The sequence below is a fragment of the Macaca nemestrina genome, chromosome 13, assembly GCF_043159975.1.
Source record: "Macaca nemestrina isolate mMacNem1 chromosome 13, mMacNem.hap1, whole genome shotgun sequence".
NCBI lineage: Eukaryota > Metazoa > Chordata > Mammalia > Primates > Cercopithecidae > Macaca > Macaca nemestrina.
The window spans coordinates 10,616,677-11,193,392 of NC_092137.1; the positions used below are offsets into that span (position 1 = coordinate 10,616,677).

At 47.0% G+C, this 576,716-nt stretch overlaps 4 protein-coding genes, 3 long non-coding RNA genes and 2 other non-coding genes across 15 annotated transcripts; 4 read left to right on the plus strand and 5 right to left on the minus strand.

The window, feature by feature from the left end:
- Positions 1-93,208: 93,208 nt before the first annotated feature.
- LOC139358013 (uncharacterized) lies at positions 93,209-98,378 on the minus strand. Its single transcript, XR_011612210.1, has 3 exons — positions 98,259-98,378; positions 96,408-97,871; positions 93,209-94,135 (listed from the first exon to the last, which is right to left on the minus strand). It is a non-coding gene; the product is annotated as an uncharacterized lncRNA (long non-coding RNA).
- A 9,957-nt stretch (positions 98,379-108,335) lies between these two features.
- On the minus strand, positions 108,336-222,974 carry LOC105486492 (nucleolar protein 10). Of its 2 annotated transcripts, none has more exons than XM_011749384.3 (21): positions 222,784-222,974; positions 217,260-217,305; positions 214,666-214,764; positions 208,719-208,796; positions 206,139-206,176; positions 204,143-204,279; positions 201,345-201,410; positions 199,908-199,968; positions 198,373-198,458; positions 195,538-195,616; positions 193,755-193,904; positions 190,610-190,676; positions 180,326-180,378; positions 143,954-144,080; positions 139,801-139,880; positions 139,499-139,597; positions 137,593-137,682; positions 126,234-126,407; positions 125,702-125,949; positions 114,384-114,486; positions 108,336-108,874 (listed from the first exon to the last, which is right to left on the minus strand). In XM_011749384.3, exons 1-21 carry the CDS (start codon positions 222,847-222,849, stop codon positions 108,755-108,757), a joined length of 2,067 nt encoding a protein of 688 aa, XP_011747686.1. In that variant the 5' UTR covers positions 222,850-222,974; the 3' UTR covers positions 108,336-108,754. The 2 variants fall into 2 exon arrangements, with proteins under 2 accessions (XP_011747686.1, XP_011747685.1); XM_011749383.3 differs by lacking the exon at positions 222,784-222,974 and adding an exon at positions 222,254-222,526.
- Positions 125,826-127,651, plus strand: LOC105486491 (uncharacterized). Its single transcript, XR_011611452.1, has 4 exons — positions 125,826-125,964; positions 126,306-126,423; positions 126,554-126,752; positions 127,520-127,651. It is a non-coding gene; the product is annotated as an uncharacterized lncRNA (long non-coding RNA).
- A 635-nt stretch (positions 222,975-223,609) lies between the features above and the next one.
- LOC105486490 (uncharacterized) lies at positions 223,610-255,837 on the minus strand. The gene is made up of 4 exons (XR_011611453.1): positions 255,734-255,837; positions 244,297-244,369; positions 243,262-243,719; positions 223,610-224,348 (listed from the first exon to the last, which is right to left on the minus strand). It is a non-coding gene; the product is annotated as an uncharacterized lncRNA (long non-coding RNA).
- A 547-nt stretch (positions 255,838-256,384) lies between these two features.
- LOC105486488 (ATPase H+ transporting V1 subunit C2) lies at positions 256,385-319,826 on the plus strand. 6 transcript variants are annotated; one of them, XM_071076228.1, is made up of 15 exons: positions 256,385-256,480; positions 257,586-257,744; positions 261,451-261,518; positions 289,823-289,908; positions 292,508-292,537; positions 299,085-299,179; positions 303,512-303,603; positions 306,652-306,750; positions 307,384-307,452; positions 310,014-310,106; positions 310,204-310,297; positions 312,813-312,950; positions 313,798-313,895; positions 318,623-318,755; positions 319,570-319,826. In XM_071076228.1, exons 2-15 carry the CDS (start codon positions 257,616-257,618, stop codon positions 319,657-319,659), a joined length of 1,314 nt encoding a protein of 437 aa, XP_070932329.1. In that variant the 5' UTR covers positions 256,385-256,480; positions 257,586-257,615; the 3' UTR covers positions 319,660-319,826. The 6 variants fall into 6 exon arrangements, with proteins under 6 accessions (XP_070932329.1, XP_070932331.1, XP_070932330.1 ...); XM_071076230.1 differs by lacking the exon at positions 312,813-312,950; XM_071076229.1 differs by lacking the exon at positions 292,508-292,537.
- LOC112427519 (U7 small nuclear RNA) lies at positions 279,620-279,684 on the plus strand. The gene has a single exon (XR_003019129.1). It is a non-coding gene; the product is annotated as a U7 small nuclear RNA (small nuclear RNA).
- On the minus strand, positions 319,766-348,023 carry LOC105486489 (protein disulfide isomerase family A member 6). The gene is made up of 13 exons (XM_011749382.2): positions 347,915-348,023; positions 339,351-339,492; positions 334,604-334,661; positions 333,980-334,106; positions 329,809-329,915; positions 328,446-328,576; positions 327,042-327,156; positions 326,067-326,207; positions 325,237-325,321; positions 325,037-325,109; positions 323,680-323,838; positions 321,312-321,408; positions 319,766-320,708 (listed from the first exon to the last, which is right to left on the minus strand). The coding sequence occupies exons 1-13, from the start codon at positions 347,931-347,933 to the stop codon at positions 320,640-320,642; spliced, it is 1,323 nt and encodes a 440-aa protein (XP_011747684.1). The 5' UTR covers positions 347,934-348,023; the 3' UTR covers positions 319,766-320,639.
- Positions 348,024-350,850: 2,827 nt separating this feature from the next.
- On the minus strand, positions 350,851-350,911 carry LOC112427520 (U7 small nuclear RNA). Its single transcript, XR_003019130.2, has one exon. It is a non-coding gene; the product is annotated as a U7 small nuclear RNA (small nuclear RNA).
- A 94,332-nt stretch (positions 350,912-445,243) lies between these two features.
- Positions 445,244-448,283, plus strand: LOC105486486 (potassium voltage-gated channel modifier subfamily F member 1). The gene has a single exon (XM_011749376.3). It carries the CDS (start codon positions 446,484-446,486, stop codon positions 447,966-447,968), a length of 1,485 nt encoding a protein of 494 aa, XP_011747678.1. The 5' UTR covers positions 445,244-446,483; the 3' UTR covers positions 447,969-448,283.
- Positions 448,284-576,716: the final 128,433 nt, after the last annotated feature.

Here is a 576,716-nt window from a genome sequence, read left to right on the forward strand (position 1 = left end):
GACACTGTCACACCTCTGTGAAGTCACCTGTGGACAACTCCCAGTGACATTACTAAGCATGGCTCACAGAGAACGGACTTGTGGCCCACTGACTCGAAGGTGGAGACGGCCGCTCATGGCTTAATTGCACACAGCACACGGGCACTTGTACGTAGGCAATGAAAGCGATCATGCTCTGATCTGCAGTCCGGCCAAGGGCAGCAGCACATGTGTGCACTGTGGCTCTATGGGGACAGGCAGAGCAGCGTGCTGGGTGGCAGAGGACCTGGTGCCCAGCCCCAGCTCTAGACATAGGGGTTGTGTGACTTTAGCTGAGTTGTCTCCCTATCTGAACCGTACTTTTCCCACCTATAAAATGGGAAGTCAGGACAACTGATCAGATGAGCTATAAGTGTCCTTATGACACTGACTTTCTCCAGATGTAAAGGTGAGGCACTGGGAAGAGAAGAGATCCACCCAGGGAGGGGCATGGCCATGCTGCACAGGAGCTCTGGCCTCCAGATTGCAAGTGCAGCTGTACTTTTGGCACTTTGCAAGCGCCAGCTTCATGACCATCTTCATGAAGGAGTAAACTGGTAACAGACGAGCTAGGTGCCAGCAAGCTTGGCCAGTGAGAGTCTTTCTCCTCTGAAAAGAGTTTAGGTTTTGAGGCAGATAAACTCGGGTTCAAATCGCAGCTTCTCCATTGGACAGTTGCGTGACTTTGGACAAAGCAAACTTTTCTGTGCCTCAGTTTCTTCATGTATAAAATGAGGATAATTGTACCTGTTCTATTGGTTGCTACTTCTTTGCTTCTTTCACTTCTCCTTTTAACTAATATAAAATAATAACAACAATAATAATAGGCCAGGGCTGGGTGCAGTGGCTCACGCCTATTATCCCAGCACTTTGGGAGGCCGAGGTGGGCGGACTGCTTGAGCCCAGGAATTCAAGACCAGCCTTGGCAACGTGATGAAAACCTGTCTCTGCCAAAAATACGAAAATTAGCCAGTCTCATGACCTGGTATCAAAATAAGTAAATAAATAAATAAATATTTAAAAAAATAATAGGCTGGGCACGGTGGCTCATGCCTATAATCTCAGCACTTTGGGAGGCCAAGGCAGGAGGATTGCTTGAGCCCAGGAGTTCGAGACCAGACTGGGCAACATAGTGAGTCCCTGTCTCTACAAAATTTTTTTTTTAAAAATAGCTAGGCGTGGTGGCATGCACCTGTAGTCCTGCCTACTCGGGAGACTGAGGTGAGAGCAGTTTGAAGTTTGAAGCTGCAACGAGCAATGATTGTGCCACTGCACTCCAGCCTGGGTGACAGAATGAGACCTTGCCTCTTAATAAAAACATTATTCAGCAGAATTTATATTCAGGTGTCAGGGCCATGCCAGTTATTTAAATATCAAAATAATTCTGCAGCCCACCGCATCCCTTGAGACCCTCTCTGCTTCCCTCCCTCCCTCCCTATAATTCAATAACTACAGGACTGCTCCCTGCTTCTAAGGGGGCCTGTGGAACTCAGCATTGGTCAGTGTCTGTGTGGTACCAGTTATTAATTTTTCTTTAATTAATAGCCTTTTTTTTTTGGAGCATTTTTAGGTTTCAGAAAAATGGAGCAGAACATTGAGAGTATATACTCTCCTACCCCAGTGTCCTCACTGTTAACACCGTGATTAGTATGGTACATATGTTACAATGGATGAGCCAATATTGAAATACCAATACATTATTATTACTAAAGTCCATAGTTAACATTAGAGTTCACTTTCTGCCTCATACAATTGTTAACTAGTTTTTGTTTTACTTTTTTTTTTTTTTTTTTTTGGGAGATAGGGTCTTACTCTGTCGCTCAGACTGGAGTGCATTGGTGCCATCTTGGCTCACTGCAGCCTCAACCTCCCAGACTCAAGTGATCCTCCTACCTCAGCCTCCTGAGTAGCTGGGACCAGAGGTTCACACCACCAGGCCCAGCTACTTTTTTTTTTTTTTTTGAGACGGAGTCATGCTCTGTCGCCCAGGCTGGAGTGCAGTGGCCGGATCTCAGCTCACTGCAAGCTCCGCCTCCCGGGTTCCCGCCATTCTCCTGCCTCAGCCTCCCAAGTAGCTGGGACTACAGGCGCCCGCCACTTCGCCCGGCTAGTTTTTTGTATTTTTTAGTAGAGACGGGGTTTCACCGTGTTAGCCAGGATGGTCTCGATCTCCTGACCTCGTGATCCGCCCGTCTCGGCCTCCCAAAGTGCTGGGATTACAGGCTTGAGCCACCGCGCCCGGCCTTTTTTTTTGTTTTTTGAGTTTTAGTAGAGACCGAGTTTTGCCATGTTGCCCAGGCTGGTGTTGAACTTCTGGGCTCAAGCGATCCTTCCACCTTAGTGCCCTGTTGTCGATGATGGCCCACGCTGCCTGAGTGGCTGTGTGCCGACTTCCACGGTGGTAGGTGGTTTCCCACTCTCTCATTGAATCCCCATGTTTTATTTTATTTTATTTTGACGTGATCATTAAACAGCATCCTATGTTTTATGTTAATAGTAAGAGAATATGAACATTCTGTTCGGTTGACACATCTGCTGCCCTGGAATGGACAGTCTTAGATTAATGTAAGAATCACCTAGGGAGCTTTTTAAAATGTGCCAATGCCCAGGCTCACCCAGACGAAGAAAACAGAAACGCTTTGGGGACTGGAGCCCAGATGCTACTCCTACAGCCCTCGAGGTGACCCGAACCTGCTGCCTGGGATGAAGGCTATGAGACCCAGGCCTAGGCTCCAGCGGCATCCTGGGGTCTTGGTAGAAACACAGAATCTCAGGCCATATGCCAGAACTTCCGAGCTAGAACCTGAGTTTTGTTTTTTGTTTGTTTGTTTTTTGAGACTGGGTCTGGCTCTCTCACCCAGGCTGGAGTACAGTGGCGTGATCTCAGCTCACCGCAACCTCCACCTCTCAGGCTCAAGTGATTCTCTTACCTCAGCCTCCTGAGTAGCTGGGACTACAGGCATGAGCCACCACACCTGGCTCATTTTTGTATTTTTTGTAGAGATGGGATTTCGCTATGGTGCCCAGGCTGGTCTTGAACTGCTGACCTCAAGTGATCTGCCTGCGTTGGCCTCCCAAAGTGCTGGGATTACAGGCGTGAGCCACTGCACCTGGCAGAACCTGATTTTTGATAAAGGCCCCTATGATCTGTGTGCACAAGGGTGCTGGGGAAGCACCGCCCTGAAGCAGCATCCTCGGCTTAGAGGCTATAGGCTCCCATGGGAACATGATATGTGACACCCTGTGACCTCTTCCCAGGATTTCCAGGCCTTCCCAAGCCTCAGAGCCCACTGGCATGACAGGCAAAGGGCCCTCACTCTAGACCTGTATGTTTTGACCAGAATTGATAATTGACCAGGATTTACGTGAAAAAAAATATGTTTGTGCTGTAATATCATCCTCGTATCCCACTATGTGTACAGGTACACAGAATGTTTTACTTTGATTTTATTTGACTCCTTGTGAGTTCACCACCATGCTTGGATGGGGAAGGGTACTATTCTGAGGTGGTAGTGGGTTTAAGCATTTGCATACTCTATCATTAATTTTATCGTAAATAAAACAGTAATAAAGCCCTGGAAGAACATGTACCCCAAAGCCATCTGCCTACGTGTTCTGTGTTACTTAGTTATTTGGCATTTACCTAGTGCGTTCCAATTTACAGAATGCTGGCATATGTTTGTCTTCTTTAACCCTCGTAACAGCTTTGTGAATCAAGAGCTGTTTCAGGCTGGACGCCGTCGTACACGCCTGCAGTCCCAACAGTTTGGGAGGCTGAGGCAAGAGGATTGCTCGAGTCCAGCCTGGTCACGTGATGAGACTCTGTCTCTTCAAAAAGTAAAAAATTAGCCGGGCATGGTGGCATGTGCCTGTCTCAGCTATTCAGGAGGCTGAGATGAGAGGATTGCTTCACCCCAGGAGGTTGAGGCTGCAATGAGCCAAGATGACAGCGAGACCCTGTCAAAAAAGAAAGACAAGGAGACGAAAGCTCAAGGAGGCTTTATACGTCTATTGAAATAGCCAGGCAGGAATCCAGGCCTGCTAGTGCTAAGCGATGGCAAATATACCTCTCTAGATCCAAAACCGAAGGGCAAGCATGGGTGATGCTCACTGAATGGCTGCAGGTTGAACAAACTGAAGGGAGTGAAAAGTCGTGCTCTGGTTCCTTGCCTTCTAAGTTCTGGGAAGTTCTTGCAATGGCATTAGCAGAAATGACCAGCCACTAAGACATTTTCTGCCTCTGATGACACCCAACGGTGACTCCTTTCAAATATGTAGGCCAACTTGCAGACTGGACTCCGTGTGCTGGGCAGTGTGAAGGGGTTCGCTGCACCCCTCCCTACCCCATTCCTCTAGGCCAGGGGCAAGAGTGGGCCCCACAGGCTGAGGGTCATGACGTTCAAGACTCTGGTGCTGCAGGAGGCTGCTCAAGGGCCCCAAGGGTTCTTTACCCTCAGCACCAACCCTGGCCCCCAAGATGGCTTCGTCTCGTGCTGCAGTCAGAGAAGAGAGAACCCACAGCATGGGTCTCCTAGAGACATCTGGGCGAGCGTAGCTCTTAGGGCCAGGAGGACCCGTGTGAGAGGTGGGGTAAGAGCACGTAAGGTCTTTGGTGCCCTCGCTAGTCTAGACACATCTGTGCCCACAGGCTGCTGAGGTGACATGAAGCAAGGATCCTGTTTGGATTCTAAGACCATTGTTTTCAATTATTCTTCATGGCAAGTGTGGACTGTTTCAGACACATGATCGTGACAAGTGTGGACTGTTTCAGACACACGAGCTGACTTGGTTTTGTGGGCTATTTGGGGCCACCAGTTGCCTTTCATCACAGTGTTGCTGGGGTAAAATACACCTCACATTTCAAATGACCGGCTTGCAAGCAACATCTTAGAATACAGCCCACCTTTCTTAGTTCTAGAAGTGGGGTGCTGCGGGGTGCCCCAGGGGAGGGAAGGGAAAAACAGCAGAGGGGCTGCCACAGCTGCAGTAACTCTGCCTGTCTCCGGGAAGCAGTGGGACGGGCACCACTTACAAAACCAGTGGATGTTAGCACTGTGGCCGATAGCTGGTGGAGGAGCCCGCCCCTGTTCACTTCTGTTGCTGGCCGAGCCCCACTTCGCTGAGAATGTCTGTGTCGTTAACCAGAAGGAACACTGGGCGGGAGGGGTGGGTCTTTTCCAGTGCTGTGTCCCCACCTTGCCTGGTGCAGGGCACGCCTCACATGCCAGGATGGACAATGTGTGTGAGTGAAGTCAAATACACATAACATAACATTTACCGTTTTATTTTATTTTATTTATTTTATTTTATTTTATTTTTGAGACAGAGTCTCGCTGTGTTACCCAGGCTGGAGTGCAGTGGTGCGATCTCAGCTCTTTGCAGCCTCCACCTCCCAGGTTCAAGCAATTCTTCTTCCTCAGCCTCCTGAGCAGCTGGGGTTACAGGAGCATGCCACCATGCCCAGTTAATTTTTTTATTTTTAGTAGAGTAGCACAGTGGCTCACATCTGTAATCCCAGCACTTTGGGAGGCTGAGGGAGGTGGATCACCTGAGGTCAGGAGTTTGAGACCAGCCTGACCAACATGGAGAAACCTTGTCTCTACTAAAAATACAAAATTAGCTGGGCGTGGTGGCAGGCGCCTGTAACCCCAGCTACTCAGGAGGCTGAAGCAGGAGAATCGCTTGAACCCGGGAGGTGGAGGTTGCGGTGAGCAGAGATCGAGCCATTGCACTCCAGCCTGGTCAACAAGAGCGAAACTCTGTCTCAACATAAATAAATAAATAAAATGTACCATTCAGTGGCATTCAGTACATTCACGGTGTCCTGCAACCAGCACCACTGTTGACATCCAGAATGTTTTCATCACCCTGAAAGGAAACCTCATAACCATTAAGCAGCCTGGTGGTTGTAATAAGGAGCACTCACTTTTTAAAATTATTATTAATTTTTTGTTTAAGACAGGGTCTTGCCCTGTCACCCAGGCTGGAGTACAGTGGCTCGATCATAGCTCACAGCAGCCTCTAACTCCTGGGCTCAAGCAATCTTCCCACCTCAGCCTCCTGGAGTAGCTGGGACTACAGGCATGCACCACCACACCCAGCTAATTTTTTAAAGTTTTTTGTAAGACAGTCTCACGATGTTGCTCAGGCTGGTCTTGAACTCCTGAGTTCAAGCAGTCCTCCCACCTCAACCTCCCAAAGTGCTGGAATTTCAGGCGTAAGCCACCGTGTCAGGCCGTAAATGTTATTTTCTAAAATGAGAAGAAACAGCTTTGCCTTAAAGAATGAGCCCACCACTCTGTTCAATCCCATCACTGGAGAGGGGAGGCCCGGCCCTGTCAGATGTGCTTTGCTGTATTTGGGGCCATTTTTGTAATGTGGCTTGTATTCAGTCCTTCACATTGGATTCTACGGGCCTCATACACACAGGTGTGCGCACACACACACAAACACACCATCCTCATTCTTTTACAGTTGCCCTCTGTGATGGTCTTGAAACTTCTAGGAGGACCCATGGCAGTGAAGAAGTCCAATTTCCATTTGTGGAGGGATTCCATGCTCAATTGTGGGGCGTCCTTGAGGTTGTCTAGATGCATGGACTTGGCAAATATTTATGCAATTCTGCTGCTGTTTAAATAAGAAAGCCCCGTCTGGGAAGGCAGACAGCCCAAGAAAGGGGAGGACAGGCCCTCAGGGCCAGACTTGGGTGGGATTGGCTAAGGCCAGGCCCAGAAATTCCAGCTGGTCAGGGTCCGAGGGACTGGCTCAGACCAACCCAGATCAGGAGGCTGAGAGGACAGCAGACTGATGGGGTGAGGGGGCCCAAGACCAGGGGAGGCCTTGTGCACTCTGGAGCACCAGGCTGGTGGCCAGCCCCTGGCTCCTGGTGGCAGGGTCATCTGCCCGGCAGAAGTACCAGGGAGTCTGCAGCGGTAGTGGCACATACCTTTCCCCCTTGTCCAGGGCAAGGTCACCTGGAGAGGTGGCTGGACAGGCCACCTCTGGGCAAAGTTAGTACATGGGACATGCTTTCCCTGTCGTGCCCACAGTCCAGTGAGGGGAAAGAAAGGGCTGAGGGCTTGTGGGGCAGGCAGTGTCCCAGACAACCAGTCTAAGAGGCCTGGTGGCCGGGCTGGCGCCAACACCCCCAGCTAATGTCATTTCAGGGCTGAGCTGCAGGCAGTGTTTGGGGTCCTGTGCTCCAGGCCCCAGTGCTAGGGGCTCATTCTTAGGGCCCGAGAGGAGGAGCGGCTGGAGAAGCATGAAAGAACACAGGAGCCTGCAGGTGAGCTGGCGTCGCAGAACCTGTTCAAACCGAAATGTGCTTGTGCTGCCATTCCCATTTTTAAAGAGATAATCCAACAGGAAAATGTGTTGATTCTTTCAGATTCGCCATGCCCGAGAAATACCATTCATTCAGGCCATGGGGCTGCATGCAAGTTCTCGCCTCTCTCAGTGGCACTGGGAAGGGACACTTCATTCCCCAAGGCTGCGCTTGCAATTCTAACGCTGTCAGGGGCAGAAGAGAATCCTGGGAGGTCCAGGCTTGCAGGCTAGGAGGCAGAGAGCACCTTGAGTCCAACACTCCACTTTAGCAGGATCTGAAAGAGACAAGCATGACATCCCGCAGCAGGGCGACCCCAGCGAATCTTCTGTCTCTCCAAGCTGTCACATAGCAGGAGCAGCTGTAGCGACTGCTCTTGGGTGCTGTCATGACCTGGGTGAAGGAGAGCAGCAGTCCAAGCCAGGATTTTGGCAAAAGCAACAGAGGAAAGAATTGGATGACGCTGGTGCTCCTCCGTCAGCTCTGCTAGGACAGAATGCGGGCAGCTGACAGGACAGGAACGGCAGAGCAGACGCAGACCCTGATGGAGCCCTTGCCGCATGCGAGGCTCTGTGCTGTGGGCTTTTGTGTTCGTTAACTCATTTGATCCTTGCCACAGCGCCTTTTACTAATGAGGAAACTGAGGCAGGGAGAGGTTGGGACTTGCCCAAGATTAACCAAAGGAGCTTTGGTGAGGCCGTTGAGTAAGACAAAGAGAGTCATCAGCAAGGGGTCTCTCAGGGGCAACTGTGCCCCATCCTGGAATCGTGCACACTCTCCTAGGAGAGTCGCCTATTAATCCATGCACCCAACTACAGAAACTATTAGCTCAGCCTGGCTCACATTTAAAATGGAAGCCCTTCACTCACTCACCAATGTCCTCTGGAAATGCCATTGTAGCATTAATAAGCCTTCCTGCAACACAACTAGGCACCAGGTGTCAGCTGGCTGAGTGACAAGAGCATCAGCTTCGAGCCAGAACGTGGTTGGAATCCCGGTTCTCCTGTGTGACCCTGAAATATGCCACTTCACTTTCAGAGCCTCCATTTTCCTCATCTGTAAAATGGGGATAACGACAGTCACTCATAGGGTTGTCTTAAGAATGTATTTCGAGGAGACAGCACAGGCTAAAAAAAAGTCCCGAGCGCTGCGCTCAGCACACAGCAGATGCTTGGTTGAGTCCCAGTATGAGGGAAGCGAGAGTTTTCCGAGCGAGAGCATTGAGGAGCAGAAGCATTCTGACCTGAGAAATGGGTTTGCAGACTTTCCTCAGCTCATATGAAGATAGGCCAGTACCAGGGTGAAACCTATGAGTCAGCCTCAATAATTCCCCATAACGCCTGTAAGCCGTACAACATGTATTTAACACAGGCGCTGCAATCGATTGAGGTCTCCCTGTCAATCACATCCTGGGGTGGGTCGGGGAAACCAGCAGGGCGGCCCCCGTGGGGCCAAGCCAGGCCTGAGACAGTCGGCTTGCAGTCTTGTTCAGACTTAGCTACTAACTGCTTTGGGGCCTTCGGCAAATTACTTAACTTCTCAATGTCTCACTCCCCTTATCTGTAAAATGGGGATAATAATATTTACCTACCTCATGGGGCTTGTTGCAAGAATTAATTAAAGTTTATGAAGTGCTTTGAGATTCCCAGATAAAAGGCCCTGCAAAAGTACAAAGGATTATTATCATAAGCCAGTAGGCTATAAAACATAATTTCACAGGAAAAGGCAAAATTTTAATTTCTGTACAAGCAGAAACAAAGGCAGATATAGTCATAGAAAGTTTTTTTTAAGTCTAGAAGATAATTTATATAATTTTTAAAAATTGTAACATGTTTTCTCCTTGCCAATAATCAATGCAGCTTGATAATTACAGATTTCAGTGGTAGGCCAGCAAAGGATCATAACGTGTCTCCTTGTGCCCGGCCTGGGTTAGGGACTCTCCTTGAGTTTGCCCTTGGAGTCCCACAGCAGCCCCGGGAGGCGAGTATCAGCACCCCAGCGTCATGTGAGGGGAGAGGAAGGCCAGCCCTAGAACCTTGGAGGAGCTCTAGAGCTTTCCAGCTCTGAGGAAAGCTTGGTGACCTTCTAATTCCCCTTGGCAGAGCATCTTTAAGCAGATTTGAGTTGTAATCACAGGGGTAACCTAGAGAGAGGCTGGATCAGGCTGTTTGAAGGGAAAAATTAGCCGCTATCCGTATTCTAGTTCATGCTCGAACACCTGTCTCCCCAAGAAAGCCCCCTTCCCCATCTCTAGGCTTCTTTCTTCATAAGAAAAAGGGAAAGATCGTCTCCATCTCCCTGTGAACTATGTAGGGAGACTCAATTACCTTCTGTTAAAAATATTAACAGACAATAAATAGATAGATATAACTTTAAAGATGAGAAGCCCTTTATATGGGAAGTTTTGTATGGCTGGTCCCTTTCATCTCCCCTGGAAGCCTTTCCACAGGTTTAATAGGTGCCAGGGATGGGTAGTGCAAGCCCATACCTTTAGGATGGTTCTAAGGGGGACAGAGAGGCAGTGTGAATGACCACAGGCTTGGGATTGAAGGCCTGGGTTGATTTACTCTGGGATTTGGGGTGGACGCTAGAACTGAGCCCCTGGGCAATGCATGCAAAGCACCTGATACTGGGGGAAAAATGATTTTTATTTTTATATATTTTTTGGGAATGAGTCTTGCTTTGTCTCCCAGGCTGGAGTGCAGTAGCGCCATTGCAGCTCACTGCAACCTCCTCCTTCCAGGCTCAAGCCATCCTCCTACCCCAGCCTCTCGAGTAGCTGGGACCCCAGGTGCATGCCACCATGCCCAGCTAATTTTTTTGTATTTTTAGTAGAGACAGGGTTTCCACGTGTTGGCCAGGCCAGTTTCGAACTCCTGAGCTCAAGCGATCCTCCAGCCTTGGTCTCCCAAAGTGCTGGGATTACAGGCATGAGCCACTGTTCCTGGCCCAAAAAAATGATTTTTATTATTCTTTTGTATATTAGATGCACAGAGAAATGGAAGAATACAGGGTGGGCAGAATAGTCTATAATTTCCCAGCTTGTCTGACAAATTTTAAAAGTACATTTAAACTAGAAAATTGTAACATGAAATGAATGGGGCACCAATGGGTAAGAAAAAGGTGTCTTTGGCTCGTTCTGGGATCCGTGTATCTGGGGAGAGCCTCCTGCTCTACCGGGGACGTGCAGAGGCAAACCTGAAAGTGGGGTCCTCAGAAAGCAGATGCCTGAAGCAGGCGCGGGGGTCCCAGCCCACCTGAGTTGCTTCCTCTGAGCTACAGAAGCTAAATAGCCAGTAGCCCCAGTCACTTTTCTCCATGTGGAAGACCTTGGTTCAGATCTCAGTTTTGCCACTCGCTGTCTGTGACTGCAGGATTTTTAAAATTTCTCTTCTTATCTGGAAAACAAGAACCCTTCCCCTCAGGGTGTCCTGAGGACTCATGGGTCAGTGCTTAGCCAGCCTCCCAGGTGTAGAAATCCCCAGCCCCGGGAGGACCTGCCTCACCCCTGCTTGGGGCCAGCATTTTGCTGTGTGCTTTTTCCGTCTTATTTCATGAATTCCTCACTGTGATCTAGGAGATAAAATGTCAAGATCTTAATTTGACCTTTAACTTTGAAGAAATACTTTTCTACTAAATTCCCTTTTTATGAAAAAAGAGAGAAAGATAAAATCTGTAACAGGATGGAATACATCGATGCAATCTGTCCCTCCATATTCCAAGTACTCTGAGCAATCTCTGCCAGGATCTGTGCAGGAAACACGAGCTTTGCAAACACCTGGCAGTAAGAGCCCTGAGCGGCTCCGACGTCTCCCACCAGTGCCAGCATTCCTGCGCAGGTGACGAAGAGCCAGGGAGGGACAAACAGCCTGGAGACCAGGTCAGCGGGGTTGTGAGCCCACCCAAATACGGGCTCCCAGAGTTGGCGCCATGCTCCACACCCACAACCTCTGCAGGGACGGATTCCCTGGAGCTGCTGACACAGATGTACCAGAGAGAGGGAACCCGTGTTCCTCGACTCCAGGAATTGGAGGATTAAAATAACCAAATTTGAGCATTGGAAAGGGAATGATTTAACATTTTTCATTTTTTATTTTTGGACAATTGGGATCTCACCATGTTGCCCAGGCTGGTCTTGAACTCCTGAGCACAGGTGGTCTCCCTCCTGGACTTCCCAAAGCGATGGGATTACAGATGTGAGCCACCGCCCCCGGCCTGGAAGGCCTTTTGAGGTGGTATCATTTTACAGAAGAGAAAAACGGACTTGGAGAGGCCTAAGTGCTTTCTTAAGAGGGTACCGAAGCAGAGAACTGGCTTGCTCCCTGGGCCTGGCTGCTCAAGGTCCTTTCGTGCATTTCCCACTGGCTCTTCTTTTAACGGCCTCCCTGACCCTCAGTTTTTTCTTCTGCAAAACCAGTGTTGACCAGAAGCCAAAGTGATCATAAACATAGAAATCCTGGCTGAGGAGCCTCTCAGGAGCCCAGAGAGGAGGATCCCTCAACTGAGGGAGAGGGACAGGCAGCCACCTGGTGGGGTCCGTGTTGGGAGGAAGGGGTTTCCCAGGAGAGTCCATGATCTTTCTTCCACCTCCCTGCTGGAAGCTCTCAGTCTGTTCCCCGGGCTGAATTAGCTTGGCCCCAGCTCTGAGCCAAGGGAGGCCCTATTCAGGACAAGGAGGCACGTCGGGAGGCCGCACCTGCTTGCTTCCCATGTGCTGGCCTTCGGCTGACTGCTCTTCCACCTATTTAGGATGCAGCTGCGTCCTAAATACGCACGTCAGAAGGAACAGGGGCTGCCGTTTGGAGCTCCGTTGTGTGCAGGAAGCGCGCCTGTCCCACTGTCATGCAACCTTTCCCAGTCCTGCAATGACATCTGTAGAATGGGGTCCCTGTTCCACAGAGGGGCACCCAGAGGCTCACGACGGTTGGGCGGCTCACCCAAGGCCACGCAGCAAGGCCTTGGCAGTCTCCTGGCTCCACACTCGTGGTCTCCCCACACCCACTCTCGGCGGCCCCTCTGGGGAGTGCCTGGAGGTTCCGTCACCTCTGTGTGGGGGCTGGGGGTCCAGCTGGAACTGTGTGCTGGCCACTGGACACTTGTCTGTGAAGGGGGCTGATGGACCTAGGGGCTGCTCAGGGCATTTCTAGCTCTCATTTTCGGGGCTGGCCACGGGGGTCTGCGTGAGGTCCCCGGGGAACCCTGCCCCCTGCCCAGGGTGGGGAGGGCTGCACAGATGTGACCCAGCCAGCAGCCTTGGAAAGACTTGTCCTCCCCGTGGACCTGGAGACCAGGGTTCGTCCGAGCACAGTGGCAGGAGGCCTGAGCTGGCCCTGAGGCCTCTCAGACCCCAGGCGTGCTGTGCAGCAGACAGGATGAGCCTCAGTGGGCCTCAGGGTGCTCACTGCTGCAAGGAGAGGGCTGTGGGTGCTTGATTTCAGAAAAGACAAAAGTCTCCTCATTTGGGCATGAAAGAGACCTCTGAGATCTCCGGTGCTACTGCTGGTTTGCTTTGGAAGAACATTTTCTTGCTTAAAAGGCAACCCCATGTCTGAACACGCCTGTGCCTTCATGCTGGTATTCACGGTTCTGGAAGAAGCTGAGGGTCACAGATCTGGGGCTCCGTTAACAGAGCTACACCCAGCTTGTGCCGGTCTAACAAGCCACGCCAGAGGAGAAGCTGCCGGGGGCCTCCCAGGGTCCCTTCCTGAAGGAATCGTACTCACATTTAGCTTTCTGGGCTTTGGCCTCCTCGCCACACTGACTGAGCCACAGTTAATAATTCCACAGCATCTGTGAACCTAAGGACTCGTTTAATCCTCCTGAGACCTTGTGAGGTGAGGGTCGTTAACCCTGTTTCCTCAGGTGAGGGGGATACACTGGGCAACGGTAGGGCTGGAGGTTGGGTCTGGCTTGACTGGCCCCGAGGCCCATGCTCTTGCCTTGAGCCTGGGCACCTGTCAGAGCATTGTGGCCTCTGGCTCTTTCTAAGTGGGCGAGACAGGCTTTGAATGAACTGAATTACGCCAGCTGTTGAAGGACTTGGTAGCAGGTTAGACTCTCAAACCCTGGGAAGCCCCTCCTCCTGAAGGGAGAAGTGCAGACTCAGTACTGTTAGCTGCCATTTGCAAGCCCTACTGTGTGGGGGCACCACCCACGTGATTTCATGGACTGCTCACTGTGCAAGTGGGATCGGCACTCTTCATACCTTGTGGTGGTGATGCTGAGGCTCTGAGAGATGAAATGGCGTTCGTGAGTGACACAGCCTGGATTCAAAGCCCAGGAGACACAACCTCAAAATAGGCTGTGATACTGCGAATTAGTCACTAAGAATTGTAATTTAAGGCTCAGCGCGGTGGCTCACGCCTGTAATCCCAGCACTTTGGGAGGTCGAAGTGGGTGGATCATCTGAGGTCAGGAGTTCAAGACCAGCCTGGCAAACCCGTCGCTACTAAAAGTACTAAAAAGGCGGAGGCTGCAGTGAGCCGCTATCATGCCACTGCACTCCAGCCTGGGCAGCAGAGTGAAACTCCCACTCAAAAAAAAAAAAATTGTAGTTTTAAAATATCCCTCTTATCACTACAGGTTGGGAAAGAGACAGGCCCTGGCCAGAGGAGGGAAACCTTCTTTGACAAAGGACATTTCTGAATTGAAGCTATTGGTACCATGTTTTGTTCAGACCCAAAAAAGAGAAGTTGTTGGTCTAGCCTAGTAGTTCTCAACTCAGGGGATCTGGCAACGTCTGAGGATCTTTTTGGTTGTCACATGGTGGGGAGAAGGTGTGTGCTCCTGGCCTGGTGGGTGGAGGCCAGGGCGGCTGCCACACGTCTCATAAGGTGAGGACAGGCCTCACAGCAAGGAACAATCCAGCCCACAGAGTGCTGAACAGCACACCTCCATCTCCCTCAGATGTCTTTGCTGGTATTTCCTGTTCCCCTGATGCCGCCTACACAAATTTCATTCATTAATTCACTCATTCATTCCTTCATCCATTCATCTCTTCAATACGTATCAATAACTTCTGTGTGGTACACAATGGGCCCAGGTCTCACCTTAAGGAGCTCACATTTGGAGAGTGGGGAGGAGAGAAAGAAAAGCAAGCAAAGGATGGGTGCCTGAGCCCAGCAGCACAGGGGCAGACAGGACGCGTGGTTCAGCCTGGGGACAGGGAAGGCTTCCTGGGTGAGTTGACACTGCCCCTGGGACTAGAAGAATGTGGGACTAGAAGATCCCACAGAAAAGAGGTCGTAATGTGCAAACATTCAGAAGAGGGAAAGGGCCTCCCCTCGGAGCCTGCTCTCTTCCTGCCAGGTTGTGGCCTGGAACAGGCTCCCTCCCACACTCAGTTTTCAAGGGAAGGGCAGAGGCCACCTGTTCTTAAAGCTTTCCAGAGGTCTCCATTGGCAGTGGAGCCAGGACAGTTATAGGGGAGGTGTCTCTTTCATCTCCCCAGGAGGGTCGGCCCTGTTGGGAACACCCCGTGATGCTAATTATTCAAATGGGCTTCTCCTCTGAGAAGCCGCTCTCTCTGAACTTCAAACATCTTGACCAGTACTAATTGAGCAGCAAAGCATCCAGGAGATTAGATCTGCCCCAAACCAATTAGTTTAACTCTGGAGAAGTTTACCAAACATTCTTCTGTGATCAAAGACTCCTTTTTTTTTTTTTCTTGCAGAGGGTGTGACGTTCCACCGTCTGTCTTCTTTTGCCATGGATGGACAGACAGCAGAGGAGAAGCATGTCCTGCCTCTGCAGGTGGTCCTGGTGTCATGGGGTTAAAAGATTGCATTTTCAACATTCTCACAATGGCTGTGCAGGACCCCCTGTTGTTTCTGTGACTTGGTGCAGAGATAAGAAAGGTCTTGGGGCTTTGAGGGAGGTGGTGCCTGAGACCCGCCCCCCACCCAGGCACTGAGAGACAGAATCCCAAGGCCCGGGTTCCACGGGTTCCACGGAAGGAAGGACGGCAAGCCTCGTCACAGCCAGGTCAGTTGCATGATGGCCGTCATTTGAGTCACTCACCATTTTCCAAGTGGCCTTACCAGTGCCGGGTGCTGGGGATGTCACAGTTGAGGGAGAGGCCACCTGGGTCCTCCAGGAGCTGGTGTCCAGTGGTTGGGAGGCACAGTAGGACACGTAGTCATGGTGCAGTGTGGCCATGGCCCTGTGTGCCGCCGAGGGGCCCTGAGCCTGCACCCTCTCCCTCTTCTGAATGTTTGTACATCATATGACTTTTTTGTGGGATCTATTCGTCCTTCTAGTCTCAATGGCAGTGTCAACCCACCCAGGAAGCCTTCCCTGTCTCCAGGCTGAACCAGGTGTCCTGTCTACCTGACGCTGGGGCACCCGTCCTTCGTTTGCTTTTCTTTCTCCCCTCTCCCCTCCCCAGAGGTGAGCTTCTTAAAGTGGGACCTGGGCCTGTTGTCTGTGTATCTCCCCACAGAAGAGGTCCGATAAATATCAAACAGATGGAGGAATGAAGGAATGGAATTGTGCGGGCAGCATCGGGGAAACAGGAAGTAATGGCTGAGCTGCCTGAGGGAGATGAAGGTACGTCCCTCAGCTGAGGCTTTGTGGTGACTGTGTCTGCTGGCACTGCTCTAGAATATTCTCCCTCTAGAACAATGCTGACAGGCATACAATCAAATAGATGGATATTCCCTCCCCACCATGAAAGACTCATTTCATGGGAACAAGTCCGCACAGCAGCGTGTGGGTGTGTGCCCCACACACCAACCCCACCAAAACCCACAGCGTGCGTGCCCCTGTCTCCCTGCCAACCAGCGACCGGGCATGCTCGGCCCCGCTTCCTCATGAGAGCTGGTGACCCCGCCGCCCTTCCGGCTTTGTAATGGCAGAAACACGAGGACCAGAGAGGGGAGCAGAGAAGGTAAATGTTTGTCGACGTGAGTACAGGCGCTCCTACCGCAGGAGAGGAACATTGGCTGCTGTTATTTAAAGGGCGTAAACTTTGCACCTGTGGAATATTCTCCTGGAAGTTTCAATTCAGAAAATAACTAGAAATTTTTTATGAACAGAAAAATGGAGGTTGCCTTCCCCTTGAGGTAGTAGAAATGCATTTCTCTGGTTCTGGACAAGATGAATTTAGAGCCAACAGCAATAGTCACACAAATGGCTTCAGGCAAGGTCTTGGCCGCCTCTTAGTTAAAGTTGCTATTTGAAGTTTTCTGTAAGAACAATCATGATTTATCAGTTCTGGAGCCCCTGACCCCACTCAGTTCGGCCTCAACAGATATGCTCATTTGAAAACACACATCAGCTGCCATTTTGCTTCAGGATGGCCAAATGCCCCACAAATTAGCCCTGTCATGTATCATGATCCCCTTTAGCATAAAGGGATCCCACATCTGTCAACTCCTGTGCAGGTTATCGGGGAACAGAGAGAACGAGGTAAACATAAACGTGAAGCAGTGCTGTTGAAACCCACGCATCACCTTGCATGGTCAATGGATGAGCGTTGGCGCACTTTTCAATAATCATAATGTTTACAAGCACTTGCTAAGTACCAGACACTGTGCTGAGTACCTGAGGTACCTCACTCAGCATAGACTTAGGAGGTGTGTGTTACGGTCACCAGCTAACAAATGAGAAAATGAAATGAAGTGTTCATTGGCCGGGGCCCTGACAGAACTTATAAGCCCAGAACTGAGATGGGGCCCCAGTGGCCCACATACCCAAGTGGTGCCATGCATGGCACAGAGCAGACTATAGAGGCATCCGCATTATTATTTTATTTGTATTATTATTTTGAAATGGGGTGTCACTCTGTCACTCAAGCTGAAGTACAGTGGTGTGATCATAGCTCACTGAAACCTTCAACTCCTGGGCTCAAACAACACTCCCGCCTCAGCCTCCTGAACAGTTGAGACTATAGGTGCATGCTATCATGCCTGACTAGTTTTCTTTTTTTCTTTTCTTTTCTTTTTCTTTTCTTTTCTTTCTTTTCTTTTCTCTTCTCTCTTCTCTTCTTTTCTCTCCCTCCCTCCCTCCCTTCCTTCCTTCCTTTCTCTTTCTCTCTCTTTCCTTCCCTCCTTTCTTCCTTTTTTCTTCCCACCTTCCTTCCTTTCTCTTCTCTTCTCCTTTCTTTCTTTCTCTTTCCTTCTCTCTTTCTTTCCTCTTTCTCTCTTTGGTAGAGACAGGGTCTCACTGTGTTGCCCAGGCTAGTCTCCTGGCCTCTAGTAATCCTCCATGCCCGGCTAATTTATTTCCTTTCTGTCCCTTCCTTCCTTTCTTTCCTTCTTTCTTTGGTTTGTTCTTTCTTGAGACAAGGTCTCACTATGTTGCCCAGGCTGGTCTCCTGGCCTCTAGTGATCCTCCCACCTTGGCCTCCCGAAGTGCTGGGATTTTCAGCAGGAACCCCCACACCAGGCCTGCATCTACATTGGTACCGCTGTTATTCAGCACCAGAAAAGATCTGTGCCTCTTTGAGGAGGGACACATCAGAGGCACGTGGCCCTTCACTCTCCAGGGGTCACAGGGGAATCTTGACCACCCGGGCATGGGAGTCAGGTTGTCAATCATTAGCCCGAATAGGAAGAGGGCCAAGGGCTCCTGGGCACAACACACTCATCACATGCAGTCTTCCCTAGCTCACTGAAGACCTGTGGCCTGAGCTGTTGACTTGCCTGACCCTTATTGATCCAATGCTTTTGTGCACAGGTGAGCTCCTCCCTTTCCTTCCAGCCCCTGCCCTGTCCCCACAAAGCTCTTCTGAGTTCCCACAATGAAATGCTTGCTCCCGCCTGCTTCCCCTCCCCCACTGCCAACTCAGGCATCTCAGGCCTGGTTGTGCACCTGCTAGCCTGGGAGGGTTGTGGCAAGGCCTTTGTCTTCCTCCTCTTGAAGACTCCAGTTCCTTGGCCAGTCCCAGAGTGGAGCTGAGTGCTGGGGCTGACTTCCTGCATCCCTGGGCTTGGATCCCAGCTCCCTACCCTCACCCGCCACTTACACACTGCCTGACTTTGGAGAGTGGCTGAGCCTTTTAAGGTCTCTGCCTGGCCAGGTGTGGTGGCTCATGCCTATAACCCCAGAAATTGCAGAGGCAGAGGTGGAAGGATCGCTTGAGCTCGGGAGTTTGAGACCAGCCTAGACAACATAGGGAGACCCTGTCTTTACAAAATATTAAATGAAAATTAGCTGGTCACAGTGGTGCATGCCTGTAGTCCAAGCTACTCAGCAGGCTGAGGTGGGAGGATCTCTTGAGCCCGGAAGGTTGAGGCTGCAATAAGTTGTGACTGTGCCACTGCACTCTAGCCTGGGTGACAGAGCAAGACCCTGTCACATAAAACAAAACAAAACAAAACAAACAAAAAAAGTCTCTACCTCCCCATCTGCAGAAAGGGACCCAGACCCAGAAAAGCCCGTCCCTCATGGAGCTGTGTGCTCTAAATGAACTAGGTTCTGGCACACAGCAGGTGACCAACAAATGGGAACTGTTGTTTTTATTTAGTGTTCATGGAATGGAGAAAGGAAGGAAGGATTTGATGTCTCTGTGGCTAAGAATCTGTGTCTGCATCCACATTTTAGCTAAACCTCTCTGGCTTCATGGGATAGAAACTTATTCAAAGAACTGAATGAAAGTTGTGACTTAAATGAGGCAGGTTTGAAAAAGTAACCACCATTGTTCAAGGTCCCACCATGAAGAGGTGGAGCTTCTTCCATCCCTTGCACCCGGAGTGGCTGCCTCACTTGCTTTGACCATTAAATGCGGCAGAGGTGACACTGACTTCCATGCTTAGACCTTAAGAGGGTTTGCAGCTTCTGCCATTAGGCTGAGAACTCCTCTACCACCATGAACATGAGTCTGAGCTAGCCTGTTGGAGGATGAGAGACCACGTAGACGCAGGCCCCAGACAGGTGAATGACACCAAGCCTAGAGCAGCCAAGTTCAGCTCAGCCCGGAATGATGACGGTACTGAGCTCGGCTCACGTCGCTAACACACAGACTCATGAATGAACATGACAGCTGTCGGAAGCCACTAAGTTTTGGGAGTATTTGTAACCTACCAATAGATAACTGGGGCACAGGGCAAGCTCATAGGAACAAAGCCCAGTCGTGGAATTGAAGCTGGGGGCTGGGTAGCTGGCAGGGGTACGGCAGCCAGTCTCTCAGTCTCTGTCCGGGAATGCATGGTGGCTGTCACAGCACCACTGCCCCCTCTCTTAGGCCACTCTCAGCAATCTTGCTGCCTTAGCCCTAACTCCACGTGGCTGTTGAGCGTACGAGCTCACCGTTACCAAATGACTGGCCCTTGGGTCTCCTTGACTCACACGCACCCTGAACCCAGTTGGCCCAGCCCAGCTGCTGTGATGAGCTACCTGACCCCGGTGGGCACTTTGGGCAGGAGGCATTATGGGGAAGGAAGCTCTCCAGGAAAGGGCTTGTGCCAGGGCAGGCAGTGGAACATGGCATTCCATCACTCATATGAAGGAGGATGTAAGGATAGGAAAACCCAAAGTGCCTTTCTTACTCACACACTCAACACCACACTTCTGACACCAGATGTGTGAGGTTTTTTCCCACACACCAAGCAATTCTTCAGCAGACCCCAGCTGGGTGTTCTATAATGCCACTCAGCGCTGACACTGTCGCCTGGAGGTAGTGTCGGATCCCACAGGCGAAGGGCTCAGTCCCACAAGGCTGTCCTTGCTTCAGATGCCAATCATAATCCCTGGTCTATGACTTGTGTTCCTGACGGACTGGCTGTACATCGGGGGTTCCACAGTCCCCCTCCTCAGGTTTGATTAATTTGCTAGGACGGCTCACAGATCTCAGGGAAATGCTCACATTTACCGGTTTAGTATAAAGGATATCACAGGTGGTGCAGACACACACAGGTGAGCAGCCAGAGGGAAGGGATGTGTGAGGCACACCTGTGGGAAGAGGTGTGGAGCTTCCATGCCCTCTGTGGGCACGTCCTCTGCCCTTTAACGCCCCCGATGTGTTCAGCAATCCTGAGGCTCTCCAAGCCCCAGAGTTCTGGGGTTTTCGTGGCAGTTTCAACATAGGCATGATTGATTATTAACCCAGTTTCCAGCTCCTCTCTCTCTCTGGTGAATGTGGAGTGGAGCTGAAAGCTCCAAGCCTCTCATCAGGGCTTGGGATTTCCGGTGACCATCCACCTGGCCAGGAGTCCACCAAGAGTCACTTCATTAGGAAAAAAAAAAAAAGTTCCTATCACCCAGGAAATTCCAAGGGATTTAAGAGCTGTTTGTCAGGCACCAGGATCAAAGACTGAATATTTTAACCAAAGATTCTCTGAGCACCCCTATCTACAAAGGTTTCAGGAGCTCTGTCTCAAAAACCGGGGCAGAGACCAAATGTTAGAACAAAGGATTCTCCTAGCACACCTCTCTCAAGAAATAACAAGGTTTTTAGGAGCTCTGTGCCAGGGACTGGGGGCAGAGATCAACATATTTATTTTTTATTATCTCACAGAGGACACGGTGAGGTTTTCACATAAGATTTTCCTATCTCTGAAGACGTAAAACAGGAATAATTTCGCTTGCTAGTTCTGAGTCACATTAAGCACATGCTGATAAGCGTGTGTCTCCCAGTCCCCACTTGCGAGGTATGGGAGGAATATGCCTTCCTGCTGGATCTTTATTGACACACGTGGCAGATCTCACAGGATTGCCCTGGGTCTGGGCCAAACACACACAGACCCACTCTTCCCTTTGGTTCATTTCCCTTTTGGGAGTGGTATTTATTTTCTTTTCCTGTTTCTGCCTTCCTTTCATACACCTTCCCGCTTCCACATACAGCAGCTTCCCCAGGACATCCACACTAACAGTCCCATATATATGTTTCTTTGCTCATATAATAATACATATACAAAAATATATATGGTTTTCATCACATTGTTTACCAAAGTCAGATCACACCTTACACAGTTTTTTTGCATCTTAGTTTTCTCAATGAAGTCAATAATCATAGCTCAAATTCATTCTTTTAAATGGCTACATAATTAAGTCTCAGGTGAGAATTACAAATTATTCAACCCTCTCCTTGATAGGTATGCACTTTGTTCCCACAGTTTTCCAGGGCTGCAATCCTTGAATATCAAGCCTTACGTACAGATGCTTTTGTGTCTATGTGTTCGATTCCCAGGAAAGGGATTATTGCAGATCTGAAGGGTTATTGTTCTAACAGATATTGCCAGATTGACTCTCAATACTCTCAAGAAGCTGTAACAAGTAAATGGGTACTCATTTCCCCATACTCCAAGAGCAAAAGATGTTATTGCTGTTTTTAAATTTTGGTAGTTTTACAGTTGTAAAGAGTCATCTGGGCCAGGTGTGGTGGCTCATGCCTGCAATCCCAGCACTTTGGGAGGCTGAGGTGGGTGCATCACCTGAGGTCAGGAGTTCGAGACCAGCCTGATCAACATGGTGAAACCCTGTCTCTACTAAAAGTACAAAACTTAGCTGGGTGTGGCAGCCTGCACCTGTAGTCCCAGCTACGCAGGAGGCTGAGGCACAAGAATCTCTTGAATCCAGATGGCGGAGTTGCAGTGAGCCAAGGTTGGGCCACTGCACTCCAGCCTGGGTGACAGAGCGAGATTCGGTCTCAAAAAAAAAAAAAAAAGAAAGAAAAAAAAAATCTGACCACTGTTTTAAATTGCAGAGAATCTTTAGAAATTTTTGTTAGTCATTTGGGTTTGCCCTCTGGTAAATTGCTTCTCTAGATCCTTGGTCAATTTTTTAACTGGGTGATTGTCTCTTACTAATTTGTAAGAGCTCTTTGCGTATGAGACATGAAGCCACTGTCTGGCCCCTGAGTTGTGAGTGTTTGTAACTGGCACCTTGTTTGTTGTATCTTTTGCTATAAATAATTTTAAATGGCTTAATATCAACAAATATGTCTGTCTTTAAAAAAAAAAAAACTTCTGAATTAAGAGTTTTCCCTACCATGAAATTATTAAGTAACCACCTTTAAAAACAGAAAAAAGGAAAGAAATCTTTACTGTCTTGCTGTTGATGTCTTTGTCAAAATCCATCATTTTATAAACTGTAAGATTGAGGACCAAGTAATCTATCTTTTCCCTTTAGTAAAAAGACCATCTTTTTCATGTGTTAGAATCTGAAGCATACTAGGATCTATTTCTGCTTTCTGCTTGGTTCTAGATCTAGCTTTCTATTCCTATGCCAACCATCTATTTCTTTGAATAGAGTAGCTTTCGGGCATGTCCTGATCTGAAAATGCAAATTCCCCCGATGATTCTATGTCAAAAGGTTTTATTTCTTAGGAATTAATTTTCCCAAATAAGCTTTATGATAATTTTATCCAATTCTCTGCCTCTTAAAAAATACTCGGCTAGGTATTGTGGTTCACACAACCTCCCAGTACTTTGGGAGGCTGAGGTGGGAGGATCACTTGAGGCCAGGAGTTTGAAACCAACTTGAGCAACAGAGTGGGAACCCCATCTCTATAAAATGTATACATAAAAGAAAAAAACAAAAAAGTGTATAATATATAACATATAAAGTATATAATATATAAATAAAAAAGTACTCCATCAGAATTCTATTTGAAGTTGCATTAACTTTATACATTAATTCTAGGAGGAGTACTTTAAGTTAAACATATGCATTCCCATCCAAGCTTTCTCTTCATTCAGTCTGCTTTACACCATCCAATTAGAGTTTACATAGGACATTTTTCTTCCTTGTTACATTTTATTTCTGAACACTTCATAGCTTTGGTTGCTATCGTAAATACATTTTTTTCCATTTTAGTTGCTTATGACTAGAATAGAGAGAAGCTGTTAGTATTTGTATAATTTGTATAATTATCTAGTGTCTAGCAATGTCACCAATACTCATTGATAATTTCTAGTTACTTTTACGAATCTCTTGAGTTTTCTAAGTGCATAGTCACATCATCAACAAAAATAGACAGATTTATTTCTTGTTTTCCAGGGTCCCAGAATGGTTTCATAGGCTTTTGATGTTATTGCATTTGCTGGAACCACGACAATATTCAATGATAATAATGGTGATATTATCATCCTTGTACAGTTCCTGATTTAAATGACCTTGGTTCTAGAGATTCACTCTTTAGAAAAATATCCTCTGTTAGTTCTTGGTGAATGCTTTATATTTCCAATTTGTTTCCATAATCTATTATTTAGAGGTTTTTTTAAAAAAAGATGCTACATTTTGTCAAATGTCTTTTAGGCTCAATTGGAGTGTGTGTGTGTGTGTGTGTGTGCCCATGTGTGTGTGCCCACGTGCATGTGTGTGATTTTTCAAAAATTGTTTTCCCTTTGTTTTTCAAGAAGATACTTTTATGCTTGTAAATGTACACATGCATACAGTCTGTCACTCATTCTTTCTGATTTTAATTCATGTCTGTGGTTTTTCAAAGACAAAAACCAAGCAAAAGGCTTTTTGCAAATGATGGAATACTGTATTATTGAAAATATTATATTTTCAAAGACTAGCATCATGGTAAGAGAATCATGAAGTAAGTTAAAGTGAAAAAAACCCTCAGTATACAAAACCATGTATAGCATGACCCTAGTCTTTTAAACAAGAAATACTCATCTATACATGAAAAAACCACAGAAAGGAAATACTGTATATAATGTTGATAGAAATTTGGGTGATTTTTATATTATTACTCATAGTTTTTGTATTTTGAAAATTTTTCCAATGAACTTGCCATGCTATTATAATCGGGAGAAAAAGCATATTTACATTTTGGAACGCCAGTAACAAGAATCTTGAGTCTCCTTTTAGATGCAAAAAGTGCCCAGGGTTCTCCCAGCACAGCCTGCTTGGAGTTCAGTGGAGGGTTGAGCCTCATAGGCTTTGCGTGGCTTGAGGGCAGGACTCAGGATTCACCCGTGGGGCCCGTTACGGGGACCAGCATTACAGTATTTTATTTAATCTGAAGTTCCTGTGCTTTCCTACACCTGCTGCTCCTCCCACCCAGGACAATGCCGCCTAACAATGCTGCTGGAGCCTAGCCAGCACTGGCGGAGCAAAGTCTGAAGTGGAGGCTAGGAAACCAACCCAGCCCTGCCTCTGTTCTGTTCCTGCTTTGCGACCCTGGGCAAGTCACTTGGCCTCTCTGAGCCTCAAACCCCTTGGTCACAAAATGGGGGGAATCATGCCTGGCCTTCTTCACACATTTGGTTTTGTGGATCACAATCTAAAAGCAGCCAGATAGGTGGGGCTGCTTGAGAAACCACCGAATGTAGTGCAAACCAGGAGAATTTTCTCACCATGCAGAGAGAGCTCTCTGCCGTCCTCCGAACAACTCGATTGCAAAACAATTCTTATTTAATTGGATTCGTCTGCGTAGGTCAAATAATAATAATTACTGAGAGTGGTAATCATATCAAGGACAGCTCACCATGCTTCTATTACATAACTCAAGTTTCTCCCCAACGCCCCAGTTCAAAAGCCTCTCCCATTCGCCTGCTCGTGACTCAGGATCACCATCAATCCTGTGCTTGCAGAAAGGCCCTCAGCTCCTTCTCCCATGAGGCGAACAAACAGCCACGATGTTATCCTTGACCTGGTGTTTTCACACCCAACCACAAAGTAAATATGAACAAATTGCTCAACCTTGAAACGCATCGTCAGTGATCCACATGCAGGTATGCCATCAGATTAAGGGCTTTGAAAGGTCAAGGGGAGAATGATGCTATGGGATTACCTGTTCTTTCAGCTGAAATGCATTGAAAGCAACCACCTCCACCTGCGGCAGCCCTGGAGGTCTCTGTCTGCCACGCCCCCACCATGCCTGGCTTCCCTCTCTGCGCCTGTTCCTGGAGTCAGTTCTTTTCTCCAGCTCCCCGGGGAGAGTTAGCAGGGGGCCCAGGCCCCTCGTCTCATTCCAGTTTCCTGGCTGGCCTCACTCCCAGGGCCCCTTGCCCACTTTGGTAAGCAGATCACTGATTAGGCATGGAGCTGTGGGGGCACAAACAGTTCATACCCTGGCTGTGCAGCTGCACCAGACACAGGGCATCCTCAGGAGCTGCCTCCAGTTTCATCTGCTGAGGTTTCTCACCTCCAATTCCACTCGCAGAGGTTTCTCACCTCCAATTCCACCCGCAGAGGCTTCTCACTTCCAATTCCACCCGCCGAGGCTTCTCACCTCCCATTCCACCCGCCGAGGCTTCTCACCTCCCATTCCACCTGCCGAGGCTTCTCACCTCCCATTCCACCCACAGAGGCTTCTCACCTCCAATTCCACCCGCAGAGGCTTCTCACCTCCGATTCCACCCGCAGAGGCTTCTCACCTCCGATTCCACCCGCCGAGGCTTCTCACCTCCGATTCCACCCGCAGAGGCTTCTCACCTCCGATTCCACCCGCCGAGGCTTCTCACCTCCGATTCCACCCGCAGAGGCTTCTCACCTCCGATTCCACCCGCAGAGGCTTCTCACCTCCGATTCCACCCGCAGAGGCTTCTCACCTCCGATTCCACCTGCCGAGGCCTCTCACCTCCATTTCTTCCACCGAGGCCTCTCACCTCCAATTCCACCCATAGAGGCGTCTCACCTCCAATTCCACCCACTGACGCTTCTCACCTCCAGTTCCACTTGCCTAGGTTTCTCACCTCCAATTCCACCCGCAGAGGCTTCTCACCTCCAATTCCACTCGCAGAGGCTTCTCACCTCCAATTCCACCCACCGAGGCTTCTCACCTCCAATTCCACCCGCAGAGGCTTCTCACTTCCAATTCCACCTGCCGAGGCTTCTCACCTCCCATTCCACCTGCCGAGGCTTCTCACCTCCCATTCCACCTGCCGAGGCTTCTCACCTCCCATTCCACCCGCCGAGGCTTCTCACCTCCCATTCCACCCGCCGAGGCTTCTCACCTCCAATTCCACCCGCCGAGGCTTCTCACCTCCCATTCCACCCACAGAGGCTTCTCACCTCCGATTCCACCCGCAGAGGCTTCTCACCTCCGATTCCACCCGCAGAGGCTTCTCACCTCCGATTCCACCCGCAGAGGCTTCTCACCTCCGATTCCACCCGCAGAGGCTTCTCACCTCCGATTCCACCCGCAGAGGCTTCTCACCTCCGATTCCACCCGCAGAGGCTTCTCACCTCCGATTCCACCTGCCGAGGCCTCTCACCTCCATTTCTTCCACCGAGGCCTCTCACCTCCAATTCCACCCATAGAGGCGTCTCACCTCCGATTCCACCCACTGACGCTTCTCACCTCCAGTTCCACTTGCCTAGGTTTCTCACCTCCAATTCTATCCACCAAGGCTTCTCACCTCCGATTCCACCCGCAGAGGCTTCTCACCTCCAAATCCACCCACTGAGGCTTCTCACCTCCAATTCCACCCACCGAGGCTTCTCACCTCCAATTCCACCCATCGAGGCTTCTCACCTCCAATTCCACCCACCGAGGCTTCTCACCTCCAATTCCACCCACTGAGGCTTCTCACCTCCAATTCCACCCACCGAGGCTTCTCACCTCCACTTCCACCCACCGAGGCCTCTCACCTCCATTTCCACCTGCCGAGGCCTCTCACCTCCCATTCCACCCACCGAGGCTTCTCACCTCCGTTTCCACCTGCCGAGGCCTCTCACCTCCAATTCCACCCACCGAGGCCTCTCACCTCCAATTCCACCCACCGAGGCTTCTCACCTCCAATTCCACCCACCGAGGCTTCTCACCTCCGATTCCACCTGCCGAGGCCTCTCACCTCCAATTCCACCTGCCGAGGCCTCTCACCTCCGTTTCCACCTGCCGAGGCCTTTCACCGCCACTTCCATTCGTGGAGGCTTCTCATCTCCACTTCCACCTGCCAAGACTTCTCACCTGCTAGAACCAGCAACGACTCTCAGAGGGGCCTCTAGAGCTGCCTTCACATTTCAGGAGAAAAATGACTGCTTACAACTTTTAAGAGAAATTAACCAAGCCACCATCGCAGGAGAAAGGCTTGGTCACTCATCTATTTTGGTCTGCTGAGCTGGAACTCTGGGCCCTTTTCATTCTGGACATTCATGCCCTGTAGTTTGAGAAAATTTTCTTGAATAATTTCTTTGTTTATTTCCTCTCTTGTTTTCTCCTCTTTCTGGAATGCTCTTTAAAAAAAAAAAAAATTGGGCCGGGCGCAGTGGCTCAAGCCTGTAATCCCAGCACTTTGGGAGGCCGAGACGGGTGGATCACGAGGTCAGGAGATCGAGACTATCCTGGCTAACACGGTGAAACCCCGTCTCTACTAAAAAATACAAAAAACTAGCCGGGCGCAGTGGCGGGCGCCTGTAGTCCCAACTACTCGGGAGGCTGAGGCAGGAGAATGGCGTGAACCCGGGAGGCGGAGCTTGCAGTGAGCTGAGATCCGGCCACTGCACTCCAGCCTGGGCGACAGAGCGAGACTCCGTCTCAAAAAAAAAAAAAAAAAAAATTGGGCCTCCTCGTGGGACCTTCCATTTCTTGTCTTTTTCCTTCTATGCCTTCACTTACCTTTTTGCTTTACTTCCTAGAATTCTTCAACTCGATGTTCTAGTCCTTCTGCTGACTGTTTCATTTCTGCTCTCAAGTTTTTCATTCTCAAGAACTGTTTTCTATTTTCTGAATGTTCCTTTTCTATACCATCTGTTTCTTGTTTCATGGGTGAAATTAGTGTTCCTTTCAGAACCCAATAAGAATGATTCCCTGTGTCCCCTGCCCCCACATAGACTGTTTCCTCAGCTTACCTGTTTGTTTGAGTCTCTGTAGTTCAGGATCTGAGATTCTCAGTTGTCTGAACCTATGAAAGTGTGAGTGTGAAAATGGCATTTGGAAGTCCGGAACACGTCGCACAGGCAGGGCTGCCAGGGGGTCTTCCCGGGCCATTTGTATTGAATATGCCCAACCTTGTCTATATCTTTAGGCCTTTGTTTTGGAGCTGGTGGGATTGCAAAAAGCATCTTGGTGTGAAGATGTATTTTGTTTTTTTTTTAAATCCTGTTTTAAAACCTGGTCACAGGTTCTCAAATGCCTTCAATAAACATCTGAGAGCAGTTTCACACAGAACAGAATCAGTTTTTGAAAATCAGATTTCTATGGTGCCTGCTCTAAGAAAGTCAGATGCACCCAGAATGCAGGACCAGCACCAGTCTGTGCAACTGCACCTGCTCTGGAATTTCTGGAAGGTGAGGGAATTCACCCTGGCAACATCCAGGCAGGGGACCAGCCTCACTTTGCATCAGTCAGCAGTGACTGTGACATATCCAATGTGGCATCTGGGGAACCCATAGGGAGCTGGCTGTCTCAGCCAACAAAGATTTCCTGGATGGCCTCCGTGACGGCCTCTAGCAGGACGGCGTGGGCAGGATTTCAGAGGGTTCACAGCTCTCTTCCAGGGACCGTGCATGCAGGGTCTGGATCTATTTCACAACATGTCCGATTTCTTCTATTCTGACTGATCTTGTTTTTATCCACTGGGAAACTTCTGATTACTTCTGTCTTGTGCGACCCAGTGTCTCAGAAACAACACACTGATGTTCCCTTGAGTCTCTCGGGTGACTGAGTCATGGTTCTCACTGTTTGCAACTCCTATCGGAAAGTTCTACACGTTGCCTGCAGGCTTTGGAAGGCACCACCCCAAGGCACCACCCAAACAAAACGTTTAATTTAAAACTCAGTCCCCAGGAGACGAGAGTAGTGTTGTCATTACTTACCCCTTCGGAAGCGTTCCAGCTCTGAGCCTCTGGGGATTCATAAGGCCAGCAAAGCCCCCATTCAAACATTTAGGGCGTTGCATCCTGGGTCAGCACAGTTGGAAACTGGCCGTGGAGTAAAGAGAAGAGTGGGTGAAATCTCCAATAATGCACAGGATGCTGGATTTCCAAAGAAAGAGGGATATTTATTTATTTATTTATTATTCTTACTTTTGTTTTTTTGAGATAGCGTCTCGCTGTCTCTCAGGCTGGAGTACAGTGGCGCAATGTCGGCTCACTGCAACCTCTACCTCCTGGGTTCAAGCGATTCTCCTGCCTCAGTCTCCCGAGTAGCTGGGATTACAGGCGTCCACCACCACGTCTGGCAGATTTTTTGTATTTTTAGTAGAGATGGGGTTTTACCATGTTGGGCAGGCTGGTCTTGAATTCCTGACTTCAGGTGATCTGTCCACCTTGGCCTCCTGAAGTGCTGGGATTACAGGCATGAGCCACCGAGCCCAGCTGAGAGAGGAATTTTTATTCCCAGGATCTGTCATAAGATTTGCCGTGTCATAGAGCAGCCAGCCTCAAGTGTACTCACAGGTGGAATTCAGTGTTATCTAGATCCAGAACAAGGAAGTTGCCTTGTTCCACAAACATTAATAGAAGTCCTGGAATTATGCTCCAGAGGCGCAGAGCTGGCTGAGTCTGGGTCACTGCCTCAGATGAGTACACAGGGTCCTGAGGGAAACAAGGAAACGCCGCATTGGCTTGCTGGGGCCAGGAGCAGTGGGTTACCTGAGATTGGCATGGTGTCTGAAGGGACGGGGGAGCCCCAGGAGGCAGTTGTCTTCCCCCAACATCCAGGCCAGACTTGGAGCTCAGTGCTCAGGGGTTCTTGGCCCCACTCTGTAAGAGAGACATGGACAACAAGGAGCAAGTTAAGAGAAGCAGCTGGAGGCTAAAGGGCTTGTCCCCATATCCTGCGTGTTCCCTCAGGGAACTATAGTTGTTTTGCTGGAAGGAAAAGGCTGGGAGTGGCAAGAGTGAAAGGGAGAACATTGCTGAAAGAAATTAAAGAAGACCTAAATAAAGAGGAAGACACCCCATGTTTATGGATTGGAAGACTTAATTGTTAAGATGGCAATACTTCCTAAATTGATCTACAAATTCATTGTACTCTCTATCAGAATCAGGATGGCCCTTTTACAGAAATTGACCAAACTGATTCTGAAATTCATATGGAAATTCAAGAACCTCAAAATAACCAACACAATATTGGTAAAGAAGAGCAAAGTTGGAGGACTCACAGTTCCCTATTTTAAAACCTACTACAAAGTGACTATAATCAAGACAGTATGGTACTGTCTTAAATATAAGCATATAGATCAATGGCATAGAATTGAGAATTCAGAAATAAACTCATATGTGTATGAACAATTGATTTTCAACAAGGCTGCCAAGACAACTTAACGGGGGAAAGAACAGTCTTTAAGAAATGGTGCTGAGGCAAAAGAATGAAGTTGAACCCCTACCTCACACCATATTTTAAAAATTCAAAAAAAGATCAAAGATTTTTAAATGTTAGAGCTAAAACTATAAAACTCTTAGAAGAAAACTTAGGTATAAATCTATGTGATCTTAGATTAAGTGATAGTTTACATTTAAGATGTAATACTGGCCAGGCATGATGGTTCACATCTGTAATTGCAGCACTTTGGGATGCAAAGGTGGGTGGATTGCCTGAGGTTAGGTGTTTGAGACCAGCCTGGCCAACATGGTGAAACCTGTCTCTACTAAAAATACAAAAATTAGCCAGGCGTGGTGGTGAACCCTTGTAATCCCAGCTACTGAGGAGGCTGAGGCAGGAGACAGGTGTGAGTCACTGCACTTGGCCAAAAATGCCATTGTTAAAAACACAGGTTCACACAAAAATGTGTGCACAAACATCCGCAGCAGCATTATTCATAATAGCCGAGATGTGAAAGCAACTCAAATGTCCATCAACCGATTAATGGATTTAAAAATGTGGTCAATGAATCCAATGCAATATTATTTGGCAGTAAAAAGGAATGAAGTACTGATACTTGCTACAACATGGATGAACCTCGAAAATATTATGCTGAGCAAAAGAAGCCAGACACAAAAGGCCACATGTTGTGTGACTCCATTTGTATGAAATATCCAGAATAGGCAAATCTATAGGCCAGGAGGTAGGTCACTGGTTGCCAGGAGCCAGGGTGGAGGTAGGGGTGAGAAGTTTCTTTTGAGGGTGATGAAAATATCTGGAATTAGATTGTGGTGATGGTTGCACAGCTTTGTGATTATGTTCTGAAGCCATGGACCTGTACCCATTAAGAGTACTTTTATGGTATGTAAATTCTATCTCAATTGACAAGGAGAGTGAGAGGGAGAAGCAGCAGCACTGGCTTTGCGTTGAAACACCTGGAGGACTGGCAGGCAGATGAGGAACCTGTGGCTCTGTAGGCTCCATCAAAGCTCCTGGGTATGGAAAATCCTTCCTTAGAATAAGGAGATGCTGGCTCAGCACGGTGGCTCACGCCAGTAATCCCAGCACTTTGGGAGGCCAAGGCAGGTGGATAGCCTGAGGTCAGGAGTTCGAGACCAGCCTGGCCAACATAGTGAAGCCCTGTCTCTACTAAAAATACAGAAAATTAGCTGGGCGTGATGGTGGGCACATATAATCCCAGCTACTTGCGAGGCTGAGGCAGGAGAATTGCTTGAACCCAGGAGGCAGAGGTCGCAGTGAACTGAGATTGCGCCATTGCACTCCAGCCTGGGCTACAAGAGCGAAGCTCCGTCTCAAAAAAAAAAAAAAAAAAAAAAAAAGGCTGCTATGAGACAGCACTGGCTACTTCCAGTGGCGTGAGTTCCACGTTGCTGGGAGTATTTAACAAAGCAGAGGTTGTGCCACTGCCCAGGAGAGCTACTGGAGAGATTGTTCACTCACAGGGTTTGGAAGGCAGGATTGACTAGATGACTATGAGTCATTTCTGACCCTAAAACCCTGTAATTTTACAATGGGTTCAGAGACCCACTCATGAGCGTATAGTAGGTGCTCAGTCAAGGATTTGCTGACCCAGATGATCATGAATGATCCTCCTAGGCCTAAGTCTTGTGCCACCTCCCAGGTGCCAAGCCCTTTAACCACAAGGAAGCAGGTGTCTCATCCCTGGCAACAACTCTGTTGATTAGGAGGCAAGCCTGCCTCTCCCTGGGCTGACATTTCCATACCCAAACATCAACAACCAAATATGAGAACTGGCCCTTGGAGAGCCTGGCCCTGCGTGGGAACCACCAGTCACGGTTCCAGGAGCCTCAGCGCTTCTCGCCCTGGGCCCTGTACCACCTCTCCCCGGAAGCCTCTGCCTCAGCAGCCCCTACCCTTTGCATGCCTCACTGACTGGCTATTTACACAACTTGGGCAATGACGCTGGGGCCAGGCTCATTCCAGGGTGGCAGCTTTCTGCACGCCACATCCTGGAGCGAGGGGAACCCCCAGAGAGGATGGTTACTCAACAGCATCTGTAAACCATCCCCCTGATTCACCCATAAGCCATCCAGGGAGCCAGCGAGGCTGAGCCAGCTTTGCTTTTGCAGAATGAGGGACTGTACTGTGGACTCGAGCTGTCTCTAGAACACACACAAATCACATATGAGGCCCTTAGAGCTGGCTACAATCCAAAGTAAATGAGTCCAACTTCTAAAAGAGTGCAGCCTGCCACGGTGAGAGTCGTGGAGACTGACCCTTGGCACACTAAAAGTGTGGACTGAGGACAGTGCCTGTGGACTGAGGCCAGTGCCATCTAAGAGTCACCCTCCCTTCCATACATGTGTACCTTACCACCACGCGACATGCCCCCACTCAGCAATGACCTAGCAAGGAAACTGAGGCTCACAGAGGTGAAGTGTCTGCTCTAAGTTCGTGAATACCAACTTAGAATTGGTGGAGCTGGGAACAGAACCTAGGTCTTCGGACCTGACGTTGGCCGCATGGGTGGGCTCCACAGTCAGGACAAGAGGGGTGGGGGCTCTGCAGAAGGATGGGACTGCGGGTGGACAATCGGGGCCTTTTCTAGGTGTGGGCCATGGAAGTCCAGCTGCTGGATCGAAATCCCATGAGCTGAGCCTGCCCCTATGGATCACAGGTCAGAGACATGTCTTCAGAAGCCAGCTGGGGAGGCCAGGGCTGGGGCAGGCCAGGACCAATCCACACCAGAGGCACAACAGCAGTTCCCAGGGAAGAACTCTCAAGGGCAAGGGCCAGCCAGGCTAGGGTAAAATCCCGCCAGGGTTGCACCCACTTAGCTGCTGGGGACGGGGTCCAACTGGTCACAGAGCCTTTCAGGTGGGGCCGGCTGAGGGGTAGGCCACAGGAGGGAGCTGCCTCCCTACCGGGGAGCCCAGCACTGGCGCTCCCTGCTTGTCCCACATCTGTGTCATCAGTCGCCGTGATTAACAAGGCTCCCCGTGCCTGCCACGTGCCGGTCACTGAAAGGCAAGAGGGATGGGATTTGCCCATTGTCCTCCAGACGGGTTTCCTCTGGGTGCAGAGTTAGACAACGTCTGCCTCCCCTCCATGGGTGGGGATATTCCCTCCCTGCTCCTTTCCTTTCTTCCTTCCCTTCCTTCCTTCCTCCCTCCCTCCCTTCCTCCTTCCTTCCCTTCCTCCATCCCTCCTTCCCTCGCTTCCTCCCTCCTTCCTCCCTTCCTTCTTTCCTTCCTTCTGTCCTTTAGAGTATTATCTTTTTGCATGTCTTGACCACAATTTCTGTCTGTTGATGGACATTTGGGTTTTTTCTAGTTGGGGCTACTGCAAATGAAACTTCTGGGAACATCAGTGTACCAGTCTTTGCATGGACATAAGCTTTCATATCTTGGTAAACACTTGGGAGTGGAATGTGGCTGGGTTATAGGCCAGGTGTAGATTGGACCTGACTGTTCTCCAGAGTGGTTGTACCTTTCCACATCCGCCAGCAGCGGATGAGGGCTCCAGTTGCCCTCCATCCTCGCCTACATTTGATATACTTGGCCCTTTGCAGTTGAGTGTGCTTCTGTTTCAGAACAGAAACAGTTGAGTGTGCTTCTGTGCTGCACGTGAAGATGCTGAGTCTTCGTTTGCTCATCCTGCACGAGCTACCTGGGATCTCTGCACTCCCAGACCCTCCAGCTCCTGCTCACAGCCCACTCCTCAGTGCTTTGCCCTTTCTTATACCTTATTTTCTCATTGACTCTTTCCCCTCTGCCCGTAAACTCAGCCCATTCTAAATAAGCCCTCCCTGGGCCACACCTCTGCAGCAGTCTCCAGCGATGGCTCTGCTGCCGGATCTGATGAGCAGACGCCATGTGCCTCAGCCCCATCCTGCAGGCACGCCTGCCTCCCAACCCTCTCTTCCATGCTGCTTCCATGGTGTGGCTCTCCCCTTCCCATCCCGCCCCCCTTTTTGATGGGGTGCCATTGACTGCCCTCTGTTCCTCTCACTGTCAAGGTTCCTCCTGAGTGACCCACTCGCTCCCTGGCTGTCACCTCCACATTCACAACCCAAACCCCCATTTCCAGCCACGGCTGAACTTTGCACATCAGCCTCCTGGAAAGTCCTGACAGCAGGTCCCCGGGAGCTTTGCTTTCAGCCCTTCAGCCTAGGGGTCCATCCTACATGTTCCCTCCCCACATTCAGATGCTGCAAATCGAACCGGGGGGCTGGTCCAGAGTCCTGCTCCCACCTCCATCTGCTCCCACCCCAGTCCTGCCAATTTTACTTTCTGAATTTTACCCGACCTCCCGGCCCACCCAACCCTGGTCCACACGCTGTGAAATGAACTTTGTTTTTTCTTTTTTCTTTTTTTGAGATGAAGTCTTGCTCTTGTCGCCCAGGCTGGAGTGCAATGGCGTCAATGGAACCTCCGCCTCCCAGGCTCACTGGAACCTCCGCCTCCCAGGTTCAAGCAATTCTCCTGCCTCAGCCTCCCGAACAGCTGGGATTATAGGCACCTGCCACCACGCTGAGCTAATTTTTGTATTTTCTTTTTTTTTTTTTTAGTAGAGACGGAGTTTCATCATGTTGGCCAGGCTGGTCTTGAACTCCTGACCTCAGGCAATCCACCTGCCTTGGCCTCCCAAAGTGCTGGGATTACAGGCATGAGCCCGGCAAAATGAATTTTCTAAAGCATGAGTCTGACTGCAAACCTTTCTGTCACCTTTGAGTCTCCTGGGGCTCTTTCTCAGCCTCCAGGTAAATGCCAGCTACACAGGCTGGCCTTACTACCACTTGCCACCCACCCAGCTTTGTCACCTGCCACCTGTGGCGTCACACGGCACCCTGAGTCCAGAACTTCTCAGGCCATGTGCAAGTGCCAGGGACCTCCACTCTGAAATGCCCCTCCCACTTCTATGCCTGCCTACCCTGAACTTGGCTTCCGACCACGCAGACACCCTCCCTCTCGGAAGACCCCTCTTTTGAGCTCATCTCCAAAAGAGATGCTATGCGTCCCCCTCACATTGAACCAGAAGCACATGCAAGGCTGGGCCTCCCTTGCCCTCAGTTTTGATTTCCCAGCCTGGCAGAGAGTAAGTCCTCGTTAAGATTGCTGTGAAACCTACCCCACTTCGGCCAGCGAGTGTGGGAGTGTCCAGAGTCAATCAGTCTGCCTCGCACACACCATGATTTTATTTAACTGTTTTATTGTGGAAATGTCAAACATACACAAAGTAAACAGTAAACACAAACAAAGATCAAATAGTATAATGAACCCCCATGCTTCCCACCCAGCTTTAATAACCTTCACCCTTTGCCACTTTTGTTTCCTCCTTCCCACCAATAATCCGCCAGCCGGTGATCCTCAACTCATTTAGTATGTTTATAATTCAAAGATTATGCTGTTTCTTTCTCTTCTCCATGCTGCCATGTATCATTGAAAAGAGCATTGGCAGTAGCTTTGACCATTAGTAAATGAAAAGAACAGGGCTGGGTGTGGTAGCTCACACCTGTAATCCCAGTACTTTGAGAAGCTGAGGCAGGAGGATCGCTTGAACCCGGGAGTTCGAGATCAGCCGGGACAATGTAGTGAGACCCTGTCTCTACTAAATAATAAATAAATAAATAAATAAATAAATAAATAAATAAATAAATAGAATAGTCAAACATTATGAAAGCGATTGCACTATTTTATAATTAATTTCTTATTCTGCATCAAGCCTGTGGAACTGAGGCCTTCATAAGCATTATCTTAAGACACTGCGAGAAGTAGGTGTCATTATTATTCCCATTTTAGAGCAGCTAAAACCGAGGCTCAGATGCTAGGAAATGTGTCAGAGTCTCTGCCAGTAGGTGGCAGAGCTATTTAACTGCACAGCCTGCAGGTGTAATTTAACCAGTGACAGTGTGAGACTGACCCTGGACCCCTGGCGCTGGTCAGAGGAGCCGGTGGACACTGAGCACCCTGGGTCGCCTTACCTTGGGAGTCAGTGAGGCTGTACACACCACATTCCCTGCAATGATCCTGCTAAGAACAGGAGCCCAAGGTGCCAGCCGGCCACGGCGAGACAGGGCCCGCCATGTGTTTGGAAGAGGCGGCAGCAATGAGTCACCATGCACCACGGGCCGGGCCGGGGCCGGGCCGGGGCGTTGTCTGGGTGGGTGACAGGCAGCCCAGTGTGTGGGCTGTGATGTAACAGGCCTGCTGCAGCTGCTGGGTGGCAGGAGACTCACTCTCCTCTGTCATGGCTTTGAATCGCCTCTGCTGCGGGAGGGGCATGGGGACAGCACAGCTCCTCCTCCAGCCCACAGCCAAGACAGCCGGCCAGGCCCAGAGGCCCACCAGCCGCTCCTTGACCTCCACGCACAGCCACCCACCCTTCATCTTCACCTTGGACCTAGCGGGGATGGGGGGAACTGCAGAGGATGCTCCTGGCACAGAGCTTGGTGTAGAGAGAGAAGGAAATTCAAGGCAGACCCAGGACCCCAGTGCCTGAGGAAGGGCAAATGCAGCAGGAGCTGCTTCCTTTGACCTAAGAAAGAGAAGGAGGTAAAATGAGAAAGTGATCCTTCGTTGAGTACCTATGGGGTCGCGGGTGCAGTGTTAAGTCTCATGATAGCCTGGTAAGATGGGCCTCTTTCATTCATTCATCCATTCATTCAAATATTTCTAAGCACTTCTGGCCAGGCGCGGTGGCTCATGAGTGTAATCCCAGCATTTTGGGAGGCTGAGGCAGGAAGATCACTTGAGGTCAGGAGTTTGGGACCAGTCTGGCCAACATGGTGAAACCTTGTCTCTACTAAAAACACAAAACTTAACTGGGTGTGGTGGCGCACGCTTGTAATCCCAGCTATTCAAGAGGCTGAGGCAGGAGAATCGCTTGAATTCGGGAAGCGGAGGTTGCAGTGAGCCGAGATCGCGCCACTGCATTCCAACCTGGGCAACCAAGCGAGATGCCATCTCAAAAAAATAAAAAGAAAGAAACAAACAAAAAGCCCAAATATTTCTGGGCACTTCCTTGGTCCCTCCACTGTTATTACCCTTGTTTTACAGGTAAGGAAACTGAGGCTCAAACAGACCATTTGACTCCCCCAAGTAAGGCTGGATCTAGCTCTTACAGTTGATTTGTGTGAATCAGAAGGCACACCTCTGGGAAGATGCAGCCCTGACCAGGGCACACAGCTTAGCAAGTGGGGAGTCCTTGGCCAGACACCCCTAGCTGTGTGTTCCTGACCAACGACTGGCAGATGGTACCACCTGGGCCCTTGCGGTCCTAATCACGCACTCTCTCTCCCAGGCCATGCACACTCCCTCTACCAGCAAAGGTCTCACGGGGTGAGGTCACCTTCGGGGGATCTTTGGCAAACTCTGTGAACTAAAATGGAAGTTTCTTGTCTTAAACAGAGGCTGGAAGAGCTCTTAGGAAACGGTGAGTGAGCCAAGAGCCCAGGAGAACTGTGAACTGCAGCCAATGGCCTGATCAAACTCAGTGGATGGAACGGGTAGGAGGTTGGTCCTGCACTGTGTGGGGGAGCGCTGCGTGGGCAGCACTCAAGGTGGAAGCCGCTGCGCCAGTTGGCCGCGCGAGTGCTGATTTCTAGTACTTGAAATGTTTTGTGGAAAAGGGTAGCGGTTGTTCTAGGTACTGGCGTACACTGCTAAGGGCAGATTTTAAAGTTTCCAGCTAGAACAGTTGAGAATTGAAAGAGTCTGCCTTACATGTAGTGAGGTATTCAAGCAAGGGCTGGCTAGCCACCTGTTCAGGCCAAGTTAGTCTGGATTGCATAGTGGCTAGGGGACTTTCCAGGGATAATACTCAGGATTCTGATTTGTTTGACAAACTCATTTAGGTTACTGCATTAAGCCACTCTATTAGTATCCTGTAACATGCAAAGGAAATCACCGTATTCAGTTCTTCAGTGCGTCCAGGAGCCCAGAGAGCCAGCCAGGCCCCTGAAGAAGGAAGTGAAGGATGGAGTGAGGCAGGTCTGCAGGTTCAAGGAAGAAGCCAGTGCTCCTGGGAGCTGTCACCCCACTCCAGCTGGTTTGCATAGGAGCCACAGGCAGTTCCTTGGCCCTGGCCCAGCTTCCAGCCACTTCTGGCCACCCCATGGCTCTAGGCAGTGGGCACAGAGTCTGGGGCGGAAGTGGAAGGGCAGTCAGCCAGTCTGTGACTGGAGAGTACCAGCTCATCTGCACTGGTCATTACAATAGAGTCATGCTTCCGCACCAGTTGGCAGAGCTGCGGCTGCCCAGCCTCCAAGATTCTGCAAATAGAAGAGGCCTGGGACCAAGGGTCTCTCTGATACTGGCCCGACAATCAGCAGGCTCATCGCTGTAAGCAAAAGCCCCTCGAGGGGGCCGAACACCCGTGCAGAGGTACACCCGTGTATGCGGATGGATGGCCTTCTTTCTGGCCACCCAGTCTCCCTTGGCCTGGGCCGATGTGGAGGACACAGGTGAAGTGTAGGGAGAATGTGGCGGCCCAGTGTGCAGCCAGGCCTAGGTGGGGGCTCTGGCCGCCCTGTTTAGGACCTCTATGGGGACCTCGGGTGCATGGCGCCCACATCAGCACATGTGAGCAGTAGCATCACAAGTGCAGGGCTGGCATGAGGGTGCTCAGCTGCTGGCTTCCAATCCTGGTGGTGCAGCCTCGGCCATATCACTTAACTTCAGTGTGCCTCAGTTTCCACAGCTGTAATGTGGAGTGGCACTTTTCTCAGGGTTGCCGTGAACCTTAAATGAGATAGTTCCTGCGATGAGCTCTGGAGCGCCAAGCACAGCGCTCAATAAAAGTTAATTATTATTATTTGGCACGGGACCTGTTAGCTATTAGATGCTCAATTAACTTTCCTCTCCTTCCCAGCCCCGGGGACTCACGAGCCCGGGAGGGAGCCAGGCCTGTATGGTGAGCACCTCATTAGTCACAGCCCTGAGTGGAGACTCCAAACCTCTGGGCGGAGACTCTTCCCTCCCTCCAGGGCAGCAACGTATCCGTCTCCGAGTCCCCACAGACCTGGCAGAGCCGCAGCCCCAACAAGTCAACGCCTCCTTCCTTCCTCCCAGCTCTGCTGTTGTGTCTGTGACACACACACACAGACGCCAGGGAGCACCTCCCCACCTTGGCTCCCTTTCTCCTGTGGGTGCCTCCCGGTCCCTCCTCCCCTGCCTGAGGTCCGAAGGTGGGGATCTCTGAGGCTCCTCTTTATCAGGTGGAAGATCCCGCAGGGTGAGGGCTGAGTTGCACAGGACAGGCCCGGCCCCCGTTCACTTTCCTGCCCACCCTCCCACTTCTGTGTGGTCCCCTGGTCTTCCAGGACTGGAGGCTGCAGGTTGGGCATGGCCAGCACGGGCTGCATCCGGGCCAATGGGGAGGTGGGACCGGAGGCCCTTGGGACTTCAGGCTGTCTCTGACTCTCTCACTGGAGTCTGGGTGGGAAATTGGAAGTTAGGACAGGCACAGGCTCTATTTTTGCCCCACTTGAAGGGTTGCCTGGGAGGGTGGGCGGTGGGGCATGCCTCCCAACAAAACAGCTGAGACCCTGCCCTCGAAGGAACAGCTGCTGGCGGCTGGTACCTACCAGGCAGGGAGCCCCAGCTGTACCATTAGGGGCTTTGACACCCCCAGAAGGAGGTGGGAGGAACACTTGTACCCTCCATGGGCACAGCTGGCCTACAAGCTGTAGACAGGAGCCTCCACGAGACCCCGGGCCTGCCCTCCAGCCCTGATGGCCCCGGGGCTCCTCTCTGCTCTGCAGGAAGAGGACTGGGCAGACCTAGGGCAGGGGCAGGGCCTCTGATTCTGGCTTCTGTGTCTTGCCACAAGGAAGGATTTGGCTCCTCCAGCCACAGGTGAGTTCCTTCGGCTCCCCCAGTACACCTGCCCTGGTCCGCCTCCTCCCACCCCCACCACGTGGTGGAAGTGGACACCCGTGCTGGACTCCTCAGGCACCTGCCCTGGCAGCCAGCCTCCTTCCCTCCACTGGGCCTGTGGACACGATCATGCAGAAGCTTCTCCCCAGCTCTGACCCCTCCTCCACCGGCCTTTCTTCCCCCTGCTGCTGCCCAGCCTCCTCCTTCAGTGGCAGTGGCACCGAGCCATCCGGCGGACCTTGCTCAGATCTTGCCCCACTCTGCCCAACTCACTCAGTGGCCCATGTCAGCCCCTTGCCTCCACTGCCCCCTTAATTATTGATGTCCCCAGAGATAAGCCCAGGCACTCTCGGGGTATCAAATGCCACCTGGACACAGTGACACCAAGTATGGCTCTTTCCAGACCACTCCATACCCTGCCCAAGCTCTCGACCCATGAATCCACGTATCGTCATTTCAGTGAGCGTCCCATGCCTCACCTGCAGCTACACCGGGAAACAGCACCGCCTTTTCAAGCCCCCTCCAGGGACTTGCGCTTGCACTCCGGGACCCTTAGGCCCCCCACCGCCACGTACCCCTCCACCCCAACACCTGACGGGCCTCTGAGTCCTGTCGTCCACCAATCACTCCCGGATTCAGCCTCCTTTCTGTCTGCCCTCGTTCAGACTTCTCCATTTCATGCCTGTCCTGGGTTCAGCCCCTTGCAGCCTACAGAAGAATCTTGAATGTGCAGAACCACCTTTCAAGTCTGGCTTCTGTGTCTTCTTGCCACAGGGAAGGATTTGGCTCCTCCAGCCACAGTCCATGGCAAAGGTCCAGTTCCTCGGCAGGCCTCAGCCCCAGCAGCCTGGCCTGGCCTCCATGCCTTCTCTCCCCCTCCTCCTTTAAGCCCTGAATGCCCGCCTGCCAACACCCCCTCTGGGACAGGCCGCACTCTCTGCCTGGGATGCCCTTCCTGCCTGGGCAGCCTGCCTGGAGAGCACCTCTTCACGCCTCAAATCCCCTCCTCCTACAGCTCTGCAAGACCAGTGGGTCACTGTCTCCTGTGCACCCACTGTCCTCAGGATTCTCTCCACCGAGACACGTGTCTCAGCACTAGAGTCTCTTCCCACACTGTTCCAGGGCCGTTTGAGGTGGCAGCGTGTCTGCCCCTGCTCCGTGTCCCCCAGCCCTGGGCATGACCCAGCACACAGGTCAACTGTGATTGATAGCCTAGAGTCTCAGCTGCAGACAGAATGGGGGTCCAGAGAGGGAACCAGGGGTCAGGCAGCAGGAAGAATTCCACCCCTCACAATGAGGAGCCTGAGAACTTGGGCAAACCTGCCCAGGGCAGCTGTTAGTGTTCAGGTTAATTAGTGAACTCTGTCAAGCACTTTGAACATGAAACGTGCTACATAAATGCTAAGTATTATTATTAAAAAGTAAGAAGTTCTCTAATATACCAGACTGGAGAGCCCCAGACTAGTCTAAATAAAATGAAAGAATACAGAAAATGAAGCAATTAAAAGGAATTATTTTGGGAGTTGCAAAAAGATGAAAGTACCGAATGGCTGCATTTTGTGCTGGCTTTTGTGAGCGCCTCCCCTGCCTGTCCTCTGCCTCGGCTGCCTCTGTCTGAGATCTGGTTCCCATGGTGGCAGGGGAACCATGAGGTGGTCAGTGTTAGGGCCAGGGCTCTGGGGGTCTGGGAAGAGCCAGGGAACCAAGGGACAGAGAACATGCGATTGGAAGGGGCTGGTCTAGAGAAACTGCTGGGCTTGGAGGTTGATGGGCTGGTTGCAGCCTCTACACCAGTTGTGTGGCCGCCCCTCAGAGCCTCATTTTCCCCACATGTAAAACTGAAGGGCAGATGCAGGTCTACACTTTGCACAACTTGCCAGAGAATTCCAAACAGAGGCAGTGGAAGGCGGTGGAAAGACGTGGCGTCAGGCCTCCGTCCTTATGAGCTAGGTGACCCCACCTAGGACAGGTGCTCCCTCCAAGCCTCAGTTTCTTCATCTGCCAAATGGGGCTACTATCGTGCCCCTCACATAATTGCTGTGGCTAAGAGATAATAATGAGCTCCAGAAGCACAGGGAGACACAACGGCTGGAGATATCCTTCAAGCATGAATGCTACTACCATTTCGGATTTCTCTTTTCCCTTTCTAGAGCTCTCTCGGAGACAAAGACCAGGGTTCAAACCCCAGGCCTCCCTTACAGCCTCTCCCAACTGCTTGTAAAGAATGAGATAAAATCTCCCACCACAGGGCTGGGCACGGTGGCGCGTGCCTGTAATCCCAGCACTTGGGGAGACCAAGGCAGGTGGATGAGGCCAGGACTTTGAGACCAGCCTGGGCAACATGGTGAAACCCTGTCTCTACTAAAAATACAAAAATTAGCTGGGCATGGTGGTGCACACCTGTGATCCCAGCTACTCGGGAGGCTGAGGCAGGAGAATCGCTTGAACCCAGAAGGCAGAGGCTGCAGAGAGCCGAGATCGCGCCACTGCACTCCAGCATGGATGACAGAGTGAGACTCTGTCTCAAAAAAAACAAAACAACAACAACAACAACAACAAAACAACTCCCACCCCAGAGCTCTGCTGCCCAAGGGGTAGCAAGAAGCTTCAAGGTGAGTGATGTGGGGAAATCAATTTGCCTCCAGACTCTGGGCCTTGGTGGGCTTGTCCGTAAAATGGGCGCTTTGGACCAGACTCTGTTCGGGTCCACCCAGACCCTAACCTCATCTGTAGTCTGCCTCGATCTCTAGCTCAGACGGCCAGAGTCCTGGGGCGGCTGGGCCCGTATTGACCTCCCTTCTGGCCAGTGTAGGTTTTCACAAGTGTTTCCAGAACATGGATCCCAGGTTGGTCGCTGGAGCCTCTGTGGCTGCAGAAGGTGGCTTTCTCCCAGGAGTGCTCACGGGGCCCCCCGGAGCCTCCAACAGTCAGTTGAGGTGGGACTGGGGGTCACACAGGGAGGGGCTACCAGGACGGGAGCACCGAACTCCCCCAGCAGTTGGTCCCTGACCGGCTCCTGGAAACCTGCGCCTCAGCCTGGACTCTGCCTTGGGCTTTTTCACGAGGGCCCTGTGGGGCTGCGGCCTCCTGCCTGGATCCCACCTGAGAGGTGCCCGGGTTTCTCTTGCCTGTCCTCCCTGGAGGTGGACAGTGGACTGGGCCTGGGCTTTGCTCCTCCTTACGGAGGGGGCTCAGGTTGGAGTGCTCAAGGTCGTCACTGTCCCTCCCATTAGCCCCCGCTGGAAGGCAGGCCAGCAGGAGTCCTCTTACTGAACAAAAGGGGAAACTGAGGTTCAGTGAGGCGACTGATTGGTCCTTGGACTTCTGAGGTGGACCCTTCCCCTTGGAGAGCGCCTGCCCACAGCCCACTCCAGGTCTGAGGCTCCTGGCCGCCCACCCCTGCAGGGTGCCTGTGGCTGTGGGCCTCCCGGGAGGCCAGAGGGGGCCGCTTGTGAGCAAAACTTCCAGCTGGGCCCCTAGACTCACTAGGACACTGTAGAACAGCTGCCACACACAGCCACGAAGCCAGGCAAAAGTGAGAGGGCTGTGCATGGTCTCACTGGCCTGGCCGCTCCATCACAAGCTTTGTCTGTACCTGGGCAAGCCTGTCAAGGGACACACAGGTCACCTCCTCAGCCCCCATGGGTCCCCTTTTTAAAGGGAAGAAAAATGGGCAGAATTTCTAAGGAGTAGATTTCACTGGGGGAGTTTAAGGGATACTCTGTGAATGAGACTCTTCCACAGAACTTCTGGTTTGAATTATCACATTTAGATCCAAGAGCTCAAGGAAACTGAGGCTGTGTGGCCATTAGGGATCACCTACTCTAGTAATTCCAAAGCCAGGAATGGGGCAGTCATGAAAATACAGATTCTGAGCCCAGCCACGGGCCCCTGAGTAAGAATCTCTAGGGTTAGGACAAAGGAACCTGGCCTTGTAACAGAAGTCCCAGAAGGGCCAGGCACAGTGGCTCACACCTGTCATCCCAGCACTTTGGGAGGTTGGGGCGGGTGGATCACCTGAGCTCAAGAGTTTGAGACCAGCCTGGCCAACATGGTGAAACCCCGTCTCTACTTTAAAAAAAAAAAAAATCAGCCAGGTGTGGTGGCCGGTGTTTGTTATCCCAGCTACTCAGCAGGCTGAGGCAGGAGAATCGCTTGAAATTGGGAGGCGGAGGTTGCAGTGAGCCGAGATCAAGCCACTGCACTCCAGCCTGGGCGACAGAGCGAGACTCCGCCTCAAAAAGAAAAGAAAAGAAAAGAGAAAAGAAAAACAACAAAGTTCCCGAAGGGGGCCTGTCAGGTCACTGGTTCCTGAGGACTGCTCATTTAATCTGAGGCCTGCGCCTTATTGAGCGGCCCCGTAACCCCTGCAGAGCACAGAACTGAAGTCCCATAGCCCGTGCAAAGCACAGAGCTGATGTCCAGCGTGGCTTGTTACCAGCATGCTATGATTTCTGCACCTGCATCCCACCTGCCACACTCCCCTGCACTCAGGGGGTCCATGGCATTGCCAGGGCTGGCCCACAGGCCCAGCCTAACTCCAGAGGTGCAAAGCACCATGAAATTCCATAGTCCGTAGACATTTACTGGCGACCTGCTGTGTGCCGTGGGCCCTGCCCATGGCCAGGGAGTCAGCGGAGGCTTCTCTTAGAGAAGTAGCCCCAGAAGGGTCTTGCTGAGCGGGCAGAACTTTACTGCTGCTGTGATCTGGATGTTCTGGGAATAGTGAGGTAGAACTGTGGACAGGGAGAAATGCTTCTAAATGTCCTCTATTAGTGAGAGTCTGGTTTGGTTACTGCATGTAGCAATTACTCATATTTGTTGAATACAAGAAAGAATGAACAAAGCTGGAAGGGTAAGTTGGGGGCAGGTCATGGGAGGTTGTGAAACACCAAGCCAAAGAGCTTGAACTTCATTCCTTGCAGACAATGAAGAGCTCTGGGGGATGGGTTGAACCAACCTCGTCTATGCTTTCCGAAGATCACACTGGCGGTTGCAGTGTGGTGCACAATGGCGTGTGCTGAGTGAAATGAGTGATACAGGCCCCCCGACCCTGTGGGAACCCTGTGGCTTCCAGGGGCCCAGGAACCAACCTCAAAGTTCTCACCAGCAGGGGCTGAGGCCAGCACCATTGGCTTCAACTTGGTGGAGCACAGGGCTGACTCACAAGGGTCTCCAGGACCCAGAGACTGCCTGGGAAAGGGAGTCTTTCACCACTGCACCTGTTCCCAGCTGCACCTGTTCCCAGCTGAAGGCAGCTTGAGGAGCTTGTCCCCAGACTCAGCCTTGCTGGAGCCTCCGGGGGCCCCACTGTCACTGGGCCCCAGAAAACCTGGGCCAAGACTTCCATTTCAAACAGCCATCGAGCAAGTGCAGTCAAATAAACGCCCTCACGCCAGCCAGTGGGATCGCAGAGTGGTAAAGTCCTTCTAGAAAGGAATCAGTGTTTACGTGCTTTCACCCAGGAAACTTCTAGAAAGGAATTAGTGTTACATGCGTTCACCCAGGAAACCTGGTTTTTAAGACATCAATCTAATGAAATAATTAGATATAGATTTAGGGATAAAGATGTTCATGTAGGCATTGTTTATGATAATGAGGAACTAGGAAACCATCCAAATGTTTAACAATAGCACAATGGCTAAGTAAGTTGTATTCTTCAATACAGTGCAATGTTAAGCACTTACAAAACTGGGTTTTAAGCAGTATTTAACATTATGGGAAAAGCTTTAGGATAATTTTTTTTTTCTTTTTGAGATAGGGTCTCGTTCTATCCCCCAGGCTGGAGTGCAGTGGCATGATCTCTGCTCACTGCAACCTCCACCTCCCAGGCTCAAGCGATCCTCCCACCTCAGCCTCCTGAATAGCTGGGACTACAGGCATGCACCACCACACCCAGCTAATTTTTGTATTTTATTTGTAGACATAGGGTTTTGCCATGTTGTCCAGGCTGGTCTCAAACTCCTGAAAGAAAGAGATGGTCTAAATAGACTTGTAACATGTAAGAAAAAAAAAACTGTATTAATAATTTTATAACTCCCCACAAAGAAAAGTCTAGGCCCAGATAGCTTCACTGGTATATTCTGCCAAACATTAATGAAGAAATAAAACCAATACTTCACAAACTCTTTCAGAAAATAGTAGAGAAAGAATCACTTACCAACTCATTCTATGAAGTCAGTATTACCCTGATACCAAAACCAGGCAAGGGTATTACAAGAAAATAAAATTACAGAATATCTCTTATGACTATAGATGCAAAAGTCCTCCGCGAAATGCTAACAAACTCAATCCAACAACATGTAAAAGAATTATACATCATGACCAATTGGGATTTATCCCAGGAATGCAAGAAAATCAATTAATATAATACATCATATAGAATAAAGAACAAAAACCACATGGTCATTCCAATAGATGCAGGAAAATGCATTTGACAAAATTGAATGCCCACTCATTACAAAAACTCCTAAAAAACTAGTAATAGAAGGCCGGGCGCAGTGGCTCACGCCTGTAATCTCAGCACTTTGGGAGGCCGAGGCGGGCGGATCACAAGGTCAGGAGATCGAGACCACGGTGAAACCCCGTCTCTACTAAAAATACAAAAAACTAGCCGGGCGAGGTGGCGGGCGCCTATAGTACCAGGTACTCAGGAGGCTGAGGCAGGAGAATAGCCAGCACCCGGGAGGCGGAGCTTGCAGTGAGCAGAGATCGCGCCACTGCACTCCAGCCTGGGCAGCAGAGTGAGACTCTGTCTCAAAAAACAAAAACTAGTAATAGAAGGAAACTTCCTCAATTTAAAAAAAAAGGTTTACTGAAAACCTCTAACTAACACCATTTTTCACAGTAAAAGACTGAGTGCTTTCTCCCTAAGATTGGTAACAAGGCAAGGATATTCACTCTCACCACCTCTATTCATCATTCTACTGGAAGTTCTGGCCAGTACAAACAGGCAAGTAAAAGAAAATGAATAGGATTGGAAAGAAAGAAGTCAAACTGCCTTAATTAGCAGATAACATAATTTTGTATATAGAAAATCGTAAAGAATACCCACACATGTACACAAGCATGCATATGCACAAACTACTAGAAGTAGTAAACAGGTTTAACAAGGTCATGGATTATAGATCAATATACAAAAATCAGGCTGGGCAAGGTGGCTCACGCCTGTAATCCCAGCCTTTGGAGGCAGAGGCAAGTGAATTGCTTGAGCTCAGGAGTTTGAGACCAGGCTGGGCAACATAGTGAAACCCTGTCTCTACAAAAAATACAAAAATTAACCAGGCATGGTGGCATACGCCTGTGGTACCAGCTAGTCAGGAGGCTGAGGTGGGAGAATTGCTTGAGCCTGGGAAAGTGGAGGTTACAGTGAGCCAAGATCATGCCACTGCACTCCATTCTGGGCAACAGAATGAAGCCCTATCTCAAACAAACAAACAAACAAAACCAAAACCCAAAATTAATTAACAAGCCAACCATAAAATAAGAAAGCAATTTAACTCACAATGGCATCAAAAGAACAAAACACTTAGGAATAAATTAAACATAGAAGCACGATACTTGTCCACCAAACACTATAAAACATCCTTGAGAGAAACTAAAGATTTAAATAAGTGAGGAGATACTCCATGTTCATGGATTGGAAGACTCAATGTGGTTATAATGGCAGTTCTCCTCAAAGTGATCTGTAGATACATTGTGATCATTATCAAAATCTCAGCAGGCATTTTTGCAGAAATTGACAAGCTAATTCTATAATGTATATGAAAATGCAAAAGACCCAGAATAGCCGAAACAATTTTGAAAAAGAAGAAAAGAGTAGGATAATTCACACTTTCTAATTTCAAAATTTATTGTAAACCTGTTGTAACAAAGACAGTGAAGTACTGGCATAAAGATACATAGGCGTATGTGTATATGTATACACATACAAAAATATATACATAATATTATACATATACAGAACTGGATTAAGAATCCAGAAATAAAAGCTTACATTTATGGTTGCTTTTCAACAGAAGTACTGAGGCTATTCAATGGAGAAAAAGAATAGCTTTTAAACAAATGATGCTGGAATAATTGTATATCCACATGCCAAAGGAAGCATCCAGATCCTTACCTCACACCTTATAAAGAAATTAACTTACAATAGATCCTGGACCTAAGTGCAAGACCTTAAACTATAAAACTTTTAGGAAGAACATAGAATACAATCTTTATGACCTTGAGTTAGGCAGAGTTCTCAGATACCAAAAGTGCAAGTGGTAAAAGGAAAAAATTGATAAATTGGACTTCATCAAGATGAAAATCTTTTGTGCTTCAAAAGACACCATCAGGAAAATGGAAAGACAAGCCATAGACTGGTAGAAAATTTTTATAAAACATATACCCGATAAAGGACTTCTCCCCAGAATATGTGAAGCACTCTTACAACTCAATAAGAAGACACACAACCCAATTTTTAAAATAGACAAAATATTTGAATAGGCATTTTACCAAAAAATACAAATAAATGGCTAATACACGTATGATCAAAACCATTAGTCATCAGGGAAATGCATCTTAAAACAACAGTGAGATACCACCTCACACTGACTAGCATGTCCATAATCAAAATCGTACAGAAACCTCGAAAAAAATGGTATGTTAATTTCTTAAAAACTTAAGTGTAATTTTTCCATACAACCCAGGAATTCCCCGCCCCCCGCCCCCCTGGGAAGCTACCCAATGGAAATGAAAAGATCTGGCCATACAAAAAGTTGTACACAGATTGTTACAGCAGTATTATTCATAATAGCCAAAAAATTCAAATGTTCATCAACTGATGAGTATATAAACAAAATGTGGTATATAGAGATGTATCCCAGAATTGTATTCGAGAAGAAAAAGGAACAAACTGATACATGTGACAACATGGATGAACCTCGACAAACACCGTAGTGAGTGAAATATGCCAGACACAGAAGACTTCGAGTGATATGAAATGTCCGGAAAGGCCAAAGCTCTAGAGACAGTAAGCAGGTCAGTGGCTGCCTGGGGCTTACGGGAACAGGGATGGACTGCCAGTGGGCAGGAGGGATCTTTTTGGGGTGATGAAAATGTTCTAAAACTGGATTGTGGTGATGGTTGCATAACTGTAAATTTGCCAAAAATCATTAAATTATGCACTTAAAACAAGTGCCTTTTTCACTAGATGTAAATCATACTTCATTAACGCTACTAAAACTGTATTCATCCTGCTCTAGAATTGATGGTCTCAGATGGTGAACAAAGGTGAATAAATAGGGACACTTAAATTGGGAGCCTTTCTTACAACGTTGATGGTTGTTTGTTTCCCCAAGTTTTCTTCTCCACTGAAATGCCACACCAATGCTTGGATTTATAAGGTGGCCTAGACCAATGTGTAGGTTTTTTCTTTTCTTTTTTTAAAACTGTCCTTGAGAAAATAAATGGTAATGGAGAGAACTACTTAACAAGGTTCTGGTTTCTCTTGTAACACAGTAGCTAAACTTGTCTGCCTTTATGTGCATTTGTGTAGGAATCAGCTTGATAGACGGTATCTTTCCCCATCGTGGACAATATTAGCACCTGCAGAGAAATGACACCTTGATCTTGGTTTCAAGCCCATCTCCCATCAGTCCTGGTCCCTGTTCAGCCACACAGGGGTGTTGGTTTATGCATGCTGCAGCAGTGGGCGTAATGAATAATTTACCCAGTGGACAAAAGGTGTATACCAAGTGAATTTAAATAATTGGTGTGGATTGGCTAGCAGCTAAGAAGTGAGCTTTTAAAGAGAGATACTGAAGATTGAAAGTTTTGTTTGTTTTTTAAACCTATTGATTGTAGATAATGAAAAGCTTCATGTGTGCTCTCCTTTCAAATAGTTGTATCTAAAACTGTTTTTCCCACTCTCCTGCCTTATGCCCTGTTCAAATAGAAATGCAGATTGATTTACGTCTCACTCCTGAATACACATAAAATTTGTACAAAAATACCTTTTATAAAAATGATTTGTAATCTGTAGACTTAAAACCTGGGAGATGTCTTGAGATGTAAAATTCTACCTTTGGGTTGTGGGTGTTTTATTTTCTCCAGACAACTCTGATCTTTAAAGTTCAAAACAAAACACCCCCTATTTATCAAATATGTGTGTTTAAAAAGACTGGAAGAAAATGAGAGAAAATAATAGCTTCTACTGTCTTTGGGTAATACGATCATGAGTGGTTTCCCCTTTATTTTTATTTATTTTCTCCTTTTTTTCCTTACATTTTCTACGTGTTCTATAACAGGGCTGCAGTTCTTGGATAATCAGTAAAACAGCAGGGGAGAGAGAGAGAGAGAGAGAGTAGCAGCATGCAGATGAGGCGAAACTTGTTTGCTTGCTTTGGTGGGAGAAGTTGTCATTTTAAAGTTGCCAGGTGCTTCTCTAATGGGAAGAGCAAAGCACATTCCCTTTATCCAGGCAGAACCCCAGAGCTGGCCTCCACAGCTATGCACCTGGGAACAGGCATCTTGTCTTGACGAAGGCTGTCCCTGGAAATATCCCTTGGAATGCAGAATTCATGAGTCATAGCAAGAGCGTGGGTGAGCACACAGCGGGAGAAGCCTCTTGGAGGAAAAGGGATGGATACCTTGACCCCTTCCCTTTCACATTTTAAGAAAAAATTTGATTGACCATAATATACATCAGAAAAGTGCACAAATCATCAATTAACTCAGTGAAACTAGCACCAAGATCAATGCACAGAACATTCCAGAAGCCACCTTGTGTCCCCACTCAGTCACTGACTCTCCCAAGAGTAACCTCTCTTCTGACTTTTTATGTCCACCATTGATCCTTTTTTACTGTTTTTAAATTTCATATATATATGAACAAGTGTGTTCATCAAAAGCCTGCAGTATGTTGTTTGCGTCCATTTCTTTTGCTCAATATTATGTTTGTGGAATGTACACATGCTGTCACGAGAAACAGTGACTTGTCCACTCTCATTACTGTATATGATCCTTGGGTAATTAAACTTCAGTTTCTTTATTCACTGTTGGTAGACCTTTGCATCACCTTCAGTTTTGACTCCTGTGAACATTCTCCCACATTTGTGTGCACACACATGCACCCTTGTTGCGCATGCACCTAGGGACGAAATTGCTGGGCTCGGGGGACAGCATGGATTTAGCTTCAGTAGATACTGCTGAACGGTTTCCCAAAATGATTGTCCCACTCTCACCCCCCAGCTGCAGGTTATGACAGTTTCGCCTCTCCACACCTGGATGCAGAGGCGCTGGCTCTTTCGGACTGAGGCCCCAAGGCTTGTGGGCAATTGCACTTATGCATACTCAATGGATCATTTGAATATGTTAATATTAAAAAGGAGATGTGGCTGGGGAAGAGGGTCATACCAGTAGTGTATATACATAAGTGAATTACTTTTCAGACTATCATAAAGAATAGTGTGTTTTCAGCCAGGCACAGTGGCTCACACCTGTAATCCCAGCACTTTGGGAGGCCGAGGTGGGTGATCACTTGAGGTCAGGAGTTCGAGACCAGCCTGGCCAACATGGTGAAACCTGTCTCTACCACTAACAAAAAATTAGCCGGGTGTGGTGGTGCGTGCCTATAGTCCCAGCTACTCGGGAGACTAAGGCAGAAGAATCACTAGAACTTGGGAGGCAGATGTTAAGGTGAGCCAAGATCGCGCCACTGCACTCCAACCTGGGCAACAGAGCAAGACTCCATCTCAAAAAAAAAAAAAAAAGAATAGTGTGTTTTCATGCTGCTCAGTTGGAACTTCCTGAGGAAGAGATAACCCTTCCTACCCACCCACCAACTGAATAAGCTGCTTTGAAAAATATTATTCTGGGTGAGTTTCCACTCCACAATATAGGCCAGAACAGCAGATTGCTGAGAGACCACCCCCAGAGGTCTCCACATCAGTGTGGAATGAAAGATTGCTATCTGGAACTTCCCACTTGGTCTCAGATGGTCAATTTAAAGCGTAGTCTGCCAAACGAGTAGCAGGTAGATGTAAGCCTTGCTCTCCACTGAACAAACAGGTCTTCTCTCACTTCAACTCTTCTACTCTACTGCTAGGGGAAACCGATACCCACTGCTCAGCCACTTCAAGCACAGTGGAAGTGTCCACTCGACAGATGTGAGGGACCACCTCTACTTGCTCTTTCCTCTTCCATGTGACAGCCACCACCTGGTGCCCCACCTTTCTCCTGCACCACCAAGGCAGTCAAAAGGCTGGAGGACGCCTTCTCGCCTGGTGGAAAGAGGGTAGGCCTTCACATGGCTTTGCCTGGGATGAGTCCTACCTCTGTCACTTCCTACTAACTGTAAGACTCTCGGCAAGTTCTGAATTCCCCTAGCCTTTGTTCTGTCCTCAGGGAAACGAGGACAGTGCCTATCTCCTAGAGTTACAAGGATGAACTGGCGTAATGAATCTCCAGTACACATGTCTTTTGGGAACACAGTAGGTACTCAATAATACTTGCTATCTGTACATTTCAAGTCATCTTCTCCTTTGGGTACAGGAGCAGAACCCACCTATTCAAACAGTCTAGAGACAGAGTGTGGGGCTGCGGCCCAGCCCTTGTTGAAATTTTACGTCACTTGCAAAGCTCTGTTGTGAAATACCGAAACATCGATGTGGAAGAAAGGAAGACAAAGCCCAGACTCTGAATCAACTGGTAGGTGTCTGTGTTTCAGAGGCTCCACAGGAGGGTGGGCCCGGTGACTCACCATAGCGATCCTTTTACTTTTACTAGTGACCAATCTGAGTTTTTCCATTACATGGCAATGATTCACCATTTGCTGTCACGGTTATGTAATTGAGGCTGTTTTTATCTGTTGGGGTGTCTGTATCTGTATTTCTATGTCACCCCTGGGAAGCTTTGGAGAATTTTCTTTTTACACAACCTGGTACATGCCATAACAAACCATTGTTGAAATGCCATCCCTTGAGAATGAAATCACCTGCCTCCTCATTCTCTAGGAAGTGAGCGGCTGAATGGGACTGAGCCCTGGAATTGGAGCCAGGAGATCACGACGTAGGCCTGGCCTTGCCACAGACTCCCCCAGTGTCTCTTACTTTCTCTGGCCTCAGTTATTCCATCTTAACATGAGGTGAACTGTATCAAACCTAAGTTTTGATATTCAAAAAATGTATAATTTTGAATTTTTCTCAATGAGCCTTTCTGCTAGATAAGATTTTCAGAGTATTTCCTATCAAATCCCAAGCGCATGACAATTCTAAGGTAGATATGGAGACTAAGTTAAAAGGTAGCGTGGGGGTAAACAATGGATTTATGCCAGACTTCTTGAAAACAATCTCACCTTGGAGGAATGGATTTTCCATCATTTCCTCCATCCCTCCTGTGCTATATATAATAAACAGAAGGAGGATCAAAATGCACTGGTACCTCTGCCCTCATTCTGTTTATGGTACCAACAGACCTAGGTCAGGCCAGAAGGAGTGGGCCTCACAGAGCCTATTATTGCACTTGTACTTGCTTTGCTCATCCCCTGCAAGCGTTCAGAGCTCCATGTCCCAGGATTGGATGAGTAACATTAGCCCCTTGGACACACCTTTGGGTCACCCTGCCAGTAAGGGACAGATTTGTGATAACCATTCAGTTCAAACATTTTTTTCACTTTTATTTTTATTTTTTGTCCTTGGCATTTGTTGAGCTTCTTAAATGTATGGATTGGCATCTTTCTATCCACTCCAAAAAATTATCAGACATTATCTCTTTAAATAATACTCTTGCCCCCATCTCCCTTGCTTCTCCTTCTGGAATACCACTTAAATGTATTTAGACCTTCTCACTCTATCCTCCCTGTTTGTGAACCTCTTTTTCATGATTTTCATCTTTCTGTTGTTCTGTGCTATCATTTGGATACTTTTTTCTGACCCATCTTCCAGTTCACTGATTCTCTCTTTGCCTATATCTAATCTCCTATTAAATCCATCTCTTAAATTTAAAATTTCAGTTATTATATTTTTCATTTCTATAAGAAAGATCTATTTGATTTTTGAAAAACCTGCCAAATCAGTTTTTTCATAGTTCTCTGTTTCCTGCAAATATCTTTAATCTTGTATTGTTTTTTCAACATAGCAATTGTATAATTTGTTTCCTATTATTTCATTATATAAAATATTTGGGAGTAGTTTAACTGTTTGTTTTTTCTGCTTATTCATGCTCATGTTGCCTTATTTCCTTGTGTGCTTCCTTATTTTTTTTTTACTAAGTGCTGCTTTCTTTCTTTCTTTTCTTTTTACTTTTTCTTTTTTTTTTTTTTAGATGGAGTCTCACTCTATCACCAGGCTGGAGTGCAGTGGCGCAATCTTGACTCATTGCAACCTCCACCTCCTGGGTTCAAGTGATTCTTCTTCCTCAGCCTCCCGAGTAGCTGAGACTACAGGCATGTGCCACCACACCCAACTAATTTTAGTATTTTTAGTAGAGACAGGGTTTCACCATGTTGGCCTGGATGGTCTTGATCTCTTGACCTCGTGATCCACCCACCTCGGCCTCCCAAAAGGCTGGGATTACAGGCATAAGCCACCATGCCTGGCCTGCTTACTTTCTTGAGATATTATTTGATGATAATTCTTTGAGATCTAGGATGAATGTGACATCTGCCTGAAAGAATTTGCACTTGCATCTGCCATGCACCTAGGGACACTTCCACTCCAAGATCACCTTAATCTGAATTTGTTCCTGGAAATTTTCTGGGCCATTCAGGGGGTGTGAATTTGGGTACCAGTCTGCACAAGTGTCAGTGTGTGGTTACAGCTTCCCAGAGATGAGCTTTTCTCCCGCTCTCCTCAGTGCCAAGAAACCTTTCCTTGTTATTTCTAAAGGGCGGTTGTGGGGAGAGAATGCAAAAATTTACTTCCAGTTCACACTAATCCTGGGTGTGTAACCCTTTAGAGTTCTATTATAATGGGCAGAAGATCTTCTGGTTGGTTCTCAGCCTTACATGGATTCTGGCCTTGGGATTCTGATTCTCAGCTTGAAATTCTGATAGGTGAATTTTCTTCTAAGCATAGTGATGAATCTATTGGTAGTGCACTAAATCTTGGAAAATTATGGAAGGAGACAAGTCTTCTTGAAATGAAACATGACATTCTTCTTGCTACATCAGATATGGTTGGTACTTGCTCAGATTAAACAACCTGAAGCCATAAAAACTACAAAACCAACTTTTGAGAATTTTAGAGGTTTTAGATGTACAAGATGAATCAGTTAGGAATGCTTTCCACTACAAGTAGTAGCAATGTGACAAATAGAAGCTTATTTTTCTTACATAACAAGAAGTCTAAAGGTAGACAGTTGGTGGTATTGGTTTGCCTGCTCAGGAATGCCCTAGTGGGCAGGGGAGGGTCAAAGCTCTTTGTATGTTTCTTCTCTGGGATTCTGACGCTTCCTCATGCTTATTGCCTCATAGCTACATAATAGCCACCATAGTGCTAGGCATTATGTCCATGTTTAAGGCAGGAAAAAGAGGAAAGAGCACCAGTCACATCTGTCCCTTTTATCGGGAGGCCAGTGGTTCCCAGAGGCCTCCCAGCAGACCCCACCTGCCATGTGTCTCATTGTCCAAGACTCAGTCACATGCCTGTCGCCAGCGGTGGGAAGGCTTGAGGAACAGGTGGCAAAATGCAATCAGACTGTCACGGTCAGCTCAGACCATTTGGGGTGCTCCCCTCAGACACTGGACACAGTCAAGAGCATGCTGGAAAGGCACAGGGGAGACTGGCTGCGGAAGGCAACCCAGAACCGTTAGCTCAGAGCTTGCTGTGCCCACTGCCCACTTTCCAGCAAAGCAGCAAAAGTCAACACACAGAAAAAGCCTGCCTTGTTGGGAGACTCCTGAAAGTGGGCTTCAAAGGGATGGACAGGTCTCCTAATAGAACACACACCACACACACACAACACATACATACACCACACACACCACACACATACACCACACATACACATACACCACACACATGACACACACATACACACACACACATACACCACACACACACAACACACACATACACCACACATGTACTACACACACACCACACACACATACACCACACACATGACACACACATACACACACACACATACACCACACACACACAACACACACATACACCACACACATACTACACACACACCACACACATACCACACACACACACACCACACACACACACACCACACACATACTACACACACATGACACACACATACACCACACATACACATACACCACACACATGACACACACATACACCACACACACATACACCACACACACACAACACACACATACACCACACACATACTACACACACACCACACATACACCACACACACACCACACACACACATACACCACACACATACTACACACACGACACACACATACACCACACATACCACACACACACTACACACATACACCACACACATACTACACACACCACACACACATACACCACACACACCACACACACACATACCACACACACTACACACACCACACACACACACCACGTACACCATACACATGCTACACTCAAACCACACACACATCACACACACATACACCATACAGACACCACATACACACATCACACACATATACACACACCACACATACCATACACACACACATACACCACACGTACACCACAGACACACACCACACACACATACTAAACACACTCCACACACACACCACACACATACTACACACACACCACACACACACACCACACACACACTACACACACACCACACACACACGCCACACATACTAAAAGCACACACACCACACACATACTATACACACACACTACACACATACAACATATATACACACACAAACATCACACACACACATACACCATAAAGACACCACAAGCACCACACATGCACACATACACCACACAGACATCACATACACCACACACACAGAGATGCCACACACCACACCACACACATGCCACACACTACACACACACCACACACTACACACACCACATATCACACACATACAACACACAGACACCACACACACACCACACATACATACACCACACAGACCCACATACACATCACACATGCCATACACACACAGGCATCACATACACACCACACCACAAAACACACATGCGACATACTACATACACACCACATATCACACACACCACACATACATATACCACACAGAAACCAAATACACAGACCACATACCACATAACACACACACCACACACACATACACAACACATATCACACACACACAGACACCACACACACGTATACCACACAGATACCACATACACACCACGCACACACACACACCACACACCACACAGACACCACATACACATACGCCACACACACAATGACACACACAATGCCTGGGAGAGAAGGCTCCCTTCACAAAAGGTCCCTCTTGGATGTGGATCAGGCCAGGGGAGTCCAGCCAAGGTCAGGGTAGAGAAGGCGCGCAGGCCCAGGCCAGGCCTCTGGGTGAGGACGCCCATCAGCTTTTCCTGTTTCGGTGCCAGAACGAGGTGTGGGGAGTGGCACTGGGATCAGGGGACTTCCTCCCTAATGACGATCCCTTCAGACAATCATGTTCGCAGTATTTCACTCTCAGCGTGAGCATCAGAGGGCCAGGGTCCAAGAGGGTGCACCTGCCCCGCTCTGAAGGTGAGGCCTCGGAGGCCTCAGTGGCCATCCCACCCTCTGGGTCAGTACTGTAACTCGGTGGCTGTCCCACCCTCTGGGTCAGTACTGTAACTCGGTGGCTGTCCCACCCTCTGGGTCAGTACTGTAACTCGGTGGCTGTCCCACCCTCTGGGTCAGTACTGTAACTCGGCGGCTGTCCCACCCTCTGGGTCAGTACTGTAACTCGGTGGCTGTCCCACCCTCTGGGTCAGTACCGTAACTCAGCCTGTCTTTGGCTGGATCTCCAACTGGGCCTGCCTCTTAGACCTGAATGTAGAAGCCCAGCCTCAGGCACCAGCGCCCTGCTGCCTCCATGTTCCCACCACAGGCAAAACACTGCTGCTCTTCAATGCCAGGGGCTGGCGAGTGACAGACTGGGCTTCCCGAGGCGAGTGCCTGAGGGGGTGTGGACAGCAGAAATCTATCCCTGCACGGCCTTCTAGGGAGGAAGGAGTAGGCTTTTCCCATGCTGCCCAGAAGGGTTTTCTTTTCCTTTCTCTTACGTGCACTCTCCAGACCTAAGGCCCTCGCACCTGCTATTATTCCTCTGCCTAAGATGTTACCCCCAGAGACAACCTGCTGTCAATCTGTCTACAGAGTCTTCAAATCTCAGGTCCTTATGGCCTCCCTGCCGGGCTTTGCATTATCTGCACCCAGAGCAAGCCGCACTTCTCCTCCCCAGCACTGTGAATTCCCTTCCAAATGCTTATTCACTACCCGACTTTCCCATCAGACTGGAACCTGCATAAGGGCTGGAACTCTGACTGTTTCATTGACTGCTGTATTATCAGTGTCTGGCACATGCATAGTAGGCTCTGAACACACATTTGTTGAATGAATAAAGGAATGGAAAACCTAAATCCACAAACCAAAGACTGTGTCAGGACATGTGAAACTGCTCATGATACAATGTTAAGATACAGATAGATAGAAAAATAAATATATATTCTAAAGAAGTAAAGGAGAGGGCATACAATCATATATGTGACATGATAGAATTTCAGGAAACATGCCCACAGGAAAATACTGGGAGTAAGATGGAAAGAAATAAGATATTAACTCAAATCAATCCTGAATGTGGTGTAATCTGGTTTTTTTTTTTTTTTTTTTTTTGCCTTCAACATGAAAAAGATGCGTGAATCTTTCACTGGACGGAGGCCAGAAGGCAAGAAGACTCCGGATAAGCATGGGGAACATTGGCTTCTGGTCAGAGCTGCCCTGGGCAGAGGGCACGTCCAGTCGGTGAGGATACCGCAGTGGGGGCGGGAGCCCATGGGGCAGCAGCCGTGAGGGGACAGATACCTCGAAAGGTCACTGGCTGCAGTGACCTACCCGGTCCCCAGGGCACTGAGATTCTTCTGAACAGCAGGCCCCAGTCAGTTGCTGACCAGGGGCTCGAACCCTGGATATCTGCTCTGGGTACACCTCCTTGGCATATGTGGGGCATCTTATTTACCCAAAGCAGGTATGTTCATTTAGGGCCACCTGCATGTTCACAGGAGCACTCCCTGCAGGTGGCTTTTGGTATTTCACCTGGATATCCGTCTGCTTGAGCTGCTGTAACCAAATACCATAGGCTGGGTGGCTTCAGCAACCGAGATCTATTTCTCACCATTCTGGAGGCTGGAAGTCTGAGGTTGAGATGCCGGTGGCTTAGGGCCCATTTCCTGGCCGGCAGGTGGCCACCTTCTCGCTGTGTCCTCACATGACAGAGAGACTGGGTCTCTCTTCCTCTTCTTAGGACACTAGTCCCCTCGTGGGGGCCCCTCCCTCATGACCGCCCCTAAACCTAATCACCTCCTAAAGGCCCCATCTCCAAACACCGTCACACTGGGGACCAGGGCTTGCACACGAACTCTGGGAGGCGGAGGCGGGCTCTGTGTTTTAGCCGGCCCCTGGGGGGCAGAAGAGGAGACCCTGACAGTGTGGACTCCCTGGGGTGGGAAGGAGTGGGCTGAGGACAGCGAATGTAGACTGTCTTCTGGGAAGTCTCTAAGAGAAAAGAAAGTGAGAGGTTGATGGGGGTGGGCACTGTGGGATTAGGGGAAGGGTTTTGGGGTTTTGGTCTCATATTTGTTTTCAAGCAGGGATGTGCGAGCTAGGCCCGGGGAGCCAGTGAGCAGGAGAGATGGAACTCAGTCCAGGCTGGGGCAAGCGGAGGGTGGGGCTGAGGCCAGGAGGGGAGGCTGGAGGGAGGGAGCGAGATCTGACTGGGAGCCTCCATATCCTCCGAGAAGTGGAGGGTGTTGTGGACGGACTGTGGCTCCTGAAATGCCTGGGTTGCACCCCAACCCAGTGTGACCGTATAGGTAATTAAGGGTAACTAAGGTCGTAAGCGTGGGACCCTGATCTGATGGGACATCAGCCTTATCAGAGGGGCAAGGGGACTGTCCCTCCACCTCTGCCAGCAGAGAAGAGAGGCCTTGCAGAATGGACCCTGGGGGCACCCTGACCTCAGACTTCCAGATGAACCGTGAGAACAAGCAGGAGTGCCTGCTGCTGAGGCCGTCCAGCCTGTGACGTTTCGTCACCCTGAAAACCAGGTGGGAAGAGGAGCTGTGGAGGGGCTGGGTGCACCCTGAGGGGCAGGGGCAGGCTCCCAGGCTTCTCCGAGGATCCAGACCCAGGCGAGGGACATCACCTCCCAGAAGGGAGCTCAGGTCCCTGGTGCTGTGATGGGAGAGACATAGGGTGGGCCTAATGGGGGGTGGGTTTTGTGGACCCTGGGGGCAGAAAACGGGGTGCAGGGGGACAGAGGAGCCCGGAGGAACTGTGAGGTCAGGCTGGAGAGATAAAGAAGGCCCCACCGGAGGGGGCTGGGCCCCTTTGAGAGGGGATGTCAGAAATTGTGGGGCTTGAGGGGAGGTCAGAGAAACCTGAGGGGCAGTTGTCTGAGCATGACTGAGGGTTGGGGTCTGTCTCCTGGGGATGAGGGGATCACCAGTGGGCACTGAAGAGTCTCAAGGCTATGACTGGGTGTGGGGAGGGGTGGCTCTGAGCAAGCAGCCATGGGAGTGGAGTGGAGGGTAGGGAGCTGTCAGGGGGTGGCCAGGGGCGGGGGTAGAGGGGGTTTTAGTCAATGGGGGAGCACCCCCTTGAAGACACATCCAGCCTCCCACAGAGCCTGGGGCCCCTCCCGGTTCCAGCAGTTGCCTTCTAAGTCTCATGATCCCACACAGCTCTGGGCCTGCAGCCCCGGCCCTACACCCTGCTGAGTGTCCTTTCCCTCTGAGGAGGCCCTCAAGGCCCTATCTGGGGTGCCAGTTACCTCTGCCCACCTCTCCCTCTCTCCTCCAACTGACAGGCCCAGCCTCAGGGCATCCTTCTGTCCACCTGGAGCCCTCATCTCCAGACACCACATGGACACTCTCCCCTGCCACCAGCCTCTGCCCTGGCTCCTGGCTGGTCCCTTCCAGGCAGTGGGGCCCCTACCCTGCTCAGTGCCCCCACCCAACTCAGCCCTCCCAGCCTGCTCAGCTGCCCCAGCCTGCTCAGCCTCCTCAGCCCCCCAGCCTCCTCAGCCCCCCAGCCTCCTCAGCCCCCCAGCCTCCTCAGCCCCCCAGCCTCCTCAGCTCCCGAGCCTCCTCAGCCCCCAACCTCCTCAGCCCCCCAGCCTCCTCAGCTCCCCAGCCTCCTCAGCTCCCCAGCCTCCTCAGCCCCCCAGCCTCCTCAGCTCCCCCAGCCTCCTCAGCCCCCCAACCTCCTCAGCACTCCAGCCTCCTCAGCACTCCAGCCTCCTCAGCTCTCCCAGCCTCTTCAGCTCCCCAGCCTCCTCAGCACTCCAGCATCCTCAGCCCCATCTCACTCCTGGGGCCATCTGCTCACTTGGTGTTTCCACTGTGGGGCTGCCCTGCCACTCCCCACCACCGGGGCCTTTCTCTGTCTGCATCCCGGAGGTCTCATGGGCACCTGTGGGGCTCGCCACCACCTGCTGAGTGAAGCAGGTGTGGATGGAAGATGAGGGAGCCAGCATGGGCAGCAGGTGGTCTGCGGGGATTGGAGAATAAGAAGGTGGCAGTGGGCAGGCTCTGTCAGGGAGGAAGGACCACAGAGCCACAGAGGCTGGCAGGGGCAGCAGAGGGCAGTGGGCTGGGGTGGGGGATCCTCATGAGCCTGTGCCTCACACAATTATTTTCTGCATTTTATGCCAGTGAAAGCTGGGGCTCTGAGAAGCCAGAGCTGCATGGCGAGTACGTGGAGCTATGGGATTTGAACCTTGGACAGTGGCAGGACAGTGCCCTGGCCCTCTGCCCTGCAGGAGCCCCTCGGCTGCCGGTAGCCTGAGATGCCTGCTGCTGGGCACCATGGCCTGCCACGGACAGTTCCGGATGGAGAACTGACTTGAGTTTGTGTCTCTACAGGTCCAGAGACCCGACCTGGCCACGCTTTCCACTGGAGAGAGGAACGCTGAGGCTGGATCCATGAGGGGCTGGGTCCCTGCTGAGGCTCACAGTCAGACAGCACCACCTGCACCAGTGCTTTCCACACCTGATCTCTCTTGAACCTCATGACAACTATTATCCGTTTGAAGAGGGGGAAACTGAGGCTTAGAAAGCTCAAGCAACCTGCCAAAAGCCACGGGCGAGCGAGAACTCCCACACAGGCCTTCCGGCTCCCTGTCCCGCCTCCTCCCACCATGCCCCAGAACCAGCACCCCCTGAGTGCTTGCTTGAGCCAGGTGAGATCCAGAACCCGGCTAGAGCCAGGCTTCGGCCAGGCCGTGGCCACACTGCCATCTGACAAGCCCGGGGCCTGTCCCAGCAAGACTGAGGCCCGTGTGGAGACAACTGCACAGTCGTGACCGGTTGTCCTGACAGACCTGCTAGCACCGCCCGAGGCTGGGAGGGCGCTAAGGAGAGCTGGCCAGCCTGCCTGCCTGCTGGGGCCACACCTCCGGCGCCTAGGCTCCCAGTTTGGCTGTTAAAGCCAAATTTTAGCTCCAAGTAAAAATGTGTCTGAGTATAAAGCTTTGAAGATACGGTTTCTTAATGAAAATGCTGAGTGAAGCCAATTAGACTGGCATGGGCAGTAATCACTATAATAAGGGTAATTGAGTTGGATTTATTATAGCTGACGATGGCTCTTCTCCCCTTAAGTAGAGAAAGAAAATAATTTACTGATATTAAAACATGATTGAAGTTTTCCTTCAAACCCTTGGGAAATGGCTTGGTTTCTAGGACTTCATCTCAAATGTGAGGCTGGTGGGTAACAAGACAATGGCCATCTTTTTTTTTTCTTTTTTTTAAGAGTCTCATTGTCGCCCAGGCTGGAGTGCAGTGGCACAATCTCAGCTCACTGCAACCTCCGCCTCCCAGGTTCAAGCAGTTCTCCTGCTCAGCCTCCCGAGTGGCTGGGATTACAGGCGCACGCCACCATGCCCAGTTAATTTTGTATTTTCAGTAGAGATGGGGTTTCACCATATTGGTCAGGCTGGTCTCAAACTCCTGACCTCAGGTGATCCGCCTGCCTTGGCCTCCCAAAGTGCTGGGATTACAGGCGTGAGCCACCGCGCCTGGCCTATGGCCACCTTTGGTGACTTGATTTTCTCAAGTGGGAGCTCTTCCTTCCGAAGCAAAATTGAACGTGGGAGAACTGGGGAGGAGGCAGCAAGGCCCACGGGACCAGCAGGACCTGGGGAGTCCGGCACTGTCATTTACCTGTGGGACTTGGATACGGTCCTCAGCCTCTCTGAGCCTAGGTTTCCTCGTGTGTAGAACGGGGATCAGAATACTGATACTGTAGGGTTTCTGGGGAAATGAAATGAAGCTAAAATACATGAAATTTGATCAAAGAAAATATATGACATGCCTGGCAAGAGGTAGACACTCAATAAATGTGAATAACCTTTCCTAATAGCAGGAAGCTGTCTATGGAGAGAGCCCAGAGCTCTAAACGGCCTGCTGTAGCATATTTTTAAGCGAGATAAAAATGTATTTCTCATTTCAGTAAAAGTCTACCGGTAAACAATCCAGGGCTGGTGGTGTGGTAAATCCGCAGGGACCCAGGCCCCTTCTCTCTTGCTGCTCCACCATCCTCAGCAGGAAGCTTTCACTCATGGCCCAGTGTGGCTGCCGTGCTCCAGCCACTGTGTCCTATTTCAGCTAGCAGAAGGGAAGAAGGGTTCTCTTTAAAGGACACTTCCTGGGAGTTACATGTAACGCATTGGGTTACAGACCTTTGGATAGAATTTGTCGCATGGTCCCACCCAGCAACCAGGAATTCTGAGGAATGTGGTCTTTATTCCAGCAGCCATGTGTCCAGATAAAGTTGAGGTCCTATTGCTAAGGACGAAGGGGAGGACTACTGGGGGAAATCAGGCCACCTCTGCCCCATTATCTCATTTGACAGGTTGCCAGTGGGCTAAAGGGATAATGTACATAAAACTCTTTTTTTTCTTTTTTTGAGACAGGGTCTTGCTCTGTCGCCCAGGCTGGAGTGCAGTGGTGTTATCTTGGCTCACTGCAACCTCTGCCTCCGGGTTCAAGCAGTTCTCCTGCCTCAGCCTCCCAAGTAGCTGGGACTACAGGTGCCTGCCACCACGCCCAGCTAAATTTTTTATTTTTTAAGTAAAGACGGGATTTCACCATGTTGACCAGGCTGGTCTCGAACTCCTGACCTCAGGTGATCTGCCCGCCTCGGCCTCCCAAACGTGCTGGGATTACAGGCGTGAGCCACTGTGCCCTGGCATTTTACTTTATGTATTTTTTTTGAGACAGAGTCTTGCTCTGTCACCCAGGCTGGGGTGCAGTGGTGTGATCTTGGCTCACTGCAACCTCTGCTTCCTGGGCTCAAGTGATTCTCCTGCCTCCTGGGTAGCTGGGATTACAGGCACATGCCACCATGCCCAGCTATTTTTTATATTTTAAGTAGAGACGGGATTTCACCATGTTGGCCAGGCTGGTTTCGAACTCCTGACCTCAAGTGACCCGCCTGTCTCAGCCTCCCAAAGTGCTGGGATTACAGGCGGGAGCCACCACGCCCGGCCTCAGCTGCATTTTAAATGGGCTGTTTGGCACGCTGGACGTTGCTGTGAGCAGTCTGTGTTTCTGGAGACCGCCACAGTTGCAGCTCTCCTCCTGGAGGCCTTTGCTCTGCCCTCTCCCCTGGGAGGGGGTTTCTCACTTATTCTTCCCCCAGGGCCTCTCAGGCCTGGACTGTAGAGAAGGACACAGATGACTTTGCTGGGCGACCTGGAAACCTGGGGAGTAGACGATGCTCAGAGATGCCAGTCAGGCCAAGAACGAGGAACCAAGGAGGGCCAGGCTCTGGTCCCAGCTCCAGGCCTCAGTCTCCCGACCTGTACAATGGAAGGGTTGGGCTCTGCTTCCAGGGCTCTTCGCTGGGACTGCAGGGACTCGGGGTGCCTTGCTACTGAGAGGCACTGAGAGGCTGAGCGGAGGCTAAAGATTCAGAACAGGCTCACCGGCCCGGCGCGCTCAGGCCGCTCACTCAGCTTCCTTTAATCAGATCTGCTTGCTTGCTGTTCCCAATCTACTCTTATCTAAGCGTCTCCAAGCCGCAAGAGCATGCTCCTTCCCGCAGCTGATTCGTGGCCTCTCTGAGTCACTGCACGTTTCCTCCCAGATGTGTGGGTAGGCCTGACCCCCCCGGTGGCCTCAGCGGTGTGTCCCTCAGGGATGCAGACAATGGGGTCTCCCTGGGGAGTTCTGGGTCTTGGGCTGAAGAGGAAGCAAGATGGTGGGGACAGACCCCAGAGGATGTGGAATGCAGAACCGCCATAGCTCTGAGAATTATTCCTAGAAAAGGCGCCTCCCAGGCCAGGTGTGGTGGGGCGCACCTATAGTCCCAGCTCTGCTGGAGGCTAAGGTTGGGGCAGGAGGTGGGGATATTATTTGAGCCCAGAGCTCAAGAACAGCCTGGGAAACACAGCGAGACCAAATAAGAGGGTTTAGATGAAAAGGGTGGGGCCAGCACTCCCAGCAGCCCACAGATCACCATCCCTTCATTCCCTGTTTTTCACCCCCCCACTCCTCACTTGCATCACCCTGGGAAGATTCTTGCTTGCATGTTTACTATTTTTTCTAATTACAAAAAGAAGGCAGCTGGGTGCTGTGGCTCAAGCCTGTAATCCCAGCACTTTGGGAAGCCTAGGCAGGTGGATCACCTGAGGTCAGGAGTTCAAGACCAGCCTGGCCAATATGGTGAAACCCCATCTCTACTAAAAATACAAAAATTAGCTGGGCGTGGTGGTGCTTGCCTGTAATCCTAGCTACTTGGGAGGCTGAGGCAGGAGAATTGCTTGAACCCAGAGGTGGAGGTTGCAGTGAGCTGAGATGTCACCATTGCACTCCAGCGTGGGGGACAAGAGTAAAACTCCATTTCAAAACAAAGGGAAAAAAAAAAAGAGTGCTTCAATCACAGGGTTTTTGTTGAGAGAACATGATCCCTTCTTGGCAGTTTAAGAAGAAAGGTCTGTATCACAGGGTACTGGCTGACACGTCTGGCTTCTGGGCTGCCAGGGAACTGGTTTGGATGCCATCTATCCTCCTTGTCCCTTCCCCATCATCCTTCAGGACTGAGCCCAAGGGGTTCTGCAGCACGGCCGGGAGCCCATGCAGCAGGTGCTGGCATCAGATGGTCATACACAGCGTCCCGAAACCCAGCTCAGATTTCTCCTCCCTGGTCTTCTGGTGTTTTGGGCTGAATTATATCCCCCGAAAAAGACCATTTGAAGTCTTAACCCCTAGTGCCTCCGAATGCAATTCTTATTTGGATTAAGCTCATTACAGAAGTGATTTGTTGGGATGAGGTCATACTGGAGTAGGTTGGACCCCTAATTCCATATGACTGGTGTCCTTAGAAGAAGAGGAGACACAGACATGCAGGGAGACAGAAGCAGGGACTGCAGTGATGTGCCTGCGACCCAAGGAATGCTGAGGACTGCTGACCACCACTGGGCACTGAAAGAGGCAATGAGGGACTCTCCCCCACAGCTTCAGAAGGGGCGTGGCCCTGCTGACACCTTGATTTTGGACTTCGAGCCTCCAGAACTGAGACAATATACATTTCTGTTGCTTAAGACTCCTAGTCTGTGGCACTTTCTGATGACAGCCCTAGGGAAAGCCGTAGGGATCCTCTGGTAGGACATGAGGATGGGCTTTGCTGGGCAGCCTGGGAACCTAGGGGTGGGTGGATGGTGCTCAGAGGTGCCAGTTAGGCCAACACTGAGGGGCCAGGAGGGCGGTGCAGCAAGGGGAGGGGAGTGAGCGCCAGCTTACCTGTGCCTTCAGGACCTTCTCAAGCCCAGCCGTGCTCATGCCACCTCCCTGATGACTAACTGCTGCCGAGCACACCCAGCCTGTGGTTCCCTGGCTCACACCAGGCTCAGTTTGAGATGCATAGCTCATGATCGTGGTCACTTGGTGTCCCTGTGGTTGACGTTTAGCCTCAGAGATGTTTGTGAAGTGCATCGCTTCTTGCTGATGAGTGCGGCTTTGCTCTGTCGCCCAGCACCTGTGCTGTGATGCCTTCATAGGGGCTGGTCTCGGACCCCTCATTGCCTTCACGAACACTTGGAGCGTTCCTGGCTCTGTGGGACCATCAGCTCCCAGCTGGTTCTGCTCACCCCAGGGTCCTGCTGCCTGTTTCAGTCACACGCCCACCCTTCCCTTTGAAATCAGAGAGCCCATTTCAATGGCGTAGATCCTACAGCTGTCCTGGCTTAGAGAGGACAGTTATATGCACACTGACTCCAGAGTGTTGAAAAATTGTACCATAAAATGGCACTAATTTTGCTATAGTTACACCATAGTAATAAAATCTGTCCATTCTAAAATTATTCCTTTCTTCCTAAGCCTAATAGTCTCGAATCCCTTCTCACATATATTCCCCAAGTTTTTTATTAATTAATTAATTAATTAATTAATTTATTTATTTATTTTTATTTATTTATTTATTTTTTTTGAGACGGAGTCTCGCTCTGTCACCCAGCCCAGGCTGGAGTGCAGTGGCGCGATCTCGGCTCACTGCAAGCTCCGCCTCCCGGGTTCACGCCATTCTCCTGCCTCAGCCTCCCGAGTAGCTGGGACTACAGGCGCCCACAACCGCGCCCGGCTAATTTTTTGTAATTTTTAGTAGAGACGGGGTTTCACCGTGGTCTCGATCTCCTGACCTTGTGATCCGCCCGCCTCGGCCTCCCAAAGTGCTGGGATTACAGGCGTGAGCCACCGCGCCCGGCCTAATTTATTTATTTATTTTATTTTATTTTATTTTATTTTTTATTTTTTATTATTTTTTTTTGAGACGGAGTCTGGCTCTGTCGCCCAGGCTGGAGTGCAGTGGCGCGATCTCGGCTCACTGCAAGCTCCGCCTCCCGGGTTCCCGCCATTCTCCTGCCTCAGCCTCCCGAGTAGCTGGGACTACAGGCGCCCACAACCGCGCCCGGCTAATTTTTTGTATTTTTAGTAGAGACGGGGTTTCACCGTGGTCTCGATCTCCTGACCTTGTGATCCGCCCGCCTCGGCCTCCCAAAGTGCTGGGATTACAGGCGTGAGCCACCGCGCCCGGCCTATTTATTTTATTTTTAGATGGACTCTCATTCTGTCACCCAGGCTGGAGAGCAGTGGTGCAATCTCGGCTCACTGCTGCAACCTCTGCCTCCCAAGTTCAAGCGATTCTCCTGCCTCAGCCTCCCAAGTAGCTTGGACCACAGGTGTGCACTGCCACACCCTGCTAACTTTTGTATTTCTAGTAGAGACAGGGTTTCACCATGTTGGCCAGGGTGGTCTTGAACTCCTGGCCTCAAGTGATCCACCTCTCTTGGCCTCCCAAAGTGCTAGGATTACAAGCGTGAGCCACTGTGCCTGACATATTCCCAAAGTTTTTGAAAAAATGCACTGGCAAATATTGCTTTTTGGGAGGCATACCCCTCCTATCTCCAGAAGTGGGTACCGGCTCCTGCATTCTGCTGGGTAACAGGTCTAAAGGCAATGCGTGCACTGTGCACAGGGTCTCCAGCTCACCAGACAGGAGGGAGGGGCTGCTTTCGTTTGCAAAGGCAGCTCTGTGGGCTTTGGGGACTGGGAATCCGTGAGGTGAACATTCCCAAAGTCCTGGATACAATCCGAAGGCTCCTGCTGTTTGCCGACAATGCCATGGCATTCCGGTCAGAGACCTGGAGGGGCTGTGAGTTCGCTCTGTGTTGATCAGAGACCTGGAGGGGCCGTGAATTCGCCGTGTTGAAACCAGACTCAACTCTGGTTGTAAGTTCCATCAGTCCAGAGACTCTGACTACAAGCTCTCAGGCTGGTTCTGTTCCTATGCCTTGAGACTGTGGTTTTCCTTCTGCAAACCTCACTGTTAGTGAGAGCTGCTGCCCCACAACCCACGCATGCTTCACCCCATGGCAAGCAGCCAGCTGCATCCACGGCTTCCTGGGCCTTCACTCCCAGTGAGCACTGGCCACAGCTCTGTGACTTTCTCCACCACATGCCAAGGAAAGCTCCCATCTTCTAATGCCTACTGGGCTCTCGCTGCCTGTGAACCCAATAGTAAGGATGGCCCGTCTCAGGTCCTGTCCTCTTGAGGGTTCGACGCCAGTAGCCATTTCTGCTGCAAAAAGCCCGTCCTGGTCAGGGTGACCCTGCTGTAGCCAGGGCTACTAGGTTGTTTTCAGAGTTTCTGAAGAGCCAGGAGCCAAACTCGATGCCACTAACCAAGAGAAACACCCTTGGGAGACACTGAGGGGGTTCTAGAGGAAATCCCTCTTCACCCCACTTAGAATGCAGGGTTGAGACCCCTCACAGCTGCCCCATATGACCCAGCGTCTGGGTCCCAGGATCCAGGCCCCCAGCACGTGGCTGCCACCTCATGCTCCTCTCTTGTGCCCTCTAGGTTCCCATGAGGGCGGAAGTTCACCCCGACATAGGCTAAGGCGGCCTTAGGGTGTAGAGAGCAGAAGACCTGCCTGACTGGGGATGGGAGTTTTCTCTGTGGAGGAAGGAGAATGGGAGCTGGCCATTGGGAGCAGGCTGATGTTAGACAGGAGGGAGAGCCAGGACTTCTTGGCCGGGCCTCTCCCACCGCAGGGGGCACCTAGAGGCCCCCACCTGCCGCAGGGCTCAGGCTCTCCTCACCCCTCTGTCTGCTGCTGCGGGCTCCACAGTGCCTCCCTCGTGACTGGGCCAGGGCCTGATCATCCCCTCCTCCGTCACAGACGTCTGCAGCACAATGACGATTCGTGATTCAACACGTGTCAGAGCCTGGGTGGGACACACGACACTCAAAGAACGTGACTTCCTTTTGAGGCCCCAGGCCCTCGACCTCCACGACCCACTGCTCCGGGGGTCCGATTCCACATCTCCCTTTTTCCAGGTGGTCCCTGTACTCTGCTCTGGGGGTCTCGGACAGCCAGGCCCTGTCCTCCTCCCGGCTGCCTGGGAGGTTCTTCACTCGCATTTCTCAGACAGCCCCAAAAGCACTCATTCTGAGTTCAAGCAGGACACCGGACAGCAAGAGCTGTCTTTGGAGTTAGGCAGACGTGGGTTCAGGTTCTGGCTGTTTCCACTGGCTGGCATTGCCCCTTGGGCAATTAGGTGCGTAACCTCTCTGACCCCCCACGGTGTCACCTGTAAAAGGGAGGAGAATGATAGGAATAGGGATTGTTGTGAAAAAGAAACGCAACTGCACCTGCAAGGTACCAGTCATGATCCTAACAAAAGCACCTTGTGTGGATGATCTCATTTAATCCTCAAAGCATCGCCCGTTGTACAGGGGAAGACTTGAAACTTCAGTAGCTTCTTCTAGAAGAGGCTGGATTCTCACCTGGACGGTTCGGCCCCAGGACCTCCATTCACATGGCCACACTGTCATTCCCACATCCAGGCAACACTTCCAATGAGAGAAGAGCTTCCCTTTTCTGTCCCTTTGGGCTTGATGCCACTGACGTCGTAGATCCTTCCCGGGTCCCAGGCATGCCCCACCAGGCCCAGGCCATGCTCGGCGGCAGAAGCCTGGGCAGAGTGCGGAGGGCAGATTGGACCGGCTCCTGCCGCACTTCCAGCATCTTCTGGCCTCTGTGGCCTGGCTACAGGTGCTGCCTTGAAGGAGCAGGGCACTTTTGGTTGCTGGCCTGCAGTGGCCCCATCCTGGAATTCACTTGATGTTCTCAACAGTCCTGAGAGACACAGAAGGCAGGGACACTATCCCAGCACACATGGAGGGAACCCAAGGCTCAGAGAGCAGCAGGGCCCTGCCAAGGTCACACAGCTTGGAAGAACTGAGAGCCCCGCCCGGTCAGGCGTGGTCACTCAGCATCTGCTGGCGTGGGAACCTGAAACAGGGGTTCCCGTCCAGGCCTTCACATTGGGATCACCCGGGAAGTATGTTCTCCGACACTAAATCAGGATCTCAGGGGGTCCTGTGTATTGAGGTGTTTGGCGGGTCCTGTGTATTGGGGTGTTTGGGGGTCCTGTGTATTGAGGTGTTTGGGCGCATCCTGTGTATTGAGGTGTTTGGGGGGTCCTGTGAATTGAGGTGTTTCAGGGGGTCCTGTGTATTGAGGTGTTTGGGGGTCCTGTGTATTGAGGTGTTTGGGTGTGTCTTGTGCATTGAGGTGTTTGGGGGAGTCCTGTGTATTGAGGTGCTTGGGTGGGTCCTGTGTATTGGGGTGTTTGGGGGTCCTGTGTATTCGGGTGTTTGGGGGGTCCTGTGTATTGAGGTGTTTGGGGGGGTCCTGCGTATTGAGGTGTTTGGGGGTCCTGTGTATTGGGGTGTTTGGGGGGTCCTGTGTATTGGGGTGTTTGGGGGTCCTGTGTACTGGGGTGTTTGGGGGTCCTGTGTATTGAGGTGTTTGGGGGGTCCTGCGTATTGAGGTGTTTGGGGGGTCCTGTGTATTGGGGTGTTTGGGGGTCCTGTGAATTGGGGTGTTTGGGGAGTCCTGTGTATTGGGGTGTTTGCCAGCCCTGTGTATTAAGGTGTTGGGGAGTCCTGTGTACTGGGGTGTTTGGGGGGTCCTGTGTATTGAGGTGTTTGGGGGGTCCTGTGTATTGAGGTGTTTGGGGGGTCCTGTGTATTGGGGTGTTTCAGTGGGTCCTGTGTATTGAGGTGTTTGGGGGTCCTGTGTATTGAGGTGTTTGGGGGATCCTGTGTACTGGGGTGTTTGGGGAGTCCTGTGTATTGGGGTGTTTTGGTGGGTCCTGTGTATTGAGGTGTTTGGGGGGTCCTGTGTATTGAGGTGTTTGGGGGGTCCTGTGTATTGGGGTGTTTCAGTGGGTCCTGTGTATTGAGGTGTTTCGGGGGCTCCTGTGTATTGGGGTATTTAGGTGGGTCCTGTGTATTGAGGTGTTTGGGGGGTCCTGTGTACTGGGGTGTTTGGGGGGTCCTGTGTATTGGGGTGTTTGGGCGGGTCCTGTGTATTGGGGTGTTTGGGGGGGGTCCTGTGTACTGGGGTGTTTGCCAGCCCTGTGTATTAAGGTGTTGGGGGGTCCTGTGTACTGGGGTGTTTGGGGGGTCCTGTGTATTGAGGTGTTTGGGGGGTCCTGTGTATTGAGGTGTTTGGGGGGTCCTGTGTATTGGGGTGTTTCAGTGGGTCCTGTGTATTGAGGTGTTTGGGGGTCCTGTGTATTGAGGTGTTTGGGGGATCCTGTGTACTGGGGTGTTTGGGGAGTCCTGTGTATTGGGGTGTTTTGGTGGGTCCTGTGTATTGAGGTGTTTGGGGGGTCCTGTGTATTGAGGTGTTTGGGGGGTCCTGTGTATTGAGGTGTTTGGGGGGTCCTGTGTATTGAGGTGTTTGGGGGTCCTGTGTATTGAGGTGTTTGGGGGGTCCTGTGTACTGGGGGGTTTGGGGAGTCCTGTGTATTGGGGTGTTTGGGCGGGTCCTGTGTACTGGGGTGTTTGGGGGGTCCTGTGTATTGGGGTGTTTCAGTGGGTCCTGTGTATTGAGGTGTTTCGGGGGCTCCTGTGTATTGGGGTATTTAGGTGGGTCCTGTGTATTGAGGTGTTTGGGGGGTCCTGTGTACTGGGGTGTTTGGGGGGTCCTGTGTACTGGGGTGTTTGCCAGCCCTGTGTATTAAGGTGTTGGGGGGTCCTGTGTACTGGGGTGTTTGGGTGGGTCCTGTGTATTGAGGTGTTTGGGGGGTCCTGTGTACTGGGGGGTTTGGGGAGTCCTGTGTATTGGGGTGTTTGGGCGGGTCCTGTGTACTGGGGTGTTTGGGGGGTCCTGTGTATTGGGGTGTTTCAGTGGGTCCTGTGTATTGAGGTGTTTCGGGGGCTCCTGTGTATTGGGGTATTTAGGTGGGTCCTGTGTATTGAGGTGTTTGGGGGATCCTGTGTACTGGGGTGTTTGGGGAGTCCTGTGTATTGGGGTGTTTGGGGGGTCCTGTGTATTGAGGTGTTTGGGGGGGTCCTGTGTATTGGGGTGTTTGGGGAGTCCTGTGTATTGGGGTGTTTTGGTGGGTCCTGTGTATTGGGGTGTTTGGGGGGTCCTGTGTACTGGGGTGTTTGGGCGGGCCCTGTGTATTGGGGTGTTTTTTTAGGCTCCCCAGGTGAGTTGAATGTGCAGCCAGGGTGGGGATGCTGACATTCCCACGGGGAGGAGAAAGGGGGGCGCTAAGTGAGGTTTTCCCCAGAATCTCTATGATCGAGTTGATTTCAGAACAAACAGCGCTGGTGGAGGATACAGGGATGCATCCCCTGAAACCCGGCCTCGCCTGGGACATGAACTCAGAAACCGCTGAGTGAAACGAAGCTTACATACGTGTGGTCAAGGCTGTTGACAAAGACAAAAGAACAAAATATTTACACAAGAAACAACAACAAAAAGAAAAAGAAGAAGAAAGCAAATGTGGTGTCATGGAACTGCTGAGTGCATTTTTGCTCAAACACCCCCTGTGGAGATTTACTGATTTCCGGAACGCCCCTCCTTTGGGCATCCTGTGGCCGCCTTTCAGGAGGAATCTGGATGTTGGTTTCCTCTGGTCTGTGTGTCCTTCACACACGCTCAATGAATGTCGAGCCCAGTGGCAGGGAGGGGTCTCGGGGTCCCTGTTGTCTGCGGAGGCCCTCGCCGGGGCCACTGGGTTACACCTGTTTGTCCCACACAGTGGGAGGCACCCACGCTGCTGCCTTTTTTAATGGAGAAAACCTGTGGCCTCGTTGGGGGCTTGCCCAGCGTCCTGGAGCCGTTCCCAGCTGGTCAACCTCTGCTGTCACGGTCACTGATTCCCCGCCCTCCACCCCCAGCCTCCTCCCCGGTGGGATGAACGAGTCCCCCCACCCCAAGCCCTGATGGAATGATCTGTGCACGTTGCTCAGCTGAAACCTCCAGTCCCTTGAGAACGGCTGTGAGACACGGCCCCCCTCTGCGATGCCACTTCCGGGCACAGCCTGGGCTGGACACAGCCCGGGATGGGGACTTCCAAGGGCTTCCTCCGGCAGCTCAGGGTGCTCAGCTGCCAGACCTCCTGGCTCGGTCCCCAGGCGATTACCCTCTTGAACTTCTGTCCCCAAAGGTTTGGTCTGCAGCTGTTGAGACGTGGTACCTGGGGACCTTCCTCTCCCACACTGTTCCTAGAGATTTGGCCGTGTCCACCGACTGTTCCAGAAGCTCACCTGGTCTCTTTACAGCCTCCTGTGTGAAGCCTCTGTTCCTGCTCCCGCAAAATGGAAATGACCTCCCTAGATGGCGGGTGTCTGGTGAGACTGTGGGTGCGGAAGCGTTTCTATGACATGTCCAGAACAGACAAATCTGTGCAGACAGAAAGTAGGCGAGTAGTTGCTGAGGGCTGGGGTGGGGAGATGGGGGGTGACTGCTAAAGGACGTGGAGTTTCTTTTGGGGGTGATGGGAATATCTGGAATTGGACAGTGGTGATGGTTGCATAATTTTGTGAATGTACCAAAACCCACTGAATTATGCACTTTAAGTGGGTGAATGGCATGACACGCGAATTATATCTCAACAAAGCTGTTTAAAGAAAAAGCACGGGGTGTTGAGCCATTTTCCTACAATGGGATCGGTGAGCTGAGATAGCACCACTGCACTCCAGCCTGGGCGACAGAAAAGAAAAGGTGCATTCCTCACCAGCTGGTCCTTTTGGCTCCGAGACTCCTTCCTCTATTGAGGAAGCTGTTTCTCTTTCTCTTCTCTTCTGCCTATTAAACCTCTGCTCCTAAACTCCTTGTGTGTGTCCGTGTCCTAAATTTTCCCGGCAGGTGACAACAAACCCCAGGTTTATACCCCAGACAATGTAGCCACTTCATGACCAGCTGGGCAGTTCCCGACGGCCCCAGGAGCCACCCAGGAGACAGAGGTCATGTTCTGAGCTGGGAAACACAGGCCTGGGGATGAGGAAGGAAAACCAGGGTGGGAGGTTTGGGAAAGAGAAGGGCCTGGCAGAGAAGGCCAGATGACAACACGCCCAGAGGCCAAGGGGCCAGGTCCTCTGAGGACCACCCTGGCAGAGCTTTGTGGCTGCAGTTGCCAACAGTTGTGCCCTGCGCCCTGTCCTTTTCTTCAGGTTCATCCCAGGATATGTCCCAGACTCCACACTGTCTTCTCAGCTGTATGGGGCCCTGGTGCTATGCCTGGTCCCCTGGGCACGTGGCAGGAGCTCTGAACAGCCCCCGAGTTCTACTTCTCTCTAAGGAGACTGGGCAGCCTTGAAGCAGGCCACTTCTGCCTCTCTCCTGAGGGTAAGCTCAGAAGGTCAGAAAGAACTTGTTACTGGCCCAGCACAGTGGCTCATGCTTGTAATCCCAGCACTTTGGGACGCTGAGGCGGGCAGACTATCTGAGGTCAGGAGTTGGACACCAGCTTGGCCAATATGATGAAACCCTGTCTCTACTAAAAATACAAAATTAGCCAGATGTGGTGGCGTGCACCTATAATCCCAGCTACTTGGGAGGCCGAGACAGGGGAATCGCTTGAACCCAGGAGGCAGAGGTTGCAGTGAGTCGAGACTGCGCCACTACCCTCCAGCCTGGGGGAGAGAGTGAGACTCTGTCTCACAAAAAAAAAAAAAAAGGAGGGGGTAGGATCTTGCTTCTAGAATGAAACCCCAGAGTACAAACCCAACACCAGTGGCTTAGGGCTACTGAGATCAAGACTGGTGTGGACATCAGAGCAGCTCAGAGATGGAAGGGGTTTGCTCCCTGCCATGGTAAGGTGCACTTAGAGGCTGGTGACACCTGGCAGACAGATGCAGGGAGAAGTCACACCTAAAACCTGGGTTATGGGACTCGGTACCAGGAACATTCTCCCTGGATCTTAAACCTCAGCAGAAGGATGTGGGCCTTCTGGTGAGTGCTTTGAGAAACCACCATCTGAACACACACAGGGGGCTATGACATTCCAAGTTTCCAGAGCCACCTACCTGGTGCTGCATTTCACAGACGGAGGCCTGATTGCCCTTTCTGTTTCCCATGACTGTCATCTTCCGCACGCATTCTTCCCGTGTGAGACCTGGCCTGCTCCCAGAGCAGGTGTTTGCCTCACTGAGCGATGCAGAGACAGGCCTCGAGCCTGCCCGCCAGCCCCGTCACTGGCTGTTGGGGTGGCATTTTATATTTGGCATCGATATCCCTTGGGACTTGGATAGAGCGTTGCCTCCTGTCTGACTATTCTTTGGCTATTAAAAACAGAGCTGGGGACCAGGCGCAGTGGCTCACACCTGTAATCCCAACACTTTGGGAGGCCAAGGCGGGTGGATTGCCTGAGGTCAGGAGTTCGAGATCAGCCTGGCCAACATGGGGAAACACTGTCTCTGCTAAAAAATACAAAAAATTAGCCAGGCGGGCTAATTTTTTACATGGTGGGCGCCTGTAATCCCAGCTACTAGGAAGGCTGAGGCAGGAGAATCACCTGAACTTGGGAGGCGGAGTTGCAGTGAGCCAAGATCACAACTTTGCACCCCAGCCTGGGCAACAAGAGCAAAACTCTGTCTCAAAACAAAAACAGACAAACAAACAAACAAACAAGAGCTGAGCTGGGCAGAGTGGCTCACGCTGGTAAGCAGCATGTTTGGAGCATGCAGGAGAGCCGGAGTGTGGGGGAATGTGGTTTTCAGAATGGAGGGTGGCATCGTTTCTTCATTCCTCAGGATGGAGTTGGGGCTGCTGTCCTGGTGTGCCCAGGATTATCCTGGTTTGGGCAGCGGCCTAGCATTCAACCTGGTGGCTTCAGCGCCCAGCACACCTCCTAGAAGCCAGTAAGCTCTCGACACATGTCTGTGGGATGCATGATGAATGAGCCACCCTACCTCAAGAATTGTTGATGACTCGGTTTCCTAAGAGAGTAAGATTGACAAATATTTATCACTCAGATTGGTACTGGTCCCCGCTTGGCAGGTAAGTCAGAAGGTTACTTCTGCACCCAAAATACAGGGGAGACTGGGCACAGTGGCTCACACTTGTAGTCCCAACATTTTGGGAAGCCAAGGTGGGAGGATTGCTTGAGCCCAGGAGTTTCAGACCAGCCTGAGCAACATGGCAAGACTCCCATTTCTACAAAAATAATAATAATAATAATAATAATAATAATAATAATTACCCAGGTGTGGTAGCATGTGCTATGTATAGTCCCAGCTACTTGGGAGGCTGAAGCAGGAGGATCAATGAGCCCAGGAGGCAGAGGCTACAGTGAGCCATGATCATACCACTACACTCTAGCCTAGGTGACAGAGTGAGACCCTGTTAAAAAAAAAAATACAGAGGTGCTTTTGCCCACATTTGTCTCTTCTTAGGGTCATGAAACATTTGCCCAGTTAGGTGGATCCATTATGGATAGATAAATTATATTATCAGATTTTAATCAAAGTAACTGTTCTACATTGGAGAAGTAGCTTCAAAAGAACACAGCAAAAAAGAAAAAAAGTCCTAAAATGGAAAATAATCCTAACATACAAGCCCCAGTGAACAACAGGGATGGTTTACAAAAATTCTGATCTTTGTCTCCTGTTCCTGGCACAGAACTCCTCAAACTTTTGGACTTTCCTGAGTGACAGAAGTGTCTTCTTTATGCTAATGAATGATGGGTCCTGGGGGAATGGGGCACTGAGACGGTTTCCGGCTGGGGCTGGACACCAGCGAGACCAAACCTTGGTTGGAACTTCCAGCACCCCTAACTGATGGGATTCAAGGAGACTCCGAGTTAGCGAACGCATCCGCACACCAGCAGGCCAGCACGCCCCAGCTCCACTGGGACACAGGCTGCCATGACTTGGCCCCTTCCGGCACTCTCCGTGTGCCTCTTCACTGGGCTGCTTGTTTGTATCCTTTATAAACTGGAACAGCAAGGGGAACACTTCCCTTAGTTCAGAGAGGCGTTCTGGCAAATTAGCGACCCTGAAGGGTGGGGGTGGGGACTCCTGAATTGGAAGTCAGCTGGGCAGAAGTGTGGGTCGGCTGAGGACCCCATTTGTGGCTGGGATCTGAACGAGGCTGTCTTGTGGAACTGTGGGGTCTGATGCTAACTCCAGGTAGATAGTGTCAGAATCGAATGAACATGTTGAACACCAAGTTGGTGTTAGAGAACTGGAGAACCACACAACAGGTAACCCAGCTGATGAATATCAAGTAAAAGCATTAGAGACCTAATCCAGTGTGAAGAGAAGTCAGCAACCCTCCCTTTTCTAAACCACCAAAGCTATTGGAAATGTGGATTTATATATCTATCATCACTGCTAACAAGAAGCCTCCCTCTAAGTCTATGCTATGCATTGGCATTGGATCATAGCTCAAGATTGCATAAAACCATCTCAGTTAGCAACACATTTACAAAACTCAGCGTTCGGAACCCAAGACAGACCTCAACACTGTTTGTGATGTGTACAGTTCTACTCTTTATGGACTCTTGAGATTTAATGAAAAATATTTAGAAGCTTCTTTGAGGTGTTTTTGTTTCATTTTGTTTTTGTTTTTGCTTTTTGACGGAGTCTTGCTCTGTCGCCCAGGCTGGAGTGCAGTAGGGCAATCTCGGCTCACTGCAAGCTCTGCCTCCAGGGTTCACGCCATTCTCCTGCTTCAGCCTCCCGAGTAACTGGGACTACAGCTACACGCCCAGCTAATTTTTGTGTTTTGTTTTGTTTTGTTTTTTTAGTAGAGACAGGGTTTTGTTGTGTTCGCTAGGATGGTCTTGACCTCCTGACCTTGTGATCTGCCCGCCTCGGCCTCCCAAAGTGCTGGGATTACAGGTGTGAGCCACCGCGCCCGGCCTTGAGGTGTTTTTAAAAAAATGTTTATTTATTTTTTTAAGACAGGGTCTTGCTCTGTCACCCAGGCTGGAGTGCCGTGGCACGATCACAGCTCACTGTAGCCTCGACCTTCAGGGCTCAAGCAATCCTCCTGCCTCAGCCTCCCGAGTAGCTGAGACTATAGGTCCTCCTCTACCATGCCCAGCTAGCTAATTTTTAATTTTTCGTAGAGATGAAGTCTTGCTATGTTGCCCAGGCTGGTCTTGAACTCCTGGGCTCAAGCGATGATCCTACCTTGACCTCCCAGCGTGCTGGGATTACAGGTGTGAGCCACCGTGGCCAGCCGTCTGAGGTGGGTTTTTTTTTTTTGGTTTTTTTTTTGTTTTTTTAATAGAAAAAGTCCCAGAGGCAATACGATTGGGCAAATGCTTAAATGAATTACAGGCTGGAAAGCAAGATGGCAGCAAACCAAGATACATTTTTTTGGTCAACAAATAATGTTGGAAAATACCTGGAAAACACGGGTGAAAATGTGAAGACAACCATGAGAACAAATTATTCAGTGGGAAGTTTGCCACACGACTGGATGAAACTGCAGATACTGTTACTGGGTCTGGGGAAGGTTATGTTTCAAAGATGAAGTGCACAAAGAACTCCTTTTTCATGAGCCACCAAAGGAAGGACCTGCCAGAGAAGGCATTTTCTCAACTGTAAATGACTTCTGTAATGAAAACAATGTGTTATTGAAAAACTCTGTAAGCCAGAGGGTCTGCATTTCACTTGGAATTCAAAAGGAAAAAGGAAGGCAGGATGGGGTTACAAAGAGAGTGAACAGGGAATCCGTTGCCTTCGTCACCGAGGCAGGTAGGGGAGGAGACCAGAGAGCCGAGTGATTTAAAAGAGAAACATGGTTTCATGTGGGTGGACAAGGCCCTTCTTCCCTCCGGCTCTCTGTATCTTTGGCTGTGTATTTTCGGCTATGACGTCCATCAAAACCAAGTATTGAAATAACTTAGAACAAGATCTTCAGATCATTAAACCAATTATTAAACCAAGATTTTGTAAGAGAACAAAGCATACCCCATCACCTTGCTTTCACCAGCAAAATGTGATTGCTGAGATTGAGAGCAAAAGGTTATTTTTGAGCCATTAATGGAAACCAAAATCACAGTCATTTAAAAATATTGTTGATTTAACTTTATAGTAAGTCTTTCTGTTTCCATTTTTTGTGTAAGTTTTATAGGTACTTAATATACCAGTACTTACAATATAATATATGTGTGGCCAGGTGTGGTGGCTCTTGCCTGTGATCCCAGCACTTTGGGAGCCCAAGGTGGGTGGATCACGAGGTCAGGAGTTCGAGACCAGCCTGACCAGCATGGTGAAACCCTGTCTCTACTAAAAATACAAAAGATTAGCAGGGCATGGTGACAGGCACCTGTAATCCCAGATACTTGGGAGGCTGAGGCAGGAGAATCGCATGGACCTGGGAGGCGGAGGTTACAGTGAGCTGAGATCACGCCACGGCACTCCAGCCTGGGTGACAGAGACTCTGTCTCAAAAATAAATAAATAAATAAATAAATAAATAAATAAATAATATATGTATATAGTTTGCAAAGGAACATACATATCAAAGTTAGCTCCAAGACTTTTTACTGACGATAACAATAATCTCTATCTTTTCTGCGCCTTTGCAAAGCAACCTTGCCATGATTTCCTTAGGAAATAGTGCCAGCTTTTCCCCTCCCCTTTGAAGCTGGGCTTGTTTTGAGCAATAAAATGCGGTGGAACTAATGCTATGTAGGCTCCAAATTTTGGCCTTAAGAGAGAAACAGTTTCTGGCCGGGCGCGGTGGCTCAAGCCTGTAATCCCAGCACTTTGGGAGGCCGAGACGGGCGGATCACGAGGTCAGGAGATCGAGACCATCCTGGCTAATACGGTGAAACCCCGTCTCTATTAAGAAATACAAAAAAAATTAGCCGGGCGAGGTGGCGGGCGCCTGTAGTCCCAGCTACTCGGGAGGCTGAGGCCGGAGAATGGCGTGAACCCGGGAGGCGGAGCTTGCAGTGAGCTGAGATCCGGCCACTGCACTCCAGCCTGGGTGACAGAGCGAGACTCCGTCTCAAAAAAAAAAAAAAAAAAAAAAGAGAGAGAAACAGTTTCTACCTTGGTCACTTGGGAAGCCCATTCTGGGGGTCCATCCACCAAATTAGGAAAATAGGGAGAAAAGGAGAGAAGTCTTACTGTCCCAGCCATTCCTGCAAACACCAGACACAGTTGGAACCATCTTAGTTGTTCCAGCCCCAGCCATCCTGGGATAGCAGCTTCACAAGAGACCCACGCCAATACCACGTGGAACCGAATAACTTCCCAGACGCAATTCCTGACCCGCAGAACTGTGAGCAAATAAAGTGGTGGTTGTTTTAAACCTTTGAGCTTTGAGGTAGTTGGTTATGTAGCAAGAGAAAACGGAAGCAGACCAGTAGCCTACGAGGTGACATCCAAACTCCTCAGCGTGCAGCACGCAACCCAAAAAGATGTCTGTACCTTCCAAACTTTACAAAAACTTTGTTTTATTTTTTAAAATTGTGGTAAAATATACATAACATGGCTGGGTGCAGTGGCTCACGCCTGTAATCCCAGCACTTTGGGAGGCTGAGGTGGGCAAACCACCTGAAGTCAGGAGTTCGAGACCAGCCTGGCCATCATGGTGAAACTCTGTCTGTATTAAAAATACAAAAATTAGCCGGGCGTGGTGGCGCACGCCTGCAATCCCAGCTACTCGGGAGGCTGAGGCAGGAGAATCACTTGAACCTGGGAGGCAGAGGTTGCAGTGAGCCGAGATTATGTCACTGCACTCCAGCCTGGCGACAGAGCAAGGCTCTGTCTAAAATAAATAAATAAGTATACACACACACACACACACACACACAACACATAACAGTTATCATAAGCATTTTGAAGGGTACAGGTCAACGACATTGAGTATGCTGACACTGTTATGCGACCGTCACCACCGATCCATCTCCAGAACTTTTTCTTTTTGCAAAGCTGCAACTCCATGGCCGAGCGCAGTGGCTCACACCTGTAATCCAGCACTTTGGGAGGCCAAGGCAGGCAAATTACCTGAGGTCAGGAGTTTGAGACCAGCCTGACCAACATGGTGAAACCCCGTCTCTACTAAAAATACAAAAAATTAGCCAGGTGTGCTGGCGCACACCTGTAATCCCAGCTACTCCAGAGGCTGAGGCAGAATCGCTTGAACCCAGGAGGCAGAGGCTGCAGTGAGCCAAGTTCCTGCCATTGCACTTCAGCCTGGGCAACCAGAATGAAGCTCCATCTCAAAAAAAAAAAAAAAAAATGAAGAAAAAAAAAAACAAAAACCAGCAACTCCATACCCATTAAACAACAATTCCCAATCCCCCCTACATTCTAGTCCTGCACTCATGTTCTACTTTCTGTCTGTAGCAATGGCTGCCCTAGGAAGCTCACAGGAGTAGAATCACAGCGTTTTTGTCCTTTCGTGACTGGCATATTTCACTTAGTATCATGTCCTCAAGGTTCATTCATGGCGTAGAATGTGTCAGAGTTTTTCCTTTTTTTTTTTTTTTCCCTGAGACGGAGTCTTGCCCTGTCGCCCAGGCTTGAGTACAGTGGTGCAATCTTGGCACACTGCAACCTCCCTCTCCTGGGTTTAAGCGATTCTTCTGCCTCAGCCTCCTGAGTAGCTAGGATTACAGGCGCCTACCACGCTAATGTTCTTTTCCTTCCTTCCTTCCTTTCTTTTTCTTTCTTTCTTTCTTTCTTTCTTTTTCTTTCTTCTTTCTTTCTCTTTCTCTCTCCTTCCTTCCTTCCTTCCTTCCTTCCTTCCTTCCTTCCTTCCTTCCTTCCTTCCTTCCTCCCTCCCTCCCTTCCTCCCTCCGTCCCTCCCTTCCTTCCTTCCTTCCGTGTGTGTGTGTTTTTAGTAGAGGTGGGGTTTCACTGTGTTAGCTAGGCTAGTCTTGGACTCCTGACCTCAGGTGATCCGCCTGCCATGGCCTCCCAAAGTGCTGGGTTATAGGCGTGAGCCACCATGCCTGGCCCAGAAGTTTTCTTTTTAAAGGTTGAATAGGCCAGGAGTGGTGGCTCACGCCTGTAATCCCACCACTTTGGGAGGCCGAGGTGGGTGGATCACTTTAGTTTAGGAGTTCGAGACCACCTTGACCAACATGATGAAACCCCGTCTCTACTAAAAATACAAAAATTAACCGGGCATGGTGGTGGGAGCCTGTAATCCCAGCTACTTGGGAAGCTAAGGCACGGGAATTGCTTGAACTCGGGAGGCAGAGGTTGCAGTGGGCCGAGATTGTGCCATTGCACTCCAGCCTGGGCAACAGAGCAAGACTGCCGCTAAATAAATAAATAAATGTTGAATAATTATCTATTGGTATCCTCCAAAGTTTATTACTAGATGCCACCACAGCCTTTGCCGTTGCAGCTGGTTTGATCTATTGCCCCCCGAACATGCCTTACCCGTGCCTATCTCTGGTGCTTCGCTTATTCCATTTCCCCCTTTTAGAAAGATCTTCCTTTGTTCTTGGAACAAAGTTCCAAACACAGTCCTTGTAACAAACTCCCGAGTTCTTGGCATGAACTCGAGCCGTGTTCGTGCCATATTGTGCAGCTCAACCCCAGCTTCCTTTAGGAAATATTCTTGAATGATGCCTTTACCCCACACCCCAGGCGCAGGCTTTCTCTGTTCTGGGGCCCATAGATATTACCATCTGTGCTGAGTGAAGCCTCCTGTAACTGCTTCCCAGCCACGCGGCAAGCTCTTTGAAGGAAACCGTGGCGGTGTATTTCTCTCGTACCTCTGCTGCGCTCAGTATCAGAATGTGCACACAGCAGGTCCTTGATAAGTAGGTGCGAAAACGCATGAATAATATAATTTGTCCTAAGTCTCCTCCCTTCCAGTACCTTCGATTCAACTCAGTAGACACATCCTGCGCCTGCCAGCTCATTCAGCCGCTCAGGGCTGTGTCAGCCTGGAGTAGGCAAGGCTCAGATTTGAAGACTGATAGTCACGAACTCAAATTCCAGTTGGGCCACTCAGGGGCTGGGAGACCTTGGTCAGCCTTAATCAATTCACTCATGAGGAGGAAGATCCTATGGGCTGTCTAGGTTGGAGGAGCAGGTGTTAGATCCCAGCAATAAAGTGTCTCATCCGGTATTCAGCACTTCCCTGCGGTTAGTGTGGTGGTTAATTGTATAAGTCAACTTGACTAGGCTAAGGGATGCTTAGATAAGCGGCTAAACATTTTTCCTGGGTGTGTCGGGGGGCGGGGCGTAGTTTTTGAAAGCGATCGGCATTTCCATCAGGGGACCCAGTAAAGAAGATGGGTCTCTTCCCTGCGGGTGGGCCTCATCCAGCCCATCGGAGGACCTCACAGAACAAAGTGGCAGAGGAAAGGCCCATTGTCTCTCTTTTCTCCTGAGCTGGAACATGCATTTCTCCCGCCCTCTGACATCAGAGCTCCCGGTTCTAGGGCCCTTGGACTCAGCCTGGAACTTCCATCATCAGCTTTCCTGAATCCCCAGTGTGCAGACAGCAGATCTCAGGACATCGTGGCCTGTGTAAGCACACACCAGTCCCTCATAATAAATCGCTTTCTGTGGATCTCTACACATCCTGTTGGTTCTGTTTCTCTGGAGAACCCTAATACAGTCAGGCACCGAGACACTGTCCCACGGCGGAAGGCACGCTTCCCCTACCCACCCTACCCTGGAGTTCTCACCAGGACAGGAACTAACCCAAAGCTCTGTGGTCAGTAACCTTTTCATACTCAGCACAGCAGCCACAGGAGTAAGCTGAGTGTGGAAAGAAAGACAGACAATCCCGTAGATCCTTTCATTATTAGACGGTCCCATGGCCTTGTCCCTGCCCTATAATTGACCTTCGCGACTACCTGGCTTCACCCCCAACTGCGAAAGCACACCTCCGCCCTGCCACTGCCACCTGGGCCTTATTTCACAGGAAACAAAACCGAGGGCAGGACTTGGCTCCTGGTCACATGACAGCAAAGGGCTCGTGCTGGGACCTGGGACCACCACATGCTCAGAGGAAAGGGATGTCCCAGACCCGTTCCAGTCAAAATCTGCAGCTGCCTGTTTTCATTCTGACATTTCCCCGCAAAGCCACGTCTTGGAGCAAGTGGAATTTCCAAAGTTTTTTACTGGTGGCCCCTGGTCTGATGACCGGCTCAGGAATCTATTTAAAATGGTTTTCTTTTAAATGACAGGACTAGGTAAACAGGCTTTGAAAAAATATAAGCAATACATATGGGTACTATCAAGAAAAAATAGCGCCTGCCCCTCCCCACAGCAATGCCTGGAGAGCAAACCAGGCCAGGGAGAAATGGTGGCCCCGCGTTGAAAAAGAGCCGTCACTTTTTCACGTCTAGATTCTATCCAAGGAAAGCCCACCGTGTGGCTCCTGAAGCCACTGTTCTCTTTCATTCCTGTCGCTGTAAACTTTCCTGACAAGGGGTGGTTCCTTGCTGCTGCGGCTTTCCTTGCTCCAGGCGCCCTCAGTGCTTGCAGCCTGGCCGCGTGTGCGCCTCTGCTGGGATGACCCCATCCCGTGGCCCCAGGGCCCCATCGGAAGGCCGGCTCTCCCCACCTTGGGCTGCTCGGCATCTGCCGGCTGACCCCAGCCCTTCCCTCCTGGAAGCCCTTCCTCTCTCGGACTCTGACCTGCCACATGGCTTTGCTCGGATGCTCAGTCGGTGGGCAGCAGATGCCTTAAGCAGCCACTGCTGGGGAGGATGTCCCATCTGGAAAGATCAGATCTAAGAGGTGATGTCATCCAGACCCGTGATCAGCAGAAACTGGGGCGAAAGCAAGCTCTGCAGCCCTCCAAAGGGGCCCATCTGGAGCCTAAGAGGGAGTTTGCTGATGAGAAAACAAGGCATGTTGGAGACGGCAGGGAGGCGTGTTGGAGACGGCAGGGAGGCATGGTGTAGATTTTGTCACTCCCTGGGTAACGGAATTTGAAAAGAGTGGGTCACATCAGATCAAAATGCTTACTCTGTGCTAGATGCCAAAAAGAATACAAATAAATGTAAAAGACAGACTCCCCTCCCTCCCCTCCAAGGAAACATAACAGTCTCCCTTCCCGGACACTGCTGGGATTTGACTATATTAGGCAGGAGATTTAGCAGAAAAATCCAAAGCCCTGTCCTCTCATGTCCCAGAGGTTCATTGTAGTCTCCAGCACTGGCACCAAAATCACAGGGATCAGGCTCCTCCCGGCTTCAGTGTGTTCTCCCTGGGGCGCAGGACCTGTCCTCGCGGCTGCTGGATCTTGGGTCATTATGTTGAAATTCCAGCTGTGGGGACGGAAGGGATGCTCCGTCCTTGAGGACATGAACTCCTAGAAGGACACATCCGCTTCTGCTCACGTCTCCTTGTCCAGAGCCCAGTGAGTTCAGGGAGGCTGTGAAGGCGGCGCTTTCTCCAGGGGCACGTGCTGTCTTTCGGGGTACCAGCTGGAAGAAGGGGAGAAGAGGCACGCAGGCATCACAAGCATTTTGAAGCAGCAAACAGTGCACTGTGGTGGGGATAAAGGAGACACTGATGTCTGGAGGCAGCTGGCATCTGGGAGACACTGGGCTGTGCCCAGGTCCTGAGACACCACATCTCATGAAGGCCACCCGACCTGTGCGCTCCGCTCACAAAGGCGCTCAGGACTTCAGTGCTGGAGGCTGCCCAGAGCCATGAGTCCTTTTTAATTGAACACACCCATCCAGAGGCGCTGTCGCCCTCCCGGGCAATTTGGCATTCCTCTAATGTATGTAGTTCTTTTTTGGCTTGAACTTCAACCTGCTCAAGCCTTCTACCCAGGAATAGTTAAATGCAGCAACCCAGCCCTGAACTGAGTGCCCGCTCTGTGCCAGCGGGGGAGAATGTGAGGGGCGGCTGAGAAGGGGATCCTGTCCTAGGACCCTTCTAAATCAAGTCACAGAGCGATGCTGACAAACGGCAAACTAGATCTTTACAGCCCACAAAGTGTGCAGAGAGTGGTGCTGGGCCTCGAGTGACAGTGTGCAGTGGTGAGGGGCAGGCACTCTGAGAGATGGGGACAGTGAGGCTGCAAGGCAGGACTAGGGGGGCAGCTAAGGGACTGGGGCTTGATCTCCAGGGGCACTGGGCCAGACACCTACAGCAACAGAACCCTTTTCCCAGCCCCAAGAGGGCGACTGGATGGTGGGGCCCCATCCCTGCCTGCCCTCCCTGGGCACCACCGTCCACTGTCTGCCTCCACCCCCGAGGCTCTCTGGGCCCTGGGGCAGACCTTGGAAAAGATTGCTATGGACCGGGGGAACCCCCAGCACCCCCAGAAAATGCTGTCCTTTGTTCCATCAGACCCAGTAGCTCTCCACGCTCTCCTGACCCCAGTATCCCTGTGGAGAGGAGGCCCTAGGCACTGGGGAGCTGGGGCCTGTGTCCAGGCCAGTGGTGGGGGGCCACACTCCCAGGGTCTGGCCACACTCCCTGGGGCAGGCAGCCTGCCACATGCTGCTGACTTTTTCCATATTTACTCCTGAACTTTCCTTCAAACAATCAAGAGGAAGTACCCGCAGCCCAGCGGCCAGGATACACGTGTCCTCAGCCTTTTCCAGGGAGGGAGCTGCTGCCCCGGGGGTAGAGGGTAGGGGCAGTGCTGGGACAGGAAGGAAACCCAGCCCGCTCCATCCAGGAAGCAATAAGCCGGCATCACTGCTTCCACGGCCGCTTGTTCCTCAGATGGCGAAAGAGGGACATCCAGCACCACGTGGCAGTGGGTGCTGGGGGCTGCCCCTGCTCCATCCACGGCACTCAGGTTCCCCATGTTACAGTAGGTGGCTGGTCAGACATGAGCAGGGCAGGAGAGGCCCACCCCCACCTCACCAGGAGTGTCCGGTGACCATCAAGGGACAGTCAGGAGTTGGTGACCGTCTCTCTAAAATAATAATGGGGCCGGGTGCGGCGGCTCGTGCCTGTCATCCCAGCACTTTGGGAGCCTGCAGCAGGTCATCACTTGAGGCCAGGAGTTCGAGACCAGCCTGGCCAACATGGTGAAACCCCGTCTCTACTAAAAATACAAAAATTAGCTGGGTGTGGTGGTGGCAGGCGCCTGTAATCCCAGCTACTCAGGAGGCTGAGGCAGGAGAATCGCTTTAACCCGGGAGGTGGAGGTGGCAGTGAGCCGAAATCGCGCCACTGCACTCCAGCCTAGGCAACAGAGTGAGACTTTGTAAAAAAAAAAAAAAAAAAAAAAAAATTAATTAATTAATTAAATTAAAAAATAACAACAATAATGATAATCGGCTGCAGCCAGCTCCAGGGAAAGGCAGGCTCCTAATAGAAAACACCTGAAGCTGGCGAGCGGCGGCTTCCCCGTGAGATCTCAGGAGCTGGGCAAGTGGGCTCACACCTGTGCCCTGAGAGGTGAAACGGCGGAGTGTGAGTGGTATATGACGTTCTAGGGACATTCGACTGGCACGGGAAGAACACGCCTCAAAGGAGCCTGCGTAGAGCTCCGGTGAACACACTGCACGTGCTCCCCTCCCAAGTGCTGGTGGCCACTGTGCCTGCGACAGCCCACCCCGAGGGAGGAATCGGGGAGAAGGAGTGCAAGCCCCCGCGTGCCAACATTCACAACCCCAGGTCAAAGGTCAAGCCCCGCACTTGTCTTTCGAGTCACTGCTGAGCCCTCTTCCAAGTGTACTTTCCTTTCTTTTCATTCCAGCTCTAAAGCTTTCTAATACACTTTCACTCTTGCTCTAAACTTGCCCGTCTCTCCTGCCTCATGCCCTCAAATTCGTTCTGACGAGGCAAGAACTGAGGTTGCTGCAGCTCCGTATGGATTCGCTGCTGCTAACATCTTTCGCTGCCGTGTGACTCAGATAACTCCCACCACTAACATGGAGAGGTCTGTGCCTAAGAGGGGCCAAGTCTGTGGCGGGGGCTTCCCATGGGTGAGCTTCGGACGCGCTCTCTCTCTCTCTCTCTCTTTCTCTCTCTCCCCCGCCCCGCCCAGGACCTTGTTTTCCAGTCTCAATCAGCCATGCGAGGTGTTCTCTTCCACTACCCTTGAGGACACACAATGTTGCCAGAACCTAGAGAGCATCACTGTTGAAGCCCCCTGGACTCGGGGACCGTAGGCAGAGCAGAAGCCCCTCCTTTAGGCCCCCAAGCTCCACTTCAACAAACCACGCGGCTCTAACTAGGGCTCCCAGGTACGTGAGTTTGCCAGGGCCGCTGTCATGTAGCACCACACACCGGGGGACTTAAACAGCAGGTACGTCCTGTCTCACAGTTCTGGAGGCCAGAGACCAAGGTGGGCAGAGCTGGTTCCTTCTGAGGCTGTGAGGCCTCTGCCTTGTCCTTCTAGTAACTTGGGCTGAGCAGGGGGACACAGCTGGCTCTTAAAGCCACAGTGCCCTTATGGTGCCCTGCAGGCTGGGGCAGACACTACATCCAGTCCCAGAGTTGGGCGCCTTCAAATTCAACTTGCATCTGCCACCAGCATGAGGCTCATCACCTCCCCTTCCCAGCCAAGCAGTGACAACGAAGGCCAAAATCCCTGGAGGCTGATGCCAGGTGGAAAATGCCCTCTAGATGAGGAACTGGGATGGGTACAATTCGAGGAATCTGATGAATAACTTGGGTGTCACTGAAGTGGGTAAGGCCCCTGTATCCTTCAGCTGCGTCACGCGCTGTGGAAGAACGCCGGGTGGGTTTCTTTCTCCTTTTTGATATCCACGCTCACTGCCTTCCTCAAGAATAAAACTGCATCCATTGTAGGCTGAATTCCTGCTTCTGGAGAAGACAGGTACGGATGGGCGCAAGGGGCATTCAGGAAGGGGCTGATCCAGGTGGGCCGGAGACAGTAGGGGCACTCAAGGAGATGCCGACAGGGGTCCCAGGGGGACTGAGGATGGGAGCCTGGCACGTGAGCACCCAAGCCCAGGAAGGTCCACCTTCCTCCCCTGGCCTGGAGGCTGTGGACACCACCACACAGGCCCATGGACTCAGGGCTCTCGGGCTTGCAACAGGACATGGAGAAAAGACTGAGAAGCCCAGCCCACAGTGGGGGTTTCTGGAATGTTCCCTTGGGAATGGAAGGAACAGGGACCTCTGCAAAGGCTGGTCTGATTTTGTTGCCAAGTCTTTTATATAAGCCTTTCTCAGTCACCCCACAGCCCCCCAAACTTGAATTTCTGCTTCTGGATAGGTGTGCACAGATGGATAAAAACCAAACATAGAATGTGATGTCACTCTCCAGAACATGTAAGGAACTACAATTCAACAATGACAGCAACAAAAAAAAAAGCCCAGGCCGGGTGCCATGGCTCACGCTTGTAATCCCAGCACTTTGGGAGGCTGAGGTAGGTGGGTCACCTGAGGTCAGGAGTTCGAGACCAGCTTGGCCAACATGGCAAAACACCATCTCTACTAAACATACAAAAAATTAGCCAGGCGTGGTGGCAGACACCTGTAATCCTAGCTACTCGGGAGGCTGAGGCAGGAGAATCGCTTGAAACCGGGAGGCGGAGATCGCAGTGAGCCGAGATAGTGCCACTGCACTCCAGCCTGGACAACAAGAGCGAAACTCCATCGCAAAAGAAAAAAAAAAGTTAAACACAGAATTACTGTATGACCCAGCAGTTTCATGCCCGGGGTATATATCCAAAAGCAGGGACTCCGACAGAGAGTGCACACCCATGGTCACAGCAGTGTCACTCACAGTTGCCAGAAGGTAGAAGTGACCCACTTGTCCCTCAGCTGAGGGATGCATCAGTGCAATGTGACATAGTCACACCGTGGAGGCCAGTCATGGACAGGCATGAAACTCGAATACCTGTTACCACAACGGTGAACCTCGAAAATACTACGTTAAGTGAAATAAGCCAGACACAAAGGGACAAACATTGCATGATTCTACTGATAGGAGGCACCCGGAAGAGGGAAATTCATAGAGAGAGAAAGTCCAGTGGAGGTTACCAGGGGCTGGGAGGAAGAGGAAATAGAGGATGTTTTGTGGGTGCAGAGTTTCAGCTGGGGATAATGAACAAGTTCCGGGAATGGATGTTGGTGATGGCTGCATGACAATGAATGGACTTCCTGCCACTGAGCTGCATGTTTGAAAATGGTTAAAATAAGGCCGGGTACGGTGGCTCACACCTGTGATCCCAGCACTTTGGGAAGCCGAGGAGGGTAAATCACCTGAGGTCGGCAGTTCAAGACCACCCTGACCAACATGAAGAAACCCTGTCTCCACTAAAAATACAAAAATAGCTGGGCGTGGTGGTGCATGCCTGTAATCCCAGCTACTCAGGAGGCTGAGGCAGGAGAATTGCTTGAACCCGGGAGGCGGAGGTTATGGAGAGCCGAGGTCGTGCCACTGCACTCCAGCCTGGGCAACAAAAGCTAAACTCCATCTCAAAAAAAAAAAAAAAAAAAAGAAAAGAGAAAAGAAAAAAGAAAGAAAGAAAGAAAACGGTTAAAATAGCAGAGGAATTCTCCCCATGCAAGGGACAGGCCATTTCTCCTTATGTGATGAAAAGTTCTGCAGATGCCCCCAGGTGACAGTGTGAGGCTTGTTGAGCAGTGGGCCAGGCCCGGCCTGGGACAGGGTCCCGGTGTTGTGATGGAGGGGAGGCTGGTGTCCAGGCCGCCAGGGGCACCCAGTGCTCCTTCGGGTACTGGCTTCGTGCGTGGAAGTCGCGTAAGAGTCACGGAGGGAAATTCAAGTTGAGTCATTTGCAGGATGTGCAGAGCGGGGCGGGCCCTCCAAACTTGGCAACCTTGGAGGAAATGATTTTATATTTTTTGACTCTCATGTAACCTAGACACTCAGCTGGGACTCTATTTCCTATTTCAAGACTTTTCCAAACAGTTGTGTTTCCAAAGAACTTCCTAAACACACGACCAGGGGAAGGAACAGGGCCTGCTGCTCCAATTCCCTGGGCTCCCAACGCCCCTCAAGTGTTTACACAGGAAAATGGTAGCGCAGGGCACCAGGCAGGCAGGAAGCGGCAGGAATCTCAGAAGCTGCTTTCTGGGTTTGACCTCAGGCAATTAAAAAATAGCAAAATAGATGGTGAGTGGAGAGGGTTTACAGGCTGCAGACCCACAAGGCGCTCGCAGGTACCAAAAGACACAGCCGAGAGTCTGCCTGTGCGCACGCGGGCCTAGCAACCAGCATTTGCTCATCTTAGGCTCCTGCACTCGCGGGGAACTTAGGGAGCCTCCCGCGGGGCAGGCAGAGGTTGGGAACTAGAGCAGGAAGGCCCGCGGGTCCATCCCATGGTCTCACTCCCTTTCCTCTTGTCCCCTTCCCCTTGAGGCATTTCCAAGACTGCAGATGCCACTTACAGAGCGAGCGGGGTCCTGGTGGGGAGGGATGCGGGCCACAGCCAGATGGGACATCTGGTTGCTCTCTCCTGAGACACCCAGCTCATTTCCTTCACCCTGTGTGGCTGCGAGGACCAGCTGGCCTCCCTCCTGGGGTCCCTCAGTGTAAGCCCCTGGGGAGCTCCCAGGCTTGGTCTCCTCTGTCTCAGCAGACCATTCGCCTTGGTGCCTTATCCTGTGTTTTTTTTTTTGGTCATGGATTTTAATTTTTCCAACAGTTTTGGATTTACAGAAAAATTGAGAAGATAGTACAGGGAGTTCCCATAAACCCCACATCCAGATTCCTCCATTATTAACATGGGGCATGAGTCCGGCCCATTTGTTCCGATGAACGGACCGACATTCATTCATCAATCCACTGTTGGCTCAGATCTCAGTTTTCACCTCAAGTCCTTTTCTGTTCCAGGATCCCCTGCAGGACGCCACAGGCCATTTGCTCATGGTCTCCTTAGGCCCCTCTGGCTAGGACAGTTTCTTGGGGTCTTTTTTGTCTCCCTCTTTAGACTGGGAGCTCCTTAAAGGCAAAGATAAGGCTCGGCCCCGCGAGTCCCCCCATGGTGCCTGACGTCATGCTCTGCCCATCCCAGGCCTCCGTGGGTGATGAGAGGCCTGAGTTGAGGCACCAGCTCCAACTGTGTGCGATGACGCCATTGAGCAGGGAGAGATGGGGCTGGCGGGATTTCACTTGCTTTTGTTACATTTCTGTAACGTTTATGTCTTTAAAAATAATCAGCATACGTTTCTCTTCCAATTAGGAAAACCGCAGCAAATCAAGCCGGGAGCTGGGGCCCGGACAGTTCATTATCCGGCTGGGTTCCCTGCGCAGGCAGTTCACGCGGGCAGGCTGCCCTCTGGAAGAATTGCTGGAATGAGCAATTCTCCCAAGAAAGCGAAGACACAGACTCATAAGGGAGAGTTCTGGGCAGAAACGGAGGCGGAGATTGGAGTGAAGCATCCACAAGCCAAGGAGAGCCAAAGATTGCCAGCAACCCCCAGACACTGGAGGAGGCAGGGAAGGAGCCTCCCCAAGAGCCTTTGGAGGGAGCAGGGCCCTGCTGACACCTCAGTGTCAGACACCTGGCCTCCAGGACGGTGAGAGAGTGGGTTCTGCTGTTGTAAGCCACCCAGCTCTCGGCCGTTGGTTATGTGGGTCACAGGACACCAGTAGAGCTGTATCTACTCATTCATTTCAGAAACGTTTACCGCGTGCCAGTACATACCAGGCACTTTCAAAGACACCGGGGATAGGGAAATAAACAATAAACAGGATCCTTGCTCTCAGTGGAGTTGCCATTCTAGTAGAGGAAGATGAGCAAAAGTAAATAAATGATAACTTCCGTCTGGGCGCGATGGCTCACATCTGTAATCTCTGCACTTTGGGAGGCTGAGGCGTGCAGATCACCTGAGGTCAGGAGTTTAGGACCAGCTTGGCCGACATGGTGAAACTCTGTCTCTACAAAAAATACAAAAATTAGCTAGGTGTACTGGCACACGCCTGTAGTCACAACTACTCAGCAGGCTGAGGCAGGAGAATCGCTTGAACCCGGGAGGCAGAGGCTGCAGTGAGCCGAGATTATGTCACTGCACTCCAGCCTGGGTGACAGAGTGAGACTCAGTCACAAAAAAGTAATAAAAATAAATAAATGATCAGCTCTAACAGCAGGGAGAGCTGTGAGATCCACACAACAGAGGCGTCAGAGAGGGTGTCGGTTCCCTTGGGCTGCCCTTGCCAGGAACTACAGGTGGGTGGCTGAAAAGGAAGCGCCACCACCAGGCCGTGGATGGGTCTGGCCCATGGGCTACTGTTTGCCACCCTGCTCTGTGTAACAGATGCCTCTCCTGGGGGCACAGAATGGGTCATGCTGATCTCCCTGTTTTGTAGGGGGAAACTGAGGCAGCAGATTGCCTGACTGGTCCCTGAGCAGCCGCAGGCGTGGACACAGGCCCGTCTCCCCAGAGTTCTTTCCGGTTGGAGGTGGCTTGTCTTGATCCATGGACCTACAGGGCCTGACTTCTGATGGGAAGGAAACTCACAGCCACTCTGCTGGGGGTTGGGGGCTCTGGGCAGAGCGCCCCGTGTCTTCTCACCTGTCCTAGAGCCCTGGCCCAAAGCCTCCTCCCAGCCTCCCTGGCTCTGTCCTCGGCTGTACCCAGGCTGCATTTCCAGGAAATGCCTCTCGTTTCCCCATACAGGGAAGGAAGCAGAAGGCCCTAAGCCAGGATCAGCCTCCAGCTCAGCTCCTGGGAAAGTGGGTGCACCTCGTCTCACCCCCACTCTTGGGCCCACCCTGGCTGAGGCTCAGAGCACCACACGCCTGGCTCTCCTTGGTCCCATGCTGACTGGAGACCAGAATTCGGGCTGTTCTGAGCTCATACAGATGAATTTCTTCCCTTCTCTCATGCCCTTCTCCATTCATTCACTCATTCATTGAGCCCGTATTTAGTAAGCACCCGCCATGCACAGTGCTGTGCTGGGCAGCAGGTGCCTTGGTGACGAGGCCCTGCCATGGAGTGCCCACCTCATGGCCGCCAAGCCCTCCAGGGCACAAGTATCTTCACAAGACTTAGGCTTTGAAGGAAAATGAGTCCAGTTTAGCGGGACTGTGGGATGAAAGTGTGCTCCACTCCACATCCAAGCTGGACAGGAAGACCCCGCCCTCCCCGGGAAAACCAGGCAACGGGAGGCTCACCTGACTCCATCTTCACAGTGTGAGGAAACTGAGGCAGGGGCTGAGTGGCAGCCTCTGAGACCCTCCAGCCCCTGGTCCTCCCTTGGCTGTGACTGGGCCTGTGGCACAGCAGGGACACCACAGCCCAATTGTGAGCAGGAACATGGGGACATGTGACCCCCTCTTAGCAGAGGTGGGGCTCTCAGACCTGAGCAAGATTCTGCTCATGTGGCCCCACACAGAGAAGGGGTCCTGCTTCCTGCACTCCAGGAGCTGTCTGGGGTGCCTGTGGTGGGTCCAGCTCTGAGAAGAAGCAACGGGGGCGTGACAAGGTCTTTCCTGTCCAATCAGGACCACGGAGCTAGAGCAGCGCCCGAGGAGCTTCATGTCCCTGTCCAGGGCTACCGTCTTCGTTGCCCCATTCATTCCGCCGCTGCTGCCTGCCAGGCACTCACACAGAGCCTCTGAATGTGGCGTGCCCCGCGTCCCGTGACAGCGCTGTGTGTGCTCCAGTACGTGGAAACCGGGGCAAGGAGGGCGAATGACTCGTCCACTGTCACGCAGCTGCTGCGCGGTGGGGCTGAGATTGCACCCAGGGACTGACCCAAGCCCCTGCCCAGCCCCAGGACTCCAGTTTCTGGGCTGGCCCCTGTGCCCGAGTTTTAGGATCCCCACCACCGCCCCAGCATTGCCATGCTTTGTCTGCATTTCTGGGCTGAATTGTGTTCTCATGGAGGGAGGGACCATCCTGCTTCTTATGCACCCACACCCCCATCCTGCTGCCCGGGACAGTGCCAGGCTGCCGGGGGCATTTGATGAGATGTGACGTGTAAAGAATCTGATGGTGCCTGGCACAGGGTCGTTCCTGGAGGATGCTCGGCCTCACCCCTCCCCGCCCATCCCGCCAACATCTCCGGCCCAGTGCAGACCCAGCTCAGCCACAGATGTGGGTATGGCAGGAGCATTATTCTGGTGGGTTCTGTCCATAGGACAGTCCTCTAACCGCATGACAAGGTGCCACCACAGTGGCCTCTACAACATACAGTAAGCACTCACTGTATGTCCAGGAGGAGTAACTGTGCTCTTTGCCACGGCAGAAGGTGGCAGTCGCAGCAGTGCTGGCTGTCATGGCTGCTGGGGAGGCGCTGTGCCTCTCAGTTACAATGGGAACCAGCAAAATTAAATTTACTTATTGTTGCAAGATAATAGCCAAGCCTTTTAAACATATGCTTTTCAAACAAACCCATCGCCATGGCAACCCTCTTAAAACAAGATGTAACCTGGCTTAAAGAACCTGAGAGCTAATTCTAGTAGTGCTTTGTATTTAGTTACGCCTTTCTTCTGAATTTAATGGACTTCACTCACTAGGCTCCACTAACATCCTCTGAAGTCTTAGGGGACAGATACTATTAAACTCATTTTACAGATGTAGACAACAAGGCACAGACGGGTTAAGTGACTTGGCCACTAAGTGAAATCTTCGCCATGAGCAAGTCCAGGCCAGACCCAGGTCTTCTCTTGTTTCCTTCTGTTGTCTTCACTAATCAGACCATGCTGGATTTTGAAAACCCATCAGCATGAAAGGCTTAGAGTTTCCCACAGCTTGGCCTGGGGAGCCCAGATGCTGCTGCCATTCACTTGCAGAGAAGGCTGCTGGACCAGGAGGCGAGCAAAGGGCAAGGAGGAAGTTGTGGCTGAGGTTCAGGGGATGAAAAGATCCCCACAGAGAGCTCCATGGGCTGGGACAGCAATGCAAGGACCCAAGTGCCCCACAACTCACTCTGGCACAGCTGACACCAAGCCACACCCGCCGGTTACAGGGGAATTTTAAACTCCCTGCCAGCCCCAGGGGCCAATGGCATCTTCCTTGAGCATCCAGACAAAGCCCTGCCTCGGGCCTTTGCACCAGCCAGTAGTTCTCAGGCGGGGCCGCTGGCCAGCAGCAGCAGCAGCATCTGTTATGTTGGAAATGTAGGTTTTCTGCCCTCACCTCAGACCCACTGAATCAGAAACTCTGCCTTACATACCCTCCGGGGGCTTCTGATGCACCCTCGAGATCTCTGCCTAGAATGTTCCTCATGGATACCCTGGCCAACTCCCTCTCCTCCTTCTAGGCTTTGCTCACGTCTCACCTTCTCAGAGAGGCCTCTCCTGAGCCCGCCGACTTCTTGCATTCTCAACCCTGCCCTCCCAGCTCTCTTTCCTGACCAGTGGCTTGTGTGGCCTGCATCATGTCTACTGAATCTCGTCTGTCTCCCCCGTGAAACAAAAACTCAAAGAGAGTGCTCTTTGCTGAGTCACCTGCACAGAGTGCTCGATAAGCAGTGCTTGCGGGAACAGTGACTTCTGGCTCAGGCTGTTAGACGGGCGATGAGGAGCAGCAGCAAGTGTTCGGGTGGGTGGGATGGGGCAGATGAGTTTTGCTCTGAGCATGTGGAACTCAAGGTACCAGCAGCCACCCAGATGAAAGGCACAGAGGCTAGCTGGGAGGCAGCTCTGGGACACTGAAGAGAGGTGACACTGTGGAGGAAGAAGAGTGACAGGCTTAAAGAAGACACCCTGGAGCATGTTAACACCTGTGTGGGTGAGGCTGAGGAGTCGGCAGAGACCAAGGAGGCCGAGGACAAGAGGGAAATGGAGTCGAAACTCCCAGGGAGGCTAGCAAGGCTGGAGGAGATTGGGAGATGAGCTTCCTCTCCCACGAGCTTGAATGGTGAGTGGAGGGGACTGGAGGTGGGTCCCAGCAAGGAAAGGGGTGATGTGCAGGGGGAAATGGGGACAGGGAGGGGAGCGCGAGGAGAAATCAGAGCAATTCTGCAGAACCCTGGAAGGGAGACCTAGCCAGGGCAGGAGGGAGCGAGGGGAGGGTTGGGGAGGGAGGTTTTGATTCCCCAAATCTCAACTCACAATGAGATCATCTGAAATGGGAGAGAAAGCAACTAGGGAAATCCAATCAGGTAGGTGTCTCAGTCAGCTCAACGAGAAGATCCCTCAAATCCAGAGAGGCCAAGACTCGTGATTTTGTCCTGCGTTGGAAAGAAACCTAAGGCTACTAGAAAAATATAGTTGGCGTCCTTCCCACCCTACCGCTTTGAAGTCCCATCTGGGTTTACAGAATAGTCACACACAGGGTCTGCAACCGACAGCAGTGAGAGAATAGTAAGTTCCTCGTGCATTAAGCTGTGCGTCTGGGACTCTCACTGGGCAGGAAGCCTGGGGAGCGTGGAGGGTTCCACTCCCTGCAGGGAGCTGCACACTGGCAGCCCGCACCAGCATGGTGACCTGTGTCCCTCCTGATGCTCCCGCCTCAGGCCGTCCTATCTCCAAGGGTAAGGACTGACATTTTCTTAGAAGTTTCCATTCACCCAGTATGTGCTCACAGGGAACATTAGATGTTTTGAGGAGGAGGCAGCATGCTGGTCACCAAAACAGTTCTTTCAAATATTAACTGTCAGATTTGTTATTGCGTTAATTTTGGAAAATGTACATGTTAATAAAAAAAAAAATTTTAAGAATAAAAATTTTCAGGACTGAAAATTTCCCCACGTTCAAAGAGATGTGTAATGTCCTAAATCAAGCTACAATAACTATAAATGGTTAAATATAAGGAAACTCCAAATAAAGGTAATTACAGCATTTCCCAAGGGGAAGGAAAAAAAATTATGCCAACTTGTATATATAAACTTTTTAGGGATGTCAAAGAAATGAACAAATATTTACTCACAGTATTTATTTATACATACACTTTAAAAATCATGTATTCTAACGCTTTGCTGTTTCCTTCCAAAGTTTTGAATAGAATTCAGTTGCTCTAAGACACACATTCATTTACACGTGGGTTTTTTTTCTTTACTAAAATACATTTACTTTTAGTATTCTCAAGTACAAAAGAGAGATAAATCTTCTATTGCATATGAAATGGAGACCAGTCTTCCACAGAGTAAAATTAAGTTTTGTAATGGCCATCATCTGTAATTGTTTACAATGACAGCATAAACTCTAGGATTTTAACTTCATGGCTACATGGGTAAAGTTAGGTTTGAAAATCATTTCAAAAACAAAATTAATCAAATAAAAAACCTGGACAGGTTTTTATTTTTATTTTTTTGAGACAGAGTTTTGCTCTGTTGCCCAGGCTGGAGTGCAGTGGTGCAATCTTGGCTCACTGCAACCTCTGCCTCCCGGGTTCAGGTGATTATCCTGCCTCAGCCTCCTGAGTAGCTGAAACTATAGGCATCTGCCACCATATCTGGCTAATTTTTTTGTATTTTTAGTAGAGATGGGTTTCACCATGTTGACTAGGCTGGTCTTGAACTCCCGGCCTCAAGCGATCTGCCCTTCTCGGCCTCCCAAAGTGCTGGGATTATAGGCGTGAGCAGCTGCGCCAGGCCCTGGATAGGTTTTTAATGCATTGAAAGTTTTCCTTAGAAAGAACCACAAAATCTTTTAAATTTTCCTATAAAACCCTGTAACTATTCCATAATTTATGCTGAAAATAGAGCTTTGAAAAAAAAGAATTAAAAACTCATCTCATGTCTTCAGTCAAAAAAAACCTTCGCATAAAACTCCAGCAAAACGTTTCATTACATAATTTATCACATTACAATAGGAACAATTACATGTCTGAGGGACACGTTTCAGTATGGGCTTTGTCAACATACTCCTGCAAGAATGCCATCAGTTGATTAGGGTAGTAGGCAGTGATTCTCAACGCGGGTTTGCAGCCATCATTAGCGGGTGGTAGAACCACAGTAATGCGTATGAACTTTTTTGGGGGTGAGGTGTAAAGGAACTAGAGCAGGATTGGATAGAAAAATCACAGCGTCCTTTGTATGATGCAAGATAACAGTTTTCTAATACCTTTGATGTACATGTATTCTGCACCATGATGTCAAATGGATTTCTTACTGGGGGACAAAGTAGGAAAACATTGAGGGAGGCTGAAGCATGAGAATCACTTGAACCTGGGAGGTGGAGGTTGCAGTGAGCCAAGATCGCGTCACTGCACCCCATCCTGGGCGACACAGTGAGACACTGTCTCAAAAAAAAAAAAAAAAAATTGCCAGGCACGGTGGCCCACGCCTGTAATCCCAGCACTTTGGGAGGCCGAGGTGAGTGGATCACGAGGTCAGGAGATTGAAACCATCCTGACCAACATGGTGAAACTCCATCTCTACTAAAAATACAAATAAATTAGCTGGGCGTGGTGGTACGTGCCTGTAGTCCCAGCTACTACAGAGGCTGAGGCAGGAGAATTGCTTGAACCTGGGAGGCAGAGGTTGCAGTGAGCCAAGATTGTGCCACTGCACTCCAGCCTGGTGACAGAGTGAGACTCCATCTCAAAAAAAAAAAAAAAAAGGAAAAGGAAAAGAAAAACACTGAGGTAGAATTTTGGAAACCCAGAGAGGCCATAACAGGGAAAAGAAAAAGCAGGTTGGGCGCGGTAGCTCACACCTGTAATCCTAGCACTTTGGGAGGCCAAGGTGGGCGGATTGCCTGGTCTCAGGAGTTCGAGACCAGCCTGGGCAACATGGTGAAACCCCATCTCTACTAAAATACAAAAAATTAGCTGGTCATGGTGGCACGTGCCTGTAATCCCAGCTACTCAGCAGGCTGAGATAGGAGAATCACTTGAACCTGGGAGGCGGAGCTTGCAGCGAGCCGAGATTGTGCCACTGCACTCCAGCCTGGGCGACAGCAAGACTCTGTCTCAAAAAAAAAAAAAAAAAAACAAAGAAAAAGAAAAAAGCCAGAACCTAGGTTTCTCAACTCCATGTCCTTTGCTTTTCTGACTATAAGAATCAAGAGGTATCTTCCTAGGATGGTCACAGGGAGGTAATTCCCCCAGCACGGAGGGTCTGAGTCAAGAGTAAGCTCTGTGCAAGGTGCATGGCGGGGTGGGAGGAGGTTACCTTGCCCATGACCTTGCTGCTTAATCCAGTGAGAAAAGAGAGGCAATCAGAAGAACATGTCCACCTGCTCCCCTCACTGCATCTGCCTACCTACCCACTTACCTATCTACATTTGCCAGGTACTCCACCTGCCCTCTCCCTATGATCCGCCATGTTTCCGTAGGCCTGAGCTCTACATATGCACTCTATCCCATTCCCTTTGGCTAGTGCGGCAGTTTAAAAGGATGTCCACAGATTCCTTCTGAAGTTGCCAAATCCAACAAATAAAAATACAGGTCGTACCTTAACTTTTGAGTTTCAGATAAAGTCATTATTTAGTATAAGAATTCCCTATGCAATATTTGGAATACACCTATACTAATAAGTCTTTATCTTTATTTGGATGTCTGGCCACCCTACATTGTACTTAGCGACTCCCTTCTAACAAATCAGAGTAAGGGATGACATGCAACTTCTAATACTAGGTCATAAAAAGCACTGCAGTTACCATCTTAGTCTCTTGCTCTCTTGGATGGCTTGCTCTGGGGTAAGTCAGCCATGCTGTGAGGACATTCAAGCAGCCCTGCGGAGAGGCCATGTGGCGAGGAACGATGGCTGCCTGCCGAAAGCCATGTGTGGGAACTTGGAAGAGGGCTCTTCTAGCCCCAGGCAAGCCTTTAGATGACCGTAGCCTTGGCCAACATTGACTGTATCCTCAGGAGGAACCTGGACAGAATCACCTTGCTAAGCTGGATTCCTGATTGACTGAAACTGTGAGATAACTTTCTTTTAAACCTCTAAGTAGTGGGTGGTTTGTTATGCAGCGACAGAGGACCACCACACGGACTTCCTGACATCACTCCAGGAGCTGCCCTCTCTCTGGCATCATTGCTTTCAGTCTTTCCTGATCATTTCCAGGGGCACATAGACAGGTTATAATTCCTACCCTCTGAAAGAAAGCCATCTCTTGATCTCAAATGTCCTATTTTCTGTTCCCCTGTATCAACTGTTGTCCACAATCACTATCTCTGACTCCTTTTCCCCATTCTCTCCTGAACTACTCCAATTAGGCTTTTCAGCATTCCCAGCCCCTCTCAAACAGCTGTAGTCAAAAATTTAATACCCCTCTTGTATTAAAGCCAGAGTTCAATCTTCAGGCCTCATCAAACTTGACCCAATTATTCATTTAATAAATATTTATAAGTAGCTACTAGGTGCCAGGCATTGTTCTAGATGCTGGATATACAGCAGTGAGCAAAACACATCCAAACCCACATCCGGAACCTTACTAGCCTGCTGTGGAAGGCAGAGGGCCTGGGGGACCAACAGTAAACAAGTAAACCGCTATGAATATTTATGAATGAAACAATACGATCTCTGGGATCAAACATTTCAAAATAATGGGACAATGGGTAGGAGTGAGGACGAAACAGGATTAGCTATTGTTGACTACCGAAGCTGGCGCTGGGTACATGGAAGCACATTAAATTCTTCTCTACTTTGGTATAGGTTTGACATTGTCCATAGTAGAGTTTTTTTAAAAAGCAGGTTGCATATCATCTCATCTGCAGTCCAGGAGATGGGGTGTGACAATCTAAATAGGGTGGTCATGACCTGACGGGGTGGGTGAGAGAGTGACAGGAGATGGCGGGGGAAGAGCATTCCATGCAGAGGGAATCACAACTGTGGAGGCCTTGGCTTAAGAGAATGCCTGGAGTGTTCTAAAAATGACGGGGAGGCCAGCATGCAGAGGACGAGTGGGCGGAGGCGAGAGCGCTGGACAGGCCAGCTGGGCCACATGGGGCCTTGCGGACTGCTGTGGGGACGTGGACTGTTACTCTGAGTGAGAACATGAACCACCGGGTGTTTCAAAAAGAGGAGAAAAATGATATGCATTCAATCTAAAATAAGTCTGCAATCCCAGCTACTCGAGAGACTGAGGTGGGAGGAGCATTTGGGGCCAGGAGTTCAAGACCAGTCTGAGCAACATAGCAAGCCCCTCTTAAAATAAATAAATAAATAAATAAATAGTAAAATGGCTCATGTCTGTAATCCCAGCACTTTGAGAGGCTGAAGGGGGAGGATCACTTGAGTCCCAGAGGTTGAGGCGGCAATGAGCCGTGATCACGACACTGCACACCAGCCTGGGCAACAGAGAGAGACCCTGTCCCCAAATAAATAATACATACATAATAAAATAAGCTAATTCTGGTCAAAACAGAATTCCTCATTACCTCCTCACCCCCAAACTTATTTCTGCTGTGGTTTTTGTGGCACCAGGCAAGGACAGCTCCATCTTTGCCATTGCTAAGGACAACTATGTCAGAGCCATGCCTGGCTCCTCTCCTCCACATCCTGTCAATCCTACCTGCAAAACCTATTGGGGCCCTACCCTTGTTACCCCCGCGCCAGCCCCATCACCCACCCAGGGCGCTATGGCGCTTCCCAAGTGGTCTCCTGCTTCTGCCGCAGCCCCGTGCAGTCCACCCTCTCCTGTAGCTGAAGAGTAACTGAGGGCGTTGTTCACAAGAGATGGGAAATCCATAGACATGTCCTAGGAACTTTAATAATTTCAATCGTTGTACCATAAATGGTACTTAAAAGAATGTTATGAAGATTGTTTTTGCTACTTTATAACAAAAATGTTATAAAGTATTTGTTTCTGCTCTTCTGATAAATGAATCAAAAAGATGCTAACACTCTATTCTAACTGCTTGGAGTTAAAACTATCAAGCCCCATATAGTGAAGAAAAAGAAAGAAAATGGTAACTGAAATGACATTTCCATTGTTTTTTACTACATACAAATGTTTTGCAAAGTTACTACATTCATTTAAAAAATAACTTGGGTTATACTTACTACAGAAATGATTTTCATGGGTACACGTGGTCATAGAGATGGAAATAACTGGCCGGGCATGGTGGCTCATACCTGTAGTCCCAGAACTTTTGGAGGCTGAGGCAGGTGGATCACCTGAGGTCAACAGTTTGAGACCAGTCTGGTCAACAGAGTGAAACCTCATCTTTATTAAAAATATAAAAATTAGCCGGGTGTGGTCGTAGGTGCCTGTAGTCCCTGCCACTCAGGAGGCTGAGGCAGGAGAATCACTTGAACCCGGGAGGCTGAGGTTGTAGTGAGCTGAGACTGCGCCACTGCACCCCAGTCTGGGCGACAGAACGAGACTCTGTCTCACAAAAAAAAAAAAAAAAAGGATAAAACAGACACAGGGAACTCCAAAGGCTGGGAGGGTGGTGAGGGTTGAGGACCTGCCTACTGGATGCAGTGTCCACTATTTGGGTAACGGGTGCATTAGAAGCCCACTCCCCACAGTGTGCAATATGCCCACCTCACAAACAAGCACATGTGTCCCCTTGAATGTAAACCTTTTTGAAAAAAGATTTTAAAAGGTTATTTCTTTAGATTTTTAGGTTGAACCATACGTAGACAGAGTTAAATTATGCATCAGCCATGTAATGAAATACTCTACACAAAAGAATGAGGTAGATCACCCTACATATTAATATGTATAGAACTGAGAAAATCTCTCTCATATATTGTTAGTTATAAAAAAATCAAGTTCAGGAACAGTATATGTAGTGTGATCCCATTTGTGTTATTGAAACAGATGTGTCTATCACTGTCTATAGAACAGAAAAATATCTGAAAAACAACCTTACAGTGTTATGCGTTATCTATGGAAATAGTTTTGTGAGGAGCCACGAAACATGTCCCTTTGATAAAGCAATTCTTTTTCTTTTTTTGTTTTTGAGACAGAGTCTCGCTCTGTCGCCCAGGCTGGAGTGCGGTGGCGCGATCTCAGCTCACTGCAAGCTCCGCCTCCCGGGTTCACGCCATTCTCCTGCCTCAGCCTCCTGAGTAGCTGGGACTACGGGCGCCCACCACCACCCCCCGCTAATTTTTAGTAGAGACGGGGGATTCATCATGTAATCTCAGCCTTTGGGAGGCCGAGGGGGGCGGATCACGAGGTCAGGAGATCGAGACCATCCTGGCTAACACGAGCAATTCTTTTTCAATGAAACTTTCTGTTCAAGGATAACAAGCACAGAGAGAGATGAGTCGTGAGCAGCCCAGGAGTGGTCAAAGTGCACCCGTGGGAAAAGCCACCACCGGGTGAGGGAACAGGACCAACCAGGATCCCCCACTGTGTCCCAGCCACGTTCCCCTCTCTCCAAAGCCACCACTACCCTAACTGCTGAGCACAACTTGGAAAAAACAAACAAACTTGGGCCTTAGGTCTGGGGTGTTGGAGGCTGAGGGGATCTGGAGCAGGGGAAGGGGAGAAATGGCAGCCCAGGACCCCCCAGCTCAGTCCTGATGTAAAAGCCATGCCCTCAGAGCCCCGTCTGTGAGGAAATGCTTCTCGCGCTGGCTCACAAACACCCCCAGCTGCACGTGCCTGGGACGGAGACCCACGGGAAACAGCCATTTCCTAGCGCCAGTGAGCAGTATATCCCACACACGGAAAAATTTTGGAGCAGAGTATGAAAGCTGCATAAAACTTGAAAACAGGAAACTTGGAAGACATGAAGGATTAGAGCAGGCACTTTGGGAACCAGCCCTGAAGAGGCAGGCCTGTGTTAATGGCTGAAGCGGTAGGAAAACTCGGGCACCGAGAGGGACGGGTGGGGCCTAGGAGGAGCGCCCATGCAGCTGTCGTCAGCGGACGCTCCTTCTGTGTCCCTCAGACTCAGCAGTCCCTCCGCCCGCCCTTCAGCAACTCTCCAGAGCAAAAGTGGAGGCAGCTCCCCTGCTCTTGAAAACCCTCAATGGTCAAAAAGCTTTGTCAGTTCCTCATGAGCCTTGCACAGTGCCAGTTGCTGCACCTAATGTAACCCTAATAAAAACTAAGTATTAGACTGATCTACAGGAGGAAATAAGATTCACAGAGATGAAGGGAACAGTCAAAAGACACAGAACTAGTAGGCAACAGACCTGGAATTCGACCCTGTGTCAGGGTGGTTCCAAATCCAAGCTCTTTCTACTACACTGCCAGCCTCCCAGGTCCCGGAAGTGATCCTGGCCCTCCTACCCTACCCTGATGGCCTGATCTGCTGGTGTGCTGAGAGCACTGGCTGAACAGAGCAGTGCTGCCTGTGGAATCTGGCCCTGTGGAATACTGGCTCCCCACAGAACTAGGAGGCCCTCCAAGAAGGAAGGAAAAGAGGGGCCTCGGAAAGCCAGGAGTAGATGTGACAGAGCCTGACCTCAGGAAACAGGCCAAGGGCATAAACACCCAACCCCTGGGGACAGTCCAGCCAGCAAAGTGTCCCTCTCTAAATTTGTAAAACCCCCCATCCCTAAGGGAGGCAGCGTGGAAACAGAAGAGAAGGCAACAGGAAGCTGCAGCCCCTTCCTTTGAGAAGAGGTGGACACTGAGCAAGAGTTTAGGGGGAAAGAAACTGAGGAAGGACAGCACTGGTCCAGCGGTTGGACCCGCTGGAGGACTCCCTAGCACCACAGCACGAATGGGGCTGGCTGCCCCAGGAACAAGAACACACACACACACGCCACCCTCCACACACCTTTTTTCTGGAAACAGACCTCATTTCTCCGACCACAGAAGTGGACACATGGCCGAACTGTTCCCTGCCTTGGGAACAAGCCAATCTGCACAGAAGCAGAAGCGGCACAGACAGCAGAGGCAGGGGAAGGGAAACATATTGGGAAAAGAACAGAGGAGGCCTGAAGAGAGAAGGAACAATGGTGAGACAGCAGGAGGAAGGCGGGAGTAGGGGAAGGAGAGAGAAAGAGGGAAACAGAGACAGAGTATGCATGTGCTAGCTGACTGAACGTGGAGCCCTGGATCTAGGTGTTCCTGAGGCCAGTTCCATGTCCCAAGCATGGTTATGTCAATTAATGCATTCTGCCTCTCGGCTTACGACATTAGAAGTTAGGCTGTATCATTTACAGTCCAAAGAGTTACTATTTCAGTTGTACATAAAGACCCTTAAAAATCTATAAAGGCACCTCCAAAATCACATCAATTCTGGAAAAACTAAGGAAACCAAAGTTGGTTCTCTTTTTTCTTTTTTTGAGACCCGGGTCTTGATCTGTCGCCCAGGCTAGCCTCGACTTCTCAGGCTCAAGCTACCCACCTCAGCCTCCTCAGCAGCTGGGACTACAAGTGCACACCACCGTTTGTCTAATTAAAAAAAAATTTCTTGGAGTCTTTCTCAAAGAAGCTATTCAAATGAAAGTATATTTATTTTTATACGTTTCCTCCAGTAAGTTTACGTTTGACTGTGCGTAAGAAACAGGAAAAAACAACCACCTGTAATTAAACTGGTGCCAAGATTAACCAGCAGCCTCCACTGCTTGTTTCCCATTATTACAGGTTGGGCATCCCTTATCTGAAATGCTTGGGAGCAGAAGTCTTTTAGACTTTGGATTTTTTGTGTGTTTTGGAATATCTGTATTATATTCACTAGTCGAGTATCCCAAATCTGAAAATCCAAAACCTGAAAAGCTCTAATGAGCATTTTCCTCCAATGTCATGTCAGTGCTCGATATGGTATTGCTCTGTGTCCCCACACAAATCTCATGTCAAATTGCAATCTTCGGTGCTGGAGGAGGGGCCTGGAGGGAGGTGACTGAATCATGAGGGTGGACCTTCCCCTTGTTATTCTGTGCTAGTGAGTTCTTGGAGATCTGGTGTTTGAAAGTGTGTACCATCTCCCCCTTTGCCCTCTTCCCCCAGCTCTAGCCATGTAGGACATGCCTGCTTGTGCTTCACCTTCCGCCACGATAGTAAGCTTCCCGGGGCCTCCGTAGCCATGCTTCCTGTACCACCTGCAGAACTGTGAGTCAATTAAACCTTTTTTCTGTACTTATAAATTACCCAGTTTCAGGTAGTTCTTTCTAGCAGGGCAAGAAAAGATAAATACAGTGCTCAAACAGTTTTAGATTTTTGGATTTGGGACGCTCTCAACCTGCGCCATTAGATTATACTCTCTTGGTATAAATTATTTAAAAACAAATCCCAAACTAGTACATAAACAAGCCAAACAAACCTATCAACATACACTTACAAACACAAACACAGGCAATACACAGACACCAGGTAAAACAGAGATGGTATTTCCGGATGGTTTAATCATGAATGGCAGTAGGCAGTGTAGGAACAAAGTTCCTAGAGCATGATAAATCTTGGTTTCTAGCACAGGATAAACCTTTCATTTCATGGTGTACATTTCACAATATTAAAAAAAACCCCAACCTGGTTTACATGATTAAAACCACGGGGAAAGGACAATGTTTCCAGGGAGCAATGACTTGCAAGCTCACCCTTGGGCTATGTGGTGGCCATCGGCAGGGCCCAGCTTCACAGTCCAATCCACAAAGCACAGGTTTTCAAATCTTTACCTCTGTGTACAAGAATGTACATGGAACTTTAAAAACGTGTGTTCCCTTATCTGTGTTGAACACTCTTAACGACGATCAGTTTGGGGGAGACGTACCCCTCCCTAATCACAGGTAGGATCACTTCCCAAATCAATGAAACGACCGTCCTCTTTTGTGTCTTGACTTCAGGTGTCCGGCTGAACGACGGAGTCTTTTCCTTTCTTGTCGATGCAGTTTCTCAGCCTCCTGTTGCTTCTTCTGCTGTTCAGACTAAAAGAGAAAATTAAATGAGTAGAGGGAAACAGAGAAAATCCTATACCTCTTTTCTGGTAACCGTCAGGATGCCAACAGTACTGCCACCAATCTCAGACCTGCTGCCAGGAGAAACGCTGCCCACAGGCTCCAGGGGACATGGTGGGGCTGCCTGGACTCCGCTCTGACAAACGCTACCCTGGCAGAAACAGCAGGACCAAGGCCAACTTTCACCATCAATGCAAAAGCAGAAATTCTGAACCCCAGGCAAGAGAAGGGCCCTAATAGACCAGTCTACTACAAAGTAGGAGACTGGTTTTTCAACCAACACACTCACACGACCACTGTGTTGTTTTAAAAGAGGCTACAAAAGAGCCACCCTGAAGATGGTATCACTTACAGAGTGTCCACTTTCCTTTTAGAGATCTTTGTTTACAAACTAGAGCCATTCGTTTATTCCCACTGTTTTTAAAAACAAAAGAAAAAAATACTTAAATGTACTAAAAGTACATTATTAAAACACTCATTCATAGAACTTGCTCCCAAGAATTTTTAGCTGTTTCCCAAAACTCCACCTCTCCTTCCTTAAAAGCAGCAAACTGCTCTCATTAATCACTGATGAAAGCGAGGCAGACGATGCCCAAGTTCACAGCTGCAGTAAGCACGTGGACTCCCGGGCTGACTGCTGGAAACGTGCTCACTTTTGTTCTCAATGCTCATTGGCTCACATGGGAGCTGGAACTCCTCCCTACCCATCCCCAGCACCAAATGGTTTAACTACTTTCAGCAGAAATCCTTAGAAGATTATCAATGCAGAAGCCACAACAAAGTAAGAATTATACAGTTTTAAAAACACATTTGATGGTTTTGAAAATACAAACTCCTGAATGTAAAGCTCAAAAAAAAAAAAAAAAAAAATTCTTAGTGGTGGAACTGCACAGATGGTAAACTGAGAAAGCATTGTCAGGGGCCTCAGTTGATAAAGTGGAAAAGCATCGCCTTATGGACACCCAGGGAACCTGCTTCACTGGGATCTGTATTTTCTTTTTCTTTTTTTTGAGATGGAGTCTCGCTCTGTTGCCAGGCTGGAGTGCAATGGCACACTCTCGGCTCACTGCAACCTCCGCCTCCCGATTCAAGCGATTCCCCCGCCTCGGCCTCCAGAGTAGCTGGGACTACAGGTGACCAAGCCTGGCTAGTTTTTTTTTTTTTTGAGACCGAGCCTCCCTCGGTCACAGGCTGGAGTGCAGTGGTGCGATCTCTGCTCACTGCAAGCCCCGCCTCCTGGGTTTACGCTATTCTCTGCCTCAGCCTCCCGAGTAGCTGGGACTATAGGCGCCCGCCACCACGCCCGGCTATATTTTTTGTATTTTTAGTAGAGATGGGGTTTCACTGTGTTGTCCAGGATGGTCTCAATCTCTTGACCTCGTGATCCACCCACCTCGGCCTCCCAAAGTGCTGGGATTTCAGGTGTGCACCACCACGCCCAGCCAGGATCTCTATTTTCTACACACCTAACACAAAACATGCATCTGTATGTTACCCTTGAGGAGAAAGTCTCCACATTCACCTCTTGTGGATATTACCCAATCTTCTAAAATTAAACAGTTGAAAGTGAGAGAATAGTGGGGAAGGAAAGCAATTTGTAATGTCAAAAAAAAAAAAAAAAAAAAAAAAAAAAAAGATGCATTTCTCCTATTCTAAGAAGCTCTTAAACCGGGTTTCTGAATAATTCTTTAAGTCCCTTCTCTGATTATTACCATTCTTCGACTGTCTTTTCAAAGTAAATCCTATCCTGTGTATTCTGATCCTATCCCAAACTCCTCTATTGTGCTCTGTCTTGGAGGGTACCACCTGAGCCCAGGCTGCTGCCCATCCTAACCACGGCCACCACGGAGTTGCCTTCCTTGTGCTCTGCTTCCTCTCAAATACCCCTTAAGGCAACTCTCCATGCAACAGCCAGAGGATTTAAAAATAAAATAGAAATACTATGTCAGTTCAGTCCTGTGCTTACTGAAACTGTGCAAAGTTTGGCCCTTTACCAAACAATCTCACAGCCCTCTGCCCACCTTTGAAGCACTTGCCATCGTTCTAATGACATAATTAGAGGTATATAATTTTTACCCACTGTCTCTCTCTCCCATAGACTGAGAACTGTGGTGGCAAGAGCCATGTCTGTCCCTAGCATGAAGCACAGGGCAGGCATCAATACACACGCATTAATGGAAAACTCAGAACTCCTTCTAACACTCCCTAGCTGAGCGAGTGATGACATCACCAGGAGCCCGGTAAAGTGAACCAATACCAGTTATTCAATATTTCGCTTCTTCATGTTAATCAGAATTTATTTAAAAAGGGTTTCTTCAGGCCAGACGTGGTGGCTCACGCCTGTAATCCCAGCACTTTGGGAGGCTGAGGCAGGCTGATCACAAGGTCAGGAGATCGAGACCATCCTGGCTAACACTGTGAAACCCCGTGTTTACTAAAAATACAAAACATTATCTGGGTGTGGTGGTGGGGGCCTGTAGTGCCCGCTACTTGGGAGGCTGAGGCAGGAGAATGGCGTGAACCCGGGAGGTGGAGCTTGCAGCAAGCCGAGATCGCACCACTGCACTCCAGCCTGGGAGACAGAGCGAGACTCTGTCTCAAAAAAAAGAAAGAAAGAAAAAAAAAAAAGGAAAAGAAAAAAAAGTTTCTTCATATAATTTTGGAAAATGATGTGCTAAATACAGATAAACAAGGTGTGTTGGAGCTTCTAAGTTAAGGCACCTTCATGAGTCTTCAACATGGACATCAGTCCAAGGTTTTTCCCTTATCTGTCTGATAGCAAAAGTAATCTTCCAGGGTCACTATTTACATCTCCTGGAACACATGGTGGGAAGCTCTGTCAGACTTTCTCCACCAAGGTAGGAGCTTGGAGAGGAGCTTGTAAGCAGTGGTTATTGTTCTGCAGACAAATTTCAGTGCAGAAAAAGGACTAGGACTAGCCTCTCTCCCACGGCTGCATCGGAAGGCCTTGCCGCCATGTGGCGGATCCAGGAGGATCTATGGGCCCGTTAGCGCTTCTCCCGGGTGCTCCTACCTCCTCTTCCCTACTAGTTCACCACAGCCTCCAGCACTCCTGTCACAGAGGGAGGAGAAGGACAGGTGCAGACAGACACACTCGTATCAGCAACAGCCTCAGGCTTGATGAGGAATTGTACTAAATGAAATTTTAAAATTAGATTTGTGACTGAATCCCAGTTTTACCACTATACAATCTTAAACGACATTAAAGCATAGATTTTTCCTCTTAAATTTTACTGAAATTTTAGGAGATACATATGCAAATATGGGAAAAACTCAAGATTCTACCTGAGCGTATCAAACATGCAGTATAAAAAGAGACTTCTATGAACAACTGCCTGAATAAGTAAAATTTACTGAAAACCTGAACTCAAGTAAAACTGAGATTTAATAATTAAAATGTTTATCAAGTAAGGAAACAAACACATCAAACATTAATTGACACATTCATCAAAAACAGTTTCAAAGCCTCTGCTTGATTCAGTTATGAGGCCATAACTTAATTTAAGCAATTCTTCATACTTTTTTTATAAACAAAAATATAATTTCAGAGCCATCTTATTTTCATTTTACTACAAATTTTAAACTGATCTTCAACTCAGTTCCTTCCAATTTAGAAAACAGTGGGAAAAGGCTTGTATTTTCAGGTTACTGCAAAGTAGGTGCTCACTCAACCCAGCAGAGGGGCCTCTGCAGGAGCTGAGGTGGCCACACTGCAGACCTGGGATCCTTCCAGGCTGTGCTGCTCCTGCCCCATTTGACATCATTTGAGTTTCAGAGGGAATCAAGGATTGCTTCCAGGTATAAAGAAAATTGATAAGAAATTAGGAAGAGGCACAATGAGGTCCCTCCGAATGTGTATTTGGCTGATATAAGTGATAAATGTAAGAGGGCAAATTTGCTCTCAGCAAACAGAATTAACTGAAAAGCTTTTTGCACTTAGAATAATGAAGTTTTTAAAATTACTTGGCAAGCCTTCTGATGCAGGTTGGGAAAATTTTAGAGAAATCAGAGAGGAATGGGTACAGGATGTGATGAGGTGGTTCTCCAGAGATGATACACAAATGACCAATAAGCACATGATAAAATGCTCAACTCATTAGTCATTAGGGACCGCAAATCAAACAACACACCACTCACACCCACTAGCATGGCTATAATAAAGATGACAGACAGCAACAGGTTTGGTGTGGATGTGGAAAACCTGCAACCCTTATATGCTGCTTGGTGGGAATGTAAAATGGTGCAGCCACTTTGGAAAACTGTCTGACAGGTTTCTTAAAAAGTTAAATAGCTACGCTGTATGACGCAGCAATTCCGCTCCTAGGTATAGACCCAAGATAAATGAAAACACATGTTCATGAAAAAATTTACACATTCATTTTCATAGCAGATTATTACTCACTTCCCCCAAAAGAACACAACCCAAGTGTCCCTTAAAAAAGAATGAATAGCAAAATGTGTTATATACATACAATGGTATATTATTCAGCCATAAAAAGAAATGCAATTCCGATGCAAAGTTACACCACTGAATGAATAAACCTTGAAAACATTATGCTCAGTGAATAGATTAGTGGATGCCAGGGGCTGGGGGATGAAAATATGGGGGTAAATGCTAAAGGGTATAGGGCTTCTTTCTGGGGTGATGAAAATGTTCTGGAATTACATAGTGTGATGGTTGCCCAACTCAGTGAATACACTAAGAATCATTGAATTGTACACTTTAGAAGGAGCATATGGTCTGTGAATTATATCCCCCTACTACTGCTTAGGAAAAAAAAGGGATGAAATCTTTGTCATTCTATTTGGTGACTATATTGAAGAGGACTGACTACGAATGAGAAAAAAATTTTTTGAGAAATACAACTGGATCCAGTTAACAGTAAATACTTAAGCAGTTTACTCTCCCTATAATGTGTGACAGGCATTATTACCAGTGGCTAAAAAGATGGATCTTATAAATCAATTTAGAATAGGATGACCACTGGCAGAGTAGTTTGTCTTCTAAAATGATAGTATCTGGGCAAGCTGGGTGTGACTGTCACGAGGTATCAGAACTCACCAATTCCCATTCTTCTTCAAAGTCCATATACATGCGAGGTAGCCCTACATCCTTAGAGGGTCAGGATGGGACTTTTGCTTTATAAGCCACACCTCAGGCCACAGAGTGATCCAGAAACCAAGCCAGCTGGTTCATCTCCAACAGAGCTAACTCCAGGGCCACTAAGTCCCTGTCTCCCTTGGGACACCAGTGACACTCCTGGCTCTACTGTAGTCACACACTGTGCTCTTGGCCCACCAGGGGCTCTGGTTGCAGAGAAAACGCTAGAACAGGGAACACAGCTTCCTCAATAGGGAAGAGGTATGAGAAGGCTGGTCTTAGGACACACACACAAAATACTATTGAAAGCCTATTATTCTTTTGTGAATTAAAAAATAACAATAAAAGATAACTCACCCTCTTTAATGTGAATGTCAATTGTTTGCTGCCAACAGTGGTATCGGATACACTCAACGTCCCATTTTTTGCTTCAATTTTCAAACGATCTTCAAGTGTTTTGCTACGGGAAATTTAAAAGAATGCCACATTAATCAAAATTATGTTTTAATTTACTATTTGAAACAAGTTTTGATTAGAATTGATTGCAAAGAAAAATGTTTACACATGTAAATGAAAATATCATTCACTTAACACAATAAATTGAAAGAATTAGGCGCACTCAAATAGTCATTATTCATATTCCAGAGATAGACTGTAAAACAATGACTGGCAAAAACACCCACTAATTTAATATCTTAAGTGGCAGTACCAAACACTTCAATGCCTGCTACTTTTCTTACTAAAATCAATCATATTTCTGAAGACCAAATGCAAAGAGCAATCTACTTCTGAAGCCTGTAATTGACCATAATGGTCAATGGCATTTATGATATAATGATATATTTAAACAATACACAAATTCGGTATGTGAGTATTTTAGCCACTCGTCCACCTTTTACAAAAGGAATGAGCACAAATTAAGTCCTCCAGGTCAAGTCACAGAGAAGAGCTATGATAATTCTTATTCTTCCTTCACTCAGTCTTAACTCAGTAGACTGCAAGCCATCATCCCACAGCATGAACAGCTTGAAACATGAATCTGTCTGATGACACTCAGAGAAAACAAAAGCAATTACACTTTGGGTAATTCCACCTGATTCAGCTCTAGTCACTGATATCTCTCCAGGTATCTTCCCTTTTAGTTTCTTACTTGACTTACTCTTTCTGACATACTTTATCCCAAATTTAAATCTCATTTCTCTTTTTTTTTTTTTTGAGACGGAGTCTCGCTCTGTTGCCCAGCCTGGAGTGCAGTGGCCGGATCTCAGCCCACTGCAAGCTCCGCCTCCTGGGTTCACGCCATTCTCCTGCCTCAGCCTCCCAAGTAGCTGGGACTACAGGCGCCTGCCACCTCGCCCGGCTAGTTTTTTTTTGTATTTTTTAGTAGAGACGGGGTTTCACCTTGTTAGCCAGGATGGTCTCGATCTCCTGACCTCGTGATCGGCCCGTCTCGGCGTCCCAAAGTGCTGGGATTACAGGCTTGAGCCACCACGCCCGGCCTCATTTCATTTCTTGATCACATTTTCCAAATTTTTCTAGGCTCTCTTTATATAATCTGTGTCTCTGTTACAGTCTGCTGTGCCCTGCATTTCACTGTTATCTGTATAATTAACACAACCCCCCTCTGCTTTCCAATAAAGAGGTTAAGTATGAATTTTGTACCCGTTATATGAAACTTCACTGAATGTTATAATAATTTTTTAGTATAAACTAGAACACTGGCCCTTTTTGTTAACTTGGTTTAGAGGGAAATAAACTGAATTAAGCCTAATGATATACATTTTCAGTATGTTTAAACAGTTACTTTAACTTTTCTAGAAATGGCTAAAGCAATAGATTCTTATTCCCCTGATAAGACTGAGATAGATGAGACGGAAGACAAAACAAAGAATATGGTTCTCTTCTATTCTGTTCCCTCCTCAAAAATAGTATCCTCCGTCTCCTGCCCTCCGTGCCCCAAATCACATTCAACGCAGCCTGTTAAAGTGAGGGCGAAGAAAGCTGACTGAAGAAAAAAAAGTCTGCACTGTGCAAAAGGGTCTTCTTTTCCCTGAAATACGGTCTTTGTAACTAATCACTGAGGAGAACACAGCTCCTAAATGATCCCCCAGACAAAGTGATCCTTCTTTGAAATTCTGAAGCTAATGTTTGATGTTCACACCATGAGAAATTTATCTCTAGTTTACAACTTGTAGTAACGTACTAAACACACATTCTTCATATAATTTGAGACATAAAGTGGTTAGCATAAAAGTGGCACTCTTTTCTAAGCAATAATGTTATTAAGAAGCACTTTTAAAGTACTTTTCATCTTCAAAGTTCTTTATAGACTAACTAATTAATCCTTTCAACATCCCTGAGACAGAAGTATTTATCCTTTACAGATGGCAAAAAAGGGAGGTAAGATGTGAAATGACTTGCTGCAGGCCACGTAAGATTCAGTTCTAAGCCGGATTCCAGTTTCAGAATTGCTGGTTTCCAGGCGAGTGTCAGGTCATACTTGATTTACACAGTTTTGTTCAGGAAACTTGTCCATTAAGTATTCTCAATGACAAGCTTCCACATGACAAACGGAATGAAATTAAGATTTAGGTTAGCTTTTTTTCTCTTCTAACAATTCAAAAGTAAAGTGTAAAGGGACTGTAAACTCAAAAGTAAAGTGTGCATGTGAATTATGTGAGCCTCAGCAAATTCCTCAACCTGCTCATTTCATTCTTCTTTCTTTTCATAGCTATAAACTCTGAGGTTTCAAAGTTAACAGGGCTGCTGTGCCTATGGAGTAGCCATTCTTTTGTTCCTTTACTTTCTTAATAAACTTGCTTTCACTTAAAAAAAAAAAGTTGACAGGAATTCCAAATAACTCTATAACCATTGAGAGAAGATGGTATACAGAAAACACTATAATTTAGGAAGAAAAAGACTTTTCCAGTCGATTGTGGGCAATTATTACTCTGTTAAGAATGATCTTAATTCCTCCATGATAGGGCATACACATTCTGGGGTTTCTCTCAATGTACTTTCAATGTGCACTTGTAAAAACTTGTTCTGTCTAGGCTATTTGGAAAGACAAGCTGAGTTTTGGAACAAACCATGGCAGAAGATCAGACACAGAGACCATGTGTGGAGATTTCTACATTAAAGAAGTTCCACTTCCCTCCCTTTGAAAGTCAGTTTACTGAAAGCGTTTGCTAACCAGCAGTTCCACAGCCTGCTTCTTGAGTGTGACTTTGGTCAGAGATGACCTAAGTAGACACTGCTGTAGGAACACCGGAAAACTCCTTATTGAACAGAAAAACAAAAGGGAGAACACCACACTGCATGCGCTTCTCAGCATGTTTCTTCCAGGACACTGGCAGGTGGCAGAGGAGGACTGCAGAACTGGCCTTTCCCTCCCCCTCCTCTCCCCTCCCCCACACCCCGCCCCTACTTCTTTTCCCTGCCTAGGCTTTACTTTAGGTCTGACGGCCATGGGGGACTTTTTCATTGGTTTATAGTAAAGGATTCTAGGGGAAAATCTAATTGGAACAAGTAGATAAAAACAATCCCCAAATTTGTGATTGGTAAGAAAACAGATACAGGCTTTACAATGTTAAAAGTGGGTAGAATTACTCAGTATAGAACGTAGAAAGCTCCCAGGGGAAGAAACGAGATTATTAGTATATTTATCTTAAAATAAAAAGGAAAGTGGGCAGAAACTACAAGGAAGAAAATCAAATTAAATATTTAGATGCACCAGGAAGGTTGACTGATTTACTTTGGGGTTTTAAAATATGAACACACGTGCACACACACATATTTAATTAAAACGTAGTGCTCCTCAGATGAGAGGTTTTGAATCCCGCTGCAGGGAAGGGGCAGTGTGGGGGGTGGGGGTCATATTCATAAAGGCATGTGCTTCAGGACAGAACTGAGAAGAGTTAATTAACTCTAATTAAAGGAGCCCCCGCTCCACAGTCTATACCAGAGGGAATAAATTAGAAAATGGAGAAAGAATCCGCAGATAAAGGATTAAGTATTTTTTAAATTTAAGTACTTTGCTTTAAATAACTACCTCGGACAAATATTTACATATGCCATAAAGTTTACTAAAGACTTTATTTGAATGCTTTCTGTTTCCATGTGTTGCTTCAAAGGCCCTATTTCAAGAGACTGAAACTCAGGCAACCATCAAATCTGATGTCTCTTCTACAGGCATAATGAAGATTTAAAAGATTCCTAACATCCGGCGATGCTGGAGTGTGGGGAAACAGGCGGTCTGGCCACAGTGCAAAGTGCTCAAGCCTTTTTGGAGGGTGATCTGGCAGTCTCTATCACACACCCCTGCTGATCCAGCAAACTCCTATTAGGAATATACTCTAAAGAAATACTTGTCCGTATGCATACATATTTGTGACTGTGAAAAGGGTAAGAGAAAAAGCAGCAACCTGAACACCCACAGTTAGAGGAATAGTTACATAAATCACAGCACATCCACCTTATGAAATATTTATGCAGCCAGAAGGTAAGCCTACTGAACTTATAAAGAAACATTTCTAAGACTTGCTGTTAAATGAAAAGAGCAAGTTAAACAGTATAATTAGGCTGGGCACAGTGGCTCATGCCTGCAATTCCAGCACTTTGGGAGGCTGAGGCAGGAGGATGTCGTGAGGCCAGAAGTTCAAGACCAGTCTGGGCAACAAAATGAGACCCCAACTGGACAAAAAATTTAACAATTGTGGTGGCCTGTAGTCGCAGCTACTCAGGAGGGAGGGCGAGGTGGGAAGATCATTTGAGCCCAGCAGATCGAGGCTGCAGTGAACCATGATTGCGCCTCTGCACTCTAGCCTGGGCAACAGCATGAGACCCATCTCAAAAAATAACATAAAGAATATGAACCATTCACGTTAAAGAAAAAAAGCTACAGGTATAGATCTGTGAGTGTGGACACATATAGGAGTGAATGTATTTTTTAAAGGCGAGAAATATGGTGCGCACACAGCCATGACCTCAGGAAGGGAGGTGGGGGATAGGAGAGGCTTTAACCTTCAGTCCACACTCTTAGGTATTACAATGATAACATGCCTACGTAGTACTGAGGACATATTCATTGAGTAATACAAGATTCTCTTTTCAAAAATGTAAGTCTGGAATTTAATTACTTCCCAGACTAGATTTTTAAATGCTTATATTAAAACAAAGCTGCATTACCTCAGCTCTTATCCACTATCAGAGGAACGTGAGCTGAAGAGTAAAAACACGCCATATTAATTAACAAAGTGGATAATGTTGCAGACATGATAAAAAGCTCACCCAAAGCTACCAAGCTACCCGGTGAAGAAGATGAGCTCCCCAAAGGCAGGAACTGTCTTAAACAATTTCTAGGACCTACCACAGGGCATTTGAAAGCATTCAAATAATGCTTTCATAAATGGAACTGAAAGGCTGCCTGGCAGCTAGTATTGACTACCCAAGGAGAGAAGTTATCCCCATCTACTGAAATGTGGAGAGTTTTCATTCTAAGGACTCTCTTCTTCCACTGTTCACCAACGCACACAGCTCCACTCCTATACTTTGCAGGTCACGGCTGCTCCAGATACCAGAAAAGGTTGATGTGCCCAGATTCCTGAGGCCAACAAGCATGGCCTTCCCAATCTTTCTACCTCTAACCAGAATTATGTCCCCTATGTCCATGCATCTGGAGTTCTTTCCTCCGTGTCTCTGAGGATGCACACCTTGTCTTTTCTGAAGCTCTCCTTACCTGGTTCTCGGGCCCACTGCCATCCGGTTCCTTACCAGATGCTACTTTGTCAATTGACTCAATTCTCTCAATTCCTTACTATCCCCTTTCTGTGGCTGAGTCTTCTCTGCCTACTAACAAATCATGTCTCTAGAGTCTATAAACCGCTTCCCATCAAGTTATTGGCTTTCATCCCTTTCTTTCACTACCAAACTTCTTGAAAGACTTACCTACACTAACTGTTTACCGTGTTTTCTATCTCCCAGTCACTCGTCTCTCTACTGCAGTTGGCCATTTGGCGGGACGGAGAAACAGTGCCAGTGAGGCCAGCTGCATACCGGCCTTTTCCCAGCCTTCGTGCCTGGGCTTCTCTGCTCCGCTGGGTGGCAGGACCACTCCCTTGCCTCAGACACGCTCCAGGTTTGGCCCTTGCCAGTTTTCCTCTCAGCTGGTTACTGCCCATCTTCTTTGTCTGCTTTCTAACAGAATTCTTAGTCCTAGGCAATCAGTACCTCTGTGAAGTCTCTAAAATTCTATGCAAATACATCACAGGCATTTGTAATTTTCTCTAGAGAGGTGTATGGTATGGATTTTATCACAGGTTCAAGTAAAATAATTGTTTTTCCCCAAGGTTCCATTCTTAGCCCTAATGTTACTCTATACAATGATAGTAAATCTCTTTTCATTTATGATCTTGACCACACAATAAAGGCTGGTATCTCTCAAACTGACATCTCCAGCCTCCTCTTCCTGGGCCTGATGGACATTGCCATTGATTTACTGAATGTGACACAGAAGATGCATGGGCTCAACCCAGCTCATTACTTTTAGCCCTAAACCTACTCTGCATTCTGTATTTTTTACCTCAAGGGCAACATTGCTAGACATCTCCACATCATCCCTGACTATTCCCTTCTCCTTTGATATTATCAGGAACCGACGGTGGAGTTTGTGCCCATTTTTCTTTCTCACTCTTAGTCTTCTGGTCTGTCTGCTCCTCTCCACCCCATTATTCAGGCCTGTGGCCCTTCTAACTGGGACGATTCTAATAGTTTGAGAGCTGGTCTCTGGGTGTCCAGCTTCTCCGCACATTGTCTTTCTAAAATGGAGATATTTTGCTAATGGGTTTCTGGGATTAGGGACTTTTTATGCCTATGCTTTTATTTGCTATAACAAACATGTACTGCTTTTATTATAAAAGTACTTATAATACCAGGGGAGGGGTTAGAATAGATTTGATCCCATTCTTCTAAGCTGTTCAGATTGTGGCTTTCCAGTGCTTGCTCGGCCACCCCTTCAGGCACCCGGTGCTCTGGCTGCAGGAAGGCACCCCCCACCCTTCGAACGGCCCGCCTGTGGCTGTGCTGTGCCTCTGCCAGGAATGCTATCTTTCCCACCAGCCCTGAGTGCTCCACTCTGCATCTTTCCACAACCAGTTTCCATATGACTTCAAGGCCCCCCAAATTCAGCTCCTTCTTTCTTATGGTCTTTTCCCATGAATGCTTCAGGTACACAGGCCACGTCTTTCTTCCCATCCCCTGGGTCTAGAATGCGGGTCTGCTCGCACTGAGCAGTTGATAAATGCTTGATGAATGGGTGGTGGAGAGGCTGATTAAGTGGATGAACAGACTCACAAATAACGTTAGCACACTGTAAGGCATAAAAATACATGTCAACAGACACACGTTTATCTAAAGCCATATGACCACACCAAGCAACGCAGACAGCTCACTCAAGTCTCCAGTTACCATTCATGATCCACCTTTCCCTTTATAGAAACAGTTTTAAAGCTGGGCAAGTCCAAGTCAACATTTAAATAGAACACATTCAATCTGATGTTGTCTCTTGTTAACTGGCTTGCGGTAACTTGCAGAATAAACATACAGAGTCACTTTAGTTCTCTGAAGGATCATGGTTTAATGCTTCACTAAATACTCATGTAAATATTATCACTTGTATAGTTCTCAAAAAGGATGTTTAACTTAGTGATATTTAACTTAGTAAGAATGTTTAACTTGGTGATATTTAACTTAGTAAGAATGTTTAACTTGGTGATATTTAACTTAGTAAGAATGTTTAACTTGGTGATATTTAACTTAGAATGTTTAACTACAGTTTATTCACCTCACTATGGTTTATTCTTAGATATAAATTTTTATTCCCTTTGTTTTATACTTCCATTTCCTACTACAGCCCCCAGGCAAAAGGAAGAATGTTAGAGAGATTAGTCAGACCGCCTACCCCCAAATCACAGCCTCCTGTTGCCGTGGTCACACTCAAAACAACTGCTCCCAGATTTTCCTGGTCAATGGCTATGGGGAAAATGAGTCCTTTCTCAGCAGATTTTGAAGGAGTAACTTCTGAGTTGCCTGATGTGTTGTCACGGCAAAGAAGATTCAACTTTCAGCAAGTATTTCTCAAGTGCCCACTCTATTCTAAGTACTTAATCAAGAGCCAGAGATAAAGCAGTAAATAGAGCAAGACAAAAACAGCATATACTCAACAAATAAATTTAATCCACAGAACCAGAACAGCACAAACCAAGTAGGACTCCCAATAAAACACCTACACATAACAGCTGTATAAAAAGTGAGGCTGCACACACTGCTGGAGAATGTAAAATGGTGCAGCCTGTGCACAAGTTTGCCAGTTTCTGAAAAGGCTAAACGTAAGAGTTACTATATGACCAGCAATTTCTTCTGATTCTTACACATAGATGAAAACATATGCAAAACACATGTAAAACTGTATAAACCAATGTTTGCAGCAGCATTATTCACAATAGCCAAAAAGTGGAAACTACCCACATGTCCATCAACTGACGAAGGAATACATAAACTGGTCTACACACACACTGGAATATTACTTGGTAACGAAAACAAATGGAGTGCAGTTGTCCCTTGGTATCCGCTGGGGAATTGGTTCCAGGACCTCCCTTGGATACTAAAAATCCATGGATGTTCAAGTCATATAAAATGGTGTGGTTATTTCCATATAACCTGTGCACATCTTAAATTATCTCTAGATTACTTATAATACCTAATACAATGTAAATGCTACATGCATAGTTGTTATACTATTGATTAGGGAATAAAGTCAAGAAAAAAGTCTGTACACGTTCAGTACGGTTACAAATTTTTTCTGAATATTTTCAACCCATATTGGTTGAATCTATGGATGAGGAACCCTCGGATACAGAGGGCCGACTATACCAACAGATGCTACAACACGGATGAACATTAAAGACACTGTGCTAAGAGAAAGAGGCCAGCCACAAAAGGCCACACATCGTACAGTTCCTTTTACATGAGATGTCAGAATAGGCAAATCGACAGAGACAGAAAAGTAAACTACTGGCTGCCTCAGGATGGGATATGGGGTGATGTGGGGTGACTGCCCATGAGGCATGGGGTTTCCTTTTGGGGTGACGGTAATGTTCTAAAATTATGGTGATGGTTCCAGAACTCTGTGAATATACTAAAAACCAGTGAACTGCATGCTTTTAGTAGATTAATTGTATGTTACATAAATTATATCTCAAGAAAGTTGTTATTTTAAAAAGTGAGGTTGGTCAGTAAAGAAAACATCTTCAAAAGATATCAAGAACACTAGAGTTGACCCTCGAACGACATGGGTTTGCACTGTACTGCTCTACTTACACACAGTTTTTCCAATAAAAGTTAACACCATTACTTGCCTCCCCTGCCTCCCTTTCACTTCCTCCTGTTCTGTCTTTGTCCCTGAGACAGGAAGACCAATCCCTCCTCTTCTTCCTCCTCAGACTACTCCACATGAAGACAACAAGGATGAAGACCTTTACAATGATCCTCTCCCATCTAATGAATAGTAAATATATTTTCCTTTCCTTATGATTTTCTTAATAACATTTTCTTTCCTCCAACTTATCTTATTGTATGAGTACAGTATACGATACATAGAACATACAAAATATGTGGTAATTGACCCCTGACTGTTAAAAATTCTGGTCACTAGTAGGCTATTAGTAATGTTTTCGGGGATATTCTAGGATCTAAGTCACCAGGAAGGTTTAAAAAAAAAAAAAAAAGTTTTCGAGAAATCAAAAGTTGTATGTGTTAGGTCTAGACTTTCTAGTGAAAATAAATAAGTAACACAAAAAGTTAAATGCATGCATATATATATATATATATATATATATATATATATATATATATCTTCTTTTTTTTTTTTTTGAGATGGAGTCTAGCACTGTTGCCAGACTGGAGTGCAGTGGTGCAATCTCGGCTCACTGCAACCTCCACCTCCCGGGTTCAAATAATTCTCCTGCCTCAGCCTCCTGAGTAGGTGGGACTACAGGCATGCACCGCCACATCAGCTAATTTTTGTATTTTTAGTAGAGACAGCATCTCACCATGTTGGCCAGGATGGTCTCAACTCCTGACCTCATGATCCACCCATCTAGGCCTCCCAAAGTGCTAGGATTACAGGCGTGAGCCACCATGCCCAGCCTAAATGCACATTTTTTTTTTACTTTCCAGGGCATTGGCACTCCTAGCCCTCAAGTTGTTCAAGGGTCAACTCTACTAGCTTCTTTATTCATGGACACATCTTTTGTTAGTTCATCAGAACCATAATTTTGAGGTGCTTCTGAATTCTAAATTGAAGAATTCACTACCTCTGGTGTTGCAGATACTTGCTACAAGATGGTGAAATAAAGATGAGTAAAATACATCTCAACCCCAGAAACAATTCCACCTGTTCACTGATGTCCTCCCCACCCTTTTCCTCCTCCCACTTCGGAAAAAACACCTTCTCCTGCATGGAGAGCTGGGAGCTGGAGAAGTGCAAGGTACAGAAATGTACTGACCCCAAGCTAACACCTCGTCTATTCTGCCCAATCCTTCTGCTCCACCTCAAGACTGCTCCCTTGGCTCCCCAGACATTCCAGTTATTCTTTTAAGACACCTCCTGTGACTGTCTATCATATTCCAATCCTGTGCATCAATACTTTGCCTAAGAATTCTCAAAGCAGAGAATTGCATAATTTAGAGTTTATATACAACTTGGGCTTGACACCTAGCTTGTTCCTCATGCAGACTCTTGACAACTGAAAATTATTCAAATAAAACTACCTTTTCTGGGGAAGGTTAATTTTTTTGGAGTGGGGGTAAATATAACATAAAACCTACCATTTTATTCATTTTTACGTAGACAGTTCAGCAGCATTAAGTACATTCACACTGTTGTACAACCACCACTACCAACTACTTCCAGCACATTTTCATAATCCAACCTGAAACTCTGTACCCATGAAACACTCGACAACCACCATTCTGCTTTCTGCCTCTTTCTACATATTTGCCTATTCTAGAATACCACTCTTTTTCATCTCTCAATTTTCCTGAAAAAGACTTAAAACTTCTGGCAAATTTTCCAAGTAACTTTTTCAATAACCAGGTAAAGCGAGATGGGGTAAACATAACCGAGGTTCTAATTTTTTAAAATAACTTTGTGAAGAAGCAGAAAAGTTGTCATCTCCTAGCAACCACTGTCCAAAAGGCTTCAAAGCACCGATCTGTAGGGCACAGAATAAGTATTTGTAGGTGAGGGAACCTCATGGGGAAAAAACAAGGACAAGGAAAGTGTGTGGCTTTTGCAGCTTAAAAGTGTTCCACTGATACTCATAAGGCTACCTCTACCCTATATTTTACTGCATGTAAACTATACCTCAAAAAGTTGTGACAAATAAGTAAATCCCCTAGAGACCAATGTACTTCAATAGCAACACTCCCCTCAGGCCTCCTGCGTGCTTCCCTCACATCACCTCCCACATGGCCTTACCTCCCGCTTCCCTCGTCCCCTCTACCCTCTGCACCTCCATCATCCAAAGACAGAAATGTCATCTTTAGGGCGATGTGCCAGAGAGGAAAAGCAAGGGCTTGGCTACATGTCAACTGTGTGCTCTGGCAGTGCTACTCACTTCATCAGTTTCTGCTTTGTGGCAGAATCTTTGAAGCTTCTAAATTCTTCTCCTGCTTTGATCTCATAAAACTGGGGCTTTAGGACTGTCTGCTGGTCCTCCTTGAGTCGTTCCTGTCGCTTCACTTTTTCCTCCTGCTGGAGGAGTCTGCGTTGCTTCCTGACCTCTTCAACCCAGGCTTTTTCATCATCTGAACTCTCCGAACTTTCTGCATCACTCGGTTTTCCTTCCGGCTCTTCCTCCTCTTCCTGAGAATAAAAATAGTAAGCAGCAACTCCTTTCCCCCAAACACAGACCCCTTGTTTTCTCTGAAGCAGCAACTGGCCCATTAATGAGTGCCTAACAGCCACTCTACTGCATGCATCAGGAGAAATGCCTTTAATTAAATAAGATAATACTCCTAAGCCCAATGTCAATCACTTAATATGGAATTAATTACATCTCAAGTATAATCGAAGTCTCTTCTAACTTACAAAGAAAACATTATATTAAAGAAACAGTAGCAAATTCTAAATGATAAGGAGTACATTACTTTTTCACGCAGTTCTTGTTGCTCTAAGAGTCTTAGCTTCTTTTTCCTTTTTTCACTAATTTTTGAAACAAGTGGATTCAGAAGCCTGAATTCTTCACTCTCTTCATCTACTTGGAAGTCAGGGTTCTCAAACATAACTTTAAATCGATCATCGGTGAGAATACTAGGAAGACTCTATAAGGAGGAAAAAGTATGTAAAAATTTAAGTTAATATCTGATTAAAATTAGACCAGAAATATGGTTTTAAAACACTGATTCTATTATAAATTAATAAGCGGCACGAGGCATACATTATTAACTCATTATGAAATTTCTTCCAGGACTTCCATTGTGACCCTAGGTTTCAGCTGCCACCACCAAAAGAACCTCTACTAATCTACTTTGCAGATGATCTACACCAGTTGGCCATTACACACAATGAGCTAAGAATGAGTCTTTTGGCTAACTTTATGCTTAACGCATTAGAAAGAATTTCTTCAATTAACATTTTAATGCAAAAAGTACCTTTCAAGAAAATACGTAAGTTTTTAAAACATGGCTTTTATTATTTTTTAGAGACAGGGTCTCACTCTGTCACCCAGGCTGGAGTGCAATGGCACAATCACGGCTCACTGCAGCCCCAACCTCCTGGGCTCAAGTGATCCTGCCACCTCAGTCAGCCTTCCAAGTAGCTGGGACCACAGGTGCACCACCGCACCTGGCTAATTTTTTATTTTTTGTAGAGATGGGTCTCACTATGTTGCCCAGGCTGGTCTTGAAGTCCCGGGCTCAAGCAATTTCTGATGCGTTGGCCTCCCAAAGTACTGGGATTACAGGTGTGAGCCACTGTACCTGAAAACAGGGCTTTTAAACAAAGCTTAGTTACTACGCTGACTTAAAATAAGCAATTCTTTCAACTTCAGATTCCAAAACTGGGAGAGGAAGTATACAAAGTCAGTAACTCACATGGTGGGATGGAGGAAGCTGGTGATGTAAGTTTACCAATTCCAGCTGAGTTACTGGGAAACAGAAGGGACGTTTCCATCTCCTACCGGGTGATTTCATTAATATTTCCCCTCAGGTCAACTAGCTGTTGTCAAAGGATATTGTGTATCCTTCAGACACAAAAACTTTGGCTACTGAGACCCATTTAGATAGCTCGGGACTGACACTAAATTCCTTTTTATTTGTACCATTTTCAATGGAAAGTTTTCTAAAACTGTACTGTAAACTTATCTGTTCACTTAAGTAGATGACAGAGAATCTTACACATTTGGGACTGTCTTATCGTTCCTTCTCTGCTATAGGCTTGGAAGCCAGATCAAACAGCCTACTTAGAATTGTTTGTCAATCAGAGTAAACAGCCCTGAACACTGCTGGAAAAAGCTGACCTGTTTGTGATGGACTCTGACTCTGCTGAACAGACTACTTTCCTATTTCTCCACTGTTGAGAGTAAATAAGGTTGCAGGCAGTTGAGTTCTGACTATTACTTATGATACTGACAGACCTATACAAAAGTTTAATAAATCATAAGATATTAAGGAACTTGGCCTGTTTATTATTTGTATATACCTAAAAACAGATAAACCCTTACCTAAAATTCTGAGATATTAAATGCAACAAGTCTTCCCTGATTAAACATCATTTCCAAGAAAGACTTAGGATGAAGGGAAAAAGAAAGGCAAGATTGGGTTCCTGATCCTAACCTAGTAAGGAAGAAAAAACACTACAAACACATTTGCTACTAGGCCCCTTCTGAGGGCTGCTCGGTAATGCTGAAAGTGTCACAGGAAAGGACAGATAAAGGAATCCCAACAAAAGACACCCCAGGAGGGGCCTTGGGGGGTGTGGCATCAGGGAGGGGGCTTGAAAGATGAGGTTTCAACAAGTAGAAATCTGAAGAAACAGCATTTCCAGCCGACAGAAGTGGTGAATAGTCTGGTGACATAAGAATGATGCAATTTCAAAAACAATTTTTTGATCAGGCCATACTGTAAAGGATTTTAAATACCGTGACTGTTATTTTGAAGATATAAGGGGAAACCACTAGCGAAGAGGAGGAGGGGGAGGAAGAAGAGGAAGAGGAAAAGGAAGAGAAACGAAGAAGGAGGGAGACAGGGAAGCAGGGAGGAAGGAGAAGATGGATGATCAACAGAAGTGTGCTTCAAGACTCTTCAGATGACAGAACTGTGCTTCTGGCCAGGTGTTGGTTCACACCTGCAATCTCAGCACTTTGGGAGGCCAAGGTGGGAGGACTGCTTGAGGCCAGAAGTTCGAGATCAGCTTGGGAAACATGGTGAGACGCTGTCTACACAAAATATAAAAAATTAGTCAGGCGTGGCAGTGCACGCCTGTAGTCCCAGCTACTTGGAAGGTTGAGGTAGGAGGATCGTGTGAGCCTGGGAAGTCAGGGCTGCGGTGAGCTGAGATCATGCCATGCACTCCAGCCTGGGTGACAGAGAGACCTTGTCACAAACAAACAAACAACCCAAAATTGTGCTTCAAGAGTCTGCAGCAGCATGATGTCTGACGGACTGCCGAGTAAGAAGTTAGCATCATGAGAAGACTAAGAAGCCATTTTAAGAAACTGGCGAGAGAGATGGTCTGAATTAGGGCAATGGGAACAGTTTTTAGGAAAGAATAATTGTGAGATACAGTTCTAAATTAGAATTGACAGATCCAGCTATGGAGATAGGAGGGTTAAGAATTAAAAGCGGTTAGAAACCTCTCTCAAACATGTAGCTTAAGCAACCAGAAAGCTGGCGACAGTGAGTTAGGATCCATCACTGGTGAGCATTAGGAAAAAACGCAGGGGTGGAGTAAACGGGAAGAAATCACGCTCCGTTTAGGGCTGCCTATGCCTGTGATACAGGGAGAAGAGCACCAGGATTCGGACGGACACCACTAGGTGTCTGGGAACTAGGCGCCATGTCTCAGGAGAAAGAAGGGGGCTATGATGTAAATTTTGGAGTTATCTGTAGGTATCGGACAGGTGATATTGTCAAAGATATTTTCAAATGAATACCTAACTGCCTATTACACATTTTCAGGTTAAAAAAACACCAAGGGCAAATATTTTCTTTTCATCTTACTATATTTATTAAAGTAATAGTCATATTTAATAAATAGATAAAATGTTACAAAGACTACGTATGTTGCTGGTATTAAGCTTTTTTTCTTAATTTAAAACAAATCAATTGCTTTGCCTAAAGACAAGTATGCTTTGGATGAACAACTATAAAATAAAACCTCTTCTGACCCATCTGTAAAAATATTTCCTTCAGGGTTTTTTCCTAGTCTGTTTGTTTTCACAGCTGTCTTAAGGAAAAAAGTAGGATAAGGTATAGCTATTAATGTTCTATAGGAGCTTACAAGTGTCTGGCTAGTGATTCATCCTGTAAACACCTGTCTACACATGCTCAACTTTACCATTAAAATACAGAAAACATTAAAGTACTGTCCATACCACAGTCCTACCTGGAAGAATGGTATCTGTCTACCTGAGTGGGATGTCTATTATTATTTTGTTCCACATAGTAACATATATGAAGAATGACTGCCATTTGAAACAAATTAGTTTTTTTTTTCTTTTGAGATGGGGTCTTGCTCTGTCACCCCAACTGGAGTGCAGTGGTGTGATCTTGGCTCACTGCAATCTCTGTCTCGGGTTCAAGAGATTCTCCTGCCTCAGTCTCCTAAGTAGCTGGGATTATAGGCACGTGCCACCACAGCGGGCTAATTTTGTATTTTTAGTGGAAACGGGGCTTCACCATGTCGTCAGGCTGGTCTCAAACTCCTGACCTGGTGATTTGCCTGCCTAGGCCTCCCAAAGTGCTGGGATTACAGGCGTGAGCCACCGCATCCCAGCCAATCAAATTAGTTCATTCAATGCTATGATACCTATGAAGTTAGGCTGGTACAGACTTCTGAGTAAAGACGGTAGCTTGCACACGAGTATCTTCTTCTCATCTCTCCTAAAACCTCACTAGAACAACAGAAAAGGAGCTTTTTAAAAAGGACATAAACCCTCAAAAGAAGGAAAGGAAACAGGGGTAATAAAAATTTGAGAGTCAGAAAGAAAGCCTATTTAAAATCACACCCCAGCTCTGGAAAGCCTGGTCCTGGCCCTTTCCCACTGAGGAGTTGTCTGGCTGGGGTTGGCACTGCAAGAGCAAGAGAAGTGTGCTGGCCACAAAGAGGGGAGGACAAGGCTGGCACGTGGGGGTGAGATGCCCTCTGGAACCCTCCAACCTCTTGTGACCTACGGTGGTCAGTTCTAGGAATGCTGGTAGCCAGGCCTTTACCCCCAAGCAGGAGGACCTGACCAGCCAAGAGAAAGACTTAAGAGACAATGACATGTGCAGCGTCCTTCCCCAAATAGACAGTGTGGCCAAGTCACCGCACAGTGACTGAGGGACCCTGTCCCCACCTAGAGTTTTCATTCACTTTTTAAACTCTTATTCCTCACTGCCAAAAAATAACTATGGATCATGGCAGGAAAAACTAATAGAAATTTTCTTTCAAGAAAATTCCCCAGCACTGAAGACCGAACTTCTAGACTGAGATGGGCTTGCAGCACAGTACAGTCGTTTTGTGTGAGGTTTCCCAGGACGCTTCCTCTTTCTGTTATTTTAGAGAAGCAACTCCTCTAGCAATTTCCCAAGGAAACACAGCATTTAAGGGGAATTGGCTGCTGTTGAGAACTTGCACGTCTGAAAAAATTTACCATACTCTCATATGGACTGACTGCTTGTCTAGGCTGGAAACTGTATTTCTTCAGGAAACTGAAGGTTCTTGTAATTCTCTGTCCAACATGGGTTGAGGTGAACTGAATCCACAGGATAATGGTAAAGGGAGGTCCCAGGATTAGAAGGTGACCAGGCCAGAATGGAATGGGGTAGAAAGTTCTAGAAGCAACTTCTTCAGGAAGGTAAATAAGTATAAGTCTAACCTATCTAAATACCTCAAAATAAGACTTAGATAACTGGCATAAATTGGGGGTTGATTAGTGATAACTACATAGAAAACAAGCAAGAGAGACAATTATTAACTTCAAAGGACACAAAGATTGAACAAGAAATGCAGTCACAGATTGCTACTGACTCAGCTAGAAATAGCACCTACATAGGCCAGGCATGGTAGCTTGTACCTGTAATCCCAGCACTTTGGGAGGCTGAGGTGGGAGGATCTCTTGACCTCAGGAGTTGGAGACCAGCTCAGGCAACACAGTGAGACCTCATCTCTACTAAAATATATACATACATATATATTAGCTGGGTGTGGTGTGCATCTGTAATCCCAGCTACCTGAAAGGCTGAGGTGGGAGGATCACTTAAGCCAAAGAGACTGAGGCTGCAGTAAGCTATGATTTTGCCACTGTACTCCAGCCTGGGTAACAGGCCCTGTCTCAAAAAAAACAAAAGTTACAACAATGTAATGCTGAATACCAACTTAATCAAAATCATAATATAGCTTCCTTGGAAAGGAAAGTTATCAAAAGATAATGCCTAACACTAAAATGTTAAGAGGTAGGACGACAGGCAAGAGGGAAGGAGGGAGGAGACAGAGAGAGACAGAGAGACAGATTCATACCAAAATAATCAGCTAAAAAGGCAAAAGTGGTTGTCTGAGAAGAGGTGAAAATGGAGGAAGGGGGAGGGAGGAAAAGGGGGGGACAATGGGATGGCCTACATTCCTAAGAAACCTTGGAGAAATGTTTAGTTTTTTTTGTTTTTGTTTTTGACAGAGTCTCACTCTGTTACTGGGCTGGAGTGAAGTGGCACGACCACGGCTAACTGTGGCCTTGCAGGGAGATCGTCCCACCTCAGCCTCCTGAGTAGCTGGGATCACAGGCATGCACCACCACACCCAGCTAATTTTTTGTAGAGATGCAGTTTCGCCACGTTGCCCAGGCTGGTCTTGAACTCCTGGGTTCAAGTGATCCTCCCTGCTTTGGCCTCCCAAAGTGATGGGATTACAGAAATTTTATTTTATTTTATTTTATTTTTGAGATGGAGTCTTGCTCTGTTGCCCAGGCTGGAGTGCAACGGCGTGACCTTGGCTCACTGCAACCTCTGCCTCCCAGGTTCAAGCAATCCTCCTCCTGCCTCAGCCTCCCAAGTAGCTGGGATTACAGGTGCGCACCACCATGCCCAGCTAGTTTTTCTATTTTAAGTAGAAACGGAGTTTCACCATATTGGCCAGAGTGGTCTCAAACTCCCAGTCTCAAGTGATCTCCCTGCCTTGGCCTCCCAAAGTGCTGGGATTATAGGTATGAGCCTGTAATGTTTGTGTTAGGCATTGTGTCCAGCCTGAAATATTTAGTTTTTAAAACTATGTATGTATAACTGTAATTTTTTAAAAAATTGATACTAAAAAAGCTTTAAAAATAATATTTTGGATGTAAAAACTAATCTGATCCAACCCAAAGTATCTTTACCTAATTGTATTCCCTAGACAGATGAAGTATTACTTTAATATAAGTTCTTAGTGGTATTTAGTGATTCTTGAAACTGCTAAAATATCTCTTCCATGGGTTTCTAGCCACAGAATACCCATGGCCTAGAACAGTGGTCCTCAACATTTTTGGCACCAGGGACTAGTTTCGCAAAAGACAAGTTTTCCACAGATGGTGGCGGGGGAGCAGGGGTGGAGGGCGAGGGAGTTTTGGGATGATTTCAAGCGCATTACATTTATTGTGCACTTTATTTCTATTATTATTACACTGTAATAATAATGAAATAATTATACAACTCGCCATAATACAGAATCAGTGGGAGCCCTGCACTTGTTTTCCTGCAATTAGAAAGTCCCATTGGGGACTAATGGGAGAGAGTGACAGATCATCAGGCATTAGATTTTCCTAAGGAGCAGGCAACCTAGATCCCTCGCATGTGCAGTTCACAATAGGGTTCATGCTCCTATAAGAATCTAATGCAGCCGCTGATCTGACACGAGGTGGGACTCAGGCAGTAATGTGAGTGATGGGGTGTGACTGTAAATACAGATGAAGCTCAAGGCTCACCTCCTGGTGTGCAGACTGATTCCTAACAGGCCCCAGACCAGTACCATGGCCTGGGGGTTGGAGACCCCTGGCTTAGAGATCTCATGCACAGTCCTGCCTGAGCTGTTGCAGAATGCAAGAAAAGTACATTCATCAGAGACTTTAAGGCCACAGCCAGAAAGTGACAAAAAAGGCTAATATACAAAAAATGATACCTGTAGGAAAAACAGCTCTAATCAAAACTCATACCCTCACAAATCAAACAGATCACAGATGCCCATGCCTCTCAAAGCTGTTTGTGCCTACTGGGAATTCAACACCTATGTGTTGAAAGAATAAATACATTCTTTTTTTTTTTTTTTTTTTTTTAAAGAGATGCTGTCTTGCCCTGTAGCCCAGGCTGCAGTACAGTGGTGTGATCATGGCTCACTGTAGACTCAAACCCCTGGGCTCAAGCAATCTTCCCGCCTCCCAAGTATTGGGAACACAGGCATGAGCTACTGCACTGGTCCTTAATTGTTAACTAGAATTAATACAACCAAAATTTCTGAGTTTGGATAATGTCCACTGACTGACATTATGTGGTGGGCCACCTCCCATTTGAGGTTCAATATCAACCATACAGTAAACATCTTACTAGATTTTTGTGTTATCAGTGGCAGCAATATTTGGGAACACTTTTCACTGTCTCCCTCCAGTAAATTTCAGCTGCAGACAAGGCAAAACATACCTTTCAAATTGGTATTGCAAGACACCAACTTTCAAATCAGGAGGTATCATAGCTAGTAAAGCTCTCAAGCTTTTGAGGAGCTGAGTTCAAAGGCGAGACTAACGATCTGCTGATGGGACTTAGCAATTCTTTCAAGTATTCTTTTAAATTATAATGAAGGATTCTTTCCTTAATTCATGAGTGATTTCTACGATCTTCACTTTACCTAAGATGAAACTGTTCAACAACAAATTATACAAACTTTTTCTAAGCACAGCCTCAGATTTTCAAAAGACCATATATAAATATTTCTGGAATGAAACTGAGCTCTGATAATAGGTCTGATTTGGGCTAGGAAGTCACCAAAAAGCAGATTAGGGGCACATTTTACAAATACTACTCTTTGGAAGAATTCTGTTATCACGTGATATGGCTACAAAGATCGCATTTCCAGCTATGAAGAGCTGAAGAGAAACTGCTGTTTGACGGAAGAAGATAAGAATTTCTAAGGTTCTTCCTCCTTTTCACTGGAAGTAAAATGGTACACGGCTTGGTAATTCTTTACAGGGTGACCCACAAACAGGTTCTAAAATAATCAAATGCCATCCTGATAGTTAATTAGAGAATATGTAGCAACAAAATGAGCGAACACCAACGGAACGTAGATGTGCCTGGAGATAATAGAAAGGCAAGTCCTTGATTCGCACAGTGCCAACAGGAAGGAGTAGCCAAGGAATGTAGTTAAAGAATACCAGGTGCCCCAACAAGATGGTTCAAATTTCAGTTATCTCTGTTCATCAACTGAGTATGTGCATAAAGTGTAACTCCGCTGCGAGTTCTTTAGTCCACAAATCCCTGCGTAAATAATGGGTCACTCTTCTCAAAGCCTGTCAGTGACTGGTCACTGCATTGGCAGTGTGATGCGCAATGAATTTCCTGTTCGGTTCATGCAGACAGGATGCGTGTAACTGTTGCGTTGCTTCTTTAGATACCAAAGACAAACTCTTTACAAAAAAGTACAATTTAGAGAGAACTAATCAACAAGATAAAACTGCAACAACAAAAATGTGAATCAAATGTAAAGAGAGTTACAGAAGAAAGAGCTGGCTGTGGGAATATAGGGAATGTGGCTGCTGTCGCTGGCTGGCACTCGTTAAGTCTGTAGTGAGGGGAGCGTGTAATGGTAAACTTCTCTAAACAAATGAGGAAAACAGTTGTGACACGAAGAAGAAAAGTGTCCCAGTGGAAGTGACGCTGGCAAAGAACTTCACATTAAAGGAACTCTCAGAGACATTTCATAATGTCAAAAGAGCAAAGGATAAAACATCGGAAGCTTATCTAAACTTAGAAAATGAGTATGACAATTTGCTGAGGCAAAGAAAAATGCTGGCTCCATATCAAAAGTTTAGGAGGAGAAAAAAGCACTGTTCCAAGTATTACTGACAAAAGAAAGAAAGAAAACAAAGAAAAAAAATATTACGCTTTATTCCTAATGTTTTAAATTACAATATACTAAAAAGATCCTAGTTTTCCAATTTATAATGGACAGTAAGAGAGTTTTTAAAGTTTTGTCAAAAATGTTTAAAGGCATGGAACAACGCTAATTTTCCCTACTGACCATGAAGACTGCTCTGCATGTGTTCAACCTGTAAGGTCATTTCTACCATCCTGCACTACTGTGTATTCTAAATCTTCTCTGGCCGCCCTCAACCTCAACAAAGGTCTACCAAAGAAATGGGGGGAAGGGAAGGGCCGCCCTCAACCTCAACAAAGGTCTACCAAAGAAATGGGGGGAAGGGAAAGGCCGCCCTCAACCTCAACAAAGGTCTACCAAAGAAATGGGGGGAAGGCAAAGACACTTCTGCATCTTGATAATCACAGGGCCTTATCAAAAGGCTCTGGTATACCATGCCGCACAAAGTAGCAACATTACATTGTAACTTCCGTATTCTCATCTCTATCAGATAATAAGGACTCTGAAGCCTTAGGGCATGTACACCCAAAGATCACTTCCATTTAGCTTTTACTGTGAAATGACATTACAAAGCTGAAAAGTTACCTCCCTAATCATGCTTGGGCTTGGCTAACAGGAAGATCAGTGTGAATACTCTGAGGAGAGAGTCAACACAGCAGGAAGGACTTGTATTTTAAACACTTAAAGACATACATATTCATTTATACACATTGGTGTAACTCAGGAAGGTGCAGAGCCATAGCACACAGACATAAATTCAAATACTAATAAGTTTGAGGAATTATTTCAACATTGGCATATTATTCATGTCATGAAAATGGAAACCTAAAAGTCCTCTATTTACTTGAGAGGCTTCCAGAAATTAAAATTTAAATAATATATTAAAGAATGTAATAAATGAGGATGAGGAGATGCAGGGAGAGGCTAAGGAAGCAGAAGACAGCAAGGGGGAGTCTTGAGTCTGAATTCATTTGGAAATCACAGCTCTAAGAATGCCCATCTCCGGTCCTTGCATGTTACAGATGAAAAAACTGTGACCCAGTGAAGATGAGCAATCACCCAAGATTACACAACCGGTGTGCAAAGAGCTAGGAACAAGATCCTTTAGTTGCAGTCCCTGGGTATTGAAGAGCATGAACAGAAACGAAGACAAAAGGAGCTCACTCATCTTAGATGCACGTACCTGGTTAAAAACCAGAGGACATCCCAGCACTTTGGGAGGCCGAGGCGGGCGGATCACAAGGTCAGGAGATCGAGACCACGGTGAAACCCCGTCTCTACTAAAAATACAAAAAATTAGCCGGGCGCGGTTGTGGGCGCCTGTAGTCCCAGCTACTCGGGAGGCTGAGGCAGGAGAATGGCGTGAACCCGGGAGGCGGAGCTTGCAGTGAGCCGAGATCGCGCCACTGCACTCCAGCCTGGGCGACAGAGCGAGACTCCGTCTCAAAAAAAAAAAAAAAACAAAAAACCAGAGGACAGAGAAAGAATAAGCTAACAAAAGAAACCTCACGAGGGCACCACACAGCTGGCCCAAAGCTACTAGGTCATCTATCTGAAACCAGAAAAATCTCACCTCCGAACAATACCAACTAAACAAAGTGCGAACTTTTATTTATTTTATGACTGATATTTGTCTATTTTCACATTTATAAAGGAAAGCAGGTAGAAGTTACACTTCAGCCTGCATATATGCCCTAGAACACCAAGTCTCAATAAAAATCAGTTACTTCTGGAGTTATAAACAAAGAAAAACAATAACCTAAATGTTCAACAATAGAAGGATTGAGTAAATTATAATCAGTTCATAGAACAGAATATGTAGCCATTAAAAATATCTACAAATAATTTTTAACAACATGGGAAATGACCTGAGTTATTTTAAAGAATCAGGATAAACATTTTACACATACAAGACTCTTGCTATTGTAGTTTCTAATTTTGAGACAAATAAGACAGGAAGAAAATTCACTAAAATATTAACGGTGCCTTTCTCTGGTATAAGAATTATAAGGATAGTTTTCTTCTTGATATTCTTTTCTGTTTTCCAGACTTCCCATCTTAAGCATATACTAATCTTATAAGCAGGAAAGAAAAAGTCCTACATGTACTTTTAAAGTAAAAAGAGACAATAAAAAAGATGTAAGTTACTATCAACAAAATGCAGAAACGATTTCCGATACTTTTACATCTTACCTTAACTTTCTTTTTCCATGTAGATTTCTGCTTCTCCTCTTCTTCCTCAATTAATTTAAGTGCCAGCTCTTTGTTAACTTTTGGCAATTTCTAGAAAGAAAAGCTGATATTTTATTTTATTATAAAACCTAACATATTTACATATTAGCTTAAACAGTTCTGTGAGTATAATCTCATAAATAGGAGATAACTAATTCTTATTTTATTTATTTATTTTTTTGAGACACAGTCTCACTCTGTCGCCCAGGCTAGAGTGCGGTGGCACGATCTCGGCTCACCACAACCTCCGCCTCCCGGGTTCACGCCATTCTCCTACCTCAGCCTCCTGAGTAGGTGGGACTACAGGCACCCGCCACCATGCTCGGCTAATTTTTTGTATGTTTAGTAGAGACGGGGTTTCACTGTGTTAGCTAGGATGGTCTCGATCTCCTGACCTCGTGATCCGCCCGCCTTGGCCTCCCAAAGTGCTGGGATCATAGGCGTGAGCCATAGGGCCCAGCCAACTAATTCTTATTTTTAAAATTTCATTATCCTCATAGTAGGAAATGTAGACAGGTGATGATGCCGGGTGGGCCACATGGCACAAAAACGGCAACCCCAGCTCACTGTTGGGGAACTGGCCCTCATGTCTCTTCCCAGGGCACTGAGAGCCTCTTCCAAGCAAACTGAGAGGCAGTGCAGTGGCTCATGCCTGTAATCTCAGCACTTTGGGAAGCCGAGATGGGAGGCTCGCTTTGGTCCTGAAGTTCAAGACCAGCCTGGGCAACACAGCAAAATCTTGTCTCTACTAAATCTACAAAAAATTAGTTGAAATGGTAGTGTGCGCCTGTAGTCCCTAGCTACTTGGGAGGCTGAGGTAGGAAGATCACTTGAGCTCAGGTGGAGGCTGCAGTGAGCTCTGATTGTGCCACTGTACTCTACCGTGGGCAACAAAGCAAGATCCTGTCTCAAAAAACACCAGAAATCTTTTAACGGTCTGGAAAAAGAAAAAAGTACTGAGGGTAAATGCAGAAAACAGTCACTAGTCTTTTACAGTGACAGAGTACGTGTGCATACCAATGTTCAGTTACAAACACTGGTATCATTGGTGGTTGAAATGAACCAACAGAGGGCTGCAGACAGACTGCAAGGCAGGCGAGGGAGCAGGGCCCGCCCTTCCCTGTCTGCGCTGGCACCACACAACAGCAACTCTTTGTCCTGGAAACAACAGATGATTCCACAGCAGTGGTGGATTCCAGTTTGCAGTTTCCAACGCTCCCGGGAACATCCTTGCTATGCCTCAAGGGCCCTGGAACCTGCCTGCGGCCTCTCCTTAGAAGCCTGAGTCCAGCTCCACAGGGCCTCCTCTTCCTATTCCCCAGGCTGCTCCCCAGCCCTGAGCTGGTGGCTGCTTCCTGTAGTTCACCGCTCTCCTCCATCCTTTAGCAGTTCTGCCTTTTCAGTTCTTGAATACCAAGTTAATCATTCTTTACATTAAATTCTATGTACTCAGACAGCGAGTACAGTTTATGACTGTCGACCATTTCTGATGATCCAAATAGCCTAAGATACGGCCAAAGGTCAGTAAGAAATGGGGATTAGCAAAGCCCTGATACTCCAAAAATCGAAAACACATTTAAAAATACTATCAGGTTTTTAGTGGAGGTGACAATATCAATCATCCTAGCATTATTTCCCACAGTACAATTACCACAGAGGTCATAATGCTAAAATTGTAAAGAGTTTTTACATCCTCATGACAAACATGACACACTGATGACAAACAAACTATACCAAAAATATTAGCAAAAGACGCAGATTAAAGATGGAAAACCAAGAAAAGAATGGCAGATTTCTTTGGAATAATACACAACATGAAAATTAAGTACTCTTCTCTGATAAATTCAATGGTAAGTATAATATTTACCTTTAACTGGACTCTCTGTGCACGCGTTTCTTCTATTTTCTGTCGTATTTTATCTTTCCTATATTCTTCATAAGCAAATGGATTTACCATCAGTTTCACCTTTTCAAAATGAAAAAAGTTTTTAAAATAAAAGAATGGTATTTAGTAATATCATTTTCATATACACCATGACAGTTATACCAAAGAACAGGCAGATCCCCTACAAATCCCATGTATGTTTTATGAAAGTGCGAGTAGTGAAGAAATGGCTACAGATTGCTCATTAGTTACCTGAAACATAATAACTGTAGTTTTCTGTTTACCTTGTGATAGAGTCTTATATCCATGAAAAACCCATGCATATATGCCCGGAGGAAAGGAGATCCAATGAGGTGGGTGAGCCCTGGGAAAGGTCAAACAGAAGACAGCAGGTCCTTATGCAATCTTCATTAAAATTCAACAGTTTTTCTTGGACCACAATTTGATTATAATAAGATTTCACTTCAGAGTAAAAATTTGAGGATTAGAATTACTAATCTTCTTTGATATCTATAGAGAACATTCAATCAACTTCAGCAATATCATCCTTATTTATTTTAATGTTATGATACTACACACAAAAATGATGAGAAAGTCCTTATGAACCATGACAAAGAGGATTCTCTTATACCCTCTGAGTGGTCCTCAGATTTTTTATTTCCACAAACCAGTTCAATTTAGAAAATAATACTGCGAATCAACAGTAAGTTGCCAAATTGAAATGAGAAGGGAGTGAGGAGAAACACTGCTATCTCCCACCATTTGCAAAAACAAAGGACACTCACAAAAACAAAGTAGAAAGAACCGTCTTCCAAGAAAGAACCGCTGACAAATTCCTACCACTATATAGAAACATACATACATGCATATTAATACATCACATACGCATTCCTCATCAGGGACTAATGAAAAGTCCACTGCCAGTCAGGATTTGAGAACCCTGCCTCAAACGATACCTTTCAGAGTTTCCCAGTTGTAACAGATTACACTTAGAACTTGTGGTGCTGGTGGTCACAAAAGAACGCTCCGACTATGTTATAGAAATTATTTATTAATTGCAAATATTGACACAGAAAAAGGCTGAGACTATATTCAAAATAAGGCCACATGTGATGTAGTCACATGCAGAACATTTATGGTATATGTCAGTGGTCCCCAACCTTTTTGGTACCAGGAACTGGTTTTGTGGAAGACAATTTTTCCACGGATGGGGGGAGGGATGGTTTCAGGATGAAACTATTCCACCTCAGATCATCAGGCATTAGATTCTTACAAGGAGCACATAACCTAGATCCCTCGCATGTGCAGTTCACACTAGGGTTCATGCTCCTATGAGAATCAAATGCCATGGCTGGCAGGAGGCAGAGCTCAGGCGGTCATGCTCACTTGCCACTCACCTCCTGCTGTATGGCCCAGTTCCTCATAGGCCACTGACTGGTACGGACAGGTCCATGGCCCAGAGGTTGGGGACCTCTGGTATAAGTGACTATCTTTCTAAGGAAAACATTACTCTAATTTCCAAATTTTAGAAATACCCATCCTTCTAGACCTGAAAATCAAGCACTAAGCAAAATCATAAGGTAGTGCAAAATAGTATATGTTGTAGAACAATATAAAAAGCAAAAATAAATTTAGGATACTCTCATAAAGTAATTCTAAAACTTGATTAGGAAAATACTATTATAGAATTCATTAGGTTAATAAAACTATGGAAAAAAAATAAAAAAATAAATAAAACTATGGGGTTTGAACTTTCACAATGGAGTCTTAAAAAAAGAGGGCTGAACCTTAATGAAATGTGAATGTATACAACTGCACATGTATATTCTCTAAACCTTCCTCAGGATAAGGGTCTGATTAACCACTACATTATAAAATACATATACCAGTGATTCAAGTAATTTTTTGTTTCCTTTATTAATCTCACAGAATTATTCCAAGTCAGGCCATAAATAAAAATCGAGTGAAGTGCTTTTCACAGTGAAACAATCCTAACCCAAGAATCGGATGCAGCAGCATTTCCTACAGTTAACCCCATGGATCACTAGTCCCAAGAGATCTTCTGAGAAAACAGGGCTCCATGGTCAAGTAAGTTTGGGAAATGTTTCATACTTTCCTCCCGTGTTTGGAGATTTACAATGTATAATGGTATTAAAGGCTCTAAGAAGTGAGACAAAGAAATTGATTTAACTGTGCTTAATCTAGCATTTCCCAAATTTATTTGCCACAAATCTCCTAAAATAACAGGTGCTGAATATTTTCCAAGCATTTTCTGATTTATTCCCCAAGCAACCCTATGGGTAGGGACCAATATTATTCCCATTTTACAGATGAGGAAACCAAGGCTTAAAGAGGCTAACTGAACTGGCCAAGTTGTGCAGATATTAAGTGAGAGAGGTGGGATATAAACCCATGTCAGTCTACCTGTGGTGTCCATGATATCAGCCACTATGCTATCTACCCAGTCCTTTTTACAGAAGTAATATTCCAAAGAACGCACTGTGGGAAATACCAAGCTATAAGATCTGCTATAAGCCATATCCGGAACAGTCAGAACTTGCAAATCTTCAATATACTAATGTTGCACTAAAAATAATCTTAGGAAGTAAGGGAAGTTACTTCTACTCTTAAGATATCTATTGAGAAGGTTTTATATATTATGGGGAAAAGATGAAGGTTCATTTGACATCAAAAGATATTAGTAATATACATAAAATGCTTTCTAGTATGACTGTCGTTTTGTTGAATATCTATTTCTATAGTTTTAAAAATTAGCAGTACAATTACATTTTAACAAAATATACCTAAACTTATATAACTGCTTTCTTCATCCAAAATAAACCCAGTAAAGAGACTGAAAAAGAACCCAAAATGTACTAACTATAGTAGTTTTTTAAAAATCCACAAAAGAACAATGACCTTTTTTCATTCAATTTAGGAAAGTAGGTGAGTGTGACATAGCATATTATAAAAATTACTCTGGAGACACTTAAGAAGGCACTGCACTAAGAAGGTCCTATTTCATTCAAGTCATTTTTTAAAAGGCTAAACTCAGTTCTTTTTTGGTAGTAACTGACAGAAAGTAATTCTGCCTGGATTAACTGTGCTATGAGATATGGGTTAAAAAGGAAGTTTAATTAATCTAATGGTAACACGATTCTGTTTTCTTTTAATACTCAACTGTTGTTGCCCATCTATTTGTTCCAAAGACAACTAAGTTGCCTTGCCTTGTACAGAATGGATCCTCTAAGTTTTCCCACTCTCAGTAACTTCTGCAGTAGCCCGCTGGCAGCAGCAGAACAAGATGAGCACCATCTACTCTAACCTAGAGGAGTGCTAGGCAAGTAGGCCCAACATGTCCTGCAGGGGCTGGGATGGCTGGGGGAGGGGCACAGACTCTGGATTTAAAGCTCAACTCTCAAGTTTACTACGACTGAAACTTCTGGCGACGTACATTTATCTTTTTTTTTTTGGCCTCAGTTTCCTTATCTAATGGAATCATAATAGTACCCAATCCATAGGGATGTGAAGATTAAATGAGTTATGTGTAGAACACTTAGAATACTGCCTGCACAGACTGAGTGTGGTGGCTCACACCTGTAATCCCAATACTTTGGGAGGCTGAGGTGGATGGATCACCTGAGGCCAGGAGTTCAAGACCAGCCTGGCCAACACGGTGAAACTCTGTCTTACCATACTGCATGGTGGCACACATCTGTAATCCCCGCTACTCAGGAGGTTGAGGCAGGAGAATCACTTAGCCTGGGAGGTGGAGGTTGCAATGAGACAAGATTGGGCCACTGCACTCCAGCCTGGGTGACAGAGCAAGACTGTCTCAAAAAAAAAAAAAAAAAAAAAAGAAAAAGAAAAAGAAAAAAAATACTGCCTGCACATAGTAAGCCCTATCTCATAAGTATTTGCTGTTCTTTCAAGACATTTCTTGGCTTATGACCTTTAAACATAAAGTAACTATTAAGGTTCTTGTAGATCTAAAGTTTCAATGTATCACTTCTACGTTTTAGATTGGGTCTTCTATAATCAAACCTAAAAAGGGAGGCAGGAATCATTTACTTGCCGTCTTTGAGGTATTTTCAAAACCTTATTATACTTCAGATAATACTGGGGAAAAAAAAATCACTGCTTTCGTGACAATTTGTTTTCTCTATATAGCTAGTATGCTAAAAGAAATTATTTGCTAAAATAAATTCTCATTTAAAATACAAAAAGGCTTCAGTATGTTAAATTTACTTAAACTTTTCTCTAAGGAGAAAGGTTACAAATCTGGCAATTTATAATATGTTTAATATCTGATTTGGCAGAAAGGGAAGATTTGGGAGATGAGGGAAACATGGCTCAGCCAATTCTCATGTTCAAAACTCAAAAAAAAAGTAGAAATAAAATAATTACATAATATTTTATCACAATTTTTTTTTTTACCTAAATTTTCAAGGTCTTTCTTGGTGACAAATTTATAATCATCATAAACTGTGCTTTCTGGATTCTCTTCTAATTCTTCGGTCAAGTTGTCTAAGAAGGAACACCACCGAGGAGCAGGACCTAAAACCTGTTGGTATTTATGAGAAGGTCAGCAAAGGCACAGTTTCCCACACCATCCAAGTCTCAGTCATTTATAACCAAATTTTGTTAAGTATGATTTCTAAATCCTTTTTTCTCTCAGAAGTATTGACAAATAGATGCAATATGGATAATGAACAAGTATATAACAGAAGAGAATAAACAAATCAGTAAATTTTTAGGCTTGTAAGAGAAAACAATCTCAGTCTATGGCACAAAAGTATTAATGAATGTTCTTATATTAGCACTATCAAAATATAGGTAAATAATTCAGATACTTATTAACATCCATTCATTCATGTATCACCTCCTTCCTTCAAAATACTACTAGAATTCTACAAAAGCATTATTTGGTATACTAGATTTTTTTAGGTTTGCCAAACAAAGGTCTAAAAGAAAAATTACCTTTTTTAAAAACAATATTTATTAGTATTATTATTATTTTGTAGAGGTAGGGTTTTGCCATGTTGCCCAGGTTGGTCTTGAACTCCTGAGTTCAAGCAATCTGCCAGCCTCAGCCACCACACTCGACCCAAAATTACTTTCTTTTAAGGTTTTTCAACTAATTACTCGACAATTACATTGCATTCTGCATGGTCCACTTCATTTAATTCATTTAACTCATTAAAAACTAAAATTCTAGACTATAATTAATGGCAATATATTGTATTCTTGAAAATCGCTAAGAGAGTAAATTTTAAATATTCTCATTACAAAAAATGGTAAGTACTATGTGATCTGATGCAAATGTTAATTAGCTCAATTTAGCCATTCCACAACATACACGTTTCAAAACATCACGCTGTACACAACTAATACATATAATTGTTATTTGCCGTTTAAAAATAATTAGTTGATTTTTTAAATTTCTGTATAAAGAATTCTTCAAAACTAAATGGGTGACCAGGCTCCAATGAAAGGCTGAGGAACAAAAGGCTGAACAGAATTATAACCAACTAATAAAATATGAATCATTAAGTTTATAATCCAACTATGAAAAAACATAATCCAACTACTTTCATAAAATACTATGATCGCTTTGTACATTTTTGCTATTTTTACAAATCTTTCCTAACAAAATGCCACACCCGCTGAGGTGAATGTATGCCAAAGGAAATCTGCTCAGTCAACAGAGAAGATATGCTAGTGAAATCCTCCCTTAAGCCAGAGGTATTCCGATGAGAGAACACTGGGCTCGGGCAAAATGGAACTTCCAGTGACGACTTAACCTGTTTATTTCAGTAACAATCAAGCATACCGGAAAAAAACCCGGAAATCATAATGGAAATCATTAAATCTAGCTTGAACTTTCTGAAGAAGGAAAGGTAGAAGGAAGAGAGTTATAACAAAGAAAAACAGCCCCTGTTAACACCTTCTTCAAATAAAAAGAAAATGTTAGATATGGCCATAATAATTTAGTTATAATATTTTGCCTGATTAGAAAGAGTGATTCTCTTCACCCCAACACAGCTATGGTACTCATAAACATGAAAACACTCGAGCATAAAGAGTCTTCCACAGAAATTTCATATTAGCGCAATCTACAGTTTTTAAAAATAGAAGTAAAGGTTTTTACATACTAAGTGGTTTGACTTCAACCATAAAAGACAAACCTTCAAGAAATGCAAGGCATTTTTTAAAAATTCCATATAGAACACTTTTTTAAAGAACTGCCATGGTTTTAAGCAATTTTAGTATAGTAGCTTGAAGTCAACAACTAAATGCTACCACATACAAAGCACTGTGTTAAATTAAAGACACTGACCACAGTCTCCCTGAAGAAGTTTAAAATCCAGCTGAAGCACATGTGTGCACTTGCGTGTGCACATGTACGCACACACAATGTGTGCGCGATGAACTCAGATTGCACACTGAGTCCAAGGGGAAGATGGCTTAAAAAAAAACCAGGGAAGGCTGGGACACCGAATAAGTCTATTTGAAAGGACTTCATGTCGGAAGGAGCACATGAGCAAGCCAGGAAAATCACAGGCATCTTCTGAAGCCGAGAGAGTTGAGGCATTTGTAACCACAGGGGTATTTGCTTCCAGTGAGTCATAAACCTGCAAATGCAAAGCTCTATCAGATAATGGTGTACTCCCTAAAACAGCAATCTTTTCTTTTCTAGACTAGATCAAAGTATGCTATTATTGCTTTTTTAGAATATAATATCCAAGATATTGTCCTCTGAGGGGAGGAGAGACATCTGTTTTGTTAACTGCTGAATTTTTAGTACCTAGAACAGTGCCTGCCAAATAGTAGGTGCTCAATAACTATGTGATAAATAAATCTATTCATGTATAAAACACATTCGAATTTCATATGCATGAAGTACTAAAACTTAAAGGGTCCTCTGTGGCAAAAGTATTTCTAAATTGGTCTAATATTCCTTATTCAGATAAAAACAAGCAAATACCTCACCATAAGGCTACTGGGTATATGAACACTTCTGGTGAAAGTCAGATCTATCTTGACTCCTATGCAAGGGTACACTGCTACTGAAAGAACATCAAAATAAATTGTTCCACCTTTTTAAACCAACCATAAACATGGGCTTCCAAGACAATAAAAAGATTATACTGTGTGCACTGACTTTTGGAGGTGAGGGGCAGGAATACTAAAACAGTCTAGATGTGAATTTACTTTCATATAGCCCTCTTTTATAATGTTTCACAACATTCTTTGATTATCTAGATTTTAATGGAAGTGGTTTAAATTGCCTGTCAGGGGACACGTCTAGTTATGGCAAATAATCTCCGCAATCAGATTCATGGCCATTAAATTTTCTAGGAAAAAATATTTCCATCAAAAACAAAATTAAATCTAGTAGTTGACCTTATTAATCACATTTCCTGAGTTCCTTTTCAGAGAAAAAAACATCAAAACCACCATAACAAAGTTGAAACGACTGATTTACACTGGTATAAACTGCAGGTTTTATCCACATTAGACCTTTCCTCAGAGGCCTACCATTAAGTTTCAAAACAGTGGCCGGCTTGGCCGATAAGGAAGGCTCAACCACAGGCACGTCACACTCTCTGATGTAGCTACAATGACCACAGTGTCAATGTGTAAAATGTCTTTGTTGCCTTCACAGCCATAAAATATGTTAAACCTCAACTAACCCTTTAAAATATATTAATTTACTTTCTAAATTCCACATTTTGCAACTTGAGGAAAACATCCTTTTTAGCCATATCTGGACTATCACTACTACCTCAAACTTTCCAGTTTTCTGTCCTGCTGTTACATTGCTGTATTCTATGTTTCGGTCACACCATGTTGCCCATGCTGTGGTCAATTTACAAGCCTTTCTTTTTTTCTTTTTATTTTTTTAGAGACAGGTTCTTGCTGTGTTGCCTAGGCTGGTCTTGAAACCCTGAGTTCAAGAGAGCCTTCAGAATAGCTAGAATTACAGGCACTGGCACTGTGCCCAGCAAATATTTCTTCAACTCACAGGTCAGTATTAACAAAAGTAGAAAACTGAAAACTGATTCATCAGATTGCTAGAAAGGGACAATGCGGCTCCCTTAGCAACTTTAATGATAATCATATCAACCAAACTAAATGGAAATACTTGATCCTCCAAAACATGAAAGAATCTTTATGTACCAACATGCTACAAGAAGGCTGCAACTCAAATGCAGCAAAGAATCTACTTGTGCCAATCTATTTGAGCAGAAGAACCAATTTTAAAGGACATGAAAATACATGCCATGTGCCCAAGATGATCACTGCTTCTATGATTACAATCTGTCTTTAAGATGCTAATTATAAAACTCAAAATTCTCATATATTTCTGTAAAGGACTACAAGTGGGGAGGAGAAAGGGTGAATACTAAAAATCTTAGGGGCTGGGTGCAATGGCTCACGCCTAATCTCAGCACTTTGGAAGGCCAAGGCAAGAGGACTTCCTGAGCCCAGGAGTTCAAGGCAGCCTGGGCAACACAGTGAGATCCTATCTCTACAAAAATACATACTGTTGGCCAGGCACAGTGGCTCACACCTGTAATCCCAGCACTTTGGGAGGCTGAGGCGGGCAGATGGCCTGAGGTCAGGAGTTCGAGACCAGCCTGGCCAACACGGTGAAACCCCATCTCTACTAAAGATACAAAAATTAGCCAGGCGTGGTGGCGCATGCCTGTATCCCAGCTACTCAGGAGACTGAAGCATGAGAATTGCTTGAACCTGGGAGGTGGAGGTTGCAATGAGCCAAGATTGTGCCACTGCATTCCAGCCTGGGTGACAGAATTAGACCCTGTTTCAAAAAAACAAAAAACAAAAAACAAAAAAACAGATTGTCAAAATTAGCTGAGCATGATGGCATGTACCTGCAGTCCCAACTATTATCCCCGGAGGGTGAGATGGGAGGATCCCTTAAGCCCAGGATCTGGAGGCAGCAGTGAGCTATGATGGTGCCACTGCCCTTCAGCCTGGGCAACACAGTGGACCCTGTCTCGAAGAACAATACAAATAAAAATAAACTCTTAGGGAGCTGAAAGAGGATACTCCTTCCCTCACTCTACTTTAGAAAAATCACTGTGCTACATCCCAAAGCTGTGCTGAGACAAAATAAAAGACTGAGGATTACCAGATAAATGGTTTTGACAGATCAAGGGTGATTAAAACAACAACGAAGTACTATTAATATTACAGACAAAGAACCAAAGTCTACTAACCCAATACAAATGCCATCATTTTTTTCTGCTTGCTTATAATGCTACTGAGTATGACAAAGCATTTCATTATCTAATGTACTATTAATGGAACAAACAAGAAAATAACTGATAACACAGAACAGCCATTAAATCTGAAATTATCTTTTTTCAGAATTTTTTTTTTCTTTGAGACACAGTCTCCATCTGTATCCCAAGCTGGAGTGCAGTGGCGTGATTTAGGCTCACTGCGACCTCTGCCTCCCAGGTTCAAGCGATTATCATACCTCAGTCTCCTGACTAGCTGAGATTACAGGCACTCACCACCACACCCAGCTAAATTTTTATATTTTTAGTAGAGATGGGGTTTCGCCATGTTGGCCAGGCTGGTCTCGAACTCCTGACCTCAGGTGATCTGCCCATCTTGGCCTCCCAAAGTGCTGGGATTTCAAGAGCGCCCAGCCTAGAAAAATTGTTTTACAATCCTGGGCAATGTAGTGAGGCTTTGTCTCTACACAAAAATTAAAAATATGAAAAAATTAACCAGGTATGGTGGCATGTGCCTGTGATTCCAGCTATTCCGGAGGCTGAGGTGGGAGGATCACTTGAGGTTGAGCTGCAGTAAGCCATGATCACGCCACTGCATTCCAGCCTGGGCAACAGAGTGAGATCCTGTTAAAAAAAAAAAAAAAAAAAAAAAGAGAGAGAAAGAAGACCAGAGAAGACCAGTAAGACAAGACAAGACAAGACAAGAGAGAAAGAAAAAGAATCACATGGAAAAAGGACCTAAGTATATTATTGTAATTTCAGGAATAAAACTGAAACCATTAAACGTAACGAGATAGATTTTAATTCAATTTTTATTCATCACATATTTATTAAATTCCATATTTATTATGTTCCAGGTACAGTATACTCTATAAAAATAGGTAGTAGAATGAAACCCAAAAGGAACAGAGTTGTTTCAAATATAGCAATACTTATGTGGAAGGACTAAATGATTCTTAATTTCTTCAACTTCATTCATTCATTCAAAAAGTTAACTGAGCATCTGGTAAAAGTTAAGTGCTAAAGTCAAACATAAGTATGGAAAACAATCAAGTACAATACAATGGGATTAGTGCCAAAACAGAAATTTTTAAAAGGTTCTAGGAAGCCCTTTATCTGCTGAGGCTGATCAAGATAGCTTTGCAAGGGGGAATTGAGCAAAGCCCTGAACAACTGAGAGGCTGTGGTTTCAGAGTCAGTAAAGCTTAACTGCCACACTAAACAGTTAGAATGTCATGCTACATAAAATTTATATATTTAACTGATTGATTACACAGAAGATGTTTAGTTAGGAGAACTGTCATTTTTACCTTTTAGTGATCTTATACTATTACAATCCTAGAAATTCAATTTAAACTTTTATGTTATGATGACACTATTAAATCAAACAGGTAAGAACCACATTTACTGACTAGCAGCAACAGGGAGTTTGAATATAAAAGTTTTTTTACCACCTAGCAACTATATCAAGTATCTAGTTATTTTATTATAGAACTGTTTTGAGGACACTCTAAAAATAGATATAAATATCAGTTCTGGAACTGGAACAATAATAAAAACAATAATAGGACTAGCAACCCACACTCTAAGAGGTAGACGGTTTTAACCCCCATTAGAATTTTTTTTTTTTGAGATGGAGTCTCACTCTGTCACTCAGGCTGGAGTGCAGTGGCGCAATCTCGGCTCACTGCAACCTTCGCCTCCCGGGTTCAAGTGATTCTCCTGCCTCAGTCTCCCTAGTAGCTGGGACTACAGGCGTGCACTACCACGCCCAGCTAATTTTTGTATTTTTAGTAGAGATGGGATTTCACCATGTTGGCCAGGCTGGTATTGAACTCCTGATCTTGGATGATCCGCCCACCTCGGCCTCCTAAAGTGCTGGGATTATAGACATGAACCAGAGCGCCCAGCCCCCTATTAGAATTTAAATCCAGGTCTAACCACAAATCTGTTACCCTTACTGTGAGGCCATGATTCTTTTTGGGAAACAGGATCTTGCTGTTGCCAAGGCTGGAGTGCAGTAGTATGACCGTAGCTCACTGCAGTGAGGCCCTGGTTCTTTATCAGAAACAACTGGGGCCAGGGTTTGAAACAAATAACGTTTTGCATTTTAAAAAAGTAATACCGTATGTATGCTGTATATAACAAAAAATCTTCAGTGAGGTCTGGGTCAGTGGCCCATGATCAAATGATATTAACATCTCTGCAGCAAAACCTACACATATTCACACCAGTGATGTGGGATAAACACAGACCTACAAAGAAACTCATTATTTCACACAGGTTGAAGTCCTAATGAATCAGGTCCAGTCGGGGTTCACCACAGAGTTATAAACAAATTTTCAAGGCTTTTTAAAGTTCAGAATTGCAGGTAAGAGATGATGGAGCTGTACTATAATGTATATATATACACCATACATAGCTACATATGGTAAATATATACTAAATATAGATATAATATAAATATCACTGACCACTATTATGATTAATGATAATTTTTCTAATTACATAGCCTGTATCTCCGGTGGGAAAATGGGATTTTGCCAAGTAAGAAAACCAACTCTGCATATAAACTCAAAAGAAAATTTTCTTTTCCAGCTTTTCTTCCATTATTGGTGGAAAGGCCCCACTAGCAGCAGCATGTATTTTCAAATTCTGACAGCTGAGGCTTAATAAATGATCATAAACCCAAGAGAAACAACTGGGTGAGCCAGAGGGAGTGGCCATGACCTTAAGCATGTAATTGCATTTGCAGCATAATGAGCTGCCTAATTGCATACCCAAGTTTACATGCATTTGTGTGAGTAATTATGAGTCATTTAAATGTACTCTACTTGTAGTGTTTTGTTCTTAAAAATCAGATTAGCAACGGAGTGATTTAATTTCAACATTTTAAAAGATTTATTTTTAAAAAAGAAAAACTATTATCTGCGACAACTTGATTTACTATTTGAAAAGATAATTTAGGGACTGAAATGAAATAACAATAAAAATAAGGCCAAGTTAAAAAAAAAAAACCTGTAAGATTCCTTAAGCCATTATCTCACTAATAGCCCCTCAAGCTAGTCAATCTATGTGACACTATGAGTACAAATATGAATGACAGAGTGCCTTCAATCAAGGGCTAGCGGAGACGGAGACGGGACGCCCCAAGCAAACACTTAAACACCAAATTGAAACTGATGTTAAGAAACACAGAGCTTTCGGTTAATAATGGTACCCCCACCGCTGTTAAGCCTTTTTCAAATGACAGTAAATGAATCTAAAAAGGTATTAACCTTTAAGGACAAAAAGAACTGAAGAAGATGATGCAGTGGTTTAAGAAACTTAACCTGGTAAATATGAGAGCTTACAGAGGTGGACAGCAAAGAGAAAAGAGAGCAGATTCCTCCCTCAGAATCCTTGGGACAAGAACTTCACGGTTCTAAGCATGGGGAACGACAGGATGAGGCACAGGCCCGAATAAAGGGGGAACAATGGAGCTGATGAACACCCAAATCCCCACCATGCCCAAAGAGACCAGAAGGTAATTCTCTGGAGGAGGGGAACCAAAGCTGCCCTATGTGGGGGTGGTGGGGAGTATATCACCAGGCACAGGTGACTTGAGCTGTGGGGCTCAAGTCAGGACAATTAATGGCAGTCTAGACATCAAACTGTGGGACCCTCACCACCTTTTCCCAGTCCCTGGAATGAAGTCAAGCCTATGCTGCTGTGCATCCACTCTACCAGCCCAAACCCCTGACACCTCCGAAAGAAACCGGGGGTTTCTTCTCCGGAGAAAATGAAAGCTCCCAGAAGACAGACTTTAAGATACTGATATCTGGGTAGAGTCATTAGCTGAAGGGTCAACATGAAAACTACCAGTGGACAAGACCACCTTGCATTTTTTTTTTTTTTTTTGAGACAGTGTCTTGCTTTGTCACCCAGGCTGGAGTACAGTGGTGCCATCTCAGCTCACTGCAACCTCTGCCTCCTGGATTCTGGTGCCTTAGCCTCACAAGTAGTTGGGATTACACGTGTGTGGAACTACACCCAACTAATTTTTGTATTTTTAGTAGAGATGGGGTTTCACCATGCTGGCCAGCCTGTTCTCGAACTCCTGGCCTCAGGTGATCCGCCTGCCTTGGCCTCCCAAAGTGCTGGGAGTACAGGCATGAGCTACCGTGTCTGGCCCCAGTTGGCATTTTAGGACATCATTCTTCATGTTGTTTTTTGAAATAGGGTCTCACTTTATCACCCAGAGTAGAGTGCAGTGGCGCAATCTCAGCTCACTGCCGTCTCAACCTCCCAGGGTCAAGCAACCCTCCTACCTCAGCCCCTCAAGTAGGTGTGCGCCACCATGCTCAGCTAATTTTTGTATCTTTTGTAGAGATGTAGTTTTGTCATGTTGCCCAGGCTGGTCTTGAACTCCTGAGCTATAGTGATCCACTGGCCTCGGTCTCCCAAAGTGCTGGGATTACAGGAGTGAGCCACCACATCTGGCCCTCATTCTTAAACACGAACAGGTTGCCTAAGTTCCCTCCCCATTCACTTATTCAACAAAGAGTTATGATCAGGCACCTTCCCCCCTCTCTAGATACTCAGTAACAAAACACAGAAGAATCCCCACCCTCAAGGAGCTCACCTTCCAGAAAGGGGAAACAACAAACAAGGGAGAGGCAGTGGAGACTATGACAGACAAGAGATCAGTGCTGTGGAAACCAAAGGAGAGAAGGCAATGAAGAATAGAGGGGAAGGGGAGATGATGGACACGGACCCAAGGGGCAGGAGGGACTGACCCTCAAGACTACCTGACAACTACAAAGGTCTAGAGGTTGGAATTGCTTGGCTTATTTGTGAATCAGTAAAAAGACCAGCCCAGTGTGGCTTGAACAGAGAGAGCAATGGTGAGCAGGGGCATTCACAAGGATCACTCTGGCAGAGGCTGGGCGACTGACTGGTTCCGGGCATTGAAGGAAATCTCTGTTCATTCATTAGCTGACAATTCAGCAACCAGCAGAGACTTCAGTGGTCACACGTCACAAAGAAATCAGATTTTATAAAATTAGTCCAGGACAGTCACTCAACAAACAACCACAAACCCTGGGGACCTGGGGGAGGGACTAAGTTCTATAAATCCTAAATTATATTATTTAAAGCATCCAGATTCCAACAAAAAAATTCTAAGACATGCAAAGAAACAAGAAAAGCAGGGTCCATATGCAGGGAGGGGGAAAGTCGCCAGAGAACTCATCTTTAAGAGACTAGTTATTTCACTAAGTCCCAACACTGGACTTAGAAAACACTGAGTAATGACATTCATCCACTGACGAAGGTGAACAAATGTGATGTATCCATATAATGGAATGTCACTCAGCAATCAAAAGGAATAAAGTACTGAGACATGGTACAACATGGACGGGCCTGGAAAACATGCTAAAGAAAAAACAGACCACATACTGTATATGAAATGTCCAGAAAAGGCAAATGTATAGGCAGAAAGTAAGTAAGTGGTTGCAGGGGCTGGGAGAGGGAGGAGAAGGAAGAAAAACTGGCATGGGGTTTCTGGTTAGTGTGACACAACGTCATGGAATTAGTGGCCACCACACAACTCTGAGTGTACTAAAAACCACTGGACTGTACACTTCATGTTTTCTTTTTGATTTGAGATGGGGTCTCACTATGTCACCCAGGCTGGTCACAAACTCCAGGGCTCAAACAATCCTCCCGCCTCAGCCTCCCAAGTAGCTTAGATTATGGGTGGGTACCACAGAGCCTGGCTTAGGACTACACACTTTAAAAGGATAAACTTCATGGTATGTGTATTATATCTTTAAAGAGCTGTTTTGTTTGTTTGGTTTTTTTTTTTAACTGAATTAAGGAGGTTATTACGTCTCCTTAGTTTCCTTTAATCTAGGAGCCCCCAACCTTCACTGACTTTCAGGATGTGGACATTTGCTCAAGGCTCAGGCGAGAGCTCTTAGAAAGAGCCCTGATTTGCAGAGGTCCCCACAGTCCTCTGCTGATCACTGCTCATAATCAGATGCAGTGAAACGTTTCTGGCGAGAATCACACAGGCAATGCTGTGCCAAAAGAATACTTCAGACTATTTCTATACTATAAGCAATTGGCTCTGTATGATTAATATTTGCAAAGTCGTGTCTTTACAGCACTTTATTTTCATGTGTTTTCATATTTTTGTATTTTTACTTTTTGGTATTTTGGGGATAAAATGAGGTTCTAGGAAGGCGGCCCAGTAAAGGTTTGTATAGGGACTATCTCCCACAAGCTACCCTGGCTTAGGAAGGGAGGCCAGAAAAATCCAAGAAACATTTATTCCCACCCACTACCCCAACACACAAATAAATTGGAAAGATGGTAGGTTTGGGGACGGGGCACACCTCAGTTCTTTTCAAAGGGAGGTGACAGGAAATTACTTTTTAGCAAACTTATCTGAAAAGACTATGCCTATACTCTGCTATTTCACCAAACAAAAATATATACAAAATCAATTCACTCCTTTTCCTTTTTAAACTTTTAACATTTACTTGAGGAGCTGGAATGTGAAAGAAGCTTCTGGGAAACCAAAGGAACAATTTGCTGAAAACTAAATTCACATACCTACTGGAGGTTTATAAACTTTGAACTTAAGCAGGATTCAGAATATGCAAGCTTGGTGAAAACCAGATATTCCTAAAACATTTAGGAACAGGACATATAGAGTTACTCTCAAATGAACCACTGTAGTATGTATGTAGGTACGTATGTATATATGTATTTATGAGACAGAGTCTTGCTCTGTCACCCAGGCTGGAGGACAGTGGCATGATCATAGCTCACTACAGCCTTGATCACCTGGGCTTAAGTGATCCTCCTGCCTCAGCCTCCTGAGTAGTTGGGACTACAGACACTTACCCATCCCTGGCTAACTTATTTTATTTTGTAGAGACGGGGTCTCACTATGTTGCCCAGGCTGGTCTTGAACTCCTGGACTCAAGTGATCCTCCCACCATGGCCTGCCAAAGCAATGGGAGTACAGTTGTGGCCACTGTACCTGGCCAAACCACTGTAGTTTAAGTGTGCAAAAATTTTATTCAAAATCATGAAACTCACTCATAAAACAAATCTGTTAAAGTTCTCTTTTAAATATTCAAAACTGGATCTAACTTATTATTCTAATTTGAAGTAGAATAAAAAGCTTTACATGTCTGTCTGCTTTTTGTGAAACACTACAAATGACATGTTAAATAGCATGAAAAAATCCTCAGTTGACACTTTTCTTCAATTCTCAAGGAAGAAAAAGAAAATCTTAACATGGCCCCAATCTTCTTCAAAGTCCACTGTTAGCTGAACTAAAAAACAGATGTTTATTTTAAGGTCTCCTATTCATTCTTTCCTGAAGAGCCTGGCCTTGCACTTTGGCTACAGTCATTTGATGTTTATCATCATATTACACTTGAATTCCAGTGCAGTTTCCTAGAGTTCACTTCCAGAGTTTGCAATAACAATGACTCTAAGCAATGTTAAAGTCCTCTACTTCCAGCCTTTTCCTCTCCCAGCTTCCTAACTACACCAAATGCTAAACTCGCCCACATGCATACGCACACATGCCCCAAGGATGCTAAAGGCACTACGCCAATTTTCTTACATGAGAATGTATTTATCTTTTTGATCACGCACCTGGTAATGAGCATCTCCCAAGATCTTGTTTTGTCATTTTATTCCTGCCAAGAGTTAGTAACACAGATGGTTTAGTGTGTTATCCTTAGCACATCAGTAGTTTCCTGGTTCTACTCGACTTCCTTGCAGGCAAAAGTGTTTATTAACAACTTTTCTGCATATTCTTATTGCTTTCTAATTCTTAATTTTGAAATCTATGTAAAAACTAAGGGTACCAACATATTTTAAAATACCCAGGGTAGAAAACTCGGCAGAAAAAAAGGAAGAGCAAAACTTTAAAAAAATTACATGTACTTTTACTCAAGGTTCTATACCTTAACAGTGCTATTCTAGGAAAGAGAAAAAATATTTTAACACCACTTAGCAGTTACTGATTATCTTGGGGAGGCGGTCATGCACAGAACTAGGAAATCCTGAAGAACATATTTTAAATTCATACAAAATAAGATTTCCCATATGTTCCTTCAAATAAAGCTGAAGGAAAGAAAGCATGATACTGGCACAGCAAAGGATGTAAAGGAACTCAATCCGTACTCAGTGGAATAAAATGCAGTCAACCACAAAAGTACTTAAGTAGAGTCTTAAATATGCATAGTTTCCTCTGAGGTGATAAGACAGGATTCCACGTGATAATATTTAGAATCTCACTAAGATGTATGATATGTGAGTGTGCATGACTGTGGGAGGGAAGCAGTGTGTATATACTGTTGATTTTTGTTGTTGTTGTTGTTTTTGAGACAGAGTTTTGCTCTATCACACAGGCCAGAGCACAGTGGCATGATCTCACTTCACTGCCACCTCCACCTCCTGGGCTCAAGCGACGCTCCTGTCTCAGCCTCCTGAGTAGCTGGGACCAAAGCTGTGTGCAGTAACACCAGGCTAATTTTCTGTATTTTAATAGAGACGGTTTTGCCCTGTTGGCCAGGCTGGTCTTGATCCTGAGCTCAAAAGATCCACCTGCCTCGGCCTCCCATAGTGCTGGGATTACAGGAGTGCGCCACTGTGCCTGGCCGATGCTAATCATTTTCTTAGTGAAGTTTTAGGATAGATCCAAAAAGAATATGAAGAGCTTTATTAAAAAAACAAAAACAAAAACAAAAAACACACATAATGAAATCTTTAAACTCAGAAGGAAAACAAAGTGATGAAATTTGATAGGGATGGTGGTGAGAGGCAAAAAAAAAAAACTGCTATAATTCAATAAAAAATTTAACTCTGGGGTGTGGTGGTTCGTGCCTGTAATCCCAGCACTTTGGGATGACAAAGCAGGAGGATCATTTGAGCCCAGGAATTCAAGACCAGCCTGGACAACATGGTGAGACTCCATCTCTATAAAAAATACGAAAATTATCTGGGTGTGGTGGCACATTCCTGTAGTCCCGGGTACTTGGGAGGCTGAGGTTGGGGAGTCACTTGGGCCCTGGAATTCAAGGCTGCAGTGAGCTGTGATCAGGACACTGCACTCCAGCCTGGGCAACAGAGTAAGACCCTGTCTCAAAAATAATAGAAATCAAAATTAACTTTGGGCTCCTAGGCAACCAAGGCAAAAGGAGATGCAGAGTAAGGTGGACAGACACATTTGACTTGCTGAAGGGAAGTACACTGATAGATCTGGAAGGAAAAATTTTCTGTTGGAACAAACTCAAGCAGCATAATGTAGACCTTTAAGGGAGTCTGGCAACAAAATATATTTGAGAGGCTTACAGAAGTTCAACATCAAAGAAAAATCATTAAACTATAATTTATGAAGGCCAAAGTAATGTGGTCTAAGGAAGTAGCCTAATGATCTCACTTGACTCTGGAACAGTTTAGAGCTATGCTGCCCAATAAGGCAGCCACTAAGCCACTTATGGCTATTTAAGTTAAAATTAATTAAATGAAATTAAAAATTCAGTCCCTTAGATGCAGTACTCACATTTCAGGTGCTCAACAGCTACATATGACTAATGGCTACCACACAGGACACAGCAGATATAGAACGTGTCCATCATCATAGAAACGCTGCTGGCAGACTTTGGTTTAGAGAACTGGACAGTGCTGGTTTAGAGAAGTGAAAAATGTAGATGGTAAATAGTTACACAGGAAACTATGTAACTAAAGTATGATACATCTATACAACAAAACACTATGCAACTATTAAAAAGAGTGAGTTTGGCCGGGTGTGGTGGCTCAAGCCTGTAATCCCAGCACTTTGGGAGGCCGAAATGGGCAGATCACGAGGTCAGGAGATCGACACCATCCTGGCTAACACGGTGAAACCCCGTCTCTACTAAAAAATACAAAAAAAAAACTAGCTGGGCGAGGTGGCGGGCGCCTGTAGTCCCAGCTACTCGGGAGGCTGAGGCAGGAGAATGGCGTAAACCCGGGAGGCGCAGCTTGCAGTGAGCTGAGATCTGGCCACTGCACCCCAGCCTGGGCGACAGAGACAGACTCCGTCTAAAAAAAAAAAAAAAAAAAAAAAGAGTGAGTTTGATTTACGTGCTGACCAAAATGATACTGTTAGTGATCAAAAAAACCTTTGAGAATAGTATGAGACCCTGATTCTGCTCAAGCCCATGCCAGTACTGTGTGCGTCATACGTGACTTGACAGCACAGCATGTGCACCGACTTGTCAATAACTTGTTAACAATGGTAATGAAGGACTTCTATTTTCTTGGTTATGTATTGTTACAAGGTTTAATTTTCTTTTAGTTAGAGCATTTTTCCAAAAAAAAAAAGAGAGAGAGAGAAGAAAAAATAAACACCCCCCAAAAGAATACAGGCACAGATGCAGATACCAAGTGGTTAACAAGTCCCTTACACTATCAACTGAAACCTCAATTATTTCAAATACTCTGTAAAGGAGCAGAGACGCGGCCCTTAATTCAAAATCGAGGCTATTAGTGAGCACTCTATTAGAGAGTACCAATGCCGCTGGCTGAGAACAGGTATTCAAAGTGTAGATAATAGATGGCTTTTTTTATTCTCCAGAAAATTCAAGAACTTAACTCATAACCTTTGATCTTTTCCATGGAGATGAACCAGAAAAACAAAAGCTCAAAGCTCTCTCCCAGGAAGCAGTTTAACTCATACATATGAAGAGTTAGAATTAAGACAATTCAACACGGCCAAAACTGAATTGAGTCATTTCTCCACCTTATCTCTGTGAATGGTATCACTGCTCATTCAGTTCCCCTCTCTCCCTCTCATCCATCACTCCCCACGAATCACCACACTCTATGAGCATACACCTTACTGTCTCTCACACTCAACTCCTCCCTCACCATGCCTACTGCCTTAGATGGGGCCCTCATTATTTTTTCTAATTAATTACAGTGTGTCCTATCCCTGGCTTCCAAAGCCAACCCCCATTATACAGGCAGAAAAATCTGACACACCTATCTGATTTCACTCCCTTGAATAAAACCCTTCAAAGGCATGCCACTCTTGTTAAAGCAAAAGCAAACATTTTAACACGGTACAGAAGGTTTGGCGTTAAGTCCTGATACTTCTCCAGTAAAACTGGAGATACTTTTATTGGAGAAGTATCAGTATCTCCCGTGCCTTAACTGCCCCTGAAAAACCCAAGCTCCTCCCAAACAGACTGAACGGACTGGGGCTCGGGTCTTACTTCAGCTCCCTCTGTACAGGATGATCTCCCTGATTCTGCCACCCTTCTACCCACCATCACTGCCTAATTCCTGAACGTCCTTCACCTTCTACCCACCATCACTGCCTAATTCCTGAACGTCCTTCACCTTCTACCCACCATCACGGCTTAATTCCTGAACGTCTTTCGCCTTCTATCCACCATCACTACCTAATTCCTGAACATCCTTCGAAATTTGATTGAAACATTACTTATGGGAAAGTGACTTTTTTACCTCTTGTAAGATCCTGGATATCAAAGTCCCTTATCACCTGTACTATCCGTTCCTTTACTAGACTAGCAGCGGCTAGGCAGCAAGGCCCGTATCTTCAACGCCTTAGATATCCTAGTACAGGTTTTGATATCCTACCCTTGGTTCAGGCACAGGAAAGATGCTCACTAAGCGTTTGTGCAATAAATGTTTGTATAATAAATGACCCAGCCCCCCAAATACTCAAAACTAACAACTAATTAACACAACTATCTAGTTAAGCCCACAAAGACAAAAATCATGGTGTGTCATTTTCATGACTGACCAACATAAATAAATAATACTTGCAAATTAAAACAACAATAAGATACTATACCACTATAAATCGATTAGAATGGCTACAATGCAAAAACACTGACAACACCAAATGCTGACAAGGATATGGAGCAACAGGAACTCTCATTCACTGCTGTCGGCAATACAAAAAGGTACAGGCACTTTGGAGGGCCGTCTGGCAATTTCTCAAAACTAAACGTATTGTGACCATGACATAGCAATCAGGTTCCTTGACATTTACATAAACAAGGTGAAAACCTATGTGCACATAAGAACCTGCATGAGAATGTTTAGAGCGGCTTTATTCCTAACTGCCAAAACTGGAAACAACCAAGAGGCCTTTCAATAGGTGAATGGACAGACAAGCTGCAGTACATCCAGAAAAGAGAATGTTACTCAGTGATAAAGGGAAATGAGCTATCATGCCACAAACAGACATGGAGGAATCTCAAAAGCACAGGATTAAGTGAAAGAAGCCAATCTGAAAAGCCTACATACTGTATGAGTTCAGCTATACGACATTTTGGAAAAAAAGCAAAACTAGAGCCAGTAAAAATACCAGCGATTGCTTGGGGTCTGGAGGGTGGAGGAAGGGATGAACAGGTAGAACAGAGAGGATTTTTAGAGTAGGGAGACTGTTCTATGTGATACTGTAATGGTGGATACATGTCATCATACATTTGTCAAAACCCACAGAATGTACACCACCAACAGCGAACTCTAATGTAAACTATGACCCTCAGGTGGTGATGTGTCAATGTCTGTTCCCTGGCTGCAGCAAATGGACCACTCTGTTGTAAAGTGCCGATGGTGAGGGAGCGTGTGGGGGAGGGATGTAAGAACTCTGTACTTTCCACTCAATTTTGCTGTGAGCCAAAAACTGCTCTAAAAAATAAAGACCACTGAATGAATGAATGACGTAACCATGTACAGACATGCAAGAGACATGGACAGGCAGATCTAATCTTTCTTTCAATGTCCCACTACTATCATTTATATAGTACTTGTTTTCCAACCAAGAATAATGTTCTGTTCCTCAGGAAGGTAAACATATAATCCAAATGAGGGTATGTGCCCATGTCAAGATCTAATATTCGTTCCCATTTAACAATCTGTAATAACTACTTTCTAGAGCAATTTACAGTGCTAGTAATACAATACAAGCCAACTTTATTTCCACCCCACCGACCCCCAAAAAAAGCCTGGGGGAAAAGCTTGATAACATGGAAGCAAAAGGATGGGTAGACGATGGGTTTGTTACCTTTCTCTCTACTTTTATGTCTATTTGAAATTTTTTCTCCTCTGAACAATGAGAGAAAATTAAAATACATTTTTTTCATAATACATTAAAAAAAATGTATCAGGTTGGGTGCGGTGGCTCATGCCTATGATCACAGTACTCTAGGAGGCCAAGACGGGAGGATCCCTTAAGCTCAGGAGTTCAAGTTCGGCCTGGGCAACATAGTGAAACCCTGTCTCTACAAAAAAAAAAAATTTTTTTTTTAATTAGCCAGGCATGGTGGTGTGTGCCTATAGTCCCAGCTACATGGGAAGCTGAGGTGGGAGGATCACTTGAGCCCAAGAGTTTGGAGGCTGCAGTGAGCCATAGATCACACCACTGCACTCCAGCCTGGAGACAAAGTGAGACCCTGTCTCAAAAAGTAATAAAAAAGAAAATAAATTTTAAAAGGGTCAATAATATTCATTACTTCAAACCAGCATGCATGGAGTCAATGAAAGCCTATGAAGTATAAGACACTGTTCCAGGAAGCAAGGACACAGCAAAAAGCACAACATACAAAGTTCCCACCTTGTGGAGCTTACATCCTACTAAGTGGGCATCAGAAGAGAAACTTGCGTGGGATTTGAGAACACTGAATCAAAGTAGAGACGGTGTAAGTCCCAGAACTTTCTTATTATTTTCTGTATAAGGTGGGCATTTTAAAACAATGTAGTCTAAATTTCTGGCTTACTTGTATAAGCTATCTTCTTTTTTAAGGAAAAAACAAAACAGAACAAAAAACAAGAACAGATAATGGCCATGTTAACTAAAGACATCGCCACCTAAGTGACTACACAACCAGAACACTGAAATACTAGGTTTAATTCCCACTCTATCTCATCCAAAATAAGAACGGTAACAAGATCGACTAGGTAAGCACCAAGACGGAGGAAATGCTAGAACCAGGAGACAAGGCCTTTGGTCAACATTGAAGTCAAACTAGCATCTGAATAGGAAGTTGTAATTTATTTTCAAGAAAATGGACATGTCAGATGTAAGACTATTTAAGTAAAAATAAACATCATCTGATATACTAACACAACATATGTCAAATGTGTATCAAATATCTCCATGAAAATTACACAAATTTTTACTCAATCAGAACTGAAATTAACTTTGAAAATGTGACCGGATGCTCAGAAAATTACTTCCTGATTGTCACACATTAATGCTTCTGTATGTCTACTATTCTTGTGATCCAATAAATTGTGATGGGAAATGGGGAGGATATCCTTTGTTGAGAAAAAGGCCACAGATACTGTTACTACCTGAAAGTGTTTAGATTAAAATAGGAAGCCCACATTTCCCCTTTGTAAAGTCACAAACAACTTGTTTGTGTTACAAAAGAATATGTATTAACCACCTGACTTTCATGCCTTGCTTCTCAGTTCACAGTTATGAATATATAACTGAAAAATTATAAAACAGAACTCCACACTTTTTCCCCATAAAATTAGGTCTTTTGCCTTCCATAAGACGTCTTATCTTTCCAGATCTTTCTTACAGGCTTGGGTTTATCATTGTCATACCTTTCTTGGAGAATAAAATTAGGCATATGTTTCTTTTATCCTATTATGAATCAAGACATCTTAAAAATACACATCTTTTGGAGAGGGAGGGAGGGAGGGAGAAAGGGAGGGAGGAACAACTGTTGGATACTATGCTCACTTCCAGGGTGACTGGTTGAATCACACCCTAAACCTCAACATCACACAATATACCCATGTAACAAAACTATACATGTATCTCCTGAATCTTAAAAAAAGGTTAAAATTATAAAAAATAAAAATTAAAAATTAAAAATATATATCTGAATTCAAATTTGAACTCAATTTAAAGTAAATCATGTTTTTCATTCAAATTTGTCTTTTTCCTCCTTTTAGAAGCTCTGAAAGGCGAGTGCTTCACTGTCTCCCATCGTCTGACAGGTCTTCCCATACCCTCAAACAATGAAAACTTTCTTCTTCAGGCCAACGTCCTATCATTTTCTGTACCTCATACAAGGTACCTTTCTTGCATGATCCTACTCTTTTCCTAGATCCTAAAATCATGCCTTCTCTAGATGGTGCCTGGGACACAATTCTTGAATTTGTTTCTGAGCTTTCTCCAACTCACCACCACTAGAAGAAATAACAAACATAGGTACACTCCGCACATGAAGAGCCCGAAAACAGCCCCTTCACTGTGCCATCCTGACATTCTCCACTCCCATTCACATGTGGAGTCACTGCCAACATTCTACTTAACCTTTATTCCTTTCACTTACAGTTGACTGAAACGGCTCTTTTTGTTAATAGATGCTGCTGCTAAGCACCATCTCACCCATTCTGCTAATTATATTTTCAAAATCATTCCCCTTCTCCTACTCTATCCACTGCATTAAGTATTTCTGAAGTTTAATTTCACTGGTTTAATCTCTCGTATAAAGATGAGGTTCTAAAGTCAAGCAGATAAGACTAAATGGAATATAAGCAAACCTAAACTTGAAAGGCCCATCAGAATATTTCCCTCTGGTGTTAGAATAGGACCAGATACAGCAGGAGATTTGCACCTGGTGACTATGCCATACCGAAAAAATCCCGTGTTTAAATGACCAGAATCACACTCAGTGTAGTGCTGCCACGAGAGGTATTAGGAAACAACAGATTTAAGCAAACCTTTTCAAATAGTCTTCCTCATCTCAACCAAGAACACAGAAATAACAGAGTAACTGTTTTCTCAATTCTCCCAACAATAATCCATCACTGGAGCCAGCCTAAATGCATGGGAGAGAAGGTAACTGATCACATGAACTGGACGCTTTAGGGAATTAGGAACACGTTCTCTCAGTTGAGAAAGGCCCTCCCATCTCAAGTTTAGTCCAGGACATATGCCCCCTGAGTGAATGGACAGCCACATAAGTGAAACTGCCTAAGAGTGTGAACATGCTCTCTTGCTCACTCCACCTCTCCCCTACATACACCTCCCTCCCTCCCCCTCCCGACCCCTACACCTCCAGCCTCCAACATCTTGAAGGGCTTTTATTGAAACTGATGTAAGCTAAATGAGCTTCTGACAGAATTTCACTTTAAATCCAATCAGTAGCCACTAAAATATCCCAAATGCAAAGAAAATGTAAAAGACATGTTGGCAAGAATGTCTCTGACTAGTGAAATTTATAGTTTTTTTTCATCTTTTTCTGATATTTATATATTTCCAAAAATAACTATATTACTTTATATTCATACAGAAATATATTTTTTAATAATTTCCAAGAGTTTAATAAAGAGAAATATTTAGTGGGAAAAAAACAAGATATGAAACCATATTAACAAAGTTTCAGATTAAATATTGAAAAAATATAGCAAAATGTTAATGTTTGTCTTTAGGCGGTGGAATTTAGGGTATTTGAGTTTTCTTCTACTCATCTGTGTTTGCCATATTTTCTGCAAAGAGTGTGCCTTGATGATATAATCGGGGAAAATGAACTTCATTTTAAAAAATCAGATTTCTGGCCGGGCATGGTGGCTCACGCCTGTAATCCCAGCACTTTGGGAGGCCAAGGCAGGCGGATCACAAGGTCAGGAGATCGAGACCACAGTGAAACCCCGTCTCTACTAAAAATACAAAAAATTAGCCGGGCGCAGTGGCCAGTGCCTGGTGCCTGTAATCGCAGCTACTCAGGAGGCTGAGGCAGGAGAATGGCGTGAACCCGGGAGGCGGAGCTTGCAGTGAGCTGAGATTGCGACACTGCACTCCAGCCTGGGCGACAGACTGAGACTCCATTTAAAAAAAAAAAAAAAAAAAAAATCAGATTTCTTATACAAACAACCAGATGTTATCACTGTTTTCTGTTTCAACAGTCAATGGCAAACTAATGGCACAACAGACCTCTCTCAATCTATATCTTACGCCATCATCAGACTAAACAATCTCAAATCACGTCTTCAGTCATTTTCCTTGCTCACATTCACAAGTTTGTCACAATCTTTTCCTGTAATTGTACAGCTTTATTTTGCTCAACACAATATTCCCTTCTAAAAGCTACATAAAAGTCCATGCTCACATAATGCCATAATTATTATTTTTTTCCCCTCAGTCTCCTGAGTGACAAAGACTACAGGTGCACGCCACCATGCCCAGCTAATTTTTTAAAACATTTTGCAGAAAGAGGGTCTCACTATGTTGCCCAGGCTAGCCTAGAAATCCTGGCCTCAAGTGATCCTCCTGCCTCAGCCTCGCAAAGTACTGGGATTACAGGCATGAACCACCATGCCCAGCTCAATGACTTAATTTTATCCAAATACTCTTTGGCATGGACTCCATGAATTCTGTTCATTACAAGAAATCAGTTGAACAGGAGAAATGACTGAATGTGTATATCCATTCTACATAAATGCCTTAAAATATTATTCCTCTTTTGTTGCTCAAGAAACTAGTGCTTGGAGAGAATAAGTAACTCATTCAAGGTCACAACATTTACAAATGGCAAAGCTGGTATTCAAACTCGGGTCCAACCAATTCCAAAGTCTAAGTTTTTTCTACTATGCAATGTGGAATGAAGAAATGCCTTTTAGATCCAGCTGTCACCAACTTGCCATTTGACCTTAAGACAGTAACTTACTTCCTCAGCTACAAATTAAGGGCTGGACTAGATGACTTGGAGATCCCTTCTACGTCTGATGGTCTATGCTCCAAAGCTTCCCCTTTCCTTTAAGGCACACTGAAAAATCCTTTAGTGTGGACAAGATTTCAGCAACGACTTTCCCGTTTACGTTCTGTCTGGAACATTGTTTGTAGGCTGATAAATTCCTAGGGAAGAGTTTTCTTTTCATCTGACACTACCTTCCCAATAAAGAGAGTATGTTGCTACTGGTACTATAAAAGAGCAATTTCTAGCAAAATCACATCTGTCACTATTTCTAATAGCGCTCTGCTTAAACATGCACTTTAGATCAAAGTGTGATCTGTCATTTTTAGGATCCTACATGGACACTAACAGATTCAGGGCCATTTCAACATACACTAATGGGGCAAAGAGATCTCTTACTGGGGACTTCTCCAGAATATCAATTTAGTACACATAAATGATCCTACATTGTTGGCTTTGAACTGAAATACATCAAATGGACCAATCATGGTCCTGATTCAAACCCAAATCTCAGGGAATGGCATGTACAGCACTCCCAGTAACTCCAGTTAAAAGCACAGGGAGAAAAACAAAAGGCATTATTTTCAATCTTTAAAACATATAATAAGGCTGTCGTACTCTCGATGCGAAGCCAACTTTTGCACAAATTGCAAAAAAGTTAAGACAAAAGTTAAATGCCCTTGCTTTCATATTCTCCTTTTGGATTTTTATAGGAAAAAAAGTTTAATTAACCTATCTTCTTAACAGAATCACTAATAAATCTTTTGGACAAGATATTACTTTTAAAAATCCGTTGGCACTCCCAAACACAACTATTGCATCATACCATCATTCTCAGATGTGGCTGATTAGAAGGCACTGTCAGAGCCAAAGAACTGATGCTAATCCTACTGTATAAAAATTATACTCTGGCACACATGAACCATGTTATCCCTTTCTGTATTTTTTTATTTATTTTTAGATGGAGTTTCGCTCGTTTGCCCAGGCTGGAGTGCTATGGCGCAATCTCGGCTCACTGCAACCTCCGCCTCCTGGGTTCAAGCAATTCTCCTGCCTCAGCCTCCCCAGTAGCTGGGATTACAGGCATGTGCCACCACACCCAGCTAATTTTGCATTTTTAGTAGAGACAGGGTTTCTCCATGTTGGTCAGGCTGGTCTTGAACTCCCGACCTCAGGTGATCAGCCCGCCTCGGCCTCCCAAAGTGCCTTTCTACATTTTAACAGTAGTGGTAGAAAAGGGCAAATGCAAAATTTCAATCTGGCATAAGTACAGTCAAGAAGCACTGCAAACCAGCCATGGTCAAAGTATACAACCATTATTGAAGACGCTCCAAATTGTAGTAATCAGGTCACTCTCACATGTGTGCTCACTAATTTTTCAACACCCATTAAGTGAGGGCCTACAGTGTGATAGGCACTGCTTTAGGTGCTGAGGATATAATAGGGAAAAAGACAAAATAATGTCCCTGCATTCATGTCTTACATTACAATGGGGAAAGATAGACATAAAGAAGTAAATAACTGAAGAGAAAATATTTCAGGGCTCATGAGTAATATGGTCTCTGTCACAGCTACTTAACTTTGCCATTATAGTCAGAAAGCTGCATAGGTAATACATAAATGAATGGGCTCACTGTGTTTCAATAAAACTTCATTTACAAAAACAGCTGGTGTTTAGTTTCCCAAACCCCAGTCTAGAGTACATCCTGCAAGATCATCTGATTCTCATTCTATGGGACCTATTTTACAACTCTGCAAATTGTAGGTAACTGGAAACAATGTAAAATAATTGTCTATAGACATGCAAATGAATTACGTCTGGTGGACAGTTTATACCTTTGGAAAAGGCCCAAAATAGTCCAAAATAGACCACTTTGTGTTTACTTGCACATTCCCAATTCAATATAACTTTATTCCATGTAAATTTGTCCTTTTTTACACTTCTCCTTTTAAAAGTTAAATTAAAATTTTACCTTTTGATTTAACCATAGGCCTGGTTCCCTCATTTAATTTACAGGTTAAATTAAAATGTGAAATTTTTAAATTTTTAAATATTATTTAAAAAAACAATAGAAACAGTGTCTTGGTATGTTGCCCAGGCTAGTCTGAAACTCCTGTGCTCAAGTGATCCTCCCACCTTAGCCTCCTAAAGTGCTGGGATTACAGGTGTGAGCCACCACACTAGGCTTAAATTAAAAATTTTAACATGTATTTATCTCATATCTATATGAGAATCATGATTTCATGTTTTGGGGAAGTTATCTTTTAGCAGTTTTGGAGGTCTCACTGCGATACCGGATGGACTCACCCATCAGAACCAGGAAAACTTCCTCACCACAGTGCACCATACTTGGACTCCTTAAATCCAAGCACCGTTTTCCTTGGCTCGCAGGCGTGAATCCAAAGGAACAGTAGAACTTGGCTGTGTCTGTCTTTCTTTTTTATTTTATTTATTTATTCAGTTATTTTTTTGAGACAAGGTCTCACCATGTTGCCCAAGCTAGATTTGAACCAGGCTCAAATGATTTGCCACTCCTGAGTAGCTGGGATTACAGGTGGGTGCTGCCACAAAAAGCTCTAATTTTAAATGTCTTATCTAATAATGCTTATCTAATATATAATTGATATATTAACAATACATTAATATGCCATAACATTGGTACTAATTATATATTGATATATTAATATACAGCCCATAAGTTATTCCCCATTTATGGTGGCAGTGGCTGGGGATTTGGTTTAACAGTCTGACCATTTGGTCAGATCTTTATAAATAGATTAATGCTTTATAGAGATATATTCTCTGTTGAGTGAGAAGAAAACAGAGAATCTGATTCTTTAGTCTCTTTCTGCTGTTCTATTATGTAAGACTTTTCAAGTTGTAAGCAAACTAATGAGCCACTGGAAGGTTTTAAGCAGAAGAGTAACACAATCGGATTTATATTTGTTTTGTTTATATATGTGTGTGTATGTGTGTGTGTGTGTGTGCGTGCGTGTATAATTATTATTTTAAGCAACAGGGTTTTGCTCTGTCACCCAGGCTGGAGTGCAGCAGCATGGTCATAGCTTACTGTAGCCTCAAACTCCTGGGCTCAAAGGATCTATAGGTGCACGCCACCACACCTGGTTAATTTTTAAAACTTTTTGTGAAATGGGGTCTCACTATGTTGCCCAGGCTTGTTTCAAACTCCTGGGCTCAAGCAATTCTCTTGCCTCAGCCACCGAAAGCACTAGTATTACAGGTGTGAGCCACAGCACTGAGCCTGTTTTGTTTATATTTTTAATATTTTATATCAGTCTGGCTGTTACATGGAAAACAGGTTACAAGAGAGACAAAAGCAGAAGCAGAAAGATCAGTTATGGCCATTACAGTAATCCAGAGGCCTGATGGAAGAGAAGCACTGAGAAATGGCTGGATGTGCAACAAAATCTGCAAACAGCCAATGGACTGGATGAGGAGGCATGAAGTGGAAAGGAGAGGTAACAAGGATGGCTCCTGTGCTCTGAGCCTAGACAGCCGAGTGAGCAACAACAGGGCTTCAGCTGAAATGGAGACCCTGGCAGGTGCGGTGCAGGTGGGGAGCTGGATCAGAAGTTCTCATGTAGACACATTAAACAGGATGTGCTGTTAGACATTCAAGTGAAGAAGCCGAGTAGACTGGTGGATATGTACCTCTGTAGCTCAGAGGGAAGGCTGGAGAGGGAAAACTGGATGTCATTAACACACAGCTGTTATATAAAGCCTGGGCATAAACAAGCTCCCTGGGAGAGAATATAAATAAAGAAGAGACAAGGACTAAGTCCTAGGGCTCACTAACATTCAGAGGTAAGGGGAGAGAGGCAAGATCCAAAGTCTAGGATGTTATCAGCAGGAGGAGGAGCCAGTGAAGACGGAAAAGAGGTAACTCGATGAAAGAAGGAATCCCAGGGGAATGTGGCCTTCTAGAAGTTGGGCACAGAGTTTTAAGGAAGCCTGGTCAACTGTGTTTCTAAATACCACTTGGAGATAAAGTAAAATGATCTGCATATGAGATGTATGTTCAAGGAGAAACAGGGGCTGACTGTACACGTCTGTCCAGGAAAAGCAATACAGGCTGAGTAGCCTTTTTCTAAAATGCTTGAGATCAGAAGGGTTTTAAATTTTTGATTTTTTTTTTTTTTTGCTTTTGGAATATTTGTATAAAAATAATGAGATATCTTGGGATGAGACCCAAGTCTAAACATGAAATTCATTTATACTTCATATACACTTGATACACACAGACTGAAGGTAATTTTATACCTTTAAACATTTTATATTTTTAATAATTTTTGGCAGGAAACAAACTTTAGGTTAAGTCCTCATGTTTGGATTTTCCACTTGTGGAGTCATGCTGGCACTCAAAAGAGTTTTAAATTTTGGAGCGTTCGCATCTCAGATTTTTGGATTATAGAGGCTCAACCTCTGCCTTCTCCATTGGCCAACATTCTCTCTGCTGTTCTCTCGTTTCCAGAGATTGTGGGACAAATATTGTCATTCACTATTTTGCCCTAGATACGTGCTATGATCTTAAGACAAAGAAAACCCCAAGTCTCCAACCCTGCAATTCAAATTTAAGATGAAGGTGGGGGAGATTTTCACAAATCTATATATAATATCTACATAAAAGAAGGGGGCTCATAAAATATCTATATAAAGAGACTGATACGAAGTGCCTGACCCTTGACTTAGGGAAAATGCTCAGGAAGCCACCAAACCCTGCTGCCTTCCTTCAGAGCACTTAGTCACAGATCTGTCTATCATCACCCCCTTGCCTAGATTGTAAGCTCAAAAGGGCGGTGAGTGTACAATAGAGAATACGCTGGTTTTCTTCACCAAGAGATTCCTGCAGCCTAGCACCCTACTCAGTATATCCTTACTGAACAAACACAAGACTTGTTGGTCTCCTACATTTACTAATACAGGAAGACAAAATAAAAATATTAATAGATAAAAGAGCAAAACACTCATCTATCTAGGAATTTCATTTATTTTTTTTAAGACAGAGTCTGTGTCACCCAGGCTGGAGTGCGGTGGCACGACCTCAGCTCACTGCAACCTCTGCCTCCCGGACTCAAGTTATTCTCACGCCTCAGTCTCCCAAGTAGCTGGGATTATAGGTGTGTGCCAAAGCATGCCCAGCTATTTTTTTGTATTTTAATAGAGACGGGGTTTCGCCTTGTTGGCCAGGCTAGTCTCGAGCTCCTGGCCTCAAGTGATCCACCTGCCTCGGCCTCCCAAAGTGCTGGGATTACAGGTATGAGTCACTATGCCTGGCCTATCTAGGAATTTTTGACACTTATTTTCAAGATATTGTCAAATCTACTGTTAAACTAAAACAACATATACTCTGGATAGCTGATAAAATACAGCATCTTTGGCTGGGCACGGTGGCTCACACCTGTAATCCCAATCCCAACACCCTAGGAGACCGAGGCAGGAAGACTGCTTGAGCCCAGGAGCTGGAGACCAGCCTGGGCAACATGGTGAAACCCTGTCTCTACAAAAAAACAGAAACAAAAAACAAACAAAATTAGCTGGGCGTGGTTGCATATACCTGTAGTCCCAGATACTTGGGAAGCTGAGGTAGGAAAATCACCTGAGCCCAGAAAGTTGTGAGGCTACAGTGAGCCATGATCACACCAATGCACTATACCCTGGGAGACAGAGTGAGACCCTGTATTAAAAAAAAAAAAGATATTTTCTTAATGAAGCTGAGGAGTAAGGTTGTGTTCTTAAGACTCTGGAAAATTATGCCAAAACACACCAGAATAGTAATGTTTCAAATACTGAACTTGAAAAAAGATACCATCTATGAAGAAGGTCACATAGGGATGATTAAAAAGTATCCATAAGTACACCTCTCTAATAGACAACAGTCACTGACATAGTCATGGAGTTTAGAACTAGACTAACAAATTCAATTCACCACAGACAGAAGTTAAAATTGTTGGCACCTAAATTTGTTTTTGTCACAAAACCTCTTAGAGGCTGGGTGTGGTAGCTCACAACTGTAATCCTAGTACCTTGGGAGGCCCAGGCAGGTGGATCACTTGAGGCCAGGAGTTCGAGACTAGCCTGGCCAACACAGCAAAACTCCATCTCTACTAAAAATACAAAAATTATCCAGGTGTGGTGGTGCGCACCTGTAAGCCCAGCTACTTGAGAGGCTGAGGTAAGAGAATTGCTTGACCCAGGAGGCGGAGGTTTATTGTACTACTGCACTCTAGCCTGGGCCACAGAGCAAGACTGTCTCAAAACAAACAAACAAACAAACAAAAAACACTAAAACCAAAAACCCTTACAGAAAAAAACCCGATAAAAAGACTATAATATCTATTTTTATTTCTTCATTGAGCAAGAAAAAAATCTGCCAGACTCCAAATACCCATATTTACTAGAAAAATTTCCATGCCATTTCCCTAAAACTGACTTCCCAATGCTATAATGATTTCAAAAGCATCTCCCTGACAACCCCTAAAACTCTGCAGCACGCACTGCCTTGTCATCTTTATGGGAGAAGCAGCACAGATGTCTGCCCTAGCCCAGTGACGGAAGCCCCGAGGAGATACCAGCGCTGAACTCTGCGAAGGCATCAGAAGGCCTCAGCTCCGCGGGGAGTGTGCTACCCACTCAGCTGACAAGCTTAGAAGCATTCACTAAACAACCTTTTATTACATTCCAAAAATTTTGGCTTCTAAAACTTTTGTGCATTTCCTTTGGTTTGCATGCCTCTGTGAAGTTGTGTTGTGTGTATTTTTGAGGTCTTATGCTTCTCAACATAGTCTCCTCTATTTGCAAAGACAGCGTGTTGTGGGTTTATGAACTGCTGGATAAGTTCAGTGCTATTCTGAACAGACGCAGAAGCACTAGTGCAAGTTAGAAGGATTCTTCATGTTTTTAATACTGCCTCATTTGCAGGCTCCAAGAGTACTTTCCAAGTTTTAAATTAAATGGTAAATGTTAAAATATTTAATCAGTGTTTTATTTTAAATAGTCAAAATATTTTAATAGAAATAATATAGGAGTTTTTTCCTAAGAAAATGTTTGAAAATAAAATACCTGTCCAGGTGCAGTGGCTCACACCTGTAATCCCAACATTTTGGGAGGCCAATGTGGGAGGATCGCTTGAGGCCAGGAGTTTGAGACCAGCCTTGGCAACACAGCGAGATCCTTTCTCTACAAAAAAACAGCATAAAAATTAGCTGGGCTTGGTGGCACATGCATGTAGTCCTACCTACTCACAAAGCTGAGGCGGGAGGATGCTGGAGCCCCAAAGGATGAAGCTGCAGTGAGTTATGATCACGTCACTGCGCTCTAGCCACGGTGACAGAGCGATACCCTCTCTCATTCAAAAATAAAATAAAATAAATAAAATTAAAAAGTACCTAACTGCCATTCTTGAAAGCTGGGTACAGTGATGTATTTATTCTTTTTTTTTTTTTTTTTTTTGAGACGGAGTCTCGCTCTGTCACCCAGGCTGGAGTGCAGTGGCCGGATCTCAGCTCACTGCAAGCTCCGCCTCCCGGGTTCACGCCATTCTCCTGCCTCAGCCTCCCGAGTAGCTGGGACTACAGGCGCCCGCCACCTCGCCCGGCTAGTTTTTTGTATTTTTTTTAGTAGAAACGGGGTTTCACCGTGTTAGCCAGGATGGTCTCAATCTCCTGACCTCGTGATCCGCCCGTCTCGGCCTCCCAAAGTGCTGGGATTACAGGCTTGAGCCACCGCGCCCGGCCGTATTTATTCTTTATAACATCTTAAATATTGACATTTAAAAAAGAAAAAGCCGGGCGCGGTGGCTCGGTAGTCCCAGCTACTCAGGAGGCTGAGGCAGGAGAAGGGGGTGAACCCGGGAGGCGGAGCTTGCAGTGAGCTGAGATCTGGCCACTGCACTCCAGCCTGGGCAGCAGAGCGAGACTCCGTCTCAAAAAAAAAAAAAAAAAATTAAAAAAATAAAAGAAAAAGACAAAAACAAAGCACATATCCTTATAGCTGAATTTCCTTTTTTTTTTTTTTTTGAGATGGTATCTCACCCTGTCACCCAGGCTGGAGTGCAATGGCGTGATCTCGGCTCACTGCAACTTCTGCTTCCTGGGTTCAAGCAATTCTCCTGCCTCAGCCTCCCAAGTAGCCGGGATTACAGGCACCCACAACAACACCCGGCTAATTTTTTGTCTCTTTAGTAGAGACGGGATTTCAACATGTTGGCCAGGCTGGTCTCAAACTCCTGAACTAGTGATCTGCCCGCCTTAGCCTCCCAAAGTGCTGGGATTACAGGCATTTGAGCCACTGCGCCTGGCCTAATTGTTTTTGTTTTTTTTTTTTGAGACAGAGTCTTGCTCCGTTGCTCAGGGTGGAGTGCACTGGTGCAATCTTGGCTCACTGCAACCTCTGCCTCCCAGGTTCAAGCGATTTTCCTGCCTCAGCCTCATGAGTAGTTGGGACTACAGACACGCACCACCACGCCTTTGTACTTTTAGTAGAGACAGGGTTTCACTATGTTGGCCAGGCTGGTCTCAAACTCCTGTCCTTAAGTGATCTGCCCATCTCAGCCTCCCAAAGTGCTAAGAATACAGGCGTGAGCCACCACGCCCGGCCAACTGAATTACTTTTATTCTTCTAAATCAAACAGCTTCCCAAACAAATAGTTTTCCTCCTACATTTTCCCTCAAGTTTACACATCTACATTACCAAGCAGCAAGCAATCACTTGCGCCCCAACCACCACCACCAAGCAATGAGTGGCTGCAGGAACGCCCTGATAAGCTAGGGGCTCGGAGCTCAGGAGCATTTCCAACAGAAACACCATTAAGCACAAAGGCTGGGTTTTGGGTTGTGTGCCATAGGGGACTTGGATTCCTTCTGGAGTCTACATAGTTGCCAAGGATGTTAATTATAAAGAACTAACCTGAGATTAAATTATGTTTCAGAGGAAAAACCAAGCTTGAAAAACTATTCTTGGCATTTGTCTCTGAAGCTGCAGATGAATTAGACCCTGAAGCAAACAAACAAACAAAACAACAGAACCTGGTCTCTGAGTGAAAGGAAAAACAACAAAAAAAAGGAAAGCACTGAGAAAATGGGACAGGGGCTGGAGACAACCCTTTGGGTCTCAAAGGACAAGCTGGCTACAGAGATATCTAAGTGCCAGAAGGTGGTGTATCAGGAACTGCATTAGTTTATAAAGATCTCAATTACTCAAAAAAGATGGTATCAGATAAAAAGGCAAAAATTAACAAGCTAAAAGAACACTAAGTTGCCTTCATCTTCAGCATGCCCCAAAGAGGGAGGTAAAAAGTTTTCGAACCTGATTTATAAGATGTTAATACAAATCACAGTCCAGGCCTCCTAAACTTGGCATGGATCATACATTAAACACACATTTCTCTAGTTCTGTAGCCTCAAATGAACCTTCGTGCCAAATGTCAGCTTGGTAAGTTTGATAAAATCTTATGAAAAATGGCAGGCTTTCAGACCCCTGGGCTCTCTCTTTGCTTTGAAGGAGTATTACAAAGAGCAGTTTCCAAGTAAAGACAAGTGGTGCTATAAAATATCACTCAGTACTGTGGGAGCAGGGCAGAAAGGTAGGTCAGAAAGGAACACTGAAGTCCAAGTTTCAGCATAAGGCTTCGCTTAACTAAAGCAACTTCTGCTCACACTGTCCCCATATGCAGCTCACCTAGGAGAGGGCTCTCTGGATTTTTTTTCACAGCTTTCTGTTAAATCTCAGGTACAAAGTTGAAACTAAAAAGGTCTTATAAGATAAGCTAACATTTGTCAAGAGGCAGTTTCTCATCACCTGGCCATCATCCGGCCCCTCACACTCATGCTAATTAAAGTCACCATTACTTGGAACAAAAACGCCCACCCGAAGAAACTGATCCAGAGAATCAGAAGTAAACAATGGGTCTCTTACAGTTCTAAGATAATAGACATGTCATAAACCAGCCAATGACATATAATAGAGATAACTAAAAATGTTTTAGGTAATTTCAGTACCTTAGAATTAATATTTCCAAGGTTAACTGCAGAAACCAGGAACCAATTTGTATATAAAATACAACTTCAGGGCTCATGCCTGTAATCCCAGCACTTTGGGAGGCCGAGGCAGGTGGATCACTTGAGGCTAGGAGTTCAAGACCAGTGTCTGGCCTGGTGAAACCCTGTCTCTACCAAAAACACAAAAATCAGGGCCAGGTACGGTGGCTCACGCCTATAATCCCAGCACTTCAGGAGGCCAAGGCAGGTGGATCACATGAGGTCAGGAGTTTGAGACCAGCTTGATCAACATGGTGAAACCCCGTACTAAAAATACAAAAAAAAAAAAAAAAAAAATTAGCTGGGCGTGGTGGCACATGCCTGTAATCCCAACTACTCAGGAGGCTGAGGCAGAAGAATTGCTTGAATCTGGGAGGCAGAGGCTGCAGTGAGCCAAGATTGTGACACTCCAGCCTGGGCAACAAAAACTCTGTCTCAAAAAAAATAAAATTAAAACTTAAAAAAAAAAATACAACTTCACACACATAACATCACAAATATAACTGAAAAACAATACATCCAAATATGAATGGTAGTTACAGTATTATCAAGAGGGAATAGCTGGTTTTTATTTTCGTATACTTTGTAATCCACTTAGAATAAACAGGAATATGCATACACTGTTTGCATAAACGAAAAAGTTGTTTTGCTTTCTTTAAAAGATCATTTTATAAAATGCAGAAAATACCAAAGGGAAAACAATTTTTAATATTCTCCTGCCTCTTTCTGGACATTGTCATCCACACATTTGCCCAAGCAAAAACTGGGGTGTCATCCTTGGTCCTTTCCTGTTCCTTACTTCCCACACTCATCAATTTCAAGTCTCTTATAAGCATAACAACCAATTCTATCCCCATGGCCACCATCCTCATATAGGTTTGTAAGGTGGCCTCACTGCAACTGTCCTCAGGACTGCCCCTTCCCACCTCTCTACAATGCAGCTCTCCAGCCCATACCTCCTCCTCTACTAGGCAGACCTCGAAACAGCACTCCACACTGAGAGTGCTTTTCACCTGCCCACTAGTTGATTCTATCTACTTTTAACATGTGGAAGGGATCTAAGATCCAAGGCATGGACAGGCACTTGCTGTCCATGTTGCTGTAGTGATCAAAACACAATAAGCACTTCTAAGAGGAAGATGAAAGAGACCTTTCTCATGATGAAAAGGACAGGGGCAAGCTGATTTATTCTGCCTCTCCTGACAACGTTCCCCAAAGGGGCAGAAACTGGGAGAAAACTATGTAAGCTGGTCTGAGGGCAGCGTTTCCTGTGATCTATACAGCTCTCAGTCAATGAACACCTCTGAAACATGCCACTGGGCAATTCAAGGATGAATCCTGTGCAAGTACTGCCTACCAGATTAGACTTCTCTCACATTATCCCAGAACCCCAAAGAGCCACAACTACTAGAAAGGGAGCCTGGCACAGGTAATGCAGGTGCCATCATCTCTCCTGTGGGCTGCCACAGCCTGTGCTTGTTGTGTCCAGATTAGAGCCTGTTTAGTGAATTCCCCTGTGGCAGCAAAAGTAATCTTTTCAGAACACAGGTCTGATCCTATCACCCCCCTGCTTACAACTCTGCCAGGACTCCCTGCCCTACATCCCCACAGCTGGCTCACAAGACCCCTTCTAACCTGGTTTTCTACCTGCCCCCCAACTCGAATGCTCAGTCATGGGAGGTACTTGCTCCCTCAACTCTGCACCCACTCTACTGTCAAGATCCTATCCCAGGTCTACTGCCTGACCTGGGAAAGTTGACTGAAAAGGAAAAAAAAAAAATCCTTCTCCCACTGGGCACCTCACTCCACCCCACCCCTTCACCCAGTCTATGCAGCTATCCTCAGGTCCCTCCTTCAAAGTCTGTCCCTCTGGGAAGTTTTCCCTGAGTGCCAACCACACTTCTCATCAGCTCCCGGGCCCTCAGTGGGTACAGGTTCTCTCCTACGTGCTCCCACCACAGTACCCTGGTAGCATTCCTCACACTGAAAGGCAACTGCCTACTTTCTTGTTGGATTCCAAACAGTAACTCCTCAAAGTGAAGGGCAGTACCCTGGAGGCTGTAATACTGCCAGCATACAGCATCATTCCCGACACACAGCTGATGTAGTCCATAATATGTATTAACAAGTGAATACAAGGAAAGATGGATAAGTTGATAGGAATATGACCGCAGTATCTGTGAGAGTCCAGGGAAAAAGGAACAAATAGTAACTTAGGAAAACCAAAATGCTTCCTGTTTGAACAGCCTTCATTTTACTACCAACCAACCAAAGTATCTCTAAGTGCTTTCAACTACACATCAGTAACCACGGAGTCAATAGCAAGCAGCACGCTTTTTTTGTGTGTGAAAATACGTAACTGAGCAATTTTTTTTTTTTTGAGATGGAGTCTTGCTCTGTTGCCCAGGATGGAGTGCAGTGGCGCAATCTCGGATCACTGCAAGCTCCGCCTTCCGGGTTCATGCCATTCTCCTGCCTCAGCCCCCCAAGTAGCTGGGACTACAGGAGCCCGCCGCCACGCCCAGCACATTTTTTGTATTTGTAGTAGAGTCAGGGTTTCACCGTGTTAGCCAGGATGGTCTCGATCTCCTGACCTCGTGATCCGCCCACCTCGGCCTCCCAGAGTGCTGGGATTACAGGCGTGAGCCACCGCACCTAATCCATAACTGAGCAATTTTAAAAGGACTATCATAGACAGGAAGAATTTTCATACCTGGAAGATGACAGTGGTTACAGAGAGTTCACCTCCCTCAAATTCCGATCTTCAGTACCCCTAACTCGACTCTCTTCTCAAATCTCAGGTAAGGGAGATATCTGCTGAGTATAAAGCAATCTAATGCCAACTTTATACTATGTGTTTTTCTGCTTATGAAATCATATTTCCTTGTTTCATTTCTACTATAAACTTAAAGGGAAGGGTGGGGAGCTTCTGGTTATCTAAGAGAAGAATTATTTAAGGAGGGAAAAAATAGTTTGTTTTTTTTTTTTTTTTTGCAAACTACATATCATCCGTGATCAGGATGATCTATGATAATTTATTTTACATGTGACTTATTTTTAAAAGAAACAAACAAACTATAGTGAGATGACTTGAAGAGTAATAGACTTTTTAGAATTAGACCTCTAGATCACTAACAGCTGAAAGTTTAAGATTCAGAAATACTTGGAAACAAAAAATAAATGCAAATCAGAAGAATAAATACTAATTTCTAAAGTCTATTTTAACATGATATTAAACAGTTTCCATAAAAGAACATTTAAGCATGAACTGATGAGCTCCAGAAAGCAAATTCAACCCACAAATGAGTCCACTGTGTCTAATGTACATAGCCACATGTAGACCCAGGTTCCTCAATACATCCGATTTAAAAAGTATCTTTGGCCGGGAGTGGTGGCTCACACCTGTAATCCCAGCACTTTGGGAAGCCCAGGCAAGAGGATCACTTGAGGTCAGGAGTTCAAGACCACCCTGGCCAACATGGCAAAACCCATCTCTACTAAAAATACAAAAATTAGCCGGGTGTGGTAGCGTGCACCTGTAATCCCAGCTACAGGAGGTTGAGGTAGGAGAATCACTTGAACCCAGGAAGCAGACATTGCAGTGGGTTGAGGTTGCGCCACTGCACCCCAGCCTCGGTGACCACCAGACTCCGTCTCAAAAACTTAAATAAATAATAAAAAGTATCTTTGCTTGTCCTATTTTTACTGAAATGCCTCTTTGTATTACTTACTGGAATGTAATAGATGCCCATCTTGGGGGTTTCATTGGCCGTCAGAAGCATGCCTAAAAATAAACACAATGAAAAAGGTCAACGCATAGGAAAAAGAAAGTACCCATTTCTATTTGCTTTCCATTCTGAAATGCCTGAGGAGCTTCTGTTAATTACTGAACCAAAAGTAAAGTATTTCCCACAAAATGTCCCAACAAATTCCTAACTTTTGCAAAACAAATTCAAATTTTGCAGAACAAATTTGATTCCTAACTTTTATAAAACTGATTGCAAAACAAAATGTCTACATTTTGTTATAGTCTACACCAGAAAGTCCTAGAGGGACTCTAACAGCCCTGACTACAGCACAGTCACTCCCTCACAGGGAATTATAACAGACTGAACCAACCAGGCGGTTAATAATTGAGTCTCTTTAGGATCAGCATATAAGAAAGCAAAACTGAAGAAAGAGATAACTTTCTGGCATTCAATAAAGGACTCTCTATAACCCCAGGAGCAACCTATAAATACATTATTATTTGGTACTAAACTACTTAGTATCAAAGTATTCAAATGTCTCAGTTTTGTTCCCTTTTCTCTGCCATTTTTGCAACACACTCCTTCCCCAAGTGTTTTGAAGCAGCTCCAACATGGCAATATGCAAACATCAAAACTCCTCAGAACCCCTGCTCAGGACCAGACCACTGCACTTTAAATAAGACTGAAACCAGCAAGCCTTTGGCCAGTCCTTCATAATCATCTAGGCACTTTCACATACATTATCTTAGTGAACATGCAACAACCCTCTAAAAGAAGATATATCATCAGCCCTATTTTATTGATCAGAAAAAGAAAGCTCAGAGGGACTGATGCCCCAGTCATGAGGGAATGTTAAAGGCAAACTCAAGAGTTTCTGTTTTTAAATAAAGACTTCTACAGATCAGTCAAATAATAATTCATTTTGCAAATCTATTTGTAAGATACAAGAGGAATCCATAGAGGGAAGACATTTAGATTATCAGATCACATAATGATAAATGAATATACCAAATGTTAAGGGCAACGATTAGATTCTGTTTTTAAAAATATTTTTTGCTGCCTTTCCTTTCATTACACAAAAGTTTGTAAAAGTGATGATATTTGACTCTGTTACAGAAATGAAATGCTGAGTGAATAGAGTCAATTATCACTCAAGCAGGAACTCAATACTATCTTTTTTTTTGAGACAGAGTCTAGCTCTGTCACCCAGGCTGGAGTGCAGTGGTGTGATCTTGGCTCACTGCAAGCTCCGCCTCCTGGGTTCACACCATTTTCCTGCCTCAGCCTCCCGAGTAGCTGGGACTACAGGCGTCCGCCACCATGCCCAGCTAATTTTTGTATTTTTAGTGGAGAGGGGGTTTCGCCATGTTAGCCAGGATGGTCTTGATCTCCTGACCTCATGATCCGCCTGCCTCGGCCTCCCAAGGTGCTGGGATTACAGGTGTGAGCCACCGCACCCGGCCTCAATACTATCTTACCACGTCTTGCCCACAACTCAAAAGTGTGAGCTAGACCTGAACTGGGACCAACAGGTCACCAAAAATATATGCACACAAAACTCATAGACACACACACACACACCCTGTAAAAACATCTAAAAGCACCTAACGAAGTCTAAAAAAGCAAGAATAATGTCTACATTAAACCAAAACAAAATCGGAGCTGTTTTGCATAGCTTGTAACCCCTGCAGAATCTTTCATCTTAGCACTTTTTCTGGCCTTCCAAACAATGTTCACTGAGGTCATGATGGATGGAAACGGCCTCTACTGATTGTGCTTCCTAGGTCTCCACTAACAGCTCTGCCGAAAGATCTCCAGGAGCCTTCAGACATAATTAAAGAAGTTCTGGGGATAGAAGCCCCATCTTTACTACCACAAGGAAGGTTCCTACTAAAGACCTCTCCTAAGCCTTCTCCACTGGCTCAACCCTGAACACTCAACAATGAACATTCCACAATGAAATACAACAACACCTACCAACAAACCACAGAAAGTGCTCTAATGTAATTACACAAAAAATTCAGACTGCACACAGCTAGATTGTTTTCTAAAACGGGGGAGGATCTCACATAGCCACATATGGCTAATGATATAAGTAGGTCTACTACGAAACTCAAGTGAGGAGGGTCAGGGCTGAAAGTAATTATGAATGAGAAAAAGAACATCATAGAGCCCAAAGAGTATGAGCAGCTTCTAACAAGTACAAACAGAAAAATAAACCGGTGAAAGCAAGTCTTAGTTCAGCAGAAATTAAGATGATCAAGGCAGAAGAAGAAAAGAGCATGAGCACCGTGGCAGGCAAGTCACATTATCAGCAAGTTACCTCCCTTGCTCAGGGCCACCACATAGCTAATAAGTAGAGCCACTGACAGTCGACCAATTCCAAAGCTCCATAACACGGGACTCTGACATTTCATCAACTAAGATAAAACTAAAAGACCTCTTGCATGATCAAATAAGAAACCATTTTTAAAAAGTCAGTATAAATACCACATGGCAAAGTGAATGATGTGTTTAATACAATGTCAAACTAAAAAGCAAAAGGTAACCATAAGTACAGTGTGAGGACAACTTAAAACATACGAACACAGGATTAATATGGTTTCACTCATGAAGACAGTAATAGTATGTAATAGTAAGTGTAAAGAGTTTGTGGCATTGAGGACTTTTTTCCTTTAAATTTATTTTAGTGTTGTTTATTATTGTTTCCACAATAAAACTATGCATTTTTAAAGGAAGGAAAAGATATCACCTAGAGTCAAAAGAACACATTTCCAATATGAACCAGTACACTATAGTGTCTAGGATGCAGTGTACTGTACACTGTAATAATACAATAAAAGAGAATTTGACAAAGTAGTGCCCTCCCCAGAAACATGCATGAATCAGTACTCATCTGCATGTGCTCTGGGGACTAAAGGACTCACTGAAGTTCACGACACAAACACAGTGCTCTACAGCTGCTCAAACTGTGTCCCCAGAGCCAGACTGCAAACTGTCACCAGGCCAGGAAATAAGCGCAGAAATTGAAAAGAAGCATTTAGAAACCTGCAGTTCAACACTGCAGTGACATCCAAACGTGTGATCATATTCCTAGTAATTCATTTGTATTGTATTTTACAGACGTATCAAGGTACAGTGGATTAGAAACTTCGAAACAAAACAAAAAACCAAAATCCCGGTCTTCGCCAAACATGTTGGGAAGCGCTGCACAAAAACATATGGCATCAGTCACTGCCTTGAACAGCTCAGAGGAGACAGGCTGTGCACACAGAACTGTGCCAAAGGGGACTGGCAGGGGTGCTCCTGCCCTATATAGAACCTAAAATGAAAGTATGGGGCATTTGAGTTTACTATACAAGGCACCAAAGATATTTACAGATGACCCCAACAGTTCTCCACGTATTTAGAGGGCATTGATAGGGAATAAAAGACTTTTTCACATTTACCAGTAGAGGCAGTCTCCAACAGCCCTGTAAAGCAGGTGAGAATGCTGAGGTTGGAGAATTTCCACCACTATTAAGGCTGAATTGGGTCTTTCTTGAGCCCAGTGCCCATGTTCTTTGCTCTCTACCAAAGGTTCTGAAACCACCAATGCTGATTCCACAGGTCTGGAATGGGACTCAAGACACACGTAAGCTTTACAAGCTCCCCGTGTCGTGAATCTGATGCACACCCAAGTCATAGAGCCATGCAGTCTCTTCAAGTGCCCTGACCCGCATGGAGCAGCTGCTCACTGTACAGGTGGCCGGATGAGCCATACAAGCAGGGCCCTGAACAAGGCAGGAAGGCGGAACCATTTCCCAACATACTGAGCAGCCTTGGTATAAGAAAAATATTACAAAACCATAATCATGATTATGCTTCAATTACTCCAAAATGAGTAAGTGAAAAGAAAAAAGAAAGACAGTTTCAGCTTTTCTAAACTATGATTAAGCCCACAATGATTAAGCACAGACACAAAGAGTACAGCTGGAGGAAAAGGTGTGGGAAAGCAAGGAATAGCAGAGCGCATGAACCTGCCACACTCAGATCCAAGCCACAAAGAAGGGGCGCCGACTGGTCTTGCTTTGCTTGCTCTCTTATGAAAAATTATTTGGCTAGCTTTTCTACTCTTGATTAACCTCTTACGAGTTATTAGATAGTAACAGTCATTCGTTTGTCCGAAACATCATGCTTGGAATTGTTAGTTTGCATCAACCTTACCCCTCTCAGATACTGCGACTATCTGGAGCCCCAGCAGCCTGCACATTACTCTTGCCCCAAATTTAATCTAAACTTAATTAAGTCTTTAGACTTAACTTCGATTTTAGAAAAAATACAGGGTAGAGGATCAAATTAAACAACATCATGAGAAAAAAAAAATCACATAAATCGAGGATGAGGGATATTCTGAGACCACTGGCCTGATCTTTAAAAAGTCAACGTCATGAAGAAGAAAAGAAAAAGATGTGGGGGACTATTCTGGATTGAAAGAAACTAAAGATATACAATAGCTAAATGTAACACACAAATTCAGTTATATCCTGGTTCAAAAAAAACAACAAAAAACAAAAACAAAAACAAAAAAACCCACACCTAACAAGGGCGTATGGAGAACAATTAGGAAAACCTGAAAATGGACTGGATGTAAGATAATATTAGAAAAAGGGCTGCCATTTTTATCAGGCACGATAAGGGACCTAATAATTTCAATGATTTTCAGGAGATCAATGCCACCCTCAGTGCAGGTAAGTGTCACCATGTCTGCAGCTGGCTTTTGAGTGATTCCACAAAGACACCAGAACAACCACAGAAGCACTGAGATAAATAAATCAGTTATGGTGAAGATAACAATAACAAACATTGGGGAGAGAATATAAAGATGTTCATTCTACCACTTTTTCAACTTTCCTGTATGTTTGAAAAATTTTTTTTTTTGAGAGAGTCTTGCTCTGTTGCCCAGGTTGGAGTGCAATGGCATGATCTCGGCTCACTGCAACCTCCGCCTCCTGGTTTCAAGCAATTCTCCTGCCTCAGCCTCAGCTACGTTTGTATTTTTGGTAGAGACAGGGTTTCACCATGTTGGCCAGGCTAGTCTCGAACTCCTGACCTCAAGTGATCTGGACGCCTCGGCCTCCCAAAGTACTAGGACTACAGGCGTGAGCCACTGCGCCTGGCCTGAAATTTTTCATAATTAAATACTGTGGATAAAGTGACCTTTTTTGTTTGTATTAGTAATATGGACCAGGGATCAGCAAACTGTCTCTGTAAAGGGCCGGGCAGTAAACACTTCAGGCTTTGCAGCCCACCTGGTCACTGTTAAAATTACTCACCTCTGCCACAGTGCTGCAAAAGCCACATGGACAATGTATAAACGAACAAGGGTGGCTGTGTTCACATAAAACTTTATGCTGAAAGACACTGAAATCTGAATTTCAGTCACAAAAATTTGAATTTCCATGTCATAAAATATTACTGTTCTTTGATTTTTTCTCCCCAACCATTTAAAAATGTAAAACCCATTCTTAACTCAAAGGCTGCAAACTACCAAGTGGTGGACTGGATTCAGCCTATAGGTCAGTTTGCCAAATAGACTTTTTAAAATGCAACTCATTAAGAATGTTTTCTGACCAAACTGTCAAACATTTCTTCATAAATATTACTGTAATAAGTAACTATTAAAATCACTGTGCTACAAATGCTTCTACAATTAAAATGTTATCAACATAATTTTTTTTTTTTTTTAGGTCTTGATTTGTCACCCAGGCTGGAGTACAGTTAGTTTCGAGATCATAGCTCACTGTAAACTCAAACGGCTCAAGCGATCCTCCTGCTTCAGCCCTCTGAGTATCTGGGACTACAAGCGTGTGCCACTGCTCCTGCTAATTTCTTTTATTTTTAGTAGACACAGGGTCTTGCTATGTTGACAAGGCTGGTCTTGAACTCCTGGACTGAAGTGATCCTCCTGCCTCAGGATTATAGGCACGATGGGATTATAGATGTGAGCCACTGCGCTAGGCCGTAATAATCTTCATTAAATAAGTGTTCTTCCCAGAGAGAAACACTTCTAAATTTCATTAAAAACCATGTTTATTTTTACAATTTTTATGCCATTTTTAATGACAAATCATTTAAATTTTTACTGTAAGACCAGGGGAGAGCCCAGCGTGATGGTGCACATCTACAGTCTCAGCTACTCAGGAGACCGAGGCAGGATCGCTTGAGCCCAGGGGTTCAAGGCTGCAGTGAGCTATAAATGTGCCACTACACTCCAGCTTAGGAGACAAAGTGAAACCCTGTCTCTAAAAAAATAAATACAGACCAGGCAAAAAAATAAAATCAGTATTCCAGAGATGTGTGGTTGAATTATCAGCACCTTCTCAATCCAATTTAAGTCTCTTCCTCAGCAGTTACCTGGGTAACAACACTACTAACATCAGCCTCCCTCCTCTCCTTGTCCTTGTGATTCCAAACACTGTCATCACAGGTGGAATTTCAAAAATGGGTTCCTCAATAGTCTGAGCCTGAGTATTTCTCAGAAAGAGGCTTCTTTGCCAAGGAGTCTCGCCCTTTGTGGGTTAATAGATCTTTACAGCCATTAAAGGTGGGGGACAGATGCACAAAACTTGACCTGAGATATCAAGTTGACCACAAGAAGAGTCCAAACTCTAGCCCTGCCTCGTGGAGAAGCTGTTTGTGCATAGCAGCCTCGGGGTGGCAACAGATTGGCACTCATTTCACTCTCTGAGCCTCTACATTCTTCGTTACAACGGAAAAACTGAGGCAACCTACCAGCCTCAAAAATCCCCGCTACACTGGGCCAGGCACAAGCACTTTTTTTTTTTTTTTTTTTGAGATGGAGTCTTGCTCTGTCGCCCAGGCTGGAGTGCAGTGGCGCGATCTCGGCTCAAGGTAAGCTCCGCTGTGGGTTCACACCATTCTCCTGCCTCTGCCTACCGGAGTAGCCGGGACTACAGGCACCCGCCACCACGCCTGGCTAATTTTTTGTATTTTTAGTAGAGACGGAGTTTCACCATGTTAGCCAGGATGGTCTCGAGGTCCTGACCTCGTGATTCGCCTGCCTCGGCCTGCCAAAGTGTTAGATTACAGGCGTGAGCCACTGCGCCCAGCCAGGCACAAGCACTATTAAACCTTACCAGCATCCTAAAGGGTTGAAGATCTCCCAGTTTAGACCAGCACTGTCCAATGGGAACAGCATGTGAGCCACATATGTGATTTAAAAATTTTTAGTAGCCACATTTAATAAAATGTTAAAATTAATTTTATTTTACTAATCCAATATGTCTAAAATATGTTCATTTCAACATGTAATTAATAGAAAATTATTAACGATCTATTTTACATCCTTTTTTCACAGAATGTCTTTTAAATCCAATGTATATTTTATACTCACAGTACATGTCAATGCCCTTCAGTGGCTAGTGGTTACCAAACTGTACAGCCCAAGGTGAGACTGTCTTTCTCTCCCCACTCTCTGTGCCCTTCAAACTGTCACTCCCCCAGTCGCACTACCCCTGCTCATCACCCTTACCTAGCCTCAGCTCCACCCGGTTTACTCACTTACCTACTTAGCCCAGACCCCAGTGCAGGTTATTTCAATACCCTAACTAGGACCCAGCATCCTCAGCTGCAATCTGTTCCTGAACTCACCAGAATTTTACTTTACTCCCATGATTATAATAAAATTCTCTCAACTACCACAGATGAAATGTAAATTATAAAGTCCAGTGTTTCTCATCTTTCTTGGGAGAGCAGTGTGTAATTAGAAACAGCATGGGCGGCTGGGCGCAGTGGCTCACGCCCGTAATCACAGGACTTAGGGAGGCCGAGGTAGGCAGATCACGAGGTCAGGAGTTCGAGACCAGCCTGACCAACATGGTGAAACCCTGTCTCTACAAAAAATACAAATATTAGCCGGGCGTGGTGGCGGGCGCCTGTAATCCCACCTACTTAGGAGGCTGAAGCAGGAGAATCGCTTGAATCCGGGAGGGGAAGGTTGCAGTGAGCCAAGATGGCACCACTGCACTCCAGCCTAGGGGACAGAGGGAGACTCTGTCTCAAAAAAAAAAAAAAAAAAAAAAAAAAAAAGAAAAACAGCATGGGCACCAGAATCAGGAAGGCTGGGTTCTAACTGAGGCTCTGCCACACACCACCTGGGTGACCAACCCTGAATGAATTACCCAATTTTTCTGACCCCTTAAGAGGTAAGAAAAAGCAGAAAGAAAGAAAACAGAAGGAATAAAAAGCCATGGACCACTGACTACACAGTTATAAAAGATGAAATAAGTTTGTATTATAGCATCCGTCATCCAGATTGATAACAGCAGCATGCAATCAAACTTAGTTTTTTCCTTCCTGCCCCAACGTCTGTAATCCTTAGTAGTTGCTGAGCAATGCCCACTGAATCTCTCCCATACTTCAACAACTGTGGGGCCTGGCACTGTCATTCTGTCCATTACTGCCCAGTTTCTCAGCTGGCTCCTCCCCATCATTCTCCCAAATGAACTGGCTCCTCCTCACTTCCTATCTCACTCCCGCTTTCCCTATCAGTCACTTCATTCATTCCCACCACTTCTGGGATAATGGCAAAACATTCTAACTACAGACCCACTTACACTGAGACCACATTTTCTACTGGACACCAGACATGCCTCCCAAGCACAAGTCTGCGGATCAATTCAGGGCTTGCCGCCTAAGAATCCACTGGGAAGTATGTTAAAAATACACATTTCTGGCCAGGCACGGTGGCTCACACCTATAGTCTCAGCATTTTGGGACGCAGAGGCAGGCAGATCACTTGAGGTCAGGAGTTCAAGATCAGCCTGGCCAACACGGTAAAATCCCGTTTCTACTAAAAATACAAAATTTAGCCAGGCATGGTGGTGGCATGTCCCTGTAGTCCCATCTACTTGGGAGGCTGAGGCATGAGAATCACTTGAACCTAGGAGGAAAAGGTTGCAATGAGCAGAGATCGTGCCACTGCACTCCAATCTGGGTGATAGAGCGAGACTCCATCTCAAAAAAAATAAAAAAAACAACAAAACACCCATTTCTAAGCCCTCTCCATAGATACTATGAGTCAGTACACCTAGCATAAGGTCAAGGGAGCTGTACCTTTAAAGCTGTGCAAATGATTTTGACGGGAAGCCAGACACTGCCAGATACTGCAACTGCCCATCACCTCCTAATCCTCACACGTTAGAAAAAGCAGCCATAATCTTTACAAACTTGCCCTCTCACCTGTGCTCCCCATCTCAGCTCAGAATATCAGTTACTTCTAGGTCACTTTTGTTCAAAACCAATCTACCCTTGGAACACGGGGTAGACCTGCCTCTGAAAGCACAGTCGGAACAAGTCCTCTCCGACTGCACACGGAGCCCAAGACATTCAGCACATCATGCCCAGCCCTCCACCACCCGCCACTCTCTGCCTCCCACTTCAGCCTTCCCAGAGCCACCACAGCTCAGGCACAGGACACTCCTCCCGGCCCCAACTGAGCCCTCTGTGCCCATCCTTTCTGGTCGTCTTGGACTGCTCTCCTACGAGAATCACCTCAGCTCCAACTCCACCTAACCAAACCTCACTCGGCGCTCCAGCTCAACGCAAAGCAAAACTTTCTCGCTGCTCTGCTCTCGGTGGTCAGGGTAAAAGCACTCTCTCTCCAGAAAGCTGTCAAAGTACTCTTTGCACAAACGTGATAGGATTTCTCACACTCTGCCTTACTTCCCTCCATCAGGATGATCTGGGCACCTCTGTCCTCAGAGTAGACACTGTTCTCATTTTTCTCCCATACTCTGAAATTTTTCACAGATTGGCCTTGAAAGCATTGTTAAATTTTGAAATCTAACATGTAAATTGCTGAATAGCATACAACGTAGAATTTATAAAACCTGTGGTTTCATGAGCCATCTGTGTATTATCAGGCAATCTAGCTTTCTCCAAATCTCTGCCCTCAATTTCCACACACTATTACTAATCACATAAAAGAGCTAAAGAGCACACCAAAATAGCACTTCACCTGCCTCCTACCTGTATGCTGTTACCACTTTCCACTAATAGCTGGGCGGGCTGAGCACTGAGTCATTAAGAGTGCCATTTTCTGAATCATCGACACCACTTCCTGCTCTTAATTCTTCTAAGTTAAATATCCAAGAATTGTGCTGACAAAGCCAAATTCTATCTTAAGAAATAAAATGGGTTTAAAACCTAAAAAAGTATAGCCTTTTTATTTGTCTCACTGAATGTTCACTACAGAATGCATACCTGAGTTGGGGTAGAGACAAACATCATTAAGGTCATGCTCTGGCTCCAAGGAAGTAAATATCTTTCCCTAAAAATAGCAAGCAAAAATGAATTATTAAAGGTTAAAGGACAACAACTTTTGGCAATGTCAAATAAACTGAAGCTGTAACTCAACCATCTACTCCTATGTAAATAAATAAAATAGCCTAATTCAAATACAAAATTTAAATTCTTAAAAATCTTAGAGAATTTATCTTATCAATTTATCAAAAAATCCCATTTTATAGATGAAGAAACAGGCCTAGGGAGGAGAAGTGACCTGTCCAAAAAAAAAAAAAGAAAAATTGCAACATTTTAAAGATAATGTCAACATGGGAAGAAAAGATGAAGTTTAAAATATGCATCAACTTAAAAAAAAATATTTCATAATCTGTGAAGCGTACCCAGTTTAACTTGTATTGAAAGAAATCAGAGGACGGCTGGGAGCTGTGGCTCACACCTGTAATACCAGCACTTTGGGAGGCTGAGATGTGTAGATCACTTGACGTCAGGAGTTCAAGACCAGCCTAACCAATATGGTGAAACCCGACTCTACTAAAAATACAAAAATTAGCCAGGCATGGTGGCCTGGGATCTAGTAATCCCAGCTACTAGAGAGACTGAGGCAGGAGAATTGCTTGAACCCAGGAGATGGAGATTGTAGTCAGCCAAGATAGCATGACTGCACTCCAGCCTCGGGTGACAGAGTGAGACTCCATCTCAAAAAAAAAAAAGAAAGAAATCAGAGGAGAGAGATGGCCAGCATGGAAAATGAGGACAACACTGCCATGCCTGCACCGCAAGTTTTCGAGGAGGATCAAGTGAGACAACGGATATAGAAAACAAAATGAAATCCTACAAATACTTAAGCGTTAGTTACTCTGTAGTTAGGGCTAAACCATTTCTATTTTAAGTGTTGGGGGAAGAGTGTTCTATCTTTCAAAAATTAAGAGAAGGAAAGTAAAAGAAAAAGATGCTAAGAAGGTGGGTGTGGAAAAAGATGATGAGAAAGATAAACAAGGTAAGCAAGTCAGGCAAAACCAAGTAATGTGGGTGTTAGTCAAGAGGAAGTCTTTAGTCATAAGAAACAAAAAAAATGCCAAAATAAAATTTACTGTAGCAATTACAGTGTGATGATTTCAAGAAGTGATGTTGAAAATTGCTGCCAGCTCTTGCATTTGTAACTCATTATGAGAAGTCTGACACTAGGATGGACTGAGTGCCCACGGCAAAAAAGAGCAGTGTCAGAGCACAGACAAGATGGTTTGTGTCCAATGAAGAACACAGCCAAGTCCTACCCCAAGACTAACAGTGAGACTCACACAGCTGCCTCCCGTTCTTCTCAAGTTCCCACTGAAAGAGGAAGGAAAAGCGGGGAAACCAGGAAGCGAGGGGAAAGGAATTAGAATGGTACAGAACAACAATGACAAAAAGGTGTCAAAGGTGATACTAATCCACACATTGGAAACTACGCAGAAGTTAAAGGGTATGGAAAGACACATCCAGATTGGTAATAGTCTTTCCCTTAGGCTGGATGAAAGCCAGGTCAAGGATAAATAACTTCTACTTTACCACTGTTTTATGAATTTTTAAGAATAAAAACACAAGCATTTGCAGTATTAAAAATAAATATTGTTTTAATGCCAATTAGTTTGAATTGCCAGAAAAACAGCAGAGAAAGGTCGGGTCTAAGATCACGAATCATCCTTAAAAAAGCCCTCAATATCCTCCAAACTCAAAGCCAGCAAAGCAGACAGCACAGACACTTCCCTGGGCAATCATCAGGGTAATTCTTCCAAGAATTTAGACAGACTGAAAGCCTGTCTTTTTCTTTATGTTCTTCTCTGTAACATAAACAAAGTCACCAGAACTTATGAGGTGACGGCCTCAGGGATGTAGAACACACGTCTGGTCTCCAGGAGAGATCCAGAGAAAAAAGGAAAATAAGCCAAGGAAGACCCATACTTCAGGAATTAACAAAATGAAATTTAAACAACCAAAGTAACAGCCTAGAAAGCCAGAGACTCAACAGGCAGCTGAACTGTGAGGGGCTGTCTGTAGCATGTGTGCCTGAGCACAGGCAGCCCCCACGGAATAGACTGGCACTTGCACTGAGGCACGAACTGCTGAGGCTGGTGGACCGTTCACCCAACTTCATCACAAATAAGTTTTTAAAAGTGATCTGTTTTTAAACTAAGAATGCTAAGTTTCTAATGAATTAAACGCAAAGAACTCTTAAAAGCATAGCTATACTGAATGCATTTTTCCCATTGATTTGATGAACTTTCTACTATTCTCTCAAAATACTCCGGTTTTAAAATGAAAAATGAAAAACAGAAGACAGATTAAAACCAGCAATACAGGATTTTGTTACATTTCAAACGACATTTAGAGCTGAGGAAAAGGAACATCAAAATATTCTTAAGAAATATAGCTTTTAAGGCCAGATGTGGTGGCTCACGCCTGTAATCCCAACACTTTAGGAGGTCGAGGCAGGCAGGATCATTTGAGGCCGGGAGTTCAAGACCAGCATGGCCAACAAGATGAAACCTCATCGCTACTAAAAATACAAAAATTAGCCGGGCATGGTGGCACAAGCCTGTAATCCCAGCTACTCCAAGGCTAAGCCATGAGAATTGCTTGAAACCAGGAGGCTGAAGTTACAGTGAGCTGAGATCACAGCACTGCATTCCAGCCTGGGCAACAGAGCAAAACTCTGTTTCAAAAAAAAGGAAAAGTATAAATTTGAGATATGTAACAACACAAACATGCATGGAAGGATAATTAGTGGCTCTTAAAACTTTTCCTACATCTGTGAGGGAATCTTGATATCTAGGGGGTTTCTCAGGTCATGGATCAACTTTTTTAAACCATGATTTTCTCTCCACCTAACTTAACATCTAAAATGGATGGCAGTTCTAGATAATCAGGAAAATTTCTTAACAGAAAGAAAGCAATCATGAGTATCTTATCTATCCAAAAGTAACTGCCCTCCCACTAAGTTCCCAAATGGATATTCAGTATCTCTTTCTCAACAACCCACATAAAAAAAAGGCAATGGAGAGGAAAGGATCATTCGGAACACCTGCAAATAAAGAAGCAAGTAATTTCAACCAAAAATACATACGGAGTTCTTATTCCACATCTTGATAATTCGAGAGTCAGCAGACAAAATCAGATCTAATGAATCCTGGAAATGAACGGACTTAATGGGCAGCCCATACTGGTGATCTTTAACTAGCAATGGCTTATCAGATCGAAGGTCATATAATAAAACCTGAAAAAAAAAATCAAAACCAAGTTATTTCTGTTTAAACAAACTAGACATTTTATCTTCAAACGAAATATTTATAAGTGAGAATAATGGCAGCCATTTTCTTCATTACTTTGTTATGAACACAATGAACACCCTTATTCAAGATGTTGAGATTTGAGATTCTCTCCAGAAAGATCTCTTAAATAATCCTTAAAGTATACATTTTATGAATTCAACCCCAAGGGTAATTTTTAAGAGTACTGAACATACTAAGAAAGGAACAAAAAATGAAGGCCGGGCGCGGTGGCTCAAGCCTGTAATCCCAGCACTCTGGGAGGCCGAGGCGGGCGGATCACGAGGTCAGGAGATCGAGACCATCCTGGCTAACACAGTGAAACCCCGTCTCTACTAAAAAAAAATACAAAAAACTAGCCAGGCGAGGTGGCGGGCGCCTGTAGTCCCAGCTATTCGGGAGGCTGAGGCAGGAGAATGGCGTAAACCCGGGAGGCGGAGCTTGCAGTGAGCTGAGATCCGGCCACTGCACTCCAGCCCGGGCGACAGAGCGAGACTCCGTCTCAAAAAAAAAAAAAAAAAAAAAAGAAAGGAACAAAAAATGAAATCCCATAAGAATTTGTTTAATTTGTTCAACAAATACATACTGAGGGCCTACATACCAGGCAGTGTCATAGCAACAGATATAAACAAAAATGAAAGACGTAATTAGCAACAGTCCTAGTAGATTCAAGACAGGTAGTGGTAGCAAGGCTATGACTTCTTGGGAGAAGGAGAAATCTCTTTGGACCCCTGTCATTAGGGGCAAGGAAGCCTGGGGAAGCTCCCCTAGGATTAAGTCCCAGGTGACAGATCCCCTCCAGCCCATGATGACAGAGAAAGTTAATCTTCCAAGGCAGGGTTTCAGACCTCTTGCAGGGGGAGGCAAGTGTACAGGCTCTACCTTGAAGGAAAGAAAGAAGTACTCCTCGGACTAGCACTGCTAATGCATGTTCTGCTGACCACTCATGGCATGGGCTATAGTTAATGATGCTATGTTTAAAAAACAAAAAAAGCCTCCTTGAACACACGAATTTTGGAAATACTTATTAAACATATTTCTTGTCTGCAAGAATTCCTCAGTGCCTTTATTTAAAAAGCACTGAAATCCACTGTGAATCTTTAAGAGTAGAAGTCTGGCAGACTCCCAAGACTGTCTGACCACAGAATTCTGTTCCATAGACTCTGAGAAATGCTGTTCCAAACCACTAATGAGAGTACTTATGGCCAGGCCCAGTGGCTCACGCCTGTAATCCCCACACTTTGTGAGGCTGAGGTGGGAGGATCGCCTGAGCCCAGGAATTCAAGACCAGCTTGGGCAACACAGTGAGACCCTGTCTCTACAAAAAGTCAAAAACTTAGCCAGGTGTGGTGGTGCAGGCCTATCCCACTGCAGCTCCAAGTCCACAGCACCACAGACTGACCAAGGCAAGAGTCAAGATTTCTCAAGGTGCTAGAAGAATCCAGCATTAAGGCATACCCCCTGCTCTGGCTAAAATAGTATGGCCTCGTTTTGTGTTCCTATAGTATATTTCTCATGACACATACACACATCACTGAAATAAAAACTTAGATGTGAAGTTTCCAAATTAAACATATTTACCTGCCCTGTGGATGTTCCAACTGCCATGGTCAAGGCACCATTAAATTTCAAAGCAGAGATTGTTGGTAAATTGTTTATCCTGAAAAGCAAAATATTCATGCTTCATGAATATATGGCCAAACCTCCTTCCAAGTAACAAGTTCATTATTAATCTTCACTTCAAATCTAATGGAGGAAAATCACATTTCTAGCCTTCTGTTTAAAAGGTAACTGCAGCCTGGTAAGATGACTCACACCTGTAATCCCAGCATTTTGGGAGGCTGAGGTGGGAAGATTTCTTGAGGCCAGGAATTCAAGACCAGCCTGGGCGACACAGTGAGACACCATCTCTACAAAAAATAAATAAAAAAAAAAAAGCCAGTTGTGGTGACACACACCTGTTGTCCCAGCTGTTTGGGTAGCTGAGGCAAGAGACTGCTTGAGCCTGGGAGGTCGAGGCTGCAGTGAGCTGTTATTATTCCACTGTGCTCCAACTGGGACAACAGAGCAAGACCCTATCTCAAAAATAATAAGTAAATGGTAATTGTATTCAAACTTTCATAATCAAAATAAAATTACACTTTATATACAAAATGTAATCTACTTCTTTCTTCCATTTTAATTAAGCCAGAATAAGGTATTTACAGAAACATCCCCTTTTATATTTAAGAAGAAATAATTTTGTTTGGATACGGGTACACCATTTCCACTTTAAAATTAGCCAAGCTCAGCTAAAACAAAAGACTAATCCTCAAATGGGGACCCCAGAGCCTCTGAAAGTACCAAAGACAGAGGGAATGCTATGGCCACAACTCTAGAATATGCTTCTCAAATACCAATCAAGCCAATCAGCAGCAAAAGCAATGATCTCCAGTGGAAAGAGTGCTAGGCGATGAGTCAGATGTGGACAATATTGCTATCAATCCCATCGTCCACATGCCCTTGGCCCAGGACCTAGAGTCCTGGCTGTCGGCTCTTGTCATCATCAGATCTCTTCTGCCACCTAGAGCTTGAGCCTGTAACTGCACTGGGGCACCTATGGGAACCTTGAAGCCTCTTATCTACAGCTACTTTAGTCACTCGCTCTTCAAAGTACACTCAATCATTTCTTTCAGTACAGTGATAGATTTCTCTACTTATTCTTTTATCATTTTCTTCATATGCATTTTTTTGGAGACAGGGTTTCACTCCTGTCGCCCAGATTGGAGTGCAGTGGCATGATCTCAACTCACTGCAACCTCCACCTTCCGGTTCAAGCAATTCTCCTGCTTCAGCCTCCCAAGCAGCTGGGACTACAGGTGTGCGACACCACTCAAAGCTGATTTTTGTATTTTTTTTGTAGAGATGGGTTTTCACCATGTTGCCCAGGCTAGTACTGAACTCCTGACCTCAAGTGATCCACCCGCCTTGGCCTCCCAAACTGCTGGGATTACAGGTGTCAGCCACCGCACCTGGCCCATATATGGTATCGAGTTTTACAATTTTTGTTGTTATAAGAATGTTTTTCCATTTATAACCTTTCTAGCCGGATAGTGCTAATAAATAACAAGGTCACTGATTTTTGCACATTTTATAACCAATTTATTTAACTGTTATATTAGTTCTTATAGATTTTCAGTTATTCTCCTGAGTTTCCCAGGCACAGAAACTTATGTCATCTGGAAATGGCAGCCTGCTTCCCCTATCTTATTACCTTCTCATATTGTGTTGGTTCCACCTAGAACTGACAGCTTCTAAGGTTTGTAGGTAAAACAAAAACAAAAAAACTAAGCATTAAAAAAAATAAAATAAAATTACCTAAAATCGAATCAGAAAAAAACCCCTAGTTTTAACATTCTGGTATACACCCAGGCTTCTTCCTGTGATTATGCTTGTGTTCACTGTTTTTCTGGTAACAAGGTGGCAACACTCTATAGGCAACGGTATGGTTTGCTTTTCCACTCACAGGCACGTTTGGACCACCCTTCCCCAGTAACAAATATGCTTCTGCAACATAATTCTTAAAGGCTGAATAACAGGTATGCCATTGATGAGTATTTTGTTCATCTGTAAAATAAGTATAATAACAGTGCCTATAGCAAAGGGCTGTCATATTAAATAAGTTAATATATGTAAAGAACTTAGACCCAGTACCTGGCAAATAGAAAGCACTATCTGTTAGCTATTATTTCTGCTAAGCTTCATTTAATCAATATCTGCAGGTTCTTTCTAAGACTTATTGTTGGCAGGGCTGTGATGGACTGTCCAGGCTGAGGAGAGTGAGCAAATGCATGCTCTGGGCACATGGGCAGACATTTAACTTGAGCTTATGTTTTCTGTAGGGCAATTTAGCAATGTACCAAAAACCTTCAAAACATATATGCTATTTACTCCAGAAATTCAGGTTCTAGGTATCTTTTCTTAGGAAATATCATAAAACTGTAAATGGATGTATAATAGTGAAAACTCTTCTGGTTGTTTTAAATGTAGGAATTAGGGAAACAGGAACAAGAAAATATTAAAAAAACACTTGCTTCCTTCCACCTTAGAATTCAAAGCACACCTCTGTGGAGTTTGTGGTGGACTCCCAGTTCTATCACTAGATCCTACAAAATCAGAATATAAATTCCTGCAGTGTAATTGTTTTAATAAAATTCTACAGCAACTAAAGAAACAAGACCTTCTGTACAGTATTTGGAAAGAAATTCTATCTGGCTTACTCACTAGTGAGCTTTCACAGGAGAGGATTTTTATGAAAACCAATCATGGAAAGTACAATTTCAGATACCCTTTAGCAATTTATTTGAATTTAATACAGATACATTACTGAAATCAAAAGTTGATGAAAACTGACATTGCAAATTAATTTCTACTTACTCTGAATCTGCTGTGACACTGTTTAAGGCGCAGTCTAACAGACCAACTCTATTTCGAGTTCTTGGGTCCCAGCACTCCACTCTACCCTACGCAAATGAAAAACAATTTAAAATAAAAGCTGTAGAAGGCCAGACACAGTGGCTCACGCTTGCAATCCCAGCACTTTGGGAGGCTGAGGCGGGCTGATCACCTGAGGCCAGGAGTTCGAGACCCAGTCTGACTAACATGGCGAAACCCTGTTTCTACCAAAAATACAAAAAATTAGCCAGGTATGTGGCACACACCTGTAATCCCAGCAACTCGGGAGGCTGAGGCAGAAGAACTGCTTGAACCCAGGAGGCGGAGGTTGCAGAGAGCCGAGATTGCGCCACTGCACACCAGCCTGGGCAACAGAGTGAGACTCTGTCTCAAAAAAAAAAAAAAAAAAAAAAAAGGCTGTAGAATAAAAATTAAATAAATAAAATCTGCTACTAGGAAATCCTTAAAACACATACAAAAATAAACCTAATTAACATTGTTTATTTCATAGAAAGTAAAAGTTTAACTGTTTACCTTATAACCTTTTTAGTACTGTTTAAGTGTTTTAACATGAGCTGAATTTCTTTCAAATTACAAAAAAAAAAAAACCCAAAAATACCAGAATAAAACAGTCCAAAATGCAATGCATAATCTTGACTGGAACTTGGATTGGATGGAGGGGCAAGGAGAACCGTGCTGAAGGACATCTTGGTATAACTGGGAAAATTTTTAAATTTAAAATGATTGTATCAATGTTAACTACTTAATATATATTATTGCACCAATATTAAATTTATTAGTAATGATAACGATACATATATGACTTTATAGGAGAAAGTCCTTATTTTTAAGAAATCCATTTTAAAGTATTTAGGGAAGAAATATCATCTCTGCAACTTATTTTCAAATGGTTCAAAAAACATTTTTAATATATGTACATTTTTATAGGAAAAGAAAATGCAAAATATATATGTTATCACTAAACTTTTACAAAGATGTGAACTCTTTAAAAATAAAAAGCTGGGGAAAATTTTTTTTTTTTTAATGAAAAAAATAATCCCGGCCAGGCACGCTGGCTCACTCCTGTAATCCCAGCACTTTGGGAGGCCAAGGCAGGTGGATCACCTGGGGTCAGGAGTTCGAGACCAGACTGGCCAACATGGCGAAACCCCATCTCTACTAAAAATACAAAAACTAGCCAGGCATGGTTGTGCGTGCCTATAATCCCAGCTACTAGGAGGGCTGAGGCAGCAGGATCACTTGAATCTGGGAGGCGGAGGTTGCAATGAGTGGAGATGGTGCCACTGCACTCCAGCCTGGGTGACAGAGCGAGACTTTGTGTCGAAAAAAATAAATAAATATATACATACACACACATACATACATACATATACATATATATATAAGCTATCACCTCATTATCCTGCTCTAAGGAATCAAGCAACTCAGTCTTTAAATAAAAAGTCCAATCAAATATAAAACAAATATTCTAAAAAATAAAGTCAATATATGCTTACCTCTATGGTTCCTGTGGCAAACAAGCCATGCACTGAATTTATGTCACAAACATTATTCTCCCTAACACAGGAAAGCAGTAAGAGAGAAAGTATTAGTTAGCAGCTACTTTAGCGGGGAAGGAATATTAAATAAATAAACAGTCAACCCAAATTCTGGGAAGAAAGAAGACACACAGATTCTCTCTCACTAATCTGCAAATGGAAAACACCAAGGTTTGAAAGGGTTAAGTGGTTGGCTCACAGTCACTGGAGTTTCTGATCCCCAGGGTGACACTCTACCTGCTAGGTGACAAACGAGGAGGGACTTCCTTCTGAAATACTATTCCACTACCATGAGAAGAAAGGGTCACTCTATTTTTTCAAGGTATTTTCTTCCAAGGCAGGTAACATTCTTAAAAGAACACACGCTATCACCATGACAATCCTGAGCCTTGACAAGCTTCTCCTGGGTACATCACTCTGAGTCTCATTTTCTTTCTCTATAAAATGGATATTTCACCTACCTCAGGGGGTTGTTATGGGGATTAAATGAAAAAGACAGCAAAGTGTTCAGCAGTGCCTGGGGTACAGAGGACTCTCAATATAATGCATTGTGAAGTTACTACTACAAGTTTTTAAAAATAAAAATAAAAGCATTTCTAGCCAATGTGAAATAAAGAAAATTGGAGTTAACTTGGTTCTTATTATCACAACATGTTCGTCTAACCTTTAAAAATCCTCTCAAAGCACTAAGAAAAATTCAGCAAGCTCTTCATATACACAATGAGAAGTAATCCAGCTTCTACTCTTGACTAGTTGTGTGGCCTTGGGCAAACTACTTACCTCTCTGAGCCTCAGCTGCCCTATCTGTAAAATGGTACTTACCATATAAATCTGTTCTAAGTTTAAAATGAGTTAATAAAAGTAAAATGACTGAATAACACCTGGCACAAAGTAAGTGCTTTCCTACTGAGTTTATCGCTATTATTTGTTGTGATGATGACGATGATGGATTCATTCCTAAAAACTCTTAATGCATAATACGTATGTGCAGACTATAATGTATGATAAAAGGAAACTTTAAAAACCTTAAATGTCCGCTAGCAAAGCATAAAAATTGAAAAATGGCACTCCAAATTAATTCAAAATTTCTCCACAGGAGAAAATATCACAAAACAAAACCATGAATGTAAATTTAAAGAACACTGCAAGTCATAATAATAAACTATTTTTAACTGACTTAAATTTGAGTATATGAAAAAATGCTTTAATTTTGAAAGTAATCACCGATCTTTCGGTGGATTTTTTGTTTAAGAATAAATTCAACAGCACTTTTTAACTAAGTTGCTGGGAGTTTTGCTTAATTGCAGTATTTTATGTTACTTGTTAACAAACTGAGCATCTGGCTCCACCTCCTGGTCAAAATGTATATAGCAGTATTACTAAACCAATACTCACGCAGCATCAGTTTGTAGAGGATTCAGGTATCGTCCTTGTTCTAAGTTTAACCTATAAACTTCAGAACTGTAAAGTAATAAAGAAAGTCAAAAACCTGCTAAACTACAATGAAACTTTAAGTAAATATAAATTTTATAAATATATATCACTCATAAGCCATCACTTTTTATAAAACTGATACAAAAATGTATTCTAAATCTGAAAAATATTCACTTTATGAATTTGTTCACGTATAAAAGTGATTTAAACCATTCACATGCCAAGAAAATACTAAGTCATTACGTAGTATACTATTTACAAATAAGATGGAGAATACAAGATCCAAAAGTACACGTAATGTATCTACATATGTATATAAGAAAGGACTAGAAGGAAACATATTAAGGATTGTCTCTGGGTGGTATAATTATGGCTGAATTTTTTCTTTTTTTTTGGGTGGAGTTTTGCTCTTGTTGTCCAGGTTGAAGTGCAACAGGGCAGTCTCAGCTCACAGGCGCCCATCACTACACTCAGCTAATTTTTTGTATTTTTAGTAGACACAGGGTTTCACCATGTTGGCCAGGCTGGTCTTGAACTCCTGACCTCAGGGGATCTGCCCACCTTGGCCTCCCAAAGTGCTGGATTACAAGCATGAGCCACAGTGCCCAGCCTGAATTTTTTCTTTTCTGTATTTTCCCAGTTTTCTAAAATGGGTATGTATTTGTATATATTTTTTCATGTATTTTATATATATACACACACACACATATATATACACACACATACATATAAACACACACACATAACAGCCACCAGCCAAATACCTGGTCAAATGCTACCTTTTTGATGACTATAAAAATAATATAGGTGGGGCGCAGTGGCTCATGCCTGTAATCCCAACACTTTGGGAGGCCGAGGTGGGCAGATCACGAGGTCAAGAGATCCAGACCATCATGGCCAATATGGTGAAACCCTGTCTCTACTAAAAATACAAAAATTAGCTGGGCGTGGCAGGGCGTGCCTGTAGTCCCAGCTACTCAGGAGGGTGAGGCAGGAGAATCGCTTGAACCTGGGAGGCGGAGGTTGCAGTGAGCGGAGATTGGACCACTGCACTCCAGCCTGGTGACGGAGCTAGACTTCATCTCAAAAGATAATAATAATAATAATACAGGCCAGGTACAGTAGCTCACACCCATAATCTCAACATTTTGTGAGGCCAAAGCAAGAGGATCATTTGAGCCCAGGAGTTCAAGACCAGCTTGGGAAACATAATGAGATCCCATCTTTATAAAAAACTAAAAACCAAAAAGGTACTTCGAATAAAAAGTTTTGAAATACTGCGCAATAGGGCTAAGAAACTGACTTTATCAACTACATTATACATGTATATATCTCCAAATTTAGCACCATAGTAACAGAAGCCAAAGATACAACTCCTAAATGAGTCGGTCACATGTAGGAATTATACCCTTTAAGCAACTTAAAAGCAAAGATAATGTCTTATTCTTCTTTAAAAAAATTAGTCCTTCAAATACTGCTGTACTTTCAGGGGGAAAAAAGGGGTGTTTCTATCGAAATTGTACTAAATTTTTGCCTACAATTTATCCTGTTAAATATTGTAGATAAATTGCCAATACTAACAGTCAAATAGATACACTAATGGCTTTGGTTAAATAAAAAAAAAAAAAACAAACCGGGCCCAGCACTGTGGCTCACGCCTGTAATCCTAGCACTTTGGGAGGCCAAGGCAGGTGAATCACCTGAGGTCAGGAGTTCGAGACGAGCCTGGCCAACAAGGTGAAACCCTGCCTCTACTAAAAACACAAAAATTAGCTGGACTTGGTGGTGGGTACCTGTAGTCTCAGCTACTCGGGAGGCTGGGGCAGGAGAATCACTTGAACCCAGGAGGCGGATGTTGCTGTGAGCCAAGATCGTACCACTGCACTCCAGCCTGAGCGACAGAGCGAGAATCCCTCTCAAAAAAAAAAAAAAAAAAAAAAAACAAAAAACAGAAAAACAAAACAAAAAACATGGGTAGATAGTGGTGTTCTAAAGTTATGACTTCTGTCCTAATTAATTTCTTAAATACATTTACTACTTAATGGTTTTGAAACAACTGTTTAATTTTTTAAAATTTTGAAAACTTGCTAATGATCTTTTGTTCAGAATTTCGTAGACTGTTTAATGTAGGACATCAACTACACAATGAAAGATGCTTGAAATGCTTTTGTCATTTCATGCAAATCAAATTAAATCAAACTATCAAATTACCAAAAATAATAAAGCCCTCTCCCAATTTTTTTAAACTAGAATCCATAACCACATATGACCTATTAATCACAAAGTGATCAGATAGAAACTGATTACTGACATGAAACAATCTTAGAGACAGAAATCTAGAAGATAAACAGATAACTAAAATACCGTGTCTCGTAAATTGTGGTAACTGGGCTAAACTGAAAAGGTTCACACACTTCCCATCAGTATTTCCCAATGAGGCAGGTAACTATCAAAGATATTTTTAACATTAGAAAATATTGTATTAAGCAAAACAACAGTTGTTAAAACAGCATATGTAGATTATGTACCATATGTAGATTATATAGTACCATATGTAGATTATGTAGAAATCAATTATGTAGAAAATAATTTTTTTTTTTGCCTATCCTTTGTTTGGTACTTTTTTTTTTTTTTTTACAAGAGCCACATATCACTTTTTTATTAAAGCAAGCTATCTACAGAAATTGTACAAGAAATTTAGGAACAGAAGTTGGTTGTTTTAGGAGGTGAAAAGGAGAAAGAGGGACTAGATCCGATACCTTGCACCAACAAAGTACAAGTCACAAGATGGATAGTGGTAAGAGAAATCTCTCCCGAACTTTGGTATTCTGGTTTTGTAGTAAAAACCTGATTGTGAATGAAATTCAATGTATCTATCATTATGTAAGAAGACAATCTGAAAATAAAACAAAAAAAATTAATTTGCTTAGGTTCCTAGTTAGGTGTTTATTTCATTATCACTAAAAAACTGGCAAACCAAGAAAAACTCTTACCTCTCTCTCTCTCTCTCTGTCTAAACACACGTCTGTGCACACACCCTCCACTGGGATTAAGAATGAAAACTCCCCAATGGCTCCTTAATGCCCTCCTGCATCCTGATAGCTTTTCTGCAAACCTTACCTACTAATTAAAGACTTGCAACAAATGCCCTTCATTGACCTGGCATGAGCATGTCATAACACAGAGCACTCTCATGGTACCCTCAATGAGCAGCTTCCTCTTTCACTTGGGAACACATTTAAATAATCCCGGCGGGGCGCAGTGGCTCATGCCTATAATCCCAGCACTTTGGGAGGACGAGGCGGGTGGATCACCTGAGGTCAGGAGTTTGAGACCAGCCTGACCAACATGGAGAAACCCCGTCTCTACTAAAAATACAAAAGTAGTTGGGCATGGTGGCGGGCACCTGTAATCCCAGCTATTCGGGAGGCTGAGGCAGGAGAATCACTTGAACCCAGGAGGCAGAGGATGTGGTGAGCCAAGGTTGCACCATTGTACTCCCAGCCAGGGCAACAAGAGTGAAACTCTGTCTCAAAAAATAAAAAACAAAAAATGATAATAATAATCCCACCATTATCACACAAGGTATGATAAACTCCTTGTATCTTTGACTTTAGTGTCAAAGATACTCCTTGTAACTTGACTTTAATGTACTAAAGGGGTATCTCAAACATCAACAGATGGTATTTAAAGGCAAATTCGTCAGTATTTAGAGAAAATACACTCTAAAATTACATGTTCCAAAACGTATGATAAATGACACCATAGACAAAAGGATAAACTGTACCAGATAGTTTCCAAAACTGAAAATACAAAGTCATGTCAGCTAAGAAAATTCAATTTTCTTTCAAGATGCCATTTGACATCACTAAAAATGTTTTACTTTTAAATCCAAGAGTTTACTGACAATTTTATAACTGTTGAAAGTGACTATAAGAGTTGAAAGATAGGTTGGGCGCCGTGTCTCACGCCTGTAATTCCAACACTTTGGGAGGCCAAGGCAGGCGGATCACTTGAGGTCAGGAGTTTGAGACCAGTCTGGCCAACCTGGTGAAACTCCATCTCTACTAAAAATACAAAAATTAGCCAGGTGTGGAGGCGCACACCTGTAGTCCCAGCTACTCAGGAGGCTGAGGCAGGAGAATCATTTGAACTCAGGAGGTTGATGCTGCAGTGATCCGAAATTAAGCCACTGCCCCTCCAGCCCGGGTGACAGAGCGAGGCCCTGTCTCCAAAAAAAGAGTTGAAAGATGGACTAATGGCACCAAAAAAAGAAATAAATCTACTTAGCTATATTTTGAACTGTTTCAGAATATACCCCAACAATTTGCAAAGTTAAAAAAAAAAAATTAAACATACAACCCTGCTAGTTTACTTTTCACATATAAATAAGAAAATGAAAGCAACCTGGTATATAAATCTAGGTTAAATGTAAAAATCAGAATCACAAATCTAGAATATAAGATGATATAAAACATAACTGCTGCCAATTCTTAAAAATATAAATAAGGTTTCATATATGATATGAAAAATTAACTTTGATATTAGATTGGCCAAAGGCTATCTGTATCATTGTATTATTAATAAAAAATGATGGGTTACATTTTACTACACAGCCATTTTTGTTTAACAATAGAACTACACAGCCATTTTAGTTTAACAATAAAAATATCATAAAACTGCTTATCATCAAAATAAATTCCACTCATTCATTTCTTGGGTCTAGTCAGTACAAACCAATGCTATAAAACATACCTTTGAGTAGTCATCAGACAAAATTTCAAAGGTGACAACTGAAAAACAAGAAATAGGAAAAATACAATTATCAATCAACATTCTTAACAATGTAAACTTGATGCAAAGATTCTAATTCAACACAGAAATTATGCACAAACCAGTTTTTTTCTGCCTCTATGTGAAACAAGAAAATTGTCATAGTATATTGTCCCAAAACACCAACAAAAACTTAAAAGCTTCATAATTTCTCAATACATATCAACTAGGTTTCTTGTAGAACTGAAAGCAAATTCACAAAATACAATGACTTCTAAATTCTGACACTCTTTCTGAGATGTTGAAAACAAAATCATTTTAAAGACTTTCAAGGCCGGGCGCAGTGGCTCAAGCCTGTAATCCCAGCACTTTGGGAGGCCGAGGCGGGCGGATCATGAGGTCAGGAGATCGAAACCATCCTGGCTAACATGGTGAAACCCAGTCTCTACTAAAAATACAAAAAATTAGCCGGGCATGGTTGCTGGTACCTGTAGTCCTAGCTACTCGGGAGGCTGAGGCAGGAGAATAGCGTGAACCCGGGAGGCGGAGCTTGCAGTGAGCCAAGATCACACCACTGCACTCCAGCCTGGGCAACACAGTGAGACTCCGTCTCAAAAAAAAGAAAAGACTTTCAAATATACATTAAAGAACATTTAAAAAATTGTTGCTTAACAAAAAAGATAACAGTCATTTTTTTACCCATTCATGGTCTACCTGATAAACAAAAAGAGTGAAAAATAGCCATTATTAGTGGCACACAGAGTTTCTATTGTTTTCAATAAACAAAGTAAGACCCTATCACTATGGGGGGAAAAAAAAACAGAAAAAAAAATTAGCCAGGCATGGTGGTGCACACCTGTGGTCCCAGTTATTTGGGAGACTGAGATAGGCAGATCTCTAGAGCCTGGGTAGTTGAGGCTGCAGTGAGCTGTGACCACAACGCTGTACTCCAGCCTGGGTGACAGAAAAAGATCCTGTTTCTAAAAAGTAAAAAAAAAAACAAACAAAACAAACAAACAAACAAACAAACAAAAAACCCAAAGGGTGAAACAAGTTGGGAGACTATGCATATAATTCCACAGACCACATATCCCATTAACTCCTTTCCCCTCAATCCCAAATTCTAGGCCAATTGATAAAAGTACTTGAACTTTCTCATTTTAATTTGACTTTGGTGTCATTCAGAATTCTAAGAATGACCCCCAGTGACCTTTACTCTTGTATAACCCCCTTCCCTTGAGAGTGTGGGTGGAAACTGTGAATTGATAAGACATTGCTCTAGTGATTACACTACATTTTATGGCAAAGGGGAGATTTATAATCATATGAGCCCTTTAAAAGCAGAGTTTCAGCTGGGTGCGGGGGCTCACGCCTATAATCCCAGCACTTTGGGAGGCCAAGGTAGGTGGATCACAAGGTCAGGAGTTCGAGACGAGCCTGGCCAAATGTGAAACCCCGTCTCTACTAAAAATACAAAAATTAGCTGGGCGTGGTGAAGTGCGCCCATAATCCCGGCCACTCAGGAGGCTGAGGCAGGAGAATCGCTTGAATCTAGGAGGTGGAGTTTACAGTGAGCCAAGATCGTGCCTCTGCACTCTAGCCTGGGTGACACAGCAAGATTCTGTCTCAAAAATAAATAAATAAAAAATAAAAGCAGAGTTTCTCTGGCTGGCAGCAGAATAAAAAGTCAGAGAGATCCAAAACACAAGGGGCTGGGTGCAGTGGCTCATGCCTGGAATCCCAGCACTTTGGGAGACCAAAGCGAAAGGATGGCTGAGGCCAGAAGTTTGAGACCAGCCTGGGCAACATGACTAGACTCCATCTCTACAAAAAATTATAAAATTAGTGGGGCGTGGTGGCTCACATCTGTAGTTCCAGCTACTTGGGAGGCTAAGGTAGGAGGATCACTTGAGCCCAGGAGTTCAAGGCTACAGTAAACTATGATCACACCACAGTACTCCAGTCTGGGCAACAAGATCCTATCTCTTTAAAAAAATAATAAATAAATAAAAGAAAGAAAAGAAAAACAGGGAGGATGTGATGAGCTTTTGCTGGTTTGAAGGTGGAGGTGAGCGTGTGATGAGAAATGCATGTAGCCTCTAGAAGCACAGAGTGGCCCCCAGCTGACAGCCAGAAGGAAATGGGAACCCAATCCTATAACCACAACAAACTGAATACTGACAACAACCTGAGTGTGTTTGGAAGCAAATTCCTTTTGATTTTTTATTTTTATTTTTTTTGGGGGGGCTTTCTCTGAAAACCAGAAAAGCTGCTAGTCAATTCTAAAAGAACTACAAACTAACACGTGGAAGCATATTCTTTTCCAGCACCTCCAAGTCAGAGCTCCACCCGGTCAACACTCTATGAGCACAGAAGCTGCACAGACTTAAGATCCACACGACTGTGAGCTACTAAATGGATGTTTTAAGCCATCTGGATTGTAGTACAGTAATCTGTTATATAGCAATAAAAAAAAATTACAAACTGTTCTCATTTTAAAACCAGAAAAGCAAACAACATAAAAAGTCATTTTCACGAATTCAAATTTAGCTTTTTACTCACCTTCTGAATCTAAACACCTTTCAAACTTCAAGGATAACTGATAGGTGTCATAACATCGAACCCGAGGTTTATATGTTCCTACAAAAAATTAATGTGATGTAAAACCTAAAGACATACTTTCATAGTCAACATCCACAGATACATTGAGTGTACCTCTTGTTCAGAGATAGGCAGGATTAATTGTAATCAAATCAAAAGAAAGGAATGTAAAAGCAGCTCCTCTCAAACACCCCAAGGAAAAACAGCAAAAGCTAAACAAGCAAGTCATAGAAAACCAAACAAAATTACTAAGAAACTTTACAAGTAATCTAACAAAATACATGAAAACGATGAAACAGTTTTGTCCACCAGAATGGCAAAGATTTAAAAAACGGTTAATATCTGTGTTGGTGAAAGTGTAAAATATTCCCATATACTGTTGTTGATTAGTATACAATTGATACAACTTCTTTGAAGGATAATCCCTAAAATACATGATGTTTCTATACTTTCAATCTATATTTCAACTCACACAAATTGAACTCACGGAAATATATCCACAAGCCTGCCAAAGATATCAAGAATGTTCACTGCAGCATTATTTATAAATGGTCAGCAACTGAAAGCAAATAAAATGTCCACTGACAGGAAAATGGTTGAATGACTGACAATAAATCCACGCAAGGGAATATTACATAGCCCATAAAGTGGATAAGGCAGACCTGTAGTAACCACTGACATGGAAAGCTGCCAAAACGTACTATAAAGTAAAAGTACACAGAGAGAGCACAGGCGAGTGCTGGAATATGATCCATATAATACAATCCCAATTTTGTACAATGCAATGGCAACTTTGGCACTCTGCCTTTTTTTTTTTTTTTTGAGACAGTCTCATTCTATCGTTTAGGCTGGGGTGCAATGGCGTGATCTCGGCTCACTGTAATCTCAGCCTCCCAGGTTTAAGCGATTCTCCTGCCTCAGCCCCCTGAGTAGCTGGGATTACAGATGCAGGCCACCATGACCAGCTAATTTTTGTATTTTTGGTAGAGATGGGGTTTTACCATGTTGGTCAGGCTGGTCTCGAACTCCTGACCTCAGGTGATCTACCCGCGTTGGCCTCCCAAAGTGCTGGGATTGCAGGTGTGAGCCATCGAGCCCAGCCTTTTTTTTTCTCTTTGAAATGGAGTCTTGGTCTGTTGCCCAGGCTGGAGTGCAGAGGAGCAATCTCGGCTCACTGCTACCTCTGCCACTTGGATTCAAGTGATTCTCCTGCCTCAGCCTCCCAAGTAGCTGGGATTACAGGTGCCTGCCACCACATCTGGCTAATTTTTGTATTTTTAGTAGAGACAGGGTTTCACCATGTTGGCCAGTGTGGTCTCGAACTCCTGAGTTCAGGTGATCTGCCTGCCTCAGCCTCCCTAAGTGTTAGGATTATAGGCATGAACCACTGTGCCTGGCCTAACTTTGGCACTTTGTAAGGCAAAAGTTGGAGGAACTAACTTCACAATGATAGTCTATCTCCGTGAAGTGCAGTTTCGGAGACTTTCATATTTTATGTTATGTATTTCCAATAAAGATATCTTAAAACAATGAGGTAGTCCTTTGTTTACTGACATAGATCAAAACCCAAGATTTCATTTAAAAAAAAAAAAAAAAGGTTATTTTGTGGGGTTTTCTTTGGTGAATTTCTTTTTCCTTTTTTGAAATGGGGTTTCACTCTGTCAACCAGGCTGGAGCACAGTGGTGCAATCACGGCTGACTGCAACCTCAACCTCCCTCGGCTCCAGTGATCCTTCCACCTCCGCTTCCAAAGTAGCGGGGACCAAGAGGCGCCTGCCACTATGACTGGCTAATTTTTGTATTTTTTGTAAAGATGGGGTTTCACCGCATTGCCCAGGCTTGCCTCAAACTCCTGGACTCAAGTGATCCACCCACCTCAGCCTCCCAAAAGTGCTGGAATTATAGGCATGAACCACCACACCCAGCTTAAAAAAGAGAAGTTTAAAACCAGTAAATATAAGCCCACTGTCGTATGGCAATAATTTTAATAGATTTGTATGCATGTGTGTATGTGTATATATACACACATATATATGCATGTGTGTATATGTGTATATATATCTACATTCATACAGATATATACACACAATTTTACACGCGCACACACACACAAAATTTGAAAGGCCACACATAAAACTTTTAATATAGCCAGGACCTGTATTCCACTGTCGTTTGTTTTTGGGGCTTTAATTTTTTTCAGAGACAGGGTCTTGCTCTGTTGCCCAGGATGGAGCACAGTGGTACAATCATAGCTCGTTGCACCTCAAACTGCTAGGCTCAGGCAATCCTCCTGCCTCTGCCTCGTGAGCAGCTGACACTATAGATGCACACCACCACATTCAACTAATTTTTTTATTTTATTGAAGGGACAGAATCTTGCTGTGTTGCTCAAGCTAGTCTTGAACTCCTGGCCTTAAGTAATACTCCTGCGTCAGCCTCCCAAAGTGCAGGGATTATAGGCATGAGCTACTGTACCCTGTTGTTTTTTATTGCTATGTTGTTTAAAAGGCTTACAAGTATTACTTTGGCCATCGGGGGGAAAAAGTGGTAAAAAATATAAACATTAATAAAAGTAGGCCCTCTATTTTTTATCTTTCATCCCCACGTAACGGAAAAAACTAACACCACCACTAACAATAGATTTAAATCTGGCATGATCATAAACCCAATGCTTCCAAAAGGAATTAAGAGGCCGGTCACTTCCATAACAAAACAATACTTAGCACATCCCCTGGGTTCATTCCCTTAGATAATCTATTTCCCCAACCAGAATGAAGGGTCTTCAGGGCCAATCTCATTCAACTTGTTTTTAGCCACACGGCCTAGAACACCAAAGGGAATCTGAGAAAGAAGTACGGACAGATACCGATATTGAAAGAAAAACCTCTACCAAACTAAATGGAGAAGCAAGTGACACTCCAACTCCATTTCCCCTACCAGTACCAGAAAAAGGCCTCGAGGAAAGTCAAACCAGAAGGACTCTGGACTTTACAATTGTGCTGTCCAATATGGCAGCCACTAGCAATGCATAGCTATCTAAATTAAAAATAATTAAAATCAAATTAAATTTAAGATTCCAGCTGGGTGCTGTGGCTCATGCCTATAATCCCAGCACTTTGAGAGACAGGTGGACAACCGCTTGAGTCCAGGAGTTTGAGACCAATGTGGGCAAAATACCCCATCTCTACTAAAAGAAATTTTTTTTTTGGCCTGGCACGGTGGCTCACACCTGTAATCCCAACACTTTGGGAAGCCGAGGTGGGCAGATCATCTGAGGTCGGGAGTTCAAAACCAGCCTGACGCACATGAAGAAACCGAATCTCTACTAAAAATATAAAACTTAGCCAGGCGTGGTGGCATATGCCTGTAATCCCAGCTACTTGGGAGGCTGAGGCAGGAGAATTGCTTGAACCAGGGAGGCAGAGGTTGCGGTGAGCCAAGATCGCGCCATTGCATTCCAACCTGGGCAACAAGAGCGAAACTCCGTCTCAAAAAAAAAAAAAAAAAAAAAAAAAAATTAATTAATGGCCATAGTGGTGAGCACCTATAGTTCTAGCCACTCAGGAAGCTGAGGAAGGAGGATGGCTTGAGCCCAAAAGTTCAAGGTTACGAGTGAAACCCTATCTCTAAAAAAAAAATGAAATTCAGTTCCTCAGTCTCACTACCATGTTTCACATTTTCTTCCTTTTCTTTTTTTTTGAGACAGAGTCTCACTCTGTTGCCCAGGGTAGAGTGCAATGGCACGATCCTGGCTCACCTCTGCCACCTGGGTTCAAGCAATTCTCATGCCTCAGCCTCCAAGTAGCTGGGATTACAGGTGCACGCCACCACGCCCAGCTAATTTATTTTTAACAGAGACAGGATTTCACCATGTTGGGCAGGCTGGTCTCGAACTCCTGGCCTCACGTGATCTGCCTGCTTCAGCCTCCCAAAGTGCTGGGACTACAGGCGTGAGCCACCCTGCTCAGCCCACATATTATTTATGAAATATTTTTAAGATAAAATAAAACTGAGAAGTTCTGAATAAGAAGGATAGTCATTAGGCCAGGCCCAGTGGCTCACACCTATAATCCCAGCACTTTGGGAGGCCCAGTCGGGTGGATCACTTGAGGCAAGGAGTTCCAGACCAGCCTGGCCAACATGGTAAAACCCTATATCTACTAAAAAAATACAAATATTATCTAGGTGTGGTGGTGCACACCTGTAGTCCCAGCTATTCAGGAGACTGACGCAGGAGAATCACTTGAACCCGGGAGGCAGTGGCTGCAGTCAGCCAAAACCATGCCACTGTGCTCCAGAATGGGTGACAGAGTGAGACTCTGTTTAAAACAAAAAAAAAAAAAAAAGAAGAAGAAGAAGAAAAGCCACCAATTTTGCATAGAAACAGAGGATGATTTCATAAAAGAAAGTGTCATTTAACAAATCTGTATCCTAGCTTTCTTAAGTACTAGATCTGTGAGCTTAGACAAGTCACTTAATATCTCTGGATCTATACAATGAAGAAAATTTAAGTTTCTTCTAGTCTTCAATAAGAGTGTCCATATATCTTAGATTTCCTCAATTCTTTTTACCAGTTTCTGAACATAAAACTGAAGGCTAAGAGATGTAAATAGTGTTAGTTAGTACTGAGATAATCATTAACACAAAGCAAAAGAGACTGGCCTGTGTGGGTATAAAAGGTGTTACCAAAAAGAAAGTGGTTGGAAAAGGAATACTGATACCAGCAAAAAATGTTTGGACAATATACAGGACTAATGCACCAAAATCACAACCACTAAAGGTTGGGTGACACTGTTCAACACTCCAACACAGTGAAAGTTCTCTGTATTTCATGATTTTTTGATAATGATAAATACTGTTAATGTAAAATCTTAGGGATATTTTTAAAAATTAGTACATTATACAGAAACCCATGTTATAAGTGACCTTTCCTGAACCTCTCATTCATTGTTAGTAGGAGTACAAATGATACGATCACTTTGGGGAAAGACTTGGAAGTTTCCCAGATTACTAAACATACACCTACCCAGGACCCAAAAATTCCACTCCTAGGTATTTACCAAAGACATGAAAGCATATACCCACAAAACAGACTTCTATGCAATTGTTCAGAGTGCTTTATTAGTAATAGCCAAAAAACTGGATGAAAATAGCCCAGGTGCTCATTACATGGAGAATGAGTAAATACACTGTGGTTTAGTCATCTAATAATATTTTTTGGTAATAAAAAAAAGAAGCTATTGACACATATAACAACATGTATGAATCTCAAATACAAAATCCTACATGAAATAAGTCTCACAGAGAAAGAATGTACAGTGTATGACTACATTTATATTAAGTTCTAAAACAGACTAAACTTGTCTATACTGAAAACATCAGCAACGGTTGTCTCTGCGCGAGTGGGAGACATTTTCTGCAGGAAAAAAACGTTCTGTATCTTGATAGAGCTTTGAGTTACACAAGCATGTGCGTTTGTCAAAACTAATCAAATGGTAAACTTAGGATCTGTGCATTTCACCAATATAAATTTATCTTGAAAAAAGCCATAAGTAAATATTGATAAATATTGAACTCCAGCTAATGATATACATGCCAAGGTGTTTTGGGGTGAAGTACACTGGGATCTTCAACTTACACTGATATGCATCAAAGAAACAAGATGGACTGATGTATGAACAAAGAGACAGATGCATGGGATAAATCAAATACTGCAGAGTAAACTATTTACTGCGGAATTTAGGTAGTAGTTAAGTGGGTGTTTATAATTTTTTCAATATTTCTGTGCGTTTTAAGTTTTTTATAATAAAATATTATGGTTAAAAACAACAACAACAACAAAAATCTTTCCCATCACAGCATTTCCTGGTATAAAACGCATGGAAATCATAACCAAAAAGATGCTTACCAGTTGCTAAAATGTACTGTCCGTCTTTTGACACCTTAATAGTGGTACATACAGTAGGCATTTCAAAATCCTGAATAAGTTCAATTCTCCTACGGACATCTAAAAGGAGAGAAAAAAACAACTTAGTTTAGCTAACATGTGCTTATTCTCTAACATAAGACAAATGTGTGCCAAGCAGTCACCACAACCATAAACAGGTAATATTCATCCCAAATGCTTCCCAGCCTTGGGAAATGGTTGGCCTTCCAGCCCAACCATTAAACAGCAAAGGTTTTTTTCCTTAGCTCATATATTGTTTTTCTAAGCTAAGTATTTCATTTTCACTTTTCAAGAGGAAAAAAACTATCACCATTAATTGAAAAAAAAAAATTTCCACAACAGTGTATCAAACATTCAGTGTTATAGGAGGAAGACCATAAACATTAAACCACTTTTTGAGACAGGGTCTCACTCTGTCACCCAGGCTGTAGTGCAGTGGCACGATTATGGCTCACTGCAGCCTCAACCTCCTGGGCTCAAGCGATCCTCACACCTCAGCCCCCCAAAGAGCGAGGACTATAGGCGTATGCCACTGCACGCAGGTATTTTTGTATTTTTGTAGAGATGGGGTTTTGCCACATTGCCCAGGCTGGTCTCGAACTTCTAGGCTCAAGCAATCCTCCCACTTCAGCCTCCCAAAGTTCTGGGACTGCAGGAGTGAGCCACTGCACCAGGCCCCTAAACCACTATTATTACTCAATTACGGCAAAGAAAAAAATCTTATAATTTTTTTTTTTCTCCTAAATGACAGGTTTAAGCCTCCAAACTCTTTTTTTTTTTTTTTTTTTTGAGACAAAGTCTTACTCTGTTGCCCAAGTTGGAGTGCAGTGGCACAATCTTGGCTCACTGCAAAATTCACCTCCCAGGTTCAAGCGATTCTCCTGCCTCAGCCTCCTGAGTAGCTGGGGCTACAAGCACGTGCCACCATGCCTGGCTAATTTTTGTATTTCTAGTAGAGATGGGGTTTCACTATGTTGGCCAGGCTGGTCTTGAACTCCTGACCTCGTGATCTGCCCACCTGGGCCTCCTAAGGTGCTGGGATCAGAGGCGTAAGCCACCATGCCTGGCCCAAACTCTTAAGTTTATATAAGAAACTACTACCAAGCTGACTTATGCCTCTGTTGGCACCAATTATCTGCAGACAAGAGGAAATCCCTTTGATATCTTAGGTCTTTAAAGAATAAGTTAAACAAAAATATGGGAAAATAAATTTTCTTTCATATGTGACAAGCTATAATGAAGAAAACATAATGAAAACTTGTTTACTGAAATTATTTAAGTTAGAATTTATCTTACAATTTCTTGCTGCCGTAAATTTAAAAGAATCATCTTCTACAATCATCTTTTAATGTTCAGGTTCATACATCCTACATGTAAAATTCCTTTCTTCAAAAAATGCTCATTGTCTCTGTATCTCAAACACTGATAAATGGATTTAATTCACAGGATAAGATTTTGATACACCAGAGAGCAAAGCAATAGGAGAGGCAGTCCCCCTTGGACCTGCATGCTTACTGGGTATGGCGAGATTGCAAGGCCCCAGTCACTCTAACCTGAGCCATTTCTCAGGGTTGTTTACGCTGCTGAGAACCTTGACAGACACGTCCCTTCTAGACAAAGCACAGCTTTGCTTACTGCTTGCTAGAAAAGCAGTGGATTTCCCAAGCTGTGTTGCTCAGCCACAACACAAATCCACTCCACTGTGTGCCAGGCATCCATCTGGACTGTGCTAAGTGTCTCCAGGAGACTCAAGAGGGGAACTGGCACAAATATGCTGATGTTCATGCTATTTACTGTGCTGTGAGTAATAAAATATGCATCTCTAACCCAGGAGTCTTGCGTCTTACCGTTGTTATCCATGAAACAGTAACAGGCTAACTCATTAGTTAATAAGGTAAAATCAAAATCCCATACCCACCAGGAACATACCAACCACAGTAAAAAGTTTCTTAAGAAGGAGAAAGGCAGCCAGGCGTGGTGGCTCATGCCTATAATCCCAGCACTTTGGGAAGCCAAGGCGGGAGGATCACCTGAGGTGGGGAGTTCGAGACCAGCCTGACCAACATGGAGAAACCCCATCTCTACTAAAAATAGAAAAAAAATTAGCCAGGCATGGTGGCTTGTAATCCCAGCTGCTCAGCAGGCTGAGGCAGGAGAATTACTTGAATCTGGGAGGTGGAGGTCGCAGTGAGCCAAGGTCGCACCATTGCACTCCAGCCCAGGGAACAAGACTGAAACTCTGTCTCAAAAAAAAAAGAAGAAGAAGAAGGAGAAGGGCTGGGTGCAGAGGCTCATGTCTGTAATCCCAAAACTTTGGGAGGCCAAGGTTCGGGAGGACTGCTCAAGCCCAGGAGTTAGAAACCAGTCTGGGCAACACAGCGAGACCCCATGTCAAAGGAAAAAAAAAAAAAAAGGAAAGAGACAACAGCATTCATTTTCCACTATATGTTACTGCATTCTTATAAATCCTCACTTGTATATGATAACAGCAAATGAGTAAAAGCATTAGAACACGGATCACTAATGCAGCTGAAGCGGGAAAAAACAATACTCACCTACATCTTTCTTCTGTAGTGCTCTCTTCTTCCTATCAGAAAGCCACTTAAAGAAAATGAAGATACTTTATTTTAAAACAAATTTTGCTAAATTTTTTTCAGCTTGCAAAATCAATACAAGCTTATATTTAAAAATTCAAACTTTATAGGAATATATAACACATGAAGCAAAAAAATTCTCTAATCCTAACTCTACTCTTAACATATTAAATATCTCCTGGCTTTGTTTCTTGTGTATACTTACATACATTAGATAATTTCTTTTATTTTTACTTTTTTAGAGACAGGGTCTCATGCTTGCCCAGTCTAGAGTACAGTGATGCAGCGTGACTGCAGCTCACCGAAGCCTCAAGCTCCTGGGCTCAAACAATCCTCTCACCCTTGCCTTCCACAATGCTAGGTCTACTGACACGGGCCACCAGGCCCAGCCAGCTAAGAAATTTTTTGAACTACAACCTTTTACACAAGAGAAAACTAACCCATCTAACCTAATCCAATCTAAACTAACCCAATCCAATCTAAAGGAAAACAGAAAGCCTCAAATATTATGGGTTATAACTAAATAAACAGAACAACTTAATTTATTTAAGTGAGAATTTAAAAAGTAAAACATTTATAGGAGAATGTTTCTTATAGAAATATATTTTTTACAAAGAATAAAACCAGATAAGTAACTGACCAAATAGCTGATACTTGGCCAGGCACAGTGGCTCATGCCTATAATCCCAGCATTTTGGGAGGCTGATAGAGACCAGCCCGGCCAACATGGTGAAACCCTGTGTCTACTAAAATACAAAAAATTAGCCAGACGTGGTGGTGGGCACCTGTAATCCCAGCTACTTGGGAGGCTGAGGTAGGGGAATCACTTGAACACGGGAGGCGGAGGTTGCAGGGAGCTGAGATCTTGCTACTACACTCCTGCCTGGTGACTCCGTCTCAAAAAAAACAGGCTTAACCACTGGAAAACTAATGAAAATAAATTTAACAGCATTAAAAATACAACAAAAGCTGATTAACTCCAGAATGGGAGCTTTTTAGGTCAAATTGTATGAACAAAAATCACAGCCCCAAGTCAAAAGTGTGATGGGGCTGGAAATGAAAATTAACTTTATTCATCAATACATTAAACAAATATTTATTTAGTATACTAAATGCCAGTAATTAGGTACAGCAGTAATAAATAAAACACGAAAAAAAAAAAAAAAAACCCTCTTGGCTGGGTGCAGTGGTTCATACCTATAATCCCAGCACTGAGGCAAGGGTATCACTTGAGTCCAGGAGCTCGAGACCAGCCTGGCACTAAAGTGGGATCACTGTCTCTACCAAAAAAAAAAAAAGAAACTGGGCATGCTGGTGCGCACCTGTAGTCCCAGCTACTCAGTAGGCTGAGGGGCAAGGATCGTTGAGCCCAAGGGAAGTCAAGGCTGAGGTGAGCCATGATTGTGCCACTGCACTCCAGCCTGGGCAATGAGTAAACCCCTGTCTCAAAAAAAAATTTAATTAATTAATTAATTAATCAATCTAAAAACCCCTCCTTTCATGAAGCTTTCTTTCAAGTGAGGGAACACCAACAAATAAGGAAGTAAAACAATTAAAATGTCTGACGGTTATGTATGCCATGGAAAAAATAAAGCAAGAAGAGGAGATGAAGTGTTGGTGGAGAATTATAATTTTAAATAAGGTTAAGATTCTCTTGAGCAATGACCTGAAAGGCATGAGGAGGCAAGCCTGGTGAACATCTGGGAGAAAAGCAGGCAGGCAGGGGGAATCCCCAGCACCAAGGTCCTACGGCAAGAGTGTGCCTGGTCTCGAGCAGTAAGGAGACTTGTGAGGCCAGTGGAAGGTGGAGAACAGCGACCGTTGAGCTCAGAGAAGAGGGCAGGAAGGCACAACATCAAGTAGGACCTTATAGGCCACTCAAAGGACTCTGCTTTTCACCCCCAAGAGACCAGGAGCCACTGGAGGGTTTTGAGTAGAGGATCACTCTGCCAGCTTACTGATAACAGACTGTGGAATAAAGGGGTAGAGGGCAGAAACTGAGAAACAGCTTGGAAGTCAACTGCAATAACTGCAATTGCATAATCCAGGGTGACAGTGTCTTGATCAGTGGCGGTAATGGAGATGACTGGATTCTGGATCTATACTGAAGACAGAACCAACAGCATTTTCTAATGGATTGTATGAGAGCAAAGAAACAACAACAAAAAACCTCCAGTGCTTTTGGCATCAATGGCTTGAGGGATGGAGTTGCCACTGACTGAGAGAGCAAAGACCACTAGTTTGGAGGAGGGGCAAATGTGGGGGGAAAGCTGGTGTTCTACTTTGGACAAGTTAAGTTTGAGATACCTATCAGACATGCAAGTAGGGATGTCAAGAAACAGCTGGACACACAAGTCCAGTTCAGCGTAGAGGTAAGGGCTAGAAATGTCAATGTGATAGTTAAGGATACGCAGATGTGCTTAAAGCTGCATCGGATCACCTGGGGAGTAAATGTAGAGGCTTCTCTACACTAACAAAAAGGTAAAGCCCAGAAGGAGAGAAGCAATATTTGCACAGATCAGACAACAATAGGGTTCCACGTGTAGTTTAGGTACCACACCTCAAAGAAATAACCAGAAAACGGCCAGGGGCGGTGGCTCAAGCCTGTAATCCCAGCACTTTGGGAGGCCGAGGTGGGAGGATCACGAGGTCAGGAGATCGAGACCATCCTGGCTAACACGGTGAAACCCCGTCTCTACTAAAAATACAAAAAATTAGCTGGGCATGGTGGTGGGCACCTGTAGTCCCAGCTACTCGGGAGGCTGCGGCAGGAGAATGGCTTGAACCCAGAGGGCGGAGTTTGCAGTGAGCAGAGATGGCGCCACTGCACTCCAGTCTGGGTGACAGAGCAAGACTCCGTCTCAAAAAAAACAACAAACCAGAAAATATTAACCAGGACAAGCAGGGGGTTCCAAATCCACTCAGCTCAAGCTACTCTCCCTACCATTCCACGGGAACTCCTCACCAAGGTCAATGGTGCTGCATCATGCCAAAGTCGATGGTCTCTTTTCTGCCTTCATCTTACTGAAGCTCTCATTAGCAGTTGACACAGGTGACCACTCCTCCTCCTTGAAACACTTGCTTCTACAAAAGCACACATTTTCGAGTCTCCCCTTCCATCAGTGCTTACTACTCCTTCTTCTTTGCTGGGTTCCCCTCCTCTTCTTAGATGCAAACATTAAGACTGCCTCAGGTCCTCAGCCCAGTTCTCTTCTGTTCATTCTCTCACAATTTGCTCTCACCTAGTCCCAAACGATGACAGTGACTTAACTGCAATCTCCATACTAGTATCCATGCAACTGCTAACTACTCAACATTTCCATTTGGTATGTATTAGAACTTCAAATGTTCACTATTGAAAATAAAAATCTTGGGCCAGGCGCAGTGACTCATGCCTGTAATCCCAGCACTTTGGGAGGCCAAGGCGGGTGGATCACGAGGTCAGATCGAGACCATCCTGGCCAACATAGTGAAAACCCGTCTCTACTAAAAATACAAAAATTAGCTGGGCCTGGTGGTGTGTGCCTGTAGTCCCAGCTATTGGGGAGGCTGAGGCAGGAGAACTGCTTGAACCCGGGAGGTTGCAGTGAACCAAGATCAGGCCATTGCACGCGATCTCAAAAAAAAAAAAAAAAAAAAAAAAAATCTTGATTCTTTTTGCTCACTACGTTCCTCCTCTCCACCCTTTAACGTGTTCCTTCTTGATTCTTCTCCATGTCAGTTAGCAGCACCACCATGCACCCACTTGTTCAGACTCAAAACTGAAGAGTTCTCTGATTCCTTCCTTTTTGTCACCTCAACTTCCCTCTACCAAGAATTCAATCCATTAGTAAGTTCCATCAGCCCTATCTACAAAATATGTCCTGAGTCACTGTGTCTTAGCATCTCCTTTCTTCCCAGGCAAGCCCAAGTCACCAAAGTCACTCACCCGGACTACCTAATTCATCCCCACTCGAACCCTCCCCAGCCAGTCATCTGTCACACAGCAGCCCACGTGGAAACACAACAATGACTTCCAGCAGCACTAAGAATAAAACTTGAACTTCCTACCTTTCCTACCAGGCCTACCTCTCCAGCCTCATCCACTCTGCCTTCGCCCCCTCACTCAGCATACTACAATCACACCTGTGCCTCTTCCGGTCCTCCTACATATCCAGTACATTCCCATGTGGGGACCTTGGCACCTTCTGTTCTCAGCACTGAACTCTTCCCCCATCTTCACATGACTGACCCCTCTTCATCATTCAAGTTTCTGCTCATATGTCACCTCTTGTAGAGAGGCCTTCCCCGAAGGTTTTATCCAAAACACTTTCAACACTTTATCCAAAACGGCTCTCTTCTAATCATTCATCATGAAAAGTACTTTTTGACTACCTGAAATTGCCTTATTTGCTCACTTGTTTATTTTCCTTTTCCCCAACAGGGAACCTTATCTGAAATGTCCACCATATATCCCAATACTTAAAACAGAGTTGCTTGCACATAGTAACTTCTTAACAGGTGTGGAGAATGAATAAACAAAATGAGAAAGCTCATGAGGTGTGAAGAACAACTGGAAGACAGGGCAATATTTAAATCAGAATTTTAGGAAGAAAGGAAAAACCTAAGCACTGGCTCCAGATTTTTGTAGAAGCAGACACATGGAAGGAGGGCTATATTTATTCTGTTTTCCAAGGGCAGGACTCAGACCAACAGTGGCATGCTATAAGGTGACATATTTGAAAAACCACTTTCTAACAAGTGCAGAGTCTCAAAATGGAAATGAGCTTCCACAAAAGGTAGTGCTTGGACAGAGGCTTGATCACCACGTAGAAGAAACAAAAGAAAAGTTTCATAGCCTAGGTGTGTCATGCTGGACAAGTCACCATTCCCCTTCCTGGATCTCAGCTGCATATTAAACACATTATTAAATCTCAGCTGCATTATTAAACACGAGAAGATTGGAAGCGAATTACCGATTTGTCCAAGCCCTTTCCAACTTTAAGACTAGGAATCAGGTTAAGTTCAGCATGTCTCGAAAATACTGTCCTCCACACCATAAATTCTGCAGATGCGAAGTCTGTATCTCCCTTGTTCACCGTTGTATCCCTAAGACCTGGCAAATGAAAGGGACTCCACAAACAGCTGATGGCCATATGGGGGAGAGATCTGTCCATGTTTTCCTTCTCAGTGTGTGGCAAAGACTGTGAACATCCAAAGAAGCCCAAATGGATGCGTTCTCTGGAACAGAAAACTTTACAAAAGTTCCAGCAAAGTTCACCGACCCTGATTATCCCTTGGTCCAGCTTCTGGCGCGGTGACGGCAGTGTCCTCGTTTCCCAATGCCGACACCTCCCCAGGAAACTGTCAGCCGCCTCTGGGCCTCCCCGAGTCGGGGGCTGACCAGGGTCCAGCTAAAACAGACGCTAGGGCCCAGGAGAGGGGCGGCTATCCCACGAGGAGGACGACCCCAAAGAGTTCGTGAGGGGGCCGGAAAGTGACTCACCTCAGGAAGGGACTTGCCGCAGCTGAGACTGTAAATCTTCACCTCATTGAGGCTGGAAACCTGCATGGCGGCGCACAACACTGTTCAAGTCCCGGGTCCTTTCCTACCAGCGTGCTCGAGCACCGGAATCCCCGGCCCTCAATGCCCCTGCTCCGCCGGCATGCGGCCGCTGGCGCCGGCTGATGACGCACTTCCGGGCGCCGGAAGACGTGCGCACGTTCCCAGAAGAGGGGAGGGGGTGAATGCAGGAAGAGCGGCGGCCGGTAGGGTAACTAGGGAAGTTCTGGCAACCCGGCGCGGCTGTCGGCGACTCTCCTACTGGCAAGACTAGACACTGCTCTCCCTGCTGTTAGCATCCCGAGCGGCAGGAGGAGGCTTTCGAGTCTCTGCCCAGGCCGAGATGTCATCCTTCCAGGCGGGGACGAGGCGGTTCAGCGAGCAAACCCAGCGAGCGAAGGCGACCAGGGTGCGAATTCCGAGTGGAAGTGTATTCTTTTCTCTCCTCCAGTGTTTCTGAGATGTTACGTTAGAAGTACTGTAGGCCGGATGCAGTGGCTCACGCCTGTAATCCTGACACTTTGGGAGGCCGAGGCGGGCCGATCACCTGAGGTCAGGAATTCAAGACCAGCCTGGCCAAGATGGTGAAACCCCGTCTCTACTAAAAATACAAAAATTAGCCGGGCCTAGTGGCGCGCGCCTGTAATCTCAGCTACTCTGAAGGCTGAGGTGGGGGAATCGCTTGAACCCGGGAGGTTACCGTGAGCTGAGATCGCGCCACTGTGCCAGCCTGGGCGACAGAGTGAGACTCCGGCTCAAAAAAAAAAAAAAAAAAAAAAAAAGACTGTAGAGTCATCTTCAACCCATTCCTATCTCTGGCCCTCACTTTCAGTATCTAAACCTGGATATTTCTAATTATGAAATATTTCCTTGAAGTAATTTGTTTTCATTCCTCCTGCTGAGACTCAAATACTTACTATTTTTGGATTATCACTTTCCCAACTGATCTTACCGCCTTTGATTTAATGACTAAATTATTTTATGCCTTACTTTCTAAAACCCAAATGTTATTGTTTTGCTCTCCTACCCAGAACATTTTTGGAAACTCTCAAATACCAACACCACATTGCATCTGAATTAGGTTGAGAGTTCTTCGTGGACCCTATATCATTTGTCTTATATTCCCTATCCACCCCTACCCAGAGTACCAGAACAGTGCCTGGCCTCTATTAGGCATTGCTACATATTTACATTTAGCCATGTACGTAGGGATATATTCCTAAACTTTGTCCTCAAATTTAAGATCCTCCACGAATTTTTAATTTTCTGCACTGGTTACAGTTAAGAAAAACTGTAAACGTCCTTGGGAAAGGTGGCTTAATAGAATGGTTAGATCACAGACTCTGGCTTGGCTTGGTGGCACAGGTCTACAGTCCTAGCTACTAGTGAAGCTGAAGCAGAATCACCTGAGCTCAGGAGTTCTTGGCTGTAGTACACAACGAGCATTGGGTGTCCTCAGTTTGGCATCAATATGGTGACCGCACAAGAGCCAGGGACCACCATGTTACCTAAGGAGGAGTGAAGCAACTCAGGTCAGAAATGGAGCAAGTCAAAACTCCCATGCTCATCAGTAATGGGATCATGCCTGTGACTAACTCTGCACTCCAGCTTGGGCAACATAGCAAGACCCTATCTCTTGAAAAATAAATAAAGATCACAGACTCTGAAGCCAGACTGGCAGGGTTCAAATCCTGACTGCCATTTTTAACTGGAAGACCTTAGGTAAGTTACTTCACCTCTCTGTACCTGTGTAAAATGGAGATAGCAATAGTATCCACTTGACAGAGTTATGAGGATGAAATACGTTCATATTTATAAAGCGTTTGGAACGCAGTACTTGGCACATAGTAAGACCATGTAAGTGTTTGTAAAATAAAACAAAATAAATGGCATATACCAAATAAGTGGAAATGTATCCAAATTCCATTAGCATTTCCTTTTTAACAGTTTTATTGAGATACAATTAACATGCTATAAAATGTCCCCATTTAATGTACAATATAATGACTTCTAGTGTATTCAGAGTTCTGCAACCATCACCACAATCATTTTTAGAACAAAAAGAAACCCCTGCCTCAATTAGCATTCACTCCATGCCCCATCCCCCACCCAAGCCCTAGACAACCACTAATCTACTTTCTGTTGGGGTTGTGGGTTTTTTCCCATGGGGGCATCTCACTTTGCCATCCAGGTTGGAATACAGTGGCATGATCATGACCCACTGCAGCCTCAAACTCATGAGCTCAAGCTGTCCTTCCACCTTAGCCTCCTGAGTAGCTGGGAGTACAGGCATACCACCACAGCTGGCTGTTTTGTTTTTACAGAGATGGGTCTACCAATTAAGCATCCCTAATCCAAGCATTTCAAATCCGAAATGCTCCAGGGAGCATTTCCTTTTGAGTATCACATTGACAGAAAGTTTCAGATTTTGCAGCATTTTAGATTTTGGATTTTCAGATTAGGGATACTCAACCTGTATTTTATAAGGGCACCAATCCCATTCATGAGAGCTCTGCCCTAAAGACCTAATCATGGGTCAAGCACGGTGGCTCACACCTGTAATCCCAGCACTTTGGGAGGCCAAGGCAGGCAGATCATGAGGTCAGGAGTTCGAGAGCAGCCTGGCCAACATAGTGAAACCCCCTTCTCTACTAAAAATGCAAAAATTAGCCAGGCATAGTGGTGCGCACCTGTAGTCCCAGCTACTGGGGAGGCTGAGGCAGGAGAATTGCATAAACCCGGGAGGCATAGGTTGTTTTGAGCTGAGATGGTGCCACTGCACGCCAGCCTAGGCAACTCCGTCTCAAAAAAAAAAAAAAAACTAATCATGACCAGGCGTAGTGGCTCATACCTGTAATCCTAGCACTTTGGGAGGCTGAGGTGGGCAGATCACTTGAGGCCAGGAGTTCTAGACCAGCCTGGCCAACATGGCAAAACCCTGTCTCTACTAAAAATACAAATATTAGCCAGGTGTGGGCGTGGGCACCTGTAGTCCCAGCTAATGTGGAGGCTGAGGCACGGGAATTGCTTAAACCCAGGAGGTGGAGGTTGCAGTGAGCTGACATCACAGCATTGCACTGCAGCCTGGGCAACAGGGTGAGATCCTGTCACACACACACACATACAAACACACACAAGACCTAATCAATGTCCCACCTCATACCATCACATTGGGGGTTAGGATTTCAACATGAATTTTGTGAGGAGCATAGCACCCTGTCCTGATCCAAAGTCGTAATTTTTTGTTCCATATAGTTCAGCCTTTGGTAATATTAAAAACAGCATAGCTCACTGCAGATCTCTGCAGATGACTGTCTTTTTTTTCTTTTTCTTTTTCTTTTTTGAGGCAGGGTCTCTGTCACCCAGGCCAGAGTGCAGTGGCACCATCTCAGCTCACTGCAACCTCCACCTTCTGGGCTGAAGCGATGCTCCCAACTCAGCCTCCTTGAGTAACTAGGTCTACAGGTGTGCACCAACATGCCCAGCTAAGTTTTAAATTTTTTATAGAGATGGGGTTTTGCTGTGTTGGCCAAGCTGCTCTTGAACTAGGCTCAAGCGATCTGCCTGTTTTGGCCTCAAGTGCTGGGATTACAGACCTGAGCCACCACGTCCAGCCTGTTTCTCTTTTTAAATGTTTTATATGTATATATATACACACACACATATATATCGCTTATATATATACACATACATATGTCATATATATACACACACAGACATATATATATATTTTTCATAATAAAGATGTGGTCTCACTATGTTGCCCAGGCTGGTCTTGAACTCCTAGGCTCCTGTGATCTTCCTGCCTTGGCCTCCCAAAGTGCTGGAATTACAGGTGTGAGCCATGACGCCCAATCAGATGATTCTTCATTTTTCATACACATCCACTTAAACATTTTGTCTCTCCAACCAAGAGTGTCAGAGCTTATAGTCAGGAACCACATGCAAGGGCACATGGTGTTTACTTTGAGATGAAACGGGGTATCCACAGTCCTCATGCCAGGACAGCTCCCTCTCCACAATCGCTGGCCTGAGAATTTGACCTGCTTCCCTTCTGGGTTGCTTCCCGCTGAGAATGGAGCTGCAGTGCAAGGTGCAGCTTCTCCACTGTTTCTAGTATTGTGTGTCACACAGCATCCTGTCCCTTTAAGGGACATTACATTTAAGGCAGTCATGAACTGAAATGTAATGCTGTATTAGAAGCCTGTGCTTGCAGCTCAGAGCACAGACTTCAGAGCCAGACTCCCTGCGTTCAAACACTGGCTCGACCCCTTGCTACCCATAGAGAGCTTGTAGAGAGCGAGTTAACCTAATGTGTCAAATGAGATTAGTAGTACTTAGTTCAGAGGGTTGTTAGGAAATCAGTGAGTTGGGCCAGGCACAGTGGCTTACACCTATAATCCCAGCACTTTGGGAGGCTGAGGCGGGTGGATCGCCTGAGGTCGGGAGTTCGAGACCAGAGACCAGCCTGACCAACATGGAGAAACCCCATCTCTACTAAAAATATAAAATTAGCCGGCCATTTTAAATATAAAATATAAAAGATATAAAATTATAGGCACGGTGGTGCATGCCTATAATCCAAGCTACTCGGAAGGCTGAGGCAGGAGAATGGCTTGAACCTGGGAAGCAGAGGTTGTGGTGAGTTGAGATCGTGCCATTGCACTCCAGCCTGGGCAGCAAGAGTGAAACTCCATCTCAAAAAAAAAAAATGGCCGGGCACAGCGGTTCCTGCCTGTAATCCCAGCACATTGGGAGGCCTAGGAGGGCAGATCACGAGGTCAAGAGATTGAGACCATCCTGGCCAACACGGTGAAACCCCGTCTCTACTAAAAATACAAAAATTAGCTGGTCGTGGTGGCACACGCCTGTAGTCCCAGCTACTCAGGAGGCTGAAGTAGGAAAATCACTTGAACCCGGGAGGCGGACGTTGCAGTGAGCTGCGTTCGTGCCACTGCACTCCTCCAGCCTGGCAACAGAGCAAGACTCTGTCTCAAAAAAAAAAAAAAAAAAAAGTTTATGTCATAAATCACTGATTTCAGGACATCCATTTTTTTAGCATCTCTGAAAGGATGTGTCTAGTGTATTGTGCATATCTTGAGGGAAGGGTGCATCTTATAGGTAATGGTCTTTTGGAGTCAATAAAATAAAGTGCGTATAAAGCACTTAGAACAGTGCCTTACACAGAACACTACATAAGTGCTAGTTACTAGAAAACCAAAACATTAAAAACGGTTCCAGAAAAACTAGTTGTTACAGATTCCAACTAACCTTAAATGTTCTGGTGTTAGTTGCCATTCCAGAAACCTTCAAATAACATTCAAGCTTACTCTCCTAATTCTTTTTTTTTTTTTTTTTTTCCGAGACAGTGTCTCACTCTGTCGCCCAGGCTGGAGTGCAGTGGTGGGATCTTGGCTCACTGCAAGCTCTACCTCCCAAGTTCAAAGAATTCTCCTGCCTCAGCCTCCCGAGTAGCTGAGATCACAGGCACGTGCCACCATGCCCAGCTAATTTTTTTATTTTTCGTAGAGATGGTGTTTCACCGTGTTGGCCAGGCTGGTCTCGAACTCCTGACCTCAAGCGATCTGCCCACCTTGGCCTCCCAAGGTGCTGGGATTACAGGTGCGAGCCACCGTGCCCAGCTCCTCTCCCAATTCTTTACCTCCATGGCCAGTGGGTCTCCAAAGCATTTGGTTCCTTCTTTCCAATATCAGATTCCTTCTCTGTTCCTGCTGCCGCTGGAGTTCAGACCTCATTCTGTCCTACCTGGCCCACTGCAGTCCCTTTTCCTGTTCTCCCGGCCTCAAGTCCATCTCCCATAAGAGACAAACTCATTCTCTCTAACAGGCAAATCTGATTATGGTGCACTCCTACAAAAACTCTTCAGTCCTCCTAAAGCCAAAAAGAACTATCTGAAGGTCGAGTGCAGTGGCTCGTGCCTGTAATCCCAGCACTTTGGGAGGCTGAGGTGGGCAATCGCTTGACCTTAGGAGTTTGTGACCCACCTGGGCAACATGGTGAAACCTCGTCTCTACAAAACATACAAAAAATTAGCCAAGTGTGGTGGCACACGCCTGTAGTCCCAGCTACTCGGGAGGCTGTACGAGGATTACCTGAGCCTAGGGAGGTCAAGGCTGCAGTGAGCCATAATCGTACCACTGCACTCCAGCCTGGGTGACAGAGTGAGACCTTGTCTAGGAAAAAGAAAATACTACATTCGAACACCCTTACAGGTTCTGGCCTTATGGGCACCTGGCCCCTCCTTCATTTTCCAGCCAGAGCCGAAGCTGTTGCCTCTCTCCTGCATTCACTACCCTCTCCGAAAATCCTGGATTACTGACAGCCTGAAAAATACAAGGCCTCTCTCACCCTCTTCTTGCCTTTGCTCCTGCCCCTCTAGCTACTTTTAACACCCTCCTCTGTGTGGTGCTCTGGTTTGAATGTCTCTCCAAAACTCACAGTGAAACTTAATCTCCAATGAGGCCGTTTTGAGAGCTGGGGCCTAGAAGAGGTGATTGGATCATGAGGACTCTGCATTCATGGATAAATCAGTTAATGGATTCATGGGTTATCATGGGAGGGGAACTGGTGGCTTCATAAGAAAAGGAAGAGAGACCTGAGCTGGGACACTCAGCACCTTCACCATGTGATGCCCTGCACCGTCTCAGGACTGCAGAGTCCCCACCAGCAAGAAGGCCCTCGCCAGATGCAGCCCCTCGACCCTGGGCTTCACAGCCTCTATAACTGTAACAAACTCTCTTTCTTTATAAATTACCCAGTTTCAGGTATTCTGTAGTAAACAACAGAAAATGGACTGAGACACCTGGATAACTCTCCTGAATCTTTTCTTCACCTGCAAGACGTCCTAGAGATCAAAGTTCTCATTGTGTATCATCTCACTGTTTTGTTTCTTAAACTAGGGCTTACAATTTTTTTTTTTTTTTTTTTGAGATGGAGTCTCCCTCTGTCACCCAGGCTGGAGTGCAGTGGCCAGACCTCGGCTCACTGCAACCTCCGCCTCCCTGGTTCAAGCACTTCTCTGCCTCAGCCTCCTGAGTAGCTGGGATTACAGGCACCCACTACCATGCTCAGCTTATTTTTATATTTTTAGTAGAGATGGGGTTTCACCATCTTGGCCAGGCTGGTCTTGAACTCCTGACCTCATGATCCACCTGCTGTGGCCTCCCAAAGTGCTGGGATTACAGGCATGAGCCACCACACCCAGCTTTTTTTTTTTTTTTTTTTTTGGAAACAGTCTCGCTCTGTTGCCCAGAGCTAGAGTGCAATGGTGCCATCTTGGCTCACTGCAACCTCTGCCTCCCGGGTTGAAGCAATTCTCCTGCCTCAGCCTCTTGAGTAGCTGGGATTATAGGCATGCACCGCCACCCAGCTAATTTTTGTATTTTTAGTAGAGATGGGGTTTCACCCATCTCTTGAACTCCTGACCTTGTGATCTGCCTCCCTTGGCCTCCCAAAGTGCTGGGATCACAGGCGTGAGCTACCGCACCTGGCCTACTCTTGTATTCTTTTTTTTTTTTTTTTTTTTTTTTGAGACGGAGTTTCACTCTTGTTGCCCAGGCTGGAGTGAAGTGGCTCAATCTGGGCTCACCGCAGCCTCCGCCTCTCGGGTTCAAGTGATTCTCCTGCCTTAGCCTCCCAAGTAGCTGGGATTACAGGCATGCACCACCATGCCCGGCTAATTTTGTATTTTTAATAGAGACGGGGTTTCTCCATGTTGGTCAGGCTGGTCTCAAACTCCCGACCTCAGGTGATCCGCCTGTCTCAGCCTCCCAAAGTGCTGGGATTACAGGCGTGAGCCACCGTGCCCAGCCTACACTTGTGTTCTTAAGATAACTGGCGCCAGGCGCAGTGGCTCACACTTGTAATCCTAGCACTTTGGGAGGCCGAGGCGGGTGGATTACCTGAGCTCAGGAGTTTGAGACCAACCTGAGCAACATGGTGAAACCCCATCTCTACTAAAATACAAAAAATTAGCTGGGTGTGGTGGCGTGGGCCTGTAGTCCCAGCTACTAGGGAGGCTGAGACGGGAGAATCACTTGAACCTGGGAGGCAGAGGTTTCAGTGAGCTAAGATCCCACCACTGCACTCTAGCCTGAGCAACAGAACAAGAATTCGTCTCACCAAAAAAAAGGCCGGGCATGGTGGCTCACGCCTGTAATTCCAGCAGTTTGGGAGGCCGAAGCAGGTGGATCACCTGAGGTCAGGAGTTCCAAGACCAGCCTGACCAATATGGTGAAACCCCGTCTCTATTAAAAATACAAAAAATAGCCGGGCGTGGTGGCAGGCGCCTGTAGTCCCAGCTACTCAGGAGGCTGAGACAGGAGAATCGCTTGAACCCAGGAAGTGGAGGTTGCAGTGAGCCAAGATCACGCCATTGCACTCCAGCCTGGATGACAGAGCAAGACTCCGTCTCAAAAAAAAAAAAAAAAGAAAAGATAACTGGCTGGGTGTAGTGGCTCATGCCTGTAATCCCAGCACTTTGAAAGGCCGAGGTGGGAGGATCACTTGAGGCCAGGAGTTGGAAACCAGCTTGGCTGCATGGTGAAAACCCATCTCTACTAAAAATACAAAAATTAGCTGGGTATGGTGGCACATGCCTGTAATCCCAGCTACTCGGGAGGCTGAGGCGGGAGAATCGCTTGAGGCTGGGAGGTGGAGGTTGCAGTGAGCCAAGATCTCAAGTTCGTGCCACTGCACTCCAGCCTGGGTGACATAGCGAGACTCTGTCTCGAATGAAATAAAATAAAAGAGAAATAACCTTTAGGGGTTTTTCTTCTATTAATGCTTCAGTGATAATCTTTTTATAGAAGCACACCCAATTCTCTGGTTGGCCATCTTCTAAGAAGCACTGCTGCTTGATTTCAGTGCCAAGTTTGCATTAAAATTTACAGTTCACTGGTGCCATGTGCCACTACTATTTTTTCTTTTTATTTTAAGACAGAGTCTTGCTCTTGTCGCCCAGGCTGGAGTGCAGTGGCACGATCTCAGTTCACTGCAACTTCCGCCTCCCTGGTTCAAGCGATTCTTCTGCCTCAGCCTCTCGAGTAGCTGCGACTACAGGCATGCGCCACCATGTCCGGCTAATTTTTGTTATTTTTAGTAGAGACAGGGTTTCACCATATTGGCCAGGCTGGTCTCAAACTCCTGACTTCATGATCTGTCCTCCTTTGCCTCCTAAAGTGCTGGAATTACAGACGTGAGCCACTGCACCCAGCCTCTGGCTAATTTTTTGTATTTTTAGTAGAGACAGGGTTTCACCGTGTTAGCTGGGATTGTCTTGATCTCCTGACCTTGTGATCTGCCCGCCTCAGCCTCCCAAAGTGCTGGGATTACAAGCATGAACCACTGCGCCTAGCCCCACTACTTTTATTGTCTTGACTCAGTGATTAGGAGAGGGTCTGGGCGGGGCATGGTGGCTCATGCCTGTAATCCAAGCACTTTGGGAGGTCGAGGCAAGCAGATCACTTGAGGCCAGGAGTTCGAGACCAGCCTTGCTAACACGGTGAAACCTGTTTCTACTAAAAATAGAAAAATTAGCCAGGCATGGTGGTACGCGGCTGTAGTGCCAGCTACTCGGGACGCTGAGGTGGGAGAATCGCTTGAATCCAGGAGGCAGAGATTGCAGTGAGTTGAGATTGCACCACCGCAATCCAGCCTGGGTGACAGAGTGAGACTACATCTCAAAAACAAAGGAGATGGGTCTGGTAGGAGGTAATATGATATGGGCAAGTTTGAGCCAAGTGAAAGTCAATGATGTCATGGCTCACTGTGGGAAAAAGGGTTTTGCAATTGACCAAATCGAAATCAGGGGTGGGAAGAATTAAGTCATTCCAGGGAACGTGATAGTGCAGGCATAGAAGCAAGAGAACTCTTGCCATACCTGAGCTCTCCATTCATTTAGCAAAGAGCAGATTTCCATCAAAACAGTATCAATCATCGCACTAAATTAATTTGAATTATACTAGGTTGAAGTTTTAAAGTTTTGCTTGAAAATAACTTATAAAGGGCCGGGTGTGGTGGCTCACACCTGTAATCCCAGCACTTTGGGTGGCCGAGGTGGGCGGATCACGAGGTCGGGAGATGGAGACCATCCTGGCTAACAGGGTGAAACTCTGTCTCTACTTAAAAAAAAAAAAAAAAAAAAAATTAGCTGGGCGTGGTGGCACACGCCTGTAATCCCAGCTACTCGGGAGGCTGTGGCAGGAGAATCACTTGAACCTGAGAGATGGAGGTTGCAGTGAGCCAAAATCACACCATTGCACTCCAGTATGGGTGACAGAGCGAGACTCTGTCTCAAAAAAAAAAAAAAAAAAAAAAAAATATATATATATATATATATATAAAAATTTGTTTTGGTTTGGTTTATAATAATAAAAGAGTTAAAAGCATAATACATTTTGTAACTAGGTTTGTATTTGTACATCTTTAAGTAACATTTAAAAGAATTATGTCTTTAGTCAATGTAGTGTCCTGGACTCAATGCTGGAATGGAGGGAGGATATTAGTGGAAAAGCTGGTAATATCTGAATACAATCTGCAGTTTAGTTGACAGCATTGTGTCAGTATTCGTTTCATATTTTGATATATATACCATGGTTATGTATGATGTTAACAACCAGAGTGCTGGGTGGGGGGTAAATGGGAACTCTAGGATATTTGTAGGATATTTACAACTCATTTTCTCTTTTTTGAAATTAAAAAGTCTTAAGAACATATATATTTGTTTGTTTATTTGTTTGTTTTTGTGAGACAGAGTCTCACTCTGTCAACCAGGTTGGAGTGCAATGGTGTGATCTCAGCTCACTGAAGCCTTGACCTCCTGGGATCAAGAGATCCTCCCACTGAAGCCTCCCGAGTAGCTGGGACTACAGGCGCACACCACCATGCCTGGCTAATTTTGTTCATTTCTTGTATTTTTAAAAAACTTTTATTTTTTATGTTTTATTTTTTTGAGACAGGGTCTTGCTGTGTTGCGCAGGCTGGAGTGGTGTCGCCACTTGAGGTCAGGAGTTCGAGACCAGCCTGACCAACGTGGTCAAACTCTGTCTCTACTAAAAATACAAAGTTAGCCAGGCATGGTGGCACATGCCTGTAGTTCCAGCTACTTGGGAGGCTGAAGCAGGAGAATTGCGTGAACCCGGGAGGCGGAGGATACAATGAGCAGAGATTGTGCCACTGCACTCCAGCCTGGGCGATAGAGCAAGACTCCTTCTCAAAAAAATAATAAGTAGAAATACAAATAAAAGTCTGGCTGAGATGTTTGTCTGCACTGACAAGGAATTCTAGGGACTGATGAATGAAGTCAGGTGGCTTGGCAGTAGGACAGACCAAAGACCCTTAGACTTGACCATGAAGACCCTTGCTAGAGCCTGGGTCCCAAACCATGCCATAGTCAACGCCCATACCCTACCAAAATCAGGGGATGCCGCCTCATTGTACATTTCCTCCTTCAATCACACACCTAAGTGTTGTATGAGTAATACCAAGTACAAATAAATGTGCATTTCCAATCTATTCTGGGGAGGGACATTTAATTTATAGAATCCTTTGAATAAGAACATTGTCAGATACTTACTGAGAATAAGCACAGGCTAATTACGCTACATAGAATACAAATTGACCACAAAGTGACTTCTGGGCCTGAAAGCTTATCACAACCTCTACCTTTGTGATGAAACTGCTGACTGACATTGTGACACTGCAGTCCGTTCAATCACGACTCACGATGCCTGATCTTAGGGCTTCTCACACACTGTCATTGGTTAACTGCAGTTTTCAGAACTGAGTAACTGGACTGTAACACTATGAACGTTTGACCTTGTAAGAGCATTTACGTTAATCAGATTATAACAAAAGCCAAAGCCATTGATTTTGGAAGAAAGCAACTTACTTCATGGATGATTTGCCTGAGATCTCTAGAGCTCTAGGGCTGCCTGTTTATATCACAGAAACAGAGACATTAACAAGTATGAGATGTGCCAAGGCCCAGCATGGTCATACAAGGTCCCCCTGCTCAGAAGGGCCCCACACTTGGTTTAACATTCTACTGTCAACTCTTGAAATTCTTAACCATTTTTGAACAAGGGACCCCATGTTTTAATTTGGCACTAGGTTCTTGAAATTATGTAGCGGGTCCTGTGCACACAGCATTATAGGCACACTAAGAAGGGCCCCCTACTCATTTGTGGGGTACAGGAGACTTTCAGAAAAACAGAGTACAGGGAATATCAGGAAGTACAACTGAAGGGTGGGGAAGGGTCAGATCATGAGCACACCACATCTCAGGTCAAAGCCATCAGGACTTCATCTTAGAGCCCATGGGCTTTGAACCAGAGTGGCACGGTCAGATTTGCAAGAGCAGTCTCTCTGAGGCTGAGTGCAAACTAGATTTGCAGGGTCCGGCCTAGAGCAGAAAAACTAGTTATGCCGTGATTGCATTTACCCCCATGAGTAACAAGTAAGGCCTACATTAGCACAGTAGTCGTAGGGACAAAGAGTCACGAATGAATCCAGTAAGATTTAGGGGGCAAAGTCAGCCAGCCTTAAAGATTGTTGTCAGGGCTAAGGAAGAGGGCGAAGTTAAAAGTGCCTCCCAGTTGCAAGGTCAGGCAGGATAGTAGATAATGGTACTCTACCTAAGATAGAATATACATCAGTAAGAGCAAGTTTTGGTGCACAGTTGAATAGGGGAGATAAGTAAACAATTCAGGATGAGACTTATTTTTAAGATTCCAGTTCTCTATACTTTCAACACAATCTCGACCAGAGTCTCAGTAATCGTTTTTTTGATAGAAGTTGACAAGCTGATTCTAAAATGTGTATAGAAATGCAAAGTGTTTTTTTCTCAAAACACTTCATAAAAGAACAAAGTTAGGCCAGGCATGGTGGCTCATGCCTGTAATCCCAGCACTTTGGGAGGCTGAGGCGGGTGGATCACCTGAGATTAGGGGTTTGAGACCAGCCTGGCCAACATGGAGAAACCCCCGTCTCCACTAAAAATACAAAAAGTAGCCAGATGTGGTGGCACATGCCTGTAATCCCAGCTACTCGGGAGGCTGAGGCAGGAGAATTGCTTGAACCCAGGAGGCAGAGGTTGTAGTGAGCCCAGATCGCACCACTATACTCCAGCTTGGGCAACAGAGTGAGACTCCATCTCAAAACAAAAAAACAAAAAACAATAAAAAAAGAACAAAGTCAGAGGACTTACACTGCCTGATTTCAAGACATACTACAAAGCAACAGTAATGAATTATGTACTTTTAGTTTGAGAATCTCCAAACAGATCATAAAAATAATAAAGAGCTCAGAAATCTATTCCAATTTGTGTAGTTACCCTATTTTCAACAAAAGCACCAAAGCAATCCAATGGGGAAGGAAAATTCTTTTCAACAAATGGTACTGGGATACTGTGTATCTGTATGGCCAAAAGTGTACCTTGAGTCCTACTTCTATCATACAAAAAATATTAATTCAAAATGGACCATAGGCCAGGCATGGTGACTCACACCTGTAATCCCAGCACTTTAGGAGGCCTACATGGGCGGATCTCTTGAGGCCAGGAGTTCAAGAACAGCCTGGCCAACATGGCAAAACCTATCTCTACTAAAAATACAAAAATTAGCCAGGCATGGTGGCATATGCCTGTAATCCCAGCTACTTAGGAGGCTAAGGCACTGATATTGCTTGAACCTAGGAGGAGGAGGTTGCAGTGAGCTGAGACTGTGCCACTGCACTCCAGCCTGGGTGATAGAACAAGACTCTGTCTCAGGAAAAAAAAAAAAAGACCATAGACCTAAATATCAAAGTTAAAACCGTGAAGTTTTTGTTTTGTTTTGTTTTTTGAGATGGACTCTTACTCTGTTACCCAGGCTGGAGTGCAGTGGCATGATCTCAGCTCACTGCAATCTCTGTCACCCAAGTTCAAGCAATTCTCCTGCCTCAGCCTCCCAAGTAGCTGGGATTACAGGTGCCCGCCACCGTGCCCAGCTAATTTTTGTAGTTTTAGTAGAGACGGGGTTTCACCATCTTGGCCAGGCTAGTCTTGAACTCCTGACCTCGTGATCCCCCCACCTTGGCCTCCCAAAGTGCTGGGATTACAGGCGTAATCCACCATGCCTGGCCCGTAAAGGCTTTTAGAGGAAAACCTAGGAGGATATCTGTGTGACACGAGGGATAGGCAAAGGTGTCTTAGGTCACAGAAAGCAACAATTGTAAGAGTTGTTAAATTGGATGTCATCAAAATTAAAAACTTCTGATCATCAAAAGACATAATTAAGAAAGTAGGAGCTGAGGCCGGGAGCAGTGGCTCACACCTGTGATCCCAGCACTTTGGGAGGCAGAGGCAGGTGGATCACGAGGTCAGGAGTTTGAGACCAGTCGGACCAATATGGTGAAACCCCGTCTCTACTAAAAATACAAAAATTAGCTGGGCACGGTGGCACGTGCCAGTAGTCCCAGCTACTCGGGAGGCTGAGGCAGAAGAATTGCTTGAACCCAGGAGGCGGAGGCTGCAATGAGCAGAGATCGTGCCACTGCATTCCAGCCTGGACGACAGTGTGAGACTCTGTCTCAAAAAAGAAGAAAAGAAAATAGGGCCAGGCACAGTGGCTCATGCCTGTAATCCCAACACCTTGGGAGGCCGAGGCCAGAGGATCCCCTGAGGTTGGTTAGACTAGCCTAAACTAGCCTAACATGGAAAAACCCTGCTTGTACTAAAAATACAAAATTAGCCGGGCATGGTGGTGCATGCCTGTAATCTCAGCTATTCAGGATGCTGAGGCAGGAGAATTGCTTGAACCCTTGAGGCAGAGGTTGCGGCGAGCTGAGATCGTGCCATTGCACTCCAGCCTGGGCAACAAGAGTGAAACTTTGTCTCAAAAAAAAAAAAAAAAAAAAGAATAGGAGCCGGGCATGGTGACTTGTGCTTGTGGTCCATGCTACTCAGAAGGCTGAGGCAGAAGGATTGCTAGAGCCCAGGAGTTTCAGGCCTCAATGAGCTATGATGGTGCCACTGCACTGCAGCCTGGGTGACAGAGTGAGACTGTCCCTAACAAAAAAGAAGAAAGAAAGAAAATAAAATAGGCAAGCTATACACAGGAGAAAATATTCACAAAGTATGTGTCTGACAAAGGACTAGTATCCAGGATATATATAAAGAATTCCTACAACTCAATAATATAAAAGCAATCCAATAAAAATCCAATAAAAATATGTTATTAATATTAGTGTATTAATAACAAGTAGCACATAAAAATGTCCTCTACATGATTAGTCATTGGGGAAATACAAATAAAAACCACAACCAGCTGTCATTACACACATACCTGAATGGTGAAAGTTAAAAATTCTGACAATACAGTAAAGGTTGGAGATGTACTCACACATTGCTGGTAGGTGTGTGAATGAGTACAATCACTTTGGAAAGCTATTTAGAATTGTCTACGTACGTTGAACATATGTATCTCCTATGACCCAGCAATTCCACTCCTAAATACACACTCAACAGAAATATGTACAATTGGCCCAGCGTGGTGGCTAACACCTGTAATCCCAGCACTTTGGGAGGCTGAGGTGGGTGGATCACAAGGTCAGGAGTTCAAGACCAGCCTGGCCAACATGGTGAGACCCTGTCTCTACTGAAAATACAAAAATTAGCTGGGCGCGGTGGCAGGTGCCTGTAATCCCAGCTACTCGGTAGGCTGAAGCAGGAGAATCACTTGAACCTATGTGGCAGAGGTTGCAGTGAGCTGAGATCGCGCCACTGCACTCCAGCCTGGGCGACAGAGTGAGACTCTGTCTCAAAAAAAAAAAAAAGAAAAAAAGAAAAGAAAAAAGAAAAAGAAATATGTACAGTCCAGCACAGTAGCATGTGCCTGTAGTCCCAGCTTACATGGGAAGCTGAGGCAGGAAGATCACTTGAGGTCAGGAGTTTGAGGCTGTAGTGTGCTATGATGGCACCTATGAATAGCCACCATACTCCACCTGTCTCTAAAATTTTTTTTAAATTAAAAATAAAGAAATGTGTGGCTGGGCATTGTGGTTCATGCCTGTAATCCCAGCACTTTGGGGGGCTGAGGCGGGCAGATCACCTGAGGTCAGGAGTTTGAGACCAGCCTGAACAACATGTTGAAAACCCATCTCTACTAAAAATACAAAAATTAGCTGGTCATGGTGGTGCATGCCTGTAATCCCAGCTACTCCGGAGGCTGAGGCAGGAGAATCGCTTGAACCCAGGAGGCAGATGTTGCAGTGAGCTGAGATCATGCCATTGCTCTCCAGCCTGGGCAACAAGAGCAAAACTGTGCCTCAAAAAAAGAAGAAAAAGAAAATAAATATGTACAATATGTTCACCAAAAGACATGTACAAGAATGCTCAAAAGACATATACGAGAATGCTCACAATTGCATTATTCATTATAGCCTAGAACTTGAAACAGAAGTCCACCAAAACACACTATGGGACATCAGACAATGAATGCTGCACAGCAATGGACAAGAGCAAACCATTGCTACAGCCAAGAAAGTAGAATCTCACAAGCATAACGGACTGACGAAGCCAGGTGTCCTGAAGAGCCAATGGCAGATGATTCTACTTATGACAGGCAGAACTGGTCACTGGCGTGCAGGTCAGCCTGGTAGCTTCCTTGGGGGGTGGGCAAAGACAGTGACTGGCAGAGGGCAAGAGGGGGCTTCTGGTCACACTTAGGGCTCGTTTTTGACCTGGGTGGTGGCTTCACGGGAATTCCCACTTATGATCTGTCAAGCTTCTCACATGTAATTTGTTATCTTTCCTGTATATGGTTCATTTTTAAAATAACAGACTTAAAAAAATTTTTTTTTTTTAGACAAAGTCTTGCTCTTGATGCCCAGGCTGGAGTGCAATGGCGCGATCTCAGCTCACTACAGCCTCCACTTCCCAGGTTCCAGTGATTCTCCTGCCTCAGCCTCCTGAGTAGCTGGGATTACAGGTGCCTGCCACCGCGCCCGGCTAATTTTTGTAATTTTAGTAGAGACAGGGTTTCGCCATGTTGGCCAGGCTGGTCTCGAACTCCTGATCTCAGGTGATCCGCCCACCTCGGCCTCCCAAAGTGCTGGGATTACAGACATGAGCCACTGTGCCTGGCCAGACTTTATTTTTTAGAGCAGTTTTAGAACTTTGTTCTTCAGAGCAAAATTGAGCAGAAGGTGCTCAGAAGATGTCCCATATACCCACTACCCCTACACATGCACAGCCTCCCCCACTGTCAACACCATCCACCAGAGTGGCACATTTGCTATAGTTGAGGAACTTACATTGACAAGTCATTATCACCCGAAGCCCACGGTTCACATCAGGTTTCACTCTTGGTATTGTATATTCTGTGGCTTTGACAAACGTACAATGACATGTATCCACCACTACAGTATCATACAGATCCTCTGTGTCTGCCTATTCATCCCTACCCAACTGAATCTTCAGGGTTTTTTTGTTTTGTTTTGTTTTGTTTTGTTTTGTTTTGAGTCAGAGTCATACTCTGTCACCCAGGCTGGAGTGCAGTGGTGCGATCTCAGCTCACTGCAACTTCCGCCTTCCTGGTTCAAGCGATTCTCCTGCCTCAGCCTCCCGAGTAGCTGGGATTACAGGTGCCTGCCACCACGCCCGGTTAATTTTTGTATTTTCAGTAGACACGGGGTTTTGCCATGTTGCCCAGCCTGGTCTCAAACTCCTGACCTCAAGTGATCTGCCCGCCTTGGCCTACCAAACTGCTAGGATTACAGTGCAGTTTTCAACTTAAAAAAGCTATACATAGATAGTACTGTGAAAATAGATGGAATCTTTCTGGGACAATGAAGAAATGAAGCTTCTTAATTTGGAGTTCACAACACTTAGTGGAACCCTCAAACCCCTTCATGATGCTGTAGGAAAAAAATCATATATATGTATTATGTGCACTTATTTTTTTCTGGGAAGAGTGACCAGCAGAGAATCAAAGGAGTCTATGACCCCGGAAAACGTTCTGACCCTCTGGTGTGGAGTGAGGGAGCAGTGGGTGAGAATGGAGACTCAGGTCAAGCAGACCTGAAGGACGGTCAGGGAAACAGCATCGGAAAGGAGCCAGGCAGTGAGTGGGCACGGATGCAGGGAGTGGGCACGGATGTAGGGAGTGGGCACAGATGCAGGGAGTGGGCACGGATGCAGGGAGGGTGGGGGGCATTCCGAGTCATGGAAGTCACAAGAGGGGGTGGCTCCAGAAGAGAAGATCAAAGAAGGAGAAATGGAGCAGGGAGGACTAACCAATATGGCAGAACCCGCTCACTGGGTTCACAAAGGAGAAGAGTGTGGCTTCCAAGGCGGTGGCAGGGGAAGAAACCAGGCTGTGGAGGGCTGAGGAGGGCGTGGCGCCCACCTGCACTTGCTTTCCCTAAGCCATGCGGTTTCTTAGCCCTGGGCACCGCATTTTCTCTTCCCAGGGCCCCTCATGCTCTTCCCTCCACTCCTCACATATCTGGATCATTCTAAACTTTCAGGCACTAGACTGGGTGCGGTGGCTCATGCCTGTAATCCTAGCACTTTGGGAGGCCGAGGTGGGTGGATCACCTGAGGTCAGGAGTTTGAGACCAGCCTGACCAACATGGTGAAACCCCATCTCTACTAAAAATACAAAAATTAGCTGGGTGGGGTGATGAGCACCTGTAATCTCAGTTCCGTGAGAGGCTGAGGCAAGAAAATCGCTTGAACCTGAGAAGGGGAAGTTGCAGTGAGCCAAAATCACGCCCCTGTGCTCCAGCCTGGGCAACAAGAGTAAAACTCTGTCTCAGAAATAAACAAATGAATAAATAAATAAATAAACTTTCAGGCACTGTTGTTGCTTCAGAAAGAACACTCACTGAAGTACATTTTCTCAGTTTCTCTCAGTCTCTCTCTCTCTCTTTTTTTTTTTTTTTGAGATGGAGACTCACTATGTTGCCCATGCTGGTCTCAGATGATGTCCCACCCTTCCCCACTTTGGCCTCCCAAAGTGCTGGGATTACAGGTGTGAGATCCCATGTCCAGCCTGCTCAGTCTCATTGCCTCTTTTTGTCTCTTCATAGGACTTTAAAAGAATATGTGCACTTCTCATTTTTAGTTACCTATCTGCCTGCCGATTTCCTGCCTTCTGCATTGGAATGTAGGCTTCAGGAGGTCGGTGGCCTTGTCTGTTGAGTTTTCCTGGTTCTCCCGAGCCATGAGCCTGGTGCACGTGCGGGTAGGTCCTCCGCCGTGGGAGGAGTGCATGTGCGTGCAGGCAGATGCTGATGACTGTGATGAGGCCTCCCTTCCGAGGAGCTGAGATGCTCAGGGAAGGACAGAGATTAGATAACGGCTGATGGGCATCAGGGACCCTGGAGGATGGCGTTAGGACAGAAGGCAATGGTGCATGCTTGCCAGCTGAGGGAAGGGGTCAATCTAATGAGTCTGAAGATAAAAGAAAATGAGGAAATAGCCGATGGGGAGCTGGGGAGGATTCTGTGTCCAAACAGGAGGTGGTCATGACCTTGAACCCCAGGTGCTACATCCCTTGAGCTAAGAAGAAAGAGGCAACCCTGGGAGAGGGTGAGACTGTGATATAACAAAAAATGTAGCCAGGCACAGTGGCTCACGCCAGTAATCCCGGCACTTTAGGACGCTGAGGTGAAAGTGTCATTTGAGGCCAGGAGTTCAAGATCAGCTTAGGCAACATAGTGAGACCTCATCTCTACAAAAAATAAAAAAATTAGGCAGGCATAGTGCCTGTAACCCCAGGTACTCAGAAGGCTGAGGTCCTGTGCTCCAGCCTGGGTCCTGTGTCCAGCCTGGGTCCTGTGTCCCTTGAGTCCTGTGCTCCAGCCTGGGTGACAAAGGGAGACCCTGTCTCAAAAAAAAAAAAAAAAGGCTGAGCTAGGCTGGGGTTCTGCTGAAACAAGGCGAGGTACAGAGAAGGAAAGATGCTGATGAGGGGGAGGTTCAAGCAGCCCGGGGTTCAGGCTCGGCTGGAAGAGAAGCAGGACCAGGAAGAAGTGATGGGGTGGGAGGGAGCAGAGGCGGTGTGTGAGTTAAGGAGAAGGTGTGGTGGGAGGCAGGCATGGGGGATGGAGGTGGGGTCAGAGAGTGGGGTCCTGGTATTCAAGATTTCAGGGGCGGAGCAGTTTCAGGTGATGACAAGGTACAGGGTGTGGCACAGGAGTGGGCACCTGAAGGGAGAGAAAAGGGAAGGCCTTGGAGTGGAGGAAGTGAAGGTGCACAGAGGCGGCCATTCGGTGTCCTGCGTGGGGCACTGAAGCCACCCTTCCTGGGCTGGAGCAAAATACCGCTCTACAGCTAGATGCCTGAGTACTCACTGCGCGAGGGGGAGTGGGCAGTGGGCATTCATCATTCATTTCTTCATTCAGGGAAATACTTACTGTTTATTAACTTTACCGCATGGTGAGCCAGGCAGACGCAGATGCTTCCCTAGTGGATCTGACTGTCTCCCACGAAGCCATCATGGCAGACACACACGAGTTTCTCTGGTCCCTTCCTAGGAGGGGCAGAGGGTGCTCAGCAGGATGGCAGGAGGCCTGGGGAGCAGAGGCTTCTACACAAGTGTGGAGGTATCGGGGTCTGGCAGCAGCAGCCTGGAGGGCAGAGACCTCAGTTCCCCACGCTGTCCTCAGGGAAGGGCCATGGCAGGGGTGGAGGCAGGTGGATGATGTCACAGGGTCTCTGTACTCCAGAAGATGGCTCCAGGGAGCTGCAGGGCTTTTAGGATCTAGGGAGGACACAGGCAGATTGGGAAGAAGCAGAGGTGCCCAGGCAGCAGACGGGAGGGATGGTCTACAACATTGTAGCAGGACTAGCCGCAGACAAACCTCCTCAGACACTGAAATAAAGAAGGAAGGGGTTTATTCAGCCAGGGGCATTGGCAAGACTTCTGTCTCAAGAGCCGAGCTCCCCAAGTGGGCAATTCTGGTCCCTTTTAAGGGCTCACAACTCTAAGGGGGTGCGTGTGAGAGGGTTGTGACTGATTGAGCAAGCAGCGGGTACGTGACTGGGGGCTGTGTGCACCAGTAATTAGATCGGAACAAAACAAGATGGGGATTTTCACAGTGCATTTCTATACAATGTCTGTAATCTATAGATAACAGAACCAATTAGGTCAGGGGTCGGTCTTTAACTACCAGGCCCAGGGTGCGGCGCTGGGCTCTCTCCCTATGGATTTCATTTCTGCCTTTTAGTTTTTACTACTTCTTTCTTTGGAGGCAGAAATTGGGCATAAGACAATATGAGGGGTGGTCTCCTCCTTTAACATGAGGGCCCCCCCCATCAAACTCCACACTCTTGGGTAACTTCCACAATGCACACGAGGCTCAGGCTTGCACCCAACCCAGACCCACAGATGCCTTTGACTCCCCCAAGTGAGTGCACCCCTGTTTCTACTGACATCTCGAAAGTCCTACCTTGTATGCTGTCACATATTGCAATGGCTTCACTCTGCCAATAGACTCAGCAGGCTTCCAGCAAACAAGAGACCTGGAGAAAACCAGCGCTGTTACTCCATGGCTTTCGTGTGCTTGAGAACCATTATCCCTTCACAACATTCGAATCCAAAATTCCCTATTCTTATAGTGCCCATTTCCCAAGTGTATACACCTTAAAAATGATGCGCGCTGAAAAGAAAAGTTGCTAATTCCTGATGTTGTATTCTGTCCATCTATCAGTGTGCCACTCCCGCCAAATAAATCCTGGGGGAGAGAAAAGGGGGTCACTCACATTAGCATAAATGTTCATAGGTGAAACCAGCAGTTCTAAATGGGATCTTGAAAACCTCTTTAAGAAAATGATGGGGGCCGGGCGTGGTGGCTCACACCTGTAATCCCAGCACTTTGGGAGGCTGAGGTGGGTGGATCTCTTGAGCTCAGGAGTTCCAAACCAGCCTGGCCAACATGGTGAAACCCTGTCTTTACTAAAAATACAAAAATTAGCTGGGTGCGGTGGCAGGCGCCTGTAATCCCAGCTACTAGGGAGGCTGAGGCAGGAGAATCGCTTGAACCAGGGAGGTGGAAGTTGCAGTGAGCTGAGATCGCGCCACTGCACTCCAGCCGGAATAACAGAGCAAGACTCTGTTTCAAAAAAAAAAACAACAGGACAAGTATTCTTCTGAGAATCGGACATTACTGACCTCTAAAGTTATTAATCAGTGTGTGTTCTCTGAATTTCAAGTTTCCACGATGTTTATCAGCTATTGGCAAATTAAGCACATATTATTTATGGCAATGAGCAATATATTTTTTCCAAATAATTAAACATTTAATATACTTACTAAAGAACTAAAAATCACAATGTCTATCAAAATAATTATAAGAATTTACGCATTAAACAAACATTTGCTGACAACCTACTTTAACTTTAGTGCCGGGCATTAACATAGAGCTGAGCTGGGGGTGCCCTCTAGTAGCTCCCAGTGCGAGATCAGACAGATGAGGACGCAGGACTTTGGGATCAGGCACTAAAGCTGTGATAGAGGGATGGGAGGTGCCAGGGGCAGAAGCCCAAATGAGGATCACGAATGGTTTCAAGGTCAGGTCATGCTTGAGCTGACTTGATTTTTTTTTAAATTAAAATTTTTTTAAAGTATTTTATTTTATTGTTTGAGATGTGGTCTCACTATGTTGTCCAGAGGCTGGTCTCGAACTCATGAACTCAAGCGATCTGTCTGCCTTGGCTTCCCAAAGTGTTGGGATTATAGGTGTGAGCCATCATGCCCGGCCATGTACCCCTGAACTTAAAATAAAAATTATAAATAGGCTAGGTGCGGTGGCTCATGCCTGTAATCTCAGCACTTTGGGAGGCCAAGGCAGAAGGATTGCTTGACCCCAGAAATTCAAAACCAGCCTAGGCAACATAGGGAGACCCTGCTCCATTGAAAAAAAGAAGATGTAAGTAGGTTAGCCAGGTGTAGTCATATGCACCTGTATGTGGTCCCAGCCACTCAGGAAGCTGAGGTGGGAGGAGGATCACTTGAGCCCAGAAGGTCGAGGCTGCAGCAGTGAGCCATGATCCTGCCACTGCACTCCATCATGGGTGACAGAGCAAGGCCCTGTCTCACACAAACAAACAAACAAAAAGAAAAAGAACCACCCATAAGTAAGGATGGGAAGAGTAATGGGGAGAAGGAGACTAGAATGAGAGGGAGGAACTTGGTTGTCTGGAAATCACCATAAAAAGAAGAGTAGGGGGCGGTATGTCCATACTTCACTGCCCAATACAGTAGCACCAGCCATGTGGTCAATTTACGTTTAAATTAATGCAAATATTAAGGCTGAGCATGGTGGCATGCCCCTGTGGCACCAGCTACTCAGCAGAGGCCTCAGATGGGAGGACCACTTGGGCCTAGGAGTACAAGGCTGCAGTGGGCCGTGACTGCACCACTGCACGGCAGCCTGGGCAACAGAAGGAGACCTTGTCTCAAAAAATAAATTAATTGGCCAGGCACGGTGGCTCAAGCCTGTAATCTTAACACTTTGGGAGGCCGAGGTGGGAGGATTGCTTGAGCTCAGGAGTTTGAGACCAGCCTAGGCAATGTGGCAAGACCCTGTCTCTACCAAAAAATACAAAAATAAGCCAGGTGTGGTGGCATGTGCCTATAGTCCCAGCTACTTGGGAGGCTAAGGTGGGAGGATGTCTCGAGCCTGGGATGTGGAGGTTGCAGTGAGATCACACGACTGCACTCCAGCCTGGGCCACATAGCCAGACTCTGTCTCTAAAATAAATAAATAAATAAAATTAGCTAATTAATGAATTAATAGTAAATCGTTTATTTTTTTTTCTCTCTCTCTCTCTCCCTTCATCTACCCATCTCAAAATCTAAGAGTTTAGACTGGTACCTCAATCAAGTAATGAAAATTAAATGAAACATAAAACTGTTCCTTAGTTTCTACAGTCTCCTTCAGGTGCACATGTGGCCAGTGACTTCCGTATTGGGCAGTGCTGTTATAAAACATTCCAGTCATCACAGAGAGTTCTATTGGCCAGTGCTGGTCTATGCAGAGATTGGAAGCTAGGGGTGGGGATGAGGGGAGTTAGGGCAGAGTGCGGGAGAAGGGTCTGACGTGGCAAGATGGAGCAAGGAGAATTGCCCCAGTGCTGGTAGGTGTGGGGACAGGAAAGAGCCAACCCCTGAGGGGTTCTGAGTAAAACAGTGTCCTCAAGGGAGTGCACAAGGTGGGGAAATTGAAAGAAGTTGGGAGCCAGAGGTTTTGTGGATGAGGGACATGAATGCCAGAGAGCACAGACCTAAGGCAGAGGGTGGAGGAGGGACTGGAAGACAGACAGAAGAGGGGGTGTGCTGAGCCACATGGAGATCAGAGTGAGCAGGGGAGGATGACCTCGGAGCCTGTGGCTTCCTGAACTGTCCTCTAGGCAGAGTGGGGCCAGGCTGGGAGCTGGGGGTGGGAACAGGATTGCCCTTCTCACTTCTACTAATAGAAGCCTGCCAAAGGGATTTTCCTGTTGTTGGTTGATAACTTTTTATTTTAACATAATTTATTTTCTTTTTCTTTTTCTTTTCTTTTGAGACAGGGTCTGGCTCTGTCACCCAGGCTGCAGTGCGGTGACATGATCTCGGCTCGCTGCAACTTTAACCTCCCAGGCTCAAGTGATTCTCCCACCTCAGCCTCCTGAGTAACTGAGACTACAGGCATGCACCACCACAACCAGCTAATTTTTTGCATTTTTTGTAGAGATGAGGTCTTGCCATATTGCCCAGGCCAGTCTCAAACTCCTGGCCTCAAGTGATCTGCCTGCTTTGTCCTTCTGAAGTGCTGAAATTACAGGTGCGAGCCACCATACCCAGTCTCGTTAATTTCAGCCTTACAGAAAAGTTGTAAGACTAGCACAAGAAACTTCCATAGACAGATATGTGTATATGATAGGGCTACTATATTGTCATGTAATATATATTACGTAGTTTTCTATATCATCTAATATATACTTACAATATGTACTATATATTATATAATGACATAATTATATGTATAAAATATTTGAGAGTAAATTGTATTTGTTAACTTTCCTGTAATCCAGCCTGGAAGCCACTCATTTCTCCAAGGTCCCTTGGTTTCTTTTAATGGATAGTGGTATTAGAAACTAAGATATGAACTACTGATATATTCAGTGCTGCTAGTAAATCATTGCTTCTGAGGTCTCACAGCAAACAGAGCTAGTAAATGGTTTATTTTTTTTTCTCTCTCTCTCTCCCTTCATCTACCCATCTCAAAATCTAAGAGTTTAGACTGGTACCTCAAGTTTCAGTCCAGTAACACAGAATTTATTCCAGTTTTCTCCTTTTCCATATTTGGTTTGGGATTTCATTTTTATTTTTCAGAGAGTCTGTCACCTAGCCTAGAGTGCAGTGATGCAACCATAGCTCACTGCAGCTTCAAACTCCTGGGCTTAAGTGATACTCTTGTACTTAGCCTTCTGAGTAGCTAGGAATACAGGTGTAAGCCACTGCACCTGGCTAATTTTTATTTTTTGTAGAGATGGGGTCTCACTATGTTACTGAGGCTGGCCTTGAACTCATGGCCTCAAGTGAACCTCCCACCTTGGCCTCCCAAAGCACTAGGATTATAGAGAATTGGAATCTCTCTCTTTTTTTTTTTTTTTTCCTGTTTGAGACGGAGTTTCGCTCTTGTTGCCCAGACTGGAGTACAATGGCACATTCTCCGCTCACTGCAACCTCCACCTCCCAGGTTCAAGTGATTCTCCTGCCTCAGCCTTGCTAGTAGCTAGGATTACAGGCGCCCACCATCCCTGGCTAATTTTTTTTTTTATTTTTAGTAGAGACTGTGTCGGCCATAGTAACCATGTTGGCCAGGCTGGTCTCTAACTCCTGGCCTCAAGTGATCCTCACGCCTTGGCCTCCCCAAGGGCTGGAATTACAAGCGTGAGCCACTGCACCTGGCCTGAGAATTAGAATCTTGATTTTGAATTTTCTGCTTAAAATTTAATGATCAGGCTGGGCATGGTGGCTTATACCTGTAATCCCAGCACTTTGGGAAGACAAGGTGGGTGGATCACCTGAGGTCAGGAGGGCGAGACCAACCTGGCCAACATGGCAAAACCCTGCCGCTACTAAAAATACAAAATTATCCAGACATGGTGGCAGGAGCCTGTAATCCCGGCTACTCAGGAGTCTGAGGCAGGAAAATCGCTTGAGCACAGGAGGCAGGGGTTGCAGTGAGCTGAGATGGTGTCACTACACTCCAGCCTGGTTGATGGAGGAAGACTGCATCTCAAAAAAAAAAAAAAAAAGTTAATGATCATTTATTTTTTAATTAATTAGTTAATTTTTAAATAGGAGTGGGGTTTTGCTACATTGCTCAGGCTGGTCTCAAAGTCTTTCCACCTCAGTCTCCCAAAATGCTGAGATTAAATGATCACTTATGTCATTTAATATTCTTCTAAAATGTTTTTAATAACAGCCTGATTATAAAATTACTAATTTGTTCAATCCTCTTTTGTTGGACATATGTGTTGTTTCCAATTTTCAATTTTTTTTTTTTTTTTTTTTTGAGATGGAGTCTGGCTCTGTGGCCCAGGCTGGAGTGCAGTGGCGCAATCTCGGCTCACTGCAAGCTCCACCTCCCAGGTTCACGCCATTCTCCTGCCTCAGCCTCCTGAGTAGCTGGGGCTACAGGCGCCCGCCACCATGCCCGGCTAATTTTTTGTATGTTTTAGTACAGACGGGGTTTCACCGTGTTAGCCAGGATGGTCTTGATCTCCTGACCTCGTGATCCGCCCTCCTTGGCCTCCCAAAGTGCTGGGATTACAGGTGTGAGCCACTATGCCTGGCCCCAATTTTCAGTCTTATAAACATAATTGAATGGCTACAGATGTCGCTCATCCATAACATAGATACCCAATACTTAAATATACAGTGTTATATTTTCATGTCTCTTTCAAATCATGTAATATTTCTAAAAGAGATAGATCTAAGAGCAAAAACATTTATACTCAGCTTCCTCTGATTCTCCAGACATCCTCTAGCATGTAAGCTCCTTGCTTGAAGTGCAGTGATCCAAAATATATTGTCTATTTAGCACTACGAACTTGGCAGTGAACAGAGTGCCTTCCTGAAGCTTGGAATCTAAATAAAATGATGGGAGCACTTACTGTGAGCACACCAGACTCAGTCATGCTTAGACATTTTGCATGCATTATCTCATTCCATTTTCATCACAATTCTCTAACTTGAACTTGAAGTCCCCATTTTCAAAACTGGGGTATTGAAAGATTGGGTGACTTGGAAAGGGAGCAGCTTATAAGTGGCAGAACTGAGACTTGAGGTCAGATCATTTTGACTCCAAAGCTAGAGTTCAAAACTCCTGCAGAGGGCTCTTGGCTGCAGCCCAAAGACTCTTCCCTAAGCACCAGCCACACTCCTTCCATTTTTCTCTTCTTCCTCCAGCTCAGGACTCTTGAGGCCAGGGGCCTCTCCTATTCCCTGTGGTACCTCCCAGATGTAGTTAACCTATCACGTAGGCAACTCCATCAAAGATAGGTTGAAAGTGACTGAATGCAGGAGTGGCAATGTGCCATGTAGATATAATAGGGCAAAATTCGTATCTTCCCAAAGAACCCTGTGAGGAGAAAAAGGAACTTGGAAGTGAGAAATAAAAGGAGGAAAAGAAGCAGAAATGAATGGAGCTTCCTAAAGTAGCAAATGCTAATAGCACGCCATTGCCAATTGCTTAATATGCACTGTTCACTCTGCCATATCATTTAATTCCCAGGAAAACCTTATGAGACAGATTTTTTTGTTTGTTTGTTTGATTTTTGTTTGTTTTGAGACAGTTTCGCTCTTGTTGCCCAGGTTAGAGCGCAAGGGTGCTATCTCGGCTCACTGCAGCCTCCACCTCCTGGGTTCAAGTGATTCTCCTGCCTCAGCCTCCTGAGTAGCTGGGATTACAGGCAAGTGCCACCATGCCCAGCTAATTTTGTATTTTTAGTAGAGACGGGGTTTCTCCATGTTGGTCAGGCTGGTCTCAAACTCCTGACTTCAGGTGATCTGCCTGCCTTGGCCTCCCACGGTGCTGGGATTACAGGCATGAGCCACCATGCTTGGCCAACAGGTACTGTTATTAACCACAGTTTACAGCCCACCAAAAAGTCCGCTGACGTTAAGAGACTTATGTAGGCCAGTTACAGTGGCTCAGACTTGTAATTCCAGCACTTTGGGAGGCTGAGGTGGGCGGATCACCTGAGTTCAGGAGTTCGACATTAGCCTGGCCAGCATGGTGAAACCCTGTCTCTACCAAAAATACAAAAATTAGCTGGGCATGGTGGCCGGTGCCTGTAATCCCAGCTACTCAGGAGGCTGAAGTAGGAGAATCACTTGAACCCTGGAGGTGGAGATTGCAGTGAGCCAAGATCGCGCCACTGTACTCCAGCCTGGGCAACAGAGCCAGATTCTGTCAAAAACAAACAAACAAACAAACAAACCCATAAACCTGTTGTCCCAGCTACTCAGGAGGCTGAGGCATGAGAATTGCTTGAACCCAGAAGGTGGAAGTTTCAGTGAGCTGAGATCGCACCACTGCACTCCAGCCTGGGCAACAGAGCCAGACTCAGTCTCAAAAACAAACAAACGAACAAATGCAATTACACGCTGAGTGCTAGTAACTAGGTCTTTGCATGGGGCCTAGAGGGGTGGTTTAGAGCTTGTAATGCCAGAGACACTTGGAGGTAGAAGAATGAAGTTCAAGACCCGGTTCTACCACTAAGTGTGCTTTGATCAGCTCACTTAATCTCCTTGAGCCTGCTTCCTCATCTGTGAAATGAGGATCATGGTCTTCCTGGTATGTCTACACCTCGTGTGTGTGCACATATCACATCCTGCTTAGTGTTTTGTATTCAGACCTTAGTGAGTTGGAACCGCTCGGTATTCTGTTTATGAAACTTGCTTTGCTCTTCTACCTGTATGAAAACACTGATTTATTTTTGCATGCCCCACAGTGCCTGGCAAATATTGTGGGTTAAAAAAAAAAAAAACTTGTTAGATGAGGAAGTGAACATCGGTGACTTCTCCTCGTCTGTGTACACTAGGACAAATCCCGAGAATTCCCTGGCCTTAATTTCTCTGACCAAAACAATGACAATCATAACAATGGCTGTCCTAAAATCACAAAGACTTTTTGGGTGAAAGAGAAAATACAGATGAGAGAACTTTGGGCCCTGAAGAAGGATGGTAGATGATTTTGAGAGATTATTACAATGTGCCGCACTTAATGTGTAAAACCCTAAAGAAACCTAAGAAAGCAGGAGAGTGAGAAGTGAGGGGAGCTCTTATTCAGTTGCTCTCATCAGAAATGCTGTTCCGTCTTATCCTCATAACAAGCCTAAAAAGCGGGCATACTCTCGCTCCTTTTTTTTCAGCTGGGAAACCTGAAACATAGCAAGTGTAAGCGGCTTTTCCGACTGTCTGATCTTAAAGCCTAATCTGTTTCTACAGCACCGTATTGACTCGCGAGAGACAATTCTACTTAAATTGTTCTGTACTATAGATCTGTTCCCATAGAAAAACTCCCCAGGGTTCTCCTCAGCAAAACCCAGAACCCACGTGAGCTGATTGAGATTCAAGGATATCTGGGCTGATGTGGAAAGAGCATCATCTTTGGATGGCTATGAAGTAATAAAGAAGTTCAAAATACGTCAGCTGGGAGTGGCCAGAGGACAACAGACTAATGAGGCCAGCCTCGCCCTTCTGGTTCCCAAACCTGACGGGACTGTTCAATGTTGCACAGACTTCAGCTGGCTCAGTGCACGACCCGTGCCAACTGCAGAAACGTTTCAGAAATAACTAACCAAAGTCAAATTCATAATAAGCTAAAGATGACTCAAGGTTTCTGGCATCTCCTCCCCAGCCTTTATTCCTGGGAAGAGATGGTATTCATTATGACCTGGGTACTATATTTTTTATAACCTGGGGAGTATTTTAAAAGCAGTGATTAAGGCACATAAACTTTTAAGTCTTTTAGCAGCAGATTTCAGAGACTTAAAGTTGTATAGGGAGGGGACAGAAAATGGGTTGCTAAATGGTGCTTCAGGTTGAAACATGGAAGAAAAATACTTTCCTTGTAAAGTGTAAATGCTAAATCACACTCTTCTAATATACCAAGGGAGCAGGCTCCAGAGCTTTTGGTTGTTTTCTACCTACTTATCTGTGTTAAAGGCTGATCTTTGTGAGAGAAAAATACAAGTCAGCTCAAAACTGATAAGCACATATGTGGTGGCCTTTGAGAAATGCAAATCAAACAACCTCTTGGACGAGATTCCCCCCCACCCGCCTTGCCACCTTTTCAAGACATAAGTTGTTCAACAAGGCGTCTTTATTTGGCTTCAAAATCTTACTCAAGTTCTGAGCTGTGGTAAACTCTGATGACATTGGATTATCCTTTACTGATAAGATACATTTGATAACTTTTTTGATCTTTGGAAAGCAAACAGCAGAATGCCAAGCTTTATGAATAATATATAATCTCAATCATGCAAAGAAGTCTGCATCTATATATGAATATGCATTAAATGGTAACAAAGAATTTAAATGTTAACAGCAGCTAATTATGAAATTACAAGTCATTTTTATTTTCTTCTTTATACTTCTCTGTATGCCAAATTCTTTTTAAAAAACAGAGACATTTCAAGCTCATTCTTGTTGGAGAAAATAAAAGAGAATTACCTTTATAAGCAGAAAAAAAAGTTATTTGAAAAATGTCAGGCTACCCCTGCAGCAGTAGACATCATCCATTATAAATTCAGCTATGACACAAGAAACTTAAGATGTGAAAGACCAGGAAGATTTTAGATTTTGAGTAGGAAGATTTTGAGGAAGACAAGGAACACTGTAGATCCTTATTATTTTCTTAATCAGATGATGCTCAGAAGTTATTTGTGTGTTGTTTTAGTTTAGTTTTGTTTTCTGTTTTTGGAGACGGAGTCTTGTTCTGTCACTCAGGCTGGAATACAGTGGCATGGTCTTGACTCACTGTAACCTCTGCCTCTTGGGTTCAAGCGATTCTTGTGCCTCAGTCTCCCTAGCAGCTGAGACTGCAGGTGCGTACCACCATGTCCAGCTAGTTTTTGTGTGTGTGTGTGTGTTTTTTTTCTTTTTTTTTTCTTTTTTGAGATGGAGTCTCGCTCTATCACCCAGGCTGGAGTGCAGTGGCGCGATCTCGTCTCACTGCAACCTCCGCCTCCTGGGTTCACGCCATTCTCCTGCCTCAGCCTCCCAATTAGCTGGGACTACAGGCGCCCGACACCAAGCCCGGCTAATTTTTTTGTATTTTTAGTAGAGACGGGGTTTCACCGTGTTAGCCAAGATGGTCTCAATCTCCTGACCTTGTGATCCACCCGCCTCGGCCTCCCAAAGTGCTGGGATTACAGGTGTGAGCCACCGCGCCCGGACAGTTTTTGTATTTTTAGTAGAGATGGGGTTTCACCATGTTGGCCAGGCTGGTCTCGAACTCCTGACCTCAAGTGATCCACCTACCTGGGCCTCCCAAAGTGCTGGCATTACAGGCATGAGCCATCGTGCCTGGCCTATCCAGGAGTTATTTGTGTCTGACTCTCTTATTTCACAGAACAAAGCTTTTTTTTGTTTGTTTTTATTTTGTTTTGTTTTTGTTTTTGTTTTCTTTTTTGAGATGGAGCTTCACTCTTGTTGCCCAGGCTGGAGTGCAATGGTGCGATATCGGCTCAACGCAACCTCTGCCTCTGGGTTCAAGCGATTCTCCTGCCACAGCCTCCTGAGGAGCTGGGATTACAGGCATGCAACACCACGCCCAGCTAATTTTTTATTTTTAATAGAGACAAAGTATTTACAGGTAACCAGTATTTACAGGTAACCAGATTTATAGAAAGAGTAGTGCCATGAGCAAAATCACAGACACTTCTAAATGTGTTGCCCAGTCTCTGAGAAGCCAGGTCCATGGCTTTGAACCTTGCAGATAGGAAAATGTGGACTAAAATAGAAAGCATGTGTTCTTCCTCACCCTGATTCTCTAGTCCTGCAGGCTTGCTGGGAGCAGTAGAAAGGACATAGTCACAGGCCCGAGTTCCAACTGTAGCTCTGACATAACCAGCTGTGTGACACTGGACAATTCATGCAACCTCTGTGGGCATCTCCACCCTTGTTTGCAGATGAGATCTGCCGCAGCTCTGGGACGTTTTCCCTGGCTAGATAAAATGGCGTGCCTGGATAAAGTCCAAGATTGGAGACCACCCTACTCTAATGTCTAACTGAGCCACTCCTTCTCTGGAATAGCCACTTAATGTCCTCAAACATACCGGGGTTTCCTCATCCCTTGGTTTCAGGTATCCTCCCTTAGGAAGATGTTGCAAGGACTGACTAATGCACTTTAGTGTCCCAATAACAATGATGCCTGCTACAGGTGCTGGGACTTCCAAGTCTACCCTAGGTTCGCAGTACGACCCCACTGTGATCTCAAAGTCAGCTTTCTGTCCTGTCTCTGGGGCTTCCCATCCCACCTTAAGTCTCAGATGATGTCAAATCCTTCTCCCAAAGATCCCGATGCATTCACAAGGATGGGTTGATAGATAGGGCTAGTTTACATAGGAGGGGGAGTCCACGTTTAAGGAAGCAAGAATACCTTCTCCAATGCCCCCTCAAGGACACTCTTGAGATCTTTATCCTTCCCAGAAACCACTGAAAACATCGCCTACATGGAAGGATGCTTTAAAGTTTTCTCCTTCAAAGAGTCCAGAGAAAATGAATTCTCCGAGTTTTCCTTTGGTTTTGTCTTGTTTTTAACTTTCACACGTTAATTTCTAGGGTTTCCCCCTCCTGGTTCCAGATAGTACCAATCACGAACTCACCTCTGATCGTCGCACGGTGAGCTGTAACTCCCCCCCTCCCCCCCTCCACAGAGCAATTCGGAAGGTGGAGAGGGTGAGGTGGGAGTTTCCTGGGTAACCGGGCGCTCACCCGCGCCCACACGGACAGGAAAAGCTTCGCTGTCTACCCAGGTGTGTCCTGAGCACCTGCGCACCTGTTGCGTGGTTCCCCACAGGTCGGCCTTGTCTCGTGCACTGGCCTGGAGACACCTGGGAGTAGGTGATTCCCCTGAGATCCGCGCCTGTCGCTGTGAGGCGAGAGCGGGTGACCAGGCGGGGCTGCGGCGGCCGCAGCGGGAGGGCGGGGTGGTTCCGAGCTCGGAGCCCTTTCCCGACTCCCGCTCGGCTCAGCCGTCCACGCGTCCGGGACGGGGCAGCGCAGTCGTACGACTGGAGACCCTGTGGGACGCGCCGCAGAAGCCCCCAGGGACCCAGCCCGCGCGCTTAGGGGACCGGAGACCCCGCGCGGCCCCTCCGCGCCTTCCCGCCGGGCGCCTGCACCTGCTCCCCGGGTCTCCGGTCCCCGGCTGGAGCGAGGCGAGAGGCGGGCGGTCCGTATGCAAATATCCGGCGGGGCAGGGGCCGCCCCCGCGCCTGGGATAAAAGGCGGGGCGGGGCGCGGGGCAGCGAAGCCGCTGCCTCCCGGGAGCCGGCAGTGCGCTGCGGCCTCGCACCTGCCGCCGGTCGCCTGCAGCCCCTACCGCGCGGTCCGCGCCCCTCCTGCTCCCGGTAAGGACGCACCGCAGAGCTGGGACCCGAGGCGGGGGCGTGGTGGGGACACAGGCACGGGGTCCGGCTGCGCCACGGCCTGCGCTTTCCCATTGGGAACGTGGGCAGCGGGCACCTCCCCGCGCTCCCCCGCGGCCGGATAGGTGGCATCTCCGCAGGTGCTGCGGGGGACCAGTTCGTCCCCAGGCCATGGGCAGTCAAGGCGGAAAGGAGCTGGGTTGGGTCTGCGCGGGGTTAGGAGAGAACAAAACGCCCTCGGATTGGAGCGGGACCGGGAGTCCGACAGGAAGAGGTTCCACCAGGTGTCTCTGGCTCCTCAGAGCTTATCCTGCTTTCCCCCAGCCGTCCGGAGACGCGGCGGAGAGGCAGCGGAAAGGGGGAACCCGGCCGAGGGGGAAAGGTGCGGGTGTGGACACCTGTGAAGGAGCAGCACGAATCGAATCAACCGTAGAGGCCGCAGACGCGGCCGCAAAACCACCCGCCAGGCCGGACAAGGGATCCAGCTCTGCTGAGCGGGCACCTCGCCTAGTGGAAAAAAGACTTTAGTAGTTCCCCTCACGCACTACTACTTTTTTTTCTTATATATATGTATATATTTTTAAAAAATCCTTCTGAAGTCTATTTTTAAAGCTAATAGCAATCACAAGGTTGGCCAGTTTGACCTGCGGTTTGACCTGGTAGCCTGTTGTGAAAATCCCTCCCTCATCCCACGCCTTCCTCCACCCCATCCTGCATCCCAGAAGATGCGGTATGGAAGGAAGACAAATATTCCCCCAGAAGGTGTCCGCCTCCAGCTTACTGTCCTCCCGTTTTGTGATGCCTGATAGGGGTTGTTCACCCAGGTGGAGGGAAAGAAAGGAACCTCTCCCTCCTCCTCTGCTCCTGAAAACCAGCCAGAACCACTGCAGGGACCAAGGAGCTCTGGAGTTTCTTGAACACCTGAGGGCTGCCTAGGTGGAGATAAGCGCTTTGCTTTTGCAAATGGATGTTCTTGGAGCTCACAGATCCTAGAAAGGATGAATTGGAGGGTAGGGAGTGGTGAGGCAGGGATATCTGACACATCTCTCCTCCTGTTTCTGTTTGTGTATGTTTGTGCTGGTTCTAGGCAGTCACTGGGTAAGAGAAGACTGGAAGCATGTCGGAGTTTTGGTTAATTTCCGCCCCTGGAGATAAGGAAAATGTGCAAGCTCTGGAGAGGATGAATACTGTAACCTCCAAGTCCAACCTGTCTTATAATACCAAATTCGCTATTCCTGACTTCAAGGTAAAATTCCTGGGGAGGAGTGAAAAGAGGATGGATTGGTCAGGGGGAGAGGGGAGAGGGAGACAGAGGTTGCTACTTCAGGAACCCAAGGAGAAAGTATCAAGGCAAATGCGGGGGCTGAGGACAAGCTGAGGTTTGAGGATGGACAGGGAAGTGATGGGCTAGGTGGGATATCGTGCCAAAGTCCCAAATTAATTGTGTTACCTATGTAGGTGCAGCCACAGGAAGGAATGAACAGGGGGACAAGGTTGTGGGTAGCAGTGTCTAATGCTTCAAAAAGTGGGAAGTGTGTTAAATGCACACTCAAGTCCTCTCGGGTGTTCCTCTGGCTCCTCCTGGTTTGTCTGCAACATCTCAGAAGACAACCATATAGTTTAGATGAGCAGGCTTGGGGGGGCTTCAGCCTTGATTGTACTCGACCTGGGGGCAGGGGAGGAAATCTAGGATCCCTTTGGTCCTGCGGGAGGGGAAGAGAGGGGATTTGGTGGCAGAAGGGAGTTTGGGTCGTGCCCAGGCATCTAACAGCTCTTGGAGTGGAGGGCAAGGTTCAAAACTAACATTAAAGAAGAATGAGACATGTGCAATTTTTTTTTTTTTTTTTTTGGAGATAGAGTTCACTCTTATCACCCAGGGTGGAGTGCAGTGGCATGATCTCGGCTCACTGCAACCTCCCCCTCCCGAGTTCAAGTGATTCTCCTGCCTCAGCCTCCTGAGTAGCTAGGATTATAGGTGCATGCCACCATGCCCAGCTAATTTTTGTATTATTAGTAGAGATGAGGTTTTGCCGTGTTGGGCAGGCTAGTCTTGAACTCCTGACCTCGGGTGAGGCCACCCGCCTTGGCCTCCCAAAGTGCTGGGATTATAGGTGTGAGCCACTGTGCCCAGCCGAAATGCACAATTCTTTTTTTTTTTCTTTCTTTTTTTCTTTTTTTTTTATTTGAGACAGAGTTTTGCTCTTATTGCATAGGCTGGAGTGCAATGGCACAATCTTGGCTCACTGCAACCTCTGCCTTACAGGTTCAAGCGATTCTCCTGCCTCAGCCTCCCAAGTAGCTGGGATTACAGACACCTGCCACCATGCCCAGCTAATTTTTGTGTTTTTAGTAGAGATGGTGGTTTCACCATGTTGGTCAGGCCGGTCTTGAACTCCTGACCTCGTGATCTGCCTGCCCCAGCCTCCCAAAGTGCTGTAGGTTTCCACAGGGAAGACACTACAACTTTCTCCCAGACCACATGGCACATGTGCTGATGAGATGGCGCTGATGACACAGGTGCTGGTGAGATGGCACTGACTGCCCAGCATCTGCTTTTGTAGAAAACTGCCACATAGTCCCCTTTCAAACCTCACTTTGCCCCTCTGCCAAAACAGCTGCACCATCAGCTCCCAGGGTTGTGATGCCACCCCATTTGTTAACATTTGCTGAGCAAGGTGCTGATGGCTAGGTACTTTAAATGCATCACCGGGAAGCTTTTCCTCCTCCCTCTTTACAAGTCAGCTTGTCCCCGCTGACTCTCGGGACAGGCTGGGAGAGGCTAAGTGATTACGAGGATTGTCAGGATGGTAAGTGGCAGCAGTGGGTTCTGAACCCACGTCTTGCTACCTTTTTAAGCCTTCCCCTGCTTGTCCAGCAACGGACACTGTACGGGTTAGTAAATTCTGCATCCACTCATCAATACTGTGTGTGAGGCACTGTGCTGGACTCTGGAAGGTAAAAAGATTAAAAAAAAGAAGAAGAAGAAGACACAGCCCCTGCAGAAGTTGCTTAAAATTAAGTTGCTTGAAAAGAAGCGACTTGACTTGGTAGAGATACTCAGGTTTCATCATTTCCTAATTACCTTTTTTTTGAATGGAGTCTCGCTCTGTCACCCAGGCTGGAATGCAGTGGTGCAATCTAGGCTCACTGCAACCTCCGCCTCCTGGGTTCAAGTGATTCTCCTGCCTCAGCCTCCCCAGTAGCTGTGATTATAGGCACATGACCATGCCTGGCTAGATTTTGTATTTTTAGTAGAGACAGTGTGTCACCAGGTTGACCAGTCTGGTCTCAAACTCTCAGCCTCCCAAAGTGTTGAGATTACAGGTGTGAGCCACTGTGCCCGGCCTCCTAATTACTTTTCTTAATTTTTTTTTTCTTGAAATTCTGCCAAGTCTCAGAACCTAATTACTTTTTAACATCTAGTTGGTGGTACTACATGATAGCAACCCTTTTCTTTCTAATTCTGTGAAAAGACCTTTAAATACAATTTTGGACATTGTAGTAATTTCTACACTAAGAAATAGATCATGGTCAGGCACTGTGGCTTACTCCTTGGCCAAAATCCCAGCATTTTGGGAGGTCGAGGCAGGAGGATCACTTGAGGTCAGGAGTTCGAGACCAGCCTGGACAACATGACCAAACCCCATCTCTACTAAAAATACAAAAAACATTAGCCACGCATGGGGCACATGCCTGTAATACCAGCTATCCGGGAGGCTGAGGCAGAAGAATCACTTGAACCTGGGAGGCAGAGGTTGCAGTGAGCTGAGATCTCAAAAAACAACAACAACAACAACAACAAAAACCAGATCATAAGTACTCTGAAAAGAAAAGGACCTGAATGATGAAGTGGGAGGAAAAGCTGCCTCCTTCCCCAGCAAGATTTTTTTTTTTTTTTTTTTTTTTTTTTTTTGAGATGCAGTCTCACTCTGTTGCCCAGGCTGGAGTGCAGTGGTGCAATCTCAGCTGACTGCAACCTCCACCTCCCGGGTTCAAGTGATTTTCCTGCCTCAGACTCTCAAGTAGCTGGGATTACGGGTGCATGCCACCATGCCCGGCTAATTTTTGTATTTTTAGTAGAGGCAGGGTTTTGCCATATTGGCCAGGCTGGTCTCAAACTCCTGACCTCAGGTGATCTGCCCACCTCGGCCTCAAGATCATGGTTAATAACAGCAAAGAACAGAGAAAAAGACTGGTGGGGCTGGACACAGTGGCTCGTGCCTGCAATTCCAGCACTTTGGGAGGCCAAGGCAGGTGGATCACCTGAAGTCAGGAGTTCAAGACCAGCCTGACCAACATGGAGAAACCCCATCTCTACTAAATATAAAAAATTAGCCAGGCATGGTGGTGCATGCCTGTAATCCCAGCTACCCAGGAAGGCTGAGGCAGGAGAATTGCTTGAATCCAGGAGGCAGAGGTTGAGGTGAGCTGAGATCGCGCCATTTCACTACAGCCTGGGCAACAGGAGCGAAACTCTGTCTCAAAAAATAAATGAATGAATGAATGAATGAATGAATGAATGAATAAATAAATAAATAAATAAATAAATAAATACTGGTGGGACTGTCTTGGAGCAGAAAAGCTTTTAAGAATGGGAACTTCTTTAACTTGCTTTCTGGTGTATCTCTTCCTTAGCTATGGGGATTAACAACATGACTGACTAGCAAGCTGCCATTCTAAGAGGAAAATGAGTTAAGATCAGATGGTAACATCATAGTCACTCCTTCCTATGGCAGGCACATGACAGTTTATCCTGTTGGTCAAAAATAAGTAAATGAAGACACCCCCAAATCCACTGGTTTCTATTAAGAGTTCTTTCTACTTTCTACTTTGGCCATTGACCAAAGGTGACAAATTCAAGATGAAGTGACAGAGTCCCTGCCCTGTTGTTGAGATGGCATCATGCTTGGCCAGAAACCTGTGAGCCTCTGACGTTTTTATGATCTGTCTAGGTGGGGACCTTGGATTCCCTGGTTGGCCTCTCTGATGAGCTGGGGAAACTCGACACCTTTGCTGAAAGGTAAAATATTCCTTATTTACTACATACAAGTGAGAATTTGACATTGTTATCAGAGGACACAGTGTTCTTGCTCTGGCTGAACCGGAGTATGGATTTGTCTAGACCTGGTTCCAGAAGTCAGCAGAGAAAACCGATCAGTTCCCCTGTGGGTGCTGGGTCTGCAGGAGCCTGCCTGGCCCCTCCCGGTGTTGTGTCTGTTGGAGGCAGCACTTGTTAAGGGGTTGCCTCCGACCTGAAGATCATGCATAGCTGCCGAGACACTTAGAAAACTCACTGGTGTAGTTTCCCACCAAACCTTTTTAAGTTTGTTTATTTTTTAGTAATAAATGCTCATAGTACAAAATTTCAAGTACAAAAAAAGTCCTGGTGCAGTGGCTCATGCCTGTAATCCTAGCTACTCCAGAGGTTAAGTCAGGAGACTCACTTGAGCCCAGGAGTTCAACACCAGCCTGGACAATATAGAGAGCCTTCCTGCCTGCCTGCCTGCCTGCCTTCCTTCCTTCCTTCCTTCCTTCCTTCCTTCCTTCCTTCCTTCCTTCCTTCCTTCCTTCCTCCCTTCCTCCCTTCCTCCCTTCCTCTTCCTTCCTCCCTTCCTTCTTCCCTCCCTCCTTCCCTCTCCTCCTCCACCTTCTCCTTCCTTCCTTCCTTCCTTCCTTCCTTCCTTCCTTCCTTCCTTCCTTCCTTCCTTCCTTCCTTCCTTCCTCCCTCCCTCCCTCCCTCCCTCCCTCCCTCTCTCTCTCTCTCTCTCTCTCTCTCTCTCTCTCTCTCTCTTTCTTTTGACAGTCTCACTCTGTCACCCAGGCTGGAATACAATGGTCCAATCATGGCTCACCGCAACCTCCACCTCCCAGGTTCAAGTGATTCTCCTGCCTCAGCATCCTGAGTAGCTGGGACTACAGGCACCTGCCACCACGCCCAGCTAATTTTTGTATTTTTAGTAGAGACAGGGTTTCACCATGTGGTCCAGGCTAGTCTTGAACTCCTGACCTCAGGTAATCCACCCGCCTCGACCTCCCAAAGTGTTGGGATTACCGACATGAGCCACTGTGCCCAGCTGAGAGACCTCTTTCTTTTCTTTCTTTTCTTTCTTTTCTCTTTCTTTCTTTCTTTCTGTCTGTCTGTCTGTCTGTCTGTCTGTCTGTCTTCTTTCTCTCTCTTTCTTTCTGAGATGGAATCTTGCTCTGTCGCCCAGGCTGGAGTGCAGTGGCGCCATCTCAGCTCACTGCAAGCTCTGCCTCCCAGGTACACGCCATTCTCTCACCTCAGCCTCCCGAGTAGCTGGGACTACAGTGCCCCATGCCTGGCTAATTTTTTGTATTTTTAGTAGAGACGAGGTTTCACCATATTGGCCAGGCTGGTCTTGAACTCCTGAGCTCGTGATCCACCCGCCTCAGCCTCCCAAAGTGCTGGGATTACAGACGTGAGCCACCGCACCTGACCGAGAGACGCTGTTTCCAAGAAAGAAAAACAAAAAGCTAGATGTGGTGATGGTGCCTGTAGTCCTAGCTACTGGGGAGGCTGTGGTGAGAAGAATGCTTGAACCCAGGAGCTTGAGGCTGCAGTGAGCTGTGGTTGTGCTACTGCACTCCAGTCTGGACAACAGAGTGAGACCCCATCTCAAGCAAACAAATAAACAAAAACCCAAAGTACTAAAAGGATATATATAGTGAAAGTTAAGGTTTCCGGCCAAGAGTGGTGGCTCACGCCTATAATCCCAGCATTTTGGGAGGCTGGGGTGGGTGGATCACCTTATGTCAGGAGTTCGAGACCAGCCTGGCCAACATGACGAAACCCCATATCTACTAAAAATACAAAAATCAGCTGGGTGTGATGGCGGGTGCCCATAATCCTAGCTACTTGGGAGGCTGAGGTGGGAGAATCGCTTGGGTGGGGGAGGCAGGGTGGAGGTTGCAGTGAGCCAAGATCGTGCCACTTCACTCCACCCTGGGTGACAGAGCGAGACTTCTGTCTCAAAAAGAAAAAGAAAATTAAGTTTTCCTCTCATCTGTTTTTCTCTTTCCTTTCCCCTAGTCCTCCATTGCCCCTCTTTCAAGGCAATTTTACTATAACTTTCTAGGTGAGCCTTCCAGAGATAGCCAATGCATGCACAAATAAATATGTCTTAAAATTAATATTATTCATTCATGTATTTGTTTGCTTATTTGTGTTTTTTGCAGACAGGGTCTGGCTCTGTTGCCTAGGCTGGAATGCAGTGGAAAAAATCATAGCTCAGTGCAGCCTTGAACTCCTGGGCTCAAGCGATCTTCCTACTTTAGCCTCCCAATTATCTGAGACTATAGTCACATGCCACCATGCCCAGCTAATTTTTGTATTTTTTGGTAAAGACAGGGTCTCACTATGTTGCCCAGGCTGGTCTTGAACTCCTGGCCTCAAGTGATCCTCTTGCCTCGGCCTCCCAAAGTGTTGGGATTACAGATGTGAGTCACCACATTCAATCTTAAAATTAATTTTGTACAAATGATAGCATATATTCTGCATCTTGCAGTTTAGTTAAATAACATGTCTCAGAGATAGTTTCATATCGGTCCATAACTGCATGTTCGTTCTTTTAATGGCTGTGTTACTGTGAATAGATGTACCCTCATTTATTTGAATAGACTGGTGGATTGCTTGACTCCAGGAGTTCAAGACCAGCCTAGACAACATAGCAAAACCCCATCTCTATTGAAAATACAAAACATTAGCCGGGCATGGTGGTATGTGCCTGTAGTGCCAACTATGCAGGAGGCTGAGATGGAAGAATCACCTGAGCCTGGGAGTTTGAGGTTACAGTGAGCCGAGATCATGCCACGGCACTCCAGCCTGGGCAAAAGAGTGACACTCTGTCTAAAAAAAAAAAAAAAAAAAAAAAAAAAAAAAAATTATATGAGGATGTTGTGGAGTCTTAAAATTATATATCTTTGTTTAAATTATTACAAATCTGGGCCAGGTGTGGTAGCTCACACCTGTAATCTCAGTACTTTGGGAGGCCGAGGCGGGCGGATCACGAGGTCAAGAGAGCGAGACCATCCTGGCCAACATGAAAATACAAAAAAAAAAAAAAAAAAAAAAAAAGTTGGGCGTGGTGGCCGGCGCCTGTAATCCCAGCTACTCGGGAGGGTGAGGCACAAGAATTGCTTGAACCCGGCAGGCAGAGGTTGTAGTGAGCCGAGATCGCGCCACTGCACTCCAGCCTGGGACAGAGGAAGATTTTGTCTTAAAAAAAAAAAAAAAAATTATTACAAATCTGGTATATAATCATTGGAAAACTTTTTTTTTTTTTTTTTTTTTTTTTTTTTGAGATAGATTCTTACTCTGTCACCCAGGCTGGAGTGCAGTAGCACGATCTGGGCTCACTACAGCCTCTGCCTCCCAAGTTCAAGCAATCTCCTGCCTCAACCTCGCAAGTAGCTGGGATTACAGGTACATGCCAACAAGCCCAGCTAATTTTTGTGTTTTTAGTAGAGATGGTGTTTCACCATGTTGGCCAGGCTGGTCTCGAACTCTTGACCTCAAGTGATTCATTGGAAAGCATTTATAGACCATAGAATAGCATGAAAAAGAAAATATAAATCACCCATAATTATGCCATCCAAATATAACTATTATTATATTGTGCTTACAGTGTGTAGATCTAATTTTCTCAACACATAAATATAATTTCTGGATAATGTAGTAATAGCAGTAAGATCAGGCCAAGCGCAGTGGCTCACGCTTGTAATCCCAGCACTTTGGGAGGCCAAGGCAGGAGGAACACTTGAGCCCAAGAGTTTGAGAAGAACCTGGGCAACCTAGTGAGACCCTGTCTCTACAAAAAGTAAAAAATACTAGCTGGGTGTGGTGGTGCACCTGTAGTCCCAGCTACTTGGGAGGCTGAGGTGGGAGGATTGCTTGAGCCCAGGAGGTTGAGGCTGAACTGAGCTGTGATCGTGTCACTGCCCTCCAGCCTGGGTGACAGATTGAGACCCTGGCTGTCGGATAGATGAAGGCAGCATTCCCCAAGGGCTGGGTGGTGGCCTTCTGGGCTGCAGTGCTGGGACACAGTGCTCTGACTGCTTCCTTAAAGGGTTTCAGGGATTCCTTTTCTTTTTCTTCTAACCCTTAACATTTGTGAAACTTTCAGGTTTTTAGGGCCCATGGACTTGATCTTTTCTTCTTAGCGGAATGGTGAGATGGCTGCTACTGCCTTGTTTGATGAACTGTATGGAATTAGGAATTCTAGTGAACATACTTTGAGGATTTCTTTTCTTTTTTTTTTTTTTTTGAGACGGAGTCTTGCTCAGTCGCCCAGGCTGGAGTGCGGTGGCACGATCTCGGCTCACTGCAAGCTCCGCCTCCCGGGTTCTTGCCATTCTCCTGCCTCACCCTCCCAAGTAGCTGGGACTACAGGCACCCGCCACTACGCCCGGCTAGTTTTTTGCATTTTTAGTAGAGACGGGGTTTCACTGTGTTAGACAGGATGGTCTTGACCTCCTGACCTTGTGATCCTCCCGTCTCGGCCTCCCAAAGTGCTGGGATTACAGGCTTGAGCCACCGCGCCCGGCCAAGGATTTCTTTTTTCTTAAGATAGAGTCTCGCTCTGTCGCCCCAGCTGGAGTATAGTGGCACAATCTTAGCTCACTGCAACCTCTGATTCCTGGGCTCAAGCGATTCTCCTGCCTCAGCCTTCCAAGTAGCTGAGATTACAGGCGCGTGCCACCAGGCCTGGCTAATTTTTATATTTTTAGTAGAGGTGGAGTTTCACCATGCTGGGCAGGCTGGTCTCTTAACTCCTGACTTCAAGTGATCCTCCAGCCTCAGCCTCCCAAAGTTTTGGGATTACAGGCGTGAACCACTGTGCCCAGCCACTTTGAGGATTTCTAGTCTGCAGATTAGTGCCATGGGCCAAAAATTGGTTTCTCTGTGTTCTATTGCTCTTTGCCTTCTAATTGCCTAAGAATAATAGGATGCCTTTGTTAGTGACATTTTGCTTTGTATGGGATGTTGGACTAACTTACACACGGGTCACCAAGCAGTTTGCTGTTCACAGTGTTTTTTGTTCTTTTTTTTTTTGAAACAAGATAATACATAGGTGTAAACCTTCTTTTTTTCTTTTTTTGAGACGGAGTTTCGCTCATGTTGCCCAGGCTGGAGTGCAATGGCACGATCTCGGCTCACTGCAATCTCCGCCTCTTGAGTTAAAGCGATTCTCCTGCCTCAGTCTCCCAAGTAGCTGGGATTACAGGCATGCACCACCATGCTCGGCTAATTTTGTATTTTTTAGTAGAAACGGGATCTCTCCACATTGGTCAGGCTGGTCTCGAACTCCCGACCTCAGGTGGTCCGCCCACCTTGGCCTCCCAAAGTGCTAGGATTACAGGCGTGAGCCATTGCGCCCTGCCAACAATTTTTTTTTTCATGAGACAGGATGTTGCTCTGTCACCCAGCCTGGAGTGCAGTAGCACCATCAAGGTTCACTGCAGCCTCCACCTCTTGGGCTCAAGCGATCCTCCCGCCTCAGCCTCTCAAGTAGCTGTGACCACAGGTGCACAACACCATGCCCAGCTAATTTTTAAATTTTTTGTAGAGACAAGGTCTCACTATATCTCCCAGGCTAGTCTCGAACTCCTGGGCTCCAGCAATCCTCCCACCTTGGCCTCCCAAAGTGCTGGAATTACAAGCATGAGTCACCACACCTAGCCACCATTCACAGTCTTTGAGAAAGAAAACCAACCTTTGGCTGTCTCATTCATAGAATCTGTCTGCTCTCAGACGAATGAAGGGAAGTAAAATCATGCTAAATCAAGTATTATCAAATCCCAGGGCCTGTCCGATAAAAGTTAATATTCCAGAAAAAGTGACTTGATCTGGAAATGTTGACTGCCTTCTTAGGCTTCTCTGTACCACAGGGAGGTATGACCGGCCTTGTACAACTTATGGCCTAGCTGAGAAGACACATATTAATAAAATAATCACATCACATAATCAAATAATGCTAAACCTAAGAAAGGCCTGTAACAGACGCCATAGAGAGCAGCCCGCTGCCCTAGGCTGGTGAATGTCTTAGGTTTTCTTGGGCAGCAGGGACAAACTACAGCAGGAGACTGGTCGCATGCAGGAAGGTTGGCTTAAGAAGTGTGAATTGGGCCAGCCGCGGTACCTCATGCCCATAATCCCAGCACTTTGGGAGGCTGAGATGGGTGGATCACTTGAGCCCAGGCGTTCAAGACCAGCCTGGGCAACATGGTGAAACTCCATCTCTACAAAAAATACAGAATTTAGCCAGGCGTGGTGATGCGTGCCTATAGCCCCTGCACTTGGGACGTTGAGGTGGGAGAATCGCTTGAGCCCAGGAGGTCGAGGCTGCAGTGAGCAGGGACCACACCACTGCACTCCAGCCTGGGCAACAGAGTGAGAACCTGTCTCCAGAAGAAAAGAAAAAAAAAAGTGTAACTAGTTCCCTGCCTGCTGCAGCAGTTCTAGAGCTGTCTTTGCTACCAATTTTCTGCCCTAGTGCGAGTCTTTTAACCTCTTATTCACTAAAACCCCTTTAGCTCTGAAATTCTGTGAGCCTGGATTGTTATTGTTTCCCTTTTAGTTTCTTGCTTTTTTGCTTTTTTTGCTTTCTTTCGCTTTCCCTCCCTCCCTCCTTCTCTCCCTCCCTTCCCCCTCCCTCTCTCCCTCTGTCCCTCTCTCCCTCTCTCTCTTTGTCTCTTTCTCTCTCTCTCTTTCTTTTTGACAGAGTCTCGCTCTATTGCCCAGGCTGGAGTGCAGTGGCGTGATCTTGGCTCACTGCAACCTCCGCCTCCTGGGTTCAAATGATTCTCCTGCCTCAGCCTCCCAAATAGCTGGGATTATAGGCACCCGCTACCAAGCCCAGATAATTTTTGTATTTTGTTAGTAGAGACAGGGTTTCGCCATGTTGGCCAGGCTGGTCTCTAACTTCTGACCTCAGGTGATCTGCCCGCCTTGGCCTCCCAAAGTGCTGGGATTACAGGTGTGAGCCACCATGCCCAGCCCTACTTTAGTTTCTTTTTTGTCTATTTGCTCTGTTTTCCCAGTAAGTATATTAGTGTTTTGTTCTGTACATACTTGTTGCACAAGTTGCTTTTAATGGTAGTGTAGCATATGTTTAAGAAAAAGAAACGAAGGCTGGGCATGGTGGCTCACGCCTGTAATCCCAGCACTTTGGGAGGCCGAGGCTGGCGGATCACCTGAGGTCAAGAGTTCAAGACCATCCTGGTCAACATGGTGAAACCCCATCTCTACTAAAAATACAAAAATTAGCTGGGCCTGGTGGTGGGCGCCTATAGTCCCAGCTACTCGGGAGGCTGAGGCAGGAGAATCGCTTGAACCCAGGAGGTGGAGGTTGCAGTGAGCCGAGATCGAGCCACTTCATTCCAGCCTGGGCGACAGAGCAAGACTGTCTCCAAAAAAAAAAAAAAAAGAAAAGAAAAGACAAAAAGAAATGAAAATACGTAAACGGGCAAGACTGTGGCTATAATCGTGAAACAGATAGAACCTGTGCAAATTTAAGTGTTTTCCGAACAATAAGGACTAGGTGTGGCAAGAATGAAAAATCACTGTGCATTGTTTTAGTTTTCCTTGTGGGTATTCTTAAGAGCCTTCCTCTCAGGGGGAAGGAAAATGGTGTGGTCTGAGCACGTCAAAATTCGAATCTTAGCTTTTTTCTAGTCCGGGGGTCAGGGTGTCCTGTGTTGGGAGTTGGTACTAGAGCTTGGGGTAAAAAAAAAAAGGGATATATATACTAATAAATCTAGAGAAATGGCGTCAGTTCTTTGAAATGTCCTCTCTGGTTCTTTGAAAAGTGTTATTGGGTAAATACATGCTAGCTGGGTCTGTAACCTCGGTAGCACAAACCTGTCAGCGCTGCTTCTGCCCAGGAGAACAGAGAAGGCACAAGCGTTTTCAGGGTGTATTGTTTCCATATCCTTTTATTATTTATTTACTTAGGGCACTGGAGTGTTTTTCCATGTAGCTGGAAGGCAGCTTTTGCTTACGAGAGCTTTCTCTTTTTTTTTTTAAATTTATTCCCTCATACTGCCTTTGTTAATGTATTCTTTGTCTGCCCTATCATTCATGAATATTTGAAAAACCAAATGCTATTATCTTTAAAAAAAAAAAAAAAAAAAAAACCTGTCTTTCTGTTTTAAAAAAATGTTTGAGTGCTTCACAGTATCTGAGCCTGTTTTGCGGTGTTGATTGACAGTGCATTTCTCAGGCGCTGCGGTGGTCAGCGGGACCTCCTGGGTGCTGTGGTGCTTGGTGATCATCGCTTGACCCCGAGTGCTTCCCCTGTCTATGGAATAGCTGCTGGCTTTTTCTTTACCCACGTGGTTCCATGGAGCTGACCGAGGGTTGGCTGATGAAAGATTGCATAGCTGAGTGTGGATGTCTGCTTAGTGATACGTGTGAGTCAGTTCTTGTAAGGGCATTCTAAAGAGAAGTAAACTAGAATTGTAAAAAGCATCTAGTCTTTTCTTCTCTGCTGGTGGAAGAATGTCAGATTGAAATGACCTACGTGGCATTTCGTGGGATTCAGTGAATAGACCGTGGTTGCATGTCTCTGTATGCTGCGTGCATGGTGGGTTGCTCTAAGCTGCTGGGCAGCCCTACTGTGTGTGTCTGCTGGACTCCCACTTTCCATGGCGGCTGTTCCAAGCCTTTTCCACCTCCCCTCCTCCCATCTGCCCCTGCTGAGCCCTCTTCCTCCTCCCCAACTCCCAGAGACTCTCTTCCCCACCTCTTCCCACACCCTCTGTCATCATGCCCACAGAATTACCCTGTCCTAACACACCTGGTGCTCCCCTCCTTCATGGCACTTGCCACAGTGGATTTTGACGTCCTCTTGTGGGATTATTTGGTCGTATTTTTCTTCCCTGTCTTTTGCTTACGATTAGATCCCTAGCACTTGTAACACAGAGGCCCTGGGGACTGACGGTGTGAATAGAGGGAAGCATCCTGGGTTGTAAGAGCTGGGCAGCCCGTTAGAGATCTTATCTAACCTGTAGAGTTCCAAATGAGAAAACAGGCCCAGAGAGAAGCTCCTAGAAATACAAAGGTGGGCGGGGGTGGCAGAGGAGGGAATACACTCCAGATCCATCAACTTGCCATTATTGGTCTGCCTGTCTGGGCCTGTCTGCCCTGGGGGACTCTGTGCCCTGAGCTTTCCACAGTGCTTCCAGATGCTTCCAACTCGAGTCATTGGCAGAACTAACCAGAAAATGGCCTTTTTCTCTTCCATTCCACCCTCCTCCCAGATTGTACTATTAATCATTGTTACTTACGAAAACACTTAATAGTATTTATAAATCTAGATATTTAAAGGTGGCTTACTGAGCCTGGGTAAAATAGCAAGACCTCATCTCTACAAATAATAAAAAAAATTAGCCAGGTGTGGTGGGGTGCGACTGTACTCCCCGCTACTCAGGAGGCTGTGGTGGGAGGATACCCTGAGCCCAAGTGGTTAAGGCTGCAGTGAGCCGTGATCGAGCCATTGCACTCCAGCCTGGGCAACAGAGTGAGACCCTGTTTTAAAAAAAGAAAAAAATATGTATTTTGACTTAAATAAAATCTCTTATTAAAGTTAATTTAACCTGTTTTTACTTTTGTAAATGTGGTGAGTAGACCTTTTTTTTTCTTTTTTTGAGACGGAGTCTCAGTCTGTCACTCAGGCTGGAGTGCAGTGGCATGATCTCGGCTGACTGCTACCTTCACCTCCTGGGTTCAAACGAATCTCCTGCCTCAGCCTCCCAAGTAGCTGGGATGACAGGTGTGCGCCACCAGGCCCAGCTAATTTTTGTATTTTTAGTAGAGATGAGGTTTCACCATGTTGGCCAGGCTGGTCTTGAACCCCTGTCCTCATGTGATCTGCCCCCCTTGGCCTCCCCAAGTGCTGGGATTACAGGTGTGAACTGCTGTGCCCAGCCCTAGACATTTTTTAACTACCCATGTGGCTTGAATTATATTCCTATTGCACAGCTTTGGGCTAGAGCTCTAGAGAAGGATCATCAAATTTGGACAGATCTCCTGGTCTTTTTTGGTTTGGTTTTGGGTTTTTTTCTCTTTTTTTTTTGAGAAAGGATCTTGCTCTGTCACCCATGCTGGAGTCAATGGCATGATCACAGCTCACTGCAGCCTTGAACTCCTGGGCTCAAGCCATCCTCCTGCCTCAGCCTCCCAAGTAGCTGAGACTACAGGAGTGTGCCACTATGCCTGTTTCTGGAAGGTTTAAAATATGTCGTTATCACGTGTTTGGACCAGGTACGTTTTTAGGAGTAGTTCTTTAATAATATTCACAAAATTTTTCAGTACTATTGCTCTGTTGGTTTTCTCTTTGGAGGAGGAGTAAATTGGCAAATTGCATTTTGCTAGAAAATCATTAGTTTCATGAACTCTTTCAAGTTATTTGAATAGAGTCTACCTATATATATTGTATTTATGCATCCCCCATTTTTTAGTGTTTGCATTTTCTTTGATTAGGCTACCCAGTAGTTTACCTATTTTGCTTTTAAGAGAAACAACTTTTTAATACATTGATCAATTTTATAATTTTTCCGATTTCTGATAGTTTAACTTCTATATTTTATTTTCCTTCCTCTTACTTTATTTGGGTTTATTTTCTTGCCCTTTTCTGTAAAACATGCTTAGTTACATGCTTAGTTCATTTATTTTTTTTTTTGTTTAGTTCTGTAATGCTAACAGCAATGACGTTTTCTCTGAGTGTTTTATAATTTAAATTTTGATATGTCATGTTTTCATTATTTTTTTCCTAGATTTTGTGCTTTTTTAATTTTTATTTTTTATTATCATTTTTTCTTTTGACAAGCTCGAACTCCTGGGCTCAAGCCATCCTCCTGCCTCAACCTCCTGAGTAGCTGGGATTACAGGTGAACACCACCATGTACAACTAATATTTTATATTTTTTGTAGAGATGAGGGTTTCAGTATGTTGCCCAGACTAGTCTTGAACTACTGGGCTCAAGGAATCCTCCCACCTTGGCCTCCCAAAGTGCTGGGTTTACAGGCATGAACCACCATCCTCAGTCAATTCTGCAATTTTTAAATTCTTTTATTTGCTTTTGTTTTTCATTTCTAATTCTGTTGCCTTGTTAGAAAATGAATTAGGTTGGCCAGCCATGGTGGCTCATGCCTGTAATCCCAGCACTTTGGGAGGCCGAGGTGGGAGGATCACTTGAGGCCAGGAGTTCAAGACCAGCCTGGCCAACAGGGCAAAACCCCATCTCTACTAAAATTACCAACAAAACAAAACAAAACAAAAAAATTAGCCAGGCGTGGTGGTGGGTGCCTGTAATCCCAGCTACTAGGGAGGCTGAGGCTGGAGCATCACTTGAACCTGGGAGGTGTAGTGAGCAGAGATTGTGCCACTGTACTCCAGCCTGGACAAGTGAGACTCTGTCTCAAAAAAAAAAAAAAAGAAAAAAGAAAAAGAAAAGAAAGAAAATGAATTAGGTGCTATTTTGACCTTTGGGAATTTGCAATTTTCTTTGTGACCTAATCTATTGCCTATTTTTCTAAGTGTTTCGTGGGTATCTGAAATGGGTGTGTTCTCTTGTTTTCATTGCACAGCATTGATAAATGTCTATTGGAGCAACACTATCAGTGAATGTCGTATTTGCTCTTTCATGTTTTTATACTTTAGGCGCTTTGCCGCCCTTACGGGATGCAGAAAGATCTACGACAGTTTCTTTGTTTGTTTTTGGAGACACAGTCTCACTCTGTCGCCCAGGCTGGAGTGAAGTGGTGCAATCTGTCTCGGCTCACTGCAACCTTTGCCTTCCGGGTTCAAGCGATTCTCCTGCCTCAGCCTCCTGAGTAGCTGGGACTACAGGCACCCGCCACCAGGCCCAGCTATTTTTTGTATTTTTAGTAGAGATAGGGTTTTGCCACATTGGCCAGGCTGGTCTCGAACTCCTGACCTCAAGTGATCCTGCCTTGGCCTCCCAAAATGCCAAGATTACAGGCGTGGGCCCCCACGCCTTGCCATCTATGACAGTTACAACTCCTCGAAGGCTGCCCCTTTGTTCCTCTCTAGCGCATCTGTGTGCAGTATATTGTCTTGAATTCCATGCTGCCTGATGGTTTGTCACGTCTCTATTTTGGTAACTGCCATTGATTGATAAATGAGAATATTGTTGTTTGAAGAGTTAAGTCATTTGTGTTAGATCATGTAGCTGCCTAGTGTTGGGCCTTCGCCTGGTCATCCTGACTCCCTAGTCTGCCCTTGCTCTGTCATAGGCCCCTCACAGGTGGCAGGAGCTCTCCTTTGCCTCCCCCGCCTTGATTTTCAGTTTAGGCCCAGCTGGGATAGTCTCCAGTATCTGCCAGGCTTCCCCCAGCTCCCAGCAGCTCTTATCAAACCAGAAGTCCAGCCAGCAGGGGAGGAAGGAATGTTGGCTGGCCACTTTAGGTACAACATGTGGGAGTAAGGGTCAGCTCGAGGCAATGTTGTGAAATTCCGAAATCGTTCTTTGGAGGTTAAATTTAATGTAAGGCATTTCCATCTTGGACCCTGCCCCAGTCCTTCAGGGACCCATGGCTCCATTGTTCCCCAGATCTCAGCAAGGCTTTTTTCACTTAACACCGTATTGGTGCTCATCACAGCCCCGGTAAATGGCAGCCATTTGGACGTTCCTTATTTTCACGAGCTTCAGGGGCAACCTTCCATGGTCCTTTTTGGATGTTCTTTTTCCATTAGCTTCATGTCCAAAGTTGGTATAATTCTCAACAGACAGCTTCCATTTGTGCAGCCTTCTGCCTAGGGTTCGTTCCCATCTCAGTCAAAGGCTCCAGAAACTTAAGCTCCTGGTGCTCAAGCAGGCAGTCTGGGCACCACCTCCCTGTCCAACCCTCCACAGGAGACGCCAATAAGGACCGAGTCCTGTGGGCTCCACCTCCAAAATCTGTCCGGTATCCACCCACTTCTCAGCATGTCCATCGAAGCCACCTTCATTGCGTTCCTCTGCTTTTGCAACAGACTCAGTTGTCTCCTGGTTTCCCTTTCATTCATTCACCCCACAGCAACCAGAGTGATCTTTTTAAAAGTACCGTATCACAGATCACCTGAGGTTGGAAGTTGGAGACCAGCCTGACCAACATGGAGAAACCCCGTCTCTACTAAAAATAGAAAAAATTAGCCGGGTGTGATGGCACTTGCCTGTAATCCCAGCTACTCGGGAGGCTGAGGCAGGAGAATCGCTTGAACCTGGGAGACAGAGTTGCAGTGAGCTGAGATCGCGCCATGGCACTCTAGCCTGGGCAATAAGAGCAAAGCTCCGTCTCAAAAATAAATAAATAAATAAAGGCACTGTATCACATGGCTCTCCTGCATGAAACCCTCCGTGACTTTTCTGTGCCCTCAATGTAAAATTCTTACTTGCGACCCTTGCTTCCAGACCCCTAGCAGGTCAGGTGCCAGGGTACTCCTCTCCAGCCACTCTGGCTCCATCCTGCCTTGGTCCTATGCCTGAAAGACCCCCCACCCACCACCCCAGCTTAGCAGGGCAGGCTTCTTCTTATTGACCCGATCCCAGAAGACTGCTCACCCAGAAGACTTCTCCAGACTGCCAGCCAGCCCAGTCCCTCTAGGTGACCCCGTTTTAATTCTCTGCATTCCACAGCCCACTATTAAAGCCCACTGTATAAGTTATCTTTGCCTTTTTGGGGTATTAATTTTGTAATTAATATCCTTGCATAACTCTTTGTGTAAATTTTTGATTATTTTAAAGTTGCATGAAGATGTTTAAATAAAACCTTACCAATGGCCGGGCACAGTGGCTCATACCTGTAATCCCAGCAGTTTAGGAGGCCGAAGCGGGCGGATCACTTGAGGTTAGGAGTTCAAGACCATCCTGGCCAACATGGTGAAACCTCATCTGTGCTAAAAATACAAAAAATTAGCCGGGCGTGGTGGTAGGCACCTGTAATCGAAGCTACTTGGGAGGCTGAGGCCGGAGAATCACTTAAATCCAGGAGGCAGAGGCTGCAGTGAGCCGAGATCACACCTCTGCACTCTAGCCTGAGCGACAGAGCGAGACTCCATCTCAAAAAAAAAAAAAAAAAAGTTGCATGCCCAAAAGTGGAATTACTGGTATAATGGACATAGGCATATTGAAAGCTGTTTGTACATACTACTAACTTGTTTTCCAATAAAGTTACAAGAAGTGCCCTTTTATCATACCCCATCTATTAAGTGCCCGGCAGGATGATGTGTGATTGTTTTAATGTGCATTTCTTGGATTTCCAGTGAGAGTAAACATATTTTCAAGAGCTCTAGCCATTGTACTCCTATTTGTGTGACTGGGCTGTTCCTGGCCTTGGCTCCTGCATCCTCTGGGCTGGGCTGCAGCTTGCACAACTCCAGGGGAAGCCCTTCACATTGTGTGTGCTGGAACTATGCTCCACCAGCACGGGACCTGCAATTGTTCTCAGTGACTGAGCAGCTTGGTGGATTGACTTTTTGGCATAGTCTCCAGAACTTCAATGTGTGATGTTTCTTTCTATCCCACATGCTTGGGGGATTGCCCGGTGATTCCTAAAAGACTGTAGGCCCCAGGGGATTTCAGCGACACTTCTCTGGGAGCTGAGTTTGGGTCCTCCTTGCCTGTTCCTTCCAATGGGAAACTTTCTTTTTCATTTTTTGAGACCAAATCTCACTCTGTCGCCCAGGCTGGAGTGCAGTGGCGCTATGTCGGCTCACTGCAAACTCTGCCTCCCGGGTTCAAGTGATTCTACTGCCTCAGCCTCCCAAGTAGCTGGGATTATAGTATTGCGCCACCAGGCCTGGCTAATTTTTGTATTTTTAGTAGAGATGGGGTTTCACCATGTTGGCCAGGATGGTCTCGAACTCCCAACCTCAGGTGATCCGCCCGCCTCAGCCTCCCAAAGTGCTGGGATTACAGGCGTGAGCCGCCGTACCCAGCTGAAATTGGCTTTTTGAAGAGGGTAGAGCATTACTATCTGGGCCGCATGTGGGTGAATCACTCTATGATGCCAGCTTGGCCAACGAGAATTCTGTTCTTAGTGACAAAAGTAACGTTGCTGGGTGGCTCTACAAACTGTATGCGGAGGGGAGTCCTTCTAAAGAGCTAAAGATGGGCTCCTGATTTAAACCTCCAGTTTCTGTGAAGCCAGGTTGGAATTTAAAGCATGGTGTGTCTGTGGCCAGAGTCCCCAGGGGGAGCCTCCTAGTGAGCCTCACTGGACCTTTGTTTTTGTGAAAAGAAAATCACTTAATTGCTGTGGAGTCACATTTTCCTGGTGACTTTGCTGCAGGGCATGTCGATTTCATTGTCCCTTGGTGGAGGAGGAAGTAGAGAGACAAAGGATGGGGTGAGGTGCCCAGGGGCTCCTGAGTCACCAGGGTAGGCAGGGAACAGGCTCCCCCTGGAAGCTTCTGGGCCTCCCCTCTCAGGTGTGTGGGGCACCCCCTGTGTGGCTGCAGGGGAGAGGCCAGGGCAGGTGGCCCGTCTCATCAAGGTACCCTGACAGTGGCTGGGCACTGGCAGGCCTGGGGTTTTGGGTTATCCGGAGCGGGCATGCTAGTACCTGCTTTCACGGATGGAGACTGGCTTTAGGGGAAGGCTGGGGGTCAGGACCAGCTGACATTGTGGCCACCAGTGAAGTGATCTGGGGCAAGCTTCTGGGTCTCTGTGCACTCCATTTCCTCAGCTCTAGGGGCCTTGGCTTTGTGTGTGGAGCATTCAGATATAAATCCTTAGTGCTTTTCTGAGGGCAAAGAGAAGCTCCCAGATGCCCTCCCTCCGACCCTGCCCTGTAACCTGGTTGCACTCTTCCCGGGCATCTGTGTTCCTCCCTCCCTCCTTCCCTCCTTCCTTCCCTCTCTCCTTCCTTCCTTCTTTCCGTGGAGTCTCGCCCTGTGGCTTAGGCTGGAGTGAAGTGGCGCGTTCTCGGCTCACTGCAACCTCCGCCTCCCGGGCTCAAGCGGTTCTCCTGCCTCAGCCTCCCGAGTAGCTGGGATTACAGGCACACACCACCACACCCAGCTAATTTTTGTATTTTTAATAGAGACAGGGTTTGGCCATGTTGGCCAGTCTAGTCTCCAACTCCTGACCTCAGGTGATCAGCCCACCTCGGCCTCCCCAAGTGCTGGGATTACAGGCGTGAGCCACCACGCCAGCCTTTCTGGGTAATTTCTGACAACCAAACAACTCTATCCTGCGTTTGCCAGAATTATTCCAGAAAATCCAGGGAGGTGGAAAGCTTTCTCTTTGGTGTTGCATAGACTTGCCCTCAGGATCCTCAGAACCTGTATCCACTGCTCCTCAGCGGGAGAGCTGGAGGTGGGAGACCCAACCCTTCTTTCTACAAAGAAGAGAGCGGCCTGTGCAGTTTGCAGGGCAGAACCCCTGGAGACACTGTGTCTTAAGGCCACTTAAGAATCTCCTCTGCTGGGCCCTGTGATCTGTGGCCTCAAGTATTCACCCTGATTCCAGCCCTCCTGCTGGGGTGCAAGGCTTCTGGGCACCCACCGGCTGCCCCTCTCCCCATACCCCCAGACTGGAAGAGTCCCAGGGGCCCTGCATGGCAGGAATGTCCTGGCTGTGGGTGCAGAAGAAGAGGAGACAGATCTCAGGAGCCCCGCTCACCGTTGGGATCGAAGCCCTTCAGCCATCCTCTACCCCAGGGCCATTCTACTGCCCCTGAAGGCCTTGGGGCCCAGGGTTTAGAAATCAGCAGGGCTAAGAGGTGCCCCTGTAGTCTTTGTGGAAAGGAAGGAAAGGGCATGTTCAGTACAGACCTGCCACAGGCAGATTTGTGAAACTCCTGGGCGGCCTCTTCTCACCTGATCCCCCACCACAGCTTGCCTGTGTCTGGAGACTGCCTGCCCAGCACCCAAAGGCCTACAGTCCCTACCTGCCCTGCCTCACACCTGGGCAATGCCCCCCACTCCTCCCACCCCCAGCTTACTCAATTTCTTCCCTTGGGGATTCCCCAGATGACTATCAAGGTAAGGGGCTGGGCCTGAGTAGCATGCCCTTGTCTTCCTTCTTTATTTACTCATTGCTTTTCTATTTGAATTACCATGATTGACTTTTTGTTTTTTGAAACAGGGTCTTGCTCTGTTGCCCAGACTGGAGTGCAGTGATTCAGTCACTCCTCACTGCAACCTGCCTCACCCTCCTGAGTTGCTGGGACTACAGGCACACCCCACTACCCATGGCTAATATTTATTTATTTATTTATTGTAGATACAGGGTCTCACTATGTTGCTTAAGCTGATCTCGAACTCCTGGGCTCAAGTGATCCTCCTGTCTTGGCCTCCCAAAGTGCTGAGATTACAGGTGTGAGCCACCACACCTGATTGCATTCTTTTTTAGAGACTTCTTGGTGGTTCATTATATCAGATGGGTCCCTTATTGATAAATATTGAAATGGCTTCCTGTCTTTTGTAATTACAAACCATTCTGCCACAAAATATGGTGTTTGTAGCACATGAGCCAGTATGGCAGAAGAATAAATTTCTAGAAGTTCAATGGCTCACACCTGTAATCCCAGCACTAGGGAGGCCGAGGCAGAAGGATGGCTTGAGCCCAGTAGTTGGAAACTAGCTTAGGCACCATAGGGATGCCCTGTCTGTACAAATAATAATAAATTAGGCCAGGCATGGTGGCTCATGCCTGTAATCCCAGCAGTTTGGGAGGCCGAGGCGGGTGGATCACTTGAGGTTGGGAGTTCAAGACCAGCCTGGCTAACATGGTGAAACCCCATCTCTACTAAAAATACAAAAATTAGCCAGGCATGATGGCAGGCACCTATCTCGGGAGGCTGAGGCAGGAGAATACCTGGAACCCAGGAGGTGGAGGTTGCAGTGAGCCAAGATTGCACCACTGCACCCTAGCCTGGGCAACAGAGCAAGATTCTGTCTCTAAATAAATAAATAAATAAATAAATAAATAAATAAATAAAATTTAGCCAGGCATGGTGGTGTGTGCCTGTAGTCCCAGCTACCTGGGAGGCTAAGGTAGGAGGATCCCTCGAGCACAGGAATTTGAGGCTGCAGTGGGCCGTGTAACACCATTGCACTGCAGCCTGGGTGACAGTGCGACCCTGTCTTGAAGAAAAGAATACGGCTTTTTTAGAATTTGTCTAGGAGGTTTTCTGGTTTTCACCAGAACCAACCCTTGCCTCTAATGTTTGACAGATACTCTAAAATTACTCTCTAGTAGGGCGGTACCAATCAATACCTCATCTCAACAGTGCATTGATGCTCCTGTTTCCCCAAGGACTGCCAATGCTGTATTAGGAGTTTTCTTAATACACTGAACTAATTGGTGTAAATGATATTCCTGTGCAGTGAGGTTGAGCTTTCTTCCTCACGCTTGTGGGCTATTTGTTGATGCTCTTCTATGAACCTATAGGCAAGCATTTGGCCAGGCCTCCTCACCTTTAATGCTGCAGATGTTTAACTTGGGGAAATTCTAGTATCTGACACTTGAACTACATAAACGGGTCTCCCTGTTACAATAATTGTCACCATCCTTGATGGTTTTTTTTTTAGATGGAGTCTCTGTCTGTCGCCAGGCTGGAGCGCAGTGGCATGATCTCATCTCACTGCAACCTCCGCCTCCTGGGTTCAAGCGATTCTCCTGCCTCAGCCTCCAGAGTAGCTGGGACTACAGGTGTGCGCCACCATGCCCAGCTAATTTTTTTGTATTTTTAGTAGAGAGAGGGTTTCACCATGTTGGCCAGGATGGTCTCGATCTCTTGACCTCATGATCTGCCCGCCTCAGCCTCCCAAAGTGCTGGGATTACAAGCATGAGCCATCGCACCTGGCCAATTTTTAAGAATATGGGTTTATTACTTTAAAATGTATTTTTATCATTTATTACCATTTGTTTATTTCTTTCTATTTTTTTTTTCTGAGACAGAATTTCATTCTTGTTGCCCAGGCTAGAGTGCAATGGCACAATCTCAGTTCATTGCAACCTTGCCTCCCGGGTTCAAGTGATTCTCCTGCCTCAGCCTCCTGAGTATCTGGGTGCCTGCCACCACACCCAGCTAATTTTTTTTGTATTTTTAGGAGAGATGGGGTTTCACCATATTGGCCTGGCTGGTCTTGAACTCCTGACCTCAGGTGATCCACCCACCTCAACTTCCCAAAGTGCAGGGATTATAGGCATGAGCCACTGTGCCCAGCCTATTTGTTAGCTTTTTAATCTTTTTTTTTTCAGAGTCTCACTCTGTCACCCAGGCTGGAGTGCAGTGACACAATCTCAGCTCACTGCAACCTCCACCTCCCTGATTCAAGCGATTCTCCTGCCTCAGCCTCCCAAGTAGCTGGGGCTACAGGCTTGCACCACAACACCCTGGTAATTTTTGTATTTTAAGTAGAGATGGAGTTTCACCATGTTGGCCAGGCTGGTCTCGAACTCCTGACCTCAAGTGATCCACCTACCTCTGCCTCCCAAAGTGCTGGGATTACAGGCATGAGCCACCACACCCGGCCAACCATTTTTAAGTGTACAGTTCAGTGGCGTTAAGTACGTTCACACTGCTGTTACATCCGTCACCACCCTCCACTCGCAGGACTTTTTCCATCTTGAAAAACTGAAACTGTATTCATTAAACAGTGACTCCTCATTTCCTCCTCCACCAGGCCCTGGCATACTTTCCCTCTGTATGAATTAGACTATTTTAGGTACTGCCTATGAATGAAATCATATAATGTTTGCCTTTTTCTGGCTGGCTTATTTTACTCAGCATAATGTCTTCAATGTCTTACAACATGTGTCAGAATTCCCTTCCTTTTAAGGCTGGCCAGTGCCGCATTGTGTGGACACACCACATTCTCTGTATCCACTCAGCCATTGATGGATGCTTAGGTCGCTCCCACCTTTTAGCTATTATTTTTTTGTTTGTTTTTGAGATGGAGTTTGCGACCTCCCCGAGTAGCTGGAACGACAGGTGTGCGCCACCACACCTGGCTAATTTTTGTATTTTTAGTAGAGATGAGGCTTCACCATGTGGACCAGGCTGGTCTCAAACTCCTGACCTCAAGTGATCTGCTCACCTTGGCCTCCCAAAGTGCTGGGATTACAGGTGTGAGCCACTGAGCCCGGCCTTGACTATTGTTAATAATGCTGCTATGTTTATTTTTATTATTTATTGTTTATTTTGTTATCATTTACTATTTTATTTTCAGCTTCTCTTATTTCCTTTTTTTTAAATTTGTTTTTGAGACAGTATCCCTCTGTCACCCATCCTGGAGTACAGTGGTCCAATCTTAGTCCACTGTAACTTCCGCCTTCCGGGTTCAAGTGATTCTCATGCCTCAGCCTCCCAAATACCTGGGATTACAGGTGCCCACTGGCACGCCAGGCTAGTTTTTGTATCTTTAGTGGAGATGGGGTTTCACCATGTTGGCCAGGCTGGATTGGAACTCTTGGACCTCAAGCGATCGCCCACCGTGGCTTTCCAAAGTGCTGGGGTTACAGATATGAGTGACTGCACCCAACCGTAGTTTCTTTTATTTTCTATTTGCAAAAGTAATATGTTTTTAACAAATTAAAACATAGCATTACATAAATTCATGGAAATTGCAGGTCTCCATTCTTGTATCCATGAAGATAATAGGCAGTGTTAACAGTTCGGTTTCTTTTCTTTTAGGATTCTTATTTAGGTATATGCTGACATAATTTTTTTTTTTTTTTTTTTTTTTTTTTTTTTTTTTTTTTGAGACGGAGTCTTGCTGTGTCGCCCAGGCTGGGGTGCAGTGGCGCGATCTCGGCTCACTGCAAGCTCCACCTCCTGGGTTCAGGCCATTCTCCTGCCTCAGCCTCCCGAGTAGCTGGGACTACAGGCACCCGCCACCACGCCTGGCTAGTTTTTTGTATTTTTAGTAGAGACGGGGTTTCACCATGTTAGCCAGGGATGGTCTCGATCTCCTGACCTCGTGATCCACCTGCCTCGGCCTCCCAAAGTGCTGGGATTACAGGCTTGAGCCACTGCGCCCGGCCCTGACATAATTTTTTAAGTGGGGTTATATGCTTTACATGCTTAAATGCTTTGTTTTGACCCAATTTCAAATTTCCAGAAAGTATGAAAGACAATAAAAAGAATTGTCAGCCAGGTGCGGTGGCTCACGCCTGTAATCCCAGCGCTTTGGGAGGCCAGGGCAGGCGGATCACCTGAGGTTGTGAGTTCCAGACCAGCCTGACCAACATGGAGAAACCCCATCTCTACTAAAAATACAAAATTAGCCGGGCATGGTGGTGCATGCCTGTAGTCGCAGCTACTCGGGAGGCTGAGGCAGGAGAATTGCTTGAACCCAGGAGGTGGAGGTTGCGATGAGCCAAGATCACGCGATTGCACTCCAGCCTGGGCAACAAAAGTGAAATTCAGTCTCAAAAAAAAGAGAGAAAAGAAAAGAATTTTCGTATACTTTTACCACATCTGCTTTCTCTCTGTTTCTGTCTCTGCTTCTGTCTTTTCTCTCTCTCTTTCTGAACTCTGAACTCTTCAACAGTAAGTTGCAGACATGATGTTCATTTACCTCTAAAAACTTCAGGGTGTATTTCCTAAAAACAAGGACATCCTCTTATGTACCTTAGTATGATGATCAATATCAGGAATGCAGTACTGGTACTCGGTCTACAGATTTCACTTGGATATCACCGTTTGTCTCAACAGTGTGCTTTCGAAGCTGGGGACAGTGGCACATTTCTGTAGTCTCAGCTACTCAGAAGGAAGGTGGGAGGATCACTTGAGGCCAGGAGTTTGAGACCAGTCTGGACCACACAGCAAGACACCATCTGTTTAAAAAAGAAAAAAGCACACTTTCTACCAAAATAAAATGGCATATTTTCTCAGATAATAGTAAAAACTGAGATGACTTCCTGTCTTCTGTAATAAATTGTCATGTCTCTTTGGCCTTATTTAAACGGGAACACTTACACAGACTCTTTGACTTTCTTTCTTTCTTTCTTTCTTTCTTTTTTTTTTTTGAGACAGGGTCTCGCTGTGTTACCCAGGCTGGAGTGCAGCGGCACAATCTCGGCTCACTGCAACCTCTGCCTCCCAGGCTCAAGCAATTGTCCTGCCTCAGCCTCAAACCTTTCCGGCCTAAACCTGGAAGGGTTTAGGGTTACAGTAGCTGGGATTACAGGCATGCACCACCACACCCGGCTAATTTTTGTGTCTTTAGTAGAGACGGGGTTTAGCCATGTTGGCCTGGGTGGTCTCGAACTCCTGACCTCGTGATCCACCTGCCTTGGCCTCCTGAAGTACTGGGATTACAGGCGTGAGCCACTGCGCCTGGCCTTTTTGACTTTGATGGCTCTGAGTTTAAGTGTTTAGGTCAGATATTTTGTAAAATGCTCCTTAATTTGAACTCGTGCTGCTTCCTCATGGCTAGACTGAGGTTATGCAGTTTTGGCAAAATGCTGCAGAGGTGATGTTTTCCTCAGTGCATCGCAGGAGGCACAGAGCATTGGTCTTTTCCATGTGTATGATGTTAACTTTGGTCACTTGACCAAGGCAGTATCTGCTTAAATTTTTTCTTTTTTTTTAATGAAGTAAAAGATACGTACAGTGAAATGTACACATCTTAAGTGAACAGGCTGGAGAGTTTTGACAAATAAGTCCTATCCATCAGTGTAACCAACATCCCAATCGAGGTCTTTATCTATTGTTTACAGTGGCTTTTTTAATTAAAAATATGGTTTGTCCATCTTTTATGGGTTAATATAAATTTTTTTTCCTGGCATTTCACATAAAGCTGCCAGAGTTTACTTTAGACTAACATGGAAGAGCTAATTTCCATGGGCCTTGGAATAGTGTAGATTTATGATCAATTTATGCTTCGACACTAGCTTACCGTGTAGGGTGACCTTTAGCTCTCTCAGTCTTAATTTTTTTTCATCTCTAAAATGGGGATGTCACTTAGCTCAAAACCTTATCTCAAGAATGGAATCTTCTGGCCGGATATGGTGGCTCACGCCTGTAATCCCAGTACTTTTGGAGGCCTAGGTGGGTGGATCGCCTGAGGTCAGGAGTTCGACACCATCCTGGCCAACATGGTGAAACCCCATCTCTACTAAAAATACAAAAAATTAGCTGAGCGTGTTGGCAGGCACCTGTAATCCCAGCTACCAGGGAGGCTGAGGCAGGAGAATCGCTTGAACCTGGGAGACGGAGGTTGCAGTGAGCCAAGATCGCGCCATTGTACTCCAGCCTGGACAATAAGAGTGAAACTCCGTCTCAAAAAAAAAAAAAAAAAAAAAAAAAGAATGGAGTCTTCAAAACACCTAAAAAATCATATATATCAATAAATAAAAAATTTTTTTTTAAAGAGGCTGGGTATGGTGGCTCAGTGCCTGTAATCTCAGCACTTTGGGAAGCTGAGGTGGGAGAATCACTTGAGGCCAGGAGTTCAAGACCAGCCTGGGCAACATAGCAAGACCCTGGCCCTACCAAAACAAAACTTTTTTTAAATGAACAAGCCAGGAAAAAACCAGCAAAATATATGAATATGCTATTCACAGAAGAAGAAAATAGGCTTTTATAGACCCAAACATGAGAAAAGATGTTCCAGCCTCACTGATGATCAAAGAAATGCAAATAAAAGCAACAATGAGATATAATTTTTCAGATATCAGATTGGCAGAGATTACAAAGATTCATAATACCTATGTTGGCAAGGGTTTAGGGAAGCAGGCAGTCTCATACGCTGGGGTGTGAGTGTACACTAGCTTTGTACATGTGTAGGGTAGTTTAGTCTTGCTTGTTAAAACTCTAAATGTTCATACTCTTAATTCCAGAAGTTCCTTTCTTAGCAACTTATTTTTTCTTTTTAAATGCATTTTTTTAAATGCATTTTTCTTTTTAAAAATACATTTATTTATTTTTTAACAAAGTTCAGCTTTCTGATCCGGACAACTTATTTTTTATATATACCTGCACAAGTGAGCAAAATGTATGTATTATTGTGATACCATATCAAAGTGGCAACAACTCAAATGTCCAATCGTAGCGAATTTGTTATGATACAGCTGTGAAGTGAAATACAGTACAGTAAATGAAAGGAATGAGGAATCAGTCTTCTCCTGTGAAAAAGTGTTCACAACGAACTGTAGACTGAAAAAAAGTACATTTAACACAGAATCTAGACTCTTAGTTCCCTTTCAATGAGAAAAATTTTCTGATTCAGTAATACTGCAATTCACTGATGACCATCGTTAATGATCACGGCTAAGTCAGGACTGTTTGTGGTATGTGGAACAAGGGTTTTTTCTAGCAGTAGAGCTTCATCAGACCAGGTTATTCGGAGACGTTTCTGGTGTCATGTATATGGCTACGGGCCACACTTCTATGTAGTTAAAGACTTCACAGAAGGGCAGGTGTGGTAGCTCATGCCTGTAATCTCAGCACTTTGGGAGGCCGAGGCAGGTGGATTGCTTGAACTCAGGGGTTTGAGACCAGGCTGGGCAACATGGTGAAATCCCATCTCTACCAAAAATACAAAAATTAGCGGGGCTTGGTGACAGATGCCTGTAGTCCAGCTACTCAGGAGGCTGAGGCAGAAGGATCGCTTGAACCTGGAAGGTGGAGGTTGCAGGGAGCCGAGATAGCACCACTGCACTCCAGCCTGGGCGACAGGGTAAGACCCTGTCTCGAAAAGCAAACAAAACAAAAGAAACAAAAACTTCATAGAGGCGAGGACAAGGAGCACTAAAGAGTCATTAGCAAAATGATGAGTGAGTTCTCAGGTCTGTTAGGACAGAAGAAAGTAGGGGTGCCAGAATTCATTGATTCATTCATCAAACGTTGCTGAGCAGCTGCTGTGAATCAGGCACTGTGGTAGGTGCTGGATGTATGTAAACGAATAACTACTCAAAATATTATAAGGGATGTGGTGATAGGAGACAGCAACTCCCACAGGCCGCCGTAAGGATAAAGGAGGAACCATTGGCAGCACTAAAATAGGAGCTCCAAAAGAGCAGGGACTTTGTTTTGTCCATGACATTTTAGAACAGTGCTTGGCACATAGTAGTTGTTTGATGTATGAAATTTGCTAAACAAGTGAACGAATGAATTTATGGAGTCAGGGTCCCAACAGATAACAGAAGATCCACTTGCAAATTATGCCCGGGATAATTTGAGGAGGAGCTCCTTATAGGGAGACAGAGTTATGTGTGGGCTACAGGAGAATCACAGGAACCATGCAGGAACCCACGCTGGTGGAGAGACATTGTCACAACCTCTAGGCTGGCAGGGACAAGAGGATTGAAGTCACTGGAACTGGGAGGGAACCAGACTCTCCCTCCCTCTGATCTCCTGCCAAATCTACCCAGGAATCATGGGGCAGAGAACCCAAAACAGTCCACCCAGGTTGCCTAGAGCATATCTTAGGGTGTCTCTCACAGACTCTGATACCTTACAATGGTATCGGGCACCAAACTCCATGAAGAATCCCATGAGATAAGGAGTGTCATCCCCATTTTACAGCTGAAAACTGTAAAAATGTGAAAACATTTTGCAGACGAAACTGAGATTAGTTAGGTAATCTACCCGAGGTTATAATCAGTAAGACGCTATTAGCTACTGTTCTAAGAAATGCCATCATACTGGTGGAGATTTAATCCCAGGATGGGACACAGTGACGGTAAAGATAGCAGTGTGGCCTGATGGCTGAGAGCCTCATTTTTGGAGTCCACATAATGACTGGATGGTTGGAAGGGATGGGGCAAACTACTTCTCTGGGTCTCAGTTTCTCCATCCGTAAAATGAGATGATACCCAACTTTTGGGAATTTTTGTGAGGATTAAATGAGGCAATGATTATAGAATGTCTGATACTTGGTCGACTCTACTAAATAATAGGTGATATCAGAAGATGACCTTAACTCTGTCTGGCTGGGCTCAGTGATTCATGCCTGTAATCTCAGCAATTTGGGAGGCTGAGGCCTGAGGATCACTTTAGTCCAGGAGTTTGAGACCAGCTTGGGCAATATAGTAAGACCTCGTCTATACAAAAAAATTTAAAAATTAGGTGGAGGATCACTTGAGTTTGGGAGGTCAAGGCTGCAATGAGTCGTGATCACACCACTGTATTCCCATCCTACCTGGGTGACAGAGCGACATCCTGCCTAAAAAAAAAAAAAAAGGAAGCCGGGCGCAGTGGCTCACACCTGTAATCCTAGCCCTTTGGGAGCCCGAGGCGGGTGGATCACGAGGTCAGGAGATCGAGACCATCCTGGCTAACACGGTGAAACCCTGTCTCTACTAAAAATACAAAAAAATTGGCCAGGCGTGGTGGCAGGCGCCTGTAGTCCCAGCTACTCGGGAGGCTGAGGCAGGAGAATGGCATGAACCTGGGAGGCGGAGCTTGCAGTGAGCTGAGATCCGGCCACTGCACTCCAGCCTGGGTGACAGAGCGAGACTCGGTCTCAAAAAAAAAAAAAAGAAAAAAAAAGACCTTAACTCACATAAACCATGCAAGTGTTAAGCCTTTGGAAATATGCCGGAATGTGAAATATGTTCCCTCTTGGGTGGGGGAGTATGGTTGTTCAATTTTTGTTAACTACTTTATACTTGTATTTTTCCATTTTTGACCATGAACACGTGACTTTGAGAGTCAGGAAAGCAAGGTGCTACCTCTCCTTCTTCCTTTCCTTTTATCAGGGCCTCCCATGTTCCTGCCTCTGTTTTCTGTGTTGGGCCCTAGGCCTCTGGGCTCCGGTCCGAGTGGCCAGGGTGGCCAGCGTCTGCAGCAGTGGAAGATCTTGTACTCCATGTAGGATTCAGTGACTTGAGTCCGCTCTTCCTGCAAACACCACCTCCCCCCTGAGGGCGGGGAGAATGTGGAGAGAGCCTGAGGCAACAATTTGGATCCTCATAACTTTCAGACTTTGCTCCTAGTTTGACTTGTTTTCCAACTGGAGTTCTAATGGCTCAGGCTCCTGGAGCAGACTCTCCTTGCTATGAGATGATTGGTTATGTCAATATTCATGATGATCCTGTAAAATGAGTATCATCCGCATTTTATAGGTAAGAGAACCGAGGCTCAAAGTAATTACATCAGTTTGGCAGGGCGCGATGACTCACACCTGTAATCTCAGCACTTCGGGAGGCTGAGGCAGGTGGATCACTTGAGGTCAGGAGTTCGAGACCAACCTGGCCAACCTAGCAAAACCCCGTCTCTGCTAAAAACACAAAAATTAGCTGGGTGTGGTGGTGAGCCCCTGTAATCCCAGCTACATGGGAGGCTGAGGAAGGAGAATCACTTGAACCCGGGAGGCAGAGCTTGCAGTGTGTCGAGATTGTGCCAGCCTGGGCGACAGAGCAAGACTCTGTCTCCAAAAAAAAAAAAAAAATTGGCTAAAATCCTACATTTGGTAATTGACAGAGCTGTGGCCAATTTGAGTCCTTTTGCCTTCAAATGCTGTACTTTCTGAAGCCTTCAGTATGTTTTTCAGAGACAAAAAGTTTTAATGTTCTAATTATAAAAGCAATACCTGATTATAATTGGACAATATGTAAAGTAGGAAAATCACTTTCATGTCATCGTAGCCAGTGTCCCTACTGCCTGCAGGAGTTTGTATCTTGGTATTTTTCCAACATTATAATGCAAGCTTTGTTCCACAGTATCAGGAATTCTTTGAAGCTTTATATTCAATGGCTCCCTAATAATCCCTCAGCTAGATGTGCCATCATTTACTTAAACAATTCCCTATTGTAGGACCTTCCAGTTGTCTCCAATTCTTTACTGTCAGCAGCGTGCTGCAAAGAACATCGTTTTATTCAGAAAGCTTTTTCTGTTTGTCCCGTTTCCTTAAGATAGCTTCCCAGAAGTGGAATTACTGGTTCAAAGGTTATTAGCTTTTTTTTTTTTTTTGAGATGAAGTCTAGCTCTGTCACCTAGGCTGGAGTGCAATGGTGCGATCTCTGCTCACTGCAAGCTCCACCTCCCGGGTTCAAGCAATTCTCCTGCCTCAGCCTCCCGAGTAGCTGGGACTACAGGTGCCCGCCACCTTGCCCGGCTAGGTTTTGTATTTTTAGTAGAGACGGGGTTTCACCATGTTGGCCAAGATGGTCTCTATCTCTTGACCTAGTGATCTGCCTGCCTCGGCCTCCCAAAGTGCTGGGATTACAGGTGTGAGCCATGGTGCCTGGCCGCTATTGGCATTTTAACCCTCTTCATACATCTTGCCAAATTATTCCCCCAAAGGGTGTCACCGGCTACTTTTCCTGCCAGCAGCATGTGACAGTATTTTGAGGACAGCTTCCTACTCTGACCAGCTCTTTTTCTTCTCTCTCCAAAGCCTCATAAGAAGAATGGCTCAGAGCGTGGTGGAAGTCATGGAGGACTCAAAGGGGAAGGCCCAGGAGCACCTCCTGGCAAACGGAGGTAGGTGGGGCAGCACTCTGACGTGGAGTGCAATCTCCCAGCTCCATCTAGACCAGAGTCGCCCTCGCTGTGGCCACACAGCAATCACCAAGACGGCCCAGGCCTCAGTGGACGCTCTGGATTGACAGGCTGGGCAGAGGCTCTGCACTCACTTTTATTTATTTATATCATTATTATTTTGAGACAGTCTCCCTCTGTTGCCCAGGCTAGAGTGTGGTGCAATCTTGGCTCACTGCAACCTCCGCCCCCCGGGTTCGAGCGATTCTCCTGTCTCAGCCTCTTGAGTAGCTGGGACTACAGGCACCCGCTGCCACGCCTGGCTAATTTTTGTGTTTGTAGTAGAGACAGAGTTTCACCATGTTGGCCAGGCTGGTCTCAAATTCCCAACCTCAAGTGATCTGCCCACCTTGGCCTCCCAAAGTACTGTGATTACAGGCATGAACTACCATGCCCGGCCAAGTTTTATTATGATTATTTTCTGAGACTTGGTCTTGCCCAGGCTGGAGTGCAGTGGTGTGATCATAGCTCAATGCAGCCTCAACCTCTCAGGCTCAAGGGGTCCTCCCACCTCAGCCTCTTGCTCACCACCATGCCTGGCTTATATATATATATATATATATATATATATATATATATATATATATATATATATATTAGCCATAGTAGAGACAGGTTTTCTCCATGTTGGTCAGGCTGGTCTCGAACTCCCGACCTGAGTTGATCCGCCTGCTCCAGTCTCCCAAAGTGCTGGGATGACAGGAGTGAGCCACCGTGCCCAGCCACGCCTGGCTAATATTTTTTATTTTTTGTAGAGATGGGGTCTCGCAATGTTGCCCACGCCAGTCTTAAACTCCTGGGCTCAAGCGATCCTCCTGCCTTGGCCTCCCAAAGTGCTGGGATTCCAGGTGTGAGCCACTGTTCCTGGCTGGTGCACTGCTTTTAGCTCATCAGCACTGCTAGGTTTGGAAGTTATGCCCCTTCCTAAGTTCACGGCTCTGCAGTTCCGCCTCTACTCTCACCGGCTGGTGAACTCCTCAGAGTGTTGCAAATGAACACAGGGTCAGGGGGCTCAGCCCGGCTCCTACTGTTTGCCCCTCCACCCTCTCCAGAGCCACCACTCTCCCCACCTGGGCAATTCAGCCCCCTCACCTCACCCTCACCGATTTATCCCTTTGCCCAAACCAGGTATGAAAAATGCCTTCCTGTGCTGAGGAAGGCCTCCAGCCAGTCTTCAATTGCCATCCAGTAAATAAGAACAGAGGCTGCGCCCTGAAGGCTCCCTGCAGTGTAGTCACGTTGGGAATGTCTGCCTCCCCCGTGCTGATAGGAGGAACCTTTAGATTCCAATGATATTTTGGTTCATTAACTATGTGCATGCTATTTCAGTGCATTTAAAGTGTGCAAGGCAAAACCTTTGAGACTTTGGAAACTTTAGAATTAAATATTTAAATATCTGTAGAAATGATTAAACTTACGTGATTCTATGCATGTATATTGAAGATGAGAGTAGAGAGAATACTGGGCCCGTGTGGTGGCTTACGCCTGTAATCCCAGCATTTCGGGAGACCGAGGCGGGTGGATCACCTGAGGTCAGGAGTTCAAAACCAGCCCAGCCAACATGGTGAAACCCCTATCTCTACTAAAATACAGAAAAAATTAGCTGGGCGTAGTGGTGCACACCTGTAATCCCAGCTACTTGAGAGGCTGGGAGAGGATAACTGCTTGAAGCAGGGAGGCAGAGATTGCTGTGAGCCAAGATCGCACCGTTGCATTCCAGCCTGGGTAACAGAGTGAGACTCTGTCTCAAAACAAACAAACAAAAAATAACAGCAATAGATAATACTGTATGTTTACTGTACCCTTTCCATGTTTAGAAATATTTAGGTATACAAATGCCATGTGTTACAGTTGCCTGCAGTGTTCAGTATAGTCACATGCTCTACAGGTGTGTAGCCCAGGCGCAGTAGGTTCTGCGAGATAGCCTATGTGTGTCGCAGGCGATACCACCTAGGTTTTTGTAAGTGTCCTCTGTGATGTTCACACAATGACAAAAATCTCCTAATGACACATTTCTCAGAATGTATCCCTGTCATGAAGCAATGCATGACTGTATATACTATATGTTTATAATAAAATTTATATCCTTTGTTATAAATATAACATATATTCATACTTTTCCCTTCTGAAAACATGAGGAGACTTTTTTTTGAGACAGAGTCTCACACTATCACCCAGGCTGGAGTGCAGTGGTACGATCTCGGCTCACTGCAACCTCTGCCTCCTGGGTTCAAGCGATTCTCCTGCCTCAGCCTCCCGAGTAGCTGGGACTACAGGCGCCAGCCACCACGCATGGCTTGTATTTTTAGTACAGACCAGGTTTCTCCATGTTGGCCAGGCTGGTCTTGAACTCTTGACCTCAGGTGATCTGCCAGTCTCGGCCTCTCAAATCCCAAAGGATTATGGGCGTGAGCCACCGCGCCTGGCCAGAGGAGACTTTATTTGGCTGTTTAAGTTGACAAATTGAAATGTTCCTACCCCACCTGTGATCTTGGCTTTGTGTGTCTATGTGGCTTAATAACTCCACCTTATTATATTGCAGGCTTGAAAGAAAAAATGAAATGTTTAAAGAGTAGGTTATGCATTGTTTGCTGTGTCTGTGCTCGGCGTGATGCCCGCATGTCCCGGGAAGGTGGAATCTCGGTCTGGTTGTAGGGGTGCAGTGATCAAGTTACCACGATTTCTCAAGTAACAACCTTGTAACTTGGCCACAATATCCATATGACACAGATAACCACCGTCTCGTCCCCTCCTCTTTGTCCTATCACCCCTGCCTCTCCTGAGCAGCACTGCATGCCACTGGAAGCTGGGAACGCTTTGACCTTGTGGAGTTCAAGGTGAACTGTCTCTTTCTGCATGTGGTCTGCTTCTTGCTTTGATGCCGCGTGGTGTCCCAACTGCCTGCTCTTTGAGCCTGTCTGTTTTATGGCCACTGGAAGCTTAAACTCCAGGCTTCACTTTGGGTGGCCTTGATGGGGTTCAGACATACAAGGAGCCTCCGGGCAGTCCCGGTGCCCAAACAGGTCTTTCCTTGTGTGAATGTTAGAGGGAGTCATTTGCTTTGGATTTTCTCCAACCCGCTCAAACTGGTGGAATCAAAAATAGCAAATCATTTTAGGTTGAATACAAATCTTTAGAGATTGGCAGTTATCAAATGCCTTCCCAAATGCAGTCTGTTTGTTACACTGAAATTTTTTGCTGATGCTAAGAAAAAAATCACCTTGTCACGTTAACCAAACGGGTCTGATTTCCCAGAAGGTCACTCCTCGGGTCCAGGACTGCAAGGCTGACTTCAGGTAGAGAGCTACTTTTCTACATAAACAACGGAGGAACTTTAGCTTATATTAAAATAGCGATCAAAATGCTTATATTTTATGCAAAATTAATATAACCTTAAGTTAGATGTTACTATTATGCAGTATCCATCCCCAGTCCTGATGGTACCAGCAGTGGCCTCTCTTCTCAGGAGGAGAAAATTCAGCTTCGTTTGTTGAATGGGCTTTATGACCTCTGTGCCTCCTGTGAGTCGGGTCTCAACTTCCCAAGACTAGAATTAGTGAAGCACATTCTGAAGCCTGGAGGCTGTAGGGAGGCTGAGGTGGGAGGATTGCCTGGGGCCGGGAATTCAAAGCTGTAGTGCACTGTGATTGTGCCTGTGAATAGCCACCACACTCCAGCCTGGACAACATAGCAAGACCTTGTCTCTTAAAAACAAACAAACCAACAAGCAAACAAACAAACAAAAAATACAGCATGTGCCATAAACCAGCCTAGAGAGACCTTTCTTTTCTTTTTCTTTTTGAGATAGAGTCTCGCTCTGTCGCCAAGCTGGAGTGCAGAGGTGTAATCTCTCACTGCAACCTCCGCCTCCTGGGTTCAAGCGATTCTCCTGCCTCAGCCTCCTGAGTAGCTGGACGACAGGCGTGCACCACCATGCCCGGCTAATTTTTGTATTTTTAGTAGAGACAGGGTTTCACCATGTTGGCCAGGATGGTCTTGATTTCTTGACCTTGTGATTCACCTGCCTCAGCCTCCCAAAGTGCTGGGATTATAGGCGTGAGCCATCGCGCGAACCGAGGGGCCTTTTTAAACTTAGTTTGACTTGGGCTGTCCCAGTGTTACCTGAATGAGGAAATCTTTCTCTTCTGCAGGGCACCCATGAACTAGTGATTGACAGGATGAACCAGAGGCATGCATTGTTGCATTTTAATCCTATCTCCTCCGGGAACAATTAGGGCACCACAGCTCGCAGCCGGTCAGACCTGGTCCAAAAGTCACTTCTGGATTTTCCTTTTCTCACCTGTAAATGGACTGAATGGCTTCACAGGCTCTTGGCTTCACCGGGACCTGTTGTTTCTGCTTGTTCCTTGCCTCTAGTTGAGCCGGGAGCAGGGAAGGACACAGACAGCTTTGACTGCAGCCAGGGCTGGCAAACATACCTTGCCTGGCCTGGGCCCCGGAATGTCCACAGAAGACAGAAACCCTCGAGGCTTGTCTGGCTTGCTGGGCGATGGGCCACAGCCTGGTTGGTCACCATCCCTCATGCTGCTGCCTGCCGGGCAGGCCTTGGTTTGGTTCTCGGACAAGACCGTCATGGCTCAAGAGTTGCCAGCCTGTGCAGAGCGTGTTTTGATGAGGGGTGAGCCTGCCTCGGTCATGGTCTGACCTCATGGGCCCTCAGCCCAGGTCCGCGTTACCCCCTCTGAGGCCCAGGCTTTAGTGACTACAGCCCAGGCAGGGGAGGCAAGCCCTGTGTGTTCCAAGCTGCCGCGGGCAAGCTGTGGTACTGTGAGTAGAGAAGGCCAGAGGGGCTGGGCACAGTGGCTCACACCTGTAATCCCAGCACTAAATGGGTGTCTCAGCCTCATTCTGACGAGAAGTCTAAATCTGTCAACTAGAGACATTTAATCAAAGGAGACTCCTCTATTATCTCACAATAATTCTGGGTCACTTTGCTCAGAGAGGTCAAGGAGCTTATATCAGGTCACACAGCCAGTAAAAGTCAGAACTGGCATTTAAATGTTGGCCTTACTGGTTCGAAAGCCCTAGTTCCTACCACTGTTTTACTGGCTCCCAAATACCTCTCAGCAATTTTTCATTGGCTTGTGGTGAAATCAGAAAAATAAAGACAGGCATTATTTTTTCTTTTTGAAAAAAATACATAAATCTTATTTTAAAAAGCAAGATCTGGCTGGTCACGGCGGCTCATGCCTATAATCCAGCACTTTGGGAGGCCGAGGCAGGCAGTTCACCTGAGGTCAGGAGTTTGAAACCAGCCTGGCCAACGTGGTGAAACCCTGCCTCTACTAAAAATACAAAAATTGGCCGGGTGTGATGGTGTGTGCCTGTAATCCCAGCTACTTGGGAGGCCAAGGCAGGGGAATTGCTTGAACCCTGGAGGCAGAGGTTGCAGTGAGTCGAGATGGTGCCACTGCATTCCAGCCTGGGCGACAGAACGAGATCCATTTCAAAAAAAATACATAAAGACCAGAGGGATGGCAAAGGGCCATCCTCAGACAACATTCTTTCCAAAGGCAAGGTGCATGGACAGGGAAGGGCTTGGATGCCTGACCTGGGGCAAGGCTCAGTGTACACGGCTGGAGCTGGTGTTCAAGACATGTGAGAGATGAGGAGGAAGTCACAGTCACACACCCAGAAGCTTCTGGAGGCCCCTGCAGGGAGACATCATCTCGGACTTCCCTGGCATCTGTCAGTACCAAGCACATGCTGGGCACACGGTGGCGATGCACGGCCTTCACCTTCTGGAAGCCACAGCCTTGCTGGGGACAGACTTTTAGTGCCACATGCGCCGTGATGGAAACAAAGACCAAGCTGCAAGAAGCGGGTTCAGTCTTGGAGGAGTTATAGGGCAGGGATGCTTCAGATGGAAAGGGAGACCTCAGCCCTTTGGTCTGAATGCCATGAAGGCCTTGGACTTGGTGCAAATGGCCAGAGACACAAGCTTGATCTGAAATGTATCTCTTCCAAGCCACGTAGACAGTGCAAGCTGATACCACAGTCATGGTTGCCAGGAGGAGTCTGTTAGTATTTTGAGCATGTTTATGGAGCACTTGCTCTGTGCAGGGCACTGTGACAGGCTCTGGGAACACACAGACCAGTGAGTCACAGTCACTGTCCTTGAGGAACCTGAGACAGCACAAGGAGTGGAGTTCAGGCCAGCAGGAGCAGGGACAGTTGGGCCACCCCTGGAAGGAGCTGGTCTTTCCCTGTCCTACATGTTGAAGGACAGAGGCAGCCATGAGAGGAGAGTGGGGAGTTGTGGGGACTTGCCTGGGGTGTCAGAGGGGATGAGGTAGGAGCTGGAGGGAAGAGATGGATGGGATAGCACACACTGCCTTGCCATCTCCCATCCTGGGCTGCCGCTTGGTGCCTTGAGACTGGTTCCTGGCTTGTGGGATGGCTCTGGGCCCATGGTGGGAGGTGAACTTGCCTGTGCTTGTGCAGTGGGGTCCTGGAGGTGAGTTTCGCTGCTGTTCCTGCCGCAGGAGGAGTCCTCCCAATCCTCCTGGTTACCCTCTGACCGCTCCCTGCTCTCACTTCCTCCCCAGCCTGCACCCTTGCTACAAGGTCATTCCCACTGTGTGTGGCAATACCAAAACCTGTATTAATACCCAAACTAATACCAATGTCTGAGTCAGCCTGGACTGCTGTCACAAAATACCACTGACTTGGCAGCTTAAACCACAGACTAAGATCAGACAGCCTGGTTTCTCCTGAGGGCTCTCTGCCTGGCTTGTAGATGGCCACCTTCTTGCTGTGTCGTCCCATGGCCTTTCCTTGGTGCCTGCATGAGGAGAGAGAGAGCACGGATCCAACTCTCTGCTGTCCCTTCTTATATGGCCTCGAATTCCATTGGATCAGGGCCCCACCCTTACTGCCTCAGAGGTACTCTTGTCAACAGGCCAGGACTCGCCATGTTAACTCCAACACCAGCGTCCTAAGTCTGTAAAACAAATTCTCCCAAAGACCTCCTTCGAGTCCCGGTGGTCTAGAAGCTGTCTGAGTGTGGTTCCTGGGCAGGTTCCACCTGCTGCATGGCTGTGTCCACTTAGTGGATGTGGCAGGGAAGGGAGCCGTGGCCCTGCCATGGGCCAAGCAGGGCGTTAGGTGCTTCACGCATTGTCTCCCTTTATCCTGGAGTTTCCATAGCTTGCTCTGTGCCAGTTTCCTCATCTGTAAAATCAAGATCATCATAGGGTTTTAATAGGGATGAAGAATAAATTAAATGGAATAATTCATGTGTCTTGGCCCAAGGTCAGCAGCAGTAAGTGCCAGCTGCTTTAATGGTCATTGTCACCATCATCGTCCTGTTATCTTCAGACCTTTCCTATATCTCACACGCTGGCATTTCTTCCCCAGCCCGGTTTCCTCCTCCGTGTCCCATTTCATTCCCATCTGCTTCTTGGGGACCTATCCACCCACATGTCAAACTCAAGCTTGTCCCAGGCGGAACTTGCCTCCTCTCCTCCGTCCCCATCCCTCCCACCTCCATGGCTGCCCAGCTTAGTGTACTTCTCTCCCTCCACCCAGCCACCCAATGGGAAAGCTGGTGTCACCAGGCCTGCGTCATTGCCTTGCACCCTGTCCAGTCAGTCCTCCCCTGTCCTCCTCTCCCCTCCCAGGGCTCCTCCCACTCCTCTTGGCACCACCCTCTCCCTCCCACGTTCCTGCTGGCTTCTCGCCTGGAGCCTCCTCCACGCCAGCCTCAGAGGACTCCCCCAGAGTGTGTGAGTGTCCCTAGCCTGCTCCCCTTGGTCGGCTGGAGTCTTATTTGGTGACCCCACTGGCCACCACTGTCGGGGTTGGAGGAATCTCAGTCCAATTCCCGTGCTAGGGGCTGAGTGGGTGGGATCTAGTGTTGTTTTTGGCACTCGGTGAAGTGCAGACATGACCCTTGGTGACCGATCCTACCCCTTTCTGTTCAGTGCCCGTCCACACTCCCTCTTCTCTGACTCACAGTGCGCTGAGCACATAACGCTGCCAGCCCTCCTTGCCTGACACCCAACGCCCTCCATCACCGGCCACATGGCCGCCTCCTCTTCCCCTTAGCCTCCGCGTGAATACCATGTCTGTGTCCCAGTGGAGGGTCTCCATCCTCCCTAGCGGGAGCCGGCGCCAGCTCTTCGTCCTCCCTTAGCACTCCAGGAGGTCATCGCCGGGCCCCCAGCTCTCTGTGGAGTGTCTGCCTAGGGGTCTCCCTGTGGACCTTGGGCAGGGCGTGGTGTCTAGTGTGTGTCCCCAGCAGGGTGATGGGTGTGGAGTGAGCGTGACAGTCCCCTTTCATGCACCAGGATAGACTGGGAAGTGCCGGTGCACAGGGAGCCTGGTCTGGGACATCGGCCATAGGAAGGGCCCTCTGCCAGGGGCGCAGGAATTCCAGGGGCCACTGTGGCACTGCAGCTTCCAGGGAATTTCCCGCTCTCCCATAGACCGGCGTATTAAAAGAGGTCAGGTCCTGGGGCGGCTGGCCCAGGTAGCTCTCTTTAAGCGTGTGGCGAACTAATCTGAAGAGAGCAGGCAAGGTGCCACTCCGCTGTGTCTCAGGTAGGGAAATGGATTCTCTCCTAGCCTAAGGGTTGAGTCAGCTGACTTCAATTCCGGGGCTCGCTCCACCCCACACCTGGTTAGAATGAGCCAGAGACATTCTGAAGGCAGTGGGTTTGGTGGAATGAAAAGAAAAAAAGGAAATATGTGAAAACACTGGTGTGGTCTGTTCACCAGAGACTTTTCTCTAAATAGCATATACTGAAAAATGCACCTCCCTGCCGTTTAATATAAACCACAGTCACAAAGTCCAGTATTTTGCTAATGTGGAAAATGCCTTCTTTGAAATGGAAAGTGAAGGTTGAAACTGTCTAGTGCTTGGGCTGACAGCTCCCACGGGCTCACAGCTCCCACGGGCTCACAGCTCCCACGGGCTCACAGCTCCCTGTTCCCACAGGGAACGTTTGCTTTGCCAGAGCCCTGTGCCTGCCCACCAGCGTTGCCCGTGATGGCTGCCTTCATGTCTACGGTGATGCTTGACTTGGGATTCCGAAGTCTCGCTCGTGGACGCAGAGCGCAGGCTCATGTGTTGAAATGTGTTTGTATTCTTCCAGTTGACTTAACATCCTTTGTGACCCACTTTGAATGGGACATGGCCAAATACCCTGCCAAGCAGCCGCTCGTGAGCGTGGTGGACACAATAGCCAAGGTGAGAAAAGGGACTGCTCTGGGGGACAGCTGACTGGTGGGTCAGGCGGGCAAGAGCCTGGGGTCTGAGCCTGGGTAGGGCCCCCCTGTCAACAGCCTCAGCCTGCCCTGACTGGGCCTCTGGGTTTCTGAGGTGTGGCCTCCTTCCATGCACTGGGCAGGTTTGGGGTTTTAGGGCAGCCCTGGACAGAGAAAGAGTCAGTCCCCTGGCCTCCCCTCGAGGGCCCAGCACCCATTCACTTGCTGCTCCACTTCTTTTTTCAAAAGTTACTGATGGTGGCCAGGCACGGTGGCTCACGCCTGTAATCCCAGCACTTTGGGAAGCCAAGGTGGGTGGATCACAAGGTCAGGAGTTCGAGACCAGTCTGTCCAATATGGTGAAACCCTGTCTCTACTAAAAAATACAAAACTTAGCTGGGCATGGTGGCACACACCTGTAGTCCCAGCTAGTCGGGAGGCTGAGGCAGGAGAATCGCTTGAATCCGGGAGGTGGAGGTTACACTGCTCTCCAGCTTGGGCAACAGAATGAGATTCCATCCCCCCACCAAAAAAAAAAGTTACTAATGGTGAAGGCAGCTCCCCCATCATCTACTCCTACGAACCTGACACCTTTAGCCCCCAGGGGATTGTTCACCTGCAAAACTATTTGCTTTAAGTGGAGAGTTTGGCTTGGGAGCCCTAACCTCTTGAGATACTGCACCAGCTCTTCGCTCTCCACTTGTGACAATGGAGAGGCAGTAAGTGTCCCAACAGTCCTCTGTCCTGTTTAGCAATAGCCTCCACTCCACTTGATAAAATGAACACCCTGTGACTCGAGTCCCAGGGGATGCTGTGGGCGCCTGGAGCTGGGTGACTTCTCTGTATCATCACTGAGGGCGAGAGTGATGAGGACCATGAGACTGAGGCTGATGGTTTCTGAGGCCTGGCTCTCCCTTCTGCCACAAAACACTGAGCCCCTAATGTGTCCCGTCTCCTGCTGGCCCCCATGGCTGTGGGAGAGTCTCAGCCTGGGCCAGGAACAAAGGCGCCCGGTTCTCTACTGTGACTGTGGCCAAGGGTCAGGGTGGAGCTGGGCCTCTGACCTGTCCTCTGGCAACTCCTGCAGGTCTCCTGGAAAGTAGGGTGGGGCCAGAAAGCTCGGGAATCTGGGTGGGGCACCTCGGGGGCTGCTAACATCAAAGGGGCCCAGGCCCCTGCTGGAACGATCAGGCAGTGATTCTGGAAGGCCCTTCAAGGAGGGGCTGCCCAGAGCACCTGTGTCAGGTGTTCCCTTCAGAGGGCGCCGTGCATGTCCACCAAGGAACTGGAAGCACACGGTGGCTGGTGGGGCTGGCCCTTCTCTGCCTCACCATGGGCCAGTTTGGGATTCTCTGAGTCCCAGGGATGCCAGACTCAGTGTGGAGGGCCCCTGGAGCACATGGAGGGGGCAGAGGGGCTGTAGGGAGACCTGGCTTCTCCCATCCAGAGCACCCTAAGAGTGCCTTTGGCAGGAAGGAAGGAGGGCACTGGTTTGGTGGCATTCCAGATGTGCCCGAGACTGTGCTGGGCTCTCTTACTATCCACCTCATGCCATGGGGTGGACATCGCTTTCCTCTGAGTGCAGAAGAGGAAGCTGAGGTGTTGAGTGCGCGATCCAGGGCCTGCCACAGTTGGAGTATTATGCCGGGATGGGGATGCAGGTCTTGGGGACCAGAGCCTGCAGGTTGACTGTGTGCATGGTACCACTTCCCAAGGAAGCCCTGGACTGGCCCCAGCGCAGGGAAGCAGCTCCTGGCGGGAGCAGGGGCAGAGGCTCCGGGGTGTTGGCTCCCTCGGTCCTTCCTACACCAGGAACACAGGCTGCCTCAGTCCTTCCTACACCAGGAACACAGTGTGACACCCCCCGCCTCAGCCTCGTTCTGCCAACGAGAGGTCTCAATCTGTCAACTAGAGACATTTAGTCAAAGGAGATTCCTCTATTATCTCACAGTAATTCTGGGTCACTTTGCTCAGAGAGGTCAAGGAGCTTATATCAGGTCACACAGCCAGTAAAAGTCAGAACTGGCATTTAAATGTGGGCCTCACTGGTTCCAAAACTCTAGTTCCCACCATTGTTTTACTTGCTCCCAAATACCTCTCAGCAATTTTTCATTGGCTTGTGATGAAATCAGAAAAATAAAGACAAGCAGTATTTTTTTTTTTTTGCTTTTTTTCCCCAAAAAATATACAAATCTTATTTTAAAAAGCAAGATCTGTGGGTTGTACCCATGTCAGTTTCCTGGTTATGATACAGAACTATGATGGTGTGGTGCAGAATAGTATAGTATAGTATAGTTGTATAGGACAGTACAGTATAGTAATAGAGCTGTATAGTGCAGAATAGTAATCATATAGTTATATAGTTGCATAATGCTGTATACTATACAGTTGCACAGTATACTTCTATAGTGCAGAAGAGTTTAATATAGTTGTATAGTCGTACAATATAGTTGCACAGTACAGTATAGTATGCAGTTGTATAGTGCCGAATAGTATAGTTGTATGGTGAGGTGTGGGAAATCACTGTGGAAACTGCATGGAGAGTACTTAGGATCTCTATGTACTATTTTTGCAACATCCTGTGAATCTATAATCATTTCAAACTTGAAAGTTTTAAAAAATTATTATAAAAAGATGAATTTTATTAAAAAACAAACATGGCAAAATGTAAAGAGAAAAACATTTAGTTTTTATCTTTAAAATCATCACTTTAAATCTTTTTCTTTAATTATCATTTTTATCATTTTATTATTATTATTTTTTTGAGACAGAGTCTCACTGTGTTGCCCAGGCTGGAGTGCAGTGGTGAGATCTCGGCTCACTGCATCCTCCACCTCCCAGGTTCAAGCAATTCTCCTGCCTCAGCCTCCTGAGTAGGTAGGATTATAGGCACACGTCGCCATGCCCAGCTAACTTTTTGGTATTTTGAGTAGAGACAGGGTTTCACCATGTTGCCCAGGCTGGTCTCAAACTCCTGAGCTCAGGCAATCTGCCCACCTCGGCCTCCCAAAGTGCTAGGATTTCAGGCATGAGCCACCGTGCCTGGCCCATTTTATTATATATATTTTTTGAGACAAAGTCTCACTCTGTCACCCAAGCTGGAGTACAGTGGTGCGATCTCAGCTCACTGCAACTTCCGCCTCCCGGGTTCAAGCAATTCTCCTGCCTGAGCCTCCTGAGTAGCTGGGATTACAGGCGTCCACCACCATGCCCAGCCAATTTTTGTATTTTTAGTAGAGACAGGGTTTTACCATGTTGGCCAGGCTGGTCTCAAACTCCTTACCTCAGGTGATCCTCTCACCTTGGCCTCTCAAATTGCTGGGATTATAGGCATGAGCTACCTTGCCCAGCCTACCATTTGAATATAATCATTTAATTTAATCATTTTTATCATTTTAATTATATTTAATTATTTTATCTTTAAAATTATTTTATGATTTTATCTTTAAAATAATAAAATCATTCGAGCTGTGATCATCACCCCCATTCCCTTTATTCTCCCAAAAGGTAACCAATGTTTAAAAGTTTACAATGGATTCATCCATGTATAAAAATGTATATATTTAGACTAAAGCTGTTGGCATTCTGTGGAGCACCCATTTTCTTCATCTATTGACTCTTGAGATTCTCCCGTCAGCAGCCATGTGCTGGCCTGTAGCATTTGTTGATGGCCGTGGTGTAAATGCTCCTGCCATGGCCGGTTGCCTAAGCTGGTGGGGTGTTACTGCATGAGGCTGCGAGGAGGGAATGGGAAGGAGCCTGGCACAGTCAGCTCTCAGCACTGGCATTATCCGCCCTCTGGAACAAATGGGGAACCTGAGCCAGTCGGCCAGAAAGCAGGAGGGCGTGGCTTGAGCCTGGGCCTGTCTTGTTTCTGTCCACTGCACTTCCTTGCCCCTGCCAACACATGCGAGGGATATTGGCACAGCCAAGCCAGGAGACGGGGCATTTGTGAGGGCCAGGCAATGTCGGGTCCTCCTGGAAGCAACGATTGGGGGTCAGCCTGAGCTGCCCCCCAGCAGAGCCCGAGAGGGTAGGTGTGGGTGTGGGATGTCCCCACTGTTCAGGATGGGCTTGAAATCAGGAAAGGTTGGGCTCATTGAGTCATCCTAGAAAAGCCATCATGGCTTGGCGCCTGGGTGCCACACAGGGGCTCCTTGGAAGGGCCAAATGCTGGTAAACGGAAGCCATCCTGGCAAATGGCCAGGGCAGTTCTTTTTCTTGAACGCACCATGAGCTTTTGTGGCCATTTCAAAGTGTTCAGCCAACTCCTTCAGTGCCCAAGGTCACCAGGAGCTTTTGCTTTCCCAAACAGCAACTGGCGCAGATCGAGATGGACCTGAAGTCCCGAACAGCCGCTTACAACACTCTGAAGACAAACCTGGAGAACCTGGAAAAGAAATCCATGTGTGTATTCACCAGCCTCTACATCTGGCGAGGGCGAGTCCTGGCGGGGGCGTAGCGTTTGCCTGTCCTGCCACTGGGCCACCTGGGAGTCTGTGCCCCTGCATGACAGTGAGACAGACAGACAGGTGGAGGCACTCTCACCTCTCCAAGAGCCGCGTGCTGGGAGAGGAGGAAAGGGCCAGGCGAGGGTGATCACGCCCCGTGCATATGCCCAGGGAAGAGGATGCGGCCGTGCTGCTCCTCACCACTCGCTTCCGTCTCGCAGCTTCTCCAGGGCGCCTGGGTGCTGCACCCAGTCCTCCCCTGTGGAGGCTGCACAGAGGGCCCCCGGGGCTGACAGGAGGCCAGGATATCAGAGCACGGCCTGTTGCAAAGCGCAGCAGGGTAGTGGGCTCTGTGGACAAGAGCAGAGCAGCCTCAGGGACTCAGGTGCCTTCTTCATCCACCTGAAGAACCACTGTGTGGGAGAGGGAGCAGGCTCCGCTGGCAGAACAGTCACCACGATGGTAGAGATGCCAGAGAAAAGTGTTAACTCAGCAACGCAGTGGCATGGACTGTCTTGTGAGGTAGTGAGTGTCCTGTTGTTGGAGGTGTGTAAGAGAAGCCATGTAGCCAGACATGGTGGCTCACGCCTATAATCCCAACACTTTAGGAGGCTGAGGCGGGTGGATCACGTGAGGCTAAGAGTTTGACCTGGCCAACATGGTGAAACCCCGTCTCTACTAAAAATACAAAAATTAGCTGGGCATGGTGGTGTGCACCTGTAATTCCAGCTACTTGGGAGGCTGAGGCACGAGGATCACTTGAACCTGGGAGACAGAGGTTGCAGTGAGCTGAGATCACCACTGCACTCCAGCCTGGGCATAGAGTGAGACTCTGTCTCAAAAAAAAAAAAAAAAAAAAAGAGAGAGAGAGAAGCCAGGTGAGCTCCTGCTGGGGAGGCTGCTCCTGAACAGGGTGAGGTGGGGTTGGCTGGCATGGAGGAGCAGCCCAGTCCCCCCAGACTCTGGATCTGATGCTGTTGGTTGTTCTCCGAGAACCCTGGTCAGTTGTAGAGTTTTCAATATGATACCTACACTTGGCCCCTAACTCCAGAGAAGGGAAGTGACGCAGGGAGCCCCGAACCAACTGCCCTCCCCCTGATTGGCCCACTACTGTAAGCAGACAGAATGTTACCTGGGAGGTACCCCCACTTCTGCAGTCCACTTCTGAGGGTCACTGGGCCAGCTGTCTTCTTGTGAAAAAAGCAAATGGTACATTAGTGGAAAGAAAATTAAAAACCATAGATGGTTTTTAGGCCAGGCACAGTGGCTCATGCCTGTAGTCCCAGCACTTTGGGAGGCTGAGGCAGGTAGATCACCTGAGGCCAGGAGTTTGAGACCAGCCTGACCAACATGGAGGAACCTCGTCTCTACTAAAAATACAAAATTAGCTGGGCGTAGTGGTGCGCACCTGTAATCCCAGCTACTCAGGAGGCTGAGGCAGGAGAATTGCTTGAACCTGGGAGGAGGAGGTTGCAGTGAGCCGAGATCACGCCACTGCACTCCAGCCTGGGCAACAAGAGTGAAACTCTGTCTAAGAAAAAAAAAAAAAAAAGCCCACTTCACCTGGAGACCCTTGCTGTTGGATGCCTGGCTTCGTGTCAAAAGTAAGTGGGCATGAGCTCTGGAGTATGGGACAGAGGCCAGGCGCCAGCACAGAGAGCCCTAAGTGGGGATGGGTCATCCATCCATTCTAGCTTGGAGCCCGCATACCATGGGGCCATCCACTCACACAGCATCACCCTGTGATGGATTTCCTCAGGACTGGTTGGGACTTGAGCAAACACCTGGTCCAGCCTCTTCACTCAACTGGTGAGGTTCCATCATTCATTGATCATTCATTGATTTGCAGTGACTTTAATTGATTTACTGAGCACATACAGCAAGTATAAGAGGGCGGCGTACGAAGAGGGATGAACGTTTCTAACTACCTCCTCTGCGCTCTCTTTTCTTCTTTTGTTGTACATGTACCAAGTATGCACTGTGCCCTCAGGCCTGACGCTAAACCCTAAGATATAAAGCAGAATACAATACAATTTTTGCACTTGCAGAGCTCGTAGTTATTCATTCGACAAACATGTGTGGAAAGCTGGCTTCGTGTTGGGGGTTCAGAGGTGAGCCAGGGACAGAGGTGGGACAGTGTAAGGGTAATATGTTCAGTTCTAGGACAGGGAGGCTCATGCATGTGGTGCCCAGGGAGAAGGAACCTAAGGGCTTTATCCATGGCCATGCAGCTGGTCAGTGATGTTCAGGCAGGAGATAGCAAAGAAGCCACACAGGCTCCCTGAGGAGGGTGTTTCCCATTGCCTTTAAAGCTTTGGCCATGGCTGAGTGCTGGAGAGCGATTTCCCAGGAAGCACTCTGTGCCGACGTCACCGCCCCTGTGCTGGTCCCGCATACAGCCTGGGTAGTTTGATCTTGGCCCATTTGCTGATCTGACAGCCTTGATCCATGTGCCAATAATACCATACCCTCCACTCAGACCAGGTCCACTGGGCATGTAGAAAGCTATTTCAGGTGAGTGTCCCCTGGCTGCTGGGCTGGGAGGCCTGTAAAGTGACACGGAACTCTTATCAAGGATGGCTCATGCAGCTCCAAGAGCTGGCCGTGGTGTTGACACTTGAGTAACGTTAGCTGCCTGCCACCCGAGGCCCCCCTCCTGTAGCAGCTGTGGCTGGCACCGCGCACCGGGGCAGTGCAGGTCACTGAGGTGTTGGATTCGGCAGCCCCTTGGGTGATGGGTGATAGTACCTGAGGCCCTGCCAGCCTCCCTGTCCCTAGAGGAGAGGAGGCAGCAGCTGTGACCCCAGCACAGAGCCTGGCCCTGCGGTTGGCGGGGAGCAATCATTGCTGAGAATTGCTGTGTTCTTCTAGGCTCCAGCATCCCTGGTGCCCACCCTGCCTTGAGAACTGCCCCTCAGCCCCAGTGCCTGGGCATGGGTTTGTGGGGTCACTGTGTCCCTTTCTGCTCACACCGTTCACACCCTTTGTTCCACCTGCCTTTTAGGGGGAACCTCTTTACCCGGACACTGAGTGATATTGTGAGCAAGGAGGACTTCGTGCTGGATTCTGAGTATCTCATCACACTTCTGGTCATCGTCCCCAAGTGAGTGCCGGGCAAGTGGGTGTCTCGGCCTGTGCTGGGCGATCATGAAGGCAACTGGCCCTGCCCAGCAGAGAGGAAGGTGGGCCCGTTGGTGACTTGGGCAGAGTGGATGAAGATGCTCCCTGCCCAGCCCCAGTTCCCGGGAAACAGTCATTCCTTCACGGGGCCCTGCCTGCGGCTGTGCCAGCAGGGACAGTTGTTGGGTGATAGAGGTTGTGGCCATGACAGAAGCAGCCATTTATTGAGCGCTTGCTATATACCCAACGCGTGGTCGACATTATTTTATTTCATCCTCACCAAAGGCCTGGGAAGTCTGGTGATTCCATTGTCCTGAGGCTGGAGAGGCTGGTTAGCTTGCCCAAGGCCACAAGGGGCCCAGATTAGACAGTTGTTAGTGAGCCCCAAGTGCATCCATAGCTCTTCATAAAGGGACGTCTGTGGGTACCCCAGGGAGGCTGGGCAGGGGATTCCCCATGGGCACAGCCGGGCCTCAGGGGAGGTTAGGGCTCCCTCTGACCCCATCCCTGCTCACCTTCAGGCCCTCAGGAAAAGGGGTGTGCAGCTTCCTAAGCACTCAGGACACCCAAGAGCCTTTTCTGCAAAAAATTACGGAATGATTCTGTATTCTTGCAGATCAAACTATTCACAATGGCAAAAAACCTACGAATCTCTCTCAGATATGGTGGTCCCTCGATCAACCAAGTAAGTGAGACCCCAGCTTGCTCCCAGGGCCCCTGGATGCTTCAGGGCACCCAACCACCAAACATGCCCTGAGGGTGTAAGGCCCCCCCGGCCCTCCACACCTGGGCCCTCTCCTGTCCCTTGGCCTGGAATTCTGTCAGTGTCGCACACCTTGTCACATGCCAGAGTGCCTTCCTCTTTCAAAACTTCACTTCCCTGCCCCTGCCCTGGGAAGGCTGCCCTGGCCCCACCTGGCCGAGCAGCCTCTCCATGCCATTGCCTCTGCTGCATTCTGGCTCTGCATTCTCGGCTCAGCATCAATTCTTCCCTGCCAGAGGGGGAAGCCAGCCCTGGCCTGAGCAGCTGCCCAGTGAACGGCCACAGCGGGAGCCGGAAGGGAAAGCAGCCTCGGCATGTGGCCTGTGGGGGCCAGAGCAGGAGTGGCCAGTGGACCCTGGCAGAGTGACAGGCGGAGGGCAGGTTACAAACTGTGTCCATCATGGGACACTGTGTGGCGGGGGAACCAAGGATGCCGGCCCCATGTGTCAGAAGGGAAGAAGGGGAAAGGCTGCTGCAGAGAAGCAGAGGGTGTGAAATGGGTGTGAAATGGATGTGAAATGGATGTGAAATGGGTGTGAAATCGATGTGAAATGGATGTGAAATGGGTCTGAAATGGGTGTGAAATGGATGTGAAATGGGTCTGAAATGGGTGTGAAATGGATGTGAAATGGATGTGAAATGGATGTGAAATGGATGTGAAATGGGTCTGAAATGGGTGTGAAATGGATGTGAAATGGATGTGAAATGGGTCTGAAATGGGTGTGAAATGGATGTGAAATGGGTCTGAAATGGGTGTGAAATGGATGTGAAATGGATGTGAAATGGATGTGAAATGGGTCTGAAATGGGTGTGAAATGGATGTGAAATGGATGTGAAATGGATGTGAAATGGGTCTGAAATGGGTGTGAAATGGATGTGAAATGGGTGTGAAATGGATGTGAAATGGGTGTGACTCGGGCACACACAGGTGCACAGGGAATTGTGGGGATGGGTCACGGGGAGGAAGGCCACACTCAGGATGGTGGTGGCCCAGGATGGAGTGAGTGGCACATGTGGGGTAGGAGCACATGGGCTTTCACCGGCTGGAGCTTTGGTTTGGGGTGGCTGATCCAAAGCTGCGCGTTTTCCTTTTTTTTTGAGACGGAGGCTCACTCTATTGCCCAGGCTGGAGTGTAGTGGCACGAGCTCAGCTCACTGCAACCTCCGGCCTCCCGGGTTTAAGCAACTCTCCTACCTCAGCCTCTCAAGTAACTGGGATTATAGACGTGCACCAACACAGCCAGCTAATTTTTATATTTTTGGTAGAGGTGGGCTTTCACCATGTTGGTCAGGCTGGTCTTGAACTCCTGACCTCAGGTGATCCGCCTGCCTCAGCCTCCCAAAGTGCTGGGATTACAGGTGTGAGCCACCATGCCCAGCATGGTACTCATTTTCCTCTATGCCTTTTTGTATGGCTGAGATGGTTTGTAATTTGAAGAGGTTTTAGAATGCTCGTCAGGCAGCCAGCCTATTCATCTGACTCCTCACATACAGAGCTCCTGGTGCGAGGCCTTTGCCCTGGGGCCCCTGCTGGGGGAAGGGGCTCTCCCAGGGCCAGGAGATGGCAATCATCGGGATCTAAATTGAAAGGTGCAAGGAACAGGACAATCACAGCCCGAGGTTACAGGGGAGGCAGGGAAGAGGAGTAAGGCTCTGGAGCAGAGGAGCTGGCCCTGGAAGCTGGTGTGCTGGCAGGAGCATTCACTGCTCTTAAATACCAAGCACCGGGGATCCGTGCCAGGATCGGCTGCCTTGGTAGGTGGCCTGGCCTCCCAGACCAGAGCCTCAGGCCCTTCATTGTCACCAGCCACCTGAAAGCCTGCACAGATGACTCTAGAAATACCTGGAGCCTGGGGGCAGCCCCTATGGGCAGGGGCTGTGAGAAACAGAAAGGGTGACCCTGCTAGCATGCTGTAAGATCGTGTCTGGCCCTGAGGGCTCCCACTTCCCATCTTCTGGCCAATAGGACTCAGAGATGCTTAGACCGCTGGCCCCAAGAATTCCTGAGTTGCTGGAGACAGTGGCCCCAGTGGTCCTGGGTTGAGACGTGCTTGGGAGGCTGTGTTCCGTTAGGACTTTGTGACATTGCAAGTGAAATGGACCTTGTGAGATAGTTTCCACCACTCCGCTTCACTATCAGGCGGCACATCAGAGCCAGGGACACCCCGTGCCAGCTGAGGTGACGGCGGCCCAGGGGGGCTTGGTCTCTCAGGCATTTGATAAGCGGGCACTGAAGCCCAGGCCCCTGCACTGCCTGCACCCCGAGCCCCGCTGAGGCCTTAGCCTGGAGGAGTGTGGAAGGGGCAGGAGGGAAGGGCAGGCAGCCAGGGGTTAGGAAATCTCAGGGAGTGTCCTTGGTTCCCCAGCCCTCGACTGCTGCCAAGGACCCCAAGTGCAGGCCACTAGGCCCCGGGGGCCTCTGAGCCCCAGTCCCACACAGGGCCTGGCAGTGAGTCCAGCCAACAGATGCTTCTCTCCAACAGACTCATTACTGAGGACAAGGAGGGGGGCCTTTTCACTGTGACTCTGTTTCGAAAAGTGATCGAAGACTTCAAAACCAAGGCCAAAGAAAACAAGTAAGTGTCCTCCGGGTTTCGTTCATCTCCTGCTGCGGGGCGTCTCTGCCCCTCTGGAAAGCTGCTGAGTGAAAGCCCATGGTTTGCTTGTTTTAAGGTTCACTGTTCGTGAATTTTACTATGATGAGAAAGAAATTAAAAGGGAAAGGGAGGAGATGGCCAGATTACTGTCCGATAAGAAGCAACAGTATGTGAGTATGTGATTGAGCAGCTCCTCCTGCCCCTACCCAGTGGCCTGGGGATAGAAGAGTCCTCCCAAGTCTCCAGCTCTCCCTCTCATTGTCCCCACCAGGCTCCTGGGCTCACACCATGGGGACCGTCTGTTCTCAGGGGACGTCTGAGCAGGGTCTGGGAGGGGGGACGGTGAGCACAAAGGAGCCCAGGCAGGGGAGCTGGGAGCGGGGGAGCCGGGGGCGGGAGCCGGGGGCGGGAGCCGGGGGTCCCCCTAGCCAGCGCTTTCCACACACACTCTCACGGTCCCCAGCACCGCCCTGCCAGGAAGGGGTTGCTAACTCCACAGTACGGATGAGAAACTGAGGCTCTGAGAGGCAAGCTGGCCGGATGACCCGCCAGGCCTTCCTGGAACTGAGCGAGGCACGTGGGCTCCAGGCGGGAGCATCTGTGTGCAGGGTGGGCAGTGCTGGGCCTTGGAGATCGCAGCCGTGAGGTTTCCAGGGCACCACTAGCCCCTGTATTGACCTCCCCTGTGTCCTTAGCACGGCGGGGTGCTTATCTGGAGACCTCCGACCACAGCCACTCAGAAACCCCTCATGTAGGAGGACAGCTTAGCTCCCCAGGGAGCAAAACTAGATGCTCGCATTTGAACTGTGGGCAGGAGAGCTGTGGGAAGGTCACCCCGCCGCTCCGTGAAGTGGGCATCTTCCATACTCAGTCCTCCCGCCGCGGTGCTGGGCTAGGCCGGGCCACTTGGAAGGAGCCTGTCTGGGTGGAGTGTTTTTGGGCCCCTTCTTCCCCGTGCCCACCAGGGAGGGTTCTGTGGAGCACCTTCCAGTCCAGCCGCTAGTGACGGGGCGGGAGGAATGAGTAGAATATTCTTGAGGCCTTTGGGGGGAAGTCGCTGTGTGAACACAGCGCTGTGAGGACCTCCGTGGGGAGGAGTGCCATGGCCGCGGGCAGGCAGGGAGTGCTCCCGGTGTCCGTCCCTTCAAGTGTGTACTCCGGGCTCCTGGGGGCTTGGCCTCTCTGTCAGCGACCTAGCGACCTTTTTGCAGGGACTGGAGATGAGCACCCCCCCTCACGAGCAAACCGAGTCACGGAGCCCCCATAGTGGGGTTCTCGGAGCCCTTCTGGTCTGGTCTGTTTCCCTTTAGAAAGGAAACAAGAGCTGATAATATAAACGTTTATATAGGGATTTTTCATCCTCTTTCCCCAAAACAGAAGCACAGGGCGCTCACACGTGTGTGTGTGCGTGTGTGTGTGTGGACATGTGTGTGCACAGCAAGTGAGACACGCCTCAGAGCCAGAGGCTGCTGGGCTTCAGCTGAGCCTGTGGGGTGGGTGTACCCTCCTGAGGACAAGGACCCAAGCTGGAGCTGGGGACCCCTGGCCCTTTGGGTGCTCCAGTCCTCAGAGCAGGGCCCACAGACCCAGAGACCAGGCAGGAGAGATTGCCCCCAGTGAAAGCTGAGCTCCAAAGCATTTCCTTCCTTAGCCTCAGCTCACCTGAAACCCTCGTTACCTGGGCACACCCCGGCTGTTCTCTTTAGCCAGGCTTTTTCCCAGCTCGATTCAGTCCTGGTCCCGACCCCCTGCACAGTATCTCTGGATGGGGCTAGACCATGGCAGCCTCCACGTTGGGAGGCCCTGCTGGGGACAGGTGGCGAAGCAGGGCCTTTGGCACCCACCTGGGCACTGACCCGGGCCTGCCAGACCCGCAGGGAACAGGGTGACACACAGGAGCCTGCCACCTGCCACATGTGGCTCAGGTTCCCAGCTGGCGTAGTTTACGCGGCATAGCCTTTGCCCACACTGCCCTGGGGGCCCTGCCAGGGTCTCTGTGGGCGCGAGGTGGAGGCACTCTCAGCTTAGGTCAGCCCCACTGGCCTCCTGAGAATCTGGTCCCTCTGGCCTATCTAGAAGTGCATGACCAAACGTCTTGCATCCTTTTTGTCACTCGTCAACCAGAGGGACAGGCCAGGCCCTGGGTTTGAGTGTACTTTGAGAGCAAAGTGGGATTTCCCTGTGTTGCCCACCTGTTTGCAGACACAGAATGGGAAAGGGTGAGTGTCCTAAATGCATGCCCAACTCATCTCCTGCACTGTGCACGCTGAGGTGCCCCCTGAATGCCAGGAAGGCATCTGTGGCTGGGCGTGGTAGAGCCACCTTGACAGAGCACAGACAGCCGTTTCCACTTATGCCTCCCGGTGCTGTCCTGGTCAGCCTGCGATGGGGGTCCTGGCCAAGCCCAAGCAAGGGGAGGGGGCTCAGGACTGACCCCTCTGCCAGAGATTGGCTCTGTGCTTGGAATATGGAACCCAAAGGCTTAACGCTGCCCCCCCTCTGCCTTCACCACTCCGGGAGCCCGGTGAGCGCCTATCACATCTCTAGTCTAGCCAGCACGCGAGTCTCGAGGGTGGGCCTGAATTCCTGAGCTTGCTCTCGCGTGCCTTTCAGGCGATGAGAATGATTTATTTGTTTGTGATGCATGTTTGCTGAAAGATTAATAAATCATTTCTGTGCCTTTAGCAAACTTCCTGTGTTGCTCTTAAAAAGGGATCATCCACCTTCCCGGACCACAAGGTTAAGGTAACCCCGCTAGGTAACCCTGATAGGCCCGCTGCGGGGCAGACCGACAGAGAGAGAGAGAGTGAGGGCGAGGGTGAGGTAAGCAACGCCCCGGGAACCCCGGGGTCCCTGGCTCGCATCTCCTCGCCAGCTCAGGCGCCTTCTGGGAAAATGAATCCTTGCATTTTTCTGTTCTCTAACATGGCTTTTGAGGTCTTAAATTTGAGGAGCCAGAATCATGCCTTCCTCCTAATCTGCAGGGCCTCTTTGGAGCTGCCCCCGCCAGGAGTGAAGGGTGCTTGTCGGCCAGGGCGCCTCTCCCCGGGCCCCTGGCTGGAGGTGGCTGGAGCTGGGACGGGCAGGGCCCTGGCTGGGGTGGTGGCCGGCAGCTCAGCTCTCCTCCCTTGGCTGCCCTTGCTGAACCCACCCCTGACCTTTGTGGGCAGTTGCAGTGTCGGGCGGGAGCTCGGAGCTCTTGCTCCCAGACTCTGAGCTCCCAAGAGGACCTGCCACACCAGTATCAGTGGCTGCTGCTGTGGCCACGTGAGGTGGGGCTGTGAGGGGAGGCGCTGCTGTGGTTGATGCCAGGACCCTGGGGGCAGAGCCTCTGAGAAGGTGGACTCGCTGGCTGTGCAATGTCAGGCAGAAGCCCCTGGCTGCCCGCTGAAAGCCCTGAGGTCAGGGGCTGCCCAGCTCCCCGTGCTGCGGTCTGCGGTGGCCCCGTGCATGCACCGGGTGGCTGGCCCGCTGAGCTTCCCCGGCACCAGGCGCCCTGGACCTCGAGGTCCTGAGCCTGACCCAGGGCTGGTCCGACCAACTCTCTGCTTCTGGCTCCTGGGCACTTCTTCTCAGCTCAGGGCGTGCTCTGTCAAAACCCAAGTCCTTTCTTGGCTCTGTGTTGGGCGGAGTGGCCAGGAGGGGTCACCGGGCTCTTCTGTCCTTTCAGGGACCCCTGCTGCGCTGGCTCAAGGTGAACTTCAGCGAAGCCTTCATTGCCTGGATCCACGTGAAGGCCCTCAGAGTGTTTGTGGAGTCCGTGCTGAGGTGCGTGGCAGTGATGCCCCGGCTGAGGCTGTCCTGAGGATGGACAGGGTCTGCGGGAGCTATGGGGGCACCCCAGCTCCTGCCTTCTCTCCACCCTCCACCCGTCTCCTTTCTGTGACTGTGGCAGTTGGCAACATGCTCAGTTCCGAGTCAAATAATACACCCTCCCTCAGCCCTGCGTCCCCTGCTGTCTGCTCCCGCCACTCCTGCCACGCTTGGGGCAAGTGTCATCTGGGTTCTCCCCAGCGCCCTACCCGCATGCCCCTTGTGGACCTCTGGCTGGCTCCTGTTCCCACCCTCATGAAGCCTGCAGGGCCCCAGTGGCTCCCGAAAAGCGTTCTTGGGCTGCCTCCATCCTCGGCCTGGAAGCCCCACCCCTCAAGGCAGTCCAGAGAGAAAACCAAAACCACACCACCACCAACAGAGCTTATTTTGCCTTTTTTTTTTTTGAGATGGAGTTTCACTCTTGTTGCCCAGGCTAGAGTGCAATGGCACATTCCTGGCTCACTGCAACCTCCGCCTCTCGGGTTCAAGAGATTCTCCTGTCTCAGCCTCCCTAGTAGCTGGGATTACAGGAGCCCACCATCATGCCCAGCTACTTTTTTGTATTTTTAGTAGAGGCAGGGTTTTGCCATGTTGGCCAGGTTAGTCTCGAGCTCCTCCTAACCTCAGGTGATCTGCCCGCCTCAGCCTTCCAAAGTGCTGGGATTACAGGCGTGAGCCACCATGCCTGGCCTTTGCCTAATTTAAAAAAAAAAAAAAAAAGATAGGCCGTTGTCATGGACCGTGAGACCAGCCTGGCCAACATGGCGAAACCCCACCTCTACTAAAAATAAAAAATTAGCTGGGAGTGGTGGCGTGGGCCTGTAGTACTGGCTACTTGGGAGGCTGAGGTGGGAGGATCACTTGAGCCCGGGAGGCAGAGATGACAGTGAGCCCAGACCGCACCGCTGCACTCCAGCCTGGGCAACAAGAGAAACTCCAGCAAAAAAAAAACAAAAATTGCTTCACTGTGAGAAATCTGGCAACTCTAGGTAAGCAGAGTGAATAAAAATCTCCTGTAATTTTAACACCAGGAGAGAACACTGCCAGCATCCCCGTGGGTGCCCCTTTAGGCGTAGGGTTTGTTGGTTTTTTATGAATAGATACATGATTCTTACAGATTTTTATGAAAGTGGAATCAGAGAGGAAACGCCTTTGAAGGCCACCTTCCTGCCCCGTGTGGCTGCGTCCCGCGTCACGGAGCGCTGTGCCCTGCCTGCTGCTCTGACTCGCAGCCTCCTGGACTCCTCCAGCCCCGGGACCCTCTGTGTGACTTGCGGACCCCTTCCCCGCCTGCATTGAAGAGCTCCTCATCCTTCCCTGCCGTCCCCCTGGCCGATGTCTCCTGCTTTCCCTCGTTTTCCTGCCCATGTTCCCTGGTCTCTGGGTCTTGCCATCCGCCTGCCGTAGGCTTTATCTGGGTATCTGTCTCATCTCCCCTCCCACACCCCTTCCTCTGCTTCCCTGTTTCTGCCAGTGGCCTCCTCATCCTTCCCCTCATCAGACCCCAAACTTCAGGGTCAGTTTGGACACCTGTGATAGGCCCGGTCCACTCTGCCTTTGTACTCTCGCTTCCACGGGTCTGGCCCCACTGGCCTGGCTGTTGCCATAAGCGTCCTCTTTGTTCTTGGCCTCCAATTCACCTTCCATGAGGCTGTCAGTGTGTGGTCTGCCCAGGTACAGATCTGACCCTGGTTCCTCGTTCTTCTGCCCTGCACATGCACCACACCCACACCTGCACCCATGCACACCTGTGCACGCCCATCTCAAAAGCCTATACCGACACAGATGGCAGCATTGGCTTGGAGGGTGTACCCAGCTCCTGGGAGTATTCTAGCCATCTCTACTATACACAGCCTCACATCAACCCTGCCCAGCTCAGAAGTCAGTTGCTCTCAGTCCTAACACAGTGAAGCCTGTCCATGCCTTTCAGGATGCACATTTGCCCAAGAGAGAGGTCGAGACCGACCTCCTTAATATAGTACTTAGGCTCAATAAAGCGAAGTATTATCCCTAAAAACAGATGCAAAACTAATTCTCAAGAAGTCAAGTTCAGAAGCAGGTACTGTGAGAAGTTCCTGAGTCTCACTGTCCAGAGATAATTGCGGCAAATGGCTTTGGGACACTTGCGACTCCCACAAAAGGGGATTCAATGTTCTGCACCTTGCTTATTCCATTTGCTTTGTGGGATCCTCGGAGATCAATATGAGTAGAGCTACTTGATCCTTTTTAATGGCTTCATCATATTCCATTGTATGGGGGTACCATAATCTAAGAAAACAGATATTGAGCTAACCAGTTCTTCAGAGTAAGCGCAGAGGCAAGAGGGAGGAGGCAAAGCGCACATGCCCCTGCTGCTTGGGCTGCTTTGGGCTCCTGTCGGTCTGCGCCCCGTTTGGCGCTTGCTGCTATCTTCCTGTCTCAGGAGCCGCTTTCCTTCTGTCCCTGTGCTGGGCACTGAGTCTGGCTTCTCTCTGTACCTCTGCCACCCAGCACAGAGTTGGACAAAGAGTAGACATGAAATGTTTGTTGACTGAATAAAGCCAGTGTGACGCAGGCACAGTCCTTGGTTGAGGAGGTGGGGTTCATCCTCATGGATGACGAATCCCAGCTGCTTAAGTGACCCAAGATGAAAACAGGTGGGGGGTGGGGCAGCGGCGAGGCTGCTGAGCCCCGCCAGGTGGCTGGATCCTTGGGTCTGGTCGGGGGAGATGATAGGCAATCACCAGTAGCAGGTAAGTGGACGGATCATCCAGGGAGCGTGGCAGCGGGAAACAGTACCACAGGGACACCCAGCATTTAAGGAGCAAGAGGAGGTGCGAGAAGGAAAAGTGAAGGCTGTAGCTGTCCCTGGGATTTGGCTGGTAGGAGGGCATCGGTGTGAGACGCTGGCGGGCGGTGGTTAAAGGAGTGAGTGACAGGCATCAGACTTTCAGATCTGGCTCTCGGGAAGCCCGGCGGCATGAGAGCTGCGTGCAGTGGGCGTTCTTATGTTAGCCGGGTGGGGCGCTGATCAAGGGAAGCGACAGTAGAAGGGCCGAGCCCTACAGCGGAGGGTCAAGGGTGTCTTACCTACAGTCCCTCAGCATGAATGGCTCCCCACCAAGTGACTGCAGGGAACAGCAGGGGCAGGGCCTTGACCAGAGGAGGGCACAGCATGGGGCGGGGCCTTGGGGAGAATGAGGGGGATGGGCCAGTCGCTCCTGGGGTCCTTTTTTTTTGAAATGGACTCTTGCTGTCGCCCAGGCTGGAGTGCAGTGGCAGTCTTGTCTCACTGCAACCTCCTGGGTTCAAGCAATTCTCCTGCCTCAGCCTTCCAAGTAGCTGGGATTATAGGCATGTAATTTTTGTAATTTTAGTAGCGACGGGGTTTCACCATGTTGGCCAGGCTGGTCTTGAACTCCTGACCTCAGGTGATCCAGCCTGCCTTGGTTCCCCAAAGTGCTGGGATTACAGGTGCGCGCCACTGCGCCTGGCATGGGGTCTTGTTCTGGGCAGAATGGAGAAGGCATTATTCGCAGGATGGGTGCCACAGAGACAGGACAGGGCCGGGAAGGGTCGGAAGAGCGCAGAGGCTGAGGAAAGGTTAAGGGCTGGAGTGCATGTCCATTAAGGACCTAGGGTGCCTACCACCCACCACAGCAAGCACAACAGGCTTCTCCCTCAAGCCACGCTGCTGGGGGAGGAGTGCTTTCAGCTTTAAGGATGGGTCCTAGATGGATAAACAACCTCCAGGACAACTTGGTAATGACTATGGTGGAATTAGCCTGGTGTGGTGGTGGCGGGTGCCTGTAATCCCAGCTACTTGGGAGGCTGAGGCAGGAGAACAGGTTGAACCCGGGAAGCGGAGGTTGCAGTGAACCAAGATCGTGCCATTGCACTCCAGCCCGGGTGACAGAGCGAGACCCCGTCTCAAAGAAAAAAAAAAAAAAAAAGTAAAACCTTAGTAATATTAATAGGTCCTGCTCCCAGGACTGATGTATATGGCAGACCCCACTCTAGATAAATCAGAGCAATAGGTGGGTGAAAGGGCCTGTAAAGATGGAGTTCACATCAAGGCCTAGGGATCCCGAGGGAACACAGGTGCTAACTACTGAACATCCAGTCCTTTGCTCCCTGAGAGTATAAAGATACTTCAACAATCACAAACTGTTTGCCATTTACAGCACTTGCTGTATTTTGTGTGGGCTAAAACCACAGGAACAGCTCACCCCAACAACTGGTTTTCATGGGCTCAGGTATCCAACTAGGTACATTAAAAATGTTTTCCATCTACCCAAGAACTCAGCGAAAATAATAACCACCTTGATAAACCAGATTTTTGCCTCTCCTTTAGTGGAGAAAAATGGCCAAGGTGGGTTTTAGACAAACGCCTTGAGTCCGAATGTTCAGTCCAACTACCCGCATTCAGCTTGAGCACGCGCCATGAACTGTCACTCATGGCCAGAGGGATGCCCTCTTTGGCTCTACAGTTGAAAACTAGGTATCAGAAGGGGGTTAGCAAATTCTAGAGCTTTTTCTATCCAGAGATCACCGCTACCCTAAGCATTTTGCTCGAGTTTGACTTTACGAAGCTGTGTTGGTTGAAGCTTTTCATCTTTGGAATGTACTCGTGTCTTGTCAGATTCCTTCTATCCGTCTTCGCATTTCTAGTAGTAACTGACATATTTTGTCTATCTGAAAAGGTATGGACTACCAGTGAACTTCCAGGCAGTGCTCCTGCAGCCGCTTAAGAAGTCATCCACCAAGCGTTTAAGAGAGGTTCTAAACTCTGTCTTCCGACATCTGGATGAAGTAGCCGCTACAAGTATACTGGATGTAGGTATCCAGAAACAGCAGTATTTCCACAGTAAGGTCAGCATCTTACCGTAGAATGGGAGATACTTTCAAAAAACTGGTATCTACCCGTAATCCCAACACTTTGGGAGGCAGGCGGATCACCTGAGGTCAAGGGTTATGAAGACCCTGTCTCTAGTAAAAAAAAAAAAAATTGGGCCGGGCACTGTAATCCCAGCACTTTGGGAGGTCGAGGCAGGTGGATCATGAAGTCAAGAGATCGAGACCAACCTGGCCAACATTGTGAAACCCCGTTTCTACTAAAAATACAAAAATTAGCTGGGTGTGGTGGTGTGTGCCTATAGTCCCAGCTACTTGGGAGGTTGAGGCAGGAGAATCGCTTGAACCTGGGAGGCGGAGGTTGAGTGAGCTGAGATCACGCCACTGTACTCCAGCTTAGCAACAGAGAAAGACTCTGTCTCAAAAAAAAAACAGCAGCAACAAAAAATTAGCCAGGAGTGGTGGTGCATGCCTGTAATCCCAGCTACTTGGGAGTCTGAGGCAGGAAAATTGCTTGAACCCAGGAGGCAGAGGTTGTAGTGAGCTGAGATCATGCCACTGCGCTACAGCCTGGGTGACAAGAGACTGTCTCAAAAACAAAACAATTTGTTAGCCTGTTATGAAAATCTACATGTCATACACATTAAAGCACAGCAAGGAGAGGGCTGGAGCGGGTGGGCCACAGCTATGCAGAGCAGAATGTACGCTCGGTGCCTGGAGAGCTTCCTCAAAAATGAAAGTGTAAGACAGGAAACTAGTTTATGCACTTAGAGCATGACCATGTCTTCTTTTGTAGGCATCTGTGGAGATCCCGGGACTGCAACTCAATAACCAAGACTATTTTCCCTATGTCTACTTCCATATTGACCTTAGTCTTCTCGACTAGAAAGGCCAGCTGGCACCTGTCTCATGTTCGTGCAGACTATTTAGCCAGAGAATGGTTAAAATGTCTTACAGAACTAAGATATTTTTCAGAGAAATTGCTCACAAAAGTTAGTGACAGTTGTATTTATTTTTTTTAAGTTACAATAAAATGCTCTCAAGTCCTTTGAAGGTTCTAACAAATTCAAAACTTCATTTTTCTGAATGTTTTACATAAATGCGAACTATGTGTTCGCATTGGTAACCTGCTGCTGTATTTCATGTCTTAATGGCTATTCTAAGGTTCATAACAACATAGAAAGCCTTGCACTGTATAACCAGCCAGATTCCTTAATAATTAGTCACTAGAGACAGCCCAAAGACAAATATTGGGCGGGAAATCAGTGCTCACTGAGTCCGGTTTCCATGTAAAATCTCTGTTGTGGGGAGGCATTGATGGCACCATCTGAAGCAAAGAGATCTTGTTTTTTGTTTAAAAAAGTTTGTGGGGGAGGAAAGATATCTGTGTATCACTTCAAAATATTAATTTACTGCTAAACATCACTCTGAATTTATGATGTAGATACTAATTTCATACATTTATCGGCATTATCCAAAATATTTTATTCTTTAATGGAAAAAGCCATTAATATTCAAATGAAGGAATCACATTAAAAAACCCATACATAAGAAACAGCCTCCAAGAACATCCAAGCAGCAGTCAGAGAGAGGGAAAAACGTTTCGACAGCCGAGTTTTCTTCAAAATATTAATGTGACAGAATACAATACAATTCACCGGCTACAACAATTCATAGAATTTTTCAATGTTTTCTTGAGATGCAAAAGTTCACTGTTGCAGTGTTGTCAAATGACCAATCAAGTACTACTTCTTGGTTAAAAGGCCACTGGGAGAGTCATCTGATCGTAGACAATGTCCCTTCACTGCTGGAAAAATTCGCTGGCTCCCAAGAAAAGAAAATGGTCTGAAGCCTCTGTTGTGGCTCTCACAACTCATCTTTCCCCAAGTCATCAAGTTCCACATCACTGAGGTCAATGTCATCCTCCACGGGAAGCTGGGGGACAGAAAGCCACTGTGAGATCTGCAGAGGGGACGCCCTGGAAGGCCAACATCTCATTTCACAGAAGCGCAACTCTCCAGAGCTACCCCTGCTGACAACCCAGGTTCTCCTCAGTCTGACCCCTACCCGGACCTTCGCACCTACGATTATACGGAAGGAAAAGCTAAGAACTCTGGTGAAACATTTCGACATCACATCACTCACCACTTTAACACTGGAAGCCACCGAACATGTCCTTTTGAGGAGGGTGGGACACAACAGTGCAGAAGTAAGTGCTAATTTCAAAGCTATCATTTTCTGTTTTTCTAAGATAAAGTACATGAATTCCAGGTTAAATGTTCACTTTAAGGTAATAATCAGGAAAGCAACCTGACTACTGGAAAGTGTCTTGGCTGTCAAGAATATCAAATGACATGCAGCACTTAAACTTGTGATAAGGAAGATGAAGGGTCTTCAGAGAAGAACCTCTTAAAAGGCCCACGGGTACACCAGGGCTGAGGTCTGATGGAGAGGACCTGACTCCAGGTGCAGAGATGCACAGCCTCAAGACAGTAAACCAGGACTGCTGCCCGCACAGCCTCCCTCCCGGACACTCACCTCGCCATCCCTGCCGTCCCAAGGCTCTCTCTCAACGATGGTAGGGAAAGCCCCGCCTCCTACAGGTGCCGTGGAGCCACGCCCAAAAGAGAGCTCCCTTGGGGAAAAATGACCAAAACACACACACACATTTATTATGGACTGCTGGTGCAGAAGAATAAACAACTTTAAAAATAACAGTCTGCCTACTTTGTTTATGCCGAGACATTTCTTCTTTCTTGCTGCAGTACATTCCTGAGAAACACCTCGAGAACATTATCTTTTTAATCACGGACAACATTACAACCAGATTCAACATTCCCAACTAAGCCCCCTGCATCAGATACAGTCAGTTGCTATCAGTAAGTTTTTAAAAATAGCAGAGCATTTGCTGAAATACAAATTAAGTACATAAATAATTATCAAAGTTGATCCAGAACATGGGCTGCCTGTGAGTTTTGTAAGACTGCTGTGAACCTGTACAGAGGAAGCATGTCAGCAGTGACGCGACTGGTTCCAGTGGGATGGCAGAGGGTGCATATGTGTAGAAACATCAGTACTTGAAACATAGCAGACCTGGTGTAATCGGGCTGTTGGGAAAGCAGAGCTAGAAATACTGTGGGCACAAATATTTAGAGTTCAGCAAACAACTCCTAGAATAATGGAGCTAGACTAACAATCTATGGCACCAATGGGCTAGAATAAACCTATTATTAGAAAAAAAAATTACATGATATATTTATATTCACATTCTGACTTCATGATTTAATAAATACTACTCTATGACAATCACAAACTTACGCAGTCCACAAACTTCTTTTTCTTTGAGACCAAGTTACGCTCTGTGGCCCGTGCTGGAGAGCAGTGGTGCGATCTCAGCTCACTGCAACCTCCACCTCCTGGGTTCAAGTGATTCTTGTGCCTCAGCCTCCCGAGTAGCTGGGATTGCAGGCCCATGCCACCACACTCAGCTTATTTTTTGTAGTTTTAGTAGGGACGAGGTTTCACCATGGTGGCCAGGCTGGTTTCGAACTCCTGGCCTCAAGTGATCTGCTTGCCTCAGACTCCCAAAGTGCTGGAATTACAGGCGTGAGCCACCACGCCCGGCCCCATAAACTTCTTAATGAAAACGCCCCCTTGGCCAGGCGTGGTGGCTCACACCTGTAATCCCAGCACTTTGGGAGGCTGACGGGTGGATCACCTGAGGTCAGGAGTTCGAGACCCACCTGGCTAACCTGGTGAAACCCCATCTCTACTTTACAAAAATTAGGTAGGTGTGGTGGCAGGCGCCTGTAATCTCAGCTACTCGGGAGTCTGAGGCAACACACACACACACACACACACACACACACACACACACACACACTTCTGTGTCAAGTGGGAAGACTGGCAGCAAGAGCACTGCAGGCTTTCACACGCTATTCTTCCTAGTCATTATTCATCACAAGCCTCTCAACTGCCTTTTGTGTGCTGAGCATCTCTCACACAGCAGCTAAGAAATGAACACGGAAGAAAGCAAGAATGGAAAGCAAAACCTCTTTAGGTCAATGCCTTGTATTGCCTAAAAGATGATTAGGTGAGTTGAATAGCAGAGCAGGGTAGAGAGCTCTGTATTATTTGTTTTAGAGTTTTGAGAACCTATCACGTTGTTTGCACATTGTTGGAGTCACTTAAGAACACCCATTTTCAAATAAATAACTACATTCCAAAGCCAAGTGCCCAGAAATGGAAACCACATTTACCAAGGTCAAGATTACAATGAGTATGAGGGTGAGGATAGACAGAGAGGGCTGCCTCTAGCCCATGAGGCTTTTTTTTGAGACGGAGTTTCACTCTTGTTGCTCAGGCTGGAGTGCAATGGTGTGATCTCAGCTCACTGCAACCTCCGCCTCCTGGGTTCAAGTGATTCACCTGCCTCAGCCTCCCAAGTAGCTGGGATTACAGGCATGTGCCACCATGCCCGGCTAATTTTGTGTTTTTAGTAGAGACAGGGTTTCTCCACGTTGGTCAGGCTGGTCTCGAACTCCTGTCCTCAGGTGATCTGCCTGCCTCAGCCTCCCAAAGTGCTGGGATTACAGGCGTGAGCCACCGTACCCGGCCCCATGAGGCTTTTATGAGAATTAGGAAGAGCCCAGGGCCAGATGCACAGAATGGCACACAGGGTGGCCTGAGGGCAGCAATGCAGTCTCCTCATCCAGCAAGCAGAGTTTTCCAAGGAAAAAGGAACGAATAGGGAGACAATTTAAAAACTCTAAATTCTCTGGAATTAGTTTGCATTTTGAAATCCCATTTATTACCTGGCTCATATATACACCTAGTTTCAAATAAAAAACTACGACAGAACCAAACAAAGAGAAAAAACAATAAACAACCTAAGAAAACAAATTACCTGAGAAATTCGTTAATGCCTTGCTCACTGAAGGAGCCTTTCAGCAGAGCAAATTTCATCTTGCGTGCATTGATGGCGGCCATGGCGGGGTACCCAAACCCGCCAATCCCCAACGCGGTCTCAAGTTCAGACTGGGCTCCGGCTTCTGTCCACAGCCACCTAGAAAACCAGACTGGTTTATAGGGCAAATATGCCTTTTAAATTACTTACGCTCTAGCTAGAAGATCTTAGAGAACAAAAGATCACGCTTCAGATATTTTGTGGAATGAGAAATAAATAAAAAACAAAAGATGAGTTTCTATATGGATTTTCCCTTTTACCTGAAATCCCACCAATATCATTTGGGTTATTAAGCTTGTTCTTGCATTCTGTAGGCATCTAATAAACATTTGCTGGACTAATGGAGAAGGAGCAAGGTCATCGAGAGAGGGACAGCAGGGGGCGCTAGGTACCCAGGGAAAGCTATGGATACTGAGGACGAAAAGCAAAAAGATATATAGGAAGGAGGCAGGGCACGGTGGCTCACCTGAGGTCAGGAGTTCGAGACCAGCTTGACCAATATGGTGAAACCCTGTCTCTACTAAAATTACAAAAATTAGCTGGGCATGATGGTGTGCGCCTGTATTCCCAGCTACTCAGGAGGCTGAGGCAGGAGAATCGCTTGAACCCGGGAGACGGAGGTTGCAGTGAGCTGAGATTGCACCACTGCACTCCACCCTGGGAGAGAGAGTGAGACTCCATCTCAAAAATAGAAAAAAAGAGAAAATAGGAAGGAGATACACTGTTTTGAAAATGTGCCTAGATAAGAGGATAAGGAAACATAATTCTAGTTCCCCTTTCTCATCCAGCCTTCAAGTTCATACTAGAATTCAGGTGCACTACTCATTCTGTGTCTGCTTGCTAACCCGGCACCCCAATCACCATTTAAAACATGATTCCTATGAGAAAAATGCATGCTGTGCTGACAGCCCTTCATTCCTTCTTTTCCTCCCAGTGATAAAATGTTCACATCCTGAATAAAAACATATAGCAGAGCAGGCCAGGTGTGGTGGCTCACACCTGTAATCCCAGGAGTCTGGGAGGCAGAGGCGGGTGGATCACTTGAGATCAGGAGTTTGAGACCAGCCTAGCCAACATGGTGAAACCCCGACTCTACTAAAAATACAAAAATTAGCTGGGTGTGGTGGCACGCGCCTATAATCCCCGCTACTTGGGAGGCTAGGCAGGAGAGGAAAAAAAAAATTTTTAGCAGAGCAAACACAGGAACACAGCTTACAAAAACACGGGGGACCCACTCTCAAGAAACCCTATAATCTCCTGTTCAGATGACACTGAGACAATAAGCTCAGTAACTTACCCCCACATTTTCTTTTTGTATTTGTCTGCCATCTTCAGAAGAACTTCCAGATAAGAATTTCGGCCTGCAGCTCCTGATTTAAACAGACAAACGTTTTTTTAAAGGTAAAGGTAAAGGAGTCCGTAAAATTAATCCATTTAGGAAGTACTCTCAGAGCATCTAGCATAGAACAGCCAAGGGAAATTATTTGTCTGTCTTACCAGTATCAAGGATATGCGGTAGCACAGCCACAACACAGAGCTGGTGCTCCTCACACGTCCTCTTGGCAATGTCCTCGTTGATAATCTGTGGGACTCAGAAGACAAGGGATGATCAGGAGGCTGCATGATACAACACCCAAAGGTAAGCTGGCAAACAAGAACTTCCATTGAAAAGATTTCTCCCAGGACTACTTCCTTGTATGGAAACACCCAGAGGCATGTTCTCTAAGAGGAGATTTTTCTGCTACTGATTCTTAAGCCTGTGGAAGCTGTGGTGGTTGGGGGGGATTAGCACACATATACACGTCTCTGAAATCACAACGCCTGGACACAGCCTGGCTCTGCCACTTACTTGTTTAAATAGACTATACTTACACGTATTGTATGTTTATACAAACTTGAGGTTCTGTGCCTCAATTTCCCCATATATAAAATGGAGATAAAAACAGTTATCTACCTCAGTGTTCATGTGAGAATTAAATGAAACAAACAAACAAAAAAACTACATAAAGACACCAGAACAGTGCCTGTTACATGATTAGCTACTCAACAAATGTGCTATTACTTTGAAAATGATAAGCAAGAGTGATTAAATACACTCTATCTTTAAGAAGCTCGTATTTCTGTTCACAATGTAATTATTCTAATGCTAAAAGTTATGAAAAGCAACTTATCAGACATTCTTTTCCATTTCAAAGTATAAAAACCACTTTAAAGAGAGTATTTTTAACAAGAAGGGCATAACATGAACACTGTGTCACGACTGCTTTAACGTTCCTCGCTGTCAGCTAAAAAAGCTTTCTGGACTATGAGCAATTTAAGTGGTCTACCTCAAGCAGCTCAGGAGGTGGGGCGTTATCAGAAAACAAATCAAGGGCCCGGGACACTATGTCGGATCTTGTCCGCCCACCGTCGTAATCCACAGGAGACTCGCCTTTCTGAAATATCTTGATTGTAGGAAATCCTCTAATCTATTAAAAAAGAGATCAGAGAATAAAATCCAATTAACAACACAAAATAACACAATCTTTACGGTTTCTAAAACCACCTTATAGGTAATTTTTGTTTCTTTTTTAATTGAAGCAGTCTCACTGTTGCCCAGGCTGGAGAGCATAGGTGCAATCTCAGCTTACTGCAACCTCTGCTCCTGGGTTCAAGCGATTCTCCTACCTCAGCCGCCTGAGTAGCTGGGACTACAGGTGCACACCACCACACCCGGCTAATATTTGTATTTTTAGTAGAGATGGGGTTTCACCATGTTGGTCAGGCTGGCTTTGAATTCCCGGCCTCAAGCGATCTGCCCGCCTAGGCCTCCCAAAGTGCTGGGATTACAGGCGTGACCCACCACTCTGGCCTTATAAGTAATTTAATGTAACAAAACTATTCCCCAGACTGCCTGGATTTCAAAGGAATGACTCACAGAGGTCAATGATCAATCAGGGAGTTTTAACAGTCTGTGAAGTTTAGCCCAATCATATTCAAGCCCTGGTATGTAATTAACACAAAGTATCTGCTCTAGAACAAATGGACCAACTTACAATAGCCACATGAGCAACGTGAGTAAGTCTGGGCAAGCTGACACCTCACATTAAGTATACCACAGAAGCAGTGTGACATTAGGAGAAAAAAGGTGACAGTCCTGAGTGTCAGACTTGTTAGTTATGACAGTAAAGTGACTTTATCTCTTCACTTACAAAATGGTTTAAACATCTCCTTTACTACCTCATAGGGAGGCCTGGAGTATTGGAAGAAGTAACGAAACACCATGTATTTCACAATGAAATGAGCCTTATGAGGATACTCACCCCGTAGCGGGAGGCTAGAACCTGATTGACGGTAGCATCCACAGCTGCCAGTTTCACTTTTCCTTTCGTCTGCTCTTTTACTTCTGAAGCTGCGGCAGCCCACTCTGGCTCTAGGCTATAGAAAAATATTCGTTTTGTGTTGTTTCTTTGAGACACGGTCTCTCTCCGTTACCCAGGCTGGAGCGCAGTGGTGCGATCATGGCTCCCTGCAGCCTCAACCTCCTGGGCTCAGGCGATCTTCTCATCTCAGCCTCCAACACAGCTGGGACTACAGGTGCGCGCCACCACCCACCGTTCATTTCTGTATTTTTAGTAGAGATGGGGTTTCCCCATGCTGCCCAGGCTGGTCTCGAACTCCTGGCCTCAAGTGATCCACCTCACCAGGCCAAATATTTGGATTTTAACTTGCAGCCCAAACATTTTTTTTTTTTTTAAAGACAGAGTCTCCTCCTGTCATACAGGATAGAGTACAGTGGTATGATCTTAGCTCAGTGCAGCCTCTGCCTCCCACAATCAACAGATTCTTGCGCCTCAACCTCCCAAGTAGCTGGGAGTACAGGCGCATGCCACCACATCCAGCCAATTTTTTTGTATTTTTAGTAGAAATGGGGCTTTGCTGTGTTGCCCAGACTGGTCTCAAACTCCTGGCCTCAAGTGATCTGCCTGCCTCGGCTTCCCAAAGTGCTAGGATTACAGGTGTGAGCCACCACACCCGGCCTATACTTTTCAACTGATCTGTGCATTTCTGCCCAATCCCCAGTTATGTCACACCTAGAAAACATTTTGTGTGTGGCTTTACTAAAGATACCATGCTACCCTTCACATGAGTTTCCCGTTCTACCACTGCCCCTAATCCGGACATGAGTCAGTCCCTTGTTAATCTTCGGCAATATGAGAGAGGAAGCTCTTGGCACTAATGTCAATGTTTTTTTTGTTTTTTTTGTGATGGAGTCTCGCTCTGTCGCCCAGGCTGGAGTGCAGCGGCCGGATCTCAGCTTACTGCAAGCTCCGCCTCCCAGGTTTACGCCATTCTCCTGCCTCAGCCTCCCGAGTAGCTGGGACTACAGGCGCCCGCCACCTCGCCCAGCTAGTTTTTTGTATTTTTTAGTAGAGACGGGGTTTCACCGTGTTAGCCAGGATGGTCTCGATCTCCTGACCTCATGATCCGCCCGTCTCAGCCTCCCAAAGTGCTGGGATTACAGGCTTGAGCCACTGCGCCCAGCCCTGTCAATGTTTAATATTCACTTAGAGTCAGAGTTTTTCTGGAAGAGATCTTAGTGGTGATCTACTATCTAGTTCAGCCCTTTCAAAATAAGCTAATCAATAAATTAAAAAAAAAAAATAAGCTAATCAATGTACTGAAAACACTGTGGCTGAACAGACTACTTAGTAGAAGGCACTTACTTTTTGCAGTGTCCACACCAAGGAGCATAGAACTCAACCATCCAAACATCTTCACTGTCCAGAACATTCTCATCAAAGCTGTCATCTGTCAGCTCAATCACATCCTTCTTACTTGAACTATCACTTCTGCCCTGTCATTTATGATATTAAACATCAAACAATTTGGCCAAGAAGAATACTTTTCCTATTTTAAATAACACTGCTTCTACATCTTAACAAAGTTTTAGGGTTTTTCTTTAGTGAATAAAATAGTGAAAATGGTTGTATTCAAATTGGGTACATTCTTCAGCATTATCATTTTTGCTTGGTAAATAGTCTTTTACTTTCAAATAATTATCAATACATTGAGTACAACATATAACCTGTACCTGAATTCCGTCACCAGCTCTTTTTAGTGAGAACCCTCAACATGGCTCAAAGAACCACCTTAAAAACACTGTTCTAATTCAGACTCAAGTACAGCTACTGCTTCATCCCAGGATGTTCTGCTACATCTTTCATAGACAAAGCCCCTACCAGTCAACAAAGCTAAAAATAACACTTAATCCTTTTCTTTTTTCAAAGAATGTTCTTCAGTACTAAATCTAAGAAGCAGTCAGCATTGCTTTCTGTTGCCAGGCAGGGTGCAGGGGGCCAGGCAACTATGCTCATTAAATGTCTAAGTTTAAAATAAAAGGCAAGAACATGGAATCTTTGGGTAAGCTCTGAGCCTGTATAAAGAAGCGAGTTTAACTGGTCTCCTAAAAGTAAAGGCCCATTTAATATTTATATATCTTCAAGTTTGTCTTTTCACAAGAACATCAGTGTTAAGCTTCACATTTCATACAAGGGCATCTAAAACACCAATCTGCTCCTCTCTCTCTCTCTTCTCCCCTATCCATTTGTGTAGAATTTTCCATGGATTTGGGGCTGAATGCCACAGATACAGGCCAAGAGGTAATCCAGTCTCATCACAGTTTGCCAAAGCCTACCCAGAGGAGAACCCGTCCATCCCATCCCCACTCTTGACCTACAAGTGCCATGGGATGCCAGCACCTGGCTCCTGGGCCTGGAGCTGAAGTTCACATTCTTCTGTTTTAGCCCAGGGCCCAGGAAGCCTATCTAGGGGCCTGGTACTTGGACTGCAGGTGTGGAAAGAGGCCCTGGGACTGACTGGCCATGGCAACAGCAATCCTGAGGAGCCCAAATGAGCAGGCTGGATGGCTGGTTCCCTCTGGGTTCAGTGGATCCAATCCTCCATTATTCTTTAATTGAAAGTTTACCACTTTCACATACTTTTAAAAAAACAACTATCTTTTACAAGGAATCCACACTCTGGCTTCAAAATCACGACACATTAAAAACTGACATTTTATGGTCTTACTTGTTTTCCAGAACTGTATCCTCCGCTCCGTCCCCCGAGGCGATCCTTCACAAGCTGGCGCAGAGCACTGAGCGCAGCATCTACGATGGCTTCACCAGTTCTGCCACCTACAGGAGACGGAAGGTAGGCGGTCCTCAGCCCGGCCTTCAGCAAGTGCCTCATCTGGCCCAGCCCAAGACTGTCTTTACCTCACTGTCAGCTTCACCGGGTGACACAGTTCTGACAACATGTGTATCTCTGACAGAACAAACTTTCTCCCCAGTATGCATTTTGCACTAGACCTAACACTTGGAAAACCAATTTCTCTTCCTTTCTCATTATTATTTTTTTTCTGAGATGGAGTCTCACCCTGTTGCCCAGGCTAGAGTACAGTGGCACAATCTCGGGTCACTGCAACCTCCGCCTCCCAGGTTCAAGTGATTTCCAGCTAATTTTTGTATTTTTAGTAGAGACGGGGTTTCACCATGTCGGCCAGGCTGGTCACAAACTCCTGACCTCAAGTGATCTGCCCACCTCAGCCTCCCAAAGTGCTGGGATCACAAGTGCAAGCCACCGTGTCCAGACTGACTCCTCTTAAGTTTTATGTAGTTAGTGTGAACGAAAACTCCCTGCTCAAATACCATCTCCTAATGAGAATAACTCACAAATGTTTACCGAACATGGACATGGGTGAATAAGAAGCTTAAAATCTAGCTGGGAAAGCAGGGGAATTTCCCAAATACAAAAGGAACTATTTCTGTGAAATACCGGATAGAAAAGATGGAAAAACTAGGTATGAGGTGTTTTGAAGCCAAATAACTGAAAACCATTCCAGGCTTCTTTTTTTCTATCTTGCTTGAAACATTGTTAAGCTGAACTTAACAAATCTGCATTAAAACTCACAGAGGCAAGATGACAATAGTCTTTGGAAGTTCACCAAATAAGTTTATTTGCTCAAGAGAGTCAGGGGCTATTAACTAACACAGAAGTACTGGAATAACCTATGCCATCTGCTGTCTTCAGTTTAAAGGCAAAACTAGTTCTAATAGAATCTCTTTAGAAAGTTCCTTTTCTGGAGGGCCATAGTGGCTCATGCCTGGGATCCCAGCACTTTGGGAGGCGTAGGCATGTGGAACACCTGAAGGCAGGAGTTCGAGACCATCCTGGCCAACATGGTGAAACCCTGTCTCTACTAAAAAGACAAAAATTAGCTGGGTGTGGTGATGGGCACCTATAATCCCAGTTACACAGGAGGCTGAGGCAGGAGAATCACCTGAACCCAGGAGACAGAGGCTGCAGTGAGCTCAGATCATGCCACTGCACTCCAGCCTGGGTGGCATAATGGGACTCTACGTCAGGAAAAAAAAAAATTTTTTTTTTTTTAGAGTTTTCTCAAACTCCTGTACTCAAGTGATCCTCCCAAAGTGGATCGGCCTCCCAAAGTGCTGGGATTAGAGATCTAAGGTGTGGCGGCCGGCCTTTTGGGAGGCCGAGGCAGGCAGATCATGAGGTCAAGAGTTCAAGAGCAGCCTGATCAACATGGTGAAACCCCATCTCTACTAAAAATACAAAAATTAGCCAGGCGTGGTGGCGCACGCCTATAATCCCAGCTACTCAGGAGGCTGAGGCAGGAGAATTGCTTGAACCCGGGAGGCGGAGGTTGCACTGAGCCAAGATAGCGCCACTGTACTCCAGCCTGGGCAACAGAGCGAGACTCCATCTCAAACAACAAAACAAAACAAAAATACCCACAAAATATACTACAGCAGCTCTCAGCAACTATTCAGATAATCGTGCACTGTATCGCTGGCTGAGCCTACCAAGTATGTCACTTGATAACACAGAAGGGCAAGGCCTCAACATGAAACAGCCTCTGCTCCTTATCTATGTCAGGCATCTCCATCATCTGAACCAGTGCCCCTTCCCCAAGTCTTTATCTGGACATATGCCAAATCGTGAAGTATACTAGGAAAAAAACTTTTCAGCATTTTAGGCCACACTGTCTATTGCAACTACTCAATTCTGCTGATCCAGTGCAAAAGCAGCCAGAGACACTATGTTGACACACAGGTAGGGCTGTGTTCCAATAAACTAAATTTATAAAAACAGCAGCAGACTGACTGCACTAAAAACATGCACATTTTCGTAAGTGAGGAAAACTAAAACAAACTATTATTCAAAGGCAGAAAAGCAAGTGTTTACTCAGGGGAAAAAAAAGGTCTTTCCCTAGAACTTTGGAGCTGGGGAGGCAAGTAGAGACGTGTCCAAGGCCACATCTTTGTCTTCAGACGAGACCTCCAGCCTCGAGACCTGCCCACGACATGTATTTACCAAGTATTTGTCTCATATGCTTTATGTGTACTATTTCAATTAAGCTTCCGGTACCTTAAAATGGGGTTTGCACATCCCCATTTTACAGAGAAGCAAGACACTAAGTTTAGTTACGACGTTGTGGAGTGTGGAGAAGCCAGCAGCCAGGCAGACAGGATGGGCTGCCTTCCCAGCTCACACACGACAGATTCTGTATCGCTCACCCCCGCCTTCCCTGCCTTCTATTAGCTGGACCCAGGCAAGTCACCAATGACAGACAACTCTTTGTTTTACTATGATGTTGATGCTGCCACCCAACCTGTGAGCTGGTACTGCTCACATAAAGCAAAACCTAAGATGACAAAGTTCTGTCACTCATATGTTCCATATAACATCTTCAACAAAAACCTTTACCAAATTAGCCATAATTTCAGCTTCAAACAAATTATGCCCAATACTTTTACTAGCACCATGGATCTGGCTCAACGCAGCAACTCTGATTATCTCAAATATAATAATCTGTTTGTGATATCTTTTTTTTTCTTTCTTTTTTTTTGAGATGGAGTCTTGCTCTGTTGCCCAGGCTGGAGTGCAGTGGCGCGATCTTGGCTCACTGCAAGCTCCGTATTCTGGGTTCAGGCCATTCTCCTGCCTCAGCCTCCTGAGTAGCTGGGATACAGGTGCCCACCACTGTGCCCAGCTAATTTTTTTGTAATTTTAGTAGAGACGGGGTTTCACCATGGTCTCAATCTCCTGACCTCATGATCCGCCCACCTCAGCCTCCCAAAGTGCTGGGATTACAGGTGTGAGCTACCATGCCCGGCCCATTTGTGATATCTTAATTAAATAACAGGACAAGGCCGGGCGCGGTGGCTCAAGCCTGTAATCCCAGCACTTTGGGAGGCCGAGATGGGTGAATCATGAGGTCAGGAGATTGAGACCATCCTGGCTAACACGGTGAAACCCTGTCTCTACTAAAAAACACAAAAAACTAGCCGGGTGAGGTGGTGGGCGCCTGTAGTCCCAGCTACTTGGGAGGCTGAGGCAGGAGAATGGCGTAAACCGGGGAGGCGGAGCTTGCAGTAAGCTGAGATCCGGCCACTGCACTCCAGCCTGGGCGACAGAGCAAGACTCCGTCTCAAAAAAAAAAAAATAAAAATAAATAAAAATAAATAAATAAATAACAGGACAATTCTCTAAGACTGTAGTGCCTATAATGCCAGCTACTTGGGAGGCTGAAGTAGAAGGATTGCCTGAGCCTAGGAATTTGAGTCCAGGCTGGGCAACATAGCAAGACTCTGTCTCTTAAAAAAAAAAAAAAAAAAAAAGAATAATAGTGTTGCTGAAATAGCATTTAGTCCTGGGGGGGGGGAACCTGAATTCTATCTTTAGTTGCCTCAGGGGCTCACAGCAGACACTCACAATTTACTTATCTACAAAACAGAATTTGTGTAACCATTTATTATTGACAGTTCAGGAGACTAAGACTCTCAAATTACAGACTCTCCTCTTCTATAGTAGTATGTTAGACCCCTCTCCTACAGTAAAGGGAAGAGAGATTAGAGCAAGAAAATACATGTAGATCTTTATTAAATACAAGTGACTGTAATGAGAAAGACAAGAGAGTAGCACAGAATACTATTTTCTATCATTGCTAATGTGACGTAGACCTAAGCAAGCGTGAAGTGATAACACAAACCTGTGTGACACACATTTCATCTTCAGATTGACTCGGAGGGTGTAGGAATCACTGTGTATCATTTATAGATAATTCAGGTACAATGAGGTTGAGAACCTTGCAGTAGAGCAGGTTCTCAAGCTCGTTAAAGAACAGTAGGTTCTTGTCTACCAGGGGAATGAAGTAGCTAGGAAAAGTCCTTACCTTGGTAATCTTCTGGTCTGTTTTTGTTGGATCCAAAAATCTTAATGGTAGGAAATCCCTGAACACCATACTGACCTCCTAGGGACTGATGCTTATCTGCATCAACTGCACCAACTTTGACAACATCCTGTGGGAATGTAAAAGAAATAACAATTTTTCCTTCCGCTACAGCAGATTCCACAAGAACTCATTATCTGCTTCATATAGACTCAGAAAAAGGTAATAAAGCACTGGGTGCAGTTTGCAAAATGAGTCAATAAGGGCCTTAGCCTTGAACACCAGAAGAGAATCTAAATGCAATGATGCGGGAAATCAAAGTCAGCCCATGGAGGGAACTCTGCGGCTCACAGAAATGGCAGGGCTGAGAGTAACTGTCATTTATCCGGGAAACAGAATAAACAAAAACAGGCAATGTAAGCATTTAAATGTGTATTATCCCCTTGTTCTCAGTATGATTTTGACAACGAACCAGTATTTTCAACTCTGATATGCCAACTAGCTTCCCATTGAACATTAAACCCTCTGCATACTTATTATTTAAACATACACAGGTGAATATGGACATCTTAGAAACTTACTATAAAAAAAACTTTTGTAAGCCTTTTGCATTCCTAAGAAACTTACTTTTAATGCAGTTGCTGCTTTCTTCCATTCTGGTGTTAATCTTTGACAGTGACCACACCTTTTGGGGGTAAGACAACACAAAGCAACAGTTAAAGCCTTTGATTCTCAATTCAAAAAATTCAAAACTTCAGTTAAAAAACTCCATCAATGGTCTACTGAGTGAGATGCCTGCAAAGAGGACAAGCACAAATAAAACAGGATCAAGGCCAGGCACAGCTGCTCATGCCTGTAATCTCCAGTAGTTTGAGAGGCCAAGGAGGGAGGATCACTTGAGGTCAGGAGTTTGAGACCAGCCTGGCTAACATGGTGAAACCCCATCTCTAATAAAAATAAAAAAATTAGCCAGGCATGGTGGCGCACGCTTGTAATCCTAGCTACTGGGGAGGCTGAGGCACGAGAATCATGTGAACCTGGGAGGCAGAGGTTGCATAAGCTGAGATCATGCTGCTACACTCCAGCCTGGGCAACAGAGTAAGACTCTGTCTCAAAAACATAAAATAAAAATAAAATAAATAAGTAAAATAGGATCAGCAACCTGGATGAGCTCACCACTTTATTACTTACAACAATCACTTTTCATATCATCCTAATACAAAAGCTTCCAGCCGGGTGCAGTGGCTCACGCCTGTAATCCCAGCCCTTGGGGAGGCCGAGGCAGGCGGATCACTTGAATTCAGGAGTTAAGACCAGCCTGGCCAACATGGCATGGTAGCACACGCCTGTAATCTTAGCTATTGGGGAGGCTGAGGGAACTGCTTGAACTTGAGAAACGGAGGTTGCAGGGAGCTGAGATCGTGCCACTGCACTCTAGCCTGAGCAACACAGCAAGACTCTGTCCCCCCAAAAAAAAAAGCTTTCAAATTACTGCTCAATTAAATCATATTCAAACTCTGTAATTTATAACTCTACAGCTGAACAAGCCCTTTAGAATCTATCGGGTTCAATGTGCTTTCCTGTGTGGAGCTGAAAGTCTAGGCAAAACGCAGATTCTTGGCGTCCACAAACCCAAACTTCCTGGTGGAGGAATTGCATTTTATTAAGTTCTACTAGTGGTTCTTAAACCTACTGAAGTTTGACAGTTTCTAATCGAGTCCAACTTTTTAATTTCATAGATGAGGTATCTGGCCTAGATCAACTATGCCTGTATCTCAATATTCTCTGGGTTCCACAAATTGCTTCTGAACTTAGAAGCACATACATAAACCCACGTTTGTGAACCTAACAAGCCAAAATGCATGACATGACACCACAAGATGGTGATGTGAGTGAGTGACCGAGGTGGGGGAGGCAGGGAAAGCGGAGGAGAGTGGGGAGAGGAGAGAAGAGAACACAAGGAAAAACGACCTTAACCTTGTAGATACTATTACTGTGAAATACAACACAGAAAAGTGCTTCTAAGAAATTACATCCTCGTGAACCTGTTAGCCCTTACCACTCACTGAGGTTGTAGGTAGCTAACTGTTCGTTTTTATTGCTGTGTAACATTCACTGTATGCAGATACCATAGTTTATTTCTCCAGTGGTGATCTGACGCATTTTTAAAAACAAAGTAAATTCTCTTCTAATTAGGTCTCTAAGGACCAAATGCACAAATGCTAGGTGCCAGCACCATGATGAAAACACTTTATAGATGATTTCATTTAATCCGCCTGAAGCTGAAGGCAGGTCCTTTTGTTATTTCATTTTACAGAGGATGGAACTGATGTTGAGAAGAAATTTACCCAATATCACAGCCACCCGGTGTCAGAGCTGCCTGACAAGTTTTTGATTCCAAACAATACAATCATCCAGGTAAAAGTTTTAATCACTATGTAATTGAGTACTGGGGCCTAAACTCAATCCCAATATCTGAAGCTAGGATCTTTCAGGGGAATGTCCTGAAATGCTACTTCTATGTATTTATATACAGTATGTTTTGTTGTTTAGGTGAGATACCCAAAAATTCAGAAGTCAGATTTTTACAGGGTTTTGTGCCTCTTTAATTTCAGTTTATCTAAGAAAGGAGGACTAAATTCAGAGACTGTCAGAGTTCATCCTCTCTTCTATTTGATCTGCACATACATCACAATGCCACACACATATAAATATGGCATACAGTCTACCCAGGGGTTCCGCACCTGGGGTCCAGACTCCCAAAGGGCTGGTGGATAAAAATTTAGGGAATCCCTTTTAGGAAAAGAAAAAAAAGAAAAAAAAAAAAGAATAAATCTGAAGCCAAGGTGGCCTTTTAGGAAAAATTTAGGGGAGGGAGTCTATGAATTTGGATGAAAAAAAGTTTTTATTTTCACTAATCTGTAATCGAAATTTAGAATTTCCTTACAAATGTAAACAACACTCCATAGTCAATTATTGTGACTTTATCATGAATAAATATCACAGCTATTTTCATTACCACCACTATAGTTGTCACAGGTATCTTCAAACATCATGCCCGTCCCTATTCAGAATTATTGCAGCAGTCAAGTCTGCTGGTGGACCTTGGAACCGGTTTAGCATCCCTATTCTAAAAACCTACAACCTGAAATGTTCCAAAATCCAAAACTTTCTGAGCGCCAACATGACACTCACAGGAAACAGTCACTGGAGCAGTTCAGATTTTGTATTCTCAGATTAGGGATGCTCTACAGCTAAGTATTATGCAAATCTTCCAAAATCTGAAAAAATCCAAAATCAGAAACACTTCTGGTCCCAAGCATTTCGGATAAGAGATGTTCAACCTGTACTTACTGTCCTTGTAAAGTACTACATTAGTATTGAAATTTTAATATTTCAATAATCGTATTTCCATAGGTTTTCTTTGTGATCTTATAAGCTTTATTTAAACATGTAAAGGTTTGATTTTTTTTTTCTTTTTTGAGACAGGCTCTCACTGTTGCCTAGGCTGGAGTGCAGTGGCACAATCACAGCTCACTGCAGCCTCTATCCCCCAGGCTCAGGTGATCCTCCCACCTCAGCCTCCTGAGTAGCTGGGACCACAAGTGCACAGCACCAGGCCTGGGTAATTTCTTTGTTTCTTTTCTTTTCCTTTTTGTAGCGGTGGGGTCTTTGCCACATTGCCCAGTCTGGTCTGGAGCTCTGGTGCTCAAGCAATCCACCCACCTTGTTCTCCCAAAGTGCTGAAATTATAAGCGTGAGCCATCATGCCTGACCATAAAGGTTTTATTATAAGAATCCAAGGCCTTCACCAAGGTGCCACAGGAATCCAAGCACAAAAGGAAGTTAAAAAGCACCTGCCTGACCCGGTGCAGTGGCTCACAGCTGTAATCCCAGCACTTTGGGAGGCTGAGACAGGCAAATTGCTTGAGCCCTGGAGTTAGAGACCATCTTGGATAACATGGTGAAATTCCGTCTCTATTAAAAAAATATAAAAAGTAGCCGGGTGTGGTGGTACATGCCTGTAGTACCAGTGCTGGGGAGGCTAAGGTGGGAGGATTACCTGAGCCTGAGAAATCAAGGCTGTAGTGAGCCATGATCATGCCGCTGCACTCCAGCCTGGGAGAACTGAGACCCTGTCTCTCAAAAAAAGCGCTTGCTCTAATCAGACATTCTTTCACCCAGACACCACAAAGTAAAACTCTGCCAGTATAATAATTATTAACTAGTGGATCCAGATCCTGCCTTCTCAATTATGCTGTCTTGTAGAGTCTTACAATGAGGTATTTTCTCTTGCATGGTCACTCTCAGAAACAAGGTAAATTACCTATGCCATATATGATAAGCTTGTAAAAACCACATACGGAGACATTTGACAACACAACAGTTTGTACAATTACTATTTATATATTTGCTAGTATAATTGAGCTAATCCATACAGAATTAGCATTTGCATTGAACACATAAATACCAGAGCCTTTAAAAATAGTAAAGGCATTAGGTGGACAGGACACACAATGTGGCAGCATCCACTTTGAAAATAAGAGCGTTTTTACCTCCATTTGCTACACTGAGCATGAAGTAAAATGGTCCATGAGGAATGGTGGTTAGTTTCTAAAACTCAGTTTCAAAGAAAAAAGTTAAAGTGAGAAAGGAAAAACTTTCATCAGGCATACCCTAAAATGCAACCATCAGGTTTCAGTATCGCTCACTCAAGCTGACAAAGCCTTGTTCACATGTCAAAGAGCTCCTTGGGATTTCAGATCACCACACAGTTCTTCACAGACACACAGCGGGCTAGGGTTTGCTTCTCCTCTCAGGATACTCGTGGCCTGCTGGTTTACAGCAGAGACAGCCTCATATACATCTGGCACAGTTTCCACTCTTCTATTTGTTTTTTTTTTTCCATTAAATGCTTTAATCACACAAACCATTAGCACAATGTTGTACTTTTAACTGTATATAATTTTGTGCCTTAGTTTCAATGGTGATTACATTTTTACCCCACAGGGGTTTTTCCAGTATTGAATGTAAGGCAAGAATTTTTAAATTAAACCAGATTTTCTAACTACATTATTTCAGGAAATAATTCTCTTCAAGAAACAGAATGAAGTTAATCATTAGCCCCTCTATTTTCTTTGCTCAAGATTCCTTCCTCATAAAATTAGTTTTCCTTCCACACACATCACCTCATCAGTAGATCTTCCTTAACAATAGACGAGATACTTTGCATTTCCCATTTCCCTCTTCTCTACTTCTTTTAAACAAACAGTAAGCTAAACTAGATGACTTAATAAAATCAGATTTTTATACAGCATTTTCTCCAATTTCAGAAAGTTCTATAAATAATCTACAACTATTTTATAATACTTACCATGGAGCATAGAATTCTACAAGCCACAAACTATCACTCTGAATAACTTCTCGGTTGAAATTTGATGGAGTTAATTCGATCACATCGTCACTAGAGGAATACAGACCATTCACTGCCAGAAAGAAGGCACAGCTCACCAGACCTGAAGTAACAACAAAAGTACACCATTAACAGCACTGTTCATGCTTTGACTGGGAACCCTGGGGAACCAGAGTCCTCTTCAACTGACCAGGGCCCTTCACACAGGAGGGCGGCCTAGCTCTGGCCCCTATGCCCTCCCTGCTGCAGTCGGAGCCCCTGGAATTTCACTCCCATTGCTGCAACACTGAGCCAAAAAGGAATGGACAGTTCCCACTCCCATTCCTTGGGCTGCACTGGAAAAAGGCTGAAGCATTATTCTTAGTGGCTTTCATGTATCAATGTCTTTGTTCCTTACAACCACTCCATGAGGCAGCACTATCGTTTTATGGGCATGGACACTGAAATATTAGGAGGTCACTTCTGCCTGTGTAACCTTGGGCAATCACATGGTAATCATTCCTCACGTTATTCCATTGCAATTACTAGCACATTATCTTTATTCAAGTATCTTTTTGAAGGGAAAAATAATTATTGTCTCTTCCACTAGACTGTGACTCTTTCAAGAGCAATGGTAATTTGTTTGTTTTTTTGAGACAGAGTTTTGCTCTTGTTGCCCAGGCTGGGGTGCAATGGCACGATCTCAGCTCACGGCAACCTCTGCCTCCCAAGTTAAAGCGATTCTCCTGCCTCAGCCTCCCAAGTAGTTGGGATTACAGGCATGTGCCACCATGCCTGGCTAATTTTGTATTTTCAGTAGAGACAAGGTTTCTCCATGTTGGTCAGGCTGGTCTCGAACTCCCGACCTCAGATGATCCGTCTGCCTCGGCCTCCCAAAGTGCTGGGATTACAGGCGTGAGCCACAGCGCCCGGCCAATGTTTATTTTATGGAGTTTTATTTCTCTTAATACTATCCATAACACATTATCAGAAAAATTTTTCACGAGAACAACCTTATAAAGAAAGGATACAATGTCGACTGTATTGCTGACCACACAGTTCTGCCACACTGGATCGAGAGCATTTTCATTAGCAACTCTGGAAACTTAAATGCAATTTACAACAATAATAGAGGAAAACAAATTCTGAACTGACTTACTAGTATCTTAAGAACCCAAAAGTTCTCTGAAATGGCATTACTATCAAAATTTCACCTTTCAAATTTACATATACAGTCACATCCACAGGGTCAAGGAGAGGACACACAAATGAGGGTGGTCTGTGGATTACAATGGAGCTGAAAAAATCCTATCACCTGGAGCTGAAAAAAAGCCTGGGCAACATAGGGAGACCTTGTCTCTATAAAAAATTTAAAAGTTAGCCAGGGATGCACTTGTAGTCCCAGCTACCGGGGGGCTGGGGGTGCTGAGGTGGGAGGATCACCTGAGTCCAGGTGGTCAGGGCTGCGGCAGGGAGCTGTGTTTGCACCACCGCACTCCGGTCTGGGTGAGAGTCTCGGTAACTGGCCCTGTGTAGACCTAGGTTAATGTGCGTGTTTGTGTCCTCGTTTTTGACAAAAAAGCTTAAAAAAGCAAAACAAACAAATTTTAAAAACAGAAAAAAACCTTACAGAATACAATATATAAAATAAAATACTGACCAGGCGCTATGTGTCATGCTTGTAATCCCGGCACTTTAGGAGGCCAAGGCGGGCAGATTGCTTAAGCTCAGGAATTCAAGACCAGCCTGGGCAACATAGTGAGACCCCCTCTCTAAAAAAAGTACAAAAATTAGCCAGGCATGGTGGTGCATGCCCGTAGTCCCAGCTACTCGACAGGCTGAGGTGGGAGGATCACTGAGCCCAGGGAGGTCAAGGCTACAGGTGCAGTGGGCTGTGATGCGCCACTGCACTCCAGCCTGATAGAGCGAGATCCTGTCTCAAAAAAAAAAAAAAAAAAAAAAAAAGGAGAGAGAAAATATTTTTGTACTACTGTACAATGTGTTTTAAGGTAAGTGTTTTTACAAGAGCCAAAAAGTTAAAAAAAAAAAAAAAATTAAGTTTAGAAAGTAAAATGTTGCCCAGACACCATGGCTCATGCCTATAATCTCAACACTTTGGGAGGCCAAGGTGGGAGAACTGCTTCAAGCCGGCAGTTCAAAACCAGGCTGGCCAACATAGAATAGTAAAACCACATCTCCCAAAAAAAAATAAAAGAAAAATGTTACAGTAAATTAAGGTTATTCTATCGTTCAAGAAATAAAATGTTAAGAGCAACCCCCAGTCATGCGAGCTGTATTCATGGTAAATGTCCTATACAGCTGTACCATTTTTTATCTTTTATATCATATTTTTACTGCACCTTTTCTATGTTTAGATAGACAAATGCTTACCACTGTGTTACAACCGCATACAACATTCAGTACAGTAACATGCCGAACGGATTTGTAACCTAAGAGAAATAAGCTATACCACAGAGCCTAGGTTTTTAGTAAGTTACGCCATCTAGGTTTGTATTAAGTACACACTGATGTTTTCCACAATGAAGAAATCGTCTGATATGACAACAGAAATTAAAGAAATTTCTATTCCTGTCTTTTTAGCATCTCTGAAGTTGATCACAGATCATATCTCTAAAGTTAAGCAACACATGACCATATACAAAAATGTGCTAATTACCTCTAGAACAAGGTAAATAATGGAATATCCTCAGACTGTTCTTGACTTCAACAGGAATGTCTTCCTATTTGCATCATGCTGGCTTTTGGGTTGAAATAAATACACTGTTTTATTTTTTTTGAGAGAGGGTCTTGCTCTGTCACCCAGACCGGAGTGCAGTGGTGCAAACACAGCTCCCTGCAGCAGCCCTGACCACCTGGACTCAAGTGATCCTCCCACCTCAGCACCCCCAGCCCCCCGGTAGCTGGGGCTACAGGTGCATCCCTGGCTAACTTTTAAATTTTTTATAGAGACAAGGTCTCCCTATGTTGCCCAGGCTGGTCTCAAGAGATCCTTCTGCCTCTGTCTCCCAAAGTGCTGGGATTACAGGTATGAGCGATCACGCCAGGCCAAAATATACTTACAATGTTAAAGAAATTTCTGTCTATTCCTGTCTTTGCAGCATCTCTGAAGCTGATCATATCATTTCTTCCTTTTAATTTGTTGATATAGCAAATTGTAAGTGAGACTGGCCTGTGTTCTCAAGTAGTGTGTGCCATCTTAGTTACATTTTCATATGCTTACTTCAGAATTAGAATTTGGAAGATTTCAAATGGACCTTTTTGGAATAACTAAATGGTACATTTCTTCTGGAAGGCGTATACACCATTGTTCATTGTTTTACTGCTAAATCCTCCATCATACAACACGTTCAGTTTTTCAAATCACTTTCAAATATGTCAGATCACTTAATTTTTGACAGCATTACTAACTAGAAAGTAGGAATTATCCCCATTTTGTAAATAAAGGTCTAGACCAGTGGCCCATCTATTGTCATACATGTAAGAGGTAGGCGAGCTCTCCATTTCCAAGCTTTTCCTATTACACCATGCTGTCTTTTTAGTGCTCAAGATAAAGTGGTTCTGTACGCTACAGGCACGGATGAACAACTGTGGTATTCAAGATTTACACTGCATTTGAATCATAGATATGGCCAATATTGTAAGGACTTATAAAACTGTGAACTTTACTAATAGTGAAGCCACTAAAGGGTTATCATGCAGAGGAAAGAATAGATTTGTGCTTTCTAGAAGGAGTATTCCAGTTGCCATGTGGAAGGTGGACTGGAAGAATTATTGAGAGTGGTGTCACATAAACCAAGATACATGTGGGAGGGGCCACACTAACAAATACTACTGGGAGAGAAAGGAACAAAGACAGAAAACCAACTATTGATTGGATTTAGTGACAATTCACCGGGAGCCCTGGCAGTTGTGGTGGAGTGAAAATAAGAGGCATGTAGTCTACAGAAAGTTGGAGAGAATACAGGTAACCATTTAAGCAGGTTTCATTACAGAGACCAGAGGCAGGCAAACGTAGAAAACAAGGAAGGTTTCTCTGTAAAGATGGGCGTGATCTGGGAGAGGAAGACATGCAGTGGGAGAGGCCAAAGATAAAATACAGGGAATATCTGAATAAAATGCCCGGAGTCAGAGGAGGGACAGGAACCCAGTCGGTGATGGGAGTAGCCTTTGACAGGATGATCTCCTTTTCCATTTCAAGAGGTGGGAAAGGATGCCTGTGAACGGAGGCCAGGCTAACCAAAGTGGGGCTGCTCCCTCAGCAACAGTGTTGTCCAGCATGACAGCCACTGGCTACCCCAAACTAAGATGTGCTGGTAAAAAGCATACTGAATTTTGAAGACCTAATGGAGGGAAAAACGTAATCTCATTATTATTTTTCTTTTTTTGAGATGGCATCTTGCTCAACTGCCCAGGCTGGTGTGCAGTGGTGCGATCTCCGCTCACTGCAACCACTGTCTCCTGGGTCCAAGCGATTCTCCTGTCTCAGGATTACAGGCACCAGCCACCACGCCCAGCTAATTTTTGTATTTTAGCAGAGATGGGGTTTCACCACGTTGGCCAGGCTGCTCTTGAACTCCTGACCTCAGGTGATCCGCCCACCTCGGCCTCCCGAAGTATGAGGATTACAGGAATGAGCCACTGTGCCTGGCCTCATTATTATTTTTCATTTTGGAAACACATGTTGAAATGATCTTAGATATACTGAGTAAATACATTAATTTCACCTGTTTCTTTTGGTGTTTCACCTGTTTCTATTTTAAATGTAGCTACTAGAAAATTTAAAATTACATACATGTTTGCATTATATTTCTATTGGATGGCGTTGCTCATTAATCTTTTCATTGCTGCAGAAAAGGTGAAGTAGAGTTTGACACATTTAACAAAGCAAGTAAATCAAGAACATAAACACTGACAGTCGTAACTCCCAATAAGCTTGAAAGTAAGACTAAGGCTGGGTGTGGTGGCTCAGGCCTGTAATCCCAGCACTTTGGGAGGATGAGGCAGGTGGATAACCTGAGTCCAGGAGTTTGAGACCAGCCTGGGCAACATGGCAAAACTCCAACTCTTGTAGAGAAAAAATATAAAATACAAAAATGCAAAAATTAGCTGGGTGTGGTAGGGTGCATCTGTAGTCGCAGCTACTCCAGAGGCTGATGTGGGAGGATTGCTCCAGCCTGGGAGGCACAGCGAGATCCTGTCTCAAACAAACAAACAAAAACAAAAAACAGGATAATCCTCTACAGAGATGCACTACTTTTTTTTTTTTTTGAGACAGAGTCTCGCTTAGTCGCCCAGGCTGGAGTGCAGTGGCGCGATCTCGGCTCACTGCAAGCTCCGCCTCCCAGGTTCACGCCATTCTCCTGCCTCAGCCTCCCGAGTAGCTGGGACTACAGGCGCCCGCCGCCTCGCCCGGCTAATTTTTTGCATTTTTAGTAGAGACGGGGTTTCACTGTGTCAGCCAGTATGGTCTCGATCTCCTGACCTTGTGATCCGCCCGCCTCGGCCTCCCAAAGTGCTGGGATTACAGGCGTGAGCCACCGCGCCCGGCCGAGATGCACTACTTTTAAAGAATTTTATATTTTTTGTAAAATCTGTATAATTTGGTACTTGCTCAATACACCGAGCCTATTGTGAAATTTTCAAAAACCGAAAAGCAAAAGAGTAAGTTACAGATATTTTCTACTTCAGAATTTTTAAATTACTCCAATGTAACCATTTCGTCAATCCACTACTGACTGAATTTTGATTGTTGTTTCCAATTCTGCACTAACAGCCCAGCCCTGAAAATTCTTGTATTTTCCTCCTCCCATCAAATTAGTATGACTGTTTCCTCCAGATAAATTCTTACAAGAGAGATCTGGGAGAATGGCTAACATTCTGAGATACCTGTCACACTAAGCTTCAGAAACTGCGGTCTTTATTTCTGGCAAGACAAAACAGTAACACTTGCGTGACTCTGTACCAGGCATTGTTCTAAACATTTTGCATATAGTAAGTCATTTAAGAACCCTAAGCGGTATGTGTCATGATGCCCTTATTTCATAGACCAGGAAACTTAAACACAGAAAGGATAACTTACCTAAGATCATATATTTAGATAGACCCAAATTTCTAACCGAAGGGCCGGAGAATGCAGTGGTATAATCCACAGAACATCATTAGGTAGACTGTGGCAGAATTAGGTACTTTCACTTCTCTTTGCCAGTCAAGGACAGCAATAGAGTCAGTCCTCTCCTCTTCATGCTGTTACAAGCAGGCTGCAGTCACCACAAGAGACCAGGGTTTTTCACCTTAGAAATGTGCTTCCCTTTCCATACAAAGACGCTCTTTACTGACAGTATTAACACATTCTTTTTTCTAGTAATGGTGACGGACCTTTGCTTGCTTTAAATTTTGCCTAGTTCTCACAAGAGCCTCCTCTGCTTGTACATGGCTACCCAATGAAAATGCTGTGTTGATTAAGGTTTGAGACTAAAATTCCTAAAAAGGCAATGTGACCTAGCAGGGCTACAAGGAAACCGAACATACTACTGAGAAAGAACAGACAAAAGATGTGGACATTCTGAATGCATAAAAGTAGCCAACAACTATCCCCAAGCCCCAAGAACACAAAAAACCCTGGGCTTACTTAAGATGACAAAGTAGGTCAATGCTGACCAATGATATTGTTTCTAAAATTCACATCACCATTCCACTCAGTGATAATGAACACCAATGGGAAATCGGACCATCCGAGTGAGTGTCTAGAATCTCTGTGAGCAGATGGCTCTGCCATCTGTGGTTTTCCATTCCTCCACGGCAGTTAAGGATGTTATAAATTCACAGCAGTAACATCTCTGTCCCACATCTGCTAGGAGTCATCTACGGTCCCAGAGCAGTCATCTAGAAACCAAGAGGTTTCCCAAAAAGGCTGCCATTTATTAAAATGAGTTAATTAATAGACTCACAGACTCGTTCAGGGTCTAGTCTGAACTTCACTCACAGGAAACTAAACAGACTAAAATCTTTTCCCCTCATCTACTCTCTCCACAGTAATATGGCAAATATTTACATCTCTTTAAACATGTACTAACTGGGCGAGGTGACTGACACTGGTAATCCTAGGATTTTGGGAGGCTGAGGAGTGAGGATCACTTGAGGCCAGGAGTTTGAGACCAGCCTGGGCAATACAAAGAGACCCTGACTCTACCAAAAATTTAAAAATTAGCCAGGTGTGGTGGCATGTGTCTGGATCCCTTGAGACCAGGAGTTCCAGGCTGCAGTGAACTATGATCAAAACCCTGCACTCCAGCCTAAGAGACAGAGCAAGACCCTGTCTCGAAAAACAAAAAGACATGTACTAACTCATTAATCCTGAGGACAACCCTAAGGGAGTACTATTATCAGCCCCTAAAATGGTGAGCACTACTGAAAAGGCACTGGCACAGAGTGGTTAAGTAACTTGCTCCGAGTCACAGAGCCAGTAAATAGGGGACAGGTGGTCTGAGGCCAGAGACAAGGTTAAGGACTCTCAGAGCCAAGGCTGTGACCAAGGCGAGCCCGGCGAGGACAGGACCCTTGGCCTCGCCTACTGTAGCCTCCGAAGCAGACATTTACAGAATTCCTAAGACGCTGGGTTCCATTTCGTTTTTAAGGAGTCCGATGACATGTGAAGCACCCCTGCGTCCTAAGCCCACGTTTTGGAAGGCACTGTCCCTTTCTAAGGCAACTATGGGTATTTATTTCAGGACTGAGATTTAACATTTCAGTTTTTTGTTTCTGAGACGAAGTTTCACTCTTGTTGCCGGGGCTGGAGTGCAGTGGCGAGGTATCCGCTCACTGCAACCTCCGCCTCCCGGGTTCAGGAGATTCTCCAGCCTCAGCCTCCTGAGTAGCTGGGATCACAGGCGCGCGCCACCACGCCCGGCTAATCTTGTATTTTTAGTTGAGACAGGGTTTCGCCATGTTGGTCAGGCTGGTCTGGAACTCCTGACTTCAGATGATCCACCCGCTTCGGCCTTCCAAAGTGCTAGGATTACAGGTGTGAGCCACCGCGCCCGGCCTAACATTTCAGTTTTTAAAAGTAGGAGCTGCATAAAACAGGTGGCAGAAACAAGCTGCAGTGCAAGGCGCCCGCCATCCTCCGTTCCCACGCACGAGTTCGAGAAGGCGCCCAGAGCAAGCTCCCCCGCGATTCGCCGGGAATACTGACCCCCTCGCCAGAATCCGGCCGGGGCTGGGCTCCGCGGTTCTCCAGCCCGGCCCCGGACCCCGCGCCCAGCTCCAGCACACTAGGCTCCCGCCCCCCGCGCACCGCCCTGCGAGGCTGCAAAAGTCCCTCCCCACCGGCGCCCTAGTCTCCGGCGCACCCGCACCTCCGACGGGCAATCTCGCAGCTCCTCCGGCCGCCGAGGCCCGCGCCTCCCGCCCGCCAGGCCCGCTTCCGGCCGCCTACAGGCCGCGGCCAGCCGGGGAACGGCCTAGAGATTGGAAACCTTTCAGGCCGACCCCAGCTCGCCCCCCTCCCGCCGCAGGCCCGCACCTACCAAGCCCCAGGAGAGCCATGCCGAGCGCTGGGCTACGTGCAGTCCCCACCGCCGCCGCCGCTTCAGCCCTGCCGCGTGCCGCACGCCGCGCCCCCGCGCCCACGTCCCGCCCCAGGCCGGTCCAGTGGTCCGCCGGGCGGCCGCGCGGGGGCGGGCCGGAAGGAGCTCGCCGCGCCGTGGCTGCGGCTCATTGGCCCTGGTGGACATCGCTCACTCACATAGCCAATGGGAAGCGGCCGGGTAGAGGTTGCCGGTTTGGTTTTTTTCACGGGGGCGGTGGCGAGCAGCGGAAGGCGGGGCCTGCTGGGGGCGGGGCTGGCAGCCTGGGCTCGCAGCCCGTCTGCTACCCCGGCCCTCTCGGGGTGCTGCTCCGAGGGGAGTCCAGTGCTGGGCGTTTACCTCAGTTCCTTATTCTGCACCCCCCCACCCGCCTCCTTCTTACCTCTGTGCGCCCCCCACCCTTTTTATCCCGGGGGAGCGTGATGCGGCCTCAGGGCACCCACGGTCCGGGTAGCTGACAGGGAATTCCCCTTGTGCCCGACGAATATTCCGTGGACACACATTTGCTCCGCCCGCGCTGTCTGCAATGTAATTCGACGAGTTTCAATTTTGTTGAATTACTTTGAAAGTTCTTCTGTCTAGGGCGCATGGCTCTGCAGAGCCATCTCCTCCTTCTGTGGAGAACCCCAGGGACTTAAGCGGCAGTCTCCTCGCTGACAGGGTCTCCACTTTGTCCTGGGGAGCGAGGGGGCCGGCAATGCGCTCACGTGGGTGTGTGCTTTGTAAAATATGCAAAAGTAAAAAAAAAAATATGTTTGTTGGGCAGGTTGGCGAGCAGTGGCATGATATAGCTCACTGCAGCCTTGAACTCCTGGGCTGCAGTGAGCCTCCCGCCTAGGCCTCCCAAAGTGCTGGGATCACATGCATGGGCCACCACGCCCGGCTAAAGTAAAATTTTTTTGTTTTTTTGAGATGGAGGTTTGCCCTTGTTGCCCACGCTGGAGTGCAAAGGCGGTGTCTTGGCTCACTGCAGCCTCTGCCTCCCGGGTTCAAGTGATTCTCCTGCCTCAGCCTCAGCCTACCGAGTAGCTGGGATGACAGGTGCATGTCACCACGCCCAGCTAATTTTTGCATTTTTAGTAGAAACAGGGTTTCTCCATATTGGCCAGGCTGGTCTCGAACTCCTGACCTCAGGTGATCCGCCTGCTTCGGCCTCCCAAAATGCTGGGATTACAGTTGTGAGCCACCGCGCCCAACCTAAAAGTAAAATCTTTCAAGCACAAGTTAAGACCACTGTATCTTTCCGCCCTGATTCTCCCTCCTATGTTTGGAGTGGACGTGGACATTTTGTTTTTGTATTATTAATTTATCCACATTGTACTGTTTAAGGCATAAGTATTCTTAGACTGGGGTCCAGGAGTGGTGAGGGCCGGCTGGTGGGCTTCCTGGAGGAAGTGGCACTAGAGCTGCGTTTGGAAGATTTTTCAGGCAAACTGGACTCAGAGGCACAGCAGCCCTCTGAAGTCACGGGGGCCTCTCTTGGAAGCCACATGCCAGCACTGATTTTCCCCAGGGAGGCTGCTTGTCCCGGGACAGAAATCCTCAGCTCGGTACCCCGGGCAGCTCCTCCTGAATGTGAAGGCCCCTGGGAATCCCAACTAGTGATCGCAGGGCCGTTTGGGATTCATAGCAGAGGGCAGTGGACTGCGAGCCTATTCCTCCAGGCCTGTCTGCTCTCCCTAAAGGGCGCCTGAGGGGCAATGAACGCTGAGTTTATTTTTCTGACCCCTTTCCCGCACTTGGCACATTTCCCCCCCTTAAATTTGCTGCTGTTGCTGACTGGATTACAGCGAAGTCCTTTTCCTCTCAGCCCGGAAAGTCATTCTTTTCTTCCCTGGAGGAATTTAATTCTCTTACCCGAAGAGGGCCCCTTCATTTATCTTCAGGTTAAGACAGTGACTTAACTTTGTCCCCATGGGCCACAGACATCACAGCTTCCACAATGCACTCACGATCGAGTGTTTTCTCAGGGTTGCGAGCTGATCGCAGCCTCTCCAGGCCTGCTGTGTTCAGGCAGCAATCCCGCTTGGTGGCCCACACTGCCAGTGCCCTCGTGTGCTGTGTGGTCTCTGTCCCAGTTGGCCTCAGGGCTGATCCTCGTGGAGAAAACAGAGGCCAGATCATAACTCCCTGCTAAATATCCCAGGTCACTGGCTGCTCTGGAACATGGGCTGAATACGCAGCTGCACGAGGCACACGCCCCTGTGAAGGCCACTGTACATGCACAGGCTTCCGGAAATGCACAGGCTTCCGGAAATGCACAGGCTTCCGGAAATGCACAGGCTTCTGGAAATGCACAGGCTTCCGGAAATGCGCCAGGGGGTGTTGCTCATTTCTTTTTTCATTAAAACCAAATGCACATTAACAACCTAATTATATGATAAACTGTGTCAGGCACAATCACTGGCCCCAGGGAGCACATGGCCAACAGAGAGGCACATTACGCAAGGAGAAGCCCCTGGTACAGTGGAGTGGAGCCCAGAGGAATAACTTCCTTTTCTTTCTTTTTTTTATTTTTGAGACTGAGTCTCACTCTGTCACCCAAGCTGGAGTGCAGTGGCGCCATCTCAGCTCACTGCAACCTCCGCCTCCCGGGTTCAAGCGATTCTCCTGTCTTGCCCTCCCGAGTAGCTGGGACTACAGGTGCGTGCCACCACACCCAGCCGATTTTTTTTATTTTTAGTAGAGACAGGGTTTCACCATGTTAGCCAGGATGGTCTCTGTCTACTGACCTCGTGATCTGCCCGCCTCGGCCTCCCAAAGTGCTGGGATTACAGGCATGAGCCACCGCGCCCGGCTGAATAACTTCTTTTTTCGTTTCTTCACTGTGGTAAAATATACATGCAATTTGCCATTTCACCTATTTTGTGGGGTGAGGGGGCTTCCAGTAAAAGCTGGAAAATCTGCTAGACAAATTCTAAACAAGCTGTAACACCCTTTTTTTGTTTGTTTGTTTTTGAGACAGTCTTGCTCTGTTGCCCAGGCTGGAGTGCAGTAGTGCAATCTCGGCTTACTGCAACCTCCACCTCCTGGGCTCAAGCAATTCTCCTGCCTCAGCCTCCCAAGTAGCTGGGAGTACCTGTGCACATCACCAATGCCCAGCTAATTTTGTATTTTTAGTAGAGACGGGGTTTCACCATATTGGCCAGGCTGGTTTTGAACTCCTGACCTCATGTGATCTGCCTGCCTTGGCCTCTCAAGGTGCTGAGATTACAGGCATGAGCTACTGCGCCTGGTCAGCATCCATTTTTAAATGTACAATTGAGTGGCATTAAATACATTCACAATGTTGTAGAACCATCACCACTAATCATCTCTAGACCTTTTTTGTCATGTTAAACGGAAACTCTGTACCCATTAAGCAGTAACTCCCCCTTCCCTGCTGTCCCCTGCCCTTGGTCACCTCTATTCAACTTTCTTTATGAATTTGGCTAATTTAAGTACTTCATATAAGAGAAATTGTATTTGTCTTTTTTCGTTGTTGTTTTTTTGAGACGGAGTTTCACTCTTGTTGCCAGGCTGGAGTGCAGTGATGCAATCTGGGTTCACTGCAACCTTTGCCTCCCGGGTTCCAGCAATTCTGCTGCCTCGACCTCTCAAGTAGCTGGGATTACAGGCACCCACCACCGTGCCTGGCTAATTTAAAAAATTATTTTAGTAGAGAGTGGTTTCATCATGTTGGGCAGGCTGGTCTCGAACTCCCAGCCTCAGGTGATCCACCTGCCTCGACCTCCCAAAGTGCTGGGATTACAGGCGTGAGCCATGTGCCTGGCCTGTGTCCTTTTTTTTTTTTTTTTTTTTTCCCCAAAACACCATTTTCCTCTCTTTTTCACAGGCTCCAGCCTAGAGTCAGGTGTTGGGTTAAATTATCTTGTCTCTTCAACCTCTGTTCATTTGGAACATTTTCATGCCCTTTTTGTGCTTTTTTTTGTTTGTTTTTTGGCATCGACACTTTAGAAGCACACAATCCCACCTCCCCACTTTTAAAAATACAACATTTTTCCTTTGGGTTTATCTGAAATTCTCTTGTGATTGGACTGAAGTCATGCCCTTTTGCCAGAGACCACATATGTGACTGGGATTTTTTTCTTGGTACAGCCTTCCTTTCTTCCACAGTTATTTTGCTTCCCAAGATCAGAGGGTGAGCTTCTACTTCATAGAATCAGGTTGTAGCAGAGCTGAAGAAAGTCTCAGAGGACATGAATTCAACCTTCTGTTTTGTTGGGGGCAGAGGGTGGAGGCGACAGGCAAGGGAGAGATGTCATGTGACCTGTCCAAGACCCACACTGGGCATGTGCTTGGCACAGTATAGGCTTTCAAGGAATGTCCTCATTCAACTTAGTTAATGACATATCAAAAGCCAGAACCCAAGTTCGTTGATGCCTACATTCAAGCTCTCTCCCCTAAAACCTGCTGCCTCCTGTGAGACTTCTTTGACTATTGCAATCCTTCACCCTTGCCATTCTTTGCCGACGCACACACATGCACCGTTGGCTGCTCCAGCCCGCTAGGATCACTCTCCCTTTTTCTTCCGCTCAGGAAGCTTGTGTGGTTTTTCATGAGTGAAAGTGATGTTATTAAAAGGCTAACTTTGATTACTGTCTAATTTAGCTAAAAGAGTAAGTGGTTTGCAGATGTGAGAACTTTATGTTATCAGCAGCAAGTCACTTGCCCCACCTCGGCAGCTGATGGCGACACTGTTAGGACATGGCCAGTAGAACTATGCCTGGAACCCCCTCTGTCTAACTCTAAGGGACTCCCAGGTGCCTATTCTGAGTTCTAGTCATTCAGGTCATCTTTCTGGGTTGGAACAAAGAACTGTCCCCAAGCACCAGAGTTGAAAGTGACTCTTGTTTTAGGGCTTGTGGAAGAGACTGCAAGCAATCAAAATCAAAGTTGCAATTCTGGGAATTCCTCCACGGTTACAGAACTGCAGCCAGGTATATGATGCCTGCTACACTACACCGCACGGCTCCCCTGGTCGGCGCCCAAGGGCCTTGCCAATGGAATGGAAGTTGAGGTAATAATCCCAACTACTTAGCCAGGTCCTGTTTCCTCTTCCACCAGGCAGAATTGCTAGACTTGGGGCATCCCAGCTTCTACCATGCAGACCCCCATAGTGCCCTTGGGGACACTGGAGCAGTGACAGGGAAGGAACCCACATCTAGAATGACTGGGAAGATCAGTGCCACCCTCCAACCTGGATGGCTTACCACGCAGCTGTTACTTTAGAGAGAAGATTCTATAGTTTTAAGCCATTGTATTTTGGAATAACTTGTCACAGCAGTTTAGCTTGACTTTGACTAATACAGGCCCTAATGTTCTGAGGGTGAAGAATCTGGACTAACGTACCCACAGAAGGAACTGGGCAGACCTGACAGGGGACATGTACCTCTTCCTAGAGGTGCTCAGGAGACACACCGTGCTCCTCTTTGGACTTTCTCGTTCATTCTGAGGTTTGGATCACAGGTAGAGTAGTCTTATTTTCAGTGGGGATAGGCAGATGAAGCCTTTAAAAAATACTGATAAAATACACATAACATAAAATAAAATTTACCACTTTAACTTATTTTATTTTATTTTATTTTTTTTGAGACAGGTCTCACTCTGTCACCCAGGCTGGAGTGCAGTGGTGTGATCATGGTTCACTGCAGCCTCAACCGCCTGGTGTCAAGCAATCTTCCCACTTCAGCCTCTCAAGCAGCTGGACTACAGATGCAAGCCACAACACGCCTCACTAGTTTTTGTATTTTTTTTGTAGAGATGGGGTTTCGCTATGTTGCCCAGGCTGGTCTCAAACTCCTGGCCTCAAGTGATCCGCCCACCTCAGCCTCTCAAAGTGTTGGGATTACAGGAGTGAGCCACTGTGCCCAGCTCCTTTAACCATTTATTTTATTTTATTTTATTTTATTTTATTTTATTTTATTTATTTATTTATTTATTGAGACGGAGTTTTGCTCTTGTCACCCAGGCTGGAGTGCAATTGCACTATCGCGACTCACTGCAACCTCTGCCTCCTGGGTTCAAGCGATTCTCCTTCCTCAGCCTCTCGAGTAGCTGGGATTACAGTCTTATGCCACCATGCCTAGCTAATTTTGTATTTTTTTTAGTAGAGACGGGGGTTTGCCATGTTGGTCAGGCTGGTCTCGAACTCCTGACTTCAAGTGATCCACCTGCCTCAGCCTCCCAAAGTGCTGGGATTACAGGCGTGAGCCACCATAGCCGGCCTTTAACCGTTTTGAAGTGTACAGTTCAGTGGCATTAAATGCACTCACATCATTGTGCAATCTTCATTCCAGAGCTTTTTATCACCCCAAACTGAGACTCTATCCCCATTAAATGCCAACTCCTCATTCCCCCTTCCCCTGCCCCCTAGCAACTGTCATCCTACTTTCTGTCTATATAAATTTGACTACTCTAGACGTCTCATGTAATTAGAATCCTACAGTACTGTCCTTTTGTGAGTGATTGATTTTACTTAGTGTAACGTCTTCAAGGTCCATTCACGCTGTGGCATGTGTCAATTTCCTTCCTTCTTAAAGCTGAGTCACATTCCATCGTATGGATAGACCTCATTTTGTTTATCCTTCCATCTGTTAGTGGACACTTGGATTGTTTCCACCTTTTGGCTATTGTGAACAGAGGGAGGCTTCTACTGTGGGAGTTTCCTCTGCTTACTGGGTGCGTTAACCATGGTGGTTGATGGATACCTTATGGGACTTTTCTTTGATAGGGAGTGGGCAGGAGAAGACTCTGGGGCTGAAAGTGAGAGAGAAGAGGAGATGAGTGAGATGGGGATGGGGGAAACTATTACCGAATGTTCACCATATGCCAGGCTCCACATATTTACATCTGTGAACCTGTTAAAACTGCTTTTGTTAATCAACAAAAAGTTATAGTGCTGAAAAGTCTTATTCCTGAAAAAGCACAGACTGTTATAAACTGTGCTATTTGCGATAAATAGAGTGAGAATGGCACATCCTTCTTTTGTCTGTAGGACCTGAGTCATCTTAACACTGAGAAGCTGCCTTGATTTCCAAGCCAGGGCTTTCTGGACACAACATTGCACATTTGTCTTAACTTCATCATTTCCAGGGAAAGAGGAACCTCCATCCACTTTGTAGCCCAGGTCTGACCGTAATTCCTTTATACACAGTTGTGTTTTGCTTTGAGCCTATTAAAACACTGCTTTATTTAAATCTTACCTACATCCTTCCCTTCTCCAGCCCCCTGTGGTAATCCTGTTGGCTGGCTTGGTTAGAGTTGCCCCATGGGTCCTCTGAGGTGCCCTCTCTTGTTGCAGTGATCTGAGAAGCCCGCCTTTGCTGGTCTGCCTCTATTAGATGGGGCCACCACGTGTTGTGTTTCGTTTAATCCTCATAGCAGCCCTGCAGTTAGACATGACTAGTCTCACTTTACCTAGGGAGACACTGAAGTCCAGAGGCGTTCTTGGCATGATGAAGTGGCCTCGTTGTCTGGGGTAATACCCATGGTTCGTTATCTCGTGGTCATGGAGATTAAAGACATGGACCCACAAAGAATGAGGTTAAGAGCGGAAGTTTAATAGGTGAAAGAGAGAGAATAGCTGTCTGTTATAGAGAAGGGTCCCGGAAAAATGGGCTGTTGAACTGTGGTTAAATGTGGGGTGTTTTATAGATGAGTTGGGGGGGAGGCGGTGTCTGATCTACAGAGGGCATGAAAAATTGATTAGGACCAGGTGTGCCATTTGTATAGGGCGTACATTTCTGGCAACCCCCACCCCAGTATTTTATTATGTAGGTGGGTTTTCAGTCTGAGTTGTGTCATGTTGCCCATTTATTTTTTACTGTACACGTGTTAACAAAGAAGGGGAAGATGGAACTTCCATGATGGACACGTCCGGCCCCCAGGTAGTCTCTTTTCTATCGATGTCGTTGGCATTTCCCTGTGTAAGTTTCTAGTTTTTCTAGTTTTCTTTGTTTATCTATGTCTGTGGTTTGATTTTTCAGGCTATTCTTGGTTAGGAAAAAAATAATTTCTTGAGCTGTTTTTTGTTAGAAGGGAAGTTCTGTCGAGGACTCTTTTGCCCTCACTATCTGTCTAAATAATTTCTTTCTACCTCCTGTATCAGTGGCACCAGCTGGGGTAGCGCGAAGCCAGGGAGCTGGGCCGGCTCACTCACATGGCTGGAAGTCAGAGCTGATGTTGGCTGGGACCTCCACTGGGGCTGGTGGTCGGCACACCCGCACAAGCTTCTCCTGGAGGTCTCTTTTCTTGGATACTGGGGGTGTCTTCTCTCCTCTGTAAGCTGTGCTCTGAGAGTGAGCATCCTAAGAGTCAGGAAGAGGAAGCTGCCACTTCAAGACCTGGGTTTGGAAACTGACCCTGGTTAAGCAGGTCGCTGGGCCCAGGATGAAGGGGAGGGGGAGTGGATTCTACCTCCCAGTGAGAAGATAGCGACAGAATTTTCAGGTCGTATTTTAAAACAGCCTTCAGAGCTTTGGAATGCCCTCGTCTCACTTTTCTGTTGTTGAAATATTGCCCATCCTTTATGACCCAGCTGAAATCTACATCCCTCCTTCCTCCTCTCTTACCTCTCAGTTGAAATTAATCATGGCCTCATCAGCTCTTCCAAAGCTCACCCTCGTCTGTTGCTTTCAGTCTCTACTGTTGCACGGTAAGCCGGTGGAGGGCAAGATTCAGTTAATCAGTTTTACCTGTTTGTAGGGACTGACAGCGTGCCCCTGACACAGGCAACAGGCACCCAGCATATGAGTGTTAAAAAATGAATAATCACTGTGAAGCCAAGGGGTAGAGGCAGGAGAAAGAGGGGTTAGGGGACAGCAGTCCCCCATTTCCCCAGGAGGCCTCTGGCTGTGTGGTTGGGTGTTACCTTCTATTCAGCAGTATCTGAATTGATGCTGAGCAAACATCTAGAAAGAGGAAGCATTGTTGGAGAACTTGCAATTCAGCACTTCTCCCTCTACAGGGTTCTAAGTGTTTCTGTGAATTTAAAGATTCTATCCAAGGGCAATAATAAATATATATATATATTTTTTTGAGATAGGGTCTCATTCTGTCAGCCAGACTGGAGTGCAGTGACACAGTTATGGCTTGCTGCAGCTGTGACCTCCTAGGCTCATGTGATCCCCCTGCCTCAGTCTTGCAAGAAACTGTGACCACAGGCACATGCCTCTATGGCCGGGTAATGTTTTATTTTTTTATAGAGACAGGACCTCACTATGTTTCCCAGGCTGGTCTTGAACTCCTGGGCTCGAGCGATCCTCCCACCTCAGCCTCTCAAAGTTCTGGGATTACAGGCTTAAGCCACCACACCCAGCCTTAAATCAACGATTTAAAAAAATTTTTTATTTACATTTTTTTGAGACAGAGTTTGTTGCCCAGGCTGGAGTGCAGTGGCATGATCACAGCTTACTATAGCCTCAACCTCCTGGACTCAAGTGATCGTTACACCTCAGCCTCCCAAGTAGCTGGGACTACAAGCATGTACCTCCATGCCCGACTAATTTTTGTATTTTTTGTAGAGATGGGGTTTCACCATGTTGCCCAGGCTTGTCTTGAACTCTTGGTCTCAAGTGATCAGCCTACCTCGGCCTCCTAGAGTGTTGAGATTACAGGCGCGAGCCACTGTACCCGGCCATAAATGATTTTTAATGTAGCACAGCAAATGGGGATAAGTGGGCACATGCTCCTTTCTGGGACTCATTGATATGGAGGCACTTAGTAGAGTGATAATATCTCCACCCTCTGTGCCATCTAACAAGTCAAATAGGTAGCTTGGGATCGATGCAGTAGCATTTGGATATATGCTCTGGCCTGGCTTTACTAAACAATTTGCAAGGCTTCTAGGCAAAGCTAAAACCAAAACATATGGTGGCCACTCCAAACGTGAGGTCTGAGCCTTTGTTATGGATGTGGCCTCTCTAGCAAGTCTGGGGAGACAAGCTGTGAGCACAGCTTCCTGCGGACAAGACAAGGCCTCCCCTTTGTGAACCTCCCACGATGCCTGGTCTCTAGCTGCATCTTTGATATAGGCCATGGACAGTTTTTCTGTGCTGTATCCCCATGGCTTGTCTGGGGCCAATCTTAGAGTACCCCAGGGTCTTGGGGTGGTTTGTATTAATCCACTCTGGGACTAGATAGTGGTGGATCATTTGCTATGACTCCTTTCTTCAGATGTAGAGGTGGCCTGCACAAATCACCTTGCTCATTTTTTCTTGTGTTTCAGAGGTTAGAGCTTGGCTGCCAAAGAATCCAAGGGACAAATCCCAAGGGTGCAGTCTCATTGTCAGCAGCCAAGTTCTCCTGCCACAGAATGATTCTCTCTCTTCCCCATCCACACTGACATTTGCTGCTTGGGATACAGCAGCTGCTTCCCAATTCTTTGTTAGGCCTCTAGCCTCTCACTGCTGCTAATTCATGGACTTCCAGGAGGTTACTTCTAAAATTTCTTCCAATCCTTGCTTTGGCTCATACGAACTTCAGAATAAAGTGGGAGAGGGTTAGGAAGAAGGAAATAAATCTGTTCAGTGCCTAGGTGCCCAAGAAAAATGAAAACACATGTCCACACAAAACACATACAGGAATGTTTTAGCAACATTATTCATCATAATCAAAAGGCTGAAATAACTCAAATGTTCATCACCTGACAAATGGATAAACGAAATGATGTGTCATGTCTATACAACGGAAATATTATTCAGCCATTAAAAGGAAGGAAGCACAGTGGCATGCCATGATATGGATTGACCTTGATGACATTATGCTAAGTGGAAGAAGCCGGACACAAAATAACCACGATTACTTTCATATTCAAGTTCGGAACTAGGAAGTCTATAGAGACAGAAAGTAGGTTTGTGGCTGTCTAGGGCTGGGAGTTGGGAGGGGACAGTTACATATATCTATGAATTTACTAAAAACCATTGAATAATGGATTTTTTTTTTTTTTTTTTTGATGGAGTCTTGCTCTTGTTGCCTAGGCTGGAATACAGTGGCGCAGTCTTGACTCACTGTAACCTCCGCCTCCTGGGTTCGAGTGATTCTCCTGCCTCAGCCTCCCGAGTAGCTGGAATTACAGGCACCCGCCACCACGCCCAGCTAATTTTTGTATTTTTGGTAGAGACAGCGTTTTGCCATGTTGGCCAGGATGGTCTCAAACCTCTGACCTCAGGTGATCTGCTTGCCTCAGCCTCCCAAAGTGCTGGGATTACAGGCGTGAGCCACCGTGCCAGGTCGAATTATATGCTTTAATTGGGTGAATCATGTGGTGCGTGGATTATATCTTAATAAAACTGTTAAACAAACAAACAGAAACCTTCCCAGTGGCTTCTTATAAGACATAGAAGAAAAATCTGCCCTCCTGAGCAGACCTTTAAGATCCTGCCTCTGACGTCACCTCAAACCCCTCTTCCTCCCCCTTTCCCTCCGTTCATGGCAGTATTCTTTCAGTTCCTCAGACACAACAGGTTGGTTTGTTCCCATCTTGGGGCGTTGGCACGACCTGCTGCCCTGGTCACTGCAGCCTCAGCTTATGTACCACCTCTTCAGGCTCTTCTCACACCAGGTGATCTGAAGCGAGAGTGCCCCCCAGTGAGCAGTTCGTCAAACTCGATGTTTAGTTTCTCCACAGAACTGACCAGAATTCGAAAGTGTCTGATTGATTGATTGATTGATTGAGATGAAGTCTCAGTCTGTTGCCCAGGCTGGAGTGCAATGGCACAATCTCAGCTCACTGCAACCTCCGTCTCCCGGGTTTAAGCGATTTCCTGCCTGAGCCTCCCGAGTAGCTGGGACTACAGTTATGCGTCACCACGCTTGGCTAATTTTTGTATTTTCAGTAGAGAAGGGGTTTCACTATGTTGGCCAGGCTGGTCTCAAACTCCTGACCTCAGATGATCCGCCCTCCGTGGCCTCCCAAAGTGCTGGGATTACAGGCGTTGAGCCACCGCGCCCGGCCTTATTTACATGTTTATTTGTTTATCATCTGTCTTCACTAGGATGAAGACTCCATGAGGGAACAGAGGAGAACCTTCCTAGGTGCTGGCGACATCTGTCTACAACAGGGTCTGCCACATACTAATAAAGTTTAGTGATTGAACATTTAATGAAAGTGTAACCTACCTGTGTGCTGGTAAAATCTGTCTACAACAGTGTCTGGCACATACTAATAAAGTTTAGTGATTGAACATTTAATGAAAGTGTAGGTTTTCAGAAGAAATATAAGAGCCAGGCACGGTGGCTCACGCCTGTAATCCCAGCACTTTGGGAGGCTGAGGTGAGCAGATCACTTGAGGCCAGGAGTTCAAGACCAGCCTGGCCAACGTGGTGAAACCTCGTCTCTACTAAAAATGCAAAACTTAGCAGGGTATGGAGGCATACGGTTGTAATCCCAGCCTCTCAGGTGGCTGAGGCAGGAGAATTGCTTGAATCCGGGAGGTGCCAGGTTGTAGTGAGCCAAGATCGCGCCACTGCACTGCCTGGGTGACAGAGTAAGACTCCGTCTCAAAAAAAAAAATTATTTTTTTCTTGCAATTCTTTAGAACTAAACAATGTTTGTAAAAGTTTAATCTTTTTATTTTTATTTTTAATTTTTAATGCAATGTAATAAAATTAATAGACTTCATTGTTTAGAGCAGTTTTAGATTTACAGCAAAGTTGAGGGGGACAGTGAGTTCCCCATAAAACACCTTCCCCTGCCACACACACAGCCTTCCCCACTGTCAACATCCCACACCACAGCAGCCAGCATGTTTGTTACAATGAACCTACATTGACACCTCATCATCCCCCAGAGCCCACAGTTTACATTAGGGTTCACACTTGGTGTTGTGCGTTCTATGGGTCTGGAAAGATGGACGATGACACACATCTACCCTTATAGTATCAGGCACAGTAGTTTCACTGTCCTAAAAATCCTCTGTGCTCCAACTATTCATTCCAGCCTACTCCCAATTTGCTTTATTGGTATATCAATTTTTCAGTTAAAATGTATCAGAAATTCACTGGGCAGAAAGAAGTTTCAGAGGGTGAGGAAGAGAAAGAACAGGCTGCACTTTGTCATTTCCCCTTTAAGAAGTGCAGAGTGTTGAGGCCACGGGCACAGCCTGGAGCACCCAGTTCCAGCAGGGTGGGTGCCCCCTCCACCCAGGCCCACGACCCTGAGACCAGAGGAGTGCGAGGGTCTGTCTCCCGCCCTCCTTGCACCACCAGGGCCCAGGGCGCTCTTCCACCCATGCCGATGGCCACTGGGAAGAAGGGGCAGCACGATGCCAGTCTCCTGCTAGCCTGTGCCAGGCAGGCAACACTGGGCATGGTGCAGCCTTGTGGTCTCAGTGTCCCCTACCAGCCCCCCCTTTGGATCATGTCTGATTCTTTTGAGGACAGGGGCTGGGAATAAAACACCTCTGAGAATTTGGCGCACAAATGTGCCACACTAGGAAACCCCTGCTTTGGAGGGGCAGAGAGCAAAATGACCCCTGGCTCTGGCCCCTGGGCCACAAGTGCATGGATGTGTGCAGAAATTCCTAGGGGCACTCCGGGAGCCTGGGATGCATGTTCAGCAAGGCAGGGCTTCCCCCTTGCCTACTAAGGTGCCTGCTTCATTCACTCCCGGACGCTGGTGTGGTCTGGGGACAGCTGATGGTCATCACGTTAACAGTGTCGTTCCCCAGCCCCGTCTGTAGTGACCCAGGTCACACTCTCTCCTGGGGTGCTCTCTAGGCACTTTCCAGGATTGCACTGGCTTCAGCAGGTCTTTGTGCTTTTCTCATTCCCCAAGACAGAATCTGCTTACCTAGTGTTGTGAAAACGGGGATATCTGGCCCGAGGTTTTGGAGAGGCTCTGGGCTGGGAGAAGGGATTGTGTCGTGCCAACCCCCTCAGCTGCTTGTTCCCCTGATGTCCTCTCTCCCGGGGTGTCTTTTGGGCCACTCATACCCAGAACCCTGGCTCATGGAGATCTCCCGCCCCCAGGCAGCTCCCAGCAGCACTGGCTCCTTCAGCCTCTGGAGCACCCGTGCCTGACAGCCCTGTCCCCTCTCTTAGTTGAGCAGGTGGGCTCTGCCCTGCTTCTCCAGGCTCTCATTTTCCTCCTTCCATTGCCTGCTATTGCCTGTAATTTGGCCAAAAGCCTTCATAACCAAGGATGTTGACATTTTGCTCTCCCATCAGAAGATCGTGTCCTTATCAGGAACTGCCCCTGTTAGAAGGCACAGTGTTGGGGGTGTGGAGATGAGAAACGATTTTTCTGCCTTTCACTGACTCAGTCACCAAATCCTGCCAAATTTGAAACCTAAGTGGCATTTTATCCTCTCCATCCACACAAATCCCAGTTCAGGTCCCAGAATCTCTCCTGGGCTATTGCAACAGCTTCTTTATTTTTTTAAATTATTTTTAATTTTTTGTGGGTACACAGTAGGTGTACATATTGACATGGTACATGATTAAATTTCAAATCTCATTTGGAGGTGAGCTCTGAAGTCCATCCCTGGAGTCCTCTGAGGATGAGAAGTCGGGTCAAACAGTCCCTCCGACCAGCTAAAAACGGCACAAATCAGACCTCAGCGGCTCCGTGGTAGCACTGTGAAGTCCACACGCCCTCGAGAGGTGGCAGGGCTGGTCCTCTGTGCTCCCGCCATGCCCAGGTGCTTCAAGCATCTTGCACGGAAGCCTTTGCTCTCTGGCTGCCTTTGCCTAGGATGCTTCTCCGCCCACCTTATCTTGGCTGACACTCATCCCTTAAGCCATGGCAGCCCTTTTAGGAAGCTTCCTCACTCCAGGCCCGGGGAGGTGGAGGGGCTGCTCCTGCTCCACACTGCCTCCTTCCCCCCGCGTGTAGAAGGGGTGTCTGTGTCTGCCCCTCCAGTGTGGGTGCGCAGCTTGAAGACAGGGGCCAGGACTGGGTTGTGTCCCAGCTGCTAGCACGGCCTGGGAAAAGGAATGAATGAATGTTGGAACGAATGAACGCATCCGTGAACACAATGCTGCGGACCTCGGTGCCTACCAGTTCTCCATTTGTTTTGGCTGGATACTTGAGTTTGAACTGGTGGAACTCGGTGAGTTTGCAAGCCCGTCCGGTTCTGGCCAGAGGGTCAAGGTTCTCTCAGGCACCTTTTCCTGTGGGCGTGGCTGTGGGGCAGGAGTGCATCCGCAGGGACACGGTGCATCCAGAGCCTTTGTGGGAAGTGGCAGGGCCTTTCCTCCCTGGTGGCCCAGGGAGCGCTGCCAAGGTACCAAAGAGGATTCAAAGTTGTTTTCTGGAGCTCACTCTCTAAAAATATAAAATCTAAAACCAGTCCATGGGGCAAAGCAATTTTGTAGGAGATACCTAAGTCTTCAGTTCAAGTGAGAAATTAGTTCAAGGAAAGAGGCAGAATGTGGCCTCAGACTTAGAGCTGAACTGAGTTGCCCCTCCAGTCCCTTGGGTCACCCCCTGTATGGGCGTGGCTGTGCCCCTGGACACATGGGGACTCCACCCACGCAGAGTGGGCTGGAGCTGAGGTCTGCCCAGTGCCACCCCCACCGACTGGTGGCTCAGGAGGCACACGGGGCACTTCTGTGGTCTCCTCGGGCGCTTGGCCACGTCAATTCTTCAGAACATTCAGTTCCTCCCCACTTAGCCTCTCGGCCTCCCTCCTACAGAGAAATGAGCTCCTTCCTGCACCGGCCCAGCCCCTCACTGTCCCTGAGCCACAGGGGCTGGTGGGGAGGTCCCTTGTGGGAGTGCAGCGAACCCTGCTCTGCCTCCAGCTGCTGGTGAGACCCCCTTTCTCTCTTTCCGGGATTCCCTGACTGCAGTGGGTTTGGGTTGGCCTCACCCTTGGCACTTGGAGTCCAGATGAGTCTACTGTGATAGGGTGGGCGTTGATGAGTGCTATGGCCACTCGCCCCCACTTACTTCACCTTCCCCTTGACCCAGTGGCCAGGGCTGTGGCGCTGCCCTCCTCCCGGGTCCGTGCACATTACAATGTCTACGGCACTCTCTTGACTTGAGGAAACGCGGGCTGGCTCATTTCTGAGGGTGGCCCCACCTGGCAAAACGGCTCGGCTCACTAAGAATCAGCAGCACTGGTCGCATCCCTTCTCCGCCTCCTTCTCCCTGTGAGCCTCTTCCAGCATGGTGGCTGGAGCCCTCCCTTGCAGCTGCAAAGACTGCATTTCGCCTGGCACTCCCACATCCTGGGGCAGGGGCAGGTCATCGGTCAGACCTCTGGGTGGCCTGAATGGGAGGCGTCGTCGGCTGCTGATTCAAGTGCAATAAGCAGCTTTCGGATCCAGCTACAATGTGCCTCTCGCCTCCACACCCTGCCTGGCAGACATAGGTAATCTGCTCACTGTCCAGGGTTGGCCTTCACTGAACACGAGTTAATTGATACCAACATCTCCTTCATCGCATGATTGTGTGTCTGACAGATGCTAGGGCCTGACAGGATGCATTTTCCAAGCGGAACCCAGCTCCTGGCCATAGTCCTCCTCCTTCTCCCAGTCACCTTCCTGGACCCCTGCTGTCCTGCCCTGGGTAGCCAGTCATGGGGTGTGAATGTCCTCTCCTTCCTCTCCCCTCAAACCTCACTCTCCTCATGTGCCAGGCTCTCTGCTGGGCGCTGGGGGCAGAGGGGGACAAGCCAGGGTCCCCTGGAGCTATGATGGTGCCACTGCACTCCAGCCTGGGTAACACAGCAAGACCCTGTCTCAAAAAACAAAACAAAAACAAAAAACAAACAAAAAAACCCCCAAAACAAACAAACAACAACAACAACAACAACAAAAACAGAGAGATTGAGAGAGAGAGAGAATTCATTTCAACAGATATTTACTGAGCCCCTACGATATTCCAGGCACAATTCGAGGTGGTGGGGGTATGGCGGGGAGTGAAATAGACAACAATCCTGCCATCAATGTTGAAATGGAACACACCCACCCAGCATCCCAACCCCAGGCACATACTCAGCCCACAGGCATGTGAATTCACCAAAAGGCAGGCATAAGAATGCTCATAGCAGCAGGACTGGCCAGACCCCAAACTGCAAACCGCTCAAATGCCCATCAGCAGTGGAAGGATAAATTGTGTTCTGCTCACGCAGTGGAATGCAGTGCAGCCATGAGAATGAGCAAACTGCAGCTGCAGATATCCTCACCATCTACCCCTCACAAACACCACCTGATGCGAATCTATTAATTCCTGGATGAAGCACCAGGCCAGGAGACCTAACCTTGCAGCGGGCACCCTCGGTTGAGTAGTGACAGGCTGTGACCGCAAGGGGGCGCTCTGCCCTAGCTCTGTGCAGGCTGCTCGGGTGATACGTGTGGGATTTGAGCTGTGCGCTCAGGACTCGTGCGCTTTTCTCTATATGTGCTGTACTTACATACAATATCTACACTAAAAAATCGGAGCTGTGGTGGAGCTCGCAAAATTCGGGGCTGTGGTGGACCGAGGGGGTCCAGGCTCGGGGTCCAGGCTGGCTGAATCCTGCAGTCAGCCTCTCCCGCCTCGGCCTTCCTTCCAGGAAGTCGGGTCCAGGGCAGAAGAGGGCGACCCCAGAAGAACGGGGTGGGGGGGGAGGGGAGGGGGGAAGCTGGCTTGGAGGTCAGGCTGTGGCTTGTCACAGGAACAGGGAAAGGAGGCGATGAGGATCACCTGGGCTCCCAGGGACATTGGGTGGACGCAGGAAAGGCAAAGTTGAGTTCAGCACTGTTCTCACCCCCTTGCCCCCCAGCCACTGAGATCCACAGAAGCTCTGGAGGCTCCCAGAACTCCAGCCCTCTGCGGTCACTCTCCCTAAAAGGAAAAGTGAGGGGTAGGAGGGAGCTCACAGGTGATACTGGGGCATGGAGAAAGGCCAGGAGTCCTTATTCCCCAGAGGTAGAGCAGTCAGAAAGCATCCCCTCACGGGCCTGGACAGCTCCATGCAGGGCCCAGGCTGTGTGGCAGGGACAGCGATGCTGCCGCCCCTGCCCCGCCCCCTTGACAGGCCAGCTCTGCAGAAGGGGCCGTGTCTGTATGGCCTCTAGGCTCACTTTGGTCAAGCTGGCTCCTGCCCTCGGGCAGGCCCAGGATCTAGGGTCTTTTTCCCTGTCCTGTTCCTCTCCTCTCCCCTCTTCCCGCTCCCGCAGTTGCTAATCACCTTTCCTGTTTGGAATTTCCTGATCAGCAGGACTGGGAGGCAGCTTTCTCAGGCCCCCACTTTGCTGCTGTGTCTCTGAGCTTGGTGTGCCCCCATCCCCACTGGGGGTTTTCAGTCCATCACCACAGTGGGGTAATAAGCCTCACAGCCAAGGGGAGAGGCCCCCAGAACCTTAAAAACCCACAGTGGGCTCATTCTCTGACTTCTGCTAGGTAGAGGGGGCTGGGCCCTCTTCTCAGAACATGTTTGAGCCCCTTCTCAGAAGTTTCCAGAATGCCAGCATGGCTGGCGCCAGCCTTGTAAGCCCCTATGAATAGAGACACGTGCCTCTTACACCCATACACAGATTGGAACTCCCGGAGGCAGGGTCTGGATTCCAGGGCATGCCCTTGGTGTACAGTGGGCTCTGCAGGGAGATTTACGAAGTGAAGTGGATGTGGACATCAAGGCCAGAAAGGTTAAATGACATCCCCAGGGCTGGAAGCCACCAAATGTCTGGAAGTGGAACTTGGAGCTCGGGGTGCCAGGATCCTGAAGTGGCAGCCAGTATCTGGTTCTTGGAAGCCCCAGGCGTTGGTTTAGAGAAATCTTTGCCTCCTCCCAGGTCCCACCAGTGCTCTCTGTGTTTCTCTTGTCTTTGGATGTTGCCACAGGGAAGCGGAATTCTAAAATAATTTCCTCTCCCTTCCCCTACTCCCAAGTTTCTAAAGAAGATTTAAACTGGGCATTAGGTGTTTTCTCAATATTGTTGCAAACAGCTTCTACAGTGAGAGCAACACAGATCTGGGGAAAGATCCCAGTGAATTTTTATCTTTCTTTGGGGCCTCAGCAGCAGCTGTGTGATTTCAAAAGGAGGCAGTGCCTCACTCTCCTTTCAGGCTGCGCTTCTGAGCAGAGACAAAAAAGGGAACATCTCAGGCTGGATCAAAGGCGAGCCTCTTTCTATGTGGGCCACGGATGCTGTCTGCAGCAGCGTGCTTTGGAGAGAAAGACCCTCTCTGTGGAGAGGGAACATTCTGGACACGTGTGCCCTTCTCCTGTGAGGCTTCCCTCCCTCCCTGGGGCTGGCCACCCTCCCTCCCTCCTTCCGCTGAGGCCTGGCTTCTCTGTGGCACTGCCCCTCACCCCTCTGGGCTGCAGTGACTCCCAGAGGTGGGATCTCATTAGTCCCTGAGCTCCTGGCGGGACCGACGGGGTGCTTAGTAAACACTTGTGTCCTGGGTGCAGGCTGAGGCTCCTGTGGCCTGGAAGGGTCCAGGTCCTTCTTTGTTATGAAAACTAAGAGGCAGATCTCCTCCTTTCCCTGCCTCAGACACACAGGGGACACTCGATGTGTTTGTGGAGTGAACTAATTTCCCCTTCCTTCCTTCCTTCCTTCCTTCCTTCCTTCCTTCCTTCCTTCCTTCCTTCCTTCCTTCCTTCCTTCCTTCTTTCCTCCCTCCCTTCCTTCCTTTTCTTTCTTTCTTTTGACAGAGTCTGCTCTGTTGCCCAGGATGGAGTGCAGTGGTGTGATCTTAGCTCACTGCAACCTCCGCCTCCCAAGTTCAAGAGATTCTCTTGCTTCAGCCTCCTGAGTAGCTGGGGTTATAGGCACGCACCACCACGCCCGTCTAATTTTTTGTATTTTTAGTAGAGACAGGCCTTCACCATGTTGGCCAGGCTGGTCTCAAACTCCTGACCTCAAGCGATCCACCTGCCTCGGCCTCCCAAAGTGCTGGGATTACAGGCATAAGCCACTGTGCCTGGCCTAGAGTGAACTAATTTCATAGTGGGTTGATGAGCATGAACACGTGGGGCGGGTCCACAGCGAGGAGCAGCACCAGCACCTGTGCGCATACTGTGGCACTGGGCGGTGCACTTTACCTGAACCGTCCTTCCAGGCCTCCCAAGCCATCTGCAGGAAGTGCTGTTTCCATCCCAGGCCTGAGATGGTAGAAAGGCTGGGGACTCCAGGGACACAGGGCTGGCAGGTGGGTGAGGTGGGCGGATACCCCCGGCAGTCGGAGCCGGCGTTCTTGACCAGGCCGCTGGCAGTGAGCCAGCCGGGTTCCGTTTCCATCAACCGGCCGTATTCGGGGCGTATTCCTTCCAGGTGCGGCCTCCCGGGAAGGGAGTCCCCAGCCTGGAGGTGACGAGGCCGGCGCGCCCACCAGGGGTCGCTGCAGGCAAGAGCTGGAGGCCTGAAGGCAGGTGGGTACCAGGCAGTCGGCCCGGCGCGCTCAGATACACAGCTTTAGGTGTGCGAGATCGGGACGATGTTTTCATAAAAGTAAAGCAGACATCTCCGACCCACGAGGAAACTAGTGTGGGTCCAGCCTGGGTTTAGGCTCCACCTCTGAGCTCCACCTTCACTCAGCTGCCAAATAGGGTCAGTGACTGTGGCCCTGTCTCCCTCATGGGGCTGCCAGGGGATCCTATGAAGTGACAATGCTTAGAGACCGGGCCCGGCGCGGTGGCTCACGCCTGTAATCCCAGCACTTTAGGAGACTGAGGCGGGCGGATCATTTGAGGTCGGGAGTTCAAGACCTGCCTGGGCAACATGGTGAAATCCTGTCTCTACTAACAATGCAATAATTAGCTGGGTGCAGTGGCGAGTGCCTGTAATCCCAGCTACTGGGGAGGCTGAGGCTAGAGAATCACTTGAACCCGGGAAGCAGAGTTTGTAGTGAACCAAGATGAAGCCACACTGCACTCCAGCCCGGGCAACAGGGCAAGACTCTGTCTCAGGAAAAAAAAAAAAAAAAAGGTTTCAGACCATGGAGTACGTTGGTGCCTGAGATGATCCCATTGGCCAGACTACGTGCCCGTGGGGGTGCCACCATCAGTGATGAAGGGGCAGGGGGATCAACCCCTACTTTTCCGAGGGGCTTTCCCATGTAGGAAATACAAGCTGAATCTTCCTGAAATTCAGCCACAGATCCCACACTCCCTTAAGGCACACTCAGGTCATACGACGGCCCACTGCAGACACTGGCAGTGTCAGGCCTGGAGCATCCTCATCTAGGATGGGTCTGGGGTCGGGCTCTGTGGTGTTATTTTATTATTTATTTATGTATGTATCTATTTTTAGAGTCGGGGTCTCACAATGTTGCCCAGGCTGGTCTTGAATTCCTGAGCTCAAGCAGTCAGCCCACTATGGCCTCCCAAAGTGCTGGGATTAAAGGCATGAGCCACTGCGCCTGGCCTTCTGTGGTTGTAAATGAAACTTTTATAGGCTTTTTTTTTTTTTTAATTAAGAGATCATCACATGCCATAAAATTCACTCTTTTAAATTGTCCAATTGGTTGTTTTTAGTACATTCACAAATTTGTGTAACCCCACCAGCAATTCCAGAACCCTTCATCAATTACCTCAAAAATAAACCTGTACCAATTTTTCCCTTCCCTTAGCCCCTGGCAACCACTGATCTACTTAACGTTTTCTTTATATTTTTCTTTTCTTTATATTGTGTCTTTTCATTGCCACTTGTGTTCTATGGGGATTAAAAAAAAATAGATGGCTTACTTCATGTGAGCAGGAAGAGACCTGTGTCTCAGTGTAGCAGACAGGGTTATAGGGACTCCTTGGGGTTAGAACGTGGGGTCCCATGCCTCAACCCTCTCTGATGAGCTGTGTGAGCACAGAGGAACGAGAACATCTTTCTGGCTTTTTGTCTTCTCATTCTGTTTCATTCTCATTCATGATGGTTAATAGTGATGATACTTGTCCCACTTACAGCAAGGAAATGCCACCTCTCTCAGACAACAGAACCCCAAATCTGCCTGTGCTTGATGCTGGGAGGAGAAGCTTCCAGGGGCAGCAGGATCAAGAAGCTGGCTCTGTCCTGCCTCTGTTCTCACTGTCACCCCTCTCTGTTTCCCATGAGTGTGGCCCCCAGCAAGCTGGGCCTGTGTGCTGCTCCCATGGTGGGCATAGCCCCTTACCCAGGACACCCCCAGCCCAGCGGGGAGAGGCTGACATCCTCACAAAGACTTACTACATATTCCAGGAGGTGACGGGGAAAAGAGAGCACGAAACACAGCATTTAGTTCCCTGAAGTATTAGAAGCAGTTTGCAGAGATGCACTCAATATGACAAGATTAAAAAACATACATGAGGAAATCAGAGAGGAATAAAAATGAGGGGGAGAAAAAAAATAAGATGAAGCCAGGGAGAGATTGGTACGGAAACTCCAGATGGTGATTTAAGGAGCACTTATGCAGCACACTTACCACGATCCGAGCGCCGTACGAGTATCATGAACTCATTTGATCCTCGGGACACTTTGGAGGCAGGGGCTGTGATTATCCTCATTTTGCAGTCAGGAAAGCCCAGGCGCAGAATTGCTGCTTGTTCAGGGGCTCCCGGCTTCTGGGTGGCAGAGCTGGGTCTCAAGCCTGGGCAGCCTGGTGTGCAAGTTCATGCCACCCCTGCTGCTTTTTCATGATATCACATAAATGCACTGGGGGTGGGCAGGGGAGCCCGGGCATGAGCAGAATAAGCAGGGAATATCTTTGACATCTCGGATCTTGTCTCAGAAATCATAGGTATTTTGCATTTTTCCCCATGATGTTTCTATATTTGTGCAAGTGTGTTGAAAATTAGATGTGTGTGTGTGTGTGTGTGTGTGTGTGTGTACGTGCGCACGCGCACTCTGTCTGAGCTTCAGCTGAGGCCCTAAGGGGTTCTGAAGAAAGCACAAGGTGTCAGATAGCCCATCTCTGCAGGGGTGGCTGCGAGCTGCTCTGCCAGCATGGGCCCTCACCCACTCCAGGGAGAATAAGGCGGGGTGAGAGTTTGGGGAACTTGAGGAGGCTGGTGCAGGGAGTGCTCCGGAGAGGCTGCCTGTGTACTAGTCTCTCCCAAGTCTGGGGGAGGCATTTGAGGGAACCGTCTGGATAGCTGAGTGTGTCTTTGGAATTGGAGGGACCCAGGGACTGGTGTCTGAGCCCCTAGAAAATTCTCGTGATGAGAGAATGTTGGCTAAAAGGCTGGTGTTGGGCGCATCCTTCATTCATTCATATGACCCTCAACAAACATTTACTGAATGTTTGAATGTGTGTTCTAGGTGCCAGGCATGCGCCTGTGGACAACACAAATCACCCTGTGACCTACATTCTAGTAATGAGGGTAACAGCTTCAGAGGGACCCTGCCCACGAGCTGGGGGCAAGGGGCCTGCAGGCTAGGGCTGGGCTGCAGAGGGCTCTGATTGGGCAGCTGGAAGAGGCCCCTGGTCTGTGGCCAGATCCCTGCACTCAGCATGCCCCAAGATGGTGGACATTTGACACCATTTATTGGTTACCTACTGTGTACATATAGTATCGTAATCTGCATTGTCCCTGACGGTAGTGATTATAGCTCCACTTTGCAGAGGAAAGCAGTGGCTCAGAAAGTGCCGGGGGTGGGCGCTGAGTTCCACACAGGGGTTCTTTTCCTCAGAGCTGGCCACTGTCTTGCCACTCTGATGAGCTTCTCTTGGTTTTCAAAAATGGAGCAGGCAGGAATGGAACCCCTCTGAGCTCCATCTTTGCTGCGATCTGACACATGTCATGAGTTATGTCAGTTTTCCAGAGGCTCCAGGCAAGAACAGTTTCTCATGGGGACTTCTTGGGCTTATCAAGGAGTCAGATCTGGGTGGCAGCAAGGGAGCAGCTCTAAGCATGTTCTGGAATCATTCACAGGCTTTTATGTTCTGAGCTGTTCCCAAGAGTGTAACCAAATGCTAACACCATTAAGATTGTTTTCTTAATGATTACTTTGGCTTGTATTAGGAAACAGCTTAATTAGCATTAATTAGAGTGGTCTCTCTACAGGACACATCTTCCTCAAAGCAAGGTCTCCTTACTTTACTCATTTGCAGGGGGAGACCTGTCACTGACTGAGGTTAAGGGTGTGGCCCAAGGACACAGGAGGTGACAAATTGGGGAACAAAGCTGTCAGTCTGTTGAGGCTGCTGTAAAAAAATACCATAGATCGGGTGGCTTAAAAACAGCAAAATTTTTTCCTCATCGTCTGGAGGCTGGGAAATCCAAAGATGAGAGTGCCTGCAGATCTGGTGTCTGGTGAGGACCCATTTCTCGGTTCGCTGATGGTCTTCTCAATGCATTCTCACACAGTGGAAGCCGCGAGGCAGCTCTCCAGCGCCTCTTGTGCAAGGGCATGGATCCCGTCAACCACTTCTCAAAGGCCCCACCTCCTAATACCGTCACACTGGGCATTAGGATCTAATGCATGGATTTTGGGGAGACACAAACACTCAGTCTATGGCAAAAGCTGTAATCACAACCCCTAGTCCTGTCTTTTCTACATTTGACTGTGCTGCAGAGAGCAGGACTTACTATCAGAGAAACTTCCTGTTTCTTGCTCTGCCGCCGGAGCGGCCTGTGTTGACGGTCCCCTTGCCCAGGCCAGCCTTGCCCATTGGAGGAGTCGCACAGGGCCACCCCAGGGTTCAGTAGGAAGTGACTTCATTCAGTGGCAGCCCTGACCATACAGCATTTTCCAGAGCATTAATGAGAAAGGACAAAGGAGCTGAAGTTTAAGAAGAAAAACCCACAAAATCCAGGGTTTCTTTCAGGTGGTTGTTGTTTCTAAAAATCTGAATTTTTATAATGCTGGGTATGTAATTACAGTATTCTATAGATTTGTACTTGAATAAAGGCTGCAATGTCAACAGTCAGTCAACAAATATTCCCTGAGCCCCTCCTGTGTGCCGGGCACTGTCCTTGGTGCTGGAGATGCTAGGCAATGCCCGGTCCTGGTCTCAGGGTTTAACGCTGCCGAGGGTGGAGTGGCGAGCAGACACAGAACGGACAGCCATGACAATTCTAGGTACAGGTGCATTCGGGGAGGATCACAAAAGGAGGCCACGTGACAGCGGGTGACCAGGAGGGGACCTTAGCCAATAGTTGGTCAGGAAACACCTCCCCTACGGGAGAGGCAGAGCAGCGGCTCACATGACGAGGTGGTGGCAGCAGATGCCCTGGGGGATTCAAGCCATGTCCAAAGAGTGGCCCAACAAAGGCCCTGGGCAGGGATCCTATTGGGCTCCGAGCCTAGTGAGCAAGGGGAGACACAGGTCCAAGGTGAGTGTGGGAAGGGGCGGGGCAGAGCACCATGGGGCAGAGCGTGGATTTCGCCCTGGCTGAGAAGTCTCTGACGGGTTTTAAGCAGGGTGCTGTGGGAGGAGACTGTAGATGGATGGGTGTGGAGGCAGTGAGATGGCTTAGGGGTTGCTGTGTTGCAGAAAAATCAGGAGGGCAAGAGACACCTTGGGGTAAAGCAGGAGAATCACAGGCAGCTTTTTTTTTCCCCCCTTTTAATTTCTGTTTCTCTTTTCTTTCTTTAATATCCCACCTCAGCTTGACTGGGACAGATGAGTGCTATGGTGAATTAAATTAGGGCCATGTGTTAATCAGGGACTAGGCAGGAGATAGAAACCACACTGATACTTTGAACAGGGAAAATGTAGTAAAAAGACTCATCAACAAGCGCAAAGCGTCTGGCGTTATGGGTTGAACTGTGTCGCTGAGAAAGATGTGTTGAAGTCCTAACCCCTGGTACCTGTGAATGTGACCTTATTTGAAAACAGGATCTTTGCAGATGTAATCCAAGGCAGGCCTTGTCCAACATGACCAGTGTCCTTGTAGGAAGAGGGATATTTGGATGCAGACACACAGGGAGAAGATGGCCATGGAACAGCAGACGGAGAGAGTGGAGTGAAGCCACTGCAAGCCACCAGCGGAAGAGGCCAGGAGGGTCCCCGGAGTCTTAGAGGGAGCAGGGCACTGCTAACACCTTGACTTCGAACTTCTGTCCTCCAGAACTGTGACGAACACGTTCCTGCTATTTTTAAACCACTGTTTTTCAGCACTTTTGTTACAGCGGCCCCAGGACACTACTAATGGGTGAAATCTGATGACTGAGTACTACAAAGGGTAGAAGAGGACTCCAGGGGTCCCAGGAACAGCAGCTGAAGGAAGCTGCTGCTACCCTTAGGGTTGAGAGGGAGTCAACAATGAAGGAACTAAGACTTCCACCCGCTTGAGCTGAGCCCCAGACCTGTAGGAGAGGACACAGCTGCTGCAGGAACACCAAAACCTGCTGCTGGTGGGGAGATTTGCCAGCGTAGGAGCCAGAGCAGTCTAGACGACCAGCCAGATGGGGGCCTGAAAACGAGAGAGACAGAGAGAGAGAGAGAGAGCAGGCCAGAGCCACTCCACAAAAGTGGCTCGTAGGGTGTAGGGTGTAGGGTGTGAAGTTTGCTGGAGAACGAGTGCCATCGCTGCTCCTGCACACCTATCCCACTGGCAGCTGTGCCACAGGAGGAAATGCCATGTTCTGGCGGCAGGAAGAGAAGCCCCTTCCTCTGCTGTCCTTGTGGCATTCCTCCAGAGCCCCCTATGACAAAGCCTAACATTGCCCCAGCTGACAAAGGGGAGATGTTTACAGGGCCCAGCTCCGGTATTTCAAAGCAGAGCAAAGAAGGATGACTTTAGAACCGGGACATAATAACCTGATGACTGGCACAGGTGGTAGCAAGAAAGGGGTGGGGGAACTCGTGTGAGCAAACAAAGGCTTAGGCCTCCCCTGCAGTTGTTCTGTGACATTACAAAACTTCATTTAAAAAATTGTGATGGGGAAGACTCCTTGCCCTGATTAATCACATAAACTGGGTTTCCCTATTGTCACCTGTCTTCTTAATCCACATAGTGATCATCTTCCCGGCTGCACAGGTGAGTCAATAAAAGCATGGAGATGTTGAATAATAAGCTTAAAGTCATGCCATTAATCAGTGGTGTCCATCTGCCTCCCAGGCCTGTGTCTTTTCTATTCATCTTGCTGTCTCTCTCATGGGGAACTGGAATGCCTGGAGGATTCTGCTCCTGGGAGCTCAGTGCTGGCTCTCACTTTGTCCTTCTTTGATGACTTGGCCCCTGTGCTGGCTGTGTGGGTCCTGGCCACAGGAGACACTGACCTCTACACCCCCAGGCCCAGGGTATACACCGGCTTGAGCACAGGCCCCTGGACCATGAATGCCCTGCCCAGCTCAGGTATAGGAACAGCACACTGGAGCCCGGGCACACAAGGCAGGCAAAAGCTCAAAAGCAGATCTCACCTCTGGGAGGGTGCAGTCAGGTTTTCAATGGATTCTGTTGATTACCAATTACAAGGATTTCTACCCCTTAAACATGGAAGGATTTCTCCTTTGATGGGAAGTGAGCTGGAGGCATTCCTGAGCACCCCTTCCTGCAGAACCCCTCCTCCTTTGGCTTCCTGATAGCAGGCTAAGGAAGTATCTGGCAGATGCATAGTCAAGCTTGCCCAATGTGGACAGGATTCAGTCAAGTGCCAGCTTGGATCAAGTGTCCCGTGCCCTGGGCAGGAATAAATAGGATCTTCTTAGAGGAACCAGAACTCTCTGGCAAAAGCCCTTGAGTGTTGTAGGTCAGCTCCAGTATTTGAGGTTACAATCATGCATCCTCTGGGGAACTTACTTCTCTTGTCAGCACTAGGGCGAAAGGGGGTTGGGTTTCTCTGGGGGAGCTTTAAGGATCCTTTCAGATTCTGTATTCATCAGTTCCTGTGTTTATCAATATCTACTGAACCTAATGAATGCTGGGTATTGTAGTAAGGTCTTTCATGAGTTATTTTATTTATTTATTTATTTATTTTTCAAGACAACGTCTCACTTTGCTGCCCAGGCTGGAGTGCAGTGGTGTGGTCTTGGCTCACTGCAACCTCCACCTTGTGGGTTCAAGTATTCTCCTGCCTCAACCTCCTGAGTAGCTGGGATTACAGGTGCCCACCACCACGTCTGGCTAATTGTTGTATTTTTAGTAGAGACAGGGTTTCATTATGTTGGCCAGGCTGGTCTCAAACTCCTGATCTCAGGTGATCTGCCCGCCTCGGCCTCCCAAAGTGCTGCGATTACAGGCGTGAGCTGCCGTGCCCAGCTTTTCATGAGTTATTTAATCTTCACAACAATTCTGTGAAGTCACCACTCTTGTCCCCATTTTACAGATAAAGAAACTGAGGCTGTGGGAGGTTAAATAACCGTGAGGCACTAGCATGGGGAGACTTGGTTCTAGCAGTTTCTGGCAGTTGGCCTTTGATGCCCATTTCCTATAGGAAAGGCCCTTCTCTTACAGGCGCCCTGCCCTTGGAGGTTTGGCCTGTTCATTAGGGTGCCTGCATGCGTAGGTATCCTCCTGGCCTTATTCCCAAAAGGGCTTGAGATAGTGTGCCCAAACACAAATGGGAGGAAGACTGCATACATTGACAGATCAGGGCGAAGAAAAATACAGGTAAAGTGAAAGACAAGGTCTGCAGGAATGTTAATATGTGCATATTCCGTTACAGTCAGGGCAGAGATTCCTTATCAGTTACAATCAGGGCAGAGATTCCTCAGAGCGAAAGTAGAAAAACTGATTAGTTAATGTGTTTTCTACTTTACTGGTACACATCAGGTAAAATAAACCAACTAGTCTTATATGTACCCGCGTTCATAGATCTCAAACAAAACAAAACAAAACAAAAAAGGAGGTTGAGTGGAAAGGTGGCTGAAAGGAAAGCCCAGAGAGGTGAAGTAACAGCTTGAGGTTGTAGCCATCCCTGCATTCCTTCAGGCTGCAGAGCTCCAGCGGCAGACCCAGGATTCAAATCCAAGTGTTTCTGGCTCTGGAGCTGGGCTCGAATTTAGGGCATTACTTTTTTCTTCCATTTCAAACTGGACACAGATCTGGCCCTCAAGTATAGGAGATAAAGCAGGTGCATAAATGGCTCATTGTGTTCTGTCTTTCTAAGGGCACAGGAGGTTGAGGCAGGCTGCAGGCAGGGCTTCAGAGCTGTGCAGGCAGGGGGCATGGGTGGGCGTGGCTGCGTCTTGTAGGCTGAGCCGCTGGCTGTGTCCCTGAGCTGAGCTGAGTGAGTACTCTAGGCATTCCCGGCAGAGGGTAACAGCATGAGCAAAGGCCTGGAGGCTAAAAATAGCTTGCGGGCAGGGGAGCTACCAGCAGTTCAGTGCTTCTGGAGTTTAAAGAGCCTGGCGAGAATCATGTCAGATGAGGCCAGTCCATGATGAGGAGGGTGGATTTTATCTTTAGAGACCCCATAGAGTGAGGATATAATTACTCTGTAACAAGCATAAACTGTGACGGTCTGGGACGCCCTTGTCATAGGCAGCCCCTGGAGAGTCCCTTGTCATAGCCAGACCCTGGAGAGTCGTAAGTAGGATGTGACATAACCAGATTTGTGTTTTAGGAAGGTTGCTGGCTGCAGAGCTGGTTGGATGCATTTTTATTGAAAAGGTGAAACATACTCAACATAAAGAATTTGGACAGTAGGAGGAGTATGGGAAGAGTATACAGTGGCAAGCAAGGTCCCTCCTCATCCTTATCCCCAAATCCCCCTTCTTAGAAGCAGCAATCACTGTCACCATTTTCAGTGTTTTTTTTTGTTTGTTTGTTTGTTTAGATAGAGTCTCGCTCTGTTGTCTAGGCTGGAGTACATTGGCATGATCTCAGCTTACTGCAACCTCCACCTCCTGGGTTCAAGTGAGTCTCCTGCCTCAGCCTCCCAGGTAGCTGGGATTACAGGCATGCACCACCATGTCCAGCTAATTTTAGCATTTTTAGTAGAGACAGAGTTTTGCCATGTTGGCCAGGCTGGTCTTGAACTCCTGATTACAGGTGATCCACCTGCCTCGGCCTCCCAAAATGCTGGGATTACAGGCATGAGCCACTGCGCCCGGCCAACCCAGTGTTTTATTCTAGAGATAATCTGAATGTGTGTGTGTGTATGTATATATACACATTCCCTTTAATGCAGGTGCCATGCATTAGATACACTATTCTATACCTAGCTTTTTATTTATAGGCCTTGTAAGTCATTCCACATTGATGCATAGAGCTGCCACAATCTTTTCATTGCCTGCCAAATGTTCCATGGATCTAGAAGACTGCATTCAACTTCTTTCCCATAGATGGACATTGAGGTTGTTTGTAGTTTCTTGCATTACAATCAATGGTGCAATTCATATGCTCATATCTAGGGATGAGTATGTGGAGTGAGTTCCCTGAAGTGGGGTTGCTGAGTCAAAGTGTATATATACATTTGTAATTTTGATAAATATTGTCAAGCCGTCTTCCTTAGGAGGGGAGTTCATTCTATGCTCCCATTCTTGTGCTGAGGATATTAGTTGTGGCAGAAATGTTTTGAGTCCTGGATGATGGGGCCAGGTGGATTATTGGATTGGAGGTAGGGAGAGTGAACAGTGATTACTACAAGAGTCTGGAAGAGAGATGGTGAAGGTCTTGCCTAAGGCAGTCATGGTGGTGGGTAGCCAGGAGGCAAGGATTTGGAGAGCTATATCAGAAAGGAAGGTTGCATTGAGGTATGGGATGGGGCTGGTGGGGAGCTAGGTAGAGTAGTGCGAGTAGGGAGTGGCAGGGGCCGTTGGAGGAGAGCTAGGTGGAGACACCAGCAGTTGGGTGCATGGTCTGAAGCTAAGGAGAAGCTCTAGGCTGGAGAAGCTTGAGTGGAGGTAGGAGGTATGGCCTTGAGCTCCAAGGGGCAGCCTGGTAGAGCAGCACTGAGGGAGAGGGCTGGCTGGGACTGAGCTGGGGCAAGCCAGGTGCCCAGGATGCAAACTGTAAGCAGGCCCTGCCCTACACACCCTGCAAACCAGGGCCTCCTGATATTTTGCTGCCTGGTTGCCTCTCTTGCCTCACCCTTGTCCCAGCTCTGAAGGAGGCAGCCTTGGGATCAGCCATGGATTAAAGGAGCTGGCTGAGGGCAGAGGCTCAAAGGGAAGGAACAAAGAGGTAAAAGAATGTGTGGAGGGGAAGGTGTCCTGGAGGGCCAGGGTGTGCACTCCCAGGTTCATGGGAGAGAGGCAGGGAAGGACTAGAAAGTGTCCTCCATTAGATGTACCTATTAGGTGTCACTGACACCCTTAGTGAAGCTGTTTTAATAAAGCAACAGAGGCTTGGATAGTCTCTGACTCTATGAAACAATAATAGAAAGTCAGGGTGTTTACTCATTGGTCGTATCCTAGCAACAGCGTGTTCTCAGCAAGGGTAAGTGTTCTAGAACGCGAGACCAAATTATATGAGAACATAACGTTCTAGAATGTCTGCATGCATTTGCCAGCCGATTTGTTACTCAGAGGTACTCAGGCATGGTTGAAAATTACCCCCTTTTCCTCTAAATTTGAAGGTAGTTGATGACAAGTATTTATTATGTTAACAGAACTTAAATGCTTGGCCAGGGTCACTTCCCCGAATTCAAAGTTAGCATGAGGGGGAAGAGGATTAAAAGCAGCATCCCCGCAGGGAAAATGAGCTGTGAGTTGTACTTTGCCACCTTTTAAATCAAACATCGCTGACTGTTCTTCAGAATCACTGTGGGATTATTTGTTCTCCAGAGAATATGTGAGCAATGCATTCCTTTCCCCCATCTTTGGATCCTGCCCGTCAGTGGTGGCTGACTGGAGCAGCTTTTATTGATGCACAGAAAATTGGGGGAGGTCTTATTAGGCTTCTTCCTCCAATGCTGCCGTTCCCATTTGGGACCCTTCTGGGAACCCTGCACACTCATGGGGAGCCCTTGGCACTCCATGCATGGCATTTGTTCTGTTCCACCATCCCCCCCAATAGCTGGGCGTGATCTGGTCTCTGAGTGAGGTTGGGCGGGTTCCCTCAGTGGTGCTGTCTTGAACCCCAGAGCCCTTTGGACCCATCCTTCTGTCCAAGTCCTAGCCAGCCCCCTTGGCCCAGCCAAAAGGCTCCCCTGAAGCAGCCCCCAAGCATGAGCTTGTCCGGACTGCCCTGAGGCCCCCCTGCCGCCAGCTTCCTCACAGGACACCTTGCTCAGTCTTTAGTCCCATTTCTGCCCAGCCCAAGGCCTGATACCCAGTGGCTTCCTGAGGACACGTGAGTGTCTGATCCCAGGCTGCTGGCCTGGGCCCCACGTGTCCTCACCACCGGTCAGCTGTGAAAGGGCAAGATTTGTTTTGGGGAGCGAGTAAACTGGATGGAGGAATAAAGAAGGGCAAGAGAGAGGGGTGCTAGAGGGGCTCGCCTGCATTCAGGGGGCTCTCAGAGGAGCCCTGGCAGCCTGGGTGTGGGCTTAGGAAGTAACTCAAGGTTGGAGCGGCAGTGGCGGAGCCAGCGGAGTGCCCCTGCCAGGGCCTTGTTGTTCAGGTGTGGAAGAGAGCCTGTGGATGCCTCCAGTTCCGCAAGAGCCTTCCCTGGCTGGCACCTGGGCTGACCCAGCAGATCCTCCTGTGGGTGCTGGAGGGTCTTCAGTCCTGATGTGAAGCATCACAGGAGCTGCACTCCGGGACCTGAGACCAGGCCGGTTCGGTCTGATGACTCAGTCAACGTTCAGGGCCTACAACCACTGACCTCCCACCAAGACACACGCAAGGAACTCGCGCTCTGACCCTGGGGTACAGCTCACCCTTCCACGTGTGCAGGCCGGGGCTTCCAGAGGCTTCCCAGTGTGGCTGCCCGAGGTCACATCTCCAGCAGGGGCAGCCCTGGGAAGGCAACACAGGCCTCTGACTCCAAGCGAGCTCCTTCATTCCAGGCGGCTTCAGGACAGCTCCTGGGGGTGCTCAGAGGCTTGTTCTGCTCTTCCGTCTGCATGAATAAGATTCTGGAGAATCAAAGACAAGAGATCTGCAATTAAATTCTATTTTAAACAAGAAATGAAGACTCTGCTTAAAATAAGTTCTGTGGAGATATTTGAAATGTAATGTTAATGAAGGTACTGGGTATTTACTGAGAGCCAGATATTGTTGTAAGCTTGTTACAAGGTCCTGTATCCTCAGTCCTTAAAACAACTCCACGACATTGGCTCTGGAGAGGAAGCCAGATGGCTGCTGGCTTTTGCCTTACAGAGAAACACCTCCAGACACCTGGTTTGTGGCTCAGGATGCCAGAAAATGGTGCTCCTTTTGCACATCGGTAACTATTTCCATGTGGAATACTTCTGGAAACTGGAGATCATCAACAGGTTCTGCAAACAAAGCCCAGAGAACATTTCTGACCCTGCGCAGGGTGTTTTCCTCCCACTGCATTAGCCTGAGAACAGTCTCCTGTGTTCCTGTTGGAGGCTCGAGAGAGAACTAAGTTAGATATAACCATGGTAACTAACATGCAATTAACTACAATCACTGCTAATCGCTGGGTTAGAATTTCCTCCTTAGAGTCTTAGAAGTGTACCGTGAGAAGCATATGCCCTACCATGCAGGGGCTGTTCCTGGGGCTTTGGGACTGTGGCAACAGTGGCAGGTAGTGTGGGGTGACCCCAGTCTCCATTCGAGAGCCCTGGGTTCAAGGCCCAGCCTCCCACCTGGCGTGTGTGATCTTGGGCAAGTCACTTCCCTCCTGATCACTCGGAGTTCCCATATGAGAGGAGAATGATACTTCACGGCTGCCTTGACTTCTTATAAGAATACAAAGAGTTAAAGCTTATGAAACATACATTGTAAGCAATATGTCAATGTCAGGGTTCCCTGCCTTACTCTTAGGTCCCAGGAAGTGAATTGTGGGTGGTGGAAGCTGGATGATACATCTTTTGGGTTTTTTTTCAAGCTTTTTTATGATGGTGTATTAGTCTGTTCTCACATTGCTACAAAGGACTACCTGAGACTGGGTAATTTATAAATAAAAGAGGTTTAATTGGCTAATGGTTCTATGGACTGTACAGGGAGCATTGCTGGGGAGGCCTCAGGAAATTTTAAATCATGGCAGGAGGCAAAGGGGAAGTAGGCACCTCCTACAAGGCTGCAGCAGGAGGAAGAGGGACAGGGAGAGGTGCTACACACTTTTAAACAGCCAGATCTCATGAGAACTCACTCACTATCATGACAACAGCAAGGGAAAGTCCATCCTCATGAACCAATTACCTCCCACCAGGCCCCTTCTCCAACATTGGGGATTACAATTTGACATGAGATTTGGGCCGACACACAGACCCAAACAATATTCTGTTCCTGGCCACTCCCAAATCTCATGTCCTTTTCCGATTTCAAACATAATTATGTCTTCCCAACAGTCCCCTGAAGTCTTTTTTTTTTTTTTTTTTGAAACTGAGTCTTGCTGTCTCACTCAGGCTCTCAGGCTGAAGTACAGTGGCCCAATCTTGGCTCACTGCAACCTCCACCTCCTGGGTTCAAGCAATTCTCCTGCCTCAGACTCCCAAGTAGCTGGGACTACAGGCACGTGCCACCACATCAGGCTAATTTTTGCATTTTTAGTGGAGACATGGTTTCACCATGTTGGCCAGGCTGGTTTCAAACTCCTGACTTCAAGTGATCTACCTGACTCAGTCTCCCAAAATGCTGGGATTACAGACGTGAGCCAACATGCCTGGCCCCAAATTCTTAACTCATTCCAGCATTAACTCAGAAGTCCAAAGTCCAAACTCTCATCTGAGACAAAGCTAGTCCCTTCTGCCTATGAGCTTATAAAATAAAAAACAAGTTAATTACTTCCAAGATACAATGAGGGTATAGGAATTGGGTAAATACTCGCTTTCCAAAGGGGAGAAATTGACCCAAATAAAGGGGCTACAGGCCCCATGCAAGTCTGAAGCCCAGCAGGGCAGTTGTTAAATATTAAAGCTCCAAAATAATCTCCTTTGATTCCATGTCTCACATGCAGGCCACATTGATGCAACGGGTGGGCTTCCAAGGCCTTGGGCAGCTCCACCTCTGTGGCTCTGCACAGCTCAAATTCCATGGTTGCTCTCAATGGCTGGCATTCAGTGCCAGCAGCTTTTCCAGGTGCATGGTGCAAGCTACCATTTTGGGGTCTGAAGGATGGTGGCCCTCTTCTCACAGCTCCACTAGGCAGTGCCCCATTGGGGACTCTGTGGGGGCTCCAACCCCACATTTTCCTTCCACACTGCCCTAGTAGAGGTTCTCCATGAGGGCTCCATCCCTACACCAGGCTTCTGCCTGGACACTCAGGCACTTCCATACATCCTCTGAAATCTAGGTGGAGGTTCCCAAGTCTCAACTCTTGCCTTCTGCATACCTGCAGGCTTAACATCACATGGAAGCTGCCAAGGCTTATGGCTAGCATCCTCTGGAGTGATGCCTGACACATATCTGGGCCCCTTTTAGCCATGGTTAGAGCTGGAGTGGCTGAGACACAGGGTGCCATGTCCCAAGGTTGTGCAGGACAGTGAGACCTTGGTCCTGGCCCATGAAACCATTCTTTTCTCCTAGGCCTCCAGGCCTGTGATGGGATGGGCTGCCATGAGGGTCTTTGAAATGCCTTTGAGACATTTTCCCCATTGTATTGGCCTTTAACATTCAGCTTCTCTTTACTTCTACAAATTTCTACAGCCAGCTTGAATTTCTCCCCAGAAGATGACTTTCTTTTCTACCACATGGTCAGGCTGAAAAGTTTTCGAACTTTTATCCTCTGTTTTTCTTCCAAATGTAGGTTCCAATTTCAGATCATCTTTTTGCTCACACGTATGAGCATATGCTGTTAGAAGCAGCCAGGCCACATCTTGAATGCTTTGCTGATTAGAAATTTCTTCTTCCAGATATCCTAAATCATCTCTCTCAAGTTCAAAGTTCCACAGATCTCTAGAACAGGGGCCACAATGCCTCCCAACCTCTTTGTTAATGCATAACAAAAGTGACCTTTGCTCCAATTCCCAGTAAGTTCCTCATCTCTATCTGAGACCACCTCAGCCTGAACTTTATTGTCCATATCACTATCAGCATTTTGGTCACAACAATTTAACAAGTCTCTAGGAAGTTCCAAACTTTCCCTCATTTTCCTGTTTTATTCTGAGCCCTCCAAACTGTTACAACCTCTGCTTGTTACCCAGTTCCAAAGTTGCTTCCTTTTCAGGTATCTTTATAGCAATGCCCCACCTCCTGGTATCAATTTTCTATATTAGTCTGTTCTTGCATTGCTATAAAGAACTACCTGAGACTGGGTAATTTATAAAGAAAAGAGGTTTAATAGGCTCCCGGTTCCACAGGCTGTACAGACAACATGGCTGGTGAGGCCTTGGGAAACTTATGGCAGAAGGCAAACAGGAAGCAGGCACATCCTACCTGGCTGGAGCAGGAAGAAGAAGGATGGCGGGAGGTGCTATGCACTTTTAAACAAGCAGATCTCATAAGAACTCACTCACTATCATGAGAATAGCAAGGGGGAAATCCACCCCTATGATGCAATCACCTCCCACCAGGCTCCTCCTCCAACTCAGGGGATTACAATTTGACATGAAATTTGGGCAGGGATACAGACCCAAGACATATCAGATGGTAACTTTCAAACATAAATGAAAGTAGACAGAATAGAATAAGGGTATTCTATGTTCCCATCACCAATGACAACACTAACATCTGGCCAATCTTGTTTCATCTATTCCTTTTCAAAATTCACTTTCATTGAGAAATAATTTGTCAAGGGTGTGAATAGTTGGGGTCAACAATGTGGGAGGTAAAGGAATTTATCAAGACAGTTGTAGGTAAAGGAAGGCAGATTTATTAAAGGGAAAGTACATTGCAAGAAAGCAATGGGCAGCACAGCAGAGAAAGGGCCATCTGCAAAGAGGCAGGGGCTGATGGGAAGTTTTATAGGGGTTGTACTGCTGGGGCTATATGCGGAGCAAGGTAGTTGTGCTAGTGGATTGTTTGTGTTTAGTCGTCTCTCAGAGCAATTGTTCTCCCCCACCTGGGACCTTCCCCCAACCTGGGACCCCTTCTGCATTGTTGCTTACTTATGAGGACTCCACTTTATATACAAATAATACACCTAAATGTAACTTTTGATGAATTTAGGCAAATTTAGGTGCACTTAAAGAAAATTTATTCTGACACTTGTTAAAACAGTGAGGAAGACTTTATTCAAGACCAATGCAATAGGGATCAACTCTGTCAGCAGGTGAGAGATCGAGCTCATCTCCTAATACAACAAGGAAAGGGGGATTTTATAGCCAAGGAATGGGGTGTGGGCAAGGAGTGGATGGAAAGTGACTAAGAGGAGACATCAGCATAGGGGGATTCTTGCTAAAGGTAGGTCAGGGGACTTGATGTCAAAGATGGGGAATGAAGAACTTGATTGGACATCAAGGGTGGTCACATGTGAAGGGTGGGGGGGATTCTTGCTAAACTGACTAAGCAGGAATCCTGCTAAGGCTGCACAGAGCTATGCAGGCCAAAAACACGAGGAGAGAAGAGGGCTCAGAAGAGGCTGAAAGAAATTTGGTCGAGAGGTGAGTCTGTCTACACTCATGTAATCACCACCACAATCAGATATTTACCATTTTCATCATTTCCAAATGGTCCATCGTGCTCCTTCCTGCCAACTCTGTGGTTGCAGGACTGGCCAGACCAGACCAGGGAATGAACACATCTTCTCAGGGTGCTTGGGAGATGAGGCGTGCTCCTCTCTGGATTTCTCATGCACTCTGAGGCTTTGATTACAGGCGGCGTGGGATCTGGTTCTCAGTGGGGACAAACAGAAGGAGGCTTTTTTCCTTTCTTTTCTTTCTTTTTTCTTTCCTTTTCTTTTTTTTTTTTTTTTTCTTTTTTTTTGAGATAGAGTCTTGCTCTGTTGCCCAGGCTGGAGTGTAGTTGTGTGATCTTGGCTCACTGCAACCTCCACCTCCCAGGTTCGAGCGATTCTCCTCCCTCAGCCTCTCAAGTAGCTAGGATTACAGGCACCCACCACCACTCCTGGCTAATTTTTATATTTTTAGTAGAGATGGGGTTTCGCCATGTTGGCCAGGCTTGTCTCAAACTCCTGACCTCAGGTGATCTGCCTACCTCAGCCTCCCAAAGTGCTGGGATTACAAGTGTGAGCCACCGCCCCCGGCCACTCAATAACCTTTATTTCCCATGAGATTCCCCCCACATATTTACCTTATCACAATTTCCTGCCCCTAGAAACCCAAATGCCTTGTCCTTCTCTTGCCGCTTCTCTACAAATTATTACCTTTTGTATTGTGAAAGGAAAAAAATCTCAGGATCCCCAAATCACTAAGCCAAAAGATAAGTCAAGCTGGGAACTATGTCAGGCAAACCTGCCTCCCATTTTATTCCTAAATAAGATAGCTACAAAGATCAGAAACCTACATGCCTCCCTCACAGTTTACCCACAAGGGAATTCCTTGTAGGGCTCAAGATCTTTACCCTAAAACAGTCCTGTTGAATTTCACCCTGGCAATGTAAACTGTTAGCTGGTCTTCGCAGGTGTGGGACAGAAAGTTATCCCTCTGCTTACCTGAGACAAATGCCTATCTGTTGCTTCCTCTGCCCTATTTTTAACTGCAGATTCCCTGAGCCAGAGTAAATTGTGTATTCAGTGAAAGGCTAATCAAGTACTCAAAATAATGCAACTGGCTGAGTGCGGTGGCTCACACCTGTAATCCTAGCACTTTGGGAGGCTGAGGTGGGTGGATCACTTGAGTCCAGAAGTTCGAGACCAGCCTAAGTGACATGGCAAAACCCTGTCTCTACTAAAAATACAAAAAATTAGCCTGGCATGGTGGCATGCGCCTGTAGTCTTGGCTACTTAGGAGGCTGAGGTGGGAGGATCCCTTGAGCCTGGGAGATCAAGGCTGCAGTGAGCCATGATCACACCACTGCACTCCAGCCTGGGTGACAGAGCGAGACTCTGTCTCAAAAACAAAACAAAACAATAACAAAAAACAATGCAACCTTTATCTCTTGTCTGCTTTGAGTTGTCCTGCCTTTCCGGGCCAAACCAATGTATATCTTACACATATTGATTGATGTCTCATGTCTCCCTAAAATGTATTAAAGCAAACTGGGCTGGGCATGGTGGCTCATGCCTGTAACCCCAGCACTTTGGGAGGCCGAGGCTGGTGGATCTCTTGAGGTCAGGAGTTCAAGACCAGCCTGGCCAACATGGCGAAACCCCATCTCTACTAAAAATACAAAAAACTTAGCTGGGTGTGGTGGTGCACACCTGTAGTCCCAGCTACTCAAGAGGCTGAGGCATGAGAATTGCTTGAACCCGGGAGGCGGAGGTTGCAGTAAGCCAAGATTGTGCCACTGCACTCCAGCCTGGGTGATAGAGCGAGGCTCCGTCTCCAAAAAAAAAAAAGCAAGCTGTGCCCCTACCGTCTTGGGCACCCTTCCTCTCCAGAACTCTTCATGTCTTGAAGACCTCCTGAGGCTGTGTCAGGGCACATCCTTAACCTTGGCAAAATAAACTTTCTAAATTGATTGAGATCTGTCTTGGATCCTTTTGGGTGCACAGTTACAGTGGCATATAAGCCCTCAGGTCTACCTGTCTCTGGATCCTCATTTCTTTTCTATGAAGGCCTCCATGTGCACGTAAAAATGAAAATAACATCGAGTAAAATCTATATGCCTTTCCCCCTGTTAATCTGTCTTTTTTCAGCTTAATTCACAGACCCTTGCTACAGAATGTAAGAGAGGAAAGGGTTTTTCCTTCCCTTAGAGCAGTAGGGATATTCACATTGTTGTGCAACTATCACCACCCTTCCTCTCCAGAACTCTTGCGTTATCCCAAACTGAAACTCTATGTCCATTAAACAATAACTCACCACTCCTCCTTCCCTCCAGCCCCTGGCAATTACCCTTCTATCATCTGTCCTTATGAATCTGACTGCCTTAGGTACCTCATACAAGTGGAATCATTCAGTACTTACTCTTTTGTGACTGGCTCTCTTCACTTGGCATGTTTTCAAGGTTCATTCATGTTGACGCATGCAGCAGGATTTCTTTCTTTTTAACACTGTGTGATTTTGTGATATTATATACATATATATTTGGTTTATGTCCATAGTTCCTGGCACTGAGCTCCTAAAACCCTTGCAATTTCCTGACTGATGGGGTGATTGAAGCATCTTTTGTTAGGATATTTGGTCTTAGTCCCTGGTTCCTGACATAAGAGCTTCTAAGGCCCTTGGATCACCAGATAAGTGTCTTTCTGTAGGGTAATGAGATAATTGGTGGATGGGTGCCCCTCCCTAGATACCCTTAGGAGGAGGGCTGGTCTCCAGAAAAACCAAGGTATGACTAGAGGGTTGGAACTTTCAGCTTCAATCCCCAATCTCCAGAGAGGAGAGAGGGACTGGAAATTAATCAATCACCTAGGACCAATGATTTAATCAATTATACCTTCATAATGGAACCTCCATGAAAATCCTAAACAGTGGGGTTCAGCGAACTTCTGAGTTGGTGAACACGTTGAGGTACTGGGAGGGGAGTCCACTCAGAGAGGGCATGGAAGGTTCCCCGTTCCCTGATACCGTGCTCCGTGCATCTCTTCCGTTTAGCTGCTTTTGAGTCGTATCTTTTATGAGAAGGTGATAATAGTAGATATGTGCCTTCCTGAGTTCTATGACCTCTTCTAGCAGATTGTTGAACCAGAGGAGGGTGTTGTGAGGACCCCTGATTTATAGCTTGTTGGTCATAAGTATAGGAGATCCATGCTTGGGACTGGTGTCTGAAGTGGGAGCAGTCTTGTGGGACTGAGCCCATAGCCTGTCTGATGCTAACTCCAGAAAATTGTGTCAGAATTGAATTGAGTCATTGAGTTAGAGTTAGAGAATTGGTGGTTGGTGTGGAAAAAACCCTATACATTTGGTATCATAGGTGTCGGGAAGAGAAACAGATCATGGCAATAGGCTGAATGATTTTTCATTGTGTGTATATATCACAACTTGCTTATCCATTCATTCACTGAAAACAGTACAATATTCCTTATTGTGAATAATGCTGCTATCACATGGGTGTACAAGTAGCTGTTCAAGTCCCTTCAGTTCTTTTGAGAATATATACCCAGAAGTGGACTTGCTGGGTAAAATGGTAATTTTATGTTTGATTTTTTGAGGAACTGTCATATTATTTTCCACATGGCTGTACCATTTTATATTTTCACCAGTTATGCACAAGGGTTCTAATGTCTCAACATCCTCACCAACACTTGCTATGTTCTGTTGTTGTTATTGTTGTTTTCTATCATAGCCATTCTAGTGAGTGTGAAATTGTATTTCATTGTGGGTTTGATGTGTGTATCCCTAACGACTAAGGATGTTGAGCATTTTTTCATGTGCTTAGTGGCTACCTGTGTATTTTCCTTGGAGAAATGTCTATTCAAGTCCTTTGTCCTTTCTCTTTTTTAAGAAAATATTTTCTCATTCTTGCAAATAATTGTTGCTATTTCTTTCTTTATCTTATGTGTATTTACTACTATGCTCTTTAAAATTTTTGTCCTCCTCTTCCAATATTTCTGCTTCAGACACGAAATGATGCTTACCTGACTGTCTTTGTTTCATGGTAGTTGTCCTCAGGAATCTGATTGCATTGGCCTATGAGCTCAGAACTCCGTAAGTGGGGTTTTGGTTACTCCATCTGGAAATGCGTTCTTGGGAAGGGTCAAAGGGCACGTCCATATCCATCCCTGCGTTTGATGGAAGGAGAGAAATGGAACCTGGGATGAAGAGCCCCAGAGCTCACACTCACTGGATTTTTGTCTCCTCACCTGGCAACAGGACTCTTCAGAGTTGCACCACCAATCCCCCAGGGAAAAGCAGTCTTGGGTGGAGCCAGTCTCCTCAGATCCCTGTGCTGTGGGTGTCTGTGGGTGAGTGGCTGGGTTTGAGTGCTCTGTCCTTACCTGTTTTTATCAAATCCTCTCCCCAGCAGGAATCATGGATTGCCCTGACATCATTTCAGACACTGGAAGCAGCCGCCTGCCCTGAAGGACCAGGCAATGGCTCCACCAAGCCTTGCAGAACGGGGGCCAGAGTGGAACTTAGCAATGCCTTCTCGCATACCCTTTTTTTTTTTGTTTGTTTTTGAGACGGAGTTTCACTCTTGTTGCCCAGGCTGGAGTGCAATGGTGTGATCTCGGCTCACCACAACCTCACCTCTGGTTCAAGTGGATGAGTAGCTGGGATAACAGGCATGCACCACCACGCCCGGCTAATTTTGTATTTTTAGTAGAGACGGGGTTTCTCCATGTTGGTCAGGCTGGTCTTGAACTCCCGACCTCAGGTGATCCACCCGCCTCGGCCTCCCTAAGTGCTGGGATTACAGGTGTGAGCCACTGCGCCCAGCCTCGCCTACCCTCTTATTGCCCCTCTGGCTGTCTTCCAGGCTGTAGCTCCCTATGCCACCACCTCGATGCCAGTCCCACTCGAACCAGTAAGAACCAAAGCATCTACCCCCACACTGGGCACAGACACTGAAAGGCAAACCACCCCTACTGCCTATATGCACATCACCTGATGTTACTCCTGTCTTCATCAGCACGACTTCATTTTCCCAGGAGTCTCCAGCCCAGGCAGATGGCTTGATAGTTCTTATAGGAACTTCTGGAAAGACTCATTTACTCTCTGATGGAAAACATCAACAAGTAGTCTTTGAATTCTTTGCCTCAAAATCCTCACCTTCCTCTGTTTACCATGTCCAGACTGACGGTTGTATCATGGCTGTTACCCAGTGCTGATTAGATTTCCTCATTTGAAAGACCCCCTTAAATCAAACTTCCGCTTCTTAATAAACTGTGGTCGTGCCTTCTCCTTCCCCTGAGACACACCAGACTTCAGGAGGTGGCCTCCCTTTCCATAAGGGGACACACTCAGACACACACCTGCTCTGTTTTCTCAACAGGTTGTGCTGGTGATCCTGGGGGCAGCTGTTGACACCAGCCATCACTTCTGATAACTGTAGGCTACATTTCAAAAATCTCATTGTTCTTGTCATTTGTTCCTCTGGTCTGTTTTTCTTGTTCTGTAATTTCTCCAGGTGGATTCTAGGGAAGGAGGCATTAAGGCAGCAACCGTTTCCATCTCAACTCGACCTGCCTTCCAGTGGAACTCACATTGTTACCTTGTAGATGGTCCAGGATAGCCAATTTCTGAGTTTGTTTAATCAACCCCCCACCTTCATTTTGTATTTTCCTGTGATTGACCCTGAAATCCGACTAATCTTGATGGGCATTTCAGTTTCAATCAGGAAGGAAATTTGTTAATCATGTGACTGAAACACAGTGGTGATCTAATAATGGAGTAATAATGTCAGCTTAATTATCCCTGCTCCTTGTGACTATTTTTAAAATATAAAGTCTGGAGGCAGTGAATAATTACATGCCAGTAGATGTTTCAGTGGTTTGAAAATGTCTTATTTTTGAATTCCAGGTATCTGGTTAGTGTAATGGGCATTTTAATTCATATGCAATAAAAAGCCAAGTATTTACAAAAATTAAATATGGTATTGAAGTCCTGGCTGTTTCAGCTGCAATTACTGACTATGATAGTGCTGGCAATATCCCTCCCACCAGGCTCCTGTGTTAACTCAGTTGCCTCTGACATAGTTGGAAAGACAATGAAGGGATGAAGGGAAAGGAGCACACTCAGGATTTGAAGCCAGACAGACCCAGTTCAAGTCCTGGCTGTGCCACTTACTGGGTTGGATATAGATCAGAGTTGGTGACTTTTCTGATCGTTGGTTCCCTTAGATATAAATAAAAATATTTTTATCTCATAGGATTCTCAGAATGGTGTTGCTGTTATTGTTTGTTTGATGGAAGCAGATACCATCTTAGGTTTTCAAAGTTACCATATCACACTCGACACCACCAAGGACTTGGATGCCTTTCCTCATCCAGCATATCCCGTAATCTACAAAGCTGAACAGATCCTTCAAAATCGGAGGAAGGGCATGTATTCATTAAAAAGTGACCATGATGGGGAAAGGCTGGTGGAATCTGAATATGGATAAGCCCAGCTTCTGCAGAAATTCCCAAAAAGAGAGGAGGGGTCCCTTGCCTGGGCAACTAAGGATACAGGCTAACTGTGACCTGAACGTTAACACAGGAGAAAGCCACGTGTGTCAGGCCACCGGAGAAGCTTGGCAGAAAAGTTTAGAACTGCAGGTGTGTGTAGTGGGGAGGTGGAGTGGGGGCATTGCCCAAGGGCGGAACCCTGACTTAGGGGCTCCACTGGCAGGCCTGCCCTATGGTGGAGGTGGGGAGGGGGTTGGGCTGCTGTTTCCCCAACACTGCTTCTTCTCACTCTCCCCATCCCCCTTGTCATTATTTTTTTTGTGTCATGCTTTCTGGGCTTGCAGGGGTCCGGATACAGTCTCAGGAGTGGGAGTGCACAAGATGGTTCACTGGGGACAAATATTATAACTTCCAGTTGTCTCTATCTCTCATCTTGTCCTAGCAGCCTATTTTTGGCTTATTCGTTAAGAGTATAATAATGGGTCGTATAATCATGTTCAATACTTCGAACGTTTATAAAAGATGAATGTGCACTTACTGAGGATGCGCGCTTTATTTTGCCGATGGGCTGCACATAAAAACAGTCGGGAGATCACTCTCTAGACTGTCTGATCCGTGTGGTCGTTCTATTTTGAGTTGCAAATTAATTGTCTGAAATCCTTTCTTATGCTCCCAATCAGCTTCTTGGGAGCTTGAGTGTTAGCAGTTGGACTCCCCGATCAGAGAAGTGGATCAGAAAGGTGATCAGAAAGGTGGAGCTTCTGGGTGTGGGAAGCTGAGAACCAGCCTCTTAACTTTCACACCTTCCCTCCAACAGATGCGTAGCTCTGCAAGCCAACCTGACTCCCTGAGTGATGTTTCTGACATCCGGCTCCTTTATTTCAGTTCTCTGCTGCTAGTTCTGACAGAACTTAGACCTAACTTAGCCATTTCTCCATTGATCCTTTATTATAAAGAGAAAGAAATTTCATTCTTGAAAATGCATTCTCACCTCTCACTCCCTTGTAAGCCTTAACTTCTCTGAGCCTTGCCTTCTGAATCTTTCAAGTGATACAACAATAGATGTCTTGTTTGCCTCACAGGGTTGTTGTAAAGAATAGGCCAGTTGTGGTGGCTCATGCCTGTGATCCCAGCACTTTGGGAGGCCGAGGCGGGTGATCACCTGAGGTCAGGAGTTCGAGACCAGCCTGGCCAACATGGGGTAACCTTGGCACTACTAAAAATACAAAAAATTAGCTGGGTATGGTGGCGCACACCTGTAATCCCAGCTACTCAGGAGGCTGAGGCAGGAGAATCACTTGAACCCAGGAGGCGGAGGTGGCAGTGATCCGAGGTAGTGCCATTGCACTCTAGCCTAGGTGATAAGAGCAAAACTCTGTTTCAAAAAGGAAAAAAAAAATCATACTGAAACTACAAAACACCAAAGATAAGAAGACATTAAAAGTGGTGAGAGAAGACAGATTACTTTCTAAAGAATGACAATTTATATGAACAGATTTGTCCCCTCCTCTTCCTTCATCTCTTCCTCCTCCTCATTCTCCTCCCCAACACCTCCTCCCTCTCTTTCTTCTTCCTTTTGTAGATGGCGGAAGAGCCTATTCTATTTAGAATTCACCAGTTCTCCTCTGTTCAAGTAGTCCCCAGTTTTTTTTGTTTTGTTTTGTTTTGTTTTTGTTTGTTTTTTTTTGAGACAGAGTCTGGCTCTGCCGCCCAGGCTGGAGTGCAGTGGCCGGATCTCAGCTCACTGCAAGCTCCGCCTCCCGGGTTTACGCCATTCTCCTGCCTCAGCCTCCCGAGTAGCTGGGACTACAGGCGCCGGCCACCTCGCCCGGCTAGTTTTTTGTATTTTTTAGTAGAGACGGGGTTTCACCCTGTTAGCCAGGATGGTCTCGATCTCCTGACCTCGTGATCCACCCGTGTCTGCCTCCCAAAGTGCTGGGATTGCAGGCTTGAGCCACCGCGCCCGGTCGTCCCCAGTTTTGTTTTGTTTTGGTTTTGAGACAGAGTTTCACTCTGTCACCCAGGCTGGAGTTCAATGGCACGATCTCGGTTCGCTGCAACCTCTGCCTCCCGGGTTCAAGCGATTCTTGTGCCTCAGCCTCCGGAGTAGCTGGGACTACATGCATGTGCCACCATGCCTGGCTAATTTTTATATTTTTAGTAGAGACGGGGTTCATCATGTTAGCCAGGCTGACCTCGAACTCCTGACCTCAGGTGATCTGCCCGCCTCAGCCTCCCAAAGTGCTGGGATTACAGCTGGTATTACAGGCTGTGAGCCACCATGCCCGGCTGCCTGGCTAGTTTTTATATATATTTTTTTCAGTAGAGACAGGGTTTCACCATATTGGTCAGGCTGCTGGGCTCAAGCGTTCCTCCTGCCCCGGCCTCCCAAAGTGCTGGGACTACAGATGTGAGCTACTGCACCCAGCCACTCATGTTTCTTTAATGAACAAAAATTGTTAATTTTAATGTTATCAAATGTATCCATCTTTCTCTTTATGATTTGTACTTCTTTGTATCTTCAGAACTTCTTAACCTGAAGTCATAAAGATAAAAACTACATTATCTTCATAAAGTTTTACAGTTTTGCTTTTCCTAAACAGGTCTTTAACCTGTCTGGAATTGATTTTGGTAAATGGCATGAAGAAGAATCCCATTTTATTTTTTTTTCTGTATGATTATTTTTATTTCAATATCATTCATAAAAAGTACATTTCCCCCACTAGTCCACACAAACTTTTTTGTCATAAATCAAGTTTCCGTGTATGTCTGTTTCTGGGCCTATATTTTGTTCCATTGGTTTATTGTTATATCCTTTCACAATGCCAAATTATCTTAATTACTGTAGCTTGTTACTGAGTACTGCTCCCTTGCAGGGCTAGTTCCCCGACCTGGTTCTTCTTCTGCAGTGTTTCGGCTATACGTGGCCAATTGCTCTTCCACGTCCATTTGCTTATCAGCTTGTCAGATTCACACACACATTGTTGGGGCTTTGAATAGTGTAGAATTGAATGTGTAGTTTGGTTTGGAAAGAATTAACATCTACGTAACTTAGAATATTTTGAATCAAGGAACATGATATATCTTGCCACTTAGGTCTTCTTTCGTGTTTTTCAGTAAAAATTGAGTCATTTTATCTACCTTGGGGTTGCATACTTTTAAATATGTATCTATCACTGTGCATATATTTATGATACTATAAATGATATTTTAAATATTTTTAAATTGACTGCTGCTGGAGTATTACAGCACATTTTACTTTAAAAATGAAAGATAGAGATGGAGTCTCACTGTGTTGCCCAGGCTGGTCTCAAACTCCTAGGCTCAAGTAATCCTCCTGCCTCAGCCTCCCAAAGTACTGGGATTATAGGTGTGAGTGACTACACCCGGCCCAGCACGTTTTACTTTTGTTCTGTTTTTCCTCCAAACTGTATTCTCAGGGAGAATCACCTGAGCCCAGGAAACCGAGACTGTGGTGAGATGTGATCACGCTGCTGCACTCCAGCCCGGGTGAAGGCATGAAACCCTGTTTCAAAAAAAAAAAAAAAAAAAGAGACAAGAAGAGAATCTGTGAATCTATCCATTGCTGGTGGGAATATAAATGGGCACAAATACTCTGGCATTACCTAGTAAAGCTTAAGATGCCCGTATCTTAGTACCTAGCAGTTCCACTCCTTGGTATGGAATCTAGAGAAAGTCTTATGAAGAATGCCCATAACAGCATTGTTCCTGGTGGCCTAAGATTGGAAACCACCTAAGTGTTCATTGACAGAGAAGGGATCAATAAGTTCCTGTACAGTTACATATTTACATAGTAAGTACTTATATTTACATAACGGAATGCTACAAAGCAGTGAAACCAAAGCCACTCCAAATATGTGCATAAAGAAGAATAAACCCAGAATATCCAGTTGAGCAAAAAAAAAAAAAAAAAAAGGCAGTTGGAGAAGAATGAGTCTATATCATTTGTGTAAAGTTCAAAACCCTGCAAAACTAAATACATCTTCAGTGGTGCAAACATGATAAAACTATGAAGTACAGCAAGGAAATGTAATCACATGATTTATGAAATTCATGATCAAGGCATAGAAGTGGCTGCAAAGGTGCCTGCTGTGTCCTGGTTCTTAAGCAGGGCTGTGGGACTGTGGATATTTGTAGCACAAGTGGTCTTGACACCCTACCCGCTGCTTATAAAGATCCCATATCGATCTATATCTACTAATTTCTTCTATATCTGCTCAATACAAACAGTGGTTTAAACACTTTGAGTTTATAAGGGAATATCGTTATTGCATCTTCCTGGGCAGACTTGCCTTGCTTGTAACTGCTTTTGTGCTTGTACAGTGGTCCCCACTTATCTGAGCTTTTGCTTTCTGCAGGTTCGGTTACCCATGGTCAATTACTGAGGCTTGAAATAGTCAATGCATAATTCCAGAAATCAATAGTTCATCAGTTTTGAATTGCACACCATCTGAGGAGTGTTGTGAAGTCTCGTGCCTTCCTGCTCCGGCTCCCTATGGTGTGATTCCTCCCCTTGTCCAGTGTCTCCACGCAGTAGGCGCTCCACACCTGGGAGTCATTTAGTAGCCCTCTGGGTGATGGATGGGCTGTCGTGGGATTGCAGTGCTTGTGTTCAAATAACCCTTATTTCACTGAACAGCGTCAAGTGCAAGAGTAGTGATGCATGTGGCTATCATTTTTCTATTTTTTTAATTAGCTATTGTTGTTAGTTCTCTTGCTGTGCCTAATTTATGAATTAAATCTTATCATAGCCATGTATGTATACATGTATAAGAAAAAACATATAGGGGATTCAGTGCAGTTTGCAGTTTCAGGCATCCTGGGGGTCTTGGAAGGTATCCCCCAGGGATGAGAGGGGCCCACTGTAATTTCTAACTAGACTCTACTGAATACAAGCCTGATTTCTGTTTGTGGTGTTTGTACCCTGGAGAGCGGCAGTGAGGAGGCTGCCATGGCGCCAAGGGCCACCACAGGAGGAAGGCAAAGCAGGTTCCTGAGGAGACCACCCTGTACTTTCCCACGGCGACATCAGAAGCAAGAAGCTGCCTGTCCCTCGGAGCCTGTGCAGACCTTTTCGTCCAAGAGTAGTTTAGCCAGGCCAACACCAGGCCTTCCTGGGCCCTAGGAGACACCATGCCTGACAAATCACCAGATAGTGGGCCTTGAGAGCTGGAGATAAGAGTGGAATACAGAAAGCCGGGGCACCAGGATCCTGCCTTACCTATGGTTGCCAAGGTTACCCGTGCCTCATGTTTCTTAGTTACCACTTCTCCCAAAATAGCCTCCATTGGTGCCAGCCAGCAAACTGCATCCCATATCACGATCTTTTTTTTTTTTTTTTTAACCATGTTTTGAGGGGAAGAAAAGGAAATCACTTTACACCTAATAAGGTTATACAAAGTACACACAACTTGTTTCCTCATCTGATCTTTACCGTAGAAGGGTTAAAGGTTACAATCTCCATTTTATAGGTGAGAAAACAGACTCGGGCAAGGGACCGGCCAACCTCAGATGACTGGCAGGTATCAGAACTAGAAGGAGCAACCAGATTTTCCGAGGCATCGGTCAGAATCCCGCCTACACTGGGACACTGCCTCTCACTGCTGGCATTTTGTTCCAGCCTGGGAGAGGCTGTGCCGGCCCCACAGTCCTCTACGGCAAGTCGAGGGTGTGGGGCAAACGGTCTCCCTTGGTAGCTGCCACTGCCACTGCCCTCCACCCTATTCCTTGCCAACAGAACCCCAATTCTCTTAAGTTGTGGGGGGTCTAGATGCTGCTTGGGACCTTCTCCAGCCCCAGGGCATGCAGGTTGAGTAGTCATAATTATAATTCTATTCCTTTTGCTAGTGGTTGTTAAAATGTTGATATGTGACCTAATTCCAGCCAATGGAGGTTGGAGTAAATCTGCAGAGGCCATTACTTCTGGGAAAGATGTTTCTCTCTAAGAAAAGTAATTATCAGGAGGAAATGCCCCTCCTCTGACTGGTGTCTTTTTGTGTGATATCAACTATTCGATGGCATGTGGCTGATGATGGTTAAGTGCAAGGATGCAAAGCTCTGGGGCTCAGTTCTGAAAGATCACCCCACCATCAAAGCCAGGCCGCCTCCATCCAGCACATCTGCGTGGGGCCCCCTGGACTTTGCCTGTGGGCTTGTGCTTGTGGCAGGGCTCTGCTTGCCTGTCTCTCTCTGTACTGTTGGGCTGTGAGCTCTGTTTGCCTGTGTCCCTCATCCTGTTGGTCTGTGAGCTCTATTTGCCCGTGTCCCCCCATCCTGTTGGTCTGTGAGCTCTGCCTACCTGTGTCCTCCCGTCCTGTTGGGCTGTGAGCTCTGTTTGCCTGTGTCCCTCCGTCCTGTTGGGCTGTGAGCTCCCTGGTACTGCACACATGTCCGTTACTGCCCCTCCCCAGTGCAGTCTTTACATGGTAGGGGCATGGCGGGGAAGTCCTTGAAAACAGGGCTGTTTCATGATTCTTAGTAGTCCCTATGGGAGGTATTTGTACCCCTATTTGTGAGGGACCCTGATGATTCTCTTTAGAAGGTCCTTAGCTTCAGTTCTTACAGTCAAAGAGCAAGTACCGCTCCTCTCAGCATCTTCAGAGATCAGGCTTGTTTTGGAACTCTGTCAATGGAAAGGCTTCATGGTATAGACAACGATGACTGCCACCATTTGGGTGGTTTTGTTAATGTGCTCTCCAAAGGGGGGGCCGCTTCATTCTCTCCCTCCACCTTTCCTCAGGGCCTGGTGCGTGCTAAGCACTGGGCTTAGACAGAAAGCTCACTTGATGGGGCTCCCACAAAGCCCTGAAGCCCAGCAGAGCCCACGCACAGCCACAGAGAGCCCAGCGGCCTAGGGCCCAGTGCTGTGGACAGGAGCCCACACTGTGCTATGGGAGAGGAGCCGCCCCTGGGTGTGGCAGGGGACAGAGGGCAAACGGATGCTGACCAGCCAGTGGAGTGGAAAGGACCTCAGACCAGAGAAGGCAAGAAGCAGGTGGGCCCCAGCGTCCCTGTGCGGCCTGTTTGGAAGTTTGTGTGGGAAGTTGTGGGAGGATAGAGTGACTGGCTCCTGAGGACCCAGGCCGAGGGAAGGTGGGGGTCTTTGTGTGAACTGCAGTGACTGGGAAGACACTGATGGCTTCAGGTTGGGGAGTGAGGCTCGAGAGCTCACCTGCTGGCAGTGGGAGGCAGGTGGCTGACGGAGAGATGAGAGCAGGGAGGCCGGCTGGGAGGTGGCTGTGGTATCCATGAGGGTCCTGAGGGATGCAGGAGGCACTGCCTGGTGTGGAAGAGGAAGGCAGCTTGAACACATGGGGAGAGTCTTGGCTTGGCCTCCCCCAGTGGATGGACCCTGGTCATGTTATCACTCCTCTCTGGGTTTTTAGTTTCTCAGTGCAAGCAAAACGAAGAGCCATCATGAGCTCCTGCCCTGGGTCTCTGCATTCCCGGCCTCTCTTGGCATGAGCTGTGCCTGTAGAAATCGATGTGGGTCATGATGCTGACTGGATGTGCAGACCAGAGGGAGGGAGACCCCGGGGTGGCACCCCTGCTTCTGGTCCTTCAGGGTCTGGGAGGGCAGGCTGCGAGCATGGACGAGGGGGTCAGGTGCAGTCAGTTCTGTGCAGGGAGGTGACAGCCTTGGTGTGACCACTGACGCTGACATGCTGGCAGGACACCGGGGTTAGGGAGCAGGTGTCTAGCAGGTGGCTGGGAGAGGTCAGGGCTGGAGCCCTGGTTTGGAAGTTCTTCACATGGAAGGGAGAGGATAAGATAGGCAGGGATGAAATAACTGAGGGAGAAGACGATGTACAGACAAAACCGAGAGCAGGAACCTCCAGGTGCTCTCCTCTGGGGATCAGAGAAGCATCGAGAAGAGGATTACATGCAGGAAAGTGGAGGAGATGTAGTTCAGGAAACCTGCCAGGAGAGGAGGCATTTAGAGGGATGATAATGTGGATCATTATAGACATGAAAATAATCTTACCATCATAATAATAGGTGTGAGACTCCATTACCAAAAAGCATGTATGAAATCCCTTCTAGACTGGGCACCATGGCTTATGTCTGTAATTCCAGCACTTTGGGAGGCCGAGGTGGGAGGATCACTTGAGTCCAGGAATTTGAGAACAGCCTAGGCAACATGACACTACCCTGTCTCTACAAAAAAACAAAAAATTGGTTGGATGTGGTGATGTGTGTCTATAGTTCCAGCTACTTGGGAGGCTGAGGTGGGAGGATCGCTTGAGCCTTAGAAGTGGAGGTTGCAGTGAGTCAGCTGTATTAATGACACTACACTTCAGCCTGGGTGACAGAGTGAGACCCTGTGTCGAAAAAGAAAAAAAGAAGAAGAAAAGAAAACACTACACACACACACACACACAGACGCACACACACGCGCACACGCACACACACGCGCACACGCACACACAAGAAACCCCTTCTGTAAACAAACGAGGATGTGGTCAGTGTCCTTCAGCTCAAGCTGCAGACCAGCATCTGAACAACCCTGGGCTCACTGCAACCAGGAAGACAGTGCACTGCGCAAGGCCCTGGGGTGTCTCCAGAGAGAGGCCCAGGAAGGACCTGCTTACTTGGGCTGCATTAGGGGATTTTGAAGAGGTTTTAAGGATGTGGAGCTTTCCTCCTTGGACTAGATTCTATCTGGAAGCAGTGCTAATTCTGTGAATTGTGGTCTTAAATCTTATCCAGCAGGAGAGAGGAATGAAGTGAAGCTAGAGCTATTCTTGGTGAATAAACTGCAGTCTCTCATAGTAGCCAGGCTAGGGAGTGTTTGAAACAGCAGGAGGGACCCCTGAACTCCTAGGGGAAGAAAGCAGGAGACGGTGGGTGCGGGGACAGGAGGGAGTGGGTGGAGGATAGCCTCTCTCTAAGGAAGGAGGGGGCTGGCTTGGGAGGAGCAGAGAAGTTAGGACATTCCTTCTGTGACCCACACAGACAAAGGGCTTCCAGTCATGGCTTTTTGATATAAAATCTCAGCCACCAAGCTCGCTAGCATTTAGGACTCAGGAATGCACCCAAGCGTGGTTGCTTGTTTTTCTAGCCATCTCTTCATTTCCTTGCTTGATTCCCAAGCATGTATCAGAGTTAATGCAGCGATTCTATTATTAAACCACTTAGAAATTTAAAAGGCAATGTACTCAGGTTTGAATGGGACAATTAGATATTGGGAAAGCAACTTTTGTAAGAGAATTCCATACAAAGCTCAATGTTATCCCTTGGTACCACATCCCTGAAAAAAACAGGATCACCTCCAGAGCTTAGAAAGCGGCTACTCTGTGCATTTGGTAAAAAGCAAAGGCATTTCTATTTCCAGAGGAGTGCTTCACGAAACACTTCAAAATATAGATCTGAAACTCCCTTTCTGGTTTAACGTCTACTGAGAAGGTGAGATTCAGTTTTCACTTTTGAAGAAGTATGCAATGCCGCTGAAAGCCACGGGGGCTTGCTTTGGCAGAACCAACACCTGCTAAGATGCCGGGGTGCCATTCTATTCTTCACTGAGAGTCATCAAATATATTTTAAGTTATATTTTTGTTGATGGAGGTGTGGTGGCTTTAGGATATGGTGAGGTTGTAGAAGGGGCTGGGGTTGGGGACTCTCAGCTGGGCAGAGTCTGGAGACAGCCTAGGAGGTCTCGTGGCATTATCTGTGCCCCCGCTCCTATTTCCTGCTGGCTGTCAGACACAGAGCAGCCTTGACCTTGGCATTAACCCACGTTTGCATGGCTCAGCAATTTACAAGGCTCATCCATAGGCATTATTTCACCCGTTTCAGATCGCCCTCGGAAACAGGTGCAAACAGTTTCCTTCAAAGGGCACACATTGCTCACACAGTCAGAGTCAAGGCGAATTTGAATTGTGCCCAGTTCCAAATTTGTCTGGCCTCTATGTGCCAAGTTAGACATATGTATGTGTGCATAAATGAGGTGTCTGGTATGGGACCTAGAGGCAACTGGGAAGGGTGAAAAGCTAGATTTGGAGCTATGAAGACCTGGGTTCAGGTCTTGGCTTGGTCGCTTATTAGTTACTTGACCTTGGGTAAGTTATTTGCCCATCTGAGGGTAAATTTATCTCTTCTGCAAGATTGAGCTGGTTATAGTACCTTCTTCTCAGAGGGATTTTGAGGCACATATGAGACATGAAATGTGGAAGCACCTTATACATGATGAAGCACCCTGTGTTGGCGGTCACCAGCAAACTCAGCGCGTCTCACGGAGGGTGTGATCAGAACGCTGGAAGATCCTGGAGTCATATCGTGTGTCGATGGTGGAAAAACCAGCATGGCTTAGCCCCAGAGACAAGTTCATCCCTCGCTGCCAGTTTCTGGCAGGTCGACACGGTGTAGAGGAGCTATGACAAAGCAAGTGGGTCTCTGGGGGACTTCAGCTGAGTCACCTCTGAGTCTCAGGGCCCAGCCCGGTGCCCAGCACATGATGGGGATGTAGAATCTAATCGAACAATGACCAGCAGGATCCACAGGTGCACTTCTTCTCTCCTTTGTTCCTCCCTCTTCCCTCTCCTCCGCCTCTTTATTTTTGTGTTCGTTCTCTCTGGCTGATGTTCAAATAGCTCTAATTATTGAGTTGTCATTTTGCATTTAATTGTTTGCCCATGAGTTGATTTAACACAATTGATTCCAATGCACACACTTATTGTACAAAATGAGAGCATTTAGCTGTGACATTGACAGGGGATCAGAGACCAGGAATAGAGTTCGAGAGCTGCTGTTCCTGAGCAAGTCAGCTAAACACTACCCCCGCCCCAAAGCCTCCTTAGTCAGGTGACACTGCCCCCACCCCAAAGCTTCCTTATCTGTGAAACTGGGAAGACAGCAACTCTGTCCTCAGTACTGTGGAGCAGATCAGGTATGTGTGAACACTCTATTAACTGAGAAGATAGGAGGTCTTTTTTCACAGAATAGATGCCTTCCGGAGAAAACCAGACAGTTGCCATCCAGAAAGAGGGGTGATGCGGGTCAGCGAATTTATAAGGTAGAGTCTTCAGACCAGGGAAAAATCACTTTCAGGGATTCTGGAAGCTCCTGGGGAGCCCTGGTGGTCATCAATTCTTGCTGAGGAAGTTAAACCAATCAGTGACAGTTCCCAGTTCTCTGCAAATGCTACAACGTCCTTGGGGGATACTAAAGCTACTTTTTCTCTAAAAGACTGAGGAATGGGGAAAGGAGTTCATAAAAGCTTGTTCCATTCAACGCGGAGCTATTCGATGTTTGAAAAAATCTTTGTTTGCTGCCCTAACCTGATGAGTGGCTTAAATAATATAAATTTATTTTCTTACAGTTCTGGAGGCTGGAAGTCTGAGATTGGGGTGCCAGCATGGTTGGGTTCTGAAGAGGGTCTTCTTCCTGACTCCTGGATAGCTGTCTTCTTGCTGTGTGCTCACACGGCCACATCAGAGAGCTCTGACTTCTCTTCTTTTTTTTTTGTTTTTATTTTTTTGAGACAGAGTTTCGTTCTGTTGCCCAGGCTATAGTGCAGTGGCACGATCTTGGCTCACTGGGTTGAAGTGATTCTCCTGCCTCAGCCTCCCAAGTAGCTGGGATTACAGGTGTGTGCCATCAAGCTGGCTTTTTTTTTTTTTATTTTTTTTTATTTTTAGTAGAGACGGGGTTTCACCATGTTGGCCAGGCTGGTCTCGAACTCCCGAACTCAAGTGATCCACCCGCCTCAGCCTCCCAAAGTGCTGGGATTACAGGCCTGAGCCACTGTGCCTGGCCTGACTTTGCTTCTTACAAGGACACTAGTTCTACCCCATGAGGTTTCCACCCCTTATGACCTTACTTGACCTTCATCTCTTCCTAAAGGCCATATTTCCAATACAGCCACACGGTGGGGGAGAGGGCTAGGGCTTCAGCATGTGATTTTTGGGGGCACATGATTTAGTCCATGGCAAATTTCAAGTGTGGAGTCTGCAGAGGTGGAAGGGGCTAGGGTTTAGGAGTCAGAATGACCCAGGTTTGAACCTTTTCCTGCTGTCCATAGCTGAGAGACTTGGAGCAAGTTATTAAGCTCTCCGAGCCTGTTTCCTCTTCTGTAATGGGGATAAGAAGATCATGCCTCCCAGGCTCTGGGTAAGAATTGTACCAGGTAATGATTATGAAGCACCAGGAACTCCATCTCGCACGCTGCAGCCCTCAAGATGAGTTAGTGCTTCCTTTCCCGGCCTCTCCTGAGATGCCGCTTCTTGGCATGTTGCCCTTTACAGGCTGGGGAGGTGGAGTTGCCTTCAGGATCTGCTTCTGCTCCTTCATTCTGGAACTCTGTCATATGGAGACTATAGGATAGTTTCTAGTAGGGGCACCTGGGCTCCATCCTTGGCCCCAGTGAGGATAATAATCCCTAACTTTCACAGTTATCAAGATTGACTAAGATACCACATGGGGAAATCCTCATTTCACTTGTTGGCATGCAGTAGATAATCAATGTTCTTGCCCTGTGGCCCTGATGAGGCCTGACTTGGGAGGATGTCAGTCCACAAAGATTTATAGAGCATCTGCCACGTGCTGGGTGCCAGAGGTATAAGAGAGGAAGAGATAAGCATAGTCCCTGCTCCTGTGGAACTGAGAGCGCTCAGGAAGAAGGGAGGCATTAAACAGATTGTTATGAGGAATGATAAGAGCAGGGCTGTGTTTTGGAAAACCTGCGTGCAGGATCGGAAAATGTTGTCTACAGGGGCTGTCAGCCGCCATTGTGTTCACCAGAGCAGGGAGGGGGTTTCCCAGGCACACACAGCGAGGCAGTGGCAGAGGGGTCGACCATACCGTTCAATATGTCCTCCATCTGGCAAACGGGTCGCTTGAGGAAATAGAAAACTGAAAAAATACGGCAACTGGGTGTGAGGATGGGCAGAGGGGTACCTACTGTGGGGGCTCAGGAATACTAGCTCTGGCCTACTGTTCCCTCAGCCAACCCTGCCATGCTGTGGCACAGGCCAGGCCCAGCTAAAGGCCTGCCTCGGCACTGGGCCTGCTCTGTGCCTGGAAGGCTCTGAAAGGAGGGAGCTGGGAACTCATTATTCCCATCCTCCACCTCCAATCAGCCACAGATAGACGATGCTGCTCCCCCTGGCCCTGGCTCAGGGCTTTGATGCATGATCTCATTTAATTTATCCCCCAAACCAACGCCCGTGAGGGACCCTTGATCCCCGTCTCTGGGCTGGAATGTGCCCAGCGGCACAAAGCTGGCAGATGCCTGAAACAAGGTTCAAACCACCCCTGTGGGTTTCCAGGCCCTGGTTTAGCCCACCCCATGGCACTGCCTAGGGCGCCTGCAGGACACAGGAGACTCGGGGCTCAGGCCTGTGGTGTCTGGCCCAGGCCCACCTGACTGGGGCCTCTGCGGCTCCTATGGCTGCACAGAAGCCATCCCCTGGAGGGGCCACCCTCGGGCTCGCCAGCTCATTCCTTCTGGGAGAGGCGCCCTGAGAGGGGGCACTGAATTCCTGCCCTAAGTCCCTGGCGCCTCATCGCATGCCAGCTCAGCTTCCAGCTATGCATCTCCTCTAGACCATCTCCTGTTTTGGTGTCCTCCGGGCAGCCACTCAGGTCTCCATGAGTCACAGAGCCACTTCTTAACCCCTGGTCCTGCTCGCAGTGGGAAACAGAATTCCACTTACCACAGACACGTTCGCAGGAACTGAGGAGCCTCTTCTGTGGATACTATCTAGGCACAGTGATTGAACGTGCTTTGGACTGGGGGTTGGGAGACGCAGCTTCTGGCCTTAGCTTTGCCAGGGACTTGCTGGGAGACATGGGCATGCATTTGCCCTTCTCAGGGGTGTTAAGAGCTCTGTAGTCTTCAGAATGCGTGGGTGGGCTGGGTGATACAAGACAGCCAGATTGGGTTTAAGTGTCACCCAGATTTGGCAGAAGGCAGGTTTTGGATGGAATCTTCTTTATGCCACTTACAAGTTGTGTGACCTTGAGATGGTCACTCGACCTCTTGAAGGCTCGTTCCTCATCTGTCAACCAAAGGTGATAATCCCTATGCCATGGAGGATCTCATAAGAAAATGCATGTAACAGTGCTGAGCCCATTGCCTGGGCCCCAGTGCATGTTCAGTTAAAGATCACCTCTTTCACTCTCCTGCCGCTGATGAATTAAATTGTGTCCCCCAAAAGATATGTTGAAATCCTAACCCCCTGTACCTGTGAATGTGACCTTATTTGGAAATAGAATCTTTGCAGGTGGAACGAAGTTGAGATGGGGTCATACTGAACTCGGTGGGCCCTAATTCAATGATTAGTGTCTTCTTAAGGACAGATAGATTCTGTCCCCACAGGCAGATCCCTATCTGAAGACAGAGGTGGAGATTGGAGAGGTTGCAGCTACAAGCTAAGAAACACTGAGAATTGATGGCCAGCAGTAGAAACTAGGAATAGGCAAGAAGGTTGTATTCTGAGTCTTGGGAGACATGGACCTGAGAACAGCTTCATTTCAGACGTCTGGGTTCCAGAACTACGAGAGCATAAATTGCTGTTGTTTTAAACCACTCAGTTGTGGTGATTTGTTGTGGCAGCCTTAGGCAACTAATACACTGTCCTTAGTCTCATTCCGAATAGGAAATTTTAGAATTTTATCCATTCAATTGCTCAGTTGTAAAAGAAATATGGAGTTGTGGGGGAGGTACTCAGTGAATACGTGTTGGCTCATAAATGAGGTAGGGTGGGGGTAGCACAAGAGAAATGTGATAGAAAAAATGTGAAAGTTCTGTTTCTGCATTCCCCAGCAGAGAATTTTAGAGGTCAGAACTGAAAGGTCTCTACCCCTGCCTTCCTCTCTCTGGCCCATTTTAATGACAAGGAAATATATTGGCTTAGGCAATGGATGGACAGTGACTGATGCTATCAACATCTGCCCTAATCCAACATATAACACCCTAGAAGACATCCACTTTAAATCCTTGAAACCTGTCAATGTCACCTTATATGGCAAAAGATGTGGTGAAGGATATTGAGAGGAGCCAAGGGGGAGGCAGCCTGTGTCTCTGGGTCTCTCTGCGTACCAGGCAGCAAATGCTTTCAACCGTTTCTATCTTTGTGTTTAGAGTGTGTCTCCTGCAGGCAGCATATAGTTGGATCGTGTTTTTAAAATCCAGTTTGACAATTTCTGCATTTTGATTGGATTGTTTAATCCATTAACACATAATATTACTATTGATATAGTTAGTTTTACATATCATTTTACTTTAAAACAATTTTTAAATAAATTTTCCTAGGAGCTAGAATTACTTTTTGTTGTCTGTATGTCTCATGTCTTTTTCTATCTTCTGTTCCTCCTTTACTTCTTTCTTTTACATTAAGTGAATATTTTCCAATGCAACATTTTAATTACTTTAATAATATTCCCTTTATTTTTTGGAGGGTTTTTCTCCCTGGCTATTCTAGGGCTTACCATATACATCTTCATGTATCAGAATCTTCTTTAGACTTACACTGACTTAATTCCAGTGAGATTTAATTAAGTTCCAGTAAACTTAGTCCTATATACTTCTATTCTTTTTCCCACCTTTTTGTGGTATTATTGTCAGACATATTACATTTATATGTTATAAACCCAGGAATACATTGTTATATTTATGTAATTTTATGTCTTTTAAAGAAGCCAAGGGAAGAAAGGAGGGCAACTATGTATTTATAGCTTATGTTATACTAACCTCCATATTTCCTATTTCTGGTTCTCTCCATTTGTTCCTGTAAATTGAGTTACCATAGTGAGTTATCGCCTTAGCTCAATACAGCTGTTTTCCCACCCACCTCCTTTGTGCTGTTATTTATGAGTATGTTCCATTTCTACATGTTTAGGCTCAACAATACAAGTAAGCACATATTGTTTTATATAATTGCTTTTTAAATCAGTTAAGAAAGGAAAAGAAATATGTATTTATAATGTCTTTTATAATTATATAATTATCTATACTCATGGTCTTTGTTTATCATGTGAATTTGAACTACGGTATTGAGTTACTTACTTTCAGTCATGAGAAATTTTTTTTTTGAGACAAAAAAAAACCCAGAATAGCTCTGTTGCCCAGGCTGAGTGCAGTGGCGTGATCTCGGCTCACTGCAACCTCCGCCTCCCAGATTCAAGCGATTCACCTGCCTCAACCTCCTGAGTAGCTGGGATTATAGGCTCATGCTACCACACTCAGCTAATTTGTGTATTTTTAGTAGAGACAGGGTTTCACCACGTTAACCAGGCTGGTCTCAAACTCCTGACGTGATCCACCCACCTCGACCTCCCAAAGTGCTGGGATTACAGGTGCGAGCCACTGCACCTGGTCCAGTCATAAGAATTTATATTGGCATTTCCTCTAAGACATGTCTGCTAGCAATGGATTCTCTGTTCTTGTTGATCTGAGAATGTTTTTATTTTTGAAAGATAGCTTTAATAAACATAGGATTCTTTGCTGACAGCTGTTTTCTTTCAGTACTCGGAATGTTGTCCACTGTGTTCTGGCCTCCACTGTTTCTGATGAGAAGTCAGCTGTTGATCATGTGACTTCCTTTGAAAGGGATGTTTTGTTTTTCTCTTGCTGCTTTCAAGGTATTCTCCTGGTCTTTGGCGTTCAGCACCATTTTACTATGATGTGTCTGTTTGCGGATGTCTTTGTGCTCATCCTATATGGAATTTGTTGAGCTTCTTGGATGTGTAGATTAATGTTTTTCATAAAATTTAGGAAGTTTTCAGCCATTATGTCTTTGAATAGTTTTTCTGCTTTTTTCTTTTTCTTTTCTCCTTCTGGGACTCTCATTTTGCATATATTGATGCATTTAATGGTGTTCCACATTTTTCTGAGATTCTGTTCATTTTTCTTCATTCTTTCTTTTTCTCTGTTCTTCAAATTGCATAATCTCTATTGATCCATCTTCAAGGTTGATAATTCTTTCTTTTGCCAGTTAAAATAAATCTTTTGAGCCCATCTAGTGAAAATGTCATTCCAGTTATTACTTTTCAACTTCAGGATTTCCATTTGGTTCTTTTTAAGAATTTCTGTCTCTTTAGTCTGCATCAATAGTCCCTATTTGGTGCAACATTGTCATCCTATCTTCCTTTACCCTACTTTAATCATGGTTTACTTTACTATAATCCTGATTTCCTTTAGTTATTTGAAAATATTTATAATGGCTACTTTGAAGTCTTTGTCAAATCTGATAACTGGTTGCTCTCAGTTTCTGTTGCCTGCTTTTCCACTCATATATGGGTCAGATTTTCCTGTTTCTTTACATGTCATAATTTTTTTTGTTGGAAATAGGACATTGTAAATAATATAGCAGCTGTAGAGATGGGTTCCCTTCTCCTCTGGGGCTTGTTAGTAATATTTGATTGTTTATTTGTTTAGTAACTGTCTGTGAAGTCCACCCTCCAGTCCCCACAAGTTAAAGCCTCTGATTTTGCTCCTCAGAGGCACAGCCTTGGTCATATGCACAGTTACCCTGGGTTAGCAGCAGATTTGACAGGGCTCTCTGATTATCTTTTTCCCTGACCGCACCCATATGTTGTTAAACTCCACAAATTGCTGGCTGATTTCCCTGTTGTTTTCAACAATGCTCTAGGTTGCTCTATTGACTGATTCAATTAAATTTGGGCTTCACTAAGGAATAGCTTTTTGTTATTGTTGTGTCATTCATTAAATCATTTAGAAAATCCTTATTGACTACCAGCTCTGTGCCAGCCCCGTGGGAGGCACCAGGGATATGAGTGTTAACATGACAGCCCCAGTGCCTGCTGTTGGGCTGAGTTGCCTCTGACCAGCACTGCAGACTCAGACATATCACTGATGTGGAGACATGCTTGTGTGACATTTAAAACCTGCAGGGTAGCATTTTGGCAGAAAATGCCATTGGTACTTTCCAGATACACACTGTGAGAGTTATTTCAGGGACTGTTTTTTTTTTTTCCTCCCTTCTTTCCCCCAACCAACAACCTCAGCTTCTCTGGTGTGAGGGGTGGGTGCATAAAATCAGCCAGGCCAGCAAGAAAAGTGGTCATCCTGAGGCTGGCAGAAGCAGTTGATGCTGCCCCTTCTGTGGCATGACCCCCACCCTCCAGCTTACTGGCTTCTTGTGCCCTGCAGAGAAATTCATCCCTGAGAGGATTAGGGGCTGTGCCAAGATCTTCACCTCACCCACCCACCCACGCATCCATCATAGTCCATTTTAGAGTAACAGTAAGGCCTTCACTGGGTAAGAGCCATCTGACTCTTGTCTACCTTCTGAGTGGCTCCATTTGGTGAGATGATAAAGTCACTGATGAGAAAAAGTGGGGCCAGGAACAGAAGCAACTGTGGCTTCCCAACAGAAGTTTCTCAGGGGATTTCTCAAGCAGAATAAATTAGAGCATCTTAGAATGGCTCGATCCTGGCTGTGCATCAGGCAAACGTTCTCCCCATGGCTCATTTCCAGTTCTCCTGGCCTGCCAGGTATTTCCGGGGTATAGGTGAAAATCAGTCACTCGGTCCCAAACTGCATAAAGCCCACAGTTATCTTTGACAGCTGATAAGAAGTGATGATGATAAAGTCAATTCTGTTTGCTTAGATGTCTCCTCTCACAAACAAACAAGCATCCCTCACACTCCTTCCTGTGCCCTCCTAGCACCAGCACAAGCTGCGTTCCAGCACAGAGCTCACTCCAAGGATAGGCAGTGCCAGCTCTTGACCGTGGTGTGGCCTCTGCTGTCCTTAACTCTGTTGCACTTCAGAAGCACTTCCAGCTCCTTGACGTTGTAGACCAGGAACTTCTGTAAGCCACTAGGCCCCGTGTGCTTTGTGTTTTTGTTGCTCCCATAACCAACATTGGGCATCAAGATCTGGCCCTTGCACCTTCTACAAACCCTGTTGTCAATACCTCTGGGTTTCCACCAGTTATGCTTCATTTTGACATATGTCTGACTGGTACTGGATGAACTTCTTGGTCCTCTTTTTGATGATCTTGAGTTTCACAAGGGTTCTGAGGGCAGCCATGATGCTGAGTAAGAGATGGCTGCCACCACTCTAGGTAGCACTGAGAAAGAGAGGGATGGTGGCACACAAGGACTGATAGGATGTAACCTCTCTGAGGGATAGTTTTTTGTTGTTGCTTTTGTTATATTTTTGAGACAGAGTCTTGCTCTGTCATCCAGGCTGGAGTGCAGTGGCACGATCTCAGCTCACTATAGCTTCTGCCTCTTGGGTTCCAGTGATTTTCCTGCCTCAGCTTCCCGAGTAGCTGGGATTACAGGCATGAGCCACCATGCCTGGCTAATTTTTGTATTTTTGGTAGAGATGGGAGTTTACTATGTTGGCCCAGCTGGTCTCGAACTCTTGACCTCAGATGATCTGCCCACCTTGGCCTCCCAAAGTGCTAGGATTACAGGTGTGAGCCACTGTGCCCAGCCTCTGAGGGATAGTTTTTAAGGTCAGTGTTTGAGATTTGTTCTTACTCTAGGAGAGATCTTTTTATCTGCTTCTTTTCTGGTTCTTGCTGGAAAACTAGCCGACCTATGGCTTAGCTTATATCTTTAATGAATCTACTAGTCTTCTCCTAATTGCTTTTCTCCATAGCCTCCATTGTGTTTGGCATTGCCTCGGCTTGGAGGAAGCCCCCACCTTTCAGCTGTACTGGCCCAGAGCTTTGCCTCTGCAACAGGGGATTGGGGGCAGAATGAGAAATGCTGACATCTTGTTCCTTCCAGGCAAGCAGGAAGATACTATAGCTCTCCAACTGAGAGTTGTGTGTTGCGGGTGGGTGAGCCAGACACAGCTCTGTGTTCTTGGCTGTGCCTGTCTGGAGTGGAATTTTGGTCACTCTGAGGTGGAACTAGGGGAGGAGAGAGTAAGTCGCAGTTCAAATACCACAAATTTTCACTCTTCTTACTGAGTTCTTGCAGATTTTCTTGAATAAATGTTTCATTTGCTCTATGCCCTTAGGACTATTATCAGATAATTTAAATGGTTGTTTTTTTTTAAAAAAAATAATGTTCACCAGTTTCACTGGGGAGCAGGTGCAGGAGCTACTCATGTCACCATACTGGAAGTCGAAACTTAACAGAAATTTTTATACAAACTTCAATTGTTTCTGAATTGTTCTGCTGCAGAACCTAAGGCTATTACTTCTATGCTAATGGCTTAAGTATTCTTAGATATAGATGTCTCAACTGAGACTTTCTGTTAATTAATTAATTATTTTTTTGAGATGGAGTTTCGCAATTGTTGCCTAGGCTGAAGGCAATGGTGCAATCTTGGGTCACCACAACCTCTGCCTCCTGGATTCAAGCAATTCTCCTGCCTCAGCCTCCTGAATAGCTGGGGTTACAGGCATACATCACCATGCCTGGCTGATTTTTGGTTTTTTAGTAGAGAGGGAGTTTCTCCATGTTGGTCAGGCTGGTCTCGAACTCCCGACCTCAGGTGATCCACCCACCCCAGCCTCCCAAAGTGCTGAGATTACGGGCGTGAGCCACCACGACCGGACTTTATTTATTTATTTTGAGGTAGAGTTTGGCTTTGTTGCCCAGGTTGGAGTGCAGTGGCACAATCTTGGCTCACTGCAACCTCAGCCTCCCCGATTCAAGCAATTCTCCTACCTCACCCTCCCGAGTAGCTGGATTACAGGCACACACCACTGAGCCCAGCTAATTTTGTATTTTTAGTGGAGACGGGGTTTCACCATGTTGACGAGGCTGGTCTTGAACTCCTGACCTCAGGTGATCTGCCTGTCTCAGCCTCCCAAAGTGTTGGGATTACACGTGTGAGCCACCACGCCCAATCTTTCTATTAATTTAAAGACAAGTGTTAGGATAAGGGCCTGAACTTTGGGATCAGACAAACTTTGGTTTATAATTCAGTTTAGCTAAAGCAAACCACTTCGTCTCTCTGATCTTCAGATTCTTCATCTATAAAATGGACACAACACCTACTTCCTCTTAGTAATAAAAACTCAAGAATTTATTTGGCATATGTGGTTGCCCAGCTAGAGGCAATTTTCCCCAGCTACACTTATAGCTCATATAGTCATATGACTAAGAATTAGCTAATAGAGTGTGACAGAAGCAATCTCTGCAACTTCCAGATCATTTTTTTTTTTTTAATTAGGAAATTACATGCCTTCCTCCTTTTTCTCTCTCTTTCCTGTGCATTGAAATGTAGAGGTGATAAAATGAGTGAGTTTTGTTGTGGAATGAAGATAACACCCTCGGGTATTACAAAGCAATAAGACAGGAGGAACTTGAGTGTTGGAAGCATTCTTTTTTTCTTTTCTTTTTTTTTTTTTTTTTTGAGACAAGGTCTTACTCTGTAGCCTAGGCTGGAGTGCAGTAGCACAATCATAGCTCACTGCAGCCTCAACATCGTGGGCTCAAGTGATCCTCCTGCCTCAGCCTCCCCAGTAGCTGGGACTATAGTTGCACACCACCATGCCCAGCTAATTCTTTCTATGTTTTGTAGGGACAGGGTCTCACTAGATTTCCCAGGCCGTTCTTGAATTCCTGACCTCAAGTGATTCTCTTACTTGGGTCTCCCAAAGTACTGGGATTATAGATGTGACTCACCATGCCTAGCCTGAGTGCTGGGAAAGTTCTGTATATTGACTTGGGTGGTGGTTACACAGGTGTATATGCACATAAAAATGGATCGAGCTATTCTTTTAAGATTTATGTGCCTATTGCATGTAAGTTATACCTCACCAAGAAAAAAAAGATAGAAGAAAGCTGATTCCTGGAATGCCCTTATGGAGTGGAAGTCACCTTGGGACTGTTACAAAAAAGAAAAACAAAATCCTATAGGGTTTGGGTCATTGTCTATAGGGGCGTTGTTCTAGCCATTTAACATGTACCTTAATCAATATATTTATTAAGGGTAGGAATTTTTAATTTTAATGTTGCCTCCATTACCCCCACAGAGCTTGGTGAATAGAAGGTACCAATATCTGTTTAATGAATGCATGTTTTTGTAGATGGCTTTTATCAGCATGTTAGAACATCCAGTAAAAATAAATTTAGAAAATAGAAAAAATTACAACATACAAAGGGAAGGACCTTCTTCCCCTACTTCCCAACCCACCTGCCTTCTGGGTACTTCCTTTCAGTGGGATCTGGTGCAGCAGTTTTCAACTTGCTTAAACAAATGACAAGAACATTCTGAGACAGGAAATGCTATCTGCTCGGCTGATGGTGCCAGTGTGGGGGTGAATGTTAAATGGAGTGCCTGGGGGAGACCCCTGATGCTCACGTCCCCACGACTCAGAATCCGACTCAGAATCACAGTGCTCTAGATGTTGTTAGGCTCTAGGCACCTGGGGGAAGGATCCCTTTGCCAGCCCTGGAGCAAGGCAGTGTGTTGTCACAGAGGATGCTGCCACAAGTGCCCCTGAGTCATTAGGAGAAGGCTGTGAACAGGAGGAGGAAGGGCTGATAACACAGCCCACACCCTGCTGAGTCTCCAGGGGGATGGCTGCCTGGTGCAGTCAGCAAACATTCACTCCAGGAGGGCTATGGGCTTGGCTGCAGAGAGGGGCGACACACCCACTGCCTCTGTCCTCAAGAAGCTCCCCGTCCAGCTGCCCCCAGACAAATCCTGTGTTACCAACAGTATAACAATGCGATTTTATTTACACCGACTAGATGTCTAGCACCTATCAGTAATACGCTATTTTACTTTCACAAACATCTGGCTCATAGATACTATTTATAGATGAGAAAACAGAAATCTGAAGAGGCAAAGCAAGTTGCCCAAGGCCAAAGGGGGAAGGTCAGCGTGAACTGCCACCAACATGTTGAAGTTCATCTTCTCTTCACTGTAAGGGGCTGCCTGGACACCGGGGTGGAGGAGCTGTCAGGGCCCTCCCTGCAGAAGGTGCTGGCAGGGGGTGGGGAGGTGTGGCCTGAGAGGGGCGTCCATACCCTCTGAGCTTGGCCTTAAAGAATGAGTGGCAATCCAGTCAGCAGACAAAAGGTCGAATTGGGGTGGGAGTAGGGGGTCATTCTAGACAGCAGGAATAGCGTGTGAGAAGACCCAGAGCAGAGAAGGCAAGGCATGTGACAGCTTGGTGTCACTGAAGCCTGGGGTGGGCAAGGGGTTGGGGAGGCTTGGGAGACGAGGCCAGGGAGGTGAGCAGATGTCTGGTGGGGCCTCCCTTTGAGGCGAAGCTCTACACTGGTCCAGAGGCAGAGCGTCGGTCGTCTATCAACAGGATGAAATTCCTGCTAGTCCGGGTGCCCACTCATTCACTGAGCACAAGCAGGAGTCCCTGCGGGGCCTGGTGTTGGCCTGTGGTTGGGTGGGACACCCTCTCTGGAGGGGCACCCAGACTCTGTGGTCCCTGCCTGGCCCCTCCTTCTATGTCACCTTCCTGGGGTACCACAGATGCATGCCAAAGACCCCCACTTCTCAAAGCACCTTTCATGGCACACTGAGTGTTTTTGAGGAGAAATGTTTGTGGTAAAATAAATGGAGACAAGGGTGTGATTGCCTCCTCCTTCTTGGAACTTCTTGCAGGTTAGCTTGTTCAAGTCTCTGAAAAGTAAAAAATGGTTGTGGACATCGTGTGTGTGAGTGTCCCCGTGTCCCAGTATCCTGGGGCTGCTGTAAGAAAGCATCGCGCTGGGGCTTGAGCAGCGGACATCAATTCTCTCACAGCTCTGGAGGCCGGAAGTCTGAGATCCAGGAGTCGGCAGGGCCGTGCCCCATCTGGAGGTCTAGGGAGGGTTCATCCTGCTCCTCCAGCTGCTGGTGGCTGGCAGTCCGTGGTGTCCGTGACGTCCGTGGCATCCGTGGCACCTCAGGCTTGCTTCTGTTCTTATGTGTCTGTGTGTCTCTCTCTCCTCTTATAAGGACACAGTCACATTGGATTAAGGGCACACCCTTGTCCAGCAGGACATCTTATTTTAACTAATTACATCTTCAGCAAACCTGTTTCCAGTGGAGGTCCCCTTCTGAGGTGCTGGTGAGGCAGGAGAATAGGGTTTGGAGGCAGGGAACCTAAGGCCATTTCAAGCCGACTTCCTAGAACTAAATTGAAAGGAAAAACCTAACTTTGCAGGACCAAGTAACAAAAGGACCAGAGGCTACTTCCTTTGCTAAACCCCTACCTTTTCTGTGCCACAAATGGGAAATTGGCTGTCGGCAACCAATCAGACGGATTGCCGGCCACTGAGTCTTCATTGGCATAGAAGTGCAACTTCGTAACTTCACCTTAGCCTCTGATTGGTTGTTTTTTGCAGCCAATCACATGTTTGCACAGGAGTGTGACCTTCATAACTTCATTTCAGCTTCTGATTGGTTGCAGAAAGCAACCAATTGTGGGCAACCACTTGATTTACATGATGTGATCACCAAGTGGCCAATGGGAAACCTGTAGAGGGTAGTTGGACCCTAGAAGATTCTGGATCCGGGCTTTTGAGCCGCTGCTCGGTCTGCTCCCACAATTCCCTGCTTTCGTTCTTTTGTTGCTTCATTCTTTTTTTGCTTTGCTGGGCGTTTTGTCCAATTCTTTGTTCAAAACGCCAAGAACCTGGACAACTTGCAGTCACGACACTCTAGTGGTAACACTGGGGGTTAGAATCTCAACAAACCTTTTGGAAGGGGCACGATTCAACCCATGACACTTCAACCTGGAATTTCCCACAGAAGTCATTTTTTTCCTCAGAACTCTTTCTGAAAATGCCCCTCCCCACACGCCCCACCCACCGTCCCTCAGACCCGGTGGAGCAGCTCCCTTTGGGAAGTGCTGCCTGTGGTGAACAGGATGGAGCCCCCCACGGGGACAGGGCCTCAGAGGAGGCCTCCGGGCCAGGAAGGGGGGTCCGGCGCCACCTGAGGCCCTGGCAAAGGAGGCGACGGCAGAACGGGGACACAGGAGGGAGGAGGGTGGGGGCCTGTTCATGGAGCCCTCCCTTCCCAGGCTGTCCTGGGCCCAGGGGCTGCCTGGTGGCTTCACAACGCAGCCAGACCGGGTGGGGCCAGGTTGGGTCCAGGACGTCAAACTCCCAGGGACTCCGTCTGCCTCATGACCTGTGTGGAGGCCACAGCTGAGCAACGTCCAGTGTGTCCTTGTCCTGGTCACACCTGGGTCCGCACCACCTCACAGGCTCCCGGTGCGAAGGCGTGGGCGCCTTTTCAGATTCACCGGAGCTGGTTTGTGGAAGCTCCCGGAACAGACCACGGTCTGTAACAAGCTTTCTTCCTGCCCATGAATTTTCCCCTCCACAGGGCTTGCAATTAAGTCCACATCCCCGCCTCCCGCCTGCCGCCTGCCTTTCACTTTCTTGCTTTTGGAGAGAAGTTTAATGGAAATGTATGACTTTGTCTGTGGTGTAAAGACATGGATTCAAATTCAGAGTTTGCCACGGACCTGCTGTGTGACCTTTGGCAAGATCTTTCACTTCATTTTCACATTTATAAAACAGAAGTAATGATAATACTGGCCCTGCCGGCCTTCCTCGTGTGTCTGTGGCTGTGGAGAGAGACACGAGCATGAGAAACAGCATCATGAGCATGGGAACAGCCACTTTCCTCATCTCCGTTCTGTGCCAGCGACTGTCACAGAGGCAGGGGCTCTGAAAGTTCCTCATCAGGTACAGTGCACGCATGTACCGTGTGCGTGATAGAAATCTTTATTTATAGCCCTCCATATGAAAATGTGGCATTTAGTCATGGATTAATCAGCAGAAATTGGTAGAAATAGTGCTCTTTTTCTCTCATTTTAGTGATAAGCTTTTACTAAAAAAAAAAAAAGGAGGAAACCATCGCTGAATATGGTAATGATAATGCTTAAAAATTTTTAAAGTCAGATTTATTGAGGCGTAATTTGCATACTGTGAAGTTTAGGTGGACAGTTTTGTAAGAGTTGCAAAATGTATAGAGTGCGTCAACACCACCACGATGCACGATCCAGACAGAATATTTTCATCACCCCCGGGCGATCCCTCTCATTCCGTTTGAACTCAATCACTCCTCCCATCCCCAGCTTCCAGCAACGGTGGCTTAGATTTCTGTCTGTAATGGTTTTGCCTTTTCCTGAGTGGCATATAAAGGCAATCATACAACAGCCTTTTGTATCTGACTTCTTTCACTTAGATTATACCTTTGAGTGTGATCCGTGTTGTTGACTGTGTCCGTCATTCCCTCTTTTTCCTTGCCGAGTGGTATTCCGTGGCATGGATATGCCAGTGCGTTCATTCTTTCACCTGCTGGAGGACATCTGGGCTGTTTCCAATTTGGGACTATTACAAATACAGCTCTTCCGAACATCCATGCACAAGTCTCTACATGGATGTCTATCTCTAAATTTTTAAAATTTAATTTAATTTTAAGTTCCAGGATACACGTGCAGGACGTGTAGGTTTGTTACATAGGTAAACAGGTGCCATGGTGGTTTCCTGCAGCTATCCACCCGTCATCTAGATGTTAAGCCCTGCATGCATTAGCTATTTGTCTCAAGGTTCTCCCTCCTCCTGCCCCCACAACAGGCCCCAGTGTGTGTTGTTCCCCTCCCTGACGTGGACATCTATATTTTTTCTCTAGGAGAAGAATGGCTGGATCTTAACTTTTTTTTTTTTTTTTTTTTTTTTTTTGAGACTGAGTTTCGATTTTGTTGCCCAGGCTGGAGTGCAGTGGCGTGATCTCCGCTCACTGCAACCTCCACCTCCTGGGTTCAAGCGATTCTTCTGCCTCAGCCACCCGAGTAGCTGGAATTACAGAACCGCCCCAGGACTTTCAGCCCACAACTCACAGCCATCAGAAAAGGCAGCTGTGGAACAGTGCCAGGAGCACTGACCTGGGAGTCTGTTGTCACATCACCTTTCTGAACTTATTTTTCTTCTCTGTAAAACTGGGATAGTTGTCATCTCTTCCAGCATCATTAGGAAAACTAAGCTGGAAACTGCATATAACTTTGAACACAAGGCCTAGCAGAAACTGAGTTCCCTCATAACAGATCACTCCCTCCCTGGGTTGTCTGCATGACAGAAGTTTATTTCTCTCTTGTTTTTGGATCTTTCACAGCAGATGAGCCTATGTCCTCAATAATGCACAGGATTGCTGAGATGGGAACACAGTAATGCAGGGTGCAGAGCTGCTATTGACTTGGGAAACACCAGGAGAACCTCATTTAATGAAATAGCCACTAATGGCCACCATGTGTCTAGGTGCTAGGAACACATGGTTACGACATCGGGAGAAGAGGGAAGCTACAATGCTTTGGGCAGGAGTGGGCCAGCAGCTTCCTTTCCATAACAGAATAAAATTATTAGGTAAGGCGGAAAAGGTCTTTCCCAGTTCTGTCATGCTTTGCTCTGTCTTAATCTCCATTTTCAGTCCTGTAGGCCAGTCTTAGGTAATCGTTTAATCCTCTCCTGGGAAGGAGAATGGGGATTAACATTTATTGAGTATCTACTGTGTGCTCAGGCAGGGTCATTTCAGTTTCACTTACTTGACTGGGATGTTTGCCAATGAGGAATCTGAGGCCCCAGGAAACAAAGCTATTGTATGGTAGAGTTAAGATTTGGACCTTGATCTGTCTGACTGCACAGTGCTTTGGACCAGTGAGCAGGCCTTATGTTTTCCACAGGCCACTCTGTGGCCTTGACAGCAGGGACCTTATCAGATTCATGCTGATCTTCTCAGCAGCATCCAGCATAGCACAGCATGCATGGGTTGGGGCGGGGGACTTGTCTGATGTCTGATGGGGCGACAAGAGAATGGGCAGGGAGATGGATGATCAGATAGAGTGATCAGCATCCTGCACACGAGATTCCTGCCAACAGCCCCCCAAGAGTCCCCAGGCCAAAGACTGGAACCTGCTGCTCTAAGAACTCAATCCTTTTCCCTTTATGTGTGCAAGATAAGTGGGAAGGAGAGGAGATGATGGCAGCAGGTGGGGAAATGGTTCTCTCAACATTCCCCTCCTCTCAAATCCGAAGCTCCCATCCTACCTCCTCAGCCCCTGAGCCCGCGGACCTCAGGCTTTGGCTCCATGGGCTCCATTCTGCTGGCTGGGGCCGGAAAGGGCTATGTACTACAGTCAGAGAGAAAGCGCTTTCTGAAATTGATGTGGCTTGTGTAGGAGGGAGGTGCACTTTTTAGCCTTTGTCCTGGTTACAGAGACTTGGGTATTTAACCGTGTTCATTTAAAAGTCAATTTACCCTAGGAGATGGGGTAACAGAGTACTCGAGAGCTCTAATGGTGTGGTTTTTGCAAAAGCCAGACACTGGGTAAATCAACCCCACTCCCATTTTCAAACCATCAAAATCAAGGTCTCTTTGTTAAGTTGTTTATTCGGTACAGAAAAGCTGCCAAGACTGCAAATGAGACGGCGCTTGGTTGTTCATTCCTGCTAATGGCTTGGCGAGGCCAATCTTCCTTCTGTGTTGCGAATCCACGTGGCTTAACCCCTCCGGTCCTTCCCTCATCACTTTGCAGCCTTTGCCGTGAGCATTTCTCAGAGCTGTTGTGAGAACCCAGTGGGTCAGAGGTGACAGCTTTATTAAAGATTAAGCTGTCCTCTCTTCCCTTGGGGCTGGTAATAGTTAACTCTTGCTTTGCAAATTGGTTTTTCATAGATTTACACACTCTCCAACAGGATCTTCATTACTTGAGGGCAGGTATCATGTTGTACACTTTCCATAAGACTCACACATAGCATTCAATAAATATTTGTGGGTTTAGGGTGCGTGCGTGTGTAGGCACGCATGTGTGCACATGTGCAATGTTACTGGAGATGGAAGAGTTACATAGAAAACCCCAGGGAATCAGTCAGCAGGCAATTTTAAACCTAGCTGCTTAAGGGGTGATGGGGGTGGTTGATAACAGGACAAAGTCCGCAATTATCATTTAGGGGACTTTTTGTAATGGCATCCTTTAGGGAATCAGCTCAGATGACATATTCTTCTAATCCCAAACTCAAGATTTTCTCTCTGGCTGCCTATAGAAATAGAGGTGTGCATTTGCATGGGAGGATAGCTGTTCCTTCAAACATTTATTCAAGGGCAGAAAAAGGCAGAGCCACTGAGAACAAGAAAAAATCAGTGGATGGTTGAGCCACACAATGGGAGGAGTGGGGTTTCTGAACTCTCAGTGCAGCATACAAAACCAGGCTCTGCTGCTTGCAATGAATCTCTCCTCCATTGTAACTGAGATATGTACATCCTCGTTTTTCTTTCTGCTGTTTCTGTGTTAACTGCAAACCCACTTCTTAATTTCAGGAAGATCCATGGAAAACATCCTGGGGTCCTGAGCTGAAGTGTGATGGGAGGAGTCCTCTGCATCTCAGTCCGAGCCTGGCCTCCCTCCCAGCCATGGTCTCACACTAGTGCTGCCAGGAAACCATCCCTCACAGCCAGTCCTGGCATCGAGCAGTGTCTCTGGTCCAACTGTTGTCCAACTCAAGGGTTTAGCCGCTTAGATTTTCCTAAAACTTGAATTTCATTTTCCTCTAGCCATGGAATACAGATTAATCCTTTACAGTTAAAATCCAAGTTCAGATTTTATTTATTGTGGTTTTTAATTAAAATCTCACCAGTATTTTGTGGATTTTTTTTTTTTCTTAGAATGGCAAGGACACTGTGCGTATCAGTCAGCCTGGACTGCCATTACAAAATAACATAGACTGTGTGTCTTAAAAGAACAGAAATGTATTTTCTGACAGTTCTGGAGGCTGGAAGTTCAAGGTCAATGTTCTGACTGATTTGGTTTCTGGTGAGGTCTCTCTTTCTGGCTTGCAGATGGCTGCCATCCTGCTGTGTCCTGTGGGGAAGTTCAGACTTTTCCTCTGAAGGTTTGAACAAACTGACAATATGCAGACTAATACGAGAAAGAAAGTCACACAAAGTTGCTAATGTGCATAAGCACAGGACCACAGAAAATATGAGATTGAAAGAAGCACCAGGTGGCTGAGGCTTAAATACCCTCTTCATAAGGGAGAGGGAAATGGGGATATAGGCAAGTGTGAGGGGCAGTAAATGACTTTCAGTAAATGAATGAGCCCAAAGAACAATGTCCTGGGACGAAGTTCCTCTGTGCTCTGGAGGACGTGGTGGGAAGGTGAGGGGTGGAACTTCACTGTGAGCAAAGGTTGTCTAATTTTGCAGATAGAGTCTCCCAGGTGATGTCTCCAGCTGCCCTCAGAAGAGTAGATGAAAGTCTCTCTGGAAGTGGTGATGACTTCCAGTCTCTTCTCTTCTCCCTGTGGTTAATCTTTCCTGGTTATTTAATGAGATTCTAGGGAGGGGGGGTCTTCAGATAATTGCATTTCTTTTGGAAAGAAGCTTCCAAAATCAGATAAGGAAATTTCAGAGTGCCGCATCTGTGCTGGGGCAGGGGTGGCGAGAGGGAAGTAAGACAAGAGAAGATTAGAAAGTCCTTGGCTCTGAGGCAGCTCCTGAGGCTTCCGACTTCCTCACATTCAAAAGTGCCCAGCATGCTAGGCACCATACCCTGGGGTCTCATTCTCTGTGCCCCACATGCTCACAGCTTTTCCTCCATGCGTGTGCATGGAAAGAGGTTGAGTTCTCTGGTGTCGTCGTATTTTTTTTGTGTGTGTGTGAGATGGAGTCTCACTCTCACTCTGTTACCCATGCTGGAGTGCAGTGGCACAATCTTGACTCACTGCAACCTCCACCTCCCAGGTTAAAGTGATACTCCTGCCTCAGCCTCCTGAGTAGCTGGGATTACAGGTATGCACCACCACACCCAGCTAATTTTTGTGTTTTTAGTAGAGATGGGATTTCACTATGTTGGCCAGACTGGTCTCAAACTCCGATCTCAAGTGATCCACCCACCTTGGCCTCCCAAAGTGCTGGGATTACAGGCATGAGCCACTGTGCCCACCTTGGTGTCTCTTCTTATAAGGGCACACCTGTATCACCTCATTTAACCTTAATTACTTCCTAGAGGCCCCATCACCAACTACAGCTGTATTAGGTGTTGCAGCTTCAGTATATGAATTCTGGGGGGACAGAAACCTTCAGTCCATAACACTGAGTTTCACAGTTGGTGCTTTGGGACTCAATGGCACACAATGACTAGATGTTAGAAAGTAGAACTTCTCATTTGAAGATGGGGAAACTGAGTCCTCAATGGGGAAATGATGCAGCAAATGAAAGGTACAGCCAGGTGTGTTCACTTTATCCTTCTCCATGAGCAGCTTCATGGGAGGAACAGCTAATGTGGAGGGTATCAGGCAAACGCCCAGGCTGTGTGCTCTTGTTTGCCTGAGAAGTGTTCCTCTTAGTCTAGGTGAGAGGGTCAAGGCAGGTCTCAAATACCACCAAGTACAAGTTGACAATTTCTCAGGGCCAGACGTATTTTGGAATCAGTGTTTTTCCCAAAAATACTTAAAAAAGTAATATCATCTATACTCTGTACGTTGCATGACACCTCCAGCAACTCTAGAGATCCAGGCAACACCCTGGAATCAAACACATAAATACTTCTGCAGAGAAATCTCAGCGTCTGCACACCACGTGGGATAGGTTAAGGCAGCCCAACCTGTCAGGCCCAGCAGTACCACCACAAATCTGTGAGATGACCTTCTGTTTTCAGAATGGCCAACTAGGGATCATGCACTCCAACCATTCAACAGACGTCACTCTTCTGATGGACAGAGAAGAAAGAAGTAGCTTATTGAGAGTTGGAAAGCTGGTGAGTGTGGGGGCTTCCTCCAACGGCCTGCTCCTGGATGGTCCTAGGGGTTCTGGAGACACAAGGGGAGCCTGTCTGTTTGCTGACAGTGGAGAGCTACAGCAATGGCTCCCTTCCTTCCAAGGGAAAGAGCCCATGACCCCCACCTCCCCAGCCCCTATGATTGGCCAGAAAGGCTTTTTAGCAATTTCCCATCCACTCATTGCCTGCTGAGATGCGGTTGCCACCTCCCCCAATGCTGAAGTGTGCAGAAGTTTCTCTCTGATCCAGGATGTAATTAGCACCTGCCAAAGTACTGGGCTGAGATGAGAGGGGGATTCCACTCTTCTCCCAAAAACTGTTCCTCAAGAAGCAGTTGGTGTCTAAAAAGAAAATTTCTGACTTGGAGAGATTAAAGTGATCTTCTAAAATGCAGAGGCAGGTGGTGTTTATCTGGGCGAATGCCTCTGAGTTTACATGTTTGATTTCAGCAAGCACACTGACAGACGCCTGGTGAGCTACGAACACTTATTTTGTTCAATAATGGGCCCATAACCCCACACACGAATGTCTCATCTGGGAACATTTTACTGTGCTCCCCTTGACACGAGAGAATCTTCTGTGGGTAGGAAGAACTTGTCTGTTAACAGTTGCTTTTATCTTCATAGTTATTTCATATAAAGCAAAACAAGAGACAGAGAACTTTAGAGGCTCTGTTTATGATAAATTATTTTAGGGAGCATTGCACCCAGTTAGATATTCAGTGATAAGTAAATTCCTGAGAAGGTTGTGGTCTTAAGGCATATAGTTGCACATGGTATCAGAGTTTTTCTTTCCTTTTTTTTTTTTTTTAATGAGACCAAGTTTCTCTCTTGTCACCCAGGCTGGAGTCCAATGGTATAATCTTGGTTCACTGCAATCTCCCCCTCCTGGGTTCAAGCGATTCTCCTGCCTCAGCCTCCCAAGTAGCTGGGATTACAGGCACATGCCACCACACCCAGATAATTTTTGTATTTTTAGTAGAGATGGAGTTTCGCCATGTTGGCCAGGCTGGTCTCAAACTCCTGACCTCAGGTGATCGGCCCACCTCAGCCTCCCAAGGTGTTGGGATTACAGGCATGCGCCACCGCACCTGGCCTTGCTTTCAATTTTGAAAGAAGCCAAAGTTGTTCATACACAGATGGGTTGGCTGGCCACGGTGATAGCAATAGTGATGAACACCGAACCATACCCTTTGGTTTTTGAAGAATTTTCACATTCATGATTTCTTTTGCATCTCACAACATCCTTATATCCAGTTTGTAGATTTATATACAGACTCAGAGTGGTTAAATGACTTGAGTGGAATAAGTGGAGGAACTGACATGAGATGCCATACATTTTCCCAGAGAAGAATCCTCCATTCTCCTGCCTTGGGAGGTTTGGGTGGGAATAGTGACACAGGCCTTACAAGGACATCTGTCATATTGGATTAGGGTCCAACACAATTCATAATTTATCTGAACTTGATTACACCTGCAAAGGCCCTATTTCCAACTAGGGGTACCAGGAGTTAAGACTTCAACATATATTTGAGGAGAAGCACAATTGAACCCATAACACACTGTTCATAATGAGATTTGTGATGCCACCAATGGTCCTGTAACCTGTCATGCCGCTGAGCATAAGGTAACCGTGTAATCACTGTATTAGTCCGTTTTCACGCTGCTGATGAAGGCATACCTGAGACTGGGAAGAAAAAGAAGTTTAATTGGACTTACAGTTCCACATGGCTGGAGATGCCTCAGAATCATGGCGGAAAGCAAAAGGCACTTCTTACTTGGTGATGGCAAGAGAAAATGAGGAGGATGCAAAAACAGAAACCCGTGATAAAACCATCAGATCTGGTGAGACTTGTTTACTACCATGGGAACCGTATGGGGGAAACCGCCCCCAGGATTCAAATTATCTCCCACCGGGTCCCTCCCACAACATGTGGGAATTGTGGGAGTACAATTCAAGGTGAGATTTGGGTGGGGACACAGAGCCAAACCATATCAGTCACTAATTGCAGCACAGCCTGAGGACACAAGAAAAACCTGTGCTGTCTCAAATTATATCATTAAAGACAGGAAGACTCTACAGATGCCATCCTAGATTATGCACCTATGTTTTCCTTGGCTATGTACATTTATGAGACAAAGGCTTTAGTTTTCTCTAGGAATAGCACAAGAGGCAGGACATTTTTGGAAGAGAGTCAGGGCGAGTTTGCAATTCCAGAGAAGTAAGGGTGGGGTGAAAGGGAAGTGAGTCCAGAAAATGGGGAAAGCAAACACAAAGCAATGCATGACTGGGCCAGCTACAGCTCCCTAAGAAAGGTGGAGCTGACTTCACAGTCACGTGGATGTCACTGGGGAAGCCATCTGAACCACTGCATTACAGAACAACCCATTAGGATGGTGGTGGGAGATGTGCAGGAAGGGCAGGAAATTCATCAGCCAGCCCCTTCTGCTCTCCTGGCTCTCACTGGTTAAAGCTACGCCTCATGGTTGGTAACTTCTCCATGAGGCTATGTTGTATCACTGAGTGCCTCTGGGGAAACCAGAACCATGCACGGTGTTCTATTTGAGACCAGAAGCTGTAGGAGGAGTCAGGTCATGTTCTACTGTGGGAGCTGCCAGCCGCTCCCATGGTGGGCTCAGGCAGCCTCTGTACTAGAGGCAAGTCTGTACGGTGCAGTCTGGGGCCAGCTGCACATGTGGACCATGCTACTGCAGCCTAGGCAGCCTATGAGTCAGCAGTGCCCATCCAAGTTGCCCAGCTGGGGAAGGCATGCTGGAGGCTGAAGCAGGTGGGCGCTCTGGCTGCCATCCAACAAATGGCCCCAAGCTGGAGGCTGGGCAAATCTGGAGGGACAAATCAGGACAGATTCAATCTCCATATGTCGTGGCTCTATTTTGGAAACCCTGATCAGCTCGTTACACCTGTAACAGTGGATCCCTGCCATTTACCAGTGGATATTTTGAATGCATGAAGTTGATCTCACGAGTTTTCTAAACTATTGAGCTGTGGGCTGTGACCTGCCGCGCTCTCCTGCTTGGCACCTGGTGAGAGCCAGTGCTCAGATGGAAACCGCCCTTCTTGCAGCCCCTCCTGAGGAATCCTCCCAGTTTCACATGCGACAGTCTCTGCCAAGTCAGTACTTACGATTCCTAAATCTGAGGTGCAGACCTGCAATTTGAAAGCCCTAAGAGGAAATCAGCATTGCTGCAATTGCCCTTACTTGGCTCGAAAGCCGCGTGGCATAAATCTTCTTTAAAAAGAGGAGTGATGCAGGCAATTCCTCAGCTGTTGTGGAGGAATTTTTTTTCTAATTTTTAGTAGAGTATCTACTTTACATCAAGTAGAGATGCCCCACCCAGGTCCCCTTTTAGTAAGAGCTTGCTGCTGCCAATGTCCGCTCTTTCAGGGCTTGCTGGGTCTCCGGAGAGTGACTTTAGCCCAGGCTGGGCAGGGAAGGGCCCTTCCCAGGATTGTCCACTTTCAATGAGTGATCAAGGCAAGGGCTTCAACTCAGCCATCGTGGCCCAGTTCTGCTAGACAAATCCATGCCACAGCTCCCCAGGGGGCTGACGAGGCTTTGCTGGGCCTGCAGTGCCGCCTGGGTTCCTTGTCTGCTCAGTCCTGCCTGCCGGTCCTCCTGTTCACAGGTGTCTGCCCCTAATAACCCTCTGGCATGGTGAGTGCCTCCTCGCATCTGCTTCCAGAGGACCCAACAGGCAACACCTCTGTGACAAGGTCCTCTTCCCTGCCCTGTGACATGCTGGATGAAGAAGAGGTGATGCCCTTCATCAGTCCTTTTTGAAAGAGTTAGTGACCTAAGCAGGGCAGACAAGACAGGTTGGTGACTCTGGGGAAAGGAGGTGCTGTCTGCCAGACTGAATACTGTCCAGAGGGAATGCTGGTCCGTCACGTTCTCGGCAGGGAGGTCCAGCCAGAGAGGAGACAGCATCGTAATGGGTCGTGCTGTCAGAGGCTGGGGAGGTGGGCAGGTGGGCAGGCACCAGGAAGGCTATCCAGGTGAGGACTTGATTCCCAGACCTGGGATTAAAGGCCATGAATGTGAACTTCAGGAGTTGTTTCAGTGTTCAGGAGCTCGGCTGCCACTAGCCCATAGAGAAGCTTTATACAAATTAGGAGAAGGCACCTCCTGTCTGCCCAGTTCCCACCTGGATGCCATCCCATAGGCACTTGGTGTGGTGTGCAGGTGGCCCTTTTGGGTAAGCAAAATGGTGCCCCCTCCAGTAGACAGATGCAGCTCTGCTCCAGGGAGCATGGCTTGGCAAGGGGCACGTGGGCTGGGTTTCAGCTCCCACTCAGCTCCTCTGCCAGGAGCCTTTGTTCTGGGCACAGAATATAAAATTGTGCACACAGCCTTGCTCCCAGATTTCCCTTGGAATCAGTACAATCCTCGGCCTTGGAGAGTCAGTGCAGATGGAAACAGGGAATCTCAGATGGCCCCAACCATGCACCACACAGTGCTAATGGGCACTTCCTCTGTCACCTGCAAACTGTGTGACAGTACATGTACGTGGTCCTTCCAGAGTTGTCTCTGATCCTTGAAAGGGTGCTGTGAAGTAAGTACTGCTAACATTCACATTTTAAAGGTTAGAGAAAAGAAGCTCAGAGGGGAGGGGTGATTTACCTAAAGTCACACAGCAAATGAGAGGAAAACTGGGGCTAAAACTGTTCCACCTGACTCAGCAACCCAAAAGGAAACCGTTCCATTGTGGAGCATTTAACAGACAGTCAGCATTTTAGAGCAAAGAAGGCTGTGCTAGTTCATCTAGTCTAACAATGCAGATAAAACATCTGAGGTCTGGAGAGGTTTCATGACTTGCCCAAGATTATACAGCGGCTTAATCAAAGAGCCATATCCAGAACCTGATCTGCCTGCTCAGGGCACTGTCATGTTCATTTCCCATGATACCCCTCTGCTGATTCTTGAGCAAGAAAGAATGTGAGAGAAGTCCAGTGTTTGCCAACCCATGGAGCATATCCTGTACACCATGTAGAAAAACCTCTTCCCTCCATGTGCTTCCCATTACTCCATCAGCAAGATCTTTCAAATTCAGAGCCTTTACCTTCTGTTCATCCTTCCTTCCTTCCTTCGTTCCTTCGTTCCTTCCTTCCTTCCATCCACCCATCTATCTATCCATCCACCCATCCATCCATCCGTTTATCCATCCATCCATCCATCCATCCATCCATCCATCCATCCATCCATCCATCCATCCACCCATCCATCCATCCATCCTCCCATCCATTCATCCATCCTCCCATCCATTCATCCTCCCATCCATTCATCTTCCCAGTCATCCATCTAACCATCCATTTATCCTTTCCTCCATCCATCCATCCTTCCTTACTTCCATCCACCCATTCGTCCCTTCTTCCATCCACCCATCCATCCATCTGTGTCTTTTTACCTCAAACCTTCACTAGGTCCTACATTGGGTGCTGAGGACACAAACAAAATAGAGAGTATATACTTTCAAAGAGCTCACTGTCTAGAGGGGGCGGCAGATTTGCCTATAAATCAATAATTGCCACCCAAAGACATGGCAAAGGAGGTGAGCAAAGGGGTGGGGAACTGAGAAGTGCACTGTATATCCCTGGATCAGGCAAAGGCCTGAGGAGATGGTGTGCAGGGTTGTGGGTTGAGAGGATTCAGACAGGCATTTATGAAGGAGTCAGGAAGAATGTGCAAGTAAAGTCTGGGGGAGCCAGGAACTGCATCTAACTTTGACTTGATGCTCTGTCCTCCAGGTCCACTGGGGTGAGGGCCTCACCTCCACAGCTTTGCCTGCCCCCATGGCTTTGCCAGGTGCAGCCCATGCTGCAGGTTGCAAGAGTTGGAGTCGCACACCGGTGACTCTTACAAAATTGCATGCCAGTGGCTCTACCAGCCTGGGGTCATGGAGTGGCTCCATTTCCATGGTTCTGCTGGGCATTGCCCTAGTAGGGGCTGTCTGTAGGGGCCCATCCCCAAGGTAGTTCTCTGCCCAGGACTCCCAGCTCTATGGGATATCCTTTGAAATCTAGGTGGAGGCAGATATGGCCCCACAGCTTCTCAGGGCACAGCTCATGCTGCACTGCAGCCTCTCCTTTGAAGTTGTTCTGCCCCAGTGGCCCTTACATTCTGTGAGGGAGTCATTGCCTTGGACAATAGGTCCTGGCTTCTGTGTAGATGGCTGCCTAATCTCCCCATTGTGTTGATGAATACCTCATAGCTTTTGTTGAGATGGTCCATCCATACTAATCTCCTTATCAAATTTGGCCACACCCTTCTGTCTCTGAAAAGACTTTCTCATTTTTTCCCAATATGGGTAGGCTGAGAATTTTCCAAATTTTAAGTTCTCGTTGTCTTTTTATTGACAACATTGTCTTTAAATAATTTCTCTTTTCCAGAATTTTACTGTAAATAGTCAAGAAGAACCAGGCCACATCTTCAACACTTTGCTTAGAAATAACGTCAGCTAAATATCCAATTTTGTCACTCACAAGTTCCACCTTCTACAAAACACTAGGACACAAACACAACTTAGCCAACTTCTTTGCCACTTTATAAGAAAGACGGCCTTTCCTACAGTTTCTGATAACATGTCCCTCGCTTCTGTCTGAGACCTCATCAGAATGGCCTTCTCCATCCATAGTTCTACCAACATTCTATTCACAACCACTTAGACATTCTCCAGAAGATTGAAACTTTCTCTACACCTCTCACATAAATATTTAGACCATAGCAGGAGTTGAGATCTGTGTACTTTCAGCTTTAAAGTGTTTTTTTGTTAAGGTCCTAATGGGCTATGGGCCAGGGAGGTTGACAGGGCAGCAATAAAGATGCTACAGTTAATGGGGCATTGCTCTTACTCTCCGGTGGGCTCAGCTCCATTCACCCTCAGAGGGAAAGGTGACATAGAATAGGAGTGGGACATGGCTCCTCCTACATATTTTTTTTTCTGTTTTTGTTTTTTTTCCTTCTCTTCACAAAACTCACACCACTATCTCACTGACGCTATACTTGCTAACCCCAAGGCTTTAGTCACACACAAAAAATAGCCATTTTTCTGTGCTCTCATAATGCTTAACCTTGCCTTTTACTTAAAGAATTCCAGAAACTGGCCTCAGGAAATCTAAACATTGAATCAAGGTTGCAGAGTATTCCCCCTTGGGAATGAATGCTGAACAAGTAATTTGCAGCCCTGTTACCACCGGCTAGACCACCAGGCGGCCTAACCATGAGGTGGCCCATTACTCAAGATAACCATGGCAACCAAATAATACTGACCCACACACCCTACCCCTCAAGTGTTTTGCCCAACCCAGCCTGCATATCTTACCCCTGATGCCAATTCTCGCTCTTTTCCTAATAAAAAAAAAAAAATCCCTACCAGCTTTTTGGGGGGCCAGCTGGAGGATCCTTGCACCTCGCCTCTGCCGTCTCCCTTATGATCCAGAACAAGCCCTGAAATAAAAGGCTTGTTTGGGAAATCTGCTTGGCCCTGTGTTAATTTCCATTAAATGGGGAGCCAAAGAGCCTGTGGTCTGTAACAAAGGGACTCTGCACTCACCATCCTTTCCTGACTGCATCCCCACTAGTGGTCCACATCCTGTGCTCTGGGCACTGTCGTTCCTCAGGTAAGTGTTGCTGGGGACAAGAGCCCTCTCGGGGTGATAGTTTCTTTAGCTACCTGCCCTGGGCCCACCTCAGAAGGGACGCCTGCATCCTCTTGTTTGGTGTTCACAGCCTTTGTCGTGATCCCTTGCCTGCCTTGATTTCTGCTCCCATGCTGTCCTTCCTGTGACCGTCCAGTGTCCACTGGCATGATTGCTGTTTCTGCCTTTAGCCACACTCCGTCTTCTTCAGTTAGTGCTCAACTCGTCCCTATCTCCGTACACTGTATTTGTGTTCTCCTTCCTGCTACATGGCCTTGGGGGCTTTCAGTGGATACCCTGAGCCCCAGGATGTCCTGCCTCCTGAAGGTACCAGACTCGGGGCTTGGCCTCCTATGATTGGTGCTTCCACCCAGGCTGTCCTCCAGTGGGAATGGGCAACAGGCTTGAAGATAACCTGGACACTAGAGCAGGGAGAATTTTGCCAGTTTTCGACTTGATCAGTGAGAACCGTGACCTTGCCACTGGTTGCTCTGGGCTGGGGTTGTGGAACCATTAGTCAGGGACGAATTATTTCCTAGTCACTGGAGCCTTTCTCATCCTTCCTAGATCCTTCTAGTGGACTTTCTCTTCCTATTTTTGCCCTCAGGTTCACCCCTGTCCTGTCCTCCCTGCCTTCCCTCCTACTCCACCCTAAAAAGCCTGTTCCAAGATCAGCTGTGAGAAGAGGCGAGAGCACCTGCAGTAGACAGATCAGGTAGCTGCCTGCTTCCAAAATGCCCAGTGGCCATGTCCATGGCATTTACTTTGTCTCTAGCTATGACCAGTGGGTCTGAGGAAAAGGAACAGAGTTTCCAACTAGATTTTCTCCTCTGTTGCACCTCCTGCCCTACTGCCTCTGCTCCCAATAACATCTTGGGAAGATAATTTGGCTTCTTTAACTCCAAAAACTCCAAATTCTCGGGCCTTAGGCATTTTAGGATGGCAGTCTAATTTTGCTAAGAGAGCAGAGATACAAAGTTTTAATAGTAAGCTAAATATTATTAAATAAATAAGCTAAATATTATTGGATATTTAGCTTATTATTATTTTTTAAATCAAAGTTGCATTGATCCTACATCTACATGTAGGACCTCACAGAAGACTGCAAGAAGCAGCCAAGTCACCCGATATTCTCATCCTTCTCTCCTGTGTTCCCTAATGCTACAGCCTTGGCAAAGCACACTTGTATCTCCCCAAACCACAAATAACTGGTAAACACCTGCAAAACAAGAACGCCGACATTCCAATCCCGGACACTGCTACTTGCCAGCTTCTATTCAACCAATTGCAGATTTTAAGTTTTGTTGTAATGATCACATTTCCTTGTATAAAATTTCGTAATGGGGATGCTGACAGTTGCAACACAAAGTGGTTTAAGCAATAAAGGAATGTATGGGCTCATGTGACTAGAAAATCCAGACATAGTTCAGGCTTCAAGATCAGTTTGATCTAATATTTCAAGAGGACAACATCTATGTGTGTCTCTCCATCCTGCCTTTGACCACATCCATTTCATCTGAAGGCTGGTTCTCCTTATCATTGCAAGATGAATGCCACAGCCTCCAGGGAATCATGCTTTCTTGTCCTTACCCAGAAGAAGAGGGAGTTTTTTTTGCCTCAACAATCAAACAAAAATCTTTTGCTACATTTCGATTGGAGCAGCTTGGGTCCTGTGCACTCCTCATCATCATGGCCAGGGAAATACCCTGGGTGGTTTGAGACTGGGCCACTTGTCTTTCCTCAAAACAATAATGAAGACAAGGGGGATTGATACAGTTTGGCTGTGTCCCCACCCAAATCTCATCTTGAATTCACATGTGTTTCTGGAGGGACCCAGTGTGGGTAATTAAATCGTTGGGGGGACGTCTTTTCCATGCTGTTTTCTTGATAGTCTCACAAGATCTGATGGTTTTAAAAAGGAGAGTTCCCCTGCACACACGCTCTCCCTTTGTCGGCTGCCATCCATGTAAGATGTGAGTTGCTCCTCTTTGTCTTCCACCATGATTGTGAGGCCTCCCCAGCCATGTGGAACTGTAAGTCCAATAAACCACTTTCTTTTGTAAATTGCCCAGTCTCAGGTATGTCTTTATTAGCAGCGTGAAAACGGACTAATACAGAGATGTATATGTCAAGAGGATGATGAGAATGGCTTAGACTGATAGGACTCCCTCTGAAGTTGGAGATGGGGGTCAATCCTATCCAGACTCCATAACTATTACATGCTGGGTGGGGCAGGTGGAATGAACGTAGGAGAGGCAGACGCAGTGAGCAATGCTACGTTAGTGCATGTGTGAAGCCAAAAGAACATAATAGGGACAGAAGCATCTTCCCAACACCTAACTTCTTTCTACTTCCTTTTCCATCTCACTGTTAGTATATTTTTATAGACTGGGACATTAAAGCTTATGTATCTGTTGGTGCTGGGAAGTGAAGAAATGTGTATCTGATTTCCTAGGTTCCTTTCAATCCCAATATTATGAAAAATATGTGCAACGATAGCAATTCTTCACATCATACTTCCCCATGCAATTTCTTTATTACTAAATGTAACCATCTGATATAGGCCTCCTGAGTATCATCTCCATTTTATAGGAGGCAACTGAGACTGAGGGGAAAAATTACTGGTCCAAGGTTGTACAGCTCGTATACTACAGAGGTGGGACTCAAAGCTGAGTTTGCTGACTAGAGATCCTCTCTGCCTAGATGGACATTGCCTGCACCATCTTAAAGTGTAAAGTTACTTCACCATCAGGAAATGGAAAGGGATCCTTTTTCCTTCCAAGAGTTTGCATGTTGTACCCTGTTCCCTGGATGTTAGGAGCTCCCCATCACTGGAGGAATCCGGGCTGAAGCTGAGTACCTGCTTAGAGGGATACAATGGCAGAGATTTCTACTTTGGGTGGAAGGTTGACCTCAACAATTCAGACTCCCTGGAAACTGAGTAGCTCCAAGGATCCATCTGTACACTTATGAAATCCTATTTGATTGTCATAACCACAGGAAGAAGAAACTTTTATTCTCCCAAAGAGCTCTGTCTCACAGCCGGTGCTATGACTAAGGCATAGGAGGCTCTCGAGGACGCCTAAGCCATGTGCATCTGATGACTGGATGCTGATTTGGAGGAAGGCACTGAGGCCTATGACATCATAATTATTTGGTTCTCTTGTACTGAAATATCCCACAAATGACAGTAATTATCAAGTTCTGCCTGGCATGACATTTTCTTTCAAACATTGGAAGATGTTCCAGAATTTTCCCTCTCTACTGCCATTCCACCTTCCTGCTCTCTCTCCATCCATCTCCCACTGTGCTCCCAGTTCACTTTCAGCCCATGCCACTTCCCACACCATTCCCCTTCTCTCCTCATTTGACCCCATAAGGTCCCCCTCCCCCAGCGCCTCCATTTCTAATCTCTGGCCAGGAACAGATATGGAGCTGGGGGCACCAAGAGACAGCATTTGTTATGTGCTTGTTGGCTATTTGCATAGTCTCTTTGGAGAAATTTTTATTCACATCCTTTGAGCATTTTTAAATTGGGTTATTTGTCTTTTTGTTGGTGAATTCTAAGGGGCTAACATATATTTTGGATACTAGTAGCTTATCAGATACATGGTTTGCATACATGTACTCCAATTCTCTGGGTCTTTTTGTCACTTTTTTGATAGTGTCCTTTGACACACAACTGTTCTAAATGTATCTATTTTTTCTTTGGTCATTTGTGCTTTTAGTGTCATCTCAGAAGCTGACACTGCTTAATCTAAAGCCACTAAGATATTGCCTATGTTTCCTTTTAAGAGTTTTACAGTTTTACCTCTTACATTCAGGTCTCTGATCTGTTTTGAGTTAATTTTGTGTATGGTGTGAGGTAAAGATCCAATTTTATTCTTTTGCATGAATGATTTCCCAGCCCCACTGGTTAAAAAGACTGTTCTTTCTCCATTGAATTGTTTTGTCACCCTCTTTGAAAATCAGTTGACCATAAAGGTCAGGTTTTGTTCTATTGATCTGTATGCCTGTCTTTATGATGTATATATTTGATTATAGTCCTTATTACTGCAATATTGTAGTAAGTTTTGATCATCTGCTAAAATTCTGTTTAGGCGTTTGAATCCATGTGTAAGAGAGATATCTGTCTTGGTCTTTATGAGAAATATAGTTATCTTGCAGTGTCTTCATCTGGTTTTGGAATCAGGATATTGCTGCCCCATAAATTGATTTGGAGAACTTTTTGCCTCTTTTGTTTTTTGGAAGAGTTTGTGTAGACTTTGTATTATTTATCTCTTAAATGTTTGGTGGAATTCCTCAGTGAATCCATCTGTACCTGCAGTTTTTTTTTTTTTTTTTTTGTGGGAAGTTTTCTAACGATAATTTCAATTTTTTAATAGATATAGGGCTTTTCATGTGATCTATATTTTTCTTGAATGAGCTTTGGTAGTTTGTGTCTTTCAGTGAATTTGAGAATTGCCAGTGTTTGCACATAAACTTAACATCTTGAAATAGATGTTGCTGTAATGTGAATAATTTTTGTAGACAAGAGTGATAGCATTTTCATTTCTATATTTCCCATATCTGACCCAGAGTCCAGCATAAAACAGTCACTCAGTTAATGTCTGTGGAATGAGAAGGAGTATTTAAGAGTCTGCTTTTAACGAGCGAAATCTCTACCAAAGCAATTAAAGTTAATGACTGAATATATTGTCTAGTAGAGTTCCGAAGCGTCATGCTTTAATGAGACATAAAGGTGATAACAAACAAATAGAATAAAAACAGCGCTTCTAAAATCATTGAATTGCACTTCATTGATAATCAAAGAAATTCAATTAAAACAAGGTACCATCTCCACTCTTCTGGCTGTCAAAAATTTTAAAAGATTGATTACATTCAGAAATGGTAAGAGTTTGGGGAAATAGGTACTTTCCTTGAGGGTGCCTCTTTGAAAGCTATTTTAATAATATTTATCAAAACTTAAAATGTCTGTACCCTTTAGCTTAGCCATTGCACCAGTAGGAATCAATCCTATAGAAGTATAAGTTTTCAAGGATACAGACTGTATATGATATTTATTATGGCATTATTTTAATAGTAGAAAATTATAAATAAACAATATCCAACCATAGGAGAGTAGATACATAAGTTCTATGACTACTAAAATGGCGGAATGTCTGCGAGGTGTTACTAAATAGGAAGAAAGCCAAATAGAAGAATCTTTCTTCCTTCCCTTTGATCTATCTGTCTATCTATCTGTGAAAGAGGCCTGGAAATATGCACATCAGAAGTGTGTAGTAGACAAAATTATCCAATGGCTTCGTGATTCCCGCCCCCTGGTGTCCACCCTCTGTACAATTTCCACCTCTTGAGTGTGGGCAGGACTGTGACAATGACAGAGCTCAGTCAGGTGGCTAGGTTATGTGGCACACGTAAAGGGATTTTGATGATGTGATTAAGATCCCTAATCAGTTTGACTTTGAGTTAATTAAATGGGAGAATCTCCTGGTGGGGGGCGTGGCCTAACAGGTACGCCTCTGAACAGATGACTTAAACCTTCTCTGATGAGAATCTACTGCTGGCCTTAATGAAGAAAGAAGCCTGGGTAAGTTCCACAGCTGCAAGGAAATGGATTCTGCTGCATGAGCACAGGAGAGAACCCTGAACCTCAGATGAAGATGCAGCTCTGGGCAGCACCTTGATTGTGCCTTGTGAGGCCCTGAGCAGAGGACCCGTTAAGCTGTGCCCGGACTCCTGCCCCATGGCACCTGTGCGCTGGGAAAGGTGTGTTGCTTTAAGCTGCTGTGTTTGAGGTAATTTGTACCCAGTGACAGAAAACTGACAGATCGTGTATCGTTCTGACCTTTGGGCAAGAGGGAAGTCAGGGATGTAAATAAAAGGCTTCCTTTCACATTAAATTTTTTTTTTTTAACAATAAATAGATAACAATTTTGCAATTAAAGTAAAGGAAAATGGGAACGGATTTGTTTTTGAAGAATTTTCTTCAACCATTTTGTTTACTCTCACAGTGTGCTTTAAAAGCAAGAACAAAAGCCAACAGCACCCCCATCCCCCCTACTCCAACCTGGCAAGCGAGAGGCAGGAACATTCATCCTCCTTGGTCTTATTTTCTAACGGCTTTTCTCTCTTCCCAGATCTCAGGCCAAGAGGGGTCCTACCGGCAGCCTCTGGGGCAGCTGAATACACCCAAAGCCTCCAACATCTTTCTACACACGTGGGTTGTGTGGCGACCCTGTCCTGGTCCTCCCACTTGCCTGCAGGCAGGATGAGTCATGGCTGAACAGAGGCCCGGAAGCCAGGGAGGCAGAGGTGAGCAGACTCCAGGAAACGTGCCCACCTCGGGAATGGGAACCAGGAAGTCACCCCTCCCGCCCTCCTCCCCCTGCTCTTCTTGGCCTTGGTAGGTTCAGCAGCTTGTCGATTACAAAGCTGTTCACACTCAATAATGTATTTGTTCCTATAAGGTCTCATAGCCAGGAAGGAAAGAGTCACTAGTTCCATTTTGCTGATGAAAAAATTGAGGCATAGAAAAGAAAAAAAAAATGCTTAGAAGATGGGGTGAAAAAAATGAAGCTTCCTGATGATTCAGTTTGACATCCTTCTCTACCCACCTCCATCCAGCACCGCCTCCCACCCAGCTGCCTCCTGCACTTGACTTCCAGGGTCCAGGGTATTCAGACAGGAGAGACCAGCTGAGCCTTTCTGTCAATCATTTCTTCTTGGTTGAGGTGGGGAAGGGGGATGACGAGGGGAGGGGGATGGTGAGGAGTGGGAGCGGGGGTGGGGACGGGGCAGCTCCCTGATGCTGATGGGTGCACAGCAAATAATGAAATGTAAATTTTCAATGGAGTACAGAACTGAATCTTAATGAAAGGTATTATTAAATTCAGCAAAACACAAAGAAATTTTAACTGAGCAGAACTGATTAGTCCATAAAAAGGAATAGATTGCAGCTTGCATCATTTGCCGTCTAGACAAATCACTAAGATACACATGCACCGGTTTTAATTAGTGCCATAAAAATCTAGCATTCTGTAGCCCAAAATGGTATTGTTCAACAAATAAAAAAATTTTTAATAAAAAAATGCAGCTCAAACAACTACTTCCCATAATGCCTAAATAAACTGTTTTTCCCCCCTCTTTATTGAAATGAGATACCCACAAGGTAAAATTGCTGCTGCTTCTGTGTCTAATAGAAGGTTTTGTGCTCTACATCCCTTCCCCCATGGCATCATGAAATGTACAATTCTCATAGAAGGTCTATGCCGGACTGAATACATCACAGCAAGAAGCTTTCCATTTTTAGCCAAAAAGTCCAGACTTTTTTTTTTTTTTTTTGCTGGTTTAACCCTTCAGGAAGTTCTAAATGGATCCAGGCTGCTGGCTCAAGTTTCTATGCCACAGTGACCTTCAGTGAGAAGGCAGCATGTTGATTTCTGTTTGTTGGTTTGTTTCCTAATCTGTGGGATCCCAGCCTCACCTTTCCAAACAGGGTCTATATGGTCAGAGGACAAAGGGCCTGTCTCCAGAGCTTTGAGAAGAGGAAGGCAGAGGGGGAGCACTTAGCAAGTGTGAGGGAAGGAGAATGTACTAGTCAGCTTGGGCTGTGTAACAAAGCACCACAGACCTCAGGTTTCAACAACAGACATTTATCATCCAAGATCAAGGTGCTGGTAGGTTTCATTTCTTTGAGGCTTCTCTCTTTGTCTTGCAGATGGCCACTTTCTCACTGTGCTCTCATGTGGTGAAGACAGAGAGCAAGGTCTCTCTATCTTCTTCTTCTAAGGCCGCTAATCTTATTGGATTTGGGCCCCCACTTTATGGCTTCATTTAACCTTCATTATCTCATTAAAGGCCCCATCTCCACATAGCATCACATTGGGGGTTAGAGTGTCCACGTATGAATTTAGAGGGGGTGGTACAAAAACATTCAGTCCATAACAGAGGCAGAAGTACAGGCTTGGGGAGAGCACTGGGCAAGGAGTCAGCCAACCTGATCTGCAGGCTCTGTTCGCTCTGGGCTGGGAGGACAAGTGGGGTTTGTGGGATTCCAGGTGGGGGGCAGTCTGGGCCTGGGCATGTCAGTAGACCAGACTGTGGACTTGCCAGGGTTTGATGAGGAGGTGGGGTGTGCAGCATGCAGGGCTGAAGGGAAAATGCTTGTGTCCTGGCCGTGGAAGGAAGACAATTCTATGACCCCCAACAGTCTCTCCGGCCACGGCCCAGCCATGCTCAGTTCCAGGTCCTTCTCACCTCCCGTCAGTCTGACCACAGATCTGGGGCATGCCCAGGGGACCACGTCTTTCTCACGGCCACGCCCCAGACACTGCTGAAGCCCAGCTCTGTGGGACAGCTGAGCAAATTAAGGCTCATCAGAGACCAGGAAGGTCCTGTGGTTTCGAAGATGCGTGGGTTCTGTTTGGGCATAATGAAGTGTTTTCTCATTCCTTCCCTCCACACACCTGCCTAGCACCTGAATGTCCAGGCTGTATGCTGGGCACTGTCACAGAGCGGAATAATCCAGATTGTACTGGGGCTGGAGTTGGGGGCAGACAAGCCAGTGGTGCATGAACTGACCCTGTGCCATAGGACAGCTGAGGGCTCTGTGAGCACACAGGAAATGGGCCCTGATCCCTTGGGGAAAGGAGGGGTGAGGAGGGGTGCAGTCCCCGGAGACCTCCTGGAAGAGGTGACACTGAGGACTGAGCTTTGAAAGGGTGGAAAGAATGACCCCAGGGATGGGTGGGGGCAGCACTGCAGTAGAGGGCACAGTTAGCGTGGAGCATGCAGAGGCCAGTGCAGTGCGGGGCCTAGAACCCTGGTGCGGTCTTTCCTGCCTCTGTCTGTGCTACTGCCTTGTCTGCCTGGGAGGCCTGGCCCTGCTCCTCACTGCCCAGGCCCACCTGACCTGGCTCAGCTTCCCCAGACCGCACTTGCCCAACATGGCAGCCACAGACCACAGGGGACTATCACCACAATTTGGTTTATCCATGCAATGGATGTGATCGGCCATAAAAAGGGATGAAGTACTGACACATGCCATGCACCAATGAACGTTAAAAACATCATTAAGTGGCCAGGCATGGTGGCTCATGCCTGTAAGCCCAAGACTTTGGGAGGCTGAGGTGGGCGGATCACCTGAGGTCAGGAGTTTGAGACCAGCCTGGCCAACATCATGAAACCCCATCTCTACTAAAAATACAAAAATTAGCTGGGTGTGGTAGCTGTAATCCTAGCTACTAGGGAGGCTGAGGCAGGAGAATCGCTTCAACCAGGAGGCGGAGGTTGCAGTGAGCCAAGATTGTGCCACTGCACTCCAGCCTGGGCCACAGAGCCAGACTCTGTCTCAAAAACAACAAACAAACAAACAAACAAACAAATAAACAAACAAAAATTGTAAGTTGTAGGTGAAAGATGCCAGTCACAAAAAGTCATATAGAATTTTATTTATATGATATTCCTAGAATAGGCACATTCATAGACAAAAAGTATTCTAGTGGGTGTCTAGGGCAGGGGGAGTTTGGCGGTCATGGCTAAAAGGTGTGGCATTCATTTTGGGGGTAATGAAATGTTCTAAGATGAACCAGTGCTGATAGCTGCACAGCTCTGAATCTACTAAAAGCCACTGGAGTATCAATTGTATGGAATGTGAAGTACATCTCAATAAAGTTGTTAAAAATCAAATATAATTGAAATTAAAATTCAGCTAGTCGGGTGCACTAGGCACAGGCCAAACGCTCAGCAGCCGCGTGCGGCTGTGGCTACCGTACCGGATAGTGTGGCTGAGGAGCCCTTCAGTCATTCTGGGAGCTCCACTGGACAGGCTGGGCCTCCCTGGACAGCCAGGCCTCCCAGATGTCCCCTTGGAGGTTCCCAGATGTCCCCTCAGTCCCTGGCCTACCAGTCACCTCTCACAATAGGCACTGCTTCGTGGTCTCCAAACCTCAAATCCGCAAGCTCTGCAGAGATGGCACCTTCGTCCGTCTCGTCTCTGCTCTGTTCTCAGCGCCCAGAACACAGCCTGGAATGCAGTAAGAACCACTCCTGCCAGCTCAATAGACGGGTGCATGGCCCTTCTCTGTGAGCTTTCCTCTAGGTCCCACGCTGAATCAGGGCCTCCCTTCTCCAGGGTAGCCCTTGCACTTGGCTCATACCTCTCCTAGCAGCTGGTCCCCACCTGGTCTCCACCTATCCCAGCACCTGATCCCCACTTATCTCAGCACTTGGCCCCCACCTCTCCTAGCACTTGGCCCTCACCTGTGCCAGCATCTGGTTCCTATCTGTCCCAGCACTTGCTCCCCACCTGTTCCAGCGCCAAGTCCCCACTTGTTCTAGCACTGAGTCCCCACTGTAGCCCCGTCACTGTGTACTGTGGCAGTCTCCTTATTCCACGGATGAAAAATTGGAGGCTTAAAGAAGTTACAACTTGCCGGCCCAGCAAGGTGGCTCACGCCTGTAATCCCAGCACTTTTGGAAGCTGAGGTGGGCAGATCACGAGGTCAGGAGATGAGACTATCTTGGCCAACGTGGTGCAACATCGTCTCTAGTAAAAATACAAAAATTAGCCAGGTGTGGTGGCGCATGCCTGTAATCCCAGCTACTCAGGAGGCTGAGGCAGGTGAATCGCTTGAACCCAGGAGGCAGGGGTTGCTGAGGTCATACCACTGCACTCCAGCCTGGACAACAGAATGAGACTCCATCTCAAAAAAAAAAAAAAAAAAAAAAAAAAAAGTCACAGCTTGCCTAGGCCACATGTATTAGTATCTTAAGACTGTCATAACAAAATTCCACAAACGGGTGGTTTAAAACAACGGAAATTTATGCTCTCACAGTTCTGGGGACCACAGTCCAAAATCCAGGTGTCCTCAGGTTTGGTTCTCTCTTGGGAACACAGAGGGCTCCATGCGTCTCTCCCAGCTTCTGGTGGCTGCCGCAGTCCCTGCCGTACCATGGCTTGTGGCAGCATCACTCCAACCTGCCTGTGTTGCCATGTGGCGTTCCCTCTGTGTGTCTGTGTCTCTTCTTACAAGGACACCAGCGATTGGATTTAGGGCCCACCCTACTCCAGGGTGACGTCATCTTCACTTACATCTGCAAAGACCCAATTTCCAAATCAGGTCACATTCACAGGGGCTGGGGTTAAGGCTTGAGCATGTCTTTTGGGAGGACATTATTGAACCCACAGCCTCATACCACCAGTAAGTGTCAGAGCTTGGCCAGGCCTCCACTCATAGCCTCTCTGTTCACTGCACTATTCAACAAATGACAACGTGTGAATATGTAAGTCCACGTCATCCATTTAACAGCCCAGGAAACTGAGGGCCACATGAATGCCAGCCTTCTGCTCCCGCATCTAAGGATACAGGGCTGATCCTCACAGAGCAGGATTTGTGTCTCTGCCTCTTCTCTTCCCTCCCCTGACTTCCAGCTGCAGGCTGGTCTTGCACCTCAAGCATTGACCTGCTATTTACAGCTGTTTCTTTCTCCCGCCCCTGTTGTCAGTGGGCGCTTGCTCTGCTGTGGGTTGTGTGTGGACATTCTCTCTGCTGGGCTTTGCATCTGCTGCCCCTCCTCTCCCACTTCTGCACCAGACCAACTTTCTCACCACTGGGCCTGGGATTTGCTGAATGGACTTGGAGCCAGAGTCAGCCTCTGACTGCTATTACCTGATTCAAGCCGTATTTATTTTTCCATGTCTGATATTCTCTGATATTTTCTAATACTCAATACATTAATTTCACAGTCAGCTACTGAGCCATGACCTAAAGTATGAAGTGCTGACTTGTGGTCCAGACACCTTCAGGGCCGCTGAGACTCTCTGGGGTCTGTTTCCAGCTGATTCCACCAGCCTTGGGCCTGCCAGCCTCAGCTCCAAACCGTGTGGTCCTTTTAGCTGAGCAGGCAAGTGACACTCAGACCTCCAGGCTCAGCTCACGAACTGGCTCTTCCGGGGGCCTGAGGCTCCAGCTTGTCATCACATCTTTCTAGATTCTAGATTTGTCCGCGTGCCATCCTCTCATCCTGGGGTCAATGGTGTGTTAACTATGATTTCTTGTTTTCTGCATTCCTGATGACTGCCAGTATGGCCTCACAGACTGGGGAGAGACTGCCCCTCCCCGTGGGGGCGTCCTTAGAGATTGTGAAAGGCTGCAGTCCGTCTTTCACATGCAAATCCACCAATTCAGGCCCAGACCCCCAACGTCCCCCTCATCAAACTCTCACACACCAAGGCAATATTTCCCTGCCCTAAATCATCCCAGGCCAAGGACTAGACAACTAGAGACCACCTGTATAGTCCAGTCCACCAGAATTATCCCAAGGAGCCAATCTGGGACTCTTTCCTCTGTTGTGCCCTAGCTTTTCCCCCAGGAAACCCCAATAGAGGGCCTGGCCTCGTTTTCCCCTCACTCCTGCTTCTGCCTGGCCACACCTGGAACTTCCTCTGGCATGTCCCCTTCTCTCAGGACATGTTAGTGATGCATTCTTTCAATGGCATTGATCTCTCTAAATCCCAGGGATATGATTTGAATGCACCAGCCTCTCCTGGGCCTGCTGAGGTATCTGCAAACTCCCGGGTTCCACAGCACCTTGTATTTCATGCGGATACAAAGGAGTAGCTGTTGGGGCTCTATCTGCTGAGGGAGCTTCACCAGACACCCGATGCAAACCTGAGAGTGAAGGCTGTGCTTCTAGGCAAAAGCAGCCCCTCCCTCTTCCAACCAGATGGCCGCCCCTCGGCGCCCCCTGTGGAGAAATTCAGGAAGCACTACTCTTTGTGTAATACCTATACCTCTCTTGTTAAGCTCATTACCCCAAACTGTTAATTACTATTTACAAAAAATATATTATCTACTAGAATATGAACCCTGTCCCCACACCTAGGGTGGTGTGTGTATGTGTGTGAGTGTGTCTGTGTGCCTTTGCACGCATGTGCCATAAGAGCTCGATAAATATTTGAGTAACTGAGTGAATGAATGGGTATTTAGAAGCCCATTAAACTCAGACTAAGATGCAATTTGATCTTAACCCTGCAGGTACTAGGACAGCTGAGAAGGGGAGTAGCATGCATAAGGGTTGGAAGAGGAAGCTGAGGTGTGTGTAGGAGGTGGTGTGTCACACTGTTCTGGGGGGAAGAATAGGCCTCAGATGATGGTTAAACCCCAGCTCCACAGAGTGATCTGGGCAGGTTACCTGACATCTTGTTTCCTTAGGGGGTTGCTGGGAGATTAAATGAGAAACATGCGAAACACTCAGAGACTGCACTCCCATGCGCACAGAGAGTCAGTGGCAACTCTTATTATTACTCTGTAGTAGCATGTCGTTGTCTGATGCTAAATGGAAGTGAAGTAAAATTTGTAAAAAATGGAAGTGAAGTAAAATTTGTAAAAAGAAGCTTCACTAAATAATACTCCGTGTGATGTATTCTAATATATTCTGTTTTATGCTAACTCATTAAAGAAAAAAGAATACTGCCAGTGACCCAGTAAATTGATTTCATAATCCATTAACGGACATGTCCTTAAGTTTTAAAAAACCCAGCCTACAGAATATATTTTTAAATAGACTATATTTTAGAGCAAAATTCAACAGGAAAGTACAGAGAATCCCCACACATCCCGTGTCTCCACAGCTCTCCCCTGCCCATCAACATCTCACACGGGGTGGGACACTTGTCACGGTGGACCACCCTACATGGACATGTCATCATCGCCTAGCACCGAGTTTGCATGAGCATTCGCTTTTGGTGGTGAACATTCTATGGATTTTGACCATTGTATAACAACACATACCCGCCATTATGGTACGTTTCACTGCCCTAAAAATCCTCTGCTCTGCTTATTCATCCTTCCCTCCAGAATATTTTTAACACAATCTCGAGGCCATAGATGATGCTCAGTAATTTGCAATAGTGATGATGGTGGTGAACCAGAGGAGAGAGACACTGTTAGGAAGCTGCTGTAGTGGTTCAGATGAGTGAGGTCAGAAGGGCAGCTGTGGCTGCAAAGGCTGGAAGAGAGGAGGGTGTGGGACTCTGTGCAGTGAGAAGAGACAGGCCTTGGTCAAGGAGTGAGGAACGGGCAAGCAGGAGTCACTGGACCCGAGGGCTCTGGAAGCTAGTGGCCTTGGTGTGCGACTGCAGAGAGATAGGAGGTGCCAGACAGCAGGGACTTCAAGGCAGAATTGAAATCTGCTGAACAGCAGGCGTCAGTCAGCTGGGACAGCCAGAAAGCTCAGGAGGCCGTCAAGCTGAGCTCTGCTCCCATTCCACCGCGTGACCTTGGGCAAGTCGCTTCCCTTCTACAGGAGGCCAGACTAGATGTCCTCCTTGCACAGCGTTGCGGGAAAGGTGAGACAGTGCCACCAACACAGCAGGGCATTGTTGGGGGATGACAGGAAACGCTTCAAGGATCAGGCAGGATTTTCCTCCCACCAGAAAAAAACCAGTGCGGGCCTAAGGCCGGAGGAGGGACCCGGACATCGGAGTCGCCTTCTAAGGGGCTTCCTGGAGCACATTTTCCTGCCCAGCAACAGGCGGCAGCATTCTCTCCCCACCCATCCTCTGCGAACAGCAGTGAGACAGAACGCCTGCCGCTTCAAGCCAGGTCGCAGCCCCTGGGTGACCCGCTGCGCCCGGGGAGGGGCGGGCGGTGCGCGGTGGCGACGGCGGGCGCGGCAGCTGTGCCCGTCTGCCCAAGGGTTAATCCGTCCCCTGCAGCTGCCGCGCGTGCCTTGCAGAATTTCACCAGAAGAGGGTACAGTTTGAAAAGCTCCTGACGTCAGGCTGGAATTCCTATTGTGTTTAGAAACGGCTCGGGCAAAGCCAGCCCAAGTTCGCTCTCTGCACACCTCGAGCACCTCGCGGACGGCGTGAGTCCGTCAGCTCTGGGACCTGCGGCCACTACCTGCGCGCCCCGGGGCGTAGGACGGTGCCAGCCGCCCACGAGGAGACCCCACTCCTGCAGGAGGCCGAGCTGAAGAGGCGGAGAGCGCCGCCCGCCAGCCGGGGTGAGTGCCCCGGGCAAGGCCGGCGGCCGCCAAAGCCCCCGCGGGCGCGCCCCGGCGCCCGGATGCCAGCCCCGAGCCCCGCCGCCGGGTGCATGCCTCCCCCGCGGCGCGCCCCCGCCGGCTGCTGCCCGCTGTGACCGCCCTTCCCCGCAGGCGGGCGCCGGCCGGGCTCTCCCCGAGATCAGCGCACGGGTGGCACCCGCCGGACCCCCAGCGGCAGCGGCGGCGGCGGCTGCAGGGGGCGCGGGGCCGAGGCTGCGAGGGGGCGCGCGGGTAGGATGGACGGGTCCGGGGAGCGCAGCCTCCCGGAGCCGGGCAGCCAGAGCTCCGCGGCCAGCGACGACATCGAGATAGTCGTCAACGTGGGGGGCGTGCGGCAGGTACTGTACGGGGACCTCCTCAGCCAGTACCCGGAGACCAGGCTGGCGGAGCTCATCAACTGCTTGGCGGGGGGCTACGACACCATCTTCTCTCTGTGCGACGACTACGACCCCGGCAAGCGCGAGTTCTACTTTGACAGGGACCCGGACGCCTTCAAGTGTGTCATCGAGGTGTACTATTTCGGGGAGGTCCACATGAAGAAGGGCATCTGCCCCATCTGCTTCAAGAACGAGATGGACTTCTGGAAGGTGGATCTCAAGTTCCTGGACGACTGTTGCAAGAGCCACCTGAGCGAGAAGCGCGAGGAACTGGAGGAGATCGCGCGCCGCGTGCAGCTCATCTTGGACGACCTGGGCGTGGACGCGGCCGAGGGCCGCTGGCGCCGCTGCCAGAAGTGCGTCTGGAAGTTCCTGGAGAAGCCTGAGTCGTCGTGCCCGGCGAGAGTGGTGGCCGTGCTCTCCTTCCTGCTCATCCTCGTCTCGTCTGTGGTCATGTGTATGGGCACCATCCCCGAGCTGCAGGTGCTGGACGCCGAGGGCAACCGCGTGGAGCACCCAACGCTGGAGAACGTGGAGACGGCATGCATCGGCTGGTTCACCCTGGAGTACCTGCTGCGCCTCTTCTCGTCGCCCAATAAGCTGCACTTCGCGCTGTCCTTCATGAATATCGTGGACGTGCTGGCCATCCTCCCCTTCTATGTGAGCCTCACGCTCACGCACCTGGGTGCCCGCATGATGGAACTGACCAACGTGCAGCAGGCCGTGCAGGCGCTGCGGATCATGCGCATCGCGCGCATCTTCAAGCTGGCCCGCCACTCCTCGGGCCTGCAGACCCTCACCTATGCCCTCAAGCGCAGCTTCAAGGAACTGGGGCTGCTGCTCATGTACCTGGCAGTGGGCATCTTCGTCTTCTCTGCCCTGGGCTACACCATGGAGCAGAGCCACCCAGAGACCCTGTTTAAGAGCATCCCCCAGTCCTTCTGGTGGGCCATCATCACCATGACCACCGTCGGCTACGGCGACATCTACCCCAAGACCACGCTGGGCAAGCTCAACGCAGCCATCAGCTTCTTGTGCGGCGTCATCGCCATCGCCCTGCCCATCCACCCCATCATCAACAACTTCGTCAGGTACTACAACAAGCAGCGCGTCCTGGAGACGGCGGCCAAGCACGAGCTGGAGCTGATGGAACTCAACTCCAGCAGCGGGGGCGAGGGCAAGACCGGGGGCTCCCGCAGTGACCTGGACAACCTCCCTCCGGAGCCTGCAGGGAAGGAGGCGCCGAGCTGCAGCAGCCGGCTGAAGCTCTCCCACAGCGACACCTTCATCCCCCTCCTGACCGAGGAGAAGCACCACAGGACCCGGCTCCAGAGTTGCAAGTGACAGGAGGGCCCCCCAGGCAGAGATGGACCAGGCGGTGGACAGACCGATAGGTGTGGCAGGCATGTCATCGATAGCACAGAAGGGCTGTCCTGTGTCCCCCCAACCCTCCCCTGGACAGACTCTGAAGGCCCTCCCGGCACCTCTGCCAAGGCTGGGTAAGACTCCTCTTGTGTCGCCTGCTGTCCAGGAGCCGGGGAGGGAGGGGTGTGCAGGAGCCGCAGGGCCGTGTGGGGCTAGTGGAGGCCGCGGCCTGGTTGGCGCGGGAGCCCACGCCCGCTTCTGTATCTCCCTCAATAAAGCCTCCTGCTCTGTGCACCCTCCGTGTTGTAGGTTCTGTCACAGGCTGGCTGTCACCCCCAAGAGTAGCTCAGGCACACCCCAGTGCCAGGCCAGGAGGTAGGTGTGCGGCCCGGGTGGTGGGGGAGCTATTTTTAGTTGAGAACTAATTAAAGAAGGGCTCACAGTCAGGTTGGGTGCCAAGGAGACTTGCCACATTCCAGGAGGCTCTGTGCAGGCCGCGCTTCCCTGCTGCTTCCTTCTGCGGTAAAACTTGCTCCCCGTGCGGGCCCAGGATGGGGGAGAGCTCACAGCGCAAGCCCAGCAGCCTGCGGCATCTGGTTATCACTGGCACGGGGCCCTTTTCACAACCTCTGTCTATTCCTTCCATTGACCCTACTAGCTAGGTATCTCCATTTTACAGATGAGGAAACTGAGGCCCCAGGTCACACAGAGAAGGGAAGTCCCAGGTCTGATGATCCCAAGCCCACGTGTCCTCTCTGACACCAGGTGGTCGTGGGACAGAGGCATCTGCTGGGCTCATGATGAGAGGTTCTTTGGGCCAGGAGAGGAGCTGGTCTTCCTTGGTGTGGGGTGCCTGTCCTCCAGCCCATCTCTCTAGCCCCGATACCTTTGAGATAGCTGCTGGGTGGATAAGCGTGAGTGTGGACCCCCTGACCCGTGTCCTGGTGTCTCACTACATCTCGTCTGAGAGCCCCGAGGGAACAGAGACAGATCTGGGTTTGAAGCCCAGGCAGTGAGGAGGAACTCTGAGATGCCTTTGAACTTAAACATTTTTCTCTAAGGCCTCTCCTCCTCCACTCTCTTACCAGTTTTGCGATGTGACTGTAGGCCTGCTGATTCACCTCTCTGACCCTCTTTCTGATCATCTGCTAGATGGGGATGTAATATTCAATAAGTACTGCAGAGAATCGTGGCTTTTAGCATGGCACCTGGCACTTAGTAAGTGCTCAATAAATAGTAGCTCTGTTACTCTGTGCTGGGAGACAGGTGGGTTACACAGTTGCCCACTCTGACCTCCACTGATCTGGGCTGGGCTTGTAGGTCTGGGGAGGTTGGGGGCAGGGCATTGTCACACTGTCCTTAGTCAAACGCTAAGAGTTGGCCCCAGCAGGCCCCTTCCTCTGGGCTTCCATCTTCCCTGAACCCCAGAGCTCTGTCCTTCCTTCTCCTGCTAAGGCAGCTGGTACAGTGGGAGGAGCCCTGCAGTGGGGGAAGCGGGTGGGACTACATGGGGGAGAGGGAGGTGGTGGTCCCCAGTCTGCCACCATCTCGGGTCCATCTTTCCCCTCCTCTAGGCGTAGGTTTCCCTGTATGTATAATAAGACTTCTTGAGGCCCTGTCTAGATCCGACCTTCCAGGATTCGGAAGCCTTAGGCTGTGGATGCTCTGTGGTGTGGACTCTAGAGGATGGGAGGCTGCCATGTTGTAGGGGGCTTGGAGTGGGAGGTCTTGGGAGAGAGAGAGGGTCTGTGGAGTGCAGGGCTCAGCTGCAGAGCTGTGGGCGATGGGAGTGCCCCAGGTAGAGAGGGGCCTGGCCAGGGGGTGCATGGCTAGGTGGGGGCAGGAGTGTCAGCCCCAGCCTGAAAGGGGCTGTCCTGTGTCCCCCAGTCCTCTCCCAAACAGAGGCTCTCCCAGGCAAGACTCTTGTGTGGCTTTGAGTCAGTGCTGTGCACCCCTCCCTCACAGGTTTCTCCAGGAAAATGCTGGGTCAGGGCCAAAAGGCAGAGGAGTCAGGAGGCAGGGGCTGGGGCAGCGGGGACCCAGTGCAGGGAGGAGAGGGGCTGCACGCCCTCCAGCTGGGAAAGAGGGGAGGAGGGTTGTGGAGGGTGTAGTCTGTGCACCCCGGGGCTCAGTGGGTTTGCTGGATGTGTGGGTTGCCTCTTTTTGACCCCTTTTCCCCAGAGCCTGTGCTGGCCCGAGGGCTTCACTGAAGCAGGGAAAGCTGAGGGAGGGCGGGAGAGGCCAGGGTGACCCTGGCTCCGGAGGCCACCCTCTTTGCACTCACCTGGGGCACCAGGGGAGGGAGGCGCTCAGTGAAGAGCAGATTTACGGCTACAAAGCCATGCATTGGAAGAGGAGGAGATCCAGTCCCAGAGGCGGTAGGTGTTTTGTCTGAGGCCTTCATAAATTAGGATTAGACAGGATCCTGATCTCAGAGGAGCTCAGAGTGTGACAAATAATTTCTCTACAGTGACATGCTGTGTCACGCAGGAGTGACCTGGGGACTTTAGGATCTAGGAGCAGGAGCAGTCCTCTTTCCCCGGGGCATCTCTCTGGGGCATGGGTTCTGGAACTCTGCTGTGCATTAGAACCACCTGGGGAGCTTGAAAAAGCTCTGTTTAGCTGTTTAGGCTGCATCCCATACCTATTAAATTAGAATCTCTGGGGGTGACACCCAGGCAGGATTTTTTTCTCTTTTGTTTTGAGACAGGGTCTCACTCTGTCACCCAGGCTAGAGTGCAGTGGCGTGATCGTAGTTCTTAAAGTTTAACGTGCACCTGAGCCATCCAGAGACCTTGTTAAAATGTAGTCTTTGAATCTGTAGGTCTGGGTGGGTCCCTGGAATCTGCATTTCCAACAAGCTCTCAGATGAGGCTGAGGCTACTGGGCATGGACCCCACTTTGAACAGCAAGAGGGCAGCGGGGGTGTTGGCAAACTCTGGCTGTGGGCCAATCTGATCTGCTACCTGTTTTGGTACAGCCCATGAACTAAGAATGGTTTCTATGTATTTACATGGCTGAAAAAAATCGAAGGAAGAATAACATTTTGTGACACGTGAAAAGTACATAAAATTGAAATTTCGGTGTCCACAAAGCAAGTGTGGACTATTTATTTTCCATCCCCTGTAGAAAATGACGTCTAAGTTAGGCCTTGAAGAATGAGTAGGAGCTCTCCCGGAAGAGGGAGTAGAAAGAATGTCCCACGTACCAGGAACAGCGTGGGTGCCAAGACACAGGAGTGTGGAACCCGCTTTAGAGGGAGTGAGGCCCGCTCTTAAACCACAGGGCAGGTGCAGGAATCATAGTAAAAAGATCTTCCTTTCTCACTGCATCCCAGGGCTCACAGCTCCCTGCTTTGTTTCCCATGGAGACCCCCGATTTCAGGTTCCCTGCAGCCAGCTCTCCGCAGTCCTAGCTTGTGCTTAGAGGCTGCTGGCTTCTCTTCCTCCTTTCTTGACCTCCCAGCCACAGTCTTGTAAAATCTTCCTGTCCTGGGGCAGTTGCCTCACATGCTCTTCCCCGGTTTGGGTGAATCTCACAAGCTTCTTGTAACCTGCTAATAATGACTATCAAGAGAGGCAGATGTGTTTCTTGGAGTTGCAGAATGAGCAAGTTAAGAGAAAAGCAGGGCATCATCGGGTGCAAGCCCTTGCTGGACAGACGGGGACATCGTGGCTCTGAGTGTGTATGGCTGAGTGAGGCCTGCGTGCCACAGCCTTTTAAGGGGCCCACCCCATTCTGATTCTCATAAAATTGGGAGCACTCCGTGCACGCCATTTCAAAAATAGAGAAGTGTGAGTGCAAGACTGTGTGTGTGTGTGTGTGTGTATGTGTGTGTATGTAAAAACAAATAAATTCCTGACTTTTAAAGAAAGGGCATGTGGTAGACACTTTCACAAACAATCTCATTTTAGCCTCAAAATAATTCCATGCTAGTAACCTGCAGTTTTACAGATGGGGAGACTGAGGCCCAGAGGGCAGAAGCAAAAGGCTGATGGCCTTGCTGCTCATTAATGGCAGAGCTGGTAGCTGAGCCCAGAGCCTCCAGCTGACATTTAACTGGAGGCGGATCGTGTACCTCTCCCTGCTGCCATCAGAACTCAGCGCCCGACAGGCCCCGCTTAAGGTCTGACCTGAGCTTCCGAATAAGGCAAAGGATGCCATCATCTGATCTCTTTGGAAGGCTTCACTCCATCAACTATGCTTTGGTTTCGGTTGCGGTATTTTTATAAGGAAAGAAAAAGAAGGCAAACCCATTTCCTTGAGCCAGATGCTTGGGCCACATGGAATTCAGGATCCATCTTGGCAATCGTAGGAGGGTCTGGAGCCTACGGCCCCCCCACCTGGGGTCTGGAGGGACCCCATAAAACAAGGGAAACTGGAAAAAATATCTGTGAAAATGGCAAGACCTAGAACTACTTCTCACACATTCCCTGATGAAACCTGGTGGGCAGCAGGTAAGACACTAGCAATTGCCCCAGGGTTACAGGAAGGGGGTTCATTGACCTAATGGGGAGATACCGGCAGGAGGATGGGTCAGTGTGGGGAACGCTTGAGAGGCAGCAGCCCCAGTCTCCCCTCGTCCTGTGAAGGGCTGTCTGTTCCTCCCACAGCCCCAGGCCCAGCCCTCTTTCCCCCAAGGGAGGATAATTGAATGTCTCCCAGCCTCCTGTCATCTCCCAGGAAGAAGAGGGCCAGGGCATTTCCAGGGGCCTCCCACCTGTCTGCCTGTGCGGAGACAGCTCTGTGCTCTTCCAGAGCGTATTCCCAGCCGACTTGAAAGGGGATTTCACCCATCCCTCAATCGGAGGTGGAAGTTCCCCCTAAATGCTTTCCTCACTTGGAGCAGCCCAAAATGTAGCTACAGAGAGGATGTCAGTTTCCAAAAGGAAAAAAACAAAACAAGGATTGGGAGGCTCTGTGCTTAGTCATTTTCGTTTTTGAGGCTATCGCTAACAGCCAGCCGGGCTCGGTGCCAGGGCCGCCATAATCATGATTTTATTCCACACTCCCAACAACTGGCCAGAAACGTTGATTGCTCCGGCTTCAGGTGACACCTGTGAGGTCCTGTGAGTCGCGGGAAATTGCCTGCGGTCACACGGCTAAAGAGAGGTGGATGCAGATCAGAGAGGGACTCCAGCTTGGGCCCAAGGGACTGTGCAGCCCCCTGCCTCCCTCTCCGCTTGCCAAGAGGGCCCAGTGCCTGTGGCCCTGCAGGCCAGTGTCCGTCCCCAAGGAGTGAGGCACTTCCCTGGCACAAAGCTAGATCGCAGGTGAAGGAAAGACCAGTCCTGCTGGTGTACCTGCTGGCAGCCACAAATCTCCCCAAATACAAAATATCATGCCTGCTGTCAAGGGCTGGGCTGGGAAGATGGGGCCTGTGCTTGCAATAGTAGCAGCCCAGACCTGGGAGTGGTGCAAATATTGATATATCCAGGCCGGGCTTCTGCTGATGTGCCTGTTAGCGAAGTTGTCACTAGAAGCCAGGGGCTTTGTTTGTTGTAGTCCCATTGCTGGATTCAGCAGAATGGGTCTGATCTGGCCTTGGAGCAGCAGGCCCAGGGGAGGCCCCGTGGAGACTCTTGGGCAGCCAGGTTCCAGGTAGACTGGAGCCGCAGGGAGCATCGGCAGCTTGCACCCACACTTTGCTCCTGAGTGGGTGGGAGGTGCAAGCCAGATTCCTCCCTCTCCTTCGCTTCAGTCTCTCTGGCCACACGGCCAGGCGCAGGCTGCTGAGCCTGCCGGAAAGGCCCTCCACAGCTCCAAAGACCTCTCCAGCGTCATCTCCCGTGCTGCCACCCTCAGCCCTCCCTCGCACGGAATGCTCCCTGCTGTGCACAGGTGTTTCCTTTGTCCCTGTCGCCCTTCTCCCAGTCCCCCACCTGTCAGAACGCTGCCCCCGCACTCCCCTCCTCAGAGGTGACACTGTCCCCACACGGCCTAGGGAGGGGCCTTGCTTTGTGGTACAGGATCTGGGCTGTGGAGATCCTATGGCCAACCCACCTCACTCCACACGAGGAAAGCATCTCAGGAGGTTACGTGGCCATCGGGAGTCACATGCGGCAACCAGGCTACTGATCCTGTCTGTATACTCACTTTCCTGCTCTGTTCCTACTCCATCAACCCCCACCCATGACTGCCCACACGTGTAGGCCCAACCAAGTCAGAGGTGAGGATTGAGGAATGAGACAAAAGACGGCCCCAGGAACAGCTTCCCGGCACCTGTGCGTGCTGTGGCAGGCATCAGAACAGAGCCGGGGTGTGCCAGCCCCAAGTGCTTTGCACATAGTCTCCTATTCATGTCAAACCTTTGTGGAAATGTCTTGGCCTTTTAAAGGCCTGAAGTTCACAGCCAGACTGAGGGATCCTCTGCTTTTCATGAAGCTGGGAGCACACCATACACGCGCAAGACCTTAGTGCACGTGTGTGTGTGTACATGTGCGTGTGTGTGTGTGTGTGTGTGTGTGTGAACGGATTCTTTCTTGCCCTCTGAGTGAAAGGAGGAGAACTACTGCATGCCGCCTCCCTTTGTAGCTGATCACCTTCCCCAAAAACCTGCTTGACAGCCAGCAAGGCAGGGGCCATAGACCACTCCACTTCCCGTCCCTGGAAGCACCAGCCACATTCTGGTTCTGGGACCAGATGGGCATAGAACATGGGGGAGAGGAGGCCCCAGACATCCTCAAGAGCTGGCTGCTCAGAGCACAGGCAGAGGCGGCAGAGGGACAGGCTGAGAGCTGGCCTCTCTCAGTAACCGACTGTGTGTCCAGCTTGTGCACATTGCCCAGAAACCTGAGGCTTGAGCGCCTAAGTGGCTTGTCCAGGCTCTCCACGGACCCGCGGCACAGTGGCTGGGCCAGGCTCTCCACGGACCCGCGGCACAGTGGCTGGGCCAGGCTCTCCACGGACCCGCGGCACAGTGGCTGGGCCAGGCTCTCCACGGACCCGCGGCACAGTGGCTGGGCCAGGGTGTGCACCCCAATGGGACATGTGCCTCCCTGTTGTGCCTCATGACACCTTGGGGCTGCCCCTTGTGGGACATTGACCCAAGCTGTGGTGTGAGTCCCAGGGTGACAGGTTTGTGTTTGGGTCACAGGTGTACCTTCTGGTAGCCGGAGCAGTGCCTGGCACATAGCTGGCACATAACAAACGCTGGTGGGATGGACCACTCTGCAGGGTGCTGTGCCCTGGGGTGGCCACGCCCAGAACTTCTCTTCCTCCAATTCTGCGTGTGGCTGTCTTGTCCGTTGATGATGGGGTCCGTGTCTCACCTCCATGCCCTGTGTCTAGCCCAGTGGCTGCCAGCACAGAGATGCGTCCTCTCTAAATGCTCACATTGAATAATGGAGCCCCTAATGGCATCCTTCGTGAGGAAGCTCAGACTCCTTGGTCAGAAAGCCCCGTCCAGCTGGGATGCACCTCCGCAGAGCTCTGCCCTTGATCGTGGGCCCCCGCCCGGCCCAGTAAGAGAAGACCCTCAGGCCAGCTGCAGACCTGGGGTTGTGTCTGTGGGCCTGTGTCCACGGAGCTACACCCATGTGGCTCACCCTCTCTGTCTTCCCTCCTGGGGCGGCCCCACAGTGGCCCGGAACCCGGAGCCCCGGGATCTAGCCTGCGATGCGTGCTCTTTGCAGGCTGCTCCCCTCGTCCTCTGGCCTGTTCGTCCCCCTAGAAAGGGAGAGGGGGCTCTTTCCTGTGGTCACAGAACGTCCCTCCACATCTCCCAGAACCAGTGTGTTGAAGGATACCCTTTGAGAACTGTTGGCCCTGGTATTTTCTTCTTTTTTAAAAAATATTCTTTTTAAAAGTGTCATTACTGTAATTTTTTTCTAACACACAGAAAAATAAAATGAATTCTATCATCAAAATAACCACTAGATACACGTTCTTAGTATTTCGCATTTTGTTAAACCTTTTAAACGTGTCAGACACGCAGACACGTTTCCCCTAAAGACTTCATCATGCGGCTCCAAAAATAAAAATAACCACAATGTGATTTCCACACCTGACAAAAACACCAAGCATTTTCTAAGCTCCCCGCTAAAGCTTTCCACCACCCCGTTGTGTGGAGGGAGGGAAGGCCTGGCCGGCTCCCAAATGCCTCAGGGCACCGGAGAGGAGCTGGAGCAGGTGTCCCTGCTGCCACCTTGACTGAGTCCCTCCCTGTTAGCCCCCAGCCTCTCCTCAGCATGGTGGATCACAAGGCTTTGCCTGCTCTCCGCCCTCCCAGTGCGGGCAGTAAGCACTGAGAGGTTTCCAGGGACGTTCCCTGAGCAGAGCCAGGGCAAGGCCAGCAGGTGAGGGCTCCACAGCCCAGCCACTGGCCGCACGGTGGGGGCTTAGTTCAGAGTGGGGGATGCACTCAGAGCGGGCAGCACGTGCTGTGCGATGGTGCTGGGAGATGTGGGGACGCTTCTGTTTCCTTTAACTTTCGCAGCCCCTTCTCTGTAGCCCCTCACCTGCTCTCTGCTTCCAGTGGGTCTTGAGCTGTGGGTCCTGGTCGTGCCCCTCCTTCCTCCTGGGGGATATTCTGAGGTGACACCAACCCTGGGATACACAATCCCCTCCCCTCCCACCCCGCTGCACTTTCTGAGGAAAGAGGGCACCTCAGAGGCCAAGAAGGCGCGAGCCCGGCCAGAGGGTCCCAGCCTCACCAGCTGTAGCCTTGTTTACCGCAAAAGCCCACTCACATATCGCTTGCCTCCAGTCTTGGCCATTTTCTACATAACAAAGGGATTTGTCAAAAGAACCCCCAGCTTGAGCAAGGCATCACCTTGCTTAAACCCCCAGCGCCCTCGGGGTGAGGCCCAAACTCCTTGGCATCCCTTGGAAACTTCTCTCCCTGTGCTCACAAGGGGTGCTTCAGTGGCAAGTGACCAGGAAATCTGAGCCACACTGACTTAAAGCTAAGAGAAGGTGGACTTCAGGCTTGGCTCCATCCAGGAGCTCAGCTCCCTTCCCTGCAGTTGTCCCAGCTCTGCCTCCTCCACACGTGGGCTGGTAGGAAGACAGCTGCGGCGGGCGTGTGCCTCACCTCTCCAGCAGCACCCAGAGCCAGGAGAGACACTCTCCTGCAGCCTGCTCCGGAGGGAAGGAAGCGTTCTCAGAAGTCCCCTGCAGATAGCCCTTACTTTTCATTGGCAGACATTGGATGATATGCCCATTTTTGAGTCCATTCTTATGGACTCAATGGGGTTGCCATTTGCTGAGGCCTGGGTTTCTGCTGTGCTCACACAGGGGCAAGACTACTGTGACCGGCTTGACTATTCAGATCCTGTGCCAGGTGTCCATCCCCAGACTGCATGGGGTGAGGGTGGGCTGAATGGTGGGATGGTGGGGAGACTCCATAGCCCACCCCTTTGTCCACCCAATACTCACACACACATGCAGTTCATTTTTATTAAGCATCTACTATCTGCTGGGTATCATTCCTGCCCCTGGGGGTAGCACAGTGACTGGCAAGGCACAAAGCCATGTCTGATGGAGTGTGTACATATGTAGTCTTCAGTGTCCACATGGGCTGACACACCTTTCATAGCTACACTGAAATTCAAATATCTTCTCCAAGGCAGGCACTCGGAGGCCCGGGCAGTCATTGTTTCTAGGCAGCCCACCAGGCCTTTGCAAAATGTCTCTGTCCCTTCAGGTCTGGATGTTGAGCCTCAGGGTTTGACGATTTCTGGCCACAGAAAATCATCTCTACCCACACACTCGAAGTACTCAGTGTTGTAGAAAGGGCAGGAAAATTATGTTCAAAGTTAACATTTGGAAAACAGGCAGTGTAGCTGGCCCTGGCCCATAGCCCTTATCACACACTGGTGAAAAAAAACGCTGCTTAGAAAACAGCCGGGAGGTCTTTGCTTCTGCACTTTGGGAAAATATCCCTGGTCCAGTCTCCTCCCCTGTCCCTGGTCTGTCCCCTGGGAGACTTCCTTCATGACTGTCCTCCAACATGGCGACATGGGGTCTCTGCCAGGCTCGCATGGGTCTAGCAGCCAGGAGCAGGTCTGGGGCCCACTTCTGTGTTGGTTAGACCAGGCTTTGGTCAGCTGTGTTGAGGATTCTTTGACACCTCTCCCTTCAATGCTTAGTAGGCTTCCCGCCGATTCTGTGATTTCCAGGAAATACAAGATCTTGTCCAGCCTTTTTCCCATGGGAACACCTCTGTCCCAGCAGCAAGGCTCTGCCTCTGCCCGTCCCCGCTGGACCTCAGCTTAATGGTCTCTCCCTTCATCTTGTTAGGCTAGGAGTGCGCCCCCTTATCTCCCATTGGCAACTCTTGGCTCCCTTCTGCTAGCATGAATTTTTGTGTAGAACTTGTTCCTAGCAAACACCCCAGGCTGCTCAGTGGCCAGAACTGGGTCATTCCTGTGGGTGGGGCCAGCCACACCCTGACTGGAGTAGGGCTGGGTTCTGGTCGTGGGGTGGAAATTACCGCAAGGAGGAGAGGATGCTGGGGAGAGCTGGCTGTGGTGCTGCAGAAGACTGCCGGGCAGGCAGGAGCATCGCTGCACCCAGACTTTCCTCACACCTCTTGGTAATTACTGTGCTGCTCCTGCCAAGGAGGACAAGGCACAACAGCCCCATGGTTCACAGTTGTGCTTTAAGGCACATCTTCTTGGCCACCTCCTCCAGGAAGCCCTCTCTGACCACACAGTCTGGGCGTGCTATCCTTCTCTGAGTTCCCTGGCCTCTTTTGATCAGAGCATGTAGCTCCTTGTCTTGTCATTGCTGCCTGTCTTCCCTACCCCCACCCCCCTACCCATGTCAGCATCTCAGGCCAGGGGCTGTGTCAGGTCTCCCTGCCTCACAGAATTGACTAGAAGCGCACTGCACATTTCAGGGAGATGTGTTTCCAAAAAGCCCTAAGCCCAGCCTGGCCCAGGGCCTCAGTGTGTGCGCGGTGAGTGAAGAGGTTGGTAAGGGGCTGAGCAGGGCTTCACAGGAGGGCCTGGCTGCTATTGGAGGAGGGAGGGCCAGAAGCTCCTGTCCAGCAAGGAGGGGTCCCCTGAAGGCGCTCACCTGTGTGTCGGCACCTGCCAACATCTCTGAGGCAGAGGAGAGGGGACGTGGGTTTTGCAGTAGCTCCGTGTGTGCCCATGCACAGGGCTTCTCTCCATGCCCCACTGGGGTGAGTCCTGGGTGTAACCGGAGCCAAGGAGGGATTTGGGGAGCTCCCAGGGTGGGATTTGGGGAGCTCCCAGGGTGTGTCCCCAGCCCTGCCTCTGCCCCAGGAGCGTTCTGTCAGAGGGGATCCCACAGGTGGACAGCTTGATGGGAGTCCAGTAGTGAAGAACAAATACCCTTCTGGTTTGGAGATCTCCGGTATCCCAGGGCCTGGGGTCAACAAAGAAGATCCCATTTCTTGCTTGTTTGAAACCGTTAGAAGTCCTTCCAGACATTCTCCATTCAGAGGCCAAAAACATCCCTCTGAAACACACATCAGAGGGATCACCCCTCTGCCTAAAGCCTTCCATGGCTCCCCGTTACCCTGGGGGGAACATTTCGGCTGTTCAGAGTGTCTCCCAGACTTCACTGTCTGCACCACCCTCCTCTCCAGCACTCCACGTGATCACAACCACTTGAAGTTTGAAGTCAGGGTTTCTCAGACTCGGCACCATTGACACTTTGGATCTGATGGTTTTATGATTGGAGGCTGGGTGGGGGGCTGTGTTGTGAGTTGCAGAATGTTTAGCAGCACCCCTGGCCTCTACCCACTAGATGTCAATGGTATTCCCCCCACCGTCCTATGGCTACAACCAAAAAGTCTCCAGTCATTACGAATATCCCCCAGCGGCAAAATCACCCAAGCTGAGAACCACTTCTTTAAACGCTAGGGGGGCTCGCTGTCTTTTTTCTCAGCTCCAGGGGGCTCTGCCTGGAGCCCGTTGCTCTCTTTGCTCTCTGCCTCCTTAGAGCCTCCCTCAGGTTCGTCAGTGATCAGTTTCAGTGTCACCTTCCTTGGGATGCCTCTGGGCTGTCCCCTGCGCCCTGGCCGCCTGGATGGCTCTCCCAGGCTCCCTGGGTAGGGCTAGTCATCCCCTTCTAGAGATGGGGTCACTGAGACTTGAAGAGATGCGTGACTTGTCCCAGGCAATACAGGGAAGGCTGCCCTGGAGCCCGTGCTCAAACTCCCTTCAGCCACCCCTCCCAGGGCTGCTCCTTGCTTCTAACAACCCTGACTGGGCACACAAAATGTGGTCTAGACGTGGGACAGGACATTATCACGGGAAGGAATGCGGTGCTGACACACGTGATGAATGAAGCTTGGAAACATCATGCTGAATGAAAGAAGTCAGTCACCACCGTGATTCCATTTATATGAAATGTCCAGAAACAGCAAGTCTGTAGAGACAGAAAGTGGCTGAGAGGGGAAGAGAAGCAAAGGGAGAAAGGAGAGATAGGGAAGTGATAGCTATGGGGTACAGGGTTTCTTCCTGGGGTGATGAAAATGTTCTAAAATTGACTGTGGTGATAGAAGCAAGTATCTGTGAATATACTATAAATATTTGTAAACTTTAAAGGGGTGAATTGTATAGTATGTAAATTATATCTCAAAGCCATTACAACACACACTCACAGACACATACACACACACACAGACCTTGCCTAGAGATTGCAAATTTATCATGCTATCCATTTTATTGTAAAAAGAATATTTTTTTTCCAAAACACTTCCACCTATTTATTTGTATATGGTTTTGAAGTGAGATGATTACATTTCTGGTAGTCTAGTGCCTTGAAGTAATGGTTCCCCAACTTTCAGTGTGTGTTAGCATTGCACGAATGGCTTGATTTGCTGAAAGACACCAAGCTAAGCCTGTCCCAGGGCTTCTGATTCAGTGGGCCTGGGGTCAGCCTGAGGGTCTGCCCTTCTAACACACACAGGTAGGCTGATGCTGCTGGTCCCTGGGCAGCACTTTGACAACCAGTGCAGTACTGAGCTCTCGCATTAGTTCTAATGACTATTCAGCTGCTTTCCTTTGATTTATAGGTTTCAAAAATCACATTATTGTCAGGCACGGTGGCTCACATCTATCGTCCCAGCTTGGGAGGCTGAGGTGAAAGGCTTGCTTGAGCTCAGGAATTCGAGGCTGCAGTGAGCCATGATCATGCCACCGCACTCCAGACGGGGCAACAGAGCAAGACCTTATCTCAAAACAAACAAACAAACAAATCAGATTATCTGCAAAGGACAGTTTGGTTTCTTCACTCCTACAATGAAGTGCCATTGTGCCTTGCTTTTCTGCATGGGCTGGGGTCTCTGTAGCGTGTGGTTTTAAGCATCTTTTCTCTGGTGATGTCTGCTTCTGGTAGATCTCAAGAAAGCTTCATTCATTTCTAGGTTTCAAAAAGTTGTTTAAAATTCAGGTTTGAGCATTTACATCTTTTTAAGTGTTTCTTCATTCTCTTTTTTTTTTTTTTTTTTTTTTGAGACAGAGTCTTGCTCTGTCACCCAGGCTGGAGTACAGTGGCACAATCTCTGCTCACTGCAACCTCCGCCTCCCATGTTCAAGCAATTCTCCCACCTCAGCCTCCTGAGTAGCTGGGATTACAAGTGCACACCACCACACCCAGCTAATTTTTGTATTTTTTAATAGAGACAGGATTTCACCATGTTGGCCAGGATGGTCTCAAACTCCTGATCTCAAGTGATCTGTCCACCTTGGCCTCCCAAAGTTCTGGGATTACAAGCAGGAGCCACCATACCCAGCTCTCCATTATCTAGTGGAATGATATACTTTCATGTACTTTATGTGTCTTTAATGTATTTCTGTGAAGGTTAATGATGAAACGATTTCCTAATGTTTACATACCCTTCCATTCTTGGAATAAAACCTATATGGTCACAATGCATTTTCATTTAAATTCATGGCCAGATTCTGCTTGCTAAAATTTTTTTTAAGATCGTTGCCTAAATATCCATGAGTGAGATTGGCTTATAGTTTTCTAGTTTTGGGCTAGCCTTTTCAGGTGTTGGTATCCAGGTTACGCTAGCCTCAGAAAATGAGCTGGAAAACTTTATCTCTTAGTTCATACTTTGGAACAGAACATGGTTATTACTCCCAATCCTTTGAGGCTCAAATTCTTAACCCAGCCCACAGGTCCCACAAGACATGTGTCTCCCTCCTACCTCCCAGCCTCCCTGTCTATTGGTCTCTCTTCTTCTTACTCTATATATCTTGGTTTTCTTTCATTCTCTGGCTCCCCCGCCACAGGACTTTTGCACATGCTGCTCCCTTGATGGAAATGTTCTCTCCTCTGTTTAACTTGTTTACATCCTTCAGATTTTGGCGGAATCCTTGCCTCTTTCCCTGATCTCAAATGTGTCTAAGCTACACTCTAACTGCACCCTGTGTCTCTCTTCTGATGCTCATCACACTTGCAATTTCACCTGTATTTATGATTTTTATTTATAGAATTCATATCTGTCTCTTACACTAGACTGGCACTCTTTGAGGACAGGGATTGAGATTCTGCATGCTATTGAACCTCCACCTCCCACCCAAACATGCTACACACTATCTGGTACATAGTAGGTGCTCAATAAATATGTGATGACTGAATGAAGACATTTACCCCTCGCTATGAAGAACGCATTTTAGCTTGCTTATGTCAATAACACTTCCCAGCAGCCCTGATCTCTACCAGGCACATTTCATTAATAAAACGTTTACTTCTTCTCTAGTTACCATTACTGCTTTACATCCCATGCTTAAACTTCGATTTCTCGGCATATCAGCTCTAGTCAGTATCTCCTGAATTCCCCTATGTGAAAATCCCCTAGGACCCCCTAGATCCCTCTGCCTTCTCTCCTGGCTCACTGCCCACTTCCTGGCCCCCACCTCTCATTGCTACATTGACAAGCTTTAAAACAGGAACACTCTGTTCTGCGACTATAGTTATTTCTGTGTTTTGACAATCAGCTGATTCTAAACAAATTTAAACCAATGATTGGTGTTTTTAATATAATGATTATACAACTATTCTTCACTGCAGATGTAGAGAATGGAACGGATGGAATTCCATTCTCTACATCCGCAGATGTGAATGTCAGTTCCATCCATTTCTTCTCTACATCTGATGCCACTGGATGAAGAGGACGGTGCATAATTTTTACAAATTTCATATTTTGATATGCCTTCTTCTTATCACTAGGATTATCCAGCTTTCTCATTCCAGTGTTTGTTAAAGACAAACGTCCTTTTCCTCTTGGAGACATTCTTTTCAGGACCTCCTAATTTCCTGATTGGATTTGTACCATTTGTTCTTGGGGTTGGTGGCACAGTTGCTATCCATGATTTCTTTTTCACATAGCTTCCTGGGTTTGGTGGATAGTTTCTTAGTTTCTTAGCTACTGTGTCATTTTCTTTCTTGGATTCCTTTTGGGATTTGCTGGAAATACATCCTTGGGTGCATCTTTCAGGATAGATCTATGGATGATAGACTTTCTGAGTCTGCATATTTGAATATGCCTTTATTTTACTTGCACACAGGACTGACAGTTTGGCTGCATAATGCTTTCTGGCTAATTTATCTGAAGTCAATCTGCTTTCTGTTCCTTTTCAGGTCATTTGGTTTTCTACTCTGGAGGCTTTTAGAATTCTCTGTATCTTTGGAATTCTGAAACTCTTTCGCAACCTGAAATTTCACCTAGAAAGTAAGCTTTTTCCGTTGAACACTTGGCAGTGACTTTTACTTTGAAGACTCAAATCTTTCTTTAGCCCAGATAAATTTACTTCTACTGATGCTTTCTATCTCTCCTGCATTTCTTCTGTTTTCTCACCCAAGCACTCTTATTTACTTAGTGTGCGTGTGTGTGTTTTGTTTTGTACGTTTTTGTTTTGTTTTGTTTGCCTTTTTGTTCTATGTTTGAAGATTTTGTTGGCTTTGTCATCTATATTGTTGGTTTGGTGTTCAACTGCGTTCATCTTATCATTCATCTAATTGACCGTTTTTGGAATTGTGGTTCTCAATTTCCAACACATCTTTGTTTTCCTATCATTGCTGTTTGGTATCAGCTTCTTGTTCCTTCAGACTTGGTTCTCTTGTGCAGAGTTCCAGGAAGCAGGAGGCAATAGTGGTTTTGTGAAGCCTGAACCTGGAAGACTAGAGCGGGTAGTGGTGGGATCTTTTTGGTGTCTGAGACAGAGTCTCGCACAGAAAGGCAGAGCTTTGGGCACAGAAAGCCCACAGTTCACATTCTTCCTTGGGACTGACCAACCACAGTATGATCTTAACTCAGCTGCAGGCTCAGCTTCCCCATCTGTAAAATGGGAAAAATAATACCTGGTGTGGAGGCTTGTGGTGAAGATGAACGGGGGTGGTGTGGGCAAAGCTCCCATAGGCCCTGGATGTGTACACTGATTGTGAATGAGTCTTCATCAGTTAACCTAGCACACGGCCCCTTTCATCAGAGTGGCAAATTGCCTTTTGTTATTCTTCACCCCGTGAGCTGTCTTGTTTTTTGACTATATATATGTGTATGTATGTATTTTAGGCATTTCTGGGCAGCTTCTCATGCATATTCAAATTCAAGCAGTTAGGGTTCTGGGAGTGATTCATATGTTTGTTGCACAATGTAATCGATCTTAATATAGCCGTGTCACCAAAGAATGTAATTCCACGCTGGTCTCACCTCCCCCACCATCTGTTTGGGCTGAGGGAGATCAATAACCCCCATAAACTTCCGCCCCCCCCAGGCCTAATAGAGACTTGGTTGGCAAGGTTGAAGGATCCCTTTTTATCCCCTGGTTTTTGGTTTTTCATCATCCTTTCTACAGATGACCTGCAGCCAAGAGGGGAAAGTTGGGACACTGTGCATGTCTGTAAGCTCTGGTGACAATTCCTTCCACAGGGCCCATGATTTAGACCAGATGTGACTGGCCCAGCAAGGCCCGTTCCCGATGCACCAGACAGAGCTGAGCAGCTGCCTCCTGGGGGTGGCGTGGCCCCAGAATGGGGACACAGGATTCTGTAGGGAAGGAAAGCTGGCTTCAGGCTGTCCACGCCTGTGTTTAAGTCCTTCCTGCATCTCTTCCCAACTGGGAGGGTTGGGCAGTCATCTAACTCCTCCTGAGGTCCTGTGGGGGCCCGCGCTCCCTCCCACCGTGACTTGGGAGGCCAAGCGCATGTTGTGTGCAGCTCTCAGTGGAGAGCTGGTGGGGTAGAGCCTCACACAGGGTCCTCCTGGGGATGACATCTGGAGCTGGGTGGTCCCTCGGCAGCGGCTATGGGGCCAGACCAAGGCCGGGTCCACCTTTGAGGCAGTGCAGTTGAGGAGGGGTGCTTCCCTTGATCAGCACTCCTTGGGACGGGCATGTTACCGGTGCCCAGGGAGGAACAAGTGGGCCAGGAACCCTATGGGGACCGCTGGATGCCACCTGCTGCTCCTGGCAGACAAAGCGTGGAGCTCACCCAGCAGTCTGACTCGCTGGCCCATGTGGTTTCCCTGGCAGGCCCCAGGGTCCCAGGACACGCATGGACGGGTTCCAGGCATGAACAGAGACCCAGATCACAGCAGGCATCTCCAGGCCTGTGCCTTCTGTGCATGTGGCTCTTGGTCAACTCTGGCACCTGCTCAGGGCTGACCAGGTCATCCCTTACAGAGGGTAACTCAAGAGTCCCTGGAAGCCTTCCCTCAAAGTAGCCCTGGCCAAGATTCCACCATTCACGTGGTCAACCGTGATCATCCTTTTCTCATCTTCAATATGTGGACTACTCATATTTCTCGAGCACTTTACAACAGACAAAGCCTTGAACACACACCCCTTCACAGCGCTGCCGCTCTGTAGGGTTCTGCAGGCCAGTGGCTGGGACCCGCAGAGACCTGGCCCTCGCTCCCCTCCCTCCAGGCTCTCAGCTTGGCACGCGCTCTGCGAAGGATGGGCTGGCCTCTGGTTTCCACAGTGAGGAGAGTGGCGCCTGGGGGTGAAGCGGCGGCCCCCAAAACAGGCAAGCAGGCCCGGAGGAGGAGACAGGCTGGGAAAGCTACACGCCTGCCCGGGGCCCCCGCCACCAGAAAACCCCAGAGCGGAGGACAGAGCCCCCCTCTGAGAACATGGCCAGAGCTTTCTCTGGGCACCGGCTGCTGCCTGAACTGGCTTTGTGGAGCGAGGCCTCCAGGCCTAGAGACAAATGCCTGCTGCATTATTGCTCTGCTTGAGGCAGGCTCATACCCTGTTCCGGGAGGACACACACACGTCCGCTCCCCCTGCAGGGTCCCCCTGTCTTGACCTGCCTTCGTTCTGTGTGTGTTTCCCTTCCACGTGGAGTCTGAAGGGGAGGATGTATCTGCCTAGGTGGGCGTGCTGGAATCCGGGACCTGCTTGCTATCAGAGGCTCCTCCAGCTGTCCTTTCCCGATGGCACTGTCACAGCAGGGGCAGACCCTTCTACAAAGCCAGCTGGGAGGCTTCTTGGCAGCATGCAGCTCTTGCCACAGGGCTGCCTGGCGACCCCAGGCTGGACACTGTCCATGGGCCAGCAGGCCTTGGCGGTCAGCAGCCTGCATGGCCAAACAACACCCCGGGCAGCCAGGGGGTCAGGGCACCGAGGGGTCGGCTGTGGAGCAATGTGTGCCTGTGTGTGCGCCTGTGTGTGTTTGTGCCCTTGTGTGTGTGCGTGTACATGTATATGTGTGTGTGTGCATGGAGGGAGGGGAGAGCGACTCCTTTCTCCCAGCAGACATTTCCCAGGCTGCACTGGAGGGATCTGGACTCACGAGTCTTCCTAGGTTTCCTCAGGGCTGCCCTTCTGTCCCGCCACCCTATGAATGCAAGAGGTCCTTTCATTCCTTCGGCACCCCTTTCAGCCCCATGAGACCGGTAAATAGCTCTTCTACACCCACGCCGTCTTCTGTAAATGACACAAATCTCACTCCACAAACTCAGTAGACCACACTTTTTGGTCTCATTGTGCCAAATCAACTTCCCTCGGATTCTGAGCTACGTGGACGTCACTGGGCGCGGTCATTGCTAGGGCTCTAGGGCTCCTTCTCCCTCCCTAGGGATGGGCAAAGGTCCTGATGGGGCCTTTTTTTTTTTAAAGTGAGGTAAAATTCACATGACAAAATGAACCGCTAGTCGTTTTGAAAGTATGATCCGGTGGCGTTCAGCACATTCACAGTGTTTTGCTGCCGTCACCTGTATCTGTCCAGGACACTTTCTTCATCACCAAAGGACACCCTCTACCCAGAACACAGCCACTCCCCAGTCACCTACGAGGCCCTGGCAACACCAGCCTGCTCTCTGTCCATTGGGGTTTACCTACTCCGGGTGTTTCGCGTGAACAGAATCCTGCACGATGTGGCCTTTTGTGTCTGGCTTCTTTCACTTAGCATCATGCTCTGGGCTCATCCACAGTGCCGCGTGTACCAGCGCTCATTCCATTTTATGGCTGAGTAATACTCCCTGCTATGGCAATGCCACATTTGCTCATCCATTCACCCACTGATGGACACTGGGTGGTTTCCAGGTCCTGGGGTCTTTTCCAGCGGCACCACATAGTCAAGGGGGCGCCTGTAGTCTCGAGTCTGCACTAGCTCCCCACAAGCCACCCACCCACTGTACCATCACTTGGGTTCCAGCTCCTGCCTCTGGGGAACCTGCAGCCCTGGGATCCCTCATGCCCTGTGTCCAGGCTGCTGCCAGGCAACAGAGTGCGGGTCCCCAGTGTCTGCAGGACCCATGTTGTCTTGTGGGGAAAATCTCTCTTTTCTGTCCTGCTGTTCCCATCTCTCCTCAAAGAGTCAGTCTCCTCTTCAGGGACAAAGTAGCCCCCATGCTCTGCTTGGAGGGGGCAGGAAGGGGGCCAGTTCCAGTCACTTCTGCTTTCAGTCCTAGAACCCACACGGCCCCACACAGAGACAGGGTCCCCAGGCACGCTTCCTGCCTCCCATAAGGGAAGGGAGAGAGAAGAGCAAAGCACACATGGATTCTCCATACGCGATCCTGCCTCACCTGCCCTGTGCTGGCGTCCGCCTGCCGTCTCCACTGGATCCCTGATCTTCCTCCAAGTGTTGGAGGGGGCAACACTGGGGTTTGCCTCATCTACAGGGGAGGAGAGCATGAGGCCCTTTCCAGCTGGCAGACTGTGTCCCCCCCCTCCACCCCGTCCCACTTGTGCCCCTTGATTTTGGCTGCTGCAGTTTCTCTTAGGTTTGGCAGAACCCTCATCCCTGGGAAAGCCCCCACCTGCCCCTCCCTCTGCCTCCCTGTCATTATCTTCCTCCTTTGGCAGCCTCCCCGTCCTGTGGGAGGCTGAAGGTCAGCCTCCCACTATTGCTCAAGGGCATAGACACTTGCGAACAATAACAACTAGTGTCTCTGGCCCCACCCTCAGGCTCCTGTTGCCTGTCAAAGATGGGTACATCCCGGAGGGGCAGGCTCTGTCTTTCCCTCCAGGCCATAAGCCCCTGAGGGCAGGGCTGGCTGGGAGGCTGGTCTGTGGAAGGTGATGCCGGAGTAAGAGGCTACATCTGCTGCCTTCAAATCTGGGCCACACAAATTACCAGCTGTGTGCAGCCCGCTCTGTGGGGCCGTGCTGAAGATCTGCTGAGCTGCGCCTGCAGGAGTGCTGTTAGCGTTCAGCACACCCTGACCCCAGAAGGTGCTCGGTAATGTTTGTGGAGTAAATGAAGCTGAATTGGAGTTCAAGTGCTGTGAGGCTGTGGGGGAGGCAGGATCTGGAGCTCAGAGCGTCCCAGCCATCTCCGGGGCAGGCCAGCTGGCCCTTGCTGGAGTTCCTCCCTCCCTCCCCCAACGTCTGCTGCTGGGTGATGATGGCTTTGTGTGCAGATGCAAAATGTCACTGTAATTAAAGTGACAAATCCAGGGCCCAGACTCTAAGAGGTGGCCTGAGCGCATGGGGTCTCCTGCAGAAGTAGGGGAGCATGATTGGAAGCTCTGCCTCACCTCCTCCGTCACCTTCTCCCCCAAGTCTGTCTTCCAGAATTGAGCCCAGAGGCTTTAAAGAACAGCCCACTTGGCCTAGTGGCTTTTTCCTTGAGGGGACGTGTCTCCAAGGAGGACAAGAGCTGAGCTCCCCACCTCTGGGCCACTGGGGCTCCTCACCGGGTGTGTGTGGTTCCCAGAAACATAGGCATCCTTGTCTGTGGGACCCGTGTGGCCCTCTTCAGGCGGCGGCCCCTGGTCTACATCACTTTCTCATTCTCCTCAGCGCGACTGGCCTCCTGCTGTTCATTCACTCCGCTCTCTCACATTCCTTACCCCGCTCTCTCACATTCCTCACCGTGCTGGACTCATCCTCGCTGCCCATGGCCGAAGGCTCTTCTCCCACCCCACAGGCAGGAGGCCTCCAGCGGCTGTCTTTATACCCTCGGGCCCCAAACAGTCTCTCCAGGCCCTGAGCTCCCACACTGCTTTGTACTTCCCCCCATTTTACAGTGTAGTTCACTGTAATGGTTTGCTAGTCCTGTCAGCTTTACATGGGCTGGAATAAGATGATTTTCTGCTGTGTACCTAAGAACCTTGCCTAGGCCTTGGTACAGTCACCCCTCAGTGTCCTTGGGGCATTGGTTCCAGGATCCCTGTGAATCCCAACATCTAAGGATGCTCGAGTCCCTGATATAAAATGGTGAAGTATTTGCATAAAACTTAGCCACATCCTCCTGTATATTTTAAATCATCTCTAGATAACGGATGTATCTATACAATGTGTTATGCAAATTGTTGTTATACTATATTTTATTTGCATTTTTATTGTTGTATGTTATTGTTATTATTTTTTTTCAAATCCTTTCCACCTTCATGTGGCTAGTTCCTCACATGCAGAACGCGTGGTTAGAGAAGGCTGACTGCATGCAGCAGGTACTCAAAGAAGAATGAATAAGTGAGTGAATGAATGAATGCACAAAGAAACAAGGGAACACTTTGGTGACTACAGGAGGGACCGTGTGAGTGGGAGTGGGTGAATGACGGAGTGAGCAGACATGGGAATGAATGAGTGGGTGACTGAGCGAATGAATGAGTCAGTAGATGAGTAAGTAAAGGCCAGGCATATTCATTGGAGACAGTGGCGGAATGAACGAAAGAAGCCCAGCATCTCAAAGGGTAGGATATGGCCCCATCTTCTGCTGCAGTTTCAGGAGTAAAGTTAAAAAAATGACAAAGCTTGGGTCAAGTGTGACTCATGGGATGCAACTAAAACAAGCAAATATCACCGTGAGCTGCAGGGTGCGTCCCCAGCTCCGGTCATCAGAAAACCATGGCAACTGAGCCCCTCTCTCCTCTTAAGGCTCCAAAGCAGAAAGCTTATCCCAAGAAATGGGGGTAATTCCATGCTCCATGTATACGGGACATTTGGGATTTTCTTTCTGAAAATGTGGGTCCCGAGATGTGGCCCCTTCCTCTCAGTTTTGCCCTTTTCCATCAGTTTCTTTCTCATCAAACTCTCCTAAGGCTTCTGAAGCATTAGTTTACTTTTGAAAAATATATGCTGGCCTGTGTGACCTCTGAGAAATCACTTCATCTCTCTGAGCCTCGGTTTTCATGTGATCAAATAGAGATGATCAACTTGCGGCATAGCATTGGTGAGATAATGAGCACATTTCTTTTTGCCAGAATTTAGGTTTTATTTTGTGCTGTTTGGGTACAGTTTGGTGGGGTCAGGGGACAGGGGTAAGGAGGTGGCTGGATGCTGTAAGAATTTATCAGTGCCTGTCTCAGGCTGCCCCACCAGTTCCTGGTAGGTAGAGAGCTCCTGGTAGGTAAAGAGATTCTCTTATTCATCTTTGCTCCTTCCTTTATTTTCTCCATTTAAAACCATTTCCTGGGTGCTTGCTGAGTCAGGCCATGTGCTATGCAGTGGGGCTGCTAAGATGAATGAAACTCAGTATCTGCCCCCTCTGCCCAGCAAGTGGGAGACACAGCCACCCAGGTGAGCAGGGAACATAAAGAGCTCTGGCTGAAATGGTGGAGGTCTATTCTAGACACCAACAGGCCCAAGATGGGGCAGAGTGGTGAATTCCATCTGTTGGGTGGGACAAGCCATGGAGAATTGAGTAGGGCATCCCCAAGGCCAAGTGTGTTAGTCTGTTCTCACATCACTACAAAGAACTACCTGAGATGGGATAATTTATAAAGAAAAGAGATTTAATTGGCTCACAGTTCTGCAGTCTGTACAGGAAGCATTCTTGGGGAGGCCTCAGGAAACTTACAGTCGTGGCAGAAAGTGAAGGGGGAGGAGGCATGTCTTACATGGCCAGAGCAGGAGGAGGAGAGTGAAGGGCAGGGAAGTGCTACACACTTTTAACCAATCAGGTCTTGTGAAAACTCACTCACTATCACTAGAACAGCAAAGGGGAAATCTGCCCCCATGATCCAATCACCTCCCACCAGGCTTCTCCTCCAAAACTGGAGATTATAATTCTACATGAAATGTGGGTGGGGACACAGACCCAAATCATATCATTCTGCTCCTGGTCTCTCCCAAATCTCATGTACTTCTCACATTTCAAAATACAGTCATGCCTTCCCAACAGCACCCCAAAGTATTAACTCATTTCAGCATTAACTAAAAAAATCTAAAGTTCAAAGTCTCATCTGAGACAAGGTAAGTCCCTTCTGCCTATGAGCTTATAAAATAAAAAAAAAAGTAATTTCTGAGATACAATGAGGGTATAGGCATTGGGTAAATATTCCCTTTCCAAAAGGGAGAAATTGACCAAAACAAAGGGGCTATAGGCCCCATGAAAATCTGAAACCCAACAGGGCAGTCATTAAATCTTACAGCTCTAAATAATCTCCTTTGACTCCATGTCTCACATCTAGGCCACACTAATGCAAGCTGGACTGATTTAATGGGCTGGCATTGAGTGTCTGAGGCTTTTTCAGGTGCATAGTATAGCTTTTGGTGGCCCTACCAATCTGAGGCCTGGAGGATTGTGGCCCTCTTCTCATAGCTCCATTGCCATTGCTTCAGTGGGTACTGTGTGCGGGGGCTCCAACCCTACATTTCCTTTCCACGTTGCCCTAGTAGAGGTTCTCCATGAGGGCTCTGCCCCTGCAGCAAGTTTCTGCCTGGACATCCAGGCATTTCCATATATCCTCTGAAATCTAAGCGGAGGTTCCCAAGCCTCAACTCTTGTCCTCTGCACACATGCAGTCTTAACACCATGTGGAAGCCACCAAGGCTTATGGCTTGCACCCTCTGGAGCAGTGGCCTAAGACATATCTGGGGACCATGGTTGGAGCTGGAGCAGCTGGGATGCAGGGAACAATGTCCCAATGTTACACAGGCAGCAAGGCCCTGGGCCCAGTTCACAAAACCATTCTTCCCTCCTGGGCCTCTGGGCCTGTGATGGGAGGGCTGCCACAGAGTTCTCTGAAATGCTTTCAAGGCCTTTTCCCTGTTGTCTTGGCTATTAACACTCAGCACCTCTTTACTTATGCAAATTTCTGCAGCTGGCTTGAATTTCTCCCCTGAAAATGGGTTTTTCTTTTCTACCCCATGTCCAGGCTACACATTTTCAAACTTTTACATTTAGCTTCCCTTTTAAATATAAATTTCAGTTTCAGGTGATTTCTTTGCTTATGCATATGAGTTTAGGCTTTACGAAGCAGCCAGGTAACTTCTTGAGTGGGTTGCTGCTTATTTCTTCCACCAGATACCCTAAATCATCTCTCTTGAGTTTAAAGTTCCACAGATCTCTAGAGCAGGGACACAATGCCACCAGTCTCTTTGCTAAAATGTGGCAAGAGTGACCTTTACTCCAGTTCACAATAAGTTCCTTATCCCCATCTGAGACCTGCTCAGCCTGAACTTCACTGTCAATATTACTCTCAGTATTTTGGTCACAACCATTCAACAAGTCTCTAGGAAGTTTTAAACTTTCTCTCATCTTCCTGTCTTCTCCTCAGCCCTCCAAACTGTTCCAACCTCTGCCCATTCTCCAGTCTCAAAGTCACTTCCACATTTTCAGGGATCTTTACAGCAATACTTCAGTCCCGGTACCAATTTTCTGTATTAGTCAGTTCTCGCATTGCTATAAAGAACTACCTGAGACTGGGGAATTCATAAAGAAAATAGGTTTCATTGGTTCACAGTTCTGCAGGCTGTGCAGGAAGCATGGCCAAGGAGGCCTCTGGAAACTTATAATCATGGTAGAAGGTGAAGAGGAAGGAGACACATCTATATATGACCAGAGCAGGAGGAAGAGAATGAAGGAGGAGGTGCCATACACTTTTAAGCAACCAGAACTTGTGAAAACTCACTCACTATTATGGGAACAGCGAGGAGGAAGTCTGTCCCCATCTACCACCAGACCCCTCCTCCAACATTGGGGATTGTAATTTGATATGAGATTTGGGCAGGGACACAGACTCAAACCGTATCACCAAGTAAGAAGTGCTAAAGTCCACTAGAGAATGATGAAGAACATAGTGAATGAATGCAAAAGAATATGGAGACAGAACGAGATGGATTAAATGTGAAAATGGATTTGAAAGAACCTGACAAATTGATCATACCTTTGCAAATGTTGGAAAGTCATTGTTTCCATGATTATTAGAGTGACGACTTTAGCAGAGATGGTACTGCTTACCCTTCATTGGGTGCCTGCAATGATCAAAGCAACACATTGTTATCTGAGAGCTCAAAATAAATGCCCCTTTATCAACTAAGATGGACCTTGAGGTTAAGAAAATAAAAGTTACCTATGAGCCAAGGGTTCAGAGATTGACTGGCATGGCAACTTTCCTTAATTCCTATGACTACCCAAAAACCCCACTCTTGCTAAACTCCTAACAATAGGAGCCATCAGGCAAATGATCAGACTTCTCCTAACTCTGCTTTACAACCCAGATCACTACAATTCCAACTGGACAGAGGACCAGACTTACACACACTCTTTCCTGATAAGCCACTGCAGACCTGAAGCCGATGTCAGCAGCTTACAGAAGCTGTGCATAAACTCTCTCTGTGTCCTGTAGTTCACCTCTTCATGAAAAGAGCCAACTTCTACCATTTTAATGCTAAAACCCGTCCCAAAGTGAAGATGGGATTATATATTACATATATGTTTACCCATTGTACCTGTGCTCTAACCCCCTTACAAATATGTATGACTTTCCCTCAAACTTACTGAATCTCAATGACTTTTTTGTGTAATCCAGGCCCTGTGAAGCATAAAACCTAACCTGCCCGTCCTTTCTTTGAAGACAGAGCACCTTTGGTCCGTGCTGAAGACTGTCTCTTCCTGGATTGCTAACTGATATTGCCAACCCAACTTTCCTATTGTGTAGCCATCCTGATGCTCTTTTGGACAATAACATTAATCACTGTACACGTCATTTCATTCTCCTCACAACAATCCTGTGAGCTCAGTGTTATTCTTGTTTCACAGACAAAGAAAAGTTGGCTCAGAAAAATCAAGCAACTTGCGCTGGTCAAGTCACATTTCAAATCCAGTCTAGCTGACTCCAAAGCTGTGCTTAGCACTGCTCTATTTTATGGCAGAAGTGCCAGGGGTCCAAGATGAGTTCTGCAAAAGAAGACTGCATCTGTTTGCTGTCCATCATCTGTAACTTGTAGCTGGAATGGCCATATGCTCCAGTTTGCCTCTGGCAATCCCAATTTATGGCTGTTGTTCTGGTATAATTGTTAATAACATCTAGGCTTGGATAATACATCGTATTGTCACTCTGTGTACAGCCCAAAGAAAGGGTGCCACATTTGCCTGTGGGCATCTCAGCCTGGGACCGTCAGCCGCTGCTGCCTCTAGGACCACCTAGGAAGGTGAGGGAGAAGATAGAGGGAAGCATGGACTTGAGTCAGACTGTTTACAGTTTCCTTTTTTGAAAATACCAAATGGATGAACCTTTTATTCTCCTTAAATTGTCCCCACCTGTAGAACCAAAGGGTTTCCATGCCTTTCAGAGTCATCCTTACCTTTAAGTTAACTTTCTAGGAGTCTAGAGGTTTCATCAGGAGAAAGAAGGGATTTCTAAATTCTAACAGTCTCCACTACATATAAAATTGTGCTCGTGGATGTGGACCCCATAGACATGAAACTCAGGATATGTCATGGAGGTGCTCAACAGCAGGAGGGAGGGGGACGCTCCTCTAGCCCCATGTGGGAGGCTGCAGCAGAGCAGCGAGGAAGGAATAGTCAAGACACCGGAGCCCCCGGGAAACTCTGCCTGTTCCCCGCAGCTTTTGCCAAGGGTGTGAGTGGGTCTAGAATTTCTTCCCTGTTCACAGGACCAGGTGTAGGGATCACTCGGTTACTTCAGTTGTGTGTGGGACAAGACACAGGCTATGTACTCAGATGCCACCTTGGGATCTACCCAAAAACGACTGGGCTGACTGCCAAGAGATGGCTTTAAACCAGAAGAAATGGAGATGTCTGTAATTGGCAAGTTTATCTTCCACTCCCTAGATGGAGGGAGACCCAGGAGAAGGATGGAGGCAGTTATGGGAAATAAAACACACTACATTCTCACCCCTAAATTTGTATTGTCCTGTGTGCATTTTTTTTTTTTTTTGAGTTGAATTTTTGCTCTTGTCCCCCAGGCTGGAGTGCAGTGGTGTAGTCTCAGTTCACTGCAACCTCCACTTCCTGGGTTGATGCAATTCTCCTATCTCAGCCTCCCAAGTAGCTAGGATTACAGGCACACATCACCTTGCCCGGCTAATTTTTTTGTATTTTTTAATAGAGACGGAGTTTCGCCATGTAGGTCAGGCTGGTCTTGAACTCCTGACCTCAGGTGATCCACCCACCTCGGCCTCCCAAAGTGCTAGGATTACAAGTGTGAGCCACCGTGCCCAACCTGTGTGCATTTTTGACTCCAGCTCCACGATCTGTGCTAGGATTCTAGTGCTGTCACTGAGAGCTGGGGGACCCCGTGTGCTCCTTGAGCCTGGTCTCCACACCTCTGACCTGGAGATCATGCTGTTCCTAGCAGGACAGAGCCAGGTGCCTGCTTGTTGACCCTGCCATGGGAGACTGCAGGTGCCAGCTGTTTCCACCGTTATAACTGGGCCTCCACCACATCAGCACCTTGGCAGCCTCCCAGCTTGGAAGAGTCCTTGTCTGTGCCCCACTTCCCTGCCACCCTTACATTCCTCACCCAGGGGGCCATGTGTTCAGTGGGAGGGAGCTGAAGAATCACCAGCCTCGCTCGCCCTGGCTTGTAGCCCCAGCTGGCCTGCCTGGTGGCCATCACAATGGCAGACACAGTTACTAACAATAGCTGAGTTGGCAGGACTCGTCCACCACAAAACCTCCCTCTGTGGCCCAGATTTTTATAGGAGACAGCAGACCTGAGGTTTCTGGCTCTGCATAGGTCTTAATCAAATGCCATCAGGCCCAAGGCAAATTTGAAACATAAATCTTTCAAAGCAATTTATCTGTGGGTTGAAAATCATCACAGGGCATATTGGCCCCTGGACAGAGGTAGCTGCTGGGCCGGTGGCTGGAAGAGGAGAGGGTGTGATGAAGCCTCCATTGAGTCCTGCTGGCGGCCTCCACCCCATTCTCAGCTGCCTGATCCAAGAGAAGGCATGAAGATGTTTCAAACTGGAAACTGTCTTCCCCACCTTGCCAGCACACACACACACACACACACACACACACACACACACACACACGAAGGTGACAAAGTTTATTCCTGTATCGAACAAACTCTGATTGAGTGTCTACTCTGTGGCTGGCTCATGAAGCGATCGTGATGGAGAAGAATAAGGCAGCTGCCCTCTCTCAGGGGTTACAGGCTCAGAGGAACAGGGGATCCACCTGGGAGAGGGTGCAAGGACCTGAGGGGGCCAACAGTGCTGGAGGGGGCAGGACGAGGCTTTCAGAGGGATGGTGCTGTTCTGAGCTGGGAGGGGCACCCATGTTGTCTCCATGAGCGTAGATCTTGTGTCCTGCCTGCCTTGGCAAGAGGAAGGCTCATTGGAGGAGGAAGTTCTAAGGACATTTTCATTTCCCAGCACCAGGCCCAAGCTTTGGAGCGCATGAAGGGCTCAGGAAGTGTTGAATGAATGCACGTTAGGCAGCTCCATCTCTCGTAGGATCAGGAAAGGCGACCCACAGGGGCCCCGACTCTGGCTAAGGAAAGGATCAGAGGCTGTGAGCAAACAAGCCAGAGAGGCTCAAGCCCACAGTGGGTGAGACTTGGCAGTTAGGGCTCAGATCAGGAAGGGAATTTCAGAGGTCATTGGAAGGGGCTGGGAAGGACCATTCCTGGGCACCTACACCAGGACTGCTTACCAAGTCTCTCGTTTGGGCTAGAAAATTTAGGGTTATACCTCATTTGGGGAGTTTAGTCCCGTGGGTGACTCCAACCTACTAGGTTGTCTTACCTGACAAGCGTAGGGGGTCATCAGGTGGGGATACCACAGGATGTGCCACCAACATGTTGACCTTAGAGTGTGGAGTGGTGAGCCAGGAGGGGGTGCAAGGTGAGCTCACACTCCTCACTGCCATCTTCCCATATTCCCAACACTGGCAACCTTAAGTTGCACAGGGACACAGGTGCCTATAAAACAAGTCTAGCTCCAGCCCCCTGTCCTTTCATGGGATAGAAATGCGTTACATTTCTTGGATTTGCAGCCTCCTTGGACATTCATTTTTTGGAATTGTTTCCTGGGATCCAGCTTTTATCACCCACTCTGAAGATGGGTGAGTCCGAGGCTCATTGCATGGTCATCCGTAAGGTTCGTGCACACCCTAGTTAATCTGCCTTGAGTGCAGAGATTTCAAGATAAATAAGGCACAAGCCCTGCCCCATGCCCTTAGAAAGGTGGGAGAGAATCACTGGATGTGTGGGATGCCTGCTGCGTTCAAGGGAGGGTGTTCAGTTGAAAAATAGATCCTTTACTCTCAAGATTCTCAGAACTAAGCCAAAATCTGGAGTTCTTGGGTTGATGATAAACTTCTGTGACTTATGGGTGCAGGAGGGACTCTGGAAGTCTGGGTGCTCAAAGATTGGGATTTCCAAGACACCTCCATGAATTATGAGGACAACAAGACCGATAATATGAAATAAAGACTGTCCTACAAATTGCCAGTTGTCTGACCGGTGACCCCATAAAGCTTCCTGCTACTAAACAAAGCCCCAGCGTGGAGCTGAGTACTTGATGCTTTGAACTAAACATCCCTGAGCTGTTGGAAGAAAGTCTGGTGCAATGAACAAGGGCTTTGGGACTAGGCCAACCTTGATTCCCATTCTCACCATTCATTCTGTTACAGTGGATGGATTGCTTACCTCCTTGAGCCAGGAAGTAATGCCTCCCTCCAGGACCCATGTGGACTGGAGGTAACACAGTCTTCCTGTCCCAGCCAGAGGAAGTGCCCTCCATACATGGTCACTGTGCCCCTTTCTCCTGGCCCCTTCCCTGCCCTCTCCCCTGCTGTCCTCCAGGACTCCATTGCCTGCTCTCCAGAAACACCTGGGGGCTCTGCTCATCTGACTGACAAGTTATGGGGAACAAAAGACTCCATCTAGCTGGAGGTGGCCCAAAAGACACAGGATTCCCCTCCAAGTTGCCAACACCAAGCCTCAGGCACCCCAGGCCCAAGGAGAACTGACAGGGACAAGCTGGAGAAGGAGGCTGAGGGCCCCACATGGATGTGGGGACACCAGCATTCCAGCGATGAGAAAGATCAGGCTTCCAGGCTGGGTTGGTGTGAGGGTGCAGAGGCAGGTCAGGGGGCCGGGCAGGGGCTCCTGGTTCTGACCTTGCACTTCCGGCTGAAAGAGAGCCAGCCCCGCAGGGTGCAGGGAGTCAGGTTGCTCAGTCCTGAGTGCAGCTGAGGGGCAGCAGCAAGGGAGGGCTCCTCCCCCTGGGCACATCCTCTGAAAGTGCTGCCTAGTCAACATTGCTAAAGGTAATGTATTGATATGAATTTTTAAAAATACACTTTTATATACTTGTTCTGGGATACATGTGCAGAACATGCAGGTTTGTTATATAGGTGTACACGTGCCATGGTGGTTTGCTGCACCCATCAACCCCCTTCATCTACACTAGGTATTTCTCCTAATGCTATCCCTCCCCTAGCCCCCCACCCCTGACAGGCCCCGGTGTGTGATGCTCCCCTCCCTGTGTCCATGTGTTCTCACTGCTCAGCTCCCACTTATGAGTGAGAACATGTGGTGTTTGGTTTTCTGTTCTTGTGTTAGTTTGCTGAGAATGATGGTTTCCAGGTTCATCCATGTCCCTGCAAAGGACATGAACTCATCCTTTTTTATGGCTACATAGTATTCCATGGTGTATATGTGCCACATTTTCTTAATCCAGTCTATCATTGATGGGCATTTCGGTTGGTTCCAAGCCTTCGCTGTTGTGAACAGCGCTGCAATAAACGCTTTGATTCAAAAACATTTTAGAAAATAACAAGTGTGAAGCGAGATGTTGAGAAGGGCAGAGAAGACAGCTGAAGGAATGGCCTTTCTTGCAGCTAGTGCACTGGGTCCCCAGCCACAGTCAGTCTCCTGATGAAAAGAGCTCACACTCAGGGATACCACGCACCTCTGTAAGGGACTGGCATCAACCCCATGGTCCTGACAGCAACCTCCTGAGGCAGGATTGATATAGGGCAGGCGAAATTTAAAGTGGAGCTGAGCCTGTTGAGTTCTTGGCTTTGCCCAGGAAAGAATTCAAGGGCAAGTCAGGGGTAGAAGAAAACAGCTTTACTGAAGAGGTGCTGTTACAGCCCCGTGACTGCTCCTGCAGAGCAGGGCTACCCGGTAGGCAGAGAGTAGCAGCTCAGGGAGCTTTGCAGTTATATTTGTACTCACTTTTAATTGCATGCATATTAAGGGGTTATGCAGAAATTTTTAGGGAAGGGGTAGTAATCATTTTTTCATATTGCTATGGAAAGGGGCGGTAAAGCCCTGGTGTTACCATGGCAACAGTGAATTGACATGGCACACTCGTGGGCATGTCTGATTGAAGCTGCTTTTGCCCTGGTGTCTGTTTTAGCTAGTCCTCGGTCTGGTCCAGTGTCCTAGCCCTGCCTCTAGAGTTGAGTCCTGCTTCCTACCTCAGTATTATTTCCATAACCCTTGCTTTGCAGATGAGGAAACGGAGGCACAGGGAGTTGTCCTACAGCCTATTGGAGGCACAGAAAGACTCACTTAAACCTTATAGCATTGACTCTGGAGCTCCCTAGGGTGCCTACCATGTCTACCACCCTTCGGGGTTAGGATCTGTGGGTGTCTGCCCTGCGGGTCTCTTGGCTGGGCAGGACCAACTGGGTGGCCTTCCTCACAGCCACAGCTATGAGGCTTGGGACAGGTGCTGGGCCTGAAAGCTCATTCAGCCCCACTGCTTTTCTTGCAAAGAGGGTATGCCACAGAGGCCCAGAGAGCAAGGGGGTCCTCCCAGGTGAGACGGCAATCAGCAGAGCGTGCACAGCCCCAGAACCCGGCCCATCTGCATCTCTTTCCCCTGGGCCCCGACCAGAGGCAATGTCCCGCAAGGAGATAGCTGGCCTTTCTTACCTCAGGAACTTTGGGGACAGAGAAATATTTCTAAGCCTTTAAAAGAAAATTCTTAAATCCATATTTATGATTTGCAGTAGCAACTAAAAAAGAATAACACCAACTGTTAGAAACAGATCAATGGAACTGATTTGGAGGAGGAAATATGCATATATTACAAAAAGCCAGTCATTGCCATTTGCTTCCAAGATTTTGACAAGAAAAGCATTTAATGACTGCACCGACTTCCTGTGACCGATCGCACGGAGGCACGGCCTGACAGTCCAAGTGCAGCTCTCAGCACTCGAATGAGCCGGGAAGAGCAGAACATGCTTCAGTACAAATGACAGAAGCCAGCTGTCGGCAGGCAGCTGGGAACCCCCACCTCCGACACACGCGTGTGTCATTTCTCTCTGCTGTGAGTGGACTGGAGGAGCCCAGCCTGCCCCGGTGTCCTTCCTGCAGGTCCCTTGTTACGAGGAGGCAGGGGAACTGGGCACCTCGCTCAGAAAAAGCTTTCTGAGATTGTTCTTTCTAATCATAAACATGACACATGCTTATTATACAAAATGAAAATAATTCATAAAGGTACAAATAAAAATGTAAATCTCACCACACAGAAACAATGAATCATCACTCTCATGTTGGGGAACATCATTCCAGATTTTCCTGGGCAGATAAGGTTTTATGGGGAGCAGATGATACTCTTGGTCTACAAGCCAAGAAGGGAAGGGACCCAGCTGAGCTACGGTCTCCCATGGGAAGCGGGTGGAAGGGGGACCCCTGGCTGGGGGCTACTGGGTGCCCAGCCCCACGCTACCTCTTCCGCAGCCACTGCCTCACTTGTTCTCACAACACCCTCTAGAGCATGGATTACTGTTCTTATCTTCATGTCAAGAAATGAACCCCAGATTCTTGGCAGAGTTGGGATTTAAGCCTGGATGGCAGGCAGGGAAGCTGCCGTTAGAGGTTGGGGAGGTCCCTGTGGAGGAGTGGGCAGTGGGGGGCTGCTTTGCAAGCACTGAGAGGCCTAACCAGCTCAGGAGGTCCTCTGCCCTGACACCCGTCACAGAACCGAGCCTCTCAGAACACTGTGGCTGCAACATCGAACCTCAAATTGGGCAGAATAAGTCCTTAAAGATAGTTTTCTCTGGTGATTATACTGGCTGGTGAGCAAACCTTATTAGTAATTAGTTGCCAAAGATAGCAGTCCCTCAGAGAGCGGAAGACACGGTAATTACTGCAGCCAGTTTCTAACTATCTCCAGCAGAAATCAACACCAAGCCCCAGGACTGCTGGGGACAGTTTTACATTCTGGAGCGGAGGCCCAGGACTCCACTGCATATTCTCTGTGTGATCAAGCACGCCTCCCTCTTTGCTGTGACCAGGCACATCCCTCTCTTTGAGACTCTTTTCTCTCATTCGTTCAACAGTGATAACAACTCGCCTTCATTACTGCACTTCATTCGTAGCTGTGTGGCTTCGTGCTCATGTGAACGACTGGGTGGCGGGGGTGGGGGTGGGCATACAGGAGCAGCTTTGCTGACATGGAGACGTTAGAGGTGAACCACGGGGGACCCGTCAAGCAGAGGACGAAGGGAATGTATCTGAGGAAGGGGCCTGGGGTTGAGCCATGTCAGCAGGGGCCGTGCCCTGACGGCCTGGGGCCTCTCGCCTGGAGTATAAGCCTTGTCCTGACAGCCCCTGGGAGTTACTGGATTGTCTAAAGCAGGAATGTGACAAGTCAGATAATTGCTTAAAAGGAAAACTCTGAAGATAGGGAGCCAATGGCCTGGGAGAGGAGAAATGGACAATGGGAGACCAGTTAGGGGCCATGGCAGGGATTCAGGGGTGGCTGTCAGGGGTGTGCAGCCCTCCACAGACCTGCCAGTGGTGACAAGAACAAGGGTGAGGCTGACTGTACCGAGGGCAGAAGGGGACACCATCCACATGTGGCCTTTGAGGACGTGTTGGGGTGCCTGGTGTGGAGTCGGCGGGGAGGACACTGGGAGAGGAAATGAGGTGGGAACGGGGGAGGGCAGGGGGTTGTACTGCTCTTCTGAGAGGAGCGAGGTCTCTGGGCAATGGGCAGTGCCAGCCCCCAAGAAGCTTCACTGGGTTGTTGTGAGAAGGGAGGGGCTTGGGCATGGCATGGCTACAGGGAAGGGGCCGTCCTGCACATTCAGAACACACTGGGGCTGGGGTGGGTGGTGGCACCTGTATCGGCTAGAGGAGTCGGGAGGGCTGGGATCTCCTCTTCGATAAACCTGGACAAGATGCCAAGTATAACACGGAGGCTGGCAGAGGGGGCTTCTCCTGTTCCTGGTAGATCAACTCATTGTGGGACTTTGGGCAACTTCCATTGCTCTTTGGGTTCCGGCTTCCAGAGCTGGCTCTCAATGACCTGGAGGTCCATGACTCATGCTCAGTGGAATGGCCCAGGCTTAGCGATAGCTTCTGAGCCTGGAAGACCTGTGGCAGATGGATGGGCTGGGCAGGCTCTCTTAGTGCTTGCCTGAGTTCCTCCAGGAAGGTAGAAGTGCCCACACTCTGTAAGTGAGGAAACCAGGGTCCGGGCAGACATGCCCAAGGCGGCCCCATGGTGAGTGGCAGAACTGGGCTTCAGCTCAGTCCTGCCTGGCCCCACTGCCTACACCCTCCCTACACGGGAGCATCGTGAGAACCAGTGCACCCACCTGGAAAGGAAGACTTTGCATTTGATTTGTTTAAAATGTAAAACTACATCATGTGATTTTCCAGGTGAAATGGATCTTTCAAGGACTCCTCAGCTACTTCTGTCTTGCCTAAGCTTATGTCCCTTCTATTAGAAGCAAAGACCAGCTTGTCAAGGCTAGGGGAAAGTGATTTTAAAATTCCCAGATTGCCTCCTGCCTCAAATACACATAGCTTTTATTTTGACCCAGCCAAAAAGAAAAAAATGTAGTAAAAGCACTAATAGGTTACAACATGAAGTGACCAAGTCTATTAAAATGACCACTTTAGCCAGTGGATTCAGAGATGGTGCCTGAAAATGGAATTGCAATGTAGAACCTTAAATGTCTCATGAATCCCCCTAGTTTGTGCTTGGCTCATAAACACTGCATAAACAACATTGGCTGGATGGCTGGGAGGATGGATGGCTGGGAGGATGGATGGCTGGGAGGATGGATGGATGGATGGATGGATGGATGGATGGATGGATGGATGGATAAGTGAATGGACGAATGGATAGATAGGCATATGTTTGGGTGGCTGGGTGGCTGGGTGGATGGATGGATGGATGGATGGATGGATGGATGGATGGATGGGTAAAGGGATGGGTAGTTGGATGGATAAGTGGATAAATGGATGGGTGGGTGAGTGGGTGAATGTATGTATGTATATATGGATGGATAGGTGAGTGAATAGATGGGTGGGTGGTTGTATATATGGATGGATGGATGTTTGGGTAGATGGGTGAGTGGATGGATGAATGAATGGATGGATGGTTGGATGGAGGGATGGATGAAGACATAAAATGCCCTCTCTCTCTTCTTTCCACCATCTAAATTCATGATCTGATATGGTTTGGCTCTGTGTCCCCACCCAAATCTCATCTTGAACTGTAATCCCCATGTGTCAGGGGAGGAAACTGGTGGGAGGTGATTGGATCATGGGGGTGGTTTCCCCCATGCTGTTCTCATGATAGTGAGTGAGTTCTCATGAAGTCTGGTGGTTTAAAAGTGTGTCCCTACTCACTCCCTCTTTCTCCTGCCATGTAAGAAGTGCTTTGCTTCCTCTTCATTTTCTGCTATGATTGTAAGTTTCCTGAGGCCTCTCCAGCCATGCAGAACTGTGAGTCAATTAAACCTCTTCATAAATTGGTCAGTCTTAGGTAGTTCTTTATAGCAGTGTGAAAATGGACTAATACACCATTTAACCTCAGAGATCCATCCTCTTCCAGGAAACCCTTCCCGACTGTTCTGTCCCACAAAACTGTTTCCCACATGAAAAATCCTCTCTTCTATACCACCCCTCTCAGAGGAGCAGATTACCTATGGTTGCTCTTTGGAAAAGACCCCAACATAGTTGGAGTCTTGTTTTCTGTACTAGACCATGAGCTCCTGGCGGATGGGGCTCTGTCTATGTCTCTGCCTCCCTACTGCACTTGGCCAGGGTCTCACATGGTGGCTGCTGGGTAAGTGAGGAGTGAAGGGTAGGCACTGCTGCCACCTGGATTGGGTTGGTGAAATGCCACCACAGCAGGAGACATGGGGACAAGGCAAGGAGTCCCAGTCATACTGCACTCAGCCAGGCAGCTGCCACGGAATCTTCCTCCTCAGGAGCCTCACTTTACTGGATACCAGGATAAAGAAACTTTATTTGCCAAGAAGTGGCACCTCAGTCTTTTCCAGCCTGGTTTCTTCAGGGCAATTCATTCTCTTTTGGGTAAGTGCTCAGACTTCCAGGCATCCCCCATCTCTGTCTGATCCTCCTCTGAGATGTGGGTTGTGTGTGTGATTGTGTGTGTGTCTGGGAGCGTGGAGGCTTGTGTGGTCTCCTGGACATGTGGATGTGTACTTTGCTCTTCTTTGGGGTAGGTGCCCAGATTGCCCTTGCTCTGGCCCTGGCTTTGTGAGTGCCCACTTGACCCTTTAGGGTACCCAGTGCTGGATTCCATGTGGCCATGCATCCATTCTGCCCCCAGGCCTTGGGAATTTCTGGGTGCTCTGCAGTACTCACAGGTGTCAACACATCATCTGCCAGTCTGGACACCTCTCTCCTGAGAGCCACACTCCAGCTCCTGCACACCAAGAGGCGGGTGCATTCACTCCCAGACCAGAGGCCACAGCCACACGGGGATGTGGGTGCAAAGACTGTGATGTGTACAGGTTTCCTAGGCTTAGACATGGGAGGTAGCTTAGCCAAGACTACACAACCAGAGAGAAAGACCCAGAACAGACTCCAGCACCTGGGTTCTTTCTGGCTGCCATGGTAATGCTTTTGCTGAGTCTGTGAAGCTGCCCAGGCTTGCAACTCACCACACTGAACATCTGCTTGCAGCACCAGGCATGGAAACCATGCTGGGTCAATGCCAACTTTCATGCTGTTTGGCTGGGCAGTAAGGACAGAATCCCCAGTTCCCACCCTCCAAGGTGCAGAATCTGGCCCAGAGGAACAAGCCACCCACACAAAAGAATGAAAACAGACACAGCAGTAGCTGAGCTCAGGGTGGTGAGAGGAGGGGGATGGGAGGACACCCTCAGTGTGGGGTTGCATCTCCAGAAAGTCGGGTGCACAAGGCAAGTTTACACCTCCAGGAGCTGCAGCCAGCTTTTATGCTGGAAAAACCTCCCCTCTTCCTGTAGCAGCCATCCTGAGGAATCCACAGTTCCCAGAAGGGCTGAGCGCCCTTTCAGCTCCACGTCTCTGAGGCCCAAGTACCTGTGCTGAGGCTCTGACCTGGAAGACGAAGCTGAGAAAGTGGCTGGAGCAGGCAAGCATCAGCCTGGTGGCAGGGAATTGTCCCTGCAGAATCCTGTCTTCCCAGGGAGCCTCGGCCTTTCTTCCTGGCTCGAGGAGGGGCTGATTTAACTACAGATAGATTGCTTAGGAACCACCAGTTACCTCTTCCTGGGCCCAGAGAGCTGAGACCTATGGTGGAACACATCCCCAAACCACAGCATGTGTGGAGGCCCAGAGAGAAGTCACACTTCCAAGGTCACACAGCAGGATACTAGCCCAGACCTTTGCTTTTTCTCTAGCTTTTCTACAGCTTAGTGCCTTTGCTCAGATGCTCCAATGCTCATGATTGGATTTTATTCCCCAAGGAATCTTATGAGGTAAACAGAGTGGAGAGAATGGGTGTGAAGCTATACTGCTGTGATCATTGATGATAATAAATGATAATGTCAGTAGTCAGAGCTAACTGGTGCTGAGGGTGGACCCTGCACAGGAGCTCTGCTGAGTGCTTTACATGCATTCTCTCATTTAGTTCCTGTTAGCACCAACCTAATCTAACAGCCCTGAAGATGTAGGTTCCAATTTGCCAACAAGGAAGCAGGCACAGAAGTCACCACTACACTCCCTGCCATCATCTACATGATAATTCAGATAGCCCAGGAAATCTGAAGCTCCTTCAATGCTGTCTAGGGTCTGCCCCATGAGGAAGATTCTAGAAACTAAGGCAGCAGGGCTTCCAGTGGTCACTTTGAATGGCTGTTAAACACTGGTCAGTATTCCCAGCCCTCTGTAGCAGCCTGGCTTCCAGGAGTGGGGTGAAAAGGGGACAGGGACAGGGCAGATGCGACAGGGTCCAGCAGCAAGGAGGGTGTGGTCAAGAGGAGAAGCCTCAGGACAGGAGAGACTGAGCTCTATTCTCAGCATCTTAGATTTGATTGATGGCACATCCAGGCTGAAGGGTTCAGTCAAACTCTGAAGCCAGGGGTAAGAGGACAGAAGCGTGAGAAGATGTGTGCAAGCATGTGCCAAATAGTCACCAAGACCTGCCAGGTGCCCAGCACTATGCCAGTGAGGGGAGGAGAAAGAAGTTCAAGGCACCAGAACATATGATGCTTGCCCAATGGCATTTTCTATCAAGGAGAAAAGATGTGTGTAGATATGGATGTGGAGGTGGTTGTTGTTGTGGTTGTAGTTGTGATTGTGGAGGTGGTTGTGGATGTGGTTGTGATTGTGGTTATGGATGTGGATGTGGTTGTGGTTGTGGTTGTGGATGTGGATGTGGCTGTGGTTGTGGTTGTGGATATGGATGTAGTTCTGGATGTGGATGTGGCTGTGGTTGTGGATGTGGTTGTGGTTGTGGTTGTGGATGTGGTTGTGGTTGTGGATGTGGATGGATGTGGTTGTGGATGTGGATGTGGATGTGGTTGTGGATATAGACGTGGTTGTGGATGTGATTGTGGATATGGCTGTGGCTGTGGCTGTGGATGTGGCAGTGGTTGTGGATATGGATGTAGTTGTGGATGTGGATGTGGTTGTGGTTGTGGATATGGATGTGGTTGTAGATGTGGATGTGGTTGTCGTTGTGGATGTGGATGGATGTGGTTGTGGATGTGGATGTGGATGTGGTTGTGGATATAGATGTGGTTGTGGATGTGGATATGGATGTGGTTGTGGTTGTGGATGTGGCTTTGCCTATGGATGTGGTTGATGTGGATGTGGTTGTATATGTGGATGTGGATGTGGTTGTGGTTGTGAATATGGATGTGGTTGTGGATGTGGTTGTGGTTGTTGATATGGATGTGGATGTTGTTGTGGTTATGGATGTGGTTGATGTGGATGAGGTTGTAGATGTGGATGTGGATGTGGCTGTAGTTGTGGATGTGGTTGTGGTTGTGGTAGTGGATGTGGTTGATGTGGATGTGGTTGTGGTTGTGAATATGGATGTAGTTGTGGATGTGGATGTGGATGTGGTTGTGGATGTGGATGTGGTTGTGGATGTGGATATGGTTGTGGATGTGTTTGCGGTTGTTGATGTGGATGTGGTTGTGGTTATGGATGTTGTTGATGTGGATGAGGTTGTAGATGTGGATGCTGCTATGGATGTGGTTGTGGATGTCATTGTGGATGTGGATGTGGATGTGGTTGTGGTTGTGGATGTGGTTGTGGTTGTGGACATGATTGTGGATGTGGTTGTGGTTGTAGATGCTGCTGTGGATGTGGTTGTGGTTGATGTGGTTGTGGTTGTGGATGTGGATGTGGTTGTGGATGTTGCTGTGGATGTGGTTGTGGATGTGGTTGTGGTTGTGGTTGTGGATGTGGCTGTGGTTGTGGATGTGGATGTGGTTGTGGTTGTGGATGTGATGTGGTTGTGGTTGTGGATGTGGCTGTGGATGTGGTTGTGGATGTGGTTGTGGTTGTGGTTGCAGATGTGGTTGTGGATCTGGTTGTGGATGTGGTTGTGGTTGTGGATGCTGCTGTGGATGTGGTTGTGGTTGATGTGATTGTGGTTGTGGATGTGGTTGTGGATGTGGATGCTGCTGTGGATGTGGTTGTGGTTGATGTGGTTGTGGTTGTGGATGTGGATGTGGTTGTGGATGTGGATGTGGCTGTGGTTGTGGATGTGGATGTCGATGTGGTTGTGGTTGTGGTTGTGGATGTGGATGTGGTTGTGGATGTGGATGTGGATGTGGTTGTGGATGTGGTTGTGGTTGTGGTTGCGGATGTGGTTGTGGATCTGGTTGTGGATGTGGTTGTGGTTGTGGATGCAGATGTGGATGTGGTTGTGGTTGATGTGATTGTGGTTGTGGATGTGGTTGTGGATGTGGATGCTGCTGTGGATGTGGTTGTGGTTGATGTGGTTGTGGTTGTGGATGTGGATGTGGTTGTGGATGTGGATGTGGCTGTGGTTGTGGATGTGGATGTCGATGTGGTTGTGGTTGTGGTTGTGGATGTGGATGTGGTTGTGGTTGTGGATGTGATGTGATTGTGGTTACGGATGTTGCTGTGGATGTGGTTGTGGATGTGATTGTGGATGTGGTTGTGGTTGTGGATGCTGCTGTGGATGTGGTTGTGGTTGATGTGGTTGTGGTTGTGGATGTGGGTTGTGGATGTGGATGTGGTTGTCGTTGTGGATGTGGATGTGGTTGTGGATGTGGATGTGGTTGTGGTTGTGGTTGTGGATGTGGATGTGGTTGTGGTTGTGGTTGTGGATGTGATGTGGTTGTGGTTGTGGATTTGGCTATGGATGTGGTTGTGGATGTGGTTGTGGTTGTGGATGCTGCTGTGGATGTGGTTGTGGTTGATGTGGTTGTGGTTGTGGATGTGTTTGTGGATGTTGCTGTGGATGTGGTTGTGGATGTGGATGTGGTTGATGTGGATGTGGTTGTGGTTGTGAATATGGTTGTGGTTGTGGATGTGGTTGATGTGGTTGTGGTTGTAGATGTGGATGTGGTTGTGGTTGTGGTTGTGGATATGGATGTGGTTGTGGATGTGTTTGTGGTTGTTGATGTGGATGTGGATGTGGTTGTGGTTATGGATGTGGTTGATGTGGATGAGGTTGTAGATGAGGATGCTGCTGTGGATGTGGTTGTGGATGTGGATGTGGTTGTGGTTGTGGATGTGGATGTGGTTGTGGTTGTGGATGTGGATGTGGTTGTGGATATGGTTGTGGTTGTGGATGTGGTTGTGGTTGTGGATGTGGATGTGGTTGTGGTTGTGGATGTTGTTGTGGTTATGGATGTGGTTCATGTGGATGAGGTTGTAGATGTGAATGTGGATGTGGCTGTAGTTGTGGATGTGGTTGTGGATGTGGTTATGGATGTGGATGTGGTTGTGGATGTGGATGTGGTTGTGGTTGTGGATGTGGCTGTGGATGTGGTTGTGGATATGGTTGTGGTTGTGGATGTGGTTGTGGATGTGGTTATGGTTGTGGATGCTGCTGTGGATGTGGTTGTGGTTGATGTGGTTGTGGTTGTGGATGTGGATGTGTTTGTGGATGTGGTTGTGGATGTGGATGTGGTTGTGGTTGTGGTTATGGTCGAGAATATGGATGTGGTTGTGGATGTAGATGTGGTTGTGAATGTGGTTGTGGATGTGGATGTGGCTGTGGATGTGGTTGTGGATGTAGATGTGGTTGTGAATGTGGTTGTGGCTGTAGATGTGGATGTGGTTGTGGATGTGCTTGTGGATGTGAATGTGTTTGTGGATGTTGCTGTGGATGTGGTTGTGGATGTGGATGTGGATGTGGCTGTGGTTGTGGTTGTAGATGTGGATGTGGTTGTTGATGTGGCTGTGGATGTGTTGTGGTTGTGGATGTGGTTGTGGATGTGGCTGTGGATGTGGTTGTGGTTGTGGATGTGGTTGTGGATGTGGCTGTGGATGTGGTTGTGGATGTAGATGTGGTTGTGGTTGTGGATGTGTTTGTGAATGTTGCTATGAATGTGGTTGTGGATGTGGATGTGGATGTGGTTGTGAATGTGGTTGTGGATGTGGCTGTGGATGTGGCTGTGGATGTTGTGGATGTGGAAGTTGTGGATGTGGTTGTGGATGTGGTTGTGGATGTGGATGTGGATGTGGCTGTGGTTGTAGGTGTGGATGTGGTTGTGGATGTGGCTGTGGATGTGGTTGTGGTTGTGGATGTGGTTGTGGATGTGGCCTGGATGTGGTTGTGGATGTAGATGTGGTTGTGGTTGTGGATGTGTTTGCGAATGTTGCTGTGGATGTGGTTGTGGATGTGGATGTGGTTGTCAATGTGGTTGTGGATGTGGTTGTGGATGTGGATGTGGTTGTGGATGTGGATGTGGTTGTGGATGTGGTTGTGGATGTGGCTGTGGTTGTGGATGTGGCTGTGGATGTTGTGGATGTGGATGTGTGGATGTGGTTGTGGATGTTGTGGATGTGGATGTGGATGTGGATGTTGTGGATGTGGATGTGTGGATGTGGTTGTGGATGTTGTGGATGTGGATGTGGTTGTGTTTGTGGATGTGGTTGTGGATGTGGATGTGGTTGTGGATGTGGTTGTGGATGTGGATGTACCATGTTCCACATGGTGCTTGGTACTTTCTATACTCACCACCTGTAGCCCTCACAAGAATCATGAAAGGCAGGAAACATAACATTATTCCCATTTCACAGGCTCCAGGTGGATAAGTAACTTGCTTAAGCCTACACAGCTGAAAGGGAGTGGGGCCAGGGTTTATAGTCAAATCTGTTTCACCCAGAAGCCCCTACTTTCTCCCTTGCTCTTTGATGTCTGTCTCTTTACTAAATACCAAGACAAAGAATGTTATAACAAGCAGCATACAAGTTCAAAGAAGGGAGGGATGGTAGGGTAGGGTCTCCTCGGATGGGGGTATTGGATTTGGTCAAGAGGTGGAGGCAAAGCTCTCAGATGGGGAACTGACAGTAGCAGGACTTTGAAGTGTGGCTGCACAACATGGGTTGACAGACAGGAAGAGGATCATCCCTGCAGCCTGCAGAGTGCAGAAACCTGCCGGGGCCCCACCTACATGTCCCCTGCAGGCTTTAGGGCCCAGGGGCCAAAGCCATCTGCCGCCACCCATACCTCTTTGCCTTGGGCTTTCTGTGCCCTCTGGGATGCATTTACCACTTACTTGGAGGGGAGGTCAGAATAGGAGTTAATCCCATCTGGGAGCAGTTCTCAATGAATGGCAAATGGCAGTTGGTGTGTGTACACCCCAGCTCCTCACGCTTGGATATCTCCAAAACTTACAGGGCTTCCCCAGTGGGGTTAGGGTCCTGCCACCCAGTGTGAGTACTGGCTTGATGACACTCCCTTTTCCAGCATCTCCCCTGTCTCACCTCCTGCCTTCTCTTCTAGTGTCCTTTCACTTCCTGATATAGTTGAGATCAAGCTTGTCCAACCGCAGCCTGTGGATTTCACGTGGTCCAGGACAGATTTGAAGGTGGCCCAACACAAATTTGTAAACTTTCTCAAACATGATGAGTTTCCTTTGTGATTTGTTTATTTTTTTATTTTTAGATCATCAGCTATAATTACACTTAGTGTATTTTATGTGTGGTCCAAGACAATTCTTCTGCATCCAGTATGGTCCCAGGAATCCAAAAGATTGGACACCCCTGGTTTAGATGTTTGTCACATTTGGATCTCATGCTGAAATGTGACCTCCAATATTGGAGGTGGGGCCTAGTGGGAGGTATTTGGGGCATGGGGGCAGATCCCTCATGAATGGCTGGGTGCTGTCCCTGCAGTAGTGAGGAAGTTCTCACTCTGAGATCTGGTGGCTTAAATGAGCCTGGCATCTCCTCCGCCTTCTCCTGCTCCCTCTCTCGCCATGTGACACACTTGTTCCCCTTCCCCTTCCATCACCATGATCATAGGCTCCCAGAGGCCTTACCAGGAGCAGACGCTGACCCTCTGTTTCTTGTTCAGTGTGCAGAACATGGACCAATTAAACCTCTTTTCTTTATAAATTACCCAGTCTCAGGTGTTCCTTTATAGCAATGCAAACAGAGTAACACACCTTCCAAAAAGGCTACTTGCATTTTAGTTCATGCTTTCAAGTTTTCCTCTTAGGGAACCTGGACTAAGACAGGGCCGTGAATGCCAGGTTAATGACTCTTATTTAAGGGGGAATAGGGAGTTACTGAAGGTTGTGAACAGCAGGAGTGACCTGACCGAAAGCACATTGCCTGAGCAGCAACAGCCCAGCGTTTAACAAAAGAACCCAAATCCAGGCTCTCTCTGAGGTCACTGGAGTCAGGGCTGGCCACAGAAACCCTGGGCCAATGGGAACTAAGGGTGCAGTCTGGTGCAGGAAGGCCGGGTTATGCCCACCTCTCCCTGCCACACTGTCTCCTGCCCCCAGTGCCAACCAGGAGCTCTGCTTCCTGGCAAGTGAAGCCTTGCCTGGGCCCAGCCTTGGTGGAGCCTCACGTGGGCGTCCCTTAAAGCCTCCAGGGGAGAGACAGCTGTGGTTTTTCTCCCTCTCTCACCACCTGGAATTTCCAAAAGGATTCCTGCTACGTGATGCATTCTCTCTCCCACCAAAAGGAGAGATGTACCGAGCTTCCAGCTCCAGCTGCAGGACTGCTCCGCCTTCTCTCTGGGCTGAAATCTCACTGGAGAACCTGTTTGCAAGAGTCATCCGGCTCTGTTACAGCCTCCCTGCTGTGCCCCCACCATTGCCCAGCAGGAGCCTTGGTTCAGCTCTCACAGCCCCATTCAGCCACAGCCAGCTGGCAACCATGAGCACATTACTTCCTGGGCCTCAGTTTCCCCAGAGTTAATCCCTATCTGACCTCTCAGCTGTACAGCTGTGGCCAGCAGGACAACAAACAGGGCTCCAGGGGACCTGGCCCTGCTTCCTCCTGCCCTGCACCTGGGCTCAGGGGACACTCTCTGCCCCCCAACTCACCATGCTGTCATCCACATACTACCTCTGCTTGGACTGCATCCACTCCTGCTTCTCACCAAGGAAATCGCAACTCATTGTTTAGAACTTGGGCTCTGTGTCTTCTGTGTGATGAGTTCTTGGCAAATGACCTCTCAGCCACTCCCTCCATCTATTCCTCCATGGTAGCGCTTACCTGTTGGTCTCTGTCTCCTCATTTGGGCCAGGCCTTCCCAAGGGCACAGTCCGTGTCTATCATTATCCCAGTGCTCCTAGGTACAATCTCATTTAGGTATCTAATCAACAGTGGTTGAACCAATGACTGGGTGTATGTTGGCGGGAAGGAGAGGTGATTATACCCCCTACCCCTATGCATAGTGTTTCTAAATGTATTTTTAAAATGCATTTAGAAAAATGCCTGCTCAACACCCTTGTATTAACTGAGCTTTGGGGACTGGGGAAGAGGAGCTGCCCCCACCAGGGAGAAGCAGGGTGGGAAGTGACAGGAGGTTCAGGAGAAGGGCTGATGAGTGCGGTGGTTGGAATTCAAGCCAGCAAGTAACCACGAGACTCTCTTTGCAGGACAACCTCCTCTCCTGGGATGGAGCTTGGGCCGTTTTAGTGGGGCACCAAGAAAAAGCAGGAGGCATTGGTTCAACCAGGCTACCACATTGTACACAAGCCGGGCCTTCTCAATATACCCTCCTTTTCCTCAGTGACACCCACCCCCAATCCTCCTCTTCCTAGCTGGCACTCTCACACCGGTCCCTCCTCTCCCCAGACCCCTCTCTCCACTGGGGAAATTTCCTTCTCTCCACTTAGCTTCAATTCACAGGCCTCAGTGGTGTCTGAGCCCACTCCTGGGGACCAGACAGGCCTGGCCTCTCCCTCTCTCACTGACCCTCTCCTGGACCTCCACTCCAGCCACACAGCTCCAGCTCAGCTCTTGGGGCTCACCACCGCTCGCTCTACCACCTGCCTCTCTCCTTGCACATGGGTGCTCTCTGCCTGCCACGTCCCCTTCCTCCTCTTTCTGGGCGTCTCCTCAGCAGCCAAGCCCCACACACATTTTCCGCATGGCTCCTACAGGGCACCTCTGGAGAAAGCTTTCCTGACAGCTGGTCACCTCTGCAGGCTGGTTCAGGTGCCCTCTGCCATTCTTCCGTACCCATCAGCCCCTCTACTTACCTGCACCACAGCACTTGGACTCAGATCTGGGCACACGAGTGACCTGCCTGTGAGTTCTTGAAGGTGGGAGCCATGTACTATTTGTTCCTGGCCATGGCTTGGTACATGGTAGAAATTTAACAGGTGTTTGTAGATTGACTGAATGACTGAAAGAAAATGTACTGGCTTCTACCAAGTTGAAATCCGCAAGCCCCCCTTTTAAAAAAACTATCTTTAATTTTTGTGGGTACATAGTAGGTGTTTGTATTCATGGGGTACATGAGATATTTTGATATAGGCCTCCAATGCATGATAATCATGTCATGGGAAATGGGGGATCCATCCTATCAAGCGCTTATCCTTAGTGTTACAATCACTAGCCTCCTTTTTCCGAGAAGGCCAGTTCTTTATTTGTAAGTTTTCTCTGTGGCCGTCAATCACAGTGGGTTTAAGAACATGAAAATGTGCAGTAGTGCAGCTGAAGGGGGTCTTAGGGGATTCAGGATTGCTTAGGGCTCCTCTGCATCTCCTTTGCTGAGAGCCCTAATATGCTCCCTACCCCAAGCACAGTGACCCCAGTGCACGTGGTCTTGCTCCACCTCGGGGATGTGCCAACACCACACTGCCCTTCAGCCTCCATCACTGTGAAGTCACAGGTAATAGCGGCGGCTAATCGCCAGGCCCGTGGGGACACCACGGACATTTCATGCAAGGAATGTGTCCTTGGCATGAGTCGCCAAGAAGATTGCAAAGTGAATGCAGAAACTTCCTGACTCCAGGGGAATGAACAGAGAAAAAAATCATCAAGCAGATGGTTTCCCCAATCCTCTCTCACTTCCCTGCTGGAATCCCACTTCCCTCTGTCATCAGGCAATGATACAGAATGTATAGACAACTTCCTTTCCTGCAAAGGAAAGTCAGGCCTGAGAAACAAACTACATGCTTAATAAGCCACTTCCCTCCTAAGAGGGCTTTGTTTCTGTCTTGGGACAAGAGGGGCCTGTGTCCATTTGTGGGGCCAGAGGGACTCCTGGCAGGAGGGGCCTCTGCTGTGGATTGAATGTTTGTACCTCCCTCAAATTCACATGTTGAAGCCTTAACCTCAATGGGATGGTATTTGGAGATGGGGCCTTTGGGAGGCAGTCAGGTTTAGATAAATTCATGAGCGTGGACCCCCACAATGAGATTAGCCTCCTTTTCAGAAGGGGAAGAGACTCTCCACCACGTGAAGACACTGGAAGGTGCTACCTAAAAGCCAGGACCTTCATTAGACAACAGCTTTCCTGGCACCTTGATCTTGGACTTCCAGCCTCCAGAATTGAGAAATGGATGTTGTTTAAGCCACACCATCTATGATCTTTTGTTAGAGCGATTTGAACTAAGAGGCACCTTCCAAGACTCTACACAGAAGGCAGAGAATGGGCTCACTCTCCACCCCTGCTGAGAGCCCTGGGTGGGCTGTGGATTCCAGAGCGAGCAGAATTAGGTTTGAGTTTCAGCTCTGCTATTTACTTGAAGTGACATTTTGCTCAGTCTAATGTTTCCTCTTCATAAAAAGGGAATATTAACACTCATTTCTCAGGGTTGTTATGGAGACTGAACCCAAAAAATTACCCAAAGCACAGGAGCTGAGCCCCATCGTCGGTGTGTGGAAAACCACAGCTCTCTCGTCCTTCCATGCCCATCTGGGTATATGAAGACGTGATTTTTTCTCCACGGCTCTCAGATGTGCTGTGGCTCACAGCAGAGGGCAAGGAACAAGGGGATGACTGTTGAGGAGGGAGAATCAGCTGAATAAACCAAAGCTAATTTTTTTTTTTTTTTTTTGAGACAAAGTCTCACTCTGTTGCCTAGGCTGGAGTGCAGTGGCGCAATCTCAGCTTACTGCAACCTGCATCTCCCTGGTTCAAGTGATTCTTCTGCCTCAGCCAAGTAGCTGGGATTACAGCCATGGGCTGCCATACTCAGCTAATTTTTGTATTTTTAGTAGAGATGGGGTTTTGTCATGTTAGCCAGGCTTGTCTTAAACTCCTGGCTTCAAGTGATCTGGCTCAAGTGATCTGCCTGCGTTAGCCTCCAAAAGTGCTGGGATTACAGGTGCGAGACACTGCGCCTGGCCCCAAAGCTGATTTTTAAACAAGAATGGAAAAACCTGATGGGCCATCAGAGCAGCAGATACCAGGCAGTCCGGGGAGGAAAGGACATCTCACCCCAAATACGCCATTTTCATTTCAAACGAGCAGTGGAGCAAAACAAACGAACTCAAACTATAGCACTAAATATAGTTCAAGTAGATTAAACATTAAGTGCAAAAGACATCTATAGTACTAGAAGAAAACGTTGTTTAATGTTTATACCCTTGAGATGAAAAAAGACTGTTTAAGCATGATGCCAAAGGTACAAACCATCAAAGACACAACTGATAGATTTGATCATAAAAAGAGAATAGCTCTGCTTTCCAAACAAGCCATAAACAGAACCAAAGGCAACTGACAACCTTAGAAAATATATTTATAACATAGATAGGTAGTAAGATGTTCAACAGCAACAACACATAAATAACCTTTAAAAATCAATAGAAAAGAGATATTACAGTAAAAGGGAATGGAATGATATCACACAGAAAACTTATAATTGGTCAGTATACAAATAAATGTTCAACCACCTATTCAACAAATAAGTGCTAAATGAAGTATCATTTTGCTCTGTTCTTCAGTTGGCAATGATTAAAAATACAATAGTTGGGTCGGGCGTGGTGGCTCACATCTGTAATCCCAGCACTTTAGGAGGCCAAGGTGGGAGGATCATGAGGTCAGGAGATCAAGACCATCCTGGTCAACATGGTGAAACTCTCTCTCTACAAAAAAAATAAAAAATTAGCTGGGTGTGGTGGTGTGTGCCTGTAGTCCCAGCTACTCAGGAGAGGCAGAAGAATCGCTTGAACCCAGGAGGCAGAGGTTGCAGTGAGCCGAGTTCGTGCCACTGCACTCCAGACTGGCAACAGAGCGAGACTCCATCTCAAAAAAAAAAAAAAAAAAGACAATAGTTGGTTGGCAAGGACACAGATAAGTTGCCATTCTCATACAGTACTCTTGGGTGCATAAATTGATATAACTTTTCTGGAGGCATTTTGGTAACACATTCAAAAACTTTAATTCTTGCATCCCTTTGACCCAGTAATTCCACCTTCAGGAATTTATGCCAAGGAAATATTTATGAATACACGCAGAGATTTAGCTATAAAATCATTTGTAGCAGCATTGTTCACAAAAGGAAGAAAGTATAAAAATGTACTTCGAGGATTGATTCAATACAATTTTGAATATTACATAATCACTAAAATAACACAGAAGGAGAATTTTTAGTGACTAGAAAGAAGTTTATTGTGTATTATTAGCTGAGGGAAAAGAAGATTATGAATTAGTGATGCATGCATTATAAGCCCTGATTTTTTAAAATATATATATGCATAGAAAGAAATACTGTATATATGTTGACAACAGTCATCTCAAGGGAATAACTTTTATTTTCTACTGTTTTGTTCTCAGCCTTTTCTATTTTTCTTTGCAATGAATATTTATTACTTTGCAACAAGACACAATTTTAATTTTAATTATTTTAAGAAATTTTTATTTAAAGAAAAGAAAGCTCCACGTTGGCCACTGCTGACTATATTGTCCTAAAGTTGCCTCTTAAATGTAGATTCGAAAAGTGGACGGATGCAGAGCAAGTGTGAGTTTATGGTGGAAAATACCTCCTACAGAAGGTTCTACAGCCAGAGCCTCCAGTATCCACATCTCCACTCCACAAACACTGAGGGAAACAGGGGAAGGTACTTGAAAGGCCAAGTCCAGAAGGTCTCAGAGTCCCATCCCCTTGCGTGTCTTGGGCTCTCCGCCTTCCCTCACCAGCGTGGCTTCAGTGGCCACGGTCCGATGGGCCATCATGGAAATGTCTGGTGGCTGCGGGCAGGCCTGGGTAGGGGAGGTGTGGGAGCTGGCGGGAGGGTTCCTGCGTGGAGCAGAGGGGAGCACAGTCCTGGGAGGGAAGCCTGGGGTGGAGTGAGGATCTGGGCTCTGTGTCCCACACCCTGCTGCCGCCCAGGGAGGGGCCGGCGTGGCTTCCTTCCCTTCCTTCCCCGGCCCCCAGGGCCCACTCAGATCTCACGGTTCCGGAGCGATGGCCGCAGCCCACGGCAGCGCGGAGAGAGACGAAGGTGAGAAGAGACTTGTTTGCATCTGGATGGAAGATGCACCGAGAGCTGCTGACTGACCCCAGGTCCAGGGTGAGAATTATGGGGGCAACGCCCCTCCGTGCACCTGGGGACACCATTGGATTTCCCGACTCCGAAGCCCTGTGCAGAGTCGCCTGGAACCTAAGCCAGAGGCGGCGCCTTTTCCTCCGGGGCTGAGGTTCCCCGTAGCAGTGAGGCCTTGGCCAGACAGGCTTGTTCCGCTCCTCCAGGGCTGCGTCTCGGGCTCTCCTGGTGGAATCAGGGAGACCAGGCAGAGACAGGGGGCACAGGAAGCCGTGATGGGGCCGCCGGTGGAAAGGAAGGAAGACCAGAAGGAGGCTGGGGCCATGGGAGACCTCTCCCTGTGGCCTCGGCTGGCCCTTCTGACCTCACTTCTCCCTCCCCTTGCTGGGCCGAGGACGCCTCCCTGGTACAGGACCCTGCTTCTGCTGGGCTCCAGCTGCTGTCTCTGTCTGGAAGGCTCTTCAATACCTGTGGAAACTTGCTCACTGTTGAAATCCCAGTTCAGATGCTTCTCTTCCACCAAGGCCCTGGAGGCCCAGGAAGGACCCTCCGCCTTCCTCTGGGCTCCTTCCCACCCGCCGCGCTGGCGTGTGAATGCCGCTCCCTCTACTCTGCATCACACCCAGCTGTAAGCACACCTGTGTCCCCACGCAGCCGCCTCCCCTCCGCCTCCCAGGGCCCAGCACCCACTTGGAACACAGCAGGAGTTCACCCAGGGCATACTTGGTTTCATCAGCTGATTCAGTGCCTGTGCGTGAACAGCTAAGGTTTTATTCCCGTTTACTAAAGAGGTCATGGAGGATCAGAGAACTTAAATGACTTGTCCATATCAGGAAGCTGTCACCTGAAGAGGTTGGATGGGCAGTGGGGAAGGGATGCTCAAGGCCATCGTTCCCAGGACCTTCCCCCATCATCTTCCTGTGAACCCCGGCCACGGGAAGGGATCCCTCCCAGCCTTTCCAAAGGAGCCTCAGGCGTCGGACTACACGATTCCCCTCACAGCCACAGCTGAGGAAGAGCTGCCGAGGTCCCAGCAATCTATGACACAGCTGCTGGGAAACCGCCCCCCACACCTCCTCCAACCACGAAGCAGGCTGTCTGCAGGTTCCCTCCCCCCAGAATGTGACCGTGGAACCCCCACTGAGAGAGGGAATCACAGCTTCGGTGGGAAGTGGAGAGAAACCAAGCAGAGACAAGGCACGGGGCAGAGTTGGGACAAGCAAAAGCGGAAATCGTTGAGGGCAGCAGCTTGGGGACCTGAGAAGGGCAGACCTGCACTGCCGCATTGCTGATGAGCAGGGGATCCCGGCCCCTGCTGCAGACTCTGGGAGCCAGGCCCCAGCGCCACTGCCTGCCCTGCCTCTGGGTCCTGCCTCTGGGTGCGACCTGTGCAGCCCCACAGGCCACCTCGCTTGGTTTAAGATTCTGCCGTTGCCATCCTGAAACTCTTTAGTTTCAGGTTTTTGAACAAAGGTTTTGAACAAAGGACTCCACATTTTCGTTAGCTGTGCTTCATAATTTATGATTTATGGCTATACCCTATTAAAAAGTTCTTTAAAATTATTATTGAGGCAAAATTCATATAACAAAGTGTACCATTTGAACCATTTTAAAGTGTACATTTCAGTGGGTTTTAGTGCAGTCCTAGATGTTGTGCGACCATGATCAATATCTGATTCCGGAATATTTTTGTCACCCCATAAAGAAGCTACGCTCTGTAAAGCAGTCACTCCCCATCCTCTCCTACCCCACACCCCCATAACCACGAATCTCCTTCCTGTTCTGTGGATTGACCTATTCTGGACATTTTATATAAGTGGAATTATACAACCCATAAGCTGTTGCGTCTGGCTTCTTTCGCTTAGCATGGTGTGTTCGGGGTCCATGTGAGTTGCAGCATGTATCGATATCCATTCCTTTTCATAGCTGAATGAGATTCCATGGCATGGATAAATCACATTTTGTTTATCCTTTCATCAGTCCATGAACATTTGACTTGTTTCTATTTTTTTGGCTTTTGTGAGTAATGCTGCTGTGAACGCACAGATACAAGTTTGTACATGAACATATGTTTTCATCTCTCCTGGGAATTCACCGAGGAGTGGAATTGCTGGGTCATATGGTATCTCTGTGTTCAATTTTTTCTTTCCAGAACAGGAATGGAAGTTTATTTATAAAGTTTTAGAACAGGAAAGAGGAAGATGCGCTTAGCAGAGATCCAAGTGGGCACCAAGGTCCAAGAGAGAAAAGAAGAGAGAGAGAAAAAAGCTGTGTTCAACTGTGTGAGGAGCTGCCAGGCTGTTTCCCCCAGCAGCCTCACGTTTTCCATTCCCACCAGCACTGTATGAGAGTTCCAATTCCCCACATCCTTGCCAACACCTATCTTCTGTCGTTTTGATTTTAGCCCTCTTAGTGGGTGTGCAGTGGTATCTCGTTGTGGTTTTGGTTTACATTTCCTAATGACTAATACTGTTGAGCATCTATTCGTGTGCTTATTGGCCACTTGTGTCTTCTTTGGGAAAACATACATTAAAGTTCTTTGCCTGTTTTTGAATTGGGTTATTTGTCTTTTTGTTGCTGAGTTGCATCTCTGGGTTTTGGATCCCCCATGGGGTTTCATCTCCCTTATTCCCCCATCCAGAACCTCACAATGGTACACTCTCTCACCCTAAGAAGAACACAGAATACAGATGTTCTACCATTTCCACCTTCTTTCTTCTAACCCCCTGAATAGGTGCTAGTTTCTCTTTTGGGTTCTTAATTTAGGTAATCATTATTTCCACCCAGATACTTCCCTTGAGGCAATGTTGCCCTGGCACCCTGGATATTTGGCACCATTTTAAATATATCCATTAAACCTTAGCCAATTAGCATAATTCTGAGACTTCTTCCTCATTGGAATGAAAGGGAGACATTTCCCCCATGCAGCCAGGGACTCATTGAGAAACTCACCAGCAAGAAGTCATTCACGGGGCACTTCCCAGAGAAGGGAAAGTCATGGAAGTGAACAGGACACCAGACACTAAGAGGTGATTCCCTTTCTTCTTAACCTAACACAGTGCATTTTGTACTTTGAAGATATGCAGCGCTTCCAACAAGGAATAAAACAGGTGGATTGTAGTCCAGTCTACACTATGTTCCTGGCAAACACGAAGAACATGTAATTTATTCTGACCAAGCGCGACAGGGAGTCTTTTTAGCAGGACTCCCCGAGACCTCGCAGAGGCTGGGAGGGAGACCATCCACTCCCCCGTCTGCTGGGTTCTAGCAACTCCGTCCATTCAGATGAAACACACAGAATTCTTCATTAACTCATTCTTTCTGCACTTTTGCGCATATAAAAATAAGTATGTCTTCCAGCTGTGGCAGATGTTGGAAAAGAAGAAATATAATCAACAAACTTCTGTTGCAGTTCAGGTCAGGACTAAATACCAAAGTGCCAGTGGAAATGGGTTTTGCGGCCCAGCTCCCTCCCCTCTGGGTGGGGCTCTCTGTCATGTGTTCTGGCCGAGTTCTCAGAGTCCCAGAGGGATGAAGCTTCAGTTACTCACAGTGGTGACTCGCTTGGTGACACACCATGACTGGCGGCCCTCCCCTCCCTTCTCACTTCCTCTCACCCCTTCTGTTTCCTGGGATCACTTCCCAAATGATTTCCCTGCCCCATCCTTGTCTCAGGGTTTGCTTCCGGGGGGATGTCAAATTTAGACAGAGCCAAACCCGCCTCCCTGGGTTCCTCCCTGCTGAGTCTGAAGGCCCCTCTGCATGTCAGAGGAAAGGGAACCTTTGAAGTACTAGGGAAGGGCCTCTTGTTCTGGTTCCCCTGCAGTCTGGGCCCCAGGGGCTCCTTCAGCTGCCCCTTTCTTTTGGTGAATGGTTCCTGCCACTGTCCTCCAATAAACTCCAGGCCCTCCTCACCGTTTCTGTAACGTCACACTTGGGCCAGAACACAAGTTGGCACCCCCAGGGATCCCAGCACAGAATCTCCAGATACCTTGATCTTGACACTGAATTTGGATGACCTTAGAAAAGGGGAGGGGGTAGGTAAAAGGAAAAAGCTACAAATCTTACTGCTGGCTTATGTGGAGAGAGGAAGAGAAGAAAGGAATACCGATTCTGCCTTACTAGGGGCCGGGAGCTGTGCTAAGTGGACCCATATACGGGTTCCATGTAGCCTTGTGGTCTTCCGACCCTGTCTTCATACAGAGACGAGCCGTCATCTGCGCACACCGCACTGTAGGCCCAGCGTCTGCAGGACACATGCCTGCCACTGTTCACTTCAGCCTTGCCTGTTTCCTACTCTGGCCAACCTACTGCCCTCCCTGTACCAGGCACTGGGGTGAATGGGTTTTGGTTCCCCCTAGAAGTTCCATCTGGGGGAGTCAGACTGCTACAAAAATCACGCGGCCAGCCAGATGGTGACGAGGCTGAAATAGAAGCTCATAGACTGTGGGATCCACAAGCGGGAGAGGCTGACCGTGCCCAGGAGCTGGGTAAGGGCATCTGCCAAGGTGTTTTGGAGGAGGTGAAGAAGGCAAGTAACAATAATAACTCATGTTTATGCCAAGGCTGTTCTAAGCACTTGACACTTTTAAGATAATTTGAGCCTCGCCACAACCTCATGAGGTAGGTACTAATATTCTCTGTCTTTACAGACAAGGAAATGGACACAGTGATGGGACACCATTTGACCAAGGTCCCATGACTTGGAAGTGGTGGACCAAGGTGTCCACTCTGGCCATCTGCTCCAGAACGGGGCTGGGCAGTAGGGCATTCTGGACTCTATGGAAGATCTGAGCAAGGGCCAGGGAGGTGTGGTACACACAGGAGAACCCAGGATGCAATGAGGGAGGTGAGCTGGGAGCTAAGACCAGAAACCTGCACCAGGCCCCAGTCAAATGGAGAAGGTCCCAGAGCGCTGAAGTGAGAGGTAAGGAAGTCATCACCCATCACAGGGACAAGGCACCCCAGTTGAGAAGGAGTCTTGTCTGAGTTGTTGGGTGGCTAGACATGGAAATCCAAAGATACTGAAAAATGACACAGCATCCATACCTAGGATGTCCAGAGCTACCACGGTGACCACAGCCCATGCTCCCAAGTGCCCCCACGGCTAGCAGGAGCTGTGCCCCACCTCTCCCTTGCCTTGAATGACCCCTCTTGTGATGATTGTCTCGGCTTCACTCTGATCCTCTCATGCAGCCAGGAGGAAAGTCCTGTGGCCACAGCAGGATGTCCCTGCCCCATGTGTCTCTTCTCAGCCTCAGGCTGGCCAGCTGGGAGGAGGCCTGAGCAACCCCTGGTGACCCCGCAGGTGGAGGCGGCAGCTGGGGATAGGGAGTGGTTAATTTAATTTGGGTGAGACGTAGCAGAAAGCCAGATTCTGGCCGCAGGTCTGGTCTCCTGCCTTCCAACAACCCTCTTTCCTCCTGGAAAGCTTCTCATTTCCAGGCAGGCTCCAGCCTCCACTCTTGGGCTGCAATCTCCTTGTATCCTTTGATGATCAACAATTCCCATGGCAATATGGACAGGAAAGAGAGGTGAGGAGGTGGCGTCCTCTCAGGACATCTGCGTGCTGGAGGCAGGAGGGGAGCTCCAAAGAGGCAAGCTCACCCTCATTCTCATTCTCTCAGCAGCCCTGTGGTGGGGCGGGAGCTGTCCTCCAGGGCTGAGCCAGGACCTCTTCAAATTCCTGCTCAGTCCCCATGACATTGATTCTCATGCCGGGCTCCATTTGATCTGATTGTCCTCAGTTTACAGATGAGAGACCCTGCTCAGGAGAGCTGTATTGGGCAAGTCAGTGAGGTCTCTCCGTGTGCAAGCCTGCAGTGAGTGACTTGCCCAAGTCTGCCCATCGCTGATGCTCACAGGAAAGGAGTGTGGCTGCTCCTGCGTGGGCTGTCTTAGACATGGATCTGGACCCCACATGCATCCGCAACATCACAAGCAGGACAGTGACTTCCACCCGTTAAACTCACTTTGCAGTGTCTCGCTGAGTCCACACAAGAACGTGAGGTAGATGGTGTTATAGTAAATTCTATAAAGAAACCATTTCTGAGGGCTGGAACACTTGCTTCATGACGGAGGAGACGGGATATGGACCTCAGGGAGTGGAAAGCTCCGACCCTCTCCACCTCTACATGGGCATGTGGACAGTTCCCACAATGACCATTCAGTATTTTCACTGGCTCATTTTAGCAATTCCACATTTATTCATTCAGCAACTGTTTGTGTGACTATCTGTTGCTTTGGTGGAGAAAGGAAGAAAGGAGAGAGAGACAGAGGGAGAGATGAAGAGAGGGAAGAAATGAAGGAGAGAAAGTAGGAAGGGAAGGAAGGGAGGGATGGAGGAAAGAAGGAAGGAAGAAAGGAGAGAAAAGGAAAGGAGAGATAGGAGGAAGGGAGGAGAGAAAGGAAGAAGGAAAGAGAGAAAGAAGGAAGGAGAGAAAGGAGGAAGGAAGGAGAGAAAGGAGGAAGGAAGGGAGAAGGGAGGAAGGAAGGGAGAAGGGAGAGAAGGAGTGAGAAGGGGCTAAAGAAATACATTTGCTAGATGTTTGCTCTGTGCCTGGCCCAAGTGCCTTATCTGTGGGACCACACAGTCTGCTCAGGGGCCTCGCAGCCTGGTGAGGAACAGACAGCTGAGGGCATGCATGGCTTTTGTAGCCCTTGAGGCAACCCAAAGCTGGGACCTCTGTGCTCCACCTGGGGAAGCAGGGCATTTCTCCCTGCAGACCCCCTGGGAAGGGCATTCCAGATAGGAGAGATGGGTACAGGACACATGGGCAATGGGCACTTGCCTGCGGAGCCTGCTTTTTAAAGCTGCCACTTCTCAGGTGCCATAGTCTAAGATCAAGTCGGTGTCACTCCTCCAACTGGCTACTGGTTGGAGGAGTGGTCTGAGTCTGGGGTGGATACAGCCTTTTCAATGCGGCTGTCCATCATCCCCTGCGATTACACTCGTTCTCCTGCCCAGATTGATTTCTGAGCCATTCAGACTCACACAGCTGAGCTCCAGGTGCCCAGGGGAGACCTTGAGATGCTGGGGTGGTTGGAGCAAGGGGCTCCAGGGAGGAGCACGAACCTGAGGCTCCCGGGCAGGGCAGCGGCGGGGGGAGCAGCACCCACCTCACAGGCGCTGTGGCCATGCGTCACTAGGCAGGGTACTCCTGCAGGGTGGAGGGGGACATAGGTCAGGAGCAGTGGCCTCAGCAGGGCCAGGAGTCCCAGAACCCCAGATGCATGCTTGGCCCCTCTCTCTGTCCATGCACCCCTGCCGACCTCTCGGCACCCAGTGAGCTGCTGTCCTCTGTTCACACCACTCTGGCAAAGTAAGGTGGCAGGAAAAAGCACCGAAGTCAGAGTGTGAAGAAGAATCAAAGCAATGACATTGACAGGAGCTTGTGTGCACTGTCTCATGTAACCCCCAGGCAACTGTCACCTCCTTCTTGCAGCTGAGGAATGAGCATCCCTTGCACAGAGCTGGATGGGGTGAACTGGGTGTTCATGCTGCGGGGCCAGGCCCCAAAGCACCTGCCTTTCTGAAATGAGTTCTGGGTCTGCTGTAGCCTCGGGGGTGCCCTCGTCCAGACTGGGGAGTGGGCAAGGAGGAGTCTTACCACAAAGGGATGAAGGTGGGATTTCTGGGAGCAGGAGGTTTTTGGAGGTGGGGGCAGGATCTGAGATCACCCCACATGGGCTATTGCCTATGTCACAGCTGCGTGGGACCAGTCCTTTGAATAGATTCCCAGCTGGTCCTGTTCTAGATGACAGTCAATTTAAGTGAAGTTAAAATACTAAAAAGGATGTGGCTGAAGCCTTGCCTGGCCCCTCCTCCTCGCTCAGGACTGGAAGTTGGAATCCAAGGGGACGACTATGGGGGCTGAGCGTGGGGATGGCAAGTTCCCTTGCAGAGGTTCCATTTTCCTTCCTCTGCTGTGTGACGGGCACCTGGCCTGCATTGTCACGTGTCATCCTCACAACTGGGTGGCATCCCATTTCATGGAGGAAGTCACTGAAGCTCAGGAAAAGTAAAGAACTCAGCTGAGGTCACTCAGCTAAAGGAATGGCAGAGCCACGTTTCACACCCAAGCTTCTTGGACTCCAAGAAGGGAGCGTTGGGGAGCAGCACATCCGAGCATCATATAAACTTTTTAGAAAAGTAACTTGGACAAGATTGGCCACTACTTGCTCACCCCCTCAACCACTTGGTATTTTTACAAGGAAATAAAACGCACCCTCCTAAGGATTCACAACTGCTCTAAGAATAACTAGGGTTTGCCGAGGCCCTGGCAACGTTCCTTTTGGTTTTCTCATGGTGGCTTTCGTCCATCTTTAATTTCATATTTAAACTTTTGGATACAGATGATGAGTTGTCAGTGAGGCTCCAGTGGACACTTGTTCCTTGTCCACGCCTGGAAGCGGGGAGGAGAGGTGTGGTCGGCAATGCCAGACAGAGGCAGGGGAGTCATGCTGGCTGTGGCCTGTCCCTGGAGGATGAATCTGTCCTGCCAGGGCATCTGGAGGATGCAGTCGAAGACGGCCCTCAGCACACTTCTGCACCGGGGTGCTGCCCGTGTACTTCCAACACCTGCCCTTGGCTCTGAGCGTCCTCCTCAAGCCTCGCCGGTGGCCAGGCCATGAATTCTCAGATTCGAGTGATTTCTGCTCCTTCCGAGCCAGTGGAGCCTCCCTTCTCCTCCCTCTCTCCCTGCATCTGCAGGACCTGGCTTTGCGTCCACCCATGTGTGTGGCCCATGACCACACACAAATGGACTGATTAAACCTCACCTGCCTCTGAAATCAATCTCTCTGCAACGTGAGCCTGTGTGACAAGCCCGCTCTGGGTCACAGTTGATGGAAACCCGACTTGGAGTAGCTTAGAGGAAAGCAAGCTTGTCTCACTCAGGCAGGCACCGCAGGGCCTCTGCACCCAGACTGCAGACACCAGGAGCGGGACTCAGCCCCAGGCTCTTCTCTCCCTCATCTTCGGCTCCCCTGACTCACCTCTGCCTGCAGAGCACCATGGCCACTGACGTCCCAAGATTCCAGTTGGTTCTGCTTGGTCCGTCAAAAAGTTAATTTTTTTTTTAAAGAGTAAAACATGACTCTCATTGAAATAGAAAACGAACCAGGTCAAAGATTTTATTTAACTAATTAAGTAATGAGAGAACAAGTAAGGTAGAAAAACCAAGTTCAAAGGAGAATCAAAGGACGTGTGTGTGTGTGTGTGTGTGTGTGTGCGCGCAATCAGGATTGCTGAAATGAATTTGCTAATAGAGGCCAACTTCTTTCACAGGGGGTGGTAAGCACTTGCAATTTGAATGGACACCAGTGTTCAAATTTCTATGAACTGAAATAAGGTGCATCAATATCAGCCCTCCACAGCCAACTTATATCTTTAAAAAGTTGAATAATAATCAAAAACAATAAAAGACATAGACTGCTACAGAATCAGATAACCCCAGGAGAGTCCTCTAGACAATGTCTAGCAGGCCACTTTAAATACGTATGTATGTATGTATGTATGTATGTATGTATGTATGTATGTATTTTTTGCCCATTTCAAAGTTCTGCAACTTTTCTTGGCAGGTGTTATTAGTCCATTCTCACACTGCTATGAAGAAATATCTGAGACCAGGTAATTTATAAAGAAAAGAGGTTTAACTGACCCTGTTCTGCATGCCTGGGGAGGCCTCAGGAAACTTACAATCGTGGTGGAAGGCACCTCTTCACAGCATGGCAGAAGAGAGAACGAGTGACGAGTGAAGGGGGAAGCCCCTTCTAAAACCATCAGGTCTTGTGAGAACTCACTTAATATCACGAGAATAGCTTGGGGGAACGGCCCCCATGATTCAATCATCTTCACCTGGTGCTGCCCTTGACCCGTGGGGATTATTACAATCCAAGGGGAGAGGTGGGTGGGGATACAGAGTCAAACCATATCAGCAGGTCACATAGCCTGGGACCAATTAACTATGGCTAGAGGGGCTGAGCTCTGGGAGTCACCCAACTTGGAAGAGATGAACATCCCTAGACCCAGCAGTCTTTCCAGAAGACAGGAGCACAGCTACAGGGAGCCCATCTGAGAATCCTGGGGTCTTTCCCAGAGAAGGTGAAATTGCGGTCATCAGGATGCCAGCCCCATCTTGTCCCGATGTTGTCTACTTGCGAGAGTTTACCCTGAAGTCTGTATTTCAATGTCACTCTGCATTTTTCTTTCTATTTCCCACATTTCTTACTTTGAATGCAAAAGCAAAACCTGCTTTTAAGCAGTTTACATTCACCCCTGAGTGTCTAATGTTTCTTCTGGATTTGTTTTCTGTTTACCTAGCAGTTTCTAAGATCTTCGTACCCACCGATTGTATATCATTCATTCGCTCAACAGGTGTTGGCAAGTACAAGCCAGGCTCTGTATCTGTGGCTGGGTGTTTAGCTACAAACATCACGGACAAAATCCCTGCCTCATTGATTCTTCATTTGAGAAGACAGACAGCAAACAAATACATAAATAATATTATTTCCAACAGTGGCAAGTTCTAAGAAGAAAATAAGTGAGGTAATTGGACCAAAGGTGATGGGTGGGTTACGGTGGGGTGGTCAGGGCAGGCCCTCCCGGGTGAGGGCACCAGCCCTGCAGAGCCCCAGGGTCCGAGCTCCCGGGCAGAGGACCACACAGTGTCAGCCAGACACATCCAAATATAGCCATCTCATCAACCGTCAAGCATACACAACATTAAATTCTGACATCTTTCACATTTTACCAAACATACAAGCACAAAAGCAATAGTGTCACACATATTTTTGTCGTTTTACAGTTATAAAGTTACCCTGGTCAAGGTGGTAGAATGGTGTGGATTGGATCTAATTGGTTGGCTTGGTGCATAACCTTTAGGTGTGTAGACGCACAGTGTGTGGATCTCCCTGTGTGCCCCTGCAGGCCCCCTAATCCAGGGAGAGCCACAGAGGGCCCCTGAGGCCAGCCCCACCCTCATTCCTCTGAGATACTGGGCACTAAATGAGACCCTGCAGGAAGGGAGGGCAGCTCTGCCTGTTGCTTCCCTACACCACACACAAGTTCAGCCCATGAGCCCTCACCCAGCTCTGCAGGTCTCCAGGTGGCTTTGCAGCTACTGTAATTCATAGTCCCAGACAAACCAGCCCTGACCCCCAAACAAATCCCATTGTTGCTAAAGGCTGCGACCATGTCTTCTGCAGGGGGGACAGAGAGGGAGACCCAGCTCTGCTATATTAGCTCCAAAAGGCAAGATAAAATTGAAAAAGCTTCCAGTTCTCTGACAGGCAGGAGGAACAGAACCTCCTTCGGCACTCTCCCCTTCAAGCCCTGGGGTAAACGTTCTGGGATGCAGGGTGGGGTTGAGTGCTGGGGACTGCAGGGACAATCTTCCGTGCCAAGCAGAGCAGTGTGGCTGGAGACTCAGAAAGGCATCTGAAAGGCCCCGCGAGAGCCCCTCACTTCTGCAGGGAGACCTCAGTCATGAGCCACTATCAGTCCCTTCAAGCTCATAATTGGATACAACTGTTGCTCCCTGGACAATTAGGCATCCAGTTGTTCCTTAATAACACTTGGATGATGGAACCTGATTCCTCCAGGGCTGGGCATCCTTTCCCTGCAAACCAAGTATCTAATCAGTACCTTCTCCTGAGAGGCAGACAAGTCATTGGCCGCCACACACCTTGGCACAAGCCATACATTCCCATCACGTGTGACAGCGCTCTTCAGACATGACCTGACTGCCCAGCAAGCCCGGCTGAGGGGAGGGCACAGGTCCAGGGGACATGGGCTGCCCCCAGTGAGGAGAAACAAGGGCACGGAGGTGTCCAATAGGCCATGCAACAATGAGGTTCTGGATGATGGGTCGATGGGCCACGTGGCTGCTCAGGGATGGCAGGGGTTGCCTCTGGCTGGGGCATGGGGGAGCCCAGGGAAGAGGGGATGGGGCGCTTGGGTGGAAGCAGCAATGGTCTTCCTCGCTCATCCTTGCCTCTGTGCAAAATCACGTCTGTGCTTGGAGGCTGCTGACTGCAGCATGCATGTGAGCTGGGCCCTGCCTGGGGCCAGGCTCTGGCTTCCTGGCTCTCAATGCGTTTAGTGGTCCATGAAGAACAGGTTGGACAATTGCCGAGCTGGTCTCTTTGCGCTCCCAGGGAGTGCAATGATGGCACAAGGCTACCCACGCTGCTGCTCGGGCTTCCGCTCCCAGGAGGGGGCTGTCAGCACACTTGGCTATAGGGTTAAAGGCACAGAGTTCAGACTTTCTTCAGTCACTGAGTTCCCCTTCCTACCATAAAACTGTTGCATATCTTTTTTTAAAAAACCTACTTAGAGTTTGTTTAAAGCATTTTGAAATATTCTGTTGCGCTAAATCATGCATTCTCAACATGAGTGACCTTGCTCCCAAGAGGGCAAAAATTGTTTCTTGGGACGAAAATACTTTACTCTTTTTATGTCTAAAGCCCAGATACACATACAGTGCATCCGCAGACACACAGTCTGTCTGTGGGGTTCAAGTTCCATGGGGCACAAGCAGGAAATGACAGTCTAGAGAGGCTGTCAAGGGGGACAGTGATGAAGGAAAGACTGAGAAACACCACGCTCGAAAGAAGGGAGTTTGAAAAGCCCTTCTTAAAAAGTCCATTTGGAAGGGCGTTTGAGAGCTACAGAGATTAGAAACAGCACATCTTTTATTCCTTTTTCAATGACTCATGATACATGAACGAGCACCTATTGTATACCGGGTCCGGCTCTAGGTGCTGGCTTAGGAGCAGTGAAAAAAACAGACAAAAGTCCCGAGCTCATGGAGTTTCCACTCCAGTGGGAGGCAACACGAGACAAGGTGAGCCCAGTCGTAGCGTGTTGCCTAGGCCGTTTGACTGCCATCGGGCAAGTCACGTACCCGGAGGAGGGAGGATTCGATGCACTTGGTAGGGGCAGTTAGAGTCGGGCAGCTGCAGAAGGCCTCACTGCAGAGGTGACATTGGAGTAAAGAGCTAATGGGGTGAGGGAGCCAGACTGGGGAGGTCTATGCTGGTGCAGGGGAAGGGAGGTGGAGGGGGAGGGATGGGCGATGAGGGTGCAAAGGGAGAGGTGGGGGAGGGGGAGGGACATTCTAGGCAAAGGGAACAGCAAGTGCAAAGGCTCTGAGGCAGGAAGTCCTGGCAATTTTGAGGAACAGTGAGATGACCAGTACAGGTCACGCAGGGCAGGGAGGTCACAGGGAGGGCTTTGGCTGTTACTTTGAGTGACGTAGGAGCCACTGTAAGTTTGGGGCAGGGGAGGGACATGATCTAACGCGTTCTGAAAGGGCCTCTCTAGCTGCAGTGTTGGGAAACCACCTTAGGGGCCTGGGTGGAGGCACGGGCCTGCTTGGAGGGTATGCAGTGGCTCAGCCTGGGATGGTCAGAGTTTGCACAGACATTTGAAGGGACAGATGACAGGACTTGAGGCGGATTGGATGTGGGATGTCCACCTGGGGAAAAAGAGATACGGAGTGACTGGAACCATGAATAACTGTCTAAGCGCACTGGCTTCAGGAGCTGGGAGAGCAGTTGTTGGAAAGGAAAAAGTTCTCCTTTTTAGTCAAATGTTGCCATGTCGGGAGGCACGCACACATGGACTTTCTGGGGCTTCTGGGTCAAGATGTGTGACGTGATTTTCAAAAATCCTTTGAAATGACAACAGGCTTTGCCTTCCAGAAACCCCTTAAAAGGGCAGTAAGGAGGCTTAACAGGGAGTAAGTTAGCACAGCGCTGAGACTTCACAGGGGCAAGCAGCAGCCCCCAGTCGTGGCTCATTGCTGGAAGCCAGAAGGATGTATGCTGAAACTGACAGACATATCGGAGTGGAAGGAGCCCAGCTCAGAGCTGGCATGGGAGTGGAGTCTAGGAGTGGGAGCCAGTTTCCATGGCAGAACCACCCAGACTTGGCAAGGGCAAAAGAGAAGACAGGGCAGAGATGGCAGAGTGAGAAGACCCCAGGCTCCTCTACCCCACAGAACAAGCATGTGTGCGCACACACCACCCCCATCCCCCACACCCCCAGGCTGGGGCCACGCAAATGCTTTCACAGAAGAGGCTGGTGCCCCCAGTGGTGAGTTCTTCCGGTGACGGTGACGCATTTCTTAGGGATGGAGGCAAACCCTCCCATATCTACAAGAGTGATCATTTTCATCCAGAGAGAAGCTGATAATGTCAGAGGATTCTACCCCAGCAACTCTTTGTTATTAATCAACTTAGACCATCATCAAAATATGAATGAAAACAAAACTCACAGGTTACCTGCAGAAAATAGTACAAAGGAGAAGGACCAACATGAACACAAACAAAAGATCCCAGAGAAAAAAGAAATAACATTCAAAGTAATTACAATTAGTGTCCTCAAAAAAAAGAGAGCAAATATCGTCTCAATAAAAGTAAAACAAACTGCTACCAAAAGGAAGAAATCGGAGAACAAGAAAGAGTTTGTTGAAATTTTTTTTAAAAAGCTATTACCAAAATAAAAAAACAACAAAAGAAAGGCAGTAAGAAAAACCATGAAAAATCTCCCAGAGCAGAGAGCAAAGATAAGGAGATGAAAAAAAAAAAAAATATATATATATATATATATATGTATTCGTCTGTTCTTGCATTGCTATAAAGAAATACCTGAGACTGGGTAATTTATAAAGAAAAGAGGTTTCATTGGCTCACAGTTCTGCAGGCTGAACAGGAAACATGGCAGCTTCTGCTTCTGGGGATGCCTCAGGGAGCTTCCAATCATGGCAGAAGGAAAAGCGGGAGCAGGCATCTTACGCGACCAGAGAAGCAAGAGAGCAAGGGGGGAGGTGCCACACACTTGTAAACAACCAGATCTCACGAGAACTCACTCACTCTCACGAGAACAGCACTGAGGGGATGGTGCTAAACCATTCATGAAGGATCCACCCCCATGACCCAGTCACCTCCCACCAGGCCCTACCTCCAACACTGGGGATTACAGTTTGACATGAGATTTGGGCAGGGACACAGGTCCAAATTATGTCACTATGAGAAGAGCTAAGCAACATAGAAGAGTTTGGGACAGACAGAACATAGAGAAAGATTTCTTAATGCTGAAAGCATAATGAATAAAAATGAATACATGAATCAAACTGGTTATACCCTTATGATATTTGAGAGCACAAATATATTTTGACTTTTTTTTTTTTTTTTTTTTTTTAATAGAGACAGGGTCTCACTCTGTTGCTCAGGCTGGTCTCAAGTTCCTGGGCTCAAACAATCCTCCTGCCTTGGCCTCCCAAAGTGCTGGGATTACAGCCACTCTACCCAGCTAAAATGTAAAAAATATAAAAAGAGAAACCCAAGAGCTGAAGAGAGAATAATTTTTTTTATAATCTTGCTTGTTGGTATTATTATTATTTTTATTCATAGCTTTTTGCCTTCAGACATCTCAGCGACAATGAGCACTACAAGACAATGAAAAAATGCCTTAAAATTCAGGCAGAAAACTAGTTTAATACTGGAATTCCAAACACAGCCAATCAACCAATCAGGTGGAGGAGAAGGGTGAAAGCATTTTTAGATATAAAAAGATTTATACAATTTGCCTCCCACTCACTTTTCTGAAAAGGTTACCAAAGTATGCACTCTAAAAAGATGAAAAAAGCACCCAGTCTTTGTGTTCTACTCACATATGATTAGGACCAGGTATGGGATGTCTACTTTTAGAGCCTTAGGAAACCATAGAAGAGCTATAATTGCTACTTTAAAAATTACAGAGGCCAGTTGCAGTGGCTCACATCTGTAATCCAGTCCCAGCACTTTGGGAGGCTGAAGAGGGCAGATCAATTGAGGATAGGCGTTCAAGACCAGCCTGGCCAACATAGTGAAATCACCATCTCTACTAAAAATACAAAAAATTATCTGGGTGTGGTGGTACATGCCTGTAATCTCAGCTACAGGAAGCTGAGGCATGAGAATTTATTGAGCTTAGAAGGTGGAGGTTGCAGTGAGTGGAGATCGCACCCCTGCACTCCAGCCTAGGTGACAGAGTGAGACTCTGACTTAAGAAAAAAAATGAAATTGCAAAGAGAAGTTAGGGAAAGAGGTGGAGGTGAAAATAATCTAAATATTTTAGTCTTCATGGGTAAGCATTAATAAATATTACTTCAAAATAATAAAGCAAAAGGAGACATCTAAACATATTAAGATAAAACAAAAACAGTCAAATGATTTTCACTTCTGAAATGTATACTATCATGTACTGCTTAAAATTTTATTTCTGTGTATATTTCTGCTTTTTAAAATAATGGGTATTTTATAATCACTCTCTGGTTTTAGTCAAACCAAAATTTGCAAAATCTGAGTAATGCTAAAAGACACAGAGAGAAAGAAATCCAATTTTTCCTTTGCAGAAAGGGACTGAGAATTTAGGGTGAATGCTATAATCTGACAGGTAATATGAATGAATATAGCAGATACTTCATAGGATTGTTGTTGGATTTAAATAAAATATTTCATGTGAAACTTTAAGCACAATGTCTGACACACAGTTAAGTACTGAAAAAATGTTCATGGTTGATCTTACTGTTGTTAAAATTATACTATTAATATGAATAATAATAATATATTGATTAAAGTGGGAAAGGGCCTTTAGATGTTAAGCCACACTAAAATGATGAATTTATATACTCATTTATTAGTTCAAAGAATACACTACTTCAGTATATTTGTATACCTATGCAATGGAAAGTTACGAGGCCATTAAAAGTGATTTCAAAAGATATTGTTTTACTGTCATGGGAGGATAACAATATTGCTTGCTTCTTTGTTTTGTTAACATATTAAATATGATAAGTGAGGGCTAATAAATATTTATTGAATGAATAGGTGACCACACACACGTACACACACACAAAGTATCCACCAAAATATTAATACTGCCTATCACCAGATGGAAAGATGTAGAGTGGTTTCAATTTTCTTCCCTTTTTAATCTGCATTTTATACACAATCTGTAACCGTTTTTACTACTTTTGTAGTGCAAAGCAAACAAAAAGAGGCAAGGGACAACAGAATGTTATTTAAAGATATAGCAGAAATTCTAAAACCTTGTTCCTATCATGACTTGTCATTTTATCAGTGTATTTTGGCAGAAAATGCATAACTCTCAAAGCAAGAGCAGCTCTGGGCTAAATGACCTGTGTTAGGAAGCCCCACGACCTCCCGTCATCCCTGGCGACAGCTACAGGAATCATTGACCTGATGCCTCAGAGAAAATAATCAAGCTTTGAAGGGTTGGCCTCAAAACCTCAAACTGATGATGAAACAGTACACAGCCGCCTGTCACTCAGTATCCCCGGGGGCTGGCGTGGGATGGGACAGAGAATCACAAAGATGACCCTGCTCCCCCGGCTGGCCGGCTGCTCTTTTGTGCACCTAATTTATCCATGGAGGCAAATCTGATCCTAACTTAAGGTGGAGAGAAATTCTTTAAAATATTAAATATGGGCCAAAGCACTTCTTTTCCTGTGATTGGCTGAAAAGCTTGGTTTAAGTAACTTTGAAATTATCTTCACAAAGGACAGTGATTCCCACACGAATCACTTGTTTGTTGAAGACAGTCAACGCTTTTGTCGTGAATTATTAACATCTCTCTTTTGAGAATTTGGGGTTTTAATTTTTGATATTTTTGTGGCATTAGCATGCAGGTCATTTTGAAACAGAATCTGCTATTCCAATGTCTTTACAACTGTAAACTCAAAGAGAGGCATATCATTTTTAAATTATATTTTTCTCTAAAAAGGAAGAGATGATCAGTCGTCTCCACAGGCAGAGGAGAAGGGGAAAGCCGGGTTTCGAAGAGCTCTGCCTTCAAATCCTCCAGCCCGCCCTCCCCCAACCCGAGCCTGTTCCTGCCAGATAGGAAATCTATTCTGAATGTGAATCAGAGCCAGTCTCATTACCCACCAATTTTCTATAATTTTCAAATAATATTTCATCATTTTAATTTTTTTTGAAATGTAATATGGCTGCCAACACCGACCACATTGACTTGCTTGACATTTTTCAAAGGAAGAGCTAGAGTAATGGGCTTAGAAAATAAACGTTCTTTTTTTTCTAATGAAATGAATTGAAAGCAAAAATAATGGAAGTGGCTTTGCACAGGAGAAAAGCCAGGAGCTGGAAAGCCCTAGGAGACTTTTATCAGAACTTACGGAAATGGAAAAGTTAAACAACAGGAAGGATGATAAGAATAATCATGGCCCCTCCACCAGAACTCTGCGGCCGGCTGAGTCCCTGTGCTTCTCCTGTATTCTCTCACTGAATGCTCACAGCGACTCTGTAACACACTGTCGCCATCCTTGTTATCGGGCCCCTTTTACAAATGAGGGGTGAAGAGAACAGCTGTTTCTGCCAGAAAGAAAATCCCAAATGGAAAAATAGGACACGTCTTGCTTTGCTCAGGCCCCGTTTCAGATACCCATCCATTCTCCAATGTGGTCCTCCTGTACCTCCACTCAATGCAGGCCGGGGCACACTGTACTGAAATTGATGTAGATTTTACCATCCCTGCTCTCCACCTCTGGCCCTGGAAAAGCTCCTGACCTGGATGGGGTGGGGCGGTGGGGCCCAGGGAAAGCCCTGTGGGCTGAGCATATTCTAATTCCCAGGAAAAAGCTCCGACCACCTGTCAGCATGATGGGACTTGAGTTATGGGGTATCAAAGCCAAAAGGGACCCCCAAGAGGACCCAGTGGAACTCCCTGTCTCATTGAGAAAAAAATGGACGTTCAAGGAAAAAAAGTGACTTGCTAGAGTCACCCAGAGAATTGAGGCAGAGCCAAGAAGGGAGCCTTGGGGATGGGAGGGGCAGGAGAGGGTTGGGGTCTTATAGTCTGCAGAGCCCATCCCAGTCTCTTGCCTACATAGGATTCAATACATGCTCAGTGACTGTTGTCTTCCAGGTGGTCCGTAGCCTGTCCAGGACCATTAACCCCCGCCTTGGGCCACTGCCTGCTTCCCTCATGTACTCAAGAAAACTTAGAAAAAGATGGACTGGAGTGTTATTCCATATCACACAGCAAATGTGCCACCACCAAAGAACTCCTAAATTCTGCCCCAACGCCCACTTCATATGGCAAGGGGAATGTTCCTTTAACACACACTTACTGAGCACCAGCTCTGGGCCAAGCTGAGGGAGGTCATGATACAGACAAGATTCCTGGTCTCCTGTGGTCCTTCACCTAGGAGAGAGGAGAGAGCTGGGCAGAGCTGTGCCCAGCACTGCCACCTGTGTCTTGAGGGCATTTTCCAGTAGAGGGAAGATGGTACAGTTGACCCGGGGACAAGGGGGTTGAGGGTTTGGCAAGACCTTGGTTCAGTTATCCGCCATGGATCCTGTGCCAGTGAGGGAAGAGGGGGAAGATGGAGTGGGGGTGACAGGTATAAAGGGAAGGGGCATCCCTCTAAGAGGTCAAAGCACAGGTATGATCACAGTGAGGGCAAAGGGACCCAGAAGGTGAGAGACCTGTGGTCAAGACATGGGTTTCAGGATTTTCAGGGTAGTCTGCATGTGGTGATATTCTCCAGCACTGTCCAGCCCCCCATACTAGTGACCTTCCCTGCCAGGGTACTGAGAACCCCAGGAGCCGCCATAGGAGAGGGAAAGCCAGCAGAGCGGTCGATGGCTGCGCTGATCGACCGGAGCCTCACCTTCATCACTGTATTTTTTCTGGCTTTGCTAATTTCTTTAAACCTCCTACAGAGGTTCTTCTCTCAGTAACCTGTTTTGATTTTTCCCTTCACTCAGCCTTTGGATTACCTTAAGGATGTTCGTTCCTTTTTTGGGCAAAACAATTACTGTGCAAACAGACTCATTTTGTCTTGCCAGTTACCTTGAAGTTATCACTTCCACTTAAATAGAATCTGAGCTAAAAATAGGTGTACTGAAGTGGGTTTCCACCTGTCTCATCTTGCTTCCCGACACCTGCGGCCCTCTCCTTTTCAACGCAAAATAAAGCCGTGTGTGGCACGTCAACACCCACCAGCAAACGCAGGTCCATTTAGGCTAATGGACATCAGCGAACAGACGCTTTTATCTTGCCTGTCTCCCCTTCATTTTTCAGAAAGCTAGGGAACAGAAGTATCAGAAATGCCAAACTGCTTTTTTGGCTATAGCTCTGAAGAAAGAAGGCTCTGAAAAGTGGTCGGCCTGTAACATAAAGATGTGGGCTGGATGTGCTGCCTTTTGAAATGTCAGGGTTTTTGTCGAATAGGCATTGAGTTGGATTGGAAAGGTCAAAGCTGACAGACTCGACTCATACTCAGAAAAGCAGCTCACAGCTCCTCTTCCCACCACCTCCCAAGTGGAAGGTTACTAACGTCACCCTGGCTTTCGACACAGCAATTAATGGCTTATGAGCCCAAGCCAAAACATAAAAGATAAACGGGATTAAGAAACTGCTCTGGAAAATGTAATAGCTACTTCATGTCCTTCTCAAACCTAAAGTGGTTCATGGTGACTAGAAGTCATGCCTTCATTAAAGAAAGCCTTCGTTTAGGCAAATATCAGAGAAGGTATCAGGTCCCACCAGGCCCCAAGCTCTTTTGCTTTTCCTCATAGATGAAATAACCTGATCCCTGATACAGGCTCAGTTTCAGCTCAGGCACTGGGGTCAACCAGCTGTTGTCTGATGGATCTAGAAGCATCAGATTGGGATCAAACAAGCAACTGAAGATGGGGTCTACTCCATTCAATACACACCAGCCAGGAGCCTGCTCTGGGTCCGGCTTGGTGCTTGTTATCGGGGATGCTTAGACTAAAATAATAGAGCCTCTGCTTTCCAGAATGTCTTTGTAGACCAAGGGTAACAGGAAAATAATCAAATAACTGCTGTGCAGGGAGGTGCAGGCTTTGACAGGGCAGCACAGGGTGCTTGGGGAACAGAGGGTAGAAACGAGTCTTCCTTTGACTTTGAACCAAATCTCAGGAAATGGGGTTCCTGCCAGTCCTCTCCCACTGGGGCTCTGTATTCCAGTCCAGAAGCCGGTCTTATTTTGTTCTGCACATCTAGCTGTTCTCATATCTAGGTGACTGGCAGGTGCTGCCAACCTTCCCACTTTCCACCTATCTCCCCGGTGCTCAGCTCTGGGCACCCCTGGCTCACGCCCTTGGCCACACATTGGAATCACATAGGGGCTTTTAAAACTCTGCTGCCCAGGCCACATCTTAGATCACTTAAATCACAATCCCAATGGGTGGGATTCAGGCAACTAGTTTTTAAGGCCTTTGTGGTGACACCAACTTGCAGCCGAGACTGAGAACCACCCGTGGCCTGAGTGTCATTGCTCTGACCAACCTACTGCCATAAATACCCACCAGCCCCTGGTCCTGAGTCCACTGCTGGCTTCCGCCCACCTGAGAAGCCACACCCACCTCCAGGCCCTAGGGCTTCCCACGCTGGGCCATCACCATGCCAGAGGCTCCCGGCACCCATTCTGACAGCTGGAGGCATCAGCAAGATATTCACACTTGCCAAGAGCGGTGGAAGGAAGCTTCTATTACTGGTGCCTAATGAAAGATTTTGGAGTCTGTCAAGCCGATTTACTTTGAATTTCTGCAAAGATTAGACACCAAGAAGAAGCCCGTGAGAGTGAACAGATTCGTTACACCAGCAGCACCCCCTGTGCATTCCTAGCATTCTAGGTAGTAGGGAACGCTCCAGCATCACATCTCGGTGATGTGGAAACAGGCTGCAGGAACCAAGAGTGAAGAATGCTGCTTCTTGTTCCCGAGTGCCTGGAAATTGCTCCCGCTCTAGGGATTCCCATGCAGTATTTCAGTTTTCATTCATCTTAGCCCCATTTTACATGTGAAAAAAACCTGAGGCCCAAAGAGAATAAATGAATGGTGAAGTTCATCCAACTGGCAAATGAAGAGACCAAAGTTTGAATCCAGGCATGACATCAAAACTTGAGTTCCTCCCACAACATCTAGTTAAAGCCAGCAGTGACCACTTCAGTTCAAAGAGAATAGACCCTCATCCCCAAGTTAGAGGTACGTCTCCGGGGCACCCCCGGTTCCCTGAGCACCTCCTGGGTGCCAGGCTCTGTCTCCAAGGTGCCTTAGACAGACCCCAGCTCTCTGGCTGTTTCCAGGCTGGAGGGAGGAGGCAGGCTTTCCCATGGACAATCGCAGTGAGGCATCTGCATGCCAGCATCGGAAACACCATTCCTTCATCATGAATGTATCCAGTGGTTTAGGCTTTCCAACTGGCCTCTTGTGGTCTGGATGTGTAGCGTTGGTGACCAGACTCCAGACCTGCACGTGGGCCCCAGGCCTTGGGAGACCCAGCCAAGCAGACAGCCTGGGAGAACCCACCAGACCCAGGGGGCTTCCAGCAGGAGCATCTGGTCAACTTCTTCCCTGACCTCTCTGAGCTGGCGGCCCTAGTTCCCGCTCTGGAAGCCTTTGCCCCCTGGTCTATTTTTTCCATCTGATGCTAAACTTTTGTTGTTTTTCTTTTTTCTTTTCTTTTCTTTTTTTTTTTTTTGAGATGGAGTTTCACTCTTGTTGCCCAGGCTGGAGTGCAATGGTGCGACCTCAGCTCACTGCAACCTCTGCCTCCCAAGTTCAAGCAATTCTCCTGCCTCAGCCTCCCAAATAGCTGGGACTACAGGCACCACCACGCCAGGCTGATTTTGTAATTTTTTTTAGTAGAGACGGGGTTTCACCATGTTGGCCAGGCTGGTCTCGATCTCCTGACTTCGTGATCCACCCACCTCGGCCTTCCAAAGTGTTGGGATTACAGGCATGAGCCACCGCACCTTGCCCTTTTTGTTGTTTTTCCCATTGGAATAATGTATGTTTTTGGTTGGTTGTTTGTTTGTTTGTTTAAGCCGGGACCCAAGTATGCGCAAAATAATATGAAAGACAAATGTAGAGCCTTGTTTGCATTTCCTGGTAGATGCTGGGTGAGGGGCAGCGCAGTGATGAGATGTCCATGTTGATTTCACAGTTATTATTGGTCTTAGTAGATTTTTCAGCAAAATAATTATTTTGCCAATAAAGGACCAAATGCATTGCTTTTATCTTCACACTTTAATGTCTTCTGACCAAAAAATACCACCCCACACAACACTGGGGTTTTGAGAAAGGGCAACTGAAAGGGATCTATGGCTCAGGGGTACAAACATCTCAGAGACTTGGCTTGATTTCAAATCCCATGATTTCTCAACAGTGTGGGCTCCTCACACAGGAGTCCTGTGAAAAATAGGCCAATACAGCCTGCACTGTGCTCTGGCTCCTGCACCCTCGGCACTTTGCAGCTGGGAGCTCAGTCAATGGCCCCCAGCCTGCAGCCCTCCCCAACCTCCCTGCCCTGTCCCCCTGCCCTTCCGCTGAGCAGGCGCTGTGTTCTCGCCTCCCCCAGCTCCTCCACCCTGCTTCCCACTACGCTCTGCACTGACGCTGCATGCCAGCTGGTGGCTTAGATGTTTTCTCATTTCAAGACAGGGAGACAGACGGAGTGATCTCTGGAGGACCCTTCCAGCTCTGTGAGTCTAGGAATCAGGGGAAATGACAGTGGCCTCTCTTCCGGGAGACGAATCCAGCTGGAGCCATCTGGTCCTGGCTCGACACATCCCTCCCTCCCTCCACCCCAGGCTTCGGAGGAAGACGCAGAGCTCAGGCTGGGCGACTTCCCCCAACAGCTACTTTTCTGAGCTCTGCTCTGGGACCGAAAGAGTGTTGTGCTTTTTGGCTCTCAACAGAGAAGCCCCCTTTGAAAGGCAGAGCGCACCAGTCCTGGGAAGTTATCTGCTCGGCCTGGTGACGTGAAGCGCTTCTCCAAGGCCACTCTGTTCTGGCGGCTGATGGCAGCAGGACGGCGCCGCAGCCATACGGTCCCCAAGTCAGGGACAGCCACCAGGCCTTCTGGAGTCGGGTCACAGGCTCTACTCATCCTGGGAGGCCAGCCCTGGAAATAACGCCCCTGGTGGGCTGGTGGCTGTGTCTAGGTGCCACTGCTAGGGAGCCCCAGAAATCTCAAAGACCAGGCAAGGACTCGGTTCTCACTGCTGTCCTGCCCAGCTGTTTGTTACAGAGAGCTAAGACTCAGGGTGGCAGCCATAGGGCTCACTGGAAAAAAGGCTACAAGGTTGTCCAGCCATGAGACAGTGACGGCCCTGCCCGGATACATGTGGTCAAAGACTGAGCAATCCCTTGTCACTGGCCCCAAATCCCTCCATGACTTTTGTCCAACAGCACGAAGGTGGAAGCCTCCAGCCCCATATTTGAGGTGCCCCAACATCTGGCCTGCCTGTGTTTCTTTGTTTCCTACCCATACAGTGCCCTCGAAGCATTAGTCCAACTGTTTGCTTCTGAGAGGCAGGTTGGCCCCAGCACCATTCCTTTATTTTTGTCTCAGGCTCACCTTCTTCCAAGCATTCTCTAGAACACTCCTTCTCACCTGGAGTGTCCACGCCACCCTGTCCCCTCTGCTTGAGTGTTCATCTCACACGGCCTTCAAGGCCTAACCCAAAGACACCTGCCTCCTTCTCAGTGCCCAGTCCCCTTGGCTGGCAGGAACCCTGTCTCCAAAGACTATACCCTTCCTTTCCTTGGAGACAAGTTGTCATAGTCGTGTGTGTCCTCATCTTACACACTGTAGACTGTTAACTTGTGGAGGGCAGCATCAACGTCTAAATAGCCTGTGTATTTCATGAATGACGGCAATGATAAGGGATTATTCACTGGGTAAGGTGGGAAGGAGCAGCGTCAAGTTTTCTGCAGGTTCCTTTTGAGATTCCAGCCTAAATTAAACTTTCATATTTTGAAGCACCTCCAGGTTTTATCTCTAATCATGCATGTCCCATGGTATTTTCTAGAGAACACTATGACAAGAACTCTTGGAGTTTCTGAGAAATCCTGCCGATAAGAAACCCATTTATTTCGTTTAGTCCAGCACTGCCCAAACTTGCCAGAGCACCAGGCTTATTTCAAGTAATGACCATGAACATCTGGAAGAGTTTGAAGGGAGTACACAGGGTAAAACTGCACCAACGGAGAAGATTGGTGGAGATCCCTTCCAGAGGGTAGTAGGCCTCTATTTTTGAAAGCAAGCCTTTATTCATTGGAACCCCAGAGGAATAAGACCAGAGAATGGAGGCGGGAAGCTATTGGACAAAACCACTGCAGCCTTTCATCTCTAAGGTCTTCCAGAACAGTGGACAACCAGCTCCTGCCCACTCCCACTTTTTATTCCTTTGGGATTGGGAGGCCTTTTAAAGAGATAGAGACTAAAGAGACTAAAGATGCTAAGGACCCACAGTAAGAAATAGATTTACACTACGACCCAGTACACTTGTATGAAGCCATGAAAATACCTGAATTAAAAGTTGCAGAAAACAATACTTAGCCTTGCTACATGCAATATAGTCAATCTGATATGTTCAATCTAATTCTATTTCATTTTTTTCTTAAATCCTGGTTGTGATCCACTAAATAGATTACATGAGCCTCTGATGGGCATCAAAGCAAGCCTGTGTCTGAGGGAATGGCAGCGGCCAGCAGGGGACTGGATAAGGAGCTCCTTCTGAAGGGGCAGCTCCTTCTCACACTGACGGCTTCCTGAGAGGAAAGGCAGTCCGTCACCCGCAGAGCCTCGGATTCTTCCAGAGAACCTGAAAAGCAGAATATGCATGTGAAAGGCCTTGGTTTTAAATGTCAGCAAATAATGTTTTAATATATGTAGGCCGGGCGAGGTGGCTCACACCTGTAATCCCTGCACTTTGGGAGGCCAAGGCAGGCAGATCACAAGGTCAGGAGTTTGAGATCAGCCTGGCCAACATAGTAAAACCCCATCTCTATTAAAAATACAAAAAATTTGCCAGGTATGGTGGTAGGCACCTGTAATCCTAGCTACTTGGGAGGCTGAGGCAGGAGAATCACTTGAACCCGAGAGACAGAGGTTGCAGCGAGCCAAAATCATGCCATTGCACACCAACCTAGGCCACAGTGCGAGACTGTTTTTTGGTACTCCACCTCAAAAAATAAAAATAAAAAATAAAATAAAATATGTAAAGCACCATGAAGGCAACTTCATAGACAAAGGCCGTGTCCAGAACAGAAGTGATGTTTTAGAGGCTGCAGAACCCGTGATGGCTGAGGAGAGCCAGGCAATGACAGAAGCTGGGACTGTGGCGGGATGGCACATGGGCTGGACTGAGCTCAAGGCAATGAGACTGTGGGGGACTGGACAGACCCCACAGCCACCAAGGAGGCGGAATCCACACATCCTAAGCGCTGATGAGATGTGTGGTCCCTGGAGGAAGGGAGAAAGGCCACAGGGCAGTGGTGGGGTAGGAGCCTCAGGAGGAGAGGGCTTGGGCACCAGGGTTTGTTTCAGCAGGGCCGGCTGGAAGGCATGCAGTGGATCACAAGGGGGCCTTGGCTGTGGGGAGATGACCCGCAACTCCCCCAGGTAGCATGGATAGTTATGGGAGAAGGATGTCCGCCTAGCCCATGCTTTTTGAGATTTCTGCCAAAAGAGGGAAGACAAGAAATTGGGAGTTGGCATCCACACTCACTGAGCCCTTGTCAGGATCTGACATGAGGAGTTTCAAAGAATTGTCTCATCTACAGAGAACTTAATCTCGCCATGCACTTGTCTGCCAGCATAATGAACTTTCCCCCTAGAGTTCTAGAAAATTCCTCATAAAGTGGAGAGAGTGACCACGTCAGGCAGCAAGCAAGTGGAGAAGGGAAAGGAGCTCACACTTACTGAGCAACCACAATGTTCCAGGACCAGTGGGAATACAACGGGAACAAGAGGAAACATGACCAAGAGTGGCTAACAACTAAGGGTCTCTCTTCCTCATGTAACTTGGGTGTAGGTTATCCAAGTCCAATGGCTGCTCAGTGAAGCCATGAGGGTTCCAGCCTCTGCCTCTCTCTTTGTCCTCTATCATCCTTCCACCCAGACTATTGCCCTCCTACTCACAAGATAGCTGCTGCACTTCCAGACATCACATTTGTTTTCCATGTAGGAAGAAGGCAGAGGGCAAAATCCCTTCTTCTTTCCAGGAGTGAAAGCCTTCCCCAGTAGATCTCCACCTACGTCCTGTTGGCCACAACAGGGTCCTATGGCCACTCTATGGCAGGTGTCTAGAAAAATCAAGTATTTAGCTTTCCGGGCTCTATAGAAGAATAAAAAATAAAAGAAAAAAGAAATAATAAAAAAAAAAAAACGAAAGAAAAGGAAAAAGACCCAGGAAGTTGGGAGGAGCTTGTGTGTGGCAGGCCCACAGTGTGTGTGGCAGGCCCACAGTGTCTGTTGCAGACCCTTGTTAAAGCAACTGCGGAATGTGCTGAAGTTGAGGGACCAGGGAGAGAGGCTTCCGGGATGACTCTTAGGTTCCTGATTTGAGAAACTTTATGAACGATCTTAACACTGGCCTCACTCGGGGCTGAGGAGCACAAGCTGCAGAAGGAAACCAAGCACTCAGCTGTGGACATCTTGAGCCCAAGGGCCCCAGAGGCCAGATGCAGGGACCCAGCAGGCAGGTGGATCTGGAGCCCCACAGAGAAGTCTAGGAGGAACACACTGGAGCCAGCTAATAACTCTATTCTGATTGGTCGACAAGTCAGGAGCAATAGATCTTTTCCAAGTTTTCTGGTTAGAAATCAGTGATGCGCCTACAGGGACCAATCAGGACATGGCAGCTTCTGGGAGTGGGGCCGACCAGCCCCTGCTCACCCCAGGCAGCCCTGTCCCTGCCTTCAGTCCCCTTCTTGGCCTGCTGTGGACACCTCCCCTGATCTATGGTCTGGAAAGTGGGAGTCATACCACAGAGGCTGTACAAGACACCCCATTGAGGAGCAGAATGAAAATATTAAAATCTTAGTGTATTAGTTGCCTACTGCTGTCATAATACATGACCACAAACAAAATGGCTTAAAACAACAGAAATTTCTTGTCTCACTGTTCTGGAGGCTAGAAGTCCAAGATCAAGGTGTGAGCAGGCCGTGCTCTCATTGAAGGCTCTAAGGGAGGGCCTTCCATGCCTCTCTCCTAGTTTCTGGGGCCACCAGTCATTCTTGGCACCTCAGCTTGTAGCTTCATCACTCTAGTCTCTGCCTCTGGTGTCACCTGGCGTTCTCCCTGTGTATCTCAGTCTCTTATTATCAGGATGCCAGTCATATGGGACTAAGGGTCCACTCTCCTTCAGGGCAACCTCATCTTAAGGAATTATATCTCCAAAGATCCTGTTTCCAAATAAGGTCACATTCTGAGGTTCAAGGGAGGACATGAATGTTGGGGGCACACTTTCCAAATTAGTACATTCATACTTTATTTTTACTTCATCTATTTTTAACTTCTATTTTTGTACAGAATGTGTTACTAAAAGAGTCCTGGAATATGTACGTTTCAATACATAACTACTGTATATATTGGCAATGCATACTCAATTTTTACTGACAATAGTAAGAGCTAGAGAGTGTGAAGACCATTTGTCTCTGTGACAATTGTCCATGTGAAGAAACTAAGGTGGCTCTAGGGTCAGACCAAACTGGTCAGGAAATCTGGAGGCAGGGGATGGACCGGATAGCTTCCAGCCCTTCTTGGTAACCCTTCGTAAAGAGAAAAAAATAAAGCTCTGATTCTTCCCATGGTTCACAGAGTCGCATCCCTCCAGACCCACTGGAGAAACAAGGAATCCTTTGGGCATCAAAAACTGCCTGATATTTTGCTAAATGCTGGGGAGGCATCGTCTGCCCAATGCATCTGTTGATATATTCTGTTATTTGAAAGCAAACAAGAGAATAGAAACAAAACCCAGAAAGCCATCTTGTTGATGAGCATCCTTCAGAAGCATCTCCAGACTCACATGTTGATCAACACACATCTGCCTCTTCGTGGCTGCAGTGCTCCAGGAGAAAGGTTAATTCTAACAAAATGGAGAGGTTGTGCTCCCAGCACCCACGCAGAGCTGGATGGGCCCCGCTCCCCTTCTGACCTCCCCTCTGGGAAAAGTGCTCTCTCACCAACCCCCGCCCCTTCACTTTCATATTATCAGATGGGTCGCCTTGGGTACAGCAGACACTATGGTGGCAGGGTGGGTGTGGCTCGAGGCACAGCTCAGGCTGCAGAGGGAATGAAGGCAGGCCTGGCCCAAACTAGAAGACAAATCTTACATATTTCGTTTCCAGAACATCTTGCCCAGAGGTGAGGTTGAACTTTTCTGTTTCAGGCCCTGTCCTCTCTCCCTTAAGAGAGGCATCTTCCTCTCTCCTCACAGAGCCTTCCTTCCTGCTGAAGGCCCAGTCCTGGTGAGTGGAGTTGGCTTAAGCTCCTCGGTCCATCTGTCCAGTCAGAAGTCTCCTGGCTCTGAGGGGAACAGTCCTCCAGGCTCGACTCAGCTGTCTCCCTGTCTCTCGCTTCTCCAGATCCTTCTCCTTTGTTTCTGAGATCCATGAGCCAAGGTCTTCCTGGAAAGTTCTGGATCCCTCTTCTTGCTGTACTGTACAAGTCAACTTGGCATCACGCTCTATTTTATGAATGTAAGAGAAAGAAAAAAAATCAAATAAAGACTATTTAAAAAGAAGTGATGGCCACACTTCTGTATTCATGGGGTGGAGCAGGGTTCCTGTGGGAGGTAGATCACTCCTGCTGGAGAAAACATCTGGCACCTGGGCTGGGACAGGTGGGGATATGGTTTGGCTTTGTGTCCCCACCCAAATCTCATCTCAGATGTAATCCCCAGGTGTTAAGGGAGGGACCTGGTGGGAGGTGACTAGGTCATGGGGACAGTTTCCCCCATGCTGTTCTCATGATAGTGAGTGAGTTCTCACAAGAGCTGATGGTTTTAAAAGTGTCCGGCAGTTCCCCTTCATGCTCTGTTTTTCCTGCCACCATGTAAGACGTGCTTTGCTTCCCCTTCGCCTTCAGCCATGATTGTAAGTTTCCTGAGGCCTCCACAGCCATGTGGAACTACGAGTCAATTAAACATTTTTTCTTTATAAATTACCCAGTCTCAGATAGTATCTTTATATCAGTGTGAAAACAGACTGATACAGGCAGCACCTGGGAGGAGCCCCATGCCTGAGGAGGAAGGCAGACTGCAGAGCACTAAATCATTCTGCAGGATAAAGTACCATGAATTTGGGGATTTCCACTGTCGGCTTCTTAGTGACCAGGGAAGAGGATTGGGGTCTGAATAAGCAATTTGCAGGGAAAGAGAGGCCTAGAAACATAGATGGGAAGCCAGAGTCTAGTGGGGGACCCAGACGAGTGAGAAGTTCCCTTTATGAGGGGTGACCTACCCCTTTGTAGAGACAGAGGTAGTTAATATTCTACTTGAGGTTCTAAATACCGCTCTTCCCCCCATCTTGAGTGACATCTCTTATAAACAGACGGTAGCACTGACACGGTGAAGGAGAGACGGTGCTATTCATCTCCGGGGGTGGTGAAGGCAGAGAGGGGCCAGCAGCCCCAGGAAGCAGGTGGGCAAATTGAAGACTGAGAATTTAGTGGGAGCAGGAATGTGAAAGAAGAGATGACCCAGGAATCCTTGGACACCGGGAGAAGACCCTGGGCTGGATTAGGGTTTAGGGCATTTTATTTGAATGTTTCATATAGAAAAACCCCATATGGATGGAGGCCTTGAGCAGATCTGAGTTCCCAAACACGGTCATTTCCCCAAGGCTGAAGCTGCATCCCACCAAAGACTCTCACTGAGTGTCATGGGTCCTGAATTAAGCTCAGCCAGCCATGTGTGTGAGAGGCACCTGCAGACACTGGCAGGGTGAAGCTGGGGCTCAGGCTCTCACAGGCGGGGCAACAGGAGCATGTGCTAGACCTGCTCCTCACACCCTGCCTGTGCCTGCAGGGTCAGGACCAGCTGGGAGGGAAGAGGGCAGAGCCAGTCCAAAGCCCTTCCTAGTCAGCGAGTCTCCGTCTTCCTTCTCCGTCTGCCCAGGCACGCCCTCTGCTCCCCACTGGCTTCCCCAGTGATGACACTGTCACTCCTCATCCTGCCACAGCCACTGTGTCCTTCTCCCCTCAAAAGAAGAGGAAGCACCTTGTTATAGCCTTCCCGGGGGCAGAAGGCTGGGCACCCTGGTTGGCCTTTGCCAGTGTGGGAAGGGGCAGGCCAGTGGTTTTCTGCAGCATTTGACTGGAATAGAGTGATTGTTTCCTGAAGTTTCTGCCTTGCTAGGCTGCCCTCGTCCTGGTCCTTCAGCTGAAGAGAGCAGGCTTTTGTTCAGGGTTTATCATCTGTGCCCATTGGGATTTTCAGCTCTTCTGCTCAAAATCTGGGATACATAAGGCATTAAAAAAAAAAAAAAACCAGAGAACTCACCTTCGTGTCATTCCTTGGGTCCTGAAATTTTAGACAGTATGCCTTCTTTCCACCTTTCAGAGTCTCCTTATCTTTGTTTTTTATATGGTGTCCAGGATTTTTAGCTCACTTAGTGACTTAGTGGGAAGAGTAGGGAAAAATGTGTCTACTCCATCTCTCTGGAGGCGAGACCTCATTTGCTGTTCTTCATGGTAATACTTTTGAAGAAAGGTTTTATCTCTTAAAATTAATTTTCTCTACAGCCAGAATATTTTTACTTCAAAGATCTGTGTAGTTAACAAGATTCATCGAGCCAGACAGTCCTGACTGCCCTACTTTTTTCTTATCATCATTTATTTTATTTAAAAAGTCCCTCTATGTTACAATCCTGAAGTCTGAACTTTATGATGAACTTTGATTTGTAAGGTATACATCTTTAAACCTCAAAAGTCAGCTAATAATGAGCAAGCTTCTGTTTTTCTGAAGAGGTGGAAGAGGAGGAGGAGGACGAAGAAGAAGAAAAAGAGGAAGAAGAAGAAGAGGAGGAGGAGGAGCCCCAGACTCTCTGGAACAGCTTTTGTGTTGTCTTTTGCCCCCATCTTCCCTGTTCCTTTGGAAATGACCTCTGTCCAAACAGCAATGTCATTTTGTAGATGCAGCCTAGTCAGGTTCCTGAGAGGAAAGTCCTGCATCCTTTCCCAAAGCCTGTTACTATGACATGCCGCCGGGGAGCTATGGGAATGAGCTGACAGGGAGGAAAGTGAAATCAGGGCTCTGTAGGAAGGAAGCACTGAGGAGTTTCCTGCAGGGACGGAGGGTCCTGGATGGACCCTCAGGTGTCCGGGAGTCAGTGCTGCAGACTGACCTGAGAAAGGCCCCAGAAAGCCCAGGTTAGTCCCCGAGGCTTTGCAGCTCAGGAAGACTCAGCAGCCTCCCACGGGGCAGCGGTGTGACTACACCATCTTCCAGAATGGCTGCCCGAGAAACTCCAGAACAGACACCGAGGCTGCTATGCCTAGAAGGCAATTCCCAGTGGAGGCATCATTTGTCATCCCTAGGGGACTTCCATGGGGCAAAGTGCCCCCAGATGCCCTGTGTGGAGGCCACACTGCCCATCTACATTGGACCTTCGTGGCCCACTGAGAAGGTGGCCCATCCTCAGGATCTGCATCCCACTACCTTCAGGGAAGGTTCCACCTTTTCTGCCCAGAGTGTTTCAGAGGACACCAAGGCCTCAAGCCACATCCCACCAGATCCGCCCACTAGGGAAGTCAGGGGACACAGTGCCCTGCGCAGAGGTGTGCTGCATGGAGTAAGACACTACAGTCGGTCGTAGACTCAAAAATGAAATTTTAGCATAATTGAAAATTATCCTTTGTGGTGGGATTTCAGATTTCTTACATTTTGATATACCATTTGAACATTTCAGTATCCTATCCCCTCCTATGTTATAAATGGTCATGTTCTCTACCTCTCCTCTCCCATCTTGGACAGGTGGCCCGCCCCCTGGAGGATGCATGGTCTAGCAGCTCCAGTCCCTGCCAGCCACACGGGGCACAGGGGGTGGGTGTCCACCTGCCAGCTGCAGCGCTCTCCTTCCAGGCAGTGGCACGGACAGGAAGAACCAGCAGGACATCAACATACACCTAGTGACCCATCCAGAAGGTCTTCAGGGTGCCACAGACCTGCAGGACCTGAATCTCACTCCAGCAGGTGCCTAAGTCCTCCAATTATTCCTGACAACCTCCCTCCTTTGGGCCACAAATCTGTCCTCTGTTAGTTCCAGAGCTTCCTGCCAGGTGCAGCTAACGAGCCCAGAAGTGGCCCTGCTCCTCATGGCTGCCTGGTGACTTGCACATTTCATGCTTTGTTTTGTTTCTTGCAGTCAAGTCATGAGTGAAGGGAGGAGCCTCAAGAACCCCACTGCCAGGGAGCAGGGCGGGAGGTTGGCCTCAGTCCTTCTCCCTGCTTCGTCGGTCTCCAACTTTGCTCTTGGCCCATCTTGCATTGGGGGTCACAAGAGTGTAAACACTGCAATTTTCCTCTCTTCATTTTATTGAAATTCCTGAAGTCACAGACTTCACACGTTCTCCTTGTATTTATAGCCCTGGAACATTCACGACCTCCAGTACAAGAGATTTCCTCTCTGAACAATCCTGCCTGCTCAGCCATTCATATAAACAGAGAAAGACAAAAGCATCTTCATTTAAAACCAAAATAAAATACCAAATCACCTCTGAAACAAAACAAATCACCTCTGAAAATAGCTGAGGCAGTGCCATGGTGGAGAGAAACCCACGTGCTTTTCCTCAATAAATGCAATATGGTCAGCTGATTCTTCAGGTGCGCACGGGTGTGTCCCCTGGAAAATGCACACCTTTTGGGGACAGGAAGCTGGCTCGATGTGGCAAGAGGCTCGGGCTCAGACAGGAGTGGAGACACAGAGTCTCATGCATGCTCCAGGGCTGCAATCAGTGAGTGCTGAGTGGCAGAGGGTGCTGCTTGGTTGGGGCCCTCTGTGTACAGTTGGATTCTTGGAATTCCCTGTGTTTCTGCTAAACTCCTTTCTTTGTGGTGAGAGTCCCAAGCTTAGCCTGTCTCAGAGCCCACAGAGAAGAGAAGTCTTATGAAGGGGGTGCATGGGGTGCAAGATTTCATGTCCTCCTGTCTCTCTTGTTTCTCGGGGTGTGGACAGCCCCAGGAGGCGTGCTCAGTCCCTGCCCTGCACCAGTGCTGTGACTACATCTGTTGGGTTCACAAAATGGGGTTTTTTCGGCATCACCTGAACTCGCCCGGGTGAGAGGATTTTTTTTTTTTTTTTTTTTTTTTTTTTTAGATGGAGTCTCGCTCTGTCGCTCGGTCGCCCAGGCTGGAGTGCAGTGGCCGGATCTCAGCTCACCACAAGCTCCGCCTCCTGGGTTCATGCCATTCTCCTGCCTCAGCCTCCCGAGTAGCTGGGACTACAGGTGCCCGCCACCGCGCCTGGCTGATTTTTTTGTATTTTTAGTAGAGACGAGGTTTCACCGTGTTAGCCAGGATGGTCTCGATCTCCTGACCTCGTGATCTGCCCGCTTCCGCCTCCCAAAGTGCTGGGATTACAGGCGTGAGCCCGCACCGGGCCCAGGTGAGATTAATTTTTAAAGGGCTTTAAATTCGCAATCTGCTTACTAAACCCAGTGTGATTAGGATTCTAACCCGGTTCTCTCTTCAAGTATCTGCTTGGCGGGCTCCCTTGCTTCCTGAAGATCTTTGTTTAAACATCATCATCACTGTAGCACCACGACCTTCCTGACTTTTCTGTTCAGATTTCAGTCACCCTCCCCCATATCCTCTGCTTTCCCAACTCCCTCCCCAGCTTCATATTTCTCCATAGAGTGTGTCAGCATATGGGGAAGAAAAAAATAAATTAAAAACTCTGTTTTTTACTTACTTATGTGTCTACTGTCTGTCTCTCCCCTCTAGAGAGAAAGCTCAATGAGAACAGAGATTTTGTCTGTTTTGTTCACTCTTTTGATCGGGTCTGTCCCTAGAGTTTCCAGTAAACCACAATCTCCCCTTAACAAGGGTCTAGCCTGTTCAGCTAGGGGTGGTTAGCTCATCAGCCTTGATCCTGGCTAAACCTCAAACTTCCTCTTCTACAAAAGCCCTGGGAAAATTTTCACTAGTCTCTAAATCACTTGGAGTCAAACTTTCCCTTGGCAATGAGTTTACTTTTACCTTACAGATACTGAGTCTAGGGACTGATCATGTTATCCTGTTTCTCCACTCCCACTGGCTGCTAGGAAGCTCAGAGCTGGGATGTTGCTGATCTCTAGCAGGGGCTTAGCATTTAGAGGCATGTATTTTGTATGATAATATGACTTCTGGCTTCAGCTCAACTTCCTATACTCATTTTACCTTTTGTGCATTGTTCTTATAACAAGTTTATATCTTTTTTTTTTTTTTTTTTTTTTGAGACGGAGTCTTGCTCTGTCACCCAGGCTGGAGTGCAGTGGCCGGATCTCAGCTCACTGCAAGCTCTGCCTCCCGGGTTTACGCCATTCTCCTGCCTCAGCCTCCCGAGTAGCTGGGACTACAGGCGCCCGCCACCGCGCCCGGCTAGTTTTTTGTATTTTTAGTAGAGACGGGGTTTCACCGTGTTAGCCAGGATGGTCTCGATCTCCTGACCTCGTGATCCGCCCGCCTCGGCCTCCCAAAGTGCTGGGATTACAGGCTTGAGCCACCGCGCCTGGCCACAACTTTATATCTTAAGATACTACCTCCCTCTTTGTAAATGTTCTCCTTTTCTGGAAGGAGGTAGATGATGAATGGATGGATAAAAGGAAAAATGGATAGTTGAAGGGAAGCATGGAGGGAAGGAAGGAAGGAAGGAAGGAAAGTAAGGAGAAAGGGAAGGAGGGAAGGAAGGAAGGAAGGAAGGAAGGAAGGAAGGAAGGAAGGAAGGAAGGAAGGTAAGGAGAAAGGGAAGGAGGGAAGGAAGGAAGGAAGGAAAGTAAGGAGAAAGGGAAGGAGAGAAGGAAGGAAGGAAGGGAGGGAGGGAGGGAAGGAAGGAAGGAAGGAAGGAGAAAGGGAAGGAGAGAAGGAAGGAAGGGAGGGAGGGAGGGAGGGAAGGAAGGAGAAAGGGAAGGAGGGAAGGAAGGAAGGAAGGGAGAGAGGGAGGGAGATTGGTGAGAGCGTGAGGCAGAGGAGAGTCCTCCTATGCTAGGGTCTTGATCTGCCATTACCTCTGGCGATGTGCTACAGGACCTGACATGCTCGCCCAGAAGGTGGGGACACACTGTCCTCCTGAAAGGCCGCTGCCATGAGGCTGTGCATGTGGCATGGAACTCAGAGACTACCTCCAGAGACCTCTCATAGGACAGCTGGTCCTATATCTACAGGATCTCTCTTCTCTTGAGTCCCTGCTGAGTCTCTGGGTGCCTCGGCATGCTGCACTGTGTTTGTCTTTCTCTTCATCTTCATCTACTCTGTTTCACTTATAGAGAGGGGGACATTCTTTTCCTATGCAGAGAGGAAGAAGAAAAGGAGGTCCAACAATGAGCTGCCATATAGGAGAGATGAAATAGAAAGCCAAACCAAACATCTGTGATTCTAGGCATCTTCATGGGATGGCAGCAATCTCAGCCCTTTGGAATTCCATCAAGAAACCAAAATCAAGCAAAGAGGACTTGGGGGGACTGGAATGAAGCCGATGACTTTACCACAGAGACAAGACACTCCGAATTAGCTCTTACTTCAGCACAGTTCGGACAAGCATGGACTCAGGGCTTTCAAGTTCACATTCACAGCTCCTTGACCTTTCTTCTTTGCACTGGTGAGGCCCATTTTCTCTGGACCCCATCCCACTAACATCCTGCATCTCACAATCATTCAGTACCAACACCCTGCTTTTCTGAACTAGTCAGTATGGTTTCTTAGTGTTATTTGTGTCCTCCCACCGGTCTGTAAACCAAATGCAAAATAACATCATCTCCCTCCTGTTTGTAAGTTTCCTATTTCTTTTAATCTTGTTGATAGTTCTTGTTCTTTCTTTTGTAGTTTTATATAAAAGTTAAAAATGCAAATATCTCTTTCATGCCATTATTATCGAGAAAAGTTGTGAGACTTCAAAGGCTTTAGGCCAAAAGAAAGAAAAGAAGCTGAATCCATCCTTAACTTTTGGAATAGTCAGTTCCCAGTTAATGTGCTCATGAATTTCCTGATTAAATGTGAACAGAGAGCACGAGCACCCACCCAGAGGACTCCTCACATCAGACCCGCCCCATCCCCAGCATCGTCCCACCCCATGGAGCTCATCTCAGAGACCGGGGGCAGCGGCAAGATCCCAGGCTTGGCATGTTCCGGCACAGAGGGAAGACTCACGTGCAGAAGGGGAGTGAGAGAGAGGAGAGTGGGAAGAGGTGAGGAGGAGAGGAGGGAAGGGGCTGGTCTCACAGGGACATGAGAGCCCAGTTTGGGGTTCAGCAAAGCAGACGCATAGTTTGCAGCGCAGGATAATAACAACCGTGGCCGCTGTGTGGAGACTGGTTCAGGGAGAGGGTGATGAGGCTCTTGCAGTGACCCGGGGAGAGATCAAGGCGGTCTTTAGCTGGTTATTTGGTTACTTAAGGTGGGCTCATGGCAGTAGATGTGGGAAATGTCATCTTCCCAAGGAGGAACTGACAGGATACTGATGGGCTGGGCAGATGAGGAGAGGGAAAGCTAAATGGAGGGCACTGCCGAGGTCTCTGCCCGGCACTCTGCGTGGACATCGATGCCATCTGCAAAGGCAGAGGAGACTGGGAGAGAGACGGTGTAGGAGCTGCCAGGCAGGCTGCAGGGCATGTGACATCTGAACCTCAGGAGAGAGAGACGATCACCCCCATTGCATCAGACCACTGTGGCAGACACCACTAGAGCCAGCTAAATACCTAGTCTCATCATTTTGCTTACTAAAAGAGCCTCGAGGAGGGGCATCCAGGTGACATGGTATTCACTGTGGGTTGAATTGTGTTCTCCAAGAATTCAGGTTATATAGGTACCTGTGACTCTGACCTCCTTTGGAAATAAGGTCGCTACAGGTGCGATTGGGTAAGATGAGGTCCTCCTGGAATAGAGTGGGCCCTGATCCAATATGACTTGTGTCTTTCTAAAAAGATAAGAGACATAGAAACTAAAATAGGCTGAAGGACATGTGAAGACAAAGGCAGAGATTGGAGTGATGGGTCCACAAGTCAAGGAACCCCAAGGACAGCCTCCCACCACCAGAAGCTGGAGAGGCAGGAAGGATCCTCCCCAGAGCTTCAGAGGGACCAGGGCACTGCTGACCTCTTGACTTTAGACTTCTGGCTTCCAGAACTGTGAGAGAATCCATTTCTGAAAGCTACCCAGTTTGTGGTGCTTTGGTTTTGGAAACCAATACAGTGTCAAACAATGAAATATAAGCTCAAATCCCTGCAGGCATCCCTTCCCTTGTAGAAAGAGCGGCTATCAGACCCCTGTGCTTCCCCTTCTACCTGCCTGGGACACGTACAAACAGCAGCAAGTGTGGGGGCCGCCAAAGCCAACAGCCCAAACACAGCAGGGCAGAAACACAGCATGCAGCCTCCAAAATGTTTATCCTGCATTAGAGCCAAACAGTAAGATCTCCAAATTTACACAGCCTGACATTTCTGTCAGACATGATGGTAACAAGTTAGAGTTGGCATCTCTTCCCAAAGAAATGAAAGAGGACATCACTTGAAATCAATAAGAATAAACCAGGATACTGGTTATTATTTTAAAGAAAGCCTTGCCATAAAATCATAATAGGCCAATTAAAGTCACTATCAGGAAACACAAAAATAATCAGCATAGAGAAAATAAATCCAGATTATAGTGAAAGGGATGATTCTTGGGGAAGAAAAGAACCAAGCCTGGGCACAGAGAAGGTTCAGAGAGTCTGTGATAAAATTTGCAATCAGAGTCTGCACCAAGACAGTGTCTCATAAAACTTTTAAACCAGGGAAGAAGACGGAATATTCAGCAATCACCAAGCAGGAAAGACAGGCTACAATGAAAGGTATGACTCATGGCTGCCTTTGATTTCTCCAGTCCTCTCACTTCCCAAAGACAAAAGAAACACATCTATAGGCCTCAGCTCTGCAGAAAAAGATGTGGTCTGAGAATTAGTTACTCAACAAGTTGTCATCCCTATCTGAGGCTACAGAATGGCGCTTTCAGACCCACAGAATGTCCTTGTGTGGCTTGTGAATCCATACCTCAGAGCCCGTAATAGACTCTGTTGCGTACAAGAACCTAATACACACTAAAATAAGCAACACCAAACACTAGGGGATAAAAAGTTATTCATTAAATTAAGTTAGGTTAATTTCATAGGGATTTGGAAATTCATTTAACATTATGCCCCAGAATAGACTCCAGATGCTTGAGGGAGTTAAATCGTTTTAAATATGTGAAATTAGAGAGGAACTGGCTAAAAATAAATTTGAGTATTTACCTCAACTTCTAAGAGAGGCGAGCTTCTTCAAAATGGAATCAATAGAAGAAATTTCAGTGAAAAAGAGCATTAGGCTATTTCACTGAAAATTAAAATCAGCAAAACCCAACAAACCTAAAATTTAAAATCATAAAAAACTGTAATGTGTTAGGTACATATCAAGTGTCAGGTGTGGTACACTTCCATGCCCTCCCATTTCATCTTTGAGGCAGCCCCAGGAGGAGGTACGGTGACCCTATTGCACTGGTGAGGGAGAGGGGGGCGTGTGCCTCCCAGAGCCAGGGTTCCCCTGAGTCAGTCGGACACCAAACCCTAGTCCATCCCGTGTGAACAGAACAGACAGGAACTAGGGAGAGACGCATTTAACATTTGTGAAAGCTTATTCCAATAAATTAGAGAATCACCAAGATATTCTAATCATAAAGGGTCCACACATGACAGTTCCTGTAGCACAGGTGCCATAAGTAGCTGGACACAGGGGCCTTCCTGAGAGCCCCTAACCCAACATGCCTGGAGAGGGGTCTCTGGGAGATCTGACCACTCTCAGGGCCACAGAACTCAAAAGGGAGCTGAGAGAGGCTCAGGAGACACCCCAAAAGGCCACAGTGCCCCCTGAGATGAGGCCTGGCCCCTGGGAAGGCAAGACAGTGTCTGGCAGACACCACCTGGGTGACCTAAGTGAAGCATGTGGGTCCATCTTCAAAATAAGAGCTGTTGGGAGGGTTAAAGGAAGCCACGGATGACAAGTGCCCAGCACCTGGTAGGTATTCCAGGGTTCTGTCCTGGTTCCCAACCCTCCTGGCACCTCCTTTGTGTGGGGCTGGAGGAAACCAAGGCGTGCATGCAAGGAGCTTGTGACAAAGTTGTTGAAGCAGTGATGGAGGAAATGGGACAGGGGTGTGACCTAGTGATCAGGAAGCTGCGTCTATTTCTAGGCTGCAGGTGCGAAGAGGGTGGTGGGGTGGGGGTGCTGTGTAGCAATGAGAAGGCCATCAGCACCCTGGCTGGAGGCAACAGCCCATGCACGCACACCTGCACCCACCTTCTAGTCTGATGCAGGGGTCTCCCTTGGCTACTCTAACTGGAACCTGGCCAGCAAGGGAGCAGGGGTATATATGGCTTCCAGGTTTCTAGCCCCAGCAGTGTGTGGTAGGCAAATAACGACTCCTCTAAAGATATCTACATCCTAATCCCAGAACCTGTGGATAGGCTGAGTCACACTGCAAGAGGGAATGAAGGCTGCAGATAGAATGAAGGTTTCTAACCACCTGACTTTAAAGTAGGGAGATTATGCTGGATTATCTGCATGAATCCAATATCCGTGACAGTGGACGAGGAAATCAGAAGAGAACCATCAGAGAGCAACACGAGGACTCATCCAACACTATCAGCCTTGAGGATGGAGGAAGGGGGATGAGCAAGTGCCTACAGAAGCTGCAAACGGTGAGGCTCCCATTCTCCCCTGCAGCCTCCAGGGAGGGATGCACGTTGATTTGAGCCCAGTGAGAAGTGTGCTGGATTTCTACTCTACAGAACTGTAAGCTAGTCACTTTGTGTTGTTCCCAGCCACTACCTCTGTGGTAGGGTTAGGGTTAGAGTTAGGGTTTGGGTTATCACAGCAGCCACAGAAAAGAGGGGTCACCAAAAGAGAGGCTGCCTGCGACGGGAAAGCCATGGACCCAGGATCCTGCATTACTGGAGCCAGGTCTCTCTGTTCTAGGGGCCTGGAGACACAGAGAGGTGGTAGCATTATCGCTGCTTTATAAATTAAGAAACCAAAGGACAGAGAGGTCAAAACACCTGCCTCAAGCTACACGGCACTCTGCGGCGGTTCTGGGATTCGAGCCCAGGCAGCCTGACTGTGGGAGTGTATTCTCATCCACTCCCTGTCACTGCCAACTGCACGATAATTTGGGTGTTGTGTAACTTATATAGCAAAATACTAGAAACAATCTCATTGTCTAGCACTAGGATTAAGTGTTAATAAATCATCTTAAGGCATCAACTCATTGGGTTTTCTGAAGGCTTTCAAAATAAATATGAGCACCATGGGAAAGTATTGACAAACAACGTGAAATGAAAACAGCAGGATGCAGAATCATGCTTACCTTACACTTACATGATGACAATATGCCAAGGCCTGAAGCAGGATCATGAAGAAACAAAGACATCTATGAGGGCAGTAGGAGCAAGCGGCCCGCGCGTCCTTTGATCCCCTGCAAATGAAGGTGGCACCGTAGTTAGCAGCATGGGATGCTCAGAGAACAGAGGGAATTTGTTGCCGGATGGATGGACCGGCTCCGCCAGACACCACCTACATTCTGTAAGTTATCAGAGCCGCTGGGTGTCATGTACAATGGGAGCCATAACACCTCCAGGTTCACAGAGTTGCAGTAAGCGTCAAATGACACCATGTTTGCAAAGATGTGGTGGGTCTATAAACCTTAGCTCCCCCTGTGTCTCCCTGGCTTTTAAGGTTTTGTTGTTGTTGTTGTTAACATTGTTACATTTTTAAAAACTAGTCCTCCAAGGTTTAGTTTGGAGGATTTCTGAGGCTAACTCAGGAACAGTGATGAAGGGGTCTCAACGGTCATGATGCCCATGGACCTGTCTTCAGTTCTATTGAGGAGAAGAGGCTGCAGGTGTTTAAAACGTACAACTCTGATGCATTTGACACAGTGCGCTCCTGAGGCCATTGCCATGGTCTCAATAACAAATGCCCATCATCCTGATAGTGTCCTGGGCCCTTGTCACCCCCCTTTTCGCCCCCTGCCTGATTCCCAGGCAACCCTCATCTGCTTTCAGCCAAACCGGTGGCTTCTAATCAGCAGTGTTCATTTGTCGTCAGGGATGGTCACTGTCAGAGTTTCTATCTTTTTTTTTGTAATGAAATAGGAATGAAATCATGTCATTAAGCACTGATGAGACAAGGCAATTTAGCTACCAGTGGGTTGCATATTCATAGCTGAGCCCTAATTAAATAACTGTCAGAACAACTCCTTTTCACTATCTCCTCGGGTGTGATGTGTATGCAGATAACCAGCAGATGGGTGAGCAGCTCACAACTCTCCCAGCTGTCCCTTGACAGGTATTAGACATCCAGGTGGAGCCTGTCTGCGTTTATTCATGACCCCAACACTGGGTAGTGCCATCCCTGCTGGCGGGCGCAGGCACTCTGATTTCCACCTCTCTCCTTCTTCTTCCCTGGCCTTTCCTTCCTCCTTCTGCTGCAACTCCCCCGCCGTGGAACATTGGAGAGCCCTCATGCATTCAGCATCTCTCGCTCTATTTAAATGTGGATGGGAAAGAGCAGCTCTCTTTTTGGCCTGTTCTGTGCTAGTCTGACCCTTCTAAGATCAGAGACGGTCCAACTCCAGGGGGCTTGAGGCCATGTCTCTGGGTATTGTTGCTGTGGCTGGAGCAATGTGCAGAGAGTCCTTTCCAGGACATTTCTCCCACCATCCCACAGTTGATCTGTAGCCGGGTGGGGTGAGAGGTGGGGGTGCATGCGGACTCTGATCCTGGTTTTGAGCCTCACATTAATCCTAACTACGCCTCTTTCTTCCTTCTTCCTCAGAAACCCACGTGGTCTCTAAAACAGGTCTTACTCCATTTTTTAAACCAACAACTATGAAGTCCCAGAAAGGTTATGCACATGGCCAATGACACAGCTATTAAGATCCGACATCGGCTGACTCTCATTCCCAGGTTTTCCAAAAGCCAAAATGCCCCAGTAACAGCTGACACTTACATGCCATTTATTTTGTGGGCCCCTCTTGAGTTTCATGAAACCCAAGGAGCGACTAGACGATCCCAGGGGGGCTACTGGATTCTTGTCTCTTGTAGAAGCACAGAAGACGGTTACCTCTTCTGTCCCTCTGACGTGGATGTTCTTGAACTGGGCCTGGATCCAGGTAACTGGAGATGTTGCTATGTGTTGAGAACACATTACTTTCAATGGCAAAAACCACAATTACTTTTGCATCAACCTAATAAATGTTACACACTCTAAACCTTATTGTATACATTATTGTAATAAATAATTGAATTAACTTTTATAAATAATATTTAAATATATTAACAATGTTAATATCTACTGTTAATATCTGATACAATCGATGTTTTAAATTAATCATTAAATCTCTAATGAATAGATACTTATATTTGCTGAGCAATAACTTGATCATTGGTGAAACTGGTGGTGGTGGGTACATGATAGCCTATTTTACTATTCTCCCAATGTTTAAATGTATTTGAAATTTTCCGGAGTAGGGGGTTGAGAAAAAATTAATATGACAAGCCTTTCTTCCTTCCCCAAGGATACATAAAAGTCTTAGAGCTTGTGGCTGCACCATCTTTTCTCCCTGGTGTGTTGTAGAGGGACTTGGAGGCCCCGGACAGATGTCCAGATGGTGGGTTCAAGTTCTGCTTAGTGTTCACACCCACACACATATTCACTCACTCCACTTCTATGGTGAAGTTCGACTTGTTGGTTTCCGTTTTTAGGCCCTACATTTTTCTTATTTGGTCGGCTTAGAGGGACAGAGAAGGAAAGAGCATTTCTCATCCCGGAAGCTTGAGGGAGGTGAGGAGCCTTATTCAGCCCACCTCGTCTGGGAAGCCTTCTGGGAGGACATGAAATCTGAGGAGGGCTTTGAGCCGTTTTCTGCGAAGACAGGAGGCTGTTCCCAGAATCCGTAGGCAGAGTCTGTGCAGGCACAGATGCTGCGGCAGAAGGAGGAGGCCAAGGGGACACAGGCCTGAGCCCCACTCTTTGCTGCGTGAGACTATGACAGATGCATCCATTCACATACCATCCACCCAAGCCAATGCCAGATGCTGGGACACAGGGAAAACCAAGGGCTTGATCCTGTGCTCACAGACTCCAGAGCTCTGGGGCAGGCAGCATCATAAACAGCTAGACTAGTGTGATGGCGTTAGGAGAGCAGGAAGCTGGGCGAGGTGTGTGAGGACTGCAGGAGGCAGGCCACGCTCCGGAGGGGCAGGCATCCTGAGAGATCAGAGAGGGTGAGACCAAGGGTCAGGGGTGGTGGGAGGGTGGATTCCAGGAAGAGGGTGAAGAAGAAATGAAAGATTGGAGGTGAGAGAGCTCAGTGTGTTTCGGCTTCAGTTCGACTGCAGTCTGGAGTAGCGGTGGGCGGGGTGGGTAAAAGAATCAAGAGATGAGGCTGGACAGTTACAGGGGCTCATCGTAGTATAGCCCATTTGAGAACACACGCATACACTCTGTTTTTATCCCAGCCGCATAGAGGAAAAATAATGGAAGGGGCTAGATTGGAGGCCAGTTAGGCAACTGTTGTAGAATGAAGAAGGAGAAGAGGCCATGGCCCCAGAAAGCATGGGCAGTCACAGTGTGCACAGGCATTGTGGAAGCCCTGGAGGTGGCTGACAGCTCCCACTCTGGGACAACTCTGACGGCATCAGCTGGGTACTGAGAGGTATCATGCTGAATCCTGCTCTCAAGAAAGTCACAGTAGCAAAGACAGGGAATCAACAACCCAAATGGCTGTCAAGAGTAGACTGGATAAGGAGAACGTGGTACATATACACGATAGAATACTACGCAGCCATCAAAGAACAAGATCTTGTCCTTTGCAGGAACATGGATGGAGCTGGAGGCCATTATCCTTAGCAAACTAACACAGGAACAGAAAACCAAACACTGCATGTTCTCGCTTATAAATGGGAGCTAAATGGTGAGAACACACGGACACATAGTGTGGAACGACACACACCGGAGGGCGGAGGGTGGGGAGGGAGAGGATCAGGAAAAATAACTAATGGGTACCAGCCTTAGTACCTAGGTGATGAAATCAGCTGTACAACAACCCCCCATAACCCGAGTTTACCTATGTAACAAACCTGCACATGTACCCCTGAACTTAAAAGTTTAAAAAGTGAGAAAGTCACAGCTGGGTGATAAAGCTTCACTGGCATTGCAGGACAGTTCTCCTGGGCCTTGGACTAACCCGGTTCTCCCCCTCTCTCACTTGCAGTGCCGGAGAATAACTAGAACGTCCTGGAGCGCAACATGTTCTGGTTAGATAACGGGGGACTAACCAGAACGGTCTGGCTCTGCCCCAGTTGCCCCTAGAGACAGGAAATTCTTCAACACTTTAGCCCGGCAAGTCATGTCCCCAGGGTATAAAACCCAGGGCCAGCTTCGACCACTTGAAGACACAACTCTATCCACCCGGGCAGCTTTCCCGAGCCTCAGGGGAGCAGCTCCTCATGAATCCCAGGCGTCTGTTGTCTTTTGCTGCCTATCTATAACAAAAAAATCCACTTCGTGTAACTTGCTGTGTGTGTGTGAGTTTCTGTCTCACAAAACTCAGACAAGTTGGGAACCAGTACCCAGTGACCCTCCTTCACAGAGGTTAAAGGGAGAAGGTTCATCAGTGATGATTCTGAAAACTAATGGTTCCGAGAGAAGTTAGAGGCTAGGACCACCAAGAACTTACGGCAGGCCAGACATGGTGGGTGGCTCATGCCTGTAATCCCAGCACTTTGGGAGGCCGAGGCAGGCAGATCATCTGAGGTTAGGAGCTCAAGACGAGCCTGGCCAACATGGTGAAACCCCGCCTCTACTAAAAATACAAAAATTAGCCAGGTATGGCGATGCGAGCCTGTAATACCAGCCACTTGGCAGGCTGAGGTGGAAGAATTACTTGAACCTGAGAGGCGGAGGTTGCAGTGAGCCAAGATTGCACCACTACTCTCCAGCCTGGGCAACAGAGCAGGACTCCGTCTCAAACAAAACAAAACAAAACAAAACAAAACAAAAAGAGAGAGAAAGAGAAACCTTCCACATGCTGCTAGGGAGTTAGGGGGTGTTAGAGGCTCCCCAGCTGTGCTCCCTGCAAAACCCCACCTTGCCCACTTTTCACACTGTGTTACCATCTTGTATTCGCTGATCTGTCTGTGCCCTCTGCTAGCTGGGCTCGCCGGAGGGCAGGGAGAGTGGCTGAATCTCTGTCATCCAGCATAGCCCTGGGCATAGCGCATGTTTGTTTAGCCTAACTCTCTTCTGGTTGCTCACCCCAAAGAGCTCACGTGGGTCATTCTACCCATGCTGAGACTGGGAGAGACGACTGTAGGTGCAGGTCATATTTCAAGTATGAATAAATGTTTCTTCATTGGCTACCTCGAGTCTAGTCCTGCACTCAAACCTTGAGTGCTTCATTGTTTCAAATTTCTTCTAGGATTAAGCTGGTTCATTAAATATGGTATTATGATCCCAGGACACAGCAAACCATGAACATGAAATGACCACTGAGAAGCTCATGACTTCATCAATCTATCAGACACCCTCCCACCTCCGGGCCTTTGCCTGTGCAGTCCCTTTTGCCAGAACAGCCTTCCGCCCCCAGCCCCTGTGGGTGGCTGGAACATTCTTCCTCACTGATATAGTTTGGTTTGTTTGTTTGTTTGTTTGCTTGTTTATTTTTGGTTTTGGTTTTGGTTTTGGTTTTTGAGACAGAGTCTTGCTCTGTTGCCCAGGCTGGAGTGCAATGACAGGATCTTGGCTCACTGCAACCTCCGCCTCCCAGGTTCAAGTGATCCTCCTATCTCAGCCTCCCAAGTAGCTGGAATTACAGGTGCATGCCACCACACCAGGCTAATTTTGTATTTTTAGTAGAGACAGGGTTTCACCTTGTTGGCCAGGATGAACTCAAACTCCTGATCTCAGGTGATCCGCCTGTCTCGGCCTCCCAAAGTGCTGGGATTACAGTCGTGAGCCACTGCGCCCGGCCAGTAATTAATAGAGTGTGGATGTATGTCCTTGTTCGAATCTCATGTTGAAATGTCATCTCCAGTGTTGGAGGTGGGGCCTAGTGGGAGGTGACTGGATCATGGGGCCAGATTTCTCACAGATGGTTTAGGACCATCCCCCTTGGTACTTCCTTGTGGTAGGGAGTGAGTTCTTGGGAGCTCTGGTCATTTAAAAGTGTGTGGCTCCTCCCCTCCTCATTCTCTCCCTCCTGCCATCCTGTGAACTGCCTGCTCCTGCTTCACCTTCCACCATGAGTAAAAGCTCCCTGAGGCCTCCCAGAAGCAAATGCCACCACGCTTCTTGCACAGCCTGCAGAACCAGGAGCCAATTAAACCTTTCTTATGAATTACCCCTGTCTCAGGTATTTCTTTATAGCAATGTGAACAAGAATGGCCTCACAGACTCATCTTCCAGATGAAACATCTCTGACCCCAAGGCAGCCTCAGATGCTCCTCCACCTTTGCTCCCTACTGTGGGTCATGGGCCACCAGGCTTGAGAGTGTGGTCTTCCTATCAGACCACCTGGATTCAAAGCATGGCTCTGCTACTTCCTACCTGTGTGACCTTGGGCAGGCTACACAACCTCTCTGTGCCTTCATTTTCTTCTATACCAAATGGGCATAATACTAAAACTGATTTCATAGGATTCTTGAGAGGAGTTCACGATAGGACACGTGTAAAGCACCTGGAATGATGCCTAGGAAACATAGTGTTCAGTGAACGTCAACTGTGATCACTTATACACACCACTGCACTGTAGGCTCCTAGAGGGCAGAAATTCCATATTATCACTGAATACTTTCCAAGGAGAGTGCTGAATGATTACATAAGAGAAAGAGAAGGAAGGGAACAGACAGGAATTATCAAATTATGCATCTGGCATCTCAGATATATAATTGTGCCTAAATCAATAAGGCAATTTCACTACCTTAAATGTAGAATAAATGTCAGAAACAATAACAGGCATTGGCCTTGACCTTGATTGAGCCTACTGAGGAGTCACGGTCACGGTCACCGTCTGTTGTGGGACACTTGGGACTGGAACCAAACAGAGTGTGAATCTGTCACTGGTGAGCAGAAAAAGCCTGGTGGGTGGAAAGCATATGGGTCTCATAGATGGTGCTTTGGGTTCCTGCTCCATTACTTACGAATTAAGTCGACTGGGGCAAGTTCCAGAAACTCTCTCAGCCTCAGTTTCCTCCCAGGGATGATCCACTTACTCCTGTGGATCAAAAGAACTATACTGATTCCCATAAGTAAAGTGTCTAGGTATTCAGGAAGAAATGAGGTGCTCAATAAATGCTCCCCCTCCAAACAGCTCCAAAATCTCTATTTACTCTTCAAAATTGGAAAATGTTTAAAAATTCATGAAGCCTAACAGGTGTGCTCTGAAACAATCCTCAGTTCCCAGACATCAGTGCAAGTTGCAAGTGCTCAGGTGACAGCTGATGACCTGTGGCCAACCCCACTCCAAACCCCAGGAACCTGTGACAAATGGCACTTGGAAGGTGACTGTGAGGTGCTCATTGCACATCCAAAAGGAGGCTTCAGGAACAGGAATGGAAGATCGCTGTACCCCACCTCAAATGCAGAGCAGGGTGCATGGCTGTGGTAAACTGATTATCAGTGCCGGAACTGAAAAATAAGAGAATTTACCCAAGTTCGGTTTGTTTTCCCCTACCTGAAAATAAATTAGTCTCCATGGAGCAAACATCTCATAAATTAAACATGTGGAATTTTCCTTCTCTTCAGTTCAAAGATTTAGCGACTGTCTTATTAACAAGGGAGTTCAAAATGATTTTTAAAATAATCAAATAGAAGTCTAAATTATTGCTTTACATTATTTTTTCCAAGTGTTGGAGGATACCAGATGGCTTGTAGGAATAAGGGATTCTGCAACCACCCTTTTATTCTTGTAAAAAAAAAAAAAAACGTGAATTATGAGTGTCCATGAATATTCTGGCTCACGAACTCAAGCCTTCTAACAGTAATTACTGGCAAAGGGATAGAAAAATCAATGGAACAGAACAGAGAACCCAGAAGCAGATCTATAGATTACAAACTTAGCATATGACAAAGATAATATTCCAAATCAGTAGGAAAAAGGCAGACTAATCAACAAATGGTATTGTTACAATGGGCAATCCATTTAGAAAAAAATGAAGATGGCTCCCTACCTCCCAGGTAAATTCTGGGTGCTTTAAATATCTAAACATATGTCTTTAAACATGGTGAAAAAGACTGTGGTCTTTAAAAGTAAAGGAAGCCAAAGTAGCCATTAGGGGTTCAAAATGAGACCTCTCCGATGTCCAAGCCTATGTCTCCCTAATGTTCTGAAGGGGATTTTTTTCCACGGGCTTTCATATATTTTGATGACAAAGTACAACACTTCGGTTCTTACACCAATGCCCCTTCTCACCACCGCCCCCCACTCTAAGCCAAATAGCAAGATGGAAGAGCGAAAATAGAAATTACTAAGACCTTTGGTGAGAAACCAAGCTCCAGCCCCCACTTTCCTATATAGTCAATTTCAGTGCTTCTTAGGAACTTTTCAAATCCTTTTGGATGAGAGGAAGTAGGAGGAAGAAAAATAAGGTTGTACCAAAATGAGAAAACATCTAAGATGTGCCTGCTAGATTGAGGCTTATGCTAAATGCTACTTAAAGAGAAATAACGGAAACCAGGTAAATGACAAAGGCTTCTAGGAGGGACGATGGCAGTTCAGGAAGATGAGGGGAAATGAAGCAAGCACAGATGAAAGGAAGCTTTGCAGAGAGACAGAAGGTGGAGAGGGAAGGAAGGAAGCCGTGTGTGTTTTTTTCATCTCAGAGAGAGAAAAAAAATAATCAACACCTAAAAACATACCCAACAGATAAAGACTCAGAATAGAACAAGAAAGATGAGCTTCAAAAGGAAATTTGTTTGTATGAATGAACAAGCGTTTAATGGGCTTCAGTGCTTCAGATTTGCCCATTGAGCCTTTATGCCTCTCCACAGCTCTGCAATGCTGCCCTCATTCTTATTCTTATTTATTTATTTATTTATTTATTTATTTATTTTTATTTTTTTGACACAAGGTCTCACCCTGTTGCCCAGGCTGGAATGCAGTGATGCAATCTTGGCTCACTGCAGCCTCAACCTCCCAGGCTCAAGTGATTCTCCCACCTCAGCCTCCTGAGTGGCTGGAACTACAGGCGCACACCACTGAGTCTGGCTAAGTTTTGCATTTTTTGTAGAGAAATCGTCTTACTATATTGTTCAGGCTGGTCTCGAACTCCTGAGCTCAAGCATTCTCCCACCTCAGACTCCCAAAGTGCTGGGATTGCAGGTGTGAGCCACCGCACCCTTATTCTTTACAGAAGGAGAGAAAAAGCCTCTGAAAGGTTAGGAGAGCCGCTCAAGGTCACACATTTACTAACCAAAGTTGCTGGGACATGGACCCGAGCTTCTGACTTCATAGATGGGACCATTGCTATCACGTTACAGCTGCAGAGTTTAAAAATTAAAAGTGAGGAAAAAGGCGAAGTCAGGAATTGGCGAGTAGAACTAAATAATGTGGTTCCCTCGGAAGAGCAAGAGGGACTCCAGGGATCTGTAGCCCTCCATGAAGGAAAAACCGAAACCTAATTCTGGGAATTCAGTACTTCAAAGCAAATATTACGTATTTGCTGGCATGGTTTCTATTTTTAAAGGCAAACTTTTATGCCAGAAAACTTGTAATTAAAGCCCTTACAAGCAGTATCCATGACTGTATTCCAGTTGCCCAGGGAAATGCCCACCTCCCAGCTCAGCCCAGGCAGCAGGCTCTGAGGGGCTCTCCCACCCAGAGCCATGGAGACAAGATTTCAACGAAGATATTTTTAAGGGATTTTAAAGTGGCATTCCCAAGACCAAATGCTGCTGCTTTTTAACCGTGCTGTCCCAAATCCATCTTCAGAAGGCAAGGAGACCCTGCAGAAACAGCTCACTCATGAGCACTGGAGGGCCAGGGGTTTGTCTGATTCAGCCCAGTTCTCTGTCTACACTGCAGGCACCCTGTGGTTTCAGACCAAACAGCAAGGGCTTGAGTGGAGAGCAGTTTTCAAAATCAGAGAAAAGTTCAGATGACTGAATTTTAAGCTGAGCCCAAAGATCAACACAATTCTTTTCTGTCGGGATCAGACCCCACCTTCTAAGCAAGGTTCTGCTCAAGGAATCCTGCAGGTCTCTGGATGGAGCAGCTGGGGAATACTGGGAAGAACACTGGATTTGGAGTCAGACTAACTGGCTCAGCCAATCCAACCTCCGATTGGCTAGCACCATGCTCGCATACGTGAATATCTTCCTGTCTGAGACTCAGTGTCTTTCCTGGTAAAATAATGCAATTTATAAATTACCCTGAAACTGCATAATTTATAAAGAAAATGAATTTATTTCTCCCAGCTGGGATAGAGAGAGATATGAAAAGCAAAAGTTACATAATAGGTGCTCAATAAGCATTAATACCTGTGGGGTAGGTGATAGAGTCTGAAGCTCTGCATTTGAATTCTCTGTTTTGCTCCTTGCCCACTGTGTGGCCCTGGCCAAGGTTCTGACCTCTCTGGACCTTAGTGCTCATCCGTGTAAGAATGGGGCCAATAGTCTCCAGCTCACGCGGCTCCTGGGGAGGTGAGAGGAGAGCATGAACAAGACCTGCATGCTGGGGTTTCCACGTCTCTGCTTTCCAGTGTGCAACATCCAACCCACCTATTGAGAAAGGAATTGACCTGGAATGGCTTACTTTTGTATTCATCTGTTCTCGCACTGCTAGTTGGCTCACAATTCCACAGGCTGCACAGGAAGCATGCTGCGGAGGCCTCAGGAAACTTACAATTATGGTGGAAGATGAAGAGGAAGCAAGCACATCTTACCATGGCAGAGCAGGGGAGACAGTGCGAAGGAGGAAGCCCTACCCTCTTTGAAACAACCAGATCTCATAAGAACTCACTCCCTGTCATGAGAATAGCAAGAGGGAAGTCCACCTCCATGATCCAGTCACCTTCCACCAGGTCCCTCCAACACTGAGGATTACAATTCAACATGAGATTTGGGTGGGGACACAGAGCCTGCTTTCCATGGCTCGCCTCTCTGGGGTAGACGAGGGAGGACCAGAGAAGTTTCCTTATGTGAGGGCCTGTGGCTTCTCTGGCCCAACCTGAATGCCTAGAAGTGCCCTCTGTGTTGCTATTGCTCTTGCTAGTGCTTGCCTGGGTTCCCATGAAGATCTTAAGGGGCTCTCTCCCCGCTCCTCCCAAAATAGTTCATATGGCTCCAGCTCAGTCTCTTTAACCCCAGGGATGGTCCTGCAAGCAGTCAGGCACCAGCCATACAGCTCAGGCCTAGACACCTTCCTCCAAGTCTGCTGAATGCACATTGGTTCAAGTAGCCTTTCCCAGTGGTGGAGATCCAGGCCACACCACCGTCTCCCCGTCATACCCTGCCATCTCTGCTTCTCTTTTCTCCTGCTCACAGCGTCAGATCAGACCAGTCAGCCAGCAACTGAACAGATGCCCCCAGAAGGCAGAATGCAGTCTCCCCTGCCTGCAGGCATCCCTGGAATTTACAAACGATTCTTGTAGAGACCCCTTCCCTTGGTTTTGGGGAGGAAAACCTGTCAGTTCTCAGAAACAGCAGGTGACTTCTTGCTGTGTGGAAAATCTCAGGGAGCATACAGTCGAGGCTTCAGGTCTGCCCAGAGCAATCCTGCTCACAGCTGTCAGCTCCTCTACCACCTGGCTCGGGAAAAGATGGAGAGGGTTGGCCAGGAAAGGCCGCAGCATGCATCTGGAGGCTACGGAGCACCGTCACATGGTGGAACCCAGTTCCCTCTCCAGCCACACAGTCTCCCTGTCTCCTTCATCCCCCAGGCTGGCTGGGCTGGGCAAGGAACCCCATCTTCAGAGGCATACCTCCTTTTTCTTCTTCCTCATGGATTTTTAACCTCTGTTCCCCAGCATTCATTTTTTCCCTTCATTCATTCCACAGACATCAAGGGAGTACTTACACTGGATCAAGTCTTCTGTTGGGCCTTGGGAATATGGTGAGCAATAAATGATGCATCTGCCTTCAAGCCCAGTGGAGGAAACAGATAGATGGTAGAACAAACCAGCAAATGGCAGGCCATCACCCTCATTAGAGGGAGAAAAGGAAGATAGTAGAATTTAATCAGAACGAGCACATCAGAAATGGGACCCATTTCACCAGGTATCAAAGAGACAAGTCATCAACAACTATGCTGTTCCTCTGGGATGGCAGCCAGGCCAGCCAGGCAGGAAAGAGCCTAAAACTCTATCACTGGGGTCTGTCATTCCAAAAAGGGGCAAACCCAGAGCCGAAGGGAGACACAGACCTTCCTATCTCTGAGGTTAGACCATGGTGCCTCCAAGAAATATGAATGCGTGCCCTTGGTAAGGTGTGCTCACTTCTAGCTGACTTTATTAAGCAAGTTAGTTACCACTTTCTCTAAGGAGGAAATGGAACCAGAACTGGAACACTCACATTTCCTTCTGCCCATGGACCTAGAGCCAACCACCCCAGCCTGCCTTGCCTGAGCATCTAGGCGGAGAAGAGCTGGAGGTGAAAGAGACAGGTCAGACGTCAGGGGAGCACCTGCTGGTGAAGCATTGTCTCAAGGCAGCACAGGGTACAGTCAGGTAACCAGCACAGCAGTTTGGCAACAGGATCTACTTCTGGGGAAGCCCTCAGGAAGCAGTGGTCCTGCTTCAGCCTTGCCATGCCCTCTAGGCTTTGCCTCCTCTCCTTTGGAAAGAAGAGTGTGCCTCATCTTGTAATCCAGTGGTACTGACCTGGTACAAGCTGATGGGACGGGGGCCAGGGTGTGCTTGGGATGGGGCTATCATCCTTGCAAACCTCAGCAGAGGACAGACTGATTGATGGAGCATGTTTCCACTGTCTTAGCCATTTTCTCTTGCTTATAACAGAATGCCTGAAATTAGGTAACTTATAAAGAAAAGTAATTTATTTCTTACAGTTCTAGAGGCTGCAATGTCCAAGGTCAAGGGGCTGTATCTGGCAAAGGCCTTCTTGCTGGTGGGGACTCTGCAGAGTCCTGAGGCAATGCAGGGCATCACATGGTAAAGGGGCTGAGTGTCCCAACTCAGGTCTCTCTCCTCTTCTTGTAAAGCCACCAGTTGCCCTCTCATGATAACGCATTGCAAAAGAAAATAAAATCCTAAGTCCCTCAACTGATGGAAGAAACTCCCTTTCAGCCAAGGGGACTGAAGAAAAACCTTAGAAAGAACTGACCTCCCAGCCATGACAGGACAGGAGGTTAGACCCGCCTCTTTCTCCCCGCTCCTTCACTAACCACTTTTCTTTCTTTAGGGATAAACAGAAACCAACCCTTTTGAAAGACGTGCTCTGCTGCTAATGTCAACCAACCTCCTGATACCCAGCCTCCATTCTGCAGTTTTAACACAGCACCCAACCAGCATTCCTTTTTGATAAGAGCCCACTGGCCATGGAATCGTTCCGTCCAGTCTGCAGGGCTGCACACAGAGGGTCTTCGTGTCTCCGCTTCACCTTTTGCTGTATAGGGCCTAATTATAACACATTTAAAAGTTTCTCCCTCTCCATCGCAAAAAGAACATGGGATGTGTGTAACATACATTTTGACTTACTATGCATGTACCCACTTCCCCCTTGTGAATATTCATAGCTCCTCCTATAGCCTGCTGAATAGGTACACTTAGCCCACACGTTCAGCACAAATTCCTGTCTCGTAACTTCCTCCCTAAAGGGATTGCTTTTCCGTTCAGCTGTAGGCTCCACTTTCTGCCTGCAGGTCGTGGTACCCTTCTTTAGAAATAAAACCCTCCTTTCTAAGTTTATAGATTTTGTGACCTTTTTAGTTCAAACCATGATTCCATCATTCTATGAATGGGTTAATCCATTTATGAGGGCAGAGCCTCATGATCCAAGCACCTCTCAAAGGTTCCACCTCTCAACACTGAGGATCAGGTTTCAACAGAAGTTTTAGCAGGGACAAATATTCAAACCACAGCATCCACAATCCCCAGTCCTCTGTGTATAGTGGTGTGGGATTATCTTTGTTAGAGACAGCCATGAAGGACTCTTCCCCCAGGACCCTGATTAGACCTCAGGTTCTAGGGACAAAAAGACTCTAAATCAAAATTGTCCCCCACCAAGTTATAGGGTCTCATCCTACGGAATGGAAACTGGAATTGGCCGGGGAAACACCAGGGTCATATAAGCAACTCAGTGAAATAAACCTTTGTGTGTGCTCAGACAGAAGTCTACCCAGGGACCTACAGGAAGTCACATTTCCCTGAAGGAGTTCCTAAGAATTCTTCCTCAGAGGATGTGGCCTACAGCTAGCTGAATCTAGAAAGCTCAGCAGAAAGAGAAGAACATTCCCAACAAAAAGGATACCTTAAATCACCCATTTATTCATTCTCTCAACAAACACCCCTGAGTGCCTACAAGGGACACCATGATGGGTCGGTGTTGGCTTCTATTCTCCAGAAATTCACAGCCTAGTGGGGAGGGATGGGTAATCAGAGCTATCTGGGATGATAGCGTGTTCGTCTGTTTTGCATTGCTATGAAGGAATAATTGAGGCTGGCTAATTTATAAAGCAAAGAGATTTATTTGGCTCATGGTTCTGCAGGCTGTATAAGAAGAATGGCAACAGGATCTACTTCTGGGGAAGCCCTCAGGAAGCTTTTACTCATGGGGGAAGGCAAAGGGGGAGCAGAGGTGAGAGAGGGAGACAAAGAGAGAGGGGAGGGGTGACACACTCTTTTAAACAGTCAGCTCTCGTGTGAACTAATAGAGTGACAACTCATTTATCACCAAGAGGATGGCACCAAGCCATTCTTGAGGGGTCCACCCTCATGATCCAAATACCTCCCACCAGGCCTCACCTCCAATGCTGGGGATCACATTTCAACATGAGGTTTGGATGGGACAAATATCCAAACCATATCACATAGGACGCAGTTTACAATGGAGGCTGTCCATGGTGCCACGGGGAAGTCAAAGGATCAAGCCCCTCCCCCTGCCTGCTCAAGGAATTCAGTACCTTCACTTGCCAGCAGGGGGCTGCAAAGGCTTCACATAGAAGGGTGAAAAGAACCCAGGCAGACAGGGATGAAGAGCAAAAAGAGTCTCTAATGCCAGACTGAAGATTCCGAAGTTGGGAGCCACATGCTCAGCCCCGCATGCTAGAGAGCTCTCAGGCAACTACCTGGAAGGTGAAATGAGGAGAAACAAGATTAGTTAGGAGGCTGTTGTAACAGACTGAATGAGGGGAGGCGAAAGCATGAAGTTCTTCCAAAGGAGCTCAGAGAAAATTCAGGATGGGGGCAAATGCAAGAGCAGTGGTGTCACCAAACCCAACTGTGTCCATTTGCACCCACACAACAGAAAGCCAAACACAAAAGCACTGGCTTTTTGCAGTGAGGAAGGCTTACTGTGAGTCAACTGAACAGAAGACAGGAGGAAACACTCAAATCTGTCTCCACAAGCTGGGGTTTGGGTTGGATTTTATAAGCATAAGGTAATGAAGTGTGATCTGATTGGATCTTACAATAATGTGATGCCTGGAGGCGTGATCTGACTGGATCATGCGATGGGGTGATCCCAGGGCTCAATCTGATTGGATCCTGGATCTTGCTGCATACCATCCGCTTCTTAATTCAGTCCCTGCTCCTAGGTCCGAGCACTTAGGTTCTGCCCGTGGGTGCATGCTTGGTTCATCCAGGCATACTCAGGTTATGTGACCTTCAACCTGGGTGTCCATGGCAACTGCAAAACAAATCACAACTTTGTTACATAAAAGTTGAACCAAATTGGTCTGACGCGGTGATGGTGGCTGCCCTGCCATGCCGCGGCCCACCTGGAGGGTGAGGAACAGTGATTCACAGAGGACTGCTCAGCAGGTGCCCAGGGTTTGCCACTGGGTCACTCATCCCGCCTTCATGGTAACATGGTCAGGTGGACAAGTGGGGTGAACATCCCCACGTGGACAGAGGCTGAGACGCCAAGAGAAGTGACTCACTGAAACCACACAGCAAGCCAACAACAGAGTCAGGACTCACTGCCCAGTGCCCCTCTGCATCCACCCCTCCGCCCTGCTGAGCCATCTCTGCTACAGAGTGCTAAAAGGTGGCATGCACCCCTAGGGGACATGAGGTCTCCGAGTCAATGAAGACATTTCTCCTCCCAGGAAATGGTATCCATGCATTTAAATTAGTATCTTTATAATCAGCTTAAGGGCATTTTATTTTAATGTAGCAGCTGAGAGGCAAAATCAGGTCCCACTTTAAGTGCTACTAAAATCTGCTGTGTGGGCAGCTCTCCGATGTGGAAATGAAGCACCCTTAACAGCCACCCACACAACAGCCTAATTTTCACTCAAGAGTCGCTATTGAAAAAAAAAAAAAAGTGACTCAAAACTACCAGCAACTTTGAGTTTAACTTCTGAAAACCTTCAGCTGATGGAATGGGGAGATCGTCCAAGAAGGCAGACGGAAGACCCCAGGGCCGGTGGGACTGGCCCCAGCTGCAGGACTGGCCGAGGTCTTGCATGGGGGTTCTGCAGTCCACGCTACACCTCAGTCACCATCACAGGGATGAGGGGCGTGCGAGGCCAGCCCTGGGCCCACGTCGACACCTGCCCCCGGAACCGCAGTTGTAAACGCACCATCTGGCAGGCAGCCGGGCAGGTCCTAGAGGAGGCGAAGTCGGCTACAATGCTGTTCCCAGACCGAGGAGAAAGCCGATTCCTTCTCTGCCTCCACTGCAGCTCTCTCTCTCTGCCGACTCATGGCCTCCTGCCGGGTCACTGGGACAGTTTGTCACGGCCTCCCTGCCTCCAGCTGTCACTGCCAGGCTCCTCTTCACCGAGATGCTTTGGTCCCTGAAGCAGAAGTTGAGCCTCGCGGTTTTCCCAGTCCCTGTGAAGAGTCTCAGGCCCTCTGGACCCGGTCTTCTCCGTGCTTGGCCCCGCCCCAGGTATTGCTGGCCTCTCCGGGATGGCTTCATAGGGGTCAACGGGGCCACATGGCCTAAGCGCTATAAACACACTTTGGAAGTAAAAAATAAAAAAAAAAATTAAAAAAAATTTTTTAAAAGACTGTGCAAAGGTAATCTGCTGTTTATTTAGAGAAACAAAGCAAACAACCAGGATGGATCAGAGAACCTTTCCCAAGATTTTGCAGACGGGTGGCTGCACGTGGGCCATGAAGCATGCTCACACGTGCCAGTGGCCTGCACATGACCCTGAACTGGGCACCGCCCTCTGACAGGGGGAGACATGCACACAGAATGACAGAAGTAGAAGCAACTTCTGACCCTGGGCTTTTAGCATGCTTTGTGGGTAAGGGGCATTCTGATGCTTACTTTGGGATCAGAGAGCCGTCTTGAGGGTCTCCACTTTAACACCTGGTGTGTTGCTGCGCTCTCCCTCGGCCGCCCCATCCCCGCAGCTCCACATTTCAAGAGGCCAGATTTTGAAGGAGACCAACTGCTTTTTATTTTGTAAGATCCATAGGGTGTTTGGGTGTGTGACAGAAAGAGACAGACAGAGACAGGAAGAGGGAGAGAGAACCATATTCACATATGGTTTTTAAAAATCAAACAATCAGGAGTGATATTTTAAAAATTCAATGTCTCCCATTGTCCCCACCCTCCAGTCTGGTCCCAAGGTTCTTCTGTCCCACCATGACGGGAATAACACAGGCCTGCCTCTGTTTTGTCGGTTACGTCCCCACTCAAAGATGAATCACTTCGCTCACAGCATCTCCTACCTTCCTTATCTTCCTTCCAGAATTGTTTAGTTAGAACAACAGTTTTTGTTTCATTAATTTAATATCTTTAGCTCTAAAAATATACAGAAACCTCCACCTCTTGTTCTACCAATGATACAGGCGCATTTTCTAATTTCCTATTATGTAAGGTGAAGGAAATTATGTTCCCCCACCTGCACCTCCTCCTCCGTCTGCCCAGCCCCCACCCACCCTGGCTTTTCATTTGTCAGGTCTTAGCCTACTCAGTTTTGTTCTGTATCTATCATGGATTCCCATTAATTAAATCGTGAATTGATGACTGAATCGCCTATTGGTTAACTCTAAAAGCTAAAGCCAATAAAGGTTATAATACTATCATTAGACGAGTACTGTTTTCTGCAAAGTAGTGTGATTTGCTTTGTAGAGAAGAAAACATAATTCCATATGTTTCCATTACTAGGTACTTCCCCCAAACAAGGTGGTGACACCATGCTGGGGAGGGACCCCTCATCCCGTATCTGATATTCACTGTCACCTCACACTTGTGTGGCCTCCATCAATGTCTTCCGACAAGGAATCAAGGAAATCTAAAACGTGGGTTGAATCTGATACTTAAAATTATTAATACACTGCAGCAGCCAAATGCCATGGGCTTGTTCCGCATCGATGCCTGCAATCAGCTGGACTCAAAGCCCACATCTTGATATTGGGGATTCTGTCTTGTCTGGTGCAATGTCAGGAGCAGTTTTGTATCAGCGGGTGACCCACCCGCCACAACACTTCCTACTGCCTCCCCTCTGACCCGCTGTCTGGTGGGAGATTCCTGAGCAGGCTGTTGACACAAAATGGGTCCCAAAATCCCCCTTTTATTTTCTCTTGCAACGCACCAAGTTAGTAGAAGAATGTTAACTGTCATGAACGCAGAAAATTGACTGTGGAGGGATTCACATCCATCAATGAGGATCCTCGTGTGTCACTTGCCCATGAGGGCTTCAAGCCCCACTAAACGATTCTGGAAGGAGAGCATTCCGTGCACACAGGTCAAGTGGATTCCGTCAGTGTCAATGTCACGTCTCATCTTAGATCCACATATTCAAACCACGATCTTTTTACTTGTCAGGGTTCAGTCCCAGAGAACAAAACCCACTCCGGCTAGTTTAAGCAGAAAGGAATTTGAGACGTGAAATTATGGGCTTACGAAACTGCTGGGAGGGTTGGAAGCCCAGGCTCAAGGCCTAGCTTCCAGAAATGACTCTTAAAGCCAGCCCACCAAGGAAGCTGCCCAGGGAGGAGGCGGACAACTAGGCAAACAAGAACCAGGAAGCCACTGCCTCAACTCTGAGTCCCCAAGCCATACTGTCTTGCCTTCTATCTGGGGGTCAGAATCCACTGTGCTCCTTCCATGGGCTATAGGATCTTATTGTCTCATGTACTGTCTATGCCAGCACCACAGGTGGCCCGTACCCAGTCTCTTAACACCCATGAACCAGAGGCCAGCTAGCAGGCCATCTGCCTGCCCCTGCTGCAGACAAACCAATGCCTCTCTGTGTTGGCAGCCAGATCCAGCCTCCCACAGACTCCTCCCGTCCACATCAGCAGGTCATGGGCATCAGCCTGGCAGGAGCTAGGCCACAGGATGATCCCAGGTTGTGAGGGAGTCTGGAAAACACTCATAGCCTTCGGCTTTCCCACCTGCAACACACACCTAGGCAGTGGCTCCCAAACTTAAACAGGCGGATCTGGGGTGGGGCTTGGAAATGAGCATTTCTAACCACTTCCCAGGTGATGCTGCGCAGCTGGTCCAAGGACCGCACTGTGAGAGCTGCTGGACTCCAGGACACAGCAGGGCGGACGGAGCTGGGCAGGCTCACCTGCAGCAGCCATCACAACGACCTTGTGCAGATTTTGTTTCCTTGGTTTTCCATTAATAATTCCTTTTTCATTATTGAAAGAAAAATAGATGTTTTCATTAACACAGCAATCAGATCTTCCTGTTAGTTATCAGTTTGTTTAACAGAAACTACCTTTATTCTTTAACTTCTTACTTTCTCTCCTGCTTTCTAGACCTCCTGCAAGGCTGTAATCCTGACATTTATTTCCCCTGCACACCTGAATTAGTTCCACAGTTACCTGGGCCTCAAGCTTTTGTCTTTAACACGTTTCTTTTCACTCTGCTAGAGGACGTCCTTTAGTTGTGTGTGTGTATATGTGTGTGTTTCTTTTAAGGTGTTGGAAATAAACATTTGTACTACTCCCACGTAGGAAAATATCTTTATTGTCCCTTAATCTTCATGACAGTTTGGCTGGATACAAAATTCTGGTTTCAAAATTATTTCCAATGAAAGTTTTAGCTGAGACCTGAAGAAAATAGACACCACACTCCAAAGGGTAGAGCAAGGCCACTGTATTAGTTCCTATTGCTGTTGTAATAAAGGACCACAAATTGGTGCCTTAAAGCAACACAGACATACTATCGTGCAATTCTGGAGGCAAAAGTCCAAGGTGCATCTCACCAGGCTACAATCAAGGCAACAGCAGGGCTGTGCTCCTGGAGGTTCTGGGGAGAAGCTGTCTCCTTGCCCTTTCCAGCTTCTGGAGGCCGCCTGCTTTCCTTGGCCTCTTCTACCTTCCAGGCCAGCCCTGGCATCACCTGGAACTCCCCTCCTTTTTCATGTCCCTTTCTCTGACCAGCTCTTCTGCTACCTTCCCTTAGAAAGGCTGGTGTGATGATATTGGGCACACCTGGATAGTACAGGATACCCGACCCATCTCAAATTTCTTAATCTCGTCCTCTAAGTCCCTTTTGCCAAGAAAGGGGACATATCCTCTGGCTCTGGGGATTAGGAAATGAACTTTTCTAGGGGGCTCAGGGGAGAAGGCTGTTTATTCTGCCTGCCATGGCCACCAAACAAGAGTTTCTATTTATTTATTTGTTTATTTATTTTTATTATGTTTTTGAGACAGAGACTTGCTCTGTCCCCCAGGCTGGAGTGCAAAGGCGCGATCTCTGCTCACTGCAACCTCCACCTCCTGGGTTCAAGTGATTCTCCTGCCTCAGCCTCCCGAGTAGGTGGGATTACAGGCACGCGCCACCACACCCAGCTAATTTTTATACTTTTAGTAGAGATGGGGTTTCACCATGTTGACCAGTCTGGTCTTGAATTCTTGACCTCAGGTGATCTGCCCGCCTCGGTCTCCCAAAGTGCTGAGATCACAGGTGTGAGCCACCACTCCTGGCCCAAGCAAGAGTTTTCAAAAGAAGATAGAGAAATATGACTTTATAACTCTCAACATCCCTCATCCATAGACACCCACACAGAGAGCTTGAAAGGGTTAGAGGTTGCAGAAGGGAGGAGGCTGTTTCTTGAGTGTTCTTGGTGTGCTGGGAGTCCTTCCTCCTGGGGGGGGGCTCCACCCCTTCACCTAAAGCAAAGATAGAAAATAAACTCAGATGGTTTGTTTTCTGCAGTCTGGGGGACACAGCGAGCCCACCTGGAAAATCAGGAGGTCAAGCACTACCTACTTGGAGAGCAGAGCGAGGTGAGTTCCCTGCACCAGCAGCCTCACACTCCCAAAGTTGATGATGCCTGAGGGCATCCTTGGACCCGCTGGGGCTGGTGCCAGAGAGGGCACTTGGATTGTCATTGGTCCTGTCTGTGAGATCCCCTGGAGGGGTCGACAGGTGCTGGGATCTAAGGAAGGTTTGGGAGATCCACCAGGCAGAAGCCATGCTCACCCTCATAAAGGGAATTACAGGAAGAGACCCCTAATAGGGAGGCAGGGGACACCTCCAGCAAACTCACCAACATCGCCAGAAAAAGACGCATCTTTAAACACCTGCCCAAACCAAACTAAAACTGGATCCTTCCAGCCAGGTCAGGACCCTCCTGACTTCCTGGGTCTTCTCCCTCCCCCTGCTCCATTCCCAAAATGTGAGAAACTGCAATGAGCAGGAAGTAGGGAAAGAAAAGCAATGGTCATACCTCTCTCTCCTGCCTGGGGTCACCTCTGCAGACCTCAGCCCAAAAAAGGAGAAGCTAGGCAAATGACCTAGAGATAAGTGGCTGGCGACCACTTATCTCTGACAAGAATAAGAAAAATCGTAAGATTTGCCCTAAGTTTCACTCAGAGACAGGCAAACAACAACAACAACAACAACAGCAACAGCAACAACAAACCAGCCCCGCATCATGAATTCAAGGGGGTCACGTGAGGCTTTTCTGATTCCATCCCTGCTGCTCAGCTGAACGGGGATATCGTAGGTACTGCCTCATTATCTCCCAGCATCTGGTGTTTCTGTGGAGACGCCTGATCCCAGTCTGGATTCCTGTTCGTTTGAAGGTGTAAACATTTGCATGTTTTTCTCTCTGAAGCTTTAAGGCTCTTCCTTCCTTGATGTTCATATTTTCACGCAGATGTATCTGAGTCTGGGTCATTTGTTTCTTCCTTCTGTTCTGCAGAACCAGGGGGCGGTGTTAAAGAACACAGGGTGAAAAGGCTCCACGAGTAGTAAGTGAAGGCCAAGGCCCTGACTGCTGGCTTAAGAACCAGTCCGTGCGGCCGGGCGCGGTGGCTCACTCCTGTAATCCCAGCACTTTGGGAGGCCGAGGCGGGTGGGTCACTTGAGGTCAGGAGTTCGAGACCAACCTGGCCAACATGGTGAAACCCCATCTCCACTAAAAATACAAAAATTAGCGGGGTGTGGTGGCACGCGCCTGTAATCCCAGCTATTCAGGAGGTGAGGCAGGATAATCGCTTGAACCCTGGAGATGGAGGTTGCGGTGAGCCCAGATCGCGCCACTGCACTCCAGCCTAGGTGACAGAGTAAGACTCTGTCTCAAACAACAACAAAAAAGAAACAGTCCATGTATCAGAGCCTGCCAGGCATTGTGTGCCTACCTGAGTCCCGCGCCCCCGTCTCTCTCCCCACAGGAGACCACTGTCCTGAATTCTGTTTATCATCCTTCGCTATTCTTTAGAGTCTGACAATATGCATGTTTCTACACATTGTTTAATTTGCATGTTTTTGAACTTTACAAAAATGATGTCATGCTGTGTGTATTCTTCTGTGAGTGACATATTCTGCTCCAAATTAGGCCGGATTCATCTGTGTTGGTGCCTGCAGCTTGCTTAGTTCATTTTCACTGCGTGCAGCATTGCATCGTATAAATTATGTCACAATTCATTTATTCGTTTTCTTGCCAGTGAACTTTTGAGTTTTTTCCAGTGATTCTTTACATTACATTCAATTTCACCGTGGATATTCTTATACGTTTCCTAGCATTCAAGGGTTTTTATACAAGGGTTTTTCTTTGAAGTAGAATTGCTGAATCTTTGAGTTCATGCATCTTCAATCTATTCATTAAATAACGTCAATTTTTTTTCCAAAGTGATTGTACCATTTTGAGCCCCCACCAGTAATATAAAGGAATTGTTCCATGTCTCTAATACCACTTTATTATATTGTATTTTAATTTCTTGTCAGTGGGTGGGGAACACTAAACAATATCCTACAATGGTTTGAGTTTACAATCGTTTATTTACTAATATGGTTCAGTTGCTTTTCACATATTAATTGGGTATTTGTGCTTCCTCTGCGAAGTGCTTTCTTTTGTATTTTTTTCTATTGGGGAGCTTTTTTATCTTATTAGAAATTTTAATATATTCTAGATCTTTTGTCAGTCATGTGTTGATAATACCTTCTGCTAATTCATGTCTTATTTGAATTTTGTTACAGAGCTTGGATGAACAATATTTTTTTAATGCTGCAAATGTGTTCATCTTTTCCATTAGGGGTTGTTTTAAGTAATTCCTTTCTACTCTGAGACCATGGAGATATTCTCCTATATCGTATTCTCTAAGTTTTGACTTTAATATTTAAGTCTTTAATCCATTTGAGATTTCTTTTTACATAACAGATAAAGATCTGATTTCAGTGTTTGCCCTGTAGAAAATCAATTACTCTTCACTAAAGAGTCTGTCCTTCTTCCATGGCCTTCATCGCCAGCTGAGTCAGTAGCCCATTTCTACACACCTGCAAATCATTGGCGAGTTCCTCCAATTCTGTTCTCTGTGCTTGGCCTGCCTGTTTCTGATCCCACACAAAACTGCCTCCTCTATGTGATGTGCTTCTAGATTCAGAGGGCAACCCCCACCTCCATCCTCCTCCAAAGAGTTTTAGGCTGGTCTTGGTCTATTGTTCTTCCATATAAATTTTAGAATAAGCTCACTGAGTTTAGTGAAAAATCCTACTGAAGTTTCCAAGTTAGAATTCCATTAAATCTATGAATCATTTTTGGAAGAATTCACATCTTTTTTATATTGGGTCTTAATTTTATTTTATTTATCTTATTGAGACAGAGATTCACTCTGTCATTTAGGCTGCAGTGCAGTGGCATGATCATAGCTCACAGCAGCCTCGAATTCCTGAGCTCACGTGATTCTCTTGCCTCAACCTCTGATGGAGTAGCTAGGAATACAGGTGTATCTCACTACACTCAGCTAACTTTTTTTAAAAATAGAGACTGGAGTCTTGCTATGTTGCCCAAGCTGGTCTGGAACTTCTGACCTCAAGTTGGCTTCCCTCCTTGACCTCTTAAAGCACTGGAATTCCAGGCACGAGCCACTGTGCTTAGTCAATATTAGGTCTTTCTATCCATAACCATGACTTATCTCTGGGTTTTCCTGAATATCACTCAGTAAATTTTACTATTTTTTCCACAAAAATCTTACACATTTGTATTATTTCTGGGTAGCTGTGTTTATTTTTGATTGTTTTGTAGCTATCATAAAAGGTATTTTGTTTTAAATGACATTTTATAACTGATGCATGGTGTGTGAAAATACAATTTTTTAATTAAAAAATCTAGTATCTTGCTGAACTCTCCTATTAATTCTAATAGTCTATCTAATCTCCTGAACTTTCTACATAACAATCATCTCATCTGCAAAGAAAATGACAGTTTCATTTCTTCTTTTCTAATCTTTAAAACTTCCATTTCCTATTCTTATTTATCTGACTAGAAATTATTATAACACATTAAATTTCACTATGAGGGTGGGTATCCTTGGGTTTTTTTTTTTTTCTGTGTTCTAACAGGAATTATTTTAATTCTTCCCCATTAAGTAAAAGGATATCTGTAAAGTTTTTATTTTTTTATAGATATTTTTCTAATTCTTATGTGCTGAGTTTCCTCTCCTTTTTAAAAAAATCACAACTAGATGTTAAATTTTATCAAATGCTTTTAATGCATTTGATAATTATCTATTGGTATTACTGTATTCTACTCTGCTAATGTGCTGGATTACATTAATAGAATTTCTTTGGGGGCAGGAGAAATTAAGGGCTTTAAAAAAAATAAGATATGTCTTATAATCAAAACCTTCCTCTTAAATCTCAGTTATGAATGGCTGACTAGATTGCTTTGCTTTCCCACCTAGAAGGCAAACATATCAAAGCACAATAGTCATGTGATATGGACAAAAACCACATACACCTAATGGCATCACTTCCCTGTTGGAGCAAAAGCTATTGCTCAAAATGTGTGAGTCTGAAAGGAAATTCAGACATCCCAATCCCATCTCATATGTTGCTTGAAGGAAAATATCTCAGGTGCTTAATAAATTTTTGTCAAATTAGCCAGCTAATACTTAAACAATAAATGTTGATTTCTTTGTTCTCTTGGATTAATAACATTAAATATTTCTACCCCTTGGCAAAAAGGCCTGATATGGTCAAGAATCTGAAGTCTCATCATGACCTCAGCACAAATGGACAGTAAGGACCTCCAAACGTCCACTTCCCCATTAAAGTGACATGAACACTGGCAAAAAAAATGCTCAAATCAATTTTTTAAAACTCTGGAAACTAACTAAAGGCTCACAGCAATGTTAAAAGTGTTTGTTAAAGAAAAGCAGATGAATCTCAGTAAAAGTAGTGAACTTTGTGGTGTTGAACTTCTCCTACTGCCATCCCCCTCTTACATAGCAGCCTAGAAAACCAAAAGCTCCACAATCCCAGTAAAAACCAGCAGCCTAGCAGCCACTGGAAAGGGCAAAATAGGTTTGGGATTCCCGAAAGCCTCATTATAGAGACTTTTCATTATTTGACCTGTCTGGCAGCTCCCTGGAAAGCCTTACTAGCAGGGCTTGTCTTTATATGACTTGACTTGGCATTCACTCAGCATGAATAGCCTTTTCCCCAGGGACATTTGTGGAAGACAATCAGTGGCAGTTGTTTAACATCACGGCTGCCTGCAATCATGCCACCGGTTGGGACAAACAAGAAGCTAGCCAAAAAACATAAAAGGAAAAGCTGAAATATCCAAAGTGGGCTTTGGAAAATCTGGCATGTTCCTAGGAATCTGGAAGGCCTTGTACATGTGTGACACTGTTGCATGCCTGGAATAGTTCTGAAAATGCCCTAAGTTCTCACCTCTGGGTCACCTTGAAGATCAGTATCATCAGAAAGAGAAAGCTAAGAGTTATCAATTGCCTGGATGAATGCTGAAGGTATGAACATATGGTCAACAGAATTAGCAATGAAAACCACAAGGGGATGCCACTTCACACTCACCAGGATGGCTGTTATCAGAAATATTGGCAAGGATGTGGAGAAAGTGGAGCCCTTGTACATTGTGGTATAAAGTGTTGCAGCCACTTTCAAAAATGGTTTAGCATTTCCTCAAAAATGCCAACATAGATAGATTTACCATATTACCCAGCAATTCCATTCCTAATTATATACTCAAGAACACTGAAAATACATGTCTGTGCAAAAATTGTACATAAATGTTCATAGCAACTTTATTCGTAATAGGCAAAAAGTAGAAACCAGATTCCATCAACTGATGAGTAAATAAAATGTGTTATATCCATAGAATAGAAAATGATTTGGCCATAAAAGGGAATAAAGTACAGATTCATGCTAAGACCTGGGTCAACCTTGAAATGTTATGCTACATGAAAAATGCCAGGCACAAAAGGTCAGATATTGTATGATTCCATTTCCATGAAATGTCTGGAATTGACAAATATGTAGAGACAGAAAGTAGATTAGTTGTTGCCAAAGGCTAGAGCAAACGGCAAATGGAAAATAATTGCCCTTGATTGACAGGTTCCTTTTTTTTCTTCACTCTTACATGTTCAGCTTATTTTCAATTTTTTAAAACTTTCAATTGCTTTTGGGGTATCAGTGGCTTTTGGTTACATGGATGAATTTTCTGAGATTTTATTGCATCTGTCATCTGAGTAATGTACATTGTATTCAATATGTGGTTTATATCCCTCACCTCCCCAACCACCATCCCCTTCTGAGTCTCCATAGCCCACTATATGACTCTGTATACCTTTGTGTACTCATAGCTTAGCTCCCACCTGTAAGTAAGAATATATGGTATTTGGTTTTCCATTCCTGAGTTATTTCACTTAGAATAATGGCCTCCAGCTCTATTCAAGTTGCTGAAAAATACATTATTTTGTTCTTTTTTATGGCTGAGTAGTATTTCATGGTGTATATATACCACATTTTCTTTATCCATTCATCAGTCAATGAGCACTTAGGTTGGGTCCATGTCTTTGCAATTGTGAATTGTGTTGCAATAAACATATGCTTGTGGTGTCTTTTTGATATATTAATGACTTTGTTTCCTTTGGGTAGATACCCAGTAGTGGGATTGCTGGATCAAATCATAGATATATTTTTAGTTCTTTAAGAAATCTCTGGACCAGGTGCAATTGCTCACTTCTGTAATCCCAACACTTTGGGAGGCCAAGGTGAGCAGATTGCTTGAACCCAGGAATTTGAGACCAGTCTGGCAATATAGTGAGACTTCATCTCTTCAAAAATAAATTTTAAAATTAGCCAAGTGTGGTGGTATGCACCTGTAGTCCCAGCTTCTTGGGAGCCTGAGGTAGGAGGATCACTTGAGCCTGGGAAGTGGAGGTTGCTGTCCACCTCCCAGGCTCAAGCATTAATGGTGCATGAGCACACCACCACTGCCTTCCAGTCTGGACAACAGAACAAGATTCAAAAATAAAAAAGAAGGAAAGAAGGAAGGAAGGAAGGAAGGAAGGAAGGAAGGAAGGAAGGAAGGAAGGAAGGAAGGAAGGAAGGAGGAAGGAAGGAAGGAAGGAAAGAAGGAAGGAAATTTCCATATTTTCTTCCATAGAGTTTGTACTAATTTACATTCCTGCCCAGCAGTGTATAATCTTTCTCTTTTCACCATATGCATGCCAACATCTTTTGTTTTTTGACTCTTTAATAATGGCCATTCTTGCAGGAGTAAGGTGGTATCTCATTGTGGTTTTAATTTGCATTTCCCTAATGATTAGTGATGTTGAGCATTTTTTCATTTACATGTTGGTCATTTGTATATCTTATTTTGAGAAATGTCTGTTCATGTCATTTTCCCACTTTTGGATGGGATTATTTGGGTTTTTTTCTTGCTGATTTGTTTGAGTTCCTCGTAGATTCTGGATGTAAGTTCTTTGCCAGGTGCATAGTTTGCAAATATTTTCTCCCATTCTGTGGGTTGTTTGTTTACTCTGATGTTTAATTCTTTTGCTGTACAGAGCATTTTAGTTTAATTAGGTCCCATTTATTTTATTTTATTTTGCATTTGATTTTGGGGTCTTAGTCATGAATTCTTTGCCTAGGCCAATGTCCAGAAGAGCTTTTCCTAGGTTTTCTTCTAGAATTTTAATGGTTTCAGATCTTAGATTTTATCCATTTTGAGTTCATTTTTGTATAAGGTGAGAGATAGGGATCCAGTTTCATTCTTCTACATGTGGCTAGGCAGTTTTCCCAGCACCATTTATTAAATAGGGTATTCTTTCCCCAAGTTATGGTTTTGTATGCTTTGTCAAAGATCAGTTGATTGTAGGTATTTGGCTTTATTTCTGGGTTCTCTATTCTGTTCCACTGGTCTATGTGTCTACTTTTATACAAGTACCACGCTGTTTTGGTAACTCTAGCCTTGTAGTATAAATTGAAGTTTGGTCATGCGATGCCTCCAGATTTTTTTCTTTTTGCTTAGGATTGCTTTAGGTATTCAGGCTCTTTTTAAGTTCCATATGAATTTTAGAATTGTTTTTTCTAATTCTGTGAAAAATAGTGTTTGTATTTTGATAGGAATTGCATTGAATTTGTAGATTACTTTGGGCAATATGGTAATTTCCATGATATTGACTCTTCCAATCCATGAGCATGGGATGTGTTTCCATTCACTTGTGCCATGTATTATTCATTTCAACAGTGTTTTGTAGTTCTCCTTGTATGGATCTTTCACCTCCTTGGTTAAGTATATTCCTGGGTTTCTGGGTGTTTTGTTTGTTTGTTTTTGTTTTTGTTTTTTTACAGCTGTAAGGGGTTGAGTTCTTAATCTGAGTCTCGGCTTGGTCATTGTTGGTGTATAGCAGTGCTACTAATTTGTGTGCATTGATTTTGTAACCTGAGACCTTACTGAATTCTTTTATCAAATGTAAGAGTCTCTTGGAGGAGTCTTTAGGGTTTCCTAGGTGTGTGATGATATCATTGGTGAGCAGCAATAATTTGACTTCCTCTTTTCCAGTTTAGATGCCCTTTATTTCTTTCTCTCGTCTAATTTCTCTGGCTAGGAATTCCAGTACTATGTTGAATAGAAGTGATAAAAGTGGGCATCCTTGTCTTGTTCCAGTTCTCAGGGGGAATGCTTTCAACTTTTCCCCATTCAGTATAATGTTGGCTGTGGTTTTGTCATATGTGGCTTTTATTATTTTGAGGTAAGCCCCTTCTATGTCTAGTTTGTTGAGTGTTTTTATCATAAAGAGATGCTAGATTTTATCAAATGCTTTTTATTCATCTATTGAAATGATCATATGGTTTTTGTTTTTAATTCTGTTTATGTGATATATCATATTTATTGGCCTGCATACGTTAAACCATCCCTGCATTCCAGGGGTGAAAACAACTTGATCATGATGTGTCATCTTTTTGATGTTCTGTTGGATTTGATTAGCTAGTATTTTGTTGAGGATTTTTGCATCTATGTTCATCAGGGATATTGGTTGGTAGTTTTCTCTTTTGGTTATGTCCTTTCCTGGTTTGCGTATCAGGGTAATACTGGCTTCATAGAATCAGTTAGGAAGAGTTCCCTCTTTCTCAATCTTTTGAATAGTTTCAGTAGGGTTGGCACCAATTTTTCTTTGAATGTCTGGTAGAATTCAGCTGTGAATCCATCTGACCCTGGGTTATTTTTTGTTGTTGTTGTCATTTTTTAAAATTACTGACTCAACTCACTGCTTGTTATTGGTCTGTTCAGGGTTTCTGTCTCTTCTTGATTTAATCTAGGAGGACTGTATGGTTCCAAGAATTTGTCCATTTCCTTTAGACTTTCTAGTTTATGTGCATTGAGGTGTTCATAGTAGTCTCAAATGATTTTTTGTATTTCTGTGGTGTCAGTTGTAATGTCTCCAACTTCATTTCTAATTAAGTTTATTTGAATTTCTCTATTTTCTTGGTTAATCTAGCTAATGGCATATCAATTTTGTTTATCTTTTCGAAGAATCAGCTTTTTGTTTCATTGATCTTTTGTATTTCTTTGTTTCAATTTCATTTAGTTCTACTCTTATTTATTTTCTTCTGCAAGCTTTAGTGTTAGTTTGTTCTTGTTTCTGTATTTCCTTGAGATGTGACATTAGGTTGTTAATTTGTAAACTTTCATACTTTTTGATGTAGGTATTTAGTGCTATAAACCTTCTTCTTAGCACAGCTTTTGCTGTGTCCCAGAGGTTTTGATAACTTGTGTCACTATTATCATTCATTTCAAGGAAGTTTTAAATTTCCATCTTGATTTCATTGTTACCCCCAAAATCATTCAGTAGCAGATTGTTTAATTTCCATTCATTTGTATAGTTTTGAAGGTTCCTTTTGTAGTTGATTTCTAGTTTTATTCCATCAAGCTCTGATAATATATTAATACAATAATAATGTAATATATTAATATGATTTCAATATTCTTAAATGTATTGAGACTTGTTTGGGGAGTTATCAAATCTATCTTGGAGAATGTTTCATGTGCTGAAGAGAAGAGTGCATATTCTGCAGTTCTTGGGTAGAATGTTCTGTAAATATCTGCTAGGTTCATTTGTTCTAGAGTATAGTTTAAGTCCATTACTTCTTTGTTGATTTTCTGTCCCAATGATCTCTTTAGTGCTGTCAGTAGAGTGTTGAGGTAACCCACTATTATTGTGTTGCTCTCTGTCTCATTTCTTAGGTCTAGCAGTAAATGTTTTATGAATCTAGAAGCTCCAGTGTTAGGCGGATATAAATTTAGAATTATAATATCCTCTTGTTAGATTGATTTTTTTGTTATTATATAATGAACTTCTTTGTCTTTTTTATTGTTGTTGCTTTAAGCTCTATTTTATCTGATATAAGAATAGCTACTTCTGCTCACTTTTGGTTTCCATTTGCATGGAATATCTTTTTCCATTTCTTTACCTTGGGTTTTTATAAAACCGATGTGTTAGGTGAGTCTCTTGAAGACAGCAGATATTTGGTTTGTGGTTTTTCATCCATTCTGCAAATCTGTATCTTTTAAGTGGGACATTTAGGCCATTTATAGTCAACATTAATACTGAGATGTGAGGTACTGTTCCAGTCATCATATTAGTTGTTACCTAGATACCTTTTTTAATTGTATTATTATTTTATAGGCCCTGTGACTTTTAGGCTTTCAAGAGGTTCTATTCCGGTTCATATCAATCTTTTGTTTCAGGATTTAGAACTCCTTTTAGCATTTTATGCAAGGCTGGTCTAGTAGTGACAAATTCCCTCAGCATTTTTTTGTCTGAAAATGGCTTTTTTTTTTTTTTTTTTTTTTTTTTTGAGACGGAGTCTCGCTCTGTCACCCAGGCTGGAGTGCAGTGGCCGGATCTCAGCTCACTGCAAGCTCCGCCTCCCGGGTTTACGCCATTCTCCTGCCTCAGCCTCCCGAGTAGCTTGGACTACAGGCGCCCGCCACCTCGCCCGGCTAGTTTTTTTTGTATTTTTTAGTAGAGACGGGGTTTCACCGTGTTAGCCAGGATGGTCTCGATCTCCTGACCTCGTGATCCGCCCGTCTCGGCCTCCCAAAGTGCTGGGATTACAGGCTTGAGCCACCGCGCCCGGCCTGAAAATGGCTTTATTTCTCCTGCATTTAGGAAACAGTTTTGCTGGATACAAAATTCTTGACTAACAGATATTCTGTTTAAAGAGGCTAAAGACAGGATCCCAATCCCTTCTGGCTTGTAAAGTTTCTGGTGCAAAGTCTGCTGTTAGTCTGATAAGTATTCCTTTATGGGTTACCTGGTGCTTTTATCTCACTGCTTTCAAAATTATTTCAAGTGAAGGGTTTCTTTTAGGGGTAATGAAAACCTTTAGATAGTGATATTGGTTGCACATCTTTATAAATATACCAAAAGCTATTGAATTGTACACATCAATGAGTAAAGTTTATAGTATGCCAGTTATACTTCAGTAAAAATAATCTGAATCTCTATTTTCAGATTTCAATTCCTGTGTTGCCAAGGTTGGACTATTCCAAGGTGTAACTTTTTGGTGGGTTCCAATATAATTCACACCTTCCTCTGGAGTTTTCTTCTAGAGGAAAACAGAAAGAACTGCCATGGGTTGCCCAGAAGTTCAGCCATCTCTTTTATGTTTTCTTTTTTTATGGCCTCTGGTTCTTATTTTATGGAAAAAGTATTTTATTAGATAACTCTGAGATATTAATTGTATTTTCTTGAAGTTGTCTTTTGCACATCTCTGTTTCCTCCAGGATTTGTTCCTATTGGTGTCTTTCTCTTACATATTTGTTTTGCTGAATGTGTGGTGCTATTTAGTGGTCTTTTAGGTTTATGAAAGAAGGCCTTGGTTGAATAATATAAATCACTGGTATGAAGTGCCTCATCTTCCAGGTAGCTCTGTTTCCCCCAGGTGCCTGGGCATGGGGTCAAAGCATGCATATGGCAAACTTTATTTTGACTCAAGATGAAAACCAGGTGAGTTTGGCAGTGTCCTCCCCTCCTACCAGAGTTAGGGTGACTTTCTCTGTGCCAGAACTCACTTTGCAAGATTCAGTCCTTCCCTGGTAGATAGTTCATTTTCTTAGTGTTTCTCTTCTCTTAATCTGAGGCCAACTCCATGACTGGTGCACAGTTCTGTGTGGGTCCCACATATCCCCTCTCCTCCCTCCCTGCCTCCTCCTTGATCAGGGGAGGGAACAGCTGCCCTTTCTGCTGCAGTCAAATCTGGGCTCTACTGTGCTTCACCCATCAGTACAATTCTCTCTGCCATCCATATTCTCCAAATTCATAAAAATCTCTTGCCTCCTAACAACTGTTCTCCACCGCACTCTTTTGTTGTTATTAATTTTACACTTCTTTACTACTATTTCAGAGGAGATTTGGGAGGCAGGAAAGATAAATGCAGGTGCTCAGCCATTATTTTAAACTGGGACCCATCTTATCACTAATGTCTTTTAAGTCATCCAGGACACTCGTCAGAGACAGAATTATGGGTCTCCTGCTTCCTGCCCCTTCCTTCTCTCCTTGGATCTCTGCTTAGCATTTGCCCCATGAGACTGTCAACCTGTGAGGGTGGGGACCAAGCACAGGGCATGGCACAAAAATAACTGCCATGCAAAGTGCACAGATGGCTTTCTGAAAATAAATGTTTGTTAAATGATTGAACAAATGAATTAATATTAACATTATAGTCAGAATTTAAGAATGTACCTGTAAATATATTGGACAAACCCCTTCCTTTTTCTTTCTCATTTAAAAGTTAAGTACGGAATAGGCTGGGCATGGTGGCTCATGCCTGTAATCCCAGCACTTTGGGAGGCCGAGGTGGGCAGATCACGAGGTCAGCAAATCAAGACCATCCTGGCTAACACGGTGAAACCCCATCTCTCCTAAAAAACACAAAAAATTAGCCAGGCGTGGTGGCGGGTGCCTGTAGTCCCAGCTACTGGGGAGGCTGAGGCAGGAGAATGGTGTGAACCCAGGAGGCCGAGCTTGCAGTAAGCCAAGATCGTGCCACTGAACTCCAGCCTGGGCAACAGAACAAGACTCCGTCTCAAAACAACAACAAAAAAATCAAGTACAGAATATTTTTATTTATGAATAATTGATTATTTTCTTATTTCAGTCTTTCAGTGCAGTCCGCACAAGCTCCAGCCAGCACTGCTGAGAAATAATTGACACAGGCCCTCCTGGAAGCTATGCTGTGGTCCAGCCATGAACAATGCCAGGAGGACTCCATCCCCTTCCAATGTGGGAAGCTATTTTTCAAGCCAAAGAAAAATCTTTCAAATATCAAATGTTTTCCTACCAGACTTATAAAATAAAGGCAAAGACTCCAAGAAACCTGGATGTAATGAGAAACTTTAAAAATTGCACCAGAAAATTTCTAGGGCTTAAGCCAACCAAACTTATGTATAATGAATCTCTACAAAGCTCTCATTATCATGTAGATTTAGATACGTAGCAACCAAATTTACCAATTCCTATAACAAAACTTACTCCCACCCCCACTGTTGCTGTATGTGGTCAAGTCTTCCATAAGACTTATATTCTGATGCTCTGGTGATAGTGTGGACTCTAGATTCGATTGTCAAAAACAGGTAGCTCTTCAGAGAGGAAATCAGAGACCTCCATCTCCAGGGCTCAGACCCACCATTTCCTGCAGGAGCTCCTGCCTCAGCCACATCTTGCAGGAAACATGAAGAAGGGCAGAGCACTGGGCTCAGTACCACGATCTGCTGAGCACTGGGTCTTCTCCCACATGCCAAGCCTCTTGGCCTCCAGGCACCAGCCCTTGCCCCCTTCCCACCTGACCTGATGCACCTGCTCTGACCTGGTATCTACTCTGATTCTGATCAACTCCCACCTGGCTAGTTCCACTTCAACATGGCAAGCAACAGCCTGGATCTTTGGAGGTGGTCCTGGCTTCCAGTTCTCTGTCCTATAGACCTACAAGGATGTTCAGTGAATGGTCATTGTTTGGAATTTGAGTTTGGCCATTGCTCCTTCCAGCTTTTCCACATTTCTGTACTCAATGCTGCACTGAAGCCTGACCTGTGATACCAGCCATCCCATTTCCAAAACTCGACACATTCTGGGAAGTTCCACCCTCCTGATACTCACATCCCTGTATGGCACAAGCTTGGGTTTGTTTGCAACCTACCCAGATGTGTTGACAGAACTCAACTGTCAGCTGACTACAGGCCTTTGCTGGCTACGGGCCTTTACAAGACAAGCTCTAGCACCTACACCCTCATCCTGTGCCCTGGCCCACAGCAGACAACTGAACAGTGGGGCTTTCTATGTCCATCTGTGCCAACGGCATAAGACAAGCCCTTCACCTAGCACCTATGCATTAGGGAATAATGGCTTGGGTCTGTGCCTGCCATTGCTGACCTCTGTTTGCTAGGGCCAGAGACTATGTTTGCTGAGGATGAGGGTAGTTGATGAATATTAACTAAACCTTCAAAGTTCAGGCATCTCACACCCAGAGTCGAGAGCCTGGTTTCTAAATATAATGTTCCAATAAAACATTGGAACTGCTCAAAAAGCAAAAGGATGGGGAATGTCAAAGGGACACAGGGCCCCAATGGAAAGAGGTGAAGCTGGAACAATTTGGGCAAAAATATAAACAGTGTGATATTGAAATATAACCCAAAGTATAATCTACAAGGTCTCTACCAGTATAAATAAACATTTGAATAAATAACTCAATGGGAAAATAGACAAATCTTCCTTACAGAAGAATTTCAAGCAGTATATATAGATGTTGTCATCTAACAGGTGGAGCTTAACCCTCTCTCCTTGAGGGTAGCTAGACTTACTGATGCACTCCTATAGAATAGTCTGGGGAAAGGGGAAAGAGTAATTTACAGTGAAGGAATCCGGCAAACACCACCTTAGCCAAGTGGTCAGAGTTAACATCACCAGTGATGCCACGCAGATCCCATGTACCCCTGATGTGAGGTGATGAGAAAGAAGGGTTCTTAACCTCATAGTCTCTCAAAACACCCAAAGAGCCAGTGTAATCATGAGGAAAATACTAAACAAACCCAGACTGGGGACATTCTACAGAATACCTAGCCAGTTCCTAAAGATGACCAAGGTCATGAAAAGAAGGAAAGTGTAGAAAACAGTTTGGTGGTTCCTCAAAAAGTTAAGCAGAATTGCTATATGATCCAGCAATTTGATTCCTAGGTATATGCCCCAAAGAATCGAAAACAGAGACTCAAACAAGGCTTTATTTTTTGAGTACCATTATCTGCTACACATGCAATCTTCATTTTATACAACAAATTTATAATCTAAGTTATTGCTGTGCAAATGAGTGAGTTTGGGAAGAAGAAAGGTGACGCAGATACTCACCCATGGGTGCCCTACTTGCTGGGAACTGTCCCAGAACAGAGTTGAGGCTACTGTGAGGATTTGCTTCTGACAGGAGTAATAGAGGGGCAAGGGTAGACATGTGCAAGGATGGGCGGTCCACCAATGCTTCCCGGCCACCTCCTGTGTACCATTAGGGTCAGGGGCTCTTCCAGAAGCCTGGCCCTCTACCTCCAGCCCGGGCAGGTGCCTCCCTCTGGCCCATTAGGCTTCTGAGGGCCCAGCTGTGCTTGTCTATCTCTTCATTCACAGCAAGAAACACAGTTTGGCATAAAGTTAAATTTCACTGAATGAATGCTATTGACTGTGTTTGGGGAGGGTGAAGGAATGTAACAAAACAGCAGAAAACAGAATTACAAATGTTTAGAAAGAGGAAGAAAATGAAGCCAGTATTTCTTGAATCCCATGTGCCATAGTTACTCTGTCCTGGTCCTTACATATGTTCTTTAAATGCACAAAACTCCTTAAAATAGGAACATTATTTGTAAATGAGGAAACAAACCTCGGGAAGATTGATTAATTGTCCCAAAGTCCCTCAGCCAGCAGATGACAAAGAAAAGATTTGTACCCAGCTATGTCTTCCTCTGAAACTTCGGCTCCTTCCACTAAGTCAGCTATCAGTGACAGCTGTTAAGTGAATGCTTGCCTGGTTGAAGAATTGCTAATTTCCCTTTTGGAAAATCACATTCCCTTCGACAGGCTTCACTCAGGTC

What these genes read in the sequence shown, in the direction of transcription:
- LOC105486492 (XM_011749383.3), bottom strand. Translation starts at nt 222,454, where the DNA reads ATGGACAGATCTCTCCCCCATATGGCCATCAGCTGTTTGTGGAGTCCC. An exon ending in TTGTACTTTGTTGGTGCAAG is followed by an intron (nt 201,411 to 204,142) that starts GTATCGGATCTA and finishes ATTACTTTACAG; the next exon opens with TTCTGAAGTTTATAGGTTAA. An exon ending in CATGGAAAAAGAAAGTTAAG is followed by an intron (nt 126,408 to 137,592) that starts GTAAGATGTAAA and finishes TCCTCCTTATAG; the next exon opens with AGTCTTCCTAGTATTCTCAC.
- LOC105486489 (XM_011749382.2), bottom strand. An exon ending in GATACAGTTCTGGAAAACAA is followed by an intron (nt 328,577 to 329,808) that starts GTAAGACCATAA and finishes CATAAATGACAG; the next exon opens with GGCAGAAGTGATAGTTCAAG. An exon ending in TTCTAGCCTCCCGCTACGGG is followed by an intron (nt 326,208 to 327,041) that starts GTGAGTATCCTC and finishes CTTTTTTAATAG; the next exon opens with ATTAGAGGATTTCCTACAAT.
- LOC105486486 (XM_011749376.3), top strand. Translation starts at nt 446,484, where the DNA reads ATGGACGGGTCCGGGGAGCGCAGCCTCCCGGAGCCGGGCAGCCAGAGC.
- LOC105486488 (XM_071076226.1), top strand. Translation starts at nt 257,616, where the DNA reads ATGTCGGAGTTTTGGTTAATTTCCGCCCCTGGAGATAAGGAAAATGTG. An exon ending in TCGCTATTCCTGACTTCAAG is followed by an intron (nt 257,745 to 261,450) that starts GTAAAATTCCTG and finishes TGATCTGTCTAG; the next exon opens with GTGGGGACCTTGGATTCCCT. An exon ending in CTTCTGGTCATCGTCCCCAA is followed by an intron (nt 306,751 to 307,383) that starts GTGAGTGCCGGG and finishes GTATTCTTGCAG; the next exon opens with ATCAAACTATTCACAATGGC.